Consider the following 576,716-nt stretch of genomic DNA (forward strand, 5'->3'; position numbering starts at 1 on the left):
TTCTGGCTGGGATAGTCCCATGGACAGAGGAGCCTGGTGGGCTACAGTCCATGGGGGTCACAAAGAGTCAGACATAACTGAGCAACTGAGCTTGATATAAAACTAAACATATTTGCACAGCAAGGAAAAGAATCAACAGGGTGAAAAGACATCCTGTGGGTTGAGGGAAAATATTTGCAAACCATATATGATAAAGGGCTAAGATCTAAAAATATATAAGAAACTCATACAATTCAATAGCAAAAAACCTAGAAATCCAATTAGAAAATGGAGGTAGACACTTGAACAGGCATTTCTCCAAAGAAGACATACAAATGGCTAACAGCTATATGACAAAATGCTCAATGTCACTAACTGCTTGAGGGAAATGCAAATAAAAATCTGGATATTTATCCAAAAAGAATTGTAATCAGAATCTTGAAGAGCTAACACTCCCGTGTACATTGCAGTGTAAATTTTTAAGTGCCAAGAGATGGAAACAACTCACATGTCCATTGGCAGGTGAATGGATAAAGAAAATGTGGTATGTATATACAATAGAATACTCTTTAACCTTGAAAAAGGAAACTGTAATCTGTGACAACATGATGAATGGTGAGGACATTCTTCTAAGTGAAACGAGTAGTCACAGAAAAACAAACACTGCCCGAGTCCACTTGTATGAGTACCTAAAACAGACAAATTCATAGAATCAAAGAGTGGAATGGTGGTTGTCAGGGCTAAGAGGAGGAGGAAATGCAGAGTTACTAATCAGCGGGCATAAGGTTTCAGTTAGGTAAGATGGATTAATTCTAGAGATCAGCTGCACAACATTGAACTTGTAGTTAACACACAATGAATTATACGCCTAAAATTTTGTAAAGAGGGTAGGCTTCATGTTAAGTGTTCTTATGGCAATAAAATAAAATTTAAAAAGTAATTTTATTCAGATACTTTTATAGTTTTATTTAAATTATGGATCCATTTAGAACTTATTTAAAGTCTTGAAATGGTGGTTTAACTGTATAACCTTTCCTAAAATTGATAGCTAGTTATCCCAAAGCCATTCATTAAAATTGTTATTCTTTATTAATTTGTATTCCCATCTCTGTTGAATATTTGATGTGTTCCTGGACTTTGTATTGTTTCACATATTTTTCTTTCTACTCTGGTACTATGCTGGTTAATTGCTGCATCTTTGCCATCTGGTAGGGTCAGTCTTCTGGTATTATTTTTCCTTTAAAATTTCTCTTGAATAGTTTTTTAGTTTATTCTTTTATGAGAAGTTCAGAATTATATTGTCAAGTTCCCCCAAATTCTTTTGACTTTGACAGGAATTGGATTAAATCTATAGATTAATTTATTGAAACTTCTTTCTAATACATCTTTTCATTCAAGAATATAGTCTCTCTTAAATACACTATTTTATGTCTGTTGGTTAAATTTTATCATTTTCTTTATACATGCTATATGCTTATCTTTTTTGTCACTGGGAAAGGGATATTTTTCTATATGTTTTATCACTAGATATTGTTGGTATAAATAAGAACCATGGCTTTTTTACATGATTTGGTAATGGCCACCTACCAAACTTGATTGTTGTTTCTTGTATGAGAGCCCATTGCTGGTGTTTTAAAGAGGAAAGCAGGTAGCCTGGGAGCCAGGCAGGGTGGCAGCTAACTGGCTGACCACCTTGGAGGTCTCTTAGGTTGTGAACCTCAGTCTTACAGTTATATATAAACTGGACTTCGTACCCCCACAGATGGATAAACGTCACACTAGCAGCGGCATAATGAATAAAACAGAATGGAAACTTATACTATGAAGCTTCATCCCTTTGTATGAATGGAAATGATCTTATATCTCAATCCAAGAATCCAAGGCCCTCACATTCTTTATTTTGGGGTAGCTGGGAAATAAAAGGAACAATGAAAACTTTTCTGGGGAAGCAGGGTGATCAGTGGTCTTGGAGTTCATTTCAGTTGGGTCATATTGGAATTGAATTTTCTCAATTCCTAAACAGATAGCAAACATTTCTTCAAGGTACAGAATGTTCTGCCTGAGCAGTTTTCTTTTTCCTGGCTAGTATTAAACATAGGCTTCCAGGTTTGCCTTCTGGAATCAGCATTTTTCTGCTCACCACTGACTTCTATTAGTGTCTTCTTTGTTTAGATACATTCTTACTACCAAAACTTTTACTTAACTGTTTTTAGAAGAGCAACTCTCTTTATAGGAATAGATATTTTCTGTCTCCTCCTATTATGTGTTGATTTAACTAGACGAACTTTCAGAAAGTGACCTGAATTTTTTGATTTCCAAGTTTATGGTGTGTGTGGGAAAATTACCTATGAACACATTTACCCATGGTACCCACATCTACAGGGGAAAAAAAAAAAAAAAACAGAATTGGTGGCCATGTTGGTTTCTATATTTCTTTTTCCACAATTTAAGGTTATCAAATACACAAAGGTAAAGTTAAATATTATAATTTCATCTGGTTATCAAAGGGGACATTGCTAAAGTTTGGAAAGGATAGGACAGATAAAGCTTAATTAAATATGCATTCCTGTGACTTTCTTCACTCAGTTTTTTTTGGTGGCCAACACTGGCACCACAGCTGGCACCCAGTGACAGCTAAGGGACGCTCTTGTGAACAAAAGCCCTGATAATTTTGAGAATATTGTTGGATAATGTGCTGAAGATTGTGTTTCTGTCCATGGCTCAGGAGGGTATATTTCTTTTCTCCTGAACCAGAGCAGGAGAATGTAAGTCCTTTAATAAAAAATGAGCAGATAAAACTGCTCACCAACTTAATAAACATCACTTTATTACAGTTTTGTTGTTGTTCAGTTGGTTGGCTGTGTCCTACTCTACAACCCCATGGACTGCCGCATGCCAGGCTTCCCTGTCCTTCACTATCTCCTGGATTATTACAGTTTGGCTTAATATAAAATTGGGAAAGGAGTATGTCAAGGCTGTATATTGTCACCTTGCTTATTTAACTTATATGCAGAGTACATCATGTGAAATGCTGGGCTGGGTGAATCACAAGCTGGAATCAAGATTGCCAGGAGAAGTATCAACAACCTCAGATATGCAGATGATACCACTCTAATAGCAGAAAGTGAAGAGAAACTGAAGAGCCTCTTGATGAGTGTGAAAGAGCAGAGTGAAAAAGATGACTTGAAACTCAACATTCAAAAAACTAAGATCATGGCATTCAGTCCCATCATTTCATGACAAATAGGAGGAGAAAAAGTAGAAACTGACGAATTTTCTTTTCTTGGGCTCCACAATCACTGTGGACAGTGACTGCAGCCATGAAATTAAAAGATGCTTGCTCCTTGGAAGAAAAGCTATGACAAATCTAAACAGAGACATCACTTTGCCAACAAAGATGCTTTGCCAGTCAAAGCTATGGTTTTTCCAGTAGTCATATATGGATGTGAGAGTTAGACTATATAGAAAGCTGAGTGCCGAAGAATTGATGCTTTCTAACTGTGGTGCTGGAAAAGACTCTTGAGAGTTCCTTGGACTGCATGGAGATCACACCAGTCAATCCTAAAGGAAATCAACCCTGACTATTCACTGCAAGGACTGATGCTGAAGCTGAAGCTCCTATACTTTGGCCACCAGATGCAAAGAGCCGACTCATTGGAAAAGGCCCTGATACTGGGAAAGATTGAAGGCAAAAGGAGAAGGGGGAGGCAGAGGGTGAGATGATTAGATAACATCACTGACTCAATGGACATGAATTTGAGCAAACTCCAGGAGATGGTGGAAGACAGAGGAGCCCTGGTGTGCTGCGGTCCATGGGACTGCAAAAAGTCAGACACAACTTAGTGACTGAACAAAAGCAACAATTTGTTGGGGTCAGTCCATTGGGTGTTATCTGAGACATTAGGCAGGAAAACAGATTTAACTAGGCTTTCTTAAGGTGAAAGCAAAGAAAATATCTGACACATTCAACATAAATATAAACTCAGAGAAGAATCAGACAGAAATTTACATTGTACAAGTGATTTTGTCAGTTCAGTTCAGTCGCTCAGTCGTGTCCAACTCTTTGTGACCCCATGAATCGCAGCACGCCAGGCCTCCCTGTCCATCACCAACTCCCGGAATTCACTCAGACTCACGTCCATCAAGTCAGTGATGCCATCCAGCTATCTCATCCTCTGTTGTCCCCTTCTCCTCCTGCCCCCAATCCCTCCCAGCATCGAGTCTTTTCCAATGAGTCAACTCTTCGAATCAGGTGGCCAAAGTACTGGAGTTTCAGCTTTCACATCATTTCTTCCAAAGAAATCCCAGGGCTGATCTCCTTCAGAATGGACTTGTTGGATCTCCTTGCAGTCCAAGGGATTCTCAAGAGTCTTCTCCAACACCACAGTTCAAAAGCATCAATTCTTGGGTGCTCAGCCTTCTTCACAGTCCAACTCTCACATCCATACATGACCACAGGAAAAACCATAGCCTTGACTAGATGGACCTTAGTTGGCAAGGTAAAGTCTCTGCTTTTCAATATGCTATCTAGGTTGGTCATAACTTTCCTTTCAAGGAGTAAGTGTCTTTTAATTTCATGGCTGCACTCACCATCTGCAGTGATTTTGGAGCCCCCCAAAATAAAGTCTGACACTGTTTCCCCTGTTTCCCCATGTATTTCCCATGAAGTAATGGGACCAGATGCCATAATCTTTGTTTTCTGAATGTTGAGCTCTAAGCCAACTTTTTCACTCTCCACTTTCACTTTCATCAAGAGGCTTTTTGGTTCCTCTTCACTTTCTGCCATAACGGTGGTGTCATCTGCATATCTGAGGTTATTGATATTTCTCCCAGCAATCTTGATTCCAGCTTGTGTTTGTTCCAGCCCAGCGTTTCTCATGATATACTCTGCATATAAGTTAAATAAGCAGGGTAACAATATACAGCCTCGACGTACTCCTTTTTCTATTTGGAACCAGTCTGTTGTTCCATGTCCAGTTCTAACTGTTGCTTCCTGACCTGCATACAAATTTCTCAAGAGGCAGGTCAGGTGATCTGGTATTCCCATCTCTTTCAGAATTTTCCACAGTTTATTGTGATCCACACAGTCAAAGGCTTTGGCATAGTCAATAGAGCAGAAATAGATGTTTTTCTGGAACTCTCTTGCTTTTTCCACGATCCAGCGGATGTTGGCAATTTGATCTCTGGTTCCTCTGCCTTTTCTAAAACCAGCTTGAACATCTGGAAGTTCACAGTTCACGTATTGCTGAAGCCTGGCTTGGAGAATTTTGAGTATTACTTTACTAGCATGTGAGATGAGTGCAATTGTGCAGTAGTTTGAGCATTCTTTGTAACAAGGGCTAATTAGTTTGAATAGGTGCATTTTCCTTGGTGCTGGCTGTTTGAACATTTGTTTCTTTTATGTTTTACATATGTGTTATGCACAGGTCATACTCTGGACTTCTCACATGCTGCTGAAGTGGAAGGGCAGTCAGAGGAAGAGGCTCTGCGTGGTTCAGCACAGGCATTTGCAGTTAGCTAGTTCTTGTTCAAATCCACATTCCCTGTTTACTAGTTTTGTGTTTCTGATGAGCTAAACTTTCCAAGACAGTTTTCCTGTTTGTACAGATGAACTAAAAGCAGTACCAACCTCAGAATGAATAAATGTGAAAATGCATATTAATCCTTAGCATAGTACTGGGCCCACAAGAAGCATTCACAAATATTAACTGTTAAAAATAGATAGTAAGTTTTTGGAGGAGGAAATGGTAACCCACTCCAGTATTCTTGCTTGGGAAATCCCATGGACAGAGAAGCCTGGCGGGCTATAGTCTATGGGGTTGCAAAGAGTCAGACATGACTGAGAAACTAAACAACTGAGATTCTTCAGGTTATTTCATTGTTAATAACCCGATATTAGAATGTTTTCCATATTACTCATTTTTTTGTCCCAGGTGAGACAGAATCTCATCAAATCCCAACATCTCTCCTCAGGGGAGAATGTCACAGGCCATGGGGGTGGATAGGACTTGAGGTGAGAGCTGTTGTTAAATGGAACTCTCTTCTGTGTTCATTCTCGTTGTATTGAAGAGGCAAGGTGATTGGCAGCAGGATTCCTTTTCAGGATCATGTTTGCTGCCACATTAGTTAATATTAGAGCACCTTAAGCTGAAGGATGATACTGTAACTTGATTGAACTAATTCGTTTTTAATTATTGAAAGTTGTTTTATTTAATACCCTCCTATAGTATGGGGGACCTCTTTAAATCTCTCAGATGACGTATTTTTGTAGTGCTACATGATTTATTTCAGTTCAGTTCAGTTGCTCAGTCATGTCAGATTCTTTGCGACCCCATGGACTGTAGCACATCAGGCTCTCCTGTCCATCACCAACTCCCAGAGCTTACTCAAACTCATATCCATTGAGTCAGTAATGCCATCCAACCATCTCATCCCTGTCATCCCCTTCTTCTCCCACCTTCAATATTTCCTAGCATCAGGGTCTTTTCCAATGAGTCAGTTTTTTTGCACTCAGTGGCTAAAGTTTTGGAGTTTCAGCTTCAGCATCAGTCCTTCCAATGAATATTCAGGACTGATTTCCTTTAGGATGGACTGGTTGGATCTCCTTGCATCCCTATAAAGAGAACTAGATGTTTGCTTGAATGCTGGAAAAAAATAGTAAATTTAGATATTTTTGAGGAAGAAGGGAAAGGTGATTGAAGAATAGGAAACACTTGAGAATATTTATTTGCCAAATAAAACAGTAACTGAAGATGAAAATATTGGTGCTGGAATAAAGGATGATTAATGGAGATGTTAAAGGAGAGTGAAGACAAAATGACGAAAGGAAAAGGCCCTTGATCAAGTATGCCTTTTCAGGCATGAAAAATCTAGCAACTGCTGCTGCTGCTGCTAAGTCGCTTCAGTCGTGTCCGACTCTGTGCGACCCCACAGACAGCAGCCCACCAGGCTCCCCTGTCCCTGGGATTCTCCAGGCAAGAACACTGGAATGGGTTGCCATTTTCTTCTCCAATGCATGAAGGTGAAAAGTGAAAGTGAAGTCGCTCAGTCATGTCCGACTCTGAGCGACCCCATGGACTGCAGCCTACAGGGCTCCTCCATCCATGGGATTTTCCAGGCAAGAGTACTGGAATGGGGTGCCATCGCCTTCTCCGATCTAGCAACTAGATTACTGTAATCTGCAGAATAAGACTCAGAGGTGAATTCGTCTTCTGAGAGAATGAAATGCTGAGTGTTCAACTGCTTAGTAGAGGAAAATAGACTTGGAACAGTTGCCATGGCACATTCTATGGAAGATGAGCACAAGAAAGATAAATAGCTGAGCCCCACAGACCAGGCTGATGACAGGGTGATTTTATGGTGGACAAGCATCTAAATGGCCAGTTAGGAGACTGTTGGGTTGCACCCCTCAGTCCTGCAAGCCTTGTAGTTGCTCAGTCTGGAGATTGAAAAAAAGAGCCTAGAGACAGTGACAGAGATGTCAGCAGTTTATTGGATGGGTGAATCTTACTCTGAAGGTCCTGGAGTGACACCCCTGTTTATACCTAAGAGGATTGGGTAGTCATGTGAGTGAAGCAGGGGCTGGTCAAGCAGGGGATGAAGAGAGAGCAAGAGGACAGCCATCCTGAAGGGCCTGAACCTGCAGAAAATAACACTGGCAAAGCTCCTGGGCAAAGAGAAGGAACAGAGAGAGAAGGTAGGGGAATTTATCCAGAGTTTGGACTGGCAATAAAATTTGGCAGAGGGTCTAGAGAAGAGGGGTTCTGGAGGGGAAATCAGAGCTCAGTTGATGACTGATACATCAGGTACAGATGCAAAATAAGCCACAGAATGTTAGAAATATACTGATGGCCAAAGAGACTAGGGAATAGAAGGTTAAGTGTAGGTAGAAGTCAGATGGATATTTTACTGCATCTTTCTAGAATGTACATTCATTTGCATGAAACTTGAGAGATAATGGCTTCTTGAACAAAATGAAGATAATTTTTACATTCAAAGAAAACTTGGCAAACCTTCAGAAAAAAAAATAAGCTTTGGGTCTGTCTCCTTTTGATAAAAACTAAAATATGCACAGAGGTCATTCAATTTTCTTGGCCAAAGGCCTTCCTTGAATATGGACTTCAAGGTCAGGAAGCCAGGAAATTAAAGAAAATATTTTTTTCGGTACTATATCTAACCCTCTGGAGACACATGGAAAGGAAATCTACTCTATATATGGAGAATTGAATACACAAAAATGAACTCTGTGCTTTTGACTTTTTGAAAATCTGAACAGTTGAACAGAAGTATTTTTGGTTTACAGAGACTGTTTATGTATAGATAATTTACTTCCCAAAATTATTTTTAAAAATAGTCACTTCTATTAATAAATATTACCATAATTAAAGGAACATTTTTAATCCTCGTAACTCTGATAGAGAGGTATATTATTTCCCCATATCTCCTGTAACAAACACCACACACACATTTGCAGTTTAAAACAACATGGATAGCTTACAGCTTTGGTGGTCAGAAGTCTGAACAGGGTTTCACCAGGCTAAAAACCAAGGCATCGCCAGAGCTTAATTTCTTCTGGACACTCCAGGGCAGAAACCCACTTCCTTGCCTTTTCCTGCTTCCAAAGACTGCCAGCATTCCTTGTCTGGGGGCCTGTCCCTCAAATTTTAAAGCTGGTAGGACAGCAACTTCAAATCTCAGTCTCTCTGACCTATTTCCATTGTCATAATTCTCTGACTCTGACCCTTCTGCCTCTCTCTTTTAAGGAAACTTGTGATTACCCTGGGCCCACCAGGAAAATCTAGGAACATCTTTCCATTTCATAATCCTTTACTTAATTTCATTTGCAAAGTCTCCATTGCATGTACTATAGCATACTCACAGGTTACAGGTTTAAGAAATAGATGTCTTGGGAGCCATTGCTTTGCCTACCACAGTAGGAATTATTACTCTATTTCATAGATGAGGAAACTGAGACTCAGCATTTAAGTGATTTTTCTGAAGTCATGTAGCTAGTGATGAGCGTGAATTAGAGCTCAAGTTGGCCTGAATTCAAAGATCCCACTCTTTCTGTGATCCCATGGCCAATTCTCTAGTCCTAAAATAATTTCTTTGAGTTTTATATTTTTTTATATACCTGATGTGAAGAGCTGACTCATTAGAAAAGACTCTGATGCTGGGAAAGATGGAAGGCAAAAGGAGAGGGGGCAGCAGACGATAAGATGGATAGATAGCATCACCGACTCAATGGACACGAATCTGAGCAAACTCTGGGAGACAGCAGAGGAGAGGGAAGCCTGGTGTGAGGTAGTCCGTGGGGTAATCCATGGGGTTACAAAGAGTCGGACACAGCTTAGCAACTGAAAAATAACAAATACAAGTGCTGTATGAACATGTGCATGCATGTTAGAGTCCTTGGCCGCTATAACGAATCACCAAAAACTTGATGGCTCAAAACAACAAAAATGTATTCCCTCACAATTCTAGAGGCCAGAAGTTCAAAATCAGTATCATTGGAACGAAATCAAAGTGTTGACAGGGTTGTACTCCTCTGGAGACTCAGGGAGAATCTGTTTGTTTTTTTTTTTTTGCCTCTTCTTGTGTCTAGTGGCTGCTGGCAGTTCGTGATTTGTCACGCCACTCTAATCTCTGCTTCTGTCTCACATCAGCCTAACCATGCAGAGACTAACACCAGCAAAGCTCCTGGGCAAAGAGAAGGTACAGAGAGGAAAATTGAGGGAATTTATTCGGTGATGGGACTGGTAAGAGCTCTTCACTATTTCTCAGAGTGTCCCTGTAGGGTAAGATATAAACCATGCACCGAGGTAGCTGGTTTGATAGCATTCTCTTTATTAAGGAGATCTGTTTTCCTTTTCTCACTTCCTCACTCCCCTACTGGTATTTTCTGAACCTCCAAATAAATTGCTGGCTCTTTGTCTCTGAGTCTGCTTCTGGCTGAACCCCAAGGAAGACAAGTATCATGCTCAGGGCAGAGATAGGGTATGAATTCAGTCCTTCAGTTTCCAGAGTCTATGCTCTTACCAATCCCTCTGCTGACACTAGGAGAAAGGCTAGGCAGAGAGCAAGGAAAAAGGCACAGAGGCTTGAGAAAGTTTGGTGGGTTTGAAGAAATAGCTCACTATGGCTAGAACAGGATGGCCTGGGGAGTGGGATGTGGGTAGGAGAAGATGGGGCTGGAAATGCAACCTGGGATGAATTCATGAACCACTTGCAGGTCAAGTTATGGTATTTGACCTTTATCACAAAGGTGGCGGGAAGTCATCACACGGTTGTACTCAGGCTGGGATATAATCAGATACCCACTTGTAAAAGTTCCTTCTGGTGTAAAGAAGGTGAGGTGGGGGCAGTGGAGAGACTGGTGGTAGGAAGACTGATTCTGAGGCTGCAACTACCAGGGGAGTGTCAGTGTGGGCAGAAAAGAAGGGGCTGACCTGACAGATGCTTAGCACGTAGGGTCTGCACAACATGGAAACCGCGTGGTGAGGTCACGTGCCAAAAAGACCAAGGGGTACAGCGTGAATGGCAGGCAGGACTGGGGCACACTGAGCAGGAGTGTTTGCGGGGGTTTAGAAAGAGGGCCATTTCCGCTGGACGTACTGAATTGTAAATGCTTGAAGACTCCCCAGGTGGAGATATCCAGAGCCAAACAAAGACAGAGCTTTGAGACTTTGAGGAAAGAGCCCACAACTAAGTGTGTAAATTTTGAAATATTCATTCACGTTTGAAGATTGTAAAGCCATCGGCATGGATGGAATTCCTTGGGAAAAGGGGGAAAAAGGGCCGTGTCAAGTATATGAAATGTTTTCACACACATTATCTCATTCGATCTTCATAATAACCATCTGAGGTGAAGAGGAAAGGTATTTTTTGTTTCATTAACACCTTTGTGAGGAAGCAAATCAAGACACAGAGAGAGGCTAGGTGGCTTGTCTCTTAGCTGGAAAGGGGAAGAACCAAGGCAAGGAACAGGTCCTTTGGCTCCACGTCCAGCGCTTCTCTTATCACACCACACTGTCCCTCCCAAACGTATCTGTATATCTACATCAAGTGATACAGGACCTCTCCACAAATGGCTTTTTAAAAAGAGGGCATCGTATCTTCTTCCTGTTATGTATATATCTCAGTTACATTGTGGAAATCTGACATATGTCAAATCATGATGTATAATGTTCTTTTCTGTATTTTGTATACTGCTTTACTGATAATTGGACAAATATTTAACACAGTGATTTGGACACAGGCATAGATGACATCAAATCTCATTTGTCAAAGCAGTGCTTGCTTTGCAGGTGAATTCTTAGGCTCGGCTACCGCATGGTCATTTTTCTCGGTCCATTCATTCCTGCGTCACCTGTCATGATGGTTGTCTCCTTTTTCATTAATTTTGACCGTGTGCTAAGCACCCAACCTCTGTAAAATTAAGTTTTAGGCAGTCATAATTCACATTTATTCACTGGACATCTTCAATGCCCACAGCAAATCTTCCTGAGGTTTCTCTTCCTGCTTTTATGCTCTGGGGAGAGTGCTCCCCAGATAGTACTGTAAGTCATGCCAGGAAAGGATCCTGCCACAGAACAGCCTTTGAATACAGAGAGCACAACCATTCCTTTTTTTTTTTTTTGGCCATGCTGCACAGTATGTAGGATCTTAGTTCCCTGACCAGGGATTGAACCCACACTCCCTGCAGTAGAAGCATGGAGTCTTAACCACTGGACAACCAGGAAGTCCCAGAGAACACAACCATCCTTGGCTAGATTTGAAAAAACTACTTCCCTCTCTTATTTGCGAGGGAGATAACACTGACGTTTGGAGATGTTGCAAATGTGACAGATTGTGGCATATTTTATTACATGATTTGTAGTATATTTTACCTATCTGGGGGAAAATCCAGACAATGTGACACACGGATAAATGTGCCAAGCCCTTGTAAAATCCCTGGGGCCGCTGCAGCCAGAACTTAGCTGAACAGACTGAAGGAGCAGCTCATGGAGAGAGAGCATAAGGGGGCTTGTTGTGTTTTGCTGTGGTTGGCAATTTGCTTTCCCAGCTTTTTAAACATATGGTAAGGGATGGGGGGAGAATGATTCCAGACGACGGCAGGGCACCCTCTGTGTTGTGTTTTTTCAGTTTTCTGCTATTTTAACGAATTTTCAGTCAGTTTTGCTGATGTATGAGTATATTAGTGGTTTTATTTTAGGCAGAGAAACCATCACCTTTTCTTTGAATACGAGAGTTTGCTATTCTGGTTTAATTGTTATAGAACCAGATGATGATTTATTTGTGAGAAGAAACAGTTTCTGGAACTTCTGTCCTCTACCTTCTCCTTGATTTTCTCCCTTTAAAATGCCTAGAACAGATAACTTCCCTGGTGGTTCAGTGGTTAAGACTCTACGCTTCCACTGCAGGGGGCATGGGTTTGATCCCTGGGCAGGAACTAAGATCCCACATGCCATGTGGCCAATAAATAAATAAATAAATAGCCTGGAGTAGAGTCACTACATGATAATGACTTATTAGGAAGCAGATGAGCCCTAACTGGTAATACTTGAATAAGCTATTTCTTTCAGAAGGGTGAAATGTGTATCTGTATGCAGACATCTTAAGCACTATGGTTCTTGCCTGCCACACCAGACCTCCTGAATATACAATTTGAAAATAATTTAATTAATTTATTTACTTTTTGGCCCTGATACATGAGGAATCTTAGTTCCTGGACCAGGGATCAAACCCATACCCCCTGCAGTGGAAACATGGAGTTTCAATTGCTGGATCACCAGGGATATCCATAAATTATTTTTTATGAGGGCAGGAAGTATTCTACTTATAAACATCCTTTTTTTTGTAGGGTTGGGGGGAGGGATAAAAATGTTTCCAGTGTGATGCTATTAGCCACATATTATGTCATTTTCTTCTCATTCTTTCCAGTTTGCTGGAAATTGGAGACAGAAAGTAAGGAATAAACAACATTTTCATTTTCTGAGTTGATGTTCCATGTTTTTGTCTTTAGTCTCAAGTTACAGTAAGTGCCTGGTAATCTTTTGTGCAAAAATATCAATATACTTGGATAAGTGTGTGGTTAATTAGAGCCAAGTTTTCCATTCTTTTCTGGGAAGAGACAGGAACTGGGATTCAGCTCCTTGAATATAGTCTTGTTACTAGTGCCTCTGGTTTAAGTGCATACATTCAAAGTCACCGCCTCCTCTGCATCTTGCCTCATTTTCTTTATGGGTAGTTCTCTGGAGCCCTTAAACTCATGCTTGTTTGCTCAGCCACTTATGCCCGTATTTCAAAGAAGTTTTCTGGAATTTCACACACTACCTAGATGAGGTTCAATATGAGGACTGAATTTCTTTTCTTACCACTTAGGGAGAGCGAACAGGAATCTTCTACGGAGATTTATCCTCCAAAGAAGATGAGGAGCATGTGATATAACATCTCAAATCAATCTCTGACTCCCCATCCACATTCCTCTGTTGACAGGAAAGCTTTCAAATCTCCTAGGAACTGACCTTTGTTATGAGGTTTCACTTGGGAGTGGTGAGGAAAAATTGTAGTCCTGGGAGAATTGTAAGAGAGATGAAGCTTGTCTTAATCTTCATTACTTAACTTGCATCCATTTTTTGATCCTTTGCTTCAAAATTTCCAGTGCCCAGTCATAAAAATGATAATAGTCTGTACCTTTTATTAGTAATCATCATAAAACAATTGCTGTCATTTTATGAATGTTTATTATGTGCTAGACATTTTGATAAGCATTTTATATATATCTCATTTAATCTTATGATTTGATTATGCTACTGTCTCATGTTACTATTGCTATTTTCCAGATGAAGAAACTGATGCACAAGTAAGGTAAATACATTTCCCCAAACCTCATAGAACCAGGATTCAAACTCAGGTCTGAATGTTCCCAAAGCCTGAATGCTAATCATTTATTTAGACCTTCCCCCTCTTGGGTGTTATTCCATTCTGTAAATTTAAGACTAATTATCTCTTATCAGAACTTATCTTTTATGTTCTTCCATAGCCCTGCTCTTAGGTTTCTGGGGTGATGGATGATTCTAGGGTACTTTGGTGTGATGAGGAATTTTTGAGAAAGACAATGTTGTTCAGAGCCATCTGCAATTTTATTGCCAGGTCACAAGAATCTGCAGTTAAACATACTGATTTCTAGTAGTGGCTCTTCAGGTTTTTTTTTTTTTTTTTGATGGGAAGATTTTCAAGTCACAATACAGAGAAATCTGCTTAATTTGCCTACTTTTTATTATTCAACAATAATTCAATTAATTGTTTATTCATTTAAGTGACATTTATTGCACCCTCCTATATGCCAGGAATTATATTAGACTAGAGGCTGAGAATATACACTCAAAATGAAGATGAATAAAATAAATCCATGTCTTCAAGAATCTTTTAGAGGTAATAGAAAAATAAACTACAACTATCATGTGGTATGTAATTGTTTTTATAGAGGGGTGCAGTGTGATGTTATTGAAGCATAGACGATAAGCACCTACCTTGGGCTTGAATCACCTGGTACAGACGAAGTTTGAGATAAATCTTGAAGAGTGATTATTAGTTAGCCAGATGGATAGAAAGAAGAGAGATCAGAGAGGGGAGTCTCAGACAGAGGAGACAGTAAATGCAAAAGCCCAGAGGTGTGAAAGAATTTGGAAACTTAGGGATGAACATTGATTAGATGGCTGAAGCATAAGAGGTGTGGGGATGACAATGAGAAACAGACTTAAAGGTCATTTCACTCCATGATCCCAGTCATTTACAGCAGCAAACTTGGCTGTAACATCCCTATGTCTTGGGATGTAAATTTTCCTAAGTAAAGGCAGAACATCACGCTGGTCTATATGCTATTGTTGAATGAGAACCCCTTCCTTTTAGCAGGCCTTGATGCCTGTCAGTGTCAGGGCTGGTCTGGGTTTGATTTCCTACTTTCCACAAAATGGAAATGGAAATGGGAGGAATGCCCATGTGAAGGTAGGTTGTAGTTTGCCCAGTGGCTGCTCTTCAGGGATAACAAGCTACACTGATATCAGAGGTAAAGTAAATTGCTGGCTCTACCTGATCTTTCAAAGGGCCCCTTTGTTCCAATCTCCATGGGTTTTTTTTTTTTTTAATTGAGTTTAGTGGTAAATGCTGGCAGTTTCTGAAGCTATTCAACTATTAAAATACTTCATTCTTAAAAGCGGAGAGAGTTGCTAATTTCCACTGTTGGATGATTTGGACATGGGACTTCTCACAAATACCAAGAAGAATCTTCTAAATAGTTTTGGATGTTTGCCAGGATAACTTGAGGGTTTGTTAGTATTCAAAGTGTTATTTATTCAGTCAGATATCATGACATTTTCAAAGAAATTGAGAATTGGAAGGCTTTTTTATTTTGGTTGGTGTTAACACAAAACCCATGTGGCTTCCCAGATAGAGAACTCCCCTGCCAGTGCAGGAGATGTAGGAGATGTGGTTTTAACCCCTGGATTGGGAAGATTCCTTGGAGAAGGCATGGCAACCCACTCCAGTATTCTTACCTGGGAAATCCCATGGACAAAGGAGCCTGGTGGGCTACAGTCCATAGAGTCGCAAAGAGTCAGACACGACTGAAGTGACTGAGCGTGCACACAACACAAAACTGGTTTGCTCTGAGTGGCCTTGACTGGCTGAGCTGGACCTGGCTCCTGAGATGTCCATCAACAGTTGCCCAAGCTGTATTTAGGGTGCTCTCTTTTTCTAGGAAGTTGAAATTTCCCAGCTGATTATGACTTTCTAGAAATGGACCTAAGTGTAGCAATTGCACCAAATTCTGTGTCTGTCACAATTGTTGGAAAGGAAAGAGTATATTTTACATGTAAGTCTGAGTCCCTAATCTGAACGTGGCTTTCTTCTTAGCATTGTTAAATGTTGGCCACAGCAGCTGAATGCTTTTGGTTGGAAACAGACACTGTTCATTGTTTTGAAATGATGCCTCTGTCATGCTCAAGGATGGCAGCAGGACAGTGTGTTTGTTTGCTCACCATGGGAAGGAGCTAAGTGTCAGGGCTTGCAGCTGCCTCACAAACTGCTGGGTTTTTAGCACAGCAAATAAAACAGCTGAGCTTTGATGACACTCTAATGGAGGAGGTAGATGAATTGGGGCGGACCTAAGCTGAGGGTATTATATGAATGTCTAGATGTTGAATTCACCATAGTATTGCAGATGGTGAGTGAAGCTTCCTGTTGATGTCTCTGTGACCAGCTCTCTCACTGCACGGTCTGAAAAGGAACTGTTAGCTTAAATGTTATGATGTGTGAGAAACCCAAGGGGTAGGGAGAACCTGTCTCTGTGTCTCTTCATATGCTCCTTGAATGAATTTATTCCAAAACAAGGAATAAATGGGGCAACAGAATCTGTGCTAGTCTAAATGGGTATTCATCAGCCCCGAAGCATAAGGCCCTTAAGAAAAACACAGAGACATTCTTTAGTAACTGATGAATAGTGATAGTTGCTTACATTAGCTTTTCTAATTCCAAATATCCTTTCCCCATATCCTTTCTTTTAAACTAGTTTATTTTTCCTGTTAATTCTTTCCTCTTAGGATGATATCAGTTGCCCCTAAGAGAACCTTTCAGATAGAAGCCAAAATATTCCCGTATCTCTCATTGAGTGAAAATTAGGATTAAAAACAATTTATGACATACCTGGAAGATTCATAGAAAAATTGTGAAGTAAAATTTGAGTATGGTTCTCCTTTTTTGATTATAACCACAAGGGATTTTGTGAACATGTAATTGCAGGGGGTCATCTTTGCTGTGTACAGAGATTTAACAAGAGAAGAAATAGAGCTAAGAGAATAGGGGAAGTGGGGAGAGAGAAAGAGAGGGAGCCAAATAGTGAGAGGCAGAGGTAGTGTGAGGGAGAGATTTTTATGAAGAGACATTGTGACTTCTACCTACAAAAATTTCTGGTACTACTAATTGTGCTAATAGCTGGTGGGATTGTGCAGAGGACCTTGAAACTTCCTCTACGGTCAGATCTCATACTATGTTGGAAACATGTCATATTACAACTTGCAAGAGTTTGGGGATTAAATTTGTTTTAGAACTTGGCTAAAGAATAGGTCTGGAAGCCCTAATTAAATGATTGTATTGTTTGAGAGAACAACTTCTTTTCCTACCTAAATGAAACACTTGCTCATAAAGTCATTATCAAAACTGCAGAGATTGACATTTCCTTTCAATTCCTTGGCATTGCACTGGAGAATGACACCCTAGCCAAGATGAACCCATGGTGCAATTGTAGCAACATTTTGTTAGGAAAACATCTATTCTCCTAAGTAATCTGGTTACTTAGATAACTTAGTTTGGTTGTCACACAGTTGAATAAGGACATAATGTAAAATTTCAGATAGTGCTAATTTTCAGAAGGCCTATTCATACGTGAGAGGCATTGTAAGAATAATATTCACATGGACATTAAAGGGTTTGACTAGCTTATCAATTTAAGTCATTTGTGATTGCTTAGGTTCTAATGATTATATTATTAACCTTTTAAAATTGATGTCATTTATGCTACATTTATAAATTTTTATTTATGTCCTAATTCTGGCTGAATTATTTTCCATGATCTTATATTCTAAGCAAATGGAAGTTGCTCTTTCCTACCCTCCCTCCATTTTTAAATAAAAGAATACTAGTAGAATAAGTTAGTTATAGCAGTGTTGATCTGGTTTTGGGTGGATTTAGTGAGTAGATACAGGGAGGCAGATTTCAAAAAGTTATCAGAAGAACATTTAGCATTGTCTTATTACCTGGTAACCTATCTCATTTCTGATAGGATTCAAGTAGTAACTGTCCCTATTGCTAGATGATCCCTGCTAAGGATTAGAATCCCTGCTAAGGATTATGTGTTAGTGTGAGTTTTGGGCATAATGACATTTTAAGCGAGTCTAACGCCAGTCAATCCTAAAGGAAATCAACCCTAAATATTCATTGGAAGGACTGGTGCTGAAGCTGAAGCTCCAATACTTTGGTCATCTGATGCAAAGAGCTGACTCATTGGAAAAGACTCTGATGCTGGGAAAGATTGAGGGCAAGAGGAGAAGGGGACGACAGAGGATGAGATGGTTGAATGGTATCACTGACTCAATGGACATGAGTTTGAGCAAACTCAGGGAGATAGTGAAGGACAGGGAAGCCTGGTGTGCTGCAGTTCATGGGGTTGCAAAGAGATGGATACAACTTAGCGACTGAACAACAACAACAACAACTTCAAGAGACCATATACTACTAAAGGTTATACTGTTAAATGACTTCTTCATTTTACTATTAATAGTAATAATTGCCATTTGGTAGGCTTCTACTATCAGAGAAGGCAATGGCACCCCACTCCAGTACTCTTGCCTGGAAAATCCCACGGACAGAGGAGCCTGGGGGGCTGTAGTCCATGGGGTCGCTGGGAGTCAGACACGACTGAGCGACTTCACTTTCACTTTTCACTTTTATGCACTGGAGAAGGAAATGGCAACCCACTCCAGTGTTCTTGCCTGGAGAATCCCAGGGACGGGGGAGCCTGGTGGGCTGCCGTCTATGGGGTCGCACAGAGTTGGACACGACTGAAGCGACTTAGCAGCAGCAGCAGGCATCTATTATATATTATATACAGTGCTAAGCATTTAATTTATACCTTCCTTGGTTAAGCTTCATACCAACCCTCTGTAGGTATTAATATTATCCACACTGATGTGGATTAAAGACCTGTTTTCTGCTTTTTTTTGGTATCTATTATCTTGACCCTTCCAGTAGATTATAAATTAATTCTTAAGAGAGAAGTCAATGGTATACTTTGTAGTATTCCTTATAGTTGCTGCAAATGTGAAAGGATAGAACAGGTTCAGCTTAAAAATTGTCTGCTCAGTCCTGCTTCCCTTCCAAACTTTGTGAGTGTTATCTGAAAAACTCCAAAGCCACGGGAATGATTGCCACAATTCAAAAGCTACAAGCTAGGTATTTTCTCACTTCTCATCCTAGTATCTGTTGGGGAAGTTACTTAAAATATCTCTGTGCTTCAACATTCTCATCTGTAGGATGGGATAATAATAGTGCTCCCTTAATTGGATTGTTATAAAGATTAAGTTATTTAACACATGCAAAGCATTTAAAACATTATTAGCCTCAGTTCTTTCTCATTTAATAATGAGTATTTAGTTTTGTATATATTTAAGTTACTCCAAGAGGTTGTTTCTTTATTGGGATTCAAGAAGGCACTAGTTAACTTCTTCTGGGTGTCATTATTTTGAGATTTCTACAATCTTATCTGATACATCAGTTGGGAATTTTTAATAAAAATCTCAGAGGGAAAGAAAAATTAACTCACCTAATAATTTTACTTGTATGTGTTTCACTCTTGGATCACTTGAAGGGAGCCCAAGATACATTAAAGGTTACAAATTTTTAGCTCTGTAGTCACAAAGATTTCTCTATTATCGTCAGAATTAAGTTTTTAAGATGAACTCAGAATTGAGTTTTCCATCGTATTTTCCAAGTATTTATAATATCATGTGTATGTGTTTGAGAGTTAAAAAGGGAATGTTCTTTATAATCTCTTTGCTCAATCGCTCAGTCGTGTCTGACTCTTTGTGATCCCATGGGTCACATATAGCCCACTAGGGGCTTCTCTGACCGTGGGATTTCCCAGGCAAGAATACTGGAGTGGGTTGCCATTCCTTCTCCAGGGGATCTTCCGAATCCAGGGTTTGAACCCAGGTCTTCTGCATTGCAGGTAGATTCTTTACTGCTGAGTCATCAGGGAAGCCAAAATAACTTTAAAAATAGTGAATCATAGGTTTTTGGACTACCTTGGGCTTATCAACTTAGAATGCAAGAGGTAGTGAAATCTTTCCAATGTAATGGATTTTTTTAAAAAGTTTTAGTTACACATTTGCAGTCCTGATTATACCCTATGGATTTGTTTTTGAAAATCAAACTAAGAATTACAATATCACAGAATCCTTTCTATTTCATCAGGTTAGTTTCACTATTCATTCCACACATATGATTTGTAAAATTCTGCAATACCTAGAAAACCTTGATTATAAAAGGTACTTATATATAAAAAGGTACTTAAATATAGATGAGAAAGACAGATGTTTGTTCTTCTTCTTCTGATATTGATGTTAAATAAAAGATGGAATGTTTTTGTCTAAAACCAGTTCCTCATTTTCCTTCCCCCTCCCGACTCCAAACACAATGTGAATGGCAGTGTGAACAAAAGCTTCCTTTAAATCTGTTATTCAGTCCAAGTGTGTGTTAGGGAAAAATTGTGTATAAAACCTAACAACAAAAAAAGAGAATTGTAAATAGAAAAGTAAAGCATGTAGATGAGACAAATATTCTCTGCTATAATTTTAAAATCCCAGTGGGGTATACTTGTCAGAAAGAGAGACTACATACTCATTAATTTAAACATGAATTCTCAAAAGCAACATTCTAACATGTTAATTTGCCATGATAGATTTATCCATTGAAACCAGTCCACCAGTCTTGACCAGCAAGTAAGATCTTAATTCTAACAGTTCAATTGAAATGGAATAAAGATTTTCACACAAATATCTTAGTAACATAGACTTTCCTGGATTGTATTCAACATTGTCAGTTCACAGGTAATGAAACTCCTGGTAAATGTTAGCTTCTCACACAGTAGCAGGGTCTTACATGGAAAAGGGCTCTGTTCATTTTCTATTAAATCACAGGAAGAGATTATAGAATTGGTTAATGAAAACAGCTTATTTTTTGGAAATCAGTTAAAAAATCTAAAGTTATGAGTACAAAGTAATAAAAGAAAAAAATAGCTGCTGGGAATCCCCTCTTCTTTACAGTGATATGGTAGAAATACAAAGAAAACGCACAACATCCTTTAGTTAGGAAATCTGGTCCCTTCGCTTGCTACAGGGCTCAGTTTAGAGTAAGGAAAGAAAAAATATTTTTGGCTGCAGCTTTAGTAAACAATGAATGACAAAAAATATTGCAGAAATATCAAGAGATCTGACAACTCTGAGCACAGATCTTGTCCCATTGATATTGCCTATGTTCCTCCATGAAGCTTGGCAAATAAATAACTGAGCCTGATTTTGGCAGAAGGAGAGAAGGAAGTACTAGTTCCAGCATTGAACCAAGATTAAGAAAAAACCCAACCAACAAAAAACAGTTATTTCTTTTCCTGAATAATAAAGACATCATGTTTGCATATAGAACAGCTTTTGCATTATTGCTCTACGTATAAGAATATATTAAAGAACTCATAACAGACTACACATTACAAACTTAAGGTTCTTTGGTGAAGAATGAAAGAAAACAGTATTTGAGCTTTAAAGAAAATGATCTCATCCACTTTGATTTTATCTGTTGATCCGCTGGATCCTTTCACAGAGCAGGGAAAGATACTGTGTGAGTTTCACCATGGCAACAATTGCCACGCCCCCAGCCATCATGCATGTTGGCCAAAAGAGTGAATGGAACAGCACGTTGGAACTGTAGAGTTTGGTTAGGATGACACTCTTCTGGTTTCCTTCCGGGTCAGAGTAGCAGGAGAAGTGTTGGTACTTCCTGAAGTTTTCCATGACAACATTCACCAGGGACATGGATTCTTCAAAATTTTTTCCACACTTAGGTATATAGGAGCACTGTGGAAAATGAGATAAACTGTCACCAGAAAATACTGTGTGTGTGTGTGTGTGTGTGTGTGTGTGTATCTGGTACGAGGAGGGGTGTAGAGGCCAACTTAATGATCTGTGAAATAAGCATGATTTTTAAAAATATATATATATTCAAACTACTGCCTCCAGAAACTCTGAGAACTCACACACTGATTAAAACAATGCTTTAAGGTATTTGACCAAGATGTACTTTGATAGCTCATTCATATAGTTTAAATATTGATTAAAATCAAATACTCAAGTGGATTCATTTTGCCACAGCTAAGCATGGTGTTATTCTCCAATGAATATACTTTTCCACAGAATAGAGTGTCAGCCTTTCATCATATCTGTCCACAACTGTCCATGTAATATCAAAAGCTGCCAGTTCTCTCAGGGAAAGTAGTTTACTCTTGTCTTTTTTGGCTTGGCTTGATTATTTGCAGTCAAATCACCTTGGCCAAGAAGACAACTATACCCCTGATGAGTTGCTAAAAACGAATCTTGGAAAGTGTAGGGATATTGAATAGTTGAAGAGCTGTGATAAATAGTTCATGCCTAGTTAGCACTGACAAAGTAAATTTTTCCATAAAGCACGGACAAATAAAGCAGAATTAATTCAATTTACTCTTAAACTAGCACTCATCTAAGAATTTAAAGTATCTTTTCTTTGATCTTTTCACCTATTATTGTTCTTGCTGTCTCTCTTCTATATGCCTCTCTTTTTTTCCTACGTACCTATATCCTTTGATTTCTTTCTTTGTATCTCTCTTTCCCTTTTCTGCCCTGTCCCCTCCTGATGATATTTTCCCCCTCTTTTCCCTCTTCCTGTTCTTTCTCTTTCTCTCTCTCTCTTTTTCTCTTTCTCCTCTCTCTCCCTCTTCTCTTGGTACAGATGGAATTAAGGAACTTTGTAGTTTTTCTTATTATTTATAGATATGTTTTTGCATATATTTTCCTAAATTAAAAAGCATACTGAGTGAAATAAGTCAGAGAAGGACAAATATTGTATGATATTGCTTATATGTGGAATCTAAAAAATGGTATAAACGAATTGATTTATAAAACAGAAATAAAGTTACAGATGTAGGAAACCATGGGGACTGAAATATATACACTACTATATAGAAAACAGATAACTTATAAGGACCTACTATATAGCACAGGGAACTCTACTCAAGACTCTATAAGGATGTATTAGGAATAGAACCTTAAAAAAGAGTAGATACATGTATAACTCATTCACTTTACCATACAACAGAAAGTAATACAACAGTGTAAATCAACTATACTCCAATTAAAAAAAAAAAAAGCAGTCTTTGAGGAGATGAAATCTCGGTGACCCTCTTCCTTGGTCTGTAAATGAGCAGTGAAAAAACTGATATAATAATGAATCTATTTTTTAAAAAAAGTTAGGAAAAAAGTGATTTAAGTCACTTCTCTGGGACATACGTGGGCCTTAGTTAAGTCTTTACCCTCTTTATGATAAAAAAGGGTTTTTATTGCCTCCCAATAGGAAAAAAATTCCTATTCCTTGTTATACGCATTATCAAATGGTTAATTTAATTGATTTATCTGAATTAAGATGGTTAGTGACAAGATTGCTGATGAACTGGTTATTTTAATGTGAATTAGAAAACTATGCTGCATCATTAAAACACTGTTATTCTCTGTTGAAAATTGTCATACTACACTGAATTCATGAAAAAAAAAAACCCATATATCTTACTGATATTACCAGTTTATAAGATGTGATTTAAATATTGACAACATGACTTTTACAGTCTCATTGGCACTCCTAGGATTGTACAGTACTGTACACAACTCATAGGACTGTAAAAAGAGACACAGATGAGATGAGCTGTTGGTGAACTTCGAGGGACACTGATGGAAGCTTTGGGGCAGGATTCTGGAATTCCAGACACCAATTTAGACTTGTATATTTCACGGAAAGGAAATATAAAAGAAATGGAATGAGTTTTGCTAATGGAGTATGTTTGAATGACTCTTTTCCCCGATTCCCTGGTGGCTCAGAAGTTAAAGCATCTTCCTGGAATGCGGGAGACCTGGGTTCGATCCCTGGGTCGGGATAGATCTCCTGGAGAAGGAAATGGCAACCCACTCCAGTACTCTTACCTGGAGAATCCCATGGAGGGAGGAGCCTGGTGGGCTACAGTCCATGGGGTCACAAAGAGTCGACACGCTCTGAGCAACTTCACTTTCACTTTCACTTTCCCCCCATTTAGTGGGTATTCTGGCACCTCAATTTTTTTACTGTGCAATAATTATTAGATTATTTCTCTATAAACATCAGGAAGATTCTGCAATTAGTTAAGAAAGGAGAATGTGCATACTGATATTCATTGTAAACAAGGCTTAATGTTCTCATACAAGGGCTGGTTGATAATTTCAGATTTAATCAGCAAAGAATAAATGTGAGTACACTCATAAATGTGAGTACTGCAGAGACCTGGTGCTAGCACAACATTAAGGGTCTGAAAGTGTCCCCAAGAAAGCAGAATTTCTCAGCGAGTTATAACTTGGTATAAAAATTGGCCTATGACTGCTGTGAAACAAATTTTCTACCAGTTGGATGCTTTCTGGATCAAAAGGGTTTAAAATAATAAGGGGATACCTTTATATTTTTCCTTCTTTAGAGCTGCCCAGATCATGTCTATAATTTTTTTTAATGCTTTGATTTGGAAACCGTTAAAAAAATTTAAAGACATTTGTGGTTGAATTAAAAATGAGCCACTTTAGAATATAAATGCATCAGGCTTCTTTATATTTTGGCACCAAGAGAGTTTATAGTAGTAGTTTTAGTGGCTAACAGTACTAAGTTATTGAAATGATTTCAATAAAAATGGCATTCCATTAAAAATAGAGTTTTTTTCATTTCTTATGCTCTTGTGAATTGATTTGACTTTAAAATTTATTTGGATAAATGTTTATCAGCCAATGACAATAATTTTGTCACTACATAAGATTCTTCCAGATACAATGAGATATAAATTATTTTTGAGACCATTTAGCAAGGCTGTAATAGAGAAGTTGCTTTATTAAAGTTTGAAGTCATCAAGGTCTCAAATGCATGTGTTTGGACTAGCCAGATGAGGCATGTCCCATATGGTTGGATGTGGGTCCTCATGGCCAGTGGCACTTAGAAATGCAGCTCCACATTATTAGTGGAGAAAAGATTCCTCTGCTCTTGTGCTTTTAGCTTTTTCTAACCATGCCACTCTCCACCTTTCAACACACATAAATTGCCTCACACTAGACTAATATTATCCCTGGAAATTCTACCATATGTCAATAATTCATTTGCTTTTATTATTGGTGAGACATTTTGTGCTTGTGAATGTATGAGGTAGTATAACAAGCCCCTGATATGTCATCAGGAGATCTGGTTACTGTGTTACTGTTTTTCTATAACCAAGTTACTTGGCTTGTTGATTCCTCAGAATCAACTTCTTTATATATATATAATATGGTTATATTATATATATAATATATATATTAAGCTATTAATGTTATATATAATTAATTAATGTTATATATAATTAATAATTGTATATATTGATGCCAGGAGGCTTCCTGGCAGGGGTGTGTGAGGGTTAAATTATGAACATGCATAAAGGCTCAATAAGTTTTTACTAATAAATTTTTTATTGAAATGTCCCATTTGTTTGTATGATCTATAAAGTCTTTAACTACATGCTCCATACTAAAGAACAAAAACTTTAAGGATGGTAAAATGAGTACAGGAACAGACTTGTTTGGTAACTCTTGTCACGTGTTCCTTGTTTTTGTGTCCAAAGAGATCTGATGTTATGCTACACCCTACATTAGGATTCTAGATTTCTGCTTCAAAGTATAGCCATGTGTTTGTTTCTAAGACTGGTATGAATTTGGGGTAAGGATTTAGTGATCTTATGATTTCATCATTTATGTGATTAGTTTGGAGTATGTAGAATGCATTTCAACAAATGAAAATTTGAGTAAGTGATCTACGCTTAGTTGGAAAAATGTAATGTAGATTGAAAAGATAAAAATCCTGGAGTTCTTAAATCATTCTTTTTTGATGGAAAGTGTGGTCTAGGAAAAATTTTATTTTAGAGTGCATGATACATAACATAAAGGAACATAGGAATAATAATTTTATATATAAGACACTTGCAGAATACACAGAAGAACTATACAAAAAAGATCTTCATGACCCAGATAATCATGATGGTGTGATCACTCATCTAGAGCCAGACATCCTAGAATGTAAAGTCAAGTGGGCCTTAGGAAGCATCACTATAAACAAAGCTAGTGGAGGTGATGGAATCCCAGTAGAGCTATTTCAAATCCTGAAAGATGATGCTGTGAAAGTGCTGCACTCAATATGCTAGCAAATTTGGAAAACTCAGCAGTGGCCGCAGGACTGGAAAAAGTCAGTTTTCATTCCATCCCAAAGAAAGGCAATGCCAAAGAATGCTCAAACTACCGCATGAACTCCTTATTGCCAAATTCAGACTTATATTGAAGAAACTAGGGAAAACCACTAGACCATTCAGGTATGACCTAAATCAAATCCCTTATGATTATACAGTGGAAGTGAGAAATAGATTTAAGGGACTAGATCTGATAGAGTGCCTGATGAACTATGGACGGAGGTTCGTGACATTGTACAGGAGACAGGGATCAAGACCATCCCCATGGGAAAGAAATGCAAAAAAGCAAAATGGCTGTCTGGGGAGGCCTTACAAATAGCTGTGAAAGGAAGAGAAGTGAAAAGCAAAGGAGAAAAGGAAAGATATAAGCATCTGAATGCAGAGGTCCCAAGAATAGTAAGAAGAGATAAGAAAGCCTTCCTCAGTGATCAATGCAAAGAAATAGAGGAAAACAACAGAATGGGAAAGACTAGAGATCTCTTCAAGAAAATTAAAGATACCAAGGGAACATTTCATGCAAAGATGGGCTCAATAAAGGACAGAAATGGTAGGGACCTAACAGAAGCAGAAGATATTAAGAAGAGGTGGCAAGAATACACAGAAGAACTGTACAAAATAGATCTTCACGACCCAGATAATCACGATAGTGTGATCACTCACCTAGAGCCAAATATCAAATGTGAAGTCAAGTGGGTCTTAGAAAGCATCACTACAAACAAAGCTAGTGGAGGTGATGGAATTCCAGTTGAGCTGGTGCCATCACTTCATGGGAAATAGATGGGGAAACAGTGGAAGCAGTGTCAGACTTTATTTTTTGGGGCTCCAAAATCACTGCAGATGGTGATTGCAGCCATGAAATTAAAAGACACTTACTCCTTGGAAGGAAAGTTATGACCAACCTAGATAGCATATTCAAAAGCAGAGACATTGCTTTGCCAACAAATGTCCATCTAGTCAAGGCTATGGTTTTTCCAGTAGTCATGTATGGATGTGAGAGTTGGACTGTGAAGAAAGCTGAGCACCGAAGAATTGATGCTTTTGAACTGTGTTGTTGGGGAAGACTCTTGAGAGTCCTTTTGACTGCAAGGAGATCCAACCACTCCATTCTAAAGGAAATAGGTCCTGGGATTTCTTTGGAAGGAATGATGCTAAAGCTGAAGCTCCAGTACTTTGGCTACCTCATGCGAGGAGTTGACTCATTGGAAAGGACTCTGATGCTGGGAGGGATTGGGGGCAGGAGGAGAAGGGGACAACAGAGGATGAGATGGTTGGATGGCATCACCAACTCAATGGGCATGAGTTGAGTAAACTCTGGAGTTGGTGATGGGCAGAGAGGCCTGGCGTGCTGCAGTCCATGGGGCTGCGAAGAGTCAGACATGACTGAGCAACTGAACTGAACTGAAGACACTTGCACACCACTTAAAATTTGTTTATATATATATATTTTCTTTCTTTCTTTCTTTTTCTTTTTTTCCTTTAACATGGCTATAGGCCCTTCTTTTGTGCCTAACATATGACTACAGAGGGGCTTCCCTCATAGCTTACGTGGTGAAGAAGTTTCAAGCAATGCCAAGAGACCTGGGTTTGATCCCTTGGATGGGAAAGTCCCCTGGAGAAGGGAACAGATACGCACTCCAGTATTCTTGCCTAGAGAATTTGATGGAAAGAGGAGCCTGTTGGGCTACAGTCCATGGGATTGCAAAGAGTTGGAAACAACAGAGCAACTAACACTACGACTATAGAAACCTAGCAAAACTCTGAGGCAGCCATTCGGGGAAGATTTAGACTCATATCTTTCTTCTCAATCCTGAATTCTGTTAATAAACTTTTGTACTTTCCCCGATCTCTTAAATTCTCTTTAGTATTGAAAATACAGAGATGGCCCCACAGCATGACCTTTCGTCTTCCAGCTGAGGAAACCTGGGTCCTGTCACCTTCTTCTGACTGTCCTTTCCCTTCCAACAAAGATCCAGCAACTGCATCTCCTCTCCCGTTCTTTGGAAAAGAACTGAAAGTTTTTGTTTCTTAGCCTCCCTTCCAGAATCTTTCACATGGATAGAGTTATTTTTATTCTTGTGATGGACAGAAGTTTTGAGACAGTACCTGTTGGGTGTTTGCTTAGACATGCTTCACTAGGCAAGTGTGAAGCAAAAAGTGACAGGCCTTCAACCCAAAAATAAAAGCCATGGGGATGAGTGTGGGCAGTAAGAGGGGGATGTTTGGCTGGACAACCTCACTGGTCAGCCTCCTTTCCTTTATGACAGTAGGAAGGGAGCTGTCAATTCTCAAGATCACCTAAGGGAAAGAGTTTGTTCTCCATTTGTTCTTTTATTAAAAAGGCAGTGTCTTATTTCAGAGAGGAGTTAAGTTTAATGAAATCTAATGAATACTTTTTGAGTACCTCTAAAGTACCAGGTTGCATGCTGGGCATAGGCATGAAAAACATCAGCAATTTGAAACAGATCATTAGAGAGAAATAGGACAAAGCTGGGAGGAATGAAATGGGACAGCAATGAGGCTGAAAAGGCTCTCAGTAAAAACTCTACACTTTGCAGAAAGGGACGTGAAAGTGAAAGTCATTCAGTCGTCTCTGTCTCTTTTGGATCCCATGGACTGTAGGCCACCAGGCTCCTCCATCCATCAAATTCTCCAGGCAAGAATACTGGAGTGGGTAGACATTGCCTTCTCCAAGGGATCTTCACAGCCCAGGGATTGAACCTGGGTCTCTTGCATTGCAGGCAGACTCTTTACCCTCTGAGCCACTAAGGGAGACTCTACACTTCACTGAGGTGGGCCACAAATTTGCTCTCAGAACTCTGTGGTATCTATGGCATGCTAGTTCACAATGTCTATGAGATATACACAAAAGTATTGCTCGTGTGAAACATAAATATTCTTGGTTCTGATGTCAGATAGGACTTCTTCAGTGTTCTCAAACAATGAGTGCTGTATACATGTTTATTAAGCATACATGGTGTGCCAGGCTTTGTGTTCTGTGCTGGAGAAGGGGACATAATCCCTACGTTAAAAGGATGTAGAGATGCCCAACTGTCTGTCTTGGAGCACTCTAGCCCACAGGGATATTCTGAACTTTTGAGTTCTTTGAACGCTAGTGATGGACAGAGGAGATGAGAGAGTAAACTGGGATGTTATTTTCATTCCCGTTTGAGACTTTTAAAAAAGTGAATCTCACAAAATCTAGTGTAGAGTTTAAGTTTGCATTTGTAGTATCTGCTTGATTTTGGCAAGTGGGACTGTTTGAAATGTTTCACAGAGGAGAGGAAAACAGTATTCACAGTCTGCTATGTGATATGGTTTCCTGCAGCATTGAGACACAGGTCCCTCAAGAGAGGTTTTCCTTTTCTGTGTTTCCCAGGGCTTTCACATTTGTTATGGCATTTCTGCTTGATGTGGAGTAGATGGGAAGCTTAAAAGACCCAGGAAATTCACTAATGAAATAGGAGCCATGTGGAGCCTCAGGATTAGTCAGGAACCACAGTAGATTGAACCGGGGAGCGTTCAGGTCCATGATGTGTCCAATTAGGCCTTGAGAAAGTCAGATATCAAGTCTGACCTTGCCCTTCACCCTGGTCCTGTTTCTCAGCAATGGAAAGAATTAGGTTCATTTTCCAGGTTTTTCTTCTTGATGCTCAGTGCAAGCTGTTTGTGGTAACATTCTTCCCTCCATTTCTGCATAAAGATGCCCTTAGCTGTGCAACAATTCACTTTTGGTGAGTAGTGACTAAATTTGGTCAATCACAGAATCATTTCTGAATCTATGATACACAGGCAGTTTCAGCAAATATCCAATAAATATTCCTAAGTTTAAGGTCCTAATTATGGGGATGTTGTATGTCAAAATTCCAGGTACATTTCCCCCCTCTCTTTGCAGGGTGCACATCTGTCTAATATCCATTCTGTGTAAACTGGTGTTGAATATACAATTTTGTCCCTGTGGAACACAGATAGTTCTATTCCTTGCTCATGGCCTTTTACCTGATCCTAAACACCTCTTGACATATGATGGGATGGCGTGGATTCTCACCTATTCACTAAAATATACCATCAGAAGGGTAAATATTTCATAGAATTTATAATTTTTAAAGCTCTTATCTGTACTCTCTCAAGAGAATGTGCTGTTTTGCTTTTTAAGAGATATCATGTTGAGGTAAAGAGATTTAGTTTTAATTTAGACCTAAGTTGTGAATGTGTGACTTTGCGAAAATTATTTCATTTTCTGAGTTCACCTTCATTTTGTGAAGTGATGATAGTAGTGGTATCTAATATGTGGGATTGCTGCTGCATTTAACAAGTGAGTTCATATAAAATATTTAGCCTTATACAGTGCCTGGCATATTGTAAGCTCTTGATAAAATATGGCTATTATTACTTTAGGAGTAGGGTTTTAGTTAGGATTAAATAAGATGATTTTTGTAAAGTTCTCAGCATAGTGCTGGCACATAGTATATGATAGACACTTAATAAATGTGGGTCCCTCTTTTTCTCTCATTTAGATTCTCAACCTCACTTTATTTTCTTCCCTTTTATCCTTATCCTACTAAATGCTGTGCAGAGGAACTCAGTGCTTACAAGCTTTGATTAAAATTTTAGAATCTCCCAGCATTCAAGATAAAAGCTAAACGAAATTGAAAACAGTGGTTCTGGCACTGTTTGGAGAGTTTTAGTTGTCACACATGGAGGAGGATGATACTAGTCTTCTAGCGGGTAAAAGCCAGGAATGCTGCTAAACGTCCTACAACCTACAAATCAGGTCTCCACCCTTCTCTCAGAGACAGCAAAGTAATATTCCACCCTAGATGTTAGTAGTCCTGAGGTTGAAAAATTCTGGTCCAAATATGTATACTCTCTGCATGTGGGGAAACCAGAAGGCTTCAGAGTGGGTGACAAAATGAGGGGTGATGTTGAGTTTGGAGCTTTAAATAATTGGCTAATTCATAAAGTTATTCTCCACTCAGAATAGCTGTCTTCCTTATTATAATTATATTATATACATATATATATAGATATATGTATAAAATATGGTATTGTGCTTGTGTGTGTGCTAAGCTGCTTCAGTTGTGTCTGACTCTTTGCAACCCTATGGACCCTAAAGTAGCCCTCCAGGCTCCTCTGTCCATGGGATTTCCCAGCAAGAATACTGGAGTGGGTTGCCATTTCCTTCTCCATGGGATCTTCCTGACCCAGGGATAGAATCACCGTCTCTTACGTCTCCTGCATTGGCAGGTGGATTCTTTACCACTAGTGCCACCTGGGAAGCCCATATAGTATTATACTACATGTCAAAAATTGATATATTTTCTGGTTTTGCACAAAAATTCATTTGGAATATTCTCTTAAATCAGATAGGCACTTTGGGGGATCCCTGGTAGGTAAACAAAGTTTTAACCTCTCAAAGGAGATCAGCATTGAGAAGTTTGACAACCACAGTGAATCAATACTCAGCCACTGTTTATGATCCCAGTGGCAGCCTCGTTGCCAGAAGAGGCAGGGGCCCTTGAACCTTCTTGCAGCTCCTAGAGATTGTTAGTCAGTCAGTTGCTCCACCAGAGCATGCCAGCTTATCAGCTTAAGCAGCTTCAGTTGTACTAGTGACAAGAGGTTGGTCACTGGGCTTAAAAGCTAAAGAAAAAGAATATATGAGAGAGTGTGAAAATTTAAAAATAAAATCCTTTTGAATCTCATTCTATAAAGAAGCAGAAAGCTTGACTGATAGCTCTTTGCCTCCTGTTGTCTCAAATCAAACATTTTCAGTAGTGTGCTTTATGTATCAGTAAAACCATGCCCATTCCTTGGTAACTATAGGAAAGGTTACTATTTTTGGTGAGCTTGGGGAATAGTAATAGGCAGGAAAGGTGAAGATGGGGAATATTTTAATTTCCTCCCCAGGAATATTCTTTATGTTTCTCATGCTACCTTAAGATCATGGTTTAGTGACCTTTTGACATGGTAGTAACTGTATTTTCAATGTACGTATTATACTTCTAATTAAAGGCAGAGGACAGCTAACCAGAGAGTGAAGAATCACTGGGCCAAGAAGGTGAGCCTACTGTTTGGTGTTACGTTTCCCCTTGGAGTGTCTGTTGATTCTAAAAGGGACTGAGATCCCAGAGGGCTGGATGGAATTGTTGATAGCCTTGTAGAGCTAGGGGTAGGAATTACCATTACAGCCTATCAAGTGTGGGCCCATATTCACTTGGGTTGGCACAGTTCAAGGCAGCATCCTAGGAGTGATGGTCAGCCTGAAGAAGATAGGTCCTCACAGGGACTTCAGCTCAAACTTGAATATTTCAGTTGTTGTAGTCAGAATGAGGTGATCATGATTTGTAGGTAGGGGCCTTGCAAAAGCAAATGGAAATAAGTTTTGGAAAAGATGAGATCATGACATCAAACTAGGCTTAAAATTGTTTTTATAAATATTTTTTCAGATATGATATCTGACATCTAATAAAAAATAGCCAGACATTACAATGCAGCATGAAAACAATCAAGAAACAAAAAATAGAAGAGGCCCATAGGGTCTTCAGATTTCTTGAAGTTATCAAAATAAACTTTAAAATAACTACAATTTTACTTTTAATATTGAAGAATTTAAAAGACAAAAATTAGAATATTGCAGAAAACTAGAAAGTGTAAAATAAGATTGAAACAGGTATTCTAGAAATGAAAAATACAGTGAGAGAAATTAAGAGCTCAATGGATTATGGGTTTAATGATAGATTTGTCAGAGCTGAGGAAAGAATTGCAAATCAGAAGATAGGTCAATATCTAGAAAGAAGCACAGAGAGACAAAAGGAGGGAAAAACTAAAGAGACAGGAAGTTATACAGGGGATATAATGAGAATGCCTAACATGGTCCATTGGAGTCTAAAAAGGAGAAGCAGGAAAGAATGAGAGCAGAGGAAATATTGATGAGATAATGACTGAAGACCCCCTAAAATTGTCAAAGAACATCAAGGAACAGCAGGAGAGGCCCTTGGAACACTAAGCAGGCAAGATAGAAATAAATGTTCACTTTGGCACATAATAGTAGTTCAACTGTGAAGAATTAGAGAAAATAATCTTTAAACCAGACCAAGATTACCTTCAAAGAAGTAGCAATTAGACTGAGAGCTGATTTCCAAATAGTTATAATTCTTACCAGAAGACAATGGAATGTTTTCAATGTACAGAAACAAAAAAACAGCCAACTTAGAATTATATACTCAATGAATAGAAACTTTGAGAATGAAACAAAAATATTTTCAGACAAATGAATACTTTCAGAGATTTCTTTAGAGAAGATATTGTACTAAATATTAAAGAATGTTCTTCAGGAAGTAGAAAAAAATGATCCAGACAGAAGACCAAAGATAAAAGAAGGAATGAAGAAGACACATCTAAATAGATAACTACGATATGTAAAAGCTGGAGAAGGCAATAGCAACCCCCTCCAGGACTCTTGCCTGGAAAATCCCATGGACGGAGGAGCCTGGTGGGCTGCAGTCCATGGGGTCACAAAGAGTCGGACTTGACTGAGTGACTTCACTTTCACTTTTCACTTTCATGCACTGGAGAAGGAAATGGCAACCCACTCCAGTGTTCTTGCCTGGAGAATCCCAGGCACGGGGGAGCCTGGTGGGCTGCCGTCTATGGGGTCACACAGAGTCGGACACAACTGAAGCGACTTAGCAGCAGCAGCATATACAAAAGCAATATAATATCTACATGGGCTTAAGGTACATATAGAATAAAAATGATTATATGTAACTTGAAAAGAGAATAAATGAAGGTAAAATGTTTTAATAGCCTTGATTAGTCAAGATTTCAAGTTGTAATGACTAAACACTAAAAGAACAGTAATAGAACAGATAACTTCCAAGAAAATCGAGGGGAAAATGGAATCATAAAAATAATCCAGTGAGGAAAGGGTGGTCTTTTCATAAACGGACTTGGGCAAATGATTGTCCATATGAATAAAAAGAAAATCTAGAAACTTGACTCTTGCATGAAAATCAATTCCAGGCAGATTGTACTCAAAATGTGAAAGAAAAAAAAATAACATTTCTAGAAGATAATTTGGGAGAATGGCTTCATGACTTCTGGATAGGTAAAGACTTTTTAAACAGACAGCAGGACAGTCAAACGATTGGAAAAAAAAAAAAAGAAAAGGAAAGAAAGAAAGAGGAAGAGAAAGAGGAAGAGAAAGAAGAAAGAAAGGAAAAAAGAAAAGAAAAATAAATATTGACAAGGACAAGATTTGGTTGCACTAAAATTAGAAATTTCTTTCATTCAAATACATCATTAAGAGAGAGAGTGAAAAGACATTTCATATCCAGAGAAGATATTTGCAACACAACAATCAAGGAAAGTTTGCATCTAGATTTAAATAATTCCTGTAATGAGTACTAAGAAGAAACAATCCAATGGAATCAATTCAATAGAAAACAAGGGACTTGAACAGACATTATACAAAAAAAGATATTCAAAATGCCAATAAATGAATGAGAAGGTGCTTTCTGATGGCGTTAGTCATCAGAACTGTAAGGTTCTGATTTCCTGCAGTGCAGGACATGTTTTATTTCTTTGCTTTCATAGTAATTCCTTAGAGGATCTCTATAGGTGCTTAAGCTGCACTTTGTCATTTCTTGCATGTCTCACAGTTAAAAACAAGGTAAATAAACTAAACGATGACCTAGTATCATGCTGACGGCAGACAAAATACTGGTTCTAAAATTTTAGTGGAGACTTTCTATGGTAGTTTCACTCCCAGTTTATAGCTTACATATTGCATTCACAGGGCTGTACTAATAAAACATCAAGACAAGAAAATGGAAATATGTTTCAGTTTTTCATGTCTATTCAGTTTTGGCCAATTTTCAATTTCTTGGAGATTTGAGAATTTTATAAGTATCCATAATTACAGGTCAGTTTTTATTTAAAAACTTGACTTGAGGGATCTCGAAAAACATATTTTGTGGGAGAACTAGCTATGTATATTTGTAGAATAGGATTAAGACTGGTATTGTTTGTGTTCTTTTCCACAAATGAAATCAGAGCTGACCTTGTGTCTTCAGAGATATTTGCAAGAATTCTTTTAAGTTAATGTAACCAAAAGGCAAGGGTTTCCTTATTTGTGCTAATATATCAGAAAGCAAATCCTATGTTCTAGTACCATGCTCCACAGCTATTGAATTTTTTCAATACATATAATCTGTATCATTTAACTGCTGATAATTGTAGAGTTTTTACAAGAAAGACTAGAGTTGTGAGAGTTGTATCCTGGTGACGAGGGCCAATTGTCCTATTAGAGAATGGCATCAGGTTGTCTTGGCATATGAAAATACTGCTGCCATAAATCGAAAACACAATGTATTTAACTTAAAATTGATAATGGCAGGTTGATTCTGCTGACACTTTACTGGTTATCCCAGACCTTTTAAATGCAAGTTTTATTTGCAGCTTTAATGCAGAGATACTAAACATTTAACAGGTGCATTTGAATATATTAGTGCTGGAAAATTCAGCCTTGATGAACCTAACATATATGAAGAAATAGGCACAGGCACACATACTGTGACCATGGATTGAAGGTCTTGCCTGTGCTTTGCTGGGCACTCTCTGTACTCTCTTCTCATTCTCACAATGACCTTGCAAGATGGTCATTGTTATTACCTTTTTAGAGAAGAAGATACTGGGGCTCAGAGAGGTTAAGTTACATCTCCAAGACCATAGAACTAAGTGACAATGACCTTGGGAAAGCAAAATACAATTTAACTCCATGGTTCCCAGGTATATGACAAATACCTGTTGGGTTTTTGTGGGTTTTTTTGGCTTATATAACTCTGATTAAGCTTCACATTTGCTTTGAAAAATTTAATCTATTTGTGTATCAATAAGGATATGATGTTTACCCTTCTAAATGGATGTAAAGGCTAAACCTTCACTGCTACACAATGGGGACTGGTTTGACCATGACTTGCACAGAAAATAAATGTTTCTCAAGCAAGGGTCAAGTAGTGCAATGAACTCTGTGACTGGATGAGGCAAGGTCGACTTTGTAGTGGCATGTTTGCTTTGAAACGCTGGCACAGAGGAACTACAGAGAGAGATGAACTGGTGTGGAGCTACATGAGGGTGAATGAGATGCAGTGTGTGCCAAGCTCCTACCTTCTGATTGATTTTTATTGTCTCTTCTGTGTGGTAGAGAAGGAGCTTTTCACCGGAAGAAGTCAGGTTAACATACACCTGTAGGCAGGGATACTGAGAGAGTTTCCAGCAGTCCGGACCACAACTGAAGGAGCAGTTAAATGTTTCTGTGATGGATGCATTCAGCAAGGTGCACTGAGCCTCCTCGGTCCATACACTACATAGAGAGGAGAAGAGTAAGCACAGATGCTAAGGGCACAGAAACTGGAAGCAGAGGAGATCACTTGTCAGTTCCTTGACCTGAAGAATCTTCCAAATCTATAATACAACCTACTTGTAACGTGTATGCCTTTGCATAGAGCAGCTTTGTCAAAGTGAAAGTTGCTCAATCATGTCCAACTCTTTGCAACCCGATGGACTATACAGTCCATAGAATTGTCCAGGTCAGAATCTGGAGTGGGTAGCCTTTCCCTTCTCCAGAGGATCTTCCCAACCCAGGGATTGAACCCAGGTCTCCCACATTGCAGGCGGATTCTTTACCAGCTGAGCCACAAGCTAACTACAATATAAACATAGATAAATTTTGCCTGGCATCTGAGAACTTTTCCAATGATTTCTATCAAATATAGTATCATCTTTTCCAATGCTTGATTTAAATTAGATTTTTTTCCTTATAAAATTCACCAGTAAGGGTAAGGCAGCATCTTTTTACATCAGAGCCTGTACCCACCCTGCATTTCTATGTTGTAACCTGCTTCCTGTCATGCCTTGGTCCTCGCCTCACAATGCCTGCCTACTTTGCAGGCAGAGAAGATGTAAGGGAGAAGGGGAGGAGAGATGAAGGAAGGGTGGAGGGGCTTAAGGTCTGGTGCGATAGGTGAAAGGGTAATGATGCATTTCTTTAAGGTCTTCCTAAAAATGGAGAAAAGATAACTTCACCTTTTGATTATACCAAGAGCCATCAGTTATTGTACCCCTTTCATCCTAATTGATGCTTTACATACATTGCCTTTTTTGTCTTATATGTTGGATATGAAATTCTTTTAAAGGAGAGTGAATTGACGGTCAGAGAAGTCAAATGCGTGCAAAGACACATAGCTCCTAGGTGGTGGAAATTGTGACTCCACCCAGTCCTGTATTTCTCTAAAGCCCAGGCCCATTGTGTGGTACTGCACTGCTCCCCCACAGTGGAAAAGAGGCTATTATATGAGCTTAGCGGATTCCTATCCATGTCCTGAGACCTCTCAGTTAGAAAGATTAAACAAACAAACGAAGAAAACCCCTCGAGCTGCCCATTGGTCAGCTTTTCATTCTAAACTATTTATAATTTTGTGATCAAGAGTAATAATTGTGATTAGGAAGTAATGTACCCCGAATCGATGTTTCACTTCTGGATATAAACTGATTACCAGAGTGATTAGAAAATAGCATGTTTCTTTGCAGATTAATAGCTCTTCTTTTTGCTGGACATGTGTTAATAAGGCTCCCTTTTCATGTCCAATTTTGTACAGAGCCAGGATTCAAGCCCTGACCCCCTCTGGTGTGGCAAATTTTCTGGGGACTTGAGTGGTCAGATTTTGCTTATACAAGGAAGAAAAAAAAAGTCTTAGATGGTGCTAAGCATTTGTGAGTATTGGAAAACGGTTTTGGAATCAGTGAACTCTGCGGCCCGAGGCATCCATGCCTTCACTGAGAAGGAGTAGAGCTGAAAGCATCAGAGAAAGAGTAGAGCAGCCATAAATGGGAAAGATGATGCCTTAATTTTAGCAAATTACTGTGTTTCAACTAGATTTGCTTCTAAAATGAAAGTATTAATTTAAGTGGGGAAATGAATGCCACAAGATGGTTTGATTCTCTTTTGGATTGAAACCTCAGTTTTTCATTTGAAAGGGCCTCATTTCTTTAAACTGAAGCGTCATGAGACTTTCTTGATTAGTTAAGCAATGCTGGGCTTTCCCATGCTCAGAGTGTCCAATATGGACAACAGCTAGAAACACTGGGGAGTTTCGTGGCTTACTAAAGGGGAACACACGTGCCAACTCAGTGTTTGTCTCTATCTGTTTGGTAAACCCAGGGGAAATACTTAAATAAGAAAAGTTCAAAATCTGTTATTTTAGAAGAACACCAGATTTGAGCTCCTTGCGATAATGTAGAGGGGTGGGATGAGGTGGGAGGTGGGAGGGAGATTTTAGAGGGAGGGGACGTATGTATACCTATGGCTGATTCATGTTGATATATGGCAGAAATCAACACAATATTGTAAAGCAATTATCCCCCAATAAAACTAGATTATTAATTTTGAAAAAGTGCATAGCAGTGTTTTTCAGCCTGTTAGAATCACCTGGGGAACTTAAAAAGTTACTGGTGACTGGGTCCCACTCCAGACCAATTAAATCTGACATTATGGAATGATGGTGGTGGGGCCTGGGTGTCAATATTTTAAAAAGATTCTCAGGAAGTTGAAATGTGCAGCTGAGAACTGCTAGTGTGTGGGGTGATGGGAGAGAGGGCTGTGGAGGAAAAGGAACGCGGGTGGAGAATGGACAGAGGTGTTAAGAGCCAAGAACAGGGATTCTGAAATTAACAGGATGTAGGTTTGAACCTTGGCTCTTCCTGCCAAATACTAAAGCTGGCTCACTAGTAAAGAATCCGCCTGCTAATGCTAGAGACCTGGGTTTGATCCCTGGGTCAGGAATATCCCCTGGAGAAGGAAATGACCATCCACTTCAGTATTCTAGCCTGAGAAGTCCCATGGACAGAGGAACCTGGCGGGCTCCAGTCCATGGGGTTGTAAGAATTGGACATGACTTAGTGACTGAACAACAATAATGACACTGCATATTAGATCTTTCTTGAACCTCAATTTTGCTAATTTTATGAGTATATATATACTTACCTTATAGAATAGTTGTGAAAATTTAAAAAGTAATGTACGGCAAGTCCCTGGCACATAGTAGGTGGTTTACACATAGAGCTATTTTTATCGTTATTATTAGATAACTTCATTGACAGTAGTATGTGCCAGGCACTGCTCTAAGTGGTTCATAGCAAAGAAGGTAAGAAAGAGGACCTCAGAATTGGTAAGCTGTGTGGGAGGATGGAGAAGGAAGACAAAAGACAGCATCCCAAGCACCCAGGGGTGTTACCTCTGCATGTATGAGCGCAGGAGTGTGATTCCCAGCAGAAAGTACATCATGATGGAGCACACCATCATGGCCAGTCCCAGGAGAATGGCCCGGTCCTCTCCTGCTTTCAGTGCTGTGACAGTTTTCCTTTTGTCCAGGAGGTCGTGGTCCCTGATTTTTTGGTAAATATTTCTGAGGTTGAAAATAATACAGTTTTACATGAAGTTCACAGTTAGTCACTACAGCCCTAAAGAATAAGTCTCTGCACAGGCCTTCCCAAGGCAGAGAGATCGAGAGGGGCCCTCCAAACCTGCCTGAGTGCAGTTGGACCCCAGCACGTGACCACTGCATCCCAACACATACGCACGCCCAACCCTGAGCAGAAACAAGTCTCCCATCTTTACTTGGGGTGTATGTCTAGCTGTCAATACTTTTTCTTTTTTCTAAGTCTGAAGAAAGAAAGCAGTGCCCTCAGTTGTTTAGATAATGCTTTGGGTTTGTTTCCTTTGCCAACCCCCAGCTGATCATCACTGATCTTTCTATAGCCCTAATACCCAATGGAACATTACTTCAAATAAATGGCAACATATATCAGGAAACTATCAAATTAATGTTTTACTTTCCCTCAGTAGTAATAGACAGAATTTAGTCTGGTTAACATTCTTAAGCATAGGGTTGCTTAGAGCTCTGTTGACTTGAGATTTGTTAGAAATGTGGAGACGTCCAGTGGTGACCCAGCCTTCTTTTCTTGTATGGTAAACATTTAAGCAAGTTTACAAAAATGTTAGTCGGATCAAGGCCAGACTCCAAAAGTTTGGATAGTTTTATTACTATCTGTAAAATTTTTCAATGATTAAAAAAACAAAACAGATTGGAGTCACTGTCTCCTAGTTCAAAACCTGATTTCATGGCTTACTAGCTGTGTGAGCTCTACAACTTCCTTATTCTAATTCCTAGTTCCTTGAAAAGTGGATATAATGTGTAACTACACTGTTATGGTTAAATAAGATGACATAAGTAGGTGGAGAATGACTGACTTGAAGTATTTAACAAATGTTCACATATAAAAATGGTGTGGGGAGCTACAGCTTTATGACATGGACATCAGAACATCCAAACTGCTGTCTTCTCCAAAGAATTCCTAAAAGACAGAATGGCAAAGGAGTGAATGAAGTAAAAAGCTTCTTAGTGGAGGGTTGAATTTGAAACTAGGTCTGAAGGAGAAGGCAGAAAAGAAGTGAAAAATTGCTGGAGGTGCTGGCTGGTGGGAGAGAGATGGGAAAAGTATACGCAGGAAGGCAGGGATTCTGGGAAGGCAGGAGAGCAAGGAGCCATGGGGATCGTCTCCGGTTTCTGTTTTGAGAAGGGAGCTTTGGATTTTAGGGTGCAGGACTGAGTTTGGTGGGGGAGTGGCCAGTTTTCAGGGCCCGGGAACAGAGAGGAGGACAGATAGAATGATGAAAATGAAGGAAAAAACTCATGCCATTTTTATTTTAATCCTCAGATGAAAAGTCAACATGCATGAGACAGACTTCAGATTTTCCTTTCAAATTTTCATGACAAGTCACTCTGCTTGCTTGAAAAAGAACTAGAATCCAATGTGGAACTTTGCAGAGGAGGAAAGAGATATCTGTTATTTGTATAATTGTATGTATATTTGGGGCTTCTATTCAGCTTCATGCTCCAGGATGGCCTTACTGGAGTTAACAGCAGGCATACATTCTGGTGGCATGTTCATTCTGGGCTGGTTGTTAAGATATTTTGATTCCCTGCAGAAGGGTGAGAGCACCCACATAGCATGTTTCCAAAAGTGTTTAAGGAAGAGTATATATTAATTTTCTTTGGTGGCTTAGATAGTAAACAATCTGCCTGCAATTCAGGAGACCTGGGTTTGATCTCTGGGTTAGGAAGATCCCCTGGAGAAGGAAATGGCAACCCACCCAAGTAGTCTTGCCTGGAGAATCCCATGGGGTGGCAAAGAGTCAGACACGATTGAGTGACTAACACACACACATATCAATCTGGTTACTGAAGTAAAAAATTAACCAATTAGCTTATTGTCATTATTATTTAAAAGTTTTCTTCATGATATAGTTTATACAAATTTTTTCCTCGAGGAGTGGGTCCTTTGTAGTAGGAGGATCATAGCTGAATAGAGGCCTTTGTTCCTCATCTTTTCATGGCCATGCCTTCCCAGCTCCTCCCTACTCTCAGTCACTCTTGGCCATTCTTTCTCCTCATCGAGTGGATGAGGAAGAAGCTCTGAGAGCCTGTCATTTTCATTACTCTCCAGCTCCCAAGCCCAGTGCTTCTGGACAAGCTGGTTTGCCCTGCCTCTGACTTCCACAGACTGGCCACCACCCATTCCCTAAGTTTCCCCATTCTTTTCTGAGATTTTATTTGGAAAATATAAGATTTATATGAAAGCTCTTAAACTTTATTCTCTATGAACCTGAATAAAAAAAAAATCAGTGCCCATTCATCTAAAGCCAGACTTAGAAACAAGAAAAGGCAGTCTGAATGGCTTCAAAGACCTGCTGTAAAATAATAAACTGATGTTACTTCCCTGTTGTTATTTATCAACATGTATTTAATTCTAATGACTATACTGAGATTTGAATTTCTTGCAGGTGGAAGCCAGAAAGGAGAAGCACAGTCTCAGATACAGAATAATAGGCTGTTCCACTGCATCACTTATGCCAGTCTATACCCATAAAAAGACGCAGAGTAATCAGTCAGTTCTGTCACCAGAACAAGAAGCATATAAAAATGATTCAAATGGGTAATTTAAAAACAAATCACAATTTGGAAATAGTTAACAAATGTTCTTCACATGCTTTGGAATGTGTAGAGAAGAGGGAAAATGATTGGTTTCCACGCAGGCTAAACACATTTGGGAAATCAGGATATTATTCAGCAAAATGAACCTGGGTGAGTGAGATAGGACATACTCATGAAATTCATCAGTAAGTGATAATTGAATTAATGGATAAGTTAAAGGATGAATGAATGATTTGAAGCAATAGAAAATACATAGTCCACAAACTTATTTTGAGTGCTAGTAATCTCTAGTTTCTGGGCATGTGGCCCTTACACAATAGGAAGACCGACATGAAAAAAAAAAAATCAACACAGGGTAGTAAACTCAGCGCCAGAGCCATTCACAGAGTGAGTGTAGAAGAGGAATAATTTTCCCAGCCAGAGGATGAGGACAGGGAGCAAGGATTGAGGTCAGGGAAGCCTTGCTGGAGGAGAAATGCCTTAAACAGAATATTCAAGATTGAATCAGAGTTAACCCAATGAGACATGAAGCCAAGGGCATTTCAGACAGAAGAAGTCACATGAACAAAGGATGGAGATTTACAACTACTTGCTGACCGCAAGAAACCATACCAGTTTTACCATTAGTAGGATGAGTGTGGGACAATGAAAATGGGGCAAGTAATTTTGGAAAGGTAGTAGGTTATGAAGAGCTTTTGTAGCCCATTTAAGGAGCTTGGCTTTTACCCTTTAATTAATGGGAAGCTGGTAGAGGGTGACATGACAGAATTGAGTTTCAGAATGATCACTCTGGCTGAAGAGTGGAGATTAGATTAAAGACAGAACCAGACTTAAATCAGAAAAAAGAATTAGGGCATTGTTACTGCAGTGCTGGCAAAGGTTGATGAGGGCACGATGTAGGAATCAGGTGGGAGAGATGGAGAGAAAAGGATGTATGGAGAAATATCTACGAGACAAAACTTTAGGACTTGGTGACTGATAAAATATAGGGGATGACGAGGAAGTGAAAAAAAGGGTATAGTTTAGATTTATGCTCAAGAACTTGGCTTGAGTGACTGGGGAAATGGTAGAGGGTGTTACAGCAGGGGTCCTTATTTCCCTGTTCTTCAGGATTCCAAAGAGGGGACTTTTGTTGCCTTGGCTAAGAAGGGAGAGGCTGATTGTTCATTTATCGATTTTCTCCCTGACAGACATAGTGTCCTGAGTTCAGGTGAGGAGTGACTGATCTGATTGGTGAGATAGATGAGATCCTGACTGTCAGAGGCCCTGTCTACCTTTTATTGGTTTGAAGATCACTGTTTATTGATCTTGTGGCACAATCCTTTCCCTATCCTCTTGCACTTGCCTTGTTCAGGCCTGGTATAAGCGGCCTTCTATAAGCCCCAGGTTGGGGAGGGAGTGCCCACTGTCTGAGACTAAGTGGGTTAGTGAGGTGCCCCTCCCATGCCGAGTTGTCTTCAGAGCTGGGGGAAGGAACATGATGTTATATTTTGGGTATCAGGCCTAAACATCATGCTTCATACAAGGAAGCCTTGTATACTGGTTGTTACTCTGCCACTATGGGGGCTTCCCAGGAGGCTCAGCAGTAAAGAATCTGCCTGCAATGCAGGAGCTGCAGGAGACATGGGTTTGATCCCTGGGTTGGGAAGATTCCCTGGAGAAGGGAATAGCAACCCGCTCCACTACTCTTGCCTGGAGAATGCCATGGACAGGGGAGCCTGGTGGGCTACAGTCCATAGGGTTGCACAGAGTTGGACACGACTGAAGTGACTTAGCATACACGCACACACTGCCACGAATAACAGAGTGGATGATTCATCTCTCTTTGACCCTTTGTGTCTATTCTCTGTGAATCTACTTACGAGGGGGTTAGGGGAGAAATAAGAGAAGGTTAGTATAGTTCACTGAAGTAGACCTCTAAGGAGGAATGATGAGTATGGGGCACAACTACAAAATCAGTTTCAAATATGAGGGATATGCAACAGCAGGTACAGAGCAGGAATTTGAATTTGTTAGTCTGAAGGAAATCTAGCCTTGATATGTCCTGGAAAAGCAGTATATTTAAGCTCTGTTGGAGCAGTTGTGGCTTCATGGTTCATCCTGAACCATGAATAAATATGGTGAATACAAAGCAACACTTAAACGTGTTTGCAACAATGAATAGCACGTATGTGCAGTCTTTTCTACATATATATGGAGCATCCTGCCCATAATCCTTTGGGAGAATGTGAGTTATTCGTAAAACTACAAGGCCAATTCAAGTATAATAAAATATTTTGCATATAAATTTTGATTGTCCAATAAAGCTATATTTTTACCCCAAGAAATAGTCGACACAATACGATTTTATTTCAAGTTCCATATTTTACTAGAAGCTTAAAGTCTGATATTATTACTATGATTCGTATTATTCCTATGATTCATAAGCAAATTATTTATGAGGCTGTACATTTACAAACTTGGACATAAAATGTGAAATGTGCAAAAATTTTTTTTCTCATTGGGCTTACCCATTTAAATTCAGATTACCTTGGTATTTAGCCTGCAGGAAGAAAACTTCAGGTTAAGGTAGGGTAAAGGTTTGTCAACATTTTAGTCTTCATAAGATGAAACATTTTCTGCCAAGTTCTGGGAATACAAAGTGAATAAGATGTCCTGAGGGAGTTGGGTGAGACCCAATCATCACAATGCATCATAAGGAGACTTATTATAGTGAGTACAGAAGGGAAGCAAGTCAACATGCTAGGGGCCAGTTTGATGAAGTTTCGGTTACTGAATGGCTGATGTACAAGATTAGCCCATTTGCCAGTTTATTGAAGGATTACTTTGCTAAATGAATAATTTGCCCACTTAATCACAGATTTGAAAAAGACTTATTTTAACGAGCATTGTTTTAAGTATAGTAAATTGATATGAATATATTTTCTTATGAATATTTTTAAATGATATTTTAAAAGTACATTCAATTATATTCTTCTTATGAATATGTTCTTTTCAACAGTATTTTAAGATCTGTTTGATTTTTTTTTAAAGCTAAGTAAGTTTCCTAGGGAGGTTTATTCTCTTTATAAACATATTCTTATGAATATATTCATAGATGTATCTTTTGGAATCTGTGTATGAATATATTCTTCTAATATAGCAAAAATGTAGCATTTCACTTGGGAACCTTTCCATGTATAACGATTTTTTTTTTCAAGTCCTTTTTAGAGTCATTTGCTGTTTTGCTAACATTTTAGCATCACTGAAATTCTTGTGGCAAGTTTCACATTGACTACTTTGACAGATTTGGCAACTTCATCAATTAACAAAAATTTGTTTCTTTTAACTATTCATAAGAATACAGTCATTGATTTTGGTGGGAATTTTTAACATCTTTTTGAAGTTTCTATTGTTTTATTTGTACAGTTTTATTTTGTCCTTTGGAAAAGCCCCTGATGCTGGGAAAGATTGAGGGCAAGAGGAGAAGGGGGAGACAGAGGATGAGATGATTGGATGGTATCACTGACTCAATGGACATGAGTTTGAGCAAACTCCAGGAGACAGTGAAGGACTGGGAAGCCTGGTGTGCTGCAGTTCATGGGGTTGCAAAGGGTTGGACATGACGTAGCAACTGAACAACAACAGTTTTGTCCTTATAACAAAATGTTTATCTGTCCCTGCTCTTGTCCTGTTATTGAAACAGGAGGGATCTGGATAAAGCAGGTGGGACCCTCTCCTGGGGGTAAAATGAAGAGCAGAATCAGCGTAATGCAGTCGAACTTGCTGATCCTAGAGAGAGGGAAACCCAGGGGCAGAGAGGAAAGGAAACAAAGAACACAGAGAGCAGTAGGGCATGGCTGGGGGGGGAAAGGGGAGGAAGACCAGAGAACAGGGGAGCCTGGAGGCAGAGGGTGTCTGGAACACAGACAGAAGGGCAGAGAGGCAGAGAGACCGAGGGACAATGATTGCAGAGACTGAGAAACAGAGGGTCTGAAGGCCCCAAATCTGGGTTCCCTGAAGCCTTTTTGGTCCCTGCTAATCCATAGAACTGTGTTTTTGGTGCATAAGTAAACTTGATAAATTCACCAAAAAGGTCAATTTGCAAATGGATTAATATTTGGCAAAATGGCTATCATTGTATTGGGCATTCCTTGAACTGGGCAACTGGTGGATTGGTGATGGATTTATTGACTTAGGACTGTGATTTATGAGCATAAATGTTTTGATTTATGAGCATAAATGATTTTAATTTATGTTTAATAAAACCAATGTGGCCATGACTTGGTTTAAGTGGTGATGGTTAAAGGGTCCAGTAAGAGACTGGATTAAGTCTCCAATGAGCAAACAATTGATAAGGTGAATAGTATCCAGACAGAATGTGAGAGGATAGGGTAGCTGAATGTGGTTGGATTCCAGCATCCAGTGGGTGGAGGATGACAGGTAGTGAACTCATTAGATAAGCAGGGTTCAGAGATAAAGGGTCTTATATGTCTTCTGAAGTTAGAGGAGCCACTAGAAGAATTTAGTAAGAGAGTGATATAATTAGGTTGCACTTTAGAACAAGGGTCCCCAACCTCTAGGCTGCAGACCTGAACCTCCTGTCAGATCAGCAGTGACATTAGATTAGAAATAAAGTGTACAGTAAATATAATGCACTTGAATCATCCCCAAACCATCCCCACCTTCCCAGTCCTTGGGGAAATTGTCTTCCAAGAAACCAGTCCCTGGTGCCAAAGAGGTTGGGATCTGCTTCTTTAGAAAGATGCCTCATGTTAGTGTGGTTGACCGTTTGGGATGGTTTATACCTGGAGGCTAAGAGACTGGTTCCGAAGCTCTCCCAGCATTTCTGATGTTAGATAAACAGGAGTTGAAAAAAAAAGAGGTGGTAGAGGAGACGAAAGTTTAGATCCAGACATCATTTGTATAACCATGAACTGTGGATTTTAATGAGACTCTTTAGGTTGTCAGAGAAACAAAACCTAGCTAGCGTTTTAGAACTAGGAAAGGGCAAGAAGACAGGTCTGCCAAGGGTCACAAAGCAGTCAGAGAGGTGAGGGGCACAGGAAGGTGTAGGAAAGAGAAGGAAGGAAGGTGTGAATAAAGAATTATGTGTATTTGAGGGAGGCCCTTCAGAAACATAACCATAATAACCGTAATACTTAGCACACTATTTATATTTATGCCTCTCTGGCCCAGTGAATATTGAGCTGCTCAGGAGTGAGAGCCAGAATGCATTCACCTTTGTAAGCTCAGTCTCTTGCATTTATTATACTCACAAAGTATTTTCCTTTTATGTGGGCTAGAAATGGCTTCAATATGCTTAGGTTGTGAGGCAGCCAGCACAGGGAGGCTCCATGGCCAAGTGAAACCAAATAAATCAGAGAACCATGGCTAGAAGAGACTCCTGGCTTTTCTCTTCCTATCAGCACCCACTGCATTTTACTGCTAATGTATTTAGTATTCCTTCTAGAAAAATGTCAAACTTCAATGGCACTGAGAGCTTTAGTTTCCAGACTTCAAGGAAAAGTGCCTTCTGTTAGGTACCAGGAAGTGAATCTGTGGGGAAATGGATTGCTGAATGCCAGCTGAGCTGAAAGAGGCAGAGTTGCTATGTATCTCTGCTCCAGGAGCACTCGGTCTGTCATCTCATATGGTCGAGCTGGGAGTGGCAAGGGTTCAAACAGCTATTATTCTGCCTTCTGCCCGCCAAAGTCTTCTGTGTTTTTGAGATGTGTGTATAACCTCATCTTCTACTAGTTCCAGATCGCATGGTTTTTTTTTTTCCTTTGAACTAGTAGGTATATATATATATATGGTACAATTTGATTAATTATTATTCTGTTTTCATTCTTTTAAAGTATATGTTCCTTTGGGAGAAATGTGCTCATGGGAACAAATGACAGTCATGCTTAATAGAGTCATAAAAATTAACATAAGGGGTTTTGTCTATGAACCTAATGTTATTATTGTCTTAATTCACAGGAAATCTTAGTACTTTATGGATAAGAGAATAATGATGAGAGTAAAATTATGGAAACAAAAGTAGAAGTTCTTTGTTTTTACTCCTGCCTTTAAATTACCAGATCAATTTCCCAATGATACTTTAATATCTAATCCTCATTTCTTTTTACCTGATCCATTAACATATTACATTTGATACAATTCTTTAGTGAAAAATATAGAAGGAATAGAAGATTATGTGAATCATTCGCATAAGATAGGATATCCTTGTAACCTAAAGAGCCTTTGAGAAGAGACTTTGTGTTGACCACATTATTTGGCTCTAGTGCAACAGTCGGAGAAGGCAATGGCACCCGACTCTAGCACTCTTGCCTGGAAAATCCCATGGACGGAGGAGCCTGGTGGGCTGCAGTCCATGGGGTCGCTAAAAGTCGGACACGACTGAGTGACTTCACTTTCACTTTTCACTTTCATGCATTGGAGAAGGAAATGGCAACCCACTCCAGTGTTCTTGCCTGGAGAATCCCAGGGGCGGGGGAGCCTGGTGGGCTGCCGTCTCTGGGGTCGCACAGAGTCAAACACGACTGAAGCGACTTAGCAGCAGTAGCAGCAGCAGTGCAACAGTGATAGAAATAATTTTAAAAATAGCTAGAATGACTCTACATATGGAAATAAAAATATTAAAAATTTTTAATATTAAATTTTAAAATTAAAATTAAAAATATTATGAAAATATAGTTCCAAAGAACTTATGGGTCATAGAATGAAACATGATAGAAATTAGGATTCGTTTAGAATTGAATGAGAAGAAAACCTATATAGATCAACTATGTGGGCTACAGCTAAAGCAAAACAGATAGAACTACATAATCTAGAACTACATAGATGTTTATATTAGATAAGAAGAGAGCTTGCAAATTAATGTGCTAGGCATCCAATGTAAGGAGTTATTAAAAGATTAATAGAATATATTAAAAGAAAGTTTAAGGAAGACAATAAACACGAGTAAAAATAAATGGAATAAAAGATGCATTATATTAAAGAATCAATGAAATCAAAGGTTAATTTTTGAAAAGACTAATGAAATGGACAAACCTCTGATGAGAATAAAAAACTAGAAAAGACTCAAATATCAGGCATTTAAAAACCAAAGATATAGATACAGAATGAATTAGAAAGATGATAGAGGATATTAAAGACAACTTTATAGCAGGATATTTTAAAACCTTGATATATAATGTACTCAAATATATAGGAAAATTTTACTCAAATATATAAGGAAATTCCTACAAACTTATGGCTTATTGACACTGCTTTGAAATAACTGGAAAATCTGAATAGTTCTAAATCATTAAAAAATTGAATCAATACAAAATATCCTCAAAACGGAAATACCAGGCTCTGATGATTTATAGGTAAGTTCTACCTATATTATACAAATCGTTTGGAGAATCATATTCAGAGAAAGACTTGGTGACATAAAGACAGAAATTTACCACAAATTAAGTAATAGCTTTCATAAAATTTCAATAAGAAATCATAAGAGTTTTTTGGGAAGTAGGGTAGGAATGATTGGACAAGCTAATTCTAAAAATGTATATGGGAGTGCAAACATCTAAGGGTAGCAAATACAATCCTGATTACAAAAGAACAAGGCGGGTGACTTTTGTTCCAGAAATCAAGATGCATTATCATGCTAAAGTTGGTAAGCTCCGGTGTGGTGTTTGTCTGAGGTAGACAGAACGACTGGAGGGACAGAATAGAGATTCAGGAACATATCCATGCATGTGTGGAAACCTAATACAGGATACATGTGTACTTTTAGATCGTGTGGAAAGGAAAAACTATTCAACGAAAGGTGCTGAGCAATTGGTTTTCCATACAGAAAAAAAGAGGTGCCTAGTTCACACCACAAACAAAAATCAACTTCAGGTGATTAAAGATTTAGTTGTGAGAGGCAAACCTACGGCTGTATGTAAATTACCTGTACCGGAGCCTACCCTTTTGAACTTGGGATAGGAAGGGATTTCAGAATGCTCAGAAAATTGCTGACTGAGATCATACTAAAATTAAGAACTTTTGTCTATGAAAAGATACCATAAAGTGAAAATACAAGTAAACTGGAAGAAGCTATTTGTACACAATAAACAGACAAAATGTTAACAGAGACTTAACAAAAGTTTTTAATAGTTTATGTATGTACATGTGTGCTCAGTCACTTCAGTTGTATCTGACTGTTTGCGAACCTGTGGACTGTAGCCCACCAGGCTCCTCTGTCCATGGGATTTTCTAGGCAAGAACACTGGAATGGGTTGCCAGGCCCTCCTCCAGGGGATCCTCCTGACCCAGGGATCGAACCCGCATTTCCTGTGGCTCCTGCATTGCAGGCAGATTCTTTTACCACTGAGCCAAGGAAGCTCCTTTTTATAATTTATAAGCATTTAAAATTATTGCTGCAGGAGCATTGGTCTCAGTATTTAGTCTACTATACTGTCAGGAAAGGAAGTCTTATTGCTATTTCTCTCCTCCATCTCTTTTGCTTCTCCTGGAACACTTATTATTCACATGTAACTCTGATCCTTTTTTTTATGATTTCCATCTCTTTATACTTTCTCTCTGGATTTTGAGATATTTCTTTCAGTTTATCTTACAGTTCTCTCATTTTGTTTTCAGCCATTCTCTATGGTTATCATTCTATCTTCTATTAAGTTTTTAAATTAAAGAAAATAGAGGCTTTTATAAAGAATTCCTACATCAATAAGAAAAAGACAAAAATTCAGTAGAAAAATGGGCCACGTTATTGAACAGGCATTTCACAGGAAAGAACTAGGGAAGTACACATGGCCTTATTAATCTGAAAAATGAGAATTAAAAGCACAATATCCTCTGGATAAATAAAAATTAAAACCCCCAATAAACTGCAGAAAATTCTTAAAGAGATGGGAATCCCAGACTACCTGACCTGCCTCCTGACAAATCTGTAATGCAGGTCAGGAAACATCAGTTAGAACTGGACGTGGAACAACAGACTGGTTCCAAATCAGGAAAGGAGTATGTTAAGGCTGTATATTGTCACCCTGCTTATTTAACTTATATGCGGAGTACATCATGAGAAATGCTGGGCTGGATGAAGCACAAGCTGGAATCAAGATTGCCAAGAGAAATATCAATAACCTCACATATGCAGACGACACCATGCTTATGGCGGAAAGTGAAGAAGAACTAAAGAGCCTCTTGATGAAAGTGAAAGAAGAGAGTGAAAAAATTGGCTTGAAATTCAACATTCAGAAAACTAAGATCATGGCATCTGGTCCCATCACTTTATCACAAATAGGTGGGGAAACAATGGAAACAGTGACAGACTTTGTTTTTTTGGGGGTGGGGCTCCAAAATCACTGCAGATGTATGAATGACTGCAACCATGAAATTAAAGGGTGCTTGCTCCTTGGAAGAAAAGTTATGACCAACCTAGACAGCATATTAAAAAGCAGAGACATTACTTTGCCAACAGAGGTCTGTCTAGTCAAAGCTATGGTTTTTCCAGTAGTCGTGTATGGATGTGAGAGTTGGACTATAAAGAAAGCTGAGCACTGAAGAATTGATGCTTTTGAACTGTGTTGTTGGAGAAGACTCTTGAGAGTCCCTTGGACTGCAAGGAGATCCAACCAGTCCATCCTAAAGGAAATCAGTCCTGAATATTCACTGGAAGGAGTGATGCTGAAGTTGAAACTCCAATACTTTGGCTATCTGATGTGAAGAACTGACGGATTTGAAAAGACCCTGATGCTGGGAAAGATTGAAGGTGGGAGGAGAAGGTGACAACAGAGGATGAGATGGTTGGATGGCATCATTGATTCAATGGACATGAGTTTGAGTAAACTCCGGGGGTTGGTGATGGACAGGGAAGCCTGGCATGTTGCTGTCCATGGGGTTGCAAAGAGTTGGACATGACTGAGCGAGTGAACTGAACTGAAAACCCCCAAACTCGAGAGCAATGGAATCACATCTACAACTGCTTTGGAAAACGATGGCATTGTGCGGTGAAGTAGAAGCTGTGCATACTTTTGAACCAACTATTTTCGTTAGGTGTACAGCCTAAGAAATATTTGTATATATGTACATAGGCAGATGCACAAAAAGTATTACAGCAGCATTGTCAGTACAAAACTGGAAATAACACTAATATCTACGGGCAGTAGACTGGATGAATAAATGGTGGTATCTTCATATAATGGCATACTACACAGCAGACAGAATGAGCTACAGCTACTCACATCAGCACCAATAACTTGATAAATCATGGATCATGTTTGGTGAAAAAAGCCTGCTGCAGAACAATTCATACGGTATGTTTCCATTTGTATAAAGTCTTCAAACATTCAGAAGTAAACAATGTATTGTTTAAGCATTCAGATGTGATTAACTCATGAAGAAGAGCAAGGGAATGATAAACAGGAGGGTGGTTATCTCTGGGTGGGGGCTGGAGCAGGGAGGGGGACGCAGTTTAGGAAGAATCCTCAGGGGCTTCAAAAATTCCAGTTGTTTTATTTTTTAATCTTAGTGAAGGGTACTCAGATGTTTATTTTGTCATCATTCTCTGTATGTTTTGTGTGTGTGCTAAGTTGGTTTAATTGTGTCTGACTCTTTGCAACTCTATGGATCGTACCCTGCCAGGCTCCTCTGTTCATGGGACTCTCCAGGCAAGAATACTGGAGTGGATTGCCATACCCTCCTCCAGGGGATCTTCAGGGATTGAACCTGAGTCTCTTATGTCTCCTGCATTAGCCGACAGGTTCTTTACCACTAGCGATACCTGGAAAGCTCTCTCTGTATGTTAGCATGTGATAAATGTTACTTTATATTAATTCAACATTTAATAGAAGCAATCCAAAGAATATTTTGGTAATATTGGTGGTATTATCCTTAGTCAATAACCTCTCTCTAATAGTTATTACTGCTGTAACTTTATTTTGCTGTAGCTCTATTTATTTAAAGCAAAACTTTATTTTGCTTCCTGCAATTTAGAGAATAACATTGGCTCACCTAAAAAAGAAATTTGATCAAAGAAGGAAAAGTATTCCTTCACATTGCTGGGCATGTGAAATGGAGCACAAGGATAGAAACCAGTATTTTGCATATAGCAGATGATCACAAAAACAGGACTGGCTTTGAATTAAAATAATTCAAAAAATTTACATTTTTGAAAAACATGTAAAGTTGACTTCAGATTCCTTTGAACCATAAAAATTAGGCTTCAAAATTTTCAGTGGACTTTTCCTTCCACTTAGTTGCTCTGCCTGCCTATAAGTTTGTTTCCTGATGTTCTATTTCTTGAGGAATCCTAGGGAAGCTGATATCCTGACAGGCTTGGCTCTGGTCTCAGAACAGGCAGTGTGGAGTACCTGGGCCCTGGGATTGTCAGGGGGAACATAGCTGGAGAAGCTGGATGTATAGAGGCCAGGTTTGTAGGATAAGAAACTGAGGGTGGAATTATTACAAGCAGTTATGGGCAGTAGTTCCAGATAACCTAGTTAATTTATTTCCAAGTAATTAACTTGAGGACCTTGATTATCTAGATTTATGATCAGCCATCATTGGCTTCCTTATCACCATGACTACTGCCACCAAGATAATTAAGCAGAACAATAGCTGCCATTTAAAGTCATGCTGTTTGAGTCTTGTCCTACAAGAGTCTGTGAATTAGGCAGTGAAGATGGAGATGTGGTCAAGAAAGAGGTATAGACAAATGAACCAACATCAAACTAAGGATACTGGCATAGTACCAGATTCTATTGCTGTATTCTTTGGCTGTTGTTCCATTTGTCTTTGACTCTGTAGGCCAAAGTCATTCAGATTGATTTCATAAACCTTGACATCCTCATCCCATAAATAAAGCTTGCTGAAAATGATTTACTTATAGTCAATATTTTAATTATTTTAAATCCCATGATTATTGAAATCATGCTCTGGAAATAAAACCATGAAAGTAGTGATTTAAGAATTTTATAGAATCTTATTTGTGCAGAATATGAAGCTAATTATTTGCTCCTTTTAATTCCACAAATATAGCCAATATATCATGTTAGTATATTTATTATCTCCTTTGATACACAATTTTCAACTCTATTCTGACAGTGTTTTCCCCTATGGGCTTGGCTGTTCACTGCTGCTCTGGCTGTCTCATGTTTGATAAGGGCCTAGCTACGCCATAGGGTTGGAGAAGGCAATGGCACCCCACTCCAGTACTCTTGCCTGGAAAATCCCATGGATGGAGGAGCCTGGTAGGCTTTAGTCCATGGGGTCGCTAAGAGTCGGACACGACTGAGCGACTTCACTTTCACTTTTCACTTTCATGCATTGGAGAAGGAAATGGCAACCTACTCCAGTGTTCTTGCCTGGAGAATCCCAGGGACGGGGGAGCCTGGTGGGCTGCTGTCTATGGGGTTGCACAGAGTCGGACACGACTGAAGTGACTTAGCAGCAAGCCATAGGGTAAAGGGGACAGAGTGCAACCTTGGGTTTAAATCTTGATTCAATCACTGGCTAGTTGTTGGACTTTTGGAAGTTTACTTAAACTCTCTTATCTTCAGCTTCCTCAATTGTAAAATGGGCATAATAATCTTTATCTTATAAATTAGAAGAGACAGTTTATGAAAACATGTAGTGCAGAGTAATTGCTTCTTAAATATTAATCCTTTTGCTTGTAAAATTTATATAGACAGCAAAATATATTTAATTAAGTTACTCAATGAGAATAAATGAAAGGTGAAACAAATGCACCATGCTTCCACCTGCTCTGATAAAACCTTCAAAATCTGAGGACTGGCTGTGACAGTCACAGCATTCCTATAGGGCACCGAAAACTCTGCCTTCCACACCATCACTGGTAGTGACATTTTTTTTTTTTTTTAAGAAATGAGGAAATTTTATACAAAATATGAAATTTAAAAATAATACATCAAATTTCAGTCTTATTGTAAAAGTCTTGCTGAAAGATGATTCAGCTAAGCTACCTGAAAGCAAATGAAAAATAACTTGATTAAGCATTGAGAAAAAGCATGTGAAAACCTAGTGATGAACAAAGACAGTAAATTTTCAGTTGATCTGCTTCTCTCATGATGAGTACCAAGACTTTGATCAAACACTAGTTGCCTTCTGAGCTGTAATTTTACTTAAACATCATGTCATTATTTTTTCCATAATTAAGATAATATAACATTAAAAAGCATTTGGAAAATGGAGGAGTAGAAAACATACTTTTACTTCCATGCTTTTTCCCATGTATATATTTTTTTGTGGCTGCAATTATAGTTTGTATGCAATTTTCAACTTGAATTGTCAGTTAATATTATGCTTAAACAATTTGAGCTGCTACGTGACATATTACATTCTATGATTTAACAGATTTTCTATTGCGAATATTAAAGTTGCTTCCAAACTTTTGCTATAATACAAAATTATTGTGAGGAGCAATTTTGCTTTTAGAATTTTAAAAGGATTTTATCTGTAGGGAAATATATATTTTTAAAAGGAAAAATAGAAGTACTAGTTATTAGAATTTATACTCAAGTAAACTCCTGCAGGTCCTTTTTCTTGTGCCCAATGCCATTTATCAATTTTTATCAGATTCTGCAGTCAAATGAGTCTTGCTTAAGTTGCAGTATATTCGTATAGTCAATTGTGTTTAAAATTTAGCTTCACTAAACCCAAGAAACAGCACCAGGTCAATAAGAAAAAGACACAGAAGAAAAAAGAGAAATCAAATGTTCAAAATGGCCAGAGAAGTTTGTGAATGCATTTATTTCCAAAGCAGAAGACTGGGTTGGACTGAATAATTGTCATTTTGTCTTTCATTAACACTGCCTTTGCCCTTTAATCTTTTTGCTTACCCCTCCTCCCCATTTCTCCCCAATGCCAGGCTACTTTTCCAAGGAGTTTGAAGGCTCCCTGGATGTATCCATCCTTTTTTCATTCTCTCTTAGTTTTTGCTTTCCTTCCCTGCCATATGTCCAGTGCCTTGAAGAATTTTCATCATTTCAGCTCAATATTTATTGAGCATCTACTATGTGCCAGGTATGACGGTAGGAGGTGAAAATTCAAGGGAGACTAAAACACAGATTTTGTGCTGGTCAAGAGGATATTGGGAGGTTTGACTGAATGGGTATCCAAAGACAGAGATAGAAGTAACCAAGAGACCAGTGTGTGTATAAGTGCAGGGGTAAAGGGCATTTTGGGCTTCCTTCATCTGCCTGCAATGTAGGAAATCCGGGTTCAATTCCTGGGTCAGGAAGATCCCCTGGAGAAGGAAATGGCAGCCCACTCCAGTATTCTTGCCTGGAAAATCTCATGGACAGAGGAGCTTTACGGGCTACAGTCCATGAGGTCGCAAGAGTCAGACATGACTTAGCGACTAAACCACCACAAACCACCACCACCAAAGGGCATTTCTGACAGGCAACAGCTTTTGCAAAGCTATGTAGTAGGAGTGAGCATGGAAAGTACAAGGAGGAGGAGGCCAAAGTGTCTGAAACCTTGTTCCTTCAACCCAGAGCCCATTCTACCTTAACACTCGCAAAATAGAAAGCTCAGTTGCCTAATGCTTTCTCTTTGGTGGGCTTTCTGTGTATTCTAGTTAAATGATTCCAAAAAGCCCCCTGAGTCCCAGTGATTTACCTTTTCTCATCATGTCTGTAAGATGAAGAAGTCCGGCCACTGGTCCATATAAACATCTTAGAGGATGTTGGTCCAGGGGCTTCTTTCCTTATGGTGGAAGTCCTGGAGGAGTGGCGAAAAGACCTAGAAGAGATACACACTGAAGTTAAAGCCATTACTTAAAGTTTGGGGAACTTTGTATCAATGCCTGTTCAGTCATTTCAGTCGTGTCTGACTTTTTGCAACACCCTGGACTGTAGCCTACCAGGTTCCTCTGTCCATGGCATTCTTCAGGCACGAATACTGGAGTGGGTTGCCGTGCCTTCCTCCAAGGGATCTTCCCAACTCAGGGATTGAACCCATGTCTCTTGTGTCTTCTGCATTGACAGGCAGATTCTAGTGTCACCTAGGTAACCCCTCTGTATCAATAGCACCAATAAATCTCGGTGGACTGACCATCTTAATTAAGACCAGGTTTCTCTTGCTGTAGGGCAGCAGTTTTCAACTCTGGCTGCACATTTAAGTCAAATGGGAATCTTAAAAAATACTGAAGGCTGGATCTCTCCCTCAAAAATGTGCATTCAGTTTTTTTTTTTTTTAAACTTCCTAGTTGTTTCTAATGCATTGCTAGGATGAAGAGACACTCCTTTAGGGAAACATGTTTTCCAATTGATGTTATTATCATATTCCCTCCAAGATATCTCCTCCAAAAATATAATTTGGTAGAGTTTTACTTATTTATTAGCCACTCTGTGCAGCATGTGGGATCTTAGTTCCCCAACCAGGGATTGAACCTGTGTCCCCTGCAGTGGAAGTGCCAAGTCCTAACCACTGGACCTGCAGGGAACTCTCTATATTTGGTCCAGTTTAGCATTCTATATTTTTCCAAAGTTTTGGTTCAGGGTTGGTTCTATTCCTCTGTTCCTCTTCAAGCTGTTCTCCTTGATGCTGACAGATGTGACATGTTAGTGATGACAGATCATCTTTTAAATGTGTTCTGCTGTTGCCAAAGCTGAAAGTTCATCCCTTGCAGTTGAGCCTCTGAGAAAATCATGGCATCAGTGGCAGCAGATATTCACTGCTCCTAAGGGCCAGGTTTATAGGATCCGGAGTCAAGATGTTAGAAGACTGTTGTGTTCTTTTGGTTATGACATGGTTTGGGGATTAGTTCTTTCATCTTGAATTTAGAAATATGAAATATCATAACACTCTTAGTCACATATATAAAAGTTAAAATGATATTTAATAAATATAGAAAAGGAGGAAAGGTGATTCCTTCATGAATGCATGGTCAATCATGGATTTCCTTTAGGTTGAGCATAATATTATTGGTAAGCATGAGACTGGAAATGATATTAAGTACTATATACTATATCTGGGCTTCCCCAGTGGCTCAGCGGGTAAAGAACGCATCTGCAATGCAGGAGACACAGGAGGCTTGGGTTCCACCCCTGGGTTGGGAAGATCCCTTGGAGGAGGGCATGGCAATCCATCCAATATTCTTGCCTGGAGGAATCTTATGGATAGAGGAGCCTGGAAGGCTACAGTTCATAGGGTTGCAAAGAGTCAGACATGACTGAAGTGACTGAGCATGCACACGCTATATTAGCTACTACATGCCAGGCAATTTGCATAGATTATCTATGTATGTGTCATGAAATGTGTATACCAATATCTATGTGATGTTTATATTTTGAAAACCATTCAAGGTAGATAATGCTATTATTTCCAGGCTACAAATGATGCTTTTAGGGGACTGAGCTATTTGCTCACATTTAGAAAAGGTGGAGCCATGTCTGCTTGTCTCCAATCCTTGTGCTTTCTGGAGAAAGATATGTTATAGTCTAGCCCAGAGATTCTCAATGTACACAGGATTTATCTGGAGATCTTGTGACCATGCAGATTCTGATTCAAGTGAGTCTAGGGAGGGAGCCCAAGATTTTGCATTTTTAGTAGGCTCTTGATGATGCTGATATTGCTGGAGGAAACACGAAGCACCTAGGACTCAGAGCATATACTCAGAATCAGTGGTTGTTATTGGCCTAGTTTTTTTAAATTTTTATTAATTAGCTGTGTGGCCTTGAGAAAGGCACTTATCTTTGCAGGGGCTTAGTTGTTTTTAATCTGTAACATGAAAAGTTTGAAACTGATAACCTCTGAGATCCTTCTCAGCTTCAAAATTTTGTGACTCAGTACATTGAAGGATGAATTAAAGTGTATTTAAATCATTGTGTACTGACTTCCTGGAAGTAATTCTGGGAATAGATCTCCTTCTGTAACCCTTGGGTCAGCATCAGAGATAGAAGGAACAGAGGCCATGGGAAGTGCTTGGGGTTTGACAAGCAGTATAGATGCAAGATATAATACTTCTACCCTTGGTTTCTCAGGATGAATGATAGGAATGAAAAGATACACCTGAATGGATACCCTGGACAGTTTCAAAAAGATTTAGAAGTTGAATCTGCTTAGCTCTGGGATCTGGGACATTTAAAGTTATTTAAATTTCCTTTTGAACATCTTTAAAACACATAAGGTAGAATAGGAATTAAATTTGTTATTAGAACTAGACAGTCTTTGAAAGTGAAAGTGTTAGTTGCTCTGTCATGTCTGACTCTCTGCCCCATGGACTGTAGCCCATCAGGCTCCTCTGTCCATGGCATTTTCCAGGCAAGAGTACTGGAGTGGGTTGCCATTTCCTTCTCCAGGGGATCTTCCCAACCCAGAGATTGAACCTGGGTCTCCGCATTGCGGGCAGATTTTTTAACCTTTGAGCCATTAGGAAAGCCCAGACAGTCTTTAGGAAATAAGAATGATTTGTGTGTGTGTGTGTGTGTGTGTGTGTATGTGTGTTAGTCGCTCAGTTGCGTCTGACTCTTTGCAACCTCATGGGCTATAGCCTACCAGGTTCCTCTGTCCATAGAGTTCTCCAGGCAAGAATACTGCAATGAGTTGCCATTCGCTTCTCTAGGAGATATTCCTGACCCAGGGATTTAACCCGAGTCTACTTGCATTGCAGGCAGATTCTTATCACCTGAGCCACCGTGTAAGCTAAATGACCTACTTTATAAGAATGAAGATTGGCTTAAACCTTCAGGAAGGTATTTCAACACTGACTCTGGTGGAATCTTCTGATCGTTGTAGTCACTCCTCAAGGGTTGGGTTGAAGCAGGCAAAAAAAGGGGCACACTTTGAATTCAGGTAAAGCGATAAATTGCTGAGCTCCCACCATCCTGTTACTAGTTATAAGCCAGGCTTTAATAGACACACCATCCATATTATAAATGATTTGAAATTATTCCAAGTGAAGGGGCTGTGGTGATTTTAATATACTTAACAATGCTTTTCAGACTATGTGTCATTTCAGCATTGCACCCTTGCACTGCTGTTTGAAGATGATACAGAAGGGAAGAGATGAAAGGTATACTTATTCTAATTAACTGTCTAACGATGGTTGGAAAGGACTTAATGACTCCTCAGCTTATCCTAAGAAGTGGATTTGGAGTTTCTCCACCCCAGTTTTCTTTTACAAACTGTTATTTAAAACCTGCTAAGTTTGTTGTTAATTAAAATTAAATGAGTAGCTTTAAGGACAACAGTATAAAGGTCCTGTGGAGGTTCAAAAAAGTTCCAGGCTTCAAAGAAACACCCAGAATATGTTGACAGGAGTTGGTTTGGTGGGTCCCTCAGCTCAAATGCAGCTCTCCTGAACGTCTCAAGTAATTAACTCTGTTCACTTTATAAGACAAGGAACACCTCATTTGAATTGTGATTAGAAAACTGATATGGAGACGAATAAACCACTTTATAAAATTTTGTAATTTGGAATCTTAGTATGGAAAAGAGGCCTGTAATGGTGGACACTTGGGGCCGAGGGCAGGGGGAGGAAACCTGGAACAAATTCTGTCATCCAAAGACCAGGAACTGGGGTGAACCTGGCTGAGCCTCGACTATATGATTGCGGATGAGTATGGTCTGAAAACCAGATGCCCTAAAAGACATAATTTCAGCTTTGAATGAAAGCAGGAATCAGGGAGAATGTAAGAATTTCTTTGCCTCAGGAATTTATAGATAGCCTCTTTCCGTTTCTCAGGCATACACCTCGGTGGGTTTCTACCTCTCTGACTCAGCTCACATTTCCCCTCTGCCTCCCTTTCCTGCCGGGAGGAAGGAGAGGAAATGAGTTCCTCTGTTTCCAAGGCCATCTCAGGTGTCATCTCTTCTGTGAAGCTTTTTCTCACCCCCACAAACAGCTTCCTCAGCCCGGCTCCCAGTTCTTGGTACCCACCTCTGGTAGAGCAATGCTGTGGGCCTTCCAGGCAGGGCTGTGTCTTATGCCTTCTTTTGGCACAATGCAGGACCCACAGTGATGCACTGGTCATGTTCACTGCCTGCCTTGACATCTAAGTATCTGCTGTTGGAAAGTACGACCAAAACAGCACGTGAAATACTGACCAGCTTAAACTGGTTTTGCTTCCTTAAAGCAGGTTGTTGATTAATCAAACCTGCAGTTATTTTATAGAGTCGGCATTGTTCATGTGCAGGATGGAAACTGGTCTTCAAGATGACCCTGAGCCAAGAATCTTCAGTATCTGGAACTCAAAGAATAAAAATGTTGCCACCAGAGCCCTTTATGAAGCAAGAAGTCCTTCAGTAAGGAAAACTTGGCTTCCAGCAGTACTAAGAGTTTATATAGACTGATTGGAAAATAGTCAATCAGCTTCCAAGTTTGCAATTCTCCTAACCCTTTAAAATCCACCTTGATCCCTGGATCTCGGAGACAGATTGGAGAGGCTTGCCTCCTGTCTTCTTGCTGGTCAACCTCACAACAAAGCACTTTCTTTTCTCAAAAGCTGGTGCCATTGTATGGGCCCTTGCTTGGTAACAAGACCACAGGTTCTGACGTTGGCCTCCTGTGTTGTAGCTCCCTACTGCTGGACGAGCTGCTGCCTCATTCCAGGTCATTTCCTGAGCTCAGGATGGGGTTCCTTTCCCCCATTCCCTACCTCCTCGCTTTCCTTCTCCTGATTGTACCACTCCTTCTGCTTCTCTCTCTCTCATTTTTTAAAAATATATTTATTTTTGGTTTGGCTAGGTCTTCGTTGCTGTGCGTGGGCTTTCTCTGCTTGCAGTGAGCAGGGGCTACACTAGTTGCAGTGCGTGGGCTTTCTCTGCTTGCAGTGAGCAGGGGCTACACTAGTTGCAGTGCGTGGGTTTCTCATGGCGATGGCTTTTTTTTGTTGCAGAGCACAGACTCTGAGTGCTCAGCCGTTAGTAGTTGCAGCTCCTGGGCTCTAGAGCTCAGGCTTAGGTTTGTGGCACACGGGTTTAGTTGTTCTGAGGCATGGGGAATCTTCCTGGACCAGGGATGGAACCCATGTTTTCCGCATTGGCAGGTGGATTCTTTACCATGAGCCACCAGGGAAGCCCCTCCCTCTGTCTCTTTTGTTGACTTGGACAGAATGTTTCTATTACTTGCTGAACTATCACTCAGAAAGGTTTTCTTTAGAAATGGCAGCATATTCTAATGAAAATGTGAGCAGGAGAGTCAGATGTTTGTTTGCCTCTTGGCGTCACCACCCACCGACCATGCGACTTTGAACAAGTCAGTGTAACATTTCTGTGTCTTGGTTTCCCTAGTTGTAAAAATAGGAATGATAATACTTATCTTTCTGGGTTGCTTGGAAGATTAGTAAGTTAACAGATGCAAAAGTACATTGAGTAAATCAAGGCACATGCTAAACATTAGTTTACTTCTTTCCCCCCTTGTTCATGAGTAGTGAATTAGATTTATCTTTTCGTAAAAAAATCTAATTAAGGAGCCTTGTACTTGTACATTGAGACTATTGATTTTCTTTTTCTTACTGGTCAGAGGCAGAGAGAAAACAATTTTCTGAGGTATTGAGATAATGAAATCTGAAGTATTATACTTCCTCATTCACCTTGATACCCATCTTGACCCAGAGGAGCATAAATGCAGTGACTCTGAACACTGCCTGAACAATATAATCATTGGGAAGAATTAAAAAAATCCTGTTGCCTAGATCTCAAACCAGACCAGTGAGAATCTCTAGGGGTGGGTCCCTGGCATCAGAATTTTTTCTTTCTTTTTTTTTTTTAATTTAATTTTATTTTTAAACTTTACAATATTGTATTGGTTTTGCCAAACATCGTAATGAATCCGCCACAGGTATACTTGTGTTCCCCATCCTGAACCCTCCTCCCTCTTCCCTCCCCATACCATCCCTCTGGGTCGTCCCAGTGCACCAGCCCCAAGCATCCAGTATCGTGCATTGAACCTGGACTGGCGACTCGTTCCATATATGATATTATACGTATTTCAATGCCATTCTCCCAAATCATCCCACCCTCTCCCTCTCCCACAGAGTCCAAAAGACTGTTCTATACATCAGTGTCTCTTTTGCTGTCTCGTATACAGGGTTATTGTTACCATCTTTCTAAATTCCATATATATGCGTTAGTATACTGTATTGGTGTTTTTCTTTCTGGCTTACTTCACTCTGTATGATAGGCTCCAGTTTCATCCACCTCATTAGAACTGATAAGCTTTCTGGGTGACTCTGATGTGCAGCCAAGGTGGGAAACTCTGCTAAAAATTCTCAGGTTCTGGTTTCACCTAAGTTCTTTATGGAGACTCCCCTTGCTTCTAGAAGCTTCAGCTGGAGAGTAACAGTTCAATGAGTGATACTGTGCCGTGGCTTCTCATTTCCTGTCAGCACCGAAGCCTCAAGGTGACAGCTGCAAGGACAAGTGGCATGCAAGGCAGGGAAAGAGCCAGGTGGATGCAGTTTTTTAGTGTCAGTGGCCTTGAGCTATGCATATGGGGTGCTCTTGATGCATTCTGCTTTATTAAATAGCAAGCAGGAGCCAGTGGAACTATTTAACACCTAATTACATGTCTAATCTTGTGTAAAATTGTAACACTAATGACATCACAGCAGCAACTTAAAAGGTCACTTGAAGCACAGAAATTTAGGAATGCTTCTAACATGGGACTTTATCTCTTGCAGAAGGCAAATTATATGTTCTCCCCAGGAATTGAGTTGTTTTGGCTCCAGGGCCTTTGGAGGGAGAAGCCAAATGTAGGGTGATAATTTTAGACCTAGTGATTTAATTTAGAAAACATTGATATTTCTTATTAAGAGCAGTTTTAAATATCTTTGGAATGTTTTCTTCAAAAGTGAACAACTATACCTTGTTTTAATTAAGTCATTTGAGTATCTGTTAGACAGCATTTATAAGTGTGTTCCATGTACAGGCACCAAGCCACCCATTTCTGCTTCTAAGGATAGTTCATGGAGGAGTCAGAATAATACATCGACATTTGCACTATACCCAAGATGCTCTTTCTAAGGGTGCTACAACTTCCCAGTGGGTTTGTCCAATAGCTTCTTGTCTTTCCACACCTTAAATAAGGTTGCTGAATTTGTTATTTCTCTGTTTGCCAAATTTGATATTTTTGGTTGTTTCCTTCTAAAAATGTCATAAAAATGTGTTACCACCTTGACTTAAAGAGCAATGCTGTCTTGGTTCTCTTTCTTACTCCCGAGTTGCTTATTCCATTTCTTTGTTGGGTTCCTATTTCTCTGTTCACACCTTAAATGTTACCATCTGAAGGACTAGCAAGTGCTACTGAATAGCATCTTGACAATGTCTCACAACAGGAATCTAAAGACCTTTCTCCCCTATTTGATGCCTGGAGGACTAAGTGAATAGTTCCACTTGCTCTTCATCTGTAGAGGTAAAGAAGTTTATCACTGAACATTGTAGCCTCTTTGAAAAGGATCAGATAGGAATGATTCTCTGAATTGTTAGTGCAGGCTGTTTCTTAATAACTGGGTTGACCACGTGTGGACTCCTCTGCCTGGAGATGGGTGTGGGAGTCACATGACTTTTGTCATGTATGTGGACCAACTTTTGTTCATGTAATTGTGATGTGCTTGATTTCTGTTTCAGGAGGACACAGCTCAAGTTAAATAACTTACCTTTTCTTTAACCTGCTAGTAACTTGGCTCATTGAGCTCAGCCATCTGGAGGCTCTGGGCTTCTACCATTCCATTCTATCACTAATTTCAGACAAAACACTAAGTGCAGACAAAACACTCTGTCCTTGCACTCCCCAGCCTTTAGGGTGCCACCAGTGAAAGGATGACTGTGGAGCTGCACTCTATTCTTTCAGTTAAATCAGCATTCATTTCTTCATTCGACAAATATTTATTGAAGATGTAACCCTGTGGCAGGCACTGAGCCTGGGTGTTGGAGATAGTGATGAGCACAACTGCATGGCCCTTCTCTATGGCGCTTAGGGTGTTTCTAGATGAGGAGACAGACTAGTCAGACAAGTGTGGGTATGGGGTTTAGTATAAGATTGTTGTGCATGTCATGTGATGAAATAAGTTTTGCATCACATTTACAGTCATAACAGCTATCAGAAATGATGATCTCAGAACTTAACTGAAAGAAATTTGAAATTAGTTTCAGGTTGAACTCCCTCCCTAATTACTACAGCTCCACAATGTACTAATTATATAATCTAAATACACTGTTAAACTTCCCTGAGCCTCATTTTTTTTTCTCATCAAGGAAATCGAAGTAGTAACGAATATCATACTATTCATGGGGTTCTCAAGGCAAGAATTCTGAAGTGGTTTGCCATTCCCTTCTCCAGTGGACCATATTCTGTCCCAAAGAAAGGCAATGCCAAAGAATGCTCAAACTACTGCACAATTGCACTCATCTCATATGCTAGTAAAGTAATGCTCAAAATTCTCCAAGCCAGGCTTCAGCAATACATGAACTGTGAAGTTCCAGATGTTCAAGCTGGTTTTAGAAAAGGCAAAGGAATCAGAGATCAAATTGCCAACATCTGCTGGATCATGGAAAAAGGAAGAGAGTTCCAGAAAAACATCTATTTCTGCTTTTTTGACTATGCCAAAGCCTTTGACTGTGTGGATCACAATAAACTGTGGAAAATTCTGAAAGAGATGGGAACACTAGACCACCTGACCTGCCTCTTGAGAAACCTATATGCAGGTCAGGAAGCAACAGTTAGAACTGGACATGGTTCCAAATAGGAAAAGGAGTACGTCAAGGCTGTATATTGTCAACCTGCTTATTTAACTTCTATGCAGAGTACATCATGAGAAATGCTGGGCTGGATGAAGCACAAGCTGGAATCAAGATTGCTGGGAGAAATATCAATAACCTCAGATATGCAGATGACACCACCCTTATGGCAGAAAGTGAAGAGGAACTAAAAAGCCTCTTGATGACAGTGAAAGTGGAGAGTGAAAAAGTTGGCTTAAAGCTCAACGTTCAGAAAACTAAGATCATGGCATCTGGTCCCATCACTTCATGGGAAATAGATGGGGAAACAGTGGAAACAGTGTCAGACTTTATTTTGGGGGGCTCCCAAATCACTGCAGATGGTGACTGCAGCCATGAAATTAAAAAACGCTTAACTCCTCAGAAGGAAATTTATGACCAACCTGCTGCTGCTGCTGCTGCTAAGTCGCTTCAGTCGTGTCTGACTCTGTGCGACCCATAGACGGCAGCCCACCAGGCTTCCCGTCCCTGGGATTCTCCAGGCAAGAACACTGGAGTGGGTTGCCATTTCCTTCTCCAATGCATCAAAGTGAAAAGTGAAAGTGAAGTCGCTCAGTCGTGTCTGACTCTATCGACCCCATGGAGTGCAGCCTACCAGGCTCCTCCATCCATGGGATTTTCTAGGCAAAAGTACTGGAGTGGGGTGCCATTACCTTCTCCGTGTGACCAACCTAGATAGCATATTAAAAAGCAGAGACAGTCCAGGTTCGATGCACGATACTGGATGCTTGGGGCTGGTGCACTGGGACGACCCAGAGGGATGGTATGGGGAGGGAGGAGGGAGGAGGGTTCAGGATGGGGAACACATGTATACCTGTGGCGGATTCATTTTGATATTTGGCAAAACTAATACAATTATGTAAAGTTTAAAAATAAAATAAAATTAAAAAAAAAAATAAAGCAGAGACATTGCTTTGCCAGCAAAGGTCTGTCTAGCCAAGGCTATGGTTTTTCCAGTAGTCATGTATGGATGTGAGAGTTAGACTGTGAAGAAAGCTGAGCACTGAAGAATTGATGCTTTTGAACTGTGGTGTTGGATAAGACTCTTGAGAGTCCCATGGACTGCAAGGAGATCCAACCAGTCCATTCTAAAGGAGATCAGTCCTGGGTGTTCTTTGGAAGGAATGATCCTAAAGCTGAAACTCCAGTTCTTTGGCCACCTCATGCAAAGAGTTGACTCATTTGAAAAGACTCTGACGCTGGGAGGGATTGGGGGCAGGAGGAGAAGGGGATGACAGAGGATGAGATGACTGGATGGCATCACCGACTCGATGGATGTGAGTCTGAGTGAACTCCGGGAGTTGGTGATGGACAGGGAGGCCTGGCGTGCTGCAATTCATGGGGTCGAAAAGAGTCGGACATGACTGAGCAACTGAACTTAACTGAACTGAACGAATATCATAAAGAATTGCCATACAGCTGATTTAAAATACTGAATGGCATTGAGTAGACACTCAGCAAATAGTGTTTTCAATTTGGAGGAAATTGGAGAAAAAAAAAATTTTTTTTTCCAAATTGGCCATACTAATCAATGGTTCTTCTGTTTAATTCATTTTTTGAAAAGTTGTATGCAGAAATGGAAAATACATTTCTCCGTGGTCTTAATTATTCCACTACACAATAATTCATTTCTTAATGAACTTTTCAAGTGGATAACCACATCTGATGTTCAGTTTGATTCTCTTCATGCTACATATTTAAAACCAGTTTTAATTGTTAAATATTCTCTCTATCAGGCATCACACATACACAGTTGGGGTGAGAAAACCTGCTCACAACTCACATGTGTCTGCTAGATTGGTACAAAGGACATATTTATGCTGAAACCATCCATCTCCTCTTGGTGAATGTGGGTCAATTCTTGCTCTGTTTCAGGCAAAAATCAAGGAGGATAAACTATAATAGGAGCTTTTAATAGAGAAAAACTAGAAATGGTAATAATAAACATAAAGGTAAGAAGTATTTCTTTAGATCCATATAAATAATGCATTTATATGCATTGCTTTATTTAATTCTGACAGTAACCCTTATGAGAGCTCTTTCTATTTACCAGGAGAGGAAACTGATATTCAGAAAAGGGAGTAAATTTCTGAGGTCACATAGCTGTTAAGTGGTGCAGGCAGAATTTCAACCCAAGTCTCTCCAACTCCAAAACTCATGCTCTCATCTGAAAACATGGTACAAATGAATCTATTTACAAAATAGAAATAGAGTCACAGATGTAGAATACAAACTATGGTTACCAGGGTGTAAGTGGCGGGAGGGATAAATTGGGAGATTGAGATTGACATATACACGCTACTACATATAAAATAGATAACTAATAAGAACCCACTGTATAGCACAAGGAACTCAACACTCTGTAATGACCTATGTGAGAAAAGAATCTAAGAAAAGACTGAAAGTGAAGTCACTCAGTTGTGTCCGACTCTTTGTGACCCCATGGACTGTAGCCTATCGGGCTCCTCTGTCCATGGGATTTTCCTGGCAAGAATACTGGAGTGGATTGCCATTTCCTTCTCTAGATCTTCCCAACCCAGGGACTGAACCTGGGTCTCCCACATTGTAGGCAGACACTTTACTGTGTGAGCCACCAGGGAAATCTTCCAAATACCATCACTTTGAATGTTAGGGCTTTAACACATAAATGGGGGGACACAAATGTTCGGTCCATAATATTCTAATCCAGCAGCACAGGCTTTTCTTTCCCACTTTTCTCATATCTATGTCTCCTTCTCTCACATGATAACCTATGATTTCCAATTACATTAGTTTGTTTATTTTTCTCTATTCTACAACATACTCAAAATAGTGTTAGGACAACTACCCTGCTCCACTACCAACAAGAAACAAATAAGTAAAATTCAGATTTTTTACAGTTCTTTTTATCCTTAAAACATTTCTCCCTTAAGGGTATAGGGTCAGAATACACTGGGTTCATAAGTTAGTGAAATTCTTTCTTCTTTCTCTGCACTGATATGATAGCAATCTGAGATAGAGTTATTTCATTGCTTTTTAAAAAATGTGTTTCAGATTTGCTTCCAAGCTTTATTTTATGTGCTTAATATTAATAATTTGAATACTAGGTTAATATAATTCTAATACTAGAATACTAATTTTAATTTGAATTAAAAGAAGGAAAATATAAAACATTTGCTTGCATTTGTATAAAAATATGTGTGGAAGAATATACTGGGAATTGATCACTGATTCTGAGGAGAACTGAGTGGCTGGGATGAGAATTGTGGGCTGGGGATACTTCTCATTGTGTACTGTTCTATACTGATACTTTTCAAAATTTTGGGTAATAAGTGTTTATCCATTAAAAATAATAAAAAATTCAGAAGAAAAGAGGGGTGGATATATGTATATGCATAACTGATTCACTTTGCTGTATTCTTGAAAGCAACACAAGATGATAAATCAACTGAAATCCAATAAAAATTAAAAAAATAAAAATGTAAAGCAAACTTAAAGAAATCATTAACTATGGAAGCAGAAGAAACTGAGTTCAAACTCCATTTCTGCTCTTTTCCTATTAATATTAAAGGATGCAAGCTAATTACCTTCTTTGAGTCTCAATCTCCTTATCTATAAAGTGGGAATACTAATGCAACCTTCAAAATTTGTTGTGTGAGGATTAGTTAAAATAAGTAATCTGGCACTATTGGCAGCCATTTGTTTATATGTATATAAATGTTTGTTTACTTAAATATTCTAATATATCTAATATGCCAAATTAAGACCATTATTTTCACTGAAGGGATTTGAGACAAAATCCAGAGAAGTCTGAATACTGGCCTTTTAAAGTTGAAAGAGCTATCAGAGATATTCTAGGCCACATGTCAGTATTGAGACTTGGTTTTTTTAGTTTTCTTGGATAGTTTTTTAAGCTGCAGGTAAAAGGCAAATGGATCTAATTGTAAAAGAAAGTTTTATAATTCAGAAAACACTAAGCAGGCAAAGGAAAATATATTTTAAATTCTAAATCCTTCTTTGACCTAGTGGAAAGGCCTGTATTTAAAGATAAAAGGAAAAAAAAAAAAAACTTTCAGCAATAGGAATAGTGACTCTTTTTTGATGGATACAGGTTGAAGAAAAGCCTATTCTTACTGCTTGGATTCTGTGGCGAAAGACTCTTACAAATATTAAACTAAATATTTAGTCGTCTTTTAAACCTAAGTTTTCACCATTGTGTGGAAAATGCCTGATGTAATGATAATATAGTTACCAAGAAAGCCCCATAAATAATATAAATACCTTGAAGAAATTTGATTAAAGCCTCCCATTGCCTATGTTTTGTAGCATATAAGATCTTGGGTTCTACATTATGCACTAAGAACCTATGGGCCTAAGATAAACCACCTAAGAAAATGAGTGACTGACAGAATTTGGAATCCTGTTTTTTCTTCAACCCACCTGCCTATCCCTAAATTGGAAAGAAGCAGCAAGGAACAGGGAGGCAGATGGAATTGCTTTTACCTCTCATTTTCATTCCTTCCTTCCTTGTTCTGTGACATGGAATGAGTTAATCAACATCTCTGAACCTCAACTTCCCTATCTGCAAAAATGAAGATTGTAATACCTACCTCCAACAATTGGAGGCAGGGGGAGTTGAAAGCCAAAGAAGAGGAAGACTTTCTGAAAAGGGCAATTGAATAGGCTCATTGATGTGAGGATAGTATGTGGTGGCTGGGTGAGAGGTCAGAAGTTCTTGAAGTGGAGAGTCCATGTTATATAACTGTAGTGTGAAGAGCTGTGAAAACCAAGTCTGGGAGGAGTTGATAATTGGTGCACTGGGGTTTATCATTGCCCTTGCCTTTTGCTTCTTAAGTATCAATATAAATGAGCCTTTCTTTTAAAGTAGTGATTCTTGGTCCTACTCCCTTCATGACATTAATTTTCTTGGGCTCCACTGCATGGGCAATACCAAGTTCTGAAGGTCAAGTTGCAGCATAGACTCTCAGTTATGTACTAACTTTGATGCTATGCCATTCACAATCAGTTACAGCACAGTGTGCCTTGTCATGCCGGCTGAAAACTAAGGATTAAATTATAACATCTCTCTTGTGCTGGCATTGGTAAGGAAGAGTCCAGTGTCAGGGACCAGGAGTTTGAGTTTGAGTGCTAGCTTCATGGGGGAGACGTCCTAACTTGCTAGTCCAGACAAATCCAGGTCAAAGAATGAAGTACAAGTACAAACTCTAACATCTAGGTTTATACTCAGATTTAAAGACTGGCCTTGGTGTGTTTCTGAGATTGGGACCATGGAGAACAACAAGCAGGCCTCCCCTACTCTAAACATTTGAGATGATTTGAGGCTTGTTTGGCTTGATGATACAGAGAGAGAGCACGGAACAAGTAAGGAGACGTTTGTGGCACAACTAAGACAGACCAGGAGGCAAGCACATTCCATTTTTATTGGTCACTGTGTGACTCTCTGCCTTCTTCCTTACTGACCATGTGGCTCTGAGTTGGCAATTAAGCATAACTTAGCCTGTTTCTTTATTTTTAAAATGAAATTATTGGGGTTTCTTGGTGGCTCAGATGGTAAAGAGTCTGCCTGCAATACAGAAGACCTGGGTTTGATTTCTGGGTCAGAAAGATCCCCTGGAGAAGGGAAATGGTAACCCAGTCCAGTATTCTTGCCTGGGAAATCCCATGGACAGAGGAGCCTGGGCTAGTCCATGGGGTCGCAGTCAGATATGACTGAAGTGACTGAGCACATGGAAGGAACTCAAATAGCTCTTTTTAATGGACTTATCTCAAAGCTTCAAGTTGTGTCAGAGTCAAGAGAAGACTCACTTCTTTGTTTCTGAAGTTTCTCATTCTATTTAAACTGATATGAAATGTCAAAGTAAAGTTCTTCTCAAACTTACTTTTGCTATATTGCTTTCAGAACATGTCAGTGAATGAAAATAAGCATGGCAAGCCAGTAGTAGCAAAGGAAAATTGTCATTGTTTAAGGAACTTTGTAAGAAATAAAGGGAAATGCAGCTGCGATAGCTGCCACTTGAGGACATCTGGCTAGAATTGCCCGTTATGAATCTTGGGCCAGGGAGGTTGTCTCAGATACTGGGGAATATGCTAGACCTTGAGTTTACACAGCACTGTTTATTGAGGTAACATGCTAACATGCTCAGTCACTCAGTTGTATCCAACTCTTTATGACCCTATGGACTGGCCCTCCAGACTCCTTTGTTAAGGGGTTTTCCCAGCGAGAATGCTGGTGTGGGTTGTTATTTCCTCCTCCAGGGGATCTTCCTGACCCAGGGATGGAACACACACCTCCTGCATTAGCAGGCAGATTCTTTACCACTGAGTCCCCTGGGAAGCCCTTAATGAGGGAAACTGGATGATAAATCAACCTAAGCTGACGGTCAGTTCAGTTGCTCAGTTGTGTCTGACTCTTTTCGACCCCAAAGAGCAATGTTTAAGCTGATGTTAGTGATACTTATGCTTTATACAATTTACCAAAAATAATCAATTTCTAGAAACACCTACTTACTATCAACTGATAGGTTAAGCTCTTGTGATCTGAGACTCATAAGACCTTTAGAAATTATTCTTCTCCCTTCTATCTAGTGCTTCAATCCTATTAGAATATTCTACACAAGGAGTTATCTAATTATTGATTAACCAAAACAATTCTATTGGTGGGGAACCCATTTTCTCTGGATAAAACCCCTCCCATCAATGGACATTTGTATCTAATGGAAAGTGTTTCCAGAATTTGAATTGGAGTCTATTTTTATAGAGTTCCACTATTGTTCCTGAGTCTACACTCTGGATTGTTTTCCAGATGTTTTAGTACAGCTGTAATTATCCTGCCAACACTTCTTCACTATGTACTGCATTTTATTTAACTGTTCTTCACATGACATGACTCAATGTCTTTTTTATTTTAGTCACCTTCCCAGGCTATTCTCCATTAGTTAATGTTTCTCCTAAAGTACCACATACATCAGAATACTAAAATTTATTATTTAATAGCACTCTTCCTAATTTAGTTCCTACAAAATCTCTATAAGACAGATAACCTTATTCCTATCTATTGATGAGGAAACTAAAACATAAGGACATTAAATAACTTGATCAAAGTCACAGAGCTGAAAGTAGAGGAGACAGGACATGAATTCCAGCAGGCTACATTCAGAGGCTTCCCTCTTAAACAATGTAAAATTCTGTTTCTCTGAATATAGTGTCATTTGGTTAGTGTTGAGGATGGCAAACCTATTACCTCCTTCTATTTATATATCCTGAGATCACATTAAATTTTTGGCTGGGATGGTTGTTTCTTGGTTCAGTTCAGTTTAGTTCAGTCACTCAGTCATGTCCGACTCTTTGAGACCCCATGAATTGCAGCACGCCAGGCCTCCCTGTCCATCACCATCTCCCGGAGTTCACTCAAACTCACATCCATCGAGTCGGTGATGCCATCCAGCCATCTCATCCTCTGTCGTCCCCTTCTCCTCCTGCCCCCAATCCCTCCCAGCATCAGAGTCTTTTCCAATGAGTCAACTCTTCGCATGAGGTGGCCAAAGGACTGGAGTTTCAACTTTAGCATCATAATTCCAAAGAACACCCAGGGCTGATCTCCCATATAGGAAATTTGAAGTCAAGAGTCAGATCCTGCTTTGTAAAGGCCATGAAGAGGTCTTAGGCTTCATCTGAGGGAGAGGGTGGGAAGATTTGGGAGAATGGCATTGAAACATGTAAAATATCATGTATGAAATGAGATGCCAGTCCAGGTTCGATGCACGATACTGGATGCTTGGGGCTAGTGCACTGGGACGACCCAGAGGGATGGTATGGGGAGGGAGGAGGGAGGAGGGTTCAGGATGGGGAACACATGTATACCTGTGGCAGATTCATTTTGATATCTGGCAAAACTAATACAATTATGTAAAGTTTAAAAATAAAATAAAATAAAAAAAAAGAATCTGCCTGCAGAAAAAAAAACTTTTTATTTTGAAATTCATGACACATTTTTTAAATGAGAACAAGCAACATGATCATATTTATATACTTGAAATATTACTCTGAAGGTACAGTTCGGTTCAGTTCAGTCAGTCATGTCCAACTCTTTGTGACCCCATGGACTACAGCACCCCAGGCCTCCCTGTCCATCACCAACTCCTGGAGTTTACAAAAACTCATGTCTGTCGAGTCGGTGATGTCATCCAACCATCTCACCCTCTGTCATGCCCTTCTCCTCCTGCCCTCAATCTTTCCCAGCATCAGGGTCTTTTCAAATGAGTCATCCCTTCACATCAGATGGCCAAAGTATTGGAGTTTCAGCTTCAACATCAGTCCTTCAATCAACACTGGGGACTGATCTCCTTTAGGATGGACTGGTTGGATCTCCTTGCAGTCCAAGGGACTCTCAAGAGTCTCCTCCAACACCACAGTTCAAAAGCATCAATTTTTCGGCACTCAGCTTTCTTTATAGTCCAACTCTCACATCCATACACGACTACTGGAAAAACCAGAGCCTTGACTAGATGGACCTTTGTTGGCAAAGTAATGTCTCTGCTTTTTAATATGCTGTCTAGGTTGGTCATAACTTTCCTGCCAAGGAGTAAGCATCTTTTAATTTCATGGCTGCAGTCACCAAAGCAGTGATTTTGGAGCCCCCCCCCCCCCCACCAAAATAAAGTCAGCCTCTATTTCCACTGTTTCACTAGATATTTGCCATGAACTGATGGGAGTGGATGCCATGATCTTCGTTTTCTGAATGTTGAGCTTTAAGCCAACCTTTTCACTCTCCTCTTTCATTTTCATCAAGAGCCTCTTTAGTTCTTCACTTTCTGCCATAAGGGTGGTGTCATCTATAGATCTGAGGTTATTGATATTTCTCCCAGCAATCTTGATTCTAGCTAGTGCTTCATCCAGCCCAGCATTTCTCATGATGTATTCTGCATATACTCTAAGTAAGCAGGGTGACAATATACAGCCTTGACATATCTCTTTTCCCAATTTGGAACCAGTCTGCTGTTTCAAGTCCAGTTCTAACTGTTGCTTCCTGACCTGCACACAGATTTCTTAAGAGGCATGTTACATGGTCTGGTATTCCCATCTCTTTCAGAATTTTCCACAGTTTATTGTGATCCACACAGTCAAAGGCTTTGGCATAGTCAATAGAGCAGAAATAGATGTTTTTCTGGAACTCTCTAGCTTTTTCAGTGATCCAGAAGATGTTGGCAATTTGATCTCTGGTTCCTCTGCCTTTTCTAAACTCAGCTTGAACATCTGGAAGTTCACGGTTCATGTATTGCTGAAGCCTGGCTTGGAGAATTTTGAGCATTAGTTTACTAGCGTGTGAGATGAGTGAATTTGTGCAGTAGTTTGGCATTGCCTTTCTTTGGGATTGGAATGAAAACTGACCTTTCCCAGTCCTGTGGCCACTGCTGAGTTTTCTAAATTTGCTGGCATATTGAAAGCAGAACTTTCACAGAATCATCTTTCAGGATTTGAAATAGCTCAACTGGAATTCCATCACCTCCATTAGCTTTGTTCATAGTTTGCTTCCTAAGGCCCACTTGACTTCATATTCTAGGATGTCTAGCAAACACCCTCTTCCAACAATACAAGAGAGGACTCTACACATGGACATCACCAGATGGCCAACACCAAAATCAGATTGATTATATTCTTTGCAGCCAAAGATGAAGAAACTCTATACAGTCAGCAAAAACAAGACAGGGAGCTGACTGTGGCTCAGATCATTAACTCCTTTTTGCCAAATTCAGACTTAAATTGAAGAAAGTGGGGAAAACCACTAGACCATTTAGGTATGACCTAAATCAAATCCCTTATGATTATACAGTGGAAGTGACAAATAGATTCAAGAGATTAGATCTTATAGACAGAGTGCCTGAAGAGCTATGGACGGAGGTTTGTGACACTATACAGAAGGCAGTGATCAAGACCATCCCCAAGAAAAAAAAATGCAAAAAGGCAAAATGGCTCTCTGAGGAGGCCTTACAAATTGCTGAGAAAAGAAGAGAAGCTGAAGGCAAAGGAGAAAAGGAAAGATATACCCAACTGAATGCAGAATTCCAAAGTATAGCAAGGAGAGATAAGGAAGACTTCCTCAGTGATCAGTGCAAAGAAATAGAGGAAAACAATAGAATGGGAAAGACTAGAGATCTCTGCAAGAAAATTAGAGATACCAAGGGAATATTTCATGCAAAGATGGGCTCAATAAAGGACAGAAATGGTATGGACCTAACAGAAGCAGAAGATATTTAGAAGAGGTGGCAAGAATACATGGAAGAACTGTACAAAAAAGATCTTCAGTTCAGTTCAGTTGCTCAGTCGGGTCTGACTCTTTGCGACCCCATGAACTGCAGCACACCAGGCCTCCCTGTCCATTACCAACTCCCGGAGTCTACCCAAATCCATGTCCATTGAGTCAGTGATGCCATCCAACCATCTCATCCTCTGTCATCCCCCTCTCCTCTTGCCCTCAATCTTTCCCAGCATCACAGTCTTTTCAAATGAGTCAGCTCTTCACATGAGGTGGCCAAAGTATTGGAGTTTCAGCTTCAGCATCACTTCTTCCAATGAACAACCAGGACTGATATCCTTTAGGATGGACTGTTTGGAACTCCTTGCAGAGCAAGGGACTCTCAAGAGTCTTCTCCAACAACACGTTCAAAAGCATCAATTCTTCGGCACTCAGCTTTCTTTATAGTCCAACTCTCACATCCATACATGACCAGTGGAAAAACCATACCCTTGACTAGATGGACCTTTGTTGGCAAAGTAATGTCTCTACTTTTTAATATACTGTCTATGCTGGTCATAACTTTCCTTCTAAGGAGTAAGCGTCTTTTAATTTCATGGCTGCAATCACCATCTGCAGCAATCTTGGAGCCCAGAAAAATAAAGTCAGCCACTGTTTCCACAGTTTCCCCATTTATTTCCCATGAAGTGATGGGACTGGATGCTATGATCTTCGTTTTCTGAATGTTGAGCTTTAAGCCAACTTTTTCACTCTCCTCTTTCACTTTCATCAAGAGGCTCTTTAGTTCTTCTTCACTTTCTGCCATAAGGGTGGTGTCATCTGCAGATCTGAGGTTATTGATATTTCTCCCGGAAATCTTGATTCCAGCTTGTGCTTCTTCCAGCCCAGTGTTTCTCATGATGTACTCTGCATATAAGTTAAATAAGCAGGGTGACAATATACTTGACGTACACCTTTTCCTATTTGGAACCAGTCTGTTGTTCCATGTCCAGTTCTAACTGTTGCTTCCTGACTTGCACACAGGTTTCTCAAGAGGCAGGTCAGGTGGTCTGGTATTCCCATCTCTTGAAGAATTTTCCACAGTTTATTGTGACCCACATAGTCAAAGGCTTTGGCATAGTCAATAAAGCAGAAATAGATGTTTTTCTGGAACTCTCTTGCTTTTTTCAATGATCCAGTGGATGTTGGCAATTTGATCTCTGGTTCCTCTGCCTTTTCTAAACCCAGCTTGAACATGTGGAAGTTCACAGTTCATGTATTGCTGAAGCCTGACTTGGAGAATTTTGAGCATTACTTTTCTAATGTGTGAGATGAGTGCAATTGTGTGGTAGTTTGATCACTCTTTGACATTGCCTTTCTTTGGGACTGGAATGTAAGTGACCTTTCCCAGTCCTGTGGCCACTGCTGAGTTTTCCAATTTTGCTGGCATATTGAGTGCAGCACTTTCACAGCATCATCTTTCAGGATTTGAAATAGGTCAGCTGGAATTCCATCACCTCCACTAGTTTTGTTCATGACCCAGATAATCACGATGGTGTGATCACTCCCCTAGAGCCAGACATCATGGAATATGAAGTCAAGTGGGCCTTAGGAAGCATCATTCTGAAGGTAGTGTTGAGGTTAAATGAAGCAGAATTAAATAATAAGCATGACATTAAATGGTGATGGCAATCAACCAAGCCAGAGCTGAAGGAAGTTGGGACAACAGAGAATTAGGAAATCCAGGCAGTGTTTGGAAGATGTAAGGTCAGGATTTGGTGGCTGATTGGATGAAATGGAGAAAAAATGATGGTAAGAGGTTTAAAAACAATATCGAGGTTTCTCATTGGGGAGTGTGTGGATGGTAGCATCGTTAACTGCAATGGGGAATATAGTGAAAGGAGTGGTGCTCTGGGACAGGGGTGGGTGAATGGATTTGGGGGGAAAGTGAGGAAGGACTGAGAATGGTAAAGAAAACCCCAAGCACAACACCCAGGAGAAAGGGAAGCAGGCGCTGGATATATGCAGAAACTCAGGAGGTGGGGCAGGTGCAGACAAGAGGATAAGTCCCTGAGCTGCCCTGATGTCTGCTTGTGTCAAAACTCAAGCAAAATGATTCTAATTTTCCTCATTGCCTTGTTAGTTGTAAATGAATTTGTATTTACATAAGGAATAACATGTTTGACAAGAGCCTTATTCATTGTTTCAAAATGTTCCCCACATACTCTAGCAGGGTGACCATTTGATATAAATGATATGTCTGATGATGGTAAGTGATTACCTCTCAAGAAAAAGAATGTCTGTTTTAAGAATCCAATATTTTTGGTATGAAATACAGGAAATTTAGGTTTCAGTAAAGTAGGAGTTAAAATTCTATTTTATTTAGTGTGTGATTCTTAGATCATTCTTCTTCAATACCCTTTCTAAAAAACGTATTCTCTTTATCTTTTAAACAGGTTTTGTAGGGTTTTCTTTTATCGAACCCTTCATTTATATAATATTTGTTAGGAACGTACAAGGTATCAGATACTACACTATAGGTGAAGGCTTAATTTCCTGTTTTTGGCCAGTATCAGGAACATAGGAAGTCTTAAAAAAATCAAGTGCATAGGCATAACAATGAACTTGATGAATTGGCAAGAAATAGTAATTGGTGAACTTATGACCATCTTTAATAACCTTCTTGTTCTTGTGTAAATTGAATATTAGTTCTTGCTCCAAAAAGTCAAAGATGCTATGTCTCTGAACTTTGGATGCATTTTTGGAATCAGGCTGCAGGTATTATATGTTAGAGACAAGAGTGAGCCTGGTTCAGAAAGCAGTTCTATTACCTGCATTTGTTTGAGGATGGTTCTGGAAGACTTGTTAGCTCCTGGAAGTTGAAATCTTGCTGCCTTAGTGAAGGGCTTCTAGACAAAATTAAGGCCAAAGAGACAAGGAAAATACTGAGATGGCAGACAGAAGGAATATACTTCTGACCTTTAAAATTGTCCTAAGTTTTAAAATGACAATAAAATGTTTGTATAGTTTTGAGCTATTATCCCTACTTTGTGCTCATTTTGGATATACCCTTAAAGACAATGGGGCTTCCCTGGTGGATCAGATGGTAAAGAATCTGCCTGTGATGCAGGAGACCTGAGTTCGATCCCTGGGTCAGGAAGATCCCCTGGAGAAGGGAATGGCAAACCACTCCAGTATTCTTGCCTGGAAAATTCCATGACAGACCATGAGGTTGCAAAGAGTGGGACGTGACTGCACAAGTAACATTCTAATGACAATGAGGGAGAAAATGATGGTAAAGCTGCTCCAAGTTTGAATGGAGAAAAGGAAGGTCCTGCACTTCTAGAATCAGTTCTTGCCTACACCTCTCCTGGACTACAAATGAGAGCAGAGGGTTTCCACAGTGGATCAGAGCTCCTTTCTGTGTAACTTCTCACAGAGCCGCCATCTTGAATCACCTTATTCCCTGAACCTCAGGTCTTTTCCTCCTCAGACTCTCCAGATCTAACCAATGTCTCAAGATGGAAACAAGGGGATCTAGGAACAAGGACCCAAGACATTTTTGTGGATTGACTGTTTGTGTCCCCCTATAATTTACCTTGAAATCCTAACCCCAAAGGTGATGATATTAGGAGATGGGACCTTTGGGAGATGATGAGGTCATAGGGTGGGAACCTCAGGAATGGGATTAGTGCCCTTGCAAAAGAAACCCTAGAGAACTCCCTCAGCTCTTCTGCCATGGGGGGATACAGTGAGAAGACGGCCCATCCGTGAATCAGGAAGTGATCTTCACAAGACACCCAGTCTGTTGGCACCTTGATATTGGGCTTCCCAGGCTCTATAACTGTGATAAATACATTTCTGCTCTTTATGTATGTGCCACCCAGTCTGTGGTATTCTATTATACCAGCCTGAATGGACTAAGACAGACATAGTAAGAGCTCTGGAGGTCTGTTTCCTATCCTGCTCACCCTTACTTCTTTTACTTTCTCTCTTCCCAAGGCCTAGTGTGAAGAAAGGTGTGGCAGTGAAGGCTTGGACTAACGGAAGCAGAAAATCCTATCCTAAAAAAAAGTTGAGTTAATATTTTTGAATAGAGGCACTCTGAACATTTGCTTTGTAGTGGAAATGAAGATTTAATGACTTTCCCTCTGTAAGTGAAAATGGGGAACTCTTTACCTCATGCAACTCAGCAATTATTTCAGTTAAGGAAAATGAGGTATAATAAACTGCCAGGCGAATGTGCCCAGTGAATATCTAGAGTCCCCAGTGGGGAAATTGATCTGGAGAATGGATTAGTGAGAAGAGTGAGGAGGAAGAGGCAGTGAACATGCATTGTAGTCATTTCCACAACATGTACATTCTCCTCCCTGCATCCAGTAATAATCACATATACTTTTCTGAAGGTAAGAGTGTTCTGTTCTGACAAACAACAACAACAACAACAAAAAAAAACACTTGGCTGAACAAAGGGCTGAAGCCTATTTAATTATTCTGAACTCAAATTCAAAAAGGGGGGAATAGTAGCCTGAGATTATTGAGCTTTTACTACTATATAGATGTGATCACTCATGCAAATATGGAAAGGTCATAGTGATTATAAGAAAGCAAAGAGAGGAGTAAATAGCTAAGAATAAATAAAAGAAAATAAGAAAATAAAATGTGTTTCATAAGTATTAAGACTAGAAACCAGGACTCTCTAAGCCTGAGTGAAGGGAGCAGAAAGGGAAGACCCTAGGCGTTTTCTCTTGCTCCTATGCCTCCCTCAGAAGAGAGGCATGACTGGTGGAGCTGGGAGCCTTCCCGGGGCCTGAAGATGCCCTTGCCGGTGCCGGGTTTCCCTTTTGCATGTATGGAACATGCAAGGAGAACCAGCAGCAAAAAGTAACAGAGTTTCTTTTTCTGAAAATGCCAACAGGACCCAGAGCTTTGAAGTCTTCAAAGTAACAGAGACATATGGTGTGGCTGCCTCTGGCTTTGAGTTCCCAAGAAACCACAAGAGGGTTCAGGGCAGACCGGCACCCTGATTTGGGTGGGCACATGAGAGGGTGACCAAGGACCAAACTGAGCTAAGATGGAAAGTGATTCCTACCAGTTAGATAAGACGCTTGACTACTCCTGTATGCTATAGTTCTTTACAATTTGCCTCAATCACATAATTTTTTGATAAGTATTTTTTGAGCAAATGTTATGTGTATGTAAGACATTATTATCTGTGTAAGGGAATTTAGCAGAGAATAAAACAGACTGGGCTTCCCAGGTGGAGCTAGTGGTAAAGAATCCACCTGCCAATGAAGACAATACAAGAGACATGGGTTTGATCCCTGGGTTGGGAAGATCCCCTAAAGAAGAAAATGGCAACCCACTCTAGTATTCTTGCCTGGAAAATTCTATGGACAGAGGAGCCTAGTGGCCTACAGTCCATGGGGCTGCAAAGAGTTGGATATGACTGAGTGCACGCACACACATACGCACACATACAAAGATATTATTAAACCAAATGAAATTGTATATAGTCATTTTTGACCTTTGCAAATGGTAATTTCATGTGGCTCGACCTAACACATCCAAGTGCAGATAAAGAGGTAAGATAAAGAAGACTGTACATATATTATGTCAGTTGGTGGTAAGTGCCTGGGAGAATGTTCCACAGGGTGAGGCAGATGATGCTATGGGAGGAGGGGGTTGATAACTTATTTACAGCAGTCAGGGAAACCTCGATGATAAGCTGGTGTGCTGGTACAGACTTGAGGTGATACATGATTTAGCCAGTGGTTTAAGAGATAAAGAGAGGCTTCCCAGGTGACACCAGTGGTAAAGAACCCTCCTTCCAATGCAGGAGACATAAGAGATGCGGGTTCGATCCCTGGGTCAGGAAGATCCCCTGGAGGAGGGCATAGCAATCCACTCCAATTCTTGCCTGGAGAATCCCATGGATAAAGGAGTCTGGCGGGCTACAGTCCATAGGATTGCACAGAGTCAGACAGGACTGAAGCGACTTAGCAATGCAAGCATGCAAAAAATAAAGAGATGTCACATGAAGGCAGAAGAATGGCAAGTGTAAACATGCCGAGATGATCATGTACCATTATTTTTGAGGAACAGCAGGGCAGCAAAGTGAGTTTGGAGGACGTGGTTGGAGGTGAGTTAGAATGTTAAGAGGCAACAGATCACTTCGGGGCTAGTGGGCAGTGGTCAGGCCTTGGCTTTCACTCTGAGGGAAATGGGGAGTTGTTACAGCACTTTGAGTGTCGGAGAGACATGGTTCATGTAGATGTTGCTGGAGTCACTCTGCCTGATGTGCTGAGAACAGACTGCGGAGGGCAAGGATTGAAGCAGGGAGTCCTGTATGGATGCTGTAGAAATAGTCAAGACAAGAGATGACAGACTCATGGAGCAGTATTGGTAGTGTGGAGGTGCGGAGAACACTGTGAAGGTAGAGCTGACAGGATTTGCTGAGAGTTGATTATGGAGTGTGTAAAAACAAGAGGAGGCACAGATGAGGCTGATTAATGCAGTTTTGCTAATATCAGGTAAACACATAAATTATCAAGCAAACAGATAATTATAATTTAATGAGTATGTATGCTCTTAAAATCTCTGACTAGATTTTGTGTAATTTGTTTTTCCCAAGTGTGTCTGTTGAACTTACCCTGTTTTTTTATGCATCTCTATTCATCTACACAAAGAGTAACATTGATACCAACAAGACATGAAGGCTAAGAGTCAGACCTCAGTTCTGGCTCTGCCACTGACCAATGGTATAAGGTATCTTTTCTGGAAGCCTTAGCTTACTCTGCTTGATGAAGATAACAAAACTAACCTGGAGTGGTGGTTATGGTTAAATACCATAATGTATGTAGAATTGTCTAGCAATAAACATTGCATGTAGATTTCAGTGATAATAACACATATACGGTCAGTATTGGCAGTCAGCAGTCCTCTGCAACACATTCACATATTTTACCTTATTTTAACCTCTTTCACTTTTATACTGAGAACCATTTTATGGTGGTTTTTAAAAATATTGATGAAAAATAATGGCCAATCTGTCTCAAAAATTTCACTAAAATTTTGTAATACTTCAGTTTGGTTTCAGTTCAGTTGCTTAGTCATGTCCGACTTTTTGCGACCCCATGAATCACAGAACGCCAGGCCTCCCTTTCCATCACCAACTCCTGGAGTTCACTCATACTCACATCCATTGAGTCAGTGATGCCATCCAGCCATCTCATCCTCTGTTGTCCCCTTCTCCTCCTGCCCCCAATCCCTCCTAGCATCAGAGTCTTTTCCAATGAGTCAACTCTTCGCATGAGGTGGCCAAAGTATTGGAGTTTCAGCTTTAGCATCATTCCTTCCAAAGAAATCCCAGGGCTGATCTCCTTCAGAATGGACTGGTTGGATCTTCTTACTGTTGCTTCCTGACCTGCATACAGATTTCTCAAGAGGCAGGTCAGGTGGTCTGGTATTCCCATCTCTTTCAGAATTTTCCACAGTTTATTGTGATCCACACAGTCAAAGGCTTTGGCATAGTCAATAAAGCAGAAATAGATGTTTTTCTGGAACTCTCTTGCTTTTTCAATGATCCAGCGGATGTTGGCAATTTGGTCTCTGGTTCCTCTGCCTTTTCTAAAACCAGCTTGAACATCTGGAACTTCACGGTTCATGTATTGCTGAAGCCTGGCTTGGAGAATTTTGAGCATTACTTTACTAGTGTGTGAGATGGGTGCAATTGTGTGGTAGTTTGAGCATTCTTTGGCATTGCCTTTCTTTGGGATTGGAATGAAAACCAACTTTTTCCATTCCTGTGGCCACTGCTGAGTTTTCCAAATTTGCTGGCATATTGAGTGCAGCACTTTCACAGCATCATCTTTCAGGATTTGAAATAGCTCAACTGGGAGTGGGTTGCGAATCCCTTCTCCTTGTAATACTTATAAGTTAAATAAAAGTAATAAAGTAAAAGCTGTGCTAGGCCCTGTCTGGTTCCTTGCCCCTGCACAGTGCCAATCTTGGTCTTTACCTTCTCATTTCTTCTGACTTGAGGCAGCCTCTCCTAATCAGAACTTTGGTATTCAATATCAAGTATCCTTGATGCTCTGTCTCCTGTATTGCTGAGTCATCAAAACTAGGATTCTGCCTTGATTGCTCTCTCTCAGTTCCCATAGACGTAAACTAAATATTACCATTTGTTCCAGTGTGTGAACTGGGGATTTGCTTTCTTCTTGTCATAGCTTCTTTCAGAGCCTGGAGCTTGGTTCTTGAATAACTGCCTAGTGACCAGGACCCTATTACTAGAGCAACCGTAAGATTTACTGCCCAAATTGGAACACTTTTGAGAATGAATTGTGGAGCTATTAATAATTATGCAGGGACAACCTTATCTTTAACTCCATAACCATGTGTCTGGATTGGCATAGGGCAGTCCAGTCCACGATGGCCTTCCCTTGTGGCTTAGCTGGTAAAGAATCGCCTGTGATGCAGGAGACCTGGGTTCAATCCCTGGGTTGGGAAGATCCCTTGGAGAAGGGAAAGGCTACCCACTCCAGTATTCTGGCCTGGAGAATTCCATGGACAGTCCATGGGGTTGCAAAGAGTCAGACATGACTGAGTGACTTTCACTAGTCCAAAGTTTGGTGGTCATCCCAGCATCTTATTGGTAACTTCCCTTCACTCTCAAATTGTCCTGATTTGGACAATAAATTGTATAACCTACCCGGTGAGTTACAGACAGATGTTTTTCTGTTAAATGCTAATGTACCAGAGACTAATGTTATATAATACATGGATCTGTTTCTAAATCATACACTCGTCCATTTATGTAATTTTCTTATCCTGGCATCGATAAAGTTTTGATAACTACCTTTATGGCATATTTTTATATGTGGGAGAACTAGTGCATCATTTTTTTCCCCACCAAAAATGTCTTGGCTATTTATTCTTTGGTATTTATCTTTCCAGATGAGGCTTAGAAACAGCTTGCTAAATTTATGTTTTAAAAATCAGGGTTTTGATGGCAATTTCTCTGAATTTGGGGATTAATTTGGGGAGAATCACCTTTTTTACCAAATCAAATGTTTCTGTTCTTTGTGCCTTCCTTCCTGGACTTCAAAGTATCATCGCTCACTGTGGATTTGTAATTCACATGCTCTGTTCACCTTTTGGGATAGCCTAGTTGTTGTACTTGTTGCCTCTGCCCATAGTTATTATTTTCACTACATACTGGGTCTCATGCCTTGCATAAACTGCACCATCCTGCAGGCCTTCCGCTGGGTCAGACCCTGTTTCTACTCTCCCCTACCATCACCTGCAGCACGGAGGTCCTGGTCTTTTCCATGTCTCCATGAGCTGATAGAAGAAGCGGATATTCAAGGACAAATTCAAGACGTGATAAAAATATACTTTCATTAAGCCATGCAAGCCTTCTCTACTTGTAGTAAACCTGAAAATGCATTTACATGATATATTCTGTAATGGGAAAATAATGGTCAAAAAATCAAATGATTCCAAGGCATTCAAAATACATTAGAGGCCACACGTGCCAGGGGTGAAAAGCTAAATTGATAAGGTACCAGTTAAGGAAGGTGAATTTGGAAAACCGAAGGAGACTTTGCACTGCAAGTTGCAGGCTACATTTCAACATTTTCCTGCAGGTATGTTCAATGTTCGCAGACCGTGTAAACGTCACCGCTGCTTCCTTAGGGGAGGGATCGGTGGTGTTGCTGGGTTTGTTTCACTTTGAACATTAGAGTCCCTCTGGGAAACTTTGGATACCGCTGTCACCTGGCTGTTCAATGTTAGTACATCATTGGGCGTTCTTCCCTTTCAGGCTTCACTTGTGTGAAAATAAATGTGTGAAAATTAGAAACATTGAATTTGATGAGTCTGGCTTAGCTTTTTATTTGCTCTGTGAACTAGAGATGGGATCCTTTTATTATTCTCCTTGTTTATATGAGGGGGATTCCAGTATTCTTGCCCAAGAATTTCCATGGACAGAGGAGACTGGCAGGCTACAGACCATGGGGTTGCAGAGTTGGACGTGACTTAGCAACTAAACCACCACCAAGATACAGGTCAGTGGGATAAATGAGGAAAAAATGCAGAACTACTGCCTGAGTAGTATTAATACATGCTCATTGTCTCTCCCTAGTAAAGGTAGAGCTCCTTTTAGAGAAGTAAAATGGCAAAGCAGGTATCCTGAGGGTAAAGCTTCTTGACCTTTTAAAATCCATGCCTCCTGCAGTGCTTTTCATTCTGTTTCTGACTAGTCTTGTGTGATATTGTGATTTGTAATATAAAGTAGATATTTGATCTTCTTCCCCACTGGCACTGAACTCCTGAACCCTTGACATTTCCTAAGTGACAGAGTAGTAAAGGTGTTTTTTGTTATGTTAATGAGGTGACTTTTGGCACACACCTAAGCATAGGGTGTGTGCCAAAACTTCCTTGGTGGCTCAGATGGTAAAGCGTCTGCCTACACTGCGGGAGACCTGGGTTCGATTCCTGGGTTGGGAAGATCCCATGGAGAAGGAAATGGCAACCCACTCCAGTACTCTTGCCTGGATAATCCCATTCACAGAGGAGCCTGATAGGCTACAGTCCATGGGGTGGCAAACAGTGAGACACAACTGAGTGACTTCACTTTCACTTAAGGATAGGGACTGGTTGCCAACACTTCCATTAGAGGTTTGGAAATTTCAGACCTACCCCCCGCGCCCTTACCTCCCAGAAGAGGAGATTAAAAGTTGGATCAATTGCCAATGACCAATTGAGATTCAATAGTGGCTCAGATGCTAAAGAATCTGCCTGGGTCGAGAAAATCCTCTGGAAAAGGGAATGGCAATCCACTCCAGTATTCTTGCCTAGAGAATCACATGGTCAGAGGAGCCTAAATTCAGCTCAGTTCAGTTGCTCAGTCATGTCTGACTCTTTGCGACACCATGGACTGCAGCATGCCAGGCTTCCCTGTCCATCACCAACTCCCAGAGCTTACTCAAACTCATGTCCATTGAGTCAGTGATACCATCCAGCCATCTTATCCTCTGTCATCTCCTTCTCCTCTTGCCTTCAATCTTTCCCAGCATCAGGGTCATTTCAAATGAGTTAGTTCTTCCCATTAGGTGGCCAAAATATTGGAGTTTCAGCTTTGGCTTCATTCGTTCTAAAGAATATTCAGGACTGCTTTTCTTTAGGATGGACTGGTTGGATCTCCTTGCAGTCCAAGACACTCTCAAGAATCTTCGACACCTCAGTTCAAAAGCATCAATTCTTCAGTGCTCAGCTTTCTTTATAGTCCACCTCTCACATCCACACATGACTATTGGAAAAACCATAACTTTGACTACATGGACCTTTGTTGGCAAAGTAATGTCTCTGCTTTTTAATATGCTGTCTAGGTTGGTCATAACTTTCCTTCCAAGGCATAAGCGTCTTTTAATTTCATGGCTGCAATCACCATCTGCAGTGATTTTGGAGCCCAAAGAAATAAAGTCTGTCACTGTTTCCATTGTTTCCCCATCTATTTGCCATGAAGTGATGGGACCTGGTGCTATGATCTTAGTTTTATGAATGTTGTTTTAAGCCAACTTTTTCACTCTCATCTTTCACTTTCATCAAGAGGCTCTTTAGTTCTTCTTCGCTTTCTGCCATAAGAGTGGTATCATCTGCATATCTGAGGTTATTGATATTTCTCCTGGCAATATTGATTCCAGCTTGTGCTTTATCCAGCCCAGCATTTCTCATGATGTATTCTGCACAGAAGTTAAATAAACAGGGTGACAATATATAGCCTTGATGTACTCCTTTCCTGATTTGGAACCAGTCTGTTGTTCCATGTCCAGTTCTAACTGTTGCTTCCTGACCTGCATACAGGTTTCTCGAGAGGCAGGTCAGGTGGTCTGGTATTTCCATCTCTTGAAGAATTTTCCACAGTTCGTTGTGATCCACACCGTCAAAGTCTTTGGCATAGTCAATAAAGCAGAAGTAGTTGTTTTTCTGGAATTCTCTTGCTTTTTTGATGATCCAGCAGATGTTGGCAATTTGATCTCTGGTTCCTCTGCCTTTTCTAAATCCAGCTTGAACATCTGGAAGATCATGGTTCACATATTGCTGAAGCCTGGCTTGGAGAATTTTGAGCATTAGTTTACTAGCGTGTGAGATGAGTGCATTTGTGCAGTAGTTTGAGCATTCTTTGGCATGGCCTTTCTTTGGGACTGGAATGAAAACTGACCTTTTCCATTCCTGTGGCCACTGCTGAGTTTTCCAAATTTGCTGGCGTATTGAGTGCAGCTCTCTCACAGCATCATCTTTTAGGATATGAAACAGCTCAACTGGAATTTCTTCACCTCCACTAGCTTTGTTTGTAGTGATGCTTCCTAAGGCCCACTTGACTTTGCATTCCAGGATGTCTGGCTCTAGGTGAGTGATCACACAATAGTGGTTATCTGGGTCATTCAGATCTTTTTGTATAGTTTTTCTGTGTATTCTTGCCACCTCTTCTTAATATCTTCTGCTTCTGTTAGGTCCATACCATTTCTGTCTTTTATTGTGCCCATCTTTGCATGAAATGTTGCCTTGGTATCTCTAATTTTCTTGAAGAGATCTCTAGTCTTTCCCATTCTATTGTTTTCCTCTATTTCTTTGCACTGATCACTGAGGAAGGCTTTCTTTTCTCTCCTTACTATTCTTTGGAACTCTGCATTCAGTTGGGTATATCTTTCCTTTTCTCCTTTGCCTTCAGCTTCTCTTCTTTTCTCAGCAATTTGTAAGGCCTCCTCAGAGAGCTATTTTGCCTTTTTTTTCCTTGGGGATGGTTTTGATCACTGCCCCCTGTATAGTGTCATGAACCTCTGTTCATAGTTCTTTAGGCACTCTGTCTATAAGATCTAATCCCTTGAATCTATTTGTCACTTCCACTGTATAATCATAAGGGATTTGATTTAGGTCATACGTGAATGGTCTAGTGGTTTTCCCCGCTTTCTTCAATTGAAGTCTGAATTTGGCAAAAAGGTTTGATGATCTGAGCCACAGACAGCTCCCAGTCTTGTTTTTGCTGAATATATAGAGCTTCTCCATCTTTGGTGCAAGGAATATAATTAATCTGATTTCAGTATTGACCTTCTTGTGATGTCCATGTGTACAGTCTTCTCTTGTGTTGTTGAAAGAGGTTGCTATGACCAGTGCGTTCTCTCGGGAAAACTGTTAGTCTTTGCCCTGCTTCATTCTGTACTCCAAGGCCAAATTTGCCTGTTACTCCAGGTATTTTGTGACTTCCTACTTTTGCATTCCAGTCCCCTATAATGAAAAGGACATCTTTTTTTTTGGGTGTTAGTTCTAGAAGGTCTTGTAGATCTTCATAGAACCATTCAACTTCAGCTTCTTTAGCATTACTGGTTGGGACATAGACTTGGATTACTGTGATAGTGAATAGTTTGCCTTGGAAATGAACAGAGATCACCCTGTCATTTTTGAGACTGCATTCAAGTACTGGATTTCAGACTCTCTTGTTGACTATGATGGCTACTCCCTTTCTTCTAAGGGATTCTTGCCCACAGTAGTAGATATAATGGTCATCTGAGTTAAATTAACCCATTCCAGTCCATTTTAGTTCAGAGAGGAGCCTGGCAGGCTACATAGTCCATGGGGTGGAAAAAAGTCAGATACAACTGGGTGACTAATACTGCTACTAATGGTTTAATCAATCCTGCTGATGTAATGAAGTTGCCATAAAAAACCCACAAGTATGGGGTTTGGAGAACTTCTGGATTGGTGAACATGGAAACTGGGGACAGTGGTGCCCAGAGAGGCCATAGGAGCTCTGTCCCCTTTCCATATACCTTATCCTATTCATCTCTTCCATCTGGCTGTTCCTGATGTCCTTTTACAATAAACCAGTGATCTAGTAAGCAAAATGTTTCTTGATGAATCCACAGAAGGGATCTTGAGGACCCCTGATTTATAACGAATTGGTCAGAAATACAGGTGACAGCCTGAGTTTGCAACTGGCATCTGTACTGAGTTGCCAAAGAGGAGGTTGCTGGAACCTCCGTTTTGTAGCTGGTCTGTCAGAAGCACAGGCTTCTGAGTGGCATCTGAATGTGTGAGACAGTCTTATAGGACTAACTCTGAACCTGTGGAATCTGATGCAATCTCCAGGTAGATAATGTCATAATTGAGTTGAATTGTAGGACACCTTGCTGATGTCCAAAATTGCTTAGCATTGTGTGGGGACCGCCCCAACACCACCTCTGACCCCGACCATACACACACTCCTTGTTTGGAAATTGAGTCCAGGAACCCAAAACACCTTGTCAACCTAGAAAATTCTGTCAAGGTTTATTTTTGATGATGCATATTACAGAAAACAAAAAAATACTGAATATACCTTTTTTTCCAAACCATTTGTATATTCTTTCTTTGATTGGAGGTCGGTGTTTAGAGTACAGTATGTAGTCTTCCAACTGCTTGGAAGATTTTATGACTTCAAAATTCTTAAGGGTGCTGCAGTTTTCATGATGGAAAACATAGTGGGGAGCAAAACTAGTCTGGGATGTCTGTGATGGTCTCAATCTATGGAGTTGGGGAAGGACAGGAAGTAGGGTCAGGCAGAAACTCATGAACTAAGGCAGCCCAGTTCAGTTCATGTCCGCTCAGTCATGTCCGACTCTTTGCGACCCCATGGGCTGCAGTACACCAGGCCTCCCTGTCCATCACCAATTTCCAGAGTTTACTCAAACTCATGTCCATTGAGTCAGTGATGCCATCCAACCATCTCATCCTCTGTCATCCCCTTCTCCTCCTGCCGTCAATCTTTCCCAGAATCAGGGTCTTCTCCAGTGAGTCAGTTCGTCGCATCAGTTGGCCAAAGTACTGGAGCTTCAGCTTCAACATCAGTCTTTCCAATGAATATTCAGGACTGATTTCCTTTTGATCTCCTCACTGTCCAAGGGACTCTCAACAGGCTTGTCCAATACCACAGTTCAAAGGATCAATTCTTTGGTGTTCAGCTTTCTTTATGGTCCAACTCTCACATACATACATGACTACTGGAAAAACAATAGCTTTGATTAGATGGACTTTTGTTGGCAAAATATTGTCTCTGCTTTTTAATATGCTGTCTAGGTTTGTCACAGCTTTTCTTCCAAGAGGCAAGCATCTTTTAATTTCATGGCTCCAGTAACCATCTGCAGTGATTTTGGAGCCCAAGAAAATAAATTCTGGTTTTAAGCCAACTTTTTCACTCTCCTCTTTCACTTTGATCAAGAGGCTCTTCAGTTCCTCTTTGCTTTCTGCCATAAGGGTGGTATCATTTGTATATCTGAGGTTATTGGTATTTCTCTTGGCAATCCTGATTCCAGCTTGTGCTTCATCCAGCCTGGCATTTCGCATGATGTATTCTGCATATTGGTCAAATAAACAGGGTGACAATATACAGCCTTGATGTACTCCTTCCCCAGTTTGGAACCAGTTTGTTGCTCCATGTCTGATTCTAACTATTGCTACTTGACCTGCATACAGATTTCTCAGGAAGCAGGTAAGGTGATCTGGTATTCCCATCTCTTTAAGAATTTTCCAGTTTGTTGTGATGCACACAAGTTAAAGGCTTTGGCGTAGTTAATAAAACAGAAGTAGATGTTTTTCTGGAACTCTCTTGCTTTTTTGGTGATCCAACAGATGTTGGCAATTTGAACTCTTGTTCCTCTGCCTTTTCTAAATCCATCTTGAACATCTGGAAGTTCTCGGTTCATGTACCGTTGAAGCCTTGCTTGGAGAATTTTGAGCATTACTTTGCTAGAGTGTGGGATGAGTGCAGTTGTGCAGTAGTTTGAACATTCTTTGGCATTGCCTTTCTTTGGGGTTGGAATGAAAACTGACCTTTTCCAGTCCTGTGGCCACAGCTGAGTTTTCCAAATTTGCTGGCATATTGAGTGCAGCACTTTAACAGCGACTGGGACAAACTTACCTTAGGGGAGGGACTACCACTGTTGTGGGGAAGCAGATGACTCAGGCATCAAGGTTGGAGGTCCAGGACAGAGCAGGTGCTTAATAAAGGGTTGCTGAAAAATCTTTGAATAAACTGTTCTAGGTTAATCTGTCTGTACTTAGATTCCTATCTGCGTGCAGTGGATAATGGACGATTATCCTTGGCAGGAGCCAGACTGAGCATCAGCCAAAGTGAACACAGACACTGCAGCCTGAGGTGAAGCAAATGATCAGATCAAAGGAGAAAGTTTCTGGACAAAAAAGTCTTGTCTGATGGATTGGCCCAATGTGGAGTGTGTATGTATGCATCTTCTCAGGGCTAAAGAGACACAGACCTGCATACAACCACAAGCATTGGGTAATAGATATCAGTTTTGTCTTGACTGAGATTTTGTGGGTGAGGAGGAAGAGAAGGTGCATGGGGAACAGTGGTCCTAGCTGTGGCCCCTGATCCTGAATCTAAAAATAAGACCTAATCTCTAGTCCTACGTACAAGGGTTGTAGATAGATGAAGAGGATATTTCAGGCACTGGCTCCTTGTACAGTAAGTTCCTACCTTTGACATTTCTTTGAGTTTTACACAAATAATTACTTTTAAGACTTTGGTGTGTGCTTCTTTTTGCAATATATGGATAGACATGGCAGAAATAAAATAATAAATAACGAAATATAACAATGAAAGATAACAGTGCAATTGTCACAAAGCAGTTAAATTAATTGCCAAATCACTATTATAAAACATACTTTTAATTGGAATCTGGAAGAGGGAGATGTCAGGGAAGGTGAGGGGAGATTTTATACAGGAGGTGGGATTTGAGATGAAACTTTATGTTTCAATAACATTTGGAGAGGAAGAGAGGAGTGAAGATATACTGAGGTAGATGTGGAAAGGAAGAAAAGCCTAGGTGTATTGTAGGGAGGTTGTGTTGGGGAAGGAAGGAGGGAAGAAGGGGACAGAAGAAGGTAAAGAATATTTGGATAGGAAAGATAAGGGTACTTTGTGTCTTAGAACTGCCATCTTCTCAGTAGAAATAGGGGAAAGGGCATTTAGACATGAGAGGAGCAGAGGCAGGATTGAAGGCTTGATGAACAGGGAGAAGGTATAGAATAGGAAGTTTTGAGGGGCTCTCTCTGGGGAATAGGGAACAGATAAGTGATTAATGAAAGCATTTCCTTGTATAAAACCAAAAAGATTACAACTTCAACCTTGTACCACCACATATGTGCACGCACCCACCCAGATTCTAGCAGAGCAGGTCCAGAAGCCTGACTCAGGCTCCTTTTGCTGAAGAGGAAGTGGGTGGAGTTGTGGGTGGAAAATTGGTGACAGGTTGTGTAGGAGGCAAGTTGAATCTTGTTTACTAAAGTGAGCGTCCTTTTCTTATCACCTCTCATGCTCCCTTTAGAAAAATAAAAAAGGTAGAATGTAAAAAGTCAACAAGAAGTGGGAGGCGGGTTTCTTTTATAAAAGAGAAAATGAGCAAGGTTGTGACAAGTCTCCACTCAGCCCATCTCTTAAGGATGTGGCTCCAGTAGTTAGTAGATGTCAGGTCTCTCTTTTCAGTGTATATTTGATAACACTTGAGAGGGTCTTAGTAGCCACAGCAGTGCACTTTAGGAAACAAAGAATGGACTTCAGAGGTAAATCCCTGGTCTCACACTCTGGGATGATTATTTTTCTTTGGTGCTTACTTTATAAGAGGGCACGACCACCATTACCTGATTAGCAAAGGGTTATTTGTAAGTAGTAGAGTACAATTTTAGTCGGATGTACACACACTGTAATTTAGTCAGGATTCCCGTACTACATTATTCATTCCAGATGTGAGAGAACAATAAATACACTCTTTCTTTTTCTTGCTGTTCTAAATTTAGTTTATTGTTCCCATTGATTGATTTTCATGGAGTCACATGGAGTATTATGGTTAACTTAGGGTGGTTCAGTTATCTGAGTTAAATGTCCATTTTATCCTGTGGCTAATACAATGCTCTGGGCCAAGGCGAGATTTTATTCATTGTTTTTTGTTAAAGTTTAGCTTCAATATATGGATGTCATTCTGGGTAATGCAAACCCAGGAAGACTCCCAGCATTGATAATGTGGATTGCTCTTGCATGCACATCAGCCTTATGATGATCTACATTGCACGTTAATGCTCAAGATAGTGCTTTGATCCTCATTCCTTGACCCTAAGAGGTAATATGTTGTGATGGTAGGGTATTAAGGATGTCTATGCTTTGGCTCACAGTTCATGAAAAATCAGTTTGTAATTCAGTGAATTTATTTACACAAAGATTCAAATATACAAAAATCATTTGTTTTTAGCAAATGGGAGTTAGATTTTGAGTTTGATTGGCAAAATGGTTTGATGAAAAGAGCAGTAGACTATGAGTCAAATAGTGGGAATTTAATTCTTCATTTACTGTCTAACCTTGATCATTTAGTTTTCTTGAGGCCTGGTTTCCTTACCTATAAAATAATCCAAATGATGACTTGCATTTTACAGTGATCCCATAGTTTAAAATGAGTTTGATATCTGTTACTCTATTTAAAAGTGACAATAACCTTGTGAATGTCAACTTAGTCATGATTAGTTCCATTTTTCAGATGATAAAACTGAGGCACTAAGGGGATTTCCAAGTCATGCTGCTAGAATACAGAAGTATAACATGATCGCTAGATTCCTACTTCTGAATAGAAGATATTCTCCACCATTCCCCAGTGGGGTTTTTGCTTTGATTCCCTTATAAGAAATTGCTGAGAATCAAAAGGTATAATCTAGTCTTCCTCTCCACCTCAGCCACTGACTCTCATGGTCACACCCTTAAATTTTTATCATCACCAGTAATTGCACCATCTTAGAAATCTTGACTTTGAGAATCCTACTCCCTGGTCAATAAGTACCGTTTTGAAGCTTATTTATTCTAAGAGTCTCTCTGCAATGAATTCTTTTAATCTTATTGAGTCCCTCATCCAGTGACACTACCTTAGTCCATTAGCTGTCAACCTCCATCTCTTCCCTTTACCTCTGTGGTTACCTGAATCGATTTCCTGGTCTTTACTATGTCCTCTCCCCATGCATGCATGCTCAGTCTCCACTCCTGTCTAACTCTTTTTGACCCTATGGACTGTAGCCCGCCAGTCTCCTCTGTCCATGGGGATTCTGTAGGCCAGAATAGTGGAGTGGGTTGCCATTTCCTTCTCCAGGGTGTCTTCTCGACCCGGGGATCGAATCCACGTTTCTTACGTTTCCTGCATTGGCAGGCAGGTTCTTTACCACTAGCGCCACCTAGGAGGCCATACTCGTTCCCCGAAGAACTCCTTAACTACGTTGCCTCACTTTTCCTTCATTGTATTTGTCAGACTAAACTCCAGTGTTAAGTGAAAGCAGCATCCTTTTTTTTTTTTTCCTGTTTCTGTGCAGTGACAGCAAACTTTACTAAAGAAAATCACAAAGGCTGATGTACTGGTTTCACATTAAATAATGACTAAATTTCAAACAGCATCAACCACCACCTACAGTTCCCTAGTGAGTTCAATTTCTCTCTCTCAGAAACAATTCAGATCTTCACCTCTCTTGTCAGACTTCCCAGTTTCTGGTTCCCTAACTGATGATCTTGCCTTTCCCCTCTTATCTACACATCTGCTGGCATCTGTTCTCACCTTTTCTGTGTTTTCTTCATGCAACATTTGCCCTGCTACCATTCAAGATTTTCCCCTTTATTCTCACTCAAGATTCTCTTCTCTATTTTTGACAGAGTTCTCTCCTTAAGTTATTCTCCACCTCCCTTCCTCTTACTTGATCACTCCAATCAGCAGGACTTTGGAATCTTCCATATTAAAAAATTATTTCTTGGTTCTCTAATTCCCATTAATTAACTCCTTATTTCTGTTCATCTTCACAGTAAAACTTTTCAAATGAATTGGGTAGACCTAAGGTTTTCTCTTCTTCATTTCCCATTCAGTCTTCATATACTCCATTTGGATGTAAATTCCCATCTCTCACTGAAACTTGTCAATGTCAATAATGATTTCTAATTATTATTAGAAGTAATAATAAAGAATAATAAATAAATAATAATAATAAGCATGTCAGATCCAGTGTATAGGTTTTATTCTAAAGTCACCTGAGCTCTTAGCAGCACTCAATGCAGTTGAGTACTGTATTTATTTCTGGAGCAATTCTCTTCTTTTGGATCCCATAACACCACACTCTTGGTTTTTCTTCTGTCTGATTGTTTCTTCTCAGTTTTCTTAGGTGGCTCTCCAGTCTCCATTTGTTCTCCAAATGTTGAAATGGCTTCTCAGTCTTTGCTTCCTAGATGACCTTATCCAGTTCTACAGCTTTAATTGCCATCTATAGCTAAGCAACTCCTAAATTTATATCTCTAGATTTATCTCCTGAGCTCCAGACTCCAGTTTCTCAAGTCAAAATTTAAGAATAACATTTGATTCCTTTCTCTACTCTACCATGCTTTCCCATATCCATATAATTTCCACATTCTACTGTTTCTATCATCAGTATCTTTCTAACCAGTTTTCTTCTGTTACTACTACTATAATCATGGTTTAAGCTATCAACATTTATCTCAACTGGACTGCAGTAATAACTTCATTGTTGGTGTCTCTGCTTTCTTGATGTTCCTCTTACCATCTACACCTTACAGCAGTTAGAAAGATATTTTACAAGGGGAAATTAGAATAGGCCTTTTCTTGTTTTAAATCTGCGAATAGTTTTCCATTGGTCTTGAATTTGAACTCTCTATAGGCCCTGTGTGCTCTCTCTACCATTATCATATCCCACTCTTCTCTACCCAGTCTGCTGGACATGCCAAGCCTCCCCAGAGCCTTTGCACATGTTGTCCTCTCTGCCTGGATTGCTCCATCTCTGCCTGGATTGCTCCATCCCTGGCTCTTACTTTGGTTTAATCCTTCTTGTCTTTTTGTATTCAGATCAATATCATGTCCCTGGTGAAGCTTTGAGTCACCACACCTCTAAGAGGCCACTTGCTTTTCCTTTTTTACTCAAATTGCTTTCTACTATTAAATTTTTTTCTTGATCATCCTTCTCAAAACATAAACTGGGCTTCCCTGGTGGCTCTGGTGGTAAAGAATTTACCTGAAATGTGGGAGACCTGGGTCTGATCCCTGAGTCAGGAAAATCCCCTGGAGAAGGGAATGCAACCTATTCCAATATTCTTGCCTGGAAAAATCCATGGACAGGGGAGCCTAGCAGGTTACAGTTCAAGGGGTCACAAAGAGTTGGACATGACTGAGTGACTAAACTTTTTCAACCAGAGAGTCAATGTATTTTTTTACAGCTTTTCTTCAGTGCTTGTTTTTTCCCCACATCTAGTAGGCTCTCAGTAAAAATGCTTGTTGAATGAATGCATAAACATAACGAAGTGAAACTGTCCATTGTGCTGTGCTGGTTAACATATTTTACTCTTCACAGATGAGCAGAATTACTTTAACAGATCAATGACACAAGTGGTGTGTATTGAGTTAAAAAAAAGTTATAATGATAAGCCATATTGACTATATTTGCCCTGCAATGGCTTTCTTGCCCACATGAAGAGCTGTCCTGCTTTGCAGAATCAAAACTAGAACACATGTGATGTGGCTAGACTGTTTGGAAATGTTGACTCAGGTGAATAATACCATTAAGAAAGACTTAGGGGGAAATGGCATTGCATAGGATGGATATACTTTTATTTCTTCTGAGATTTTAAAAACATAATATTGGACTTCTATTATGTATTCTAGATGCTGGCTTGAGCAGCATACACAATAGTGCTCTAGCACTACAGGAAATGACCTTAAAACTCTGATGTCATAGGGGCGAGGAAGGAGAATCAAAGAGCATCACTCGAGAGTCTCACTCACCTTGATTTGGTTCTAGATTCTCTGTCCAAACTTGAAAATTTTCTTTAAAAGTAAGCCAAAGGGCATTCAGACTCAGGGTTAATACAGATCCAGAAAAATGCCTACATCTCAGTTTAATTATCTGAAGGTATACTACCTTGAAAGTGAAAGTGAAGTCAGTCATGTCCGACTCTCTGCGACCCCATGGACTGTAGCCCACCACGCTCCTCTGTCCATGGAATTTTCTAGGCAAGAGTACTGGAGTGGGTTGCTATTTCCTTCTCCAGGGGATCTTCCAGACCCAGGGATCGAGCCTGAGTCTCTTGCATTGTGGGCAGATGTTTTACCGTCTGAGCCACCAGACTTCTCTGGTCGAAGTCCATGGGGTCACAAAGAGTCGGACACGACTGAGCGACTTCACTTCACTTCGTACTACCTTGAAGGTCTCATACCTTCCCTTTTTCATTAAATTCAGAAGATTGAAGAAATCAGCCAATGTCTTAAGGCCAAGGCTCTAAAGCCCAGAATTTCAAATGGTGTACATCCTAATTAGTGGGTCAGGTTATTAGATGATACGTTGATTAGAAAATGGTATGAGCAATAAAAAAGTAAACCCTAAATATCTTTTTTATGAGCATCTTTTTATTTGATGGCCAATATTTGCATATTTTCCCTACTTGTTACGTATCTCTAAGGAAGTGTTTGGATTAAAAATAGTTTTATTTAGAAATTAGATTTGCTATTTAAAGCAGCATAGCACAATAGCCAGTTTCACCCATCCTTGCTTAGTTTCTATACTCTTCCTTCCAGTGTCTTTGTTTTTCTCTTTTCCTTAAATTTATTTTCTTCTTACAGAAGAAACTTTAGCAAATACTGGTATGTACAAAGGAAAATAGAGGAAGAACTGCAGTTAAAATTTTGAAATATGATACTTTAGGCATGAGGCTAATTTTGAGGACTTTCTCTAGTTTTAACAGCAGTGTGGAATGACACTTGGAAGGAGGTTGTGTTGTAGTTGTAAATTAATCAATGTTTGAAGTACTTTGGACAAAACCAAAAATAGCACAGCAACGGCACTGACATTTTGTTGTACTTGCTTGATACATAAAGGTGGTCGTAATCTAACTGAGGGTAAAGATTTTTGATGTTTTATTATTAAAATGGCCACAAACAAAAGACAAAATATTTCTAAGATACTAATATGCATTTTCCAATTCCACATTAAACTCTAAACAAAAATTCAAACATTATGACTTTTAGAGTGTCCAAACCTGAAAAGTGATTGTGCTTCCCAGCCCAGATATGTAATAGAGAAGAAAAATAATGCTAACCTGAAAAACAAGTGTGAAGAAATTCACTATATGGTATTTATCATGACTATTTTGAATCCTTTTCATTTCTAAATGTCAGGCTCTGTCACGGAGCATTTACGGGATGCCCCTGCTTTGCATCGTTCAGGCACATCTCCTGTCGCTGCCTCACTGGTGGAGGAGCTGCTGACATTGCCTCTGAGCGGCAGCAGTGGTGTTCTTTGAGCCACTGGTCATGCTTCCTTTCCTTGCTGTTGGCATTAGCATCTCCGGGATGCAGAGGGAGCCTAATGTGTGCCAGCCAGAATGGAAAAATGGCCCATCTGCTCTGTGCTGGGCTTTAATTTCATCACCAGACATGGCTGCAAAGCAGTTGCTTGAACATAGGGTATGCAATGGCCATCTATGCAGAGGCCATGGGAGAGGAACTTTGGTTAGTCTGATTGTAGCCCATAATGCAGAATGAGGGCCAGACCTGCTCATCAGGCTGCTGCGGCTTTTTAGGCAGGCCTGAATAGATGGAACCAACCAGGTTCCATCTTCGTGGTGGTATGACCTTGGGCCAGTCACTTCACCTTCATGCTTTGTCACAGCAAAATGTCATCTGTCAACTTCAGATTATAGAATGTACTCTGTCTATATCCCCTGACTGTTTTGGGGACATGTGACATAATATCAAATCTCACTCATCAGAGCACAGCACCAATGCAGCCTCCTTTGTGGTCCTCAAAAGAGTAATCATTATTTTTAAATTCTACTGGCATTTTATGAGCATTTCTGTCTTGAACATATAATAAATTCATTAGCGAGTATTTATTAGATGTGTCCATTTTGGTCAAGGTATTTTATTCAACGTCAATATTCTAAGTATTTCAGTGATGGTGAATGCAGAGGTGTATTAGAATCAGATACAAACATAAGTAAGTTCTTGAGGATTTATAGATTCTTCATGATGGAGTCTCTGCCTTGAAAAACTCCTTGGCTATTCAAAGCATTCATCAGCATGCCCTACAGAAAGTGATGACAGTGGACATTTATTAGTGCCACGCGTTCTTCTAAATCTAAATGCTTTATATGAATTAACGCATTCAGTCATCATCACATTACTATCATACACATTTTACAGATGAGAAGAGAGAATGGCACACGGGAGTTACATAACCTGCCTAAGGTCACACAGTGAGTGTGTGGCAGAGCCTGACACAGGCAGCCTGACTCCAGAGCGCACACTTTTAATCCCCGTGGTCACCTCCCATGGTAGACTGTTGAATGAACAAGTGATGAACATTCAAATGTTTTAAATGTGTTAAGTACTTTATAAGTTGAAGTCATTACTGCATTTGCTACAGACATATTACTATAGGGTTACAATGGACACTCTACAGTATATTGGGGGAAAGAAATCTAAAGATTCTACTTTTGATCTTGGAGTTCAATAACAGACAGGGAGCAAGCACCTGACCAGAGTTGATCAGACTTAATATAAAATGTAAGTTCAGCTGTAGGAGAATTAGAACAAAACGTCCCTGATTTCTTGCCCTCATTCATAGGGTCACAGCATTTAGGCCAGTTCTGGATGTCTTCTGACTGCTGGTTCAGCCCATTGTGATCTCTTCCCTAAAAGACTATGTATCTGTTACCTTTTGTGCCCCAAGCTGATTCTTCATGGACTTTATCTTCACTCTCATTAAACTCTATCTAGTACCTAGGCTAAATAGCATAGGCTCATCTTCAGTTTGTCCTTCAATTTGTGGTTAAATCTTGCCCATTAAGTGCTTCTCAATGATATCCTCTCCCTTCTACTCTGACTGTCATTAACTTTAGTAACTCAGATAACATCACTGTAATAGGTTCCTAACTGGCATCCCAGTCTATGACCTGTATTTACCCCAGTCTTTCCTCCAGTTTTCCCTTCTGTAACTTATGTTTATAAAATGCACATCTGATAATATCCCTTCCTGTAAAAAGCCGTTAATGGCACCAGATTGCCTCCAAGATAGACCATAAACTTCTTAGCATGGTGGTTCATGCATTCCACAATAGAGCCCCAACTTGATCTTTGGATTTCATCTCCCATCATACGTCCTTTTTAACCCTGTATGCTGTAGCCACACTAGGCCACTGGTCATTCCTGAAATGGATCATATGCCCCCATGTCCCCAGGACACATACCCTGCCTTCTTGGAAAAAAAATCCTTCCCGTCTCCATCTGTTAAAATACTTAATTTTCTTCAGTTCAGTTCAGTTCAGTTCAGTCACTCAGTCGTGTCCGACTCTCTGTGACCCCATGAATCCCAGCACGCCAGTCCTCCCTGTCCATCACCAACTCCCGGAGTTCACTCAAACTCACATCCATCGAGTCGGTGATGCCATCCAGCCATCTCATCCTCTGTCGTCCCCTTCTCCTCCTGCCCCCAATCCCTCCTAGCATCAGAGTCTTTTCTGATGAGTCAACTCTTCGCATGAGGTGGCCAAAGTATTGGAGTTTCAGCTTTAGCGTCAGTCCTTCCAATGAACACTCAGGACTGATCTCCTTTAGAATGGACTGGTTGGATCTCCTTGCAGTCCAAGGGACTCTCAAGAGTCTTCTCCAACACCACAGTTCAAAGCATCAATTCTTCGGCACTCAGCCTTCTTTACAGTCCAACTCTCACATCCATACATGAACACTGGAAAAACCATAGCCTTGACTAGACGGACCTTTGTTGGCAAACTAATGTCTCTGCTTTTTAATATGCTGTCTAGGTTGGTCACGGAGAAGGCAATGGCACCCTACTCCAGTACTCTTGCCTGGAAAATCCCATGGACGGAGGAGCCTGGTAGGCTGCAGTCCATGGGGTCGCTAGGAGTCAGACACAACTGAGCGACTTCACTTTGACTTTTCACTTTCATGCATTGGGGAAGGAAATGGCAACCCACTCCAGTGTTCTTGCCTGGAGAATCACAGGGATGGGTGGGCTGCCGTCTCTGGGGTTGCACAGAGTCGGACACGACTGAAGCGACTTAGCAGCAGCAGCAGCAGCAGCAGCAGGTTGGTCATAACTTTCCTTCCAAGGAGTAAGTGTCTTTTAATTTCATGGCTGTAACCACCATCTGCAGTGATTTTGGAGCCCCCCAAAATAAACTCTGACACTGTTTCCACTGTTTCCCCATCTATTTCCCAGCCAAATTGAGCTCAAATGTTATTTCCTGGTTACTCCAAACTAGAAATCATTGCTATTTCTAATACTCTGTGTTTATGATTTTCCTCTGTCACTTATTTTATGTTTAAGGGTGGTAAATGCCTTTTCCATAATACATTGGAAGATTCTTAAACTTCAGAAAAAATTCATCTTTGTAGCTACGTACCTTAGCACAGTTGTCCTGTATTTTTTTTTTTTTTTCTGAATGTGTAGGGCTGATTTCCTCATAAAGACGGTAGACTTTTGGTAAGCTTACAATATGAGCTAGCTATGTGTGGAGCTTTAGTTGACTCTAAAGTTGCTTCTAGGGACTTCCCTGGTGGCTCAGATGGTAAAGTGTCTGCCTGCAATGAGGGAGACTTGGGTTCGATCCCTGGGTTGGGAAGATCCCCTGGAGAAGGAAATGGCAACCCACTCCAGTACTCTTGCCTGGAAAATTCCATGGACAGAGGAGACTTGTAGGCTACAGTCCATGGGGTCGCAAAGAATAGGACACGACTGAGCTACTTCACTCAAATTTGCTTCTACCATTTCATATGCTTGTGTAGGGGATCAAAAGAAAGCTATTAACTCTAATTCCTACTTCCAATGATCCCTATGAGGGCTAAGAGAAGGAATATCTGCAAAGCACTGGATGCACAGTTCAGGTTCAATAGAGGTAACAACTGATTGGTTAGCTTTATGCTTGAACTCTTTGGCACATCATTTTACTTGACTGAGACTTGGCCTGAGTCATCCAGTCTCCCACAATAAAACACATGTGCAGTTTAATTCTAGAATACTCCCCAAAAGAACATCCCTCTTCCTCTCTTTCCTGTAATACCTTCAGGTAGCTTCACTATGTTTCCAATTACTCTAGAGCAAATAATCTATTTGATAGTATCTTATAAGTGCTTTTCATTTTGAAGAGATTATTATGATGATGATGTCTTGTGTGTGTGTGTCGGGGGGGGTGGGTACTCGGAAGCTCAGTCATGTCTGACTCTTTGTGGCCCCATGACTGTAGCCCACCAGGTTCCTCTGTCTGTGGGGATTTTCCAGGCAAGAGTACTGGAGTAGGTTGCCATACTCTCCTCCAGGGAATCCCAACCTACAATGGAAACTGTATCTCTTACATCCCTGGCATTTTACCACTAGTGCCACCTGGGAAGCCCTGAAGTATGGTAGAAAATGAACAAATATTTCTTGACACAATGAATGGGGAATAAGTAAATGGCTTCCATGCTCCTAGTAGGCAAAAAAGTACAAACTATTTATTACACAAGTTGTCCAAACCAGTCATGCGCAACTAGACAGGGCTTCTAAGCAGTGTAGGTGGTAATGCTTTTCTGTCCTGGGGCAGATGTGTCTACTCCTCCCTAAAATAACAAATAGATCCATTGAGACAACAGTGCCATGGTGAATGCATCCAGAGTTTAAAAGAACATGAGCATTACATGAGGCAGGAAATTAATTCGTCTGCTGGAGTTGATGAGGAAGTTACACTGGGGAATCACTGACTATTAATCTCTTTAGGACGGCTCCCTCTCTCATTACCTAATGAGGCTCTGTCAAACAGAAAACCCATAAACTCCCACCATCTGAAAAGCAGTGTGAAGTCAGGATTCTTACCAGAAAACAGGACTCTAAGGTCTTTCTGGGTCCTTCTGGGCAGTGCATGTCAAACGACAAGGAGACCCTCCATAGTGACTCCTGAAACCCACACTGAGCCAGTGGGGAGCTAAATTTGTGAGTAAACTCTTTCCTGTACCAGACCCTGAATAAGGTGCTATTGGATTCCCCCTTCAGACTGTAATGGCTAATGGGTCATTCTATTGCCCCCATCAGTGGAAAGTGTTTAGAAGCTGAGTTAACTGAGCAGTGGGTGTTTTGCTGATGGCTGCCGCTATATGCCACATTATGGCTGACATAATGCTTTATGATTATAACAAAATAATAATCTCATAATGCCATGAGGTTATAACGTAATCACTTACTTCATCTTCTTTTTTGGAAAAAATAATACCAAAACTATCTCCTTTTCCTTCCCTTCTTAAGTTCCCTACATTGCCTACATGCCCTGTTTTTCCAAAATTTTTTTGGTCAAGGTTATAGACTAATAGACCATGAGATCTTAATAGCAAAGTGAATAGAGTATTTTAATTCCCATTTGACCTCTTTTCCAGGTGACTTCCTCAGCTGTGAGTAAGTGTACCCACCTCTGGGCTCTAAAAGTATATAATGGATGCATCTCTCAGTACCATTTTAGTACAGATTAAGATGGTTGATAGCATCACTGATTCAATGGACATGAATCTGAGCAAACTCCAGGAGATAGTGGAGGACAGAGGAGCCTAGAGTACTGCAGTCCATGGGGTCACAAAAAGTTAGGGTGGACTTAGCAACTGAACAATAACAACGTCTGCCTACTTATTCTTTCATAAAGATATGTCCAATCTTCTCTTTGTGTCTCTGCCTCCGTGCCCAACAATACTAGTTCTTTGATGCATGTTTGCTGATTGGTTGGCATTTAAAAGTTTAACAGCTAATATTATTTGAATGCTTCTTCAAACACATATCCTGGGGCTAAGAGTCATTGCCTCTTGAAGACATGTGTTGAATTCAGAGGAAGCTCTGCTATAGTCCACTGTGATTTTCACACCTATGCTCATGGGACAAAGCCCCACTCTGCAGGCTTACATAGTCACTCTGGGTGTCATCACCAAATTAAAGGCAGAAGAAAATGCTGAGATGGTAAATTTAATCAGCTTTCCAGAGGTTAGAAATAATTCTCAGACACCTCTGCTCTGACACATCTATATTCCAATCTGTTCAAATTGGCTGTCACAATTTCATCCCAATTTACCCCTCGCAAACACTTGAAATGCTGCTTTTAATTAATTCTCTGCACTCAGAACTTTGAGCAATGCCAAGTTAGTTAATTACCCAAGTTTATGGCTTTAAGCATTTCCTAGATGCAAATTATGAACACTTTTAGTGAGTGCCAGCATCAGATCTTCAAAGACTTCAGTCTCCCCCCTCCACAGGACTGTTCTGAGAATGACCAGATGGTACAGAAAGTATCTAGATGATGTTTTCACTATCAACCAGCAGATAGGTGTTTAGAAACATCCTCACTTACCTTGTTGAAAATATAGAAAGGTTGGAGGGCAAGTTGCAACCAGCTTTTGAGTAAGTTGGATTAGAACTGTCATTGTAGAAATCCTCTTAGGACAAATTTCTTACAGCTCTGTGCTAGGTATTACAAATTGAGATTAGATATAATGATGCTAAATTGCCGTGTCGTAGTGGAAATTTGTTTTATAAGGAGTTTCTCATGAAGGAAGGAAGGAAAGAAATAACCTTTATTTACTTTCTTTTTCTCTCGAGGCATTCTAATATATGTATTTTCCAGGACAAGTGTGATAGGTATTAACATCCTAATTGTTACAGATAAAGAAGCTAAAACTCAGAAAGGAAAACTAAGTCACAGGAAGTACCATGCCAAATGGAGGATTTGAACTCAGGCTTATCAGACTCTGGGGCCTTGCTTTTTTCATTAGACCACACTGCCTCTGTGGTGGGGCTTCCCAGGTGGCTTAGTGGTGAAGAATCCGCCTGCCAAACAGGAGACACAGGTTCGATCCCTAGGTTGGAAAGAGCCCTGAGAGAAGGAAATGGCAAATCACTCTAGTATTCTTCCCTGGAAGTCCCATTGACAGAGGAGCCTGGTGGGCTAGAGTCCATGGGGTGGCAGAGTTGGATGTGACTGAGTGACTGAGCACGCATGCATGTACTCACACCCTGTGGTAATTTGATAAACAGGATTCCACCACTAGGAAAGTCATTAATAAAGTTCTTATTATCCTTGAGGTCACGGGGAACCATCTGTTGGTTAAACTAAGGTCTTCTTGGTTTGTTGCAATCATTATTTCTTGTCAGCAACAATTAGGTTGTTGAGTTTCTTAAAAATACGTACTTGTCTCACCTCTCGCAGCAGAGGACGAGTCTCAGTCAATATTTCAGTATAATAGACATGGTGTCACCAAGACACAAGGCCTCAGGATAGCTAAGGAATAGTTTTGTGTTCCAAGGTAATTTCAAGTTTGATACTTCATTCTCAGTTTTAATAGGTAGCTTCTGTTTGTGAACATTAATCCAAAACTCTTAAAAGCATAAAGGTCAAAACATTTCAGGTCTGGGAGAAAGCGTATGTACACTAAAGTCCAATTTCTTTATGGAGAGTCAGTATAAACAAACTATAAGCAAACTTTCTACTGAGGACTAGGAAAACAGATTGTACTCCACACTGCCCAACTCCCTACTCCCACTCATAAGCCATCATTTTTATTTTCTAAACTTTGAATTTCTGCAAATTATTCTGGGATTCTTAGTATCCCTGTAGCTTCCCTACCCTCCCCAAAATGGCATCTGGCAGTGTTTGAGCTGGCAAGAATTGTGTGTTGATAGAGCTATAAAAAGTTTCTCTCTCCTTAGTACCTAAGCAGGAAATCTTGATATAGGAATCATAAGGGAGAAAGAGCAAATATTTACCAGAGAAAATTTATTGTATTAGGTGAGCAATGTACTTTTACAGTGGATTAAGCTCCAGTGTATGAAAATAACTGAAGTATTTGTTGTTTTTTTCTCTTTGTACTTGCTGTTGTTGAACATCATTTTGGCTGAAGTCACGTTTGAGTAAAATGATAGCTCCTAGCTAGGCAGAATTAGGCCTCCATATACACAGAGAGACATATCCCAGAGGAATTATGGAAGGTTCACTGGTCTTAGAGTCAAGACATACCAGATTGGAGTCCTACTTCAGTGATAATTAACAGACTAATTTGAGTCAGTCTCCAGACTTTTAAAAACCTTTTTTATTGTATCCATAGAATGGGTACTTTAGAAATACCAGTCATACCATGCCCACAACCCCTTCTATCTGGTCCTTTTTGAACCAAGTAACCTCACTGCCTATAGTCAGAGCCAACGGGACCAGAATAGACACTGACAGAAGGTGGTTTAACAAATCTTGAGGGGATTTGTTCAGCTCATGAAAAGATGAGCTGAAATAGGTAACATGGAGTAGAGCCCTTAAATAGAATCAGGGCCAAGAGAAGTCAAGGTGAGTGGAAGTTATGAGCTCCTCAATCAAGGAACATTGAGATGAAGAAAATGTTTTATAGATTCAAGGACAAGACTCTTAGTCTTGCTACTATGTTAGCACAGTCATTAAGACCCCAGGTTTTGGAATGAAATAGATACGGACTCTTTTCAGCTCTAAAGCTCTGGATTCTTGTCAGTAAAATGAAGATAATCGTAGTATTCTCACCATAAGGTTGCTGTGAGGATTACATAAATTAACATATGGAAAATCCTAAAAACAGTGCTTGGCACTTCACTAAATCCTGTGTGCTGTGCTTAATTGCTCAGTCATGTCTGACTAAATCCTAAGTCAGTGTTTATTGCCACAACTTTTATTTAATGAGAAGCACTATACTAAGTGCTTTATGAGATATATGTCAGTGAACAATCAACAACTTTATGTAGGTTCTATCAATATCTCCACTTTACAGATGAGGAAACTAAGGCACAGAGAGGTTAACTGATATCTTCACTGTCACACAGCTAGTAAGTAGCAGAGTTGGCATTGACACCCGGGCTGTTGACTTGTGGATCACTACCTTCTACTGCCTCCCACGATTGATGTGTCCCAACAAAAGGAGAGCACAGCAGAGGAGCAGAGTGGCTGAGCCCTCGAGGTGGCTGACACATGTTACAAAGAAAGAGCAAAATAAGCTCATGGAGATTCATGGTTGCCCTGGGTCCAATTATAGTCCTAGGAAGCCTGACTGTACATGCTCCTGTGTGTGTGTGTGTGTGTGTGTGTGTGAATGTGCATGTGTGGCTTAGTTGTGTCTGACTCTTTGTGATCCCTGTTCTTGGGATCCCACAAAATCCCTGTGTCCTTCCAGGAATCAGTCCCTTTCATAAGAGGACTCCAAGGAGCTTCTCTTCTAAGCACAAGACCAAAAAACAGGAGTCGATGAGACTGAGCCAAGGGGTGTCAACTTTTGTTCTATTTTTTTCCTCTGGGACATGTGAAAGGTTTTTGTTACATGGAAATAAAGATGAGTTTATTTCAATCACCACCACCCATCTAACATTTAGCGTGCTGCTGCTGCTGCTAAGTCGCTTCAGTCGTGTCCGACTCTGTGTGACCCCATAGACGGCAGCCCACTAGGCTCCTCTGTCCCTGGGATTCTCCAGGCAAGAATACTGGAGTGGGTTGCCATTTCCTTCTCCAATGCATGAAAGTGAAAAGTGAAAGTGAAGTCACTCAGTCGTTCCTGACTCTTAGCGACCCCATGGACTGTAGCCTACCAGGCTCCTCCATCCATGGGATTTTCCAAGCAAGAGTACTGGAGTGGGGTGCCATTGCCTTCTCCAAACATTTAGCATACCACATAATAAAGAGTTAAAATACTCAGGGAATGAATGAGTGAAAAACTGTGAAACGTTGGAGAAATATAAAGTATCATTGCTTTCTTCTGATTGATGTAACTATTCTCTTTCTTTCAAAGACTAGTTCTTTGTGTACCAGTCTATACAGTTACAGAAAAGGACCTCCTGCTAGAAAACCAAAAATGTGTATCATAGGCACAAAACTAAGTCATTTAGATTGCTTTCACTTGAAGGACTAAGAGAGCAAAAGACATTTAAGGTTATTATTCTATATTTATCATGTCAACAACTTATCAGGCATAATGCCTAACCATAAAAGGCCCATTATAGCTTCATTTCATGTGAAATACTGTGTTATTAGCTTGCTATATTAAGTGTATTTCATTCTAACCATAGTAATTTCAAAGAAATCATAGTCTCTTTCCATCCCTGCTGGTAGTTAAAATAAGATTTAACTTCTATCACTATAGCAAATCATATTCTGGTGAATATTGACCTTCTCAAGAGTCACATGTCTGTACACTCCAAACTAAAATCAGTTGATACCATTTCACAAATTTCCAGAAATAGATGTTTTGCATTCTGACCAATGTTGCATTCTCTTCAAGCAATGCCCCTCTTTTCCTTGCTGAAAATTCACAGCAAGACCAGCGGTCGATGACTCTGAACAATTCTCTGGCTTTCCCTTGATCCTCAGGCATTAAATGCTTAAAATTTAATGCTGAAGCTTATAGCACCATGAGCTCCAGAGAGAGAGGTAAATGAAAAGCCAGGCTTTCAGGCTGTATTGTTGTGCAGGCTTTTGTGTTTTGTGTTTGTTTCTCCCTCCTCACTCTGGGGGTGACTTAAGCAGTTTGCTGTCAGAATGGTCTCCTGTCAGAGGAATCTGGTGATCTCTGCGATGCTGTGATGGGAAAACGTCACTATTAAAGAATTACAGTAACCAGGGCCGTCTCTGACCAAGTGCATTTGTGCCTGCAGAATTTTGTCAACACAGCAGGAGGCTAGGGATTCCTGTCACTTGTAGTAGCACTTGAGAGTCTATGTTTGTTTTTTCTTGGGGAAATTTCAGAAGATGAGGAGCTCTGCTGCTCTGAGTTTCTGAGCCTCTGTAACCTTGGAGGATGGAGCTATAAAGACGGGATGGGGAGGGAGTGTTGGAGTCGAGGTGTGGGGGTGTGAATATCATCCAATAAGCTGATGTGGCTTTGATAGTTTACTGTTATAATTTTTGTTTGTTTTTATCTTGATAATAACTGTATGCATTTAATGTTTATAATTCTAAAGTTTGTTTATTATGCTAATGTATTTAGACACTTGTAACTCCTTAGTCGGGGCTGGAAATCTGAGGATAGGGCATGTGCTAAGAGGAATAACACTGTGCCTTATATGGCCACAGCCCCCCGGACTGCCTTTCTGCACTCTCTGCTGCACCTCTGTGGAGCGCACAGTAGTCACATCTAAAGTTTTATCTTCCCTTTACTTTCCCTCAAGGAATACCACTCAATCTGCAGACCAGGCTTGGTCCTAGTAGTCCCTTGAAATGCTGTTTCTTGTAAGAACCCCAGGTTCCAAAAATCATGCAGTGTACCCTGCCCTGAATGCCACACAGGTTCAACATGGGTGAGACACAGCTGCACAAGGCCCAGGGCCTTCCTCCCAACTGCCCAGTCCTCTGTGTCAGGTCGGGGTTGGATGCTCCTTGGCCAGCATATCCCAGAGCACAGTGATGGGAGATGGTGCCCCACAGCCATATTAAAAAAAGTATCGCAAGGTGTGTGAGGCCATCAGCTCAAAACCCTTTCAGGGATTCTCTCTTCCCCAGCCATCTGCTGAGTACCTCAGCTATGTTTGTCTTCCTGTATCACTTCAGGGGTATTTTTGGCAGTCTCCATTATACTCCCATTTGCCCCATCGACAGGGGCGTTTCATTGACCGCCTTGTTGCTGTGCAGGGAGGCTCTGAGAATGAGCCTCTGTTATCAACTGGAAGATGTTAATTATGCTGGTGACAGATCTGCCTGAATAGGGCTTTAGTAGCATCCTTGCTCCAATCTCAGAAAATCTAAACAAAGCAGCCATATAAAATTTTGCTTTCATTTTCACCTTGAACAGAAAATGATCATTGTTCCCATGTGTAGGGTAGTGATGTGTCAGGGGCCACATGGCAGTACATTTTGAGGAGCATCCACTGTCATGAGAGTTATTTGCTTTGCCACCATCTTGACTCTACAAGCGTGGAATGAGCATCAGATGAGAGCAGTTCCACTGTGAGACCTGGGTATGCAGGTGCTAAACCATTCTGATAATGACCCCCCCTTGTTGGAAGAATGTGCTCTTCCTTTAGAGGTTTTATGAATGTGAGTAGCATTTGAATCTTCCAAAATTAATGTAACTGATCTCCCTTATCATTCACTGCAGAATAGTTTTAATGGCTATACTCTCTGAAATACGTACTGACAGTGAAATTGCCATTATAAGGTGTTCTATGACTTTCAACGCTATTATTCTTTAGTAAAATGTATTTTTATGATGGATATTAACAGTTGGTTAGGCTCTTTATACCCATCATATCCATAAATCAGTGCATCTACAATAATTAAGAAAGATGAATTTCTTAAAACATACGTTTATTCTTCCACATAATAAGCTTAAGAACTGGACGGTCCTTATTAATTACCCACTAATATTGAACTTCTCTATAATTAACGGACAACTCTAAATCTAGCCTATCCTTGGGATTTATAAGAGAAGGATTTAAATAGTTTGTAAGACAGGTTCAGTCACTCAGCACACATCTACTGATTGTATACTGATGGTGAAACCCTCCCCTGCCCCACCCCAGAGTGGAGTGTTGGGCCATCAGTAGGATACAGTCTAGCTCTTGAAGGGCTTGCAGTCTCATAGATGAATGGAGAGTGTGTACTCTTCACCTGAAATCAGCAATGGGGAGCCTGGAGAATATCAACCTCCTACCCCGTCACTTCCAGCCCAGAGGCAAAAAGCCTTCAAGGAAGAAGGCAGAGAGGGAAGCTCTGTTAGGGGCAAACCAGATTCAGTTAAAGGGAAGAAAGTAAATAAAAAAGATTTGGATAGAGATACGCTTGATGGCCACCTCATGTGAAGAGTTGAAGAGTTGAAGAGTCATTGGAAAAGACTCTGATGCTGGGAAGGATTGGGGGCAGGAGGAGAAGGGGACGACAGAAGATGAGATGGCTGGATGGCATCACTGACTCGATGGACATGAGTTTGAGTGAACTCCGGGAGTTGGTGATGGATAGGGAGGCCTGGCGTTCTGTGATTCATGGGGTCGCAAAGAGTCAGACACGACTGAGTGCCTGACCTGACCTGACACTTGATAGAGACTCACCAGGTGGCACTAGTGGTAAAAGAACCTGCCTGCCAGTGCAGGAGACATGAGACGTAGGTTCGATCCGTGGGTTGGAAGATCCCCTGGAGGAGGGCTTGGCAACCCACTCCAGTATTCTTGCCTGGAAAATTCCCTGGACAGAGGAGCCTGGAGAGAACTGCAGCCCATAGGGTCACAAAGAATTGGACATGACTGAAGTGACTTAGTATGCATGCATGCACACTTGATGGAGGTAAGTGGTGCTTGTACAAAACTAATAAAATCAATAGGAAAAGAAAAACAAGGGATATCTTCTTTCCTCCCAAGAGGACTAGGAGAAAGGAAACATCCATTGACTTTTTTCCTATGTGCCATACACTATGCAAGTCCTTTAATAAATACTGTTTCAATTATGTCTTAAAACAATCCTCTAAGTAGATGCTGTGTCCATTTCATAGGTGAATGATGGAGGTTGGAAATGTTAAATATCTACCAAAATCCACATTCTAGTACACAGTGAAGATGATGTGCAAATATAAGTGATCTAACTTCAAATGTATTTTCTTTCACTTGACAGATGCCAGCACTGAAATTGAAAATTTACAAATATGTTCATTCATTCATTCAGCAAATGCTAAGACCCAGTTATTTGCCTGACAGTTAAGATTACTTCTATCTCACTCCTTTCTTTGTAGTTTTAACACTACTCTTTTTTCTAGCCTTCTGCTTCTTATCCTTTTAAGTTCTTCTAAATTTGTTAGTTGTGAAAAATTGATGACTTTATATCCCAGGTCTGCTCTTTGAGAAATATAAATCATTTTGTTACATCAAGCCTCTGATTTGTCTCCTGTAAAGTGGAGGATATTAAGAATCCCTACCCCACAATATTGGATAGTTTAAAAGAGGTAGTACTTATGAGAGCATCTGTTGGGTGGCTGGGAGGTGCTTTTCAGATTCCTGCTCATTAATGTGTTCACCAAAGATTCTCTCTGCAGCAGAAGGTGATACAGACATGGTTCTCTTTGTAGAACAATAGAGTGGTGATGATGGTGAATAATGATGAAGCAAATACAGACAGAGGTCATCAGCTGGCTGCCTAAATAGATGTTTTGTGTGGTATACTTAGTGTTAAGAAAAAATTGTTATCAATCAACATTTCAAATCAGAAAAATTTACACAAAAATCCAAATTCTAAAAGTTGGACTTCCAAAAGAAAGAAACAGATTCTTTTGAAAAATGGGAACAGTTGTCAATAGTAGTTTGGAGTTTTGATGTTAACTGGAGCCTAGCAGTCCTGTTGCCTAGTCAGAGTGACTGCATGTCCTGGTTTGCCTGGCACAGCCTGGTTGATGCCAATTTTCTTAGCATAATTATGGATAACATCCCTCTTCTCTTTGGTTTGGACAATATTTTATGTAGTCCCCTCTTATCCAGTGTGCTGTGGTGTCTTTAGCCCCTAACCCAGGTTGCCTTTCACCCTATCTGCCTGTCTCTGTAAGCATTTGAATTTGATTTCTTTTTAAGAACATTTCATTCCTCTTGACTTTGTTTCAATAGCACTCTGCTTTCCAAAGGATGCCTGAGTTTGGAGGTCAGAAAGATTTAGCTTCTCCACCTTCAGAAACTGTATTCACCAGTCCCTCTTGAATGCTTGGAAAGGGGAATGTCCTGTGAAGTGGCACCTGCCCTATGGAGAGCTCCCACCAGCCACAGTGATTCACCGGAAAATTTGGTCAGACCTAGACTGTCCAGCAGGACAAGTCATTAGCTCTGCAAGGAAAAAATATCTGGAGTTATCCCCAGAGGCAAATGGTTTGAAATATTCAAAGAGTGAAAATAAGATAATATTTCCATTGCTATATGATAATGGCCTCTTACTTTTGTAGAGATCTTTTACTTTGACATAGAAGCTTCTCCTTCAACATGTCATATAAGGTGGGCAGGGAAGTGTTTTTACTTCTAGTTTTATAGATGAGAAAGCTGATTGAGAGGTTAAGTGATATATCCTGAAGTCACCCAGCTTATAGGCTATAGAAGTAGCTGGCTCTCAGTTCTTTTGTACTCCTCTTCCCCAACATGCATGCATGTATAACTTTTCTCTGTTATCTAAGGACACTTTTCTAATCAAGAGGCCCCTCAAGCACACACCATATACCTTATGACTTTTTACTTACTGCATATCAGTTGATCACTGGAAATTGTGTATGTAATCTTGCCATGAGCTTTCATCACCTTCAATATGTTGAGAGATAGAATGGTTCAGTAAATATTTATTGTAGGCATACCATGGGCTAGATATGGTCCCTGACTTCATGATGCTTACAGTCTGGGGAGGACAGGGGACAGATATTATTCAAATAATCACAAAGTGTAAAATTAGAAGCTGTAATTGATACAGACGTTATATTCCAGTGGAGGGACGCACTGAGAGTTGTGAGAGGGAAAGCGTTAGGGAGTAGGAAGGGCAGCTCTACAAGGAAGAGCCAGAGAAAATTTCCTAGGAAATGAAATGGGACTTGAGGTCTAAAGTAGGGCTGGGTTTAGATAGGAGAAGGAAATGGCAACCCACTCCAGTATTCTTGCCTGGAGAATCCTGTGGACAGAGGAGCCTGGTGGGCTGCTGTCCATAGCATTGCACAGAGTCGGACACGCTGAAGCGACTTAGCATGCATGCATGCATTGGAGAAGGAAATGCCAACCCACTCTGGTATTCTTGCCTGGAGAATCCCAGGGACAGAGGAGCCTGGTGGGCTGCTGTCTATGGGGTCTCATAGAGTCGGACACGACTAAAATGACTTAGCAGCAGCAGTTCTAGACAGAGGAAAGAGGTTGTGAAAAGCCCCTGCGGCAGGGTTAAGTTTGGATTATTGGAGAAGCTGGAGAATACCAGTGGGTTATAATGCAAACAATGAAGAGGTGGTACAACTTGAAGCTGCCAGATCACATAGGACTTTGGGGCTATGTTGAAGGTCTTGGACAGTATTCTGAAAGCAATGGGGAGTTAGTCATAGTTTTAAGCAAGTGAGCAGTTAGATCAGATTTCAATTTTGAAAACATCAGTTTACAGATTTTAAAAAGTAGAAGAGACTGATGGAGGATGACCAATAGTGGATGTAGACAGGTTATAAGGCCAGTGGTCCTGGTGGCTGGGACCAAGAGGTGGGGGTGAAATTGGAGGGCAGACTTGGTGTTGCATTAGAGACAAAGACTGAGGGTGAGACTGTCAGTATTACTCCTAGGTTTTTGTCTTGGGTGGTGGTGGTGTCATTCATCAAGATAAGGAATGATGGAGGGGAGCATTTGTTGGGAAGGACAGATTAAATACTAAGGAATTAATGCCAGTGGTTTGACTTTTACTGATCAATAGAATCACCAGTGTACTCTGATTTCTTGGTGGGAAGATGGTATTGCCAGTTTGTAGCAACTCAATCAGTAAGCATTTACTTGAGTTTTTACTATCAGTTTTATCAGCAAGTGTGGATATTTCATACTATACAGCCCTCCTCAATGTGAACTTCTTGGGTTTCATTGGCAAAAGTCATGGGACTGGAGATGTACCTAGTAGAAGAATTATAATTTAATCCTGAATAATCCTGTCATCTCCAACATCAGCATCACTCTCAACTCACACTTTCTGTGCAGCTCCCTTAAACTACTATACCTAAATCGATTATAGTTCTTTTCATATAAAATTGTAATTTTTTGTTTCCACCACAACTTTGGAAACTTCTTGAGAGCAAGGACCACATCACAGTCGCATTTTTTGTTTAGGTGTCCAGACTATGCCCAGTACATGGGATTTAGGCAGCAAATGATTGTTGAGTGAATGTTTTATGTCACAGACAAGTCTTAAAATTGTCATTCGTTAGTCTTATTTTTGTCCCCCTAACAATGTACTGTAATGACTGTAGAAACATTTCCTAGAAAGTTGTGATAAGGAAGTTTGAGACCTAAATTGAAGTCTTTAGAGAGTAATTCATTACAGTGTAAAGAAAAGCTGTTTTAGTGTCCTGCATTCTGAAATGCAAAATACTTAGAACCATTGGGCACCTGATTTGGGAGCAGAGTTGGAGCTAAATTTTGCCATAATGCTATTACTGTAACAATATTTGGTAACAGATTTGGAGAGGGGAATAAACTGGGGCTGGGTCTTACCTCAGCTCCTACCATCCTTTGGTAATAGCTGACAGCCTTTCTGTCATCATTTTACAAACTTCTTTTATAATTACCTGGTCAGGGACATTCAAGCATCACAGTTTATTGTCTGGTACCAATACATCAATTAATTTAAAATATTACATTTTCTTGGTTAGTTTTTTTTTTTTTTTAATACTTTGTTAATGTTATTCCTTTCCCGGAACTTCCAACTTATTCTTGACAACTGATGTAAGTCCACCAGGCACTTGTCTAGTCTGTGTATCCAAGAGGCTCTGTTCAAAACCCTTTTCCTGAGAGTTGGTGCCCATTCTGAATGTCACACAGAGCCATCCATCAAGCCCTCCCATGGGCAGAGGTGGATGAGCCGCTGGTATTGTATTAGGTGCCTTTGCAGCTCTCTGGGCTTGGTCTTAGACATTTGTCTTTAGCTGCAGAGTGGCAAGATCCAGAAAGGAGAGTACAGGCTGTTCTCTGATGAGAAAGACAAGCAAGCCTGAGTGGGTGTGAGTGTGTGAGTATTAGACTAGCAAAACAAGGGCAGAATTGGAAGCAGGACCTTTTAATGTCCAAAGTCAACATTCAATGTGGCCCTGTGGCATATAAGTGGTTAACTCTTTTAAATAAGCTATCTTTTAAGTAGTACTGAGTCCTCTTATCCGGCGATGGGTATTCCTATTTAATTGTTTTTATTAATTGAAAGTTCTCTTCTTTGCCATACTTAAAATACTAATTTTCATACAAATGAGTTATTCTGGAAAAGGCATTTGCTTGGTGCCCCGAGAAATGTTGGTTTTGCAGCTGAGCTCTGTCCTTGAGTTGCCTTGTATCTCAGGAGAAGCCTTTTGACCCCCTGAGCCTCAGCTATGCTGCGAATATTGAAAGGAATGTGTCACATGTGTCAAATGTGTAGCATACATGGAACAAACAGCAGATTTTATTTGTACTCACGTAAATATTTTACTGGACATAACTAAATCATCTCTAACAGTGGCTACATCTGTATTTTGCAAATATTTTCCTCTCCACATGAGTTTATGAGTGTCACATTTTTGTACTTTTCTTGGGTGATTTTGCTGTTTAAAATGGCCCCCAAGTGTAGGTCCTGAAGTCTAAAACCTTGATCCTTTCTTTTTCTCATCTCCCACACTCAATTGTTTGGTCCTCTTGTTAACTCTACTTTCAAAATATACCTGGAATCAACCACTTATTACTACTTCCACTGCTACCACCCATGGCCCTAGTTACTGTCATTTCTTAACTTAGATTACTGCAATGTTCTGGGTCTCTTTGCTTTTATTTCAGATTCCTCACAGTCTAGAGTTTAGAATGAACGGAGGCCAGATGAGCATAAGATCCTCGAGTGACTGCCCAGCCAATCCAGAATAAAAGTCAAAGCCCTTACAAGGACTGGTTTGACTTCTCATCACCTCTCCAGTGTCATCTCCTTCTGCTCACTCTATTCCACTCACTGGTCATTGGTTTCTTTGCAACGCCTTGAATATATAGGATATGCTTTGCCTCACAGCCTTTGCACTGACTGTTCCTTCTGCTGAAATTGCTTTTGTTCCAACTCTCTATATGGCCAACTTTCTCATTTTTTAAAAACACATCATCTCTTCTACAAGACCTATCCTGACCATCTTAATCAAAATTGTTAACTTCTGATGACTGCTTCCCGAAATCCCTATTTTATTTTTGCTCTATTTTTAATAACTTTTTTATTATGGAAAAATTTTAAACATTTACAGGAGTAGAGTATAATGAAGCTCCATATATCATCACCCAATTTCAATGGTTTTCAACTATAACCAGTCTTGTTTCATCTACCATCATCCACTGCTCAACTCCCCAATTTCAGTGGTTTTCAACTATAACCAGTCTTGTTTCATCTACCCTTATCCACTGCTCAACTCCCCAGATTATTCTGAAGCAAGTCCAGAGTCATATAACTTTGTTATTCAGTAAATTGTTGATTTTTTATGATTTAGAATAACTTGTTTTGTAAGCATTACATATACATTTATAAGTGCTGCTGCTGCTAAGTTGCTTCAGTCGTGTCCGACTCTGTGCGACCCCATAGATGGCAGCCCACCAGGCTCCCCCGTCCCTGGGATTCTCCAGGCAAGAACACTGGAGTGGGTTGCTATTTCCTTCTCCAATGCATGAAAGTGAAAAGTGAAAGTGAAGTCGCTCAGTCGTGTCCGACTCTAGCGACCCCATGGACTTCAGCCTACCATGCTCCTCCATCCATGGAATTTTCTAGGCAAGAGTACTGGAGTGGGGTACCATTGCCTTCTCTGATTTATAAGTGCATGTATGATGTATTTTATATACATGAATTAGATAGCTATTTAAGGACAACATTAAGTGCCGACTGGAAAATTATTTTCTACAAGATCAAAGTGTGGAAATACAAAATCATATAATTACGTTTGTTATACAGTTGGTTCTCATTATTTGGGTAGTTTTGTTCTATAAAGTTGCTGTGAACACTGAATTAATAACCACTGAACCATTGCTCTTCAGGGAAATGCCAGATTGAGTTAGGATTCTGTGAGCCTCCGGTCACAAGATTTTCATCAACTAGTCAATACATAACCTTGTTTATGTGTGTTTCTATTTAAAGGCATCTTATTTAATAAATGTTGTTGATTCATTAGCATTGAGCTCAAGGCCCACAGCTATTAATACTATGTCAGGCCTGAATGAAGCATATCTAACAAATGTATTTTCTCAATAAGTCACATCAGCACTACACTTGTGGGCTGTTTTGAACAGGAAAATCACCCACAAAAAGTATGAAAATGGGACATTAAATTGACCGTGGAAAGGTCTCTTGTTCACAGTCATGAAAACTGAAACAAGAAAGCAGGCCACTGCCTGGTCTAACTACAGCCGGATCTTCTGTGTGAGGGGACTCAAATACTTTGCTACCCTGTGAATGTCCATGAATAACTGCAAAAGCATTAATTTGATTTGGGGTTACAAACACATTTTTGTGAGTAGGAAAAATTATAAACATGGAATCTATAAATAATGAGATTGTGTTTTAGTGTCTAACAACAAAGATTATTTTATAGGTTTTATTTTGTACTTCCATCAGAAAGCATATAATGTCTGTCCGACTCTCATTTTGTCATGTAAACTGCCTCTGATACTCGTTTCCTAGACCAGTGGTTCTCAGGCAGGGTGATTTTTCCTTGCAGGGAACATTTGGCAATGTCTGGAGACAATTATCAGCATCTGGTGAGTAGAGCCAGAAAAGCTGCTAAATATTGCATAAGGCACAAGACGGCTCCCACAACAAAGATTCAGACAGAAATGCTGGAGCAGGGTGACACTCAAATTCTATCATTCCTGCTTTATTGATTAGCTAAAGTGTTTTTATAGGGAGAAACTTCTCGCAGTTTAATTATAAACTTGGATTACCCTGAGGTACAAATCATATTGAAGTGGCAGAATTTAAACACAGCGCTGTTCAATATTTTTCTATCTTTGGCCAGCAGGAGCCTATTCAAGTATGTTCCTTCCTTGTTCTGTTTTCCTTCCTTCCCACCTTTCCTCCTCCTGTCTCTCTCTCCCCTTCTTTCCTCCTTTTTCACCCTTTCTCCGATCTTTTAATAAAATATATGACATACTTATTTAATGTATTTACTATACATTGTATATCAACCTCCACTGGAGAAAGCATGCTTGTTTGTTTTCTCTTCATGAATATATCTAAATATCTAAAATATTATCTAGCACATAGTTGATGCTTAAATATTTATTAACTGAATGAATAATAGTTACTGATTGGAGGGAGTACTATTTTAGATTGTGTGATCAGGGATAGTCTCTGTAGGTGATACACTGATATAAGGCCTGAGTGGCAAGAGGTGTCAGCCACGCGAAGAACTGGGGAGAGAGTATTGTAAACAGAAGGAAGTCTTAATGCCAGCGTTTGGATGCATAAAGTAGTTTGGCTTATTTGAGGATCAAAAAGAAGACTATTGTGGCTGGAGCAGGTTGGCAAGAACAAATGGTGAAATGTGAAGCTGAAGAGGTCGGCAGGGTGGAGCTCTCATAGGCCGTGGTAAAGAGTTTGTATTCCGTTGTTTGATGGGAAGAAATTAGAAGGTCTTAAGTAGAAGGCTTGATCTGATTTATATTGCGAAAAGAAACACTCAAGTGCTATGTGAGGAAGTGGCCTTTGGAGGACAAGGATAAAAACAAGGAGATTTTTAGTTAGGAATCTCTTGCAGTTAGTTGAAAGTTAGATGGGGTGGGGTGTGTGTGTGTTGGGAAAAGTGACAATGGAGAAAGAGAAACAGAAAGAAAAAACAGAAACATATAATATATTCTGACAACATATGCAATTACCTAAGATGTCTCGAAAGTTATTATGATAAGTACTTGTACAATGGGCAAGGTATGCATTTGATAACTTATGGATCAAGGAAGTGGCTACATCAAAGCATAAATTCTTACAGCAGCACATGATTGTCATTATTGTTGTCAAATATTTTCAGTCTCTACCTTACTGGAAAGGGTAGAATGTGCTCCCTCATTTCTTTATGGTTGGTTGAAGCCAGTAAGTTGTGAATGGAAGTGATATGTGTCACACAGGCCTGGAGCATTTGATATGTGTCTGTGGGAAACTCTAAAGGTCTCCTTTCCACTGTAATGATGAGATGGTGGCTACTCTGTCAGCCTGGGTTTCACTCCTGGTGACTACAGTGAGAGCCCTTCACCATCGACCAGCAAAGGGCATGTAGCATGAGTAATAAAACATTCTGATTTTAGGTTTTTAAAAAATTGCAGCATAATCTACTTCATTATGATTGCTACGTGGCACAAAGGGCAAAATCTTTAACCAAGCCATCTTCCAGGAAGTGTCTGGGAATGACCACCATTTAGAGATGGTCTCCACAGCCTTTGAGACAAATACATTAACAAGTTGGGATAAAAAAAAGCATAAAATATGCCTGGACATGAGATTAAAAATGTAATATTCCAAGAGTGGTATTTTTATCAGCCTATTTATTAGGGAAAGGAATTTCTGAAAGAATCTTTGACCTGGCTGAATTCGGTTCAGCACTGGGCTAATTGAAAATCTTACCACGTAAAATATAAGTCAAGACAGCAGGAACCCAGAAAGAGAAAGAGATAAGGGATTTCAAGATCATGGGTGGTGCTGGAGATTAAACAAATAAAAAAAAAAAAAAAAGAAGAAAAAGGTAGAGAATTAATGAAATCCCTGACTGGATTTTGGTCTGCTTGTAGTTGCTAAGACTGAATCTGGAAGATACAATCATTTCAGCCACCTTCCTAATCAATACTGCAAACCAGGACCAAATTGATTTTACAGTACACGAAACACAGTCTGGGAGGAGTTGATGAGACCTAGACACCATGATATATTTGGCCTGACTCACTCACTCCCTTTGTGCCACACTGGGGTCAATTTCAATAAAAATACAGTACCAAGGGATTTTTCCCCCTCCCTCATATCTTAGTGTCCCTTTGGTTAACAAATCTGACCAGAATTTATTTCCTTTTGCAGTGTTTGTGAAAGGTTTTATAACCTAGCACCAAACAGATACCTATGTTTCATTTCTGGAAAATTATGTGATAAGCCAGAGTAACACACAAACCCCTCTTCAAAAGAGTTAACCAGGTTTATATATTTGATTCCTTGATTCTCAGGGCTGAAAATAGGAGATTAGGTAAGCTTGCAGGAGAATGAGATAGGTGCAAATGAAGAAATAGGAATTACATTCCTGGGTAACTTTCCAGGAGTGTTCTCAGTTTAATAAAGGGTGAGATGTCAAGTCTGAAGTGTATACATTATTTTTTAAAGGTAGAGTATATCCCTATAGGACTTCCTTGGTGGCTCAGATGGTAAAGAATCTGCCCACAATGTGAAAGACCTGGGTTTGAGCCCTGGATCAGGAAGATTCCCTGGAGAAGGGCATGGCAATTCTTTTTCTTGGAATTCTTGCCTGGAGAATTCCAGGGACAGAGTAGCCTGGCAGGCTACAGTCCTTGGGGTTGCAAAAAGTTGGATACAACTGAGTGACTAGCACTTTTACATTCATTTTCATATCCCTATTAAAAATGTCACTTCAAGGATTTTAATTGCAACTAGGGGTGGAGGCAGGCATTCTCCTGCTTTAAAAGTATAGCAGGTGAAGAGGGAGAAAGTGGATGAAAGAGAGCTGAGCACTCCTAGACCTGGTGATGACAGAGGCGACTGGTCGGTGCCTCTTGCAAAAAGCCAACAAGCACACAAATTCATTCCAAAGTTGGTCTCATCGCTTCTGCTTCTTGGACGGACAGCACTAACATGATTCATAACTTGGCTTAAAAATAGTCATCTGTCTGATGGTGTCATGGGTAACACTGCTTGATGCCTCCTGCCTGACAATCTTTGTGGGAAAATAAGCAATTGCATTTTCTTTCTTCAGTTTCTCCCCCTTCTCCTTGGACTATCATATTTCCCAAAATAACCTCACTGATTCGCTGGAAATATTTTGTGGATACAAATATGTCTTTAATGTCCTTTGGCTGCTGGATCTAAAGCTATGAATGTCATTCAGGTCCACGTCTGGGTGAAGTCACCCATCTTTATTATGCCTGATTCCTGTTCCATTTCTTTAATGAAAAATCATAGGCAGGAGAAGGATTGGAATGAAAAAATGGTGTTAATATTCATTGTCATTATCAGAGTCTGTCCCAGGTGTGAAGGAATGATTCAGTAGCTGTTTTGTGTGATGAATGAATGAATTCACATTTAACCACATTCCACATAAGACTTGCTTTCAAGGCATTCACAGTCTGTTACAAGAGGACAAGCAAGCAGGTGCTATCAATACTGCATGATAGGTACATGTACATATTATTAGTATGTGTGGAGAGTAAAAAAGGTTATAGAAGGGACATTTAACCCAACCTAGTATCAGATTGGCACCCCACTCCAGTACTCTTGCCTGGAAAGTCCCATGGACGGAGGAGCCTGGTAGGCTGCAGTCCATGGGGTCGCTAGAGTCGGACACGACTGAGCGATTTCACTTTCACTTTTCACTTTCATGCATTGGAGAAGGAAATGGCAACCCACTCCAGTGTTCTTGCCTGGAGAATCCCAGGGACAAGGGAGCCTGGTGGGCTGCCGTCTATGGGGTCGCACAGAGTTGGACACGGCTGAAGCGACTTAGCAGCAGCAGCAGCAGTATCAGATTACTACTGCTGCTATAACAAATTATCACAAACTTAGTGGCATAACACAATGCAAATTTATACAGTATAAACCTTATAGTCTGTAAGTTGGAAGTCTGATACAGATATCATTGAGCCACATTTGAGATGTCAGCGGGACTGCATTCCTTTCTAGAAGAGAACCCTTTCCTTGTCTTTCCCAACTTTTAAAGGTTGCCCAGATGTGTTGGTTCTGGATCCCTTCTTCCATCTTCAAAACTGGCAATGTTGTACCTCTCTGACCCAGGAAGATTTCTCTAATTTTAAAGACTCATGTGGTTAGACTAAGTCCACCTGAATAATTCAGGATAATCTCCCCATCTCAAGGTCATTAACCTAATCACAACTGAGAAGTTCCTTTTGACATGAAGTTCAGTTCAGTTCAGTCGTGTCTGACTCTTTGCAACCCCATGAACTGCAGCACGCCAGGACTCCCTGTCCATCACCAACTCCTGGAGTCTACCCAAACCCATGTCCATTGAGTCAGTGATGCCATCCAACCATCTCATCCTCTGTCATCCCCTTTTCCTCCCACCCTCAATCTTTCCCAGCATCACGGTCTTTTCAAATGAGTCAGCTCTTTGCATCAGGTGGCCAAAGTACTGGAGTTTCAGCTTCAACATCAGTCCTTCCAATGAACACCCAGGACTGATCTCCTTTAGGATGGACTGGTTGGATCTCCTTGCAGTCCAAGGGACTCTCAAGAGTCTTCTCCAACAACACAGTTCAAAAGCATCAATTCTTCAGTGCTCAGCTTTCTTTATAGTCCAACTCTCACATCCATACACGACCACTGGAAAAACCATAGCCTTGACTAGATGGACCTTTGTTGGCAAAGTAATGTCTCTGCTTTTTAATATGCTGTCTACATTGGTCATAACTTTCCTTCCAAGGAGTAAGCGTTTTTTAATTTCATGGCTGCAATCACCATCTGCAGTGATTTTGGAGCCAAGAAAAATAAAGTCAGTTTCCACTGTTTCCACTGTTTCCCCATCTATTTGCCATGAAGTGATGGGACCAAATGCCATGATCTTAGTTTTCTGAATGTTGAGCTTTAAGCCAACTTTTTCACCTTTCTCTTTCACTTTCATCAAGAAGCCCTTTAGTTCTTTTTCACTTTCTGCCATAAGGGTGGTGTCATCTGAAAAGTAACATATTTTCAGGTTCCCAGGATTAGGGCATGGACATCCTTGTGGGAGCTACTGTTCTGTCTTACCACAGTGGGTAAAGAGGAAGTGAAGGAAAGCCTTCTTAAGGAGGTGACATTTTGACTTGAGTCCTAAAGACCAAACTGAAACTCTTGAGGTGAATGGGACAGGAGAGATTTGAGGAAGGTGTTTGAGGCCAGGTAAGAATCTCAACTTACAAGGGAGAAATATATCTTGAGGACAGTATATGGAGTAAAGATATAATGTAAGCTAGAACTGATATTTTCTTGGTCTTTCAAAAAAAGTATATGACTATTTCCTGTTATTTCAATAAATATCTAAATGGTCAAAAGTTTTGCTATGATTAGCTTATGAATTTTTATTTAATTCAAAGCCCAATGTGGGAGGAGATGCTAGATATTATTAACGAAGATTATTTTAACTTGTAAACTAGTGGTCTCTAGCCAGGGTAATGACGACAGTGTGATTGTAACAGGATGGGGAAATCAAGTGAAATGAGAACTGGAACTGTAATAAGAGAGTCAATATGTCTTTTTTTTTTTTCAATATGTCTTTTTAGTTAATTGTGAAAGACCAAATTAATGAAAGCGGTGACAGGTTGTGATTTTGAGCTATGTTGGCTCAACAGCTCACCATAAGTGAACGTTTTATATATGCTATGGCAGCTTTTCTACTCTAAGATCCTGAAGGCAAGTGTAGAAGTACAAAGACATACTATATTTGAATATCTATTCAATATATATCTTCTTTTGATAAGAAGTCAAAATGGAACAGGTTCTGGGTCCCTAAAAGCAATTTCAACATTCTTAAGATTTAGTGTATATTAGAGACTATCTGGGCTTTCCTGGTGGCTCAGTGGTAAAGAATATGCCTGCATGCAGGAGACGCAGGAGACGTGGGTTCTATCCCTGGGTCTGGAAAATCCCCTGGAGGAGGAAATGGCAACCCACTCTAGCATTCTTGCCTGGAGAATGCTATGGACAGAGGAGCTAGTGGGCTACAGTCCATATGGTCGCAAAGAGTCAGACACGACTGAAGTGGCTGGGTATGCACGTGCATGCACACACATCCACAGAGACTATCTGAAGAAATATTGGAGGGAAAAAGCCTGTGAACCTAGAATTCTATAACTACTGAAAATATCCTTCAGGAATGAATCAGGTGAAATAAAAACATTTTCAGGAAAAAGAAAGAACTTATTGGTGGCAGATCTACTCTGAAAGAATGAAAAGAAATTCTATAGATGCAGAAGAGAAATGATACCAGAAGGAAACGTGGAACATAAGGAATGAGGAAAGTGCAACAAAAATAGTAAATATATAAGACTATTCTTCTCTTCCCGAGTTCTTTAAATATGCTTGATGCTTGAAAGTAGAAATTAGAATATCATCATTGAAGTTTTTAGTGAGTGTAGATATAATATATAAAGCAATTAGAAAGGGGAAGGATAAAGAGACTTCTGTGGTAGTAAGATTTTTACATCCCACTTGAAGTAGTAAAGTTGATTCTATATAGACTACAAGAAGTAAGTATTTATAATCCCTAGAATAATGACTAAAATATTATACTGAGATATAAGAAAAACACATTAGATGAATTAAACTCTAGAAATGTTTAAATAACTCAAAAGAAGTCAGGGAGTGGAAAAAAAGAAATGAGTAATAGAGGAAATGAACAAAAAACAAATGATAAAATGGTATCCTTAATTTCACCATGATTATATTAAATGCAAAAGTTGTAAATACACCAACTAAAAGACATAGACTGTCTGGATGGGTTAAAAAATAATGAACAAACTACATGCTGTTTATATGAAACTTACTTTAAACAAAATGATATAGGGAGGTTAAAAATAAAACAGTGGGAAATGATATACTGTTTAAACACTAATAAAAAAATGGGGGTGGCTATTTGAATACCTGACTGTGTAAACCTTTGAGCAGAGTAAATTACCAGGGGTAAAGAGTAATGACATCATGATTAAAGGGCCAGTTTACTAAGAGGAAATAGTGGTTCTAAATGTTATGATGCGCTTATTTAGAAGGTCCAAAACACATGAAACAGAAGTGATATAACTTAAAGGAGAAGCAGACAAATCCACAATTCTTATTTAAGATTTCAGAATTTCTCTCTCAGTAATCCATAGACATAGCAGACAAAAAATCAGCAAGGACATAAAACACCTAAACAGTGTTATCCACCAACTACATTTAATCAACATATATAGCATATTCCAACCTGGTGATTGCATATGAAATATTCTTTCTTAAGTATTCATGGGAAATTCACCAATATAGACCATATTCTTGGTCAAAACAAACCTTAACAAGTTGAAAGGAATTGAAATAATACAAAGTATGTTCTCTGACCAAAACAGAATTAAACTAGAAATCAATACCAGAAAGATACCAGAAAAATCTCCAAGCTCTTGGAAACTAGAAACATTCTTCTAAACAACACATACCTGTTCTGTATGCTGCAAAATACAAAAAAATTGGTGAAAGAAATCAAAGAAGACAAAAATAAATGGAGTGACATATTGTGTTAATGAATACTCAGTATAGTAAAGATGCCAATTATCCCCAAATTGATACATAGTATAATTCCAGTCAAAATCCTAGCAGAATATCTTAACTATATAAACAATCTGATTCTAAATGTTATGTAAATAGGCAAAGGAATTAGAATAGCCAAAACAATTATAAAGGTGAAAAACAAAATTAGAGGACTTTAAGACTTACCATAAAGCTATAGTAATAAGACAGTGTGGTATTAGTGAAAGGATAGACACATAGACATGTGGAACTAACTGAGTAGAGAATTCAGAAATCAATCCACATGGCCAACTGATTTTTTGTTTAACAAAAATGCAAAGACAATTCAATGAAGAAAGGATAGTCTTTTCAACCAATGCATTAAAACAATTAGACATATACATGCAGAAAAAGGAAACTAAATTTAAACCTCATTCCCTCTATACAAAAATTAACTTTAAATGAATGATAAATCTAAACTCATGGCATTAAACTATAAACTTTCAGAAAAAAAAAGAAAAACAGAAGAAAATCTTTTTTTCTTTTTTCAGGGTACTGAATTCTATTTTATTTTATTTTTAAACTTTACATAATTGTATTAGTTTTGCCAAATATCAAAATGAATCCGCCACAGGTATACATGTGTTCCCCATCCTGAACCCTCCTCCCTCCCCATACCATCCCTCTGGGTCGTCCCAGTGCACTAGCCCCAAGCATCCAGTATTGTGCATCAAACCTGGACTGGCAACTCGTTTCTTACATGATATTTTACATGTTTCAATGTCATTCTCCCAAATCTTCCCACCCTCTCCCTCTCCCACAGAGTCCATAAGACTGTTCTATACATCAGTGTTTCTTTTGCTGTCTCGTACACAGGGTTATTGTTACCATTTTTCTAAATTCCAAATATATGCATTAGTATACTGTATTGGTGTTTTTCCTTCTGGCTTACTTCACTCTGTATAATAGGCTCCAGTTTCATCTACCTCATTAGAACTGATTCAAATGTATTCTTTTTAATGGCTGAGTAATACTCCATTGTGTATATGTTTCATCGCAGCACTGTTTATAATAGCCAGGACATGGAAGCAACCTAGATGTCCATCAGCAGATGAATGGATAAGAAAGCTGTGGTACATATACACAAAGAAGAAAATCTTTGTAACCTAGAAGTAAACCAAGAGTTATTAGATGTGACACCAAAATTGATAAGTTGCACTTCATCAAAATTCAGTGTTTTTGCTTTGCAAAGACTCTTTTAAGAGAATGAAAATAAAAGCTATGAACTGTGAGAAAATATTTGCAAATCACATATCTGACAAAGGGCTTGCATTCAGAATTTATGAAGAACTTTCAAAGTTCAACAGTAAGAAAATAAACAACTTAATTTCCTAAAATGGGCAAAAGGCTTTAACAGATATTTGACCAAAGTAGATATAAAGATGGAAAGCTAACACATGAAAAGATATTCAGCATCATTAGCCATTTGGGAAATGTGAATTAAAACCGAGGTGAGAAAGCACTACACATCTATTAAAATGGCTAAAATTGAAACATACTGACAGTAACACTCAATGCTTGAAAGGATGTGGGAAAATTAGAACTCTTGTAAACTGTTAATATGAGTGCTAAATGGTATAGTCACTCTTTTCTTTAGTATGGCAATTCCTTATAAAGTTAAACATACATTTACCATGTGATCTGATTAATTGTGTTCTGAGGCATTTATCCCAGAAAAAATGAACGCACGTTCACACAAAGATCTATACACAAATTAGTATAGCAAATTATTTGTAATTGCCACAAACTGGAAACTACCCAAATATCCTTCAGAAGGTAATGGATAAACATCTATTGTACACTCATACAATGGAATAGTACACAGCTGTAAAAGGGAATAAACTCTTTAAACATACTACAAAGTGAATGGATCTCAAATGCAGTGGGCTAATGGAAATGTCAGACTCAGGAGATTACATGCTCTACGATTCCATTTGCATGTCTTCTGGGAAAGCTGATCCTATATGATGGTGGTTGTCATATAGGAGGTGCGGGAAAGATTTGAGAATAAAAGTGTAACAGGTTAAGGAAACTCTGTCTTGATTATGATGGTGGTGGCATGAATCAATGTGTGTGTGTGCGTGCTTCAGTTATGTCCGACTCTTTGTGACTCTAAGAACTGTAGCCCGCTAGAGGGATTCCTGACCCAGGGATCAAACCTGCATCTCTTATGTCTCCTGCATTGGCAGGTAGGTTCTTTACTAATAGTGCCGCCTGGGAAGCCCACATGAATCAATAGACGTGATAAAATTCATAGAATGAAACACCAAAAAAAAAAAAAAGAGTCGATTTTACTATCTGATGACTTTAAAACATAAGGAAAAAAGAGAAATATTTGGCCATAAAGGCTGTAGAAGCTGATCAATCTGCTTTATGTCTCCAGTTTACAACGGTGTTTTTGATGTTGAACAGAAGAAAACAAAAACTGTGAACTTGTTCTGTTTGAAAATCATACACATTCCCAAGTCACTGGAGGAAAACATGTTTTGGAAGCAAAAAAAAGAGTCAAAAAGAAAAAGAAATCAAATTTGGAGAAAGAACACAGTGAAGACAAATGCCACCGCCTGCCCTTGGAGAGCAGCATTAATCACTTGTGAAGGGGCTCAGAAGCCCAGAGCACCACGTAAGAGTCATAATGACAGGCTCTCCCAACCTGTTCACCGGGGATCAAGGTAAACTGTGGAACTGCCAGAGCCTGAAGAGAAGAATCTTGAAATACATCCACAGAAATGTTCAAAGATCCTGCAACTCCCTTGTGTTAAAAGACATCAGCGAGAGAGAACCCATGACTTTGGCCTGCTTGGAACAACGCCAGCCCTGCCTCATGCAGGATTTGGTATGCTGAAAGAAGAGTGTGTTGACACTCAAGAATTATCACTCACGGGAAAGAATAAAGCGAGCGTTGAACATGTGAGAAACTGGGCTAAGCTGTAACACTCTGTACTCCATAAGCAGCCCTGATCTGGAAAGAACTGGTTAGGCCCAGCCTAGTGCAGTGATGCTTCTGAAACAGTCATGGGCAGGACTGGAAGCTGTGAGAGCCCCTCAGCTCAGGGACCCTCCCCTGACGCTGGAGGTCCCTAGCTCAAGTTGAACTGCCATTTGGAGGCCTGGCTGCCTCTATGAAGGGACAGGTCTCATAACACTCAGGACCCCACATCTGTGTCTATGAGTTTAGCACAAGACAGGAAGAAATTTGTGTCCCTATGATGTCTGTGTGTGCATGTATGCTCCGTCCCTTCTGTCGTATCTACCTAACTCTGTGTGACCCCATTTACTGTAGCCCGCCAGGCTCCTCTGTCCGAGGGATTCTCCAGGCAAGAATACTGGAGTGGGTGGCCATTTCATCCTCCAGGGGATCATCCCGACCCAAGAATTGATCTCACTTCTCCTGCATCTCCCACATTGCAGGTGAATTCTTTTAACCTCTGAGCCACTGGGGAAGCCCATGATGTCTGTAGGACCATTTATTTGGTTAGGTCAGCAAAATGCCCAAGTGATACGGAGAAGCATATCAGACTAAAGTATACTGGCTATTTTCTGGTGAGCTTTCTCTGGTGGTGTGGGGCAGAGGATAAACTCTAGGGCCTTTTCTAAGCCCTGGTGTTGTCCCAACTTGACCTATGGCCTGAAACAATTGTCCACTGCATTCCAATTTAGAACTCACTCAATCCTGTGTCTCAGACCCAGAACTGAGGCCAGAAAAGACTGAATGCGTTGCCTTAGGTAGCACAGTCATTAATGCTCACACTGGCTTTAAAGCTGATATTTTAACTCCAGAGTGAGGCAACAGATTAAAAAAAATGTTCCTAATCTTATAGGCCTATCTAACTTATGAGGGAAAACTTTTCTTTCTCATGGGGGAAAATTAGGTAGGTTAGATAGACAGATAAACAGACAGACAAAATCTCAGGTACTTGGCAAGGCTATTTTTCTTTACCTTAATATAACACAGTGCAATAAAACTACACCTACAAGAGAGGAAGTAATAGGAAAACATCCCTTTCCAGGCACAGCCCAATAAGACACTATTATATCCCAGGTACATGAGTGGTGACTGGCCAGAGGTTGCTCTGATCTAGCACATCCAGAAAAGAGGAGGAGAGTGGCTTTCATAGAGGAGCTCACAATACAGACTGTAGTTAGAAAGGCAGACAATTAAAAACAATAAAGGTAATCCTGAAGGAAAGAGGTATAGGCAAACTTTACTTAAATAAATGGGACATATTCACTTATCGGTGATAAATAAGTGGTGGAAGTGGAACAAGTCACTGGAAGATGGAGGGCTTGGGGAGTAATGCTCTCACCTCTGATCCTCAGGAGTCATTGAAGATCAAGTCCCCTTTTTTGTAACCAAAGATGCCAGAGCCGACAAAACTTCTCACTCTCCTTTCGGTTCCTGGTAAGTTCCCATCACTAACCTCCTTTGTCCCTTGACAAAGGCTTTCTTATTCATCTTTGCACCCCTTAGTGGAGAAGAATGCCTGACATACAGCAGACACTCAATAAATTCTTGCTGAATAAGTTGATAATGCTGTCTTTGTAAGACCTAAAGGGACACATCAGTATGAGGATTTACTGTGTTTGTTGAGAGGTTACCTCCCTGAAGCTGTCTTATCTCCCAAGTATGGAAGCCAGTTATCTTGCCTAATGTGAAGAGAAGGGAATCTTAATCTCAGTTGTCCAATTTTGGCTTGGGGAGTTAGTTGAAGCAAACCCCAGGGAGTGTGAACCCTTATATTAAGAAATATAAGTCCTAATTTTGGTTCTGCCTCTCTCACACACACACACACGTGTGTGTGTGTGTGTGTGTGTGTATTAGGTTAGACATGTTGGAACTTGAATAGCTCATCTTTTTTAAGTTACTGAAATTTGCCCCAAAACACCAACGTGAGTCTGACAAGCTACTCATTTAACTTCCAAAAAAGTAGTGTTTTGTGTTTTTAAAAGCAATGCCTACAGTAAAAGACTGACTCTACTACTATCTGTGAGTATGAGCTCTTCTCTTTCTATGAGCCAGTCCTGAAGGGAGAGGGCATGTGCCTGGGAGCAAACTCTTTAGCCTCTGACTTGGTCAAATGCAACTTGGTCCAGAGAGAGCTGAACTCCCTGTAGTAACTAAAATGCAAGTGTTGGGAAAACCTCTCACCTCTGAGACGATCCCACGTGCTGTGGTATTAAGAAATATAAGTTCTAATTTTGGTTCTGACTTACCTGTTCTGTGACCATCAGTGAATCACTTCTCTAAGTTTTCTCACCAACAAAATGGGGGGGATAAACAGTATTTAGCTTGTAAGTTTGTTGTGAGGGAAATAAATGAGATAGCATGTGAATATTTAGCATGCCCTTTACATGTAATAGTGCTGTTCACCCAGTCATGTCCAACTCTTTGCGACCCCATGGTGTAACCCGCCAGGCTCCTCTGTCCATGGAATTCTCCAGGCAAGAATACTGGAGTGGATAGCCATTCCCTTCTCCAGGGGATCTTCCTGACCAAGGGATAGAACCCAGGTTTCCTGCATGGCAAGCAGATTCTTTACTACCTGAGCCACCAAGGAAGCCCATGTAATAAGTACTCCATAAATATTTGATACTATTGTTATTTTCCTTGTTATCTAAGCATTCAGCAATGCCAGAAATATTAAATGTAGAAGAAATGCAAGATCATTGCCAAAGTATGTGAGTGAAAGCTGAAGAATGATCTGCTCCATCCTTTGGGAATGAGTAGTCCATGGTTAATATGGAAGAACCACTGGGAGCTGGTTGAATTGTAAATTTGGGGAGGAGGGACGTGTGCATTCAGTGGAGAACAACTGGCACTAAGAACAGACACCTAAGCAGGGAGAGGAGGGCTGTAGAGAATGGTTATAAGGCGTGGGAGTGTGTCTGCTAAGTCTCTTCAGTTGTGCCTGGCTCTTTGGGACACTATGGGCTGTAGCCCATCAGTCTCCTCTGTCCATGGGATTCTCCAGACAAGAATACTGGAGGGGGTTGCCATGTCCTCCTCCAGGGGATCTTCCCAACCCAGGGATCAAACCCACATCTCTCATGTCTCCTGCATTGGCAGGTGGGTTCTTTACCACTAGCACCGCCTGGGAAGCCCATAGCATGGGAGAGGGGTAGATAATTCCAACATCCCTTCCAGACCTCAATCAGGGCCATAGGACTGCCTGTCAACCTGTCTTGCTTCCTACAAAATCTTAGCTTCTGTTAATGCAGAGTCCTGGTCAGTCCTGTTTAGTTGTCATCTGACCATGAAAGGGAAGTTTACTAAGTCTATAGCCCTTTATTATATCATGTGATTAAAATTAGAAGTGGGTAGGAAACTAAATTCCATTGATTAAATACACAGAGCATCTAAAGAAAGCCAAGTATGTAGTGTTTAATAATCTCTAAATGAGTGAAAGCTGGTTTCTTGCTGGACGTGGCAATAAATCCAACCACAGGAGCGTGGTGTGGTTTTCCAAATAAACTAGATTTATAGTAGGACTCAGAAAACAGAAAGACAGCTCAGTGATGCAGGCCTTAACTTGTCCTTCCTTGAAATAAATACTGAATCCTCACTGAAAATCAAATTGGTTCAAAGACACTGGTAGACATACATCAAAATATTGAGCAGGTGGACTTCAGAGGAATTGCTCACACAAAACTTTCGTTTGAGTCCATAGAAGGAGCTTTTACTGTTTGCCTCAAAAAACCACCAACTTTCTGAAATGAATAATCACAACTGTACCACTGCTCTTTCATCTCTTTTCTATCCAAATGAACTGAGTATTCAGGAGTTAAATTCTCATCTGTGGCTCTTGCAATCCCCCTAGAATAGAGCTCTAAAAGGAGACAGGCAGCTGTTCCAGAAATGCATGAGGCAATAATCAGCCAACATTGCTTACCAAAGCACAATGCTCTTGGGAACACAAGTCATTATTCAGATCAGCCCCAAACTCTCTCTTTTTTAAATTCTCAAACTGAAAAAATAGGTTGGAACCTTCAAAAATCTCTGTAATTTACGTCCAAAATAAATAAAGTGGTCAAATACTTTTTTATCTTCAGTGTTATAGAAATGCCAGGGCAGACATACAGAATTTCAGAATCAGAGATGAAGAGTTTCAGAAAGCAGCAGTTATTTCTAGACAGAAGACTCTGGTTTGGCTGTGATGTCCATGGCCAATCTCTTCTCAATCTCTCAAAAAGAGAGGTGCCCTGCCTCTAATGCGAAAGCTTTGCCACATGCTGACAGACATTAGATGTTAGTAAAATGGATCTTGTCTGGTCACTGCTGCTGAGAAGCTTCCACTGGAGCGACACTGCCCACCTGCAGGATAACAAGTACAAACTCTTTCGTCTAACCCCAAAGACCCTTCTTAATAGCATTGCAACAACCTACCTTTTCAAATTTGGTTTACTCACTCCTGCTCACTGGTCCTCCTTCATAACCGCATCATGCCTTCTCCCTTGTCTGCATCCTTACACATACTTTTCCTTACGTCCCAAGTGGCCTCCTCTGTCTTCACTTGGCAAATTCCCACTGGTCCTCTAAGACCTAGTTCAAAGTTGCTTCTTCTCTGAAGCCTTCCCCAGTTGTCTTAGAAAGAAATAGCTGCTCTCTCCACTGCCCCGCTACCCTGTGAGCACAAGGGTCGAGTCTAGAGTCTAGAGGAGCACTTATGTATACCTGTTTGAGGGTCTACATCCCTAGTGAACCCCTCCAGGCAAGGACTGTAGCTTATGTCCAGTGTAGACCAAATACTAGAATACTAGCAAGTCTGATGGAGAAGGAAATAGCAACCCACTCCAGTATTCTTGCTTGGAGAATCCCACGGACGGAGGAGCCTGGTGGGCAACAGTCCACGGGGTCGCTAAGAGTTGGACTCGACTGAGCAACTTCACTTTCACTTTTCACTTTCAGGCATTGGAGAGGGAAATGGCAGCCCACTCCAATATTCTTGCCTGGAGAACCCCAGGGACAGGGGAGCCTGGTGGGCTGCCGTCTATGGGATCGCTCAGAGTCGGACACGACTGAAGTGACTTAGCAGCAGCAGCAGCAGGTCTGAAGTAGGGAATCTGTTTTGAGAGGAGAAACAGGGCCAGGCCAAAAGGAAGACTGTCTGGGACTTAGCAAGGGGACATGACATGGCTGTGATATAAGTTTGGGAGAGCTCAGGATTAGTTACATTCTCTCTGTGCAAGAGGAGAGAATAAAAATAACTGCTGCGGACCATATGCCAGGCATGATGTTAAGAGCGTTTCTTTTTTTTTTTTGTACTATGGTTTTTAACTTTCACAATTAAAATATGTACAAATATTTGCCATACACATAGAGGCATAATGGCTTGGTGGTTAAGTGTCTGTGCTCTGAAAGACCTAGGTTTGAATTTTGACTTATTATTGACAAGTGCCATTTCCTCACCTCTCAGAGATTCAGTTTTCTGCTCTGTAAGAAGAGATTAATCATAATATCCACTTCATGTGGTTATTGTGAGGACTGAATGCAATGAAAACTTAATAAGCTAATGAAATAATGCTATTAGCATCATTCTTGGTATTTAGTAAGTGGTGCTCAATTAATGTCCCCTCGATGGCGATCTCTGAGAGGGCAGAACCCAGGTCCATTTAGCTCATCACTGGGCCCCAGCTCCTTGTGCAATGTAAAGAGAGAAGTCACCCAGTCGCGTCCGACTCTTTGGGACCCCATGGACTGTAGCCCACCAGGCTCCTCCATCCATGGGGTTTTCCAGGCAAGAGTACTAGAGTGGGTTGCCATTTACTTCTCCATGTACAATGTAGGTATTCAACAAATATGAAATATGGGTTAAATAAGTGAATGCATAATGGATATAACAGAGGAAGCAGCTGAAGGCCAGGGCCTCAGCAGAGACATAAGAGACTGAATTATAATACCTAAAAGGAGGTCTAAATATTAAAATAAAATAAGCAAGATCTTCAGAAAAGACTGAAAACTTTCAAACTTTACTCCCTACCGCATTTAGTACCAGGAAAAATTTGAATGTTTTGAATAGCTTTCATATGCAAAATGGCTTTTCTTTGTTGCCTTAATCTCACACACACACACACACACACACACACACTTAATTGCATTAGGAACTCCGTGAAAACAATCTGTGTCCTGGTCTTGGGCCCAATTATAACACTTTATATAAACAAGGAAGAAACACAGGGTAGATTTCCTCTTGTTGGCATGCAAATCTAGAATGTAGAGTATTGAGGTTTGCAATGAGGAACCTGAGAATCATGTCCATCCGATAAGGTTCTCCCCTAAGTCCCTGACTAGGCTCTGTCTCCTTCCCCAATCTGGATTTCAGTGGCTAAGGGACTGTGATGGGGAAAGGAAGAAATGAGAAGTTCAGAAGTGATTATAATTTGGAATCCGGGGATCTGTGAAAATCTACCTCTGTGAATGAGGTGGAGCTGGCCCCAACTTTATTCCTATGGCCTGAAGGTGTCATCGAGTTCATATAATTCATGCCAATGGTATTTTTCATCTAACTATATTACTTCAGATCCCTGGGGGCATATACTAGGGCTAGGAAACTGAACAGTCAAAGCATTGACAAGGCCCAGGTGACTGGTTTGGGCTGATTGGGGTCTTGTGGCTCTGGGCAGGCTTCAGGCACCAGAAAAGGTAACTGTGTTTTCAGGGTGTAGGCTGGGATTGAAGCACAGGGCAGAAATTGCTTTTTATTCTCAGCTCCTTTAAAAGTCTTTGGGACCCAACTATGAATTCTGGACAGGGATCTTATCCACATAGTCTTAGCTATCTTATCTGTAAAAATGGTGAAATATTTTCTCCCAGAATTGTAGTGAAGATGGAATAAGATACATGTATTGCTTGAATGAGCAGTACAAATAAAATCCTGAGGCAACTGGTAAACAAGTACTAGAATTGCTTAGACTGGTTGTTAATGTGTTAATTAAAAACAATTCTCAACTCTCACCAAAATTCAATTTTTACTTCACAATTCTGTCATTTCATTTGAAATGACTGAACTTGACCAAATGAACACAGTTCTATTATTTAAAAATATTCCGTAATTTATATTTAAACTACTTCAGAAATGCCCTTCCTGGTATTTCATTGCGTTAAGGAGTTTTACTGTATAAAAAACTGAGTTTCTAAAAAAAAAAAAAAAATACTGTGTTAACCTGTCTTTTGCTATTGATCCAGCACTGACAGTGATGGCTGCTAGCAACAAGTCTCAGAAAAATGGTATAAAATCAAATACCCTCTATTGTGGTTCTGTTTCAATACTTTGTGTATCACAGCCTATGGCTGGAAGTTTAATTCAAGACATCCTCAGAGCTGAAGCCCAGGTGACTTAAGTAAGGTGCCTGGAAAGCAGGAAGTGTGTTGCTTAGCAACTGGAAACATTTGAAAATATCCAGTACATCTTCTGTTTAGTGTTCGCAGCCCTTCTGATTTTCCAACACACATAGCAGATGTTCAGCCTCCTGTTTAAATTTTAAAGGCATGAAACAGAGTAGTGAAAAGCAGAGACGGCATTTTCATTTGCAAACTAACAAATTGGCTTCTGCTCCAAATCTTTGGAAATTTGCAGAGACTCATTTCCTCCGTGTTGATTTCCCTTTCCTCCTCCCTTGGATAGAACTAGTTCACTGCTATTTTTTCCTCCTTTAACCTACAAGAGGTGTTAAGCTTCTCATAAATCAGGCAGGCTTGCTGAGAATGTTGATAAAGAAGGCAAGGATAGAGAGAGTTAAGAAGATCATTCATTCATTCACTTATTCACTTGTCCTTTCATTCATCTGTTGGTGAATTAACAAATAAATGCAGTATTGTTTAGCCATTAAGAGCCAGAAATCAGACACACTTGAGTTCAAATCCCTATCTTATCCTGAATGAACTCATTTGAAATTATTTAACTTCTTACCAAGTTTTCATTTCCTCCTCATAAAAGGGAATAATAGTAGGATCTGTCTTATAGTGTGTCTTTGAGACTTAAATGAAATAAAGTAGTTAAAGGGATCAAAGTAGTTCATGGTACAGAGGGAGCTCTCAATAAGTGTGGGTGATACTGTTACCAATGTTGTTATTTTGTTGGTAAATGCCTACTCTGTGACACTGAGGTTTCTGTAACTTAATGGGAAAGAGCATAGCCTCTGATGTCCGACTACCCATTCAAACAAGTTGCTTAACCCATGAGTGGCTCGAATTTCTTAGGTGTAAACTGAGGCTAACAATAGCATTTTACCCCATAGGTTTTGTGAGAATTAAATGAGAGATGTTTGTGAAGACTATAGCCTAATGTGAGGCGTGTAGGGTTATTTAGTGTGCCACAAAAGCTGAATACCATCATTATTATGATTATGCATCATTGCCTATGGAGTTACAAAGATGAATAAATCATAGTCCCTGGTTTGGAGTAGTCTTGTGGGGGTACAGGTATTCACTGGAGCACCTAAAAGTATTTACCTAGAAGGGGACTAGTATGATAATAGAGTTATAAACACAAGTTTGTAGAAATTCCAATAAGGGTATTACCCTCCTAAGGCAGCCATTAGAACTATGGTTTTCAACTTGGCTACACATTAGAATCACCTTTAAAAGTCATTGATGTCTGGGTTCCCTTTCTAGAGTTTCTGACAATTGGTATGGGGCATATAACCTGGGCACCAAGATTTTCTAAAGCTCTTGGATGATTTTAATATGCAGCTGAGTGTTGATGCTGATCATATTTACTGCAGAATTAACACAAGTGTTTGGGAGGAGCCATGAGGTTCTTATCTTTGCCATCTCTACTTGGCCATGAGCATTCCGGTGTAGTAACTGCAATAGTAGCAATTCCTCTGATTTTTCCAGGTAGTAGTACAGCAGTAATAATTAAGACTGAGAGCAACTGCAGTCGCTTAGTTGGAACTTACAATGTGCCAGGCGCTGTGCCAAGTGCTTCTAATTTATCATCTCAGCAATCCTCAACTCAGCTCTAAGCTATCACTTCATACCAGAGACCCTGAGATTGGTCACTGGAAATCCAGACTACTTGCCAGTAACCTTTTCGCTCAGGTCTTTCTCCTTGTGTCTCCGCTTTCAAATAGAAAAAACTAGGTGTGCTTGCTCTGTAATACTCAATGACTGTGAACAAGGAGGCCTCTTGGGTGGAGAGAAGCCTGGAGTCTCCCTGCGGATACAGCAGCATTTATGTGGACCAAAGTGTGAACATGCAGAGTACTGGGGGGTTGCGAGGTAGGGAAAGCAAGTTAGCCATTAGAGCTGGGTAGGATTTGGGGTTCTTTAGAGATTTGTTCCGAAGAAGGCAATGGCACCCCACTCCAGTACTCTTGCCTGGAAAATCCCATGGGTGAAGGAGCCTGGTAGGCTGCACTCCATGGGGTCGCTAAGAGTCGGACACGACTGAGCGACTTCACTTTCACTTTTCACTTTCATGCATTGGAGAAGGAAATGGCAACCCACTCCAGTGTTCTTGCCTGGAAAATCCCAGGGACGGGGGAGCCTGATGGGCTGCCGTCTATGAGGTCGCACAGAGTCGGACACGACTGAAGCGACTTAGCAGCAGAGATTTGTTCTTGTTCCTTAAGGGAAGAAGTCTGGACCTGGCATAGGGACCACAAGCCAGAAAAGAACAACCTCATCCTTTATGGAAGTTCCCTTGGGCACAGTAGTGCTGTTCTGGGTTGGGAGTAGAAGGCTTGAGGTTAGAAAGACAAGGGAGACAAGGCCAGACCTTGTGTCTAGGCCATTTTCATCTGGACCCATTTGGAAATGGTGTAGACCTTCTAAATATGGTCGTTTCTGAGCACTTAAAAAAACCAGGTCAGCGAGGTTTGCTAATGTCGCCATATAAAGGGCAGCATGGAATCACAAAAGGAACAGCAGCTGTTGTTGTGGAGGCCCCACTGTGTGCCAGGCACTTTGCATATATTATTTCACTTAATTACTAAAAAATCCTATGAGGTTGGAATTATCATGATCTTACTACAAATAAAAGCATTGAATCTCCAGGACTATAAGTATTTTGCTGCAAATCAAGCAGCTGGTGATTTGAGAACTAAGCAAATGCCTCCTGACTGTGGCCGTCAACATCAAAGGCAAGGAGGCTGCTGACTAGTGAGTATCTTGGAGTGGATATTCGTATTCAACCACAGACAACTGATTGAGAGATCTGACGAGTGAGCCAACATTCCCCTCTTCCCTCAAATACTTAAACGTGTCTCCTGTGGCCTGACACGTGGGTGGTGGAGGAAGGGACTTGGTAGAACCAAGGTCAAAGCATGTCTTCCACATTTGTACTTCTGCCCCTCTGTTTCTGTGTTTATGTAAACTCTTTTTGAAAGGAGGGAGGTGGGGTTCTTTTCCTCTTAACATTGCTTCCAAGGTACTTGGCATTCTATTTTCTGGAAGAGGACATGGCTTTGACTCTGATTTTTGTGTTTCTTTTTAGCTATAATATTTTAGGTGTGCTAAATCTAAATAATAATTCAAAGAACATAGGGATGAATAATATGAATTAAAAGGTTTTGTTAGCAAAAAAATTATAGACAATTATGAAAAGCATTCTTTTTTGGTCTTTCCCCCAATATAAATATTGTAACTCTTCTGTAGTATATGTGTATTTTTGCAGGTATGTGCATCTGGGGCTTACTTTCAGACCTTCTTCCTTGTGTGATTAATTTGAACATTTCTGAAGTCATAAATTTCATAAAAATAAAATCCACTGTCTTATTTATATTACTTGAAAGTAGACAATGACATACTATTAAGAGTTCACCATTCTGATATGGACTCTTAGCTAGGCCACTCCTAGCCTATAGGATGGCCTGAAGATGAGTCCAGCTTGATTATTGACAGGTTTCTGCCCACGGCAGGACAATATCTCCCACTCCCAAGAAGCTTCTGCACAGTGACAGCATGGCTGTCATGGGGCTAGGGCTCAGAATTGATCACCTAGGAATATGTCCAAGGAAACTGCTCTATATGGATACTGCTAGGGGAAGGGCCAAGGACTCAGGGCAGGTCTCTGCTTTAGAGTTGGTTGGTACTAGAGGGGCTGTATGGAGAAGGCAATGGCACCCCACTCCAGTACTCTTGCCTGGAAAATCCCATGGACGGCGGAGCCTGGTAGGCTGCAGTCCATGGGGTCGCTAAGAGTAGGACACGACTAAGTGACTTCACTTTCACTTTTCCCTTTCATGCATTGGAGAAGGAAATGGCGGCCCACTCCAGTGTTCTTGCCTAGAGAATCCCAGGGACAGGGGAGCCTGGTGGGCTTCCATTTATGGGGTCGCACAGAGTCGGACACGACTGAGCGACTTAGCAGCAGCAGCAGCAGCAGCAGAGGGGCTGTATAGGCTCTGTGGATGGGTTTCCCAGATAAGATTGGATGAGCACCTCAGCTTGAGGGCTGGGGTTGGAAGTTTGGATCTCTTCTGAGACCTGGGACCATGGATTTATGGAAAAGGGCATAGCTTTTTGACTTAGAGAACACTGGGGCCGTGCTTAGTCATTCAGTCATGTCTGACTTTTTGTGACCCCATAGATTGTAGCCTGCCAGGCTTCTCTGCCCATGGAATTCTCCAGTCAAGAACACTGGAGTGGGTTGCCATGCCCTCCTCCAGGGGATCTTTACAACCCAGGGATCGAACCCAGGTCTCCCACATTGCAGGTGGATTCTTTACTGTCTAAGCCACCGGGGAAGCCTGAGAGGAGATCAAAGGAGACTTTGTGCCAACTTGGATTTGAGTTTGAAGAGGGAGAAGGATGGTGGTGGTAGGTGCCCAGGGAGGTGAGAATAGTAATGAAGGAGGCTGGAGACTTGTGGAAGTTTTGTTTCATAGAAGTCAGGAACTGATGCGGGTTGGAAATTTTTGTAGCCACTCAGAAGAGCCATTTACTCCTAGCCTTAAATGAAAGCCATTTATTCCTAGCCTATGACTTCCCTGGTGGCTCAGACGGTAAAGCATCTGTTTACAGCACCGGAGACCCGGGTTCGATCCCTGGGTTGGGAAGATCCCTTGGAGAAGGAAATGGCAATCCACTCCAGTACTATTGCCTGGAATATCCCATGGACAGAGGATCCTGGTAGGCTACAGTCCATGGGGTCGCAAAGAGTCGGACACGACTGAGCGACTTCACATTCACGTTCACGTTAAATGAAAAAGTCTTGTGAATGGATTGGGACTAAACATGATAAAGAGAGGAGGACTTGAGTCTTGGTTCTCTCATGAACTGGTATTGTGACCTTGAGACAGCCTGTTAAACATTTGAGTCTCACATTCTTAAATTCTTGGAAAGGAGGAAAAGTGATAGATTTTTTTGTTCTCCTTTCTGAAAAGGTACCATTAAAAAAAGTTTTCACCTTTGTGAAGGGAGGATATTTATTTAGAGTGGCACTGTCCAGGATACATTTTCTGCAATGATGAAAGTGTCCTATGACCCTGCACTGACTGATATGGTAGACAGTGGCCACATTTGGCTCTGACTGAGCACTTAAACCATGGCTAATGAGACTAGGCTACAGAATCTTAAGTAAAATAAAATTAATTTAATTACTTCAGCCTTAGGTGGCTAATGACCATCATATTGGACAGTTCTGGCCTAGATATCTTTGGAACAGAGTATGCTTCTCAGTTTGGAATGTTTGCATGGGGTGATGCCCAAAATATTTTATAAATAGCATAAAACAGGAAAGAGACTCTCTCTTATTAGTTGCCTTCTCTCCCTGGGGACTCCCTGTTTTGAACTGTGAGAGAATATTTGCTTGACAGTATAATTTACATAGCAAATTAAGCATAGGGCATGTCACTTTTTATCATGGCACTTGAAACTCAGTTGTTTTCTATGAAAGATGGAGATTTTAAATAAAATTAAATATAAAAGCACTTCATGAGTGACTAAAGAAACATTTTTCAAATTCGAACATTATAAATTAAGAAGACTCTCTTCTTCAGAGCATAATGTCCATAGTCTATAAAGGAAAGCATTTCCTTTATTGCTTAGCAATACACCAGAGACCTACCAAATAATGTTTTTTGGGCTTAAAACTCTGGAAATTTGTGTTAATTTATGTCACATTCAAACCTTTCTATTCTTCACTTTAACATCTTATAATAAAAGCTTGGAATTACTCATAGATTAATTACTTTTGAAGTATTTATTATTTAGAAGGAGCTTGGGTCTGCAGCTAGCAATGGTCTATGTGGAAGAGACAAGATATATACCCTCATGTGAGTAGATATATGTTTTTATGAACAAGACCTATGGAGAATGTTTATGTATTCATGTGACTCACAGCTTTTGTTTATTTTTTTTCCCACAAATTTGGCCCAATGTTAAATTTTGGCCCAATGTTAACTGATTACCATTAGTTAAAAAAAAACAAAAACAGGGTTTCCCTCTGGGATTAAATCCTTGTTTTCTTTGTAAATTTCAACATAAATAATGGGCTTGAACAGCTGTTGTTTTTTTCAGGGCACCTGAGGGGGACTTACTGGGGTCCCTACATAATCATTCAACTGAAATGATCATCTGGAAGCAAAAGGGGCACAAATAGAGAACTAGATATCTTCCTATTCTTCCATTATTTCTTTTCTTCCAACCACTTCTTAGTTTTCCTAAAAGCTTTGGGAATAGTGGAATGGTGGAAAGCACATAGGCAAACCCCAACTCCAAAAACATTAGAGCTCTGTGACCTTGTGCCCAACTCCGCTGTCCTCTTGCACAAAATGAGAAGACAAATATCTGTAGAGGTAAGAACGTAGAGCATTCAGTACCTAGCAAACAAGAATCCTTTAATAAATGGTTATTATTGGCCAGACTTGATTGTCTTTGTCTCTTTTATTTATTTTCTGATCCTCTATCCCTTTTGTTTTCCTCATTTTCCTTCTTCCTTTTCTGTTGAGTCATCCTTTTTCATATTCTTCTTGGCAACCTTAAAACTTTAATGGGATAAGGCTGTATGTATAATTAACTACCTTTGTCTACCTTCTCTTCATTCTTTTTTGTCTACCTTCTTTTCTTTAGTCTACAAATCTTTGGTCATCCCTACCAATCTATATCTATCTATATTTTTAAAATAGATAAAGTTGTAGGGTAAAACTGAAAGCAAGAATAAAAAATGACCAAGCACCCACTTTATATCAGGCACTGGAATTAGATCCATTCAGCAAGGAAGGACTATGTGCTCGGTGAACCCTACATCCAGCTGCTTCTGTGCACAGAGATTGGACAATGATGCACTCTGGCTAGGTTCATAGTCCTTGATTAACACTTATCAGTACTTTTTGGTACTTATTTAGAAATCAATGCTATTAGAATTTAAAAGAAAAATCATCAGACTAAATCTGTTTTTGCTTTGAAAAAATCCACCTAGAATGTAAGCAGTGTTAATTGAGTGAGCTTAGGTTGGCTGTCACAGTAAAACCCTATAGGGAGAATCTTTGGCCCTTATAATACAGCTCAGTGGGACTCAATGTCACACTCAACCAAGCAAACTCTCTACAGCATTAAGACTTTGAGTATTTTTAAAACTTGAACAATTTCCTAGGTTTCTTTTCTTTTCTTTTGAAACTCTACTCATTAAGAGGATGCTGCGGTTGAGAATGAGGTGGAAAAATAAGGGAGCTCTCGTTTCTGTATCGGGAGTGCCATTAGCTGGAGGTATCTATGTCCCTTCCTAAATCTGTCCCATTGGATATGGAAGAATATTGTGAACTCTTAGGTTCTGTGAGGAAACATCATGTGATGACACTGAAAAAAAAGTTCTTCACCTCTCTGAAACCACGTTTCCTTTTTGAGAAAGGAGGGCATTGGGCTAGCACTGCATGGCTATATAACTTTTCTCAGTTAAAGTTTAAATTCCAGGAGTCAGGTGATACAATTAACCACCTGGATTAGAGGCTGATAAACTGGAAGAGAGATTATCCATATACTTAAAAAAAATTGTTTACCAGTTACGGTTGAGGCATAAAATGGAATTTAAAAGAAATTTGATAAATGTTTTCGACAGTGAAGTGGAATTATTTAATTGACAGGAGCTAAGTATTGAATTGGGTGTCAGAAAACCTGGTCTTTTTCTAGCTGATTTTGTATCCACAAGCAACCAATACAAACTCTTTGGGACTTCGAGCGAGTTTTTTTAATTGTAAAATTAATGTAATTATGACTATACAGAATAATTGTGACAATTAAATGAGTTTATGCACATGAAAATACTTTGCAAATTCAAAGGCTTTTAATAGACCCTGTAGATTCTGGATTGTTTTGATCACTTTGGGGGTATGTTTTAGAGGAGATTCCATATACTGCCCAAAATTGGTTGGAGCAGATGACCTTTAAGTTTCGTTCTGTCCTTGAGTCTACCATGTGAGCATTAAATCTTTCTGTGGGTGAACTATCCATAGGGCTGAATATGATAGAATTCTTTTACAAAGGGAAATCATATTTTATGAGTGGCATGTTCTTAAAGACTTTGCATAATACATGCTTTGAATAATACAAGGCTAATTTTCCAAATTATTAAGTGTAAAGAAGGAGAGTGAATTGTCAAAGCACAGAAATCTACAACTGTTATGGCATTTCCTCCCTTACTTCCTCTTTCCCTCCTCCTTCTCCCTTGTTTTCCTCTTCCTGCTTTACTGTTTTTCTTTGTCCTCTGCATTTTCCTCCTCTTCCTCTTCTTTCTCTCCCACTCCTCCCCCTTCAGAATTGCTTTTATATATCTAGATATATAATTATCTATTATTTGATCTCTCTCTCCTAAATCAGCAGCTTATCGTTTGTTGGCTCTTTGCTTGTCCTTCTTTAAAGAGCTTTAGCATACCTGACCTTTCTTTCAAAGTGATTTATTATGTTTTTGTTTTTTCGCACTAACACTGTGATTTGATGAATGATTAGAAACATTGTGATAGTATATAAAAAAGAATCATATAATCATAACAGTGAATGTTAAAATAACAGCCAAATAGTCACCAGAATTATCTAGCTAAGTTTTAATGCATACAGGAACATGGTTCACATGATTCTGGCAAAGAATATCAATTATTAATGCCATTTGGTGACAGCTTAATAAGCCTATAATTCACTTGGCTTGCTAAATTTGAAATTGTGTGGTTCTAGATTTTTTAAAATATAGATTTTCATTATACGCAATTTTGTTAAAATAACAGCCAAATAGTCCCCAGAATTATCTAGCTAAGTTTTAATGCATACAGGAACATGGTTCACATGATTTTGGCAAAGAGTATCAATTATTAATGCCATTTGGTGAAAGCTTAATAAGCCTATAATTCACTTGGCTTGCTAAATTTGAAATTGTGTGGTTCTAGATTTTTAAAAATATAGATTTTCATTATATGCAATTTTGTAAATAAAGTAACCACTAATATTCTCTGTGTCACAGTATTTCAAATTTGTATAATCTAAACATGCACAAAATGCCAATAACACTACATTTTAAGTAGCGTGTGCTTACCACTCTTACAACAGGGGCTTTCTCTAATGTCTATCAAAATTTATTCATGGAAACCTAGGTAGCTAGGCTTAAGACTTTAATAATGACAGTGCAGCAGCCTATAAAAAAGCAATAAAGAATGAAAACACTTGAATAAATACATATTTCAACTTTTTTCAACATATGAGTTTTCTTTATAAGGTCCAGCTACACTTCAGCTAATGGTTCAACCTCTACTGGAGCCCCTAATGCATCTTTTCTTCCTTTGTTTCCATAGTAATATTTCACTGTAGTCTACTGATAGGACCCAGGGCATTTCCCAAGGCATTGGGCGTCAAATATGTTCATTTGGATGACTACATTCTTTAACTTTTAAAGTGGTATGCAATACAGATGCCAATGTGTTGTTACTAGTAAAGCATATCTTCTTTGGATACTACTCAAAGCACAATAAATGAGAAAAAATGATATTTCTTAAAAATCTGTGATTACCAAGATGCTTACCTTTATCAGATCAATCTATATTTTTTACTACCATTTTGGAGGAGAAAATGTCACAAATTCACTATAAGAATATACATGTACACTATGAGTGCATGCTAAGTTGCTTCAGTCGTGTCCAGCTCTTTGCGACCCTATGGACTGTAGCCCACGGGACTCCTCTGTCCATGGGATTCTCCAGGCAAGAATACTGGAGTGGGTTGCCATGCCCTCCTCCAGGGCATCTTTCCTACTCAGGGATCCAGCCTAAGTCTCTTATGTTTCTTGCATTGCCAGGTGGGTTCTTTACCACTAGTGCCACCTGGGAACCCCACATGAACCCTATTGTTGCTGATCAGTTGGTCAGCTGTGTCCAACTCTTTGTGACCCCATGGACTGCAGCATGCCAGGCTTGCCTGTCCCTCACCATCTCTCAGAGCTTGCTCAAATTCAAGTCCATTGAGTCAGTGATGCCATCCAACCATCTCATCCTCTATCATCGCCTTTTCCTCCTGCCTTCAATCTTTCCCAGAATCAGGGTCTTTTCTAGTGAGTCAGCTCTTTGCATCAGATGGCCAAAGTATTGGAGCTTCAGCTTCATCATGAATCCTTCCAATAAATATTCAGGGTTGATTTCCTTTAGGATTAACTGGTTGGATCTCCTTGCAGTTCTAGGGACTCTCCAACAGTCTTCTACAATACCACAGTTCAAAAGCATCAATTTTTGATGCTCAGCCTTCTTTATGGTCCAACTCTTACACGACTATTGGAAAAACCATAGCTTTGACTAGACGGACCTTTGTCGGCAAAGTAATGTCTCTACTTTTTAATATGCTGTCTAGGTTTGTCATAGCTTTTCTACCAAGGAGCAAGTGTCTTTTAATTTCATGGCTGCAGTCACCATCTGCAGTGATTTTGGAGCCCAAGAAAATAAAGTCTGTCACTGTTTCCATTGTTTCCCCATCTATTCACCATGAAGTGATGGGACTGGATGCCATGATCTTCATTTTTGTATGTTGAGTTTTAAGCCAGCTTTTTCACTCTCCTCTTTCACCTTCATCAAGAGACTCTTTAGTTCCTCTTCACTTTCTGCCATAAGGGTGGTGTCTGCATATCTGAGGTTATTGTATTTCTTCTGGTAATCTTGATTCCAGCTTGTGCTTCATCCAGCCCATCCTGTACTCTGTAATATGCTGCAAAGTATTTTCCTTATACTCTTTTATACAGTTTATATTATTTTATATACTCTTTTCTTTACACTCATATATTTTTCTTTATATTCTTAGGATTTTCTGAATGTTACTTCATTTAAAGCCTTGTAATAGACAATAATATAACGTGCTGAATACTTTTGTTTGACTTAAGCCAAAACTGATGATGAGCTAAAGGTTCCTTTTTTCTGTTTCTTATATTTTTAAATCTTACAGAGTATTTTTTTTACATGTGGAAGACTAAAACATTTGCTGTTCAAATAAGGATACACACTGAAAGCAAAGCTAATATACATAATATTCACATTTTTTGGAAAAAAATATGAGGGGAGTTCACCAGATGTACTTGTCTTACTCCATTTTTCTCATATTCAACAATTTTTGTCCCTTCCATAAGAATCAAAGACTATGCAAATATAAATAATTCTTATAAAGGCAAAATTTGAGCTACAAGTTTAATAGTAAAAAACAAAATGAAACATTCCAAATTCCATCTTTAGGTAACTTTTTGGTTTCTTTTCATCGTCCCTGTAATTAGGACAATATAATTACAGATCTCTGAGATATGTACTCTCGAGACATAATAGAACAAGTTATAAATGCAAAAGCATTGTTAGGGAGTTTTAAGCCTCACAGTTAACACATTTACTTGTTTTTATGCTATACAAGTTGTGCAATTTCTATTTCTATGTGTTCTTCCCTCTATAAATCATCATCATCATATTTTTTCATTAAAATAATGTTATTTACTGTGTTCTCACTTAATTTGAAGCCTGAGGTCATATAGATCAATAAGATTTGATGACAAATTCCATAAAGTTGTCAGAAAGATATGATTCTATACTAGAATTTTAAAAATTCAGAGTTTAGCAGCTGCCATAAATTTTATTTATTCTAGAAATGAAGTAGCAAAATTTATGTCATAACTTTAAATCTCAAATTGTTGTCCCATAAAATATCTTTCACCTGAGTACTTAGAATCTCATTAGTTCTTCATCATTCAAAACTGCTAGGCTTTGAGAATTCTTATCTGTAATGTGAAAAGCAAAGGAGAGAGTTGCTGTAACCCACTTAGTTCTTAATTCCCAATCTTTCTCACCCTAAACTTAATCCCTTTCCCTCTTTCATATTTTATTAATAAGTTCAGGAATATCACCCAAACTTTGATTGAGTTACCTTAGCTACTGTGTCAATAGTAGACACAAATGTCTCAGTAAGATTTCATTTGTGTCAGGCAAAGATTTTTTTCCTTCCAATTATATTCATCTGTATCAATAGTTTCCACTTCAGGAAGAAGGTTTATTTAAAAATAAGTAGTTTATAGAAATCTTCTATTTCCAAGTATTTGTGGGGTTTTCCCTTTAAGGGTATTTTCAGATAAGACAAAAGTAATTTAACGAGAATACTAAAAATTCCAAAATCATGTTTTCCTAATATTCTGTGTTGGTTGCTCAGGAATAAAAACAGCAGTCATCAAAGTAAATAATAAATATTGAGGTTCTGCAGTCAAACTTTATTTTACAAACACATGGTTACTTCCATAGCTTTTGAAGCTTCTTCCCTATTATTCAGTGTTATTTGTTCCTCCTCCTCTAATTATTTTATGCTTATGACTTCTAAGCATTATGCTAATTTCCACAAACAGCGGGAGCTTCAGCATGCCACTGGATACTGTCTTACCTTTCATGTTATCTTTGCAAAAGTCTTTCTTTTGTAATAGCTACTTGATTCCCACTGTGCAGCCATGTAGAAATTCCAGACTCACAAACAAACCAAAGCTTATTACAGAAGTATGATGAGAATCAATGAATAAACTTTTGGATAGGAACATTAATCTTCCTTTTATCAGGCCATAAACCAGAAAATCTGATCTGACTTTCCAAATTAGCCATGCAGTTAAATCTCATCATCCAGAGGAAAATCAGGAGTCAACCCTTTTTTAGTGTCACTGCCTTAATTTTGGAAAATGCCACAATTGCAGCCAAAGATGTAAAGGTCTCTTAGTTCCCATTTCTAAGAGCATCCTTGTGCAGATTCCTGGGTGCCAAGTTTTTTGGCATTTGGCATCCTTAGCCACCTCCACTGGGCCACTTTGTCCTTGGATGGTATTTGTTTTCCTAAATCAAACATGCTCAAGAGATATTCCCATGCATCCAAATCTATTCACAGACTCCATATAAGGAGCACTTGCTAATTGCTTCCATGGTTAAAGTGAAGTGAAGTGAAATTGCTCAGTCGTGTCCAACTCTTTGTGAACCTATAGACTGTAGCCTATCAGGCTTCCCCGTCCATGGGATTTTCCAGGTAAGAGTACTGGAGTCGGTTGCCATTTAAATAAAAGTTCTCTGTACTTCTTTCCAGTAGAAATTCATGATCCACAGTTGGTTGGATATACTTGACTCCTCTTTTAAATATAAAGTTTCCTGAACTAAATAGATACAGTATTTCTAGATATCACTCTGATTCATGAGGGAATCTTCCTGGTCCCTAGCTTTATCTCTTTGATAATTTGTGCTTTAAGAAAATTCTTTGATTAAAGATGAACAAATTAAAAGTTGTACACCCTATACAAATATGAAACTGGGACTTACATAAAGAGGTATTACTAAAAAGTGACTGTTTCCTATTTGCAGAAGCATGGGAATATCAAGGTCTCTCTGTCTCTAACATGATTAAATGCTTAGGAATGGATTATGGGAGAACATTAGTTAGGTAGTGTGGTTTTAAAATTATGTTTCTAAATTATATATCATAATAATAAGCTCAAAAGAACATAGAGTCATGATAGTCAGTACTTTTCCAAGAAGCCTAGGGGAGTTTCTGCTTTAACCAGAATTTGCAACTTGGGTGGCACTTATCTCTGATTTAAAAAGGTAAAGAATAAAAAAAAAAAAGGTAAAGAATAGATTATGTGAAAATATTGACTGAGCTATTAAATGCTTAACTAGGTTTTCTTCTTTTGCTTTCTATGTATCATGGCTTATTTCTTCAAACTGATGCTATTTAAAAGTGACAGTATTTGCCAGATTACAGGGACATTATTGATAAACTTCACATTGAGGAAATGAAAGACTATTTAGATTTGGAGTTAATAACTTCGTGTCAGAAATCTTCCCACCTGCATGCCAACAGCCCTGTGAGGCAATGTGATGATGTTTAGCAAAAGCAAGGTGACTGAAGTATTAAATATTAATTTTTTAATTTAAAAAAGGAACCAGTGTTAATGTGACTGGCTGGTTCTGTGAGGATGAGCAATAGCTGCTTTGATCTCCAGGTGCTTTTTCATGGTACTACCACTCAAAAGCTAAGGCAATGGCACCCAACTCCAGTACTCTTGCCTGGAAAATCCCATGGACGGAGGAGCGTGGTAGGCTCCAGTCCATGGGGTCGCTAAGAGTTGGGCGTGACTCAGCGACTTCACTTTCACTTTTCACTTTCATCCATTGGAGAAGGAAATGGCAACCCACTCCAGTGTTCTTGCCTGGAGAATCCTAGGGACAGAGGAACCTAGTGGGCTGCCATCTATGGGGTTGCACAGAGTCGGACACAACTGAAGCGACTTGGCAGCAGCAGCAGCAGCCCTATGCCTCAATGTCACAAGACAATAGTTACTCCATAGAGTTGATGAAAAAAGCATTCTCAAGTGTGAGTTTATTGGGCTAAACTAGAGTATCATTCAAGGTATTGAAAAAGTATAAGTGGAAGGAGAAAGCTCCATCCAGATGGGCGAAGGATTTATATATTTATTTAGGTAGGAAAGGGAGAATGTGTTGTTTAATTTGAAGTATAGATAATCTACAATGTTATGCTCGTATCAAGTGTACAGCAAAGTGATTCAGTTATAAATATATATGTGTACCTATTTTTCAGATCCTTTTCCTTTATAGTTTACTACAAGACATAGAATATAGTTCCCTGTGCTACACAACAGATTCTTGTTGCTTATCTATCCTATTAATTGTTTTTTAGTCACTGAGTTGTGTCTGACTCTTCCCTCCCCTAGACTGTAGCCCACCAGGCTTCTCTGTCCACGGGATTTCCCAGGCAAGAATACTGAAGTAATTTGCCATTTCCTTCTCCAGTGGATCTTCTTGACCCAAGGGTTGAACCCACATCTCCTGTATTGGCAGGCAGATTCTTTACTGCTGAGCCATCAGGGAAGCCCATAGCAGTGTGTACATGTTAATCCAAAACTCCTAATTTGTCCATTTCCTTCACCCCTCCTCCCCCACTGGCAACCACAGCTTTGCTCTCCACATCTATGAGTCTGTCTCTGTTCTGTAAATAAGTTCATCTGTATCACTTTTTAAGATTCCACATGTAAGTGGCATCATACAATGCTTGTCCTTCTCTGTCTGATTTACTTGACTTAATATGATAATCTCTAGGTCCATCCATGTTGCTGCAAATGGCAAAATTTCATTCTTTTTATGGCTGAGCAATAGTCTAGTGTGTGTGTGTATGTGTGTATGTGTGTGTGTATACACACACCACATCTTCTTTATCCATTTGTCTGTTGGTGGACATTTAGGTTGCTTCCATGTCTTGGCTACTATAAATAGTGCTGCTATAAATAGTGGCATGCTTGTGTCTTTTTGTATTAGAATTGTCTCCAGATATATGCTCAGGAATGCAATTGCAAGATCATATGATAGCTCTATTTTTAGTTTTTTAAGAAACCTCCAACTGTTTTCCATCATGACTTCACTAATCCACATTCCCACAAAAAGTGTAAGAGGGTTTACTTGTCTTTACCTCCTGTCCAGCATTTATTATGTATAGATTTTTTAATGATGGTCATGCTGACCAGTGTAAGGTGATACCTCATCATAGTAGTTTTGATTTGCATTTCTCTAATAATTAGTGACATTGAGCATCTTTTCATGTGCCTGCTGGTCATCTATTTATCTTCTTTGGATAAATGTCAGTTTTCATTCCAGTCCCAAAGAAAGGCAATGCCAAAGAAAGTTCAAACTACCACACAATTGCATTCATCTCACACACTAGCAAAGGAATGCTCAAAATTCTCCAAGCCAGGCTTCAACAGTATATGAATCAAGAACTTCCAGATGTTCAAGCTGGATTTAGAAAAGGAAGAGGAACTAGAAATCAAATTGCCAACATCCGCTGGATCATTGAAAAGCAAGAGAGTTCTAGAAAAACATCTACTTCTATTTTACTGACTACGCCAAAGCCTTTGACTGTGTGGATCACAATAAACTGTGGAAAATTCTGAAAGAGATGGGAAAACTAGACCACCTGACCTGCTTCTTGAGAAATCTGTATGCGGTTCAGGAAGCAACAGTTAGAACTGGACGTGGAACAACAGACTGGTTCCAAATAGGAAAAGGGAGTACGTCAAGGCTGTATATTGGCACCATGCTTATTTAACTTTCATGCAGAGTACATCATGAGAAATGCTGGGCTGGATGAAGCACAAGCTGGAATCAAGATTTTCAGGAGAAATATCAATAACCTCATATATGCAGATGACACTACCTTTATGGTAGAAAGTGAAGGAGACTTAAAGAGCCTCTTGATGAAAGTGAAAGAGGAGAGTGAAAAAGTGGGCTTAAAACTCAACATTCATAAAACTAAGATCATGGCATCTGGTCCCATCACTTCATGGGAAATAGATGGGGAAACAGTGAGAAACTTTATTTTCTTGGGCTCCAAAATCACTGCAGATGGTGACTGCAGCCATGAAATTAAAAGACATTTGCTCCTTGGAAGAAAAGTTATGACCAACCTAGACAGCATATTAAAAAGCAGAGATATTACTTTTCCAACAAAGGTCCATCTAGTTAAAGCTATGGTTTTCCCAGTAGTCACATATGGATGTGAAAGTTGGACTATAAAGAAAGCTGAGCACTGAAGAATTGATGCTTTTGAACTGTGGTGTTGGAGAAGACTCTTGAGAGTCCCTTGGATTCCAAGGAGATCTAACCAGTCCATCCTAAAGGAAATCAGTCCTGAGTGCTCATTGGAAGGACTGATGTTGAAGCTGAAACTCTAATACACTGGCCATCTGATGCAAAGAACTGACTCATTTGAAAAGACTCTGATGCTGGGAAAGATTGAAGGCGTGGGGAAAAGGGGATGACAGAGGATGAGATGGTTGGATGGCATCACTGACTGGATGGACATGAGTTTGAGCAAGCTCTGGGAGTTGGTGATGGACAGGGAAGCCTGGTGTGCTGCAGTCCATGGGGTTGCAAAGAGTTGGACACAGTTGGACAGTTCAGTTGAGCAACTGAACTTATCTGAACTGAACTGAATAACTAGTGACATTGAGCATCTTTTCTTGTGCCTGCTGGCCATTTATTTATCTTCTTTGGATAAATGTCTAATTAGGTCTTCTGCCCATTTTTTTATTGGGTTGTTTGTTTTTTTGATATTAAGCTGTACGAGTTATTTATATATTTTGGAAATTAATATCTTGTTAGTCACGTTGCTTCCAAATATTTTCTCCCATCCTGTGGGTTGTCTTTTAATCTTCTTTATGGTTTCCTTTGCTGTGCAAAAGCTTTTAAGTTTAATTAGGTGCCATTTGTTAGTTCTTGTTTTAATTTTCATTACTCTGGGAAGTGGATCCAAAAAGATATTGCTGCAATTTATGCCAAAGAGTGTTCTGCCTATGATTTCCTCTATGAGCTTTATAATATTTGGTCTTCCACTTAGTTCTTTAATCCATTTTGAGTTTTGGTTTTTTTTTTGCACATGGTGTTAGAGAATGTTTTAATTTAATTATTTTACATGTAGCTGTCTGATTTTCCCAGCACCACTTACTGAAGAGACTATCTTTTCTCCATTGTTTATCCTTTTCTCCTTTGTCATGCATTAATTGACCATAAGTGCATGGGCTTATTTCTGGGCTGTTCCATTGATCTATATGTCTGTTTTTGTGCTTGTACCATACTGTTTTGATTACTGTGGCTTTGTAGCATAGTCTGAATTCAGGAAGCATGATTCCTCAAGCTCCATTCTTCTCTCTCAAGATTGCTTTGGCTATTTGTAACTTTTCGTGTTTTCATACAAATTAAAAAAAAGCAACAACATTGTGTTCTAGTTCTGTGAAAAATGCCATTGGTAGTTTAATAGGGATTGCATGGAATTGGTAGGTTTCTTCGGATAGTATGGTCATTTTAACAATACTGATTCTTCTAATTCAAGAACACAATTACCTTTCCATCTATTTATAGTTTAAAAAATTTTTTTCATCAAAAAAAATATCAGAAAGAGAAATTACTGAAACAATTACATTTACCATCACGTCAAAAAGAATAAAATACACAGGAATAAACCTACGGAGTACAGGTCTTTCACCTCCTTTTGTAGGTTTATTCCTGTGTATTTTATTCTTTTTGACGTGATGGTAAATGTAATTGTTTCAGTAATTTCTCTTTCTGATATTTTTGTTAGTGTATAGAAATGCAACAGATTTCTGTGTATTAATTTTGTATCCATCGACTTTACTGAGTCCATTGATGAGCTCTAGTAGTTTTCTGGCAGCATCATTAGGACTTTCTATTTTATACATCATGTCAGGCAGATAAATAAATATCATATCAGGCAGATAAATAAATAAGAGTGTGAAATCAGGGTCATTAGCAAAGACAAAGCAGTTAGTGCACAAAGGTTAAACTGAAGTTTAGGCTGCTCTGTCTGATATGATAGCCAGTAGTCACCTATGGCTATTAATCACTTGAAATGTGGCTAATTTATATGGAGATATTCTGTATGCGTAAAACACATACCTGCATTTGAATACTTAGTATAAAATAATTTAAATTATTTCATTAAGAACTTTATATGATTATAAGTTAAAATGATAATATTTTTGATATATTACATTAAAATAATAAAAATTAGTCACAGCTATTTCTATTTTTCTTTAATGTGGCTATTAGAAAATTTACTTACAAATATTTAAATATAAAATTACATATATATTACACTTATGGCCTGCATTAGTTATACTTCTATTTGACAGTGTTGCTTTAAAGATTGAACTTGAGGGGAATATTATTTAGGAGATGCTGAAAGAAAGCTCTAAATAGGTAAGTGATAAAATGAAAACTGCACTTGAGGATTGTGTTTTTGTGGCTTTCGCAGCCTAGAAAAATTTCCAGGCAGAAACCACCGGAAGAGAGGAAGAGATACTTGATAATCATTATTGTGCCCTGGTTTTTGCCAGGCACACTGGTCCATTATCTTTCTTAATCCTCACAACCACCTTGGTATATAAATATTATTTCACAGATGGCAGAATTGAGGTTTAAAGCTGCTAAGTAATTTACCCCAAATTAACTTAATGAGGGAAGATTAGGAATTCAAACACAGATCTGTTCCCTGTCCTTTTACTTGACCAGAGCAATGGAGAAGAATGGTAGGAGCTTCTAGGGACACGACTCTGGAGATGGGAGACACCGAGCAAGTGCTACAGTGGAAGAATGAGCAGGCCTTGTGATGAGCCCAGTGTAAATGGTTAAGGAAAAAAGAGACTTAAACCAACCTTAGAATCAAAAGCCCTGGAGACATAGAGGGAGGTGAGATAGAGTCTCAAGTCCCACATTGGGGATTATCCCGATGAAAAAGCACTACTCTCTTCAAACCCAATCTGTGAATTAATTCCAATAACATATATTAATTGTGCTTCTGCTGTATGTAAAACAAGCAACATGGGAGGCATAACGAATCATAAAATATAGTTTCTAGTCTCTTGTCTACTTAGGAAGGCAAGAGATAAGCCTCTGAAACCACTGCCTGGCAACAAAGCCCAGGGTAATGGAGACAAAAGCCCCTCTACTCCAGTACTCTTGCCTGGAAAATCCCATGGACAGAGGAGCCTGGTGGGCTGCAGTCCATGGAGTTGCTAAGAGTCGGACACAACTGAGCGACTTACTTTTCACTTTCATACATTGGAGGAGGAAATGGCAACCCACTCCAGTGTTCTTGCCTGGAGAATCCCATGGATGGCGGGGCCTGGTGGGCTGCCGTCTGTGGAGTTGCACAGAGTGGGACACGACTGAAGCGATTTAGCAGCAGTAGCGGCAGCAGACATTGGGTAGTATAAATTCCTTCTCATCCAGGATCTCTGGATGACTAGTGGTGTGGCCTCGTAAAAATTGCTTAGTTCTTCTAATGTTCAGTTTTTTTTATCTGTGTAAAGTTAGCATAACATTATCTTTCCTACCTTTCATGGCTATTGTAAGGACCAAAATAGAAATGAAACCATGTGTGTGCCTTATGAATTGTAAAGTGCTGTACTTGACTTGAAAGTACATTTATCAGCTGTTACTGGGTTAGACAAGTAAAGGACCATTGTTTCTTGGAGACCTTTATTAAATCTACAGACGTGGTCAGGCTTTTGAATCATCCCTCAGTTCAGTTCAGTTCAGTCGCTCAGTTGTGTCCAACTCTCTGCGACCCCATGAATCGCAGCACGCCAGGCCTCCCTGTCCATCACCAACTCCTGGAGTTCACTCAGACTCACGTCCATCAAGTCAGTGATGCCATCAGCCATCTCATCCTCTGTCGTCCCCTTCTCCTCCTGCCCCCAATCCTTCCCAGCGTCAGAATCTTTTCCATAGTAGCATCTATATGTGAATTCCATCAACTGAATTAGCTATTTTTAAAAGTAACATCTATTGAGCCACATATAGCTCATTATTACTTCTTAAAACAACTCTGTAAAGTTGGCATTATTAGTTCCATTTTCCTAATTAAAAAAACCAAAGCTCTGAGTTTTGGTAACTCTTTTAAGTAAGAGGGCCTCTTATTAAGTAACTCTATTAAGTAAGAGGCCTTAAATGTATGTTCTCTCTCATACAAAGTTCTTTGCTCTTGCCTCTAACTCCCAGAATTTTGTCCTGTGTCTGAAGTAGGGTGTCACAGTAGTGTCTATATATTTTTTAAAACTTCCTAGAGATTGCAATAGGGATGAAAGTTCAGGAACCACTGCTCTAGCAAGCTCTTGAACATCTGTGGGACGTGTTGTCTTATGAGGCAACTGGGAGCTCTAACTGTTAGAATAGCCCAAATCTGCTTTGAGGACCTTCTACTGATTTGGCTCAATCCTATCCCCAGGAATACTAGGCAGCCTAAAAATTTTTCAGTGACAGTCATTCAGACTGTTCAAGGGTTCCTAGATCACCTGTAGAAGGCATCTGGGTCCCCTTCCCAAGAGATAGTCTAACAAAGTTTTTAGACTCCCACTCTGTTATTGCTTTCTTCCTTGAATCACTTTTTTTTTTTGCTAAGAGAATGGAAAGGTGAGAATTACAGAATGAATCCCTGATAAAATAGCTAAATGAGGAGTGAGCAAAACTGGGAGAATTTTGGATGCTTAGATTGGATATGTGTAAATGCCAGCACAGAGGGGAGAGGTGTCAGAGAAACAACCTCAGTAGCTTTAGGAGTCAAAAGAAATAAAAAATTACTGGTATTGGAACTGGGTTCTAATATTTCTTTTTTCAGTAAAATGCAAAATATTTTAGTTATTTCTGTTTTCTTGCCTTTTCAACTCCAAAAATCATAAAAAACAAAACTCTTACCAAAAAAAAAAAAAAAAAGATTTGGATAAAGAACAGCCCAAGTGAGTGACAGCCCGCCTCCAGACAGCCCAGCTGGGATGTGGAGAAGCTGTCAACACAGCTGGAAGACATGCGCTGCTCTGGAGTAAATGTGCTTTAGCCAGACAAGCCTTAAAGAGATCTCTGGGGCCTCACTAGACAGTCGCGGGCAAAGTCAGATTAATAAGAAAGGCACAACCCTTCTGTCATCTCTAGGTCCCTCTGACCTTATCTCCCTCCCACAGGCTTTGCCTCAACTTTATTGGGAATGGGGAAGATGCACAGTCTCTCTCCAGAAAGAGAGAGAGTTGGGGGTAGCAACAGTCAGCTGCTAAGTTGTGTGCAGGGCAATGCTTCAGGGCTCCTCGGGGTCTCCTGCAGCCTGGAGTGGGTCCTATCCTTCCTTCCTCACTGATGCATGACCAGGGCAGACTCTATGCTCTCCTCCAGACACCTGGGGAGGCTGTATCTTTAGATGATGTTTCTAAGGGTAGAGCATCTATGAATCGGGGCATTTGAAGCCACCTTGCCTCAATTCCTTGTCAGAAACAAATGAAGGAAATACACACCAAAATAGAACGATGGGAGCCCTGGAATAGTGAGGGCACAGCCCAGGATTTACTGCATCAAGAAGTTCTCAGATCTTAACGTTTTTGTAGGTATTTCTTGGCCCCTTTGTTTTAATTTCTGGCCATTACTGTTTTACCTGTCAACTGCAGAGGTCAAATGGGGCAGAGCAGGTGAGCATGAACTTGGGTATGACTTCCCTCTGTTTCTAGAGATCCTGAAATGTGCCTATTGCCTCTCCTGCCACTCCCTGACCTGGAATATAATCCGCACCACCTGTTCTTTTCTTTTCAGTATCAAAGTGTTTGTGTGTGCTCAGTCATGTCTGATTTTTGCAACTCATGGACTGTATCCCTCCAGGCTACTCTGTCCATGGAAGTTTCCAGGTAAGAATGCTGGAGTGGGTTGCCATTTCCTACCCCAGAGATCTTCCTGACCCAGGCATCTAACCCTCATCTCTTGTGTCTCCTGCAGGTGGATTCTTTACCACTGGGCCACCTAGGTTAGCTCTAAACCAGCATGATATTCAGTCTGTCTTGTGTAGAATTGTATTTCCTTGTGTCCATACACCCAAATAGACTGTAGGCTCTAAGAGGAAAACTTGGGTTTATGGAATATCTAGTGAAAATCAGGCACTGTGCTAGAGATTTTAAAATTCATTCATTCCACTGGTATAAAATGAGCCCTTACTTAATAATACATCACATTAGTAATGAAAGTAGACATGCTAATGTAGCTTACATCTTTTGGGGGAGCAAGCCAACAGACACACTGATACATGAGCAAAACCATTACAGCTTATTGTTAAGTGTTAAGAAAGGTGTAGACATGGTGCTGCGCAGAGAATGATGGAAGGATCTATTTTAGAATGGGGATCAGGAAAGGTCGATAGGTCTTATTTAAATTGAGCCTTGTAAGGTGATGAGAAAGTCACAGCCATGCCAGTGACTGAGGGAAGCCTAGGGTAACAGAATGCTACATGTCCCTACATTATTCTAGGACATGTGGGTCTCCTCTTCCTCCCGCCTCCCCCACTCAAGTGCCTGCACATAAAACACAAAAAATGTTTGCATATATTTCTGCCCTTTGTCTTTCTGATACAGTCAGAAGAATCCCAGTGGGGAAGGTCTTCTGTGTCTTCATGTGCTGGTGACCACGTGTGCTGGACTTACGTCAGGGATGAGATGATCAGCCTGCTCTAAACATTTTCCAAGGCACCCCTATTTTGATCAGCCATTCCTATTCCGTGAAGACAGACAAAAAGAAGCTCTGTTTCGGTTTTTAAAGTTCTTTTAAGAATATACATATTAATCTTTTTTTTTCCCCACCTTCTTCTTCTTTCTATGCCTTTTCTGGCTAATTTCTGATAAACTCTTGTTTTCTCTATGTGGTATATAGACCACAGGCCAGGAGTTTCAGGAGAAGGCTGGGAAATGAAGTTCAGACCTACTGGTTGGAAGACAAAGCACGTGAAGCCAGGGGCGGGGAGGGGGGACTGTGGTGCTTCGTTTGAGCCAACACAGATTGCTTCCCAGGAAGAGAGAGGGCCACGTCCTGCCCCAGCTTCCTGCAGGTCTGGGCTTTCTGCATGTGAGCCCCTTCCTCTGTCTTCTTATGTCTTGTCCTTCTCATTGTCCTCATTCTTGCGATTTCTTTTGTTGTCCAGAGTCTTAAGTTGTCCTTCAAGTAAGTTTTCTTCTTATGGCTCCCAGTGTTTTCACACAACAAAAGCAATATCATTTATAAAACTACTACAAATAAATGGAGGGTAGAGAGAAATCCCTGAGCCACGGATTGTGAATTAATGTCAGCCAAGGAGAGTTTGATTTCCCACTCCAGAGTTCTAGCAACTGTTTTTGTTTAACTTGGTTTTGTTTATACTGATGGGAAAAAAGGTTATGTCATGAGGAAATGGACATTAGACTGAAGAAGCCTTCTCTTCTCTGATGGGTTGAGCCAGTCTCTTGGCTGTGGTGAAGGGGGCAGTTGGCTCTGGGCTCGGTCTGACTGCTGCCTAAGGCTGACCAGGGCAGGCCTCTTGCCCTTTCTGAATCTCCATTTCTTCATCTGACCGGGGGGATAAGGTCTCCAACACTCTTGGAAGGATTCAGTGAGGTGATGCTGCTGAAAGTGTTTTGTAACCTGTAAAATGCTAAACAAATGAGACGTATTACCTATCCCTGGTGTGGAAAGGTGAGGAATAAGTGAGTGCCAGGCAAACCATGAGGAGATTGCTTAAGGTATAAACATATGGACTCTGCTACCTCAGATCTGTGTGCCAGGCCTCAGGGACTGCCTTCAAGACATCTGCTGCGAGGGGTTACTTTTCCCTCAAGTGGGTATGTTCTCTTTGTGGGTTATTGTTATCTGGGCGCCAGTGGAAAATTTGGAGCTTAGGGTAGAATATTTGATGAAGTCAGGGGAGGCCTAGGGGTCTCCTAAGGAGGAGGGAGATGGTACAATCAAACCAAATAGCCCAAGACCCTCTTTTTGCAGAAGCAATGGGGGTGAGCCTGGAGGGAGTGGCTGAAGCTGGAGGAGAAAAATGAATGGTGAGGAGGATGTGAAGACAGAATTTGAAGGTTAAGGAGAGAGGAGAGCAATCCAGGAGCCTTCCTGTTGGTCCCCGCCTACTCTATCCATCTCTGTGTATCTGTGTCTCCATGGCCTGGCCCCCTCTCTGTCTGCCAAAAACTGGCCTGCAGGCTTGGTCATTTGTTCTCACCCAACTAGTTTTGTCACTAGAACCACTAAGTGTGTTCAGGCTCTCAGACCAGATTTGCGCTCTAGGTGGCCTCCTGTTCCTTACTGGGATCGGAGTCCTGTCACAGTGCCAGCCTGCTTCTCTAACCTGCTCCTCTCCATTGGATGGAGTGCTTTCTCAAAACTCCTGTTCCAGCCTAGCGTAGGAGCATTCACATAGACCTGCAGTTGGAGACTTGAGTTTGGATCTTCATCTCTTCTCAGATTAGCTGGGTGAGTTTAGGCTGCTGATTATCTTTTTTGAGCCTCGGTAATGGACCACAGCCTTGTCTAACTCAGTGAAATTAAGCCATGCCGTGTGGGGCCACCCAAGATGGGCAGGTCGTGGTAGAGTGGTCTGACAGAATGTGGTCCACTGGAGAAGGGAATGGCAAACTACTTCAGTATTCTTGCCTTGAGAACCCCATGAACAGTATGAAAAGCCAAAATGATAAGACACTGAAAGAGAAACTCCTCAGGTCAGTAGGTGCCGAATATGCTAGTGGAGATCAATGGAGAAATAACTCCAGAAAGAATGAAGGGATGGAGCCAAAGCAAAAACAATACCCAGCTGTGGATGTGACTGGTGATGGAAGCAAGGTCCGATGCTGTAAACAGCAATACTGCATAGGAACCTGGAATGTCAGGTCCATGAATCAAGGCAAATTGGAAGTGGTCAAACAGGAGATGGCAAGAGTAAATGTAACATTTTAGGAATTAGCAAACTCAAATGGACTGGAATGGGTGAATTTAACTCAGATGACCATTATATCTACTACTACGGGCAGGAATCACTCAGGAGAAATGGAGTAGCCATCATGGTCAACAAAAGAGTCCGAAATGCACTACTTGGATGCAATCTCAAAAACGACAAAATGATCTCTGTTTGTTTCCAAGGCAAACCATTCAATATCACAGTAACCCAAGTCTATGCCCCAACCAGTAATGCCGAAGAAGCTGAAGTTGAATGGTTCTATGAAGACCTACAAGACCTTTTAGAACTAACACCCAAAAAAGATGTCCTTTTCATTATAGGGGACTGGAATGCAAAAGTAGGAAGTCAAGAAACACCTGAAGTAACAGGCAAATTTGGCCTTGGAATACAGAATGAAGCAGGGCAAAGGCTAATAGAGTTTTGCCAAGAGAACTCACTGGTCATAGCAAGCACCCTCTTCCAACAACACAAGAGAACACTCTACACATGGACATCACCAGATGGTCAACACCGAAATCAGATTGATTATATTCTTTGCAGCCAAAGATGGAGAAGCTCTATGCAGTCAGCAAAAACAAGACTGGGAGCTGACTGTGGCTCAGATCATGAACTCCTTATTGCCAAATTCAGACTGAAATTGAAGAAAGTAGGGAAAACCACTAGACCATTCAAGTATGACCTAAATCAAATCCCTTATGATTATACAGTAGAAGTGAGAAATAAATTTAAAGGACTAGATCTGATAGATAGAGTGCCTGATGAACTATGGAATGAGGTTCATGACATTGTACATGAGACAGGGATCAAGACCATCCCCATAGAAAAGAAATGCAAAGAGGCAAAATGGCTGTCTGAGGAGGCCTTACAAATAGCTGTGAAAAGAAGAGAAGCGAAAAGCAAAGGAGAAAAGCAAAGATATAAGCATCTGAATGCAGAGTTCCAAAGAATAGCAAGAAGAGATAAGAAAGCCTTTCTCAGTGATCAATGCAAAGAAATAGAGGAAAACAACAGAATGGGAAGGACTAGAGATCTCTTCAAGAAAATTAGAGATACCAAGGGAACATTTCATGCAAAGATGGGCTCAATAAAGGACAGAAAATGGTATGGACCTAACAGAAGCAGAAGATATTTAAGAAGAGGCAGCAAGAATACACAGAAGAACTGTGCAAAAAATATCTTCACAACCAAGATAATCACAATGGTGTGATCACTGACCTAGAGCCAGATATCCTGGAATGTGAAGTCAAGTGGGCCTTAGAAAGCATCACTACGAACAAAGCTAGTGGAGGTGATGGAATTCCAGTTGACCTCTTTCAAATCCTAAAAGATGATGCTGTGAAAGTGCTGCACTCAATATGCTAGCAAATTTGGAAAACTCAGCAGTTGCCACAGGACTGGAAAACGTCAGTTTTCATTCCAATCCCAAAGAAAGGCAATGCCAAAGAATGCTCAGATTGCACAATTGCACTCATCTCACATGCTAGTAAAGTAATGCTCAAAATTCTCCAAGCCAAGCTTCAGCAATACGTGAACCGTGAACTTCCAGATGTTCAAGCTGGTTTTAGAAAAGGCAGAGGAACCAGAAATCAAATTGCCAACATCTGCTGGATCGTGGAAAAAGCAAGAGAGTTCCAGAAAAACATCTATTTCTGCTTTATTGACTATACCAAAGCCTTTGACTGTGTGGATCACAATAAACTGTGGAAAATTCTGAAAGAGATGGGAATACCAGACCACCTGACCTGCCTCTTGAGAAACCTATATGCAGGTTAGGAAGCAACAGTTAGAACTAGACATGGAACAACAGACTGGTTCCAAATAGGAAAAGGAGTACGTCAAGGCTGTATATTGTCACCCTGCTTATTTAACTTCTATGCAGAATGAAACGCTGGGCTGGAAGAAGCACAAGCTGGAATCAAGATTGCTGGGAGAAATACCAATAACCTCAGATATGCAGATGACACCACCCTTATGGCAGAAAGTGAAGAGGAACTAAAAAGCCTGTTGATGAAAGTGAAAGAGGAGAGTGAAAAAGTTGGCTTAAAGCTCAACATTCAGAAAACGAAGATCATGGCATCCGGTCCCATCACTTCATGGCAAATAGATGGGGAAACAGTGGGAGCAGTGTCAGACTTTATTTTTCTGGGCTCCAAAATCGCTGCAGATGGTGTCTGCAGCCATGAAATTAAAAGACGCTTACTCCTTGGAAGGAAAGTTATGACCAACCTAGATAGCATATTCAAAAGCAGAGACATACTTTGCCAACAAAGGTCCGTCTAGTCAAGGCTATGGTTTTTCCAGTGGTCATGTATGGATGTGAGAGTTGGACTGTGAAGAAAGCTGAGGGCAGAAGAATTGATGCTTTTGAACTGTGGTGTTGGAGAAGACTCTTGAGAGTCCCGTGGACTGCAAGGAGATCTAACCAGTCCATCCTAAAGGAGATCAGTCCTGGGTGTTTTTTGGAAGGACTGATGTTGAAGCTGAAACTGCAGTACTTTGGCCACCTCATGCGAAGAGTTGACTCATTGGAAAAGACTCTGATGCTGGGAGGGATTGGGGACGGCATTGAGGAGGAGAAGGGGATGGCAGAGGATGAGATGGCTGGATGGCATCACTGACTTGATGGACATGAGGTTGAGTGAACTCTGGGAGTTGGTGATGGACCGGGAGGCCTGGCATGCTGCAATTTGTGGGATCGTCAAGAGTCAGACATGACTGAGCGACTGAAATGAACTGAAATTTTGTTATCTTTATAATGGAAATAACATGATTTGAATGTTTATGAGAAAATATAAGTACTTAATGGACCTGACTCATAATGTATAGTTAATAAATGGTTGATATTATGATTATTGTGGTTATTCCACATGAGAGAGTCCTGAAAACCAGCATGCTGCTACCTGCCTGACAGGAGGTCAGAGACTCCTCCAGCCACTTGGTATGAAAGTTTCAGTATCAGTCCTTGTTTCCTAATTATGCTGTGGATGCTCTGATTTATACTCTTGTCTCTGCTATTCATGGGATGCCTAAAACTGAGACTATTCTCTTATCCCCAGAAGTGGTCTGCTGCTACTGCTACTGCTAAGTCGCTTCAGTCGTGTCCGACTCTGTGCGACCCCATAGACGGCAGCCCATCGGGTTCCCCCATCCCTGGGATTCTCCAGGCAAGAACACTAGAGTGGGTTGCCATTTCCTTCTCCAATAATACATATGCTACTTCTACCTATTTCCCTTGTTTTCTACAGAACCGGTCTAATTGTAAACAGTATTATAATTAAGAGACCCTCCAACCGGCCACCATTGGGCATCCTCCAGTGGATACTTTGGCCATGCAGTATCACATAGGAAGATCAGGTAATGGTCTACAGCAGAGTAAACAGTCTTACTTTTAGATACGTTTTTCCAAGAAAACGTGTGAACTCTGATCAAGGCTTTCCTGTATTTATCAAAGCAGACTTTTTTTTTTTAATACCTAAGGAAAAAGTGCTTCAGTGCTAACCTTCAGTCTTAATTTACCGAATTTGCCTTTGCTTGGGTTTTTCCCTGACTCTACTCCAAGGAGGTGTGTCAGAAATCCTGACATCTATAGAAAACCCTGGTGGGAAACTGGCAGTACAGCCTTCTAAACTTGACTTCACCTTGTTCTTCTTAGAGTGCCCTCAGAGACATGGTTGCTGGTAATTAGCTCAATTGAACCTGGAGGAATAACTCTATTATTTTAAATCTCATGAGTTTCTACAAGTTTTAGGTGGTGTTTACTTCTCTGTAATTTAAATTCACTAGACTTTTCACCACTGCTTATTAAAAGGCTCATTAGGCTTTTAAATACCAATGACTTTTATAACAGGACGTGCTGATGAGTGAATTAAAAATTAATCAAAATCTTATTTCAAGTTATATTATCTTTCATTCAACGTATTTAACATATATCTGCTGAATATGTGTGCCAGACCTGTTATGCCAAGGACTCAGAACAATATACATCTCTGCTCTCCTGGAGCCTCCCTCTGTCTTAATGATTATTAAAGGAAATTCGCAAGTTATATGTTAGAGTTGAAGGTAATAAGTGTTCTAAGGAGACATTAGGTAGGAAATGAGGACAGGAAGTGCAGGAGTTGCAAGTATAATTGCAGTGGTCAGAAAGCTTCACTGAGAATATGGGAGTGAGCCATGTGGAATTCTGGGAGAAGAGCTTTCTAGGCAAGGAAAGCAGCAGGCAAAAGAGGCCCCAGGGCAGGAGCATGTCCACCCTGTTCTAGGAACAGCAAGGAGGTCCTAGTGGCTGAACTGGAACGAGCAAGGAGAGAGCAGTAGATGAGGTAAGGTTGTGGTGGCCAGATTGTGAAGGGTCTGGAAGGCCATCATAAAGACTTGGGCTTCTATTTTGGGAGAGGTGCATTTTGAGGAGTAGTGTCATGAGCTGGGGCTTCTCAGGTGGTGCTAGTGGTAAAGAACCCCCCTGCAGGTAAAGAACCTCCAATGCAGGAGATGTAAAAGATAAAGGTTCTATCCCCAAGTCAGGAGGATCTCCTAGAGAAGGGCATGGAAACCCACTCCAGTGTTCTTGCCTGGAGAATCCCATGAACAGTGGAGCCTGCCTTGCCCTTTAGCAGGGTCATTCCGAATGCCCTGTTGGTAAGAGATTATAACGGGAAAAGTTAGAAGCAAAAAGACCTGCAGTAATTGAGATGAGAGATAAGGGCAGCTTGGATTAGTGTGGTGGAAATGGTGGTGTTGGATTCTGGTTCTATTTTGAAGGTAAAGTCAATCAGACTTCATGATGGATTAGGTGAAGGAAATGAGAAAGAGGAAGCAAGGAGCTTTTCTAAACTTTTGACTTAGGCAATTGAGAAGTTACCATTAATTAAGAAGCAATAAGTGTAGGTAAAATAGGTTTGGAGGAAAATCAGGTCTTCAACTCAAAATGTTTAGTTTAATATATACATTAGATACCCAAGTGAAGGTGTCATACAGGATCTATGAGTCTGGAGTCTGGGGTAGAAATATAAGGAGTTGTGAGTATATAAAAGATATTTAAAGCCATGACATAGTGTTAAGACATCCAGGGAGTGAGTGTAGAAAGAGAAAAGAAGAGGTTGGAGAGATGAGGAATAAATAAATGAGACTGAGTGCTTAATGGAGTAAAAAGAAAATCAGAAGAACATGGTGTTCTGAAGCAAGTGAAGAAAAGAGGAGGGAGAGATGAAATCAACTGTGTCACATGCTTCTGAGATGGAAATAAAATGAGGCCTGAGAATGGGTATTTTGATCTAACAAACAGAGGTCTGGGTAAACTTGATGAAAACGGTTGGTGGAGTTAAATGGGCAAAAGTCTCACTGAAGTGAATTTAAGAAAGACAGGAACGAGAAGAATTGGAGAGAATGAACAGACAGACTTTAAAAGAAACTGTATAGTAAAGAAAGACAGAAAAATAAGGCAGTTGCTTTAGGGAGGTGGAATCAGGGAAGAACTCGTGAAGGATTGAAGACGAATAGCTCGCCTTTATGCTGATGGTAAAGGTTCTGTGGAGAAGAAAAACTTACTGATGCAGTGTTGCAGCACTGTCTTGGGTGGGCATGGAATCTAGTGCCCAAGTGAGGGTTTGGCCTCTCTTAGGAGTTCAGACAGTTAATCTATAGTAAGAAGATAGAAAGCTGGACTTAGGACCACAGATGCTAAGTATGAACTTGAAGGAGTTCTCTCATGGTTGGTTCTGTTTTTTTTTTGTTTTTTTTTTTTAAACATTTAATTTATATATTTGGCTATGCTAGGTCTTACTTGTGGCATGAGGGATCTAGTTTCCTGACCAGGGATTAAACCTGGGCCCCCTGCATTGGGACTATGGAGTCTTAGCCATTAGACCACCAGGAAAGTCCCTGGTTGCTTCTGTTTTCTATTGAAATAGGAGTTAAAATCATGAGCTGAGAGTGTAAATGCAAGAGTAGTGGCTGGAGATATGAGAAATTATAAAATATGAAACAAAAGAATATTATACTTGGTAATAGGTTAGGGAAACCAGATATGCTTACCCTTAGACACAGTTGAGGTTCATGGTTGTGAATACAAAGTGAGACTATTTTCCATGGTTGTATGTTTGTATCCAGCTGTTTTCAAGGGCACAGTACAAGTGCAAAATAAGTGGAGAGCTGAATTTAACCAGGGTTGAGGTTTTGCCAAGACTGGTGAAGTATGTGAGGGCAGGGGATTGAGTATGCATGCAAGGGAAGGATGAAAAATAATGTGTTATGGACTTTAAGCTGGCAAGAGAGAAGGTAAAATAAGGACAGGAAGGAGGCAAGAGACAAGGAAAGGACAGTATGAACAATGGACTGTAGATATTGGTACCACCAATGGTTTTTAGCAAAGTGCAAGAGGAAATGAGGTAGAGAGACTGGAGTCGGCGGTCACACAGTCAGATGCTTCAAATTTAGATTATGGGTTTCATTTTTTGCTAAGGATATGACTGGAGGTGTGACCTGGGAGCTAGTGGCTGAGACAGGAAGGTGGACATCATTGGAGGAGAGGAGTTTCAGAAACTGAATATTGCAAGAATTTAAAGAATTCTCCAAACTTAAGTGAAGATATGGAAAACATTAGATTAGAATGCAGTCTCAGCTTCCTCAGCATGCAGAAGGCAAATGTTCACTGTGGTAGGTTACTATGGGTACATGAAATCATGTGACCAATGAGATGGTTGGACGGCATCACTGACTCAATGGACATGGATTTGAGCAAGCTCTGGGAGATAGTGAAGGATAGGGAAGCCTGGTGTGCTGCAGTCCATGGGGCTGCAAAGAGTCAGACACAACCGAGCAACTGAACAACAAGAACGTTAGAACAGACTTTTGTGCGGATCAGGTACCTCTTCTCTATACTTCTGTAAGATCTTCTGTGCTCTATGAAGTTAGCAGTAGATTGCAGTCATTCTTTTACTTATCTGTCTTCCTAACCCAGCTACCTCTTTAAGGACAAAGACATTATCACTACTCACAGTAGTCTCAGAGGGTGGCACCACAGCTATACAGATGCTCAGAACACTGATTCTGAAGTCTGACATACCTGGGTTCTAATCCCAGTTGACTCTTATTAGCCATGCATCCCTGGAAGAGATACTTGAACCCATTTCCTCATCTATGAAATGGGACAGCAGTAATACTTCTTTATGTTGTTAAGTTGCTAAGTCGTGATGGACTCTTTTGTGACCCCGTGGACTGCAGCCCGCCAGGCTCCTCTGTCCATGGGATTTCCCAGGCAAGAATACTGGAGTGGGTTGCCATTTCCTTCTCCAGGGGAACCTCCTCACCCAGGGATTGAACCGGGATATGGTAAGGAGTTAATAAGGTAAAGCTGCACATATAGAGTGGTCAATATAGTCCTGGTGCATGGATAATGCTTAGTAAAATTTAACTACTTGCATGAAAGCAATAAAACTTTATGTTTGACTGGGTTATCTCCTGAGTGACACAATTCTACCTCACCCAGTACTGTGTGACAGTCCTTCAGAGAAAAAGGGTACCAGGAGCAAGCTGATTCTGGTCTCCAATGATGTGGTAACATGCCCAGTGAGAGACGATAAACGAACAATTCTGTTTTTTGTTTGTAGAACAGACTTCTTGAGGTCTCTTGGCCAAAAGTGTTTGCCCCTCTGTACTTGTGGCTCATGAAATGCAATGTCTCTGTCTCCCTAGTTACCCAATGAGCTGAAGTTATGTTGCCAATTCCTGCTGCTGTTGTCAGTGACTACACTATTACATCACACATTGATTAAACCAGAGCACACAGATATGATAAACGCTCATAAGCAAGAAACAACTGTTTTATGAAGGTGCACGTGACTGTTCCAGGGCTCTAGGTTTTTAGGGCAACCAGGATATACACAGAACAGGGGGAGGTGAACTAAAATGTACAGTTCCTCATGCAATGCAGCCCTTTTCTGCTCCTCATTAAGCCCCTATCTTTTGATTGACCAGAAAACTGTGCTGTGGATCATCAATTTCACCTTCTGTCCGTATTCTGTGTTTTCTCCCTACACTCAGAGCTTGCCGCTCTGAGACACTGCGGGCTGAGATAATGAGTCCGGGCTGCTCATCTTCTCTGCCTCGCAGACGGGAGCACCCGTCAGGCACAGGCAGCCTGCCTCTCCAGAGGTTGGGCAGTGGTGGTGTGTTTCGGCCCTCTTTCTCTTTCTAAATGTCACAAGGTTGCACAATTAAGGGAGAGTCAAAACATCTATGTCATCCCTCAAAACAACTGAAAATGCATCTTTTTATATTTTAGATTGGAATTTTAGTGGAATTACCCTGAATTGGAAACTGTAATCATGAAAATGTTTTCTTTCAATGGGTTTAAATGTTTTTGAGAAATAATATGGGCATTTTGACTCTTGCTAGAGCTCTTTAGATTTCTACAAGTTCAAACCAGGATCAACCATGTGCTCTATTTCCTTGTAGCCGGTGTATTTGCATGTGTGTGTGGGTGGGGGGCACTTCTAGGAGTCAATTATTTTAATATGGGTTCAGATTGAACCTGAAACTGCTTTCTGTTCCAGAGGCCATTCCTTTGTTACCTGTTACTGGCCCCATCCTCCCCTACACTCAGGTCTCCCAGGAGGAGGAAGCAATCTCCTGTGAGCACATCCCTGGAGCACTTTTTCAGTAGAAAAACATGGAAGAGTGAGTCAGAAGACCTAGCTTTTAGCCACACAACAGTTATTACCACATGGGTGACTTTGGGCAAACCTCATCACCTCCTCAATCTCAGCTGCTTTACAGTGGAAGCAATACATCAGAAAGATTAAACTTTTTGGCTAGAAATCAGATGATCTGGTTCAAATCTTGGGTTCAGAACTTACAAAGTATATGGCCTTAATTTTATCCCCTGTAAAATGGGGATATTAATTGTATCTACTTTATAACAATTGAGGCCTTCTGTTGTACATCCCTCCCATGAGTTGAACCCTGGGCCACAATCTTAGTAGGTTTATTCAACTAATTTTAAATTCACCTGGGCTTCCCTGGTGGCTCAGGAGGTGAAGAAACTGCCCACAATGTAGAAGACTGAGGTTTGATCCCTGGGTCAGGAAGATCCCCTGGAGAAGGGAATGGCAACCCACTCCAATATTCTTGCCTGTAGAATCCCATGGACAGAGGAGCCTGGTGGGCTACAGTCCATAGGGCTGCAAAGAGTCAGACATGACTGAGCAACTAACACACCGTATTAATATAGAAGACTTTAAAACATTGGCTGCTGCTGCCAAGTCGCTTCAGTCGTGTCCGACTCTGTACGACCCCATAGACGGCAGCCCACCAGATTTCCCCGTCCCTGGGATTCTCCAGGCAAGAACACTGAAGTGGGTTGCCATTTCCTTCTCCTAAAACATTGGCATGTATCACTAAAACTGTTAGTTGTTGTTGTTATCATTATACCTCCAAGGAATCTTTTAGTTTAAGATTTCCCTTTGTTTACTTTATTTATTATCCCTGACTTCTTTAGTCCCCCTCCCTTCTGGAAGTTCTTTGTTGCCCCTGGTTTCAGTGTCCAGTGGGTAGAGCCCAGAGGTGTTGCTACCATCCTACAGGGAACAGGATAGTGCTTCTTTCCACCAATGAAGAATTACTCTGCTTCAAAGGGAGGGAGAAGGATTTTAAACACTGTTTTGAGAATCTGTTGGAGATTTGTTTTCTTTTCCCTTGCCAAATTAGTGTGTACTGGCAGTGGTGTTGCTACTGGCTCAGTGTGTGTGGATGGAGGAGGGTGGTTGCCCATTTTGTACTTAACTTTTCTGTGGGAAAGCTTAACTTCATTCTTCTCTTCCAAAGAAATACTCTTTTTTTTTCTAATCTAAAAAAATCAGCAAGATCTACTCTGGCTGCCTACAAATAAGACTTTCCTTGGCTGTATCTGCTTTGGTTTTCTTATCTCTGGGTTTGCGCCTCTTCGTACTTGCTCCTCTGCCTGGGATGTTGCTTCCCTCTACGGCTCATCCCCTTCAGCTTCTGTATTAAAGTCCTACTCATCCTCTAAGTAGGAAAGGACTCGTGCATGACTCCTTCCCTGATACTTTTCCAAATCATCTGGGTGTTTCCTTTTTACCTCTGACTCCTAGAACCCTATGCTTTTATGTCTTATGATGCATCCCATATCCTGTTGTATTATAGGTGTCAATATTCTTGTATAATCACTTATCGTCAATGATGAGTCCCTGGAAGGCAGGAATTGCCTCTTATTCATATCTGAATCAAGTGTAGAATTTTGCACACAGGGAGGGCTCAATCACATTTGCTGAGTTACAGTGTTGTCCCCATGACTAAACTGTAACCCCGCATGGTCACTGCAGTGGCACTAGGATTGCTGCTTTAATATTCTTAGTTACAACCTTCACAACCTCCACACTCTTCCCCCCCTTTCCCTCCTCTCCTCTCTCTCTCTTTTTTTTTTTTGTTGAAGGTTAATTATTTTCATTGACAAAATCTGCCAGGATACACTTTGCTTGTCTGTTCTCTTCTGTTAGCGACATGCAAGCTATTTTGGGAATGCAACAAAAGGTGACAGCTACTATTTATAATTCTGAATTCCCCTGTGGGTCACGTGCCCATCCATCTTCATTTATGTTTGAAAGAGGTTTTTCCTACAAGAGCCTGTGATTTCCTTCTTTCCTACTGCACCACTCAGCCAATTCACTCTACCAATCATTAAGGATTTTCATTTCACTTTTGCCTTGGCTTTAATTTTCCATTTGATTTCGATTCCTTCCCTATTTCTCCTTTCTTCTCATAAAAAAAACAGAAGAAAGAGAAAAAAGCCTCACTAAACTATGTAAATATCTTTTCATGAATTGCGCCTCTAGAGATGAGAGCTTCATTATGAAGGAAAAATGAACCTTCTGCCCCTGTGATTTGGTAATGGAAATGTGCTGTTTTATAAAGTCTTAAGTATTTTTAAAATCATAGTAATATATAAACCATTTAATGTTATAATCGCTTGCTATTGAAGAACAGCAGACAGGGACAATTGCAGTAAGTTGCTAAAAGCAATAATAGCTTTATTTTTGGTGCTGATGAATTGAATTAAGCTCAGGTCAGCTCATAAATACACAAAATGACCGCACATATATATGTAGAAGTTGCGGTTCAGATGCATACACTGAAGCAATTCTATTAGATCGATGCACAGATTCATAACTTTAGGACCTCGTAGTAATGAGATTCATTATTTCAGTTTCTAAAGAACTTGAGAACTTAGCCCCCTGACACTTCTCTACCTCCATTTCACCTCACTTCTGCTAGGGTTATAATTTTAAAGGTAATCACGTCCTGTGTTCCTTTAAGAATATCTATTGATTCTTCATTATGTATAGAATGGGACCCAAAACCACATAGTGTGGCAGAAAAAGCTCTTGTACACCACACCAATATATCTCCTGGCCTCATGTCCTGCTCCCGTATTCAGTACACATTTTACTCCAGCTTCGGCAAACTTCTTTCTCCTCTTTGAAGATGCTGGGACCCTTCTGTGACTTTGAGCCAGCTTCCTGTTTCTGGAAAGCTCAGCCTGTCCCCATTTCCTCTTGACATGCCCTCACACTTCCTTCTATGATGTGATAAATGTGAAAAGGACTAGCAAATGGCTTGGTGCAGAGTAAGAGCTCCATAAACACATGTTGAAGAAATGAACAGACAACTGAGTTTGCAAATTTTCTAAATGGGTTGTGTTATGTTATGGATGTTTATAAGTTAGTTGACCTCAGCATGACTAATCTGTGTATCGTATTGCTTTTATATGAAAACATATATTCTTTGTTTCCTTAAAAGATACCAGGAGCAAAGGAGGACCTTTCTTCATTGATAATCCTTACAGTAATTATTTCCCAGAAGGCAGCTGCTCTATCTGTCAGGGAAACAGAAACACTGGAGCAGGGAGAGGAATGGAAGTTTGGGCAGGAAAGTCGATATTCAGGAGTGAGGCTCTGGGGGCAGAGGCCTGGGATGGTGGAGGTTCTGATGGAGCTTTGGTATCTAGTTTTCTAGGGTTGGTATAACAACCACAGACGGCTGCTTAAACAATTGTAAGAAATTTACAATTCTGGAAGCTGGGTGTCTGAAATCAAGGTGTTGGCAGGGTATTTTCTTTTGAGGTCTCTCTCCTTGGCTTGTAGACAGTCGTCTTCTAAGTGTCTTCCCATCTTCCCTCTGTGCGTGTCTCTGTCCTAATTTCCTCTTACAAGGATGCCAGTCAGATTGGATTAGGGCCCACCCTAATGACCTCATTTTAATGTAATTATCTCTTTAAAGGTCCTGTTTTCAATACAGTCAGTCCTGCGGTGCTGGGGGTTAGAACTTCAGCATGTGAATTTTGGGGAGGACACAAGCAACCCATGAAGAGTGGTAGTGGGGAAGCAGTGGGACAGCAGAGGCTGCTCACAGGAGCCCCCAGGGGGAGGGGTCATGCCTCGCCTCTGCCATCCTTCACACTAAGTAAGTCCTGGTGGCATTTAAAACATGTTTTGGAATGGAGTGACAATCTCCACTTAGCACTGGAATAAGATTCTGATTATTTCCTTTCAATGTGAACATAAGCTTTCCCTCTCAACCTTTTTACATGTGATTTATGTTGACATTCTCATTTAAATGGTTACTGAAAACACTATGATCAAGGATTGCCACCTTCCCTTGTGCTGCCGCCATGTGAGCTGAGCATTGGACTATGATTTTTAGGTAGGTTTATTTAGCTAATTGTAAACCCACTTAACTTTATTGCCAGGCAAGGCACATTTCTCCACAAAAATGTTTCATTTACACATTTATCTCACCAAGGGCCTTCATGAAATTTTCATTTACATGTTTATTGTCAACCTGATTCCTAAAAAAGGACTTTGGGGTGGGTCTTATAATGTAGACACAGCATGTCTCTAGTTTCATCTTTACTTACTTATTTCAAGACCTTACTGCAAATGCAAGTAGTGTGGCTCTGGCTTGTCTGACGTGTTCTCAGTGAACCATACTGATGCCTCGTAATTGCCATTCTCTAGTGTCCACAAACCACATTTTAAGTAACCTTTCTGGAACACTGACATCAACTTCCCTGGTCTGCAGCTCCCTGATGACACCTAAACATCCACATTGAATAGACAAGTAGGGCTAAAATGTAGAGGGCTACACAGCTGCCCCCTGGGTAGTGGGATTAGCTGGAGTCATACTAGAAATGCTTAATAGTGAATGTTGTACTAGGACAGTCACTGTGTAGTTTTTCTAATGAGAGATGGATGCTGGGCTTCCCAGGTAAAGAATCCTTCTGCCAATGCAGGAGACACAGGAAATATGCATTTGATCCTTGGATTGGAAAGATCCCCTGGGGTAGGAAATAGCAACTTACTCAAGTATTTTTGCTTGGAAAATTCCATGGACAAAGAAGCCAGGTCGCAAAGAGTTGGACACAACTGAGTGACTATGCATGCACACAGAGATGGATGCTAAGAAAAGCTCAGGCCTGAGACAGATGATGTGTGTGGTCGCATTCTTGCCAGTTGTAATTCTCCTGACAGTATATTACATATTTATTTATTCATGTATTTATGTGTACTCTCACTGTAGAAGGCAAACTCCCTGAGGGCAAGAACTTTGCCTGTCTTGTTTGCTGCTCTATTGCTTAACAATCAGATAAGTTCCTGATACTAAGCAAGCCACTTAGATACTTTGAAGCTAAAATTGCTCATATGTCAAATGAAAATACCAATATTTGTTCTTCCTAACCTCAAGGTCATTGAGAACATCTAATGAGACGTAAGCACAATTATAAGTGGTAAAATGGCCTGTGAGAATAAAGTAAGCAACTATAAGATGATGTGGTTTTGACTGACAGGAAAACAAGATAAGGAGACATATATAAAGAAGAGCTTTAATGTCACACAAGGTGTTTGGACTTGGTGAAGTACAAATCAATGCTTCAAAAGAATCAATTCACTTCCTGGGTTGCCAGCTCACAACTCAGCTTCCTTTTTTTTTTTTTAAACAAACAAACAAATGTTGAATTTGATTAGAAAAACCTAAAAGAAGATAGCTATAGCATAAATTGTTGAATTTGTAGGTGGCACATGAACCCATATTTCCTTGTTAATAAACTCTTTCAAAGGTGGGTCTTTCTTCTCAGATGAATTGTTTTGTAAGAAATGCCCTTTGGTGAAACTCGAAAGGTTGCTAAGAATTCCTTGAAGTTCTTTGTTTAAATAATCACATGAAAAGATCGCTCCTAAACTCCCCTGTCAGCAAACAAATGCCACAAAACAGAATGAATTTTACATCTTTTGGAAGTCCGTTAATTTACTTTCTGTAGCATTAAGTAATGAATACCCTTTTAGGCAAGGTCACAGTTCCATTTTATAGCAAACTCTGCCTTCTCATGTATGATACATGAAGCACATTTCTTGCTCAGGGCAAAATGTTTTATTAAAATTATTTCCTTTGTTCTTTTTGTGTAGATTGTCCTCTGTGACAATAAAGATTGTCTGTGTGACATATCTTTTTAGAACAGCCGTTGTATAATTACACTAACAGAGCTTAATCTAATGCTACATTAATTTTCTTCCATTATTTTTCTCCAAGAAGGATGCCACGTTGTTTACATGACAATGCAATTTCTTTTTTTTTTAATTTTAACTGTGGGAGATTTATATTAAGGGCAGTAGAGGACATAAATTTCAGGGTATGGGGAGTCCTTTCTCAATCCTCTGGGTACAAAGGATTCCTAATAGTTATGGAGCAAACAGATCAATCTTTGTATTCTTCCTCTCCACCTCACTACTATGATTCTGTTATCCAGCCATTCCTGATTTAAAAAACCACATCTGCAGCAAACAGGGAGTGAATGGCCAGGTTGTCTGACATCAGAGTCATCCCCTCTGTCACCTGGACTCGAGTTTTTACAGGGGTTCACCCAGATAACTGTAAAACCTCTCAATCGTTCTCCCTGCTTGTCTCTGCTCACTGGAATCCACCTTTCCCTCTGTTGCCTGAGTGATCTTCCTAAAATACCACTTTGATGGTGTCATTCATTCTTTACTCTCATTAAAGTTCCCCAAGTCCTTAGTGTGGCATATCAAGCTCTCTATACCCTGCTTCCAGAGTGACTTTCCAAACTTGACCCTCCTCTCACGTGGCCAGCATTCCAGATGCCCATATGGAAAGCCCCAAAGCACTTTCTCTCTGAAAGTCCTGTGTTGACAGTTAAAGTGTTCCACAAAGTGAGGTAATACTGTTGTCTTTTAATGCACTGATGCCACTTTTGGCATGAGCTAGGTCCCTAGAGAGCAATTATGTTGAATTCACTTTCTAATAATATTAATGACTTAAGGAGTGAAAAATAATCTGTCTTTAATTTGTACTTTGTGAAACTTACAGTGAGATTCATGGAAGCTCTGTCAGAAAGAAATCACTTAGAGGTGAGATCAGCTAGGTTTTCATGTTGCAGGAGGTGGCAGCTTAGGAATTAATAAAGACATTGACATCATCTAGAGAATATGAGGGGGAATTTTCTTGAAGGCAAGCATGGTGGGGTGATTAAGAACAGGGTATGTGAATTTACAGTGTCTCAGGGCCACACACAGAACACTCATTTATTTGCTGCCTAAGGTAGCCTTTTTCATTCTTGAGAGTCCCTTGGACAGCAAGGAGATCAAACCAGTCAATCCTTAGAGAAATCAATGTTGAATATTCATTGGAAGGATTGATGCTGAAGCTAAAGCTCCAGTACTTTGGCCACATGATGCAAACAGCTGACTGACTCATTGGAAAAGACCCTGATCCTGGGAAAGATTGAGGACAGGAGGAGAAGAGGGTGGCAGAGGATGAGATGGCTGGATGGCATCACTGATTCAATTGATGTGAACTTGGGCAAACTCTGGGAGATGGTGAGGGACAGGGAGACCTGGTGTGCTGCAGTCCACGGGGTTGCAGAGTCAGACACAGCTGGGTGACTGAATAACAACAAAGGTAGCCTATTACAGTAATGACTCTCAAGGAATCATGCCTCTTGTGTGCATACCCTTGTGAGTTCTATCCCATATTTACCGTAGGCTTGGGACATCAGTGATATAAACGAGGTTGGAAGACTGCTTAGTCATTGAAACTTTGGGGCTGCTCACTGTGATCCCTTTTTCTGCCAAGTTGGAGACATCTGGACTAGCCTCCTTGAAGATGAGAGACCACATGGACCACCTGGAGAGAGGCTCTGCTGTCCTGCTTCGCCTAGATATATACCAGAGAGCCCAGCCAGATTATAGTCCACGGGGTCGCAAAGAGTCGGACAAGACTGAGCGACTAACACTTTCACTTTTATTTTCAGCCAGACCACATGGGGCAGAGGTGAACCATCCCAGTTGAGCCCAGCCCAAGCCACTGACCCAAAGAACTGGGAACAAATCATTATTGATTTTAACCACTATGTTTTGGGGTGGTGGTATACACAGCAATACCTTCCTGATACACTGGAAGACCAAGTTACTTTTCTTAGGCCCATTTATCATTTTTAAATAAAGCTAATTTTAGAAATTTAGGATTGTTGTGATGATTCAAAGAGATCATTCAGAGATCTTAACACAATAAGTAAATCAATAAATCTTAGTTATTTCGATATTGTATTTTATATCAGTAACTATTATAAGGATTAAAAAGTCACTAAAATTTGGAGTGAAATAATACAATGTTTTTATATTTCTTATTTGATATCTTTTCTCTGAGATATTATTATCTGCTTTTAATATGTGAGCAAATAGAAGTTAAATGATAGCTTGATAGGCTAGTGTTTCCAAGTTTAGCCTCTTTGTATTATGGAACAGATGATAAAGCTTGGCTACTCTTTTCTTTTAGTAAAATACCATGGAAAATATACAGGGCCTTATGGTATGCATTTTGTACACAATCTTCATCCTTGGGCATATCTTACAGCCCTCAATAATCTGCATCATCATTTATTTCATTTTTTATCTTGTATTTTATTTGTGTCTCTAAGTTAGCTCAAATTCTTTATAAAACTTGAGACATTAAAAAAAAGAATCAATATAAAAATACATAAAATACTACCTAAGTAGACATGGCCCTTTGAAGAGTTTAGGGTGTTAGATAAAGTTGAGTAAAGGGCAGTAGGTGAAGGGAACAGTTTGCTAAAGTGTATGCTATTTTAAGAATTATCTATAAGAGTGGAAAGTTTTTTCTGTGAGTATGTGTTATTTTCTATCCCTTAGAATAAATACACCTGTGACCATATTCATGAAAGCAATATTTATTCAAATTCAGAGTTTGTGTTTCTGAAATTTTCTGTGTGACAATTTTTGAGATGACTATAAATAACAAATTAATTTCTAGATAAATCTCAGTGCCATCTGTTGTCTTCTTGATTTATTTAATTTCTCTGAACTTTTGTTTCCTCATCTGTAAAGTGGGACAGTAGCAGCCACCTTGCCATGCTGTGAGCGTTTTAGAGCCAAGTGTGGATTGCAACTGGAACAGTGCTTGGACTGCAGGCGGCAGTCAGTGAGCTGATGACAAATAGAGCAGAACTTCTCAAACTTTAATGTGCACGTGATTCAGCTGGGGATCTTCTGAAAAGTCAGATTCTGACTCCATAGATTTGGGGTGATATCCGAGATTCTGCATTTTCAATAAGCTCCCACTAGATGCTGGTGCTTATGGTCCAGAGACACTAAGCACAGAGAGCAGAGGTCAGTAAATTACAGCCTGCAGGCCAAATCCAGCCAGCTGCCTGTTTCTGTAAGTCAAGTTTTACTGGACGACAGCCATGCTTATCTGTGTATATATCATCTCTGTGGCAGAGTAGAGTGGTTGCAACAGAGCCTGTGTAGCCCACATAGCTTAAAATATTTAATGTCTGGCTCTTTACAGTAAAAGATCACTGACCCCTGATATAGAGCTCTGTAAGTTCATAATACCTTGTGAGGATGATGTAATGCTATTAGAGGATGATGGAATGATCTGTCTGAGGAATCAGGTTACTATGGATCTCATGGGGGCCTCAGTATAGGGAGTGCAAGATGTTGGGAGTGGGTGTGACTTGACCCATGAGTGTTAGGCACTATATATATAGAAGGCAACAGGCCTGATGACAAGTGAGCAGGCATTAGAGCATTGACCCTGCCAGTTACTAGTTACTACTGCTGTGACCTTGAGCTGGTCATTTTAACCTCTCTGAGCCTCAGTTTGCTCGTCAATAAAATGGGATTCATCAAACCAGCTCACAGGTTCCTTTAGAGAATGTGATTATGTAACAAAGATATTTAACACTTAACCTGCTGCAGAGTAGAAAGTAACAGTGGTATGGGGAGGTGTTTAGGTCATGAGGGCTCTATCCTTAAGATTGGGATTAGTGCCCCATAAAAGAGCCTGTGAAGAGTTCTTTAGACTGTTCTGCCATGTGAGGACACAACGAGAAGTGTGTAGCCCAGAAGAGGGCCTTCCAGCCTCTAGAACTGGGGGAAACAACATTTTGTTGTTTATAAGCCACCCAGTCTATGGTATTTTGTTGTAGCAGCATGAATGGGCTAAGAAACTATTACTACTGCGTTGGCCGAGGAGAGAGTTTTGTTAGCTGTGAGAGACATGGCCGCTAGAATTCACAGCTTTTATTATTCTGAGTCATGTGGGTAACTGTTTCCTGGTTCTACATTGTCCTTCTTGAGAAAGAGCCAGCCCCGATGAGAGCTTAGACTTAGCCACGTGGATGAGGCTTCATGTCAGAGCTCCAGTCATGACTGTAAAATTCAGAACCCAAGGCAGAAGTCTTATTACAGTGATAGAAGGTCTATAATAATAAAAATCATGGTGATTTAATTGAGTGCCCACCATTGGAACTATTTTATTAAGCATTTTGCATGCATTATTATTATTTTCTTTTTTTCCCCTCAGTTTTATTGAGAAATAATGAACATACATCACTGTATATGTTTAAACGTGTTGGTTTGATATATATATATCTATATATATAATATAATATATATAGTAGAAGGATGACCATAATATGTTTAGCAAACATCCATCTTCCCATGTTCCCATCTTAGCATGTTGGTTTGACATATATATATATATATAGTCTGATATATATATACATAGAACAACAGACTGGTTGCAAATAGGAAAAGGAGTACATCAAAGCTGTATATTGTCACCATGCTTATTTAACTTATATGCAGAGCACATCATGAGAAATGTTGAGCTGGATGAAGCACAAGCTGGAATCAAGATTGCTGGGAGAAATATCAGTAACCTCAGATATGCAGATGACACCACCCTTATGGCAGAAAGGGAAGAGGAACTAAGGAGCCTCTTGATGAAAGTGAAAGAGGAGAGTCAGAAAGTTGGATTAAAGCTCAACATTCAGAAAACGAAGATCATGGCATCCGGTCCCATCACTTCATGGCAAATAGATGGGGAAACAGTGAAAACAGTGTCAGACTTTATTTTTGGGGGCTCCAAAATCACTGCAGATGGTTCAGCCATGAAATTAAAAGATGCTTGCTCCTTGGAAGAAAAGCTATATTCTCAATCTAGACAGCATATTAAAAAGCAGAGACATTACTTTGCCAACAAAGGTCCATCTAGTCAAAGCTATGGTTTTTTCAGTAGTCTGTATGGATGTGAGAGTTGGACTATAAAGAAAGCTGAGTGCCAAAGAATTGATGCTTTTGAACTGTGGTGTTGGAGAAGACTCTTGAGAGTCCTTTGGACTGCAAGAAGATCCAACCAGTCCATCCTGAAGGAAATCAGTCCTGGATATTCATTGGAAGGACTGATGTTGAAGCTGAAACTCCCAATAGTTTGGCCACCTGATGAGAAGAGCTGACTCACTGGAAAAGACCCTGATGCTGGGAAAGATTGAAGGCAGGAGGAAAAGGGGATGACAGAGGATGAGATGGTTGGATGGCATCACCGACTCAATGGATGTGAGTTTGAGTAAACTCCGGGAGTTGGTGATGGACAGGGAATCCTGGTGTGCTGCAGTCCACGGGGTTGCAAAGAGTTGGACACGACTGAACATTCAGAAAACTAAGATCATGTCATCTGGTCCCATCACTTCATGGGAAATAGATGGGGAAACAGTGGAAACAGTGTCAGACTTTATTTTTGGGGGCTCCAAAATCATTGCAGATGGTGATTGCGGCCGTGAAATTAAAAGATACTTACTCCTTGGAAGGAAAGTTATGACCAACCTAGATAGCATATTGAAAAGCAGAGACATTACTTTGCCAACAAAGGTCCGTCTAGTCAAGGCTATGGTTTTTTCAGTAGTCATGTATGGATGTGAGAGTTGGACTGTGAAGAAAGCTGAGTGCTGAAGAATTGATGCTTTTGAACTGTAGTTCTGGAGAAGACTCTTGAGAGTGCCTTGGACTGCAAGGAGATCCAACCAGTCCATCCTAAAGGAGACCAGTCCTGGGTGTTCTTTGGAAGGACTGATGCTGAGGCTGAAACTCCAATACTTTGGCCACCTCATGTGAAGAGTTGACTCATTGGAAAAGTCTCTGATGCTGGGAGGGATTGGGGGCAGGAGGAGAAGGGGACGACTGAGGATGAGATGGCTGGATGGCATCACCGACTCAATGCACATGAGTTTGGGTGAACTCCGGGAGTTGGTGATGGACAGGGAGGCCTGGCGTGCTGTGATTCATGGGGTTGCAAAGAGTCAGACCCACTGAGCGACTGAACTGAACTGAGCAAATGAACTGAACTGATATATATATAGTAGAATGATAACCACAGTAGGTTTTTAGCAAACATCCATCTTCCCATTTAGATATAATTTTTAAAAAAGAAAAAAGGAAAAAAATTCTCCTTGTGATGAGAACACTTAGAATTTACATGCAACAGCTTTCCTATCTCTTATGCATCAGTGTTAGCTATATTCATCTTGTTGTACATTATATCTCTAGTACTTGTTCATCTTATAACTGGCAGTTCATATCTTTTGACCATCTCCTTCCAGTTCTCCTTCCCTCTACTGTCTGCTGCTGGTAACCACAAGTCTGATCCCTTTCTGTTTGAGTTTGGTTCTTTTTTTCTTTTTGTAAATCTCACACGTAAGTGAGATCTTACAGTATTTGCCTTTCTTAATATAATGGCATCAGGGTCCATTTATGTTGTAAATGATAGTATTTCCTTGTCTTTTATGGCTTAATAATAATCCATTGTATCTAGTTAGAATATTACTAAGCCATGAAAATGAACACATTTGAGTCACTGCTACTGAGGTGGCTGAACCTACAGTGTATTATACAGAGTGAAGTAAGTCAGAAAGAGAAAAACAAATATTGTATACTAATGTGTGTGTGTGTATATATATATATAGGGAATTTAGTAAGATGATACTGATGAACCTATCTGCAGGGCAGCAGTGGAGATGCAGACATAGAGAACCGACTTATGGACCTGGGGTGGGAAGAAGGAGAAGGTGGGATGAATGCGGAGAGTAGCATGGAAACATATACACTACCATATGTAAAATAGATAGCCATTGGGAATTTGCTGTATGATTCAGGGAACTCAAGCCGGGGCTCTGTGACAATCTAGAGGGATAGGATGGGATGGGAAGTGGGAGGGAGGTTTAAGAGGGAGAGGACGTATGTATAACCTATGTCTGATTCATGCTGATGTATGGCAGAAACCACACAATATTATAAAGCAATTATTTTTCAATTAAAAATAAATACATTAAAAATAATTCACTGTGTCTAGATACCACAATTTCAGTGGGTATTTAGGTTTTCCTGTTTTGGCTAGTGTAAATAATGCTGCTATGAACATGGGGGTGCAGATATCTCTTCAAGCTTGTTTTTGTTTCCTTTGGATGTATTCCCAGAAGTGGCATTGCTGAATCATATGGTAGTTATATTTTTAATTTTTTAAGGAGCCTCCAGAATGTATTCCATAGTGGCTATACTAATTTACAACCCTACTAGCAGTGCACAAGCATTCTCTTTCCTCCAGATCCATACCAACATTTGTTAATTCTTATCTTTTTGACAATGGACAGTCTATGAGGTGATATCTCATTGTGGTTTTAATTTGTATTTCCCTAATGGCTATTGATGCTGAGCATCTTTTTTATGTACCTGTTGTTGTATATCTTCTTTGGAGACAAGTCTATTCAGATCCTTTGCCCATTTTTAATTTGGTTATTATTATCATTATTAGCTTTTGAATTGTATGTTTATTATATATTTTGAATATTAACTCCTTATCAGGTATATGGTTTGCAAATATTTTTTCCCATTCTGGAGTTTTTTTCATTTTGTATTTGGTTTCATTTGGGCAGAAGCTTTTTAGTTTGATGTAGTCCCATTTGCTTATTTTTTATTTTGTTGCTTGTGCTTTAGGGTCATATCCAAAAAATCATTACCAAGACTCAAGCCAAGACGCTTTATTCCTATGCTTTCTTCTAGAAGTTTCATGGTTTCAGATATTACATCTAAGTCTTGAATCCACTTTGAATTACTTTTTGTGAGTGATAAGATATAGATACTCTTTTATTCTTTTATATATGAATATCCAATTATTCCAGAATTATTTATTGAACAGACTTTCTTTTCTATTGTTTTTCTACCCTTTGTTTCATTTATTTCTGCTCTAATCATTATTATTTACTTCCTACTGCTAATTTTGGGCTCAATTTTTTCCTATTTTCCTTTCAAAGAACTTCTTTTAACACTCTTTGTAAGGTGGGTGTGGTGATAATGAACTCCCTCAGCTTTTGTTTGTTCAGGAAGATTTTAATTCGTGTTTCTGAAAGATAGATTCGGTGGGTGTGAAATTCTTGGATAACAGTTATTTTCTTTCAATATTTTGATTATACCATTTAATTCTTTACTGAACTGGAAAGTTTCTGTTGAGAACTTTCTGATAATCATATGGGGTTCCCTTTTATATAACTTCTCTCTTTTCTCTGGTTGCTCTTAAAATTCTTTCTTTGTCTTTGACTTTTAACTATTTAGTTATAATCTGTCTCAATGTAGCCTTATTTAGGTGTAGCCTTATTTGGGTTCAGCCTATTTGGGATCTTTTGGGTCTTATGGATCTGGATGTCCATTTCTCTCCCCAGGTTTGGGGAATTTTCACCCATAATTGTTTTAAATATACTTTCTGTTCCATTCTCTTTGTCTTCTCCTTCCAGAATTCACATAATGTAAACATTATTCCCTTTCATTGTGTCCTATAATTCTCATAGACTTTCTTTACTCTTTTTCACTCTTTTTTTCTTTTTGCTCTTCTGCCTGGGCAATTTCTAATTCCTATTCTCCAAATTGCTGATTCCTCCTTTTGCATTATCAAGTCTACTTTTGAAGCCTTCTATTAAATTCTTCTGTTATTATATTTTTCACCTCTAGGATGTCTGGGTTTTTGTTTGTTTGTTTTATTTATTTTTTGATGGCTACTATTTTCTTGTCAAACTTTCATTTTGTTCATGCATTGTTTTCCAAATTTCATTTAATTGTCTGTGTTTTCTTATAGTTTACTAAACTTCCTTAAGAGGATTATTCTAAATTCTTTGTCAAACAGTTCATAGGCCTTCATTTCTTTAGGGGCAGCTGGTGGAGCTTTATTAGTTTCCTTTGGCAGTGTCATATTTACCTAATTTTTTGTGCACATCCTTAATTCCTCATGTTGTTACCTGTACATTTGATATATCAGGCTCCTCTTCCAGACTTGGCACATTTGCTTTGGCAGAGACTGTTCTTTACCAGTCAGTTCAGTTTGCGGTCCTGGGTGTATCTGCTGGTAATAACCTTGGGCAGGTGGGACCTGCTATTACTGTCTGTTTTGAGAATAGGCCACTGTTTGAGCTCTAAGGACAGGTATGGTGGGTGTGCCTCTGGCTAAGAGAAGCTGGACAGAATTGCTGGTTTGTTCCCTACCCAAGTCAGGCTGGACAATGTGCTTTTTAGTAGTCTGGATTCTCTGGTCAGGTGTACTAGATGGTTGGGGCTGGAGTACTACTCTTAGTAGCAGATAGGATGTGAATTAGCTTCCCTTCCTTGTCAGGGCAGCAGGACAGGACCCAGGTCCTGTACAGCTCATTGTTTGGGGAACCAAATTGGACCTGAGTGTGTACTGAATTCCCTAGTCAGGTGAGGCCACTGATTTTGCTCTGCAGGTGAGGGAGGCCACAGACTGTGCTCTCTGTTCAAATACCACTGTATGTAGGGCTGTTGAATATGCTACACAGTTTCCTGTGTGTTCTGGTTAGGTTCTAGGTCAGACAGGCTGAAAGCTGTATTGAGCAACCAGTGGGGCCACAAATTCCCTGCCTGGGCACAGTGAGGGAGGCAGCTCTAAAGCCTGTAAATCTCATTGTTATCTTAACTCAAGCTGACCTACATCTCAGGTTCCCTGGTTGAACAGAGCCACTGGCTTTTCTTTGCAAATTATCAGCTTTCCCGACTTTCTCTAGTCTTGAGAACAACTTGGCTGCACAGCTTCCAGGAGTTGCTGCACTTTTGATCTGATGGGCCCTGAAGACATTCTTCACAGCAGTGGGACTGTATCTCAGCCAGGGCACAAAGGGGAGAGGCTGCTCCAGGTTGCTCTCAATTTCCAATAGGCTCTTTGGTTGGGAAAGCTTCCAGGAGCTACATTCAGCCTTGGCTAGCGTTAGCTATAAATTAGTCCTGTGCATAGCATGTGAACCCTCCACCTCGGTACTGGCTTTGCTTGGGGGGCTATCAGCTCTGCCTGCCCACCTTTGGCTGGAACACCACTGGGCCACATAGCTTCCAGGAGTTGCTACCAGCCCTCTGGTCATAAGGGGCTAGAAAACATTTTCCACAGTGGGTGAGGTTCTGCCTCAGCTTCTTTGTCTGGATGTGGGCAAACCAGGCTCTTGTGTTGTTCAGTCACTAAGTTGTGTCCAACTATTTGTGACTGCATGGACTGCAGCATGCCAGGCTTCCCTGTCTTCCACTGTCTCCTGGAGTTTGCTCAAACTCAAGTCCATTGAGTTGGGGATGCCATCCAACCATCTCATCCTCTGTTAACCCCTTCTCCTCCTGCCCTCAATCTTTCCCAGCATCAGTATCTTTTCCAATGAGTTGTCTCTTGTTTTGAGAACTCCATAACAGTAAGAAAAGGCAAGCCAGGCTCTAGGGCTGGATAAACTTTTTATCCTCAGATTTGAGGATCTGAATAAGGCAGATCGCATCCTGCCAAATTTCCTGGTCAGAGTGTGTCCTTGATTTGGTTCTGCAGATGAGCAAAGTCACTGACTGGGATTACTACTTGTGCATTGCAGGTGTGAACTCAGTCAGCCATGACCCACATGTTGGTTGTTGCAAGCCCCTCTACCCTTCTCACTCACAGTTGGATTCCTGGAGATTGAGCCTGAAGATTCTTTGCAATCCCTGTGATGTGAAATCAGAACAGGGGCTCCCACCAACTGACCCCAAGGATGGTTGTTCCCTCTGAGTTCTCTTTTCCCACTAGAGGAACCAGAGGCTCAGGGGCGATCTCTCCATGGGGTGCTGCAGTGGGCTGGGGGAGGGGCAATCTGGTCTGTGTGGCTGCTTGTCTTACCCTTCTGGTGTAGTCTCTGCTGGTCTCTGTGTGGCCGGGGGTGCTTCCCCCTCCCCGCTGTGTTTAGGATTGTCCTGTACTTGAATAATTGTTAGTTGTTCTTCTTGTGAAGGGGAATAAAGTTAGGAATGATCTACTTTGCCCTATTGGTGATTTCATTATATTACTTTATTTAGTCTTGTTTACACACGCTGTAATGCAAATTTCTTAACTTAAGAAAGGAGAAAACTGAGGCTCATAAAATTAAGTAATTAATCCAAGGTCTACCATGTAATAAGTGACAGAATTGGATTTAAGACTCAGAGCTCTCTGATTCAAGAAAGACCTCATGGTCTTTATTGAGTCCATGAGGCTCTCATGTAGGCTAGGAGGAGGGCTGCAGCTTGGTAAGAGATTAGTGCCACACCTGTTGGAACTCTAGATAATTGTGGGAACATAAATTGCAGGCTCCATTCACTGCTCAAAGGGGGTCTCCTAAAAATACAACCAGGCTTCTCATGACAGGAAATTGTGTGAGACTTAAATTGTAGGTTGGATAATAACTGTAATGATAATGAAGTTAACAATAACTACCATTTATAAAGTACTGTGATGGGCCATGTGCTACTTCCACTGTCTCACTTAATTAACATAATTTCCCTATGAAATAGGAATTACACATTCCCATAGAAGTTGAGTAGCTTGTTCACAAAGCCCATGTGGTTTAAATTATGTGCAGATCTGCTGAGCTATGGAACACAGGGACCGACAAACGTGGAAGCACATCTTCGCTCTGATACTGGCTAACTGGATGAGCTTGGATAAATTATGTTTCTCTAAGCTACCCCACGTCCGAGGTCAGGGGCAGAAGCCGGAAGGACCCCATGCCTGAAGGGCGGCGGCCAAGAGGAGTTACCCCACGTCCGAGGTCAGGGGCAGCGGCCAAAAGTGCCAGGCTGCGACGGCGCAGGACCGGCTGAGAAGAGCTACCCAAGTGCGAGGTCAGGGGCGGCGGCCGAGAGGAGCTACCCCGCGAACGAGGTCAGGGGCGGCGACCAGAAGGAGCTACCCCGCGAACGAGGTCAGGGGCGGCGGCCGAGAGGAGCTACCCCGCGAACGAGGTCAGGGGCGGCGGCCGAGAGGAGCTACCCCGCGAACGAGGTCAGGGGCGGCGACCAGGAGGAGCTACCCCGCGAACGAGGTCAGGGGCGGCGGCCGAGAGGAGATACCCCGCGAACGAGGTCAGGAGCGGCGTCTGAGAGGACATACCCTGTGAAAGAGGTCAGGGGCGCTGACCGGGAAGAGCTACCCCGCGAACGAGGTCAGAGGCTACCCACGCCCCCAGCCTGAGGCCAGGGGCGGCGGCCGGGAGGACCAACCCCAGGTCCAAGGAGCCGGGGCTGCGTGGGCGCAGGAGGGCCTAGAGGAGCTATCCCACGTTGAAGGTCAGGAAGGGCGGCGGTGAGGAGATACCCCTCATCCAAGGTAAGGAGCAGTGGCTGCGCTTTGCTGGAGCAGCAGTGAAGAGATACCCCACGCCCAAGGTAAGAGAAACCCAAGTAAGATGGTAGGTGTTGCAAGAGGGCATCAGAGGGCAGACACACTGAAACCATACTCACAGAAAACTAGTCAATCTAATCACACTAGGACCACAGCCTTGTCTAACTCAATGAAACTAAGCCATGCCCGTGGGGCAACCCAAGACGGGCAGGTCATGGTGGAGAGGTCTGACAGAATGTGGTCCACTGGAGAAGGGAATGGCAAACCACTTCAGTATTCTTGCCTTGAGAACCCCATGAACAGTATGAAAAGCCAAAATGATAGGATACTGAAAGAAGAACTCCCCAGGTCAGTAGGGGCTCAATATGCTACTGGAGATCAGTGGAGAAATAACTCCAGAAAGAATGAAGGGATGGAGCCAAAGCAAAAACAATACCCAGCTGTGGATGTGACTGGTGATAGAAGCAAGGTCCGGTGCTGTAAAGAGCAATATTGCATAGGAACCTGGAATGTCAGGCCCATGAATCAAGGCAAATTGGAAGTGGTCAAACAAGAGATGGCAAGAGTGAATGTCGACATTCTAGGAATCAGCGAACTGAAATGGACTGGAATGGGTGAATTTAACTCAGATGACCATTATATCTACTACTGCGGGCAGGAATCCCTCAGAAGAAATGGAGGAGCCATAATGGTCAACAACGGTCCGAAATGCAGTACTTGGATGCAATCTCAAACACGACAGAATGATCTCTGTTTGTTTCCAAGGCAAACCATTCAGTATCACAGTAATCCAAGTCCATGCCCCAACCAGTAACACTGAAGAAGCTGAACGGTTCTATGAAGACCTCCAAGACCTTTTAGAACTAACACCCAAAAAAGATGTCCTTTTCATTATAGGGGACTGGAATGCAAAAGTAGGAAGTCAAGAAACACCTGGAGTAACAGGCAAATTTGGTCTTGGAATACGGAATGAAGCAGGGCAAAGACTACTAGAGTTTTGCCAAGAGAACTCACTGGTCATAGCAAACATCCTCTTCCAACAACACAAGAGAACACTCTACACATGGACATCACCAGATGGTCAACACAGAAATCAGACTTATTATATTCTTTGCAGCCAAAGATGGAGAAGCTCTATATAGTCAACAAAAACAAGACCAGGAGCTGACTGTGGCTCAGACCATTAACTCCTTATTGCCAAATTCAGACTTAAATTGAGGAAAGTAGGGAAAAACACTAGACCATTCAAGTATGACCTAAATCAAATGCCTTATGATTATACAGTGGAAGTAAGAAATAAAGGGCCTAGATCTGATAGATAGAGTGCCTGATGAACTATGGAATGAGGTTCGTGACATTGTATAGGAGACAGGGATCAAGACTATCCCCATGGAAAAGAAATGCAAAAAAGCAAAACGGCTGTCTGGGGAGGCCTTACAAATAGCTGTGAAAAGAAGAGAACTGAAAAGCAAAGGAGAAAAGGAAAGATATAAGCATCTGAATGCAGAGTTCCAAAGAATAGCAAGAAGAGATAAGAAAGCCTTCCTCAGTGACCAACGCAAAGAAATAGAAAAAAACAACATAATGGGAAAGACTAGAGATCTCTTCAAGAAAATTATAGATACCAAGGGGACATTTCATGCAAAGATGGGCTCAATAAAGGACAGAAATGGTAGGGACCTAACAGAAGCAGAAGATATTAAGAAGAGGTGGCAAGAATACACAGAAGAACTGTACAAAAAAGATCTTCATGACCCAGATAATCACAATGGTGTGATCACTGACCTAGAGCCAGACATCCTGGAATATGAAGTCAAGTGGGCCTTAGAAAGCATCACTACGAACAAAGCTAGTGGAGGTGAAGGAATTCCAGTGGAGCTATTTCAAATCCTGAAAGATGATGCTGTGAAAGTGCTGCACTCAATATGCCCGCAAATCTGGAAAACTCAGCAGTGGCCACAGGAATGGAAAAGGTCAGTTTTCATTCCAATCCCAAAGAAAGGCAATGCCAAAGAATGCTCAGACTCTGCACAATTGCACTCATTTCACATGCTAGTAAAGTAATGCTCAAAATTCTCCAAGCCAGGCTTCAGCAAGACGTGAACCGTGAACTTCCAGGTGTTCAAGCTGGTTTTAGAAAAGGCGGAGGAACCAGAGATCAAATTGCCAACATCCACTGGATCATGGAAAAAGCAAGAGAGTTCCAGAAAAACATCTATTTCTGCTTTATTGACTATGCCAAAGCCTTTGACTGTGTGGATCACAATAAACTGTGGACAATTCTGAAAGGGATGGGAATACCAGACCACCTGACCTGGCTCTTGAGAAATCTGTATGCAGGTCAGGAAGCAACAGTTAGAACTGGACATGGAACAACAGACTGGTTCCAAATAGGAAAAGGAGTACGTCAAGGCTGTATATTATCACCCTGCTTATATAACTTATATGCAGAGTACATCATGAGAAACACTTGACTGGAAGAAGCACAAGCTGGAATCAAGATTGCCGGGAGAAATATCAATAACCTCAGATATGCAGATGACACCACCCTTATGGCAGAAAGTGAAGAGGAACTAAGAAGCCTCTTGATGAAAGTGAAAGAGGAGAGTGAAAAAGTTGGCTTAAAGATCAACATTCAGAAAACAAAGATCATGGCATCCGGTCCCATCACTTCATGGGAAATAGATGGGGAAACAGTGAAAACAGAGTCAGACTTTATTTTTTTGGGCTCCAAAAATCACTGCAGATGGTGACTGTAGCCATGAAATTAAAAGACACTTACTCCTTGGAAGGAAAGTTATGACCAACCTAGATAGCATATTCAAAAGCAGAGACATTATTTTGCCAACGAAGGTCCATCTAGTCAAGGCTATGGTTTTTCCTGTGGTCATGTATGGATGTGAGAGTTGGACTGTGAAGAAAGCTGAGTACCGAAGAATTGATGCTTTTGAACTGTGGTGTTGGAGAAGACTCTTGAGAGTCCCTTGGACTGCAAGGAGATCCAACCAGTCCATTCTGAAGGAGATCAGCCCTGGGATTTCTTTGGAGGGAATGATGCTGAAGCTGAAACTCCAGTACTTTGGCCACCTCATGCGAAGAGTTGACTCATTGGAAAAGACTCTGATGCTGGGAGGGATTGGGGGCAGGAGGAGAAGGGGACGACAGAGGATGAGATGGCTGGATGGCAGCACTTACTCGTTGTACATGAGTCTGAGTGAACTCCAGGAGCTGGTGATAGACAGGGAGGCCTGGCATGCTGCGATTCATGGGGTGGCAAAGAGTTGGACACGACTGAGCGACTGAACTGAACTGAAGTTTTAATATCTTTAATGTAAACAAAGGGAGTTTCATCAAATAATATCTCATGAATATACTATATCTAATTTTGTAAGATTCTATGAAATTTATGTCAAACAAGTAATATTGATATTTGGAGAAATTTAAACTTTAAAGAATGATAGTTTTTAGGAACATGTTGAAAGCTTTAACTTTCAGAGTTCATAACATTCATCCAAATATTTAAAGGTGAGAGACTGCCATGTCTCAGTGTAGGTTTATTCCTCACAGATGTTTTGTCTGGCTGGCAACCTGAGGATTCAGAACATTCTGCCTTGAAGTCAAATTGTATAATATTATGCTTCTGTGATTTTCACCTGGCAGTTGTCACATTGGATCTGGCCTCCATGCTGGAAACATGCACAGAATTCCAAAGTGAGTGCTTCACGGATGAACAGACTTTGCTATTTGAAATGTTGAGGTTTAGCTCACTGCTTTGCAAAGCTCCTTTAGCAGGAATAGGGACTAGAGGGAAATATATGACTTTTGAGGGTCCTTCATTTCACTATTAGATTTCCACTGAGGCCCACACTCATGCATCTGAAGAAGTAACATGGTGTTTGCAATGGTCTGATGGAGTGGGAGCTGTCTGCCAAGCATGATTCCTATTCACTCAGCACTGTGCACACCTGACTTAGTGAGGTTATCCTAATTCAAGAGGATAACCTCTGCGCATATCATAAGCCTTTGGTATAGTTGTCTGAACAGTCCTTTAGGTTTATTATTGTTTTGAGCATCATCAACTGAGTAATATACTATGTTCACGCTATGTACCAGCTATAGGAGGCTTGGGGTGAAGTAATGAAAGCAGAAAGCATGGCCCCCTGGGCTTGCTTTTCATTGGCTGGCATGCATTCCATCTAGATTGGCTTGCAACCAACCATACACCACTTAATCAGTGAAGTAACTCAGCTTTTAAACCATTACTGGAGAATGTGACACAAATGTTCAGGGCAAAGGGAAAACAATAGAAGAAAGGGATCAGCACAAGCCCTAGAAAAGTCCCCTGGAGTAATTGGTAAGGTGGACCTTCCAGTTGGATGCCTGAGAAAAGGAGAGCAGGCTATAAAGAAGGGGTAACTTTATCTTGATTCAATAAGAAAAGTCTACTTATCACTCATGAACAGATGGCTTTGACTAACTTCCTCAGTGATGAAAAGGCTAGCAACTTACTGGTGATATTAGGAGGAAAACCTGTTTCTTAGAGTGTATACTTTGGAAGTTTGAGAAATGGGCCAGAAAAGTGGCATTTGGGGAAAGATCTTAGGTTTTGAAGCCAGTAATGGCTGTTTCTCTTCCCATCCTCTTATTTTTCTTCTCTTGCTTTACTTATTTCTCTTTCCTGGACTTTTAGAACTGGGTTCTAAAAGTACCAGTTCCAAGGTGGAAGTAATGGTGAAATGGGGGCAGGCCAAGGTCAGCAACTTGGGAAGGTATGGAACAAAATGTTAATTATGAGCAAAAGCATAGCTGATGACAGCTACCATCATATTGGCCTCCTTCATGCATTGATGGAAAGCTTGCTGTGTGCTAAGTTACCTCATTTTGAAATGGACTCCTATGAGGCAGGTGTTGCTCTCTCCATTATAAAATGGAGAAAGCTCAAATCTTAGAGAGATGATATAGCTTAAACAACATCACATGGGTGAGAGGTGGGGTTTGTTCCCAGGTCAGTCCACCAAGATAGGTGGGAGAAACATCAACAACTTCAGATATGTGGATGATACCACTATAATGGCAGAAAGCAAAGAGGAACTAAAGAGCCTCTTGATGAGGGTGAAGGAGAAGAGTGAAAGAGCTGGTTTAAGACTAAACATTAAAAAAACTAAGATCATGGCATCCCATTACTGCATAGCAAATAGAAGGGGAAAAGGTGGAAGTAATGACAGATTTCCTCTTCTTGGGCTCCAAAATCACTGTGGATAGTGACCGCAGCCATGAAATCAGAATACGATTGCTTCTTGGCAGGACACCTATGACAAACCGAGACAGTGTGTTGAAAAGCTGAGACATCACTCTACCAACAGAGGCCCAAATAGTCAAGGCTATGGTCTTCCCAGTGGTCATGTACAGTTGTGAGAGCTCAGGAAGGAAGGAAGGCAGAGCACCAAAGAATTGATGGCTTTGAACTATGGTGCTGGAGAAGATTCCTGAAAGTCCCGTGGATAGCAGGAGATCAAACCAGTCAATCTTAAGGGAGATCAACCCTGACTAGTCACTGGAAGGACTGATGCTGAAGCTGAAATTCCAGTATTTTGGTCATCTGATGTGAACAGATGACTCACTGGAAGTCCTTGATGTTGGGAAAGATCGAGGGCAGAAGGAGAAGAAGGCATCAGAGGATGAGATAGCTGGACGGCATCACTGATGCAATGGACATGAACTTGGGCAAACTCCAGGAGATGGTGAGGGACAGGGAGGCCTGGTGTGCTGCAGTTCATGGGATCACAAAGAGACACAACTAGGTGACTGGACAACAAGAACAGTCCAACTCCAAAGGTTAAGCCCTAGGCCGAGAGCAAGAGACCGTGAATCCAAGCTGGAGGGACTGAAGACTAGCATCTAAAACAACTCTTATGTCATCTTACAAAGGAGGCAGAGCACTGAGCTGTGAAGCCTGGGAGTCTGGACAAATGAATTCACAGGCCTGTCAAGTGTGCTGTGGGCCCTTTTGGGGGCAGCATAGCAGAGGGAAGGTAGATAGGCTTTGGAATCAGTAAGTGCCTTGCCACATCCTGGCTGTGTGGCCTTGGGCAAGTTGCTTCCCCACTGGGAGCCTTATTTTTTTGCATTTTGTGGGGTTGAAGTGATGGGTGAGGGACCGAGAGACAGAGAGCATGTGGCAGACAAGCAGAGGGCCAGTGCACAGTAGATGCTCAGCGTAAACTAGATAAAGTCTGCATTTGGGTTTCACTGAGTACTTTTTAATTTTTTCCCAGCTGTGCCTGCTTCTTGTCTCTCTTACTTCAAGGAAGGCATGTTTTAATCATTTTGATATATGCTATTTTAGCTTCACACATGAGACTTAGAATATTGGCTGACTACAGCATTGCTTGAGATAGTTGTGAGAACACCCTGTCACCTTTTCTATTAGACTGATTAACACATTTTTGACATATGCTATTATATAATGCCATTATTCAGATGAATTCTCAGGTAATTTCACTTTGTAGGAATATCATTTTAATTCCGCATTTATTAGCATTAATGCTCATTAACCTACTAAAAAAAAGAACTTGCCTGTTCCTGGAGAACCAGTTCTGAAACTCTTAACTTTCATTCCTGCTGGAGTGTAGTTGTCAGAAATTGAGTTTCATTCACATTTAGTTGACCACGAAGATATCTCAGAAGAAATTATACAGAGATTCCCGTTTATATTAACGTAATATAATAGAGGTCTTAGTTGGCACTTTCTAGGTCATGTTTACATGTAAACCTTTTATCATTTTGTAGTATATTTACATGTCTGGATATGGGATGCTTCTTGCTATGTTCAAAAAGGTAAGAGTATGCCTTTTGCGGGCTCCTTTGTGGAGAATGTGCCAGTCCCACTAGGTTTTGTGACTGTTCCATCTCCTGTTAAAGGGGACTGACAGCTGTTGGGATGCAGACCTTGTTTCCCTGTAAAGAAAGTGAATCTGATGGCAGGTTGTGAAATTCGAGAAGTCTAGGCTCCTCATGCTTTACAGAAATAACTCTCCAGCATGGGGCTCTGCGGGAGAGTCTCAGAGGACTGAAGCATCTGCTTCTAAACATGCTTTTTAGGGCTGAGGATCACCCAGCAGGGCGTTCTTAGCTGGTACTGTCGGGATCCCAGGGACTGAACGTCCCTGCCTCTCTGGAAACCCCGGTCCTTGGACCAGTAAACAACAACACTGTCACCTCTTTTGTGGGGCTGTCTCATTTCCCCATTTCTCTCTTCTTATTCTGTCTTTTCCTGAGAATACTCTAGAAAACACTGCAGAAACTTAAAGGAAAATCAATCAAGGGAAGGTTTCTACTTGCCTTTGTAGGTATGTGGTTCTTTTCCAATTGCTCTAAAAAGCAGTCCCTTTCAATTTCTCAGCACTTCATGTGGACTGAAGCTGGGATGTATAATTTCTCATTCAGCTCTCTACCTGTGGTTTAAACTTAGGCTGCATCAGCTCTTTGTCATTGAATTTCTCACCAATGGTTTGAGGCTGCTTTACACCACTTGAAGACTGGATATGGATATATTCTTATTTACACAGTGTGATCACATTTATGAGAGAATTAAAATTAATACTCAAGTATACATTCTTAGTTTGTCCAAGGTTTTCTTTTTCATGGAAGAGGGTATTTAAATATAATACCGTTTGGTAAGACCCACAGAGAGCTAACATTTATTGAACATTATGCTAAGCACTTTGTATACTACTTTTAAAATTTTATTTAATTCTTATAAGTACTCTCTGAGGTAGAAACCATTATCCTCTTCATGTTGCAAATGGGAAATCTGAGACTTGAAGAGCCTGAAGTCTCTTTAGCGAAGAAGTGACAGAACCAGACAGGACTGAACAGAGAGCCAAGTCTTTTAAATAAGTATTCATCTTCTAGGGGCGTTCCTAGTGGGTCAGACAGTAAAGAATCTGTCTGCAATGCAGGAGACCCAGGTTTGATCCATGGGTTGGGAAGATCCCCTGGAGAAGCGAATGGTGGCCCACTCCAGTATTCTTGCTTGGAGAATTCTATGGACAGAAGAGCCTGGTGGGCTACTGTCCATGGGGTTGCAAAGATTTGGACATGAGTGAATGACTAACACTTTCACTTTCCTACCATCTTTCAATAAGAATAGAAATAAAGCTTTACTTTTTGCTGATTGAAGTATCTTTGCCTCTATGGTTTTCCTCAACTAAATGCTCAATATTTAAAAAAAAAAAAAAAACAGTGAAGGCAAATAACAAAAATCCGAGTTTTTTAAGTCCAGCTGCAGGTCTACAGTTTAAAGTCATGTCTCAAGAAATATCACATATGTAAAAACATTTTAAAAAGAATAAATTATTGATTTTCACTATTTCTTGTTGTCTTTCTGTATCCATTGATTTTTGTTGTTAGTTTTACCGTTTCTTTCCTCCTATTTCTTTGGGTCTTCTATATTATTCCATTGAGTTGAAATGTTCAGTTTAAATTTTCAGTCCTTCTTTTTTATGATAAATATATTAAAAATGATAAAATTTCCTATAAATACTGTTTTAGCTATGTCCTTCATATGTTGACATGAGATACTTTTACTATCCTTCAGTTTAAAGTACTTTATAAGCATGCTTAAAAAAGACCACTGAAAAGCCAAACAAAAGACATCAACCTATGGTAAGACTAATTTTTAAAGAAGATAAAAATACTTGAAGTTCAAAGATCAGGACAAAAGATATATTAAAAATAAATAAAAAGTATATAATGAATCATTGCATGCCAATAAAGTCAAATGAAAGGAAATGGACGCATTTCTGGAAAAGTATGTAATTCTAAAATTGACCTAAGAAAAAAAGAGATTTGTCTGGACCTATAACCTACAGTCTGTAGGTTCAGCTTATTTTACAAATGAGACAAAACTTACAAGAAAGAGGTAGTTTCTAACTTATGGAAATATTTTTAGAAAATAGAATAAAAGGGAAAATATTCCAACTAATCTCATAGATTATCTCAGATTTTATAGCTGATGTTGGGAGAATTAGCTCATTATAATGGAAAAAAAGTTAGGTCCCTACCTACATCATGTGTAAAAACAGCTCTATTTGAAATAAGTTCTGAATGCAAGCAGTAAAAACATAAAAGTATTTTATATGACAATGTTTGAGAATATGAAGTTATTGTCTATTTATTTTTAGGGGGGAAGAATGTCTCAAACGAGACCAGAGCTTAAAACATAAAGAGCAAAGGTGAGAGGTTTACTTATATCATAACATGGATTATTTTTAATGAATATAATCCATAGGCAAAATTATCAGAAGATGACATGCCAAGAGCAGTGTTTTTCAAAGTGTAAAATAGACAAGGAATACTAACATCTAAACCACATAGGCAATTACAGTTTAGTCAGAAATGGCAGGAAATCTCTTAGAAGCATGAGCAATGTTGTTCAGAAGGTGGGATAACTATGTGCCATGAAATGAGGGATATAATTTACCTGATAAGATGTGAGTAATATCACAACTATTTAGAGAAATGCAAATTTAAAAAGCAATGAAATACTACTTTCTATCCATCAGATAACATAAATATTAGCACATCAAATAATGCAATGCTTTGGCAAGGATATGGAGAATTGGAAAATGATACAGCAATCCATCTGTGACACTGAGTGTGCAAAATCTGATGCATGGACATGTGTCTGTACCACGAAGCTCTTTAACAGATTCATAAGGATATATGATGTGATGGTGTTTATTTGTCACATTGCTTATAGCAGCAAGGAGGGAAAGCAACTCAGATGCCCACTGCTAGGGAAACAGATCAATAAAATGTGATCTGTGCATACTATGGAATACTAAGCAGCACTTGGTAGTAAGTTAGGTTAATGTGAAAACAGGAATACTTCTCTCTAGAAGAGTGTTAAGTGAACAAAGAAACAATTTATTTTTTAACAATACTTTTTATGTATATCACATATGAAAAACCCTATGCATTGAGTTGGCCTAAAATTTTGTTCAAGTTTTTCCATAAGATGTTATGGAAACTGTTAATGAACTCTTAGGCCAACCCAATATATTTTAAGAATACATCTATTTCTAATTGAATGTGTAGAAATGGCGTGAATATTAAATAATTTAGAGTGAGTGCCTATGATGAAGAGAGGAATGGGAGTATTGATAGAGGTTAAGTGAAAAAACAGATTCTTGTATGTACTTAGAATGTGTCATGAACTGAGAAATATGATTAATTCAGTTTTGTACATTTGAAGTCAAAAAGGAAAACAAAGACAAGAAAAAATAATGTATACTGTATAAATGGAATGAGTTATTTTAATATTAAATTAAAGCATTACTGATTACTGATACTTCTATGTCTGAAAATAATAATAACAGGTCACTATATCTTTAATCATTCGGCTTAAAACAAGATGCTTTTTCTTCATGAATTGTTAGTAAGTATTTTCTCAATGACCATCTTCTCTACTTTAAGGCAGTCAGGATCATGTGCATACTGTTCAATTCTATATCCCCAGAACCTAAAACTTTACATGCTAGATGTCCAGTAAAGCTTATTTGAATAAATAAACTGACTAGGCCATCCAAAACAACATGAAGTTAAGCCTACTTTACTGTCTTTAAGCACTAAACACATTGTGCTCAGTCATGTCTGACTCTGTGACCCCATGGACTGTAGCCCACCAGGCTCCTCCATCCAAGGAATTTTCCAGGCAAGAATACTGGCATGGGTTGCCATTTCCTACTCATAGGTCAGTTGGTAAATTAACTGCCTGCAATGCAGGAGACCCAGCTCTGATTCCTGGGTCAGCAAGATCCCCTGGAGAAGGAAATGGCAACCCACTCCAGTATTCTTGCCTGGAGAATCCCATGGACAGAGGAGCCTGACAGGGATTGCAAGAGTTGGACACGACTTAGTGACTAAACCACCACCACTCCAGGGGATCTTTCTGACCCAGGGATTGAACCTGCATCTCTTGCATCCCCTGAATTGGTAGGTGGATTCTTTACCACTAGCACCACCTGGAAAGCCCAGTTCAGGTCAGTTGCTCAGTCACGTCTGACTCTTTGCGACCCCATGGACTGCAGCATGCCAGGCTTCCCTGTCCATCACCAACTCCCAAAGCTTATTCAAACTCATGTCCATCGAGTTGGTGATGCCATCCAACCATCTCATCCTCTGTCGTCCCCTTCTCCTCCCACTTTCAATCTTTCCCAGCATCAGGGTCTTTTCCAATGAGTCAGTTCTTTGCATCAGGTGGCCAAAGTATTGGCACTGAACATACTATGCTGTGCTGTGCTTAGTCACTTAGTCGTGTCTGACTCTGCTACTCCATGGATTATAGCCTGCCAGGATCCTCTGTCCATGGAGATTCTTCAGGCAAGAATACTGGAGTGGGTTGCCATGTGCTCCTCCAGGGGATCTTCCCAATCAGGGATCAAACCCAGGTCTCCCACATTGCAGGTGGACTCTTTACCATTTGAGCCACCAGGGAAGCCCCAAACATACTATACGTGAATAATATATATTCTCAATTAATCCTCAAAGCACTCTGATGTGAGCTTTCTCATTTGTGTCTCATAAATGGATTAAACTTGGGTTCAGAGAGTTTAAACGATTTTTCTACACTTTAAAGTGGTAGGACTAAGATTTTAACTCAGATTGTTTGGATTCTACAAGGCATTGCCAGATTCTGATGTACTCTTATTTTCTCATTCATTTTGGTTTCCAAATTTTGCCTTGAGTCTATTTCTAGAATATAAAAAGGGAAAGATAGAAAAAGCATATAAGTTACAAACTTTAGTTGCCTGAGAAGAATATTCTCCTTTTAGTTTATTCTTCCGTGGATATCAGTATACATCCAGTGCAGAACAATTCATCAGAAGACAGGATGGGCCTTGACTTTGATCTGGATAGATTATAAATTGACCCAGAAGAATCGAAATATAAATGTACTTTATAGCTGTATTTTTTATTACTTCTATTTTCAATTACAGTATGGCTGTAGGATCTTATTTGTTTTCCTTAAAACTTACTAGCATTTTCCAACAATAACATAGTGAAGGGAGAGGTGGATCCAGATTACTTATATGACTGTGTAATGAATTTTACTACTGAAAATGCCTTTTTAATAAAGATCATGTATCTGTGGCCCTGGCATAGTTTTTATTGAAGTCATTTTTCTCCTTCTTGAGTGGAGGATAAATGTTCTCTAATGAACTCTTGTCACCATGGCCAGACCAAGTTCATTAACAGCCTGACTCGCGGTTAGCTTGCTATCCAGAGTTGTGGCTTGGAAGATGGATTCCAGAGAGTGCTCCCTCCACCCTCTCTTCTGCAGTCCTATCCGACTAATGCTCCAATCTGCTGGCCTGCAGGAGCTGCTGAAGCACAATAGCAGATCCTGACTTTAAGGCGAATGTTACTATTTCCTTGAACTACACCCCACCATCCCCAAACTACTTCCTTCCCATTCTCCTTTAAGTCAGAAGATCAGATGCCACCTGCCCTCAGAGACTCAGTCTACTCTTCTCTGACCTGTGCAGCTAAATTATGCTACATCTGGGCCAAAATGAAGCCAGGAGTTAAACCAAGCTTTATAATTCGGAGGAAAAAATTAACCTGCGTGATTATTCATTACAACTTGTGTCACATATAGAGAGCTACTGCCAGATCCATTTCTGTTTTCAGATTCTTAATAGAGACTACAGCCTAGCGCAGGTGGTAATGTGCCTTGGGCTCTGCCCTACAGCTGTTTGATTTCCCTGTGATCTTGAAACTGTCTCTCCAGGACTATCATCTAGGCAGGGAGACAGATGCCCTCAGGAAACAAATGTTCCCAGACCCACTTGTCTGGACATTGTCACCTTTTGTGATACAAACCACATTTTCTTGTGCTCCTATCAGAAAGTCTCTTTTGAAAGTGATGATAACTTTGGATGCAGGTTAATGCATGCAGATGGATGCCACAGATGGAGGCCTGCCTTACTTCTACTGGAAAAAATATGTGTCCTCATGATGTGGTTCCAGGAGGACCCCATAAAACACCTGGTGTTCTCCCCACCCCAAATGTTCCAGAAAAGCTGCTCTTAGAGTTGTCAAATATATACTGAGTTTTCTTCTTATGGAAGGTAAACATACACACTAGACTTATTACCATGACACATGTGTGTTTTTCAGACCCTTTCACGCTTAGTGCTTCACCCTTGTCCTCTCTCTCACCATTTCAGGGCACAACTTCCAACTGCTTGCTGTGAGCAACTGTGTGTTCCCTATGGGCTTGCTCAGCAGGACAGACTTTCCATTAAGAAGTGACATTTTACTCTAGTAGGTGCACCCTTAATCAGTGACTGGATAAAAAAATTCCTTCTTTCTCTGAAGTGTCCTTCTTTACTGGCTTCTAGGGTTTTCCTGGTGTGACTCTACACCAGTGATCTAAAGAGGTAGCTAGGCTGATGTTGCCCCTTCATTGGCTGCTCTTCCTTACCAGTCTTAATTAGCGTCCCCCTACCCCGCAGATGTTCTTTTCCCCCCAAAGAGACAACTGGCACTAAAACCATCTTCTCAGAGGTTTGCTTTAGGAGATTTTCGGATATGAACTGTAGTAAGAGAACATGTGAGAATCTCGGATCTTGAGCAAGGGAGTAAAAGTGAAAGTGTTAGTCACTCAGTTGTGTTTGACTTTTTGCGACTCCATGGACTGTAGCCCGCTAGTCTCCTCAGTCTGTAGAATTCTCCAGGCAAGAATACTGAAGTGGGTTGCCATTCCCTTCTCCAGGGGATCTTCCCAACCCAGGAATCAAACCCAGATCTCCTGCATTGCAGGCAAATTCTTTACCATCTGAGCTACTAGGAAAGTCTCAGCACCACCTTCTGAGATCATTGTCATTGTCACCCTCATAGGAGAGGAATGAGAGCTCAGAGGGTACCTCTGAGAGCTTAGCTTGCCTATGGAGGGAGAGGAACTATCATTAGAAAAAGAAAATCAATCTGCCCACAGGGCAAGCTAAGCAATGTCTACAGTATCTCTACGGTCCTCTGAGCTCTCAGTCCTCTCCTGAGAGCGTGACAATGACAGTGATCTCAGAGGGTGGTGCTGGTTGACGAGGCCACATACAGGCACAGAGTAAGTGCTCAGTAAACATTTATTTTAGCCCATCCTTTGCCCTGGAGAAGGAAATGGCAACCCACTCCAGTATTCTTGCCTGGAAAATCCCATGGACGGAGGAGTCTGGTGGGCTACAGACCATGGGGTCACAAAGAGTCGGACACGACTGAGCAACTTCACTTTCACTTTCTTTCACTTTGCTTGTGAACCTAAACATGTACATATTCTGTTTTACATAGAAATTCAAGAGGAATTTCTTTGGACAGTGAGTAAATAATGCTACATTCAAAACAGGAACAAAAAAGAAAAAGAAAAGCCAAATTCTAAAAAAAAGCGAGACCATCTCTCTTAAGGGGCAAAGCCCCATGAAAGGCATTTTCACTTATAGTACCTCATTTAATTTCAGGAGAGTCCTGTGTGGCAGATTCTTATCCCCATCTTACAGATGGGTAAAATAAAGCCCAGTAAAGTGAACTTACTAAATGTACATAGCTTGTTAGGGATGTAGTTCATACTGAGATCATACTCAGTATGGTTCATACTGAGATCCTCTGGTTCCAAGGCCTATATAACACCATGTTTGTCTGATGCTTTGCTTTGAATAGAATGTAGAAAGAAGGGTGGGTCCACAGCGGAAACCAACAAAAAGTCAAGAGGTAAAGCTGGTGATGCACACGTACACGTGCATTTAGTTTAAGGCCAGCTTGTGAGTACACTGCAGTGAAAGCAGTCTCTTCTCAGCCTCAGTACTCTCACCGCTGCTCTCGTGCTGAGGATAGGCTGCCATATTAGGCTGGTTCGAATGGATCTAGGTGGATGTGACATCTCAATTCAGATGTAAGTCCTAGATGTGACAGAGTACAGTGGTACTCGTGTAGTTGTGTCTGAGCATGCTCCTCAGTCACATGGCAACACGGGGGACATGAGCCTTGGAAATCACTAGGGCTTAGTTTTAGTCCTCATCTCTACCTGGGCTCCCCCAGTATCAATACTCCAATGATGCACCATGTCCCTTTCATGGCCACGGTGTGCTTTCTCAGTGTCTTATCACACAGGTTCCCTTTGCCTGAAATTCTCTCTTGCCTCCTTTCTCCCTGAAGAGTTTCTCCCTCTTCTTGGATGGCTTCCCTGATTGGATACTCTAGTTAAGTACTTGTTTTCACTTTGGGTATTATCATTCCTATCAGACCCTAAAGAACTGACAATCAGATGCGGTCAGCGAAGTAGTGGGATTGGTGGACACTGTGGGGTGTATGTTACATGCTGGTGTGGACTGGGGGAAGTGGTCTGTGAGAAGGCTATTGCTTGGATGTGTAGAGGTGCAGGGTGTGAAGACAGTAGCCTGTCCCACTAGTAGGTCCATGGACAAAGTCTGAGCTCTTCAGGGATGATGGCACTTAGATCTGAGAACTAGACAGTGGTGACTCGATAAGCAGTGGAGATTGCTAAGGGAGAAGGGAGCACGTGTGAGGAGTCCCTGAAGGGCTCTCAGAAATAGCATGGTAAGACCCAGAGAGGGTGAGGCTGGAGGGATTGAACATTTGAGCCTTTTCTGTTACTGGAAATTTTTGGTTCCTACAAGCCAAGGAGACTGATAAGAGCTGACTTTTAACTCCTGGAGGGGAGGGACCTTTGTCTCTTTGAATGTGTATTCCAATAAAACTTTATTATGGTTGCTAACATTTAAATTTCCTGTAATTCTCACATCACAAAATTCTATTCTCCTTTTGATGTTTTTAAAAATTGAGCCTTTTTGAGAGTTGACTCATTGGAAATGACCCTGATGCTGGGAAAGAATGAGGGCAGGAGGGGAAGGGGGCTACAGAGGATGAGATGGTTGAATGGCATCATTGACTCAACGGATGTGAGTTTGAGCAAACTCCGAGAGATAGTGAAGGAAGGAAATCCTGGAGCATTGAAGTCCATGGGATCACAGAGCTGGACACGATTGAGCTACTGAACAACAACAGAGAGCAGTTTTAGAGTCACAGTAAAATTGAGAGGAAAGTACCAGAGATTTCCTAACTATCCCCTACCCCTACACATTACACAACCTCCCTCATTATAAACATCACCCACGAAAGTGGTACATTTGTTACAAATGATAAATCTACATAAACACATCATAAATACCCCAATTCCATAGTTTACATTATTGTTCACTCTTGGTATTGTATATTCTAAAGGGATCTTCTCTTTATTGAACTTAATACTTTGAAATGATTATAAATTCACAAAAAATGCAAAGAAAGGTCCAGGAAAGTCCTATGAACCCTTCCCCCAGTCTCCCCTAATGTTAGCATTTTATACATTTTATATATAGTTCAATATAAAAACCAAGAAATTGACATTGGTGCAATCCCTAGAGTTGATTCAGTTTCCATCAGTTATACATGCACTTGTGTATGTATGTACCCATGTATGTGTTTATATAGCCTACATAACTTTATCACACATTTGTGTAACTACCATCCCAATCAAGATACTTAAATGTACCACCATCACAAGACCCTCTCATGTAACCTTTTTATAGTCCATCCCTTCCATTCCCATCCCCATCCCCTAGCAACCACTAATACATTCTCCAACTCTGTAATTACATTTTTTCATGAATGTTATTCCATGAAATCATGTAGTAGATATCCTTTGGAGATTGGCATTTTTTCACTGAGCATGATTTCCTTGAGGTTCATCCAGGTTGTTGCCTGCAGTTGTTTTTACCTTTTTATTGCTGAGTTATATTTCATCGATATATTATGTACAGGGAGACCTTGTCTTTTTAATTCTGTATTTCCTGCATGGTACCTGGCATGTGGTTGGAGCTCAGTGTCAACTATGTGAAGGGATAACTGACTCTGCAAATAACTTGCTGTGTCAAATGCCTTGCATGAGTGGGAAAAGCTAAAGCAGTTTATTTCCACATCGTTTAGCAGAGCCAAATTTCTGATCTTCTGACTTAAACCTACCACTGCGAGTTCTTCTAAATGAACAGTCACCTCATTTGACTGGAGAAAAAGTAGATCAAATAAGACAAACTGACACAAATTGAAATTTGCATGCCAATGTGATCTGCCCAGGCTTATAATTGATAATACATTTGAAAACTTCCCCTGTGGCTCAGCTGGTAAAGAATCTGCCTGCAATGTGGAAGACCTGGGTTTGATCCCCGGGTTGATAAGATCCCCTGGAGAAGGGAAAGGCTACCCATTTCAGTATTTTGGCCTGGAGAGTTCCATGGATTGTGTAGTCCATGGCGTTGCAGAGTCGACGATGCAAGGAAAGTCATCACAAAGAAAGTGAGTGACTTTCACTTTCACTTTGAAAACGTCAACCTTTAGTGTCTTGATCACCCTGAATAATTTTTACCCTAGCAGTGAAGTTCACCTAAAAACTTGAAATCCTAGAAAGTGTAACTGTATTAATGATGGAATTTAAGTGTAAAAATTTGATAAGAGAATGTCAGAACTCCTTCTTCCTAATTTACACTTCTAATAATAATAATGCTTTCCCTTCTGCTGTGCTTGAACATTACAAAGAGGCGGTTTCACAGCCACCATCTCCGTTAGCCCTGAAGTGATGCTATGAGGTGGAAGCACACAGTGGTGGTTGGTGGTATGTGTTATTGTCGTTGCACTTGGCAAATGAGACCACAGAACCCGAGAGATGTCAGATGATTTGTCCAAGCTTTTATAACTGCCTAATGAATGAACCTGGCTAGAACTCTGATTTTACTTTATTTTTTTAGTATATTTTTTTGTGGCCATGTGGCATATGGAACACTAGTTCTCTGACTAGAGATGGAACCCATGCCTTCTTCAGTAGAAGTGCACAGTCTTAACCTTTGGACTGCCAGGAAAGTCCCAACTCTGATTTTAATTCTACGTTCAACCTGTTAGACTGCTATTTTTCATGTGTAAGTAAACTCTTTTTAAAAAGGAGAAATCTCTTCTTTTTTACTTGGAGACTATTTTCATCATTTGACTCTCACAATCTCAATGTCAAAGTTATCCCATGTATGTATTTCTACAGCATTGACTTGCTGAAAATCATGTTTGTAAAAACCGGAAGCTCCATCTTGATTGATTTTCCTCAAACAAATCTTAGAGATGCTTAGAATAAACTACTGTATATTATTATACATGATTTCAGTAATTTATTTTACCTGGGGGCAAAATCCCAGCTATTGAGTTTTATAAAAAAATCTCCAGATGGCTTGATTATACCATTTTAGAAACCAAGTGTATAAAAATAAAAATGGATAAGTAAGCACAATTTGGAAACATACAGAGATGAAAAAATAAGAGTTAAGAGAGAAGTTTGAGTGTTTAAAAATATCTTTTCACTCATGAAAAAAACTTTCAGTAAACTAGGAATAGAGAATTTCCTCAACTTGCTAAGGAATATATACAGAAAATATACAATATCATACTTAATGATGAGAAATCAGTTGCTTTCCCTCTAGGATCAGGAACAAGGGTAGAATTTTCTTTTACCACTCTTATTCAACATTTTACTGAAAAGTCCTAGCTACTGAAATAAGACCTGAAAAAGAATTAAGGGTCTAGAGTTTAGGATGGAAGGGAAAATAGGAAGGTCTAGGAAGGAAAACAGAGAAGGCAATGGTACCCCACTCCAGTACTCTTGCCTGGAAAATCCCATGGATGGAGGAGCCTGGTGGGCTGCAGTCCATGGGGTCGCTAAGAGTCGGACATGACTGAGCAACTTCACTTTCACTTTTCACTTTCATGCATTGGAGAAGGAAATGGCAACCCACTCCAGTGTTCTTGCCTGGAGAATCCCAGGGATGGCGGAGCCTGGTGGGCTGCCATCTGTGGGGTCGCACAGAGTTGGACACGACTGAGGTGACTTAGTAGCAGCAGGAAGGAAAAAATAAAACTTTCTTTGCAGATGATACGATTGTCTATGCAGAACATCCCAAAGAATTGTCCAAAAACCTCCTGAAGCTAATAAGTGATCATAGCCAAGTTGCAGATAGAAGGTTAATGCACAAAAACCAATTATCTCTTATATGCCAGCAATAAACAAATTAATTTAAAAATATAGAAAACTCATACTAGTTAATATACAACCAAAAAAAAAGAAATGCTTAGGTATAACTCTAACAAAATATATGCAGAAACTGTTACGCGGAAAACTACAAAACTCTGATGAATAAAGAAAATCTGAATAAATAGATGTTCCATGTTCAAGGATTAGAAGACTCAGTATTGATATCAGTTCTTCCCAATTTCATCTATAGCTTTAATAAAATACCAGTCAAAATCCCAGCAAGCTATTTTGTAGATATTGACAAACTAACGAGAGTTTATACGAGAAGACAAAAAACCTAGAATCACTAACACAGTACTGAAGAACAGGGCTTTCACTACTTGATTTCAAGACTCACTGTAAAGTTAAAGTAATCAAGACAGTATGATACTGGTGAAATAATAGGTATATCTAGATATCTATAAATACACTGAGAGCCCAAAAATAGACTTAAACAAATATAGTCAACTGATATTTGACAAAAGAGCAAAGACAATTCAGTGGAGAAAAGGTAGTCTTTTCAATAAATATTGCTGGACAAACTGAACATTTACATGCAAAGAAATAAACCCAGACCCAGAATTTATATCTTTCACAAAAATTAACTCAAAGTGAATCATAGATTAAATGTAAAACACAAAGCTAAAAAATTTCCAGAAGAAAACATAGGAGAAAACCTAGGTGACCTTGTATTTAGTGAGAAGTTTTTAGTTACAGCCCCCAAAGAGCCATCCATAAAGGACAAACTGTTATGTTGTATTGTTCTGAAGAATAAGCACTTCGGCTTTGTGAGTTGGGAATTAATTTTTGGTTGTAAGTAATATTAAAACCTTAATCCAAATGAATTTTCAAACATATATTAACAAGGAAAGGAAAAAACTTTCAAGCCATTTGAGGGTTATCAACAACAGTTGCATCTTGTGCCTGTTTCATTGGATTGTAATAAATTGCAATATACAAAGTGAACCAGTATGTGGTGATTCTTTTCCTTTTTAATATTTCAGTATTACATGGTACAGTTTCCTTCTAGGGCAAGGCAAGGCAATTGATATTTATTGAACATCTGTTCTAGGTTGGCATCATACTAGACACTGCAATATAAAATTGCAAGAGGAAATCTTAGCCATGAGGTTAATATATCTTCATACCGTTCACTGATTCCATCCCTCATTTCATACAGAAATAACAGGAGAACATTCTGTAGGATACACAAAGAATTTGACCAGAAAATAGTGAAAAACTTTAGTTTCAAAGGTTCTTCTGATACTTTATAGAACTAAGTGGTAGATATAGCTATGAAGGTGGTATAGTGAGTCCCATTTTTTTTAATGTTCCAGGAGGCCTTAGATGTTAGTGATGACTCACGACAGTGGGAGTTAGGAAGGAACATGCAGCAGGAAAATGGACAATTTAGGATTAGGTTGAGAAGAGGCTCTTTTTCCCAAAGGGCAATGCTACTTCTGAGGGTGAGGAACCTGGAGTTGGGTTACAGAGATGTTTTCTTCTTTATTTCTATTAAGAAGTCTGCCAAGTAGGTGTTATTTCAACCATTTTATAGACAATGAAGTGAGTCTCAGACAGGATAAGTGCTTTTTTTTCAAAATCACAGAACCAGTGGTAACAACAGAATTAAATAGCTGTCTAACTCCAGTATTCTTTCTTCTCTACCAGAGGCAGCGTCGTATAATGATTTAATGGATAGACTCCAGTGTCAAGTTACTTTGGATTACTTTCTGGTATTTCCATTTATTAGCTGTTTCAGTCAGTCAGCCAGTCGTGTCTACACAGTTATGCCTGACTCTTTGAGACCTTTTGGACTGTAGCCTTACAAATTCCTCTGTCCTTGGGGTTTTTCAGGCAAGAAACATTGGAGTGGCTTGCCATTTCCTCTTCCAGGGGATTTTCCTGGCCCAGGAGTTGACCAATGTCTCCTGTTTCCTGCATTGTAGGCAGGTTCTTTACCTGCTGAGCCACTGGGGAAACCCCCATTAGCTATTTAACCCTGTACAATTCATTCACCAAATCTGTTCCTCAAAATGCCCATATGAAAAATAGTGAAAATCATCTGACTCATCAGATTGCTGTGAGAATTAAATAAACATAATAAGACTTTAGTATATTGTATGGTACACAATAAAGGATCAATACACATCAGCCAGAATTATTCTAACATGACCTTGCTTTGTCATAATGAGAAAAGAATATTGTAAGATGCTACTTGGATTCACAGACATTAAAAAAAAAATCTCAACAAGAGCTCCAGTCTTAGAAAGGGCCATAAATAAATGACCAAGCAGTCTCATTTTAGAAGGCTTGTATGGGAGGCATTCTACAATAATTGTTAGTCTATAAGAGAATAGCCCATCTAAACTGTCTAATTCATATGTTCTTTCCAATATACTTCCAAGATGAAATGTAACTTTTTTGGTATCTGTCTCCTCCAATAAAACACTTAACTTAAATCTACATGTGAATTGGGGCCATAACATATATAACCACATATAACTAACTACATTAGTTGCTCAAGGAGTTTACATTCTTCTCAGAAGTTTTTTTTTTTTTTAATATTTTAACATAAAAGTGAGAAGTGCTATAAGACAGGTATAGATTAAACACTGTAGGTGTTTGGAGGTAGAAAAAATTGCTTCCAGCAGGAGGATATGGAAAAGCTTTAGAGGAGAGGTGGCAGTTGATTTGTGCCTTGACCTAAGAGTAGATTTAGGCGTGTAGAGATAATGGTGAAGGCTATCTAGAGGGGAATAAGAACAGGACAAATATAGAGTGACGACAATGAAAAACAAACAAAAAAAGTTTTGTTGAAATCAGTTTGTGGGGATCAAAACCAGTCTAGGGAGTTTGAATTTTATGTAGAGGCTAAGGGGTACAGTTGAGTGTGTTTAAGAATAATAGGCTCTGACCTGCCCTTTGGAAAACAACTCTGGTGGCCATTTACAGACTGGGCTGCAAGAGAAAGGAAAGTGATAAAGAGTTAAGTAAGGTATTGTGGAAATCCACAATGAGGGCTGTAATAAGCTGCTGATGGTGCAAATGGCACCCCTGTAAGGACCTGTGGAGTAAAACCGACAGGATCATGCCATGTTTGGATGAATTTTCAGGGACAAAGAGGAGTCTAATACATTTCAAAGCTGTGTCGCTAAGAGAGTGCTGGGAACCCTCATTAGAAACAGAGACTGTAGAAGGAGCAGAACCAACAGAAATGCTGAAAGCACTGTAGGACATCACAAATTTAAAGTCCATCTTATAGAACCTCCAAGTAGAAGACCCCATAAGATGTTAGAAAGGGGGAATAATGGTTTATCAGAGATGGAAAATAATCACCACCTGCAGGGTTCATATGAGCCTTGGGGTTCTTCTATCATGATTGTGACTGAATAGTGTCCCCAGTTTCCGGCTATGAACTTTTTAATGGTTTCTTTATAAACACTCCCTGTACGATCTTCATTTTATTTATGTTAGATTATTCACATTCACCGGCCCAAAGACTATTAGAATCACATGGTGTGGAAACTAAAGATCTATGTCACTGCTGCTGCTGCTGCTACTGCTAAGTCGCTTCAGTCGTGTCCGACTCTGTGTGACCCCATAGACGGCAGCCCACCAGGCTCCCCTGTCCCTGGGATTCTCCAGGCAAGAACATTGGAGTGGGTTGCCATTTCCTTCTCCAATGCATGAAAGTGAAAAGTGAAAGTGAAGTCGCTAAGTAAGTATCGGACTCTTCGTGACTCCATGGACTGCAGCCTACCAGGCTCCTCTGTCCATGGGATTTTCCAGGCAAGAGTACTGGAGTGGGTTGCTATTGCCTTCTCCGCAATGTCACTGAGTAACCTTTAAATGTTATTAGATATTGATGAAGAACATATTCCCCTGTCCTCTTCCAGTGACAGTTCTGCTGTGTCATGAGATACCTCTCTCCATACCATCCTTGTATCATAATATACTTCTGCTCACCCGTATGAGCAAACTCAGGAGATGGTGAAGGACAGGGAAGGCTGGCATGCTGCAGTCCACGGGGTCACAAAGAATTGGACACGACTTAGTAACTGAACAACAACAACAACTGGCATGTCACAAGAAAATCCTGTCCTGAGGAAAAGAAAAAACAATATTCAGAAGAGACCCTAATGATACAGAAAGATGGTGCTTGGAAAGAGGCCCCAGATGATTTCCTCAGGTGCTTAAAGAGATGGGAATACCAGACCACCTCACCTGCCTCCTGAGAAACCTGTATGCAGGTCAGGAAGCAACAATTAGAACTGGACATGGAACAACAGACTGGTTCCAAATCGGGAAAGGAGTACATCAAGTCTGTTTATTGTCACCATGCTTATTTAATGTATATGCAGAGAACATAATGAGAAACTCTGGGCTGGTTGAAGCACAAGCTGGAATCAAGATTGTGGGGAGAAATATCAATAACCTCAGATATGCAGATGACACCACCCTAATGGCAGAAAGCAAAGAAGAATTAAAGAGCCTCTTGATGAAAGTGAAAGAGGAGAGTGAAAAAGTTGGCTTAAAACTCAATATTCAGAAAACTAAGATCATGGCATCCGGTCCCATCACTTCATGGCAAACAGATAGGGAAACAATGGTAATAGTGACTTTATTTTCTTGGGCTCCAAAATCACTGCTGATGGTGACTCCAGCCATGAAATTAAAAGACGCTTATTCCTTGGAAGAAAAGCTATGACCAACCTAGACAGCATATTCAAAAGCAGAGACATTACTTTGCCAACAAAGTTCTGTCTAATTAAAGCAATGGTTTTTCTAGTAGTCATGTATGGATGTGAGAGTTGGACTATAAAGAAAGCTGAGTGCCGAAGAATTGATGCTTTTGAACTGTGGTGTTGGAGAAGACTCTTGAGAGTCCCTTGGACTGCAAGGAGATCCAACCAGTCCATCCTAAAGGAAATCAATCCTGAATATTTATTGGAAGGACTGATGCTGAAGCTGAAGCTCCATTAGTTTTGCCACCTGATGTGAAGAACTGACTCATTTGAAAAGACCCTGATGCTGGGAAAGATTGAAGGCAGGAGGAGAAGGGAATGACAGAGGATGAGATGGTTGGATGGCATCACCGACTCAATGGACATGAGTTTGAGTAAACTCCAGGAGTTGGTGATGGACAGGGAAGACTGGCGTGCGCAGTCCATGGGGTCACAAAGAGTCAGACATGACTGAGTGACTGAACTGAACTAGGCAAGTTTTGCATAATTGTTCCACCTGAAATTGAATACAACACTGGAAGTGTCAGGTACCAAGAGGCTGAGGGAGTGGAGTTTCTCTTTCTGATCATGTATATTTTTAGGTCCCTGACAGTGATCTCATACAGCAATTAATTAATGGGTCCCTCTATTTGCATTTTAAATGATACCTCTGAAAAACATATTTCATTTAAATTGAAGGAACATATTGTGTGAGAAGTAATTTGCTGTGACTCTAGCTTGGGGTTGGAGAATTGGGAAGAAATGAGACAGATTTATTGTCATATCCGAGTCACAGATTATAAATTACATAAAATACTCAAACAATGAATTATTTATTATATCTAATTTAAGCCTGAAGTCCAATATTACTATAGTTCAGTAAAAATGAACAAACTACATGAGGTGTACAAATGGAATATCCTTTTTGTATCTCAAAAACAGTGATGTCAACTCCCTTATATGAAGAATCTAAAAAGAAACCAAACAAATAAACTTATTTACAAAACAGACTCACAGGCCTTAAAGGAAAAACTTATGGTTGCCAAAGGGGAGGAATGAGGGGGAAGAGATAGGGAGTTCAGGATCCATATGTATACTCTGCAATATTTAAAATGGGTAACTAACAAGGTCCTACTGTAGAGCACAGGGAACTCTGCTCAGTGATAAATAGCAGCCAGGATGGGAGGGGAGTTTGGGGGAAGAATGGATCCATGTATATGTGTGGCCGAGTCTCTTCACTGTTCAGTTGAAATTATCACAACATTGCTAATCAGCTATACTCCAATATAAAAAAAAAACAAAAAAACAATATCAACAAAATTATGAACCCCTAGCAATAATAATTGTTTCTGATACTAATTACTATGAATGAGTAGGTAATGAGCTAAAACCCAAGTATTTTTTTTATAATAGAACATTTACCAAACAGTGATTTTTATAATGATAATGAACTAAAAAATAATTTTACACCAAAATATAAACATTTAATGTGGCCTTATGAACTCAAGGATGAATGATATGTGTGTGAAAGAAGCAGAATGTGTATCTGAATGTAAAATTTACCATCTGTCTGAACTGACCACGTAGCCTGACTGAGAAAGGAATTGTGAAGAAGGAGACCAGGCAGAGCTATATTGTGAGGGATGAGAACCTGGTGTGGAGAGGATTGCAGGATGCCAAACGATATTTCTGTTAATTCATAGAAATCTGTGAAATGGAGTCTCAGAACCGTTTCACTGCTGCTGCATTTAAAGATGTCTTTTACTTCTTTCTTGTGCGAAAACTGAACTCATTGCGGAAGACTTATGTTTTTATATGTGTGTATATGCTTTTATTTATTTGCTTGTGTAAAGGATATCATAACAATTAAAAAGTGGAATCCTCTGTTGGAGACTTGTCTTAGCAACCTGTATGTCCCCAGGCCTCACTAGCCTATTTGTAGGGAGCAGAAAAAAATCAGTGTTTGTTTCCAAATTGTGCTGGTTGTTAGCTCTCCCCAGGCTGAGCACGCTGGTAAAGGATCCTCCCCTGGCAGGCATTTTGGCTGCCTCCCAGACTGTTGAGCATTTGTTCAGAAGCGTCTTTGTCCACGGGCACTGTTGGCCTTCCTCCAGGCTTCCTCCTGAAGAACAGCGCTGCCTTGTCTAAGGTGCTATCTCCAGCTATGTTCCAAAGTTGAAGAATCACACACCAGAACAGAACAATTCCCTTTGATCTCCACAGTCCAGGAGTCTCAGCTGATTCCACATGGGCTTTCCCTCTCCTCTGGGCGTGGACGTGCGCCACTGTGTCCTCCGTTGCCTCCATCTCCTTGTTTCACCCCAGGCCTGGAAAAACCAAGGCCTCCCACCTCAGAGGCCTCTTCATTAGACTTCACTGATTCAAATAAACAGAGGCCAATGGACTCATAGATGCTCTGTGAATTCAGTCTCAGTTATCCCCATCCTGTCATCTTAAACATCTCTCCCTAAGATCCTGTATCAGAAAGATGGCAGCTATGCAATTTGGCCTTTGAGTCTAGCACTAGGCTTTACAACCGTGGACCAAATTCTGGGTCTTAGTTTGATCTGAGGGGTTTAAGAATATACTCTCTGTGCTGCCTTTCTCCCTTGATCTAGGCACTCTGTGCCATAGTGTTGTTGTTTGTTATGGGGATAAAGGCAGAAGGACACACCCACCATCAGACACCTGTGTTTTGAGCCTCTGTTTTGAGATGTGTACATGGCCTGAGGCATCACGCTATTTTGTTTCCAAAGGAAATAAAAACAACAGAATAAATGGTCTCACCTCCCAGATAATACAGAATAATTCATGATTTCAATTAAACTGCTCCCAAACCTGTTGCACTGTCAACCTGTTGCAGTGAATGCCAACTAAGTAGGTCATATTTTTATTTTAAAGGAAAACATCTTCCAGGCAAAGTTGGAAACCATGAGTGACATGAAGCTGTGGCTAGAATCACTATGTTTTCCATAGGAGAATTAACAATTAGATCCAGTAGGCTAGGTACACTTGTATGGATTGAAAATAATATTAAAGTGATTAAGTTTTCAATTCAGTTCAGTTCAGTCGCTCAGTCGTGTCCGATTCTTCGCGACCCCATGAATCGCAGCACGCCAGGCCTCCCTGTCCATCACCAACTCCCGGAGTTCACTCAGACTCACGTCCATTGAGTCAGTGATGCCATCCAGCCATCTCATCCTCTCTCGTCCCCTTCTCCTCCTACCCCCAATCCCTCCCAGCGTCAGAGTCTTATCCAATGAGTCAACTCTTTGCATGAGGTGGCCAAAGTACTGGAGTTTCAGCTTTAACTCAAATTAGCTAAAGGAGTGGCAAGAGAAGCTGAAATCTGTAAGCTGAATTTGAGTAGTTCTAGTCCCACCTTCTATCATAAAACCTTTTAATTTGAATTGCAAGAAACAGAACACATGAATGTGAGTTTCCCTTTCTCGTTCTTTAAATACCCTGGCTGTAGTCAGGAGTCATTATCCATCCATCCATCCATGCATCTTCCACTGATGGTATACTTCAGATCATTTAAAATGGCAGATTCATGTTGATATATGGCAGAAACCAATACAATATTGTAAAGCAATTATCCTCCAATTCAAAATAAATTTAAAAAATAAAAAAATATTCTGCAAACATGAAAAGAAATGGAATAACTATGTTTTATGTGGGGGCTTCCCTGGTGGCTCAGTGGTAAAGAGTCTACCTGCAATGCTGGAGCCACAGGAGATGCAAGTTTGATCCCTGGGTTGGGAAGATCCCTGAGTTGGGAAGATCCCCTGGAGAAGTAAATGACAACCCACTGCAGTGTGGAGAATTCAGTGGACAGAGGAGCCTGGTGGGCTTTAGTCCATGAGGTCTCAACGAGTTGGACACAAATGAGTGACTGAGTACACAAGGTTCAGGCATCCAGTATGGAGCCGGGGGGCCATTGTGGATGAGGTTTCAGACACACTCCCACATCACTGAGAACCTGAATTTTCTGAACTGCATCCAACTCAATGACACCACCAGCTGTTTTCAAAAAGTATCTCCTAGCTGCTGCTGGCTGCAACCTTGTCATTTCAAAGCCCTCACCTCCCAGCTTCACAACTCTGTAAACATTTTGAACCCCAACAAATCTCTGCTTAACAAATACACTTGTTTCTAGTCAGTTCCAATCTTACTTCCTGATAAACAATTAATAATTTATGTAACCTTGTGTTCTTTTGCCTTTATAATCTTGCTGCATTTTGTAGTCCAGCGGAACACAATTCAAGTGCTTCTTGGAACTGTGTTTCCTGTGCTGCAGTCCTAAGAAACCCTAAATAAATGCCCTTTTTTTTTTTCCCCCCGCTGCCTCAACCAGGGGTCTCTGCTCTTGGAATTCTTGGTTAGCAAACTACCATGTGCTGTTTGTGCCTAAACACAGCAGCAAAAGGGGATGCCAACAGGACAGGCAGAAGCTGAGAAGTTTTGTTGGTTTGTTGGGCATTGTAGGGTGAATGGATGTAAGTTCCTCTGGCTAAGAAGCTTGGGTGCCCTGGCCTGTTTCCCCAGTGTAACCATGATTGATGACACTAATAACTTGTCAGCCCCTCTTTGGCCCTTTTTAGGTGGGAAGCACTCCTGTGAATGATGTCTTAACAGCAGTCTCAGAAAGCACTGAGAGGTTTATCAGTCACACAGAGGAACAAAACTCCAGTGGGAAGACAGCCAAGAGGGTTGGGTAGTGAGAAGTAATTTTCTCCTCCACAGACCATGCCAGGAAGAATAGAAGGGGTCTCAGTCTTTCTTGAGGTTCAGTTATCTAGATTCTTTTGAGAGCTAAGTTTCCATTAGGAGACAGTTTCCACTGTCTTAGAGATGTTGTGCAGTTTTGCTATGCAGTTTTACTAAGTGTTTTTGTTTTGTTTGCTTTTTTTTTTCTTTTGGTTTTTTGCTTATAAGTCATGCCTCACATTTTGAGTACTACCAAAGAATAAGGTGTTCCAGGTACTTGTGATTTGTTTCTTAAGATACTAGTCTTTCATGGAAATATCCTTAAAAACTATTCCAGCGTTTTGGCCTTAAGAGCTGAGTTCACTAATGTTAAGGAACGTATTTCTTGGCAGATCTTAAGCTCAGGCCCCTATCTTCCACATTGGTTTGTATCTACTGGTACCTATAATATGTTCTTTGGAGAAGGAAAGATAAGAAAGAGAAGGGAAGGAGAAGGATGGAGGAAGTGGTGTCCTGTCTGTTACCTGTTACTCCCTTGTACTTACTGTGAACTGGCATCGGAAGCCCATAGTATAGCTATAAGGACCAGAGGCCAGCACAACTGTTTTTTGTGATTATTTGTGATATTCCAGACCCAACCTGAGTCTGGTTAGTGTCCAGCTGAAAAAGCATAGCAACGAGTTTGGAAGGTGTCATTTTGTCTGTGAGTGTAATCAAAAGAGCTCAACAGTCCATAATCTTGGCTTTAATGGTGACTTTACAGGGGAGCTGTACAGGGGTGGCAATCTTATCGGAAGGGGGTGCTAAAACACATATTTTGATATTGATTTTGTCTTGAAACACACATTTTAACTTAGATTGTAGATTTAGTTGGCAGCAGATTCTAGGAGAGCACTGATGGAAATTGTCAGGGAAGGAGGGAACAGCAGCCTATTCAGGTTATCCCTTGAGACCAACTTGTTTGCTATGGTTCTCACATGAACAGAAATAGATTAACCGTAGCAGAGGGTATTTTAAAGCAACCTCAGGGAAGTGGACTTCGTGGTCATTCATGTATGGAAGTAAGGTCAGGAGAGAAGCAGTGTGGTGGACACTGGGATAGAGTGAGGTCTTCCCTTAGCATGGAGATTCAGAACTGTATTTGAGTATAACCATAAATGTGAATCTGTTGGTAATGCCTGTTAGCATTGGAAATATATTAAACATTATCTCACTGTTTTAAAATTTTCAGAACCTTTACCTGTCTATCCAGGTTACTGTGTACTGATTTGTAATACAGAACTGCCCTTGAAGGGTACAGAAGTTCAGAACATTTTACTACTCTACATGGGTCCAAACTTCCAGAGGAGGTTCAGTTTGGAACCTCACCACTTCTCTTCCTTAGCCTTTTACTCACTTCTTGAATTATTTGTGTTCTTTGCATATTTCTTTGAGGTTGGATAGTTTCTCTTCCTGATCTTTGTATCGATCAGTGGCTGCAAAGCTTTTATGAAGTAAAAATTCATATTTTATGTCAAAATGAGAAAAATTTAAACATAAAAAATTTCTTCTGCCCTTTGGCCTTCCCCCTCCCCTCACTGTGTATTGTGTATCTGTGTTATGCATCAGCCAAAATGTCCCCATTGGCAGAAATACCTGCTCAACTGTAGAGAGCAATATTTTCCTAGCATCAACAAGACAACTCCTTAAAAGATAACTTTCTTTCTTGATCTTTTAAGGGGGCATAGATATGGGTTATGTAAATTGTCAAATGATATTAATACATCATTTAATGTACAGCCCTCTGTCTCAAAAACCTTATACAACTGTGCCTTGACTTCTCATGGGCAGACCTGTTCTCAGAGCTTTCTGAGATGCTCTTCCTGGGTTATAATCCTCAAATTTGGCTTGAGGATGGAAAATAAACTTTTCCATCTCTTACTTAGCTCAGACTAATTAATTTTTTGTCAACACTTTTCACATAACAGGCACTCAATAAATGTTTCATAATGAAGTACAAAGATGATGATAATCATAGAATATTAGTGCCATATTCCTCAGAGCAGGATCCTGTTTATGTTTTTATGGACGTCTCTGATTCATGGCAGACATTCCTAATGTGATTCCAATGTCTCTTGTCCTCCTCAAATCTCACATCCTCACCCCAACCAAAGCAGACACTACAGATCAGGTCTTGACCTTGAACTTGATCAGCCCCTTGGACTTTTGATAGAGAATTTGCCCTTTACCCTAAGAGAGATTATTTCTTCTACCCTTGTTAATTTTTCCTACAGAATTGCTTTCAGTTCATCCTTGCTTGCTCTATACTGCAGAACCCACTGTTTATGAGAAAGAAACAAATCTAGGGAGAGAAGGTGATGTGAATATATGTACAAATGTAGGAAAATTTAGGACATTCTATAGTGAACAGTGAGTAATTCAATATGGCTAGTGTTGAAAATGCAGGAAGTCAAAGAATTTAAGTTTTTAAAGTTAACTAGGACATGGAAGAAGGAGTTTGGGTTGTGATATAGATAATGAGGCAATTTAAACAATATTAGCAAAAAGAAGTGTTCTGAATAAAAATATTCATTATATACATTAAGCTCAATTAAATTTATGTCAGTTAGACAAGTGAATATTGTATTTCTGAGATCATGTCATTAGAAGATATTTAAGTAGAAGAGATCTTATAGTGAAAGTAGTCCATATTTTTGGGCTATGAGCAATTTGAAACTGAGTATGTTTTCTTAGATATAAATGTAATAGTGAAAAAACACACGCAGTTGGAAATATTTTATTCAGGGCAACCCAACTAGAATTCTATAAAAGACATAGCCATTTGAGCATCTGCCTTTCTCATTTGCTTTTCCCTTTCCCAAATCCCAGGAGACCATACAGTGTTCCTTAATACAAAACTCAGAAAATGGCCTCTTACAGCAGAGTCAATTATATTTGTTCCTTGAGGGTCTTTTTTGCAATTGCATCTCTCAATAATGGTTCTTCAATTCATCTGAATTATAACCTAAGCTGGGCACTTACAAAAACTCATCAATTTTTTCTATAGTTTCAGACTGTAATTCACTGAGTATATTGCTTGGTCACTAATCATCAAACCTCATTCTCTAACCTCAGAAATGATGATTGACACACCCGTATTTGACAACGTTTATTCTTTATGTCCTGTGTTATAGGAAGTTAAATGCAGTTTAATTGGTGGAAACCAGAATCACCATTTTTCCTTTTGCAGGAAACTTGGCAAGAAATATTTACTTATGAGATCAAGTGGGAATAGAGTTTGGTATTCACAGAGGAAAGCCCAATGCTCTTGTGTTTTATCTTCCTTTCAGCATTAAATATTGGTGCAGAATCCAACAAAGGGGTGTTTAAGGAGGAGGGTGTTAGCAAGATGGGGGCAGGGCAAGGTGGGTGGTTGGTGTATGAGTCACATTGAAAGTCATTCACATTGAAAGTATGGGTATGAATGTATTTCAAAAATGTAAAATCATTCACATTGAAAGTATGGGTATGAATGTATTTCAAAAATGTAAAAATATGGATCAAGATGTCATATATAGTTAAATCAGGGCTAAACTGTTTACTTGATTAAAACTAGATTAAAACTTGGTTAAAACAATTAAAATTGTTATTCTGCACTTGTAGACACTGACCAGAAGATTCACACTGGCTGTTTCCACACAATTACAGCTGGCCTCTAGCATTTTCTGGATTTCAAGTTTTGCTTTTGTTCCTCTATCAAAATTTATATTCTTGGCTTTCCTTATGAAAACCGGTGACTGAAATAAAGAGCAGGATATTTGATTGCTTTGGGTACTATCTCTGTAACGTGGTTCTTAGTCTTTGAGAAGCAACAACTTATTCAAATAACAGTGTTATCCGATTAGCGTAATCAGGGTTGAAACGGCTCATAAAATATAGGTGGAAATAGAGCAGCATAATCAGCAGCTGTGGTCTGTTCTTTTCCACCTGTGACTGTAAATCAAATGGTCACCCTGATGAGAGCAAGTTAACAAAAGGTTTTCAGGGACAAAGTTGAGGAGCTATCTCAACATTTTTGGGAAAAATTATTTCCTGGAGAATGTTATTATAAAAGTAAATAAGTCAAAGTGAGATATTTTTCTGATGCACTTAGAACAAATCTGAAAGTTCCTTTAAAAAGACTAGGGGCTTTGGATTTCAACATCAGTTTGAAGATAAAGATCTGGACTGGAACATAAAAATGTCCTCCCGGGACATTCCATTATAATTCCTAGATGATTATTCAAAGTCATGCACTCAGACTTCAAACTAGTTTCAGAGGCAAAGTTAATGAAATGACATGGTATAAATTGATCTTGGTGTTTTCTTCAAAGTTGTACATTTAAGAAAAAGCTTTACCAGATAACAAAACAATTTGGGGCAATAATGAATGAACATAAAGAATTTCAACTTTCCTTTCTAGTCACTTCAGAAGCTCAGGCTTTTAATAAAGAGAGAATAAAATAAATCTCGAAGTTTGTCAGTAATCTAGCTGACTCAAGCCCTTAAACCTCAATGAGGCAATCAACAAGATGGTATTAATAGTACTTTATTATTTTACAAAGGAGACATAAGCATTTATAAATTGCTTTTATAATCTTGGACTGCACCATTAGCTAGTTTGAGATAACATAGTCTTAGTAATAATGATCACTTGTTGAATGCTTACCAGTGACTAGCACTTTGTTTTATTTAATCCTTCCATCTCAGAGTTGTATGGAAGAGTTTATTATAATTTTAACTTTACAGATAAAGAACAAATGCTCAGAAATATTAAATAATTTGCTCAAGTCTGACATTTAATCAGTGGCAGAACTGATGTTCAGATTCAAGTCTCTGATTCCAGGTCCCTTTTGCTTTTTTGCAAAATCTTTTATATTGCCTGAGTGAACACTGCAAGCAATAGAAGTTTACAGAAACATTTCCTACTATTTTCCATTTTCCACTGTGGTATCCTAGGATAAATTCAAGTCTCACTTTGTAGGCTACTCCCTGTCAAGGATTTACCTTTTGCAGCTCATGCACCTGAACAGACATGAACAGATGACCCCTAATTTATCTGAGCAGGGTAGGTAAGTGAACAGAGGTGTGCTGAGCATATTCTATGTGCTAACTATTTCTTTTAATCCATATGATAGTCCATTTTGCAGAGGAGGCAGGATCAAAAAAATTGAGTGACTCGCCCAAGTTTGCATATCAAGTAGGTGATGAGCTGGGATCTGAACCCAAGGGTGTCTGACTCCTGGCCCTACCTCCCTTCCCCTATTTCACACTGTTCTGCTGCTGCTGCTGCTGCTGCTACTGCTAAGTCACTTCAGTCGTGTCTGACTCTATGCGACCCCATAGACCGCAGCCCACCAGGCTCCCCCGTCCCTGGGATTCTCCAGGCAAGAACACTGGAGTGGGTTGCCATTTCCTTCTCCAATGCAGGAAAGTGAAAAGTGAAAGTGAAGTCGCTCAGTCGTGTCCGACTGTAGCGACCCCATGGACTGCAGCCTACCAGGCTCTTCCGTCCATGGGATTTTCCAGGCAAAAGTACTGGAGTGGGGTGCCATTGCCTTCTCTGTCACACTGTTCTAGGCATTGTAATAGAGCACAGCCTTCTTTGTAGCAGCCTGTTCTCTATGTTCTGAAAGAGCTATTGGTACAGGTTAGAAAATGGAAAACTGTTTGACTTCTTTTTTTTTTTTTTTTTCACTGTTTTTATTTTTTATTTATTTTTTAAATTTAAATCTATTTAATTGGAGGCCAATTACTTTACAATATTGTATTGGTTTTGCCATACATCATCATGAATCCGCCACGGGTGTACATGTGTTCCCTATCCTGAACTCCCCTCCCACCTCCCTCCCCATACCATCCCTCTGGGTCATCCCAGTGCACCAGCCCCAAGCATCCTGTATCCTGCATCAAACCTGGACTGGGGATTCGTTTCTTATATGATATTATACATGTTTCAATGCCATTCTCCAAAATCATCCCACCCTCTCCCTCTCCCACAGAGTCCAACAGACTGTTCTATACATCTGTGTCTCTTTTGCTGTCTTGCATACAGGGTTATCGTTACCATTATTTGACTTCTTCTGAGAGACCCTCCCCACTGCCCAGTTTGAGGTATTACAAAAATTAGTAACATAGCGGTAAGATGGATCATACTGAATAAATGATGTATCTTCTCAATGAGTGTGTGTAAAAGGGAGAAATTGACTCTAGGCAACATTATACATTTTCTGCAGTGGAATTAAGCCATTTTCTTTAGTTTCTTTAGTTAGGAGACATTCTGCAGCTGCAAAAATGAATTTGTGTGTTTTCAAAAAGCCAAGGCAATAATGAGAAACATTTTTAAAAAACTGAGCTGTTCATGGGCTGGGTATCAATGAATCAAGGGATAAAAAGATACACTGGAAGCAGGTTTTGGTTTGTTTTTAATTCTCTGAGGCTTGATTAAAGGGAAGTGAGGATCTGCCCTTACTTGAATGCTTGTGGCAGTTTAAATTTTCCCTGGCATGATTCAAGTCTCATATGGATGAGGGGACTTGGGTGAACTAAGAGATCTGGGAATTGGGCCCAGACAGAAATAACAAGTAGGTGCTAATCCACGTGGAACTCAGGGCTCTGAAGTGGGCAGCTGTGTCTGATATAATTTCTTATCCCTGTAGTGCAACTGTCCTTTGGGTATCCTGTGATCTGTGACCTTCTCTCAGGAGAGCTGGGCAGGTGCTTTCCCTATGAAATTAGACCAAAGTCCTGCCCAGAACTCAAGGAAAGGGCTAGTTGGGGTTTACCCATGACATCATGGATGGCTCAAAGATGTCATTTTAAGTCGAGGCCTTGAATACAGTCTACCAGTATTGATTTGTAGATATTTACAGGTCATTTTCCCCCATAGTCAATGCAGAGGCAAACCATGAGGGAAAACTTGGAATGAATTACATAAATTTGCTAAACCTTAAATCACATAAACAGAAAATTGCATTGAAGATTTACTGAGTATGGCCCAGCCCTTCAGAACAAGACCCAGTGTCCCCCTTTAGTCAGTCTCTCCCATCAGGAAGCTTCCATAAGCCTGTTATCCCCCTCCATCAGAGGGCAGACAGACTGAAAACCACAATTACAGAAAACTAACCAATCTGATTAGTTTAACTCAATGAAACTATGAGCCATGCCATGTCAGGCCACCCAAGATGGACGGGTCACAGTGGAGAGTTTTGCCAAAACATGGTCCACTGGAGAAGGGAATGGCATACCACTTCATAATTCTTGCCTTGAGAACCCCATAAACAGTATGAAAAGGCAAAAAGATAGGACACTGAAAGATGAACTCCCCAGGTTGACAGGTGCATAATATGCTACTGGAGATCAGTGGAGAAATAACTCCAGAAGGAATGAGGAGATGAAGCCAAAGCAAAAACAACACCCAGTTGAGGATGTGACTGGTGATGAAAGTAAAGTCTGATGCTGTAAAGAACAATATTGCACAGGAACCTGGAATGTCAGGCCCATGAATCAAGGCAAATTGGAAGTGGTCAAACAGGAGATGGCAAGAGTGAATGTCGTCATTCTAGGAATCAGCGAACTAAAATGGAGTGGAATGGGTGAATTAAACTCAGAGGACCATTATATCTAATACTAAGCAGAAGAAACTCTTAGAAAAAAGGGAGTAGCCATAATAGTCAACAAAAGAGTCCAAATGCAGTACTTGGATGCAATCTCAAAAATGACAGAATGATCTCTGTTTCCAAGGCAAACCATTCAATATCACAGTAATCCAAGTCTATGCCCTGACCAGTAATGCTGAAGAAGCTGAAGTTGAACAGTTCTATGAAGTCCTACAACACCTTCTAGAACTAATACCCAAAAAAAGATATCCTTTTCATTATAGGAGACTGGAATACAAAAGTAGGAAGTCAAGAAATACCTGGAGTAACAGGCAAATTTGGCTTTCATTCTTTGGAGTACAGAATGAAGCAGGGCAAAGGCTAATAGGGTTTTGTCAAGAGAATGCACTGGTCATAGCAAACACCCTTTTCCAGCAACACAAGAGAAGACCCTACACATGGACATCACCAGATGGTCAATACCAAAATCAGATTGATTATATTCTTTGCAGCCAAAGATGGAGAAGCTCTATGCAGTCAGCAAAAATAAGACTGGGAGCTGTCTGTGGCTCAGATCATGAACTCCTTATTGCCAAATTCAGATTAAATTGAAGAAAGTAGGGAAAACCATTCAGGTATGACCATAGACCATTCAGGTATGACCTAAATCAAATCCCTTACCATTATACAGTGGAAGTGGCAAATAGATTCAAGGGATTAGATCTGATAGACAGAGTGCCTGAAGAACTATGGACAGAGGTTTGTGACACTATACAGGAGGCAGTGATTAAGACCATCCCTGAGAAAAAGAAATGCAAAAGGGCAAAATGGCTGTCTCAGGAAGCCTTACAAATAGCTGTGAAAAGAAGAAAAGTGAAAGGCAAAGGAGAAAAGGAAAGGTATACCCATGTGATTGCAGAGTTCCAAAGAATAGCAAGGAGAGATAAGAAAGCTTTCCTCAGTGATGAATGCAAAGAAATAGAGGAAAATAATAGAATGGGAAAGACTAGAGATCTCATCAAGAAAATTAGAGGTATCAAAGGAAATTTTTATGCAAAGATGGGCACAATAAAGGACAGAAGTTATATGGACTTAACTGAAGCAGAAGATATTAAGAAGAGGTGGCAGGAATACACAGAAGAACTGTATAAAAAAGATCTGAATGATGCAGGTAATAATGATAGTGTGATCACTCACCTAGAGCCAGACATCCTGGAATGCAAAGTCAAGTGTGCCTTAGGAAGCATCGCTATGAGCAAAACTAATGGAGGTGGTGGAATTCCAGTTGAGCTATTTCAAATCCTGAAAGATGATGCTGTGAAAGGGCTGTGCTTAATATGCCAGCAAATACAGAAAACTCGGCAGTGGCCACATGACTGGAAACACTCAGTTTTCATTCCAATCCCAAAGAAAGGCAATGCCAAAGAATTTTCAAACTACTGCACAATTGCACTCATCTCACACACTAACAAAGCAATGCTTAAAATTCTCCAAGCCAGGCTTCAACAGTATGTGAACCATGAACTTCCAGATGTTTAAGCTGGATTTAGAAAAGGCAGAGGAACCAGAGATCAAATTGCCAACATCTGTTGGATCATAGAAAAAGCGAGAGAGTTCCAGAAAAATATCTACTTCTGTTTTATTGACTATGCCAAAGCATTTGACTGTGTGGATTAGAACAAACTGTGGAAAATTCTTAAAGAGATGGGAATACAAGACTACCTGACCTGCCTCCTGAGAAATTCGTATGTAGGTCAAGAAGCAACAATTAGAACTGGACATGGAACAACAGATTGGTTCCAAATCGGGAAAGGAGTACATCAAGGCTGTATATTGTCACCCTGCTTATTTAACTTTGATGCAAAGTACATCATGATGGGCTGGATGAAGCACAAGCTGAAATCAAGATTGCTTGGAGAAATATCAATAACCTCAGATATGCAGATGATACCACACTTATGGCAGAAAGCAAAGAAGAACTAAAGAGCCTCTTGATGAAAGTGAAAGAGGAGAGTGAAAAAAGTTGACTTAAGACTCAGCATTCAGAAAACTGAGATCATGGCATCTGGTCTCATCAGTTCATGACAAATAGATGGGAAAACAATGGGAACAGTGTCAGACTTTATTTTTGGGGGCTCCAAAATCACTGCAGATGGTGACTGCAGCCATGAAATTAAAAGACGCTTATTCCTTGAAAGCAAAGTTATGACCAACTTAGATAGCATATTAAAAAGCTGAGACATTACTTTGCCAACAAAGGTCCATATAGTAAAGCTCTGGTTTTTCCAGTAGTCATATATGGATGTGAGAGTTCGACTATAAAAAAGTGAGTGCCGAAGAATTGATGCTTTTGAATTATGGTGCTGGAGAATACTCTTGAGAGTTCCTTGGACTGCAAGGAGATCCAACCAGTCCATCCTGAAGGAAATCAATCCTGAATATTCATTGGAAGGACTGATGCTGTAGCCGAAACTCCAATAGTTTGGCCACCAGATATGAGGAACTGACTCATTTGAAAAGACCCTGATGCTGGGAAAGATTGAAGGCGGGAGGAGAAGGGGACGACAGAGGATGAGATGGTTGGATGGCATCACTGACTCAATGGACGTGAGTTTGAGTAAACTCTGGGAGCTGGTGATGGACAGGGAGGCCTAGTGTGCTGCAGTTCATAGGGTCGCAAAGAGTCGGACTCTACTGATAGACTGAATTGAACTGAAAGCACATAAAAACACTATTGTTTTTACTTTCTACTGAACTGAAAAATTAAATTTTCTTTTACTAAACCCTATTACACTGGTTTGAACCGAGTACATCTGGTGGGCGAGAGCAACCACTGGGATTCCGTATTTAACTACTTCTCTGGAAATAGGTGGAGAAGGCAATGGCACCCCACTCCAGTACTCTTGCCTGGAAAATCACACGGATGGAGGAGCCTGGTGGGCTGCAGTCCATGGGGTCGCTAACAGTCGGACACAACTGAACGACTTCAGTTTCACTTTTCACTTTCATGTATTGGAGAAGGAAATGGCAACCCACTCCAGTGTTCTTGCTTGGAGAATCCCAGGGACCGGGCAGCCTGGTAGGCTGCCTTCTATGGGATCACACAGAGTCGGACACGACTGAAGCAACTTAGCAGCTGGAAATAGGGGATAATATTAATACTTACTTTTAGATAAATACTTATTTCTTTTACAAGATAATACTTGTAAAGGACTTAACACAGTAACTGACATCATAAACCTACAATAAACATTCATTTAAGCTATTGATTATAATAAAAGCAATGGCAAAAAAGTGCAGGTTCCTACCAGGAAGTAAAACAGGAAGACCTAGTCTAGATTGGGTGAAAGGAGCAAGATAATAGTCCTGGAAGAAATATTTAAGCTGAGACCCAAAGGATGAAATAAGAACAAAGGTGTAAGAAGGAGAAAGGCCAAGGAGCTGGGTGTGAGAGTACACTGGACAAGAAAGCCTTTAGCACCTTCTAGGAACAAAGAGGAAGCCAGAGTGGCTGAAATGGATGGAGGAAGGAAGGAAGAAATGGGGAGTTAGGCTGGAGAGGTGAAGAGGGGAACTTCTCCTCCATTAGTTCTTCCCTTGTCATTTCCACTGCCATCATGTGAACTCAAGCCCTATTATCTCAGGTCTAAATTAGTTCTGTTACTTTGCAAGTATTCTTCCTGTCTGTACTCTCTTATATCTTCCACTCATTGTGCATGTACCTGGCAGATGAAGGGTCTAGAGCATTACTTTGATCATGGCACTGCCCTACCAAAGACCTTCAAAAATTTGTTATCGTCTATCAAACTCCAAACTCATTAACCAAACATGCAATGGCATTTTCAAACTGGCTTTTACCTGTTTTGGGTCTTTTCCCCCCACAAGTTGTGCAAAACTTTTATCAATTTTGCTCCACACTTCTCTGCCTGGAATATACCCTTCTTCCCTTTGTTTGGAGTATGGACTCATGTAAGTCCTATTTACCTTTCAATGTCTATCAAATATCATCTCTTCCATGAAAACAACTGAGGTTATGCCAGCCAGAAGTTATATTCTTGTATTTATAATGTTAAATCTTTTTTGTTCTATTTCCTAGGTATAACTTTTTCCTCTAAAAAAATAAAAATTTTTATCTTTCTCTTTCTGACTCACTTCACTCTGTGTAATAGGTTCTAGGTTCATTCACCTCATCAGAACTGACTCATTCCTTTTTATGGCTGAGTAATATTCCATTGGGTATATGTATCACAACTTCTTCATCCATTAATCTGTTGATGGACATCTAGGTTGCTTCCATGTTCTAGCTATTGTAAATAGTGCTGCAATGAACAATAGGTTATATCATATTCTAACGCATATATACAGAATCTAGAAAAATGGTACTGAAGAATTTATATACAGGATAGCAATGGAGAAACAGACATAGAGAATAGACTTATGGACATGAGGAGAGGGGAGAAGAGAGTGAGATGTATGGAAAGAGTAACATGGAAAATTCCATTACCATATGTAAAATAGATAGCTAACAGGAATTTGCTGTATGGCTCAGGAAACTCAAACAGGGGCTCTGTATCAATCCAGAGGGGTGGGATGGGGTGGGAGATGGGAAGGAGATTCAAAAGGGAGGGGATATATGTATACCTATGGCTAATTCATGTTGAGGTTTGACAGGAAACAACAAAATTCTGTAAAGCAATTATCCTTCAATAAAAAATAAAAAATTTTTTTTACTTTTAAAAAACTACATATAGAAAAGTGTGAAAAATCATCCAAAATTTTCTTACCCAATCTAGGTCCAAATTGCTAAACAATAGTTAGCATTTTTAGATTTTTTTTTTCTAGTGGCACATTGGGGAGTATGAACTTAATTCTTAAAAAACTTTCATTATAATCTCATGTCCAGTGGGGTGGTCCCAAGATGGTGGAGGAATAGGATGGGGAGACCACTTTCTCCCCAAAAAATTCATCAAAAGTTTATTTGAATGCTGAGCAACTTCCACAAAACAACTTCTGAAGGCTGGTGGAGGACACCAGGCACCCAGAAAGGCAACCCATTCTCTTTGAAAGGAGGTAGGACAAAATATAAAAGACAAAAAGAGAGACAAAAGAGTTAGGGACAGAGATCCGTCCTGGGGAGGGAATCATGAAGAGGGAGAAGTTTCCAAACAGTAGGGAACCCTCTCACAGGTGGGTCTGTGGGGAGTTTTGGAATTTCAGAGGGCAACATAACTGGGAGGAAAAAAAACACACACACACAGAATACGCACCTAACCGCAAATGCCAGTGGAGAGGTAGCCCAGAGGTTCACTTCTGCCACCAGTGAGCAGGGGATGGGCAGGGAGGTGCAAGCTGCATAATCGGTGCTTAGGATACGGACCAGGCCTGAATGCCCTGAAGACAATCTGAGGGAGCTAACCTGAGATAGCAGCCCAAACTGTGCGATCGCCAGAGAGAGAGAAAAAACGAGAACTTCCCCGCAAAAGGTTCTAACGCGCAGCCTGGCCTGCTCACAGAATAAAGGATTGAGCGAGTACCAAAAGAGAGCTAGGCGGCTGTGTACAGCCCTGCCTCACCCTTCCCCCACCAGGAAGCAGAGAGGCAGGCATGTGACAACCAGAGCCAGAAGGCAAGGGGCTGCTGCAATCTTGGCCTTAGAGACTGGCATCCTCCACCAAACTGTGAGCAGGGTCCCAGTTGCTAACCACATCTTCCTGGGATCCTGGACAGTTGACATCCGCTAGGAGGGTCGCAGCCTGAGTCGGCTCCCCAGAAGAGAAACATGGCACACCCGAGACAGTACTCTTGCAGCGCACCTGGGAAACAGCAGCTGCAACCAGGGAGGTGATTAAGATGCACGGCTCACCTGGGACAGTGCGCTCGCCAGTCACGTGGTCACCCAAGCTGCTTGGACCTGGGAAGGGCACAAAACACATGCCCAACCGAGTCTGTGCCCTTGCAGAGTTCCTGAGAACCTGTGTGGCTTAGACCTGGGAAGTGCAGGAAATGCAGGGCCTGCTTTGGACAGTGACCCTGCAGGGCACCTTGGAGCCTGAGCAGTGTAGACCTGGGAAGTACACACCGCCTTCAGTTGGGGCAAATCAAGTGTGGTCCATACACTGTGAGCACTCCCTACACACGCCAGTGATATATGTTTGCAGTGTCCCTCCCTCCCCAGAACACAAGTGAATAAGTGAGCCTAAATAAGTGACCACCTTTGCCCTCTTCTGTCAGGGCAGAAATTAGATAATGAAGAGACTTGCAAACAGAGGAAGCCAAAATAAATGAGGGAACCGCTCTGGAAGTGACAGGTGCAACAGATTAAAACATTGACTAAGCATTGGAGGGGGCCTATAGACCTCGGAGAAGGCAATGGCACCCCACTCCAGTACTCTTGCCTTGAAAATCCCATGGACAGAGGAGCCTGGTAGGCTGCAGTCCATGGGATCGCTAAGAGTCGGACACGACTGAGTGGCTTCACTTTCACTTTTCACTTTCATGCTTTGGAGAAGGAAATGGCAACCCACTCCAGTGTCCTTGCCTGGAGAATCCCAGGGATGGGGGAGCCTGGTGGGCTGACGTCTATGGGGTCGCACAGAGTCAGACACGACTGAAGCAACTTAGCAGCAGCAGCATAGACCTTGAGAACAAGTACAAGCTGGAACAAGGAACTCTCCGAAATGGAACTGACCCCACACTGCCCACAATAGCTCCAGAGAAATTCCTAGATATATGTTTACTATTATCACTTTTTATTTATTTTTTAGTTTAAGTCCTTTATTACTCCTTTAATTTGCATTTTTATAAACTACTATTACCTTGCAAAAAAAGACCCTATTTTAAAAGCAAATTTCATATATATATATATTTTATAATTGTTGTGATTGATTTTGTTTTTATTTTTAATATTGTCTTTCTGAGAGTCTAACCTCTACTCTAGATTTTTAACTTTGCTTTTTGATATTTGTTATCAATTTTGTACCTTTAAGAATCTAATCTTCTGTATCCATTTTCACTTAGAGGTGTGATTACTGGCTTGATTACTCTCTCCCCTTTTGACTCTCCCTTTTCTTCACCAGGTCACCTCTATCTCCTCCCTCCTGCTTCTCTTCTCTGCTTAACTCTGTGAATCTCTCTGGGTGTTCCAGACTGTGGAGAGCACTTAGGGAATTGATTACTGGCTAGATTGCTCTCTCCTCTTTTGACTCCCCCTCTTCTTTTCCTGGTCACCTCTATATCCCTCCTCTCTCTTCTCTTCTCCATTTAATTCTGTGAACCTCTCTGGGTGTCCCTCGCTGTGGAGAATTGTTTCACCATTAACCTAGATGTTTTACCATCTGTATTGTATGGCTGGAGAAGTCTTGAGACTACTGTAAGAATAAGACTGAAAGCAAGAGGCAGGAAGCTTAACTCCAAAACTTGAGAACATCAGAGAACTCCTGATTCCAGGGAACATTACTAGACAAGAGCTCACTCAAAAGCCTTCATATCTACACTGAAACCAAGCTTCACCCAAGAGCCAACAAGTTCCACAGCAAGACATACCTTGCTAATTCTCCAGAAAAGCAGGAATACAGCTCTGAGCATTAAAAGACAGGCTGCCCAAAGCCATGCCAAACCCATAGATACTAGAAAACTCACTACTGGACACTTGATTGTATTTCACAGAGAAGAGATCCAGCTCCACCCACCAGAACACAGACACAGGCTCCCCTAGCTAGGAAACAGGAAACCTTGACAAGCCACTAGTCCAACTGCACCCACAGTGAGCAGGCTCCACAATAAAGTGGAACCATGAACTTCCAGCCTACAGAAAGGGCACCCCAAACACAGCAATCTAAACAAAATGAAAAGGCAGAGAAATATTCAGCAGGTAAAGGAATATGATAAATGCCCACCAAACCAAACAAAAGAGGAGGGGATAAGGAGTCCACCTGAAAAAGAATTCAGAATAATGATAGTAAAGATGATCCAAAATCTTGAAAACAAAATGGAGCTACAGATAAATAGACTAGAGAGAAGGATTGAGAAGATGCAAGAAATGTTAAACAAGGACCTAGAATAAATACAGAAAAGTCAATCAATAATGAATAATGTAATAACTGAGATCAAAAGCACTCTGGAGGGAACCAACAGTAGAATAAGTGAGGCAGAATATAGGCTAAGTGTGGTGGAAGAAAGAATGGTGGAAATAAATGAAGCAGAGGGGAAAAAAGAAAAAAGAATTAAAAGAAATGAGGACAACCTCAGAGACCTCTGGGACAATGTTAAACACCTCAACATTAGAATCATAGGAGTCCCAGAAGAAGACAAAAAAGAAAGGGCATGAAAAAATACTTGAGGAGATAATAGTTGAAAACTTCCCTAAAATGGGGAAAGAAATTGCCACCAAAGTCCAAGAAACCCAGCGAGTCCCAAACAGAATAAACCCAAGGTGAAACACCACAAGACACATATTAATTAGACTAACAAAGATCAAACACAAAGAGCAAGTATTAAAAGCAGCAAGGGAAAAGCAACAAATAACACACAAGGGGATCCACATAAGGATAACAGCTGATCTTTTAATAGAAACTCTTCAGGCCAGAAGGGAATGGCAGGACATAAAGTGATGAAAGAGAAAAACCTATGACCCAGATTACTATACCCAGCAAGGGTCTCATTCAAATATGAAGGAGAAATCAAAAGCTTTACAGACAAGCAAAGCTGACAGAATTCAGCACCACCAAACCAGCTCTTCAACAAATGCTAAAGGATCTTCTCTAGACAGGAAACACAGAAAAGCTTTATAAACTTGAACCCAAAACAACAAAGTAAGCAGTGATGGGATCATACTTATCAATAATTACCTTACATGTAAATGGGTTGAATGTCCTAACCAAAAGACAAAGACTAGCTGAATGGATAGAAAAACACAACCCCTATATATGCTGTCTACAAGAGATCCACCTCAAACCAAGGGACACATACAGACTGAAAGTGAGGGCTGGAAAAAGATATTTCATGAAAATGGAGACCAAAAGAAAGTAGGAGTAGCAATACTCATATCAGATAAAATAGACTTTGAAATAAAGGCTGTACATAGAGACAAAGAAGGACACTACATAATAATCAAAGGATCAATCCAAGAAGAAGATATAACAATTATATATATATATATATATATATATATATATATATATATATATACACACACACACCCAACATAGGAGAACCTCAACATGTAAGGTAAATGCTAACAAGTATGAAAGGGGAAATTAACAGTAACACAATAATAGTGGGAGACTTTAATACCCCACTCACACCTATGGATAGATCAACTAAACAGAAAATTAACAAGGAAACAAAAACTTTAAATGATACAATAGACCAATTAGATCTAATTGATATCTGTAGGACATTTCAAGCATCTTTTCTGATCACAGTGCAGAAAGATTACATGTCAACTACAGGAAAGAAAAACTACTAAAAATACAAACACATGGAGGCTAAAGAACACGCTTCTAAATAACCAACAAATCACAGAAGATATCAAAAAGGAAGTCAAAATATGCATAGAAACAAATGAAAATGAAAACATGACAACCCCAAACCTTATGGGATTCAGTAAAAGCAATGCTAAGGGGAAGGTTCATAGCAATACAAGCTTACCTCAAGAAACAAATCAAATAAATAACCTAACTTTACACTTAAAGCAACTAGAAAAAAAAGAAATGAAGAATGCCAGGGTTAGTAGAAGGAAAGAAATCATACAATTTAGAGCAGAAATAAGTGAAAAAGAAACAAAGGAGACTGTAGCAAAAATCAACAAAACTAAAAGCTGCTTTTTTGAGAAGATAAATGAACTAGACAAACCATTAGCCAGACTCATCAAGAAAAAAAGCCAGACTACTTCTTCATCTTGATAAGAATCAAACCAACAAAATTAGAAATGAAAATGGAGAAATCACAACAGACAACACAGAAACACAAAGGATCATAAGAGACTACTATCAGCAACTATATGCCAATAAAATGAACAACTTGGAAGAAATGGACGAATTCTTAGAAAAGTATAATCTTCCAAAACTGTAACAGGAAGAAATAGAAAATCTTAACAGGCCCATCAGAAGCATGAAATCAAACCTGTAATCAAAAATCTTCCAACAAAGCAAAGCCCAAGACCAGATGGCTTCACAGGTAAATTCTACCAAAAATTTAGAGAAGAGCTAACACTTATCCTACTCAAACTCTTCCAGAAAGTTGAAGAGGAAAGTAAACTCACAAACTCATTCTATGAGGCCACCATCACCCTAATACCAAAACCAGACAAAGATGCCTCAAAAGAAGAAAACTACAGGCCATTATCACTGATGAACATAAATGCAAAATCCTCAATAAAATTCTAGCAAACAGAATCCAACAACTTATTAAAAAGATCATACATCATGACCAAGTGGGCTTTATCCCAGGGATGCAAGGATTCTTCAATATTTGCAAATCAATCAATGTGATACACCACATTAACAAATTGAAAGATAAAAATTATATGATTATCTCAATAGATGCAGAGAAAGCCTTTGACAAAATTCAATATCCATTTATGATAAAAAACTCTCCAGAAAGCAGGCATAGAAGGAACATACATCAACATAATGAAAGCCATATATGATAAACCCACAAAAAACATTATCCTCAATGGTGAAAAATTGAAAGTATTTCTCCTAAAATAGGAACAAGACAAGGGTGCCCACTCTTACCACTACTATTCAACATAGCTTTGGAAGTTTTAGCCACAGTAATCAGAGAAGAAAAAGAAATAAAAGGAATCCAGATTGAAAAAGAAGATGTAAAACTCTCACTGTTTGCAGATGACATGATCCTCTACATAGGAAACCCTAGAGACACCACCAAAAATTACTAGAGGTAATCAATGAATATAGTAAAGTTGCAAGATATAAAATTAATACACAGAAATCCCTTGCATTTCTATACATTAACAATGAGAAAACAGAAAGAGAAATTAAGGAAACAATCCCATTCACCATTGAGACAAAAAGAATAAGTACTTAGGAATAAATCTATGTAAAGAAACAAAAGACCTATAAATAGAAAACTATAAAACACTGATGAGAGAAATCAAAGATGACACAAATAGATGGAGAAATATACCATGTTCATGGATTGGAAGAATAAATATAGTGAAAATGAGAATACTACCCAAAGCTATCTATAGATTCAGTGCAATCCTTGTCAAGCTACAAACAGTATTTTTTACAGAACTAGAGCAAATAATTTCACAAGTTGTATGGAAATACAAAAAACCTTGAGTAACCCAAGCAATCTTGAGAAGAAGAATGGAACTGGAGGAATCAGCCATCCTGAGTTCAGACTATACTACAAAGCTACAGTCATCAAGACAGTATGGTACTGGCACAAAGACAAAAATACAGATCAACGGAACAACATAGAAAGCCCAGAGATAAATCCACCCACCTATAGACTCCTTATCTTTGACAAAGGAGGCAAAAACATATAATGGAGAAAAGACAATCTCTTTAACAAGTGGTGCTAGGAAAACTGATCAACCACCTGTAAAAGAATGAAACTAGAACATTTTCTTACACCATACACAAAAATAAACTCAAAATGGATTAAAGATCTACATGTAAGCTCAGAAACTATAAAACTGCTAGAGGAAAACATAGGCAAAACACTCTGACATAAATCACAGCAAGATCCTCTATGACCCACCTCCTAGAGTAATGGAAATAAAAGCAAAAATGAACAAATGGGACCTAATTAAATTTAAAAGCTTTTGCACAATGAAGGAAACTATAAGCAAGGTGAAAAGACAGCCTTAAGAATGGGAGAAAATAATAGCAAATGAAGCAACTGACAAAGAATTAATCTCAAAAATATACAAGTAGCTCCTGCAGCTCAATTCCAGAAAAATAAATGACCCAATCAAAAAATGGGCCAAATAACTTAACAGACATTTCTCCTGAGAAGACATATAGATGGCTAACAAACACCTGGAAGGATGCTCAACATCACTCATTACCAGAGAAATGCAAATCAAAACCACAATGAGGTACCATCTAACACTGGTCAGAATGGCTGCTATCAAAAAGTCTACAAACAATAATGCTGGAGAGGGTGTGGAGAAAAGGGCATCCTCTTACACTGTTGGTGGGGATGCAAACTAGTACAGCCACTATGGAGAACAGTGTGGAAATTCCTTAGAAAACTGGAAATAGAACTGTCATACCACCCACCAATTCCACTGCTGGGCATATACACTGAGGAAAGCAGAATTGAAAGAGACATGTGTACTCCAGTGTTTATTGACACACTGTTTACAATAGCTAGGACATGGAAGCAACCTAGATGTCCATCGGCAGATGAATGGATAAGAAAGCTGTGGTACATATACACGATGGAATATTGCTTAGCTATTAAAAAGAATGCCTTTGAATTAGATCTAATGAGGTGGATGAAACTGGAGCCTATTATACAGAGTGAAGTAAGCCAGAAAGAAAAACACCAATACAGTATTTTAATGCATATATATGGAATTTAGAAAGATGGTAATGACGACCTTATATGTGAGACAGCAAAAGAGACATAGATGTAAAGAACAGATTTTTGGACTCTATGGGAGAAGGCGAGGGTGGGATGATTTGAAAGAATAGCATTGAAACATGTATATTACCAAATGTGAAATAGATGACCAGTCCAAGTTTGATGCATGAAACAGGACACTCAAAGCTGGTGTACTGGGACAACCCAGAGGGATGGGATGGGGAGGGAGGTGGGAGGCGGGTTCAGGATGGGGGACACATGTACACTGTGGCTTCATTCATTCATGTATGGCAAATGTATGGCAAAAACCACTGCAATATTGCAAAATAATTAGCCTCCAATTAAAATAAATAAATAATTTTTTAAAGGGAAAAACTTTAAGAAAAATGGGTAGAAAACCTGTGTGCAACAATGAAGACCCAGTGCAGCCATAAGTAAATAAATAAAAATTATATTTAAAAAATCTCATGTCCATAAAATTTTTTAAAATCTCATTTTAAGGGCTGCATAATATTCAAATGTAGGACTATACCATAGCCTATGTAACTATTCCCCTATGAGAGGTTCAGAGTCTTTGTCTACAAAAAGAGTCAATGAGAATACCTTTATCCTAGGGTTACTGTGAAGACTGAATGATACATATATTACAGCCCTTACCATAGTACCTAGAATGTGCTCATACTCAGTGAATGATGACCATAGTTCCTTTTATTTTGTCAGAAAATTTCCCCAGGGTTCATCTGCTCTCAGCTGAGAGACAGAACATGCAGGGGGAGAAAGAGGACTCTCTTATATAAAGGGCTTCCATGTGCCCCTCAAAGAAAAATGGTTCTGCCTATGAAAAACAGAAGCCATCCACTTCTCCCACAAGAAAATGACTCTTGGACTCAGTGAAATTATCCAAGAAATGCAAATTTGTATTCTTAGCAGTTTGTTGGGTCAAGGAAAGAGGTTGGAAGCTCTAGTAAACATGTGGTTTGGACAGAACTGAGAGAGACATGTGTACCCCAATGTTCATCGCAGCATTGTTTACAATAGCCAGGACATGGAAGTAACCTAGATGTCCATCAGCAGACAAATGGATAAGAAAGCTGTGGTAAATATACACAATGGAGTATTACTCAGCCATTAAAAAGAATGCATTTGAATCAGTTCTAATGAGGTGGATGAAACTGCAGCCTATTATACAGAGTGAAGTAAGTCAGAAAGAAAAATACCAATACAGTATACAAATGCATATATGTGGAGTTTAGAAAGATGGTAACAATGACCCTATATGTGAGACATCAAAAGAGACACAGATGTAAAGAACAGTCTTTTGGACTCTGTGGGAGAAGGTGAGGGTGGGATGATTTGAGAGAATAGCACTGAAACATGTATATTATCATATGTGAAATAGATCACCAGCCCAGGTTCAATGCATGAGACAGGGTGCTCAGGGCTGGTGCACTGGGATGACCCTGAGGGATGGGATGGGAAGAAAGGTGGAAGGGGGGTTCAGAATAGGGAACACATGTACACCCATGGCTCATTCATGTGAATGTGTGGCAAAAACCATTACAATATTATAAAGTAATTAGCCTCCAATTAAAATAAATAAATTAATTTAAAAAATAATAAAATGACTCTTGGAACACACACACACACACACACAAAGATGTGGTTTGGAGATGACAGTGATTAAATTAACTTATTTCCATATACAGTTGTGAATTGACTTTAGACTCTTCTTGCTTGATTTTTGCAAGTGGATTTACCTTTGGGCCTATTTTTTTCATACTCTAATAAATCTTCATAATGAAATGTCTTAGAGGTGGTCTTATTTATTGCATTACTCCCAACTTGATTGCAAGTTCAAGTGCTTTTGCATCCCTCTTGGTATTCAGAGCCTATAAATCTTTGATAATTCCACCTGGCAGAGATCTTTAGCCAAGATGACACGTTTAGTCCTTTGGGTGTTTCTTCAGGCTTCTGTCCTCTTGGCCACAAGTGAGGAGGATACTTATGCTCTCTGCATTTTGATATCCATGTGACTTCTGCCTTTATTTCTAAAAGATATGAACGGTTCCATATTTTAAATATATCTGTAATACCTGCAATGGATGGAGGGTAGTATATGAAGCCGTCTAACCTTGGTTCCTTCCTTCACAAGACTTCAAACTCTTTGAAGCTAGAGGCCATGTAATGCTTTACTCTGTATCCTCACACCTAACCTGAGTCTGATACATGGTAACTTTGCAGAAGTATTAGATGACAGAATTAAAGTATTAGATGACAGAATTAATTAACAATGACTATTGCATTCCACCCTATTAGTTATAGAATCTTTTTAGGACATAGGCTTTAGAATCAAACAGAGTTAGGTTTTAATCCCAGTTCAGCTCATCGTTGGCTGTATATTCCTAGACAAATCATTTATCCTTCCTAGCCCCAATTTCTTACCCAAACTCTGGGGAAAATAACTCTTACCTCACCAAAAATCTAAAGGAAATAGTATGTTTGCCACATAGCACACATACAATAAAAAGAGATATCTTTTTTTTTCTTTCTTTTGGAGACTTCTCAATTCAAATTACACTTTTTATTCTCTTTGCCTTTTCTCTGTCTGAAACTAAAAATTCATAAGAGAACAAAAATATGTAAAGGGAAGGCTATAAAACATTAGAAAGACCATTAAGTGTCAGGGGCATCCAAACCTCTTTTTTATTTTCTTTCAGTAACTTTAATTTTACAAAAAGAGGTTTCTGTTTGTCAGTCAGACAGATTACCTTCTCTTAACTTTCCTATTTCTCAGTTGGGAGTTTCAAGTGAGAAAGAGGCATGAAGAGAATGAGGGAAAATGTCAGAACTCTCCATGCTTGTTTTCTGGATGCAAGAATGAGGCTTGCATTGCAAGACGAGTCTTGTTAGCTGTGTTTTTGGTCAGTCTGTCTCTAGAAATAGGGTGAGGTTAGAATAGCACTGGGGCTTCCCAGATGGCACTAGTGGTAAAGAGCCAATTTTCCAGGGCTTCCCTAATAGCTCAGTTGGTAAAGAATCTACCTGCAATGCAGGATATCCAGGTTAGATTCCTGGGTAGGGAAGATCTCCTGGGGAAGGAAATGGCAACCCACTCCAGTTTTCTTGCCTGGAGAATCCTATGGATGGAAGAACCTGGCCGGCTACAGTCCATGGGGTTCCAAGAGTTGGACATGGCTTAGGAACTAAACCACCACCCATTTGCCAATGCAGGAGATGTGAGACATGAGTTCCATCCCTGGTTCAGGAAGATCCCCTGGAGGAGGGCATGGCAACTCACTCCAGTATTATTGCCTAGAGAATCACATGGATGGAGGGGCCTGGGAGGTTAGAGTCCATGGGGTCATAGAGTTGGACACGACTGAAGCGAGTTAGCACACATGCACGAAGAATAGCATTAGGGAATATGGTTCAGCATACATATGTGGTCAGATGGGTTCTGAGGATAGGATTAAATAATGCATATAAAGAAAATCTTAGTGTAGGATCTGAAACACAGTGGGCCCCACATAATAGCAACAGTTATGATAATGACTGGTGATGATGATGATGGTGTGGTGGAGGTGGTTAGATGCAAAAGCCCGCCAAAACAAGTAAAAAAATTGTATTACTTGTGTTGATTTTTTGAAACCATTTTATTGAGATGTGACTGACATACAAAGAGCTATATATATTTAATGTATATAACTCAAGTTTACGGTGACTTTTTAATGTGGAAAAGAATTTAAACTTATAGAAACATAATTTGATATTGATTAAAAATTTTTCCTATGTTTTCTTACTTATTACCTATAGGAAATAAAATGAAATTTATTATTTTTACTTACAAATACTATTTATAAAATGATGGTAATTTTATTAAAATATCTATCTGAATTTTCTACAGGTATATATGCATTTGAAATGTGTCATGAATGATGTTTTCTTAAGGTCAAGGATACTTTCTTCTTGACAATGGATTTCCTTTCAAGTTACTTTAAAACTTTCACTCTTGAATTTTTTAAAACATATAATTAAAAACTGGTAACAACATTTCTTTAGAATAACATGGTGTTTTTTAAAAACAAGCACTATTAGAAGCATCGTAAGAATTTGGATAAATCTTATTTGTTTTTATATTCCTTTTAGGATATAATATCACACTAAGAGTCAAATTAAAGAGTGCTGATATCTAAGCAAACAAACAAAAAAATAAAACATGACCATCAGCCCTGCCCCATTCCACATTTCCCTAGTGGGAGAGATAGATGGCTGTCTAGTTCTAAAATCCCTCTAGGAAAGAAAACAGAATTATTCCTCTGGTTATTCATTCCAGCCTGGTCTAGTGAGAAAGGAATGGATTGAAGGAATGATTATATCAAATTGTTTTCACAAATGATCTGATATAAATCTATAGGCATATCATGAGAGCTTACTCTCTTCTTCCACTTTTCCATCTCTGAAATGGGAATTATGAAACCAACCCTGAATAAAGTTTAGGGTTGTTTTAAAAAAGGAATAAGAAAAATTCGAGCATGTCAATTTTAACACTATGTCTTGAAAGATCAAATGATTTTTTACCAGCCTGTGGGTGAAACTGTAAAATCTTTCTTGGGTTAAAAATCTCTTGGAAGTCCTATTTGTCCCAGAGCATTTATGCTGTTTGTTGTTTTCCTTTAGAAGTTTGAATTTAATTTTCTTATCTTGTCTCTTTCACTTTGACTTCTCTTTGAGCCTCCATATCCTGTGACTATCTATAATTTTATTTCTCCTCAAAATATATTTTCAACACATTTGTTTAGAATTTTTTATAACATGAACCCATATTTTTAAGTTCTCCTACTCCCTTTGTGTTCTCTGAGTCTCCTACCACCTCCACATTTAAATTTCATTTAAAGGCAAACCCGGGAACCGCCACGGAAATGGCATTCCTGCAAGCTGAGTAGCAACAGGAATCCCATGACTGCTGACCCACTCTTTTTATTAAAACTTTAAAAGGAAGTATGGTTTTAAAGGATTGTATTTACAAGATACCAGAGCACAGAAGGAAATCATTCATGTTAGATTTTCCCTGGTTTAACCTCAGCAATTATGAATAGTTTCTTTGTTTTTAGTATTTGTTGATAAGTCAACTTGCAAAGCTGACACATATGAAGATGCACACACATTTTCTGCACAAACTTTGAAGGACTAATGCTAACTGAAGTGACAATGGCGTTTACTTTCATCTCCACCTTGGTGATCCTATATACAAATTCTCAACTAAAATAATATGTTTCCATTGCTGAAAGTGAGAAACAAACAGCACTAATTATAGCCCTGAAACGTGAACCCTTTAAAAACAAGTGAACAAACTGTTGTAACTAGAGGTTTAAAGGAGTTTGAAGGTATTTGAAACACACAAACATTAGTTTTAAGCATGCAGTAATGTATCCCACCCACAATTCTCCTTGTCTTTTGGTTTTCTTGTTGGTGATGGACAGGGAGGCCTGGCGTGCTGTGGTTCATGGGGTCGCAAAGAGTAGGACACGACTGAGCGACTGAACTGAACTGAACTGAACTGAATTTATTATCTATTTCTCCCCAGCTATTCCATATATTTCAAATTATTTAGAATTTAGTCAAAAGGTCTTTCTTCAGGAAAATCCATCCCATTTGTCACCATATACTGCCTTTTCTTACACCTGACTCACCACTGAGTTTTCATGTTAAATCCTTGGTGTCATCTTCACCTCCCTGTAAGAACCATATGCTGTAGCGGAATTAGTACTGGTCCTAAATCTGGTTCTGGATCTTGTCTTAGAAAGCTTCTTGACAGTAGTCAAGGTATTAAATCTTTTAGGCCCACTTTTATTGTTGATCAGTAAAAACAGTGGGTTGAGTCTGATAATGTCTGAGTGTTTGTCAACCTTATAATTCTGCTGGTCATCTATTGTATAAGAGTTATCAGTAATGTGCCATAACTGAGTTCTTAGGCTAGCCAGGACCTTAGAGATCATCTAACCAAACTGAGTAATTTTACTAACTAGGAGACTGATGGATTAATTGCTTAATTGGCATCACATAAGTCATCCAACAACAGGACTGGATTCTGGACTTTCTAATAAGGCAAATAACTTCAAAATGAATATCATCATCAGATGAACGATTTAGTAAGGAGAATGCTAGCAGGTATTAGTTAAAATGAGATTTTCTGGAAAATCAAATATTGTCAGCCCAAACTTGTGAATTTCATTAATCCTTTTAATTCATTTTAAAATATCCATAAAACTTTTAAACTTATACTTGAATTTCTGAACTAAGACCATAGGGTAAACTTAGGTTATGAGGCAAGAGTAATGTAGATTTCAGACATTTCAAAGTGCTGTTGGATATATGCTACAAAATATTCATGGTTCTGTGTTATATATTGTGTTTTTCCCCAGGTTTAATCTCTTCTTTCAGCATGCTTCTGTATTGAATGAGAATTCAGCTAAACTTTGTTTGTGGCATTGTCTTTTGTGTTTTGTAATTAATTTTGTAATTTCTCTGGGTCACGACTGACATAGTCTTGTCTCTTTTCCACACTACTGGCACACTCTGCTCCAGCTTCATGACTCGCCAATGGTCTAGTTCTCTCGCCCCTAGATAGTTATTACACTTAGTAGGGAACAGCACTCCTGTTTGCTTTGCCCCAGAAGGGTGAGACTATTAGGGAGGGGTTGTCAGAGATAAGGGTGTGTTGAAGATGAGAAGGTGAGAGAAAAAGAGCAGAAACAAGATGCTCCTCAGGGAGGAAGGTCATAGCCATCAAGCCAGCCAGCTGAGCTTCTCTAGAAAAAGGCTACTACAGCCGCCTTGAAATGACTCTGGGTCTCCTCCATGCGAGGACTCTTGTTCTGGGGCTCTGAACTATGTAACAGGGACTCGCTTCTTTTCAGACCAATATATGTGGCACATCAGTTTCACTTATCAGCACCTGAATTTACTTTCCCATAGACATGACATTTTCAAATGTCCCTGAACCTAGAACTAAGGTGCTTAAACTAGATAATCAGCAGTAGAATTTCCAATTCACAGCAGAATTTTCACTGCATAGAATATGGTCTCATCAGCCTGGTACTACATCCAGTTACCCCTCTTGTCATGCAACTAAAGCAGAAACTCACATTACTCCCCCATAAACTCACAGCACTTCTTGTTTCTAAGGCTGGTGACTGCTATGCCCCTCTCTTCTCTGTCCTATTTACAGAGGCACTTTCTCCTTCTTTGGGCTTCCCTTGTGGCTCAGCTGGTAAAGAATCCATCTGCAACGCAGGAGACCTGGGTTTGATCCCTGGGTTGGGAAGATCCCCTGGAGAATGGAAGGGCTACCCACTCCAGTATTCTGGCCTGGAGAAATTCATGGACTGTATAGTCCATGGAGTTGTAAAGAGTTGGACATGACTGAATGACTTTCACTTTACTTCCTCCTTCTCTAAACTCTCTCTTCTATTCTGTGCATTTCTTGGGTACTACTTCTCTGACCGTTTTGATCTCCCTTTTTCGCTTTTCTCTTTGCCCGTTCCTCAAATTATCATTTGATTGTTTATTTGCTTTGTTTTATTTTTTTTCCTTTTAGGATTTTGTTCTCAGCTTATTCTTATCTACATGTTCTCTCTGAGCCATTTCTACAGCTTCAATCTCTGTCTCTGATCCTTAGGTTATACCTTCCTGGGACCTTAGCCGGCATCTCCAATCTATTGAACAATTTCCTTTAGCTCCTAAATACAACATACATTTGATATAGATATGTATTTGAAGTAACATCCATTTAATTATTAATTCCTACTTCTGTGACCCATTAACACTATCTGCAAGACACAATGTCATTTTCTGCACCAGTCATTTCCTCTTTTTCCCATCTCAGGGACTAGCACACTTTTCTGACTCCACACTCAGAACACATCATTGCCTTCCATCGCACTGGGTCATTGAGAGTTGTCAGTTCTGCAGTCTCCACACCACTCCTTCACCACTCATATCCCTCTAGTTCAGGCTGCTGACATCTCTTACTATAATGGCCACTTTGGGGGTGTGCTCCAGTCCCCAACTCCACCATGTTACTGGTTGTCAGTAAGTTCCTAGGCCAGCTTCATCAGCATCACATGGGAGCTTGTTTGAAACGCAAATCCTCTAGAGCTTAAACATCATAAACTCTGAGGATGGGCCGAGCTCTCCAAGATTTAATAAGCCCTCCAGGTGGCTTTGGCGCTCACTGGTGTGAGACCCTCCCCAGCTTCATTGTCCACGTCACTTCACGTTCATCCTACTGAACTACTGTCATTTCTCTACAGCCACAGGGCCTTTGTACATGCTACTTCCTCCTCCTCTTCCCCTGGCTGACTCCTCATCCCCCAGGCTCTAGTGAGGTGCTGTGTCCCCTGGAGGGTCTCCCCCAGTACCCACAGCTCAAGTAGGGGCTTGTCCTCAGTGTCCCACAGGGTTCCAACATAGACTTTTTGTTGACCCTGCATTGTCATAATTGCTGGTTACTTTCGTGTCACATCCTCTAGTAACTCCCTAAGGATTTGGATCATGTTTGTTCTATTCACTAAAGCTTTCTCATCAACTAGACCTATTTCAGGCACATAGCAGGTGATCCACACAAAACAAGGTTTGGACAAATGATTCTAGCTTGAAGCATGTTTCATTCTGGCTTCATGTTGCCCTGTGGCTACACACTGAATGTACGCCAGGCCTCTGCTGGGCTTCCATGGTGGTTCAGACAGTAAAGAATCTGCCTTCAATGCAGGAGAACTGGATTTGATCCCTGGGTCAGGAAGATCCCCAGGAGAAGGAAATGGTTACTCACTCCAGTATTCTTGCCTGGAGAATCCCATGGACAGAGGAGCCTGGCAGGCTATAGTCCATTGGGGTCACAAAGAATCAGACACAACGGAATGGCTAACACTTCCACTCCCAGGCCTCTGCCATATCAGCTAATGCATCTAAGCTGGTGACTAGGATATTATCCTTGATCCTTCCTTTTCACACCCTCCTTCTCCAACCAGATCAAGATGCACAATAGGCCTGGTGAGGGAAAGTTATGCAGAAGTCTGTTGTCAATTATACAGAGGCCTAACAATTCAGTCCGGTAGAATTCAAGTAGCTACAAGTCAGTTACTCACCTCTATTCTTTGCCAGGGCTACTCAAGGTGGGAAGGCAATTACTGGCCAGACATTTGCATAATGGCTTCCTTTTGTTGCCTTTGTTCTTTTCTGGTCCCAACTAATTGCTTGCTAGTGACGCTGTCAGTTCTTTCCTTCTGATAGGAACCTTCTCTATTGATATGTAACTTTTAGGCAAAGGCCAAATTTACCGGAGCTGCTGTCCTATGATTCTTCCTCTCCCTCTTGCTCCCTCTCTCTGTCCAAGGCAGCAAGTTATCCCCTCTTCAATTTTCAATAAATTCTTAGGTAGAACTTTATTATAGATAAAGCTGCTTTTTATAAGGATACATTTATTTCCCAATGTGCAGCTTTAACTTATTAAAAGTCAATGTATTCCTCAAAAGAGTGAAAATAGAATTACCATATAATCCTGCAATCCCACTTCAGGATATATATCCCAAAGAACTTAAAGTGGATAGCTTCATGTTCGAAGCAGCGCTGTTTACAATATACAAGAGGTGAAAGCAACCCAGATGCCCATCGACAGACAAATGGATGATGAAATGTTTATGTATGTGGGTATTATTATTCAGCCTTCACAAGAAAGGTAATTCTGACATATGCTGAAACATGAGTAAACCTCAAGGACATTATGTTAAGTGAAATAGTCTAGATGCAAGAAGGTGAATTTTGTATGATACCACTTTAATGAGATATCCAGAGTAGCCAAGCTCATAGAAACAGAAAGCATGGTGATTGCCAGGGGATGGAGTTGTTGTTTAATGGGAATAGAGTGTCAGTTGCAAAATGAAAAAGCTCCAGAGACTGGTTACACAACAATGAGAATATACTAACGTCACCAAATTGTACGGTGAAAAATGGTTAAAATGGTAAATTTTATTTATATGTATTTTGACACAACTTGAAAGTAAGCGTACAAGAAAAAAAGTCAACGTATGATAAAGAGTTTGAGGAACACAAATATTTGAAATTTGGGGGAGTTTCCTGATGGCCTAGTGGTTAGGACTCTGGCTTTCACTGCCATGGCCTAGGTTCAATCCCTGGTTGGAGAACTGAGATCCCACAAGCCACATGACAGCCAAAAAGAAAAAAAAAAGGAAATTTGGGGTCATGGGTGGCCATTCATTTTTAACATTCAATGTGTGTTATGGTTTGGTTGTATAGTATTAAAAAAGTCCTGTAGCCTGATGACGTTTTCCTTCACCCCCTCACCTTTAAAAAAAAAACAAAAAAACAGCTTGCCATATAATCCCAGGCTGTTCACCTATTAAAGATCTCAGAAATTATATAGATTCATAGACTGCCTTGGGTAGGACATTGATCCTTCCAATCCAAGAACATGGCTTATCTTTCCATGTTTGTGTCATCTTTGATTTCTTTCATCTGTGTCTTACAGTTTTTGGAGTACGGGCCTTTTGCCTCCTTTGGTAGTTTTACTCTGAGGTTTTTTATTCTTTTTGACAGTAATTAAATGCTTGTTTAAAAAGTTGAAGCAAGTGTTTTTTACCTCTTGCAGAAACTCTGTAAAATCTTAAAGTCTTGATGAACCATGGTTTGAACACCACTGCTCTAAGAGACAGACTAGCTTCCTGCTTGATTTCTACCTCTCTCCCATCACTTCTCCCCACATCTGCTAGACTCACCTTTCTAAACCATAGAATTGACCTTGACATTTCTCTGCTCAAACATTCTCAGCATAACTTTATCACTGTAGAGTGGTGCTCAGCTCCAGCTACACTTGGTTAGCATTGAAAATGACTTCTTCAAGACCTTCCCCAAATCCAACAATTCAAATCTCTTAGAATGGGATCTGAGTATATTTCAGAAGCTTCTCTAGTGTGAGGTACAGCCAGAATTGAAAAGAACTGACTTAGAGGAAAGTGTACACCCTCCTTAACACACCTCACAAGACCCTCAGGATGGTGTCTTTCCTCAGTGCTCAACTTCAGCATAGCCCTGAATATCTCAGATCAAATGAGATTCCCTGGGCACATGCTCACTCTACCCCATCTCTCTGTTCAGGATGCTCCCTCTGACTCTAGCCTTTTCCATCCTATCCCCTGACAGATTGACAATACGTGTTGAAAACACAGTTCACATATCACCAGTTTCATTTTGGTCCCTTCCTTTACCCCTTCCCCTCTTCTCTCTTCTGATTGATGAACAAACTACTGTAATCATAGCTTTTTCTTTTCATCTCTGCCTCACCAGCTGTTTGGCTTATTATTGATGTGTATCCCCTGGATAAGTTTCCTCACTTGAATGAATGAATGAACAAACAAATGAATGAATAAAGAGAACATCTATCAGATCCCTGAGAAGATTGATCGCTCTACCTCTGTTTAACAATTAATATTCTGTAATGCTTTATGGATGTTAATTATCTATAATTTGCATCTCAGAAAAGTTCCCATAAGTAGTTATCACTTGACTGTACTCTAATGCAGAGTCCTCTATAAATCCCAATCTCAGCTCACCAAACCCTTTTTTACCCAGAACTGTTCTCTTGGTTCAGATGAAGAGAGCGTAGCTAAAAGGTCAGATAATCTGAGCTCATAACTGTGTACTCTGCAGAGATTTTGAGGCTGGTGTCAGACTCTAAATTAGAAACTTGAGGTCTTTATACCTTGCTTTTATATTTCTACAGATTTCTTGTCATCAAACTACCGTCCCTTTAGAATTTAAGCATCTGAGTTTTTGTTAAGGCTTCATCATTTGATTTTCCTGTCATTCCCTTTCCCCCCGGATTTTAAATTTGGAAAATTTCAGAGCCAACACAAAAGAGGGGATTGCAGCCAGGGAGATTATATACAGGGTCAGTTAGTATAGCTCAGGCAGAGAGGGAAAGATGAAAACCAGTGTTGAAATACCTCAGCTATAATCATGTAAAACAGAATCATGGCAGTCCAGAAAATGAATTTATTCAAATAAATTTACATGAAATTCCTGACACGGTAGTATTCCAGCACCTCCAGTATTTCTGCTTCGGAAGTCTTAATGCGATTCATGGTGAATGGTGTGTTTGTTTTATCACTGTGTCGGTAATAGAAATGACAATGTGACTTTGTCCCCACTTTCATGCTTTGCATGTCAATTTTATTTCAGTCAAAACTTTGCCTTTGATTATTCAGTGCGCCTGACTGTGCAAACTCAGTGTCGTGCTCATTTCGTGAGGAATGAAGCTGGGGAGAGGCAAGTGGCTTTCAGATGCCTGCATGCTTTTCCCAGTAATGTGTCCTAAGGGTCATTTTCTCCTTCGTAATGATGATATTGGAAATAAACTTTAAACTAGACGTTAATGGAATGGTTATTGAGCTGCACATTGTGTACCTTTGTATGTATTAACATCACAATCAACAGAACATTCCAGAGTGCCCTGTAATCATAATTGATTCAGCAGGCAATGATTTCCACCTGGCTGAGGAGCTCCTTTATGATGTGATAAAAGTGCATTATGGGCAAAAAGCATGAGAATGTCAGCTAGTGACTTAAACTCCTCCCCATGATGCCCATTTAAGGCAGGTAGCTTGAGACTGTGTGACTAATCCTGTTTCTTTATATGTGCCCCCATGATGTCTGGCGTCTGTGTAGACAGTAACAGCAGGCATACCTGGGAAGACTGAGCCTCAGGATAGAAACCCCACTGACCCTCTTCTCTCCTTTCCAGCCATACGCCACACAGAAACCTTGGTTTAAAGCAAACAATGGGATGGAGGTGTTAACTGAAAAAGCTTATGTTTTAAATCATTTCCTTTGATTTTAGTACAGATTTATGAGAGCTGTTTGAGAAACAGATTGGAGCCTGATACAAAAATTGAATTTTCTGTCTTTTAGACGTATGGAAGTTCCTTTCACTCTGGAAGTTGTAAAGATCCTTGGTTCATTCCTGGACTTCACCAATTCTAACAAAGTTTCAACACCCCCCAAGGTGGTGGTAGTGGGGATGTGGATATAAAGAAGGGAGAAGACCATGGAAAATTTTGTTGGATTGTTTAAGGCAGAATCAAGAAACAATTAACCTCATCCAGAGGGCAAAAATAGATATAATTTAGACTGGGTTGATGTTGTCTTACAGAGAATGAAACAGGGTTCTAATGAGAGGAAGAAGTAGTGCAGAGTTAAGGATTAAGGAAAGAGTTTGGATTTTGGAGTAATGAGGACTTAGACTCACATCTTAATTCTTCTAATTAATAGCAGATATCTGACCGTAGGAGTTTGTTCATGTCATTCTGAGTTTGTTTCTTCATTTGTAAAATAATGTCTTTCTGCTTATGACTGTCATACAGCGTAGATAACATGGGTAAGGGATAAGGGTGTAGCAAGTGTAAAAGCAGTGGTTTATGCTCTTATTCTGCATTGTCATTGAGGAGTTGTTAAAATAGGTCATCTGTATCTGGATGCGGGGGAATGTGTAGGTAGGACTTAGAAACTTAGTTCTTAAAGGGAAAGTGTCCAAGATGGGAGGCTAATGCTGGAAAGACATCAGATCTGAGTGGGGGACAGATGTATGTTTCGGCGTCTGAAGGTTCAAATCTAAGCATGAAGGAGGCAAAAGCTGACGGGAGTGAGGTGGTTAAGTTGTTGGTGAGTCCAGACACGTTTCAGGGTCACTATTCTCCTTCCCAGCACTGTTTTGGAAAGCCTGGGATCCTATGCCTGAGGGTGTTTCAGGTGATTCAACCCAGTTCCACGACATACGCAGAGCAACTGAGCTACTCAATGGTATCCACTGAAGACCAGTTATTTTCTATACTTTCTATGAAATGGAAGTGGGATCATGCCTCTTCCCACTCTGTGAAAGTTTCATTGGGCTGCAGCTAAGGATGGGGCAGACCTTGAGATCCTCATGAAGGTGACATGCAGAAATGGAGTAGGGCACTCATTGGATCACCAGGATTCAAGCCAGGAGGACTCACTCATCTAAGCACACAAATGACTTTGCCTCCTAAGCCTGAGTTTGTTCATATTTAAGTAGGGGACAATATTGCCCATATGCCAAATGTATGGATGTCATAAGACTCAAAGACAGAGGTGATGAAGATAAAGCACATTGTAAACTGGAAACCATCATGTGAGGATGTGAGGAATTTTTAATGTGTTCAAACATCTCTTGTAGCTGTGATGAAAGTGAAGTGAAAGTGATAGTCACTCAGCCGTGTCCTACTCTTTGTGACCCATGGACTGTAACCCTTCAAGCTTCTCTGTCCATGGGATTCTCCAGGCAAGAATACTGGAATAGGTTGCCATTTCCTCCTCCAGGATATCTTCCTGACCCAGGGATTGAACCTGGCTCTCCTGCGTTGCAGGCAGATTCTTTATACCAGGAAGCTGTTATATCCACATGTAAAACTCTACAGCCTCATCATATTGATGTATTGATTTTTTTCTTTTTGCAAATATATGGCCACTACAGAATAAGAAGCCATCGGTAATTTGATATATTAAAAAAGATATTTGTGTTCACTATGTCATATTCATTAGTGATATATTCTAGAAAATGAGAGTTGCCAACAAGTTTTCCATTAGAGAAGAAGGTAATGAATGAAATCCTGTGAATGTTACTGATATGAGACTTTTATACTATTTACTTCTCTCTGCAAGTTGGCATCTCAATCAGTATAAATCATTCATTCACTTAGTCATTCACCTCACTTTTTCAGTGTTTTTATGTGCTGGCATTCCTTTCTTACATCTATAGTCACTAATAAATAATGTATGTTGACAACTTCCAAATTAATTTCTTTAGATACACCACCACCACCACCAGATCAGATCAGATCAGTCGCTCAGTCATGTCCGACTCTTTGCGACCCCATGAATCGCAGCATGCCAGGCCTCCCTTGTCCATCACCAGCTCCCGGAGTTCACTCAGACTCACGTCCATCGAGTCAGTGATACCATCCAGCCATCTCATCCTCTGTCGCCCCTTCTCCTTTTGCCCCCAGTCCCTCCCAGCATCAGAGTCTTTTCCAATGAGTCAACTCTTTGCATAAGGTGGCCAAAGTACTGGAGTTTCAGCTTTAGCATCATTCCTTCCAAAGAAATCCCAGGGCTGATCTCCTTCAGAATGGACTGGTTGGATCTCCTTGCAGTCCAAGGGACTCTCAAGAGTCTTCTCCAACACCACAGTTCAAAAGCATCAATTCTTTGGCGCTCAGCCTTCTTCACAGTCCAACTCTCACATCCATACATGACCACTGGAAAAACCATAGCCTTGACTAGATGGACCCTTGTTGGCAAAGTAATATCTCTGCTTTTGAATATGCTATCTAGGTTGGTCATAACTTTCCTTCCAAGGAGTAAGTGTCTTTTAATTTCATGGCTGCAGTCACCATCTATAGTGATTTTGGAGCCCAGAAAAATAAAGTCTGACACTGTTTCCACTGTTTCCCCATCTATTTCCCATGAAGTGGTGGGACCGGATGCCATGATCTTCGTTACCACCCCCCTTAATTTCCAGACTCGTACATCCAACTGCCTATAGTGCATTCCCACTTGGCTGTCTTATAGCCACCTTAAATTCAACACCCTCAAGACTGAACTTCTAATTTTGCTACCATTCCCTGCAAATATGTTTCACTTGTTGTGTTTCAAAAAAATGAATACTCCATTTTCCAACTGCTCTGACCTGAAATTTGGGGATCATCCTTGATTTCTTCCTTTTGCCACACTCTACATGAATTCATCAGCAAATACTAGGTTCTAGACTCACAATATATCCAATCTGATAACTTTCCACTATCTCCACTGTTTCTACACTAATTTTTTGCTCTAATTAGTGTAATTCTTCCTAAGTGATCTCTCCGCTTCTGCTATTATCTCAATTCCCCACTCCCGCTGACCATTCTCACCACAGCAGCCATCGTGAACTCAGTGTTAAAATACAAAACAGATGATGCTACTTTTTTGCTATAATCCTCCCAATGACATTCCATCTCACTCTGAGTATTAGATGCTATATGATCTTCTTTATTTCCTATCTCCCAACTTATCTCCTAATAGTCTTCCCCTTGCATACTTTGCTCTCACCTCAGTGGTCTTCCTACTATTGATCAAACATACCAGGCATATTGGGTACATAAGGAGGAGAGCATCCCAGAAGAAGGGAACAGCATCTTCAAATTCATAGTTATATAAGAACTTAGCATGACTGGAATTTCATATCTAGGGATAAGCCTGTAACAAAGATATAGGCTTAGCCAGGTAATGAATGGTCCATCGTGTCATGTTCAAGACTTTAAACTTTATTCCAACAGGGCATGAGTAGCCCATAAAGAGTTTTAGGCAGAAGAGTGACAGTCAGGTTTAAATTTAGAGGTTTAGAGAGGAAGATGTATTGAAACTGGGTATCCCCTTGGGAGGACATGGCAATGGCACAGGCATTGGTGCAGCGGGTCTATGGCTGGGACACCGGAAAAAGAAGACGATTAAAAGTATTTCAGGAAGTACAACATGACACACTATAGACATGGAATAACTACTGGTCAAAATCAATAAAAGTTTGTCATCATCTAGTTTTAGAGAAAATATGGGGGGGAGATTCAGATCAGTGACTCAAAAAAACAACAACAACAAAAAAAAAAACCAGAAAAAAAACTACTTAGAAACAAGTTCAGAAACCTTAACTGATCCAATAATAATGCAGACTTATAAAGGACCAAATCATGTCTTTTGATGGGGTATTCTCTGGCTAGACTCCACAGTATCTCTTAAATGTGAATTTCAAGACATCTCATTTGATTGTCTCTCTAGGAGTCGAGTGATATATGAATTCTCATATGAAAGTCATTCAGTTGTGTCCGACTCTTTGCGACCCCATGGACTATACAGTTCATGGAATTCTCTAGGTCAGAATACTGGAGTGGGTAGCCTTGCCCTTCTCCAGGGGATCTTCCCAACCCAGGGATCAAACCCAGGTCTCCTGCACTGCAGGTGGATTCTTTACCAGCTGAGCCACAAGGGAAGCAGTTTCACTTATTTTATTAGATATTTTCTCATTTCTGGAACTTGTTCCCAGATGTATCATTTTCTATTTCACACATCATAAATATGTACATAAATATTTTAAAAGTTTCTGTTTATCCAGGTTGAATATGTGCAATTTAATGGCTATTAGGAAAAGGAAATGGCAACCCATTCCAGTGTTCTTGCCTGGAGAATCCCAAGGACGGAGGAGCCTGGTGGGCTGCCGTCTATGGGGTCGCATAGAGAGGGGGACATGACTGAAGCAACTTAGCAACAGCAACAGCAAAATGGCTATTAGCTCTAACTGAAAACTACCTAAAGTAGTAGGCTGCTCTGGCCTCTAAACCTAAGTTCAGTTCAATCTCTCACTTGTGTGACCCCTTGGACGATAGCACACCAGGCTTCCCTGTCCATCACCAACTCCTGGAGTTTACTCAAACTCATGTCCATTGAGTTGGTGATGCCATCCAACCATCTCATCCTCTGTCGTCCTTATCCCACCTTCAAAAATTCCCAGCATCGGAGTCTTTTTCAATGAGCCAGTTCTTCGCATCAGCTGGCCGAAGTATTGGAGTTTCAGATTCAGCATCAGTCCTTCTAATGAATATTCAGGACTGATTTCCTTTAGGATGGATTGGTTGGATCTCTGTGCTGTCCAAGGGACTCTCAAGAGTCTTTTCCAACACCACAGTTCAAAAGCATCAATCCTTTGGCATTCAGATTTGGCATTTCTTTCCAACTTTCTAACTTTTTTTCTAACTTTCCAACTCTTGCATCCATATATGACTACTGGAAAAACCAGAGCTTTGACTAGATGGACCTTTGTTGGCAAAGTAATGTCTCTGCTTTTTGATATGCTCTCTAGGTTGGTCATAACTTTTCTTCCAAGGAGCAAGTGTCTTTTAATTTCATGGCTGCAGTCACCATCTGCAGTGACTTTGGAGTCCAGAAAAATAAAGTCAGCCACTGCTTCCCCACCTATTTGCCATACAGTGATGGGACCAGATGCCATGATCTTAGTTTTCTGAATGTTGAGTTTTAAGCCAACTTTTTCACTCTCCTCTTTCACTGTCATCAAGAGGCTCTTTAGTTCTTCTTTGCTTTCTGCCATAAGGGTGGTATCATCTGCATATCTGAGGTTATTGATATTTCTCCTTGCAATCTTGATTCCAGCTTGTGCTTCATCCATCCAGCATTTCTCATGATGTACTCTGCATAAAAGTTAAATAAGGAGGGTGACAATATATAGCCTTGATGTACTAGTTGCCCAATTAGGAACCAGTCTGTTCCATGTCCAGTTCTAACTGTTGCTTCCTGACCTGCATACAGATTTCTCAGGAGGCAGGTCAAGTGGTCTGGCATTCCCATTTGTTAAGAATTTCCCACAGTTTGTTGTGATCCACAAAGTCAAAGGCTTTGGCATAGTCAATAAAGTAGAAGAAGATGTTTTTCTGGAACTCTCTCACTATTTTGATGATCCAACAGATGTTGGCAATATGATCTCTGGTTCCTCTGCCTTTTCTATATTGAGCTTGAATATCAAGAAGTTCAAGGTTCACATACTGTTGAAGCCTGGCTTGGAGAATTTTGAGCATTACTTTGCTAGCGTGTGAGATGAGTGTAATTGTGCAGTAGTTTGAGCATTCTTTGGCATTGCCTTTCTTTGGGATTGGAATGAAAACTGACCTTTTCCAGTCCTGTGGCCACTGCTGAGTTTTCCAAATTTGCTGACATATTGAGTGTGGCCCTTTCACAGCATCATCTTTTAGGATTTGAAATAGCTCAACTGGAATTCCATCACCTCCACTAGCTTTGTTGATAGTGATGCTTCCTAAGGCCCACTTGACTTCACATTCCAGGATGTCTGGTTCTAGGTGAGTGATCACACCATCATGATTATCTGCATCATGAAGATCTTTTTTGTATAGTTCTTCAGTGTATTCTTACTACCTCTTTTTATCTTCTGCTTCTGTTAGGTCCATACCATTTCTGTCCTTTATTGTGTCCATCTTTGCATGAAATGTGTCCTTTGGTATCTCTAATTTTATTGAAAAGATCCCAAATATTAACAGCATCAAGAGTAGCATGTTTGAATTGGCAGGGACCTTAGAGATAATCTGCAGCACCTCCACCTCAACCCTACTCCACTGTCCCTAATTCATTAAACAAAATTAAATTAAATTGCCAAGGGACTTGCCAACCTCATACCTTTGGTGGCCAAAACATTTGGAATATACAAATGATATATTCTGAGGCCATATTACAGCAAAAGAATCACACCAAAAGTAAAAGAACTTTACTGTGCTTTAGAAGCCCCAGAAAGCATGCTAACAATACAGTTTCTTCTTGCAGAGGTTCTGATTCACCATAAACTTCCACTTTTATAAAGTACCTCCCCACCATGATACTAATATAGATGGTCTATGTACCACAATTTGGGAGTGACTTAAGTGAAACAAAATATGTAGGCATGAACAATGAATTTACCAAAAAAAAAAAGAAAGAAAAAAAGCATATAGATTACAAATAGACTATACTATTTCCCAGATCTTAGGCTGACAAACATTATACTTTTAAAAAAGTTCTTCCCTACCAAATATCTGTTTTTATGAAAAATACAGACCATCATGGAATATTTCATGGCTGATGCCAGCATAACATGATAATTATAAATCCAACCATCCCTTTCCAGCAATTTGAGTATCAAGTTCTGCTAATTTTGATGCATTTCACATCTGATTCATTTCTTAGGAGAGTCTGAGATAAACATAAACATTAAATGATGTCTGTGTCCTCAGTGAACGTCTGTCTAGGAATCCAGATGTGATCAGTCCTTTGGGGGAGGCAGAGGCTCATCAGTATTACCTTTGTATTCCACTTAGAACTCCTGGTTTTCCAGAGTCTGAAATAATGCTGTCAAACTATGCCTTTGGAAATGCTTTACTTGAGGGCTAGGAGTAAGAGATCACACATTATGTAGCCTGAACCAGATCTAAAGCTGCTGGTATGATTAAGATAATTCAGACCCTTTATAAATATGGCCAATGAAAGCAAAAGGCCAAAAAAATAAAGGCTTCTAGAATACAGTATATGCTACAGATGTGATGGTGACACACTCTCTTGGTCTTGCACAGAAATATACAAACTTCAATTGGGTTATTATTTCAAAAAATCACATAGGGCTGAAACAGACTTTAAGAATAATGTAATCCAGTAATTAAAAAAAAATTTTAGCTGCAGAATCTTTTTTCAAGCAAAGTTTATATAGAATTCCCAAATATAAAAAGATAAAGGCATAATTGCTCTGAATGAAGCTAGGACATTGGGAAAGGCTAGTTCTGATTTTGTCAGCCTGTCGACTGGCACCTGATCCCGTACATCAGAGCCCCAGGTGTCACAGGAAGGCACTGTTTGAGTTCATGCCTTCATTTTTGAGAGTACTGATTATGACCAAAGAAGTTAAAGGGTTTGCCTATAGCAGGAATGGGCGGTGCCTTAAACTCAAACAGAACAGGTACCAGCATTCTCCTCCCGAGGCCAAGCTGCCCTTCAGCCCTTGATACAGACATTGGATTATAGTTGATTGTTGAAAGCAGGGGTTGGAACTGTGGTGGATCCACTTATCTTCGGGTATTTTTCAATAGTAAATATGCTACTATTAATACATGGTCCATGGTTGATTGAACCTGGGAGTGTGGAGCAACCTCAGATAAGGAAGGCTGTCTATAAGTTACATGTGGATCCAAGGATCTACTATATAAATGCATGCTGGGTGACTTCTTTGTACTACTCATGGGAAGCTCTGGCTGAGGGCTGCTTTCTTCATAGTAAGTTTCCATGGGAAAATTGGTCTAAAGCAAGGAGGATAGGGAAGGCTTCCTCCCCCAAGGGGGGTCCAGGGCTGAGCACAGGAAACATTTTTGGAGGAAGCAGAGTCCATAAGCTCCATTTGCATACCTTAGAGCTCCCTGGGTAGAGCTGAAGGTTCTAGAAAAGAATGAGCTCTGAAGAAGGGAAAGCAGTGAAATCCTGGTAATCATGCAATTCAAAGAATAAAATTAAAATTAAAAAGTTCCATCAAAAAGGGATTTATGAGACATCAGCCTCTTCTCCATTCTAGACCATACCACTTTTTAATGTTTCCTAGGCAAAATTTCGAAGTAATTTACTTTCAGTTACTAATCTTATGGTCTTTGTTTTATAGTGACTCATGCAACATCATAGAAATTTGGAAATAAAGTTAATAGATATGCCTTTTCTTTCATTCAAATAGGGTCTAGGAAATCTCTCTTGTTTTGGAGGAAAAAGTGTATGAGTCCTGCTCCAAACTTTTAATTGTAGTATGGGTTTAACTTAATTTTAAAGCATAATTAAAGTATTAGATGAAAGTATGGTGGCTGAGAGTTTGGGCATCAGAATCAGACTTCTGGGCTGGAGTATTGTTTTTACCAATACAAGCTGTGTGACTCTGGGCAAGTTACTCAACTACTCTGTGCCTTAATTTCAACTGTAGATGGGAGATAACAGTGCTTACTTCATGGTGTTGTTGTGAGAAGTAAACAAGTTCTTGCTGAAGTGCCTGGCATGTAGAAAGTTCTCAATAAATGTCAGCTCTTATGTCTAAGTAGTGGGACATTGGGCAGTTCTTTTAATTTTCCAAAACAAATTTTCATATGATTATGTTATCTGTTTTGTTATGACAGAAACTAAAGTTGTAGATATAAAACATAGAAAAGTATCCCTTTTTGAAAATTGAAAATTTGAGAATTCCTCCTTTTCTTAAACCCAATGTCAACCAAATTCATGTTCCACTTGAGTAGTATAATGCGTTTACTACGACGGGGAGAAAAGAGGGGGGGCACAAAAGGACAGAAAAAATTGTCACGTCAACTCTTCTCGAAAAATCCATTCTCCCTTCTTTCCTCCAGTCTGTATTATGACCTAGCACTAAATGAGAGAGAGAGAAGAGGAAGAAAGAAAACAGGTAGATGCAATTTCTCTGTGAAAACTTCCTAAATCTCAATCATTTTAATCTCATGCCAAGCGTTTCCTCTCACTGTCACTCTTTGGGGCCAGTCATTTTTAGTGTGCTGATATGCAAACAAATCTGACTTGATCCCATCTCTTTGTGGCTTTAGCTAAGAAGGTCATTAGAAAGATTCACAGCTCAAAACAAACAATTCAAAGTGTTTCGAATTTCTTTAGGCCTCTTGCTTTAGAGAACGGCAGAATGAAGTTCTGAGCCCAAGCTTTTGCCTTGCCCTGCCATTTCAATCAGTTAAACAGCAAGTGCTTATTGAACGCCTACTAGAATGTTTTGAGATGACCAGCTCAGACCCTTCCAGATGGCTTCACACAGACCCTTTACAGATGCAAATGGGTCCTGGCTGGGTTAGCTGAAAGAGCTGTGTCTGAGCTCTGGAATGTACAGGCCACCTCTGAGCCATCACTATGGTCCATCTGGAAAGAGACGGAGTTGCTCTGTAGGCTGCAGAGACAGTATCTCTTTGGATCAGCATAGCCTTCCGAGTGTGAATGTAGCCTTGGGTGGAACCAAGTGTGTGGGCAAAATTGAGTAATTTTTAGTGCTTCTGTCAGAAATCTGGGGTCTGGAAATCTGCTCACCTGACTGGAGGGCTTGGAAGATGAGAGCTGAGCTGTTGAAATGTTAGAGTTAAAACCTATTACATGTGTTTCATAGTGAGCTTATATTTTAAATAATTTTCTTTTTATGTAAATATTTACCTTTCTTTCTACTAAAGTACCTTTTTATTCTGCAGGAGATGGTTAAAAATCCCAACCTAATAAGTATTTAGTGTTTGATGTGAGCCTAAGAGGGAATCATTTTACTCACATAGACTCTGTGTGGTCATCTAATAGTTGTATGACCTGAACAGATATTAGCTGTTGAGCTCTTTTTTGTGTGTGCCAGGCTCTGTGCCACATGTTTTGTATCCATTATCTCATAAATTACTCATGACAGTGCTTTGCATAGATGCTTGTGTTTTCTCTGTGAGGAGCCTGAGGTTTGGAGGACTGCAATAATGACCTAAGGTCCTCTAAGTAGTGTGATGATGCTGGGTTGCTGAGCCTCAGCATCTTCAATTGTAGCTACTTCCCAGGGTGCTTATCATGAATAAATGAAGGTGTATACACACACACACACACACACACGATATATAGATATGTAAATTAAAATTATAAATTCTAAAATTAAATATTTGTACTCACTTATGTTTGTGTGTTTCTTGTACATAATAAACATGTAATAAATAACATTATTTTTAACAAGGAACCCTTTCTACAAAGACCAAAATTTTACTTCTATAAACTCGTATGTGGTGAGAAGTAAATGAAGAGGCTTCATCTGTGGTTTGTAACATACTCCACTAACAGAGTTCTAGTTACTTTCTGCCATCTCCCTGCTCACAGTTTCCTGAAAATCATTCAGCCCATTAGTTAAATGATTTATTTGTTGATAAAGCTCTTCTGTTTTTATCCTCCGGTGGTAGGGGCTGGGCTTCTAACCTCTCATTCAGCTTCCAGTTGGAATGAGACCCCTTTCTCTCCTGGTGTCTTTCCCTGTCCCGCTGTGCGCCCTTAGAGGCAGGGACTGAATCTGGTCAGGAATACTTTCCTGCCCGAGCAGGTGCTCTGCCACCTGCTATCTCCTAGCGGGTCAGGTAAACTCCCCTGACACCTCCCACAGAAAGATCACTGGCAAATATGGTCAACCCACCAAATTCTGTTTATTAAAGGAGAAAGAGCCTTGGACCCCAGGGCTCCTTTTTCTACCCTCTATTTCCTAACACTTCCCAGGCTTTGGCTCAATCTGGGATAGTTCATCTCTGCTGGAAAATTTACTAGGAGTTATCTGTCAAGAATGGTTAAAAATTTTCCCTAGTAGACAGAAAAACTACTACAATATCCCCAGAAATTAACACCCATACAGGATCAGTAGAAGAAAAGATAAATAGACCAATGGAGCAGAATAGGATACAAATTCTGTATATCCTGTATATACAAATACAAATATCCTTCATCCCAATATTATGTTTATATAATAATCATGGCATTTAAAATCAGTAAGGAAGAAGAGACTATTTTATTATAACCATTTGGAAAAAAAAGAATATTCCTTTTAATTAATTTAAAACAAATTTTAGGTAGATTGAAATTCTAAATCCAAAAAAAATATATTGTCTTAGAAATAGTTTAGGAGAATAATTTTATAATCTTGACATCTAACCCTGAAACCATAAGGAAAATGATAAGGGAAAAGACTGGCATTTTGACTACAAAAATTTAAAACTCTAACACAAAATCTACATACAAACAGAAAATAATATTCAATAACATCTTAGGTAAAGGGCATGCAATCACATATAACTTAGGCTACCAGAAAAACATTGAGAAGAAAAAAGTTTAGAGAAAATATATTTTTATCTACCTACCTGAAAAAAAAAAAAGGATAAGATCTTTAGCCACCTTTAACTTGTATCAATTTTACCTTTTATCAGCCCTCTACTTATTTTATTAGTAGAGATTATTGTTTTCATCTTACATGATTCTAGAAACTTCCTGCCTTCCCCTCTTCTTCTGAGAAAGATCATAACATAAGAGATTGCCTTTAAAAACTGACTGTTAAAGACCCAGGATTTATTTTAAGCTGAAATAAAATGTTGACTAAAATAGTACATCCTTAGCCTTCCTGTTTGACCTATAGCCACAGTTATTATCTTTTTTTCTGGCCAATGACATACCACAAAATTCTGTTTTGATTTGGATCTCTGTACATCTTTGCAGCCAGAAATTATTTACAACTCCTGTTTAGGGCAGGGTAAAGTCAGAATGGGAAGGAAAGTTAGAATTCACCTAGTCAGACACCCATTCCACACTTGAATCCCCCCACAGAATCCCTTCTTGCTCCAGTAATGTGCTCATGCCAGTTAAGCCAGTCTGTGTGAATGAGGCAGAGAGCATGGTGCAGAAACGCAGCAGGACAGGGAGCTGTGGCAGACCTCACCCCTTAAAAACGCACTGCTTTATATGCCACTACCTATATAGAAAACACAAAAGGAAATTAAAGATTGCTTTCTAAAAGGCATTACTTTCTGGATGGGACCTCTGTAAGTAATGAACTTACACACAATGTGGAACATTTATGAGAATGAGTCATTCCTAAATTATCATCTCAAATTATCATATAAATGATCGCTTTTGCTCGCTCTCCCAATAGTGCTATAATCTCTAATAAAGCACTTTACACATGTTTTAAGTGAGACTACAAGAGCCCCAGGAAAGTAACGTTATATTGCTTTAATAATAAAAATGCAAAATTATTCAGGCAACTTTCCTTGGATGTCCAAGTCTCTAGGTCAGGTCCCGTTTAGTCCAGCCTATGTAAGTAAGGAAAACAAGTCAGACTGAACCCTGAATATGGTATTATATGAAGTGTCCCAGGCTTGGTTTAGTAAAAAACCCAGATCAAATTGCTGTTGATGAAATCTGCTCCCAGTCTCTGACTGTCTCCTCTTCCTAATCCTAAAAACCCTTCTTATACGAATTTGGGTCTCTAGAAGAGAAAGTAAGTGGAAAATAATGATCCTACCTTTGATGCATGGTGGCCATGATATGGACAATTAAAAAGAAGTTCTCTAGTCTAGTGAAAAGGATGGCTAATATAATAGTTTGATTTTAAGTGATGCAGATTGGGTCTGTGGAAAAAAAAAAAAAAAGAAATGAGCCTCAGGGGGGAAAACAGACCTTCATAAATTTCATCATGCATCATGTGGGACAAAAGAGCCACTGAAATTAGAGCTTGTACAAGTGTATGATGATGATGATGATGTTGTTTTCATCAAGTTCTGCCAAAGTCTTAAAACCACAAACACTTTTAGAATTGCTAATTGCATGGAGAGGTAATCTGCTTTCTGTTCTAAGTGTGTTTCTGTTCTGAAATCTAAGTGAAGGAAAGAGGATCCTGCCCAGAGAGTTTTCATTTGCCCGTTAGCCTTGATCAGATGATGGATTTCCTCTGTGGACCCTTCTCATAGTCTGTCAAGAAGAGCCTTGCTGCTGAATCTGAAAATGTTGGCAAACACTCCTTGTTAAAGTATGAACAGTGATGGGTGCACACAAATGCAGTATGTAAACAGTGGCTCTGCCTCAGATGGTTTCTGTTTGTTTTTTGAGTCGAATGGAGGAAGATATTTGGAATCTTTTGCCAGTGCAAAACAACAGGTGTAATAATTAGCTTGCCCTTTCATCAAGAGAGTGCATTTGAGTAGGTCCTGCTTACTTGATATTAATATCATAGAAATCTGACTATTCGGTCTCAAATCAAGAAATAGAGATGAGTTTTCAATACAAACTTTGGTTCTTGGAGAAGGAAGTGGGGAGAGAGGACTTCTATGAGGTTGAACAGACTCTTCTGTAACATCAGAACATGTATTGCTTGGGGGCAACATCTCCCACTAAGCCTGACCAATTTATCTTAGCCTGTAAATGTAAGAGTTCTTTACTACTGGAACCTTGGACCAATTTCTCATTCTTGTTCAGGATTTTTATAGTGAACAATGGACTACTCTTGAGCCACTAAACTTGTCTGTTGGCTGGGATGGAAAAACTATGAGCTTACCCCTTTCATCACCTTCTTGAAGCAGAGATGTTAACCCCCTCAGCCAGGAGAACCTCTTTGCTAGCTGCTCTTTTCTTTCTGTATATCTCCTTTGTGAGTTTTCTTGTAGAAGTTGGACAAGACAGAACATCACCAAATAACACTGTTTCTGGTTAAATAATTGATTTCAGCCCAGGTTTTCCTGGCTGCTGAGAGCAGATGGCTTAGTCCAGAGCTGCACAGACTCCGGGTTTCTACTCTCCTCCTGCTATAGTATCCCTTTCAGACTATGAGCACAGGTGATTATAATACTATGGACTGCAGTGAATAGCCTTCCATGGGAGCTCAAATACAGGAGCCACTATCTCTGCCTGTTTCTTCCTTTCTGTTTTAGTGTTTCAGAGTTTTCTGAGTGCTTCTATGTGCATTATCTCATTTGTTCCTCAGAATAGCCCTGTGAAGAGAGTAGGGTAGACATTTTTTATAAATGAGAGTTCTGAAGCTTAGAAAGTTTAAGTAGCTGCCCAGGATTACACAGCTAGTAAATTTTAGATTTGTTGTTAGTCGCTCAGTCATGTCTGACTCTTTGCAACCCCATGGACTATAGTCCGCCAGGCTCTTTGTTCATGGAATTCTTCAGGTTAGAATACTGGAGTGGGTTGCCATTTCCTTCTCCAGGGGATCTTCCCAACCCAGGAATCAAACCCAGGTCTCCCACATTCCAGGCAAATTCTTTACCATCTGAGTCCCAAGGGAAGACCTTAAATTTTAATCTTAGGAAGTAATTTTATCTTCTGCTTCCAAATTTTATCTTCTTGAGGCCATCATGGTGTAAGTTCTAATCAAAGGCAAGTCATTATGGTTCTAACATTTTGTGACTCAGTCATATTTGAAAATAATATCATTCAATTTTTTGAACTGCATCTTCATGGTCACAGAATACCATCTCCAGCTACTGAATTAAATAATATTTATCACAAGTTCTCAGCCAAGAAGAGACTGAAACTTGACATTATTGAGTTTTCTTTTTGTATTTGTATAACTTAATTCTGGTTTAGATGAGAAAATGAGATTTAGCCAATGATTAGAATAGGATTAGCCAATGAATATAACGTAATTGCTTACATTACTTTGTGAAATGCAAATAGCAGATGGATCATATTTTAAACAGTCAATTATCCTGTCAGTATAATAGCAATTTTTATAATATCTTTTTTATTTCTGAAACATGTATTTTAAAATATATTAATAACTCTAAGGCAGCCATTTCATACATCAAGTAAATAATGTGCACTTAGTCTGTTCACTTAAAGTTCTAAACCATAAATTATACTGAACTCAAAGCACATTATTTCTGTTTCTACTATAATCAATTGTACGTATAGAAAATTATTCTATCTTGAAAGAGGACTAAGATCATTGAGTTCTTATTTTGTGCCCCCAATTTTATATACACCATCTCTTTCAATCATAAATTTTACCAATGAAAAAAACTGAGTTTTAGAAAAGTTAAATAACTTACTGATGTGCTGTGCTTAATCACTCAGTCATGTCTGACTCTTTGCAATCCCATGGACTGTAGCCTGCCCCCATCCATGGAATTCTCCAGGCCAGAATACTGGAGTGAGTGGGCAATCTCTTCTCCAGAGGAATCTTCCCAACCCAGGGATTTAACCCAGGTCTCCAACATTGCAGATGGATTCTTTACTGTCTGAGCCACCAGGGAAATATTATAAGCATTTTTAGGTTACTCAGAATTTCTAAAAAATGGAATTGGCGGTATTTACTTGGCTTGGGATTCATTCTACTTCATTCTACTTTATGAATAGTAAAGCTTGTGATCCCCTATATCTAAAATTGCTTTTACATGCTTGATATCATACTGGCTTCTAACCTGTTAACAATCCTGTGGAATAGGAATCTTAGCTGATTGCCATTATTTCTTACTATCACAAGAATATCTGTATTGTATTGGATTTGTGCTTCTACATGTTTGTAAGTTGATTCTTCATTGCTTATAATAACTTGTATGTACATTTTAAGCTTGATATATTCATTTGAATCTTGGTTGGGAGGAGAACTGGTATGATGACTTAGCAGATACATGTTACTGGTGGTTATAAAATAACCCATTACTGAACCACACTACTCATTCTATTCCTTTACTTACTGAATACCATTTCCTTATGTAACCACCCAGCCAAAATTAGCATCTCTTCTTCCCCACTTCCAGTTATTCTTATTTAGTATTATATTATTAGTAGTATTTCTGTAGCATTTATCACCAGCTGAATTTATCTTGCTTGTTTTCTTATTTTTATTATTGTCTCTCCAAATAAGAATGAAAGAGTGATAAAGACAGGGACTTTTTTAACAAGAAGTCTTGTTCACATTGTACCATCTAATACATGAAGCAATAGGTGAAGAATGAATAAATAAACGTGTGAATGGAAAAGAAAGACCAAACAGTCATATTTTGAGCCACTTGACCCTTTCCCTTTGATCAAAGCTGATTAGACAATGGTTGGGCACCCCACTCTAGGGCAGCCCATCCTTAAGCTCCACAGGGATATTTGACATGACCTGGCATGAAAAAGATATATGTAGAGAGGGCAGCCCTAATGTAGAGTCTGAGACCAAGCTGGGTAAGGGCAAGTAGAATATGGAGGAGAAATGCTCACAGAGCAGAGAGAGAAAACATGCTGGGTAAAAAGAAAGCTCATGAGGTTCTGTAGTGAGAGGAAGAGGGGCCCTGTGAAGAGGCAATTAAAGGGGTGGAGACAAAGAGTGAAGAAGTACAAGTCTTGCTGCTTAGGGCCTCAGTGCAACTCGGGTCTCCAAACTACTTTGTGCTCGCAGCTCTTCCACCAGGAGGACCTGCTCCACCTGGCATCTCTTTGTCTGGAGTGTAGTGTATTTTCTTGATTTGTGTGCCCTTAGCAGCAGCAGCCGGAGAAGGCAATGGCACCCCACTCCAGTACTTTTGCCTGGAAAATTCCATGGACGGAGGAGCCTGGTAGGCTGCAGTCCATGGGGTCGCTAGAGTCGGACACGACTGAGCAACTTCACTTTCACTTTTCACTTTCATACATTGGAGAAGGAAATGGCAACCCACTCCAGTGTTCTTGCCTGGAGAATCCCAGGGATGGGGAAGCCTGGTGGGCTGCCGTCTATGGGGTCGCACAGAGTTGTACAACGACTGAAGCGATGCAGCAGCAGCAGCAGTGGACCTACGTTTTTACCTCCAAAAGTGCTTAATCCAGCTATTCTTCTTGATGCGTGCTCTAGAGTGTAACCTGTTCCATTCAGCTCTTGGAAAAAAAAAATCATCTAATATTGGAGCAGGATTTTGTGGTTTCAAAGTGCTTTAATATATATATTATGCTATTTGTTCCTGAAAGTAACTCCTCTCCATAAAATGGTTCTTGATTTCCTCTGAAGTGAAAGTGAAAGTCACTCAGCTGTGTCTGACTCTTTGCGACCCCATGGACTACATAGTCCATGGAATTCTCTAGGCCAGGATACTGGAGTGAGTAGCCTTTCCCTTTTCTAGGGGATCTTCCCAACCCAGGGATGGAACCCTGGTCTCCCACATTGCAGGTGGATTCTTTACCAGCTGAGCCACAAGGGAAGCCCCAGAACAATGGAGTGGGTAGCCTATTCCTTCTCCAGAGGCTCTTCCCGACCCAGGAATTGAACTGGGGTCTCCTGCATTGCAGATGGATTCTTTACCAACTGAGAGATCAGGAAAGCCCTTGATTTCCTCTAGGTGGGGAATTTCTCTATGTACTTTATCATGTTGATCTCTCCTTTAGCATGAATCATAGGCTTTATTTGTTTAAATGTTTTACCGTTGCCATTAGACACTAAGCCTCTAGAAGGCAGAGGCCAAATCGTGTTATTGCATTGCTCACAGTGTTTATGGTCCATCACAACATTGTTACAAAATAAAATCTTTGTTTCAATATTGAACTGATCTTAGGACTGAATGCAAGGCAATTCCATGAACTGTGATTGCACTTATCTATACTAATAATGAGACCTTAAATTATAAACTTGGGAGTTGTTATAAAAATTTCTTTCTTTAAATATATTTGTTTAAAAAATATTTCTATCTGTAGATATATTTGCATTATAACCCACACAATGTCCACAGCAGTTTTTGAAGAACCTCCCATATTGTTGTATGAGTTTGTGAAAAAATGATCAAAAATAACTTAACATAGGCATTCAATTATAAAATTAGTGAACTAGGTGCCAGATCCATTTTTTAGTTCTTTTTTCAAGCCTTTGTTTAGATTTTATTCTTTGAAATCATAACCTTTCATTCCATGTTTCAATGAAGTTCTTTAAATTTGGTGATTGCATTTCTTACTATGTAAGTGGTATTCAGAGGACTGAGTCTGGAGTGAATAAGGTCATTCATTATCCAAAGGATCCATATTTGCCTCAAAAACACTGGAATTTCCATTTGTTTCATCTTGCTATTTTATTTTTAAAGATGCAGGACTGAAGAGGGGGGATGCAAAGTGTACCAACAACTAGAATGTGCGAGATCACAAGTCTTGCTCAGGTGCAGAAGAGATAGCACTAGAATTTTGCTAACATGAATAAATCTCCTTTTTATTCTCATTAGGCATAAGGTCCTAAACAACTATGTTATTAAATATCAAGATCCTATGTTTGAGATCCTTGATAATCTTACATTAACATTAGTTAGAATAGGGTATAAGAAGTACCAGACAAGATAATATTTGATCTTCAGACGGTTGTGACCTTGAGAAAAATCAATGAATTTCTGTTTTATTAGTTGCCCATATGTTTGCTTATATGGAGAAGGAAATGGCAACCCACTCCAGTATTCTTGCCTGGAGAATCCCATGGACAGAGGAGCCTGGCATGCTGCAGTCCATGGGGTCACAAAGAGTTGGACACAACTGAGTGACTAAGAACATGTTTGCTTATAACCCCCATCTGTCAAATGGGTATTCATGCATTCATTAATCATATGGTAAACATTTATGGCATGTGTGCTTAGTCATTCTGTCATGTCTGACTCTTTGTGACCCCATGGACTGTAGCCTGCCAGGCTCCTCTTGTCCATGGGGATTCTCCAGGCAAGAATACTGGAGTGAGTTGCTATGCCCTCCTCTAGGGGATCTTCCCAACCCAGGGATCAAGGCTGGGTCTCCCGCATCGGAGGTGGATTCGTTACTGTCTGAGCCCACAGGGAAGCCCAAACATTTATGGAGCACCTACTATATCTCTGTATATTGTGCCAGGAACAGGGGCAATAAGATTAAACATGGAAGGATACATACAAACAACTGATTACAAAATCCTGTGATAGGTGCCAACATAGAACCTAATAGTTCACTCAAGTCTAGTTATGCACAAAGAAGAGAATCGTCAACCCTGCTTTGTGGAGAAGCAGGAAGATGCTCCAGGAGTTTTACAGGCAGATGCTTGAACTGGCTTTGAAGAAAGAGTAGAGTTTTTGGGTACCCAAAAGGTGTGAAGAGACCTTTCAGAAAGAAGGTTGACTATAGGCAAAGGCATGGTGATATAAAATAACTTGGGCTATTTTGGATAACTGCAAAGTTGTTTGTTCTAGTTGGAAAGAGAAAGGAAAGTGTTGGAGGAGTTTGGAGAGGAAATGATGATTAGTTCGTGGATAGATGGAACATCATCCTAAGGAGTTTATTCCTTATCTTGAGGACAATAGAGAGCCATCGGGAGGTTTTAAAAATGGAAAACAAGGCCAGAGCTTCACAATGTGAAATTTAACTTGTTGGGGGCAAAACTGGGATAGGGAGAGATGATTCCTCAAGTTGATATGTGCTGTCAGAACATTTTAGAGACAAGATTGCAAATAAAGTAGTACTTCACTATAAATTACTATTATTGTTGTTCACATATATAGCAATTTTAAAGTTCAAACATTAAGCATTATTGGCTAAAACCAGTTTGCGCACATGATTAAATACCATTCCAAAAAGCATATTATGTCTACTTGTCCACCTACTTATTATCCTTATTTTCACTTCAGCACTGGAAAATAAAGTGAAGATGCAATGAAGGATATATGAACACATGAAAAGAGAGGCAAGTAGATTATTATCTACCTTGGTGGAGGAGGGGTCCGATATGTATGTCCATAGGTACATGAGAAACAGTGGTGTAGATTAGTGCTTGAATTGGTGGAGCTGGGTTTGAGACCCAGCCCTTGTTCACACTAGTTACGTGACTTACGGAAATTAATTGATTTCTCTGAGTTTCAGTTTCAGTTTGTTCATCCTTAAAATGGGGTAACTAATTCCTGCTTTAACTATTTTAGATGGTCACTGTAATAATCCATGGAAACAATGTCTTCAGTATTAGAAGTGCTTAATTTACACATGCTTTCAAAACAAGGTATTCTCAAGGAATATCAATAGCTAGAGATCATAAATATTACAGGAAAATCTTTGTTCAAAATGCTTTCGTATAAGTATCTGCTCTAGAAACTTAGGTTTACCCCCTCTCTGATCTGTTTTCCCTCTATAAATTGATGTACAAATGTAAGAATTTTTATGAATAGTGGTAAAAATTTTACCATTATGAATGTTATCGTGATTATTTCTTCAAGCAACTGGGACATTTTCTAGGACTAGCTGCATGGAATATAGACTAAGGAAGGGTGGCTGGGTCAAGACACAAAGTTTAATTACTTTTTTAAAAAGTGAAATACTTTTGTGCTGAGGAAAGAGAATTTCGGGTGGAATCATATCTCTTGTTCATTTAACTGGCTTAATTAGGCTATGAAATTATATCCACAGGGAAAATGTAGATTCACGTATCCACACAGTTTACCCCACTTACAAATATTCCTTCAACATTCAGTCACCAAGTAACACATTATCAGAGGTTGCTTGGGAAGATATATTAGCAACATCAGAATTGGAACTTCAAAGCATTTCTGGTAAAACTTCAAAGCATTTGAAAAGCGAGCAAAGTCAAAAGCTTAGCCATTTTTTAATGCTCTTTTTATCTGCAAAGTAATTAGTATGGCAAGATCATACAGAACTCACTAGTTTTGCATGTATTCATGCTCAGTTGTGTCTGACTCTTTGCGACCCCCTGGACCACAGCCTGCTGGGCTCCTCTGTCCATGGGCTCTCCAAGGCAAGAATACTAGAGTAGGTTGCCACTCCCTTCTCCAGGGGATCTTCCCAACCCAGGGATCGAACCCATGTCTCTGGCCTCTCCTGCAATGGCAGGCAGATTCTTTACCTGAGCCATCTGGGAAGCCCTTAGAACTGACTAGAGCCCAGTAGAACTGTTGTGCCTCAGTCAGTTACCTTTGTCCAGGGCTGTATGAACTGGCTTCTCCTGTTTGAGGAATGGAAATGGATATCTGTAGATATTGCTATGATGAAAAACATGTAATGAAAAACATGCGATGAAAAAGGAATTTTATTTTTCTCCTTCGTTTTAGAATCTAAAGATTTTGGGGGGAAAAAAGTGAAAGTTAAAGTTGCTCAGTTGTGTTCAACTCTTTGCAACCCCATGGACTGTGTAGTCCATGGAATTCTCCAGGCCAGAATTCTGGAGTGGGTAGCCTTTCCCTTCCTCGGGGGATCTTCCCAACCCAGGGATCAAACCCAGGTCTCCCACATTGTGGCCAGATTCTTTACCAGCTGAGCTACTTCAGCCAATTCTGTACCAAGACTACTCAGGTTCCTGGCCAGTAGGTGGCTCCCTCTCTTTTTTTTTTTTTTTTTTTAACTCAAGTCAAGATGCTGTCCAATGTACTGAATTGAGAGGTTGAGTAGCCCGTATCGTAAAGAGGATAGAAGTAATGGAACTTGAGTTCTTGAGGCCATTTCCTCCTTAGTTATGTAAACTTGAATGGAGAGACAAATGAATGTTGTAAGTGGATCTTCCTTGTCTTTATAATTAGGATACAACCACGTTGAGGCCTCTTTACATGCCTACACATTTACATAGACTTTTCCTTCTGCCCTTATTTCCTCATCAATGCTGCAAATTGATGATAAAGCCAGTGTTAGATCTAAATTATTTGATTGTAGGCAATGCTGACTTGTTTCACTGCATAACATGCTTTCCAATCCTTCTTATATAATACTATCAAGCATCTACCATAAGAAAAAAGCTGTGGCTATTTTATAACCATAATTTATATCTTATTCCAACACATGATCTAAATTATTAGATGTCATCTACATCTAAGATGATGCTAGTTGAAAGGAGAGCTACAGAAAAAAATACTTGAGGGGTAAAGCCATAGCATACACATATATATGTGGGACAACTAAAAAAAGTAGAAAGAATGAAATTGTAATACATTTGAGATTATATTCAAAAGGCACACAGGGCCTCAGTGTTTTAAATATATGTGGTTAATTTGTGGAGGGCAACAGAAGAGATGTGGTGTTATGGAAACAGCACAAAATGTTTAAATCAGAAGACGGCTAGCTTTCTCTCTTAGAAAAATCACTTTTAGTCTGAATTTCAGTTTCTCAACCTGCAAAGTGATAAAAGTATAATATAATATCTACTTTATAAATATGTTGAACAGTTACACCTTGTCAGATGATACAGGTAAAACTTTTGTGTAACCTGTTATGTAAGATAGCATATCTTTTTGGTCAAAGTCCTTTTTTTCTTGGCAGAGTCCATGGATTCTATTACTGATTTCCTCCTCTTTTGCTAAAGAATAAAACTACCATGTTTCATATTTCTCTTGACAGCATTTCTTTCTGAGGAGGTTTTTACTATAGTAAGTAGTGCTTTCTGCTCTCTTTCCACTTACTTTTCACCTTAGAATCAAGTGTTCAGGCTCTTTCCCTCCACAATGGCTCTTGACAATTAAGTGGACAAGAACTGAGAGATAAAGCCTTTGCTATGCTAAGTTTTGAATAAAGGAAACTTATTTTAGCAAGAGTGAAAGGCATCATTACTATTGATCACTGACCAGAGAGAGCTTGGAAATATTTTAATTACAGTGAGCTACTATTGCTGTAAAGTTCATTTTAATGAGACTTGACTTTATAGTCTTATCTTTACTGAAATATTTTCACATTTTCTCTGCTTACTTTTTCCTTTCTCAGGTTAAATAAAAATTCAGTTTTAGGGCAATTTTGTGTGTGTGTGTGTGTGTGGCAGGGCTTGGTGAATAGTTTCAAAACAATGTGTAAAGCATGGCCCTCCTTTAGAGAGTTACAATTTCTCTCCCCGTTGTTGTTGTTCAGAAAGTAGGGAAAACCACTAGACCATTCAGGTATGACCTAAATCAAATCCCTTATGATTATACAGTGGAAGTGAGAAATAGATTTAAGGGACTAGATCTGATCGATAGAGTGCCTGATGAACTATGGCCTGAGGTTCATGACATTGTACAGGAGACAGGAATCAAGACCATTCCCATGGAAAAGAAATGTAAAAAAGCAAAATGGCTGTCTGGGGAGGCCTTACAAATAGCTGTGAAAAGAAGAAAAGTGAAAGGCAAAGGAGAAAAGGAAAGATATAAGCATCTGAATGTAGAGTTCCAAAGAATAGCAAGAAGAGATAAGAAAGCCTTCCTCAGCAACCAATGCAAAGAAATAGAGGAAAACAACAGAATGGGAAAAGCTAGAGATCTCTTCAAGAAAATTAGAGATACCAAGGGAACATTTCATGCAAAGATGAGCTCGATAAAGGACCGAAATGGTATGGACCTAACAGAAGCAGTAGATATTAAGAAGAGGTGGCAGGAATACACAGAAAAACTGTACAAAAAAGATCTTCATGACCAAGATAATCACAATGGTGTGATTACTCACCTAGAGCCAGACATCCCGGACTGGGAAGTCAAGTGGGCCTTAGAAAGCATCACTATGAACAAAGCTAGTGGAGGTGATGGAATTCCAGTTGAGCTATTTCAAATCTTGAAAGATAATGCTGTGAAAGGGCCATACTCAATATGCCAGCAAATTTGGAAAACTCAGCAGTGGCCACAGGACTGGAAAAGGTCAGTTTTCATTCTAATCCCAAAGAAAGACAATGTCAAAGAATGCTCAAACTACCACACAATTGCACTCATCTCACACGCAGTGGCACCCTACTCCAGTACTCTTGCCTGGAAAATCCCATGGACGGAGGAGCCTGGTAGGCTGCAGTCCATGGGGTCGCTAAGAGTCAGACACGACTGAGCGAGTTCACTTTCACTTTTCACTTTCATGCATTGGAGAGGAAATGGCAACCACTCCAGTGTTCTTGCCTGGAGAATCCCAGGGATGGGGGAGCCTGGTGGGCTGCCGTCTATGGGGTTGCACAGAGTCAGACACGACTGAAGTGACTTAGCAGCAACGTAATTGTAAATGCATGATAATCAGAAAGCCTTAAGAGAGAAGCTTAGAAATAAAATTCTAGGAAAATAGGTGATAGATGAAACTTTCAAGGTGGCAATGACTTATAAGGTACCGAAAATATTTGAGACTATTAGTCACAAACAAATTCATCCTGAGCATTAAGAGAAACATCATCTATAGGAGAAAGAGCCAGTGCAGACCAGATTAGGTGTTATAACTAACAAAAAGGAAAGTAGATGTGGCTGCAGTCCAGGTATTTTGCTCACTGCCAGGAATAGGAACAATATTACAATGGGTGCTCTAAGAGTTATACTTCCAGGTAGTAACATAGTTATTTTATTTTCAGCTCCTTTATGATATAAATCAGGAAAAGGGCAAGCAGTAAAAAGATATGAGTTGAAGGAAGCACAGTTACAAAAGCCATTGGCAGAAACAGTCCTGTTTGATCTGCTGCTGCTGCTGCTGCTAAGTCGCTTCAGTCGTGTCTGACTCTGTGCGACCCCATAGACGGCAGCCTACCAGGCTCCTCCATCCATGGGATTTTCCAGGCAAGGGTACTGGAGTGGGGTGCCACTGCCTTCTCCTACTCCACTTAAAAGCTGTGAAAGAATATTAAACTGATTGAATATCCCCATGATCACAGCACGAATGTCATCAGAAGATTTTGTGTTGTTTCATAAAGGAATTCCTTCTTCTCACATTGGATATACAAAATATCAGTGGCATTTGTATGTGTATATTTGGAGGCATTCACATTTAAATAAATAAATGTGAATAATAATAAATAAATAAATAAATAAAATCACATTCTGTGATTTTAAATGGATGAACAGAGAAGTGTCATGAAAGGAGCAACAGAAAGATACTTCCAAGCAAGTGTAGTTACACTTACGTAAGTGTAGTGAATGTTCTGGTTTCAATAATTCAACAGTCTTTTATGGCTGAGACATTTGTGAACTTGCTTTGACTCAGATAAAGGGGGAGAAAAAGACAGTATTCTTTCTTTTTTGCATTTTGATGATACATTTTTTCATCTACCTGTGTCATTATATATTGTATTATAAACTAAATCTTCATATTCATGGTGGGATCATATGGGAATTAGGCTATCTATATGTTAATTTTCTAGATAACTGAAAATTACTCTGTTAAGTGACAAGTTGCTTTATATCATTAAACTATTTAAAGAGATCTATTATTTTTATTTATTTAAAATTTATTTTTATTGAAGTATAGTTAATTTTCAATGTTGTGTTAGTTTCAAATGTACAGCACTATGATCCAGTTATGTACACACAAATATATATTTTCAGATTCTTTTCCATTGTAGGTTATTATAGGATACTGAGTAGAGTTGTCACTGCCATACAGTAGATCCTTGTTGTTTACCTATTTTATATATGCTGCTGCTAAGTCGGGTCAGTCATGTCTGACTCTGTGTGACCCCATAGACAGCAGCCCACCAGGCTCCCCCGTCCCTGGAATTCTCCAGGCAAGAACACTAAGAGTGGGTTGCCATTTCCTTCTCCAATGCATGAAAGTGAAAAGTGAAAGTGAACTCGCTCAGTCGTGTCTGACTCTTAGCGACCCCATGGACTACAGCCTACCAGGCTCCTTCGTCCATGGAATTTTCCAGGCAAGAGTACTGGAGTGGGTTGCCATTGCCCAAACTCTTAATTGATCTCTCCTTCCCACTCCATCTATCCCCTTTGGTAGCCATAAGTTTGTCTTCTGTCTGTGAGTGTATTTCTGTTCTGTAAACAAGTTCATTTGTATCATTTTTTTTTAAGATTCCACATTTAAGTGATATCATGTGATAATTTGTATTTGTCTGATGTATTTCACTTAACGTGAAAATCTCTAGGTCTATCCATGTTTTTGCAAATGGAATTATTTCATTCCTTTTTATGACTAAGTAATATTCTATTGTATATATATGTCTTGGCTATTGTAAATAGTGCTACTATGAACACTGGGGTCCATGTATCTTTTTGAATTAGAGTTTTATCAGGATATACATCCAGGAGTAGGCATGCAGGATCATTTGGTAGCTCTATTTTTAGTTTTTTTTTTTTAAGGAACCTCCATACTGTTTTCCATAGTAACTGTACCAATTTACATTCCCATCAACAGTGTAGGAAAGTTCCTTTAAAATGCATTATCTGTTTCCGTATTTTCTTAAGCAAAGCATTATTGTAATAATAAAGCTGCTATTTAGCCATTAAGTGGATTCCATGTAGTGGTCTCTGTGTTAGCCATTTATATAAAACCTTTCATTTAGAGCTACTCCTGTGAGGGAAGAGATATACTATGATCCTCATTTAAGAGAGGAGTAAATTGAGGATCAGGATAGTTAAGTAACTTAGCCAAGACTTGGAGGTGGAGCTGGGACTTAAGCTCAGACCTATCTGACTCCATGGCTGCTATTCCATAGTATCATCATTAAGAACACAAAGCATGTGCTTTGCAAAGATCAAATGATGCTCTCCTTGGCTTCAATTACTCCAAAACATTTGTCTTGGTGCAAATGACTTTATATTGCTCTTTCTTTTGAACTATGTCTGCCTTTTATAGTTTCCTCAATATTTTCCCGCTTATTGTCAGAATGTTAACTGTAACTTTGCTGTTGTAAGTAGGCCTAGCTGTAGCAAAATGAATCCTCCATTTCAGTAGATTGCTTTTGCTGCTTTAAATCTAAGTAGGTTTTCTAGGATGTTATTTCAGGTCCTTTTTGAAGCCATGTGGAGGCAATAATGATGACAATAATATAGGGATTATTTATTGAATATCTTCTATAAACCACCAGATGTGTTACACATGTGGTCTACTTAATCCTCATTTTAGACATTTCTGTTGGTTACTCAGGACTTTGGCCCCTTATTTTCTAGATTTCACATAAATTTCAAACAGATGATAAGTGAGGTACTTAGACATATTACATATATATTATATGTATTTATATTCACATATATGGACACTCAGGAACTCTAATTACTCAGACAAGCCTTTTGGCCTTGGATCAAATATTGGAAAGGGTAAATATGGGACTGAGAAAACCCAGAACAAAATGATATGCCAAGGACACCTTCGATAGAGTCACCATGTCCTGCTTGGGAAATGATTTAACTACTTTGTTAACTGCTGAAACACATGAAAGCATCTCATTAATTCATATGATTATACGTTATTATGTATCCTCAGTACCTAGAGCTACAAAAGGTAAAAGTTTATCTTTAATTGAATGCTTCTCAATTATCCTAACACCATGTGTTTTGCTGTAATTGTTCCTTTGGAGCCATTAGGTGGTTAATCTGTAGAATATGAATACACATTTTAAAGCCCAAAGCTGCTTGACAACTTTCTGAAAAGTTTGAATTGTAAATGTATCTTTAGTAAATTATTTTTTGCTGAAATATCTTCACCCACGCAACATGCCAAGACTCAATGTGTTATTATTTGGATGTTTTAGGGGAAATGCACATAAGGGAAGGGAGACCCTTAAAGGGCATCTAGTTGGACAATCTTTTGATGCTTCAATTTAGCATCATGATATTCCCTGCCAGTAAGTGTCCACCCTGCTTTGAAGTGATAATTCATTATTATATTAATCCAGTCACTATTCTTAGAACTTTGGGAATATCTTTTAGCTTCTTATACTCATGTTCTACTCTGTCTGGTTTGCCTTGTTGTAGGGTTCTGTACCTCATTAATGATTATAATCATCAGTGTTGTTAAATATTGTAGTATTTCTAAAAAGCTAACTCTTCAGCCAGTGGATAAACTAAACTGTTGTTGTTTGAATTCTTTTATACTGCTGCTGCTGCTAAGTCGCTTCAGTCGTGTCTGACTCTGTGTGACCCCAGAGATGGCAGCCCACCAGCCTCCCCCATCCTTGGGATTCTCCAAGCAAGAACAATGGAGTGGGTTGCCATTTCCTTCTCCAATGCATGAAAGTGAAAAGTGAAAGTGAAGTCGCTCAGTCGTGTCCGACTCTTCGTGACCCCATGGACTGCAGCCCACCAGGCTCCTCCATCCATGGGATTTTCCAGGCAAGAGTACTGGAGTGGGGTGCCATATACTACCAATGACCAAATGAAGCAGTGTAGTGGGAATAGTTGAATGACTTTTCAGTGGTTAACATGCCCATTTAAAGAGTAATATAGTGATATAGTGAAGTTGCTCAGTCGTGTCTGACTCTTTGTGACCCCATGGACTGTAGCCTACCAGGCTCCTCTGTCCATGGGATTTTCCAGGCAATAGTCCTGGAATGGATTGCCATTTCCTTCTCCACAGGATCTTCCCAACCCAGGGATCAAAGGGTCTCCCGCATTGTAGACAGATGCTTTACCATCTGAGCCACCAGGGAAGTATTAAAGAGTAATACTTACCTTTAGAAGAATGTTGTTGAACTCTTTGCATGTTATTTAGTACGATGCAAAGAAAACTCTTTAAGAAAGTACCCAGTTTTCATGATTCCTATTTGGAACTGGGGAAGAGGTCCTTATGGCTATTAAAGAAGGAGGAGGGGGTTCTTATACACCATTTAATTATGAAGCAAAAGGTTTATTTGCTTAAAATGTCATTTAAAGATACTTAAGAACGTGAAGAGAAAAAAAAAAAAAGAAAGTGAACAGGAACTAAAAAGACTCTTTGTTTTTTTTTTTTTAATTTTATTTTATTTTTAAACTTTACATAATTGTATTAGTTTTGCCATGAAAGTGAAAGAGCAGAGTGAAAAAGTTGGCTTAAAGCTCAACATTCAGAAAACGATGATCATGGCACCTGGTCTCATCACTTCATGGGAAATAGATGGGGAAACAGTGGAAACAGTGTCACACTTTATTTTGGGGGGCTCCAAAATCACCGTAGATGGTGATTTCAGCCATGAAATTAAAAGATGCTTACCCCTTGGAAGGAAAGTTATGACCAACTTAGATAGCATATTCAAAAGCAGAGATATTACTTTGCCAACAAAGGTCTGTCTAGTCAAGGCTATGGTTCTTCCAGTGGTCATGTATGGATGTGAAAGTTGGACTGTGAAGAAAGCTGAGCACCGAAGAATTGATGCTTTTGAACTGTGGTGTTGGAGAAGAGTCTTGAGAGTCCCTTGGACTGCAAGGAGATCCAACCACTCCATTCTAAAGGAGATCAGTCCTGGGTGTTCTTTGGAAGGAATGATGCTAAAGCTGAAACTCCAGTACTTTGGCCACCTCATGAGAAGAGTTGACTCATTGGAAAAGACTCTGATGGTGGGAGGGATTGGGGGCAGGAGGAGAAGGGGATGACAGAGGATGAGATGGCTGGATGGCATCACCAACTCGATACACATGAGTTTGGGTGAACTCCGGGAGCTGGTGATGGACAGGGAGGCCTGGTGTGCTGCAATTCATGGGGTCGAAAAGAGTTGGACAAGACTGAGAGACTGAACTGAAACTGCATGCAAACTTTATTTACTGTACAGAGTTCTGGATGTATTTATCAAATAGAAAAACCACCCTGGACTTGATTGTTCATCTGTTTTATGATTTCCCTTGAAGAGAAAAATATGTTGTCATAGCTCTTGATATTTTACTAAGTAATGTTCTGTTACACTGAAAGGGATGTTTTTAAAATTTTTATTTGGAAACAAGTTTTCAAGTAGAGGGACAGTTGATTACATATTGTCTTGTATACACACATCCTAAAATGTTCCATTTATGAGATGTGTGTATATGGTTCAGCCCTGAGTTTACTGTGCTGATTAACAGGTACATATAAAAATAGCTGAAATAGAAAATTGCTGATCAGTTGTGCTAGAAGAACATGGTAGGAGAGAAAAACCAAACTATTTCTTCTTATTAAAAATGAATATAATATTAACCTTGCAAAAGAGATCAAACCCACATTTTGTAACTTTTTACAAGAGTAAAAATTCACAAACTAGTTTTCAACTTCCTTTAGACTTCAAAATTGTTTGGACAGTCTTGTCTTTAACTTGGACCAATTGTAGATTGTTACAGGCTTCCTGGGTTTTAGCATTCCTATTTTCTCTACCAAAGTTTTTTTTGGAAGCACCTCAACTCTCCTTTGGAGAAGGCAATGGCACCCCACTCCAGTACTCTTGCCTGGAAAATCCCATGGATGGAGGAGCCTGGTAGGCTGCAGTCCATGGGGTTGCTAGGAGTCGGACACGACTGAGCGAGTTCCTTTTCACTTTCATGCATTGGAGAAGGAAGTGGCAACCCACTCCAGTGTTCTTGCCTGGAGAATCCCAGGGATGGCAGAGCCTGGTGGGCTGCTGTCTATGGGGTCACACAGAGTCGTACACGACTGAAATGACTTAGCAGCAGCAGCAGCAGCAACTCTTCTGCCAGCCATGAGATTTACACTGTGACAATGTGATTTATTAGAATCCTGAATTTCAGCACGATACTATCTGAGAAAAGCCAGAGGAGAGGCTAAAGGTTTGAATTTGGAGATATAAAGACTTGATAAATAGAGTACGTGAAAGTGGGGTGACAGTGACAACTGCGTGGACCTGGTCATGCCTGCCAGGATAATTTAACAGTTGGAAATGCTATAAAGAGCTGCATTCTTGGGAAAACGAACTCATGTGACACAGCACTGTTTTGTATAAAGCTTCATGTCTAGAAATGTGTATTCATTTTTTTGGCAGGAAAATGTGTTTATGGTGGCTTCCATGGCCTCTGTCCATGCTTTAATTGATTTTCCTTGGAAAGTTTTTGCCTACTCTCTCAGGTAGTTTTACTTTACACCATTTGCTGTCCTAGATAGCGTATACACAATTCATGAGGGGAGAATTCCCCAACTGTAAACATAGAAGTAGATCCTGGAGGAAGCACTGTGCAGAGTTGTGACTGCTAGTGACTGTGTGATCTTTCGTTCAGTGTGACTTTCCATCTTTTTTTTTTTTTTCAAATGGGACAGCACAGCGCCTGTTTGCTTAACAGTTTATATAATACAGAAGAGTAGAAGGTAGTAAGTGGTCTCTTTCACTCCAGCTTCTCACTTTTATTCTCTAGATATAACTACTATCAATCACTTGGCAGGTTCTATTCCAGGTCTTTTATTATGTACATATAGAAGTATATATACTATCAATAAAAGTTGATTTGCTACATGTAATATTTTTACTTTTGACTTCATCTGTTTCAGTTTTTTTTTATTGGATTCCAAATATGCTGGAATATAGACATATACTGGTTATTTTACTGAAGAACCTTTGGATTGTCTCCAGATTTTCAATATTACAAACAATGCTGCAGTGGAAATAACTGCACATAATACCCTTACACACTTGTGAAAGTCTTTCCAAGGAGTACACAACTACAAATGGAATTGCTGAGGCAATAGTTTTGCTCCTTAAAATTTGTGATAAGTTCTGCTGAATTACTCTCCAAAGAGTTTTTATCGATTCATAACCCATCAGAAGTGTATAAGAGCTGGGCAAGTTTATTAAGTTGAGCTCTAATTTTCTTGTGTATAGCATGGGGCAAATTATCTTTTTCTCAAGGTTAATGTGAAGATTAGATAAAGTAATGCTTGTGAAGCATTCAGCATGGTACCTGATCAAAAGCAGGTACTTGATAAATCCTTATTCCCAGCATTTTACTTCTCCAACGGTTCCACTTTACGCAAAGCAACAATGCAGCAGTTATTATTTGGATCCAGTTCCTGACCCCTCCCCCCAGATTACATACCATGGTCTCAGCAGTTTATTATCTACACCTACATCAGTACTGAGTTTCTTAAGTTAGTTTTGGACACTATTGTCCTTATATTGATCACTATCCTTCTGTGATATATGGTACCCATCATAATCAGAATTTCAATATTTTACAAGTATAGTACTTTGTACACATCTTAGTCTTTTTGTTGTGGCTCTTAGTTTCCATAGTTTTGGAGTTTTGAGACATGGATTTGTATTTTGAATGATCCAATATCAACTTGGTCTGACAAAAAGTTATAAGGGAGGCTCTGAGAGATTTAGAGAAGCTAAATGCTGATATTTTTCATCACTGTGCCTGTACCCGCCAGATCTTAGCTGGAGGACTCTGGGGGCACCTCTGACAGTTCCTTTCCACAGTCCCCACATATCCATTGAGACTACTTTTACTTTCTATGGTTGTATATACCACCCCCATACTTAATTTTTTATGGGGGCTTGATGTACAACTTCAATTGGTTACCATCTAAAAGCTGGGATGAGTCTTACCTGAGAAAGGAAATGTGATGCAAGACCATTCAGTAGGAGGGATGTCTTTCACTTTGTTTACTTATGCCCATTCAATGGACCTCAAATTTACAGGTTACCTTAGAGAACCAGCCAGGTCTGGACACTGTATCCAAGAGTGAGTGGCCTTTCTATTCTTCAGAATATTGAAGAATTCCCAACCATCCCATGAGGTACCCTCCAATCACCCATCAGAGAGCCAATTTAAACCTTGAACAACTCTGACTTCCAAGTGCATTTAGATATCTGTACAGGCCTAACTCTGTGCAGACACTGCTCTGAGTGCTTTACAAATATTAGCTCATTTAATTCTTAAAGGTTGCCCCCTATTTTTTCGGTTCTGCACCTTAAGGGAATATAAAACACTTAAACACTTGCTTTGTGTACAGTCTTTGAATACTCTGAAGACAATCGCTAGGTTCCCCAGGGGCTGCTTGTTTTCAAATTAAAGCATTCCGTTTACTCAGTTGTTTCATATACTGCATGATTGTGTGTTACTTCCTATCCTGACCATTCTCCTCTGAATGTCCTTTGATTTGATAATGACTCTTTCAGAGACTGCAAGCTGTCTGGTTCTGGTCCACAGATGTGTTTTGCTTGGCACAATGTCTTTTTTTATTTGTTTTGTTTTTAAACAAAAAATAAAAAGCAAAAAGAATGTGAATGCCTTTCCACAGGCATGCATCTCTAGCTCCAAGCTCCCATCAGTACCTATTGTCTGAATTCCAGCTTCACTGGACTTGGCCTCTAACGGCCTCTAAAGGGTTGAAAGCTCTGCTGAAATGTCTTATCTAGACCTGAACCTAGACACAGTATGGTTACAGCTCAGTTGAGGAGAACTTTTGTTCTACGTTGCTATCAATATTGCGAATTCATCAATAGATAATGGTACATGTCCTTGGGGTGCTTTTTAAGTCACACATCAGCCATTCCTCCATATAGCCTCTGAAGTTGGACTTAATACTTTTTATTAATAATTTTTACCTTCAGAATAAAGAACTCATTTGCACCAAAGCATTACTGAAGAGTGTACACTTTACTGACATCTTAAAATTAGAGGCAAAAAAGAGAGTTTATAAAGCCTAGCATTTTCCCCCAGGTCTCTTTTCTTAGCCTTTTATTTCTTGGGTTTTTCTATCCCTTTATCCCCTCTTTGGTGCCAACATTTAGCTTTACTGATTCCTTTCCCAGAATCCTCTCTGTGGGGGCTTCTCAGTCTTTTCCCCTAATTATGTAGAGCAGTTAGGCCTGGTCTAGCTATGCTAGTGGTCATAGCTGTCATCTGCTCAGTCAACAGCAGAGCCTCATTTATCAGGAACCACTACACATAGAAGGCAGCAAGTGATCACCAAAATCCAAACATATTTTTTTTCCTAACACAGTAATGCTCCTTGTTCTAGAGCTAGGCAACTTATCCATGCCAGCTCTTTCTTCTTTCTCATGGAGAAACCCAGATTCAGAAAGGTTACATTAGTTACTTAAGATAGTGATCAGAGAGGTAGCCATAGAGGGCATCACTGGTACTTCCCAGGTGTCTCCCTATAAAATTGTGTTATGTATGATGTTACTAGAAACTGTATTTATACTAATTCCAAGTATGCTAAGTCTTAGTGATGTTATTTGAGATTTGACCTTGACTATACCAAAGCAGAGGGCTTTCCAGGTAGCGCTAGTGGTAAAGAATTCGCTTGCCAATACAGGAGACATAATGAGATGCAGATTCGATACCTGGGTTGGAAAGATGCCCTGGGAAAGGGAAAGGCAACCCATTCCAGTATTCTTGCCTGGAGAATTTAGTGCACAGAGGAGCCTGGTGGGCTACAGTCCATGGAGTCACAAAGAGTCAGACATGACTAACTGACTCACACATACACGCACACACATACCAAATCAGACAACTGGATTTCCTGCCCCCTTACCTACACACTATCGCTGCTGCATCACAGCTTTGTGGCTAAAAGGCTGCTGTATTTCTTTTCCTACTGAGTTGTGCCATAAAGTGTCTTTTGGATCTCCTGACACAGAGCCTTTTGCAAAAGGTAAAAAATTACAAAGTGGGCATTTCCAGGTGTGCTAACACTGGAATCTAATGCAGCAATATTACAGAATGATGGCATGTTAGAGTAGGAAGAACTTTATAAATCATCTAGTCTGATCAGCCTCTACTTTTAACCATGAGGAGACTTAGGCTCAAAGGGATCAGTTTTGTGCTTTGTGTCAAACAGCCACTGAGTTTTGGAACTGGACCTGGAAGCTGGCTGTTCCAACTCTAGTGTAGTTGCACACTCCATAGAGCTTTTCTATAAAAACAAATAAACAAGAAAGCCTAGTTCTCAGCATTGCTTTGTGATTATTGATAGCAAAGGAGATCATGTGCCACTTACAGTAATCTCTTAAGATTTTATAATAATCCTTGCATTATCCTATTAAACTGTGGCTGTAGCTCTGTGCTTAATAGATTGAAATCTATTATTCATAATACCATCTTGTTCCTCTTCAAATAACATTATCTTTATGAATAAATTTTATGAATTCATACTGTTTCATAGCATAGTGAGAGGATAACGCATGAGAATAGAGTTTTCATTTGTGAATTCAGTTCAAGAATCATTTTTCAAGTGCCTAAGCTGAGCACCGAAGAATTGATGCTTTTGAACTGTGGTGTTGGAGAAGCCTCTTGAGAGTCCCGTGGACTGCAAGGAGATCCAACCAGTCCATTCTGAAGGAGATCAGCCCTGGGATTTCTTTTGAGGGAATGATGCTAAAGCTGAAACTCCAGTACTTTGGCCACCTCATATGAAGAGTTGACTCATTGGAAAAGACTCTGATGCTGGGAGGGATTGGGAGCAGGAGAAGGGGACAACAGAGGATGAGATGGCTGGATGGCATCACTGACTCGATGGACGTGAGTCTCAGTGAACTCCGGGAGTTGGTGATGGACAGGGAGGCCTGGCGTGCTGTGATTCATGGGGTCGAAAAGAGTCGGACACGACTGAGTGACTGAACTGAACTGAACTGAACTGTGTGCCTAGTATTTATTATCCTTGACATTTTGGGGAATTCAGAGGAAATATGTGGTAGCACTTTTAGCCTCAGAAAATATTCTACTGTGGGCTTCTGTGTGTCCAGGAACATCTGGAAAATAAGGAAGTGTGTCTCTAAGGAGTGAAAAGGTGTAATGGGTGACAGTATGGACTTTGAAGTCAGGCAGTGTTAGGTTTGCACCCTGGTTTCTCTATTTACTAGCTATGGTATCTTGGGCAACTTTGGTCAAGTTGCAGTGTCCTTATCTGAGGATTAAAAAATAGCACTTCATAGAGTAATTTCAAAGATTCTGTTAAAAGACAAGACAGCAATCACTTAGCATACGTCTGACTTGTAGTGCTCAAAAATGTTACCTAATGTTTAAAACCCTTATGATTTTATGTCGGTTAAGTCTAATGTGCTTTGAAGAAGAGAAAAGCCGATTATTTCAGTACATTTAGGGGAAGAAAACTTTGGCTTTGGATCTGAAATATCTACATTTTATTGATTGACTGACCACTTATTGAGTTCTGTTGTAGGGCTCAGAGTAGCTTGTTTGCCCACCACGGTGATCTCAAGCTTCAAAGAAGAATCCTAAGGGTAAATTTGGGATAGCAGTTGCTTTGCTGGGGAGTTATCTTCAGTTTAATTTTGAATTATTTGGTCTTGTGAGAAATGTCCTCCAGATAGAAGTCTCTGTCCCTTTGACTGTCAGCATTGCCTGTTCATCTTGGGTTCTCAGACAAAGGCCTCCTGATGGGTTGTCAGTTACTTGGGTTTCCACCTGCCTTATCGATAGTACTCTCAGTTGTTGCTAATAAATCTGCCCCTCAGAGTGAAGCATTTGAAATAAGCGGTGCACAGGTTTTAGAAAGACCTGAAGTATTCCGTTTGGTGATGTGAAATAATCAAAAGAACTAATTACTTGCCAAATCTTTTTTCCTTTCATTTCTTCCTCCCCCCCTCTTTTCTCCCTTTCCTTCATTCCCCCTTTGTTTCAAGTTTTTTTTTTTTTTTTGCGTGTGTGTGTATGTATACACTTTTTTTTTTTTAAAACAAGGAAAATAAACCGAATACAGGGAATGAAAATGACCTTAACAATGCATCTGTATAATCTAAAAGAAAAAAAAATTATGCCTAATCTGAAATGAAATATATCTTAAGCAACTTTGCAGTCAGGCTATTAATAATCATTTTGCAAAACGGGTGAGATATAGCAGAGCATATTGGAATATTAGGGATCCGTGAATTGCTGTCGGTTTGAATTTGTATATATTAATATTTTCTCATCACTAAAATTACTGTGCTCTAGTTTTCAGAGCAAGAAAGTCCCCTATAAAATAACACTGTTGTTACATATGTTTAAGAAAATTTCTGAGTGTGCAATACCAATTAGAGATCTAAACTCAAAACTGAATAGTTGATATTAGTAAAGATCAAAGACTTGTTGCCTACAACCACCCATTAAAATACTTTTCTAGTCATCTAGATGTTTGTATTCTTTCTCCAAGTCAATTTGCGTGTCTAGACAGATATTCTTTCAAAAATTTGATCAAACAGAAGAAAATTCTGACAGTAAAATAATTGAGAATGTGAAAGACTGAGAGTTTATTACAGTTGAAACCTGCAACTTATGAATTAACATCACTCCATTTTTGAAAATATTTCTCATACATACAAGAATCAAGAAACAACCCTAAATCCAACTGAGAGAAGGCAAATCCCTTCTCTAAGAAAGAGGCATTCCCATGAGTTATCATCTCCCTCAGCTGTAAGTCTGTTGTCACACAGTTAATTCCAGAGGCAGGAATTAAACATGGCATTCTCTAGTTTTCCATCTTCTAGCCATTTTCTGAAACATTGAAACCAGTCCCTTTCTCTTTAATTGTAGCTTCTTTCAGAATAGCAACCACCACTGATTCCTTGCCTAATTCAAGCGGATGAATGTAAAAATAACACAGTTCTCCGGGAGAGTCAGCTTACCTACAGTGCATGGCACCCTGTCATATCACTCTGTGCTTTGCTTCTTTCTCTCAGTTCTTTTCACCGTGCCCACAGGGCTCCTCAGAAGACCCAAGAGTGTGCTAAACACTCAAATAGGATAAGAAAAACAGGAAGGAGCAAGGTGCCCGGGGACCTTTGTACCAAAATACAGTAGTCATTGGTCAGTGCCCTCTGGCTGTGTGGGAGGAGGGAACAGACCATTCAACCATGGAAGGTAAATAGCAACTAACCTTGCGCCTGGTGCAACTAACCGACAGCAGGGAAAAGGCCATGCAAGCACAGAGCTGCGAGGGGAGACTATCGACCCAGGACTCCTTTACTTTACAGATAAGAAACCTGCAGTTGAGACATAAATTTATTTATAATTTAAAAAGAACTGGAAACATGATCCATGAGATAGTCTATGTAGTTTGTTTTAAACTATTTCAGAACACTTTTGTGGAGGATTATGGCAAAAATTAGAATACAGACAGTCAAAAATAGAAAGGATCTGACAGATAGATAGCTCATTCATCTTGCTTTCCAGATAAAACCCAGGCTCAGGGGGTGAAAGCCTCTGTCCATGAACTGCAGCTAGGCAGTTCAGGAGACACACCAATCTTGTCACTACACACTGCTCTTTCTTAATTACCTGGAATGTGTTTATTTTATTTGTTTGCTTTTTATAATTTTCCAGGCTCGGTCTTGCTGCTTCTCTATGCTTGCAAGTTTTCCTCTTTCTCTTTGCCTGTATTTCATATGATGTACCGAATGTGGCAAGTGAATTATTACAGTTATCTGTGTACTTTATAGAGCTTCCCTGGTGACTCAGATGGTAAAGCGTTGGCTTGGGTTAAAATGGGAAACTTCACACTATCGTAAGAAACTCTTAAGAGCGGCAGCAGTTCAATCTGGTTCACATAATAATAGTAATAAAGAAGAAATTGAACATTTTTTTTTCCCTCACAGTGAGCTAAAACCAATTTACAGATTTCTTATTAATCCTCCCTGAGGAGCTACTGCCATTTTGCTTACTGGAACTCAACCACAGAGCTCATGAGGCTGAGTGTGTACAGGAATGGTGTGCACCAGGCTGAGAATCAGAAGATTTTATTTCAAGGGTTTTTTTTTTTTTTTTATTTCAAAGTGATTTCACAGAGATCTGAGTCTGCAACTTACATGTTCTCCCTCTTAATTAATGTTATTGCTTAGTTGCTAAGTTGGGCCCAACACTTTTGTGACCCCATGGACTGTAGGTTTCCAGGCTCCTCTGTCCATGGGGTTTCCCAGGTAAGATTACTGGAGTAGGCTGCCATTTCCTTCTCCAGGGGATCTTCCTGACCCAGGGATGGAACCCAAGTCTCCTGAATTGGCAGTTGGATTCTTCACTGCTGAGCCATCATTCACTGAGGTTCTATAATTTAATTTTTCTAGATCTTTCCTGTTTATAAATTTTCTTTTTCTTCTCTTTTTCTGAAGAGGAACCAGAAAGACAGTAATGCCTTTCTATGATAGGATAGACATGTTTCTATGTTGGTTCACAAATAAGGGTGGAGAGAATGAAGCAGGAAATGGATAATTACTTTATTTATTCCTGGCAGAATCCTGGTAGTTGTTCAGGACATTTTAATTTCTTTTATGACTTAATGTCACTCCTTCCCCCTTATTTGAAGCATCTCACCTCCTTTCTTGGATTGAAGTCATGCATCTTGAGTTCTTTCAGTATTTTTTCTTCTGCTCTTAATTCATCTTTTCTTTATTCCCCATCCCAATATTAGAGGAAGAAGAGTGCCTTTGTCATCCAAAGTGACCCTCTATTGTGGCCTTAATCCAGTGCCCAGTTCTTATAAGTCGATGGTTCCCTCACCTGAAAATATATTAAAATTACCTGGGAGAACTAATTAATAATAGATGAGCCTGTCCTATCCAAAAACAATTTAATCAGAATCTCTGCAGATCAGGACCAGACATTAGCATTATTTTAAGGGTCCTAGGTGAGCCTAGTATTCAGAAAGGGTTGATAATTAAGGCTCTGAGGCCTTGGAATATTAATTAATCTTTGTTTATTCTTCAACTTTAATCCATTTTACTGGCTCCTTCTCATCAATCCACAAATGGGCTCAGCCTTCTGTTATCTTAATACAACACCTTCCCTTGTCCCTCAAGCTTACTATTCCCTGCATTGTCTTCCCTCCTAGTTTTCCCTCTCTACAGTTCCACTCCGGGGCAGCCCTGATGTGACTTTCTCTGGGGTTACCACATGTCTTCATCCTCCCCAGGCTCTCTGCAGGATGACATTCCCCATCATCACAGCCTCTGTGAAATTCTCTCTCCCGTCGGCTTCTGGAAATCCACATACCCTTGGCTTCTTTCCCCAGGCCCCCAAAGATTCCTATTGTTAGGTAGTTAGAATGGGAAAAAGGAGTCCAAAACGGTGGTGGCTAAAAGACAAAGAAGGGGAAAGCCTGAGAAAATAGAACAAAGGAAGGTCCAAGGACTGGAGTAAGCACCTCAGGTAAAACAAGCAGCCCTCCTGGCTAGCCCTATTTACATAGGGCAGACATAGGGGGAGGAGAAAAAACATATAAAAAGAGGAACCAAAATTGAGCCACAGGCTTCTCTTCTCTTCGTGTGTTTTGGGTCAGCCCACCCTCACTCTTCAAGGGTGTATTATCCTTTGTTTTTCCTAATAAAACTGAGCTATAACACTGGTCCGTCTGTCACTTCAAATTTTTGCTGCAGCAAGACAGAACTGAGGAAATTACACACTCCCCCAACATATAGGGTGCTGTGACTCAGATTTAACCTGGTTAAACAACCTCAGCTCAGCCCCTGTGAGGCGAGGCCAAACACAGCAGAAGCCCAACTTGGTGAAAGCTCCCATGGTAGAAGCTGAGTGTGAAGAAAACCCAGCACAGTGGAAGTGACAAGAAGCCCAGTGTGCTGGAAACCAGGACATCAAAAACAAACTTGAGAGAAAGCTCACGTGACTCATTCTCAGATTCCAGAAGACCTCTAGTTGGGGTAGGAAGTCCTCGCCCCTATGACTGAAAGGACATATGGCTAACAAAATCTTAATTCCTTTACAGTCCCTCATTTCTTGTTTCTTCTAACCCCCCATGAACAGGCGAGTGGCAGTGGGTGCAATTGAGGGACTTTGGCAGGAGCTACTTAGTAGCTGTTGCCCAAGCAGGGGGTTCTTCTGACCTCAGTCTTCTTTGTGCCAAGGATCAGGCCAAGGAAAACTGTGAGCACAGGTCAGGTATTTAGCAGGTTTTCTGGCAGGTTATAATGGGGATTCCTTGGCTTGTTTTTCTTACTGCTTTCTCCTTCTGTCCTTCAGCTCCTCTCTCCCGAGGCTTGAGCCCAGCCAAAACCCGTGATGCCTGGTTTCAGGACGTAATGGAGCTCAGGTTCTTGATGTCTCATTGAAAAAAATTCAGTGAGAGACACAGCGATAGGTAAGAGGTGGATTTGTTCGGATTCAGAGAGAAGCACACTCCAAGAGTGTGGGCCATCACAGAGGGGAGTGGCCATGGAATGTGATGTGATTATTTAGGGGCTGGGTGATTTCATATGCTAATGAGCTGGAGGATCATTCCAACAACTGGGGGACCACCCACTCTTCAGTCTTTGGACAGTGACTTGGAACTGTTCTGGTGCCTCTGGGTGTGTCGTTTATCTTGCAGATTGAGGAACAAGGTTTAGTTGAATTTGACTTGTCATCTTGGACCCCACTTGATATTAATAGGTTTATGTTATGCCCTTGTGCTATGTCATTCTTTCAAAAGTTGTGCCCTGCCCCCTTCCTTCCTGTTTTATGCTCTTCTCCTGAGCCCTGTCCAGGCCCACAGTGTTGCCTCTATAATGTTCTGGAGGGACAACCAGAAAATAGCTGGCCCTTGGGAGAGAAATACTATATAATATCCAATCCTTCTCAATATTTAGGCCTCATCTTCCATGTTTCCTACAACCAGTGCCACAACAGCATTTCTCAGTGAACCCGCTAGGGCAGGTGACAGGCACACAACGCCTGCTAGAAGTCCATTTGTGGGTGGCATCCCTTCAAGGGCAATTGGGCTTCCAGGGATAATGTTTACCACTTTGGGAGTTAGCCCTGCAGGCCATTTGGGCCCAAACTGTTACCACCCTCCTCCTAAAGTTACAAACATACCCCCAGATCAAATCTCCACTCTGCTTTTATGGAACATCTGGTCTGTTGCCTTGTCTTTAAGCTACTTACTAACTCTTACAACCAGGACCCTGCCCCTTGTAGGCAATATTGCTCCACCCCACTTATTAAAATACTGTTAATGTCCCTAACAGGACCAGATAACCCACTCCTTTGTCATTACTTCTGTTATTACCTAAAGTGGGTCTATGACAATGAAACGTTTACCATTGGAAACACCCTAAACTGCTCTTATGGAAGACTAGGGGAGGAAATCAGTGACTTATATTCCCTCAGAGCAACAAGAGGATAAGGCTTATGGCTGTTTCACCAGGTTCCTAGTCTCAGGGCACAGGCTTGGATTGCTTTGAAAGTGAAAGAAAGTGAAGTCGCTCAGTTGTGTCAGACTCTTTGTAACCCCATGGACTGTAGCCTACCAGGTTCCACTGTCCATGGGATTTTCCAGGCAAAGTTACAGGAGTGGGTTGCCATTTCCTTCTCCAGGAGATCTTCCCAGCCCAGGGATTGAACCCAGGTATTCCGCATTGAAGGTAGACGCTTTACCGTCTGAGCTACCAGAGAAGTCTGGATTGCTTTACATCATGATATCTATTCCCATCCTGGTGGACAAACCAGCAATTAGTTAAAATTATAACCCCTTAATCCCACCAAGCATTGGTCACACTGGAGACCTTGGGCACTCCCAACTTCAGTCTAGGGGTCCCTGGAGGTCAACCTGCCTCGACATGCCTAAGGATATGGCCCTCAAAAGGTTGTAACACCTCAACCTGCTTGGGGATTTGCCAGTCCAAGGGTCCTAGGAGGTCGACATGCCTCGACGTGCTGAAGGACCCAATTCTCAGGAGGCCGACATGCCTCGACCTGCCTAGGGATTCCATATCCAGGAGGTTGTCATGACTCAATATGCCTGGGGATCTGCACACTGAACTGAGGACGCCTGGTTCTCAGGTTTCAACAGTACTGGGTAGGATAAGCTTCAGAAAGACTCACCCCTAATGAAGTCCACCCATAAAAATAAAAGGAAGCCTATTAGTTGTGGGACTGTGCCTGGTCTCAGCAATAACTCAGTAGCCCAGTGAGAACCCCATTGCCTTTCTGGAAAGGCTAAAAGAGGCCCTCCAAAAGTTTACCAATCTGGACTTAGACTCCTATGAGGGACAGGTGATTTTAAAGAACAAATTCCTGTCCTACTGTGCATCAGACATCAGGATAAAGTTACAACAGGTCCAGCAGCAAGACGCTGTGCCTCTTTAGATGAGATGGTCCAGACAGCCACCAATATCTTTTATAACAGAGAACAGGAGAGGAAGGCCAAGACCCAGGAAAGGGAGAAAAGGAAAGAGACAAGCCATGCCCAGATGCTGGCCGCCATCCAAGGAAGTCCTATGGTAAACCCCGAGTCTTTAAAGGACAATGCCGGAGGCAAATGCCTAATCTGTAGATAGGTGGGACATTGGGCCAAAGAGTGTTCAAACAGTGACAAGTCTATAAATAATCATCAATTGGAACATTGGGTGGCACTCTCCCTGGGGACCCAAGAGCCTCAAGGTCAAGCACCAAGCCTTCCCTCACTATGGTTCAATAGGACTGACTGAAGTCACCCGCTCCAGTCAGCCCACCTGTCACAGATAACCATCATGGGCCTGGAGCCAAGGTGCAACTAAGTGTGGCAGGTAGGTCTGAGAATTTCTTGGTTGACACAGGGGCTTCTTACTCTGTCCTGATCTCCTACTCCCAAATTTGTACCATTTTGGGTGCTACAGGAAAAATAATTAGAAAAGATTCACCCAAGCACTTCTTCATTTCTAGGATGGACAAATGCTTTCCCATCAGTTTTTGGTGGTCCCATAGTATCCAACTCCCATATTGGGATGAGATCTTTCCCTGCCTTTGCAATCTTGCAGCTATTGCAGACATGATAGAAGATGCTTTAAAACTCTCTCTTGGGGGCAAACTATTTTTATCAGCCACCAAGTGAAACAACTCCTGAATCAGAGAGGCCATTTATGGACGTCTGATCAAAGGATCCTCAGATATCAAGTAGTGCTGATGGATAATCCAGGCCTGACTACATCTCCTTGTGAGGTTCTTAACCCAGCTACCCACTTGCCTACACCTGAGGGCTCTCTCCCCTTTCACTCTTGGCTAGAAACTTTGGACCATTGGACAAAACCTGAGAAGGATTATCAGAAGATCTTTTGACCAGTCCTGAAGCAATCTGGTACACTGATGGAAGCAGCTTTGTCTTGGATGGAAAAAGAAGACCTGGATACGCAGTAGTCTCCATTTCTGAGACCATACAGGCTAAACCTTTGCCACCAGGTACTTCAGCCCAATTGGCTGAAATTGGCTGAACTCATAGTCCTGACTCAAGCTCTAGACCTGGGAAAAGGAAAAAGAGTAGCCATTTACACAGACTCCAAGTATGCCTTTCTGGTGCTACATGCACATGCTGCTATTTAGAAAGAAAGAGGCCACTGACCACCCAAGGGCCCCCAATCAAATATGGTGATCAAATCCTTAGGCTCTTGGAGGCAATTCATCTGCTACTGAGGTTTCAATCTCCCATTGTAAAGAACACCAAAAAGGGAACATGGAAATGGCATGAGGGAACCAAGCAGTAGCAGCTAAGAGAGCAGCATTACAGAATAATCACCTAATAGGGGTTGCCACCTTAGTTCCACAGACTAATTTGCCAGAAACTCCTTCATTTACAGAAGGTGAGACTCTTAAAGCTAAGAGTGAGGGCTTTCAAGAAGATAATAAGGGATGGTTCCAAAAGGAGGAACTCCTTTCTCTGCCTGGGAATCTCCAATGGAAGTTGGCTAACTCCTTACATGCCACCACTCATTTAGGGGAGAAGGCCCTCATAGTCCTCAAGAAAAGCACTCAGATCCTACTGGATCTCAAAGAATGAGCTGGAGAGTTCTCAGGGTAGCTATAGTCTGTCTTTGGGGGATCCTTCTCCTGGCTATGGGCAATTTGGAGTTGGCTAATGCCCCTACTAATCCCTGTTACCACCATACTGATGCTGCTTATGATTGCTCCAGGTATTATTAATTGTCTAACCTATTTTGTCTCTGCCCAGGTCAACAAGCTACAACATGCAGTGCCAGTTCAACAAGGATATATAAAGCTACAGCTGACCACAGAAAATATCACTCACCCTTAGATGGACACCACTATAAGGACACCACTATAAGGACTCATTGAGACTAGCAATGCCCCTTGCTGTCCCAGTTCAGCAGGAAGTAGCCAATTCGGTTGGGCCTCCCATCCCTTGAGTGGGGAATGTTAGGTAGGTAGAATAGGAAAAAGAAGTCGAAACTGGCGGTGGCTAAAAGACAAAGAAAGGAAAAGTCACAAAAATAGAACAAAGGAAGGTCCAAGGACTGGAGTGAGGACCTCAGGTAAAACAAGCAGCCCTCCCGGCTAGCCCAATTTACATAGGGCAGGCATAGGGGGAGGAGAAAAAACATATAAAAAGAGGAGCCAAAATTGAACCGCGGGATTCTCTTCTCTTCTCATGTTTTGGGTTGGTCTTCGCTCACTCCTCGAGGGTGTACTATCCTTTGTTTTTCCTAATAAAACTGAGCTATAACACTGGTCTGTCCATCACTTCAAATTTTTGCTGCGACGAGACAGAACCAAGGAAATTACACATTCCCCCCAACACTTTAATACTGGATCTCTGTGAGTCCCAAAGGGGTAGCCACTTCTCACAGATTTATTCTAATTGTTCTTAAATTCTTGATTTTTTTTCTCTCTAGCAAAGTGATTGCTTAAGTTTAAGTGATTGCATCCATGAAAAATGGCCCTGAAATCTACACCCGACTCCTGAGGAGCAAGTTGCCCTCACAGGGAGACAGTCTCATCTGGACATCCTTTCTCTGTCTCAACGCAAAATGTTCCAAAGCAGGTCCATCTTCTACCAGTTCCACTCCTTCTCTGATCCCCCAAGGAACTCTGCCCAGCACTGTTTCCCCCATTTCCTGGGCTTTAAAATTCTGCTCATCTGTCAGTTTTTTTCTATTTATTCCCTACATCCCTTGAACCTCCCAGTTGTATCTATTTTCAACTTTTTAATTTTTAGGACATCTATTTTTTACTTTTCACTGCTAATTTTTATTCAAACCCTTATTTTAGGCCGAAAATAAAATATTCAACCTTCTATGGTATAGCATATCATAGTCATTCCAAACAGTCAGAATTCGCATTCTCCTTCTTAGTGGTCCCAAAGCCACGGGTCTTGTACGAGATTTGGCAATTCTATTTTTCAATGTATTACCACTTGCACACTTTTCGTACACTTTCATTTCTTAATTGCAAACCCCTTGATCTCAGAGACCATATTCTTTTTTTTTTTTCTTGGATAGAGTTAGTATTAAGAATAAGAGAAAATGTGTCTGAGTAAACAAAAATACACACACATAAAGCTGGCACAGCCACCGTAGAAAACAGTATGGAGGTTCCTCAAAAAACTAAAACTAGAATTACCATAGAATTCAGAAGCTCCACTCCTAGGCATATATCCAGACAAAACTATAATTCAAAAAACTACTGCTGCTGCTGCTGCTAAGTTGCTTCAGTCATGTCCGACTCTGTGCGACCCCAGAGACGGCAACCCACCAGGCTCCCCCGTCCCTGGGATTCTCCAGGCAAGAACACTGGAGTGGGTTGCCAGTTCCTTCTCCAATGCATGAAAGTGAGAAGTGAAAGTGAAGTCGCTCAGTCACGTCTGACTCTTAGCGACCCCATGGACTGCAGCCCACCAGGCTCCTTCACCCATGGGATTTTCCAGGCAAGAGTACTGGAGTGGGGTGCCATTGCCTTCTCCAAAAATGTGGCTACTCAGCTATAAAAAAGAATGAAATAATGTCATTTGCAGTAACATGGATGGTACTAGAGGTTATCACACTAAGTGAAGTAAGTCAGAAAGAGAAAAATATCATATGATATTACTTATATATGGAATCTAAAATATGACACCAATGAAAGCATATAAGAAACAGAAGCAGACTCACAGATATAGAGAGCAGACTTCTGATTGACAAGGGGGAGAGAGGTTGGGAGAGGGATTGAGTAGGAGTTGGGGATTAGCAGATGCAAACTATTAAATGTAGAATGGGTAAACAGCAAGGTCCTGCTGTATAGTACAGGGAATGATATTCAATATCCTGTGATAAACCATAATGGAAAAGAATATTAAAAAGAATGGAAATATATATATCCACCTGCAATGCAGGGGACCCCTGTTCGATTCCTGGATCAGAAAGATCCCCTGGAGAAAGGATATAGGCTACCCACTCCAGTATTCTTGGGCTTCCCTGGTGACTCAGATGGTAAAGAATCTGCCTGCAATGCAGGAGAACTGGGTCTGATCCCTGGGTTGAGAAGATCCCCTGGAGGAGGACATGGCAACCCACTCCAGTATTCTTGCCTGGAGAATCCATATATATATATATATATATATATATATATATATATACACACACACACACAACTGAATCACTTTGCTGTACAGCAGATATTAACACAACATTGTAAGTTAACTATACTTCATAACACATACACATGCACACCCCACAATTACAATACATTGGAGATGGTTATGCCCAGTAAGTGTAAAGGTGAAACAGGTCTTCATGAAAATAAGTGATACATTTATAATCCTGACAAGTTTGGATTGATCACCCATCATACCAGCACATATTTTATATGTGTTATTTTGTGCAAACTTCCCCAGACCCTCCAAGGTCAGTATTATCTGAGAATCCACAGATTCAGAAACTGGTAGTGAAAACATGAAGTGACTTCCCCAAGGTGACACAGCTAGTAATGGAAGAGCAGAGATCAAATTCAGATGAAAAAGCTCATGCTCGTGGGACTCTGCTGGTGGTCCATTGGCCAAGATTCTGAACTGCAAATGCAGGGGCCACAGGTTGATGTCAGCGGGGAACTAAAATCCCACATGCCATACAGTGTGGCCAAGAGATTTAAAAAAAGATAAAAAAATCTTATGTTCATAACCTTGTTTGATTCCATTAGATTAAATCATATCATTTGCTGTTGTGCACAGGGAGTTGATAGACAGGGAAGCAGACCCTTTGGTAGGGAAAGTTTTGTGGATGGTGAAGAGATGTTTTATTGCTGAAAAACAGTAAAAATATTTTGTGCATTCTTCCTCTGGACTCTCATTGTTCTTGCAGCTTTCCAATTGACTCCAAAGAGTCAACCTGAGCAGGAGGTAGCGTGGGGGCTTTCAGTTGCAGCGAGTGAGGACGCTCTAATATGCCAGCTCCTATAGTCTGTAGGTCCACCCTTTATATCATCTCTCTTTTCATCCTAAAGCATTGTCTTTGAGAAATCCAGGTTAAAGTAACATGGACTTTGGGCTTGGTCATGTATTCTTATCAGCTAACAATTGAGGAAGAGTTTGTTTGACAACCTTGTGAAGTCCTCCCTTGACCTTCCCACCCATGATAAAGTCATGTGCAGGGACCTATGTCCTTACGTAACACCCATATGCTTTTGATAACACAGATAGTACTTTTTCTGAGTAGTAATCAATACTATTTGCTTACAACTTGCGGCCAGAGAGGCACATTCTAATCTTTTTACCCATTTTAAGTATCTTACTAGGCTATTGATTCTGAATTTAAATTATACTAATTCAATAGAAGTAGTGTTACTTTTTTTTAAAAAAGAAGCAAAAGCATAAGTGCTTTGTCTTGAAAGCGGTCCAATAATTGTGAATAGGGTGCAATTAAATTGATTTACCATTGGGTGACTTTTTCTATATCAGAGAAAAAGGAGGTAATTGTCTTTTTTTTATATATATATATCTTTTCTAATATGGTTTTAGGTGATTCTGAGAGAACAAACATTTTTTCTTTAAATATAAATTGTTATGTACTCTCTAAATCTCACTGTGATTTTAAGTTACTTTCTCTAATGACATATGAGGAATAGGCATAGTTTCAAGTTTTAAGATTTAAATCTAATAAGTATTTGTTTTGAATCTTTATTAGAAATTCATTCAAATTTACTTATAACCATATCATCTTAAAGTTATTATTAAATACAGTTTTTTGGAATTTCTTCAAAATATTGATTAAGAGTATTTTTCTATTTCTCTATTTTTCAGATAAATGGAGATACAGAAAAATCCAGCAACTCACACAAAGATACAGAGTTAATGTGAATCAAGACTTTGATTCAATTTTTGAGATTGGAGTGAAAACTGACCTTTTCCAGTCCTGTGGCCACTATTGTGTTTTCTATACTTGCTGGCATATTGAGTGCAGCACTTTCACAGCATCATCTTTTAGGATTTGAAATAGCTCAACTGAAATTCCATCACCTCCACTAGCTTTGTTCGTAGTGATGCTTCCTAAGGCCCACTTGACTTCGCATTCCAGGATGTCTGGCTCTAGGTGAGTGATCTTGTTTTGCTGACTGCATAGACCTTCTCCATATTTGGCTGCAAAGAATATAATCAATCTGATTTTGGTATTGACCATCTGGTGATGTTCATGTGTGGTCTTCTCTTGTATTGTTAGAAGAAGGTGTTTGGTATAACCAGTGCGTTCTCTTGGCAAAACTCTACTAGCCTTTGCCCTGCTTCATTCTGTACTCCAGGGCCAAATTTGCCTGTTAATCCAGGTATTTCTTGACTTCCTACTTTTGTATTACAGTCCCCTATAAAAAAAGGACATCTTTTTGGGGTATTAGTTCTAGAAGGTCTTGTAGGTCTTCATAGAACCATTCAACTTCATCTTCTTCAGCATTATTTGTTGGGGCATAGACTTGGATTACTGTGTAATTGAATGGTTTGCCTTGGAAACTAACAGAGATCATTCCGTCATTTTTGAGATTGCATCCAAGTACTGCGTTTTGGACTCTTTTGTTTACTATGATGGCTACTCCCTTTCTTCTAAGGGATTCTTGCCCACAGTAGTAGATGTAATGGTCATCTGGGTTAAATTCACCCATTCTAGTCCATTTGAGTTTGTTGATTTCTAAAATGTCAATGTTCACTCTTGCCATCTCCTGTTTGATCACTTCCAATTTGCCTTGATTCATGGACCTAACATTCCAGGTTCCTATGCAATATTGCCTTTACAGCATTGGACTTTACTTCCATCACAAGTCACATCCACATCTGGGTGTTGTTTTTGCTTTGGGTTTGTCTCTTCATTCTTTCTGGAGTTATTTCTCCACTGATCTCCAGTAGCATATTGGGCACCTACTGACCTGGGGAGTTTCTCTTTCAGTATCCTATCATTTTGCCTTTTCGTACTGTTCATGGGGTTTTCAAGGCAAGAATACTGAAGTGGTTTGCCATTCCCTTCTCCAGTGGACCACATTTTGTCAGAACTCTCCACTATGACCCATCCATCCTGGGTGGCCTTACATGGCATGGCTTCTAGTTTCATTGAGTTAGACAAGTTTCATTGAGTTAAACTTATCAGATTGGTTAGTTTTCTGTGATTGCGGTTTACATTCTGTCTGGTCAATAAATGTTAGCTATTAATTTTAATATTTTTTGCTAAAATAGTTTGGTCCTGGGATATTCTTTTGCAATGCGTTCTTTCAGTTATCTACTCTCTCTTTTCTGCCTACCATCACCTCTCTTGAGTTTATTTTCAGGAAAGCCAATATGAACAATCCCTGGTGTAAGAATCTCTGAAGTTAACCAGCCAACAAATGCCCAGTGCTAGGTGACCTTCCTGTCCTCAGCCCCATACTCTGTCCCTTTCTGTCTCTGGGGCACACTCCCCCTCATTTCTTGCACTCAAGTGGCTTGCCCATGTATCTGCTTTTTAATTTTGTTCTCAACAGGCATCCTTAAAAATTTATGTTGGCCAATATCTAGTACATCTTTCAAAAATTTTTCATCTGATCTTGTAAACACATCCAGACCAAGGCTAGCCCCAAATCAAATTCTTTGGTTTTTATTTTTTTTAGCATGATGCCAAATGGTACTTAGGTAGGATAATAAAGAAAATCTGTTTTCTTCCTCACATTTCATATATCTGTCATAAATCATAAGTGACTTTTGTTGAACAACAATTTAGAAATTCATGTTTCAGGTGAAGGTTCAGTTTGAATTTCATTTTAATGTTTTATTAAAATTGATTTGCTTTGGTGAATATGAATTAATATGATATCATTTTAGAGAAAATTTGTTGACAAGCAGTGATAAAAATTCAGCTAAGATAACACTTTGGCATAAGATGTTTTTTTTTCTCTTGTTAATCTTTATTGAGGAGATACCAGTAAGAAATCCTTAGCTCTTAACATGCCTTTGAAATACAGATAACATCAAACTATACTACGTAGGTAAGAAGGAAGAAATCTAAACACTATTAAGGGTGCCGTTAGAATTGACTGTGGCATTTATTCACAAATCCAGCAGACCACTGAGGCTTAAAATGTACAGCTTATTAGGTCATTACTTTTGAATACAAATTATAATAATTTCAGGGTAATAGAGTGTTTAAATTTCTATAATTTAAGGAAAAGGAGGGATAATTATTATATTTGCTTAAGTAAAACAGTTACAAAAACAATAATAGAAGTGGAAGGACCTGTGATCCAAATTCTACTTAGACTGAGGAAAGGTAATTTTACAGGGAAGCAGCTCATGCACTACACTGATAAGGTCAAGGTCAATTTTGGGAAAATGGGATGGGAAGGAAATAAAGCTTATGATGCCACTGATACATATTAGGTTATGGAAAGTATTAGGTAAAGAGAATTAGGACATAATTTATATTTTATCTGAAATGGGTTGTCAACCTGAATTAGCTTAGAGGTTGGTTGGCAGAAGAATAGAATTATTTTTTTTGTTTTGTTTTGTTATTCAAAAGATAAGATTAAGGAAAAAATAGAAAAATCGTGTGATGATATGTTAAGAAAATGTAAAATCTGTTATGAATCATTTTGCTCCTTTGCTTAACTTTCCTTTGTCTTTTACTGCTTCTCAGTGTAGAAGCTGGTGGTGCAAGTGCTGTTAAATCATTCCTCGACAGTTATCATTTAGAGTCATATCTGTAAACCTTGGTCAGCATCTGGCTGAGGGCCAGCACCATGCATTAGGGGTTTACTCAGTGGGTAAGGAGAGAGCAGAGATAGATGTTAATCCACAGGAAAGCAGATTGCCTGGGTCAGCTGCTAGCAAGACCTTTGTGCACGAGTCCTCTGCTTCCCTCTGTTTTTTCTTGAACCCTGGGCATGGTCTTCTTGGGACCTCACTGTCCATCCTGCACAGGGGAGCTTGTGCACGTTGGCACCAGGGTAGCAAATGTGTCAAATGGCCAGTGGATGTTAAATAAAATGCCTGAAAATTTGGGAAACAGCCTGATTTGTCTTGAACCTCAGCTTCACTACTTTTAAGTTGTATTGCCTTGGGCAAGCCCACCCCTCTCTGAGCCTCAGTTTTCTCAAGCATAAAATGGAATACTATGAGCACTCATTTCCTGGAGCTGTTCTGATGTACGCAGGAGAGAATGTGTGTCAAATGCTTAGCACAATGCCTTGAACTTACTATGGGCTCACAAGCTACAGTCGATATTGTATAAAGGGCCTGCCATCTACAAAGTGCTCGATAAATGGTGTGTATCATTGTGGACATTTTTAAGGTCTTGTTAGCAGTGACCATATCAAAAACGAGGTAATATTTCTCCATGGTTAATGTCTCCAAATCTTCTCTGGAAATGTCTGTGATTGGTGAAACAGGCTCCACAGGCAGAGGTGATGGGTCCATATTTAGGCAGGCAATGTGGCCCAGGGGTTAGAGTCAGAGGAACTGGCTGGAATGATGATTCTGCAATTATTTGCTCTGGGACTTGGGGCAGGACTTTCAATGTCTTTGGACTTCAGTTTCTCTGTCTTAAAACGAGAGTGATAATGCCCACTGCCCAGAGTTATAGGACTTCTAGGAGATGAATTCAGTGTGAATTCAACATGTTACCTGAAAATTAAGATGCTTGTTCATCAACTACCAAGAGGCCCTCGTGGCCAGCCTATCAAAAGAAAGAACCTATGTCCCTATTGGCTCTTTGTCAGCTGCTCTCAGTCTTGCTTTCCTTTGGGGGAAAATTTCCTTTAAAGAATGGTCTGCTTCCTCACCATCTGCTGAGTCTTTTTTATGCCATTGAAACTGATTTTAATGCTCTACCTCTGTTTTGGAAAATGATCTCCTACTTCACAATCCCAAATCACAGAATCCAAAGCCCTTCTACCTCTTTGAACTCTGTAATATTTGACACGATGACTTACTCCCACATTAATGAAAGCAAGAGGGGCCGTTTTTTGAGGGGCCACTGAGTGCGGTACTGTGCTAGCTCCCTTGCATTGTGATGCTGTGTGACTTACACAAATTCTCTAGGTGTATTATGGCCCTGTTTTACGGAAGAGGAAACTGAGGCACATAGATGTGAACTAACTTGCTTAGTGTAACTTAACTGTCACATAATTGCTGTAGAGAGATTGAAACCCTGTTAACCCTGCAGTTTCTTCTTGGGGTTTTGTCCTCTTCCTAGCTTCTATTTGGGGCTTCCCTCATAACTCAGTTGATACAGAATCCCCATGCAATGCAGGACCCTGGTTCAATTCCTGGGTTGGGAAGATCCCCTGGAGAAGGGAAAGGCTGCCCACTCCAGTATTCTGGCCTGGAGAATTCCATGCACTATAGTCCATGGGGTCACAGAGTCAGACACGACTGAGCGACTTTCATTTTCTTTCACTTACACTAGCTTCTATTTGTAGTATTTCTCTATTAAAATACTCAAAGTACTCTGTACATTTCTTAAGGCATTTGTCTCATTCTTAACTCCTGCAACTTGAAATAATTTCTGATAAATTTGTAATCTCCTGGAGGACCTCCTTTAGCATAATGCCTTGCTGAAACAAATTATTTTTCTATGAAGGGAACATTAGACAGAAAATTCTCTTTGGGCTGCTAAGTCTAAAGAGTCACCATTAAGTAAGAACATACAAACAACATAAACTCCTTCCTTCCTTGTTCATTTACCTTTATAACAACATAACCATGATTTTCTCAAACTAAGAGTTTCCTTTGGGTTAACTGGTCCAGAGACTTTTTCATAGTATTGCAGGGGTAGAGAAAGACAGCTTAAGAGATAAAATGTGCATATTTTCCTTAGAGGTTGCATCTGAAAACATCATTGCGGTTCTGATTAGTGGATTAATGGTAAAGAATCCCAGCCAGGGTGGAGTGTAATTTGATGTAGATAAACTCTAGGTTAGGTAATGCTCAGGAGAGAAATTTGAGCAAGTTTGTGTGATGCGCAGGTGGACCATAAACAAGAGACAGTGAGTGTTATTACTTTTCCTGCTGACCTTTATTTAACAGAATTCTCTCATTAGAAAAGAGCTTGCTTTAGCTTATTGTTAACATTGCTATTTGTTCACCTGCTTTGAAAAAGGAACAGGCAAGGGCAACCACTGAGGGAGATTAATAGTTTGCCTGCTTCATGTTGTGCAATGTTCTTTTCTCTCTATCTCTTCAGGCCAATAACAAAGATATACAGATAGATAGGGCTTCCCTGATGGCTCAGGGGTAAAGAATCTGCCTGCCAAGCAGGAGATGCAGGTTTGATCCCTGGGTCTGTAAGATCCCCTGGAGAAGGAAATGGCAACCCACTCCAATATTCTTGCCTGGGGAAATCCCATGGTCAGAGAAGCCTGGCAGGCTACAGTCCATAGGGTCTCAAAAGAGTCAGACATGACTGAGCAACTAAACAACAATAGTTTGATACTTTCAGTGGGCAAGGGGTTATATACACATATTCAGTGGGCAAGGGGTTATATACACATATTCAGTGGGCAAGGGGATGGGGTATGAAGTGAATGCAAAGCATAATATGGGACACAAGAATATTTTAAAGAAAAGTATACTAAAATATAGGCTTCCCTGGAACCTCAGCTGGTAAAGAATCCAGTTGCAACACAGGAGACCCTGGTTTGATTCCTGGGTCGGGAAGATCCCCTGGAGAAGGGATATAGGCTACCCACTTCAATATTCTTGGGCTTCCCTGGTGACTCAGATGGTAAAGAATCCACCTGCAATGTGGGAGACCTGGGTTCAATCCCTAGGTTAGGAAGATCCCTTGGAGGAGGGCATGGCAACCCATTCCAGTATTCTTACCTGGAGAATCCCCATGAACAGAGAAGCCTGGCAGGCTACAGTCCATGGGGTCACAAAGAGGCAGACACAACTGAGTGACTAAACACAGCACAGCACATTCTAAAATATAGATGACTACTACTAATAAAATGACCATTTTTCTGTAGGTGGAAATAACTGAATATAGGAAATTTCACATGGCTCAATGTTTTAAAGACACCTTGTTATATTGAACAAAATCTTGTAATGTATGTGATACTATCCCATATAACTAATAGAGACAAAGTTCAGAGAAGTTAAATGATTTGCCAAAGGACACATACTAGATGATATTCAAACTCAAGTCACCTTTTTATTCCTTAAGTCTGTCTTTTTATAAAATACAGTTCCCCTCTTTATAAAATTTATAAATTGAATAATATAAACAATAAAAATGTTTTAATGTGTGATAGGAACTAGCCAAAGGTAAAATCTGCTGAAAGAGTTCAAAGTCTGGAGAGAAGTCCCTTCTAGATTGGAGGGCAAGGAATGCAAAGGGTAAAGGAGATGGAAAAGGGATGGAAGAAGTTTATATCCAGAAGGGGCCATTGGAGAGCTGGTAGGAGTTTGACAGATGACAGTGAAGTGGGTGAGAGACCGTCTTTGGATGTCAGAAATGCATGAGGCCAAGGAGCAAACTTGTAACACAGAGTGAGAGGAGAAAGGTAAAGATTAGGCTGGAAACTTATCAGGATACCAGAAATTGGAGAATCTTGATTTCCAATCCTGGGAGAAGACTTTATTTGCTTGATTAAACAAGAGTCGTGGAAGGGCTGTGATTAGGGGAGCTCCAAGGTCATTCTCGGTAATGTAGAGAATGTAGAAGAAATAGGCTGGGCAAGGGTTGAGCAGTTTTTCTCAAAATTTATGTGTAATAGATCTACTTTGGGTGTTCGATAAACTTTCTGGTCTCACCCCAAAAAATTCTGATTAAACGTAAGCCACATAAACTGATATTTTTTAAAAACTTCCCTGGTCATTCTTGTGTAGGTGATTTAAGGACAGCATTTTGAAAAATCAGACCAGGAGCAAGGAGGTTGGCTAGCAAACTATCCTCATAACCAAGGTGTGAGAATGAAGGTTCTCATTTGCATAGGGAGGCATAAAAGGCACAGATGTAAAAAATATTTTGTAGGAAGAATCAATAGGACTCAGGTTGGTTAGGTCTACAGTTAGAAAAGGATTCAAAGACCATGGTTGGTGTCAAAACCTGGGTAACAAGTGGCCCAATGAATAGAAACATGAAACAGAGTGGGTTTATTAGGTCTTAACATGAATTTAGTTTTGCCAAATGAATTTCACAGTGTAAAATGGCAGCCACAGGGAAATGTCTACCAGGTAGCAGGCAGCACAGGACTTGACTTAGGGGCCAGGTCACACTTAGAGAGACAGTTTAAGCTATAGGTGTAGACAGGTAATACTTTCAATTACTGAAAGAATGTAAAAAGATAGAAAAGGAAAAAGAAGACCCAGTAAAGAGGAAAGATAGGAAAAAATCCTAAGGCAGTAGGGGACCTGGGAAGTTAAACATGATTAAAGTCAAGGGAAGAAAGGATTTCAAGGGAGAAAAAAAAATTAGAGAGAGAGCCAGAGAGAGAGAAAGAGAGACAGAGAAAGAGAGACAGGGAAAGAGAGAGGATAGTCCACAGTTTTGAATGCTGTGATCAAGAATCCTGGGGGTTGTGAAAAGGTCAACAAATTGGATGATAAAGGATTCTTAGAAAGGGTGAAGAGGGCAGTCACAGGAATGCAGTGTGGTCAGAAATGATGCACCGGTGCCTTAAAAATAAATGAGGAGCCATAAAGCGGAGACAGTAAGTGCAAACCACAATTTCAAAATGTTGTTTGATGAAAGCAAACTCCAGTCACTTTCCAGTGTTCCGTAACCTCACCATCTATCAGTTATTCAAGCCAGAAATCTAACGTTATCCTTGACACCTCCTTCTTCACCCATCTACTCTCAAAATAAGCCCCTCACCAACTCTCTGATGTGACTGCCTACACACGTCCCCTTCTGTCCACTTTTCTACCATCATTCTGCCTCCTGGTCCAGGCTACCATCATATGGATTACACTATAGCCTTTCAACTGGCTTCTCTGTGTCCACTCCTGATCTTCTCCCTTTTGATCATCACATTGCAGCAGAGATACCTTTGCAAAGCACAAGTATCTAGTCAGCCCCCTGTTTAACATCGTGAATACTTTTCCACTGCTCTTAGAATAAAGAGCAGCAAACACTTAACATGGCCAGCAAGGTCCTAACTAGCCAAGCTCTTCCTGCCTTTCCAGCCTTATCTTTAACTACATGTTGCTTGATTCCTGCCCTCCAGCCATACCGGCCATCTATTAGAGGCACAGTCCTCATCTACTCTCTCTAACAGGCTTCCTTTTTATCTATTTACTAATTTTTTAATTTACTAATTTTCATTAGAATGTAACTACCTGATGTGAAGAGCCGACTCATTGGAAAAGACTCTGATGCTGGGAAAGATTGAGGGCAGGAGGAGAAGTGGGCAACAGAGGATGAGGTGGTTGGATGGCATCACCAATTCAATGGACATGAGTTTGAGCAAACTCTGGTAGAGAGTGAAGGACAGGGAAGCCTGGCATGCTGCAGTTGATGGAGTTGCAAAGAGTCAGACATGACGTAGCAACTGAACAACAACAAGCTCCATGAGGGCCAGAAATTCCCCCTCTCCCTGCCCCCCACCCTCACACACACACACACACACACACACACACACTTGGCACTTGGTCGATGTTGAATAAGTGAACAGCCATTGGTTAGCCTTTGCTCATGCTTTCTCTCTGCCTAGAAAGCTTCTCTTCTCATCTCTGCTGCTTTTACACTTGCTCTTTTGCTTTCACTTTTATGCTTCTTCATTAAACAACTCAGTCATCACCTTTTCAGAGCTTTCCCTGACATCCTTGACTACCCTACCCTAATGTCTCCAATTAAATAATCTTAGTGTTTATTACCTTTGAGATTGTATATTTATTTGTGGGACCATCTGAATACTATCTTTCTCATTCAGGACTGTCACCTCCATGGTTGAGGGGGAGGGCTTCGTTTTGATTTGGCTCAACATTGTAACCCCCAAACCCATCACAGTGTTTAGTCCACAGTGAAAGTTCAACTCAGTTTTGTTAAATAAATGAATGAATACTTGAAGGAATGCAGATATAAAATGAGGACTTATAAAGAGTGGGAAGATGGAGAATAGAATTTTTTTTTTTTAAAGCACGGACATGGACACCTGAACACATTCATAGGCCAATGGGAAGAATCTTCTACTAAACTATCTGAAATCAAAATTGCACACAGGCAACTTTTCATATAGACATGAATCATCTTCTGTTTTCTTTGTACCAAGTTTTTTTCTTTTTTCAGTTTCAGTTTAGCAATAATAAATCCACTTGTCAATGAGGAAATAGGCCTGGAAGATTGAGAAGCAGGTCGTAATAGATATTCTCTAGCCACTTTTCTCCACATCAGGGCTATTGTTGTCTTTTATACACCTGGAAAGATTTTCTCAAATTTGGTAACATATTATCTAGGCCTTCCTTTTCCTTTTGATATGAACTTTATTTCCCTCTCTCTTTTCTTTTGATTCATTCCAGCAGAGAATTGAGTCCTGTGCTGTTCTATTTTTATGTTTTTAAAGCAAATAGTTACCTTGAGTTGTCTACACAGAGAGCTCCACATGGCTGTTCCCAAGCACCACACAGGATCAAAAAAAACCACTAGGAAGTGAAGTTAAACCAGTCATTGATCATCCTCACAGAGAGGAAGAAACTGGACCAGTCCTGTTGCAATTTTGTCTAAAGTTAGGTATTATTTTCTTCTGGATTTCAGCTTGTTGTCCCCTCCCCATCCTGCCTCCAGTTTCTTCATTTGGAATAAATGGAAAATTAAAAAATATCCAAAGAAAATCAGTGGTCCCAGATTTACTCAGAAATATAATCCCTTTGAGAAAATTATAGTTCAGCTTCATAGAGCTACAAATTCTTCCTATGGTCAGACATTTTTGGGTGCTCATACACAACCAAACTCAAAAATTATGTCATGGGAAAGATTTACCAAGGGTTTCTCTCTCCTTCTCATAAAGTGCTTTATGTAGCATGGCCACACTGATCCTCTGCATCTGATGCAGAGCAAGAAAAGTTCTAGATTTGCATTTGAATTGCTGCCTATTTTTCAACTTTCTGAGTTTCACTTTGAAAGATACTTTACTTTTGTAGATAAGAATTATGGAGTCAGGCACATGACTTTTACCAGCTTCCCAGTTAAAAAAATTAAACAATAATAATAATAAAAAAATTAGTCTGACAAAACCAAACTAATTATTTTTAAAGTCCTGAACTATGTCACAAAATACAGTGGAATCCCCCAGACCTGCATAGGGTTGTAAAGGCTTTGTTTTGACCAAGTTCCAAATTGAATCCTCCTTCAGAAGAAGCCTACATGGGTTGGTTTTGAAAATCATTTCCAATTGCAAATGCCTGTGAGTTAATACAATTCTATGAATAACAGGCAACCTCACGATTCACAAGCCCTTCTTTCCTTCCTCTTCCATAACAGCCTTGTCTACACCATCGCGCACGAAGAGGGTCCAGTGGAATTAAGACTAGTGTAGTTTCTAGAGCCCTAAATGTCCAGTCCAGCAGCCTGGTAAATAATGATAAGATGTTAAATTCTTACCATGGTAATATAACTTCTGTAATGTGGCTTTACCTCGGGGAATAGGGAAGCCTAGCATGCTGCAGTCCATGGGGTCACAAAGAGTCAAATATGACTGAGCAACTGAACAACAGCATAGCGTTAAGAGGGGAGTGTGTATCAGTCAAAAAGTTACTTTAAAAGCATGATATATATTTAATACAGTTCTATTCATCTGAGAATTGTAAAAAACATAGTGCCTGTTCTCAAAGAGTTTGCAACCTAATTATCTAGTCTAAAATTATACTTTAAAATGTAGTTATATATTTTACTACTTGCCTAACTATTCTTTTTTACTCATTAAGTGGAATTATTGAACGCTGAAAATGAGCTTTTATGTCCAGAGTGTTCTGGAGTTTTAATTTCACACAGGAAAACACCAAGATGACAAGGAACCTGCATGTGGGATTCATCTGACATTTTCCTCATTTAGTACAAATGCTGGCAAATGCAAACCAAAGCCTTCCCATCTAGTAATATAAGCATCTTCTCTTTCTTTCCTAAGAAGTCGACAGGCTTGGTATTTTGACAAGTGATTTATTCCCTCCCCTCCCAGCGAGCTGAAATCCTCACCCAGGCTCGTCTGTCACCCTGGCTTTGATGAGGAGGAGTTTAGGAATTTGCTGTCTGAGGCTGTCAGACTCCAAGTTGGCTTTGAATGGAACGTCCCATCATACTCTTCACAAGATAGGGTAGTGACAGGATAGACAGTAGCAAGGAAAGGACGGAGGAACAGCCACTAACGCACCGGAAAGGACCTAAGTGTAAAAAGAGGTGGGACAACAGGTGAACAAGAAGCGAGTAAGCCCATGGAAGGGCCAGGCTTCACTATTAAAACACAGTTCCTTCCATGCGGCACTCTGTTTCTGAGGTGCATGACTGAGTTGTCCACTTGGTCATTTACCCTCCTTGGGTCAAAGTGGATACTAAGAAACCTAGTGTAGACATCAGTTCAGTTTAGTTCAGTTCAGTCGCTCAGTTGTGTTCGACTCTTTGTGACCCCATGGACTACAGCACGCCAGGCCTCCCTGTTCATCACCAACTCCTGGAGTTTACTCAGACTCATGTCCATTGAGTCAGTGCTGCCATCCAGCCATCTCATCCTCTGTTGCCACTTCTCCACCCACTTTCAATCTTTCCCAGCACAGGGTCTTTTCAAATGAGTCAGTTCTTCACATCAGGGGGCCAAAGTATCAGAGTTTCAGCTTCAGCATCAGTCCTTCCAATGAGTATCTAGGACTGATTTCCTTTAGGATGGACTCGTTGGATCTCCATGCAGTCCAAAGGACTCTCACGAGACTTCTCCAACACCACAGTTAAAAGCATCAATTCTTTGGTGTTCAGCTTTCTTTATAGTCCAACTTTCACATCCATACATGACTACTGGAAAAACTGTAGTCTAGCTGTGACTAGATGGACCTTTGTTGGCAAAGTAATGTCTCTGCTTTTTAGTATGCTGTCTAGGTTGGTCATAACTTTTCTTCCAAGGAACAAGTGTCTTTTCATTTCATGGCTGCAGTCACCATCTGCAGTGACTTTGGAGCCCCCCAAAATAAAGTCTGTCACTGTTCCCATTGTTTCCCATCTATTTGCCATAAAGTGATGGGACCAGATGCCATGACCTTAGTATTCTGAATGCTGAGTTTTAAGCCAACTTTTTCACTCTCCTCTTTCACTTTCATCAAGAGGCTCTTTAGCTCTTCTTCACTTTCTGCTGTATGTATAGACATTACTGACTCGTTTATTCAAGAAAGAAATCTAATACAGACACAATTGATTCATTTATTCAAGAAATACTTATTGAGCATTAGCCACTGCCAGGAGCTCTACTAGGCACTGGAAATATTGTCATGACTATGACCCAGTCCTTAACCTCTAGGGACTTAGAATTTCACTGGGGAGGAGGCAAGCAGATAAGTGAACCAAAGATTATAGCACAGTATGCTAAGGGCCATGGTAGAAATATGTAGAGTATTTTAGAGCAAAAAGGAGCAATTTCTTGTGAAGATTTTTTTAAAAATCAAACCTTGAAAATCTGTGACATTTTTATGACAATGTCACGTCTCCATTTTTGGAGAGATCTATCACTGTTGGGACCAGTTGCACTTAAGCATGTGGATTTGAGAAATGACAAAATATTAAAGGAAACATCCATACAATACAATAGTTACTGGCCCAAACCAACCTTCAAGAAGATGAAATCTGAGAAGTTGTTTGGTGCAGGATGAAGTTCAGAACTGATTCAAGTTTAGCCTATGTAGTAGATTAGTATTTGAGTTTCCCAATAGTTTAATTGGTGGTGCTCATTTCTATTGAGCAATTAAATGAAGTTAAATTGCTATGCATTAAGAATTTAGTAATATAAATCTAGAATAATTGATAATGCTAATTGCCAATTTCATGCACGCCCTGCACAAAAGTCATGTTGGGTGATGATGCATTCAGTTTACCAGTAATTCAGCCCATACAGCCTTAAGCAGAGTGAAGACAGGAAATGTTGAAACTGGAGCTCAACAAGGCTGAAGAAAGACACTTGGTTAAAGTCCTTTAAAAACAAATCTTTAAAATTTGGTTTCATAGCTCAAAAAGCAGATATTTTCTTGATTTTTCCAAATTTGCATATCTCATTTTATTTCTAATAAGAAATGAGCAAATGTCATACATTTCAGGAAATTCTTTTTCTAGTGCTGACCAGATGCTCAAACACCTTGAATTCTTATATGATGTCTAAATGCTTAAATGACTCTTAAATGATATCTACTGAATGAGCTTAGAGGCATGTAGAAGCAAGAGGTAAGAACTAAAGAGATACTTGAAATCAAAACTCTCAGTGTCATAATATGTGCATGCTCAGACTCTCAGTTGTGTCCGACTCTTTGTGACCCCATGGACTGTAGGCCACCAGGCTCCTCTGCCCATGGAATTTTTCAGGCAAGAATATAGGAGTGGGTTGCCATTTCCTCCTCTAGGAGATCTTCCTGATCCATGGATTGAACCAGAGTCTCCCGTATCGCCTACATTGGCAGGCAGATTCTTTACCACCGCACCACCTGGAAAGGCCATGTCATAATACATATAATGTTTAAAGTTCATTTTAGGTAATGATAGTTAAAGTGGTGATAGGTAATATGTGTTATGTACTTGATTTGTGCCAAGCACAGGGCTAACAGCTATGCATAGATTATCTCACTCAATCCTCATGACCCCAGTGTGTTCTATGACTATCTGCATTCTGCTGAGGAAAAGGAGACTGAAACCAAGTTTAAACAACAGGAATGAGCAGATCTGGGATCCAAACTAGGGTCTTCACGGTGGTGAAACTGATGTTTCCATGCTGCATTATACTGCATTCTAGAGACTGAGGTTTTTCTTAAGAAGCAAGTTAGCGTTCATTTAAGTAGTTTCATTGCAGTTTGAGTCTACTTTTTGTTTAAGGAAAGAATCCATGAGGCATACACATGGTCATAGAGGAGAGAAAAATCTTTTCTTCAGGTTCTCCCTCTAAAAAAAATTTCCCTAATCACTGGCAGCCTTTACTCACTAAATATATTAAAGATAGTTAATCTGACATCCTATGTATTAGGAGTCTCTATGGCTGAAGGGAGAGTAAATTTCAATAGCTTACTAGTTTTTTGACCTTGAGCAGTTTTAATGATTAAATTCTCTACACCTTGGTTTTCTTACCTGTTCAATGAAAAGTATATTTACTACTCTGAAACACTGTAAAGATTAAATGACAATGAGAACTCTATTACTTTTTAAGCATCTCCTCTGTGCCCAGTACTCTAATGGGGGCACTGGCATACTTTATCACATTTAATCTTTAACCCAAAGAAGTAGGTATTATTATCACCATTTACCAGTGAGGAAACTGAGACTTGTTAAGATTAAAATCTGGTCACACAGCTATGAAGTGAAAAAGGTAAGTTTCAGACCAAACCTGTCTATTCCTAAAGCCTATGTTTGTCTCAGATTTTATATCCTTTTCAGATTACACTTCTCTTCACTATAGAGCATTCAAGAAATACTGGGAATTATTATTTGTACTCAATTGGGAAAATAAGATTCTTTTGTTACAGCTTATTTGAAAATGTGTACTTTATGAGTGGTAAAGAGATCACTGTTAACCAGACCAGGAGACTGATCATGCTGATTTTGAGAGAAAGAAATGCATGTAAGCGAATAGTACAGTTGTTGATTGTTATTGATTGATTCCTAGTGCCACACAGGACACCGGGCCTTGTAGGCTCAGGGAGGCATACTGACTCCACTTGTACCTTTCAACCTAGCTTTGCCACCCCTTCCCCATCACCAGAAGAGCACAGGAAACGGAGGATGCGTCTGTGTCCTCAGTCATTTATAGAGATCTGTGAAGATGCCTTTTTGAAATAGAAGTCAACTTTTGGATAAGATCAAATTGAGGCAAATTGAATTTTTATTTGCTTTGACATAGATTGGGATCAGTGATGTGATTATTTTCCTTCCTATGTAGAGAGGAAAAAGAAAATCATCTTGATAAATCTCCTTGACTTTCTTCAAGGTGTTCAGTATCTTTTTTTGAAAAAAAGAAAAGATATTATGACATAAAGATTAGACCCTGAGGTTGAAAAACTTCTGCGTGGAGCCTAACACAATGGATTTTGATGGGGGAAAACGTTCAGTTCCTACATTCAACAGTTTATTCATTCACTTGACTATTGGTGCTATAGGATACATCAGGGAACAAAACAAAGTCCTTACTCTCATAGCATTTACATTCTAATAGGAGAGAGACAGGCAATAAAAACTCAACATACAATATGTGGAGGAATTCTTTGGTATACTATAGAGAAAAATCAGGGGACTAGGAATCAGAACTGTGCAAGGGGTGTGATTTGAAACAAGGTTTTCAGGGAAGTCTTCTCTGACAAAGTGGCATTTGGCTGAGACCAGAAGAAAGTGAGAAACTTAATCAATAGCTATGGAGGGAAGAATTTTGCAAGCACAGAAACGTTAAAGGCTCTGGGGTTTGAGTGTGTGGCATGTTTGAGGAATAGCCGGGAGGTCAGTATGGCTGAAATGAAGTACAGTCATAGCAGAAGGGGCCAGAGAGGAACCCAGCTGCTGATCATGCATGGCCTGTATGCCATTGGAAGGATTTGGGTTTTATCTGTAAAATAAGATGGGAAGATATTGGAGACTTCTGAGCAAAAGATATTATGATATAACCAATTTTAAAATGTCCACTGATGTTGGGTACAGAATAGAATAGGTACATGGGAGCACAGGGAGGACGAAGCAAAACATCAGTGGTGAAAACATTGTAGTAAACTAAGAGTTGGTGATAACTTGCCCAGAGTGGTTATAGTGGGAATATTGAAGTAGTTGAATTCTAGGTACAGTTTAAAGGTGGAGGCAATGGGATTATTTGTGGTGTGTCAAGGGAAGAGAAGATTCAAATAGGACTCAAGTAAGTAGAAGAATAGAGTTTCTACTTACATACATGGGGGAAATATGGGAGGAAACATTCAGAAATTTGACTTTCAGCATGTTAAGTATAAGGTGCTTATAAGGCATTTAAGTTTTGTAAGAAATTGAATATGTAAGTTTGGAAGTTAGGGGAAAAGTCTAGGTTAGGAATTAGAATTTGTGAGATGTTTATAGTTTCTAAGGACCTGAGACTCATTTAGGAGTAAGTATATAGACAAGAGACAGGGAAGCCTGGCGCACTGCAGTCTGTGGCACTGCACGGTGTCGGACACAACTTAGCAACTGAACAACAGTAGAGATAAAAAAGGGATTTATAACTGAGTCACGAATCAGTCCAACATTTCAACATTTAGGAGATAATGAGGAACCAGTAAATGATGGATATTAAAAAAATTACTCTGTCTATAGAATTAAACACACACACACACACATTCTCCTTTTCTAAGAAATCTAAGTTGAGGTAGGAATCAGTCTCTGAGAAAAGGTGATGCTGAATTTTTCATGATGTTACAAGAAACCCAAGGAGGAAGGTGTCTAATAGGAAATAGAATTTCTCCTCAGTCTTGCTTGGATCAAAAAATTACTTTGGAATTTAGGGGGAAGACATAGTGTGTGATATAATGTATGATAATGAGAAAAGATGTCAGTATGGTTGGGAAAAAAACATGGATAAATTTTGATGGTAATCTTTGACAATTAATATAATATTTTCTTTTTGAAAAAATATTAAGAACTCTAAAAATCTTCACAACAAATAAATAAAAAGAATAAAATACATCAATAATACCACACTGAGATAACTACTGCCAACATTTTGGTGCAGCTTTTTTCTAGTTTTTTATCACACACACATATATATCAAAATCAGGATTATATGTACATTATTGTGGTCTTCTGTTTAATTTTATATAATAGCAGGAATATTTTTAGATTTAATTTTCATATTTTGGTACAAGGAGAGAGATGATCAAAGAGAAGATTGTGCTAGTTTGAGAAACGTCTGGTCTGATATCTACTGATAAAGTAGAATGATGACTGGGTGTGTATATGAGAGGAACAGAGAAGAAAGATGATGAGACTGGCCTTAGTAACTTGTGTCTTGGTGACTGATACAAGGGCTGGGTTACCCGTGGGGACTGAGAAAAAAAAGTCTGACCAAAGCTTTGCTTATTTTTTCATGTCAGGGTAGATTTCACACTTGCTTTCTGTGTAACTGGAGCATTGTTGCTTTTTCATTACTAGATGTAGCAGAAACTAAAAGGAAAGGATATTTGGAAATGTTTTGGTTGATATCTATTTATATAAACAGGTAATGAAATTAACTTGTGACACAAAATAGGTTATTTTGACTAAATTACTTGGTTTGGCTTTCCCTACCAGAGAAAGAAAAAAAATCATCATATTTCCCCTGTAATTTTCATGGTGTAGGGATTTCAGTATAAACAAATACACCACCAAAATATTATATAGAGCCTTTCCCCACAAATCTGTAAAAATTATGAAAAGTGATTTTAGTTGATCAGTAAAATGTTATGGGTATGACCACTGCAAAATAATTTCTTCTGTTAACAACTTTGATGTCTTAGATTGCCTCTAAAATAACTGCCTAATTAGATTAGATTCAGAAGATATTGGTAAAACCAGAACTAATGAAAACAATAGAAACAATATTCAGTTGTAATCTGACAGTAGTGACTAAATGTGTGTGTTTCTGTCTATGTATTATGAGCTCTCTTTTTCTGTATATGAGCTCTTGATTGGTGAACACAATTGGCTAGAGAATGAGACTTTACAAGGTCAAGGTCACACATTCCACTAGCCCCAGAGAAGCAGAAAACAATGTCATACCCCTCAATTGCACTAGATATTCTGACGATTGTTTTTTGGACATGTGCTCTTGGTCACATAAAGACTAGCCAAGGGAGTTTGGTTCAGTAACAATCATCACACTATTAGGATAAAGGAACACACAACTTTAAGCATAGATGCCACACACTACAGGGCAATGATTTCAACTTTGTGTTTGTGAATACACAGAAGTCACAAATTTGCAAACTCAACTGCATCATAGAAGAGAAAAAGCCCCACTTAGCCTTGATTCTAGTATTTAGCTGAAAACATAATTGTCTGTCACTTTTATTTCTACTTAATACTACATTACTATAGAAGTTTGAGATATACTGAAAAATAGTACATTCTTTTATGAATATACAATTATTCTATGTATCTTCACCATTCATTATAACCAAAACAATGCATCAGAATATAGTTTTTCAAAACCTAAAGTAACATCTTTACATCTTGGAGTTTGTGAAGTCTAATAGAGAAATAACACAATAGCACGGAGCAATTCAGTCACTACGTTTCTGCCACTTCACATTGAGGGTCACATGCAATGACAAATACTGAAACTTGCACCATACATCAACTTGGAGAAACACTGGCTTTTGATCATTGCATTTTTTGCTTAAAAAAAAAAAAAGCTTATGATTTCCTGACATTTCCTTTGCTGATTGAGCTATACTGATCCCATAATAAAGTACAAAGCAGTGTAAGTTCCCCCTGCAAATCCACTCATTATCCACTGGACTTTGGAACCCAACTGCCCCTCTCATCTCACAAGGAGGACTGTGCTTTTATGCTGTTCTTTAAAAAAAAAAAAGGAAAAAAAAAACTGAACCAAGTCCATAACCTCTAACAAATCACCATTTCCATCTGCAGCCCTGGCAGTTGTTTAAAAGCAAGAGCAGGAACAGAGAGAAAGCCCCTTCTTTAGTGCAAAACTCTTGATCTGCTTTAACCAAACCATTTGTACAGTGTGGATCAGCCTTTCAATATGCAAAATGGATGAAGGTACCCAATTTTCTTTTATAATAGATAAAATTCAAAGTAATTTTATCAGGGAAATCCACCGTAATCTTCTAATTTCCCTTTAAAAAAATTAGTCTCTGGCTATCAAAACACACTGATCATAGGAATAAAATATTTATCTAACAGGTTTCAAGTCTTAAGGACAGCTTCCTCTTTTTTTTTCTCGGACCTTTATGCCTCCCACCCACCAAAGTCCTCGCTCAACCCTACCAACAGCCCAGCTGGCACCACAGATAAGAAGCAAACTGTTTTCTCCGTGACCTCTAAGCATTCTACTCCATGGGAAAAGCAACGTGGAATGCACACTCAGCAGGCTAAGAGTCTGGAGCCAGTTTGTCCTCGAGGCATTGCTGCCATAAAACATAATAGTATCCACTGTGTTTTGCTTTAAGCAGATCGGTCTCCCACTCCCTCTCTCCCCTTCCTGCTTCTCACTCTGCACCTGCCTGCAATTCACGACCCACACAGCACAGAGCAAACAAAAAAGCACGAAACAGCAACAGATTCCTTTGTTTTACAAGCAAATCCTACCTCCGGTAGTTGTCACATCTTCCTCAAAAGCCACGCTTAATTTTTAATGACAGCGATCCAGTGCAGTCCTCCAAATAGCCACCGGTAATCATCATTACCTCTTGTGCCTAAAGCCTTCCTGGACCATTAATGTCACAACCCTTGCTAACTCATAGCTTTAATACTCCCTGCTCAAAATGTCTGAAAGAGTTTGGAAGGACAATAGGAGTGACAGGCACGCTAGACAGCCATGCTTGAAATTAGTTATCTGAAGCTCCGTTAAAGCTGCTTCTTACTGTTTTTAAAGCGTGCAGGAGGTAGGATTTATTAGCCTATGATGGGCACGCTGTTTCTGTTTTTATTAAATACTGTAATAGGCTGTCTGTTAGCAATGCTGTGATAGGTCCAACATCAGTTCCCCACTGCTTTCAAATTCTCATATTAAAAAGAGAGAGAGAGGGCTCAGACTTCCTTACCGAGACTGAGATCGACACCACCCTGCCTACTGGATCACATTGCCAAATTCTTTTTAACTACAGGAGAGAGAATTCCTTTTGCAAATTGGTGTTTTTACATGGCAAGTGAAGTTGAGAATAAGCATTCTAGGATTCCCCAAACAATTCTCACTCCCAGCAAGGGAATCCTTCCCTTCTCAGTTACAAAAATAAGAATTCTCTGGAGTTAGGTAAAAGAATCAGTCCCCATAGGAAACGTTCTCCTCATTACCGAGGAGGTAGGATTCAGGGCATACATTTACATAAAATTTCAAATTAGTTATCAAAGGGATTGAAAGTATCGATGAGCACATTATTTCATACTAATTTACAAAGCTCTAAGTCCCAGTTTGAAGCAGTCATGTGCCCGGCTCTACTGTCCAAATGGAAAGAATGAATGATGGGTGCAAGGGATGGGGAAGTGTACACTACCTTGATCCACTTTGGACCGTTGTAATCATGGAAGGTGGAAGAGGGATTTCTTACCATTGGTCAGAGAAGACGGTAATTACTTGCTAGAAGTGCTACTCTGAAAAGTTCTGGGTACTTCTCCAAGTAGGGAGGCAGAAGAAAGTTCTTGGTGGCTCACAGTATCGCAGAGGATGTGATCTACTTCCACTACTCAGGCTTAGTCTTTTCCTTCTGCTCTTTCTCCCTTCCTGCTACCCCAGGAGCAGTAAGTTTTATACTGGTTACTATGGAAACCAAGTGGTCTGCTCCAGGGGAGGGGCTTAGAGAAAGCGGCAGATGGAATAAGAAGGGAACTCTACTATACTGGCCTATAGAAGTGAAAATGAGGTGGGATTAACAAACAAAAACTACTCCAAAACAAAATCTCAAAGGAGATGATTGCAGATCAACACTATTTAATTACTGGTATTTTTGTTATCTGGAAATATTGTTATGATTATAGCATCCATTATTTATTATATGCAAGAACTGAATATCTGAATTGCTCAGATATCTGATTTTTTTTTAAGACGTATTTTTCCCTTTCTCTCTGTTTTTTCCTTTCCTAAACTTCTGGTTGTTGGTTTTATTCTGCCCTAATTGTATGTGAATTTTAGCTGCTATTTGACTGGTTACAATTTCTTTTCAAGAATAAAGTGTGACTTAGTGAGAAAATCTCCTTGTATCACAAAATGTAAACACATTTCATTCTGATTAAGTATTCTTACAGTGATTTCCCCGGGGCAAAATCAGAAAATATTACAATTTAAAGTTCAAAAAATAATTCTGCTCCCATTATGTTGGTAGGACAAAAAGGCTTTTTCAAATTTTCAGTTCTTAAAGTAGAAAAAAAGTAATTTTTTTGTATTTTGTCCAAAACCTTTCACTAGCCTCATGATCATGCAAGAGAAACTGTTTCTTAGCCAAGTAATTAAATTTCACAGTTTTAAGGAGTCTGGGGAATACAGAATTATTGTCTTTAGTACCTCATTTTCAGTTTGTAATTGGAGTAACTCACACCACTGAAGGAAGAGCCTGAAAATTCCAAAATGAAATTGTTGGGAGATTATTTTTCAGCATTTAATAAAAATTCAGTGGATTTATTTTTAAATAGTCAAGCATATCATTTAGAAGTTTTGTAATGGAAGAAGTATTATTTCATGGAAAATGAATTTATGATATTCTCTTTAAAAAAATGACAAGAGTAATATTATAAATTGCATATCTCAAATAATTTTTTTAATGTAAGGAAGTATTTAAATGACAATTTAAAAACGTTTAACAGCACCATATCTGATTTGTGGGGAGAGAGAGAAAGAGAAACTCCCTTCCTCAGTTGGATACTTCCCTCCAGTCTTACGTGTGATCATTTTAGGAAATAGCTGTTTATAATGTAAGAGATATAGATAGGACATTGATGAAGAAGATGGGACTGGGGCAGAGATAGTTAGTGATGCTTTAGAGAGGCTTTGTCTCTGGAGGAGCAAAAATCACTTGACCTCTCTGAGGATGAAGCAGGTTTCCAGAAGACGCAGTTCAGATGGGAGTGGGATGGGGTGAAAGATGGCTTGTTGAGGTAATGGAGAAAGAGCAGGAAATGAGGAAGGGAAGCTAAAGGGAGGGAAAGAAGAGAGAAGGAGATCTTTAAGAAGGAAGGAAAGAATTTCTGGAGGTAGCGTGGTATTGGAAGAGGATATAGGCTATGAAATAGGATGCCTGGTTTTGAAACTTGGCTCTGTTAGCATCCCCTGTAAAATGGGGTGATCAAGAATGACTATTGTAAGACTCAGCAATAATGAGACCGGGTACACAGAAAGGGAAGAGTAGTTCTTGTGAACAGAAATAATAAAATAAGTGCTGGTTTTTATTGATGAAGATAAATGATTAGAGAGGAGGTCATCATTGTTCAGTTGCTCAGTCGTGTCTAACTCTTTGCGACCCCATGGACTGCAGCACGCCAGGCTTTCCTGTCCATCACCATCTCCTGGAGCTTGCTTAAACTCATGTCCATCAAGTCGGTGATGCCATCCAACCATCTTATGCTCTGTCGTCCCCTTCTTCTCCTGTCTTCAATCTTTCCCAGCATCAGGGTCTTTTCCAATGAGTCAATTCTTCGCATCAGGTGGTCAAAGTATTGGAGCTTCAGCTTCAGCATCAGTCTTTCCAACTAATACTCAGGGCTGACTTCCAGCCTTTTTTTATTGTACAGCTCTTACATCTGTACATGACTACTGGAAAAACCATAGCTTTGACTAGACGGACCTTTGTAGGCAAAGTAATGTCTCTGCTTTTTAATACTCTGTCTAGGTTGGTCATAGCTTTTCTTCCAAGGAGCAAGCGTCTTTTAATTTCATGGCTGCAGTCACCATATTCAGTGATTTTTGGAGCCCAAGAAAATAAAGTCTGTCCCTGTTCCCACTGTTTCCCCATCTATTTGCCATGAAGGGATGGGACTGGTTGTCACGATCTGGTCCTATCACTGAAGGAGGTAGGAGGTATGATAGGAAAGAGGAGAAAAGAAAGTGGGCAGAAAAGGTGGCCTGGCTAGAGAAAAGAGAGGGAGTGTGGAACGAGAAGAATCTCTCTTGTTGGGTCAAAAAAGATAGAATTTATTGTTTTTATTTTGCTTTCTGAATCACATTCCAATAACTGTCCCCTTAGTTCCTCCCTATAATGAAGTTTCAGATAATAAAGTATCTTTGGTGCTTACACCTCCTTCAACAAGAGAGAACCTATGCTGGATTTGTTAAAAGCATGTTCTACCATTTCACAAACAGCTGATCTGAGGACTGAATTTGGTTATTCGTAGCATTGCTTTTTTGGATGGTTTCCTGGAGAATGAAGTTTGGGGCAGCAGAAGGCAGGAACTAAAGTGATATTTCAGAACTACATTACCAAAACATTCAGCGGGAATCCGTGACTTGATAACAGTTCTGCATCCGTGACTTGATAACAGTTCTGACGGCATCTGCTCTCTGAATGCACATTAAAAAAAAAACTTGTTCTGGAAAGCATGTGTGTATGTTAACAAATACTAGGTTGAGAACTGGAGCCTGGGTGAGAGTGATGCCATCACACCCGCAGAGAATTTGCAGTTTACACGCACAGTCTTCAAGTTAAATGATTTAATGAATGGAATGATGAATGCATAATTTTATTATGAGTCATCACTATTAAGATGAAAATTTGATAGATACATACCAGAAAGTGTAGTTATATGTTAGAGATACAAGTGCTAATTATATTTTGGAGTATATAATTTATGCTCTGAATAATACAGAGAGTAACTACTTTTGCCCTGTTGTGACTATTTTTCTAGTAACAATAGGAAAGTTAGCTTAGAAACTGCTTCCTTCCTGTTATATTCCTGTGAAAAATGACTCACTCTGAAGTCCCAGTTTAGATCCACAAGAGAGGCATTCTCTAGTATAAATGTGAAGTTTTAGGCCTAGAAAGTAGTTAAAAGAAAACAATTGATGAAAATCTAATATTTAAAATAGTGTCTGATTTCCAAGACAGAATGAAGTGCCTTTCATTTGTCTATCACACTTTTCATAAAGATTTTCCTTCTCATTGGACAGTTTTAAAAGTATACTAATGGAATGAGAATTTCTAAAACTTTATATTTATAGAATATATTCACACACATCATATTTGAGTCTCAGAACAAAGTGACTGAGAGGCAGGGCAAGTATTAGTAGTTCCATTCCATCTGGAAAAATTGAGGATGAGAGAAGTTAGAGGATTTCCCCAAGATCACATAGCCTATGTTTTCTAACTCATAATTCAGCATTATATTTGTTTCGTGAAACTTTGAGATTGACTCCTAATATTCCTCCTAGAAATATCTAGAAATTTGAACACCAGGTGAATTTTTTTAAAAAACTGTATGGAGCTTACCAGCATTTTTTTTTTTTTTTCCTCTTCCTATCTGTCAAATATTCATGCCTATTCTTTTGTTGTTGTTGTTGTTAAATCTTTGGTTTTGCAGCTCTTCATGTTTTTAAGGTAGAATTGGTAAACCTTTTTAAAAGATAAACTATAGGTTTTCAGAATTCTTCTGATTACAGAGTCAACACAATGTAATTCTATACTAATTATGGCAGCTGCATGGGGCTCTCCAATCTATAGGCTCCAAGCAGAAACCTATCTAGTGAGGTCATGACTTGGATCACTTTCTTGGATTCTTTGATTGTATTTCTGTCTGTCTTCATAAAAATTAGGAGAGAAATTCTGCAGGGAACCACCCCTTTTGTCAGTAGTTAGCCCTATCAGCAGGTTTCAGAGAGTTATCATTCTGTATGCACGTGGTTGAAATGAGAATAGGAGGTAGATAATAATATACTATTCACGTTAATTGACTTAGGTGAATTTTTGGAAGAGGAGAAACATCCTCTTCAACATCCCCACTCCCAACACCAAGCACAGAGAAAGATGCCTGAGCCCTTGCCTGGCTGACCATGAGAGAGGACTGGCACAGATAGTTTAACCAACTTTCCAAAGCCATCATTCTTTGGCTGAGCCACTGTCTTCGGCAGACAGCTTATTGGGACTGCATTTCCATCCTTCTGAAGCCTGTCAGGGGACTGGACATAAATCAGCTTTAAAATAAAACTTAAAATAGAGCCATGACAGTTGTTGGAGTTTTATTTCATTTGGTTTCTCTTACTTCCTGGGGCCTAAGTGCAATCTTTCTGCTTCCTGGAAACATGCACTCACTATACCAATGTGACACTCCAGGCTCGGGGTATCTACGAGCAATCAAGGAGAAGGTGATTTCTGGTTGCTATTATTACTGTTATGACTTACGGTGCTGCAGTAATACGTACTTGCTGCACACTATAGCGTTAGGTATGATATCTGTGCTTTCAATATCAGTTAATTAAAAGACTTCTGTCTTCAAAACAAAAATCCCTGGTATGCAGAAGTCTCGAAGGTTGGGTAAGAGGATAAGGACTTATTTGTTGTCGTTTATGTTCATGTGTATATTTTAATAACTCACTAACCGTTGCTAGATTCTTAGGGTGGAAGAAGAATCATTTAACAAACAAAATGCTTTGTAGCAAGTGTATGAATATTCACGGTAAAAGGTCCTGTTTTGTAAACGGCAGCAAAATCTCTTACTTCTTTGTTAGTTGGAGAATTTCTAAGTGTTTACAGAATGCTAGACATCTAGGAACATGTTAATAAATATTTCTACATTTCATAATTTACTTAGGGACAGAATCAGCAAAATGGATATAAACAAATATGTTTTGTATACTGAAAAGTATCTGTAAAGTTACTTTTGTCAAGGGTATAGGTTAGACATGGTGGTACATGCCTTGTTTAACCCCCCAAAACAAAACACTATTTAATTCTGATTATAAAAGTGACACTTGCTCATGATTAAAAAATTAGAGTATGTAGAAAATATAAACAAAAGTCTCCTGAGATGCTACAGTCCACAGGTAACTTATATTAATATGTATTATCAAAATTTAAAAAACTGGAATTATATTGCATATGTGGTTTTGTATGTTAATTTTATCCTTAATGTTATAATATGTTTTTCATGTTATTTTATTTTTAAAAATCTTCAAAATTTTTAATGGTTGCATAATATTTTATCATATGAACCTTCCCAAAATTATTCAAGAAATCCATTGTTGAACACCCAGGTGATTTTTATTTTCCATTAGCACAGTGCTCTGGTGAAGGTCTTTTTACATAAATCTTTGTCTACATCTCTGATTATATTTATTTAAGGTAGAGTTTCATATCTGGATCACTGGCCTGAAATGTGTGACTATTCCAAAGGCTCTTGGTATGTATTTCGAAGCTTCTCTCTTGAAGGGCTGTACCATTTCCAAATTCTGCCAGTGTGGTCTGACCTGCCCAGGGCAGGGTATTCATTGTGGTGGGAAAAGAATGCCTTGTTCCTCTCTTTCACACATGGAGGTTATTTCACTTTCTTTTTGCTTTGGGGACTGAAGGGAAGTCAAGAGTCATAGAACAAGAGGGGAGAGAAAGGCAAACAAAGATGGTTACTAATGTTGGAATTTTTGTTTTGATTTCTTGAAGTGGAACTGTCTTTATTTCCAGTTCCACTTGTGGAAGGAGGGAAGTAAAGACTGGCTACAGAGCCTGGGGCTTGCATTCACCATTCACAGTGTTCCTATGGCTCAGAGCAGTCTCTCTCCCCAACCATGTCCTTTGAAACCTGGGATATGCCTTCTCTCGGAGGATTCTGTTGTATGCCAAGGACTCATAAATCCACAAGTTAAATATGGTGTGTCTTTCTGGAAAACCAATTTACTTAATGATTTTGGGAGCAGGAGTTTTGCATTTTTGTGTTTTGCAATGTTTTTATCGCATACATAAACCACTAGAATTGCTTTCCTAACATCATTAAACCTGAGACTTGTCCAGATAAGCTCAACAAACAGAACATTTTTATGAACTGGAAATCATGGGAAGTTTGGAACATTTTTTCTCTTCAAGGAATTCTTACAGCTTTCATCAAAATGAATAACATGTCTTCAGTGAGACCTAGTGATGCTAATACGAAGGGTGGGAAAATTTTCCTGACAAGTTAGAAGAGACCTGTGTCACTTGTTTTATAAAGAAGTTTGTAATCTTTCTAAGATTTGGTGATTTTTTTATGTCACACACTCAGAAATCGCGCACACACAAGTCAGATCAACATCCTGTCAGAATTGTACTCAAATGTTAATTTGCACAGGAGTCCATGTTTTGTTTTAATTCCTGCTAGTGAAGTAACTCCAGTTGTGTGTATGTGTGAGAGAGAGAGAGGGAGACAGAGAGAGAGAGAGAGAGAGAGAGAGAGAGACTTCAGTTGCATTTTTAGTTTGTCTTTTAAAACTATCCTAATTCTAAAATTATGTTTTCAACTGGGATCACTGACTGGTAGTTAAAACAATATCCTCTTTTGAAGTGAGCTTGAAATATCAGAAAATGTGCAAGGAAGGAAGGAAATGCAGAATAACCTGAAATCATCAGGACGTGCCAGAACTGACATTCCCAAAACTTGCCACAAAGCACTTGGTAGCAACAAAGTAATGAGAAGCAGTCAATCAAAAACCTGTTAAATGTCCCCCAATGTTTTTTAAATTATGGGTTTGTTATTATGGAGATGAAAAATTAACATTATAAAATGGAAAATACTGGATAAGGATTCCACAAAGCCATCATTTCTGCAGGGAAATTTGAAAACTAATCATACAGGTTTTGAAGAAAAAAGTCCCCAGAATTTTATCAACCAAAAAGAAAAAGTCTTAGGTAGATTTACAATAATGCATTGCATTATAAAAGTCAAGCAAGTCAGTCAAAACAGCTTGACATTATCTTTAAGTTCAAAATATTATCTTTTCCATTTCTTGCTTCCCTGGTGGCTCAGAGGGTAAAGCGTCTGCCTGCAATGCAGGAGACCTGGGTTTGATCCCTGGGTCAGGAAAATCCCCTGGAGAAGGAAATGGCAACCCACTCCAGTACTCTTGCCTGGAAAATCCCATGGACAGAGAAGCCTGGTAGACTATAGTCCATGGGATTGCAAAGAGTCGGATACGACTGAGTGACTTCACTTTCACTTGGAAGACAAAGCTCATGGAATAGAAGATAATTTGGTGAAATCTTAACTATGAACATGGTCAGATGGTGACTTTGTGAAAATTAGAAAAAAACTACCTCTTCATCAGAACATTTATGAACCACCTCCTAAGAAATTGTCCCAATAGGTAGGAAAAAATTCTGATATCTAAGAAATAAATTATGGCTCCAGAATTACAGAGTAGAAGATCTGCATGACTATACACAGTGGTTTTGCATGTTTTAACCAAGAAGGGGTAGCATAGGCAAAAATCATGCTGCCGAATTTAAGAAGGCTGAAATTAACCCTACTCTTTTCTTCATATTTTCATGATAGCTTAGATGTTAATAATTTTGACACATTTGATAATTCATGATTATATAGTCACATTATATACATACATACCTATACATACATACATACATACATACATACATATATATATATATATAGAGAGAGAGAGAGAGAGAGAGAGAGAGAGAGAGAAAGCCCACTAAACACATGATATTTCAACTAAACTATTTTATTGGGTATTGAAGTGTCTGGGCTGGTCACCGTTAACATGGAAAGTGAAGTACAAGATATATTTCAAGGTACAGGATGAAAATATATTAATAAAGAGGCTGAAAACATAAGAGACATGGGGATTTAATGCAGAAAATCAAACAGGTAAAAACAGGTGTTACAGAGGCAGAAGAAGGAAAATTTGATAAAGAGGCAATACGTTTTAAAAGATACCAAGAAATTGCTTTTTGTGATCAGAAGGAAGATCTGAAATCCGCTGGTTTCAGGGAGAACTCACATTATTTTCTCATCATTGTCTTAAAATAGCAGTACCCAAAAGAGCTTTGTTTGCTGTGTGAATATTTACTGAATGAAACAAACAAGCAATGCAGGCAGAAGAAGAGAAGACTTCGGAAGCCGTGACACTTCACCCACATTCCCCTCGCACAGTCACACACACACTGGATAGGGACAGGCTGACTGGCGCCAGGCTGTGAAAGTGCCCTGTGAGGTCACCAGAAGCAGAATGGTCACGCTGACAGAGGGATGCTGATAAAAGCCTGAGACAGAGGGGGACAGAACGAGTACAAGCATTCCAGAGGACCCCTTCTCAGGGAAAAGAAGAGAAGAACAAGTATTTTAAATCTCTTATTATAGAGGACAAGGAAGGGGATAAGTGAATGAGAAATATAGCGTCTTGGTTGTGGGAACAGTGTTCCAGTGGGAGAACAGTGTTTAAGAGTAGTGGGTATGGGGAAAGGAAACATATTCTGATGTAATGAAATAGTGCAGAGAATTCCAAGCTAACAAACAAACAAACAAAAACCCCACCACACTGCACACCATGATTAAACTATCAAAACTAGAAAAAAGAAAAAAGAAGAAAAAATATTATAAAATAAATACGATAAAGTGGAAAGGAAGACATAAATTACAAACACTTTTATTTTATAATTTGCAAATATAAGTTTCCCTTTAAAAGACTGAGACTATCAAATTGGGCTAAGAACAAATTTCACTCTTGTATATATTATACGATTGATAGAAAAATAAAGTCAAAGTGATAAAGATTGAAAATGAAGAAGTAGAAAAAAAGATACCTAGAAAATACAGGATAAAGAAAAGCAAAGGTTGCAATATTAATGAAAGTCAATATATTTAAACTTAAAAGTACCATAGAGGATAAAAATAAGCATTATGTAATGGTAAAACTGATAATTTCTGAAATAGCTACAATAGTCATAAGCCTATATTCACTCTCCCATCAATTAAAAAATAAATCAGTAAATACATAAAGCAAAAACTACTAGAAATCAGAAAAGAACTTTTAAATATTATAAGAAGTGACATTATTTTAAGCCCGTGATATTGCTAAGAATTTGACAGAATAAACATACAAAAAAATAAGCAAAATCATAGATGAGCAGCATCACACATCAGTAAGTATTTTTAAAAGGCTTCCATCTTTGAAAGAGAGGATTAAAATTTAAAATAATAACAGTAAAATAATAACAACAGTGATAGCAATAATAAGGTACTTAGCTACACAGAAAATCTTATACATGTTTAAAAATTAGATTTTTTATGAGCCACATTTTTGTTTCACTTACAAATGAAATTAGAAATAAATAATACACTGATGATAAAATGAAAAAACAAACAAACCGACCAACAGCAGTCTTGAATTATCACTGGATCAAGGGAGAGTGAAATGGAAATAGTTACTATGTAGAGAATACCAAGGACTCTAGATGCCATACCCTGCTACTCTAAAGATGCACAGCTTTAAACGTCTTTACCATTAAAGAAGAACGATGAAACAGTAAAGCAAATTGTATGCATCTGAAGAGACTAGAAAGGCAATTTTAAAAAGCAAGAAGCAGAAATTAAAGATAAAAGCGGAAATTACTAAGATGGAAAATAAGAAATGGAGGAAGGCTAAATTCAAAACCTTAAATATCTAATGGGATAGATTTTCCTGTTATGAGATGATTAAGGAGAACAAAGTAAATGAATATGTGTAAGATATAAGTGAGGAGAAAGATATAACTATAAATATATAAGATTAAAATAATTAAAGGAAATAAAACATTTGAAAACGAAATGGATGTGGTGATGGTGGCTTCATCATTAAGTTGTGTCCACCTCTTGCGATCCTGTGGACTGTAGCCTGTCAGGCTCCTCTGTCCATGGAATTCTCCAGGCAAGAATATTGGAGTGGGTTGCCATTTCCTTCTCCAGGGGATCTTCCCGACCCAGGGATCAAACCCAGGTCTCCTGCATTGCAGGCAGATGATTTACCAACTGAGTTATGAGGGAAGCCCAATGAAATGGATGATTTGCTATCAAATATAAGTTGGCTCAAATACAAGCTAACTCAAAAATAAAACAAAAAATTTGATAAAGCAATCATCATAGAAAGAATCAGACCAGAGATTAGATATCTAGGTATGTAGAAAGCCCAGAAACACATTTTCATTGCTGAAATTTTATCTCAACCTTAAAGAACAGGTCATTATAAAGCTGTTTCTAATCCAGATCATAGGAGAATGAGTATATCATTTGATTTGATTTTATAAGGTTAATATAATTTAATACCAAACCAGAATAAAGCTATTTCTGGAAAAAAAAAGGAAACAAAAACTATGCAGAGGGAGTGAATGATCAGGGATCATTAATGAACATGATTCAAGATTCTAAATAAAATATTAGAAAATAAAATACAGCAAGGTATCAAAATATATCGTGACAAAGTCGGCTTTATTCAAGAAATGCAACATACCATCAATCTATTAACACAAGCCTAAGACAAATTCAAGGAAAACAAGCCATATGATCTTATTGAACGATGTTGAAAGACATTTGATAAAAGTAATCAGCCAGTCAGTAAAATTCTAAGTAAAATGGGAAAAGAAGAAAACTCAGTTCAGTTCAGTCGCTCAGTTGTGCCCGACTGTTTGCGACCCCATGAATCTCAGCATGCCAGGCCTCCCTGTCCATCACCAACTCCCAGAGTTCACTCAGACTCACGTCCATCGAGTCAGTGATGCCATTCAGCCATCTCATCCTCTGTCGTCCCCTTCTCCTCCTGCCCCCAATCCCTCCCAGCATCAGAGTCTTTTCCAATGAGTCAACTCTTCGCATGAGTAACTCGCCAAAGTACTGGAGTTTCAGCTTTAGCATCATTCCTTCCAAAGAAATCCCAGGGCTGATCTCCATCTCCAATGGACTAGTTGGATCTCCTTGCAGTCCAAGGGACTCTCAAGAGTCTTCTCCAACACCACAATTCAAAAGCATCAATTCTTCAGTGCTCAGCTTTCTTCACAGTCCAACTCTAACATCCATACATAACTACTGGAAAAACCATAGCCTTGACTAGACAGACCTTTGTTGGCAAAGTAATGTCTCTGCTTTTGAATATGCTATCTAGGTTGGTCATAACTTTCCTTCCAAGGAGTAAGCGTCTTTTAATTTCATGGCTGCAGTCACCATCTGCAGTGATTTTGGAGCCCAGAAAAATAAAGTCTGACACTGTTTCCACTGTTTCCCCATCTATTTCCCATGAAGTGATGGGACCAGATGCCATGATCTTCGATTTCTGAATGTTGAGCTTTAAGCTAACTTTTTTGCTCTCCTCTTTCACTTTCATCAAGAGGTTTTTTAATTCCTCTTCACTTTCTGCCATAAGAGTGGTGTTATCTGCATATCTGTAGTCATAGAAAACTACTTAAATATAAAAAGACTATTTATCAAAATCTAACAGTAGATATCCTAAATGTGAAACTCAAGTCATTTCAAATAAAATAAGGAATTAGGGATTCTCAATTTAAAATTCTTGATATATGAAGTCGTTCCTGTGTGACATCTGCCTACCTCTTTTAGTTTCATTTCCTATCCTTAATTTACAGATAGGTCGTCACCATCCACATCTGCATCTAGCCCCTCCCGAAGGATGTTGTTTCATACTTCTTTGCTTTTTCTCAGACTGCCTTCTTTTTGCCTTGGTGCCTGCTTATCCCTATCCTCTCATCTTCATCTGAGCAAGTCCTCATCGTTAGACTCAGCTCCCACCCTCCCACATATGCCCTTGTATTTCTCCAGTGTTGCTCTGGAGAAATGCTGCTTGAGCACAAAAACGGGGTCCTGTTTTCTTCTGTTCGGCCATTGTCTACCACTGTGCCTGACACATAGAATTCGTGTAATAAATGTTAACTGAATTACTGTATGAAGAGATGAACAAATCCATGAATACTATGACTGCTGCTGCCTTGCTTCCTTTGGTTTCATTCTTCCTAGTAACAGTGATGCTGTGACTTCCTGCTGAGAGGCTCGCTCAGGTTGATGACTAAACTTATCTCTTTGTGTATAGATGAATTCTCTTTTGTTTTATGACCCATATGCATACTTGGCAAATGATGCTGTTAATGCATTTTACTTGCCTTCTGCTTCATGAAGTGCCAATCGTGTCCATATCTGTTAAGTTTTTTTGCCTGCTTCTTTATTTCACCACTGTGTGCTGACAGTTTGAGGGGGTGAGGGTTAGGGCAGAGGAGATGTTCCAGAAGCTCTGCTAAGTGACCCAGAATAACTCTTTACCTTGCAGATGGTGCTTCATGTAAATTCTCTAGTGTCCTGCTGGGGTGCTTTTCTTGGCTAACAACTCATTGGACATTTTGACAACCGTTGCTTGTAGAGTAGACACCTTAGTGCTTTAACTACATCCCTAAGGCTGTGTAGGGGGAAATTGACCCTGAATGGATTCAGAAGAGTTCAGTCGGTGAGCCTGATTTTTCAGCTGCTTGAATTTGCCACTTCTTATAATTTCTTTGGTCTCCCATTCTAGCTTCTGCCATCTGCCATTGTAACGTAGCACAGGTGCGCAAGATTTTCTTGTTCTCCTGTAAACATGGCTTTGCCATCCCCTTTATTTATCTGGTCATTAGTTATCGAATTGTTGATGGTTTGACCATTCCTCAAAACATCTGCTCCAGATGCTACTTCTCCAAGGGGAATGAGAAATAGCTAATGTGCTTTGTAGTCATTAACTTGGGTTTAATTGCTTTCTCCTAATTCAACGTGCACAAATTTTAATAATTTATTTAATTTACTCAATTGTCCAGTTTATTTGGGTGTGTAAAATGTACCATATGGAAATCTACATCATACTCCTCTAACTATAAAACTCATTTCAAGTATCATGTTTTCTGGGAAGTCTTGCCTGACTCCATCTAGCATAAGTCAGAATTTCCTCTTCTACTTATGCCAGTATTTTAAATGTGACATATTTTATTATAGTTATTTGTATCTCATTTACTGAGTGGTGAAGCTGGGTTGGGTATGTCTTTTTACTTTTTAACCTCATTTATCAGTACAATTAGCAAGAGCTTAGAAATTAGCACATATTAAGTAAAGGCATGTAGCCTGACCAACCAGCTACAATAGTTGAACTCTTCATAACTATCCTTGTGTGTCCTTAAAAAATACAGAAAACCAGTGGGAGGGAATATCCTGATAAGAAACTTCCAGTAATCCTTTAGAAGCTTGGTTTAGAGGCAAAGACACTGGATTAGTAGTTGGAAAATCTGGGTTTCATGGCTACCATCTTTGACCTATGTCTCCTTTGGGAAAGTCAGGTACATTCAACTTTCCCATCCATAACATGGAAATACTAATATGTCATGGCCACCTCATACAGGTTTTGTGAGAACCGAGTGAAAGGACATTTGATAAAACTTCAAGCAATATGCAGAAGAAAGCTGTTGAAAGTGCTTCTGCTCATTTTGACATATTCAATGCACTTACATAGGTCATATGATATTTTAATTTTTTACACTTAAATACTATTTTAAAAAATGATGTATCACACAAGGAGTATTCAGACTTCAAAGGAGATGATGAGAGTGATTTTGCCTTTTGGGCCTAACCAAGGCCTTAGAAATGCCCAAAGACCAAAATATGGCAGGCTATAAAAAGTGAAACACAAATAAACAGTTGCAGCATCCTTCTGCAAAACTTGTTGCTGACTCTTTATCTTTTATCTGAGACTAAACGAAATTCCTTATATTCACATACACAGGAGGCATCTGACCAAATCAGGCTACCTGTATAAGACATTTATTGAGTATTCCAGGGGAATTTCACACTCTTGCCCTTCTTGATATGAGGTCACAAAATTCACCTGGCTTCAATTGAAACAGACCCATGCGGCTACTGGGAGATTGCTTCAGTGTCTCCTCCATCTGTATATTCTGCCCAGTTTGATGGACACCTGCTGGCCTTTCATTTGTTAAGTGATGGCTTACTAATCAAGCCCTGTTTCTCTGAGAGGGCCTAGAATGACTTAGAAAACTTCAAATTTTACTTTCATTTGGAAGTCTCACAGTCACTACCCTCTCTTTGCTAATTCTTTCAAAACCATACAATTGCTATTACCACTGTTCTTTTGTGGTGGTAATCAAAAACTACTTAGAGACTGTACCTATCTCTACTCTGGAAAATAGGTACACAGGGTCTGTATCTGGTCTCTGAACTTCTTTCTTCATCACGTAGAACAGACATTTTTGTCTATGACCTTAAATTAGTTTTATGCCAACTGGTGGGATTCCCAGGCGGTAAAGAACCCACCTGCCAATGTAGGAGCCTTAAGAGATGTAGGTTCGATCGCTAAGTTATGAAGATCCCCATGGAGATGTGCATGGCAATCCGTTCCAGTATTCTTGCCTGGAGAATCGCACGGACAGAGGAGCCTGGCAGGCTGCAGTCCATAGGGTCACACAGAGTCGGACATGACTGAAGTGACTTAGCAGGCACATGCATGCCAACTAGCCGTACTTATCAAAGTATGAGGGACTAATTTATTTCTTTTATCTTAAAAAAAAAAGATTCAAGATCTATTTCACTTCCTTTGATCTCATCTCCTTATTGCCATTTTAAAATCATTGTTACTTGGTGTTTTAAAACCAACATACTAAAAACTGAATATAATAAAACAGCACAGACCAGTTCTTTGAAAATGGGCAGACAGAAGAGACTGGAGGGCAGAAACAAAAATTCAGTAAAGATGAGTTCAAAGAAAGATTTGTAAAAACGTTGCAGATTTCTTCACTAAATTCTTTGAGATGTCATTGATTCAAACATTACTTACCTAGGTCACAAGAATTCATTCTACTGAACATCACTTGCTATGAACTTAGGCTAGCATTTATTTTTAAGGATCACTTTCTGGTCTTGTTTCTTGCCTGAAAAGCTGTGCTGGCTTACATTCCAGGACAATAAAATAGTTGCCTGCTGCAGTTGATGGGATATTAGCTCAATTAACAAAACTAATAGAAGTCTGGAAACATGCTTCAGATTAAATGGTAAATTATAGGCCTGTGATCCTCATGTTTGATGGAGAAAACCATCATACAATTTACATTTCCAGATCCCTAGAGTTGATATAGAATTTGGTCTAAGAATACTTGCCTTTGAATCTGAGTTTTGCCATTTGCTCTTATGTAAATCAGGGAAAACTCTTTAATTTCCACATATTTCAGTTTTCTCATCAATTGTTGCTATTCAGTCATAAAGTTGTGTCTGACTCTTTGTGACCCCATGTACTGTAGCTTGCCAGGCTCCTCAGTCCTCCACTATCTCCTGGAGTTTGCTCAAATTCATACCCATTGAGTCAGTGATGCTATCTAACCACTTCATTGTCTGCTGCCCTCTTCTCCTTTTACCTTCAGTCTTTCCCAGCATCAGGGTCTTCTCCAATGAGTCAGCTGTTCGCATCATATAACCAAAATATTGGAACTTCAGCTTCATCAATTAAATGGGACTTATAACACAGGGATGTCATTAGGTTAAGTTATTTGAAAGTTTTATTTTTTAACACTCTAAAGCATCATACAAATGCTAGTTAGTTAGCATTATGGTTATTGATTATCAAGAGCAAATCCTGTCAAAAAAATCTAATCTCATTTAGAGCAGAAGGACAATTTTGCTTCCTGTAGATGTCATTTCCCTTGATCTTGGCAATGTTTCTAAATGGAGCTTTGTTGCACAATATCAACCCTTATGGGAATATGACTGAGAGCACATACAGTTCCTTAGTATGTTTCTAACACCTGGTTGGAAACATAATCTGACATGGTCCTTAAAAATAAATGGTGGTCCAGGGAGGTAAGTAAGTGATGTTCAATGGGAAGAAGTCTTAGAACCAGGGTAACTCACCAAGGTAAGTTTCAATCAATGACACACAAACAGTTCAGTGAGACTAAGTTATTTAAGTATTCCAGTGACAAGATTGTATGAACTGGGTTCTGCTACTTTGATAAAAGATAAATTCAGAATTCAGAGTGACCTTGGTGGTTTAGAAAAGAGATCAGAAAAAGACTCAATGAGTTTTGTCCAACTAGGAGCAGAGGTAGACACAGGATGGGAACAAGGCCCAGATGTGCCCATATTTATGGGGAAAAGACCAGGCTATGTGTGAGGAAGCAGAAAGAGAGAGTGAGGTTCTGGGTTGTTACAGATTGCTGTGAGTCAGCAATGCGGCACTGCAGTGAGAAAGAGAGCTGAGTGCTGCAGGGCAAGGCAGGAAGGTGGCATGGAGCAAAAGCCGAGGGTGCAGCTCTTCTTAGAGGGAGAACTGGGCAGGCCACACTGGGTGGTTCATTTGGGGAGCCTTTTGGTCTTCTCAACTCAGAATTCTGCCTCTGATTAAATACCTGAAAATACTTGTTTAGGATACCTCCCCTGATTACTTCTGCAGAGGGTTAAGATGGGTGCTAGAGGGATGAATTACACATGGGAGAGTGCAGTTATCTGAAAGGTGAATGCTATACCACCACTCCTCCCAACTGTCTTACCCTTTTATTAAAAAATGATTTGTGATTTATTTAGAAATTCGCCAAGTATTTTAGGGTACCCTAATTTTCAGCCCCTATCATCTCTTGTATAAGGAATTCCCTAAGTTTACATTCATTAGGGTACTGTGCATAAGAGACCGGCTGTTTTGTCTAAACTCACTTCCTTCTCAGACAGGCCCACTGCCTTTTGTCTTCCTGCCGAGCTGCTCCTCATGCTTCAGGTCTCAGCTCAAGCCCTGCTTCTGGGTGAAGCCCTTTTTGACCTTCCTGGGAAGAGTTACATCCTTTGTGCTTGCCTCTGCCGCATCTTGTACGTTCCTTTGTTAGAGGTTCATTAATCACAGTGGATAGACTTAGAATGTGAGCTTCCTGAAGGTATGGATAAAATCTTATTTATCTTTGTATTGTAATCACCCAGAAAGGTACCTGGCACATGGTGTGTGCTCAGTAAATACTTATTAAATGATTAAATGAAGGAGTGAATGAAGGTAAGTATATAAGGACAAGATTTATTGTGGATAGATTTAAAAAAAAAAGCCTGGCATTTAACTCAAAAATGAACCTCCAAATGTGTGCATTCCCTGGTGTGTACCACACAGGTACACAGGGTATTATATTTTCAGCTGAATTTTAAGAGTTTCCAGTCTTTGCTAGTAACAATTAGGCATATCCTTTCCTCCCTTCACCTACAGGGGAGGAGCTAGACAGTCCCTCTCAACCTTAAGATCCTTTGTTATCTCACGCTAAACCCCAGCACTTACTTTTCTTTTGCTTGGATCAGTGTGCTGAGGGTGCATGATGGAGACAGAATCAGCCTGAAGGGCACAATTTCACCCTGAGCAACCTGCAAGAGGCCTCCTCTGTTGAAATGGTCCAAAAGGTGAACAAGTGATGAAATTTTCGTATTGTCACGTATTTACAATGGAGATGATTGGGAAGCCAGCACTTGTCTTTTTGAAGGCTACAATGCACAAATGTGTCCTTTCTATTCTGTAAGTCTCTTTCCTCAAGGCAAATTTGACCAGAGGGAAACAGAAAAAATCTTTACCATATCATTGTCTCCCCATGTTCTGTTTCTGTCCTTTGAATGAAGCCTGTGATGCCTGTTGAGGATTTTAATGATCTGTTCCCAACACTGAAGCTGCTGATCTCTGGGACGTGACTCCCTCCATCCACCACCATTTTTGTTTCAGAAGCAAATAGAGCAACAGAAAACTGCATCGTTTGCCTAATGGCTTGTGTTAAAAACAACAGCAGAAAGTCTCCCTCTTTCCCTCCAGCTTGTTTTTAATATTAATCTTTCCATGAGTACATTCAGCTGTCTTTAATGTTGTCAACATGTTCCTAACAGGCTGACTGGGGTGTTAGCAAACATCAGCAGCAGGAAATCTCTAGTCCCTGACAGTTAAAGAAGACTCCCTTCCAAGCAGTGAGTTTAAAAAGCACATATTAGTTAATTTTTTTAAAAAGCCTTAGACTCTCAACAAGTTTATTAGTGTTATGATTTAATTGTGTATCTAAAAATGTCATGATTTTTACAGTGCCTCATCATTTTATTAGTCCTTTGGTTAACAAATAAATTATGGATATTTCAATTTATAGCTGAATTCTTAACAGTCTAGAAGATATCAGTCACAGATATCAAGCTCCCAGTGAGGGATCTGGTAGTGGTGAGACCGTGAGCTTGGGAGCCAGACTTAACTATATTTGAATTGGGTTCTCCCATGTTCACTTTGCTGATAAAGGTCCGTATAGTCAGAGCTATGATTTTTTCAGTAGTCATGCATGGAAGTGAGAGCTGAGCCATAAAGAAGGCTGAGCACCAAAGAATTGATGCTTTTTCCCCTCCATTTTAATTAATTAATTTATTTTAATTGGAGGCTTATTACTTTACAGTATTATAGTGGGTTTTGCCATACATTGACATGAATCGTAGTGCTGAAGAAGATAGGCTCTTGCGAGTCCCTTGGATTGCAAGGAGATCAAACTAGTCAAACCTGGAAATTCCCTGGAAATTCAGGAAATCAACCCTGAATATTCTTTGGAAGTATTAATGCTGAAGTTCCAGCACTTTGGCCACCTGATGTGAAGAGCCAACTCATTGGAAAAGACCCTGATTCTGGGAAAGATTGAGGGCAAGAGGAGAAGGGGGTGACAGAGGATGAGATGGTTGGATGGCATCACTGACTCGATGGACATGAGTTTGAGCAAACTTCAGGAGACAGTGAAGGACAGGGAAGCTGGGCGTGCTGCAGGCCATGGGGTTGCAAAGAGCTGGACACGACTTAAGCACTGAACAGCAATAACTGCAGTGTTCTAGCTTCATGAGTGGGGAAGAAACTGCTCTGTGCCTCAGCTTGCCCATTTATGAAATAAGGTTGACGTTATCTCCTTTGTACAGTTATTGTCAAAATTAAATGTCACTGCAAGTAAGACTCAGTACAATTTTAGAATCATGGTAAATTCTTGGTAAATGATGATGAGGAGGAATTGAGAATAAAATTTTTTAACTGGTAGGTTGATCCTGACAGGCACATTCCTTGATTGGAGAACTCAAATCCTTATTCATAAAAACAAATTCCACCTCTTAGGATGGGAACAATTGCAGTCTTTCACAGTGTTAATTTTCAAATTTCTCAAAAAGCAAAAAACAGCTGAAAGCTTCACTGTTTAGGCTTTCTAGTAACAGCATTGAGGATAGAAAGCCCATTCTATGTAAATCTAGACAGTGTATTTATCATTTATTTTCTGAATGTCTAAATATGTGTCTTGGGCCTTTATCTTATGTAAACACTTGGGTGATAATTAAATTGCAGGAATATCCACAGCCTTTTGTGTTTGGGTGACCTTCTCTTAGTCTTGAATACCATGCCAACACATTTTCTGACAAATAATTATATTTGAGAGAAATTTACAAAAAAGGATAAAGAGGATCAGTAAAAATTTAAAAAAAGGTGTTGCTATTTTAAGGTAATTAATATTTTAGGTTCCTTGGCAGTAAAAATAGGACTTCACCAGATGGCAGATGTGTTTTTGGTTACTAATGTCATGCTATATTTTGAATGAAGAGATGTCAGGGGGAGGAGTTGTTGAGAGCAGCTTTTGCAAATCAAACCAAGGCATGCAATATGGGGCTCGGAAATGGAGGAGGAAATGAGTAAACAAGGAAGTTATTTTTAATTGCATAAGCACATGAACTTGATTTTCTTGAGAAAAACCTGACTTTTTCACATGAAATTGGACACATGAGTGTGGTGGGATTCTGTGTCAGGTGTATGAGTTTGAAATGGAGCAAAGCAAGGACAGTAACATTCCTGATATCTCAGAGTAGAGGTCTTCAAGGTGCTTATGAGAATGCCTCCTTGAGGAGCCTTCCAGGGACAGGAGGGAGACACGGGACAGCAGTTCTCCTCTGCCCTGGGCTCCACTGTGTTTTTCTTGTATTACTCAGAAAAGGCAGTAGGGAAACAATAGCATCTCCCAGATAGCTTAAAACCTGTTGAAGATGGTGGAATTTAGCTCCCATTGACAGATAGGAGTCAAGACTAGAGCAAGGCCACCATCTCTTAACTGTGACAGCTGGTGGAAGTTAGACCTGAGCCTGAGGTTTTTCTCAATTTGATATTCTTAATCCTTTCCACATTGCCTTGTGGGTGCACTGGGGAACCAAATGGCTGAACCATGAAAAGGCCTCAGAGATAACAATAGCTGATATTTATTGAATGCTTACTACATGTCATAATCCTTACATGTGCAATCTCTGCTCTCTTGTAAAGCCCTCAAGATAGATATTGTCTCCATTCCATTGGAACCACAGGGAACTGAGGATCATAGTGGTTGAGTAACTAGCTCGGAGTTGCACTGAGCTATCATTTAAACTCAATTCTTTCTGGAGCCAAAGCCCAGGCTCTTCCCATGATATGGCATAGTTCTTTAGGGCATGCCTATATCTTCTGGCTTGTTTTCATTTTTTTAACATCAAAGTGAAGATGAGAGGAAATATACATAGTTACGTGATAAGGTTATGCGCTTCCCTGGTGGCTCAGTGGTAAAGAATCTGCTTGCTAATGCAGGAGATGTAGGTTTGATCCCTGGTCTGGGAAGATACTCTGGAGAAGGAAATGGTAACCCACTCCAGTATTCTTGTCTGGAGAACCCTATGGGCAGAGGAGCTTGGCAGGCTACAGTCTCAAAGAATCGGACATGACTTAGTGACTGAACAACAACAACAATAAGATTATACTTCCAGGTGTTAATGTGGCCCTAAAACATGAAGAGTGTGTTATTTTTTTTCTCTTATTTTGTCATGGTGAAGCCGGGTAGTATGTGGAAAGGAGACTAATTGGGAAGTTAGGCCATGAAGATTTTAGTCCAGGTTGCACCACCACAAAGATGTGGCCTTGGATAAATCATTTAACCCTCCATCCCCACCCCATGTGCCCCAGTGACTTCAAATAAAAATCAGTCAACAAAATTACTATATGTCTATATTTTCTCCCAGGTCTAATACTCAATGGTTTTAAAAAGACCTCAAAACCCTTCACTAACATAAACCTGTACCCTCTACCAATCACCCTATTTTCATGTGAAATTAGAGTGCATATAGAGCAGACACTTATTTCAGATCCATTTTGAGTACAAATAGACTGTTGCCCTCCTAATTGAGTCCTCAACGTTGCTACAAGTAGATTCAGGATCACACTTTCCAAATAATTACCAAAATTCATGAACATAATTAACTTAGGCATTTGGAGGCATAATACAATGCTTGGAAATATCATCTGATGCCAGAAATATTTACTGAAGATTTATTTATTTCCCCAATCAGCTGAGGCATGAGAGAGAAAGAGAAGCTACTTTCCTGATTTTATGTGCTCTGTGGGTATATTTTTGGAATTCTCCCTAGTTTTATTATTTGCTTTCTAGACTGATTAATTCTGTTGAGAAAATTAAGTAAGCAAATGCTAGTGAAAGAATTAAAAACTCTAAAATGCCAGTGTTAACATGTGTTATCATGAGGAGACTCTTGGTAGCTGCTGATTTGTTGACTACCTTCTAGGTTCAGATTCTCTATACATATCATGATCCCTCTTCACAGTGACCTTTTAAGGTAGGCATTGCCATCTTTTTAAAAAGAAAATTAGCTTTATTGAGATATTATTCACACTGTCATCTTCTTTTTAGCAACAAGGATTAAAACTCTTACACAATTTATGTCATATGCTCAAAGGAACCTCTTGTTTATGGTAAAAGCACTACACAAGCCCAGATCTATTTACCTAAAGGATTGTGTGTTGTCCATTAGGTTCCCTTTGAGGGAGATAACTTGACCACTGGAGGATGAGAAGGAATGTGAGATCAGTGATCTAGTTTACTCTGAGCATGCAGAGGGGGGGTTTTTTCCTGCTGGAGCATGAGAATTTGTGATGGGCTGTGGAGGGACATGGCTTCCAGCTGTACATTGGTGCTCTGCAAGCATTTCCCTTAAATTCTGTATGTGTATTTTCTATTTTCTTTTGCTCATTGTCCACTGTTACTAAATCGTACAACCACCACCATTTAGAGGTTATCTGGTTCAATCCTCAAGTTTACAAATGAGACGATGAACACTCAAGGAGAAGTAACTTACTTAAGGTCACATGTTCATCTGAGGTTTACTTGAGATAGAATCCAGACTGCTGCTGCTGCTAAGTCGCTTCAGTCATGTCTGACTCTGTGCGACCCCATCGATGGCAGCCCCCATCCCTGGGATTCTCCAGGCAAGAACACTGGAGTGGGTTGCCATTTCCTTTTCCAATGCATGAAAGTGAAAAGTGAAAGTCAAGTCTTTCATTCATGTCCGACTCTGTGCAACCCCATAGACAGCAGCTCACCAGGCTCCTCTGTCCATGGGATTTTCCAGGCAAGAGTACTGGAGTGGGGTGCCCTTGCCTTCTCTGAGAATCCAGACAGTCATATTTAAATGCCATATTCTCTTTCTTACTTCTTTCATCCACTTTAACCTTTGATCTGCTTGGGTGACAGTAAGGTAGACTCAGACCTTTGAAGCAGTTTGGTAACACCTAATTTTATCACCACCAGGTAACAGAACCACAAGTGTGTATCACAAATACAACTTTTGAAGAAATTATCTATATATGTATGGAAAAATCAGTTGCATTATGTTTTGTCTAAGCATTTTAAAACAAAGAAAGCATCTTCACTACTGCCTCTAGCAGAAAAAGCTTAGTAGGAAGTTCATAATGTGAATATATTAAATAATTTGGAACTCAGTGGTTTCTATATAAAGATAGACCAAAGCATAATTTCTTACCCATATTTTCTCTCTACATTATGAATACTCAGCACAATCAGCAATTGCATGTTACCTAATTAACCCATACTTCTGATATTTTAGGAAAATATTGTTATTATGCTTTTGATTATCTTCCCACATTCTTGCCTCTGCTCCTCTACTTTTGTTTTGGCCTCTGTTTATGTTTTACTTGCTTTCTTTTAAAAAACATACCTACCAATATCTTTCATTATGTAAACTAAAAATAATCTGAAGGTGTTTTCAGTTCAGTTCAGTCGCTCAGTTGTGTCCGACTCTTTGCGACCCCATGAATCGCAGCACACCAGGCCTCCCTGTCCATCACCAACTCCCGGAGTTTACTCACACTCATGTCCATTGAGTCGGTGATGCCATCCAACCATCTTATCCTCTGTTGTCCCCTTCTCCTTCCACCTTCAATCGTTCCCAGCATCAGGGTCTTTTCAAATTAGTCAGTTCTTTACATAAGGTGGCCCAAGTATTAGAGTTTCAGCTTCAACATCAGTCCTTCCGATGAATATCCGGGACTGATCTCCTTTAGGATTGACTGGTTGGATTTCCTTGCAGTCCAAGGGACTCTCAAAAGACTTCTCCAACTCATAAGCATCAGTTCTTCAGCACTCAGCTTTCTTCACAGTCCAACTCTCACATCCATACATGACTACTGGAAAACCATAGCCTTGACTAGATGGACTCTTGTTGGCAAAGTAATGTCTCTGCTTTTTAGTATGCTGTCTAGGTTGGTCATAACTTTCCTTCCAAGGATTTCATGCCTGCAATCCCATCTGCAATGATTTTGGAGCCCAGAAAAATGAAGTCTGACACTGTTTCCACAGTTTCCACATCTATTTGCCATGAAGTAATGGGACCAGATGCCATGATCTTAGTTTCCTGAATGTTGAGCTTTAGGCCAACTTTTTCACTCTCCTCTTTCACTTTCATCAAGAGGCTCTTTAGTTCCTCTTCACTTTCTGCCTTAAGGGTGGTGTCATCTGCATATCTCAGGTTATTGATATTTCTCCCAGCAATCTTATGTATTAATGTAAAAGTCCACATTAAACCTTGTTTAGGATTGTGTTTTACTCTTTAGGGGATGCCACGTTATTGTTTAACATTTTCAGTTTAATTTTTTATTAAAATAATATTGTCACAGATTTTGTTTCTTTGGCAGTAAACACTGAGATGAAGTTTGGGGTATGTATCAGTTTCCTAGCATGGACCTAGCAAAGTGCCACAGACTGGATGGCTTAAAGGACAGAAACGTATTGCCTTCTGGAGATGGGAAGTCCAAGATCAAGGTGAGGCAGGGTTGTTTCCTTCTCAAGGCTGAAGGGGAAGATCTGTTCTAGGACTCTCCCCTAGCTCTGTTCATTTACGGGTAATCTTTGGCCTTTCCTTGGCTTGTGACAGTATCACCCCAATTTCTGCCTTCATCTTTGTAGAGCTTGCTCCCTGTGTGTATGTCTGTGCCCAAGTTTCCCCTTTTATAAGTCCACCAGTCATGTTGACTTAAAGCCTGCCCTACTTCAGGGTGACCCCGTATTAACTAGTTATATCTGCAATGATTCTATTTCCAAATAAGGTCACATTCTTAAGTAGTAGTGGTAAGGGTGTCAATATGTAAATTTGGGATTCAGAATGCTTCCTGTTTGCAGAGCACGTGGAGATGTGGGGAATGTTGAGCCCAGAGAACATGGAAACTTTCTCTCCTTTCCACATACCTAGCATTTGGCTATTCTGAAGTTATATACATTTATAATAAACCATTAAGTTAGTAAGTAAAATGTTTCTCTGAGTTCTGTGAACTGCTCAAGTGCAGAGAGGAGGACAAGGGAGGGTCTTGTTCCCTTCCCAGGGGAGGCTATAAAACCTCCAGCCTAATGCCAATGGTCCAGAAGCATAGGCGACAAGTGCTCATTGTGCATTGCTAGGCAATGCTGTCTCTGGCTAGATATCGTCAGAAGAGAGTTGAATTATAGGACACTCAGCTGGTTCCAAGGATCACTTAGTGTGGGGGAAAAAAAACGCACATTGGAACTTGTGTCAGATTTGTAGTCTCGTAGGCCCAAGCAGAATGTAAGCTTCCTATGAGCAGAGACTGTGCTTTCATTTTATTTTGAATTTTCCATAGTGCTTAGAATGGAGCATCTGTTGTTACATGGAGATTAATATCATTTGCTTGACAGGCAGTTTGTTGGAGAGTAGAAAAATGGTCTTTGGAGTCCAGTAGATCTAGGTCCTCCATCTTATGTGTGTCACCTTGGGAAAAAGCTAAATCATTTCTCCCAGACTTCTGCTTGGCTCTGCTTTGCTATCACAATTTTGAGACTACAAGACCTTATAGGTAGGTGGTACTTGCCCTAGAGGACAGTCTTTTGTTCCAGGTTAAAGCCAAGGGAATACACAGCAGCCCTCATCCTAAAGCAGAGCTGAGTAGAGGGCACCATGTGGAAAGTGTTGCAAGAATGATTCATCTACTTTGTGGGGTTCTGGCAAGAATGAGAAGAATGGCAAGTGTGAGGAGCTCTCTCAGTGCGGGTATTAATGGCAGATGGGAATTGATAGTCCCCTGTGGTGAGGGAACAGCCCTCACTTTCCAAGATGTTTGCCTTCCTCATTCCCTGCCCGGCTGACAATACTGTCCCCGCCCACCACTGTTTCAGCCATCAGGGCCTGTGTACATTTCCAAATGGCTCTGCGGGTCACTACCTCCTTTGCTGAAAACCACTGGACATAATTCAAAAAGTACTGGGGGTTCTGCCTTTGTCTTAGAGAACACTGAATAGAGCAAGATAGGGTGGAGGAGACTTCCTGCACAACAACAGCACTACTTTGTTTTATATTACTGTGGGTTTTTTTTTTTTTTTGAAAATAGAAATGCAGTTGTACAGTTGAAATCAAACATTGCTTAACTGCAAAGACTGAATTCCAAACTATGTCAGATCAAGGCTGAGAAAAGGGTCCATTCAAGAAAAGAATGAAAGGGTGCTACTCTTTCAAAACGAATGCAGACCCTCCTCCATTCTCTAGAAATGGATATTAGCACTGGCATCCCACTGCAATAATCAGTCAGCTCAGTTCAGTCACTCAGTCGTGTCCAACTCTTTGTAATCCCATGGACTGTAGCCTGCCAGGCCTCCCTGTCCATCACCAACTCCCGGATCTTGCTCAAACTCATGTTCATAGAATTGGTGATGCCATCCAACCATCTCATCCTCTATTGTTCCCTTCTCCTCCCGCCTTTGATCTTTCCCAGCATCAGGGTCTTTTCAAATGAGTCAGTTTTTCGCATCAGGTGGCCAACGTATTGGAGTTTCAGCTTCAGCATCAGTCCTTCAAATGAATGTTCGGGACTGATTTCCTTTAGAATGGACTGGTTGGATCTCCTTGCTGTTCAAGGGACTCTCAAGAGTTTTCTCCAACACCACAGTTGAAAAGCATCAGTTCTTTGGCGATCAGCTTTCTTTATAGTCCAACTCTTACATCCATACATGACTACTGGAAAGACTATAGCTTTGACTAGATGAACCCTTGTCGGTAAAGTAATGTCTCTGTTTTTTAATATGTTGTCTAGATTGGTCATAGCTTTTCTTCCAAGGAGCAAGTGTCTTTTAATTCATGGCTGCAGTCACCATCTGCAGTGATTTTGGAGCCCGCCCAAAGTCTTTCACTGATTCCATTGTTTCCCCATCTATTTGCCATGAAATGATGGGACCAGAAGCCATGATCTTAGTTTTTTGAATGTTAAGTTTTAAGCCAGCTTTTTCACTCTCCTCTTCTACTTTCATCAAGAGGCTCTTTAGTTCCTCTTTGCTTTCTACTATAAAGGTGGTGTCATCTGCACATCTGAGGTTATTGATATTTCTCCCTGCAGTCTTGATTCCAGCTTGTGCTTTATCCAGTTCAGCATTTCACATGATGTACTCTGCATATGTTCCAGAAAAACATCTATTTCTGCTTTATTGACTATGCCAGAGCCTTTGATTGTGTGGATCACAATAAACTGTGGAAAATCCTGAAAGAGATGGGAATACCAGACCACCTGACCTGCCTTTTGAGAAATCTGTATGCAGGTCAGGAAGCAACAGTTAGAACTGGACATGGAACAACAGACTGGCTCCAAATAGGAAAAGGAGTACATCAAGGCTGTATATTGTCACTCTGCTTATTTAACTTATATGCAGAGTACATCATGAGAAATGCTGGGCTAGATAAAGCACAAGCTGGAATCAAGATTGCCAGGAGAAATGTCAATAACCTCAGATATGCAGATGACATCACCCTTATGGCAGAAAGTGAAGAAGAACTAAAGAGCCTCTTGATGAAAGTGAAAGAGGAGAGTGAAAAAGTTGACTTAGAGCTCAACATTCAAAAACTAAGGTGATGGCATCTGGTCCCATCACTTCATGGCAAATAGATGGGGAAACAGTGGCAACAGTGGCTGACGTTGTTTTTCTGGGCTCCAACATCACTGTAGATGGTGATTGTAGCCATGAAATTAAAAGACACTTACTCCTTGGAAGGAAAGTTATAACCAACCTAGACAGCATATTAAAAAGCAGAGACGTTATTTTACCAAAAAAGGTCTGTCTAGTCAAGGCTATTGGAGAAGGCAATGGCAACCCACTCCAGTACTCTGGCCTGGAAAATCCCGTGAATGGAGGAGCCTGGTAGGCTGCCGTCCATGGGGTCACTAGGAGTCAGACACGACTGAGCGACTTCACTTTCACTTTTCACTTTCATGCATTGGAGAAGGAAATGGCAACCCACTCCAGAGTTCTTGCCTGGAGAAACCCAGGGATGGGGGAGCCTGGTGGGCTGCCATCTCTGGGGTCGCACAGAGTCAGACACGACTGAAGCTACTTAGCAACAGCAGCAGCAGTCAAGGCTATGGTTTTTCCAGTGGTCATGTATGGATGTGAGAGTTGGACTATAAAGAAAGCTGAGTGCAGAAGAATTGATGCTTTTGAACTGTGGTGTTGGAGGACTCGTGAGAGTCCCTTGGACTACAAGGAGATCCAACCAGTCAATCCTAAAGGAGATCAGTCCCGGACATTCATTGGAAGGACTGATGTTGAAACTGAAACTCCAATATTTTGGCCACCTGATGCAAAGAACTGACTCATTTGTAAAGACCCTGATGCTGGGAACGATTGGAAGGTGGGAGGAGAAGGGGACAACAGAGGATAAGATGGTTGGATGACATCACTGATTCAATGTACATGAGTTTGAGTAAACTCCAGGAGTTGGTGATGGACAGGGAGGCCTGGCGTGCTGCAGTCCATGGGATCGCAAAGAGTCAGACATGACTGAGTGACTGAATTGAATTAGACTGAACTCTGCATATAAGTTAAATAATAGGGTGACAATATACAGGCTTGATGTACTCCTTTCCCAGTTTGGAACCAGTCTGTTGTTCCATGTCTGGTTCTAACTGTTGCTTCTTGACATGCATACAGATTTCTCAGGAGGCAAGTAAGGTGGTCTAGTTTCCTATCTCTTGAAGAATTTTCCCATCTCTTAAAGAAGTTTTTTGTGATCCACACAGTCAAAGGCTTTAGCATAGTCTCTGCAATCATAATGAAAATAATACTGTCCATTCATTTAGCATTGAGCGTGATCCATGTATAGAGGCGAAATAGTCTTTGGAATTTGAGCAATAAACCTGCATTCACATAGCGAGTAACTGAATCTGGATTTAAATCCATTAGTTCAGTTCAGTTCAGTTGCTCAGTCATGTCCAACTCTTTGCAACCCCATGGACTGCAGCATGCCAGGCCTCCCTGTCCATCACCAACTCCCGGAGTTTACTCAAACTCATGTCCACTGAGTCAGTGATACCGTCCAACCATCTCATCCTCTGTCGTCCCCTTCTCCTCCTGCCCCCAATCCCTCCCAGCATCAGAATCTTTTCCAATGAGTCAACTCTTCGCATGAGGTGGCCAAAGTACTGGAGTTTCAGCTTTAGCATCAGTCCTTCCAATGAACACCCAGGACTGATCTACTTTAGAATGGACTGGTTGGATCTCCTTGCTGTCCAAGGGACTCTCAAGAGTCTTCTCCAACACCACAGTTCAAAAGCATCAATTCTACGGCGCTCAGCTTTCTTCATAGTCCAACTCTCACATCCATACATGACCACTGGAAAAACCATAGCCTTGACTAGACGAATCTTTGTTGGCAAAGTAATGTCTCTGCTTTTGAATATGCTATTTAGGTTGGTCATAACTTTCCTTCCAAGGAGTAACTGTCTTTTAATTTCATGGCTGCAGTCACCACCTGCAGTGGTTTTGGAGTCCAAAAAATAAAGTCTGACACTGTTTCCACTGTTTACCCATCTATTTCCCATGAAGTGATGGGACCAGATGCCATGATCTTCGTTTTCTGAATGTTGAGCTTTAAGCCAACTTTTTCACTCTCCTCTTTCACTTTCATCAACAGGCTTTTTAGTTCCTCTTCACTGTCTGCCATAAGGGTGATGTCATCTGCATATCTGAGGTTTTTGGTATTTCTCCTGGCAATCTTGATTCCAGCTTGTGCTTCTTCCAGTCCAGCGTTTCTCATGATGCACTCTGCATAGAAGTTAAATAAGCAGGGTGACAATATACAGCCTTGACGTACTCCTTTTCCTATTTGGAACCAGTCTGTTGTTCCATGTCCAGTTCTAACTGTTGCTTCCTGACCTGCATACAGATTTCTCAAGAGCCAGGTCAGGTGGTCTGGTATTCCCATCCCTTTCAGAATTGTCCACAGTTTATTGTGATCCACACAGTCAAAGGCTTTGGCATAGTCAATAAAGCAGAAATAGATGTTTTTCTGGAACTCTATTGCTTTTTCCATGATCCAGCAGATGTTGGCAATTGGATCTCTGGTTCCTCTGCCTTTTCTAAAACCAGCTTGAACATCTGGAATTTCATGGTTCACGTATTGCTGAAGCCTGGCTTGGAGAATTTTGAGCATTACTTTACTAGCGTGTGAGATGAGTGCAATTGTGCTGTGGTTTGAGCATTCTTTGGCATTGCCTTTCTTTGGGATTGGAATGAAAATTGACCTTTTCCAGTCCTGTGGCCACTGCTGAGTTTTCCAAATTTGCTGGCATATTGAATGCAGCACTTTCACAGCATCATCTTTCAGGATTTGAAACAGGTGAACTGGAATTCTGTCACCTCCACTAGCTTTGTTCGTAGTGATGCTTCCTAAGGCCCACTTGACTTCACATTCCAGGATGTCTGGCTCTAGGTGAGTGATCACACCATCATGATTATCTGGGTCGTGAAGATCAATTTACTATAAAAGCCATGTACTTTCTCTATCAAGCTATGATATGATTGTAATTTGTTCTTCACTGAATACTTCAAATTAAATACTTGTATTAGGCATGTTGCTATGTTTGCAATGCTTATACTTACATCATAAAAGACAGTGGGCAGATATTACATATGAGAATTTAGAGTTTTTTTCCTTCTTGTCAATACAGTCTTTGTTCTTCTAAAGGCTCCCCTCTGGAAGGTGAACAAAGCACTGGCCCTGGGGTATCCCATCAGCATTTGTCCTCTCCAGGTGACCAGTTTGAACATGCCAAGCCTGGGGCATGTCCTGTAGAAGGGCGTTTGAAGAGCCCCTCTTTCTGTGTCACTTACTACTCAGGATTGGTGCATGGATGTATGAATCAAACATCCTCACGGGGTACAGCTTTTATTTTTAGATAGTCTTAGGAATAGTTTTGGGAGGCAAACAAAGCACTATTTGAAAATTGAGGACTTGTGATTTTCTAAGTCAGGATAAATGTGTGCCTCTTAGAAAAGCTCTGAGTCAGTCCTGTAGATGATTAAGTGTATTGCTATTGTTAAATAAATTAGACGAGTCAATTGATTCTCATCAGTGGGATATGGGAGTCTATCTTGCAAAATCAGCTAATGTACCTAATCATGTACAGAAGTTGGATATGAGACCTTTATGTGTACATCAATAATAAGCTATTTTTATGAAACTCAGAGATAGGTTCCCCCCTCTTTTCCCCTCTCTTTTTCCTCGTAACACTTTCCTCTCATATGTTTCATCTTTGACAACACCGCAGAGGCATGCAATATTTCCCACTTCTTTTCTGCTTATCCCATAGGTCAGTTGTCTGGGAAATGCCATAAGAATGTTTTTTTATATTTACTTAGATTGCTTGTACAAACTGCCCCATCATTTCAGAATATGATGTTCCATGGGCACCTATAGTTTATATGTTTGTCTTAGGGTTCACAGTGTTTTGGGATCTCATTGTCTTCTTTTTGAAATAAAGTCTGTTATACTGAGTTTGGACCAACCAACTCTAGACAGAACTATTTGCCCAAAACTTCAGAGGTTTTACAATTTTCCCCTCACTTCTTTCCACTACATAGTGTCTCTGTTCATATGGTCAAAATAAAAAGTGGTATAACAAGATGAAATAAAATATATTAGAGGTAAAAGAACATTGTGCTTGCCACTTAAAAAGCTCCATGTTTTTTTGCTTTTAATGTCCTTGTCGAGTCTCCAGGTTGGCTGAGGGGCATGAAGCAAACCATTGTTAGTCTGGGCTGAGGTGTTCTCACCTGAGTGTATTGGAATGGGGAGAGCGACTCTTGACAAGTGCACCCTTCTCTTTTGTCCTACATCCTTGATGGATGGTATGGATCAGGCATGGATCTAGGGCCCACAGAACAGTGTCTGGCTTTATTGTCGTTTTCAATCCAAAGAGTATTTCCAAATGATCAATTAAGTGCTAGTTACAAACAAGTTGTCACCTCTTGTCAATTGGCTGGTTGTCTCTTTCCAGCTTGTTTTCATAAGTTGTAATGTGAGTTCCCCAGTAATTTTTACAAATGCAAGAAAAGTATGGTGGAGAACAATATTTAATGAAAAACAAGAACTTGTTGACAGCAAAAAGTTATCAGAGTAGGAGAGAAAATTTGTTCGGTCATTAAGTCATGTCTGACTCTTTGTGAACCCATGGACTACAGCATGTTAGGCTTCCCTGTCCTTCACTATCTCTCTGAGTTTGCTCAGACTCATGTCCATTGAGTCAGTGATGCCATTGGGTGAGGACAAATGGATGGGTTGAGGCTTCTTTGATATCCTTTAAATCATATGTTTTAAATATCATCCTGTACTATCTCCCTTTCAAATTTCATTTTATTAAGACAGTTAAAAACTGAAGAAGTTGAGTTTTTAGCTTACAGTTAAATGTTTTCCTTTTACTTTAAAGACAATGAATCTAATTTCTGATCACTGTTTGATAAATTTCTTGAGAGTCTCATTAAAAATAATTATATCTAGTGGATAGTAGAAGAATTTGGTGCATGCACCAAAAGTAGACATGCTTTTATATTTTAATTTTGACTTTCAGATAATGTTTTGATGATATTGGAATCCTCATGAATGATTTATAGTGTCACTTAAATCATTTTATTGAATGAGAGACAGATATTTCTAAGCTGGGCATGATTAATCTCTCCCATGCTGCTGCTGCTGCTAAGTCGCTTCAACCGAGTCTGACTCTGTGAGACCCCATAGATGGCGGCCCACCAGGCTCCCCCATCCCTGGAATTCTCCAGGCAAGAACACTGGAGTGGGTTGCCATTTCCTTCTCCAATGCATGAAAGTGAAAAGTGAAAGTGAAGTCGCTCAGTCGTGTCCGACTCTCAGCAACACCATGGACTGCAGCCCACCAGGCTCCTCCATCCTTGGGATTTTCCAGGCACGAGTACTGGAGTGGCATGTCATTGCCTTCTCTTAATCTCTCCCATAGTAAACAATAAATAACAAAATAGTCCCTTATGTTGTATATTACTTTATGATAGACAAATGCTGTCTAATGTTTGTTTTGTTTCATTGCCTTTTCATTTATTTAATCAGTCAGGAGCCTATCACACTTTATAATAACTGCATTTTGGAATGGAGGAAAATTATGAGTGGAGTGGCTAAACTAACTGCCCAAGGTCACATATGTCTCTAGAATGTCCTGGAGCAAGAACTTGAATCTAAGTTCTCTGTTTGAGAACTTTTGCCTACATTCTGCTTCTTTCTAAAAAAAAATATATATATATATATATTTTAAGTTAAATTACTCAGAACATATTTAAGTATGAATAAGAAGCAATGGGTTCTAATATAGAAAAAATTGAATAAATATTTTTTTAAATGCAAATTTTTGGACATATATAAGAAATGTTTATTAATGTGGTTGGGTTTCTTAGTTTAAGAAGAGCTGATACTGGTCTCAATGGACTTCCCAGGAGATGCAGTGGTAAAGAATCTGATTGCCCATGCAGGAGATGCAAGAGATGTGGGTTCTCAAGGCATGGTTTGATCCCTGGGTTGGGAAGACCCCTTGGAGTAGGAAATGACAACCCACTCCATTATTCTTTCCTGGAACATTCCATGGAGAGAGGAGTCCATGTGGTCGTGAAGAGTCGGACACGACTGAGCCTCAAACCCTCAGCTGATGTGACTTGATATAAAGAGATGACATGCTCTTTGTATTTACTGTTAAGCATGTAAACATGCTGGAGACACACAAACAAAAGCCCACCTGCTCCCCATTCTCACACACACACACACACACACACTCTGTCACACATACTCACACACTTCTCTGTTTCCCCCCAGTTCCAATCCCTATTCTCCATATGTTGGGGCAAGTATATTAGAGCTTCTCATAGGATGTACATATTCTCAGGTTGCCATTTATCTTGTATGTATTGGTAGTTTTATTTTTCCTTTTGATGGTATTGTGGTCTTTGAAATTACAGGCAAGGCCAAAGAAATCACCTGTGCTTTCCCCCTGTGCTGCTTTGTTTCTCTTGAACTCCTGCTCCCCTCAGTTCAGTTCAGTTCAGTTCAGTCGCTCAGTCATGTCTGACTCTTTGCGACCCTATAAATTCAATAAAGCCAAATGACTCAACTAAGATTATCATAATATCACCCCAAACATGCTCACTCCTCATACCAAGATCCTTGCTGCCAGTGGCTTGTGAATTTTCCTGTATCCTCATTGGGATTGGACCCATATTAAATACTGGCCATATCTGTTGACTTGAATAGAACCCTTTGTTAGAAAGGACATGAAAGGGTGCAACAATGGAAGTGCCATAATAGAAAGAGTTCAAGCTTAGAACTAGACTGACCAAGGGATTTACTCCTGGTACTGTCATTTACTAGCTGATCTTATGCAAATACTTTTAACTTGTTTTGAGACTCATTTTCCCTATCTGGAAAACAGGAATAATATTCTTATTGAGTAGCACCTAGCAAAGTTCCTGATGCATAACAGGTGCTCAAAAGTGGTTGTGATTGTGACTAAACTGGCTTAAAATTCAATATTAAAAAAGCCAAGATCATGGCATCAGTCCTATAACTTCATGGCAAATAGAAGGGGGGAAAATGGAAACAATGACAGATTTTATTTTCTTGGGCTCCAAAATCACTTTGAATTGTGACTGCAGCCATGAAAGTAAAAGATGCTTGCTCTTTGGAAGGAAAGCTATGACAAACCTAGGCTGTATTAACTTTACCAACAAAGGTCCATATAGTCGACACTATGGTTTTTCCAGTAGTCACGTATGGATGTGAGAGTTGGACCATTAAAGAATCCTGAGTTCTGAAGAACTGAAGCTTTCAAATTGTGGTGCTGGGGAAGACTCTTGAGAGTCCCTTGGACTGCAAGGAGATTAAACAGATCAATCCTAAAGGAAATCAGTCCTGAATATTCATTGGAAGGATTGATGCTGCTGCTGAAGCTCCAGTATTTTGGCCACCTGCTTCAAAAAGCTGACTCATTGGAAAAGGCCCTGATGCTGGGAAAGATTGAAGGCAGGAGGAGAGGGGGTGGTGGAGGATGAAATGATTAGATAGCATCATCAAATTCAGTGGACTTGAATTTGAGCAAGCTCCAGGAGATAGTGAAGGATGAGGAACCTGATATACCACAGTGCATGGAGTTGCAAAGAGTCAGACACGACTTAGCAACCAAACAAAAACATCATCATTGTTGTTTTTGTTATTTTATTATTATTTGTTTGTTGTTAGCAAAGATCCCAAATATGAAAAAGTCAAAGAACTTAGCTCTTTCTGTTTTGGCTGAGTTAAGAATGAAACATTTCCTGTAAGGGAGAGAGTCTATAAGTTCTGCTTTTACTTCATGAGGTTGAGGAGAATCTCGTACCAGTATATAGAGTAAAATTCAGTTTAGAATGTCAGATGGAATACTGACCCATAGGATTAATCTGCCTAAATGACACTCTTCAGGAGCTGGTTAGTACAAGCAGCACAGCAGAATCCATTAACTCCCCTTTTCATCTACTTTTAATGTAAAAGTCAATGAGCAAAGAGCTTTTACTGCATGGAATTTTGCTGTACATCCCACACGACTGAAGTGAACTACTTCAGTTCAGGTGACCAAGGTAGCCTGAGTTCAGTGAAAGTTTCCTTTCTGATCCACTTTTTTTTTTTCTATTTTTTTAAAATTTTATTTTATTTTTAAACTTTACATAATTGTATTAGTTTTGCCAAATATCAAAATGAATCCATCACAGGTATACATGTGCTCCCATCCTGAACCCTCCTCCCTCCTCCCTCCCCATACCATTCCTCTGGGTCGATCCACTTTTGTAGAGCAATGTATACTGCTGTGCTGTTGTGAGAAACGCTTAAACTTGTCCCACCCCGTCAGATATTTGCTCCGCCCCGCCCACACACAGCAGATACTCAGACTCTGCATTCACTCTCTCCCTCTCATTTTTTGCTTATTAACTTAAATTTTATTCATATTTCCAACACAAGAGCACTGGAATAATACCTCCACCCTCTCAAAGTTTCCCTATTTAAGTTCTTTTAAAATTTCTTGTAGGCAACTTTTTACTTTTGAAAATTAAATCTTTGATTTTGGGGAAGTAATAGTTCAAAACTTAAAAAACTTTTGGATACATTATTAACTACATCTCCAGTTCAAAATGGATATATCTGGGGTTTTTTCCCCCCAGTTTTTTCTCTCCCCATGCATCTATTTGCATTCATTTTTAATGATAAAGCATACCTTAATTTATCTAATAAATATGTTCTTAAAACAACCTTACTTTGCATCTTTATAATAGAAATATTGATACTAGGTAATGTTTATGGATGGTTACCTTGATCACTTTGCTAGCACTGGAGGAAAAAAAGACAACTTGGATACAGGCTCTGTCTTCATGTTGCTTACTGTCTAGCAGGAAAATACAAACATAAATAAATGAGAGCAATAAAGTCTCCAAATACACTGATAACACTGACTACAGCACAGGCTGAGTTTGAGGGCAGGAGTAGTTGATCCCAGATTCTTTATGGGTTTCAAGCCCTTTGTGCTCTTGTCCGTCTGATGCTTCAGTAGTATCATTCACCATCTTTCCAACCCCACCCATACTCCCTACAAGTACCCATAAAAGTACTCCTTAATATGTGGAACTGTATTCATTGCTATCCTATGTTAAATTGTATCTTTCTGTGTCAACATGCACAATTATATTATTTTAATTTTAGAATGACCTAAGAGTGTCTCTACCTTGGTAGGAAGCCTGGATCTTAGATGAGATTTAGATCCAGGTATCAGTGGAAAAAATTAACATCTCCTATTGAGTTTGAGTGAACTCTGGGAGTTGGTGATGGACAGAGAGGTCTGGCATGCTGCAATGCATGGGGTCGCAAAGAGTTGGACATGACTGAGCAACTGAACTGAACTGAACCGAGGCAAGATATTACTTCCCTATTGAGAATTTTGGAAATCACATTTCTAAAATAATCGTCAAATCAGTACCTGGTTTCTTGAACACAGTGCCCAAGGGAAAATCCTAAAGAACTCCATTTTATTAACCAATCCAAGGAGCTGGCAAATGCTTTCCCTGGAGAATTTTCTAAAAGCAGGGATCCAAGTCTCAGTGGTAAAGAGCATGAGCGCACACACTCTCAGCATAACATTTTCTCTTATGGGACATTGTGGGCAACAGGCCTAAAAACATCTATGTAGTTCCCACCACAAATGTTTGACTCTTGAATCTGAAGTTCATGATGAGAAGTTCATGGCAACAATTTTACTCCCAGATCTCAAGAGACATGTTTTACATAAATATATTCTCCAAGGGACACATTTGTAATGCTAGGCTTATTAGTATACCTCCGTGTCAGGATGATTCAAGCCTGGCGAGTTTCCTTCTTATTCTTCATTTCCTTTATTTTACAGTCTTACTATGTATTAGATAACCTTTGAAGAAATAACTGAACTTGCTATATAAGCATAGATAACTATTTCACTTTCTTCAGCCTTCACTAGCTGGGATGAAGTGGGGCAGGCTATAGTCTGATTTTGATGGTCAACTTCACAGCTGCCATCTTAAAAGTGATGCATATACCAGAGTTCTGGCCATTTATCTTGAAAGAAACAAGGACACTTCCACATCATTCCAGGAGGGTTTCTTTTAGATTTTATTCTTGAACACTGTTCTGATATGAGATTTGTCAAAGGAAGCCAACCTAGCTGAAATTTTCCATTATCTGAATCACTTCCTTAAAATATAGCTTGCCATGCTCAGTAGCTCAGTCATGTCTGACTCTTTGTGACCCCATGGACTGTAGCCTGCCAGGCTCCTCTGTCCATGGGATTTATTAGGCAAGAATATTGGAGTAGGTTGCCATGCCCTCCTCTAGGGCATCTTCCTGACCCAGGGATCAAACCCACATCTCCTGCATGTCCTGCATTGGCAGGCAGATTCTTTACCACTGCTCCACCTAGCTTACAATTTAAAAAAAAAAAAAAGTATTTTGACTCACTTTTAATGATAAGCATGGTAGAGAACCAAACTTTACAAAGACTATAAGAATGTCCTCAAAGTTGTGAAATGAAGAAACTAGATCAAGAAATATTTACATTTTACTAGATTGAACCCTTTGTTTGGAAGACATGAGGGCCAAAGAAAAGGATAAGATCCCTGAGTGGTGCTGGAAAGAGTTCAAAGATCTGGGTCTGGGAGTCTCCTATTTCCAGAGAATGTTTAAATCAGAGACGATTACTTACATTTTATTAAAAAACCCAGCCAAATGACTTAATGAGGGCTGAAGCACATATAGCCATATCACCCCCACATCTTGGCAACCTGCCTCTTTGAGCCATGCCTAGTGGATAAGGATTTATTTCTGTGCTTTTTGTATGCCAAGTGGATCTGACAGAGTGGGGGCAGGAAGGAGATGTTTCATAACCTACTAAAGGAACATGGAGTATGGAATATGGAGAAGCATGTAGGTCAAAGGCAGCACCTGAAGTGAAAGCTGATAAATGGAGAGTTAACAGAAGAGGCTAACTTCTTGAGAAATGAGGCTCACTCCAAGAATCAGGCTGGTTTCTAAATTTTTCTCATAGACTCAAAGGATTTGGGATGAAAGAGAAATGGATTCTATTGCTATCATTATTTATATGACCTTGAGTGAGTCTTTTGACCTTTGTAGAGGTCAGTTTCCTCATCTGTAAAATAAGGAGAAAGACTGAATTAAACAATCTTTAAGGTCCCTTGCGGTTCTGATACCCATGAGATGAGAAGCACTGATACCAGAGGGGATTATAAATAGTATCTATCCATTTTCCTTCTCCCCAACAAAAACAAAGCAAGCAAGGAAAAATAGACTACATCCCAGATACAAATTCCACATTCAGACTGATAATGGATTGTTAATATCTACTTCAAATACTACCTTTGTCTTTAGGTTAAAATAAACCCTCAGCTGGGCAGAATCTCTTCAGATTTTCTGGGGGTTGAATTATGGAGCCACCTTATCCTTGCTTCTCTCCTGCCCATGCCTTTTTTCTTCCCCTATCCTATCTGAAGAGCTATGGTTTGCCTGTAGCCTGACTCTCTCTCACCTTCACACCTTGGTGTACCAACCTTCCTTTGCCTGTCTAATTCTTGCATATACTTCAGGATTTACCATAATAACAGATTCCACAAGAAAACCATACACCTTATCCACCCCTCTGGACACTTCTCCTCTACATTCCCTGCTAAAAGCAAAGTCTGATTTAGCTGGTCTTGTCTTTTTTGCTTTCTAGCATCTGAGCATGCCTCCATTACTGTAATTTTTTATTGCTTATTTATTCTTATTTCCCACTAGTCTATAAACTCCTTGAGGGTAAGTATCTTATTTATTTTTGAGTTACAGGTTAAAGCACTTTGCTTGACACTGGGGGATGGTCAGTTAATGTTGCTGAATAAATGATGAAACAATAATCTAACACTATCCAGGAAAAGATGCAGAGAAAAAGTGACATCTTTAAAAGAAAGCCCAGACACATGTCTGCTTTTTCTAATAGTCTATTGCAAACGAATGCTCTGTCACCTTCCCATTGGGAAGAGTCTAACAGCGGAGGTAATACTAATCACTTCACATTTGCATGCAATTGCCAATCTTCCTAAACCGTGTTTGGCTGGTAGCAATGGAGTCTAATCTGGTCCCATCCATTGGAGAGCATTTCATTCTAATAGCTGCCTTGCCATAAGTTGGAAATGCGTCACACACAAGCTACTTATTTCTGCATCATAAACTTCTAAAGTTTCTTTAGGCTGATGGGTTTTGTGTTTTTTTGAAGTTGGGAGATGAGCCGAATATTCTTTCCTTTTTAGGTGATGTCTTAATTGTCCCACCCCTTGTGTTGCCCTCCTGTCCCAGTAGAAACCTGAGATTTCTGGGGGTGGCAGGTCTCTTTTCCAAGATGCAGTGCCCTCCTTAAAATCAAAGGTACATTTCCAGATGCTGACTAGAGATAAAAGGTCAGCTATTCTTGGAGTTTAAGTCTCAGGGGGTGCACAGGGCCCACTTTGGGGCACACTTCAGTCTTCCCCAAAGCCCCCTGATACATCTCCCTCTAATTCCTTGGGGGAGGTGGGGTAACTGCAGCATGGTGACAGAAAGTGGAGAGTGGCCCTTAGCTGGAGCCATCAATGGCTCAGGACTCATTCTAAGGCTAGATGTTGAGATGGATCGGGGAACACAAAACAAAATAGCAAACAGTCCTAAACCCCATAAAGACTATGATTTAATAAAGAGATAATTAAATTACAAAACAGCACAATAACTGTTAACATAGGAGCAAGTAGATACTCTCTCATGCAATTTCTTGCCTCCTCGATGCCTGGTGGAGTAGAGTGCAATGTGTAAAATGTGATCCTCTGCTGCCCTGGATATCTATTTTCCTTTGTTCCTTCACAAGTTCCCTCCAAGCTGTTCTATCGTCTGACCAGTTCCAGTTATCAACCCAGAGCAGGTGGACAGGAGGAAACAGGTATGGCCTGACTCTAGACCTACCCACTAAGACAAGAGATGTTTACCTCTATGAAGTGCCGAGATCATAGGGAAGAAACTCCTGTGTCTATGACCTCAAAGGCTCACAGTCTGGTGTGTGTGTGTAAGAGGGGATAGACATATAAGATGTTTGCAATCCAATCTTTCTTGACCTTGTGGAAGTACTTATGGAGTGTAGGGACGGTAAGAAGACTACACTGGAGGGCATGTGAGTGTGTGTGAGAGAGACACGGAGAGGACTTTTTTGAGCTGAGATTTGGGAGATGAACAGCAATTTACCACGCTAACAGTAGAAAAAGCAACACAATGGCATTCCAGGCTGGATGCATGTGGTGCCAGGGAAACAAAGGTACACACTGCTCTTACAGAGTTGGGAAAGAGAGGGTATAGCAGTGATGAGTTGATAAAACTTAACAAGTGGTTAGCCTCTTCCTCTCCCCCAAGAAAGGCTTAGTCTGTAGCGTTGGTTGATTCTCATGGTATAAATTCTCCCACTCTGACCACTCAGTCTACCAATCTGACATCAGTGAACACAGAGCTGAAGAGATACTAACAAGTGACTGTTGCAGTTGATAGGAGCCACCTTCAGCACACCTTGATTTCTTCTCTTCCTGAACCCAAATAACACACAAGAGCTGTACAATCTCATCTTCTGGTTGCTCCCTGTAATAATACTGATAATGTACCTTGAAGTCTATGGCAGATTCTGACTGTCCTTGTGTGTTCGTGGGACTGGAAATCAGGTGATTCCAGTTGTGGTTCTGATTCTCCAAGAACCCTGTGACTTTGGAAAAGTCACTTAGCCCCTTAGAGATACAACTAAGTCTGAGCCCTTGGGTTTCCCAAGACTCTTTCAGAAACTCTAGAAGTCATTATTCAGTTATGCCAAAGATGTACCTTTTCCACTGATTTTTTTCTGGGTCACATGTCTTTTTATCTTGGGACAGAATGGAGAGATCTTGGATTTTAAGACACTCTAGAAAAATTTTTCTTTATCTTTACTTGTTCTGATGAATATTTCTTCTCTGTGAAATGGATTTTATCATTATAAGACTACATTCTGAAAGGATCCTTGTCAGTGATTAGGTATTTGAATAAAGTGGGTTTTAATTTCCTTTCAAGATTATTAAGTGATTTAATGGGATAAATTAGCACAGGAATATAGTTGAAGGGTATAAAGTATTGCACACTCATAAGGTATTGTTTTAAAAAGGTTTTTCTACATTGCAAAAATATAGATATGCTAAAATAAAAATAAAAGTTTATTTATTTTTTAAAATATCCACTATAAGCTGCAATATATGCTATTTATAATATCTGCCTACAAAATAAATGATGATTTCATGCAAAATGATGCTATATTTTAAATTCTTAATGACATGTACTTTACTACTGGAATATATAAATCTGGTGCTCTGTAAGAAATGTTCATAAACATGTGGAATTAAAACAATATGAGTCAATTTTATTTTGTTTTGTATAAGAATAATGTCATCAGACGTTTCAGGATTCTTGGCACTAAAGTGTTTAGAATATACTGAAACAGTAATGAAAACATACAAAAAATTCTCTTTGATTAAGAGTGAAAAGTGTCTAGATGAAAATTTAAAAGGATGTAAAAATTATCAATAAGTAATTTATCTGACTTAGAGATTTATACCAAGGATCCACCAATTATTTTCATTTCCTTTTTGCATCAGTTCAGTTCAGTTTAGTTGCTCAGTTGTGTCTGACTCTTTGTGACCCTATGGGCCGGCATGCCAGGCTTCCCTGTACATCACCAACTCCCAGAGCTTACTCAAACTCGTGTCCATCGACTCAGTGATGCCATCCAACCTTCTCATCCTCTGTCATCCACTTCTCTTCCTGCCTTCAATATTTCCCATTTTCAGGGTCTTTTTCTTTTTTTTTTTTCACAATGGAAAACATTTTATTTAAATAAAATGAGGATAATATTTTACTGGGGAATACATCCAGCAATTCATTTTCTCTCCATATCTACATCCAACAGTAGTGTTTTATATTCAAATTTTAAACAAACACAAATTCTTAAAAAATAATGAAAGCCATGTTTTGCTCAGGGATACTATTATCCATATACCATACAGGTTATTTTATAGCAGATACTAGTCTGCTAAATTTCAGATGGCAAAATGCTAAGCAGTGAGTTGGGTATTGTCCAGCTAGTTGTTTCTTGTCATCCTGGAGAATCTGTCAATGTGTAATGATGAGACCATCTTGTCACCACCACTTCTCTTCTCAGAGGTGACTTCACTGTGATAGAACATATTCTTAAGATGCAAGGCCTAGCAAAAAGCCTCCCACAAATCCATTGGATATCACAATGTTCTGTTGACAAATTCTGTTGCTTCTTCTATTATGTTATTGATTTCAGGTGCTGCCTTATTTGCTCATTTCTTAATCTGTCTTTTTGCTTTGTTTACATCTTTTTCCACTCTCTTCCAGTCGATCTGCACATAGCCACTGTGACTGGCAATCTGAAGGAGAAGAAAGCCACCACCTACTGCAGTTGCTGCAAGTTTTCCAACTTTCTGGAACAAAAATCCCGCACACCAGCCACTCACCCCACCCATTACAATCTGGGTGGCTACCGAGTATTTTTCTACCATAGGTCCGGAACTGTGGCCAAACACTCGATTCCACCAGTGATGTCTTCTGGCATACTCAGTTAAATCCAACACTTCGTAAGAATCATCATCACTTTCATATTCTTGGGGAGGGGGGTTCCGGGTCGCCATGATACCACCGGCAGCCTATACTGAGGCGGTCCCAACCCACCCGCCTCTCGCCCCTACTATTTTTCAGGGTCTTTTCAGTGAGTCAGTTCTTTGTATCAGGTGGCCAAAGTATTGGAGTTTCAGCTTCAGCATCAGTCCTTCCAATGAATATTCAGGACTGATTTCCTTTAGGATTGACTGGTTAGATCTCCTTGTAGTCCAAGGGACTCTCAAGAGTCTTCTCCAACACCATGGTTCAAAAGCATGAATTCTTCAGTGCTGCATTGAGGGATGCTTAAAAGCTTTATCTTGGCAACACTAATCAATCCACTGATTGTGTTATTTCAGACTAACGGTTTGTTCATTCAATGAACAATTTGTCGATGGTTAGGATTGAACTAACAGGTTACTTTACTGGTTATTCATCCACACCATAAGTATTTGTTGCACCCCTGTTATATAAGACACTGTTAAATACAGTTTAGATATAGATATGGGATCAGATTTGAGAATTCTATAGTAGTTTGAATGATGATCCCCCAAAAGAAATGTCCATATCCTAACTCCCCAAATCTATGACATTATTTTTGCAGATACAGTTAAGAATTCTGTAAAGAGGAGAGAATCCTGGGTTATTTATGTGGGTGGGCCCTAAACCCACTAAAGTGTCTTTACGAGAGAAAGTCAGAGGGAGATTTGACAGACAGAGGGAGACAGCAGAGGAGGCTGGGATTGGAATGATGTGGACATAGGTCGGGACATGCTAACAGCCCCAGATGTTGGAAAAGGAAGGAAACTAATTCTACCTAATTTCTCAAGAGAGAGCACTGCCCTGCCATTACTTTTGTTTCAAAATTCTTGCCTCCAGAACAGCATAAATTTATGTTGTTTACACTATCAAATTTGTAGTAATTTGTTATAGAAGCCTCAGGAAATTAATACAGATCCTGTCTTCAAGGAAGAGAACATATTTTTTTTTTCTATATTTTATTGTTGCCTTAATTTGATTAGAATAGGAGTTTGGAAGGAGACATTGCTTCTATTGCTTTCTATTGGAGGTATCAAAATATACAATATTTACCTGAAGAAGGTATTTGAGAATACCTTCAGAAAGAAGAATTTGAGAATTCTTCAAAAAACGAATTGAACTTGGACTTAGAAAGATGGCATGGATGATAGTGATGCTGGAGGGTGGTGGTAGTGGAGGATGTTTGGGGTAGATGTGTCTGGGATGGAGGTGAAGGAGGGCAGGGTATTACAGAAAGAAGTCTGGATCAAAGGACCTGCCCACAAGCTGTAAAGTGAGAGACCTGTACAGAGAAGGCGGGGTTTTCAGTTAGTTGGGGAACGGAAGAGACACACATGAGGCTGGAACCTGAAGCAACACTGTGTAGTTAGCTAGAGGGTGGACTTCATTCCATTGTCTTCAGGCAATTTGTTTTTAATTTCTTTTCAAGCAGGGGCATGAGGAGGTCAGAACTGTGTTTAAGAAGGATTTCTGACCACAGTATGATTTTGATGGGGAAGGGATTGAAGGTGTGGAGAGACTGGTTAGGAGAAGATAATTCGAGTCCAAGGAGGAAGGGTGTTATGGGCTGAACTATGTCTCTCCCAAATTCATGTGTTGAATTTCTAGCCTCAATGCCTCAGAATGTATTTCAAGGCAGGGCTTTTAAAGATGTAATTAAGGTAAAAGGAGGTCTTATGGGTGGGGCCTAATCCAACATGACTGATGTCCTTATAAGAAGAAGAGATTAGGACACAGACAGCACATAGACCAAGGGGAGACCGTGTGAGAATGCAGTGAGATGGTGGCCATCCGCAACCCAAGGAGAGGGGCCTCAGAAGCCAACTTGTTGACACCTTGATCTTGAACTCATAGTTCAAGTCATAGTTTTTCTAGACTTGTGAGAAAATTGATTTCTGTTGTTCAAGTCTTCTCATCTGTGGCATCTTGTTCTGGCAGCGCAAGCAAATTAATACATGGGGTTTATACTAGGGCAATTTTGTGACAAAACATAGTACGCTACCTGCAGAATTTTTATGTTTGATGTTCTACCTGGAAATTGGTGCTGTTATGTGCTCTCCTAGATAGAAATGTGGCCAACCTTAATAAAAAGACACACAATTTAATATCATGACCTCCCAAAGGAGGTGTACCATTGCCTGTTCTAGTTCTGAGTGCATGGTACATCCCAAGGCGCAAGAACAATACCGACTTTATAGTTGCTATAATATCTTAATATCTTTTCAGGGTATTAAACAGGATCTCTTCTGGTTCACAAACTCTGTGCATTTTGCCCCTGCTTTGTTGATCATAAATAATGATACAGGACAAATGCTGCCTTCAGGTCCTTGTTGATTGAGTTATGAAATATGCCCATTGCCTGAGTTTCTGGGCATCCAGGCACAGTAATCCATTTTGATCCTTCTCTTCCTAGCCTGTCCAGAATTTACCCATCAGTCAGTCTACTGCCAGATTAAGTATATAGGTTTGTCTTGAACATGAACAGAAGCTGGGAAGTAAGTGAGAAAGATACGGACTATTCCTGTAGTTCATATCGCAGGCTTCTAAGTGAGAAGAACACATTGTTGGAGCATGAGAACTGAGTGATACAAATTAACTGAGTCAAATACAGCTGTAAGACGCGGGGCCAGGCGCCCCAAAGGATGCCCAGTCAGGTGCCCCAGTGGGGGATATTGTGATGTTCTTCAGTCTTCTGAGTGGGAAAGTTTGTTTTTCAGCCGCTAAGTTACACCCAACTCTTTTGCAACCCCGTAGACTGTAGCCCGCCAGGCTCCTCTCTCCATGGGATTTTCCAGGCAAGAGAACTGGAGTGCCATTTCCTTCTCCAGGAGATCTTCCTAACCCAGGGATCAAACCTGGGTTTCCTGCACTGCAGGCAGATTCTTTACCACTGAGCCACCAGGGAAGTCAAGTGGCGAAGTTGCAACTCAGGAAAAGCAAAGGAGGTAAGAAAACTCAGACTGGTCTTAATATTTTTCCCATTTAAACCTTTTTTAAGGTCTCTGGAAAATATGTCTACTGACTGCTTAGTCCTGTGCTACACGTTACGGCCTCTGTAGAGCTGGCTGAATGTGCTGAGGATCATGTACCACCCTATATGTTCTAGGGGAGAAGGAAAAGCCAGGCTTTCAGGAAGCTGATGATCATTGAGGAGGCAAGTCTTATGTTTTCTTTATCATTACTGTAAATTAGTGTGGAACAGACTGAGCTATAGTTGGCTGACTTACTTTGGGGTATCAGACAGCATCTGATTATTTGCTAGTATGTTCGCAACAATGAGCCAAGTGAGATGGGAGCTATGAAAGGAGAGTAAGGCCCATCTCCATCCCAAAGAACTCTTAGGTCAGCTGAGTACACTTACTTAGATGAAATAGCAGGTGATAAGAAACAGTGTTCAAATAAATGGTGTCACTCTCTATGTGCTTGAGAACTTAGAATTTCATAAAATTAAGAAGATTGCATAAGTCAGTTTAGATATAGGAGGCTTTGTGAAAAGTAGGGCTTGGGATACTCATTAATTCATTTATTATTCATGCATTTTCCATCTACACAGAAAACATGAGTTGTATATAATGTTCTAAGTTCTGATAAAATGTTGAAGGAGACAGGCATGATTCCTATCCTTATGGAGCTTACAGTCTAATGTGAGACAAAATGGTAGCCATATAATTACACAGATATTAAGTTATAGACTGTGATAAGTGTCTTGAAAGATAAGAGGGGGAGTAATGAGGAGGAGGAGGCAGTGAGACTGATAGTTACGCAAATACCCAAAGGATGAGTAAGAGAATTAGACTGCGGATGTAGAGAATATTCTACTTCCCTGGTGGCTCAAATGGTAAAGTGTCTGCCTACAACATGGGAGACCTGGGTTCAATCCCTGGGTTGGGAAGATCTCCTGGAGAAGGAAATGGCAACCCACTCCAGTATTCTTGCCTGGAAAATCCCGTGGACGGAGGAGCCTGTTAGGCTACAGTCCGTGGGGTCGCAAAGAGTTGGACACAACTGAGCGACTTCACTTTCACTTTTCGTGGAGAATATTCTGGGTGTAGGACACACCACTTCATGGGAAATAGATAGGAAAACAGTGGAAACAGTGTCAGACTTTATTTTTTGGGGCTCCCAAATCACTGCAGATTTTGGAGTGCATGACTGCAGCCATGAAATTAAAAGACGCTTACTCCTTGGAAGAAAAGTTATGACCAACCTAGATAGCATATTCAAAAGCAGAGACATTACTTTGCCAACAAAGGTTCGTCTAGTCAAGGCTATGGTTTTTCCTGAGGTCATGTATGGATGTGAGAGTTGGACTGTGAAGAAAGCTGAGCGCCGAAGAATTGATGCTTTTGAACTGTGGTGTTGGAGAAGACTCTTGAGAGTCCCTTGGACTGCAAGGAGATCCAACCACTCCATTCTGAAGGAGATCAGCCCTGGGATTTCTTTGGAAGGAATGATGCTAAAGCTGAAACTCCAGTACTTTGGCCACCTCATGCGAAGAGTTGACTCATTGGAAAAGACTCTGATGCTGGGAGGGATTGGAGGCAGGAGGAGAAGGGGACAACAGAGGATGAGATGGCTGGATGGCATCACTGACTCGATGGATGTGAGTTTGGGTGAACTCCAGGAGTTGGTGATGGACAGGGAGGCCTAGTGTGCTGCAATTCATGGGGTTGCAAAGAGTCGGACATGACTGAGCGACTAAACTGAACTGAACACACAAGTGCAGAGACTTGATGGGGAGAAGGCACTGCCTACCTTGTCTGTGAAAGGCAATAAGCCAGTTTAACTGGAGTGTAGTAAGGGAGAAAAGAGCATCCTGTGGGGTGAAGAGATTTTTCTTATTTCTGATGTTTCTAAGGTCATAGATATCTTTAAAGGTCTGTTGAGAGTTATGCATCCTCTTTCCAGAAATATGTTCATACATTCCCAGTTTTGGAAGTTCATAGATTTGCACAAGCCTGCCCATGAACTTCAGAGTAAGAACTTCTGCCTTAGGGACAGATGAATTGGAACTGTTTCTCTGGCAGAAAAAAAAGTTTTGGCACAGAGAGAGGTCAGGGAGGAACAGTGTAGGAAGGGGGAGGCAGGGGGTTCCTACTAGGCAGGGTTTTTATCAGTCTTGCTCCAGTTCCACTGAAAGCTCTCAATTTGTGGAAGTCAAGGTGAATTCTAGGGGAAGGGATATTTTTATGCTTGTATGCATCTTGAATTTGCTTGTAATGCTTCCAGTGGCATTTGGCCTTTAGATAATGACTTCTCTCCTCCTCCTGGTTCGGCTCTCGTCTCCCAGTGCAGTTCCCATCAACACCATTGAGTTTGTACAGTGTACGAGGGAGGCTGCGGCAGAGAAATAGACTCCATGGTGTTGATTTTCTGACTCAATGGGTTTTGAAAACATTAACAAGAATATTAGCAAAGCTGTTGAATACAAACCATTTCCTAATGCATTTTTAATTAGTATTTGGCCAGTTAAATTAATCAATTTGTAAAGTACGTGGAAAGAAAGGTTTATTAAAATAGAATTCATGTTGGTGAGACAAACCTTTCAACTTAAAACTACAACTGGATACTTCCTCCAAATGCAAAGTGTGGGCGGGTAGGTATGCAGATCCCCTGTGGAGACTATTTTCAATATTAATTATCTTGCTGTGTCTTAAATGGTTTTTGTTTGAGTGTTAAAAGGTTTGTGAAGATTAGATTATTTAAATGGCAAAAATAAATTTTCCTGAACTTGGACAGTCTTTCACAGTCAACTGTAAAAAGCTAAAAGGGGTGAAGAGAGAGGGTTTTTATACATCTTGTTTCTTCTTTTTCAAATGAGACAACCTGAAATAGTACAAAGGAAAGCAAGGTGTGCCTGAGAGGAAAAGTAGTGGACATAAAACACTGTTGACTTTCTTAGGCTGACAGTCACCTGGGTGGAAGGCAAAGCTAGTAACTGTGGCCATGGCCAAAAACCTCATCATGAACTGTACTCCCTGAGCTCAGAAACTTCTTAGTTCAGGTGTCAGGAGGGCTCAGGCAGAAAATGTCAGATAGAAGTGTGCGGTGTGACTGCTCAGAGAAGGGGCTGAGACACGCCGCAAGGAAAGGGAATGTCGTCTGTCAAACTGAACGCCTGGCTCTTCCCCAGAGCCGATGTGTATCATGAGCCAGGTTTCATCTGAGTTCAGCAGATGAGTAAGGGTCTAGTCTACCACAGGGCTGTGCTCAGCTCTGAGTCAGACCTGTCCACAAAGAACTTGCTTTGGGGCAGGGGAGAGAAGTCTCACGAATCAGTGTAACTTCTGCAGATCAGGCTGTGTCCTACAGGGGCCATGATGAAGAGGCCTCAGGTACAGTAAGCTCACAGTGAACGCTGGATAATCCTATTAGTTTCCTAGGTTTGCCATAACAAAACACCACATCCTGGGTGGCTAAAACAACAGAAATTTATTTTCTCACAGTCTGGAGGCTGGAAGTTCAAGATCAGGGTGTTGGTAGATTTGGTTTCTCCTGAGGCTTCGCTCCTAGGCTAGCAGATGACCACATTCTCTGTGTGCATGCCCCGCCCACCACAGGTTTCTTCGTCTTCTTACGAGGACACCGTCCTATAGAATTAGAGCCCTGCCCTTATGACCTAATTTCACCTTTATTACCTCCTTTAAAGGTTCTGTCTTCAAATGTAGTCACAATGGGAGCTTCAGTGTATGAATTTGAAGGAGACATGATTCAGTTCATAACAGTGAGTGAATGCATGACTGGATGGAAGGGGGAGTAAAAAATATAAGTCCATAGTGCTATAAAAATAAATGGAAAGAAAAGATTAATTTTGACTCAAAGATTTAGGGACATTTCTTAGAGAATGTGTGATTTGAGCTAGGTCTTGAATAATGGCAAGGATGTTGACAGGACAGAATGAGGGAGGGAAGGGAAGCTATATCTTGCAGAGGACAGAGAAGAATTTTATAAGAGTCTAAACTTGTAAAAAATTATGTCCTGTAACTCAGTATGATGATCTCCACACAGGAGAAAGATGGTGAATTAAACAGTAAAATGTTATCATATGTCAAAATTGCTGAAATACATATGATGGTAAATTGAAAGGGGAATGGGAAATAAGAATTTTTTAAATACGGTGAACTATACACAGAGGCACACAGAGAAGAGAGAAGAGCATGTATTTAGGAAGTGAAAAGAGACAGATCCTTCTGTCTCCTGGATTCTGCCATTTGTGCAATCATACTGGGAATGGGCAGTATGCTCATTTCTTACTCAGTCATCTGTTCTTTGTGATGTGAAAATAAAATACAAATGAACTAGGTATTGCTAAGACAGCTCTCTAAAATGGAGCCAGGAGGCCCTTGAGAAAGTGTGATTTCTGCAGTCTCAGCCTGGATGGAATCTGTCCTTTTGACCTCGTATTTTCCTAAGAAAGGCATCTAAGACATCTGCCAGGAACTCAAGATGCCTATCGGAACTTACCCTAAAAAAATCTCCTGACAGCCATCCCTTAAGGACTAATATTTTCTTTCCTGTGTCAGAGCACAACTTCTGGCTTTTGCCTTTATAAACCCCTGACCCTGTCTCTTCCCTGGGACACTCTTTTTGGTTTTACCCAAATCTGTGTATCTTGGATTGCAATTCTTTTTTGTTTAAGTCTTTATTGAATTTGTTGCAATATTGCTTCCGTGGTTTTTGTTTTTTTGGCCAAGAGCATATGGGGTCTTCGCTCCCCAACCAGGGATCAAACCTACATCGTTTGGAAGGTGAAGTCTTAACCACTGGGAATCCCTGAACTGCAGTTCTTAGGACCCCGGATAAAGTCTTCTCTTTCTTTTTTATTTTCTTTTGGTTGACAGTGAGAATTTGTACATATGCAGTTCATCTCCATATCGGCAGATAGAATGCTCTGGAGTCTAAATTTGAATATTTTCACCTGATAATTTCATATAAAGACAAATTTTAGTTATTGTTTTACTATTCAAATGGTTATTAGTTGGATGAAGAGGCAAGTCATTGTGAAGAATAGGTAGAGATGAAGAGAAGAAATAGGGGATGAGGGAGAAGACACAGAAATAGGAGTCAGATGGGTTTACAGACAGAGTGTTAGTCAAAGCAGCAAATTAGTTTTGTGAATTACTTTCATAGCTCCCCTGTTGTTTTCACAAGCTATTGAAAGGCAACACAATCAGGATTCAATACCTCTCTTAATAGAATTCACTGTTAACCAGTGATAACCATCCTTTGACTCCTCTTCCTCAAATCCTAAAATGCTCTGTTTAGAATGGGGGAAAGACAATAGCCCACATGGAATAAGTTATTCTCTGGGCTTCAAAACAGGGAGCAGAGCGACACCACCCCACATTCAGCTGATTTTCAGTCTTCTCCTGCCTCCAGTCACACCTGAGCAAATGACACTCCCATCATCCTCACAGCTGGTCATGGCTTGAATCCTCCTTGTGAGGGTGGCGAAGAAGATACAGGCTTCTCCAAGAGGAGGTTTCAGAATTCCAGGTGTGTGTAGGGGATGTGCAGAGGAGGTGGGGGGTCCAATCAGTTGCTGATGTAATTTGAAATCTCCTTGCTAAGAAATTCCTGTGCTCCCTTGCAGACATAACCCCCATGCCTGATCACACTTGGTTTCAAATCACTGTTGTAGAATTCTAATTTATGATCCCCAGTTCTGAACCAAAGCCTGACGCTTAGTTCAGAGGAGGCAGAGGACCACGGAACTGGGTCTGAGTAGCCAGAGGGCAACAGGAGGGTTTTGTTGTCTGGGAGCAGGGACACATACACTAACTACCTGAGCTGTCTGTCTTTTCTTTTCCTATTGCAAACCATCCAACCCACCTGAGTGATCTTCCCAAGTCTGCATGGAGTCATGGCGTCTCCTACTTAAACCCAGTTCCCCTCAGGGTCCTCAGAATAATAAGTTGTCTTCATGAAAAGTCCCTCTTAAATCTTTTTTAGCCTCACCCTGAGTATATGCAGGCTATTGGGGGAGGACCAGGGGTCCTTAGGTAATATTGAATATTTTTAAAGCCTTAGGTGATTGTTGGCCCTAACGAGCCATCTTTTCTTCCTCGGCAGGCTTCCTGCACACTACTTAACCACAGCCTCTCATCTCGTGGCCATGCTGATCACATTTGCCATACCCAAGAATGTTCCCAAGAATGGCACAGACACAGCTGGCTGATTCACTCAACGGAAAGTCAGAAGATTAGAGTCTATGTAGAAGGAGATTTAGACACAAGTTCTCGTAGCAGAAATTTCCCTACTGATTTAGAAGGGCATTCTTTGTTGAAACAATAGATTTCTGAGAAGATTTCTCTATTTCTCTCCATTTTCCTGTAATACAGATGCCAGCCTTTTCCAGATGGGACTGTTTCCACTCGATTTTCAGTGGTCCGATTTTTAGCTGTCATGACCCAGACTGTTTTGCCTCATGATCCCATAAAGCACACAATAATAGAACCACTGGCATTTTAGATTCTACTGCAATTCATATTGTGTTTAGCACTTTCTTCCCCTGTACACTTTAATTTCTGTGCATGGCTGAACCACCTCATTTCCACGGAAATGAAGTTAGTGGCTGCAGGTGCTTCGGTTCTAGAGGTGGTGATTCATTTCTGAGCTCTGGTGTCCTTTCACCCCTAGTGGGACAAGTGCACACACACGTATGCACACATAGAGCTTCATCTTTTCCAGACTGTGTTATTTTCATTATTTTTCCTAAGAGTGGATTTAGAAACAAATCTTTGTTCTGGTCCCTTGTTTTTAAGACCAAAGGCCCTTAGAAGTCATAGATCAAGAGCATCTAAGTGCATTCTGGCTGGCCATGATAGCCAAAGGCTTGTTATTTTATTGACATTTCCTAGTTTTGATTGAATACATAGACAAACATACAGTGAGACATACACAATGTCAACCATTTTTTATGGAACTGTTTCTTAATGCATCACTTAATTGATCAGTGCATGCTTGTTGAATGAAGTAACCATTTTTCCTCCCTGGAGTTCAACTGATTATCAATAAAAGTCATCACATTGGTTTGGGTATACAGACAAGGCTTTAGCTGCATGTTAATATCTTTGCCTTTCTCATTATTTTCGTGGTTGTATAAGGAGTCTAATAACATCTGAACGCAATCTTTCTGAATGAAGTAAGTTAATGACATCTTATGCTGCCTCTATGGGAAATATTTTTTTTCACTTAAGTAGTGTAAGAATTATAGAACTTCCTGCTGCTACCACACTTGGTGTTACACCAGGTTAAGTCCTTGCCATTCCTTTTAACATCTGTTGGTAAGAACTGCTCATTCCCAGAAGAACCACGGAAAAGACTGAGACTGGGCTGCCCCCATTTTAGCATCAGGTCAGATATTCGTCTTTCCTGTCTCATGCTACTGTCTTGGCTTCCAGAATACCTAGGGTTTTTGCTTGCTTTGTCTTCAATTTTGTCCAACACAGGTTTGATTCATTTCCTTTTGGCTCTTCATTTAGTTTCCTACTCGGTCCTTTTTATCTGTTGAATTTCCTTAACTCTTGACCAGTTTGCACCTCAGATATCTTCCCTAATTCAACTTGATACTTTGAGTCTTTGAAATTATTCCATCAAAAACATGAATTCAACCAAGTGTGAAGGTTTCTAGTTCAAAACACTGAGACGGAGGGTTCTGGGTGAATTTATGGAAGATAGGTGGGAAAGATGGCTGGATAAATGGGTAGGGGGGCATAGCCGAGAGCACATACAGGGAGGGAAAGTTTATAATAAGGGTAAGAATCTCTTTTCAAAGGATGTTCCCCCAAAAGGGTGATGGGTATGAGGAGTTAAAGTAGAGTCATGGATAGAAACTAAGGTGATTGGCTGGAAATGGCCACATGAGTGAGCCTTCTGACCACAGAGTTTGCCTCTCTGTTGATAACATAAGAATTTCATTTGAAAGAAGTGGAGAGGCAGAGTGCTTCAAAGAGGTTTTCCCTTTTTTGTCTTTTTGGGGGGATTCTCCAGCTTGCCTGCCTGTGATCCCTGTGTGCACCATAATAGAAACCTGCCAACATACAGAGCTTTTCTGCAGCCTCTCCCTTCAGGGCTCCAGAGTTGAAACCGAAAGGGCCTCTCTGGCATTAGTGATGGAAGACAGGCATTTAAGATGGGGTTAGAAGAGATGCTGATGTGGACATATGGAGCAGAGTGGGGAGAATGAAGGGCAATTCAGGCAGTTCTGGAGAGTACAGTGGTGAAAGATGGTTACCTGGGGTCAGATGTTCAGAGCTCTCTCTGAAGTTTGCAGTTATAGGAGAGTGGTGGTTTACAACTCATTACTATTTTCTTAAAACAGTGGAACTTTTGTATGTAAGAGTTAAGTATAATAGTTGTATGCAGTAAGTATAATATAAATATTAAATTTAATAAATATAATAAAATTAGAGACAGAAGTTTAGCTGTTCAGCATCTCCTTTCCCACTGTTAGTTCCTGACATGGATTCTATAGCATTTCCATAAACACTAGGGTTCCAAAAATATATATAATTTGAAGTCTATTGGACTAGACTCTAAAGTACATATGAGGAGAAGTGGAAAATGTTGGAAGGGTGAGTTAGAGCATTTACTCAGAAGGCTTTGAAGGTAATGTAACAGAGTTTGCATTTTATTCTGGAAGCACTGGAGAACCTTTGACATTTATAAATATAAGAATTTGAAAATAAATTATGCATGTATATGGAAGGTTGAACTTTCAGTGAGACGATCAGAATGGTGACATTGGAAGTGAGCACTCCAGCCTGGGGACTAGCAAGGTTCCCAGGCAGGAGGACCTGAGCCAGAAGGGTAGAAGCAGGAAGGTGAGATGTGATGTGAGAGGACTTGGATGGAGCATGTGGGCAGGGTTGGAGGTAGAAGCAGGGATTAAAGATGCCCCAAGGCTCTGAGTCAGTGACTGGTGGCAAAAATGATGCTATCAGTAGAAATAGGAAATGAAACCCAGAAGGAAAAGCAGCAGATTTGAGAAAGGAGATGATTTGCTGAGAGAATATAAGGTACAGGCTTGAAAGTTCAAATTACTTAGGGATCACAAGGAAAGCTAAAAACACATCGATGGACTGAGAGATACATTTTGAAAGAAGTTAACAAAAAAAAAAGAAAGAGAGAAGAAGCTTACTTTTACATGCATCTAAAAAAGAATACCCTCCAGTTCTGTAAGATGGTCCAGTAGGAAAGACGTTTATGAACTTCCTTCACTATTCCAATTCCAAGTAGTGGAATTGTTATTTTATTTATTTTATAACATAAATATAAAGGCAAGCCTTGCCTCCTGGCCCTGACCAGGCTGGTGGGAAAAGCACTCCTGGGCCTTTTGTTTTCTCTCTTCTGCTGACTGACGTGGACTGGGCTGCCTTTGAGACCTTCCCAAGGAGACCCCCTGCAGGACACCAAGTGTCAGGGCTCAGCTCGGGAAATGCCCCTCTGTGAGGGTGGTAAAGAGCTGTGCCCCAGCAGAACTGGTTTCTGAAGCTGATGGTAGGGAAATTATTGAACAGTGAACCGACTGGAGGGGCTGCTGCCTCCGTCTGGCCCAGGAGCCCAGGGTGTGGTCCAAGAGCAGACTGCCTCTCTGACACCTCTCAGACCCTGGCCTCTGAAGTGGTTTCCTAAATTCTATGGCCTGCCAACTTCCTGAAAACTGTCTTAAAGCACCTAAAATTCACAAACAAAACCCTTTCTGGTGCCATAGCGAGTGATCATCACTAGTCAAGCTACTCAGAAGACAGTGACATCTCTCAAGTCAGGTGCCTGGACTGAACTCACCTAGTCCTCACCCAGTCGCCCTGGTGAAGGGGCTTAGCTGGGTGCAGTTTCTCTCCTAGGTCTCCCCACAAGCTCCTTGTCACCCTCCTGGATGTCTGATGAAGAGCTGGCACTTGGGCACAAGCCTGCCTGGGGTGCAGGCAGGCGCTCCCCAACCTGGCAAGCCTTGCCTCCTGGCCCTGACCAGGCTGGTGGGAAAAGCACCCCTGGGCCTTTGTTTTCTCTCTTCTGCTGACTGACATGGACTGGGCTGCATTTCTTTTACTTCATTTGAAAGGGCTTTGGGATTAAGGATTTCATATAAACGGAAATTATCTTATTGAAGGTAGAAAGTGCAGGTATGCATGAGACGGTGAGAAGCATTTCACACAGAATTGTGGAGTTCCTGCACGTACTCTTTCATCTGGGTGTGCATGACAGGTGACAAAAGGGGATGTGACTTTCTTACTGGCACTGTCCTGGATCCATGCTTGCAATGCTTCATTCCTGATTTTCTTCCACAGTTCTCTAACTGGTCACCTCTAGTCTCTCTCCACTACCACACTGTTCAAAATACACTGCAGGATACTACCATACACATGGATGAAAGCTGAAATGAAAAAGACAACACCAAGATCGGTGAGGTGGTGGAGCAACTGGGCATTCACATAGACTGCTGGGGGCAGTGTGAATTGGAGCAGGTCTTGGGCAAATGTTCAGCAGTATCTACTAGAGCTGATTAATGGCATACCATTTGACCCAGTAAATGCACTCCTTCTGTACTCAACAGAAATGAAAGCATATACCAAAAGATTTGTGAGATGCTCGTAACAGCCTTGTTAATAGTTTCAATTTGGAAATAGCCCAAATGGTTCTCTCAATATTACAAGTGTTAATTTGTGGCATATTAGTACCATGAGATACAATACAACGATGTAAATGAATAAACTTCAATTCTGCCACAACATGTATAAATCTTACAAATAGTGAGGAAAAGGAATCGAACACATGTACCATGGTGTTCCACTGATATGGAGTTCAAAAACCAACAAAATTAATCAATAGTATTAGAAGTTAGGAGAATGGTGGTGACCTTTGGAGGGGGAGGGGCTATCAATGATAGGAAGAGAATGTGGGGAGTCTTCTGTGGAGCTGACAGTATTCTGTGTCTTGACTGGATTACTGGTTACTTGGTTACTGGTTAGATAGTTCCTGGTTACTTGTACTGTGTCGCATGGCTGCATTCACTTTGTGCAATTCTACAAGTGTACACTTATTCTATAACCTATAGTTTATATATATTGTACTTCAACAAAATTGATAAAATAAACAAAACTCTCACTGTTTTGATCATGTCACCCTCATGTATAGAAACCTCCAATGGTTCTGCACAGCTTTCAAGTTAAAGCTTAAATTCCTTAGCTTCCAATATGAACTTTTCCATCCCCATGTATTTCTCCAGCACCATCTTCTACCCTTCCCTGCTAGGTATCTTATGCTCTAGCTACACTGGAGTTTTTTCACCCATTACTTTAGTCTCCCATGCACTTGTATATCTTTAAGACTTTACTCATGTTGGGACTTCCCTGGTGGTCCAGTGGCTGAGACTCCACATTCTCAATGCAGGGGGCCCCGAGTTCGATCCCTGGTCAGGGAACTAGATCCCACATGCCACAACTAAAGATCCTGTGTGCTGGAACAAAGACCCAGCACAGCCAAATAAATAAATAAATATTTTTGAAAAAGACTTGACTCATGTTGCCCCCTCTCCTTGGAACATGTGCCACATTTGTTTACTTGATCATCAGGCTCACATAAAACATCACTTCCTTTAAGAACCCCCTGACTTACCTGGATAGACGAATTTGGTTCCCCTGTGCTCATACTGCTATTAAAAGCCACCTGCCTAGTTCAGGGTAAAACCCCATTTGTATTTGCTAAATTAATGATTTATGGTGAGCAGAGCAACTAAAATAATGGGACTCATATTTCTAAGAACGTCGTGTTGTGGATAGATGCATAGACCGTCACTAGAGATGATGGGCTTTGCTGTTTCTCATTCTGTTCACTTAATGCTGCTGCCCCACCTCTTGCAAAGGAAGAACATCTTTTGTGGACTTCAAAGCTTTTTATGGGCTGCATTATTTACCGGTGCTATCTTTTGATGGTTCCGGGAGCAGCTGCAGACTAAAGATAACTTTATTTTGCTCTTATCTTTTGGGGGGTAGGGAGAAATAAACAAGATACATGTATTTGTTTATTTCAAGTTAAAATACTATTTTAATCTACAAAGTACGAGTAAGAATAAAATAGGGTCAAATTCTGCCATATACTTAGGACTCTATGCTTCTTGGGCCGTGATTCATTCTTTAAGCCACATCTTGAGGGAAGTTTCTAGACGTCAAGATTTCATTTCTGCAATTTAGGTCCCTGCATATTTATTTGATCATATTGTATGGCTCAAATAATCTTCCAATGTTCTAGCCAGTTATTGCATTAGGAATAAATACATATTAGGAGATTAATTTTGGTTTGTGAAATTTCATCCTTATAACAATTTCATCCTTATGCACATGTGGAGAGAAAGAGAAAAAGTAGATTACATGAAAATTTGTTTATGAGTCTCCAAGGCTATAATAGAGAATCACAAACAAGTGAATAAAAACTCACACTAATTTAACTGGACAACTTTTTTTTTTTTTTTTTCATTTTATATACACCAATTCAAAGCCTCACACTTTCTCTAGCCTCTGCAATTATAGTTGCCTCAGTCTCTGTCTACCCTGGAGATATGAATGAACTAAAAAGAGACTTTCTAATCAATTCTTGTAATTATGCAGTCAGATGGAAAATACTGATAACTAAGTCTTATTCTTAGTTATGAGCTTTGCATATATGGAGGTAGATGGGCTTCCCAAGTGGTGCTAGTGGTAAAGAAACTGCCTGCTAATACAGGAGACATAAGAGATGAGGGTTCGATTTCTGTTGGGAAGATCCCATGGAGGAGGGCATGGCAACCCACTCCAGTATTCTTGCCTGGAGAATCCCATGGACAGAGGAGCCTGGCAGGCTACAGTCCATGGGGTCACAAAGAGTCAGGCACGACTGAAGCAACTTAGCATGCCTGCACAGGTGGGCTGCAGTACAGACTACAGCATGAGCTTGGATCTGGGATGGATAATAGACCCTCCTGAGCTGCTATCTGACAAGCCTATCTGACAGACAATCTTAAAATATTAAAGGAAAAATAATGCTCCAGGGTTTGTGTAGTGCTTTTGCATTTTTGCATTTATTTCAAGGTGCCATCAGATCATTCCCATGCATTTAAGTCTATTGTGTAACCTGAAGCCTAATGCAGTCGAGTGGCTTCCCTGAGCAGCAGCACAGGATAGATAAAGAACCAGCCTATAGCTGGCTGGCATCCCAGCAGAGCTTGACTTAAACCCAGGTCATCAACTGCTGGCTTAGCCTGCTCCCCTGGACCCACTCTCACCCTTTCCACAGGGTCAAGCTGTCTTACAAAACTCAAAGGTATTAATTAGATCACATCCCCTTCAAACATGTCCCCTTTGAATGTAGATTACTGTAAAGGTGTTGGATGCCTCTGTCTCCTATGTACCAATACAAAGCAAACAACTTCCTAGTCTCCTTCTCCTCCAGCCGTTAGTAGAACCTGGCTGCTTGATGACAGCACACAGATCCACTCCCCTGGAGTGGCCCCAAAGCGCTGAGCACACTCCCAGTGGGCCTCCAGAGTTAACCACATTAACCACTACAGTCAGACAGCATTAAACCCACGTACTTCAGGAGACGCACTTTCCCCACTTCAGTTGTAGTTAACCTGCTATAAGGGGAATAGCTGGGAGGAGTGAAGAAACCATGGATTTTGAAACCCAAGAGCTCTGGGTTCCATCCTACCTCTGTCAGTTTGTTCCTGCCTTTTGGAGTCTGAGAGATTCTTGACTGTACGTATATTCCTTGTGGGTTATTTGGGGATATAATGCAAATTTTCCTGTCATATGATAAAAACTCAAAAGTAGTTTGAACTGAAAAGTTGTGCCATGGGGCTGCCCTGGTGGCTCAGAGGTAAAGAATTCCCCTGCCAATGCAGGGCATGTGAGTTCAGTCCTTGGTCTGGGAAGATCCCACATGCTGAGGAGCAACTAAGCCCATGCCCCACAGCTACTGAGTCTGTGCTCCAGAGCCTGGGAGCTGCAACTACTGAGCCCATGTCACACAACTATTGAAGCCCAAGAGCCTGGAGCCCGTGCTCCACAACAAAAGAAGCCACTGCAATGAGAAGGCCACACAGTACAACAAAGAGCAGAGAACTACTTGCTACCTCTTGCCACAACTAGAGAAAAAGCTGGCATAGCAATGAAGACCCAGCACAGCCAAAAATAAATAAATACATAATTTTTTTAAAAAGTTGTGTCATGAAGGCTTAAGAATTTGAGCTCCCATGCAGTTTAAAGGCCTTTAAATTTTTAGTGATTCAGAATGTGCTGGGGCAATTCTTCAACCTGAGCTCCATTTATTTTTTTATTTTTTGTTATTTTTTTTAAATTTTATTTTATTTTTAAACTTTACATAATTGTATTAGTTTTGCCACACATCAAAATGAATCCGCCACAGGCACACACGTGTTCCCCATCCTGAACCCTCCTCCCTCCTCCCTCCCCATACCATCCCCCCGGGCCGTCCCAGTGCACCAGCCCCAAGCATCCAGCATTGTGCATCGAAGCTGGACTGGCAACTCTTCTCACACATGATATTCTAGCATCATCACAATGCCTTGGCTGAGTGCTAAAGAATGGATGCTTTCAAACTATGGTTCTAGAGAAGGCTCTTGAGAGTCCCTTGCACAGTAAGAAGATCAAACCAGTCAGTCCTAAAGGAAATCAACCGTGAATACTCATTGCGAGGACTGATGCCAAAGCTGAAGCTCCAATACTTTGCCCACCTGTTTTGAAGAACCAACTCATTGGTAAAGATCCTGATGCTGGGAAATACTGAGGGCAGGAGGAGAGATGGTCAACAGAAGATGAAATGGTTGGATGACATCACCAACTCAGTGGACATGAGTTTAAGCAAACTCAGGGAAATGTTGAAGGAGAGGGAAGCCTGATGAGCTGCAGTCCATGGGGTCACAAACAGTTGTGTCTTATTATAAGGGACTGAGCAATAACATAAATGCCTTGCCACAAAAGCTAGACATTTTGTCAAATGTGTCTAGTTATGTGCTAAATCTTCCCCCACCTAGAAAATTATTTCTACTCATGTTTCAGCTTATGATCTTGGACATCTTTTCTAAATTTTGGGAAACGTTTTTGGGCTCAGGGAAAGTAGGGGCTAAGACTGTCTGAGGAGGCCTTACAAATAGCTATGAAAAGAAGAGAAGCAAAAAGCAAAGGAGAAAAGGAAAGACATACCCATTTGAATGCAGAGTTCCAAAGAATAGCAAGGAGAGATAAGAAAGCCTTCCTTAGTGATCAGTGCAAAGAAAGAGGAAAACAATACAATGGGAAAGACTAGAGATCTCTTCAAGAAAATTAGAGATAGTAAGGGAATATTTCATGTAAAGATGGGCTCAATAAAGGACAGAAATGGTATGGACCTAACAGAAGCAGAAGATATTAAGAAGAGGTGGCAAGAATACACAGAAGAACTGTACAAAAAAGATCATCATAACCCAGATAACCATGATGGTGTTATTATTCACCTAGAGCCAGACATCTTGGAATGTGAAGTCAAGTGGGCCTTAGGAAGCATCACTACAAACAAAGCTAGTGGAAGTGATAGAATTCCAATTAAGCTATTTCAAATCCTAAAAAATGATGTTGTGAAAGTGTTGCAGTCAATATGCCAGAAAATTTGGAAAACTCAGCAGTGGCCACAGGAATGAAAAAGGTCAGTTTTAATTCCAATCCTAAAGAAAGGCAATGCCAAAGAATGCTCAAACTACCACACAATTGCACTCATCTCACATGCTAGTAAAGTAATGCTCAAAATTCTCCAAGCCAGGCTTCAGGAATACATGAACCGTGAACTTCCAGATGTTCAAGCTGGATATAGAAAAGGCAGAGGAACCAGAGATCCAATTGCCAACATCCACTGGATCATGGAAAAAGCAAGAGAGTTCCAGAAAAACATCTATTTCTACTTTATTGACTATGCCAAAGCCTTTGACTGTGTGGATCACAATCAACTGTGGAAAATTCTGAAAGAGATGGGAATACCAGACCACCTGACCTGCCTCTTGAGAAATTTGTATGCAGGTCAGGAAGCAACAGTTAGAACTGGACATGGAACAACAGACTGGTTCCAAATAGGAAAAGGAGTACGTCAAGGCTGTATATTGTCACCCTGCTTCTTTAACTTCTATGCAGAGTACATCATGAGAAATGCTGGGCTGGATGAAGCACAAGCTGGAATCAATATCAATAACCTCAGATATGCAGATGACACCACCCTTATGGCAGAAAGTGAAGAAGAACTAAAGAGCCTCTTGATGAAAGTGAAAGAGGAGAGTGAAAAAGTTGGCCTAAAGCTCAACATTCAGAAAACTAAGATCATGGCATCTGGTCTCATCACTTCATGGCAAATAGATTGGGAAACAGTGGAAACAGTGGCTGACTTTATTTTGAGGGGTTCCAAAATCACTGCAGATGTTGACTGCAGCCATGAAATTAAAAGACACTTACTCCTTGGAAGAAAAGTTATGACCAACCTAGACAGCATATTAAAAAGCATTACTTTGTCAACAAAGGTCCATCTAGTCAAGGCTGTGGTTTTTCCAGTAGTCATGTATGGATGTGAGAGTTGGACTGTGAAGAAAGCTGAGCGCTCAAGAATTGATGCTTTTGAACTGTGGTGTTGCAGAAGACTCTTGAGAGTCCCTTGGACTGCAAGGAGATCCAACCAGTCCATCCTAAAGGAGATCAGCCCTGGGTGTTCATTAGAAGGACTGATGGTGAAGCTGAAACTCTAATACTTTGGCCATCTGATGCAAAGAACTGACTCATTTGAAAAGACCCTGAGCTGGGAAAGATTGAAGGCAGGAGGAGAAGGTGACAACAGAGGATGAGTCCATTGGATGGCATCACCAACTCAGTGGACACGAGTTTGAGTAAACTCCGAGAGCTGGTGATGGACAGGGATGCCTGGTGTGCTGTGGTCCATGGGTTTGTGAAGAGTTGGATGTGACTGAGAGACTGAACTGAACTGAATAGTGTTTTCCTCTTGTACTTGCCGAGCATAGTGCATAAATGAATGAATGAATGATTGGGTCATAGAGTGCTGGTGATTATATACAGCTTCATCATCTAAAGAAAACAAAAGTCACCAAGTCACACCCTGCTGTCAGCAGACCTTGGCATCATCCTTACACTTAAAGGGCAGGGCACCCATTTTGGATGTCAGAGTTCCAAGTTCACGTACTGGGTCTGCCACTGACTCAGTGTGACTCTGGACAATTAAAATTAGCTTTGAGATTGAGAGGGAGGGATGATATTTGTCATGGGGGCATCAGCTAATTAGTTTGTATGACATACTATTTCATAGATATACGGGGGTAATGAGTAGGATCATTAAAGCAAATTAGTATTTCAAAAGCGAAAGTATGACTACTACATGGATGGATGAAATTTGAGATTCAGAATTTTTTAGAGTTAAAGAGCAACATAAGGGACATGTTACTTCAGTGAAGTGGCACAAAGCTCTGGAAAGCTTACATTGTTTAGAATGAGAGCCTTATTAATATTCATTGAATCCAGATTAAAAACTGCAGAAAGACACTCCAGCTCTGGGTGCCATATACTTCTCTCTCTTTTTCTTGTCTCTCTTTGCCTCCCACTCTCCCTCTCTCTCTCTCTCCAGTTGTTCTGAAACATGATTTTTGTCTTTCTGGGATTTTGATGAGTGTCCTCAAAACATGAGAAATCAGAGGTACAGAACCCTGGATAAGAAAAAACCTCAGAGACCATGTGGTTCCACATGTCAGTGTCACCAATTCTTGTCCATTTAGGAATGACACCTGTAATTTCCCTGCTATGGGCTTATGCATGCTAATAGCAAGTGAAGTCAACCTGTTTGTTCTCCACTTACTGGTCTCAGGTATGCCCTGGAATATTAGGCAGAAAAGAATCTTCTTGAAGTGAGCTATACCATCTCCACAAATTATTCTATCTTCTAGATATATGGCCCTAGCTTTTTCATTATCCTACTCCCAGTATGGGTTCCTATGCCCGCACCACTGTGCCTCACTTCTTTGAACTTGCTGCAGTTTATTTTGTTAATCTACAGTTAAGCAATGACTGTAACTGGCAACATTCCTCAGGTTGATTCCCCACCTCCAGGGCCCTCGTATCCTACTATTGTGGCCCACTAGCCCCACTTGCCCCACTTGAGGACCCAGCCCTGCAAGGCCATTGCAACAGCTCTGACCCTAGTCAACAGACCCGTAGGAGGTCTGGTTTGGTAGCTCTTATGATTCAGCAACGAGCCAGCCTGACTGCTAAGACTATTCTGGATTCTGTGACTCAATCATAGTAAATGGTTTTCCATCAAATTCATTTAATTAATTCTTTTCATTCATTTCCCCATTCTCCATAAAATATTTATATTAAATCTACAGTGTCCGGGTCTGGGTACTTAAAGATGGATAAATCATGCTGCTGCTGCTGCTAAGTCACTTCAGTCGTGTCCGACTCTGTGTGACCCCATAGACGGCAGCCCACCGGGCTCTGCCATCCCTGGGATTCTCCAGGCAAGAACCCTGGAGTGGGTTGCCATTGCCTTCTCCATTGTGTGAAAGTGAAAGTGAAGTCGCTCAGTCCCGTCCGACTTGTAGCGACCCCATGGACTGCAGCCTACCAGGCTCCTCCATCCATGGGATTTTCTAGGCAAGAGTACTGGAGTGGCTTGCCATTGCCTTCTCTGGGATAAATCATAGCATCTGCTTTCTAAGAGTTCCTAGTCTAGTGGGAGAGATATGTCCAGACACGTCATTGTATATGGACAGAGCTTATTAAAATGTCTTAAGAGAGCTGTAACAATCAACCTGCAATTTCATTTACCTCTTATTGTTGTTCAATCACTAAGCTGTGTCTGACTCTTTGAGACCCCATGGACTACAGCACACCAGGCTTCCCCGTCCTTCACCATCTCCCAGAGCTTGCTCAAACTCATATCCATTGAGTCAGTGATGCCATCCAACTATCTCATCCTCTGTTGCCCCCTTCTCCTTCTGCCTTCAATCTTTCTCAGCATCAAATTCTTTTTCAATGAGTTGGTTCTTCTTGTTCTATTGTCTGTACCCAAATTCTTGCCATCATGGGATCCTGGCCACTCATGGCAGGTTCTCTGGCACTGATTGCTGGTTGGGCCTGCCTCCCAGTTGTGCTGACTAGGCAGGATTCCCACCATTAGCCTGACTTACTAATGAGCCATCTCTGACCACATGCTGGAGTCTTACCCCCTCTTGAAAATCTGCATCCTCCTCCTATTTATGGCTCTGTCTAGTGGCTGGGTGTTTATTTCCATTCTCTTTGTATATTTTCATCAGGTTTTAGCTATAGAGTGGTTCAAATGACAGGAATCATTCTATGCTGCTTCCCAGCATATTAATGACACATTTTAGGCAATGTTTCTTATCTTCAACATTTTGATCTTCTCTGTTCACATGTCATGCTAAAGGAACATGTAAAACCAACTGTGAGCTCTATTTCCTGACCCCAGTTTTTATCCAGGCTCTCGTCTCCCTTTTCTGTTCCAATGCTCTTTCCAGCTCTTGCATTTGTTCCTCCTTTCACACTCTCCTGGTTTTATACCCTAGCTCCCAACAACACACATCAGAATTCCACTTCCTCATGGTATAGAGATTAAAGTGAGATAATAATCATTAGAGAGCAGGCAATGCTGTGTCCAGAAAGAATAGAGATCTTGGGTTCAGATAAACCAGGTTATGACATTTTCTAGCTGTGTGAGCTTGCTGCTACTGCTAAGTCGCTTCAGTCGTGTCCGACTCTGTGCGACCCCACAGACGGCAGCCCACCAGGCTCCCCCTTCCCTGGGGTTCTCCAGACAAGAACACTGGAGCGGGTTCCCATTTCCTTCTCCAATGCATGAAAGTGAAAAGTGACAACACTCAGTCGTGTCCGACTCTGTGTGACCCCATGGAGTGCAGCCCACTAGGCTTCTCCGCCCATGGGATTTTCCAGGCAAGAGGACTGGAGTGGGGTGCCACTTAGTTAAGTTTAAATAACTCAGCTAATCTGAGCTGTCTCTTTTTAAGTGGAGTTAATAACTCAACTCATGGAGTTATGAGGTTACCATAAGTCCACACACATTAAACTCTCAGAACTTGGCAAATCCTCCAAAAATATTTGTCCCTCCAATCTTTTGCATATCAACACACAAAAAACTCTTTTGTAACTTTAATTCATGATTGCTCTTCTGACCCTAAACCTGAGCATATTTGTGTAGCACGTCTGACTTGACAGAAACTACTACTATATGTGTGGCAAGACTTTTGCTATATTGTCTTAAAAATATCATTTAAAACATATTTACCATTGACCCAGGACAAACTGTAAATTAAGAGCACATATTCTCTTAGAAGGGGTTAAGTTGAAGAGGAAATCAATGGAGACCATCTTTTCCCCTCTTTACCTGTCCTTAACTCACAATGTATATATTTTTTCCTCTGAAAAAGTATGAGTGTATCCATATCATTTTACCAATAGCATAGTGGTTTGAAGCAACAACTGTGGAGCCAGACAGCTTGGGCTCAAATGCCAGCTCTGTCTCCAACTAGATATATGATTTGGGGCCCTCATTTCTATTTTAGTAAATTAGTGTTAGAATATCTTTAATAATAATACAGAATTTAGGTGGTTGTTCTGAGGTTGACTTGAGTTGATATGTATAAAACATATAGAAGACAATACGGTCTCCAGGAAACATTGCATCAATCTTTTGTGTAATTATTGTACCCAGCACTAACATCACTTAGAAAAGATATTTTCCAGTCCATAAGCAAATATCTCTTATGTTAATCAGAATTAATTTAATCATGAAAACAGTGATTTTTCATTTATTTACCACTTATGTTCTTTATTGATTTACCATTTGAATTCTTTCTTCACATTTGTATTCATATTCTCTTTCCAGTTTTAACTTTCCATTCATTAATAATTTCAAAGGACTTATTTGTGTGGACCATTATATTCTATCATCACCTTTACTTTGCTATTTTCTCTTAAACATGTATATTTTCAACCTATATTAAATTTGCTTCAAGATAGAAGAATAGACAGTGTTTGTTTAAAGCCCTCTAGTACAAAATTTTGAAATTAAAATATATTTAGTTTTCAAGGCACTTGTTCTGTATTTTATAATACTTAAGGTAACAGTGAGTGGATACAATTGATCATAACTGTTTAAATTGCAGCTAGTGTTTTAGCCAAGTAATCAATACCTAATTATGTACTTTATTTGGGAAATAATTCCAAGAGCCTTAATCCTATCTCTAAGGAATATAGCCAATGCTCAAATGCAACTGTTTTTGCCTAACTATATTTTCAGTCTTGATCAATGGTCTTCAAAATTATACTAGGACTTTTGGCTAAGAACATTTCTGAGTGATGGCATGAATAATAAACACACATATACTATTTTTTCTTATGCATTGTTATTTGTGGAACTTATGTAAAACAGTATGTTTATAATCAATTTTGCATTTTCAGTTATTTTCTCACTTAATAAAGACTCTCCTAACAATTTCCAGACCTGCATAAATTGTAATCATTGAACTTTGTAGAAGACAAAATGTAATAGCAATGACAAATAATGATTATAGAATTCTTACTATGTTAAGCACATTTTACACATTTGAATTACTTAGTTCTCACAAATAACTTATGCAGCATTAATGTAATTCTCATTTTACAGATGAGGAAGTTAAGGAACAGGAAGTCTAACTTGCTCAAGAATACCCACCCAATCAGTGGAGAGCAGGATTTGAATCTCAGCAGGATGGTTTTAGGGCTTCCCAGGTGGCACAGTGGTAAAGAATCCATGGCAATCCACGCCAGTATTCTTGCCTGGAGGAATCCCATGGACAGAGAAGCCTGGTGGACTACAGTCCATGGCGTCGCAAAGAGTCAGATATGACTGAGAACGCACGCCAATATGCAGGATGGTTTTAGGACATTGGTTTAGCAACCATCCTCTACAAATCTTCAGATGGTAAATATTTTAGGCTTTGCCGGCCGTGTGGTCTCTGTTGCAGCTACTCAACTCAACGGCTGTAGTGCCAAAGCAGCCCCAGACAGTAAGGGCATAAATGACTGGCTGTGGCTGTTTTACAATAAACTGTTATTTACAGACACAAATTTGATTTTTATGTAATTTTTACCTGTCATAAGATATTATTTTCTTTTGATTTTTAAAAACCATTTAAAAATGTAGTGATTATTTAAACATATGGACCATATAAAAACAATCAGCAGGCCACACTTGGCCCTCAGGACACACACAGATTGTGGACTCCTGTTCTATAGGGAAAGATCCTAGCCTCTGTGCTCCTACTCACTTGCACAGACTGAAAAGTGAAAAATCAGTTAGTCTTATACTAACGGTGTTACCTAATAAAGATAACTAATTTTTATTCTACTTTCTTGTTGTTTAGTCACTAAGCTGTGTCTGGCTCTTTTGCGGACCCATGGACTGTAGCCTGCCAGGCTCCTCTGTCCATGGGATTTTTCAGGTAAGACTACTGGAGTGTGTTGCCATTTCCTTGTCCAAGGATCTTCCTGACCCATGGATTGAACCAGCATCTCCCACATTGCAGGTGAGTTCTTTACCACTGAGCCAGCTGGGAAACCCGTATTCCACTTAGGACCATGCTAATTACTATGATCAGAAGTTACTGCTTATTAGGACTATTTTCTTTTGTTTCGAAGTTAAAAGTTGATCAGTTGGTTTCTTAGAGTTCTCCCATGTGTTTGTATCTCTTTCACCCTTGTATAATCCTCTTTAGGCTGAGTCTGTAAGTAAAAGTGAAGACATTTCGTAATTACTGGGTTGGCTTCGCTAAAGTACAAACTTAAATCAGAGTGAGAAAACCCAACCTTGGGTTCTGAATTATGCTGCTTTACTGTCTACATTTATGAATCAATGTGATTCATCACCAAAACAACATTTTGCTTTGTGTCATGTGGATAGACACTCATTCACAGCACTGGCATCTGGCTTGGTTTCTTTATTATGGAAAAGAAATTCCCATTAAGCCACCCTACAGCATGATTAAATTTTAAAATAACATTGGCATTGCAGCAAGATCATTTTAATTGTTCTCCCTGCCAGCCTAGTTTATCTGCATGGCAACCATCTCATTCATTAACACCTACCACCTGTCCGGAAGGCGCTCAATGCCCCATCTCCACGGCAGATCCAAACAATAAAGCCAGTTATGTCTAGACATGTCACATGGACACATAAAGTGACTGTGACTCCTGAGCTATTGCAAAGCACTGACAGCTTTCCCTCTCTGAGAACTGTGAGGTTCTATTGATATTTGAGAGGAAGGAGGGCCAGGGCCTGGAGGAGCAAGATGCAAAGAAGTCAATGTTGTTTGGGAGATAACCTCATAAAACTTGACACACTGTTGTGTACCAGGACACCAGGAAATGTCATAATTCCATTGGTTAGCCATACCAAGAAGACTGGAGAGATTATCTCTTGAGAAAATGAAAAACGATAAGAGATTTTCAAACCAAAAGGCTTTACACTCACTATTGGATGGTAATAGGGTAGCCAGACAATTTAGAGAGATTTGCAACAGCTAGGAACTGTGGTTGCAAATGTGTAATAGATTCATTTGTTTTACCGTCTGTAATCACTGTCAGGTGCTTTTCCATCTATGATCACTTTTGGCTCTTACACCATAAATCGGTTTAGCAGAGGAGGTACTATTATCTCCCTTCAGAGCTGAAGGAAGCAGGGCCTAGATGAGGAGTATTAATTTATCCAAAGTGACTGGGAGTGGAAGCCAGAGCTATGACTGAGTGAGGCTCAAACTTCTGATCAAATACTCTTTCTGAAATGAGGCAGGGTTGATGCAGTTGCAGAGTATATCATGTGAGGTTATCTTTCTGGTGCCAAAATATTAGGACAAAAGGTGACATTTTCAGTAGTCCAGATACTTTTTTGATAAACCCCTGTTTGGAAGCAATAGGGCTTCCAGAACATATGGCTATGTCTTTCATTTTTAAGCAGGAGGATTAATGATAGTGATTAATAAGCAGTGTCTTTAGTATTTCTAGAGTTTAATATTTGTTTCTCTGTCGACTAGATTGCCTTCATGATGTCTAATTAATTATTAAAGTCAGTCTTCTGAAAGATTTCAGGTAGACTATACAAATTTGGGAAAAACCCAATTTTCTTGTTGGTAATGGAATTGATCCTCATTTAGAGATTTTGTTTAGATATAACAGTTGCCAAGTTTTGATATCTATAATCCAGTTATAAGATGCAGCCTATGAAACAGGTTACCAAAAGTGTTCAAATAGCAATGTTATTATGAATTAAGCTGCACATTAAATCCTGGACATTTAAGGAATTTAGGTCTAAAAACTGCCTTGTATTTAGGGTTCTCTTGATTATGTAAACATATTGTTTAAATAAATTTATGCATAGTCAGTTAGATACATATAACTATAGTTTCAGATTCAACTTTTCTGTAGTATGTAAAACAAATTGAGGGTATCAGCCTCATGTGTCGCATAGATGGCCCATCTATCAAATATTTCCCTTTCTGGCATCTCAAGAACAGAAAATTCAGTGGGGATCAATTGTAAGTCTGCATGCTTTGTGTCTGCTATATATTATTTGCTCCTATATATTCATTTAATTAAAATTTCATAAAGCCTAAGATTGTACTCTCTCCCTAGGCTATGAAAAACATGCTGTCTCCTGAATTCAGTCACTATAATTGTATCTCTCCTCTGCCAGTAACAGTGCTTTATATTCTTTGGGTTTCAGACAAGCTATAATATGAACTTTCTCCCCAGATATTTTACAGCACCATATAACACAATTAATGAGCTAAATTTTATAATCAGTCATAGAGAAAGAGAAGGTAAGAACTGTTAGTCACAAGGGAAAGATGTTTCTGGATAAGATCAGAAGGAAGACCAGCAGTCATTTCAATGCCTGTCACTCTGATATCTACAGATGTCAGCACCAGCTCCAATTAATATTGACCTAGTAGAAAAACAACCTCCTAAAAGCTTAAATGGCCTTTGGAGAAGAGAAAGTTGTTAGCAGTTCTCCAATCAGCAGAGAGAGAATTTTAACAGCCTGAAGCTAATTGGGGCTGAGGAACCAAGTGTTTCTCCAGAGTTTTTAGGCTGAAACTGGGCAGCAAGGAAGCTCCATATGTCTTGGTCCTCTAAGTCTGGTGCCTTCAAAGACAATTGCTCATTAAAAATTCCTGACCATAGGATGCTAGACTCTAAAGGATTGTGGGTGAGGGGCGTTCTTGAGTAGGTTTATTTTCCCCCTTGGCTTCTAAGAATCTGCAGACTCTCAAAAAGCTTCATCATGCATGTCACTCCTGATCTCATCCACTTTTCTTCTCCTCTACTCCTTCCCCTCTTCCCACTTCAGTCAAATGTTTATTCCACATTTTTACGCTATATGGTGCCCTGAAGTCCAGAGTGAAGACAGACAGGAGGGAAGTGTATATAGCATGGCGATGGTCAGGTTTTCTGTAGAGGGGGCAAAATGAACAATTTTGTTGCTTTTATATTCCAAACCTAACTATGCAGATGTCTAACAGTGTCTCCTGCGTACAGCTTCTCTTATGCAGAAAAACTTCCATGCTAGGAGAGATGGAGTAAGAACATAAAAACATCAGAAAGGAATAAGCTGCAGGGAAATAAAGTTCACTTGACAATCTGGGGACTGTATCAAGGAGGATAGCACACATGACTGCTTACTAAGTATCGGGTGTTACAGTGTGCACCATGCTGGCATTATCTCATGTATTCCTCACACGTCCTCTATAAAAGTAGGTATTGTTATCTCCTTCATTTGGAGTTTGTGACTTGACTCTCATCCTCAGCTTCTCTTATCACTTAGTACTTTTAATAATGGCTTCACTGGCTTCACGTGGGACAAAACTACTGGGATTCTAGCGCATTTTGTTTACCAGATCTGGCTTCATGGGAATCAGCTCCTTTGGGGCTGCAGTGAATATCTGGAAGTTTGCAGATCAAGCATCTTGTCTCAACCACTTCGGGAGCCACCTGTCCTCCAATGAGTACAGACTTGGTAGGATGATGAATCAAGCTTTTTTCACCCTTAGCCAAATGATGGGAAAAGACTCATTAGGACCATCAGACCTCCCTTGGAATTGATACATAGAGCAGGAAACACAACGCCTGAAAATGCTGGAGTTCTTATGAGAGTCATATCCCCACAATGGGAGTCAATCTCCCCACAAGAGGTCTTTGGTTCTTTTTGAAGACTGATTTTTTAGTTGTCCTTTCTATGCTGTGAATTAGCCCATATTATATCATTAGGTTTTTCTTTAAAAGAGATGCCAGAATAGGTTTTTGTTGTTTAAAGGGAAATAACCTGAACTGAAGTTGATTAGCAGTAGAAATTCTGGAATCTCCAATCATGCTATTTAAGTTTTGACAAGGTAAATCAAGCCACACATGTATGCCCTCTTCTCCTGCAGTGTTCACATGGAGCCTGAGCAAGGTAAGCTAAGAAAAGAAGCTTTTTCCCTAATCAGTTCTCTCTGCAGGGTGGACAAACTAGAGGAAGCCAAGTCTGCAGGAAAATGCTCCCAAGAAACTAAGAGAAATATGAGAAAAAGCAAACCTCAGAGAAAATGAAGTTTGAGAAAAGCAATCAGAGATGAGAAATAGATATCTAGATGCATAAGTCTTCCAGAAAAACAGCAATTCTGGTATACTCATCACCGATATGTATGTCCTGTTCAATTATATGACTAATGCTGTGCTGAGCCACACTCAAAATCTAACGCAATTTGACTGACCTAATCCATCAGAAACGACACGTCAAAAATGGGCCTGTCAGCTTGAGTAATTGAAAAAGAAGCAGCTCTTTGAAATTTCATTGTTAAATGAACTTTGAGAATGTTAATAAACTTGATTACCAACATTAAAAGAAACTTTCTTTTTTTTAAAAAAAAGGTGCCCTTTTCTGTTTCCACTGAAAGCTTGATGTCCACAAAACTACACGTTGGGAGCCTGTGATATGGTCCCAGACAGACAGGCTGCTTCTGAGCTTAGACTCAGTGAACTCAAAAAGCCAGGGATCACGCCTTCCAAGAAATTCTCCTAATTTCAAATTCTGAGATTTTCTTATGCAGTACACCAAGCTAGCTATTTTCTTCATTTAGCTACTTCTGTTTCCGGGAAGAGAATTACTAGGCAAGAGATAAGCATGAAGAAGTCTCCTGTAACAATTTTCTTTCAAGTATGTTGTGCAATACCTGAAAGAGTCACAGTCCTTTCTCTGGATCCTCCCTTGGTTTCTGGTAAAATACAATCACCTATTGCTGGGCTCTCTTTGGGTCTTCCCTGGTAGCTCAGCAGGTAAAGAATCCACCTGCAATTAGGAGACCCCAGTTTGATTCCTGGATCAGGAAGATCCCCTGGAGCAGGGAGAGGCTATCCACTCCAGTATCCTTGGGCTTCTCTGGTGACTCAGTTGGTAAAGAATCCACCTGCAATGCGGGAGACCTGGGTTCCACCCCTCGGTTGGGAAGATCCCCTGGAGGAAGGCATGGTAACCCACTCCATTATTCTTGCCTGGAGAATCCCCATGGACAGAAGAGCCTGGCGGGCTGTGGTCCATAGGGTCACAAAGAGTCGGACACAACTAAGTGACTAAGCACAGCACAGAGCTTTCTTTGAGCAGGAACATCAATACAGGTGTAATGGTTCTGCCTGTCCTTTGCCTGACACATCCGAGCCCAGCCGTCCAGGTGATAGATATAGCCCTGCACTGCGAATGAAACACCCAGGGCCAGGCAGGCGGTGCACTGAACCCAGAGGAAGTGCATTTAATCCTGGCTGCGTGTTCCCTATGAAATGGATCTGCTGGGTGCCCTGGACACATGGAAGCATAATGTGCCATCATCGTCTTTTAACCCAGTCTTGTATGCCCACCCTGATTGGCTGGCTTTCTGCCTCAGTTTATTTTATTGAACTTCTAAGTTCCTGTCACAACCACAACCCTGTCCTCATAGCCTCAGCATACTTGGCTGGGACCTGGTCTTCTGCCTTCTTCTTGCTTGCTCTCTCTTCAGGCATTGATTTTTTAATCCCTAGTCACCTCATTAGGAGAAAGACTGATACTGCTCCAAATAGTCTTGCCTACTCCAAGTCTCTGCACCCTTGATTCCATGGCTCATGCATCATCTGTACCTCTGCAGCTGTGCCTCACCTAGTGAACTGGACCTTTCAATGCTGACAGAAGAACAATCAGATTGGTCAAGGCCTTTGGATGCTGACCTCCAGTGGGCAGCCCTATCACCAGATCCATTTCTTTACCTCCAGGCCAACAGACTTGCTGTTTCCCAGCCCCCTACTCCATGTTATCTAGTAGCACAAATATTTTAGTGATTCCAGCATACCTTGTAACCAAGCTCCCAACTTGAGTTAGGTTGGATTCCTGTGCATCAGGCCACAGAGAGAGAATCTCAGGCTTCAGAAAGCAGAGGTGTATCAGAAAAGTTGTTCAGAAGTAGCTACAGGGAGAATTCCAAGCGGCAATCAGCAAGGATACATTAAACATAAACAAACACTGTTACCAATTATATACTATGTGTCAGATATTTTGATCCTCACTCTACTTAACATTTCTGTAAAATATTATAATTATATTTTAAGGTGAGGAAAATGAAATTGTCAGGAGTTGCATAACTACTGCATAGCTGTGTTTTATGAATCAAGGACTTGAATACAGGGCTCGGTGATTCCAAATTCCCAAATTCTACTGCATCGTTTTGCCTCCGTATGAAACAGCGTCTTAAACGGCAGGGCCCTGTGAGTTCCTTCCTTCTTTGGAAACTGCCCTGTGTTCCAGAAACATCCTGCAGCCAGTCTCAACATCTTTTATTCAAATATCCATCACAGAAGTGCTTGTGGAGTTAAACTCCATTTTTGCTGAAGCAGAAGCACCTTAAGAGTATCTTTAAAAATACAGGCTAATAATTGGCAGAATCAAAACCAAAGCCTGTATATTGAATCCAGTTTAGAGTTTTTTCTGTTGGTCCCAATGTTTCTGTTCACTTATTAAATATTCCTTAAGAAAAGTTGTCACTCAACATGGGTGGACTTGGGTATTAGGCTGAGTGAAATGTCAGATGAAGACAGAAACCATTTCACTCATATGTTGAATCTAGAAAGTAAAAAAGAATGAAAAAACATAAAGAAACTGAAACAGAGCCATAGAACAAACTAGTGGTTGACAGAGAAAGGGAATGAGTGTAATAGGTGAGGGAGATTAAGGGGTACAAACGTCCCAGTTATAAAATAAATAAGTCATGGAAATATAACATAGAGCATAGGGAATATAGTCAATGATATTCTAATAACTCTGTACAGTAAAAGATGGTAGCAAGACTTATCATGGTGAATATTTTGTAATGTCTGAAAATATAAAATTGTTATGTTATATGCCCCAAACTAATATAATATTGAAGTCAGTTATACTTCAATAAAAAGCAAAGAGAAAAATCATCACATTAATTAATGAGTTAAATGAACTAAAGAGAATTGTTTTTGACTTCTGTTGAGTAAAGACTCTCAGGAACTTCTGCTTTTAAGACAAGTCATTCTGGAAAAATTCCGGTTGACAGGTAAGGTTGGACACAGAGCTGTAACATTTTTTTCCTGCCTCATTTTACTAAGACAACAGTAGAGGATTTTAAAAGGCATAAACTCATGAAAACAAAAAGAATCATAAGAGGAAACAACTGTGGACATGACATTTTAGTAAGTATTTAGAAGATGGAAAGACAGCTGGGAGAGGGGTAAAAATGGAGGTGTTTTCAGAATAGGTTGCAACAACACCCACGGGAATTCATCTTGAAAAATGTTATAGCCATTCTGGAATAAGGCATCAGGGACCATATTGATTAGAGAAAGTGTGGGCTGAATCCTAGAGATTTCACTGAAGGGTCCCAATAGGATAGTCAGACCCCCAGCTTCCCACCCCTCATTGTTGAAGTCAGATGAATACACCTCCCCAGTTCAGTAGGAGATGGTGGCCTTATATTCTGGAGGAACAGACCAGAGAGCCCCTTGATTTAGGGAGATCAGTAAGTGGTGAGATCCCAGGCTGAAAACAGGGGAATTGGATGAAAATCTGAATACTGAAAAGTAAAATCTCAAGCCTACTTCTCTGGATGGGCTTCCAGGACCCTTGTGAAAGTCTTTGACCTCACCAATTCTTTCAGGCAGAGACAGACTGTTTTCTGGAAAAACTGGGCAGCTTCAGAGAAAAGGTCTGAAGGCACTGACAGTTGGGATTCTCCGAAGCAGCTTTCCTTAGGATCTCTCAGTGAACTCCACTCCTCTGTATCCGCTGACTCTGTGTGACCCCATGGAATAGTCCATTGAATTCTCCAAGCCAGAATACTGGAGTGGGTACTCAATTCCTTCTCCAGGGGATCTTCCCCACACAGGGATCAAACCCAGGTCTCTCGCATTACAGGCTGATTCTTTACCAACTGAGCCACCAGGGAAGCCACCGGAGCTTCTAGTTGCTTTTAAATGACTTGTTTTGAAATAAGAACAGTTAATGGTGAGCAAACATTATTGAAAGTACACAACATGGAAGAGAGAATAAGAAGAAAATGAATTAATAGGGGAAAAAAGAAAAACTAACTTGTGAAAGATGTTTGGAAGACTAAGGGTAAATATTTCTACAAAGAGCTCCTGCAAATCAATGTGAAAAGATAAAGTTTTGTTCTTTGGAGCTGGGCCCAATGGAAGAGCTAAGTAAATCATATGGATTGACAATTTATAGAACAAACATAACAATGGCCTACAAAATGCAAGAATGATCAGCTTCCAATAGTGATTAGGAAATATTATTTTAGGACAACAAAAATGCTTATTAAGTCGTGTATTTTAAAATAATTTTTGACTGACAAAAATTTCACAAAATGAATAATGTCCAATGTTAAAATGGGTGGGAGGAATTGAACTGTTCCATATAATATTAGTCAGAGTATAAATTAGTATGGTATTTGGCGGGACAATTTAGAACTCTTTGTATAACCTTTCAAAATAATTTTAAATTATGTATACTCATGGTATCAACAACTTCACTTCTAGAAACCATCAAGCCGAGATAGTCGCACAAGTGCACAAGTTATAAATGCAAGGTGCTCATGGATGACTTATTTGTAATAGGGAAAAGTTGGAAGCAGCTAAAACTTGCATTGATAGAGGAAACTGAAATTGAATATGCTAAATTAATTTACTGTGACATCGTATAGCTATAAAAGAATCAAAAAGATATATATGATTTATGGACAAATGTCCACAATATAGTATCAAATGAAAAACTTAAGTAAATGTGTAACAACATTTTGTCAAAAGAAAAAAATATCATTTAGTTTATATTTAAACACACATTTCACACACAGAGAAAATTTACTGGGGAATTAATAGATTACTAATGGTGGGATGAGCATGATGGTCATGGGGAAGACATACTTTTCATTTTCTCAAGTATTTTGTACCTATTCTTTACGTGCATGTACAAATTGCTTACTTATAAAACTATTATTCTTTCAGGTTCAGTCCCCACACACAATCTTCAAAGAGTGTTGGGGTGTAGGTTAGAAACATGCCTGACTCAAGTGAAAGTGAAAGTGTTCGTCGCTCAGTCATGTACCACTCTTTGCCACCCCATGGACAGCAGCCCGCCAGGCTCCTCTGTCCGTGGGATTCCCCAGGCAAGAGTACTGGAGTGGGTAGCCATTTCCTTCTCCAGGGGATCTTCCCCACCCAGGGATCAAACCCCAGTCTCGTGTGTTCAGAGTCTTTGCCGTCAGAGCCACCAGGGAAGCCAGGAAGCCTGACTTAAAGTAGTAATACCAATACTTATTGTCTGAATAAATGATTTCTAATAGTTACTAACAACTATTTGTAAACAATTCAAACCTCTACTTACAAAACTATATCTTTTTAATCTTTCATTGCATAATTATCTTCTAGAAATTTCTAGCTTAATCTGGGTCCTTTGGGGCTTGTAGGAGCCCATATACTCTGAGTTTGGTCATTATACCTACCTGTGTTTGTAGTATCATTAAAACCAAGAGACTAATGGGGGAAGTAGTGAATGAAGCTTTAATTATTGCAAAACCAGCAGGAGGTCAAGGGAATCCTGCTTCTTCACCTCCATGAAGGCTTTGTAGAGGTCTTCCGGGTCCAGACACCTGCAGCCGAGTGATGAATAGCAGGCCCTGGTAAGCGCTCGGTTGGGGTCCCAGCTCAGGATGGGGCAGGGATTAAACAGTGCCTTCAGCAGTTGTCTGACACCATCACTGGCAGCAAACAATTCCAAAAGGAGCCATGCACAGTCACTGATTTTCCTTTTCAACCCTGTCTGTCCTACAGCAGCTGGAGCAGCTGCACTAGGAGGTGGTAATTGATGGCTTTGATTTACCGAAGAAGAATAATGTGGACAGTTATCTAGTTCAGGGACAAGCCCTTGTGAATATGAAACTAAGCCCTCTCAGTAACAAGGGGCTGTTGTAGATCTTAAAACTGTCATTTCTGCACCAAGTATGGGCTTCTCTGTGTGAATTCTGTCCCCACTGCAGTCCAAAAGCAGCTGCAAAGCTCACCACACCTCTCTTTCAGTTGGTCCCGGCGCCACGGCACCCACTCACCTCTGTGGCTCTCTGATGGCCTGTCATTCCATTCATGCTGTCATTTTGAAATTTTGATTAGTTGTATAATTTCCAAGCAGTGTCAAATTCATGCATGACATCTGGTCCCCCACATTAGAACAACTTGCAAGAGGATGTAAAGAAACCATATGGATGCCACACACTAAGCAGAGTGTTTCCCTTCCCCAAACCTCTCCCTAAACGGCCACCAGCACTCCACTGGAGTGTGATTTCTTTTTCGCTATTGTTGGAGAGGGAATACGTCTGAGGGCACGTCCAAGTGACTTGCTGTGACCTCCAAATTTTTGAAAATCCTATAATTTATAAAATTCTTCTGAATTTTGCATTTTTATCCATTATCTGTGTATTTATTTTGATATATCATAATAATTAAAGTTACTTAATATAGAATAAAACAGATGCTCTAAGTAGAGGGGACTTTCTCTCTTGCAGGTGCTTCTGATTCTATGCTCAGATGGTATGGGCCTCTGAATCCTAGAGATTCAGAGAAGCCATCAAACAGCCCTAACGTGTGTACGTGTGCTTTGTCACTCAGTCGTGTCTGACTCTTTGTGATCCTTTGCACTGTAGCCTGCCAGGCTCTCTGTCCTTGAGATTCTACAGGCAAGAATACTGGAGTGGGTTGCCATTTCCTACTCTAGGGGATCTTCCTGACTCAGGGATCAAACCCGCATCTCTTGCATTGGCAGGTGGATTCTTTACTACTGAGCCACCTGGGAAGCCCACTATTACATCAATTTTAGAAGCAGACCAGTTGAACCTCAGGAAGAGTAAATAATTTTCCAAAGTTCATGAGCTGACATGTGGCAAATCTAGGACACAAGCAGTCATCTGTGCTACAGTGCACAGAGATTCTGTACTTTGTAGTGTACAGTGTAGCACCTGACAGAGCTACAGAGACTCTTTTCCATTAATTTTGTTTCTTCTCTTTCTTTTCTCTTCCCTTAGTACTAAATATTGATAGGACTTTCATCATACTAAGTAGAAAATGCATTTTATACCTATGGCTGATTCATGTTGAGGCTTGACAGAAAACAACAAAATTCTATAAAGCAATTATCCTTCAATTAAATAAATAAAATTTAAAAAATTATTAAATAACTTCTTTGATAACATTTATTTTTTGGTAGCAGAGATGAAGTGGGAGTAACGCAAAAGCTTCATCAAAAGCCCTGAACAAAATTTTGGGAAGTGCCAGATATGGAATCTCTGCTCAGGCTTCATTCTTCCCAGCTGACATTGCTGACAGAGTGGCTGAGTAGAATCACCAGATCTAAGTTCTAATTCCGGTGATGCCACTAAGCAACTTCCCATGTATCGGGGAGTCATAAATCCTGTCTGTGACCTGTCATTTGTATTTTTGAAGGGGTGGAGTGGAATCACTGAGGTCCTCTCCGTATTGTTTCCCCCAGTGGAAGAATCACTTGAGATTGGAGAGAATCTATAGCCACCAGTTTTCAGAGTATTTCTTGGGCTTATTCAAGGCACAGTGTATTTCTTTCAGCCAATGTTTTTCTCTAAAGTAATGTTCTGTTGCTTATTCAATAACTTGTTTTCTTCTCTTGGTTTGCCCTGGTGTCTAAAGTTCTATCAGAACCATGTGAACTGGAGACCACGGTTAGTTGATCCTTGAGGAAGTCCCTCAGTCCTGGCAGATCTATGTGCACCCTATGGCTCCAGCTTCCCTCGATGGTCACGTGCTTCTGGCCATTGGGTGAGCTTCACCCCTTCAGCAGCAGTTGACCCCATGGAGTGTTGACTTGTCTTGGCTCAGATGCAACTCACAGTTTTAGTTTCACAATCTGGCAGTTCCATGGAAAGAAAGGAACTCTTCCTCTATCAGCTACCAGCTACCCCCTACTGTCTAAGAGCCTTTGGTCCTTCTGTGATTCAGGAGGCAAAATAGTACCATCTCCCAACCTTGCTTTTCAGCATTCTTCACTGTAGAGAAGGTGATTACAAAGGATCAGCCATTTAATTAACTTCCAGGGCCCACAGCTTTCTGTTTCACATTCCTCTTTCTCCTGGTTTGGTATTAAGTTAGAACTCTTTCAGAGGGGGGAAATAATGAGCCACTTCCAGGATTTCCTGGGGGATGATATGGGATTGGGTTTTGAGATTTATTTATTTCTCTTACAAGCAAAAGATAAAAAACAATTGAGGTTTACTTGTTTTTGCAGATGCCCCAAACTTAAGAACATTATTCTGTGTATTTTAGATTTGACTGCAAATTATTGAAAGACAAAAATTAATTGAAGAAATTGAAAGTCGCTCAGTCATGCCCAACTCTTTGGGACCCCATGGACTATACAGTCCATAGAGTTCTCCAGGCTAGGACACTGAAGTGGGTAGCCGTTTCCTTCTCCAGGGGATCTTACCCACCCAGGAATCAAACCAGGGTCTCCTACATTGTAGGCAGATTCTTTACCAGCTGAGCTACCAGGGAAGCCTATAAAGTGTTAGTCGCTAAGTTGTCTGACTCTCCGCGACCCCATGGACTATAGCCCACCAGGCTCCTCTGTCTGTGGGATTTTCCAGGCAAGAATACTGGAGTGGGTTGCCATTTCCTTCTCCAGGGGATCTTCCGGACCCAGGGATCAAACCCAAGTCTCCTGTATTGCGGGCAGATTCTTTACTGTCTGAGCCTCCATCTGCAGGCAGATTCTTTACTGCCCCAAATTGGAGGGCATTGAAATAGCCACCTTTGGTTATGCTTGCTAAGTCAGTCAGTTAAACTTTCTTAACCAATATTCACCTTAAAAGTTTGGAATCATCCTCAATGCCTCCTTTCTGTCTCACTGTGTGCTGTCATTTCAGTTGTGTCTGCTTCTTTGAGACTATATGGATTGTAGCCTGCCAGGCTCTTCTGTCCATGGGATTCTCCAGGCAAGAATACTGGAGTGGGTTGCCATGCCCTCCTCCAGGGGATCTTCTTGGCCCAGGGATTGAGCCCCCATCTCTTAAGTCACCTGCATTGGCAGGTGGTTTCATTAACCTCAGTGACACCTGAGAAGTCTTTCTATCTTATTAGCAATGTCATGTTATACCAGGTGGAGGTTATTTTATTTTTCTGTGCTTAATCATTTCAGTCGTGTCCAACTCTTCGCAACCCGATGGACTCTTTGCAAATCTATGGACTGTAGCCTGACAGACTCCTCTGTCCATGGGATTCTTCAGGCAAGCATACTGGAGTGGGTTGCCATGCCCTCCTCCAGGGCATTTTCCCCACCCACGGATTGAATCCGCATCTCCAGCACCTCCTGCATTGCAGGTGGATTCTTTACCACTGAGCCACTGGGGAAGCTCTTTATATATTTATTTTTCTAAATATCTCTAAATCAGTTTATTTATAAATTAATTAAATATTTATTGAAAAATAATAGGCAAGATATTTGAACATTTTAACAAAAAAGGTATCTTAGCGGCAAATAAGAATATGAAAAGAGGGTGCACTTTCAAGAAAGAACAGAGAAGGGATGCAGAGCTGCTGCTGACTCTCCACTTTGCTTTTTTTGTCCTACATTGGAGGTGAATGTCCTTTACTAGGAAACTGGTGTGTTCAAACTTTGGTCTACTGGAATCAGTTTGTAAGTGGCATGAAGTCATGGACCATGTCTGATATTACACATCACTGCATCCTTCCAGGAGCTCAGTGCCTGACCTATAGTATGAGTTCATCTGAAGGGAAATGCTTCACTGAATGGTTATAACTCAACTCCAAACCTCACTGCTATTCCCACAGTGACTCATCGAGAGCAGGAGGATGGTGGGAAAATCTTTTAGGCCATTTGGAGGAGTGCTTGAATAAGTGGTTTAACACCTGTTCACAGACTATTCACCACCCTCTGACCCTCATCCACCAAGCCCTTTGGTATTTCATGGAGGACTTTATTGGAGCTGGCCAGTGTTGGGTGCCTTGCGAATTCTATGCATAATTTAGCAAATTTACCAATGTTTGCCACCATGTGTTCTAGCCCTGACTCTGGGACTTCAAGACTCCAGCCATATTTTAGAGCCTTTGACTTTCATTTGTCCATCCAGTTCTGTAAATATTGACAAAATGAAGCTCTTAAATACAGTAAAATGTGCTCAGATGAATAACAAATCTATAGTGAAGATGCCTAAGTCTCTCAGTAAACCTCAAACAAATCCTGGGAAAGTTTCCTAAAGTAGTTTCTTTGTGTCCCTTTCCCACCTCCTAGGGCAGGGCAGAGAACCTGGATGAGAGACATGGATAAAGGGATATTTTATGAAATCTTTTAGACACTGGCATTTCATGAATTTCTTCTTTTGAGTGAGGAATGGAGCAAGGTTTTGCACTTGCCTTATTGTTATTAATCCCAAAGATAGGCCTACAAGCAGTGTCCTTGGGGACACAGTTTCCCTGGGCTTGGGGTGTCAAGTCAGCACAGAGGTGACAAAATTAACTTTGAAAGTCCCTTAATGCACCCATACAGGACAGTGTTACTAGTTTTTGTGCCTAAAATCCTGCAAGTAATTTTTGTGTACCTTCAAGTATGAGAACCACTGTGAGGAGGAACAGAGTAGGTGTGCAGCTCTGAGGAATTCAAACCAACCTGTCTTTAAAATCACCATCAAAACCTTAGTATGACTCGGGGATGAGCTGGCATTCCCAAAATGACCCTGACAGCCTACAGGCTTTAGTCAACCCTGTTTTTATATTGAGCCTTTCTAACCTTAATGCAGTGTTACAGATTGATTATGATTGCTAAGCTTAAACTAGGAAGCGGAGTCACATCTCGGAGGGCGGGGGCAGGGGAGAGTGGGTGGGTTTAGTCTCCCAAACTTGCAAGCCTGCGCTAAATTAGACCTTGATGCAGCTTCACTGTACTCAAGAAAGCAATGGAATTCTTGGGCAAACCAGGGCAGTTTGTGGATATAAAATGACTTTAAAAATTAAATGCTGTAGTGAATTCAAATGTTCAAACTCAGAGTTCCTCAGAGTGGAGGAGAAATCCCTATAATAGAGGCCTTTCTCTCTCCTTTCACTTCTCCCCCTCCATCTTATTGTATCTTCAAAAAAAAAAAAAAAAGAATATGAAAAGATGTTCTATGTCACTAATATTTAGGAAAATTAAATGAAAACCACAATAAGGTACTATTAATAGTAGACACCTATTAGAATGGCTTTAAAAATGACAATGCTAAGGGCTTATGAGGGTGTGGAGCACCTGCAACTCTCATACATTGCTGATGGGAACATAGAATGTAGATGTAAAACTAGGAAAAGAGTTTTTCAATTTTTTATTGTTTAACATGTACTTATCATGTGACTCAGCACTCCCACTCCTAGGTATTCACCCAAACGAATTGAAAAATTATCTTCATGGAAAAAGCGTGAATGATTTGTAATCCCTCAAACTGGAAACAATTCTAATATTTTTTTTTTACCTGGGGCATCGATAAACTTTAGTACACCCATACCATGGAATACCACTCAGCAATAAAAAGGACTACTGATATACACAACATGGATGAATCGCAAGTGTATTACACTAAGAGAAAGAAGCTGGACACAGAAGGCTACATACTGCATGTATATGGTTGCCAGGAGTTGGGGTGGAGAGACGGACTATAGAGGAGCAGCATGAGAAAATTTTGGGAGTGATGGAACCAGTCTACATCTTGATTGTGGTAGTGGTTATACTATAGGATGTACTTGTCAAAATTTGCAAACAAGGTGAAATTTACTGTATGTAAATTTTTCTTAATTTTACAAAGAGAAAAATAATTTGTTTTGTACCTTCTATGTGGAAGGAATCATTATTATTTCTGCAATTAAGAAGGCAGACCAAATCCTTGCTCTGTAGAATATTGTATTCTGTTTACTCTGTTCTGTCCACTGCCAACACTGAAAAATTTTTTTATGATGTAAGTCTAATTATGCTCTTCCCTATGGTAGGGACAGTTTCATGATTTGTGGTCTCTAAATAGATGGGGAAATAGTGGAAACAGTGGCAGACTTTATTTTTTTGGGCTCCAAAATCACTGCAGATGGTGACTGTAGGCATGAAATTAAAAGACGCTTGCGCCTTGGAAGGAAAGTTATGACCAACCTAGATAGCATATTCAAAAGCAGAGACATTACTTTGCCAACAAAGGTCCGTCTAGTCAAGGCTATGGTTTTTCATGTGGTCATGTATGGATGTGAGAGCTGGACTGTGAAGAAGGCTGAGCGCCAAAGAATTGATGCTTTTGAACTGTGGTGTTGGAGAAGAGTCTTGAGAGTCCCTTGGACTGCAAGGAGATCCAACTAGTCCATTCTGAAGGAGATCAGCCTGGGATTTCTTTGGAAGGAATGATGCTAAAGCTGAAACTCCAGTACTTTGGCTACCTCATGCAAAGAGTTGACTCATTGGAAAAGACTCTGATGCTGGGAGGGATTGGGGGCAAGAGGAGAAGGGGACGACAGAGGATGAGATGGCTGGATGGCATCACTGACTCAATGGATGTGAGTCTGAATGAACTCCAGGAGTTGGTGATGGACAGGGAGGCCTGGCGTGCTGCGGTTCATGGGGTCGCAAAGAGTCGGACACGACTGAGCGACTGGACTGAACTGAACTGATTGTTTTAGAAAACTCAGCAGTGGCCATAGGACTGGAAAAGGTCAGTTTTCATCCCAATCCAAAAGAAAAGCAATGCCAAAGAATGCTCAAACTACTGCACAATTGCACTCATCTCATATGCTAGTAAAGTAATGTTCAAAATTCTCCATGCCAGGCTTTAGCAATACGTGAACTGTGAACTTCCAGATGTTAAAGCTGGTTTTAGAAAAGGCAGAGGAACCAGAGATCAAATTGCCAACATTCGCTGGATCATCAAAAAAGTAAGAGTTCCAGAAAAACATCTATTTCTGCTTTGTTGACTATGCCAAAACCTTTGACTCTGTGGATCACAATAAACTGTGGAAATTCTTCAAGAGATGGGAATACCAGACCACCTGACCTGCCTCTTGAGAAATTTGTATGCAGTTCAGGAAGCAACAGTTAGAACTGGACATGGAACAACAGACTGGTTCCAAATAGGAAAAGGAGTACATCAAGGCTGTATATTGTCACCCTGCTTATTTAACTTCTATGCAGAGTACATCATGAGAAACATTTGACTGGAAGAAGCACAAGCTGGAATCAAGATTGCCAGGAGAAATATCAATAACCTCAGATATGCAGATGACACCACCCTTATGGCAGAAAGTGAAGACGAATTAAAGAGCCTCTTGATGAAAGTGAAAGAGGAGAGAGAAACAATTGGCTTAAAGCTCAACATTCAGAAAATGAAGATCATGGCATCCGGTCCCATCATTTCATGGCAAACAGATGGGGAAACAGTGTCAGACTTTTTTTTCTGGGCTCCAAAATCACTGCAGATGGTGACTGCAGCCATGTAATTAAAGGACACTTACTCCTTGGAAGGAAAGTTATGACCAACCTAGATAGCATATTCAAAAGCAGAGACATTACTTTGCCAACAAAGTTCTACCTAGTCAAGGCTATGGTTTTTCCAGTGGTCATGTATGGATCTGAGAGTTGGACTGTGAAGAAAACTGAGAGCTGAAGAATTGATGCTTTTGAAGTGTGGTGTTGGAGAAGACTCTTGAGAGTCCCTTGGACTGCAAGGAGATCCAGCTAGTCCATCCTAAAGGAGATCAGTCCTGGGTGTTCTTTGGAAGGAATGATGCTGAGGCTGAAACTCCAATACTTTGGCTACCTCATGCAAAGAGTTGACTCATTGGAAAAAACCCTGATACTGGGAGGGATTGGGGGCAGGAGGAGAAGGGGACGACAGAAGATGAGATGGCTGGATGGCATCACTGACTCGATGGACGTGAGTCTGAGTAAACTCCGGGAGTTGGTGATGGACAGGGAGGCCTGGCGTGCTGCGATTCATGGGGTTGCAAAGAGTCGGATATGACTGAGTGACTGAACTGAACTGAACTAAAGCTGTTTTAGAACATCTGTTGTAGGTTTGGGCATTTCTGACATTACGGGTCCTTCCCGCCTAAATGGAAGCTAGAGATTCATTTTTCCAGTCTCCCTTGCAGATATGGTGCTGGCATGTGACTTGGGCTCCATCATTCAGAAGAATATGTGTGAGACTTTGGTTTGAAAGACAATAATGTGAGAAGGGAAGTGTTGTGTGGAATTCAGTTCTGTCCAAGGTCATAGGCTTTCTTGAAAGGATTGGTGGAGGTTTGGTCAACTACTGCCCAGGTTCATTGGTGTGGCTGCTGGAGTATGTACTCAGTAGAGGTGAGCAATCTTGGGCAAAGCCTGCAAGTCTGGACTCTCTGTGCTTTCCAGAATGTCTCTGCCCTACTCAACATTGAATAATAAATTATTTTTTTATCACCTTAAGCTAGAGTGTTTACTATTTCTGTGTGTGTTTATCTTGCCTCTAAATCTCATTTGACACACCTGCCAATAAACCTTCAGTGACTGCTTATCACCTTAGGAAAAAAAATCTGTACTTCTAAACATGACATGTAAGGTCTTTGACATGAAGCTCAAGTGTACCTTCCATTCTGTACTGTACTCAATGTTATCTATGTTGAGTTTGCAAACTGCAAACATTGCATCCTCATTAGTATCTTTATGCATGTACAGATGATGTTCCCTTTGTCTGGTTCGATTTTCCTTAATGCTGATTTACCACTCTACAGTTCTTTTCTCATGTTGTCCCTATTCACCGTTAACCTGTACTCATGCTGTACTCATGAGATGAGTCCATCTCAAATATCACCAACCCAAAAGCCTTCTGTGAAGCATTCCTTGGTACCCTTACCATGGTCTCTGTGCCCCAAAGATGTTTTGCTTCCTTCTCTATTTAAGAATTTCTCATATTGTATGATAATGAATTCAGTAATCCTTACTGAGCAAATGCCATGTGCCAGACATAAGGCTAAAATGATGAATAGAAGTGACTTAGGTAAAGAATGAAATAGAGTGGGTCTGCCAGAGAGACCAGTACAGAAAGCTGGTAGACAGGCATATGGAGAGTGAGTGTCCAAGTGAGGGCACAGGCATTTAGGGCATTGAGAGCAGGTAAATCCACTTCACTCCTCTGTAAATCCTTTGAGGCAGGAACCAAGTCTTACTCATCTTTGTTCCTCTAGTGCAACTGAGCCAGACAGAGTAAACATCCAGTGGAGATTTGCTACATTAGTAAATGAATGAGCAGATCATGCTTCTCCCCAGGACTTTCGTCTGCTGCTTGAACTGGAGCAGATAATTTAGGCTTAACATTCTGTTCATCAATCCAGGGCCAGGATATAGGAAAGGTCTTTAATTATCAAGCAAAATTTCCCATATCCTCACACTAATGACCTGGTATTGCATTGATATAATAGTGGTAGATGAACTTCAAAAGAGTTGACTTGGATAATTAATTATTCAAGAGTTGTTCAGTTTTCTCATCTTTAAAAGCATATTAATGGCAAATATCCCAGATCTGCTTTTTAAAATCTGATTCTATCAGCATAACAACCTTACAAATCAGCTCTCTGATGTGTTCTAACATTATGGCTTGGGCAAAAAGAAGGAAAATGATTTTCTGATCATGACATAGGAAATCAATGGCATAGTCAGGAGTATTTTTTTTTTTTCAAACCTCTCATTCATAGTCATGGGTCATCTTTTGATAACAGAAGTATCAAATAAACCAATGGTTGTCTGTTTAAATACACCCATATGTGGTAGTGTGAATACGTCAAGTAGTCCTAATACCCTCAGGGTACAGAATAAAGGTTTCCTAGTGAGGGCATAACTGGAGGCACAAAGCTTCAATATTGTCCTCATAATTAAAATGCAGGCCACTGCTGTTTCAGACTATTCTGAAAACCTGCTCCTACCATCAGATAGCAATGCCTTTCCTTTGATTTGCTACCAAAGTTAAACTGAATTTTAATCACCTCCTTAATGCTTAACTTCACAGAGAACCAAACTGAGAACTGGGGATATCTTTCTGATGTTTTCAATGAACCAGAGGCACAGACTTTGCTGTCATCTTCATCCAAGGACAAATCGTAATTGGCTAGACTAGCAAATTGCTTTTTCTCATTGGAAACTGCCATTGGCACATTAGATTGAAAATAAAATCCTTACTATATGGATGTGATGTGGCACTTCACCATGCAGCTGTAAGAGAAAAGTTGGTTTTTTAAACTAAGGTTTATAGGGGTAATTCAGTTTGTGATACTGAGGGATATAAATTTGGGAGATTACTGAGAATGATTCAGCTTTCATTTTTTTCTTGAACTCCTGCGATTGCCTTTTTTTCTCCCTCCTTAAACATATGATGGTACATCCATCTTGTTAGGAGCATCCTCAGAAGATATAAATGAGCAGTCTTCCTTAAGAGGAAAGTGAGAATTGAAAGGAGGAATGTGCCATCATCACAAACATTTCCCCCAAATGACAGACATAAGATTTCATATTGGTGTCATTAATCATAGTGGGGCCCCATGTCTGTCTGACACACAGCTTTCAACTAGACACAGTTCTATGTGTCTCTGAGGCTCATTTCTGGATATTAAAGATGGTGAGCTTTGGCTTCACTTTAGTGGAAATTCAGGGTAATAAATGGGGGTCTGTACCAGCCTGAACATGAGGCACTCAGAATGATATCCTCATTAATAGACAAGGTATTACAAGATTCAGAAGTTGAATAAAAATGTTCTTCCAATGCAATCAGACAGATATTCTACATTTAGTTGAAAGCAATTGGTTAACTTTAATAAGCCAGTGATGATGAAACTTGAACATCTATTTTTTTTATAGTTCATTTTCATAGTCCAATCTTTCATAACTCTTTACTTTCTTCTATACCTGTGATGCAGATACATTTTATAAACAGACATCATGGTACAGCAGAAAGAGCAGAATTTGGAAGCAGACTGTCTGTGCACATCAGGCTCTACTAAGGCAAAGACAAAAGAGTGTGGCTAATGGATATTTCCCATAATACTTGGCTTTCACCACAGTCTATGGACAATCTTATCCTCAAAGGAAATGTATTAAGTTCAGTATTCAGGTATCTTAAGTCAATGACATCCTAAGATCTTGGATGGCAGTTTCTCTCTCCTCTTACAGAGTGGCTTTGAAGTCAGCTTGTTAGAATTTTGGTCAAGGCCTCACCACTTGCTACTGTGTAGCCTTGGGCAGGAGAAGGAAATAGCAACCCACTCTAGTATTCTTGCCTAGAGAATCCCATGGACAGAGGAGCCTGGTGGACTGCTGTCCACAGGGTCACACAGAGTCGGACATGACTGAAGCAACTTAACATGCACTGGAGAAGGAAATGGCAACGCACTCCAGTATTCTTGCTTGGATAATCCCAGGGACAGGGGAGCCTGGTGGGCAGCTGTCTATGGGATCACACAGAGTCGGACATGACTGAAGCGACTTAGAAGCAGCAGCAGCAGCAGTAGCCTTGGGCAAGTCACTTGGGCTCAGTTCTCTAAAATGGGGACAGTAGCATTTTTGTGAGGTTTAAATAATGCCTACTAAATACTCAGCACACAGTGTGTGACACATAATAAGATCTCAATAACTATTTTCTAGATCTTATAATGTCTTTACAAGTAAAAGATTCGTGCCTCTAAACCCCAGTCCTATGGCTGGGGTTTGGTTTAACTATTATCAGTTTTCCTGAGGTCATCAGGCTTAGCTGACATTTCTAAAGTATACTCGGGGTGTAGAGTGACAAGTGAACTCATTGCCTGTTACTCTTGTTAGTGTGGTTACTGAAGACTGGAGGAATCTGAGCACTCAAGAGAGTCACTCACTAGACAGGCTATGAGACAAAGGCTGTGTGTGTGTATAGATGTATGTGTGTTTAGGGAGGTGGGTTATAAATTCCTGTAAGCTGTGAAGTTGGATAATCAATAACTTGGGGCACCTTTGTGGTAAGGGGGTGATTATTTTAATAAAAGGCTAGATGCTATTGAGTCATCTAAAGTGTGAAGTTGTTAGACTTTGAGAAGATATGCAAAGATTAGAATACCAACTCACTTATTACTGAAAAGGGTTGAAGGTTGATCTAGGTTGAAGTCATCAGTGCATTTACTGTAGCTTATGGCAGAAAGTGAAGAGGAACTAAAAAGCCTCTTGAGGAAAGTCAAAGAGGAGAGTGAAAAAGCTGGCTTAAAGCTCAACATTCAGAAAACTAAGATCATGGCATCTGGTCTCATCACTTCATGGGAAATAGATGGGGAAACAGTGGAAACAGTGTCAGACTTTATTTTTTTAGGCTCCAAAATCACTGTAGATGCTGATTGCAGCCATGAAATTAAAAGACACTCCTTGGAAGGAAAGTTATGACCAACCAGATAGCATATTGAAAAGCAGAGACGTTATTTTGCCAAGAAAGGTCCGTCTAGTCAAGGCTATGGTTTTTCCAGTGGTCATGTATGGATGTGAGAGTTGGACTGTGAAGAAAGCTGAGTACCGAAGAATTGATGCTTTTGAACTGTGGTGTTGGAGAAAACTCTTGAGAGTCCCTTGGACTGCAAGGAGATCCAACCAGTCCATTCTGAAGGACATCAGCCCTGGGATTTCTTTGGAAGGACTGATGCTAAAGCTGAAACTCCAATACTTTGGCCACCTCATGCGAAGAGTTGACTCATTGGAAAAGACTCTGATGCTGGGAGGGATTGGGGGGCAGGAGGAGAAGGGGACAACAGAGGATGAGATGGCTGGATGGCATCACTGACTCGATGGATGTGAGTTTGGGTGAACTCCGGGAGCTGGTGATGGACAGGGAGGCCTGGCGTGCTGCGATTCATGGGGTCACAAAGAGTCGGACACGACTGAGTGACTGAACTGAACTGAACTGATAGATGTGAGTAAAGCAATGTGATTATTTGCTAACCTGTTTGATGATGAACTTCTTGAGAGAAGGAATGTACCTCATTTGTCTTTGAATTCCCAATATTGACCCAGTGTCTGGAATAGAGTAGATGATCACTAAAAGTTTGTTAAATGAATTAAACAATGAATAAATGGGTGCCTGGAAGGAAAAATTTCTTCTAAGTCAGATAGGGGTAAGTTTTTTTTTTTTTTGCTCTATGCTTGTGTTCAGTTACTCAGTCATGTCTGACTCTATGCTACCCTTTGGACTGTAGCCTGCTAGACTCCCCTGTCCATGGGATTTTTCAGGCAAGAATACTGGAGAGGGTTGCCGTTTTCTCCTCTAGAGGCTCTTCCTGACCCAAGGATCGAAACTGCATCTCCTGTGCCTCCTGCATCGCAGGTAGATTCTTTACCACTGAGGCATCAGGGAGTTCTACTGAGCATGAACTTATTTCATAACTACCCTTGAAGGATCCAAGGCTTTTTTGATGTTCTTATTTTGGAGGGCAAGCTATCAACTTTGATTTTGTGGGCAGAGGTTTGACAATAAGTCATATAACAAATCTGAAAATGAAATAAGGTTATACAAAGATCTACACCAGGATTATATCATTGTTAGTTACATGTTATTCAGTGTGGGATAGTGTTTCTTTCTGATAGTGATCAATCCATAGAGTTAGAGTTTGGGATATTGGTTACAACTGGTGTTGCCAGACTCTTAAGCTATTCTTTAGAGTCATCAATTCATTTCTTATTAAATAATTATTCCCAGCAGAGGTGAGTTTAAGATTGAGTATATGAAAGTGTTAGAATTTCTGAATAAATGGAATGGAATTTTTTCAGGAAAGAAACTATAGGCAGGATAACAACACTTGTGAGCAATAGTTTAAAGAAGTTGAAACTCCTCTGAGTATTGATAAGATGATTGATAAGATGATTGATAAGGGCTTCCCAAGTGACACTAGTAGTAAAGAACCCCTCTGTCAATGTAAGAGACATAAGAGATGTGGGTTCGATCCCTGGGTTGGGAAGGTCCCTTGGAGGAGAGCATGGCAACCCAATCCAGTATTCTTGCCTGGAGAATCCCATGGAGAGAGGAACTTGGCAGGCTATGATCCATAGAGTCCTGAAGAGTTGGACTCGACTAAAGTGACTTAGCAGACACACATGCAAGATGGTGCTAGGCAATAAATCAGTGTTTTGTTTTTTTCATGCTATCTGGTCAAAGAGACTATTAGGGAGCTATTTGTACATATAAACATCTTAAATTTCCTGAATCTGGCTCCCTGATACTGAAACAATGATGTTAATGGACAAATGTGAGATTGCACAAAACTTTCTGCCATTCAGAAAGTTTCCATGTCCTCTAGAAATAGAGGTGTGTTAGGAACTCTCTGCTGGATCAAAGCTAGTAAAGAGAGTCACTTCAAATGGAGTGTGCTGATACAGGTCACAGGAGTGAAATTAGGATTTATGAACGTGTAATGGCACAAAAAGTCATGCAGGATGAGCTAGAAAATTTTCATGTATTTCTCTTTAGAGATCATGTAGCTTTCTTGGTCCCTTTTGGGTTTAAGTTCAAACTCAGTGATGACCTCAGTTAATTGGAACTTGTCCAATAATTCAGAGATCAAGAGCAATGGATATTTATTTTTTTCCATGCCTATCACATTTAAAGCCTTTGAAGTCCTTCCTCTCTTCTTTCTAATAATGAAGACTTCTATTTCTGAAACCTGCTGGAGAGGTTAAGGCCTATCTGGTAAACCTGCATTTCACAATTTTTACTGTTTTCTCATCTTTAAAATGAGAGGGCTGCACAAGTGATTTACCTGATGTCCTTAGCTCTGATATTCTAAAGGTCTAGAATTCTGTATCCTAGGAAGCTTCATTTCCATAGATATCTAAAGAATATACGTTCACAACAAGGAAAATATACCTTGGTGTGATGTTGATAAATCACTTTTACAGGATTCTTTAATTAATGGATTGACTGATTGGCTGATTTAGAAGTAGACTATAAGCCTGTATTCCACTGGGTGGGTACTTTCTGTTGCCTCTGGTGTTCCTGACAGTGTATTGGTGATCTTAACTGCTGATTGAAACTGAGAGAGTCAGCTTGGAACATGTCAAAGGGAAGTACCTGGAAGTCCTCTTCTCTCACCTTACCTTCAAGCTCATGTCATCATTATCTTTGCTATGTAATTTCCTGATTGACTCTTCCAAAAACCAGAGCCTAATTGTAAAATAATTGCAGTGTTACAAACCTATTCTTCACCATGCCTACTGTTATTTACCCAGTTTGGTCCACTCTATTTAAACTACTGTGTCATAAAAGCTGAAGGCTGGAAGTTAATAGGGAGATATATTGCAATATCTTAATTTTCTAAGAGTTTCTGTTAAAGTGTGTGACATGTAGACTGGAAATCCAGATTCAGATGCTTCACCAGAGGCACACACCTCAGTTGAAGCCTCAACAACTGAACTAATTAATACCCCACCCTCCAGGTGCTCCTTCCAACTGGGTCTACACAGCTAGCTGGGAGAACAGGCCTAGTTGCTGTGTAGATAGGGGATGTCCCTCCCCCAAAGTCATTGGGGACTGCAGCTCTCAAAGGTGCTATTTTGTATTCCTCTTCCAGAGAGGGATTAGAGATTGGGCTGGAGTGGGAGAGTGAAGTCTACTGTGTAGTCTTGTGAGAACACCAGTCAAGTCCTGTGAAGAGGGTATACTTGAGTTCCACAGAAATCCGCATTGAAAATCATCCAGACTAGCTCTCCTGTGAAAATCAGGCATTCAGCTGATGACTAAGACATTTTGGATGAGGAGAAAAAGGACAAATACAGATATTATTTTCTCAAGGTATTGATTTTACTTAAAATGGCAAAGTCTAAAAATTTAGAAGATGGTATCCTATGAAAATGATATATAACCTCTTAGTATCTCTTTAGAAGATAGAAATGAAGCATATCATTTTCAGTTGTAGATTCTTGGTTATGATTTCACGAGTGGTAGGTAACATGGCCAGAATGTCTTGGCAGGCTATCCTAAAGTGAGGCAATAGGTACATGTTTTTTAATGGGTTTGAACATAAACATGAATGTACACAAGATGGAAAAAGAAAATATAGCAGGCAACACATTTAATCATATTTTCTTTTATCTTGTTGCAAAGAAAAATGTATTTTATAATGTGAAACAGAATCTAATTATGCACAGTGCTTCTATAAAGTAGTGAAAAGCAATCTTTGCAAGGATGATGAAGATATATGTGTCAAAGTGTAGTCAAACATGACAGCCATTAAATGCTTGGTTGGAGAAAGATCTTTAATTACACAGGACATTAGATACAGTTGGATTGCAAAGAATTATTGGCCAAATCAACAAAAATTATTCTCAAGGATAGATCCATGTTATACGAGTGAATGGAAGCAAGGGTGTGCTTTCAGTACACCCTTTCAAAGTTTAGGCACCAGCAGGGGTCTACCCTTCCTTACTGTCCCCTTGATCACTGGCTGTACCTCCTTGAGAGGGACATTCTCATGGTCACTGAGACTTTGGAAGTGTGAGCTGTCAGAGTGGTTACTGATGCTTAAAAACTAGAAGATCCCAGAGGCTTTTTAAGTAGGATGGCTGATGGGGCAGTGACAAGCAATATGGAAAAAGCAAGAGATGGTGAGATCTGGAAGGGCCCCAGGTCTCAGGCTCTGGAGCAGGAATTCTCTCTTTGGGAGGAGATTTGTAAGATCAGAGCAGCCTTCCAGTCTTGGATACTCGAGAAGAATTATGGGCTGAGTAGGTCAAGAGTAATAATATCAGCTAAGGTATCTTACATGCTTATTTTGTGCTAAGTACTGCACACACACCTCATTTGATTTTCACAATGACCTGATGGGGTTAAGTGTTAGTAATTTGCCCATTCTCCTTGTCCGGTGTGAGGTTAGGTAACCTGTTCAAGGTGGCTAAGTTAGGAAGGGATTTAAGGTGGCTAGCCATGTGAGTTCACCCTTGATTGATGATTTCCTGAGACACTGGATTTTTGATGCTAAAACCAGGACAGTTACAAGTGGAACAGGATAGTTGGTCACCGTAAAAGTGATGGTACTGCTACTGCTGCTGCTAAGTCGCTTCAGTCGTGTCCGACTCTGTGCGACCCCACAGACGGCAGCCCACCAGGCTTCCCCGTCCCTGGGATTCTCCAGGCAAGAACACTGGAGTGGGTTGCCATTTCCTTCCTCCAATGCATGAAAGTGAAAAGTGAAGGTGAAGTCGCTCAGTTGTGTCCGACTCTTAGCGACCCCATGGACTGCAGCCTAGCAGGCTCCTCGGTCCATGGGATTTTCCAGGCAAGAGTACTGGAGTGGGGTGCCATTGCCTTCTCCAAAAGTGATGGTACAAGGATGCAAACTCAGAGCCTGAGATATTTTTTCCTGTGGTTTTTACTGCCTTCCTAAGGAAAGAGGTTCAGGTTCAGCACGACAAGGCACTGGATCTAAATGACAAGAACCTGATACAAAGAGGGGTTTTTGTCTTGGGGATAAGGCTCAGCTACAGTGCTGACCAGAATAGCCATTAGAGTGAACTGAATGCCACATTACCTTGTTAGTAATGGAAAATGGCCCCAGAGCTTTGAGGGTGGGGGGAGTTTGTACATGTAGAGAGGCTCCTGACAGTAGGAAGCCGTGCCGATGATTTTCCACTTAGGAACATCTGGAGGCGATAGTAGTTTTCATGTCCATAGCTTATTCTGAACATCACCTCTGACATTAAGTAACAATAATAGATGATGGTCAAAACAGGTGGGGTGTACTGGAACACCCATTTTCAGGGCTTTATATCCCTGGGTTCGGTCCTGGTGAGGGCTCCTGTTATGCCCACAAATTCAGGAGAGGGCAGCTGCTCGGTCAATGCCCATGCAGCACTCCGGCTGCCACTGAGCTGGTGTAGAACAGAGAGCCTGGACAGGAGGGAGATCCCTGAATTTGTTTGTTCATTCTTTGAACTCCTTTGCCTATTTTCTTTGTTTGATACTTTGAGACTGTATAGTTAAGCAGAAATTGCACAGAATTTGGGCTCAGCTAATTCTGTCTTTGAATATTGACTCTGGCACTTATTAGATGTGTGCCTTGGGAAACTAACTTAACGTCTATGAATCTTGGCTTTTTCCATTGTAAAATGCCAGCTTAGATCAATACAAGGTTATTTAAAAGATTAGAAATAATGTATGTTAAGAGCCTACCTCATACTAAGTACTCAATAAGGGGGACTTGCTGTATGACTGTAGAGCCAAACCCACAGAGTTCAAAATGGAGGCTTGGAATCTTCAATTTTCAAATGAAAACTCTTCCAGTATTGGATTTATCATTTTAGCTCAAGGATGACACCTTGTGGAATTCTCAGACAACTAGGCACTTATTTCTTGGTTTCTCTATGGTACTAAATCTTTCTAGAGGCTGAACCAGTGACACAGATTGAGGGTAATTTACCAGCTACTTAAGTCAAAGAAGAACGGGCAGGGCAAAAGCAGGTTAATTTAATTTTTGGAACCATCTTGGGAGATTATTTCAGAATTTAATTTTAATTTATCTGTACTATTTATTTATTTAGTGTTTTCCCAGAAAGCATATTATCTGAATTATTTGAATCCTAAATATTACTCTAACCCTGGTATAAGTCTTATTCCATTTGCTTTCCCTGATCAGTTGTACACTCAGTGACCACTTCTCTAAGGATTGCTATGGCACATATAGTCAAGAGCAGCTACATAATTCATGGAGCACAGTTGAAGAGGAATTGAACCCTTTGTTCAAAAATCACTAACTGTTTCAAAATGGTGAGAGTAGTGCCTTAAACCAAACGTGGCCCTTCTATGGGCCCTGTAAGACTGTCTCTTATTAAGTACTGTTAAAAATAAAGTATCTAGTTGCAATACAAATTCTTGGCTAGCAGACACATCTTTTTTTTTTCTTTCTTTCTTACCTTTATTCCAATTTCTGAGACCATTTCCCCATCCTCAAAGCTTCCACATTAGAAATAAAACAACATTTTAGGCAGAAATTATACTTAGGTAACATTTCCATGTAGATGAAGCTTAGAGAAGACAGTCTGACTGTGTTAAGTGATAGGTGATGGTCTTGAAATTGTGATAGCATAAAAAGCATTCTGTTTCTACTTACATGTGTGGTTGGTTATTTGGAGGAGAGGTGGGGGCAGACTCTGATGTAGGTCAGTTCAGTTCGGTTGCTCAGTCGTGTCCAACTCTTTGCGACCCTATGGGCTGCAGCATGTCAGGCTTCCCTGTCCAGCACTAACTCCTGGAGCTTGCTCAAACTCATGTACATAGAATTGGTGATGCCATCCAACCGTCTCATCCTCTGTCTTCCTCTTTTCCTCCTGCCTTCAATCTTTCCAAGCATCAGGGTCTTTTCCAATGAGTCACTTCTTCACATCAGGCAGCCAAAGTATTGGAGCTTAAGCTTCATCACCAGTCCTTCCAGTGAATATTCAGGACTGATTTTCTTTAGGATTGACTGGTTGGATGTCCTTGCTGTCCAAGGGACTCTCAAAAGTCTTATCCAACACCAAAGTTCAAAAGGATCAATTCTTCGGTGCTCAGCTTTCTTTATAGTTCAACTCTCACATCCATACATGACTACTAGAAAAACCATAGCTTTGACTAGATGGACCTTCATTGGCAAAGTAATGTCTCTGATTTTTAATATGCTCTGTAGATTGGTAAAGCTTTTCTTCCAAGGAGCAAGTGTCTTTTAATTTCATGGCTGCAGTCACCATGTGCAGTGATTTTGGAGCCCAAGTAAATAAAGTCTGTCACTGTTTCCACCGTTTGCCTATCTATTTGCCATGAAGTGATGGGACTGGATGTAGATAATGGAGGGGCTAAATTGTCTGCCAGTTATCCCTTGTTTAGATTCACATTCATCAATGTGGACCCAGTTTTACCTTGAACTGTATTGCTCTAGATGCTTTGTGGATTTAGACTTCCTGGAAGAGAATCAAAAACCGGTTCTTGGAAGGGACAGCAGTGGTGGAGATGGTTCAATAGATGCATTGACCTTGGTTCATAATGACCATTTAATTAGACTTAAAATTACTTAGGATTTTGATAGGATCACTTATCATTGTGCTTAGTGTATAACAGATGCTAAATTACTCTTGACTCAATGGAGACAAGGATTCCCAAATGGTTGATCATGATTGTTTGGTCAATCGGAACCTAAATTTCATTGATTATGGCTGTTCTCCAGCCCTGAGCTGGTTGACATTTATAGAGAGAAGAGCCGAGGAGTACAGCTAGAAGCAGATAATTTCATTCTTTCCTCTGTTGTTCCTCATTCTAGCTTACCCTTTATGCTTCTTTAACTCTGAACTGCCAGGATACAGCTCCCAGGAGCTACATTAACTTCTCTCTCAGCTCCAGGCCTTGGCCTGGGTTGTCTCCTCTGCTTGAGTTGTCCTTGCACAGCCCATCCTCCAGCCTAATACCTGCCCATACTTGAAGACAAAGAGCAAATATAGCTTCCCAGTTCAGTCAAGGTCCTCATTATTATTACCGGAAGGAAACAGTTTATTTACTAAGTTTCTCTTTATATGTGGTACTGGGATAATATGCTCTTCCACTGCTTTGGAATTTTAGAACTGTTCTTGTAGCTCCCCCCGCCCCGCCCCCCGCCGCCCCTCGATGAGTTGTAGAAATAATACTTAAAAAGAAAAAGTGAATTTTGAAAGAAATTAAAATGAATTTAAACAAAATTTTTTCCAGAATTAAATGGACTATCAAATGAAGGAATTTTGTTAAAATCTTTAACAATCTCTTCCAACTAGAAACTGTGATCCTAAGTTCCCCAAGTGATCTGGTTTAATGCTGTGGTTTTATTTAACTAAACCAAAGCTTAGAGTATATTAAATACACACTGGGAATGAAAACTATTGCCAGAAGATGGGCAGTGGCAAAGAGAACATACTGGTAAAGAGAACTCTCTATTGTGTCTACCAATATGCCCATCCACAGCACTTCTATGTCAAAAATAGCTAGGAATAGGAAAAAATGCATTTGTAACACCATTCAGTTGGAACCATTCTTAGAATGCTAGAAATCAAGGCAAATATTTTTGCCTTTGTAGAGGTCTCTGGCTGCTCTAAGTTCAAAGTGGCTCAATGACTTGGTAAGATGAGGAAGAAGAGGTAAGTTCAGGTTAAAATGTAGTCTTGTGTGTAAATATATATAACCTGTGTTCCATGCACATTGTAAAAAAACTGCCCTCAATTACTTTTGAAAGCAAAATGGCACATTCAAAAGAGTTTAAATGCAGATAACTTTCCTGAAGTCTGTTTACAGAGACTTGGGCAGGCTCTGTGTGTGTGTGTGTGTGTGTGTGTGTGAAAGTTGCTCAGTCATGTCCGACTCTTTGTGACCCCATGGACTGTAGCCCTCCAGGCTCCTCTGTTCATGGAATTCTCCAGGCAAGAATACTGGAGTAGGCAGCTAGGGATCTTCTCAACCAAGGGATCGATCCCAGGTCTCCCCCACTGTAGGCAGATTCTTTACCGTCTGAGCCACAGGTTTAGGGTCTAAGGATCCAATTAGGGATGGTGACACGCTCAAGGTCTAGCAAGAGTGGCACACTCTTTACCTCCCTCGGTCTGAGGGTGAAGGGAGAGCCCTGTGTGGCTATGATAGAGAGACTGCCAACAGAAGCCATAGCCAGAGCGGCAGCGAAGGAGCAAGGAAATTAATACTCTGACCTGTATCGATCCTCCCCTGGCACCTCCCATTGGCCAATCCTCACCAGGAAGCCAGAGGCCTGGGAGGTGGGGTTGGGGATACAGTTACTAGTCCAGGACAGAGGAGTGTGGAGAATGGACGGGGTGCAGGAGCAGATGGTGAGAGCAGCAGCAGTGGGTAGCACAGTTGTGCGGATTTGCTTGGTAAGGAAGCAAGAAGTGCAGATGGACAGTTGATTACTCAGAGCATTACAGACAGTATGAGCTTTGTCTGCCCAGTCCCCTTGTCCCAAGTTCCATGAGGGCCATGTGGGAGCAGGTCCTGGTGGATAACGGAGCTATGCCACTCCTGAGGAACAACAAGCTCAGGAAACCCCTCGGAGGATGCCAACAGCATGCTCAAGGAAGACATGATTGACATTGTCCTGGTCAGAAAACAAGCCTTCTCTCTGCCCTGGAGGGGGACACTGTTTCTGCCTTCCAAGACTATTTGCTGTGCACACGTCCTTGAGAAGATCACCCTGTACAAAAGCTGTCACAGGACTGGTAGAGAGTGGCCCTGCCTCCCACCCAGTGCAAATGGAGACTAACCTGCACAGGTGGGAATACATTTTTCATTTATGTAACCTGCCGGTGGGCCTGACTTTACTCTGAGCTCCACCCTGCTCCACACTCAGGCCCAAAGTTGTCCACACACTAGAGTCCTCTTGTCTTCCTTCCACATGTACTTTTGCTATTGATTAAAATACACACACACAAACACACACACACATATTTTTACATGGAGTAGGGAAGTAGTGCATCTTGGTGAACACAGAACTGACTTCAGCTTAGACATATCTGGCTTACATACCCCTTACCATCCACTGACCTTGGGTTTTATTTTCCTCTGTCAAGTGGAGATTATCACACATATTTTTAGGTAGATTTGTAAGGGGAAAAAATGACAAAATATTAAGTATCTAGTCCAGGTCTTAGCCCAGAGTGGGGACTATTATGGTTAATAACCTGGGAGAGGAGTGAGTCGAATGGCATAGTTTGTCCCTAGCTCCCTTACCCACCATGTCTCTTAAAATAGTCTTGAACTCCTCCAGAGAGTTGCTAAGACATCGAAGACTCCACTGGTGTTGTAGAGTCCTGGGAGCATAGCACAAAATGACTGAAAATCCCCCAAGACTTAGCATAAGCGGCAGTCTATTTCTTCCAGATAAGCACTCATGCTGACTCACCCCCGCTGTAGGTGCTTCCCACTGCACAAAGGAGAGAGAGGTCCCCGAGGGATGCTTATTCAAGTACTTGAGCCTGGATTATTGTTTGGGGAATAAATATGCATTTTAATAACCTTGTAGACTCAGTGAAATAGTGCAACATACATTTATTCAGTATTTCATTTGTAGAGTGCTTGTAAGAATTTATGAAAAACAGCACCTGGGGATCTGAGAATAAAGAAATCACTAAACTCTTTTCATAATGGGAACCTCTGTGAGCCAAATACAAAGTGCTGTGTACTCAGCTGCTTCAGTGGTGTCTGACTGTTTACAACCGCATAGACTGTAGCCCGCCAGGCTCCTCAGTCCATGGGATCTCCAGGCAAGAATACTGGAGTGGGTTCCCCTGCCCTCCTCCAGGGGATCTTCCAAACCCAGGGGTTGAATTGGCATCTCTTGGGTTTCCTGCACTGTCAGGCAGCTTCTTTACCACTGATCCACCAGGGAAGCCCCCTGAATATGAAGCCATGGTGGTATACATTTGTTTGATAGTACTAGTAATTTGGAAATCCCAATTTCTTAAGAGTCACAGTTAATATTTAATGAAGTACTTCTTTCTAAAGCGAAAAGTGAAAGTGTTAGTCACTCAGTAGTGTCTGACTCTTCACGACTCCATACTCTGTAGCCTGCCAGGCTCCTCTGTCCATGGAATTCTCCAAGCAAGAATAATCAAGTGAGTAGCCATTTCCTTCTCCAGGAAGTCTTCCTGACCTAGGGATTGAACCCAGGTCTCCTGCATTGCAGGCAGATTCTTTGCCATCCTAGCCACCGGTGAAGCTAAGCCAAGTGTAAATTAATGTCAAAGAGCAAAACAATACAGCAGATAAATATTTATTAAAGCAGAAAAAGTTTGTTACTTAAAACCAAACAGGTGAAAATATATTACTTTTGCTTAAACTGAGGATAGATAGGGCTTCCCAGGTGGCGCTAGTGGTAAAGAATCCACCTTCCAAGACAGGAGATGTAAGAAATGCAGGTTTGATCCCTCGGTCGGGAAGATCCCCTGGAGGTGGGAATGCAACCCACTATAGTATTCTTGCTTGGGAAATTCCATGCACAGAGAGAGGAGCCTGACGGGCCACAGTTAATGTGGTCACAGAGAGTCAGATATCACTGAGTGACTAACACTTTCACTTTTCTTTTCACTCACGATGTAGTATCAACAGAATCAGTGGATGGCTGGTTAAAAACACAGATTTCCAGGCCCCACCCCTAGAGATTATATAATTCAATTGGGTGGGAACAGGACTCTGCATTTCTGTCAAGTTCCCTGGCAATGTTGATGCTGCAGGTCTAGAGACCAAGATTTGAGAATCACTGATCACAAGCACTCTGGCTTTTTCAAAGCTCTCATTTTGTGTGGTTAAAGTGGTGCCACCTACTGGACAAAATAGAAAAAACTCACAATAGAAGATTTAAGTATTTTTAAAGACGATCCTGAGGATTCTGCAAAGATCTTACAAACCCTTGTGCTTCTTTGTGAATTGGAGGGTAATGGGCCAATAGTTTTTATTATAACACAAGAATAGCATTTTTATTTTAACGTTTATTTTTTTCAGTATAGAAAACAATAAGACCATTCTGTTCACTGCTAGTATGTAAGGGTTGTACTACAACTAATTAGCTAATTAGCTATATAGCTGCCAATACTTGCTGATTTATAGCCCCTTCAATTGCATTGCAGGAAGGAATAAATCCTGGTACAACAGACACAAAAATATCTCCTTAGGCTTTTATTTATTCATCTATAAAATGAGAGGATAATCTCAAGCAGCATTCTCTAATATTCTGTGATTCTGCTTTAAAGATATTTTGCTTAGCATAGCCTCAGAGAGAAGAAAGAATTGAATTTAGAATGAAGGTTTGTTCTCTGACATCATGCAATCCTCTTGTTTTATAAAAATAACTTAAATGTTTTTGGGACTCCCAAGTGCCTCCGTTTTTTCTTTTCAGGCCATGTTTTGTATATCATTAAAAATAACAATAATATCAATTTTCCTTATCGAATTATTTTAAGGGCATAAGAAAAGTAGAAATAGTTGCACTGGCTTGCTAAGGCTTCTGTAACAACATACCACATATTGGGTGGTTTAAACAACAGAAATGTGTTTCCTCACAGTTCTGGAGGCTAGGAGTCTGAGATCAACCTGTTGGCAGGTTGATTTCTCTGTAGCCTCTTTCCTTGACTTTAAGGTGGCTGCTTCCCTCTGTGTCTTCATGTGACTGTCCTTCTATCTTTGTGTCCAAAGTTCCCCTTTTTAAAAGGACATCAGTCATATTGGATTAGGAGCCACCCTAATAACCTCATTTTAACAGAATTAATCTTTTTAAAGGGAGAAGGAAATGGCAACCTACTCCAGTATTCTTGCCTGGAAACTTCTATGGACAAAGGAGCCTGGCGGGCCACAGTCCACGGGGTTGCAAAAGAGTCAGATGTGACTTAGCAACTAAAAACAAGATAAGAAACCTGATGGCTTCATAGAGACAATGTCACGTCTTTCCTAAAGGGGATTGCTGCAGCAGATTCTCTCTTGAGTCACTCTGCAGCCCAGCCATGGAGAGCAAAGCACCCATCTCTCTTCCTACTGCAGAGCCACAACTCCCTCTGCAGGGACCAGGGAGAAAAAGACTATTCCAACAGCCAGCCATCATTACAACCTCCTGTGCTCTTGGTACAAGTCTGCAATTCCAACACCAGCGTCTCATTTCAGAGCGGCTAGTCCTTGTGGCTCAGCCAGTAAAGAATCTGCCTGCAATGTGGGAGATCTGGGTTCAATCCCTGGGTTGGGAAGATGCCCTGGAGAAGGGAAAGGCTACCTACTCCCATATTCTGGCCTGGAAAATTCCATGGACTGTATAGTCCATGGAGTTGCAAAGAGTCAGACAAGACTGAGCGACTTTCACATTTAGGAAGGTAAGGAATGCTGTGTCAGAGAAAAAGTTTAGGAAAATAAAAACAGGCTCTAAAGAATACAATAGGTAAAAGTTCCCAATGCCAGACCACCAGGCAGAGCTTTGGGGAGTCTTCAGCTACCTCAACTCTCTTTCCTTATTTCAAAATTAGCCAAAGCACAGGCTACCCAGGAGCTTTCTGGGTAAGGCTCTCTTAGGAGGGGAAACTGTCATATCTTACTTAGACAATTATGCTGTCTACATGCGTGCGTCCAAATCTTTGCAAACCCGTGGACTGTAGCCAACCAGACTCCTCTGTGCACAGAATTTTCCAGGCAAGATTACTGGAGTGGTTTGCCATTTCCTTCTCCAGGGAATCTTCCCAACCCAGGGATCGAACCCTTTTCTCCTGTGTCTACTGCTTTGGCAGGCAGATTCTTTACCACTGTGCCACCTGCGAATCCCTAGACAATGATAGTTTACTTAAAATGTGAAAAACAGGCATAGGCATTATTAATCCTAGCACCCTAAAGCAACATTCTTTTTGGTACAGAATTTCCAGTCTACATATATATTTATATGTATTTTACAGAGCAAAGATTGTATTATGGACATACTGTCCATGATGATCTCTGGTGGCCTCAGCCTGAAGCAGGGCTTGGGTTTCCCAGGCAGAGACTGGGGCCAGGTCATGGGAGCGAAAGCACAAGGTCTTAGCCCCAGACCAGTGGTCAGTGACAAGGGCCTTGACCCTTCAGCTTTGCAGAAAAGAATTTTCATGAAGATGGAAAGTAGTGAAGCAAGTATTTATTGGGAGGGAAAAAAGTACTGTACACATGGATAGACACATGGGTGGACTCAGAGACAGAGTCACTGAGTCGCACTGTTGTGGGAATTTGAATTCCTTTTATGGGATTCCTTTGGCCAATCATTTTGATTTTCCTGGTTCACAGTTCATATTTGGTATATCTCAGGGTCCTCCCGTGTGTGCTCATGTATCTCTTAGCCAAGATAGGTCCTATTGCAAAGACCTGTGGGTAGACAAGTATCATTTGCCATCACTCCCCTTTGACGTCCAAGGAGTCTTTTTGTGCATGTGTGGTCATGGAGGTCTCTTGACTTTGAGAATGAGTAATATGCGGTTAGGGCAGGGTCCAGCCTCCTCCTTTAATTGTTTGGTATTCTTGTCTTGTAGCTTCAGTCTTCACAGAGTAAATCCCTATCACTTTACCTGTGGGGGGAGGGAGGGGGCTCTACCTCCTGCCTAAATTACAGTATTTCCACTGAATCTTAAGTAAGAAGCATTTTCCATATCTATCATTTTGATCATTGAATGATATTCTATAGATTGGATAGACAAAATTCTCCCCATTAACTTCTGAACATTTAGATTGCTTTTAATTTTATAAATGATGTTGCAATGTGCATCTCAGCCCATAAATTTCCTACTTCCTCGTTCTCTATTATCTATCCTATTTCCTTTGTAAATTTTCTAGAATTGGGTATGATCATTTCTAGACTTTAGAATTAAGTACCCCTAACTTTCATGCAAAAGGATGTAGTCCTTAAATCTTTGGTGAGGTGAAGTCAAGTCGCTCAGTCGTGTCAGACTCTTTGGGACCCCATGGACTGTAGCCTACCAGGCTCCTCCCTCCATGGGACTCTCTAGGCATGAGGACTAGAGAAGGTGGCCACTTCCTTCTCCAGGGTATCGTTCCTGACCGAAGGATCGAACCGGGGTCTCCTGCATTGCAGGCAGACGCTTTTACCTCTGAGCCACCAGGGAAGCCCACAACTCCATGTTGGCAGAAGTGGGATAGGAACCCAAGCCTCCAGGGGAGACTGCGACCTGAACGCAGCGCCTTAGACCGCTCGGCCATCCTAAATCTTTAAGTCTCTGTAAAAGACAGATTCTCTTCTTCATTAAAACTTTCATTACTGAGGCGTAGGAGAGTGCCATCTGCTGCCTTGAGTACATTACTTCCTGAAATTTGCCGCTTATTCCCAGAGAGGAGGATCAGATACCGGCCAAGGTCGGATCTGCTGCAGGTTGGGTGTTAAATGACAGGAAGAGTGCTCCTTAGTGAGGTCGCATTGCCAAGTCCCCGCGTCCAGGGCAGCCTGTATTTTCAATGTAGGAGGCAGCCAGACACTGTTTCCTGCCTCCTTCGGAAACCAGTCTGTTGTTGGGACCTTGTGATGCAAGCCACTGAAAAACAATGTATGCTGTGCTCTGGGCTGTTGGTTGTTCTGTCGAACCCATCTTCCTCTTCTCACCAGGGTAGATCCAACCTCATACATCATTATATTTCTCTTTGGTCCAGCTCTATGCTTTGCCACAGTGACTTTGGATTCTGGTTAGCTTTGGAGTCTCACTTCAGTGGAGGTGGTTAGCAATGGAGTCTCACCTTTCTCCTCCCCAAGAGAGTTCTCACTTTTTCCTGGGCCTGCAGTGTTCCCTATAGTTGCTGCCACATCACCTCCAAAGATTGCTCTTGATTATTATATGAGTTTTTTCTTCTTTTTTCTATTTTCTTTTTTAAAAAATTGGAGTATAATTGCTTTACATGTTGTGTTAGTTTACGCTGTACAACAACATGCGGTCAGCTAGATATATACATTTATGCCCTTCTTCGTGAGCCTCCTTCCCACCCTCTAGGTCATGACAGAGCACTGAGCTATTAACGTATCTATATGGAATCTAGAAAAATGATACTGAAGAGCCTATTTGCAGAGCAAGAATAAGAGCCACAGACGTAGAGAATGGACTTGTGGATACAGGGCTGGGAAGGAGAGGGTAGGATAAATTGAGAGAGTAGGTGACATATATACGCTGTTGCTGTTTTTGTTGTTTAGTTGCTAGGTCATGTCCAACTCTTTTGCCACCCCATGCACTGTAGCCTGCCAGGCTCCTCTGTCCATGGGATTTCCTGGGCAGGAATATTGGAGTGGGTTGGCCTTTCCTTCTGCAGAAGATCTTCCTGACCCAGGGATCAGACCTGTGTCTCTTGTATTAGTGGGTGGATTCTTTATCACCGAGCCACCTGGGAGCCTCACGTATACACTACCATGTATAAAACAGATAGCTAGCGGGAAGCTGCTGTATATGGATGGGGTTTTTCTAAAGGGCATGTCAAGACTGCTTTCTGTGTCACAAAATATTCTTTATGACCTTAGGCCCTGAAGATTTATCCAGCCTTATCTCTTATAGTTAATTCTTTGTTTTCAACAGAGTAAGCAACATTGTCCAATAGAAATATATAATTTTAAGCTTTCTAGTAGCCACATTAAAATAGGAAAAACAAATAAACCAAGCAAATGAACAAATAAAAACAACAGGTAACCCAGAATATTATCATTTTAACATTTGACACTACACGTATTTCAAGTGCTCAATAGACACATGTATTCCCAGCTCCAGGAGTCTCAGGCTCCACATAAGTTCCCCAATATAAGACTTCTGTTTTGATTCCCATGCCTTTACACACGCTCTTCTTTATTTCTACCTGGAATGAACTTTCTCCAATCTGGCAAACTCTTACTCATCTGTAAAAACCCAGCGCAAATATCCCCTTTCCAGCAATTCTCTTAACTCTCTACAAATGTTACTAGTCTCTTCCTTCTCTGGTCTGCCACTCTGCTTTGTACATACTTCTACTTTATATTTATCCCTCTTCCCTGTAGGATATTTAGGCCTTTTCAAATGTCCACAAACATTTGGACATTTCAAAATGTCCATAAAGCATTTGATTCATGTCTAAAGGTTCTTGAAATTTGGTCCTATCAAAAACATCCATGAGCATATTTGGTCCATGCTTAATGGTTTGATCAAAATCAAATATCAAGGACCTTTTGGTATATACCAAATATTTGTGAGTCATCATTCTTTATTGTAATATATTGATATACATTTTATAAAAAATTATTCATAGCTTTTTACTTGATTTTGAGCTTCTTTAGAGCAAAGATGTTCCCTTTTAATCTCTGTATCCTTAGAGTCAAGAATGGAGCACATTCTTACCATCAATGTGCAATAAATAGACAAATAGATGAATATTTACTAATCAAGCCGTTATCACCTACGTTGAATTCTTATTCCTTACCCCCATATCACCTTACAGGGCTCCAACACAAGCCTGATGCAAAGATTTACCCAGACAAGCCATTTTTTTGTTGCTTCATTTTTGATCAGATAAAGTTAGAAGGAAAATAAAATAACTAGGTTGATGCCTGTCTACACAGTGATTTCCTGGGTGTTTTATAAGAATTGGACTTTTAGGTTAAACTGAGAACACTAAAGTATTCAAACTTGAACATCCTCATTCTTTGAATAAGGTATTTCTTTGAGAAAAGCTCCTCCTCCTTCACAAAATATGCTCAGGTGTGTTATGAGGTATGAGACTTAGTTTCATTTACAGTTAGATTAAATTACCTTCTTATGGTAAAGTCGCCTACCTTGTGTTCTGGAAGAAAGCTATTGGGGAAGGCTGGAGGAAGTTACTGACAGACTATTTTTTGGAAAATATAAAATGGTTGCCTTTCTTATTTCACTTTACTCTACTTTGTTTCATCTTATATATTTTTTTAATGCACTTTAAAGCTGTTTAAATTCCCAACAGTTTGTGCTAGGAAGCATCAATAAGACAGGTCTTATTGTATGTATCATATTATCCCTATGTACAGTTATGTAAATAACAAAAGATCAAGTCTAGGTTTGAAAATGTTACATACCATAGGAAAAGAAGCTGCAGTAACATGCCTGGTTGCTGGTTTTTTTTGATTAGAAACTTGTTACTGAGACCAGGCAGAATATAAAAATTAAATATAATAAATATAAATGAAGTATAATAACATAGAAAGATATATTTGCACTAGTGCCTATAACTTAGCCTTCTTACTTTAAATCTATACACTATATATACATATACATATATCCTTTAAGTAGGTTCATTTTATTCTCTGAGCAGTATGGATATATAGATAAAATGCCAGGGACGAGATGGCTGGATGGCATCACTGACTCGATGGACATGAGTCTGAGTGAACTCCGGGAGTTGGTGAAGGACAGGGAGGCCTGGCGTGCTGTGATTCATGGGGTCGCAAAGAGTCGGACACGACTGAGCGACTGAACTGAACTGATGGCTTTTTAGGGTCTACAAAATGTTTAGGAATTGAAAGATAAAATTTATTGGCCCTCAAATATGAAAATTCTTGGTAAATTAAACTTAAAATATTTAGTTGTCCCAAATATAACATTATATAAACAGGACTCATAGTTAATTAATATTCATAAATATTTATTCTATTTGAACAATTAGTGGGTTAAATTTCTTCACAAGAAACTTGAGTATGTGTCATGATTGCTAGATTATTGAGGATCATAAATTAAATGAGTTAGTCATGCTCAAATAATTTAATAAAAATACTATAAAAATTATGTTTTCTGAAAATATTTCATAGCAAAAATAATATTTACTGTAGGGTGTGGGGACATTTTAATAAATTTGACATAATGTGAGATATAGCCTTAGGGCCCACAACAATCTTAAATTGGCCCTAATTTTTAAAATCAATTGGTTTTATTTCTTAGAGCAGTTTTAGGAGAATTTTTTAAATGGAGAATTTCTCCATTATTCATGGAGAAATGGGCAGCAGCTGTAGAATTTTTGTACCCCTCCCTGTAACTGTTTCCCCACTTATTAACATCTTGCATTAATGTGCTACATTTGTTACAATTGATGTGCCAATTTTTACATTATTATTCAGATCAAATCAGATCAGATGAGTCGCTCAGTCGTGTCCGACTCTTTGCGACCCCATGAATCGCAGCACGCCAGGCCTCCCTGACCATCACCAACTCCCGGAGTTCACTCAGACTCACGTCCATCAAGTCAGTGATGCCATCCAGCCATCTCATCCTCTGTCGTCCCCTTCTCCTCCTGCCCCCAATCCCTCCCAGCATCAGAGTCTTTTCCAATGAGTCAACTCTTCGCATGAGGTGGCCAAAGGACTGGAGTTTCAGCTTTAGCATCATTCCTACCAAAGAAATCCCAGGGCTGATCTCCTTCAGAATGGGCTGGTTGGATCTCCTTGCAGTCCAAGGGACTCTCAAGAGTTTTCTCCAACACCACAGTTCAAAAGCATCAGTTCTTCGGCGCTCAGCCTTCTTCACAGTCCAACTCTCACATCCATACATGACCACAGGAAAAACCATAGATTAGCTAAAGCCTATCCTTTCCATTAAGGTTCACTCGGCGTTGTACATGGTACGGATTTTGACATATGCATATAATGACATGTATCCATCATTACAATATCATACAGAATATTGTCATTGCCAAATGGCTCTAAAGTTTAGACCTGGGCCTTTATAACACAGGTTTTCACTGCAACTTGCACATATGAGTTTCACTTATCACGGCCAAGTAGGGCTGTTCCACTTACCGGTGGTCTCTACACAGCTATAGTCAACAACTAGTATGAGCCTGTCTGAAATTGTTTCTTATCATTTTGGAAGAGAGTATTCTGAGGTACTAATTTCCTCTTTAGTCTTATGCAGCCTCCTCTTTTTATTTTACTCTTTAAATAGTTATTTATCTGGCTTGCTTTGTTTTCTTTTTGTTTCCTTTTAGTGGCATCAGAAACGGTCTGTTTTCATGGTGACTAATTTAATCTTCTGGGATGTGTTCCAATGTGGGAGATAAAGTGCTTTTATTATTGTCAGGATCATTACTGTTCCCATGTTTACCCAGGGCATCTATCGGGTGTTGGGTTTCCTTTCTTTTTCAGTTGGTTGCCTCAGATGCTGGGTCCTTATTTCCTGTTGTGTTCCCGATTCGTTTTCACTTATCTTTGGATTTCCAGCTTTTAAAGATATTACTCTTAAAACCCAGGGAGTTATTTCTTAGGAAATTTGTAGCTGTTTTACAGTTTCTATTTTTTAGGATATTCTGACTGATTGTTTAGCCCCCTGTTAGCCAGGGAAATAGTAGGCAGTAGTGGAAATAACACAGAACTTAAAAATCAGAAGTAGTTTCAAGCTCTATCATGCACTGACTAGGCATCAAGCTCTTAGTAAATGGGGATAATGATGCCTGACTTGAACAGGCTAGTTTTATCCTCCTCAGTCCTACCTGAAAAGTCCTTAGTGTACTAAGCACACACACACATGCACTGCCCCAGAGCTGATCCAGGTGTGACACGGGTGAATTAACTTGGGTAGATATCTAATACACTATGGAGAAACACTCATTTGTCTTTTTTTTTTTCCATTTGTTCATTCATCCATTCAACATTTATTGTGTCAGCTCCAAAGTTAAGCTCTGGGAATACAAAGATGAGTGAGTTTCAGCACTGCCCTCATGGGTTCACTGTCTCAGATAACCACTAGAGAAAACTCTATCTGAAAATTTTAAACTCAGTGCGAAAAACTGTAATGAGTGTGTTGCCCTTCCCTTTGCCTTTGGTTGCTGGTTTGTCGCATAGCCTTTTGGGGTTCACATCCAAAGGACTGAAAGTGGATTGGGCTTAATGGTGGCTTCTTAGGTGACACTTGCCTCTGCTAATTGTATGAATGCTGATATACAGCCTTAGCGGAGAAGGCAATGGCACCCCACTCCAGTACTCTTGCCTGGAAAATCCCATGGACGGAGGAGCCTGGTAGGCTGCAGTCCATGGGGTCGCTAAGAGTCGGGCACGACTGAGCAACTTCACTTTCACTTTTCACTTTTCACTTTTCATGCATTGGAGAATTAAATGGCAACCCACTCCAGTGTTCTTGCCTGGAGAATCCCAGGGACAGAGGAGCCTAGTGGGCTGCTGTCTATGGGGTCGCACAGAGTCGGACATGACTGAAACGACTTAGCAGCAGCAGCAGCAGCATATGGCCTTAGAGAGAGCTTTAGTACTGGAGGTTGGGAATGGCATTAGAATACAGAAGATAATTAAGGCATTTAAAAGAGTGTTTTGTTAGCTACGTATACTGCAATTTCTGGTTTGAAAAACATGGTTCATAAGTGGTTCCAGTATTATATTTATTAATTAATTTGAGGAATAACATTGAATTAAAGAGATACATATGGGTGAAACAACAGAAATAATTTTGAGTACACATTGTGGAAAAAAATACAATATGTCTTGTAGTGTTTAGGTACTTACTCTATTTGAGGGGATGTTGGTAGAGTAAAACTTATTTTAGCAAGGCAATAAAATGCATCTTGAATTCTCATTGATCATAAGACTTTCAACGAGGCCCACTAGACAGTCTGTTTTACAACTGATTTGGATTTTATAGTCTCTCTTCCATGTGAAGAAGAATTTCCAGTCTCTTGAAAATCTCCAGAGCACTTAATCATTTCTTGTCACAGTAGCCTGCCCAGGCAATAGTGCCGAAGACTGAGTGGTGTCAGCAGTGGTCCTATCTTTAGGGTAGCTTGAAGGTCCTCAGATCCTGCCATGATTCTTCTTAATGGGAAAGACCATGGAAAGGAGCAGGGAATAGCTGGGGAGCAGTATTTCTTTCCTTTCTTGTTTGCCTTTAAACTTATAGGCCCATACTCCAAACCTAACTGAGTGTGCTACTGCACGAAAGAGAAATGGTGATGCCCCTGCAACAGGGATTTATAAATAACCTTTCCTATGGGTGGTGGTATTGCACACTGGTTAGGGGGAAAAAAAGCATTTAGTATCTATCACTTTCAGTATTTCATCATTTACAAGCTGTACTCTTTCCTCTAGCTTTAACATCTGTGAAATTGGAGCCCAAATTGGAATTGATGAAATACTGTAGTTTAATTGGCTGCATTTTTGTCCTCTATGAGTGGGACATAAAACAATAATGGTACTGTCATCTCACATTAGATGATGTGGTGCTAGCTACGCGAACCACAGAACAGTTCCTTAAATGCTCTGTGTCGTATATCCCACATTGATTCTCAGTGCACAACACTGGCACAGAATAAACTACAGAAATAAAATTATATGCTTTTTATTACATTGCTTCATATTTCTTCTTACACTGTCTCTGTGATACAGGGTAGAACATAAATTAGAATAATTCTTCACATCAGTAACGTACATGAGTTTTCTTGTGTGATTATTTAGTTGTTAAAATTACTACTGTATCATATGTTGATTTATTTTTATTATGAAAAATGATTATGGGACAGGGAATAAAATGTGGAGATAAATAACAATATATGTTTGCATAATGCCTTATGTCTTCAAAACCACTTAGCAGTCTTATCCTCCTTTACTTCCCCATGCAGTAAAGAGCAAGGTATTATCCTCCTCTGTAGAAGGGAAAGGATTGAGTGACTTACTCTAAGACACCCAGATATCTTCCAAGTCCTTGTCCAGAGCTTTCTTCTGCCTTTGAAATCTTTTCCACACTCACAGCATCAACTATCCCTGCTTTTAGATTGCCATTTAATTTCCAGAGGTCCTCTCTTATATTTCTGAGATTGTCTCACCATGTATCTCACCGTCACCCTCAACATGTCTTACATAAACTGTCTTTTCCCTGTAGCAAACCCATTATAGGTTATTCGATATTTACTTCTTTCAACAGTGCAGTTACCTTCAGAAATGTGGAGTCATACTTAATCCCTCCCCTTTCCTCAACATCTTCCCGCACAGTATATCAATACCAATTTTTTCCCATCATTCTTCTCCAGCGTATTTTCCTTTAAACCTCCTCTGGTATTTTTTTCTAGTCAGGAATTTTTCAAGAGTCTCTTAGTCTTCTAATTCATCTTGTACTCAGCTGGCTTAATGCTTATAACATTAATTTTTGTATATATCACAGGCTCAATATTGGGAAGAATGAACCCTAAGGACCAGAAGGATCTCAAGTCTGGTTAATGCTCTCTTTTAATCACAGAGGGCTGGGCAATGATAAGCCTAGTTCACTAAGAGAAACTAGGATCGTGAGACCAGCCAAGAGAAGACAATGCCAGGGCTTCCCATATGGTGCTAGTGGTAAAGAACTTGCCTGCCAATGCAGGAGATGTAAGAGACATGGGTTCGATTCCTGGATTGGGAAGATCCTCTGGAGGAGGGCATGACAACCCATTCCAGTATTCTTGCCTGGAGAATTCCATGGACAGAGGAGCCTGGAGGGCTACAGTCCATGGGTCACAGAGAGTTGGACATGGCTGAAGTGATTCAGCATGCACGCACGCAGACCAAGGAAGTCCCTCCTAGGTCTTCTCTCTAATTATTTAGACTGATCTTTTATTCAACATATGACAAAACAAACAACAACAAAAAATCCTTCCTCTATCAGCCAGTTTTCTCAATAAAACCTGGACATGCTGTGCTTATTTCTGCCCTCCACTTTTGCTCATATGGCACCCCAGTCATGCAAAAAATGCATTCAGTGAACACTTACTAGGCACTTACAAGGAAAGAGAATATAAAAATGAGGAAGATCCTGCTTTAGTCTTATTAGCTCAAAGGCAGTTAAGGAGGGGAAACAAATAAGTAATTAATTATGATACAGTGCAATAAGTGTCACTGCTTACAAAGTGTTTATTGGGAACATAAAGAAGCTATGTCCAAGAAGCTATGTAAAGAAGCTGTGTCCAAGGCAGTCAGGAAAGACTAGAAAGTGGAGGTGACATTTGAACAGATCCTCTTCTCCTCAGTCTTTCCAGATTCTGTTCAGGCATTTATCCAATGGTGCAATGTGTCTAAAATGCCTAAGGTGTCAGCACTTTATAAAACTCCTTTGAAACTTTTGACAGTATCATAACCTGTTATTCACTGTTTTGTATATATTTTCCTCGGTTCCTCAAGCTAGATCACAAACTCCTAAACAGTGGGGATCATGCTCTACATTTAGATACATTTTAGTATCCATCTCCAGACACAGAAACTAAATCCATGTTTACTAGAAGATTTCTTTTGATCCTTCATATACATGCTAATTTTCATAATTAAAAGTCATATATGTGCTGTCACACATTAGTGACTACAAGTTCTGACGTTAAAAATGAATTTTTTGGAGAGAAGCATGCTCTCTACTAAAGTACAGTTATTGGGGGATGTGCTACTAAATAATTCAGGTTACATGCAGCAAATTCTAACCTGATTATTATGATGGTAATGATTCTGTTATTTAGTGCTCAGAGAGAAATGTGCACATATTTGAAACAAGCACTGCAGGCAAGAAGAAATGATGGTGCATGATCCACAATATATGCAGTGTTTTACAGCAAACATGCTGGGTGGAATGTATATTGATTTTTTTAATCTGTAAGTGGGACTTCAGGTCTATAAAATATTGCTTACTGGGATCAGGTTTCCTTGAACAAATACAGATGACCGCTGTTTCCTGATTTTTTTTTCATCATTTATTACTAGACTGGCTCCATAATGTACCTCCTTCTTCTTCTGAAGGTACACAAAGGAAGCTTGAGCTATGATTATGTTTATTTCACTTATTTAAAACAAACAAAATATACAGATGAACGAAACTAGGGGACTTTATAACAGAAGAAGTGGGCATGCTTAAGAATAAATTAACTATTCAAAGCTGACTCGATTTGCAATTTAGGGAAATTCAATCCAGCAAAAGCTCAATTAGTCTAGATTTGGCTTTTTTTTTTTTTAATTAAAAGCCCAGTTTAATAACCCAGACTATCATTTTAAAAAATGCGTGTCTAGTTATATTTTGAAGTGTTAGCACTGGGCATTTCTTTTGCTTTTTCAGGAAAGAATTCATAAGTAAAACTGAAGTAGAATACCATGTTATGCTTTACAAAATACTTTGAAGGCACTTGAGAATGTATGAATTTTATCTCTATAAACAGTTATATCAAAATTCATTGTGGATTATCACTAGCAAAAATTTAGTAGGATGGATTTATACTCTATGGGTTGCCAATTTGGGGATATACATTTATAAATGATTTCTTTAGTAGGCTTCTTATTAGAGTTAAGAAATAAATTTAAAAAGCTCATTTAGCACTTTTAAACTATTACAGAAAATAACATCATGTTCTATGCAAAACACCTTTAAGTTATAAAGAAACAATATCTAGCTTCAAAAAAGAGAAAATATTTATTAAAATTCAGTAGATAATTTCTTAGTTTCACTGTGTATCATATTATTTTAAGAGTGCCCAAAGAATCCATATGTCAGGAAACTGCTTTGAATATGGGTTTATAAAGGATAAGTGGCCTCTAACATTGTATAAAGGAGGGGATCCAAATTATAATATTATGGATACTGAAGTCTAGTATTATGACCCACTGGCATGAAATAATTTCATAAGTAAACTCATCTGAATATTATCAGCAGTTTATTAGATATGAATTATTAGGAGATTGGAGACAATGCTAAATACACATTTTCAATATGCATATGCATTTCAAAAATATACATTTTTATCTATCATTTGCTCTTCCACAATGACCATTCTTATTTATTCATCTGCTGGCTTTTATGGTGAAGGAGGTTAATAATGGGGCGATCTTCCCTGTTGCCCTGGACGAACTGAAAAAAAGCCTTTTCATTTGTTTAGGTGTGAGGCCTTCATTTACATTTATGCAGTCTTGAGACTTGGTTTGGGCTTATTTACGTGAATTTTCATGGTGAATTCTAACTGAATACATTTATTTCCCTAACTTCTCAACAGTGTTTCAAATGCTATTCAAGATAAATCATAGGACAATGATTTTAAAGAAAGTTTGATCAAGTAAATCTATTCTGAATTTATTTGCCATGGATGGCCATCACTAGAATAGGCAGCCACTTCCTTAATAATGTGGGTCATTTTTGATTCTAGTACCTGATTATTGCCAATATTAAATGATGGGATACAAAAAGCAAGACCTCAGAATAAAAATTCAACTTTTCTTATCAAATAGCAATTTTACCTAATGTAACAGTAAGTAAAATGTTAAAAGTCTAACTTGTAAGTTTGAGGCTTAAATAATTAACACATTGATTGCCTTTAAGTTTTCTTATCATTTTTACTTTTGTTACATAAATAAAGGAGAAAAAGCACTTTTGTGAACTTTACCAAATGCTCACACACCGTTTTTTGTTTTCATCCTATAGTTAAGTCATATTTCCCTGTTGGGAAATGGGAAAAGTTAGCCAATATCTCAATAGAAATATCTTATAATACAGTAACATTACTCCTTTTAAAAATCATTCTGCTGATCATTTTTTAAAAATGACTTACCTTACTGTATCTGTGTGATGTTCAAAATTAAAGCCCATTTTTCAGGTGGTAGGGAGACTTCTGTGCTGAGCATTTTCTGGCTTATTCATAAAATTGGCTTAAGCAGAGGAACAGGAGAGCAGGGAGTAAAACAAACATAGAAACCCAGGAGAGAAGATGTGCCCTGAAGACCAGTGCTAACGGCAACAGAGAGAGTGGAGGCAGGCCTCCTCCTGTGTAGTTTCACCTGATTTCCAATCTGTGTTAGCACAGAGAGCTCACAGACAGACATGCTTTTTAGATGTTGAAATGCTTACTTAAGCCCAGAGATATACTGAAACCAGTTTTGTTTTTGTTTTTTGGGTTTTTTTTTTTTGCCTGCATAAATAATGCATATAATATACTTATACCCCAACACAGCATACACTGTGCATAGAAAATAGCTGTTGACATCTCTGAATTATATAGTGTAATATAAGGGGCATAAAAATGTAACCTGCTATTTGTTTTAGTGACTGTTGGAAATGATTTAGTTTGGTTTTCAGCTCAAGTTATAAAACAGACTTGCTGTTTTAAAAGCCTACTTTTATAACAATTTCGGGCTGAAAGGCCTCGAAAAAGATCATATAGGCAAGGTAGTTGGTTCTGAGAAGACCTTCCACAGTCAGAAAAACTTGAACCAGTTTCATTGCTTTGAAATGATTGGCATCTTTAATGTCTACATCCATGTACAATAAGATGAAAAAGCAATGTTTTAACTTTTAAAAAGGAAATGGTATTTTGCTATTTTGGATTTATTTCTGTTCATGTTATTTTAAACAGAAAGACTCTCAAAATTGTTTTGTTAATGTAACATAATATGCCTGGAAATAAATGAAAAAAATCCATCAAATACTACATTCATTTAATTTTTTTTCTGGATTTTAAATTGCATTCTGTCTTCCTCCTCCCTCAAAGACCAATAAGTGATATATGTTATCAGCAAAGATATTGGCCCATTTGCATTCTTTGATGTGCACAGGAGTCCTTGGTTTTCTTGTTAGTGAAAGTTTGGTTGTAGGAGTGCATAAGTTAACCAGGTTAGTGGAGGCCACTCTGTGCTTCAGTTCCAAAAAGGGGAACTTCCAGAGACTTAAGAGCTAAAAAGTGGGTGTATGCACACGAGGTGAAAGCCATCCCCCATCCCCCCGCAAGTCATGAGGGCCCTTGGTCTTCTGCAAGTTTGGGGATCTCACTTCTAGACTATCATTCTACTGCTTGCTAGTTTTTGGAAATTGAGCAGAATACTTCCTTCAACCCTGGCATAAAACAAGAATGTAGCTCCTAGATGATGAATTCATAAGGCCAAAGGCAAGTGCTTTGACATGTAGCCTCACTTTTAGGTTATGCCTCCATTTCCCAGGACCCGTAAGTACCTTTCTAAACGTCTCCAGGTTTGCTTCCAGGACTCCTGTGGGTCTTTTCTCAGGACCACTAAGTGGGCTTGAAAAGGTGCCCAGGAGTGGCTGTTTGTAAAAGTCACAGAGACAAGGACTGGTCTGGAATGTTAGTGCGTATTCCTGGGAGGTTCCTTCCCATGGCAATCTTGAGAAGAGAAGGCAGGTGAGACAGGAAACTAGAGGTCAAGGTAGAAAGCTACTTCTAACTACAACTTACAAGTGCACAACTCCAAGGAGTCAGAGAATTTTAAATACAAATCTGGCCTTGAAAATATATAAAGAACCACTTGTTAAAGTAGGATGATAGGGTATATTTTGCCCTACATTTTGCTAGCATGATTTATAACTTAAAAAATTGGGAATATATGATTTCAACCCTTCATTTTTGTTCTTTCCCAGTCTCAGGTTTATTTTGAGAATTTCCAAATATACAGAGAAGTTGAGAGAAAAATAGTACAAAAATATCCAAATATCTAGACCTGGAGCCCCTGGTGGCTCAGATGGTAAAGCATCTGCCTGCAGTGCAGGAGACCGGGTTTCAGTTCCTGGGTCAGGAAGATCCCCTGGAGAAGGAATGGCAAGCCACTTCAGTATTCTTGTCTGGGAAATCCCATGGGCAGAGGAGCCTGGCGGGCTATAGTCCATGGGGTCACAAGAGTCAGACATGACTGAGCGACTAACACTTTCATTTTCATCCAAATATCCAGACCTGGATTATAGTAGTTAACATTTAGCCAATTTTTGTATTATTTCTTTCTCTTTCTCTCTCTCTTTTTCTGTGGCTTAACCATTTTATATTAAGTTGCAAGCATCAATAGATTTTACCCCTAAATATTTCAGCATGAATCTCCCCCAAGCAATTACAGTCTCCTCAACTGTAACACCATTATCTAATCTCAGAAAAATAACACTAACATGGTAGTATTTAATGCTTAGTCTCTATACACATTTACCCAAATTGTATTATACCAAAAATGTCTTTTTAAGTTATTTTTTTCAAACTAGGATTCAAATAAAATTTGCATTGTATTTATTTGATCTCTTTAGAATCTTTTAAACTAAAAGAGTCCCCTCACTTCCTCCCCCACTCCCCCCACCCCCCATTACGTAGAGTTTTTGAGTCCTAGCAATTGTTTCTTAGAATGCCGTCAATTCTGGATTTGTCTGGTTGTTTTCTTCTTTGGGTCATTAACTAGTTTCCCTTTTTCCTTTATCTTTAATAAACTGAAAGTTAAAGTCTTGATTAAATTCAGATTAAACACTGGCAAAATATTTTATAGCTATGGTGTTCTTCATTTGCATTACACGAGGAGGCATATAAGGTAAAAATTTCCATTATTAAGGATGCTAAATTTTATCATTTATGTGACTTTCCATAGATAAGCTACAGTTGACCACCAGTGTCCGTGGGGATGTTGGTTCTAAGACCAACTGCAGATATCAGAATCCACGGTTGTCTAGTCAACACACTGTGTTGGCACTTCTGCATCTACAGATTTAACCAAACAAATACAGATTGTGCATTGCTGTATATATTTGTTGAAGAAAATCTGCATATAAATGGACCCATCCAGTTCAACCCCTGTTGTTCAAAGGTCAACTGTAATGATATCTCAGGGTAATTTTAATTTGATTTCCTCTTATTATAAGTGGTGTTAATCTGTTTTGTTACTGGAAAATTTACCTTTCTTTTTATATTCTATGAAATTTTATTAATGTCTTTTGACTGGGGATACTTAAAATTATTTTATAATTTTGAAAAAGAAATGGATATTAACAGAAGTATGTTCAAACTACCGCACAACTACACTCATCTCACATGTTAGTAAAGCAATGTTCTAAATTCTCTAAGCCAGGTTTCAACAGTACGTGAACCATGAACTTCCAGATGTTCAAGCTGGTTTTAGAAAAGGCAGAGGAACAAGAAATCAAATTGCCAACATCTACTGAATCATTGAAAAAGCAAGAGAATTCCAGAAAAACATCTATTTCTGCTTTATTGACTATGACAAAGCCTTTGACTGTGTGGATCACAATAAACTGTGGAAAATTCTGGAAGAGATGGGAATACCAGACCACCTGACCTGCCTCTTGAGAAACCTGTATGTAGGTCAGGAAGCAACGGTTAGAACTGGACATGGAAAAACAGACTGGTTCTATATCGGGAAAGGAGAACGTCAAGGCTGTATATTGTCACCCTGCTTATTTAACTTCTATGCAGAGTACATCATGAGAAACACTGGGCTAGATGAAGCACAAGCTGGAATCAAGATTGCTGGGAGAAATATCAATAACCTCAGATATGCAGATGACACCACCCTTATGGCAGAAAGTGAAGAGAAACTAAAAAGCCTCTTGATGAAAGTAAAAGAGCAGAGTGAAAAAGTTGGCTTAAAGTTCAACATTCAGAAAACAAAGATCATGGCATCTGGTCCCATCACTTCATGGCAAATAGATGGGGAAACAGTGGAAACAGTGGCAGACTTAATTTTTCTGGGCTCCAAAATCACTGCAGATGGTGATTGCAGCCATGAAATTAAAAGAAGCTTACTCCTTGAAAGGAAAGTTATGACCAACCTAGACAGCATATTCAAAAGCACAGACATTACTTTGCCAACAAAGGTCAAGGCTATGGTTTCTCCAGTGGTCATGTATGGATGAGAGTTGGACTCTAAAGAAAGATGAGTGCTGAAGAATTGATGCTTTTGAACTGTGGTGTTGGAGAAGACTCTTGAGAGTCCCTTGGACTGCAAGGAGATCCATCTAGTCCATCCTAAAGGAAATCAGTCCCGAATATTCATTGGAAGGATTGACGTTAAAGCTGAAACTCTAATACTTGGGCTACCTGATGCAAAGAGCTGAGTCATTTGAAACGACCCTGATCCTGGGAAAGATTGAAGGCGGGAGGAGAAGGGGATGACAGAGGATGAGATGGTTGGATGGCATCACAGACTCAATGGACATAAGTTTGAATAGACTCCCGGAGTTGGTGATGGATTGGGAGGCCTGGCTTTCTGCTGTCCATGGGGTCACAAAGAGTCGGACACGACTGAGCAACTGAACTGAACAGGCTGAACTGAAGACAGTAGAAGGTTCCCATCTACTTTTCACTCAACTTCTCGCATGTTAGCATTTCACATTATGATGGTACATTCACTGAAAGTAGGAACTTAAAATTGGTATAATGTTTTTCACTGAACTATAGACTTTATTCATTTTTCCAGTTTTTCTACTAATATTACTTTTCCAGGTGCAACCTCCAATCCAGAACCTGTCTCCTTAATCTCTTCCAATCAAATGTGTTAGCTGTTTGTCAAATCTTTTTTTTTTTTCCCATGACCCTGAAACTTTAGAAGAATTTGTAGAGTGTCTCTTGTTTTTGGTTTTTCTGATGCTTTTTCATGATTGGACTGAGTTATTGATTTTTAGAAAAAATATCGCAGACCTGAAGTGCTTTCTCATTGTGTCAGATTGGTGGTATATGATATCAACATGACATAACCGATGTTATAAACTTGATCACTTGGCTAAGATAGTATCTTCCAGGTTTCTCCACTATGAAGTTACTTCCCTCTCCTCCTCCATATACTATATGTTAAAAGTAAATAAATTCTATCCACACTCAAAGGAAGGAGAATCATATTCCAGCCTCAGAGGGAAAGTACAATTGGTGGATATATGTTAAAACCATAATAGTAATTTAAAAATATTTTTGTGGATCTACTTTGCAGGTATGAAGATATCTTGTTTCTCCTTGGAGTTGTAAACACTAATTTAAACATTTGTCAGTGAATATTGTCTGCAGCAATTATCATATGGTTCTCTAGTGGTTTTCCATTTTCCCAGTTTTCATATTTATTGTTTGGAATTCTTCTATAAATCCCATTTAGTTATCAATCCAGTTATTTCTTTATATTAGTATTGGCACATAGACATTTATTTTATTCATTGGCTTGTAATTCAACTTTTTGTTATTCATCATGTTCAAATTGTGGCTGTTGAAAGTTCTTTCAGACTGGGTCCTATATCGTTTTTTTTTTTAAGCTACCTTTCTAGCACCACAGAATACTTCAGGCTTATCTTAACATTTTGCCTGACATATTCTATAGACACATAGACGTTAAAAAATTTTTTTACTTTGAAATATTTTTATGCATATAAAAGATTTGCAAAGATAGTAGAGAGTTCCCATATAAATGTCACCCAGTTTTCCTAATGTTGACATCTTGTACAACCATCATACAGTGCCCACTATGTTGGCTGTGTGGTCAGGGCTGACTACTGTGGAAGCAGTGATAGGCAAGACTGGTCTCTGACCCAGCTGGCTGCCCAGCTCTTTCTTGTGTGGAGGCTGCTGGCCCATTAGTGAACAGGTCCTAGAGAGGCTGGCAGTGGTGCCTGATTTTCAAGGGTTGCTGCTGGCTTAATGGTGGTCCCACTGGTGGTCCTGGAACAGCTGACTTTGGAACCTAGGGGTCCCAGGACTGGTGCTGGCTCACTGATGAATGCATAGGCCCTTGGCACTAATAGGCTAGGAAAGTGAAAGTGAAACTCTTATTCACTGAGTTGCGTCCAACTCTTTGTGACCCTGTGGACTGTAGGCTCCAGGCTCCTCTGTCCATGGGATTTTCCAGGCAAGAAAACTGGAATGGGTTGCCATTCCCCTCCCCAGGGAATCTTTTAGCAGGGATTAATTCTGGGTCTCCTGCATTGCAAGAAGATTCTTTACCATCTGAGCCACTAGAGAAACACAATTAAGCCAGAAGGAGGACTCCAAAATGGTGATTGCCAGCACCAATGTCCCCGTCATAGAAAAGGTCCCCTAAATGCCTGCACTAGTATGTATGTCCCCAAAGCGGAGCCTCAGTCGCCTCCTGCCTCTCCAGGAGCCTCTCCAAATTAACAAGTGGGTCCAATCTAGGCGCCTTTCAAATTACTGCCTATTTTCTGGGTTTTGGAGTGTGTGTGGTTTCGTGGGCACCCTTTCAGGGTCTCTGTTCCTACGGTCCTCTGACTCTCTCATATGCAAGCCCTGCTGGCCTTAAGCCAGATATTCTTTGAGGTCATCTTCCCCACGCAGGCCCCCCAGGCTGGAGAACCCTTTATGGGGCTGTCCCCTCTCTCTGCTTGGAAAGAATCTTTGCAATAGTGATTATCTTTCTGTGGGTGTGGGTCACTTACTCAGGGGTATGGATCTATCTCTCTTCTCCTCCTACCTGTCTTCTTGTGGTTCTTTTTTACCTGTAGTTGTGGAAAATCTTTTCTGCTAGTCTTCAAGCTGTATTTAGAAAAGGCAGAGACACCAGAGGTCAATTTCCTTGCTAAGAAATGAAAGACTGTGCCTATGTGGAAATCTCATCATTTCTTGAAAAGCCCATTGGATCTTGATATAATCCTGATTAGGAAAATCAAGTAAAGAAGTTTCTTCATTTTGAGATAGAATCTACCTTCACTTGTTTTTATCCATTGTTCTCTGTTCAACTCCTGAAGACCCTGTGAACCAGATTATTTCCCTTTGCCATATTTTGACATTCAGAGATCTGGTGATTACTAAAATATCTATCTTCTCTAGACTAATCATATCTATTCTTTTTCTTGTTCTTCATGCAGCATGACTTTAAGTCACTTTAGCATCCAGGATGTGCTGTCTTAAGACAATTTTAGTTTCTTTATATTCCCACATTTTGAAAATCAACAATGTTTACTAGATACTTCTTATCGAATAGTGTCAAAGTAATCGATTATAATGTAGAACGTTTCCTTAGTAGTCCAGATAGGATAATTTTAAATTATTTGTCCTTTAATGTCTGTCTTCCCTATTTGACTGTTAGCTCTTTGCTAACAGTAAGGGAATAGGTTTATCTTGGTCCATCACCTTGGTTTCCATGCCTAGCCTACTGCCTTTCTGATGCAGAGTGTTCTTAATTATCCAATGACTGAACAGATGGATGGGTGAAAATTAAGGTCTGTGGCATCATTTTTACTTTAATTCAATAACAAATTACTTACCTATAGTTTCAGTAGGGTTCTGATATAAACTGTCTCATGATAGTAAATCTCATAACTGTTTCCTCTAAGAGCTATAAAATCTTTCTAGCATGACTTTTTATAAAGGAGAAACATCACACATCAAGAGGATATATCACAGAGGATAAAATGATTCTGTGATTCTGGCCTGTGGAGTGTCCAAGTTATTAATGCCTATTTTTTCTTACGAATTCTTTTATTGACCTCTCACTTTGGAAAGAGGTAAAGTGTTAGGTGATTACTTAATTGATCTGAAATAGATTTGATACCATGCTCTCAACATCTTAATCAATACATATATGGGTACACCCCCTCCTCAGGACTCTTACTCCTTAGATTTGGAATGAGGAGAGGATATACATTTTGTTTTTAGGTTTTACAGATGGTTCAAATGCAAACTATTGATTGAGAGTCATCAAGTAGCTTAGAGAATGAAGTTAAGTGGGATGTAATAATTGCATACAAATGAAAAATGACAAAATATCTACTCTCTGAGTCCTCTGGAAAACTAATTAATTCCCAACTGGGGTCTTTTGCAATTTCGAAAACTAATAGCTAACCAGCTGTGGGTGAGGGAAATGTCTTTTGGTAACAATATCAGCAGAGAGGCCTAGAATCATTGTAATTCTCTTCCTCTATATTCTATAACCAGAAACTGAGAATGGACTTTATTATCTCCTTTTCATTCCCTCTTTCAACACCCACTTTGTACCAGGGAGCCCAGACTGGGACTTGAATAGGACTAGATCTTAGATTGTAAATCATTCACCATTTAGAAAAGTTATCAAATTTAGTGACTCTCTGTTGAACCCTTTATTCAGTAACTTTTCCTTCCCCCCATCTCTTTCTCTCTCTTCCTCTCGCACACACACACACATACACACACTCTTTTCTTCTTCATCTTCTCCTCTCCTCTCTCTAATTATTGCCTCAGCATTAGTTTGCAAACAGGTTTTTTACTCATTCAGAAGTTAATACTCTTCTGTCCCAGTCTTGCCATTGTGTTTGAATGTAAGATAATTAGCTACTTTGAAAAGTTTGCCAGACTTATATTTATTGCAAATTAAGTGACGGTAGTCATCCATGTTCATAGCTTTATCACTTTTCTCTTCCTGTTCACTATACTTTACTCTCTGGATTTGGTAGATCATGGCCAAATGGGAGGTTTTTCTAGTTGTGTTTGTGATACCTGACCTTGAAAATGAGGAACAGTAAAGCAATATTCTCCAAGTATCAAGAATTTCTTCCTAAAGAGTCTTAAATTCTTCTCCCTTTGGAAGAAGTAAGATAAGTTTACATAAATTTTTGTTTAAGACCTAAGTATGTTTTGGCTTAAAACATATTATAGTCCAAACATAATTTTACCTTAGTATCTGAGACCAGGCTAGAAAAGTTTTGTTTGCTTGAAGGTTGCCAAGGGCTGTCTTCCTAAGTTAGCTAGTCAGTTGAGCTCATAGCGATGTAACACCAAGGAAGAAAGGGACCACTAGGATCAGGTTTGCTTCTCACACTGAGGAACAGTCCTTGAGTAGGATGGATGTGTCACATTTTGTGTCTTTGGAGAAGGCTCTGTGGTTTCATTTCCTCTAAAAGAATAAGACACACGTGAAAGTAAATGTTTCAGTTCAGTTCAGTTCAGTTGCTCAGTCATGTCTGAATTTTTGTGACCCCATGAACAGCATGCCAGGCGTCCCTGTCCATCACCAACTTCTGGAGTATACTCAAACTCATGTCCATTGAGGCAGTGATGCCATCCAACCATCTCATCCCCTGTCATCCCCTTCTCCTCCTGCCCTCAATCTTTCCCAGCATCAGGGTCTTTTCAACTGATTCAGCTCTTTGCATCAGTTCAGTTCAGTCACTCAGTCATGTCCGACTCTTTGCGATCCCATGAATCGCAGCACGCCAGGCCTCCCCGTTGTGTCCATCACCAACTCCCAGAGTTCACACAAACTCATGTCCATTGAGTCAGTGATGCCATCCAGCCATCTCATTCTCTGTTGTCCCCTTCTCCTCCTGCCCCCAATCCCTCTCAGCCTCAGAGTCTTTTCTAATAAGTCAACTCTTTGCATGAGGTGGCCAAAGTATTGGAGTTTCAGCTTTACCATCAGTCCTTCCAAAGAACACCCAGCGCTGATCTCCTTTAGAATGGACTGGTTTCGATGTCCTTGCAGTCCAAGGGACTCTCAAGACTCTTCTCCAACACCACAGTTCAAAAGCATCAATTCTTCGGTGCTCAGCTTTCTTCACAGTCCAACTCTCACATCCATACATGACCACTGGAAAAACCATAGCCGTGACTAGACGGACATTTGTCAGCAAAGTAATGTCTCTGCTTTTGAATATGCTATCTAAGTTGGTCATAACTTTCCTTCCAAGGAGTAAGCGTCTTTTAATTTCATGGCTGCAGTCACCATCTGCAGTGATTTTGGAGCCCCTCAAAATAAAGTCTGCCACTGTTTCTACTGTTTCCCCATCTATTTCCCATGAAGTGATGGGACCAGATGCCATGATCTTAGTTTCTGAATGTTGAGCTCAGGTGGCCAAAATATTGGAGTTTCAGCTTCAAAATCAGTCATAGCAATGAACACCCAGGACTGATCTCCTTTAGGATGGACTAGTTGTATCTCCTTGCAATCCAAGGGACTCTCAAGAGTCTTCTCCAACACCACAGTTCAAAAGTATCAATTCTTAGGCACTCAGCTTTCTTTATAGTCCAACTCTCCCATCCATACATGACTACTGGAAAAACCATAGCCTTGACTAGGTGGACCTTTGTTGGCAAAGTAATAGTTCTGCTTTTTAATATGCTAAGTATCTTTTAATTTCATGGCTGCCGTCACCACCTGCAGTGATTTTGGAGCCCTCCAAAATAAAGTCAGCCTCTATTTCCACTGTTTCCCCATCTATTTGCCATGGAGTGATGGGACCGGATGCCATGATCTTAGTTTTCTGAATGTTGAACTTTAAGCCAACTGTTTCACTCTCCTCTTTCACTTTCATCAAGAGGCTCTTTAGTTCTTCGCTTTCTGCCATAAGGGTGGTGTCATCTGCTTATTTGAGGTTATTGATATTTCTCCTGGCAATCTTGATTCCAGCTTGTGCTTCATCCACCCCAGTGTTTCTCAAGATGTACTCTGAATATAAGTTAAATAAGCAGGGTGACATTATACAGCCTTGACGTACTCCTTTTCCTATTTGGAACCAGTCTATTATTCCATGTCCAGTTCTAACCATTGCTTCCTGACCTGCATACAGGTTTCTCAAGAGGCAGATCAGGTGGTCTGGTATTCCCATCTCTTTCAGAATGTTCCACAGTTTCTTGTGATCCACACATCAAGGTTTTGGCATAGTCAATAAAGCAGAAATAGATGTTTTTCTGGAACTCTCTTGCTTTTTTGATGATTAGGCAGATGTTGGCAATTTGATCTCTGGTTCCTTTGCCTTTTCTAAAACCAGCTTGAACATCTGGAAGTTCACAGTTCCCATATTGCTGAAACCTGGCTTAGAGAATTTTGAGCATTAATTTACTAGTGTGTGAGATGAGTGCAATTGTGTGGTAGTTTGAGCATTCTTTGGCATTGCCTTTCTTAGGGATTGGAATGAAAACTGACCTTTTCCAGTCCTGTGGCCACTGCTGAGTTTTCCAAATTTGCTGGCATATTGAGTGCAGCACTTTCACAGTATCATCTTTTAGGATTTGAAATAGCTCAACTGGAATTCCATCACCTCCACTAGCTTTGTTTGTAGTGATGCTTCTAAAACTAACACCCAAAAAAGATGTCTTTTTCATTATAGGGGACTGGAATGCAAAAGTAGGAAGTCAAGAAACATCTAGAGTAACAGGCAAATTTGGCCTTGGAGTACAGAATGAAGCAGACAAAGGCTAATAGAGTTCTGCCAAGAGAATGCATTGGTCATAGCAAATACCCTCTTCCAACAACACAAGAGAAGACTCTACACATGGACATCACCAGATGGTCAACACCAAAATCAGATTGATTATGTTCTTTGCAGCCAAAGATGGAGAAGCTCTATACAGTCAGCAAAAACAAGACCGGGAGCTGACTGTGGCTCAGATCATGAACTCCTTATTGCCAAATTCAGACTGAAATTGATGAAATTGGAGAAAACCACTAGACCTTTCAGGTATGACCTAAATCAAATCCCTTATGACTATACAGTGGAAATGAGAAATAGATTTAAGGGACTAAATCTGACAGACAGAGTGCCTGATGAACTATGGATGAAGATTTGTGACATTGTACAGGAGACAAGAATCAAGACCATCCCCAAGAAAAAGAAATGCAAAAAAAGCAAAATGGCTGTCTGAGGAGGCCTTACAAATAGCTGTGAAGAGAAGAGAAGTGAAAAGCAAAGGAGAAATGGAAAGATATATCCATTTGAATGCAGAGTTCCAAAGAATAACAAGGAGAGGCAAGAAAGCCTTCCTCAGTGATCAACGCAAAGAAATAGAGGAAAACAATAGAATGGGAAAGACCAGAGATCTCTTCAAGAAAATTAGAGATACCAAGGGAACATTTCATGCAAAGATGGGCTCGATAAAGGACAGAAATGGTATCGACCTAACAGAAGCAGAAGATATTAAGAAGAGGTGGCAAGAATACACAGAAGAACTGTACAAAAAAGATCTTCATGACCCAGATAATCACGATGGTGTGATCACTCACCTAGACCCAGAGCCAGACATGCTAGAATGTGAGGTCAAGTGGGCCTTAGGAAAGTAAAGGTTTGGTGCAGTCAACTAGTTGTCCAAAACATCTTTCATGTTTTCTCTGTCATCAGACCCACCCATTCTAAGGAAAAGAAACAGCTGGATATCCAGTTTGGGACCAGGAAGTGAGAATAGGGACATAGGCATCTGGTTACTTTATCTTTTCCATGTTCATCTGTAGCAGACAAATAAATATGCCCTTTCCCACCACTCCTCTCCCTTATTTTAGTATTGGTATAAAGGATTTTTTATGATATAGTACTTAATTCCTTAAGCTGTAAGATTAGCTTCCTGTTCTTACCTTTAAGAAAACTACCAATAGCAGTTTTCTCCATCTTGGAATAAAATCAAGTCACAATGGGTAACTCTCTCAGGCATATTTACATACTAAGTCTCTCATTAAAAAAACAACAACAAAACTTTAGTCTTCTACTGAAGAAATTTCAGACATGTGGACTGGTGTGTGCTAGTGTGGTTATAGGGTATTTTGGGGAACCTATGATCACAATGAGGCTCCTACATTCATATCAAGACCTGGAAGCACTAACAAGCCCTGAGGATGGCAGAAAGAGCAGACTCCAGCATTAAAATGCCTATCGCTCTTGAGCTTTTCCCAACTAAGATATCTATACACATAAAAGGGCCTTTTGTTGTTGTTGTTTAGTTGCTAAGTCATGTCTAACTCTTTTGTGATCCCATGGGCTGTAGCCTGCCAGGCTCCTCTGTCCATGGGATTTCCCAGGCAAGAATACTGGAATGAGTTGCCATTTTCTTCTCCAAGGGATCTTCCTGACCCAGGGATCAAACCCTCATCTCCTGCTTGGCAAGCAGATTCTTTACCTTCTGAGCCACCAGGGAGGCTCAAAAGGGCCTTTCAGAAGCTTGTTAATAACTTTGATCTTCCAGCACAGTTCAATTTTCCCACTAACATTCTTATCTTGATAAACCTATTCTAAATGATTGACAGAGAATTTTCAGATCAGCAAGCTCATAGCACACAGTCATTTCAGGTTCCAGTCTTGCAGTCAGAGAAAACTAGGCTTGAATCCTAACCACTACACTGATTACAATGACCTAGGACAAGCCACTTAACCTCACTGATTCTCAGATTCATTATCTATGAAAAGGAGGTAATGATGTTCTACCTCTAAGGGAAGAGAGAGAAAGCCATTAAGAGCCTGCCATAGAGTAAGCAGCAAGTACAACATGGCTGATATTTTGATAGTCACCTACTAACCTCATAGTCTGCTTGTTCCTTCTCTTCCCACCAGTTAAGCCCAGACATAAAAAGCCATACTAATGATGACTACAATAGTTATTGATATTAATCATTATTTCACTTCACATTTACTAAAGCGGTAAATTCATGGACATCATCTGGCATATAATTAATATTATTATCCTTATGATTCAGAATTAAGCTGAAAATTAATGCTGAATATACTAAATATTGTGGTCGCAAAGAGTGGGACATGACTTAGCGACTGAACAACAAATACTAAATATAGTTCACACTCACCTCCATCTCCCTACTCCAAAGAAATCCCCTACTGTTTTTGTTTTGTTTTTTTTAATTTAATTTAATTTTTTAAATTTTATTTTATTTTTAAACTTTACATAATTGTATTAGTTTGAATTCCAAACTCTTCTTTCTCTTTTCTTGATTAAATTTGGCCTTTTTTCAAAATGAATGTCATAAGAAAAATCCAACTCTCATGACATAATCATGGGAAAGGTAACTTTGGGGAAAGATTTAGGCTGGAAACAGTTTTGTTTCCAGTCCTCGTGCTTATTTTATCCCAGTGCATTCTGGATGGAATGAGGGCTGCCTCAGGCCACTGGCTTCTCAGGTATTCATTAATCCTGAAGAAAGCATTAGGTTGAGGTCATTACTGCTTAATTACAGTCTGTGATTACTGGCAGTTTCTTTAGTGACCTTATTTTGTACGCTGGCCTATTTGTTCACCAGAGAATCCATGCAGCTGGAAATGTTGGCTGACTAGAAAGTATAAATAGAGGGTTTTTTTGGGTGGGGGGGGGAGCAGATGGGGGGAGCTTGATTTGAAGACTGTTCTTGCTGAAATGTCAACACATTTTTCTCCCATCTGGATATGGTTAATCACGGTGCTTGCTTTTATATACTTTTGCCATATAAGCTGTGCTTTTGAGGTGTGCCTGAACTTATCAAAATGCTGCTTTAAATAAGTGGAGCTTGGAGCAGAAGTGTTCTTCTATCATTATTTACTCTTTGTGGGCATAACAGGGGAGGTTTTCTTAGGAACACTTCAGCATATTAGAACCTGTAGTTCTAGGGACAATCCAAGACAATGTGGAAATTGGAAGGAATTTTAATTCTATGATCATTCTAAGAATAATATTGCTCTAAAAATCATAGGGAAAGAAGGTGGACCTAGTAGAAGAGAATATTTGTCTGGGAACTGAAAACTCTGGCTGGATTCTACACCTAATTGCAGCTGATTCCCAGGCAAAATAGTTTTATTATTCACACAGTATTAAAGCCATAAATAATTATTAAATGCTTTCTGTGGGCCACACACTGGGAAAGGTATTGTGGCTGCTGAAGGCTGGGAGGCCTGAGATAGTATTTTCTCTTTCATCCTTATGCCTGTAACACCTTCCCCAGTGAACGGCACTGTGTAAATAAATGGGTATAGCTGAGTTCCAACAAGATTGTGTGTATGGACAATGAAAGTTTAACTTCATACAACTTTTTGGCATGTTATGAACTATCACTCTTGAGTTTTTAAAAACAATTTTAAAAAGTGAAAACTATTCTTAGCTCATGGACAGTACAAGAAGACAGCAGTCTGGATTCAGCTTATGGGCTGTGGTTTTACAAACCCCTGATATATAATATACCACAAACAAAACAGTCAACAACATGATCTCTTTTGATAGCAGATTTTCTGGGTTCTATGGAAACAAATGGAACTTCGGGGTGTCTGAGTCTTTCACCAGGAAATGATGATGTCTATGATGGGACCAGAAGAATGACACGGGATGAGTCAATTGAGGCCAAAGATAAATATGTGCAGAGCCCCAGAAGCAAGAGAGTAAATACAGTAAATGCACAATTGAAGAATATGAAATGGGAAAGAGTGATAAACGTGGAGTCTGTTTAGGTAAGCAGGGGTCATATTAGGAATAGATTTATATGCTATATAGAGGATTTTTAGAGCAACAGGAAGCCTTTATAAGGTTTTTAGTAAGAAGTATAAGATTAAATTTGTGGCTTAAAATATCTCTATGGAAGCATGAGAAGGATGAAGTAGAAATGACTGTGTGACAATATGACTTTATTTATGAAAACAAGTGGAAGGTCAAATTTAGTCTGTGGGTCTTACTTTGCTGAACCCTTCTATAGACACGGTTAGACAACCCAATTGAAATCTTGTTCTGTAGCTAACTATTTTTTAAGAAATTACTAAAATTATTTACTATCAAGTTCTGTTTAACTCTTCTCCATCAAGAAGTCCATCAGAAGTCTATAAAATATAAATGAAGAGTAGAAAGAAAGCAGTTAAGTCTGGGGAAAACTTCAGACAACACCTGTTTTATTTTATTGTGTTCTCTGCTGCGACCACTACCCCCCCAGGACTTTGTCCTTCTGTGGGGTAATTTGCCCCATCACTAGTTCTCCTGTCCCCATTTCCTCCTATCTGGATCCTGATTCCATGACAATGGCCATGTTTATTTGCCCTATAAGATGACTAGCTAACTAACTTAAAACCCAGCTTTAGTCTTCTATTTTCTGAACTTCAAATTCAAGTAGAGAATAGCAAGACCTATTGCCCAGGTTATTCAATTATAAAAGTTTTGCTTTCCTCTGATTTTGATAAAAGAATGAATCTCAAATGATGAAATCCTGAAGTCTGCCTAGAATAGAAACGTGTGCAAGAAGTAAAGTGACAAAAATGATAGGCCTGGATAAAAGCACTAATAAAGATGAATATGAAGCATCTCTGTAGAAGTAAAGACTTCCTTTTCATCGAAAGATTCAGCACAAATATTCAAAATTGAAAGTTTTGACTATAGGGACAGAAATTATAAATATGAAAAGTGTGTGGTAGAAAAACCCATGGAATGAGATCAATAAGATCAGGGTTGTAATCTTATATCAACGCCTCTAGGGTAAAAGTGACTGCAGAAGTCCATTTCTCTCTCTGGTATATGGCTCTTCCAGTTCTCTTCTCTGTTGCTACAGTCTGCTGACTTCAAACAGATAATTGCTATCTTTTGGTTTTTCTTCTTGTTCTCAGTGGCAGGATTAGTGTGCCAAAACCCATTTATTCCCATTTTTAAGTAGAAATCTGCTGCTCCTGTTAAGTTGCTTCAGTCGTGTCCAGCTCTTTGTGACCCTATGGACCATCGTCTGCCAGGCTTCTAAGTTCATGAGATTTTTCCAGGCAAGAATACTGGAGTGGATTGCCATGCCTTCCTCCAGGGAATCTTCCTGACCCAGGGATCTCTTGTGTTGGCAGGCAGGTTCTTTACCACTAGCACCACCTGGGAAGTAAAACTCTGCCGTAGTCAATTTTGGATTGATAGATATTGGCATGTATCAGCTATTATCAGTCAAGAAATGCCAGATAAGAAATGCTTAATGTAAAGTGGACTTGCAAGTATTTCTGCCTTTGGTACTGACTTAGTTTAGGGTAACTGAGCATCAGCAGATTTGGAAAGGAAGACCTTTATGTAATTAAAGGAGGCCTCAGTTTCATGTGATTTGGGGAAATGAACCCTGGCTAGAAGTACTAGAACAGCAGAGTGGAGCTGATTGTCCTAACGACATGGGAAAAGTGAAACAGAAATAAGTTGAAGAGTGCTAAACCACATTAGTAATGATTGTCTCGTGCATGACTAGCTTTGTTGCCAATTCAAATAATGTAGCTAAATCATGGCTTTGGACTTTCTCAGAAAACCATGAAAGAAACTGAAAAATTGTTGGCAAATCATGCACAATCAATTGTGATTCGTTCAGAAATGAATTTTTGGCCTAGATTACCAGCCTCATCCTTGTTTTATGTGCCAATATTGGAACTTGAACATATGATGTCATAGATTTTGCTGGCTAGGGGAGACTTATCTTTGCAAATTCCATGGCTAATGCCTACAGATAACAACAGGAACCATCCTAGTCCTTCTACCTACATTGTCACACTTACTGGAATTTTAGTTTCTTAATTAGGTTTGAACAGTGTTTGTGTACATGAGTACTTTTATCTAAATAATGGCCTCAACACAAAGCAGAAACATAAAAGATAAACAATATATTAATAGTATTTACAGCTTCCCAGGGGATGCTTTGGACTTTAATCTTAGAGCTGAGAGACTTCCTGAAGATGATCTGAAATAACATTTATTTGTTTGCATGTTTTTATTTTTTAAAGAAAATGCATATTCAAGAAACACCCAGAAAGGTCTGATACAAATATTGTGACACAATAATAGTTAGATCTAAGTCAAAGATGTTTGCTCTGATTCTGATTTCAAAAATAACATTGTTTTACTTTTTCTGACTGTAAAGATAATACTTTTTGTACAAAATTTTAAAAATTATTCTTTACATGTTCATTTAGAGAAGTAGCAGTTCATATAAAACTTTATCTTTATATAGAACATATATACATGTGTGTATATGTTTATGTACACATGTTTTAAATGGACTGGATACAAACTTTTATAATCTTTTTTTCATTTAACTCTATTTATTGAGAACTTTTTTCTCATTACATTTTCTATAAAATGTAAATTTAATATTTACCCAGTATAGCAAAATATGTATATATAACACATCACTGATAGCCATATAATTTGTTTGAAACTTTTCACCATGTTCTATGGACATTCTAAAACATAAATCTTTTTGTACACATCTGATCATTTTATCAGAATAACTTAAGAAATACAAGACAAAATATTCACAACTTTAAGGCTTTTGAATAACATACCGATTTACCCTTCAATATGATAGCATCAACTTCACTGAGCATTTGCTAGTACTGAGAATTGTGCATTTATCTTTCTCAGCTTCACAGATGGCAAAAAAAAGCACTTCATTGTTCATGTAGCATTACTTCATTTTGTATTACTGGTAAGTAATATATAGGTTAAAAATGTTTATTGGCCGTTTGTCTAATATGAGCTTTTCTTTAGTGGATTGCCACCTTATGTACTTTGCTTACAGTTATATCAGGTGGTTTTTATTTTTCTTACTATTGGATAGACCTCTTTCAATATAAAGATTGTTAGCCATTTGTCTGTCATACATGTTCCAAAATATTTCTGTTTGTAATTTTCTTTTTAATTTTTTTCATGTAATGAAATTTTTACTATATATATAAACTTATAGAAATAGAAATAATAGAAATATATCTTTTTTCTTTATAGTTTCTTCTTTTGATTCTCCTGTAGTTTCTTTGGTACAGTTGATTTTGCTATAGTTTGATCTTTGCTATAGTTTGATCTGATTTTTGATCAAAATTAAATAGATGTTTACCTACATGTTCTTTTACTTCTTTTATGGTTTCATTTTTTCTTTTATATTTAACTCTTCAATCCATTTGGATATATATGGGACATGATAATTATATAACTTAACTTTTTCCAAATGTCCAGTTTATTACATAGCTTTTTCATATACCAATTTTTTAATATATGCTCAACTAGTTCAGTTCAGTTGCTCAGTCATGTCCGACTCTTTGTAACCCCATGAATCGCAGCACGCCAGGCCTCCCTGTCCATCACCAACTCCCGGAGTTCACTCAGACTCACGTCCATTGAGTCGGTGATGCCATCCAGCCATCTCATCCTCTGTTGTCCCCTTCTCCTCCTGCCCCCAATCCCTCCCAGCATCAGAGTCTTTTCCAATGAGTCAACTCTTTGCATGCAGTGGCCAAAGCACTGGAGTTTCAGCTTTAGCATCATTCCTTCCAAAGAAATCCCAGGGCTGATCTCCTTCAGAATGGACTGGTTGGATCTCCTTGCAGTCCAAGGGACTCTCAAGAGTCTTCTCCAACACCACAGTTCAAAAGCATCAATTCTTCGGTGCTCAGCCTTCTTCAAAGGTCTTTTTAATAGTCTTTGTGTTTGTGGTCTGTTTTGCTTGAATATTGCACTGCATTACTTATTATTTCAGAATTTATTTCAACATTTAGATATGGGTATGCTAATTCTCTCCTTACTATTACTCTCTTTTCAAAATGTCTTGAATGTTTTTACCTGTTTGTTCTTCCATATCATTTGAAAGATTTTTTTTTTAAGGTACTGAAATAATTCCACACAGCTTTTCAAAACTATGAGTAAGCTTTTGGTGAACTCTCCTGTTTGGAAAGGACTTAAATAAATATTGGTAGGTTTAAATAAAAAAGACAAAACACCAAGTACACTGTTTAAAAAATAATAAAATTAAATTTGTTTGAATATGCAAAGGATTTCTCCTGTAGGACTCATAAGACATAGTTCTTAGTTTCAGAGTTGAAAGACAAAGGTGGGTAGAGCATTTATTTTTTACCAAATATTTGTTTGTATTCTTGAATTTTGTAACATGTGCTTATACTATTACCTGCAGAGTAAAACAACAAATTAAAATTTTTCAGTGATCAAACAACAGCCTTTAAGTTAGGTTTTAACTTATCCTGAGATTTAGACATTAGGGAAATTAAAGCTTTGAAGATAAAACACCTGCCCCAACTCCTTCAACCAGAGTGTTCCTCCTCAAGGAATGAATGGGGTACAAAGGACCCACAAACAAACAGTCCAGGAAGCATTTTTTTTAACACTAATTTTATATATTTGTTTTATTTTTTATTGAGGTAACTCATTTGTAACATTATAAACGTTTCATGCTTACATTATGTCCCTACTTCCGTATTTACTGCAGCACAGGGTGTTCAGGGTGTCAATTGCTGTCGTGTCCAACTCTTTCAACTCCATGGACTGTTGCCCACCAGCCTCCTCTGTTCATGGGATTCTCTGTGGCAAGAATACTGGAGAGGGTTGCCATGCCCCTCTCCAGGGGATCCTCCTGACCCAGCAATTGAACCCACGTCTCTTATGTCCCCTGCGTTGGCCCGTGGATTCTTTATCATTAGCGCCACCTGGAAAGGCCATGCTCACCAGCAAAAATTGTTTCCTTCACTTCCCTTGTGGCTCTGGTGGCTCCTGCTTGCAATGTGGGAGACCTGGGTTCGATCCCTCGGCTGGGAAGATCCCCTGAAGAAGGGAAAGGCTGCCCACGCCAGTATTCTGGCTGGGAGAATTCTATGGACTCTAGAATAGGGGTTGCAAAGAGTCAGGCATGACTAAATGACTTTCTCTTCACTCCAGTTACCACACGGTTGACTTCTTTCATCTATTTCATCCTCCTCCCTACCCCTTCCCCTCTGGTAACCACCACTATGTTCTTTGTATCTATGAGTTTGTTTTTGTTTGGTTTGTTCATTATTTTGTGTTTTATTTTGTTTGTGTTATATATTTGTATATGAGTGAAATCATAACGGCATTTGTCTTCCTGCATCTGACTTATTTTGCTCAGCATAATACCTCATGGTCCATCCATGTCCTACTGTTTCCTGGGTTTTGCTCAATCTTGAACATAAGATTTTAATCTGAATATCATTCAGTTTCTGAGTGCAGCCTGTATCTTTAAAAATTGAGGATAGGAAGCTAGCTTTTTCTTTGGGAAAAGAGCAGGAAAACTGTAAAGATCCAGTGTGAAAGCTATGGTACATACACACAATGGAGTATTACTCAGCTATTAAAAAGAACACATTTGAGTCTGTTCTAATGAGGTGGATGAAACTGGAGCCTATTATACAAAGTGAAGTAAGTCAGAAATAAAAACACCAATACAGTATATTAACACGTATATATGGAATTTATACAGATGGTAACAATGACCCTATATGTGAGACACCAAAAGAGACGCAGATATAAAGAACAGACTTTTGGACTCTGTGGGAGAAGGCGAGGGTGGGATGGTTTGAGAGAATAGCACTGAAACATGTATATTACCATATGTGAAACAGATCGCCAGTCCAAGTTCAATGCATGAAACAGGGCACTCAAAGCCAGTGCACTGGGACAACCCAGAGGGATGGGATGGGGAGGGAGGCAGGAGGGGGGTTCAGAATGGGGAACATATGTACACCCATGGCTGATTCATGTCAATGTATGGCAAAACCCACCACAATCTTGTAAAGTAATTAGCCTCCAACTGCTGCTGCTACTGCTGCTAAGTCACTTCAGTCGTGTCCGACTCTGTGCGACCCCATAGATGGCAGCCTACCAGGCTTCCCCGTCCCTGGGATTCTCCAGGCAAGAACACTGGAGTGGGTTGCCCTTTCCTTCTCCAATGTATGAAAGTGAAAAGTGAAAGTGAAGTTGCTCAGTCGTGTCTGACTCTTAGCGACCCCATGGACTGCAGCCTTCCAGGCTCCTCCATCCATGGGATTTTCCAGGCAAGAGTACTGGAGTGGGGTGCCATTGCCTTCTCCGAGCTTCCAATTAAGATTAATTAATTAATTTAAAAAATTCAGTGTGAAGCAGAAAGTGGCCAAGGGAATGGGGAGGGACCCAATACAATCTACATGGTATTTGGCATTAAAAATTGTATACTGTCTTGAGCTCTTGCTGTGAGGTGGTGTATAATGGTGGTATGTGGGAAGTTTCATATTCCTGCACATGTGGGAGAACACTTTTCAGCTGGGCATCGAGAAGGAATAGTATTCTGACAAAGAGCTTTAATGCTTCCTATCCTAATCTCGGAGGAGAGAATGGAGCCCCTATAAAATATACCAAGAAACCAAGTGTCCCACTCAGGTTAGTGGGACAAGGCTAACAATTCTCATCATGTGGAGAAAAGCAATTCTTTTTATAACAGTAGACTTAATACTCTGAATATATCTTTTGGCTTTTGAAGTCAGATAAAACTGTGTTTGTTATACTTCAGTCTCAAAAATTTGACCTTGGATACGAGACTTGTTCTTTGATAGCTTTGTGGCAAGGTAACATTGCTGAGCTTTAAGTCCTTTCACAAGTAAAGGAGCTTCATATTTACCATAATATTTTCAACATTCATACATTCATTTGACAAATTACATGCTGCAGCAGGAATTATTTCAGGCATTATTTCACCGGTGATACAATGGTGAATAGGAAAAAAATGTCCTTGCCTTTATGGAGTTTATGTTTTACTAAAGGAGAACTAAATGAAATAAAAATGCAGTGTTTTCTAGAACACTTAGAAGAGTAAAACCTGAATGGATGATATTACATATATATTACATTTATTATAAAATCATATATATATATATAAAACATATATATGTATATACTCTATAACATTGTAGATTGTTTTTATTAGTTTAGCAAGTACATAAGCAAAGTTCAAACTGAGTTTTAAAGATTTTAACAAAAGCCCTAGTGGAACAATAGCCCTATAGCACCCAGGGAGTTGGAATGAGACCCCAGGAGAGCTCAGTCCCTTAATCTCCATGGTAAAGGAGCTTCACTGGTCTTTAATAAAGAGGGATTCAGTCTCAGAACTAACCTAATGTTCTTTATAAGTCATGTCCTATGTGCCTGATCATATTTCAAATTTCAGTTCTTTGCAATGAATTATTCTTTTTTTTTTTTACACAATTACTTTCTAAGAGGAACATTTTAAGTCCATCAAACTGGAATTTTCTAACTTTAGGGGAAATAAGTAGCCTCATTAAGAGAGAATTCTGGGCTGGGCAAATGAAAGCAGAATTCTCTCTTAATGAGGCTACTTATTTCCCCTATAGTTAGAAAATTCCACTTTGATGGACTTAAGAAAATGTTCCTTTTAGAAAGTAATTGTGAACTTTCTCTGACCTTTATTATTATTATTTTTTTAATATTTATTGAGCAAGTCTTTAAAAGTCTTTGAAAGAAATTTATTGAGCAAATTTCTCAGAAAAGATTAAGGAAAAGGTGAGTTAGTAGATGGAATTTATTCTGATTTTTCAAAAGCTTTTTGATTTGATCCCTTAGGAATTTGTGAGGAAAAATAGATAGTCCAGTGGACCTTTATCACCGGATATTAAAAACTACTTAAAACTATACAGGAAATCCACTAAGTTCTCCTTAAATGAGAAAATGGTGTTTTTAAAGACAAGTAGATAAGGGTAAATATTCCTAGATTAATTAATTGTAGAATTAGACAACATCATCAAATAGTCTAAGCACACTTAAGATAATAGTGGAGATGACCGAAATGCAAGGATGATATTTTGGAAGTTCAGAATACCAGGCCACAATCACAAAGAATTCTTTTTTTTTAATCAAAAAGCTTTTGGCCATTCATTTTCATTTAAGAGGCTTCGGCATATGGCATTACCCATTGCTGGGCAGGCATTTTCTTAATTGGAAAACATGTGTGCCTTTCTTTTACCTTCATCAGAATACTCTGGATAAAACATTCTACCATCCAAGGACATTCACATCTGCTCCTCTTTACCGGCATTAGAAGTTCTGTGTTAACAAACTCAGTTGCATTTGTGTGTTGCTTAGTTGCTAAGTTGTGTTGGACTTTTTGTAACCCCCTGGACTGTAGCCCATCAGGCTCCTCTGTCCATGGGATTTCCCAGGCAAGAATACTGGAGTGGGTTGTGATTTCCCCCTCCAGGTGATTTTCCCGACCCAGGGATCAAACCCGTGTCTCCTGCTTAGTGAATTCTTTACCACTGAGCCACCAGGGAAGACCCTGCATTTGTGTGATGCAGTCCCTTTTTCTAGCTTGGTTGTGTTCGGACCAAAGGTGGAAAAGGGAAAACTCTAGAAGAGGAGACAATGTTTTTAAAGTCTTCACTGTTTCCATTTCAAAGGAAAGATGCATGATGAGGTCAAAAAACTAGGGAGTTTATTTGTAAAGGATGCATTGGAAACAGGAAGATTTTTTCGAGGACCTCCCTCTCTTACCACCTGAAAATGAATTCCAAATGACTAACTGAATGCTCTGAGGTGTGAATGAGGGCTCTACTGAAGCAGGTTTGCTGTCCTCCACCAGCATCTTCCCCTCATCTCCTAGCAAGCTCTGGGAAAGGATGCAGGCAGTGTTGACGCAAGTTCTGTGCCCAATGCAGAGTGAGGCCAAGCAAGCTGAACCCTGAGAGTCTGGAGCAGAGAAAGGTTTACTGGAAGGTCATGCAAGGAGACACAGGAGATGTGGGTTCAACTCCTGGTTTGGGAAGATTCCTAGAGGAGAAAATGGCAACCCACTCCAGTATTCTTGCCTGGACAATCCCATGGACAAAGCAGCCTTGGACAGAACAGGCTACAGTCCATGGGGTTGCAAAGAGTGGGGCACAACTGAGCGACTAAGTGCACACGCAAGGAAACAAGAAGGCTCAAGTCCTGGAAAGCCTCAAGCTCCTCGAAGGGTTTCAACAAAACTTTTTTTTTTTTAAGATTTTTTGATGTGGACTATGTTGAAAGTCTCTCTTGAATTTGTAACAATATTGCCAATATTGTTTTTTATGTTTTGGTTTTTTGGCCACAGGATACATGGGATCTTAGCTCCCTGACTGGGCATCGAACCCACACCTCCAGCATTGAAAGGATAAATCTAAACCACTGAACCACCAAGGAAGTCCCTCAGCAAATCATTTTTTAAAAGCCAGGTGAGAGAGGTGGGGGTTGCAGTGTATGTGATCAGATCACGCACAGATCTCTGATTGGCTGATGATGAGGTTACAGAGTGGGGTCACAGGGGTTAACATTATCAATCCTCAGGCTCCAGGAAGCTGCGTGCTCTGTGCTTACAGTCATCAAGTAGTTAACATCTTCCTTTTGGTGGGGTTTTTCACATCTGCAAAGCAACTCAGGAAATTGTATCAAATACTATTATCTGGGTACTTCAGAGAGGAGCTAAAGCAGAGGATATGGGAGAAGGGTCCTGGCTGGTTACAGTAGGATGGTCCAGGGCTGGATTAAGGGACATTTTGGAGGATGGGGATCCAGCACATACACCCTGATTCATAAACTCATTGCTTTACAGCAGAATTGCATACCAGGGAGCAGATGTTGAAGACCTTCTCTCTTCATTTGAACACAGGAGTGTTAATCCAGATAGTTTGTTTTGAAGGAGCTTTATGGAGTACAAAGGTTAAAGATCATATAGGACAAAGAGGATCTGTCAGCTCTCTAGCTCCCAGAACTGACAGTATTATATACAATCATATACAGGTCCAATGGCTGCCAGCCCAGCACTCTAAGACCTGAAGGTCTTAGTAACTGACACTTGTAGCACATCACCTTTTTAAAGGCTCCAAGGCATATTATCTTATTTCTCCGCCTGCCTCCTTCTCCCGCACTTAGTACATATTTATCCATTGTGATGCAACTCTGAGCAACTGAGGAGCGTAAAATAAGTAGTCTGGAGAGACAGCTTAAAGAGATTGGCCATGCTGAGAGCATCATGTAAGGTTTCTGTCTGTCCAGCTAGCCATCTCTGCAGTGCCCTTTCTGTGAGAGGCCCCACTCAGAGGAACAGAGCTTGGTCTCTGAGATCAGCTTCCCTGGGTCTGAATCTTAACTATACCTACTAGTGCCTAAATAGCATTGGACAAATATTTGTATCTCTCTGTGTTTCCCTTTCCTTGAGAAAAGGAAAGATTAATAATAATATCTACTCAGGAAAGCTGTGTGTGACAATTAGATGAGTTAATATATTAACAGAACTTGAAACAGTGTCTGGTACATCAATCAGTTCAGTCGCTCAGTCGTGTCCAACTCTGAGACCCCATGAACCGCAGCACCCCAGGCCTCCCTGTCCATCACCAACTTCTGGAGTTCACCCAAACTCATGTCCATTGAGTCAGTGATGCCATCCAACCATCTCATCCTCTGTCGTCCCCTTCTCCTCCTGCCTTCAATCTTTCCCAGCATCAGGGTATTTTCAGATGAGTCAGCTCTTCACATCAGGTGGCCAAAGTACTGGAGTTTCAGCTTCAACATCAGCCCTTCCAATGTACACCCAGGACTGATCTCCTTTAGGATGGACTGGTTGGATCTCCTTGCTGTCCAAGGGACTCTCAAGAGTCTTCTCCAACACCATAGTTCAAAAGCATCAAGTCTTCGGCACTCAGCTTTCTTTAGAGTCCAACTCTCACATCCATACATGACTACTGGCAAAACCATAGCCTTGACTAGACTTTGTTGACAAAGTAATGTCTCTGCTTTTTAATATACTGTCCAGATTGGTCATAACTTTCCTTCCAAGGAGTAAGCATCTTTTAATTTCATGGCTGCAGTCACCATCTGCAGTGATGTTGGAGCCCAAAAAGATAAAGTCAGCCACTGTTTCCACATCTATTTGCCATGAAGTGATGGGACCAGATGCCATGATCTTAGTTTTCTGAATGTTGAGCTTTAAGCCAATTGTTTCACTCTCCTCTTTCACTTTCATCAAGGGGCTCTTTAGTTCTTCTTCACTTTCTGCCATAAGGGTGGTTTCATCTGCATACTGAGGTTATTGATATTTCTTTTCTCCCAGCCATCTTGATTCCAGCTTGTGCTTCTTCCAGCCCAGCATTTCTCATGATGTACTTTGCATATAAGTTAAATAAGCAGGGTGACAATATACAGCCTTGATGTACTCCTTTTCCTATTTGGAACCAGTCTGTTGTTCCATGTCCAGCTCTAACCGTTGCTTCCTGACCTGCGTACAGTTTTCTCAAGAGGCAGGTCAGGTGGTCTGGTATTCCCATCTCTTTTGGAATTTACCACAGTTTATTGTGATCCACACAGTCAAAGGCTTTGGCATAGTCAATAAAGCAGAAATAGATGTTTTTTCTGGAACTCTCTTGCTTTTTCGATGATCCAGTGGATGTTATCAATTTGATCTCTGGTTCCTCTGCCTTTTCTAAAACCAGTTTGAATATCTGGGAGTTCACAGTTCACATATTGCTGAAGCCTGGCTTGGAGAATTTTAAGCGTTACTTTACTAGTGTGTGAGATGAGTGCAATTGTGCGGTGGTTTGAGCATTCTGCAGCATTGCCTTTCTTAATGACTGGAATGAAAACTGACCTTTTCCAGTCCTGTGGCCACTGCTGAGTTTTCCAAATTTGCTGGCATACTGAGTGCAGCACTTTAACAGCATCATCTTTTAGGACTTGAAATAGCTCAACTGGAATTCCATCACCTCCACTAGATTTGCTCGTAGTGATGCTTCCTAAGGCTCAGTTGACTTTGCATTCCAGGATGTCTGGCTCTAGGTGGGTAATCACACCATCATGCTTATCTGGGTTGTGAAGATCTTTTTTGTACAGTTCTTCTGTGTACTCTTGCCACCTTTTCTTAATATCTTCTGATTCTTTTAGGTCCATACCATTTCTGTCCTTTATTAAGTCCATCTTTGCATGAAATGTTCCCTTGGTATCTCTAATTTTCTTGAAGAGATCTCTAGTCTTTCCCATTCTATTGTTTTCCTCTATTTCTTTGCATTGATCGCTGAAGAAGGCTTTCTTATCTCTCCTTGCTATTCTTTGGAACTCTGCATTCAAATGGGTATATCTTTCCTTTTCTCCTTTGCTTTTTGCTTCTCTTCTTAGTAGAAGCTATATCAAAGTTTTCAACCTTTATTAGTAGTTTAGGAGTTCACTGGTTTTATTAACTCCTTAAAATTGTATACAGAACTTAGTGTGGCTACTTACACAGAATTGATTTTGGGGGGGGGGGGTCAGAGTGCTAAAATCATCTTTGAAATAAAAAATCAAAATTATGTCCAAAATAAAAAGCTTCCTTTTTATTTCTGAAAAAGCAGTTCTTTTTATATCTCTGGAAAAAAAAAGTTTAGGAGCTACTGTGACAGACTAAATAGGTCTCTAAATACTAAGTGTTAGTTTCTCTCATTACTAAAGCTTAGTGAACCATGGCTAATTTTCGCTCATATGAATAATAATTAAAACTTCAACTAAAATAATCCTTAAGAATGTATTTACAGGGTGTCTGAAAGCACTTGGTTAGATGTGTTGTTTGTTTTCTATAACTCTCTTTGAATTATTATTTTTTTTATCCACAATTATAAGCAGAGTCTAGCTAGAGAGGTTAGTGGGCCAAATAAGTCAATCAAAGAGAGCATAAAGCATTGAATATCCCAAAACTATTTTCTTAATGGACCTAACTTTCCAGATTCCTTTGCAATATTGTTCTTTACAGCATTGGACTTTACTTTCGCCACCAGACACATCCATCACTGAGCATTGTTTCCGCTTTGGCCCAGATGCTTCATTCTTTCTGGAGCTATTAGTTATTGCTCTTTGCTTTTCCACAGTAGCATATTGGACACTTTCTGACCTGAGGGGCTCATTTTCTGGTATCATATCTTTTTGCTTTTTCATACTGTTCATGGGGTTCTTGATGCAATACTGGAGAGGGTTGCCTTTTCCTCCCTCAGTGGACCACGTTTTGTCAGAACTCTTCTCTATGACCCGTCCGTCTTGGGGGCCCTACACAGCCTGACTCAGAGCTTCATTGAGTTACTCAAGCCCTTTCACCTCAAGTTTGTGATCCATGAAAGGAACACAGTTACAATCCCAACACGGAGTATTTTCCCATGTTTGAGCTGCCCTGCATTAATGATATGATCCACTAGATGTCACTGTTTCCGTGAGAATGAATAAAGGCATTCTGTTGTCATCCTTGAAGCAAAGGATTAATTGATTGCTATAAAAAGTTAGATGAAATAAAATGTTCTCCTTGCTCTTCAAACAAAGATAAGCTAATAACTTTGGACACAATTTCACTCCTCTGCATTCAACAAATGTCCAATTACATATCCTCTCTGCCTGGACCTTCAAAACAATCTAAAATTGAATGAAGGCAATGAAAGAAGTCACAGGCGGATTTCTGCAGAGCTCCATTGCATTCAGAAACAAAGCAATTTAATACATGTCTCCAAGATTATTAAATGCAATGGCTTTAGTAAGTAATGTTCCCTCTGCATCTCCCCCTATGTTCTTTTTCTTTTTGCTTTATTTGCGACATTAAAAAAAAAATCTGTTATAAAAAACAATGCTTCAGCCATCTTCAAGTAGTCTTGCCTATGTGAATCATAAATCTGCATGAAATAGTCCTGCATTTTCAGATGTTCTGTTTCCACCATTGGAGCACACATTTTAGATGGTGTGCCTCTATCATCAGACACAGGTAGGAGAACCATCTAGAGAGCTCTCCAGAGAGGCAAGAAATCATAATAGATATTGGAAAATCATGTAACTGGAAACATCTAAATGAGTAAGGAGCATGGTTAAAGTGTTAAGGAAAATACCAAAACATGGGCTTCCTAATATCCCTGCTCTCATGGTTTTATTTAGCACAGGTTCTTCCTCCCGTGAACAGAGAGCAGAGCAAATGTGACTAGCATTCTGTTGCATGTGCACCGAAACTTCCCCAAAGTCACATGCCATCTGGGAGTTTAAGGGCCACCATATATACTAAAGAATCAAACCTAGTAAGTTTGTCAAATACGTGCTTGAGTTAAAACAGAGAGACTGATGAGGGTGGAAGTGCTTTTCTAATCAAAACAGTAGGAAAAATGTTTCAGGGATTCAGCCATCTGATGTTATTTTCAGAGCTGACAACTGTAGAAAGCAGATGGCCTCAGAGGCTGTGCTGGACACTCGTTCAGAAATATAAGGTTAACAGTGACATATGCTGTCATCCGTGAGGTACCAGAGTTCCAAAAAAACATGGCAATTTCAGAACCTTCTCTAAAATAGTATTTCCTCTGAGCATTTTTTTTAAGGTTAATGTAATCAGGCTTAAAATGGCTCAGAGAAAAGAGGGCATTTTATTTACCTTGGAAGATCCACTGGGGGATTTCCACAGAATTCAATCCTTTTATTCTTTCACAGTTTTCTCTTACAACATGTTGAAAGTGAAAGCATGTATTTGTGAATGACAGTTCATTATTTTTATTGAGACAGTATTTCAGTGTGATGGTTTAAACACTTAAAAATGTAGTTATTTCCTTTAAAAGCAATATGGATAAGTTATTTATATAAAACTAGGATTGTAGACTTGAGAATACCAGATTTATAGTTATGGTGAGGCTTAAAGCTAGAACTGCTAGTAAGACTGTTTCCATATATTTCCTCCTTTTCCTCTTGTGGCTGGTCACTGATGTCTGATGTGAGTTTATTCAGTTCAGTTCAGTCACTCCGTAGTGTCCAACTCTTTGTGACCCCATGAATTGCAGCACGCCAGGCCTCCCTGTCCATCATCAACTCCCGGAGTTCACTCAGACTCACGTCCATCAAGTCAGTGATGCCATCCAGTCATCTCATCCTCTGTTGTCCCCTTCTCCTCCTGCCCCCAATCCCTCCCAGCATCAGAGTCTTTTCCAATGAGTCAACTCTTCACATGAGGTGGCCAAAGTACTGGAGTTTCAGCTTTAGCATCATTCCTTCCAAAGAACACCCAGGACTGATCTCCTTTAAAATGAACTGGTTGGATCTCCTTGCAGTCCAAGGGACTCTCAAGAGTCTTCTCCAACACCACAGTTCAAAAGCATCAATTCTTTGGGGCTCAGCTTTCTTCACATTCCAACTCTCACATCCATACATGAATACTGGAAAAACTATAGCTTTGACTAGACGAACCTTTGTTGGCAAAGTAATGTCTCTGCTTTTGAATGTGCTATCTACATTGGTCATAACTTTCCTTCCAAGGAGTAAGCATCTTTTAATTTTATTAAAAGTTTTAAAAGTGAGTTTCTTAGGGATTCACAAAAGAAATACTTTTGCCATCAGAAGAGAAATCCGTTTATCATATAACTACCATTAATGTCTTATTGTGAGTCATTTATTTGCCTTCTTTTAGTGTCATGGGAAAGATGGCAGAAAAGTGTGTAGGGTTCTTCCTGGAGAAGGTGGATCTGATGGGTTGTTCTGGATGGTGAGCACCCGAGGTAACAGTGGAAGTCTGGATGTATAAGGTGAACATAAATATCCCTAAATTAAGAAGGATACATTGTGTTAATAATAAAATCTCAGAAAAACATTTTCCAATCATTTTCAGTTTTGCATTGAGAAGACCTTAGGAACAGGGCATTTGTCCCCAAAATTATGTAGTTGGTCTTATCTGAGACATGCCATTCCTGGTGGGAAAGGTAGAATAACAAGGAAAAGATGATTAATGGAGTTCTTGTTGTGACAGTATGCTGAGTTTAGTGAATCTTTGACCTCTGGACCTGCAAGTTAGGGGTGCTGGAAAGTTTCCACTACTGTGTCCCTCTTTCCCGGTGAGCATCCTATATACAGATACAGGTGATCATAATTTTGGAGGCAGACACTCTATTTTCAAGAATCACTTTATCATTTATGCCATGTTAACCTTGAGAATTTGCCTTAACCTCTCTAAACTGCAATTTTTTTTCCTCCTTACTATGGAAAAAAAAAAATCCCATAATTTGCCCATACAAGTCATGGGGTGGTTTTAAGTTTAAAGCCATAACAACTAAGTTCAAATGGGTTTTGTGAACTGTGAGGTGCTTGACACAATCTCTGGAGTGTAATTTTTAATATAAATGTTGTAGTTATGTCTTTTTAAAGTCCTTTGGGTCATGAAAACTGAAGTAATTGAAGGTAAAATATTTCCAGTATGAACTAGGTTAGAAAGCCTGACAATGTGTGGAACAGTATTAGAGAAAATGTATTCTTCTGAGAAAGGAAAAAAGAAATGCTGTGGGATTTTATCAACCCCCTGGCAATGGCACAAGTTTCACAATGTGCTATTAATAGATTTGGGGGTTGGGGATAGAATAAGAGTACCAAGATTCTAACAGTATCCCTGTAACGTTTTCCTTGGAGATGAAGGGGATAAGACTTTTTTTTCCCAAAAGTGTATCCTAAATGCTGACTTAGCTTGTGACCCTTTCAAAACATTTGTGATCACTCATTTTGATGACCTTCCTGATATGACTAAATTTTATGAGTTATTTTTATTAAGATTTTGCAAGGTTGCCAGATAACTAATTGTGGTGGAACATAGCCAAGGAGCAGGGCCTGGAGAGGTACAAAGTGTGAACTCGCTCCAGCCTACCACCTATCAGCTTTCCTGATCTTTCCAGCAACCTCCTTTGAAATTTGAATGTGCACATTTCTCTATATTCTTTATTTAGTTTATGTCAGTGTCATGTCTTTAAAGTTCACTTGTCTCTTAGTAGATTATCATCTTTTCCTGGACATAGTCTATTATCTTTGAAACTCCCTATGGGTTCTCATGGGGCTTCCTCAGTGGCTCAGAATTGAGTGGTAAAGAATTAACCTCCAATGTGGGAGACCCAAGTTGGATCCCTGGGTTGGGAAAATTCCCCTGGAGAAGAAAATGACAACCCACTCCAGTATTCTTGCCTGGGAAATCCTACAGACAGAGGATCCTGGCAGGCCGAAGTCCATGGGATCTCAAAGAGTTGGACACAACTGCAATTGTGTGTTAGTTTGAACATTCTTTGGCATTGCCTTTTTGGGATTGGAATAAAAACTGACCTTTTCCAGTCCTGTGACCACTGCTGAGTTTTCCAAATTTGCTGGCATACTGAGTGCAGCACTTTAACAGCCTCATCTTTTAGGACTTGAAATAGCTCAACTGGAATTCCATCACCTCCACTAGATTTGCTCATAGTGATGCTTCCTAAGGCCCACTTGACTTTGCATTCCAGGATGTCTGGCTCTAGGTGAGTGATCACACCATCATGGTTATCTGGGTCATTAAAGTCTTTTTTGGATAGTTCTTCTGTGTATTATTGCCATCTCTTCTTAATATCTTCTGCTTCTTTTAGGTCCATACCATTTCTGTCCATTATTGTTCCCAACATTGCATGAAATGTTCCCTTGGTATCTCTAATTTTCTTGAAGAGATCTCTAGTCTTTCCTATTCTATTGTTTTCCTCTATTTCTTTGCATTGATCACTGAGGAACACTTTCTTTCTCTCCTTGCTATTCTTTGGAACTCTGCATTCAAATGGGTATATCTTTCCTTTTCTCCTTTGCTTTAGCTTCTCTTTTCTCAGTTCAGTTCAGTTCAGTCGCTCAGTCGTGTCCGACTCTTTGCGATCCCATGAATCGCAGCATGCCAGGCCTCCCCGTTGTGTCCATCACCAACCCCCGGAGTTCACCCAGACTCACATCCATCGAGTCAGTGATGCCATCCAGCCATCTCATCCTCTGGCGTCCCCTTCTCCTCCTGCCCCCAATCCCTCCCAGCATCAGAGTCTTTTCCAATGAGTCAACTCTTCGCATGAGGTGGCCAAAGTACTGGAGTTTCAGCTGTAGCATCATTCCTTCCAAAGAAATCCCAAGGCTGATCTCCTTCAGAATGGACTGGTTGGATCTCCTTGCAGTCCAAGGGACTCTCGAGTCTTCTCCAACACCACAGTTCAAAAGCATCAATTCTTCGGCGCTCAGCCTTCTTCACAGTCCAACTCTCACATCCACACATGACCACTGGAAAAACCATAGCCTTGACTAGACGGACCTTTGTTGGCAAAGTAATGTCTCTGCTTTTGAATATGCTATCTAGGTTGGTCATAACTTTCCTTCCAAGGAGTAAGCGTCTTTTAATTTCATGGGTGCAGTCACCATCTGCAGTGATTTTGGAGCCCCCAAAAATAAAGTCTGCCACTGTTTCCACTGTTTCCCCATCTATTTCCCATGAAGTGATAGGACCAGATGCCATGATCTTCATTTTCTGAATGTTAAGCTTTAAGCCAACTTTGTCACTCTCCACTTTCAACTTTCATCAAGAGGCTTTTTAATTCCTCTTCACTTTCTGCCATAAGGGTGGTGTCATCTGCATATCTGAGGTTATTGATATTTCTCCCGGCAATCTTGATTCCAACTTGTGTTTCTTCCAGTCCAGCGTTTCTCATGATGTACTCTGCATATAAGTTAAACAAACAGGGTGACAATATACAGCCTTGACGTACTCCTTTTCCTATTTGGAACCAGTCTGTTGTTCCATGTCCAGTTCTAACTGTTGCTTCCTGACCTGCATACAAATTTCTCAAGAGGCACCTCCTCAGACAACCATTTTGCCTTTTTGCATTTCTTTTTCTTGGGGCTGGTCTTGATCACTGCTTCCTGTACAATGTCATGGACCTCCGTCCGTAGTTCATCAGGCACTCTGTCTATCAGATCTCATCCCTTGAATCTATTCGTCACTTCCACTGTATAATTGTAAGGGATTTGATTTAGGTTGTACCTGAATTGTCTAGTGGTTTTCTCTACTTTCTTCAATTTATGTCTGAATTTGGCTATAAGGAGTTTATGATCTGAGCCACAGTCAGCTTCCAGTCTTGTTTTTGCTGACTGTATAGAGCTTCTCCATCTTTGGCGGCAAAGAATATAATCAGTCTGATTTCAGTGTTGACCATCTGGCAATGTCCACGTGTAGAGTCTTCTCTTGTGTTGTTGCAAGAGGGTGTTTGCTATGACCAGTGCATTCTCTCTTTGCCCTGCTTAATTTTGTACTTCAAGGCCAAACTTGCCTGTTACTCCAGTTATCTCTTGACTTCCTACTTTTGCATTCCAGTCCCCTATGATGAAAAGGACATCTTTCTTTGGTGTTAGTTCTAGAAGTTCTTGTAGGTCATCATAGAACTGTTCAACTTCAGTTTCTTCCGCGTTAATGGTTGGGGCAAGACTTGGATTACTGTGATATTGAATGGTTTGCCTTGGAAATGAACAGAGACCATTCTGTCATTTTTTATATTGCACCCAAGAACTGCATTTTGGACTCTTTTGTTAACTATGAAGGCTACTCCACTTTTTCTAAGGGGTTCTTGCCCACAGTAGTAGATATAAGAGTTATCTGAATTAAACTTGCCCATTTCAGTCCATTTTAGTTCACTAGTTCCTAAAATGATGAGATGATTGGATGGCATCACTGACTCAATGGACATGAGTTTGAGCAAGCTCCGGGAGTTGGTGATGGACAGGGAGGCCTGGAGTGCTGCAGTCCACACTGACTCAATGGACATGAGTTTGAGCAAGCTCCGGGAGTTGGTGATGGACAGGGAGGCCTGGAGTGCTGCAGTCCATGGGGTCACAAAGAGTCAGACACGACTGAGCAACTGAACTGAATTGAAGTGACTGAGCACCCACACGTAGGATCGAATTAAATTTAGGCACCTGGGTCTTGAACTGAAGACTTTCATCTTTAGGGAAAGGAAGCGATTCTAGATACAACTGAACTTTTTTACCAGATATACAAATTTTATATTTACATATACAAAATTTGATGCATTTCCTCTCATGAAGACCCAAAAGAAGAGAGACAGCTTAGCTTATTACTTTGTATTAATTAATTCATTAAACCCTATGAAGTGCTTATTGCATGTCAGGGTCTGTGTAGGGTCTGGACTTAAAAAGTGTGACAAGAATTCTGTCTATTATAGATGAACAGTAGAGTGAGGATTTCAGAGAAAGAGAATTTTACCTGATAAGTTTGTGGGAATGGGGACCCCAGCTGCTGAGCTTTAAGATTCATATGCATTTGTGCCTGTTTGGTTTATCCTAAGCTTCTTGGCTCACATGGTAAACAATCTGCCTGCAACCCAGGTTTGATCCCTGGGTCGGAAAGATCCCCAGAGAAGGGAATGGCTACCCACTCCAGTGTTCTTCCCTGGAGAATTCAGTGGACGGAGGAGCCTGGTGGGCTACAGTCCATAGTGTTGCAAAGAGTTGGGCACAACTGAGTGGCTAACATTGTATTATAGAAAAGACACCCCAGAAAAGCTCCATTTTGTCCTCATACTTGTTTTTTCCCTTGGCAAAACTCATTATTAATAGGAGGACATGAGATTATGATATATCTTATATGTCTCCTTACTCTTTAATGTGACTTTTCCAAATTCTTCAAAGTGGTAGGATATAGAAGGAGCATTCTTTAACCAGCAAGTAAGGCAACACTAGGAGACAGGACTTTGTCCTCAAAGAATACACGAGGTGGTTAAGGTATTTGGCAAAGATAATAAAGAGAAGATGAATTGAGAATAGGGGAAGGCACTGCAGGTATAAAAGTTCTCACTACTGGGGCACAGGAAGACACAGGTGGGCAAGGCAGAGGTTAGAGGTGAAGGAAGAGTGGCAGTAGTTGACTTAAATCTTGGGCACTGAGATCTTTTATGGATAGTGTGGAAACGTGAGTAGCTTTTCGTCATCTTTTCCCACTTTTTAAAAAATAATTTTGTTTATTTATTTTTGGCTGTGCTGGGTCTTTATTGCTGTGCAGGCTTTTCTCTTGTTGCGGAAAGCAGGGGCTGCTCTTGAGTTGTAGTGCCTGGGCTTCTCATTTAGCGGCGTCTCTGGTTGTGCAGCATGGGCTCTAGGGTGCCCAGGCTTCATTAGCTGCGGCCCGTGTACTCAGTAGTCGCAGCCCCCGAACTCTATGCACAGGCTCAGTAGTTGTGGTTCACGGTCTCAGTTGCCCTGCCACATGTGAGATCTTCCTGGGCCAGGGAATCAAACCAGTGTCTCCTGCATTGGCAGGTGGATACTTTACCATCAAGCCACCAGGGAACATCTTCTTTCACTTTTTAAACTTTCCTCAAGTCCTCCAAGTCCCTCTACCAATGACAGATGAAATTACATCTGAAGGTAAAGAAATAAGGGGCTGATTCTTACACATGAAAATCTTAAGGGATGATGTCTCAATATGTATGTTCAGTCAATGAGTCATGTCCAACTCTTTGCGACCCCGTGGACTGTAGCCCGCCAGGCTCCTCTGTCTATGGGATTCTCCAGGCAAGAATACTGGAGTGGGTTGCCATTTTCTCCTCCAGGGGATTGTCTTGACCCAGGGATTGAACTCACATCTTCTGTGTCTCCTGCATTGGCAGGAGGGTTCTTTATCATTGAGCTACCTCCAGGAACTGAAACAACTCATCTGGAAGGCTCTGATGATTGGTTATTTAGTTAGGGGATTGGAGTTACGTTCCCAGCTTGCCTCTTACATGATCCAAAGTGAAGGTAGACGTAATGGTAGAAGTGTTTCTCCTGTATTTACACATGTGGTTTAACGGATTTGTTGATCCAAAAGCTAATACTATTTTTATCTGATGGCTATGGCTCAGGATGAGCAATAACACACTGATCATACCTTTAATTCCAGATTTTAGATGAAAGAAAGAGAGAGAGAGAATCCTAAATGGCAGATTCAAAGGGAGAAGACCTGGAATTTGTGTGAGACGAATGAGACAGCTATGCATAGAGAAGGTAAGGGTGTGGGATGACTAATCGTACCTGAGCAAGAAACTCTCTTATTGTGAATAAATGTATCAATATATACAGAAGGAAATTTATGGCAGTATCTTTTAAAACAGAAAATTATTGGAAATCACATAAATACCTCTCCATGAAAATAGTGTAAGCTTACATTGTAATTCTTAATGGATGCTATTTCATTTTATGCTTTTACATACATCTAATTTTTTTTCCCCTTAGGATAAGTTCCTAGAAAGAGAATTTCTGTGTCAAGGATATATTAATTGATTCAATATACTCTGCAATCTGCATGCAAGAAAGGTTTTAAAACATTTAAATTAATTGTTTGAGTGATTAATGTTTTAAAAATTATACTCCCACCAGCAGAGTATGAAAGATCCTATTTCTTTACCTCTTGGATATTATCCTTTTATCCTCCACTCTAATAGATAAATATTACATTGTATTGTCTTTATAATTTTTATTTATTTGATTTTTAATGAGTCAGCTTTTAAAACATGAGTCATTTTTATTTCTTCTTTACTGGCTGCTTCTTCATGTCCTAAGGCAATTTGGGGGGTTACTTTTTTCTCTTTTTCATATTCATTTTAAGAACTATTTATGTATTCACCTCAAATATGTTGCAAATAGTTTTCCCAGTTTATGTTTGTATTTAATTATTATCTTTGTTGTTATATGGGATAATTTTACTTAATTTTTAGGTAATTGCATTTATCAGTCTTTTACTTTTGGCTTCTGCTTTTGATGTCATGCCCAGAAAGACTTTCTCCACCATGATGTCATTCAAAAGAAAAATTTATATTCTCCTACTGTCAGTATGGCTTACTCTATTTATATATAATTTTAAAAATCTTGATTAAAAATTATAATGCCAAAAAGTAGAAATCTAGGTTTCTCCCAAGAAACCAATACCATTAATTGGGGCACCTTTTGATTATATTATAAACTTTTCCATATACTTTTGTTTCAGACTAGTCTGTTCTTATGATTGGCATCACCCTTACAAATATTGGATTTCCCTGGTGGCTCAGCCGGTAAAGCATCTACCTGCAATGTGGGAGGCCCAGGTTTGATCCCTAGGTTGGGAAGATCCCCTAGAGAATGAAATAGCAACCCACTCCAGTACTCTTGCCTGGAAAATCCCATGGACAGAGGAGCCTGGTAGGCTGCAGTCCATGGGGGTCACAAAGAGTCGAACATGACTGAGCGACTTCACTTTCACTTTCCAAATATTATAGTTCTAAATTACATTAATATTTGACACCTACTCTGTCACTCCATTACCCATTTTTATATGTTTCTACTGTACTTTTTGGGCTTCTCAAATAGCTCAGTGGTGAAGAATTGACTTGCCAACGTAGGAGAGGAGGGTTTGATCCTTGGGTCGGGAAGATCGCCTGGAGGAGAAAAATGGCTACCCGCTCCAGTATTCTTGCCTGGAGAATCCCATGAACAAAGGAGCCTGGTGGGCTGCATACCAGGGGGTATCAAAGAGTCACACATGACTGAGCACACAGACCCACACACTGTATTTTTTATTTATCCAATTATAGAAGGAGACTAAAGTGCTCAGAAAAGCTCCAACAAAACAGTAAAAATTTCTTAGTGTTAAAGAATTGACTTTTATAAGGAGAAACAGGAGTATTAAAGATTTTTTGGATGATTGCAAAGAGGATAAAGATTATCTAGTAGAGGAATCCAATTCTGATTCAACTTCAGATTCTCTAGACTCTGTTGATCCAGTTAATCCTATAACAACTGCCAGTTCAACAGATTTGGAAAGCAATTTGATAGCCTCCATCAAGATGGCTTGTAATACCCAGGACCAAAATAACAACTGGCTGGCCAGACATTCAATTAAATAAGGTAACATTCATACAAATGATGCATACTTGGCCATAAAGTGCTTAAAATGTGTATTTCATGACCAACGAGTGATAATGAGCTATTTCCATCTAAAAAGCAGTAACCAAGTGGTCCCTAACTGTAAGAATGCTTAGGCTTGCACTTTGAGGAAGTACCATTGATACCCTTACTATTTTTTCAGTGTGAAACTTAGGTGAAAATAGGAGAAATGGACTTTTAAATAAATTTCTGAGACCTGGGCTTCACCAGGAGCCTAGAGAACTAAAGACACCTATTCCATCCTGATCCACAAAGTTGAGTGTATTTATTGCTTCCTGAGTCCACATTTTTATAATCCTATCAGTAAAAAATTCATATAGATAATATAGACAATATAGATAATATATAGATAATATAGATAACATATAGATAATAAAGCATAATTTTAAAGTTATGAAATGCTAATCTTATGACAGTCAATATAAAAAGAATCAATAAGATAGATTCTTCCAAAATCTAACAGAGATTAACAGATTTAATTTAGACAAGAGCTGGAAGCCTCCTTACGATAGTTCTAATTAGATGATTATTCAGCTTCTATTTGAGTATTTTCAGTTAGTACATTCACACTTTTCTAAGGCAGCTCATTCTGCTCCTTATTTATTATTATTATTGTCTTAGATTGTTTAGCTGTGTTGTTGTTTTTGTTGCTGTTGTTGTCTGCTCTGTGAGCTCGCAAGATCTTAGTTGCTCCTCACCCAGGGATTGAATTTGGACCTCTAGGGAATTCTTGTCGGCTCCTTGTTTTTATTAAGTCAAAATATCTCTATGACTTCTGTGGTTCTGTCCTCTGGACCTGACAGGACACACCTACCCTCTATGTGACAATTAGCTCTTTAAATGTTTGAAGAGATCAAGTGCCTACAGGATCCCCAAGCTGCCCATTCCTATTCCTGCAACTGGTTCTCCCAAGATGCTATTCTCAAAACTTTCTTGGTTCCCTCTCTGGTCTATCAGAACCTGGGGCTCCGAATCAAAAGCAGATTCTGAGTCAGATTCAATCAGTATAGAGTCTACTGAGAGGAATCATTTGAAAAATCAGATATATTTGTTTTTGTATTTCCAGTGTCTAGCACAGAGCCCAACTGGTACAAGGTAGGTGTTTATTGAATATTTGAAGACACAAATAAATGAATGAGACACTTGATCCTTTTTATGACCATTGTAACAATTTTACTGAATAGGTTGTGTTTTCTTTGTTCAGTTGCCAAGTCATGTCAGATTCTTTGCGACCCCATGGACTGCAGCACGCCAGGCCTCCCTGTCCCTCACCATCTCCTGGAGTTTGCCCAAGTTCATGTCTGTTGCATCAGTGATACCGTCCAACCATCTCATCATCTGTCATCCCCTTTTCCTCCTACCCTCAATCTTTCCCAGCATCTGGGTCTTTTTTAATGAGTTAGCTCTTCATATCAGGTGGCCAAAGTATTGGAGCTTCATCTTCAGTATCAGTCCTTCCAATGAGTATTCAGGGTTGATTTCCTTTAAGATTGACTCATTCTGTTGTTCTTGAGGTTGTGTTTTCTTACCAGTACAAAATTCTTGGGCGCATATTCCCCTGTTCCTTGAAGTGTGTGGGAAAAATCATCCTAGGGCAGGTTTAATAAATTTTAAGCTTAAATTTTGCTTAGGTACTTTGAGTGCTATATACATTTTATTTTATTGTATTTAATAGCTCTAGGATGTAGAACAGAGGTTTGGTTTGTGGCAGCTCTCTGGATCTCATGAAGGCACATTACGTGTGGAAAGTTCCTGTGATGTCCCAGGGCACAGACATCAGTCTTTTTGAAGGAGCTGGTGTGTGAGGACCGGCCTCTCTGTTTAGTGCCCAGCCATTTGTTCCTCAGCTGCAGGTTGCTTTGTTAGTGTTTCTGCATTTGCCAGAGGCATTTTGGTTGAACCTGGCATCTGGTAGTGTACTTTCTCCCAAACTGAAAGCTAATTTAGGCTTTGTAGCGTATGAAGTCCTGATAGCTCTCTTCCTCTTCTGATTTTATTTTTGCCCCAAATTGTCGCTGTAATGAAGACATTTTTAAACTTTCCCCCCCTCAAATTATTTACTTTTCCTTAGTGATTCCTCCCCCCCACACCGAAATCTGACCTTGTACATCTGTGCTTGAGTTTTATTAGGAATATTTCTATTAATATTCCGTAACTCCTCTAAGTCTCCTCTACTCTCCTCCCCACTTCTTACTTCAACTTCTTGGTCTAATTTTTGTATAAACTTTCCTTTGTCCATAACTGAGAATTGAATCTCTGTCTTGCACTCTCTCATAGCTACCCACATAGCATACTATGGGTTATACCAGGGTGGGGTGGATCACTTCCCTAGGAAATAAAGAAGCATTAGCTGTAATATAAAGGAACAAGTGATGGCCTCACATTTCTATAGCGAGAAGTTTAGGGGTAATAATCTGGTTGAAAGCACTGGAGGAAGGGTGTGGCTAGAAGATTGTGTTGAAACTGTGTTTGAATATAAACCACATTTTCTACAATAAATATTATATCTTTGTTGAGGGGAAGAGGTGATAAAGACTGTGGCAACTAAAGCAACTTTAGCTAATCCACCACTCTGTGTCTTCGTTCCAGATGGTAAATGATCTACGAGAGCACCCTCTTGAGTACTTGGTGTCTCCCTTCATTTTCTTCCTTCTCCAGGATCTGCTTCCCCTTGTTTTGTGACAAGGTTAGGGTGGGCAAAGACAACCCAACAGTAGAAGTGAGAACTCAGGAATCTAGCTTTTGCCTTGGCTCTGGATTTGCACAAGTCAAGCCTGTCTTCCCCGATTCCCTCAGTTTAGCTTCCCGCCCTCTCGCTCCTTCTGGAGTATTCCTGGCATGTGGGGTGGTGAGAGGAAAGACACATTAGCTCAAGAGTCGATCCCTGTGTTGGAATTCAGACTGTGGCACCTATCAGTATGAGGACATGGGCCATTTATTTAGGGTCTCTGGGCCTCATCTGGGAAATGGGATTAAAAAAAAAACCACAGCTACTTTTTAATTTTATTGGTGAACGGGAAGATTGAACCAGATATTCTGTGCTAAAGTTCTCTTCGTATTAGAACATGTTAAACAAGTACTATTCTTTCTCTTCCTACAAGGAAACAATGAAAATGACATAATGATCTTATATAAAAAGCTTTCACTTTTTGAAAGTGAAAGAAATGCTCCACTTTCTGACTCTATGATTCAGTTCCATTCAATACATTCTTTAATTGGATCAGTGCAGTTAATCGAAGGGTAGTTGGTATATGGAGGGGGGATCTAGATTTACTGATGGTGGTTCCTTAGCACAAACTTAGCATAAAGATTGTTTGACCACTCATACTGTGGTCACTATTCAATAAAAAAAAAATCTCATGATAATACAAATAACAATCTGTAAGAACACTGCTTCTTAGAAAGTGAATCTTGGGATAGAATTTTGTGTGGTATGTATATGTGTATGCATTATACACATTCAGGGGACATACCCAAATGTGTGTGTGTGTATGCTTGCATGTATGTTTCTCTACACAGAAGATCTGATGATCTACTACTTCACAGGCATGCAGGTACATAATGATATAATATAGCAGTACACAGAGTGATACAATAGGTTATATTCAGGCATGTTACTACTCTAAAAGAGGGGGTGGGGCAGGGCCATAGCAAGATGGCCTTTCCTTTAGTCTAATGTCTGGCTTTGAATCCTATCTCCACCACTAATGTGCTGTCTGACTTGATAAGTCACCCTCATGATTTACTTTATTGGACATATAGTAAGAGACTTTTAATCTTTAAAATATCCACTTCATTTGGTTTGGGGACAGATTTCACATAATATATGTGAAAGGTATTTGTGTGAAAGTGCTATACATGTGCCGGTTTTATTAGTTAAGGTGGGGTGAGTGGATTCCTTGAGTTTTGAACCAGCATTGCTTTCCTAAAGGCAGAGGCTGTGGTGTCACTATCAGGGAATCAGAATTTGATGCCCTGGGGGTACTTGGTCCGGAAATTAGAATGAGAACAGCTTCTCTCTATTAAGGATCCCCCTTCCATTTACTTCCAGACACATAGTGAGAGCAATAGTGATGACAGGAGGACAACCAGAAATGGAACTTCCTTCCAAAGCCCACAGGGTTACTCTTGAGTATATTTCACAGTGAGATAAGAAAAAAGTGTGCTAATTTGAACACATCTTAATTGAACCCAATGACACTTTTTTTTTTCTGAGTCAGCTGAAATCTTTTAGAATTGCACTGACCCCTAAAAGGAGACAGTCACAAACAGTTATATGAAAACTGAGTCTTCAAAGTAGAGGGGAAAATGTCATGCTAATATTGTTTTCTTTTTCTTTATGTAAATATAATTAATCTCTTCTACAAAAGAAGCACGTCCAACCTTGTCAGAATGGGACTTTGAGTTTTTGTGCAAGAGTAAAGAGCATATTAGTAAACTTGAATTTCAAATGATGTTGATAGTATTAATCATAGAATTTTCTAGTGTGTGGGAAAATGGTGGTTTTTACATATGCATTCAGCGATTTGAAGATAAACATCCATTTGGATGAACTTACTTGTTGTCTCAAATATAGGTTTACTAGATTGAGAAAGATTTGCATTTATTAGATTTGGGGAAGATTTGCATTATTTTTGCTATGTACAAAGTTGAGGGTTTTATTTTTGCTCAAAATATGTGAAAGAACACTGAGTTCTCATCCTGATTTTGTGTGGGTGCATGGAACTTAGAGGCACTGAGGGATGCAAGATTGGTTCACTGATCTGTGACCCAGATCAAGGTCAGAGATGCACTGAGGGAACAGCTGGTTGTGAGGTGCTTCCTCCCCAAAGGAGATGCACAAAGCTGTAGCTGCATTGAGAGAGGATGTCACAGGCCAGAGAGACCTATTTGGGGGCTCCCGGGACGAGATATCAAACACGTTGCCAAGAGCATCTTGAACAATCCTGCCAAGTGGTCCCTAGTCAGCTGTTTCTACAGAACTGCATGGAATCAGTGATGTGTCCTCTGTACTTAGGGGCATCTTAAATTTCAGCTAAAGGAGGGTCAGGTCTAGGAGAGTGGCTAGAATGCTGGCAGCTTGAGTAAAACCACAGGTAATCATTAGTCAAACCCATTTCACCTTTAACCTGCCTTCACTCATCAAGGAGGTTTTAATTGTTGCTACAAAAGACAAGGATGTCCTTCAAGCAGCACACAGCCTAAACAGGACGCTGGCCTGAGCTGTTTTCCTGGGAACTTGGAGTTAGTCAGCTGTGTCTTGTTTGAGCTGAGCTGGTTAATACTGGATGGCACCACTGACCCTTCCACAGGGCATATGTGTGTGCACGGTAATCTTTTGAATGTGCAGGGCCTGTCCCTAGGTATGCCTGTGTAGAACCAAGAGTCTGCACCTTTTCTGATCACTTTTTCCCATGCTCGCCACATCTCAGACACCCTGTTTCTTTATTCTCCATCTCACAAATACCCCAAGTCTCTGATGTGTACTGCTATCTCCTCACTTAGCTGCCTTGTGAATAAACCCTCTTGTGCTACAAACTCGGCATCTTAGCATTTTGGCTTCTTGCTGTGTGTTGGTCAAAAGGAACCTGATTTGGAAATGTGAGGGCCTCTGTAGGGAAAATGGAAAGAATGGTGCCACAGGAGAAAGGGAAGTTAGGCAATTTTTCCCTGAGCCATCAGTTTCCTCTTTCCTCCTTCTGTGTCTTCCTTTAACGTTTTGCAAGCACTTCCTGAGAGATCATGTTTTAATAGTGAAGCTCATGACTAAAAGTGTTTTGGGGCTAGAGAACCTAGACAGAATGGGAAAATACATGCTAACTCAGTAATACGAAGCTCTTGGATTTGCACAACCTAATGTTGTCATTGTTATTATACAGTAAATGGATAAATCCATTAATTAGGACTTTATTACAGCATAAAAGTATCCTAGGAGAAAGTCATAGTCTCTTAAATGAGGAAACTTTGGAGCGAATGCTCTTTGTGGCACACTAACCATGAAATCAGAAAATTTATACCAAACTTCCAAGAATGAAAATATTTAGAACATATAAATTGGTGATAGGTAAATGGTAGTTTCCTTAGCCTACCGTATTTTTATAAGGATCAAATTAACTAGTATGTACAGAAAAAGTACCATACACAGTAAATACAGATGTGAAATATAATTATTGTAGATAAATTTGGATGACTATTTTTACCATGCAAGTGTGTGTGCTAAATTGCTTCAGTTGTATCTGACTCTGTGCAACCCTATGCGCTGTAGCCCCCTAGGCTTCTCTGTCCATGGGGATTCTCCAAGCAAGAATACTGGAGTGGGCTGCCACACCCTCCTCTGGGGGGTCTTCTGGAACCGGAGTCTCTTTTGTCTCCTTCATTGGCAGGCGGATTCTTTACCTCTAGCGCCACTTGGGAAGCCCATGAAACAGTCTATGTAAAAATACAAAATATTTCTCTGGATTTCCCTGGGCTTGCTTTTCAATCTTCATGCTGTTTATATATTCAGACAGTTTGATTAAGTCAGGTATGAGACTGAAACAAGATAGAGTTAAGTCTAATTTTTCTCTATTCTACACAAACTGTTAATGTTGCCACACCTTGCTAAGTGTGTAGGGATTCCAGGTGGTTTTCCTGTCATTAAGCAGTCATGGCTCACTAGCATGCTTCCTCTTCTAAGGTGGAATTAGAAACATATACTAATATCTTTATCTAAACCAGATGGCATGTCTGATAGAATACACTGCAATGCTACGGACAGCAGCCATGACTGCCTGGCATGTGGTCTCATGGTAGAGCATTCAGAGTAGGTGGATGTTAAGAATGCATAGGTAATAATAACCCAGCCAACTTTGGTTGAATATTTACTGTGTGTAAGGCTTTCTTGGTGGCTCAGATGGTAAAGAAATCTGCCTGCAATGAGGGAAACCTGGGTTCCATCCCTGGGTTGGGAAGATCCCCTGGAGAAGGGATTCTTCTCCTGTATTCTTGCCTGGAGAATTCCATGGACAGAGGAGCCTGGCAGGTTACTGTTCGTGGGGTCACAAAGAGTCGACATGACTGAGTGACTAACACTCTCACTTTTCAAGGCACTATCTTACCCACAGCAGATCTTATTACCACTTACAAGAATCTTAAGAAGTAGCTATTACTATCATTATACATGAGGAATATGACACATGCAAATATGGAGCAACCTTGTGTAAATGATTTCCCATGGTCAAATTTCAAGGTGGCTGCGGAACTCATATCTAATTGCAGCCCCATGCCCTTACCCGCTCTCTGTTTCAGCATTTTGCTTTGCCTTTATACACTTGAATGTTTGATCCATTTGTCTAATAACCTGGTTAAGCATCTCTTCTCCATATGTCTGTCTCATCTACTTCCTTAGAGAAAAGAAATTCATTCATTAATAGACTGATTATCCACCATTTCCTGGTGTAAAGAGCCCACTAGAGCATTAACCAAGAGCAAAGTAAAACAAAACCAAACAAAACAAAAATCCAGGCTGGAAATTTTATCCTGAACCATTGATCAAAGCAGATACATTCTGTGCTTTAATAGGTTTTGTTTTACCCTGAAGGTTCTTCTTCCAAGAAAAGCTTTGTGAAGAAATGCACAGATAAGCAATTTTAAACAAATAGAACAGTAAAACATAAGGTTTCCTTAGGCAGAAGCATATTTTTAGGAAAATCTTTTCTGAATACATGATATTCAGTTTGGATCCTTATGAATTATATTCAACACAATTTGCAATTAAGATGCATGAAAGAATTTAACTTAAATAACCCTTGAATATAAAGCAACATAATATAGTGCTTAAAACCATGGACTCCAAAGTCAGGCAACTTATATTCAAAGACCAGATTTGTCACTATTTGTGACAAATTTGTGGGCAAACTATTTGTGGGCAAAACGATTAACCTGTCAAAGCCCTTGTTTCCTCCTGTGTAAAATGAAAATAATTATTCCTCTACTTCAGAAGTTTGGAGAAATAAAAAGCATTTGTAAAGTTTTAAGCTCAGTTCCTATATTGTGATAAGCGATCAGTAAATAATGACCATTATTATACAGGTCTGTGACATACAGGCAATATCTAGGGTAACAGTAAGATATGAGTATTATAGTTATATAGGCATTAGGTGTTGCTATGAGTTTGGGTTTATTTCTTCAGGTATTATGCATAAATCAAAAAGAACAAAGAGATGAGCATAAATTACTTACGGCAGGAAAGTGAGGAGTGAACAACTTATGAGGAAGATTAATGGGTAACTGGAGAAATAAAAGGAAAACCAAAAGTTTAGGAAAGAGGGAATATGTTAGGATTTTCCAGAGAAATAGAATAAATGTGTCAGTTGCTCAGTCGTGTCCAACTCTTTGCAACCCCATGGACTGTAGTCTTTGTCATGGAGTTCTCCAGGCAAGAATACTAGGGTGGGTTGCCATTCCCTTCCAGGGGATCTTTCCGACCCAAGGATCAAACTTGGTTCTTACACATTGCAGGCAGATTCTTCACTGTCTGAGTCACCAGGAAAGCCATATACATACAGTCATCAGGAAAGGCATATAATATACATATATACATATACATACATATATACACACACACAAGCATATGCATAGGAAAATAAGGAGGAAATACTCATGACAGTTATAGTTCTCATTTCCATAAGCGGTCACGTAGTCTAGCTGGTGTTTATAACTTCTACTACCCATTCTATATTTCCTTTGCCTTCAGCAAACACTTCAACTAACATGCTTCTTCACCTGATAGGGTGATTCTAATCTTCAATCCTGAAAGGTCTGCGCCATTTGCAGTCCTGCCTGGGTTGGGTTGCTGTAGTTTCCCTTCACCTTAATTACGGGGTATGTTAATACTAGGAGATGTCCTAAGAGATCTTTTGTATTGATTCCACGTGCACTCTTCCCTATCTCCATGATGGAGTACAGTAATTTCTTTGTAATATTCAGGAATAATCATACCAGCCAACACCATGACTCTTATTTGCCTGTTGGTTTATAAGCATAGGGAATTCAAAATGACCAGTTCAGTTGAGTTCAGTTGCTCACCTGTGTCCGACTCTTTGCGACTTCATGGACTGCAGCACGCCAGGCTTCCCTGTCCATCACCAACTCCCGGAGTTTATTCAAACTCATGTCCATTGAGTCGATGATGCCATCCAACCATCTCATCCTCTGTTGTCCCCTTCTCCTTGTGCCTTCAATCTTTCCCAGGATCAGGGTCTTTTCAAATGAGTCAGTTCTTTGCAACAGGTGGCCAAAATATTAGAGTTTCACCTTCAGCATCTGTCCTTCCAATGAATATTCAGGATTGATTTCCTTTAGGATGGACTGGTTCGATTTCCTTGCTGTCCAAGGGACTCTCAAGAGTCTTCTCCAACACCATGGTTCAAAAGCATCAATTCTTTGGCACTCAGCTTTCTTTATAGTCCAACTCTCACATACATACATGACTACTGGAAAAACCATAGCTTTGACTAGATGGACCTTTGTTGGCAAAGTAATGTCTTTGCTTTTTAATATGCTGTCTAGGTTGGTCATAGCTTTTCTTCCAAGGAGCAAGCGTCTTTTAATTTCATGGCTGCAGTCACCATCTGCAGTGATTTTGGAGCTCCCCCCCCCCCCACCCCTCACCCAAATAATCAGTTTTCATTCCAGTCAAGAAAGGCAATACCAAAGAATGCTCAAACTACTGCACAATTGCACTCATCTCACACACTAGCAAAGTAATTCTCAAAATTCTCCAAGCCAGGCTTCAACCATACGTGAACTGTGAACTTCCACATGTTCAAGCTGGATTTAGAAAAGGCAGAGGAACCAGAGATCAAATTGCCAGCATCGATTGGATCATTGAAAAAGCAAGAGAGTTCCAGAAAAACATCCACTTCTGCTTTATTAACTATGCCAAAGCCTTTGCCTGTGTGGAACACAACAAACTGTGGAAAATTCTGAAAGAGATGGGAATACCAGACCACCTTACCTGCCTCCTGAAAAATCTGTATGCAGGTCAAGAAGTAACAGAACTGGATATTGAACAACAGACTGGTTCCAAATCGGGAAAGGAGAACGTCAAGGCTGTATATTGTCACCCTGCTTATTTAACTTATATGCAGAGTGCATCATGAGAAATGCTGGACTGGATGAAGCACAAGCTGGAATCAAGATTGCCAGGAGAAATATCAATAACCTTAGATATGCAGATGACACCACCCTTATGAAAGAAAGCAAAGAAGAACTAAAGAGCCTCTTGATGAAAGTGAAAGAGGAGAGTGAAAAAGTTGGCTTAAAATTCAACATTCAGAATACTAAAGACCATGGCATCTGCCCCATCAGTTCATGGCAAATAGATGGGGAAACAATGGAGACAGTGAGAGACGTTATTTGGGGGGTGCTCCAAAATGGCCAGGGAGCAGTCTTAACTTCCAGTTCAATGGATCATTGTTGTGTCTCCTGGTGGAAGCATTCCTCTCTCTGGATCTAAACTCTCTAGGCCAGCAGAGGATAAAGTCACAGGAACAGGAAGCAAAAATGTTGCTGGTGGGTCACGAGGGGTATTACTGAATGGTCCTTTCCCATTTCTATTCTTTGATTTCTGGACCCCTGCATCCTGGCTTTTGGAGGTGTAATATCATATACTGGATGCTGATTCAAAGCATATACAGCCTTCTAGAGAACTTTGCCCCAGGCTTGCAAAGAATTGCCACTTAACTGGCACTGTAATAAGTCCATTTCACCATTCTCTTAAACCAGCTGCTTCAGGGAGGTGAAGATCATAGTAAGATATAATGGTGAACTCCATGACCATAGGCCCATTGCACACTTCTTTTGCTGTGAAGTGAGTTTCTTGATCAGAAGCAATGCTCTGTGAAATACAGGAACATGAGATTGGCAGCATCAGAGGAAGTCTAGTAGTCTAGTAAGGTGAGAAGAAAAATACGCTCATTGATTAGGTGGTTATGTACATTAGATGTGCCTGCTCAGTTGCTCAGTCATGTCTGACTCTTTGCAACTTCATGGACTGCAGCCCACCAGGCTCCTCTCTCCATGGAATTTTCCAGGCAAGAAGAATAGAGTGGGTTGCCATTTCCTCTTCCTGACCCAGGGATTGAACTCATGTCTCCTGCATTGAAGGCAGATTCTTTACCAGTTCGCCACCTGGTATGTTAGGACAACTTACAAATGTGGATAGAAACAACATTCCAAGTGTGAATGACAAGTGAATCTGTGTCACTTAGGAAGGAAGAATGTGCCAGCTAATGGAAATATTTTTTTGTTGTTACTGTCAGTTGGTTTTGTTTTTCAGGTAGAAAAAAAATGCATATGCTGAATGGCAAAGGGCCAGCACTGGTAAGGGAGTGGTTTAAAATATAAACAGGAAAGTGAGTTGTAATCCCTTGAGGGGAACTGAAGGACTGGGAGACAGTGCTCAGGTTCTTTTGCATGTTTGTTTATTGTTGTTCTATGAGTACAGCATTTACTTCATGCCAGGGCTTGGAGATAGGGCAAACCAGACATGTGTGATTCTTATTTTCTTAAAGCTTTCACATTACAGTTTTGGACTTTATTCTGCATCCAATAAGAAGTCGCTGAAAGATTTTAAGCAGAGAAATTATATGATTTATTGCACACATTATTTCAGCAGCGGTTCATTAATAAAGAATAGAGTAGCATGCTAAAATACACCATAGGGAAGCAATCAGAAATGCATAAAAGTGGTTCTGGGTGGAGCTCATGGTCCAGTAGGGCAAGAACCTGGGTTCTTTCTACTGGCTCTTTCCTCTACTTGAGACTTCCTCTCACCCAATATTTGCAAGGCTAAAATCCTTCTTGTGATTCATTTAGTAGCTTAAATTTCACTCTCTCAGAGATGTCTTTCCTTATTCCTCAGTCTAAAATAGCTAGCAAATTGCTCTCTATCACCCAAATTTTAGCTCTTTATATAGAATTTATCTAGCTTTATATTTTTATAAAGGTATTTTAAAAAATCTGTTCTTATTTAACTATCTCTCTCACTGTCTGTTGGAATCTAAGTTCTATGAGAGCAGGGCTATTGTGTGAATTTCACCATTGTGTTCGTGTATCTGGCATTGTGCACACATGCATGCTTAGTCGTGTCTGACTCTTTGTGACCCCATGAACTTGAGCCTGTCAGGCTCCTCTGTCCATATAATTTTCTAGGCAAGAATACTGGAATGGGTTGCCATTTCTTTCTCCAGGAGATCTTCTTGACCCAGGGGTTGAAGCTGCACCTGCTGTGTCTCCTTCATTGGCAGGCAGATTCTTTTTTTATGTATTTATTTTTAATTGAAGGATGAGTGCCTTATAATATTGGTTTGACTTCTGCCATACATCAGCATGAATTAGCCATGGGTGTACACATGTCCCCTCCCTCTCTAATCTCCCTCTTACCTCCCACTCTTACCCACCCCTCTAGGTTGTTACAGAGCCCTAGTTTGAATTCCCTGAGTCATACAGCAAATTTCCACTGGTTATCTATTTTACACATGGTAATGTATATGCTTCCATAATACTTTCTCCATTCAGCTCACCCTCTCCTTCCTCCCTCCCACCTTTGTCCACAAGTCTGTTGTCTATGTGTGCATCTTCATTGCTGCTCTACAAGTAGGCTCATCAGTATCATCTTTCTAGATTCACACATTAATATATGATATTTGTTTTTCTTTTTCTGACTTATCTAACTCTGTATAATAGGCTCTAGATTCATCCACCTCATTAGAACTGATTCAAATGCCTTCCTTTTTAAGGCTGGGTAGTATTCCATTGTGTATCTGTACCACAGTTTCTTTATCCATTCATCTGCTGATGGACACCTAGGTTGCTTCCATGTCTTAGCTATTGTAAATAGTACTGCAATGAACATTGGAGTACATGTGTCTTTTGCAGTTCTGGTTTCCTCAGGGTATTTGCCTAAACGTGGCATTGTTGGGTCATATGGTGGTTTTATTCTTAGGTAGGCAGATTCTTTTACCACTGTGCCACCTGGGAAGCCCCCAACATATCAAGTAGGTAAAAAATGAATATAATGAAAAAATATACAGAAGAATGATATGATATAGCTACTGAAACAGAGAAATGCAACAAATGCTATGACAACACAGAATAAGAAAATCTACAAAGACTGCATATTATTTGTGTATCAACAGACAAGGATCTTGGGGGACATTCTATCTTAAAGAAACTAGGACTGTAAGAATAACTCTGCATGCTGCTAGTAAATAATAGAGGTAGAATTTGAACTCAAGGTGAAGTGGATCCAGATTCAACACTCTCGTTACTCCTCCCTGCTGCTTTTCCTTCCTTGGATATTGTACTTTTAAATAGCTTTCTATAGAGAAAGGGAACATATTTCTTTAATTATTAACAGGGAAGGCAATGTAAAGTGATCAGGCTGCGAAATGAGACAGACTTGTGTTTGAAGCCTGACTCAACTGCCTACCAGCTGTGTGACCTAAAGCAACTTATTTAATCTCTCTGCGCCTTCATTTCTTCAGAGCCATTTAAGAATTGATGAAATAGTACATATCGAATATTTAGCACAGACCTGGAGCCATAGGAAACTATTCACAAATGCTGGTTATGTTTATTATAATACAGTAGTCTCATTAACATGGGTACCATTGTTATGACTCACAAAACCTTGAAAGAAAAGTTCTGCCTCTGAGGAAAAAGACTAGGATAAATGTATCATTGTTATACAACCCTTTAACTTGAAGGCAGCAGAATCTGAAAACTGCTTGGCTGAGATCTTGAAGACCTGATTTGCATTATGTCAAAACATATGTCACTTGCAACAAAGATGCCAGTGATTAAGTATGAGTGAGATGCTCAGACTAAGATTACAGGAATGGAAAGGAGAGAAAAACCGCCATGAACTGGGGCAGGGGCTCTCCAGGCTGGGCATACCAGGAGCAAAGGCATGGAAGAGGTGAAATATCAATAGAAGTTTTGCTTAGAGTGTGGTAAGTGGGGCGGTTTGGCTAGAGTGGAGGGACTACGCTGGAGAGGTGATGCTGAAAATTCAGAACTCAGGCCAGATCCAGAAGGGAGGATGCAGGAGTGAGAACACGCTCTTGTCGGAAACTGAATATGTCTGTAATCACTTTACCTGCTTTGAATGGTTTTCTCTTACAGAAAGGAGTGATATTCTGTAATCAAAAATTAAATGTATTTTTCCTTAGTTCTATTTAATGTATTTTGTAAAGACACCATTTAAAACATATTAACCTCCTCATCAAGACTGTTCTGTTACCAAAAGAGATAATGTTGTTTCTCTCCCATGCTTGCTTTAATGAGCTCTTTTTATCATCTAAACCCTGTGGATTTTTATCCTAGAACCATTGGAAGGCTTTGAATTTGTTGTATTTTTACCTAAGCATCTTGCCTCCTAGACATGTGTGTCAGGAGACACACATAACTATTTTTAGTGCAGTATTGTTTGTAGCCCCAAAAATTAGGAAATAACCTGAATGTCCATTAGTAAGAACATTAAGATAAATTGTGGTATAATTACTATTCAATAATAAAATAAAACTAAACCTAAGTGATTTAAAACACAATGTTGAGTTTAATAAAAGCAAAGTGCCAAGTAATATCTAAAGTATGATAGCATTTGGGTAAAATTTAAAATTCACATAAAGCAATAATATATACTATTTAGGGACACACGAATATATTCAACAAAAGCTTCAAAACATTGTTGTGTTTAGCTGCTAAGTCGTGTCTGACTCTTCGTGACTTCATTAGGAAGATATAAATTCATGGCAATGGTTGAGTTTGGGGAAGAAATGTGGGAACTGGGATTGCATGAGAGATCAAAAAGGGTTTTAATATTAACTTAAAAAGCTTTGTTATTTTATAAAATAAATTAAGCAAAAAATGACAGAATATAAACTTCCATTAATTCGGTGAGGGTTTAAATATAGGCTGTTATATTCTTCTCTGTAGTTTTCTGCATTTTCTCCACCTTATCAAGAACAAAAGTTAGAGATAAAAATGATCATTAACCACCTTCACTCATTCCATGGTTGTCAAAAAGGTACAAACTTCCAGTTATAAGTAAGTATAACTTACTTATGTAATGTATGTAATATACAACAATGACAGTAGTTAATGATACTGTATTGTATATTTGTAAGTTATTAAGAAAATAGAACTTAAATGTTTTCATCATAAGAAAAATAATTGTAACTATTACAACTGATAAATGAATGTTAACTATTGTGGTAATGCATAACCACAATATTTAAGATTTATTATGCACCTGCAAGCAAGTTTTGCTAGCTAAAGTAGTCTGGTTTAAAAAATATGCACATTGTGATAATCATTTTGTAATATACACATATATGAAATCACCATGTTGTACACACAAAACTAATACAATGTTATTTGCCAATTATATCTCAATAAAAAATAAAAATGATCATGAGTAAATAGATTAGAATGCTGAATCTCACACTTTCTACCTTCCAAGACCCCTTTTGTTATTCTTAATCCCTCATCAGTGGAGTTTATACTCTGAAAGATTTTGTTCAACAAGTTACATTTATTTAATATAATTCATTTCCTCACTTTTCTTTTAAAAAGTGTGAATGCCAGTAAGAGCTTATCACCAGCCTGAGATAAATGTTCATAGAGATACCTGACATAGTGACTGTCACTTTACCCAGATTTATATTTGCACTGAATATTGTGAAGTTGATAAATATTGAGAAATTGATGAAGGGGCTGGTAGGGGAGCCTGGGTGACAGCCCAGCTCCTCATCTCCAGACAGCACTGCTGCTCTCTGCTCTTCACTAACTAGCTGATGACTCTTGTAAAGGGATTGCAAACTTTGTTTTTTCACAAATTCCTCTATATTCAAGTTTAATATTCTTATCCTGACTATGCTATGTAATGAAGTTATTAGGTATTATGTGAAAATTAATGCACATAGCTATAATCAAGGATTCATTTAGTTATGATATAGAGCATATCAGTGGGCTTCCCAGGCAGCTCCAGTGGGAAAGAATCCACCAGCCAAGCAGGAGACGCAGGTTTGATCCCTGGGTCAGGAAGATTCCCTGGCGAAGGAAATGGCTCACACTCCAATATTCTTGCCTGGGAAATCTTATGGACAGAGGAGCTTGGCAGGCTATGGTCCATGGGGTCACAAAAGAATTGGACACGGCTTAGCGACTAAATGACAACAACAACAGTAGCATATCAGTAGATATTATGTCGATGGATGTGAGTCTGAGTGAACTCCGGGAGTTGGTGATGGACAGGGAGGCCTGGCATGCTGTGATTCATGGGGTCACAAAGAGTTGGACGCGACTGAGCGACTGAACTGAACTGAACTGAACTGCGATATTATGTACAATAATATATCCATGGGAGGAATGGTAAAATTGCTGAGATCACCTTGAGAATTTTGAAGGAATGATATAACTCCAGCCAAAAGAAAGAAACTTGACATTTTAGTTAGTCCATTATAGGCAGTCTTGTTTTGGGCAAGTACATAAATACTAACTTTTGAAATATTTAAAGTACCTTGAAGATTTCCATTAATATTTTTGTAAGCCTCTAAGTAGTGAGAGACTTCATCTGGGGAACAACTGTTCTCAGAGGGATCTATTAATAATTAATGCTTTTTTGAATCAATGTGTGATAACCTTTTCATCTTTAGAAAAGTTCTTACGTCACAAATATGATTATTTTTTAATTTTGTCCAAATTTAGGAGTTCAATAGAAAAGCAATAAACCACAAAATACACATTTTGGCATGAGAAAATGAAATATGGGCATATGAAAATGTACCATTTATATGAAAGAAAGAGAGACAGGTGTGGGGATTGAATATTCATTAGTATGATAAAGTCTGAATTGGGGGTTAATATTGAAATTACCATAATAAAACTATAAAAGAAGACCAAGGAAGCTGAGGCCATAATTTCCCACAGAAATTCTAAAGTGAATTAAGGATACCATTACTAATTTATATTTGCAAGTCATCCTAACTTAATCATCATTCCCAACTCTGGTACATGCTTGGCAGTGTATGAGGTGCCTGCCAGTAATGCTGGCTGAGAAGAGGGAATATTCATGCTAGAGGTGAAGTACTGTGCCACATTTCAGAGGTAATTTGAGGTCACCAGTCCCAGGACACACATCCCCACTCTAGAAAGACTGCTTAAGGTACTGGGAAGTGGGGGAAGGGGACCCCTAGCCTCTAAACTCTATCAGGGCCCCTGCAACAGTCATTACTTCAGTTAGATTTCTTTCTGTGTGGCTCCAGACAGCTCTGCCTGCTAATGACAACTCATTTAGCAGAATGACAGTTGTTTGATGCTCACAGGGAATGAAACAGGCATTGCCTGATGTGCACCACTCCTTCTAACAGCCTTGATGCAAGAGAAGCTTTACCAAAAGGAGCATGAGAATTGAATGTGAGCTATTAATGAGGGAAAAACTCTCCCTATCAATAATAGTGGAAAAAAGTGAGGGAGAAGAAAACTCTGAGAACTGATAGAATGCTTTACAGGGGTCTTCTTGGCGAGTTGATTGCTACAAATCCATGGGGTGCTCACACAGTAGAGGTTTGGGCCACAGGGACAGCAACATAAATTCTTTGTGATCATTCAAGAATTCACCGAACCAGTTGTCAGAGGGAATATGCCTCTTTTGGACTTTCCATCTGTGTGCAAGCACACTCTTAGCACACAACAGCATTTGGATGATTTAAAATTTTAGATAGCAGTAAGTCTGGATTCTGAATAGCTTTATGTAAACTTTAATCAAAAATGAAAACAGATTCTGTAATACCATTTTGGCTATCACATTTGATTGATTTTCTTTGATGAGATTTTGAAGACTAGTTTGATTTTTTTTTTTTTAACTCATAAAGACAGGACTTCAGATAAAAGGATAGCAATAACTGACATTTCTGTTGCCCTGTTTGGCTCATTGAAGTGATTTGATCTGTAGAGAGAACCTCGTTTGAGTTTAGCTGCTTGAGAGATAACCATTACAAGGCTTTTACAAAATGTTAAAAGAAAAATTGTTATTCACATTTTATATTTCAGTGAAGAGCGATCTGTTCAGGAATTTACATTTTGGTGAAAAATGTTGCTTCTTTTTCAAAGCTCGGATCTCTTTCTGTAAAAATGCACAGTTGGCTACATGAGCATAAACAAATGTGAAATCATGTACTGAGAGATGCTACATTAAGAAAATGAAATAAATTCAATAGGCAGTCAAAAAATATCATTCTCTGTCACTCTCTGAAGGAAAGGATAATATGTTTCCTTGTGCTTGAGTTCTCCTGGCACAAAAAGGCCTAGACGACATCTTTGTGGCTGTTCATTGCTTCTTTAGCTCTGAATCTTCATTCATAAACCTGAGAAAGTTAAGTACTTTTACTGTCTTATTCTGCCTCATTTTTATTTAGTCTAGGACAAGGTATTTTTTTTTTAGATGTTTAAAACCAATCACTTGATGTGGTCTCATACTAACATCTTCCTTTTTGGAAACTGCCAAAGAAATCTTCCTGCTTTCTGTGTCCTGGTGGGAGACTTTTGCTAGATCCATTTCTTTTCTGAGAATGAAGACTTAAAGGAAACAGAATTGGTAGAGGGCCCCTTATAGAATTCCTTAAAGAAAGAGCTCTCCCTTGATGTACTGGCAGGAAGTAATCTGACTCCTTTCTCAAGGTGAAGCCTATTTATCCTATGATCTCTGATTTATATCATTCTTAGAAGACCACAGGGAGCTCCACCACATCATTCTGCACTCCAATTACAAAGGCATATGATGAGGATAAGTACGTAAAGATAACATTGCCAGTTTCCTGTAGCCACAGCATCTCCCCACTTAATCTTTTTAAAATGAAAACTGTATACACATAAGGTGTACATCGTGATGGTTTGATTTACATTTACATAATGAAATGATTGGGCTCCCCTGGTGGTTCACCACTAATAATCTGCCTGCAATACAGGAGACATGGGTTTGATCCCTGGGTTGAGAAGATTCCCTGGAGGAGGGCATGGCAACCCACTCCGGTATTCTTGCCTGGAGAATCCCACGCACAGAGGAGCCTAGTGGACTGCAGTCCCTAGGATTGCAAAGAGTCAGTGCTGAAGCACCTGAGCACCCAGTGAAATGATTGCTAATTAATATCTCGTTCCTCACATAGTTATCTGTTTTTGTGTGTGGTGAGAGCACCTGGAATCTGTCTTAGCAAATTCCCAGTAGACTTGGTCTGGAAGAGTCTTATTTCTCCTTCAAGTTAACGCTTACTCGATGTTTAGATTATAACTTAAATATAATTTTTAAGGAAAGCTCTCACCAATCTCCAAATCAGGCTAATTTTTAAAATATATGTGTTATGCTCTCAAAAATTCACATTTTCCTTTTCTTCAAAAAACTTCAGTGTTTATGTATTTATTTGTGTTATTTAACTTTGAGCTAAACATGATTAGGGACTGTTTCTGTTTTCACTGCCTATTATGTCAGATACATTGCATGGTTCTTGGTACTTAAGTGGTATAATATATAGTAAAATGTTGTTGAATGAATATATATATGAATTGGCAAGAGACCTGGTAAACAAATATTTCCAGCAAGTATCAGTACTTTCAAATTTATTCACAGAAAATAAAATAACTTTACCTTTCATGTCTTATAGCTAGGAGCATTGATTTTGTCTGCAAAAGAAGACTCTTTGGCACTTTATTATATATTTAAAAGGAAGGTGTAAGCTGGAGAACATTTCTCCAAACAATTATAATAAGGCTATCCTTTAGTTTAAAAAATATTTTAAAAAAGAGATTCAGAATTGCATTGGTTGACTCCTCCTGTTTGTTACATAAGTGCTTAACTAGCTCTTCAATTTATGTTTGGTGGGTAAACACTGGCAGGGAGAAGTTTGCATAATAAAAAGCACTTTATACCCAGCCAGCTGTAACAAGATTCAGTTCTACTTAGTTTTTGTCAATACACATCAAGCATGTGCAGTGGAGGGGGAGGGGTGCCTGCAGAGGAATACAGGACCATGTCTTGAAGCATATAAAGTGATGTAGCTCTCACAGAAGCTATTACTAGGGTGAATAACAAAAGTTAGTCCTGCCATTAACCTAGAATCCTTTTTAAGGAAGGTGGCATTTGCTTTCTTTGCTGAATACATTTTCTGACACATACTTTATGCTGCAGCCATAGTGAATTCCTTATGTGCATGCGTGCTAAGTCACTTCAGCCAAGTCTGACTCTTTGTGACCCTATGGACTGTAGCCCATCAGGCTCCTCTGTCCATTGGATTCTCTAGGCAAAAATGCTGGAGTGGGTCACCATGCGCTCCTCCAGGGGATCTTCTGCACCCTGGATCGAATCTATGTTTCCTGTGTCTCCTGCATTGCAGGCAGATTCTCTACCCTCTGAGTCATTGGGGAAGCCCCTTATTCCTTGATGTTGTTTTTATTGTTTTAGTGGCTAAGTCGTGTCCAACTCTTTGCGACCCCATGGACTGTAGCCTGCCAGCCTCCTCTGTCCATGGGATTTCCCAGGCAAGAATACTGGAGTGGGTTGCCATTTCCTTTTCCAGGGGATCTTCCCAACCCAGGGATCAAACCCACGTCTCTTGCATTGACAGGTTGGTTCTTTACCACTGGGCCACCAGGGAAGCCCACTTGTTTGTTTATTCTATCCCTAAACCAAGGTTTATTGTAGACTTACAGAAGTCAAGACCTAAAGTTCTCGTCAACATATAACAACAACATACCAAGAAGATCCTGAACATCTGAGGTGAGGCACTAAGTCACCCATCTGCACCAGCAGAAAAGATCAGTGCCTGGAGTCTTTTCTCTTTTGCCTCTTTATTGAGAATCCTGAGAAAGTTAATAAGGAAAAATATGAGGCAGGCAAGATACTACTACAAGTAAAAAGAATTTCTAGACTCACTAAATTGTTTTAAATGGGCTTTAACCACAAGAGAAAAACTAGAAGTCAACAGCCCCAATTTTTTTTTAAGGGCAAAGAGTTAGTACCTTAAAATTTGAGCTTAGGAATAGAACTGCAACAAATATCTGGGGGTCTAGTCATAAGAAAACACTTCATGCTTAAGTATTTCAAATCGTGATGGTATTGAGTGAAACTGTGTCTGATTTGTTTATATGTAATTTTATTGGACGTTGCAAAACTGTCCAGAATGTTTAATATTCTTAACTTTAAAAGGACAAAAATATCTGTGCTTATTTGTTTATGTATCTGAAATCACCCTAGTGGCTCAGATGGTAAAGAATCTGCCTGCAATGCAGGAGACCTAGGTTCGATCCCTGGGTTGGGAAGATCCCCTGCAGGAGGGCATGGCAACCCACTCCAGTATGCTTGCCTGGAGGATCCCCATCGACAGAGGAGCCTGATGAGCTACAGTCCATGGGGTCGCGAAGAGTCAGACATGACTGAGAACTAAGCACAGCACAGCACAATCATACACAAGCTTATTTACTGGAGGATCTACAAGGTTATGCTTTGTACCACAAGATCTGTTCCTATTTAACGTAGACTTAAAATCTCATACTGCCTTAATGCAGTCCTGCATAGACCAGCTGTGTGTGTGACAGCCACTGTAGGTACCCAGCGTCATCAATCATTCCTGTAATCACTGTAACCATGGTAGGTAGCCACTGTTCCTTTTCTTGTAGATACTGGACATCTTTTTCCATGTCGAGTCCTGATGGAAACTAGCACTGAAAGACTGGCCCAGGCGCCTGTGCTGCTTCTTGGAGATGTTGTCTTCAGTCTCAGATTTGGCAATTCCCTGGGCATGTGTTAGAGGCTGTGATTCCTGTCTAATGGTTCCAAATGGAAAGTTCCAAAGGCCAAATCTTTGCCAGCCAAGTCTCTGGAATGCTAAGATGCAGTGCAAATTTCCTCCAACCTTCTTTGTCTTTTGATACTGCAGCCCCCTCTCTAGGGGCCAGATATATAAACATTCTGGATTTTGAGTGTTTAGATCAGTAATAATATCTGCCCATTTTGTACAGTGAATAGCAGAATTTTTCTGCTTGATTCTCCAATTAAGATACAATATTCTGCTTCCTGTGGTATGAGGGGACCCCTGCTAAATGCTTTATTCACCTTAACAGGGGTTGTTTCAAAGCCAATTGGACAAAAATAATGATTTTGGCAATGATAGATATAAACTAATGATTCATCTTTCAATCCATGAGTTAACTTCGACAAGGCCCCGGAAGCAGTTTCTCCAGCTGTTTTATTCTTCCCATGAGGCTTATATAGAACCATGTGGAAGTGGTCATTAATTTGTCTAAACCACCTCATAAGCATCGAATATCCAGTGAAGGGGCCAAACCTAATATCCTCAAATGGAGGTTGAAAGCCCAAAATATGTGAAGCTTATTCTTGTGTGATGGCTGGAAGGTTTCCAGCTCCCATTGTGCTGTGTAATTCTTGTGCTGTATACTCCTTGATAGCTCAGTGCTATTGTTCTGTTGACAGATTCAGTCCTTCCCAAACTCCCTTTTACCCTACTCCTCCCTTTTTCTTTTACTCCTTTCCACTATCTCTAGCTCCTCATTCTCCTCCAGTCTGTCAACAATCAGAAGATTCCAATTTTATCCCTTGACCTTCTGTTCTAAAACTTCACTTTGTAGAAGCTGCTGTCCTTTATTTTTGTTTTAAATCTTCATCTATAATCAGTTGCTCTTAAATCCTGATCTTTTGCCAAATCTCTCCATCAAGCTCCAGCCCTTTAGTTCAAACGTCCTACAAGAAAGCGTCTCTGGAAATTTCTTCAAAACTGAAAAATTCAGTGTGACTTTAAACAAACTTCTGTTTGTCCTTAAAAATGCTCCATTTCTCCATATCACCAGTCCTCCTATAAATATGATGCTTGGAGTTAATGACAAAGCTCGATGCACTTTCAGATAGGTCTCCCCCTGATTTTACTGTTCCTCTGTCATTATCCTACATGTGTGAGTTTAACTCCCCCAGCTTATTTTCTGTCTCTCATATCTCCTGTTTTTCCCAGGCCATAGCTTACTTTTCTCTAACTCCTTTTTTCATTGAGTAACTATACTATCTAATTGGGTCTTTCTATTATTAATAGATGGTTATCTGAAAGGCTATTCACAAATCCATTTACTAAAGCGTAACAACACCATCAGTACCACCTCCTACAACTTACAGTATTTTTACCACCTTTTAAAAACTGATGTATAGTCGATTTACAATATTATGCTAATTTCAAGTGTTCATCATAGTGATTCAAAACTTTATAGGCTCCCTTCATAGTTATAAAATACTGGCTATATTTCTTGTGCTGCACAATGTGTCTTGGTAGCTTATTTATTTTATGAACGGTATGGTAGTTAGTGTACCTTATAAGAAAGCTAATGATGTTTGTAACACACCACCCAAAATAAACACAAACACAGCAAGTATACAGGCCATTAGATAAATACACAGATGAAAATGATTAGGCACAACTTCATAGGCATCTGTTGGTGATGGACATAGTTGCCCTGGTTCTCAGATCTATGGGAATTTATAGATAAAGAGTCTGTGAAAGAAACTTTTTGTATTGTTGTTGTTTAGTCACTAAGTCATGTCTGACTCTTTGCCCCATGGACTGTAACCCTCCAGGCTTCTCTGTCCATGGAATTTTCCAAGCAAGAATACTGGAGTAGGTTGCCATTTCCTTGCCCAGGGTATGTTCCAGACCTGGGGATCAAACTCACATCTCAGCATTGGCAGGCAGATTGTTTACTGCTGAGCCACCTGGGGAGCCCAAAAGAAGCTTTGCTACTGTGTTATTCTCTAGTGGTACTGCAAGGCTTAGCAATTTGCTTGCTATTATTTTATGACTTTTAATACCTCTATATGGGTAAGAAATTATTATGTCTACCAGTTTGTCTAGCATCTCTAGCTTTGCAGTAAGACAAAATAAAAAACTGAAACAAAATAACTATAACTCTGACTAATTTTTATTTTAAACAATGTGAATAATATTATAGATAGCAAGTCAAGGTCCTGTCATTTGTGATTGGAAACATGTACTTGTTAGTTTTGTCCATCCGTTTTAAAATGTAAACCCTTTGGGGAGAATTCAAGTTGCACACTGGTATTTTTTTAATGAACAATAGTCTCCTTCAATCTAAATAATCTTAAAATGATTTTTTTCATTAAATTTAAAGACTTTAATAATGACATTACATCATCAAAAAAGTTGCGTAAGTACTGCAAAGGAAAAAAGTTGCATAATCCCACTAACCCAGTCCATTTGTTAAAAAGTTTTCTGTAATTCCTTCTAGTCTTTTTTTTTTTCACACTTATGATGTCCTTGAATGCTTGTCATCATAGTGTATATACTAGTTTTGAAATTTTACTTTATCATAAATATTTCCTTTGGCTATACTACATAATTTCCACGCTTCTCTGATTTTTTTTAAACAGGATCTAACAAGTGAGTTGGATAAAATTTGACTCAGGCCAAAGGCTTTCCTCCTTCACTGGCAATAGGCCAGCTGCCCATCAACTCTTCCCAGTGTCTTGTGACTGTGGCCCACTCTAGTGCCTGCTATTTTTTCTCAAATAATTAATTTACAGGGAATAATTAAGACTCATTGCCTTGAGATTAAAAAGTTAGAATTGGCTCTATATAAGAGACTCTCCCTTGCTTAATGCCAACTGAAAAAAAAGGATTATGTTTCTATCTGTGTAATAAATTCTCAGACATCTAAACATCTCATGCTGAGAAAGAAACAGTCAGCCATTTCAGTGTTTAGAGATGCAAGAAATTTGAGCTTTTTCTTTTGGCATTTTTGTCATATTCAGCTGTCATTTTGGGCTCTCAGAACTGTCCCTTTACTTATAACTCCTTTTGATCTGTGTTCATCAATTATTGCATCAGAAGTCCTAACTCTCAATTAGTTTGGAATTTAAATAGAAGAAAATAGATTTGGGTTGATTACAAACTCGAGGTCCTTTATTTTGTGTAATGGCCAGTTAATCTATCCTTATATTTAAATCGGTTCTTTTCTTTGCTCTATTTATTTGTATACTTCATTAATACCCTGTACCATCTGTGTATTCCCAACTATGTTTTGGTTCTTATTTAGGGACTTTTATCAGAGAAACAGGTTTTTTTTATTATTATTTCTCTTTCTAATTTCAAAAAAATTCATTATTTTTAATGACTACTATATTTAATATCTAATAGAACTTGAAAATATATTCATCTTCATGCATTCATCCATTCTTATTTTTTCCATTTGTTTACTTATTCATTTATAAAGAGTCCTCCTTTCTGGCAGGCAAACAGTTGGTTTTCTTTTTCAAAGAAAGGGCCAATTTAGTCAAATAACAGCTTGTGACCTATTGATTTTTCCAAAACATCTGTGCATGAAATTAGAATCTGTTTCCTTGAAATGAAGTACTAATGTATCATCTCCTGTTGATAATATAAAATAAAATTTTCCCAATTATCATTTAGATTTTCTTTTCCATATCTTTATTTTTAAAAGCTCACAGGTTTTGTTTCTTAAATATTGGGATATATTGGGATTAAACTGACATTATATATGGAAAATAAGGTGTTCTTTTCTTTCACTTGCTAGTTGTCATTACATTTCATTATTTTTCCTAAAGCTGATATTTGGTCTGTGAATGTTCTTTGAAATTTCGGCTTGTTTGAAAGACTTTGGCTTATGTGGATGTACTGGAACTTATTTTCTTTCCTTTTTTCTGGATTTATGTTCATTAATTTTTTTTCTGCTCTGTTTATAGAGGCAAATAATTATTTTATCACACTTTTTAATCCTTTTCTCAAAATATCTTTGATGTTTTCTTTAAGATTATCCTCTAACAGTCCTCAAATACAGATTCAAACATTTGTAAACAGTTATTTTAGTGTAATATTGACCGATTAATAACTAGCTCTTTGCTGCCGGTTTATCACATTTTAAATGAAATAATACTGAATTGAAGCCAGGTTAATGTTAGTGACATTACAATTTCTTTTTCTCTGGATCACTGTTTGTCATAACTCTCCTAAAGATCTTTTCATGTATTTTAAGGTTGATTTCCTTTAGGACCGACTGGTTTGATCTCCTTGCAGTCCAAAGTACTCTCAAGAGTCTTCTCCAACAGCATAGTTCAAAAGCATCAGTTCTTCAGTGGTCAGTTTTCTTTATGGTCCAAATCTCACATCCATACATGATTACCGGAAAAACCATGGTTTTTGGACTTGGACTACATAGACCTTTGTGGGAAAAGTGACGTCTCTGCTTTTTAATATGCCATCTAGGTTGTCATAGCTTTTCTTCCAAAGAACAAGCATCTTTTAATTTCATGGCTGCAGTCACCATCCACAGTGATTTTGGAGCCCAGGAAAGTAATGATTTTGGAACAATGAATACTTTCTGCTAAAAGAGTATTTACAGAAAAAATAAAGCATAATCATTCCATATTTCATCAGATTTGTATAGCATGATGTCAGAGGTATTCCTTTTCTCAGGAGAACCATTCCCTACCCTGCCCCTTCAAAATACATTTATGATAGAACTTAAATGTATTTACTAATTGTACAAACCCTCTGTCTTTTACTGATATCAATTGTAACCTTTTATAAATTGATTTTTACTTCTGTGACTATTAGGAATGAGTTTGATTTAATACAAATCAATATACAACTGTTAACCAGAAAACATTTAGATGATGTCAATGATCATTGGTACTAACAAATTTCCTTCTCTTATATTAGTTTACACTTTCACATTATAAGACCACCTCTTTCTCCACAGTCTTGCCAATACAGAGCTTGCTTTCTGCTGCAGCATCCTACCATTACCCAAGGATAGGGAAAGCCACACTTTCTTCTTCTCTGTCTCTATTATACCTATTATATTTACATACTTCCTTGTCATAAAAATTTCAAACAATGCAAGTGATTAAAATGTAAGTCTTTTTCTTTGTCCTTTCTCAAGAGTAATTATTATCAATAGTTGAATTAGCACCTGTCATAAAGTTATTTTCAAACATATTTTGTTGGTATGTGTGATTTATTTTTTACATGCACATGTTAAACTATGGGCTTCCCAGGTGGCACTAGTGGTAAAGAACCCACCTGTCAATGCAGGAGACATAAGAGATGTGGGTTTGATCCCTGGGTTGGGAAGATCCCCTGGAGGAGGCCATGGCAACCCACTCCAGTATTCTTGCCTGGAGAATCCCATGGACAGAGGAGCCTAGTGGGTTACAGTCCATAGGGTTGCAAAGAGTCAGACATGACTGAAGCAACTTAGCACACACTCACACACGCACAAGCATGTTAAACTATATGCAGTGTCCCGTCTTCATTTTTTCTTCGCTTAAAAATATTGAAACAATATAAATGGTTGAACATATTAATGGTTGAATGTATTTTTTTCATCTTGTTTCTTTTTAGTGAACATTTAGATTGTTCTAAATTTTTTTGTTGTAATAGTTAAATGAATACCCATTTCCTAGTGCTGGGTAGGAAACTGAATACACTTGACCCTTGAACAACATGGGTTTGAACTGTGTGGGCTCACTTTTAAGCAGATTTTTTTCAGTTGTAAATACTACAGTCCTACATGGTGTGTAGGTATTGGATCCAGTGGGTTAGAAGAACCACAGGTGCAGAGGGCTGACTATAACATAGGTGTATTTTCAACTGCTCACAGGATCAGCACCCCTAACCCCACATTGTTCAAGGGTCAACTGTATGTCAAATTTTATTAGATTATTAACACTTGCTTATTACCAGTGTTGGTCATTTTCCCAATGTTCTTGATTATTTTTAATTTGTTTTATCTATCAATTTCAGAAAGAGAGATAAAAAAATTTTCCCATTTTGTAGATTTGTCAATTTCTCCATCATGTTGATTTTGCTTCATATATTTCAAGATTATAGTTTTAGTGATACACATTCATGATTATTGTATTTTCTTTATGAGTTGTTCTTTTATCAGGATTTTATGTTCTTCTATTAACAATTTTTCTTAAATTCTATTTTGTCTAATATTGGTATTATTATACTAGGTTTTTTTTTAATTATTTGCTTGGAGTACTCTTGTTTCTTCTCTATGAACTTCATGTGTGTAGAACTGATTCAATAATAATCCTTAGATCCTAATGCACTACATCATTGATAATCTTTTTACTTGCATTTACATAATTTTATTTAATTTATCTAATTTTTATAAGTGAAAATACTCATGGTTTTACTATAGACAGGGGTTATATGTATACATATATCTTTAAAGTTTCAAATAGAGTATATACTTTTTAGGGTTATTCATCATCCTTCACTATCAAGTAGTTTTTTTGATACTTTGGAACAATTTGACTGACTTCTGATCATATCTGATTAGTTCATTATGGATTTTAACCTCATATCATGACAAAAGACAAGCTCACTTAAGGAGTGGAAGTGCCAGCTCTATCGTTTCCGTTTGATTTGGTTTCTTGATTCTTGATTTCTTTATTAGTTTTAGCTTCTTATTTCTTGGCAGAAATATTTCAAGGTCTCTGACCATTTTTTTTGGGGATTAGCCAGCTCAAAAGCATAAGAGAATAGACAAACACTATTGACATCATAAGTGAAAATATGAAGAGTAAAAGAACAAAAGCGTAAGGTTATCAAAAGAACAAAAGAGTAAGGTTATCACTGTCAAGCTCTTTGGACTGAGGAAATCTCATTCTTCCCTTAGTATATTTTACCTTTTTATGTGGGATAGATATTCATTTGACATGCAAAAATGAGGGTTCTGGTGTCCATTTGCAGATTAAAGATTTAGTGAAGCTTAATTTCTTATTTAAGTACAAAATACATTTCAAATAACATATGATATTTTCCCCTTTACAATAAATCAACTAGCAGAGTTATTCTTGGTGTGGTTTGTAAACCTCTGAAGGCCCCAGAGACCCTCTTTCCAGAGGTCGTGTTATCAAAATTGTCATAATAATACTAAAAAATCATGTAGTTTAAAAAAAAATGTGTTGACATTTACACAGATGATGCAAATACCATGGGAGGATACACTGCTTACCTGGAATCAAAGTAGAAGTCCTACCTGGAATCAAAGTAGTAGCAATAAACAATACTGGTAGAGATTTCTTCATTGTCATACGTATACAGGAAAGGGGGAAAAAGGCCTTGGATAGAGCAGTATAAATTATTAATTTTATTCAACCTCAATTTTTGAGTACAAGTCTTTTTAATATTGTTGTGAAAAAATATGCATAAAGCAGCTCTGCTGTATACCAAAGATGATGGCTATTTCATTGTGCAATTGTTGAGAGCTGAACTCTCCCCCTCATTTCAAAATGAAATACTGTTCTTGCTTGAAAGAAGCTATGGTTATTCAGACTTGAGTATTTGGCAGACATTTTCTCAAGAAAAAATGAAGTGAGCCTGTCACTTCAAGGCAAGCAACTGACAGTATTTGTGGCCAATGATAAAAACTGAGCTTTCAAGTTAAAATCAGAATTTTGAAAACATGTATCCGCTACCATAAACTTGACAGCTTCTCAATACTTAAAGACAGGACTGGCTACATAATTTGCAGGCCTCAGTGCAAAGGGAAAATATAGGGCTCCTGGTTCAAAAAGCAGGAAAAAAGTGACATTAAGTGTATTAAAATAGAAAGCATTCTCTTTCTTTTTTTATTTGCTACATAATGCTGTTCTAAGTACGGAAAATTAAAAATTTTAAGTTAGCATGAATTTCACTGTTTATATATAAATATAAGAACATTTGATTTATACACAGCTCACTAAAACTGCACAATTTGTATTTCCATAGTTCATACCTGCATTTTTTAATCGTTTTTACCAAGAGGATGAATATGATGCACAACCCTAAGCAACTGTTTTTTTTTTTTTTTTTAATTTCTTGACATTTGCACATTCCATCAACACCATCTTCAGCTTATTTACATGTAAGGAAAGACTGAAAAAAAAAGAACTATGGGTTGACGTATCTTTCATTTTCTTACCATCATCATTTCCAGTGCAAATGGTTGGCTATTACAGGAATGGAACACGGATAAGAAATGATATGATAGAGTTCCTAGGTGGCTCATCTTTCTTAGAGTGTACTGCCTTCTTCTGCATTTGAAGCAAATTCTGATTTGATTGAAAAGATGTGATTTCTCAGGGTTGTTAGCAACCCCGCTCAGGCATAAGCTTAGTGGGCTTACCTTTATTTGAATTTCACATAGCTCCCACGCATTGTAGGTGCATCAGAACTTTGTGATCATAAGACATGGGGAATGCTATATGCTGCTATGTGCAAATGAGGGGCCAAGGAACTGCAGACATGCTATCATCTTTTGATCCTGTTTCTTTTGCTTTATTGTCTCATTGGGCTTCACTTACAAATCACAAGGTCAAAAATGAAATTATTAAAATTTTGAAGATGGTAACAACAGAGTATTAAACCAAGCACCAGAACCTTCTGGGTATGTGGTCCTCTATGTGTCAACTGCCACAAATGAGTGGACATTTTCATTCTATTTTTGGTTATTTTTTATTCTTCCAACATTGTAGATATTGGAGCAAGATTGGTCAATAATAAAGTATAAATTTATATAATTTTTTTTTTTTAAATAGCAGAGACATCACCTTGCTGACAAGGGTCCTTATAGTCAAAGCTATGGCTTTTCCAGTAGTCATGTATGGATGTGAGAGTTGAATCATAAAGAAGCTGTGGTGCTGGAGAAGACTCTGGAGAATCCCTTGAACTGCAAGGAGATTGAACCAGTCAATCCTAAAGGAAATCAGCCCTGAATATTCATTGGAAGAACTGATGCTGAAGCTGAAGCTCCAATGCTTTGGCCACCTGATGTGAAGAGTTGTCTCATTGGAAAAAGATTCTGATGCTGGGAAAGGTTGAAGGCAAAAGGAGAAGGGGGTAGCAGAGCATGAGATGGTCAGATAGCATCACTGACTCAATGGACATGAGTCTGAGTAAACTCTGGGAGATAGTGGAGGACAGAGAAGCCTGGCATGTTGCAGTCCGTGGGGTCACAAAGAGTCAGACACAACTTAAGAGACTGAACAGCACAACAAAAATATGTCAGTAAATATAAAGAGAAAAAAAGCCATATTCTTGAACTCAGGATTCTAATTAGTGGAAATTTATCATAAAAATTATTCAAACGAAAGGAAAAAACTATATTCACGAATTGTTCATTAATCTATTAAATATTCAGTGTTAATGGAATATAGAATAAATCATTGTCCAACAAAGGACAATTATTATTTTTATTTACACGCATAAAAATAGTAAAAAAACACTTGCAAAAACATGGTGACATACTCAAAAGTCAGAATGATAATAAAAGTGAGCAGACATTGGGATTAGACCTGTGTAAAATTATGAATGCCTTTGGATAAATATCACTTGGAAATACACTCAGAAACACAAAGCTATACCAGAGTAATAGGATTATATTTGATTTGTTTTTATTTTGCTGAACATTTTTTAATATTGTTTTTTCTTGGTAAAAAAAAAAACACAAAAACCCAAGAGGTTTTCTGAGGCAATTATAGTATAATACATCACACTTGAAATTGAAATTTAGGTTGCAAACCTAACTCACTCACTTGAATATCTGTAATTCTAGATAAATAATTTGATTTTGTGAACACCAGTTTTATCAACAGTTACATATAAATTCCACTGGCTCCATACAGTTATAAAATTAATTAAAATTATGTGTAAAAAGTGTTCCTTAAAGTCCCTGAAACATAGTTGATATTCAGTACATTCTAGTTGAATCTGAAATCAGGGAGACTTCTTTTTTCATTCTAGTGTTTTTAAAATGCTAATAAACTTTGCCAAAAGGCTTAGCATACTGGCCTAGAGAAGGTTATACACTTTGGGAATTTTACTTGATAAGTGAACTTATTACTTTCAACACATTTTGATTGTGTGTGGTTGAATGCTTCAAATCCATTTTTATCTCCAAAGGCCATTTATTGTCCTACCCACAATGATCAAAAGGAGTCAAATGAGGAGTGTATATAGTTCAGGCAAAATCCTTTGCTGTATCAAAAAAGCAGCTAATCTGTAATGATCTCCTGTAAGTAGACTTACAAATTCAAATTCTTTAAATGCTTTTTTGTTGTACAAATAGTTGCAAAGGATTATAAATTCTTTGGTGTTATTTGATTGCAGGATTCTATGGAAACATCTACAGACCACCTACTGGCACAGTGGAAATAGTGCAGGAATGGAATTTGGGAGAACTGTGTTTTTATAAACTCAGCCTCATCCCTCCCCTCTCCATCTGTAACTTTAGGGGTTGCATTACTAATTTTTTCAGATCTTTTTAATTTTTCAAATTCTGTGATCTCATGATTTTATCTAGCTATCTAGCTATCATCTAACTATCTACCTATCAGACATTATGCATTTCTTGATAATAGAGCACCCATTTAACAACAGGTGGTTATACATTATTCATCAGCCAACTGTGTGTCCACAAATACCTGAAGTAAATCCTATAAAATGAGCTTCATAATTTCCTAAATATGTTTGTCTTACAAGCTAAATTCCATCCTTGTATATTTAATGACAGAGAAAATATCTATCTCATTACAGAAAAGCCTATAATACAACAGCATACTTGGCAAACCAACTTGTTTGGGGGGAGGCAAGACTGATACTTATTGAGCATTTATTATATTCCAGACTCTTTTAAAAGCACTTAAGAAGAGATGGCAAGAATACACAGAACTGTACAAAAAAGATCTTCATGACCCAGATAATCACGATGGTGTGATCACTGACCTAGAGCCAGACATCCTGGAATGTGAAGTCAAGTGGGCCTTAGAAAGCATCACTACGAACAAAGCTAGTGGAGGTGATAGAATTCCAGTTGAGCTATTCGAAATCCTGAAAGATGATGCTGTGAAAGTGCTGCACTCAATATGCCAGCAAATTTGGAAAACTCAGCAGTGGCCACAGGACTGGAAAAGGTCAGTTTTCATCCAATCACAAAGAAAGGTAATGCCAAAGAATGCTCAAACTACCACACAATTGCACTCATCACACACGCTAGTGAAGTAATGCTCAAAATTCTCGAAGCCAGGCTTCAGCAATTTATGAACCGTGAACTTCCTGATGTTCAAGCTGGTTTTAGAAAAGGCAGAGGAACCAGAGATTAAATTGCCAACATCCGCTGGATCATGGAAAAAGCAAGAGAGTTCCAGAAAAACATCTATTTCTGCTTCATTGACTATGCCAAAGCCTTTGACTGTGTGGATCACAATCAACTGTGGAAAATTCTGAAAGAGATGGGAATACCAGACCACCTGATCTGCCTCTTGAGAAATTTGTATGCAGGTCAGGAAACAACAGTTAGAACTGGACATGGAACAACAGACTGGTTCCAAATAGGAAAAGGAGTACGTCAAGGCTGTATATTGTCACCCTGCTTATTTAACTTATATGCAGAGTACATCATGAGAAACGCTGGACTGGAAGAAACGCTGGACTGGAAGAAACACAAGCTGGAATCAAGATTGCCGGGAGAAATATCAATAACCTGAGATATGCAGATGACACCACGCTTATGGCAGAAAGTGAAGAGGAACTAAAAAGCCTCTTGATGAAAGTGAAAGAGGAGAGTGACAAAGTTGGCTTAAAGCTCAACATTCAGAAAATGAAGATCATGGCATCCGGTCCCATCACTTCATGGGAAATAGATGGGGAAACTGGAAACAGTGGCAGACTTTATTTTTTTGGGCTCCCAAATCACTGCAGATGGTGACTGCAGCCATGAAATTAAAAGACGCTTACTCCTTGGAAGGAAAGTTATGACCAACCTAGACAGCATATTCAAAAGCAGAGATATTACTTTGCCAACAAAGGTTCGTCTAGTCAAGGCTATGGTTTTTCCTGTGCTCTGGATGTGAGAGTTGGACTGTGAAGAAGGCTGAGCACTGAAGAATTGATGCTTTTGAACTGTGGTGTTGGAGAAGACTCTTGAGAGTCCCTTGGACTGCAAGGAGATCCAACCAGTCCATTCTGAAGGACATCAGCCCTGGGATTTCTTTGGAAGGAATGATGCTACAGCTGAAACTCCAGTACTTTGGCCACCTCATACGAAGAGTTGACTCATTGGAAAAGACTCTGATGATGGGAGGGATTGGGGGCAGGAGGAGAAGGGGATGCCAGAGGATGAGATGACTGGATGGCATCACTGACTCGATGGACGTGAGTCTGAGTGAACTCCGGGAGTTGGTGATGGACAGGGAGGCCTGGCGTGCTGCAATTCATGGGGTCGCAAAGAGTCGGACACAACTGAGTGACTGATCTGATCTGATCTGAACATACATTATGGCATGTAAAACTCAAAGCAATATCTAGGTAAATACTGTTTAATATGTAAGGAATCTCATACCCAGAAAGCATTTAAAATTTTCCCTAAGGCCACACTATTAAATAGCAAAATTACAGTGAAAACCCAGGTCCACTCATGGTGAAGCCTGAGCTCTTATATAATAGCCTGCCCAACTGCCTTTTGAGAGCAACCGGCTGATGAACATTTCCCCAAGTACCTCTCTTATTTATAATCATACATCTCTAGATATTCATAGGTGGTCTTTTACAAATGGAAATAAAGGTATCTATTCTGGGCTCCAGGATCCCTGACTTGGCAAGTGGAGAGAATGAAAGCAGAGAGGGAAGGGAGCTTTATGTCAATTTTTCAAAAGGCACTAGCATTGGGAGCAACTACACTAAGATGAAAAATTGGAGCAAAGCAGAATAAGCCAAGAAAAGACAACAAAGACATGATTGAGAAAGTATGCTTATTGAATTATTAGACAGGATGAAGCAGGAAGCAAAAAAAAGATGTTTCCACTAATGATGACTGATAGTTGGCAAAGATATTTTTGAAACAAGATAACCTATTCTCCACAAGTCAAGTGACAGGACCAAATCCACATTTTAACAGGAAAAATGTGGTTATGATAGAGTGCACTAGAATGAACATCACAGGCATAGCTCCATCAATTGATGTTTCCCACGACTAAAGCAAGATATTACTGAAGTTGCACGTTCATCACTTTTAAACTAGATGTCAGAGATCTTAAAACACTCCAGAAGGAAAAAAAAAATCTCATCTTTTATATTGTGAAAGAGATAAAGCACATGACAGGAAATGTAACTCTCCTGAGAATTATTCCCAAAGGATTTGATAGCATTTCTTTTGTGGTTTTAAATAAATATCCTTCTCAGGAATTTCAGCTTTTGGATCCAATTAAAACTATAATTCCTTGTGCCAAATACATGTAAGGACAGAACTGATTGGAACACAGAGCGTTACCATGAACCTGAAGCTCAACTGAGAGCAGATGTCAACCAGCAGTCTGTAAATAAGCAAGAGACAATTCCATGAGACAGCTCATGGACATGCAGGATTGCGAAGGAGAGGCCATGGCCGTAGATTTGGTTCATGAGTAGAGCAGCGTTTTGGGGCCGTAGACTATACACTTAACTCTATTCATCTCTTCTAGTTCCCAGCACTGGATCGTCTCTTCCTAATCAGGACTGGTAGCCAGGGTTCTTAATCACCTTCTCTTCGGAGACTAGCATCTCTGATTTCTCTACTTAAAGACAGTTGAGAGTTGACCACAATTTTGCTTTAACTTTTACTTGGTTTAGTCTTATTCTCTTTCCCCCATACATTGCTGTCTCACTTGGGATTTTTTTTTAATTTGATATTGGTTAAAAAGAAATGGAAGATGTACTAGTTATCTATTTCTATGTAACAAATTGCTCTAAAAATGAAGTGGCTTGAAGAAGCAAACGTTTTTTTTATCTCATAGATTGTGTGGGTCAGTAATCCTCAATGGTTTAGCTGAGTTGTCTCAGTTCACGGTTTCAAACAAGGTAGTTATTTAGGTGTTGGTCAGGTCTGCAGTCATCTCAAGGTTCAAATGAAAGGGGATCCATTTTCAAGCTCACTTTCTTGTCTATTGGAAGGTCTCAGATCCACTTCTAAGCTCACTTACAACATAGCAGCTCATTTCCCCAAGAGCAAGCAATAGAGAAGAGCAAAATAAAAATAGCCATTGAGGGTGAAAGATTGAACTAAACATTTTACCCTCTAAACAAAATGATGCATCTATTTCCAGATGATAATTCTAAATCTCATTTAGTCATGGGTTAGGAGTGTCAGAATGTAAAGAATATTGTTTTTAATAGCTCATCAGAAAGTAACTTGTATATTTCAGTTGAGCCTGAAAAATGGGGAAAAATATTCACTCTAAATTTAACCTAACCACATATTAAAAAGTAAACCAAACACAATTATCACTGTAGAATATTTAGAAAAGAACATATAAAAGTAAGATATAACATACAATATGACAAATTATTTTAGGAATTAACAATATGGACATGATGTGATCATGACTAGTTTGTGGCATTACAATTTTTATATAAATTTAAGAAGTAAATATATATGAATCAAACAGTTAAGAATCAAAATTAGAAATAATTCAAACATATGGGAAAAAAAAGATCATAATAATAATGATAAAAGTATAAACTAACAAGAAAGAACAGAGCAATAGAAATATGCTGACTTTGTCATTACAAGAGCCATTTTTCTACAAGACAGAAAAAAAAATCTATACAACAAGCTTTTAGCAAATCTAATAACAATTCATGTATGAGAGTACATACATAACATATGTAGGTTGGATACTAGGGGTAGGTTGTGATACATCTACATCAAAAATTTCTCTCTAGTATTTATATATAATGCTTTGGAAAATATCTTTTCTTATGAGAATAATAATTAGTACATATTTCAAAATAATAAAAGCTGTACTGAGGTGTATGGTATAATTAATTTGATTAGAATAGGTAATATTTTATTTGATTATCTCTCTGACTTTCTGGAATTAACCATTGAATGGTAATACTATAGTTAAATATTATATTGTGCTCATAAACTTATGGCTTCTCTGGTGGCTCAGTTGGTAAACAATCCACCTGCAATACAGGAGACCCAGTGGGGTCGATCCTGAGTGGGGAAGATCCCCTGGAGAAGGGAATGGCAACCCACTCCAGTATTCTTGTCTGGGAAATCCTATGGACAGAGGAGCCTGGCAGGCTACAGTCCATGGGGTTGCAGTATAAGCTTAACAAATCATGCAACTTTTGATGTTTTCCAGTATGGCAGACTGTGGAGGTCTTTCTAAGCCACTTATTGAAACTAAACAAAAAACTGGGCAAAATATAAAATATTTGTTTGAGAACACCGTAGAGACACATGTATGTGGGGGGTGGATGGGGAGAATGTGTGTACACTTTTCATAAATGGGTTCTGGGTTTCTTCCAGCCTCCTGTAAATCTCACTGGTTTTCATACCAGCTAGTGGGACCCACCATCCTGGTGTTGGATCACTGGGATGGGATCCCAACATCTGAGGTAAACCCCTCACTCCCCAGGGAGGATCTCGGAATCTTTGTAATCCCTCTACCCTTGTGAGTCCCCTCCTGGGGGCCTGGGGGATGTGTAAGTCCTGACCTGATATTTCTCTTCCCTTCTAACCTGACTCTGTGATCTTTCCTCATAGCCTTTGTTGTAGAAGAGATTTTCTGCCAGTTTTCAGTTTGTTTTCCATAAGTTTCTCCTATGTATCAACTGATGGATTTTTGATGTGTCTTGGGGGAAACTGAGCTCTCTCTGCCATCTTGATCTTCAAAGCCCAGTGATGGTCTTAAGGCTCAGCCCACATTCCCAGTGGGGGGCTTTGGTCCTGGGTTCTGGAAGGAGCAGACCAGGTCCTATTTTCTGATTAATGTGAAATTTTAATTAGGGATATACATTTTATTGACTTGAAATTCTTTTAACTTGAAAGTAAGATCCAGGGCACACAGAAATAAGACTTTTTGAATTTGCTTACAGTAAATACTTATACATCAAAAGCACTTTCTTTGGCTTTTGACCATGTAAAGGTCACTGTGAATGTGTACTTATACACTGTGATAATTAAAAGGAAGAGAATTAACTCATCCTTCTTTATTTTAGAAGCCCTAAACACCCAAAGAAAATGTCTTTAACCTTTGACCAAAGAGGAATTGAGTTAAAATGAGGGAAAAAAAAGGATATAATGGGCATTGCTCTCTCTTTCCTTCTCTACTGGGTTTGAAGCTCTTTCTCTGTATTTTTCTCTTCCCTTTCAGAGATTTATACTCTTTAATTGCCAGGGGCTTTTGTCAGAAATTAGATGGCTTGTTTGAAGTTTAATAAGAATCTATTAACACCAAAACAATCACTCTGCAAATTGACAAAATCTACATTTTTATTTTGAAATGTTTTCTAATATTTGAAGCTTTATTTGTAGGGGATAAGGTAGTCAGAAACAGCAATGTTTATACGTAAGAACTAAATAATGTATAAATAAAAAGTAAAAGAAATCTTTATGCATTAATTCTAGCTATGAACTGACCTCTAATATTTCTAAACAAACAGAAAATGCTCTACTATGGAATCTATGTAGGATCCTTTTACTTTGAGCTGAGGAATTTGCTATGTTGGAAAGTGAGTTAAATATGCATAATATGTCTCAGCAAGCCCCACAATCATACCTGTTATGTGTCTTCACATACATTTTCATTTTTTAATTAGCAAAAATATAAAATTTTGAAGCTTGGAAATAAATTGTATGGAATCCATTTTGAAATTATACCCTCTATGTAATCAGATGCATACAACTCATGTATCTTAATAACTAAGAAACATAGGATAATATTTTAAAATTTCCTTTATTCTCAGCATGTCTATCCTTTAATGCTGTGCTCTTGGCACAAATATTTTATTTTGTGATCACAAACTCATTGCTTTAACCTCATGCTTTCAAAGTAATGCTTTCTGGGAAAAATCCTCATTCACAAGAGTATCCCTCTTTCCATAGTCACTGTGCCATACTCACTTTGACATTTCCTAAAGGTCATTGTTCAGGTTTCAAGATCATGTTACTGATTTTTCTGCTTTTTTGCACTATCAGGAAAAGAGAATATTCTGTAAAGGTTTGCTGGGCCCTTCTGTTCCCACTGGAGACTAAACAGCAGAAAACTGATTCCTTCTGCTTCAGATTCTCCAGGCTAGCTTCAGATTCTTATTTAGATATAAACACTCATGGCTTTCAAAGATCCAAAGAACCTTAGACACAAAGAAATAACAGATCATAAAATCGTTGTGGATGCCACAGTCTCTCTTCCAAAATCAGAATGAAAAAGTATCATCACAAACAATGTAAACTCCCACTTCATCTCCCTACTCCCCACCTCCACCCCCAGCGTGCAGTGTTTTAGAGCATTCAGTTTCTCTTGGAGGCAAAACTCATCATCATATCAAGGCATTTGCCTGAAATTCAATGACAATATCCTCAAATGATGAGCCCATGTATCAGGAAAAATAAAGCAAAGAGAGTCCTGGACATTTACTGGGTACTACATATGCTTTCACCTAACCTTTGCTACTCCACAAGGTAAATCAACATCAGGAACCGTGTTTTAAAGAGGGGAAACTGGATTCAGAGATGAGAAACAGTTTGCTAAAATACTTGCAACAGTCATTCTGATTGGTTTTTGTTGCACACCTGTTCTTCAATTACAGAATCCTCAAATGTTTCTGGACTAATTCTGTTTGGGTTTTATTTTCCTAAAAGCCTTCACCTTGTTGCCCATTTTAAAAAGATTACAGTTTTTCTTATTTAAAGTCATTTGACACTCAACCTAGTGATCTCTGTCTCCTCCTGGAGAACTTTGACAACAGAAGCAGGATCTAACTCCAAGTAATTTAAGCAGGTCAGAGCTACATGCATTCAGTTGGTGAATGTTGCCAATAATATCAGCATGGGTGACCAGTTTGTCCACTGCTTGTTTCAGCCTTTCAGGGGCATTCAGTTTAATCCATAAACAGTGGACAAAAGGATCATTCAGTTTAACTGGATCTGTAGACTGTACTTTCTTGAAGGAACAGTAAATATTGTTTGGAGTCTAATGTGAAGGGAAACAGAAGAAAGACTGCGGCAAAATGAAAAATGCGATCATTTGTCTTCCTTCTGAAATATTGAGAGAGTGATGAGACTGTGCACGTAACATAGTTATACTCTTTAGGAGAAAGCTGCTATATATTCCCAAAGCCTTCTTTTCCTGCTTAGTCACTGCTGTCATTGCTGGAAATAGCACAGGATTTAATCCTAAAGGTCTAGCCCTGAGTCTTGGTTCTGTGTATGATTACTTTGCCCAAAAGATTTTGGGCAAATTGTTTAATCTTTCTTAGATTTTGTTTCTGTATCTTTGAAATTAATATTTTAATACTGAACTAATAGTGTAATTTTGAAAATTAAATGAGCGAAATTACTTGAAAATGAATGATAAGCCCTACAAGTATATAAATAATAATTTTATTCTCACATATCAATATAAATTTAGTATCATATTCATATAGCAATATATCAGTGGTTCCCAAAGTGTGCTCTACAGAAAACTAATGTCGCAGAAATTCTCTGAAAGGTGGGCTTTAGGTCTTTGGGGGAACATTTATTTATTCAAGTAGACTCACTGAGCCTTGCCAGATGCTCTTCTTGGTCAATAATGAGATATGGCTCATAATTTTCTGTTTTGTGATGCTCACAATTCTGCAACATATAGTTCTGAAACTATATCTCCATTGCTGTTCAGTCACTCAGTCATTTCCGATTCTTTGTGACCCCATGGACTGCAGCACACCAGGCCTCCCTGTCCCTCACCATTTCCCGGTGTTTGCCCAAGTTCCTGTTCATTGCATTGGTGATGCCATCCTCTGATGCTCTCTTCTTCTGCCCTCAATCTTTCCCAGGATCAGGGACTTTCCCAATGAGTCGTCTGTTCTCATCAGATGACCAAAATACTGGAGCTTCAGCTTCAGTTATTCCAGTGAATACTCAGGGTTGACCTCCCTTAAGATTGACTGGTTTGATCTCCTTGCTGTCCAAGGGACTCTCAGGAGTCTTCTTCTGCACCACAGTTCAAAGGCGTCGATTCTTTGGTGTTCTGCCTTCTTTGTGGCCCAGCTCTCACAACTTGTACATGACCACTGGGAAGACCATAGCCTTGACTATATGGACCTTTGTAGGCAGAGTAATATCTGTTTGTAACCAACTCCAATTACAAAAGTATATATGTTGCCTTTCCTGAATGTTTCCTGGATTAACTTCCATCTGATTTACTCTTTACCTTCTTCTCTCTTGAACTTCAGCATATACCATGGCACCTCTAGGTGTATACATGAAATATAAGGAATAATAATGAATATAAAAGAATTCCAGAAAACAGTTTCAGAAAAACATTTACTTCTACTTCATTGACTACACAAAAGTATTTGACTGTGTGGATCACAACAAACCGTGGAAAATTCTTAAAGAGATGGTAGTACCAAACTACCTTACCTGTCTCCTGAAAAGCCTGTGTGCAGGTCAAGAAGCAACAGTTAGAAAAAAATGGAAAAACTGACTGGTTCAAAATTCGGAAAGGAGTATGATAAGGCTGTATATTGTCACCCTGTTTATTTAACTTAAATGTAGAGTACATGTGTGCTAAGTCACTTCAGTCACGTCCTACTGTTTGCAAAACTATAGACAGTAGCCCACCAGACTCCTCTGTCCATGGGATTCTCCAGGCAAGAATACTGGAGTAGATTGCTATGCCCTCTTCCAGGGGATCTTCCCAATTCAGGGATTGAACCCACATCTCTTACGTCTCCTCCATTGTCAGGCAGGTTCTTTATCACTAGCACCACATGGGGAAGCCCTATATGCAGAGTACACCATGTGAAATGCCAGGCTGAATGAATCACAAGCTGGAATCAAGATTGCTAGGAGAAATATCAACCTCAGATATGCAGATGATATCACTCTAAAGGCATAAAGTGAAGAGGAACTAAAAAGCCTCTTGATGAGGGTCAAAGAGGAGAGTGAAAAAGCTGGCTTAAAACTCAACATTCAAAAAACTAAGGTCATGGTATCCAGTCCCATCACTTCATGGCAAGTTGAAGGGGAAAAAGTGGGAAAAAAATAACAGATTTTACTTTCTTGGGCTCCAAAATCACTGTGGACAGTGACTGCAGCCATGAAATTAAAAGACTTTTGCTCTTTGGGAGGAAAGCTATGACAAACACAGACAGTGCACTCAAAAGCAGAGATGTCACTTTGCTGACAAAGGTTCATCTAGTCAAAGCTATGGTTTTTCCAGTAGTTATGTATGGATGTAAGAGTTGGACAATAAAGAAGACTGAGCACCAAAGAATTGATATTTTTGAATTGTAGGGTTGGAGAATACTCTTTAAGAGTCCCTTGGACTGCAAGGGGATCAAACCAGTCAATCTGAAAGGAAATCAACCCTGAATATTCATTGGAAGGACTGATGCTGAAGCTGAAGCTCCAATACTTTGGCCACCAATGTGAAGAGCCAACTCATTGAAAAAGATCCTGATGCTGGGAAAGATTGAAGGCAAAAGGAGAAGAGGGCGGCAGAGGGTGAGATAGTTAGATAGCATCCTCTACTCAATGGACGTGAATTTAAGCAAACTCTAGGAGATAGTGGATGACAGAGGAGCCTGGCATGTTGCAGTCCATGTGGTCTCAGAGTCAGACATGGTTAGTGACTGAACAGCAACGACAATATGAAACAATTTGGCTTTTCCTAGTCTTGGAAAAGGAAGTAAAAAGAGCAACTAAAGCTCCAGTCTATTGATTCGCTTCTTATCTAAACAGCTGTTTATTGCTGGATTTTGTTTTTTATAGCATTGTCAATAATTGTCTCTAATGTTGCTCAGAAGAGACTTTTCTAACTTTTTGACTTTCCCAAGTCCCTTCAATCGAAGGTCTTCAATCGAAGGTCTGTAAATATATCTTATATATATCTTATATATATATCTTCTGAGTAAAGATCTTTTTTCTCTTTTAAAAATATATGCCTGCTTCTTAAACTAACTTGTATGGGGAGGGAGGAGGGAGGAGGGTTCAGGATGGGGAACACATGTATACCTGTGGCGGATTCATTTTGATATTTGGCAAAAACTAATACAATTATGTAAAGTTTAAAAATAAAATAAAATTAAAAAAATATATATGCCTGCTTCTTAAACTAACTTGGCAGCCTTTCAAAGGTGGAAGACAAAGCTCAAAGACTAGAAAAGATGATTTTTATATTGAAAATTTAATACTCTGGCTTGAACTTACTGTGGACAAGCCACATATTTGATGTTCTCAGTCAGTCAGTCAGTCAGTCAATTCAGTCGCTCAGTCATGTCTGACTCTTTGCGACCCCATGAATCGCAGCACACCAGGCCTTCCTGTCCATCACCAACTCCCAGAGTTCACTCAAACTCACGTCCATTGAGTCGGTGATGCCATCCAGCCATCTCATCCTCTGGTGTCCCCTTCTCCTCCTGCCCTCAATCCCTCCCACCATCAGAGTCTTTGCCAATGAGTCAACTCTTCGCATGAGGTGGCCAAAAGACTGGAGTGTCAGCTTTAGCATCATTCCTTCCAAAGAACACCCAGAGCTGATCTTCAGAATGGACTGGTTGGATCTCCTTGCAGTCCAAGGGACTCTCAAGAGTCTTCTCCAACACCACAGTTCAAAAGCATCAATTCTTTGGTGCTCAGCTTTCTTCACAGTCCAACTCTCACATCCATACATGACCACTGGAAAAACCATAGCCTTGACTAGCCGGACTTTTGTTGGCAAAGTAATGTCTCTGCTTTTGAATATGCTATCTAGGTTGGTCATAACTTTCCTTCCAAGGAGTAAGCATCTTTTAATTGTCTTTTGATGTTTTAAAAGTGAATTAGATGGCTCTGCTGCTATGTACAATGCCATGTCCAACATCCTACAAATATGTTCCATTTGGAGTGACTGAAGCAGAACATGTTCCAACCTTAGAGTCATGGGATTTTAGGGCTGTCCAAAAGTCCACTTGGCCTATCACACTGTACACTAAGAAAGGCATTGCATTTTAAAGATGCCTTTCCCTTGAGATCTACTGAAATTTTAGAGAAAGGGTTTGTTGTGAGCTCTTATTAGAAAGCTGAGAAAGAGGAATCAGGAAATTTGAAACTAAGTTTAGCTAATATAGAGCTTCCCTGATGGCTCAGCCAGTAAAGAATTTGGATGCCAATTCAGGAGACCTGGGTTCAATCCGTGAGTCAGGAAGATTCCCTGGAGAAGGAAATAGCTAACCACTTCAGTGTTCTTGCCTGGAGAATTCCATGGACAGAGGAGCCTGGCAGGCTGTTTGTCATAGGGTCACAGAGATTTGGACATGACTGAGTGACTAACACTTTCAGCTAATATAGGATCCGTATTAGGAGGTCTTCTAGTGATTCTCTAATTTATTCATTTATTTGATTGAGTCATTTTTATGGCACCATTCTGTGCAAAACACTAGGGGAGATATTTATCACCCATGTCCTGGACAGCCTCTTTGTTGAATACTTGGTGTCTTCAATCCCATTCCTGCTCCAAGAGCAGAATCAGGCACAGCTCTTTTTTTCCTGAGGCTTCCTGTGAATTCTTATCACAACGTTTCTGCAGCCTCTCCACTCAGTAAGACTAAGCATGTGAAAAAGCCTACAGATCATCCAACCTGGGGGTAATGGTCACAATAGCTAAGTTATTGAGCTGCCACGCTAATCATTTCATGTGATTTATTGCAGTTAATCCTCACTACAATCCTGTAAGTAGGTACAGTTATCACTCTTTTGCTTAAAAAAAAAAATGATATCTAAGGCTCAAAGAGGTTAAGTATCTCTCCCAGAGTCATACCAGTTTAGCTGGGGTTGGACCCAAGCAGCTTGAGTCTAGAACAAATACTCCGGAAGATAGTGCTGAGACTTCTCAGATGCAAGGCTATCAACAGAGAAACCCACTAGCTCCCTCATGTGCTGTGGGCTCAGCTGTGTCTGACTCTGCCACTAGTTCACTTATAGGTGGCATTAGTGAAAAGAGAGTTGACAACCAATTTGAATTCCATTTTCAATTCTGATATTCAAAACCTGCGTGGTTCTGAAAAATTACAATGGGAGAAATTACCTCTATTATAGAATTTGAACGAAAAGTAAAATCAGATTAAATCAGATAGCACATATGGGAGCATTATTAGAGTGAGTGACTTATTATGGGTACCCAATAAATACTGAGTTGCTCTTTTCCCCCCTGAAGTATATAGTGCAAATGTGAGGGATTCTTGTCTTTCCTCTGTTTTCTCTCTAAGTTTAAAAAATAAGATCTTTTTTTCCTTTTGTACACTTTTTTGAGAATAGGCCTCTTGTGACCCACTGGAATCACTGAGATCATTGTACAGAGGCTCTCCTGTAGAAGATGACATCAAAGCTTGTCATCTCTATAAAAAAGCCACAATCACCATGATGGATTTTTTTCCCTTTTGCCTAAAATTATTTGAACCTGTAATATATAGATTTTGGGTTGATAATAGATGATGATTTTGTCTGCCATTTACATTTTGACATAATTTTAAACTTTGGTAAGATGGATTTATAGGGATCAGAATAAGAATGCATTGGTTTACGAGACTTTGAGTGGTATGATATGGAAGAAAAATAGAGAAAATGTAGGTTATAGAGGGTGAAGACAAACCTGTCTCCCAGCTCAGGTCACACCCAGGGTTGACCCTGTGTCCATGGTTTCCCAGTCTGAGGATGTAGTGAGTGATTTCAAGGTACATATGTTGGGGGAGGGGAGTCTGGGTGCTGGGATGTGAACTGTGTGGTATTTGATGGTTGAAGTGAAAGAAAGAGGATCAGTCTATGGTTTTACTGAAATCAGATATACTTTAAAGTGATGTCTCACTTTGAGACTGACAGCATTTTGAGAAACAGGCTTCCTACTGCCAAGCTCCTAGAACAGCCTTGGGGTATACTCATGGGAAATTGCTTCATGCTAATAGTCATCCCTATATCCCATCAAGGCCAATAAACCCAGTGGTTTAAGAGTTCTTCTAGTGGCTGATTTCAAACCTAGTAAATATGAAAGATTGTTCAGAAAAGCAACAGAGCTTACCACTAAACAGGTCATCATTAGTCATGTCTTGCCTGAGTGCTGAAATACTCACGATGAGATATTCCCTGCCAAAGAAAGAGTGGGTAGATGAAACTTAAAAATGAGATAGCCAGGCTTCAAATGTCAGTTTAACCATTTCAAACCAGTGTGAAACCTACATTATTTAACTCCTTGAAACTTTCATTTGTAAAACAGGACTATCACTGTTTAGCTTTTTGATTGTTGAGAAGGCTAAATTAAACAAGTATGTGCTTGTATACCAAGACATTATATTTTCACTTTTTTTGTTTTTTGCTAAATGGCACCTGAAATTTTCTGGTTTGTTTCAGAAGTATATACATTTTCTGGTTTGTTTCAGAAGTATATCTGGTGTTGATCTCTTCATGGCCTTGGGGCTCCCTGGGCAAAAGGGCTTTGTCGGGCAGCAGAGTTCAGAAAGCATACGGTTCTCCCTAGTTTTACCTTTAGTGGTATTTTCCCAGAGCACCATGAAGCTTAAGCTGAGTGTATATACCCCTTCTCATTATCACTGGGACTACCTTTTGTTGTCAATGGGAATCGTGGTGGTTCTCCTCCCAAGTCTCCTTCTAGTAGGAGAGATTGTATTACATAAGGGAAATATTGAAAGAGAAGCCAGGAGATCTTATTTGGTAAATCACAAATTTCCTATTTGGGCCTCTAAATTTTTATTTACAACATGAGGGATGGACAAAAATGGTAACAGAGAATGTTCTCCAATTTAATTTATACTCTTTTTCTTTTATTCAATCTTGATTTTGTGACAGTCCTAACTCCTCTACCATTCTTCGTATCTCTATAAAATTAGGTAATTTTCTTCCTTTCTTGTTTTGCTTTTTAAGATCTTGACTTCCTTTATTTATTTATTTTTAAAAGTCTTATTGAATTTTTTTACAATTTTTTACAATATAGCTTCTGTTTTATGTTTTGTTGTGGAAAGGTATGTGGGGTCTTAGCTCCCCAATTCAGTTCAGTTCAGTCACTCATGTCTGACTCTTTGCAACCCCATGGACTACAGTATGCTAGGCTTCGCTGTCCACCACCAACTCCTGGAGCACACTTAAACTCATGTCCATTGCATCGGTGATGCCATCACACCATCTCAACCTCTGTAGTCCCCTTTTCCACCCACCTTCAATCCTTCCCAACATCAGGGTCTTTTTAAATGAGTCAGTTCTTTGCATCAGGTGGCCGAAGTATTGGAGTTTCAGCTTCAATATCAGTCCTTCAAATGAACATTCAGGACTGATCTGCTTTAGGATTGACTGGTTGGATCTTCTTTCAGTCCAAGGGACTCTCAAGAGTCTTCTCCAACAAAATAGTTCAAAAGCATCAATTCTTTGGCAGTTAGCTTTCTTTATAGTCCAACTCTCACATCCATACATGACTACTGGAAAAACCATAACCTTAACTCTATGGACCTTTGTTGGCAAAGTAATGTTTCTGCTTTTGAATACTCTGTCTAGGTTGGTCATAACTTTCCTTCCAAGGAGTAAGCGTCTTTTAATTTCATGGCTGCAATCACCATCTGCAGTGATTTTGGAACCCCAAAAAATAAAGTCAGCCACTGTTTCCAGTGTTTCCCCATTTATTTGCCATGAAGTGATGGGACCAGATGCCATGATCTTAGTTTCCTGAATGTGAAGTTTTAAGCCAACTTTTTCACTTTCTTCTTTCACTTTCATCAAGAGGCTCTTTAGTGCTTCTTTGCTTGCTGCCATAAGGGTGTCATCTGCATATCTGAGGTTATTGATATTTCTCCTGGAAATCTTGATTCCAGCTTCTGCTTCATCCAGCCCAGTGTTTCTCATGATGTACTCTGCATATAAGTTAAATAAGCAGGGTGACAATATACAGCCTTGACGTACTCCTTTTCCTATTTGGAACCAGTCTGTTGTTCCATGTCCAGTTCTAACTGTTGCTTTCTGACCTGCATACAGATTTTCAGAAGCAGGTCAGCTGGTCTGGTAGTCCTGTCTCTTGAACAATTTTCCACAGTTTGTTGTGATCCACGCAGTCAAAGGCTTTGGCGTAGTCAATAAAGCAAAAGTAAATGTTTTTCTGGAACTGTCTTGCTTTTTCGATGATCCAACAGATGTTGGCAATTTGATCTCTGGTTCCTCTGCCTTTTCTAAATCTAGTTAAACATCTGGAAATTCATAGTTCATGTACTGTTGAAGCCTGGCTTGGAGAATTTTGAGAATTACTTTGCTAGCATGTGAGACTTCACTTTCACTTTTCACTTTCATGCATTGGAGAAGGAAATGGCAACCCACTCCAATGTTCTTGCCTGGAGAATCCCAGGGACGGGGGAGCCTGGAGGGCTGCTGTCTATGGGGTCGCACAGAGTCGGACACGACTGAAGTGACTTAGCAGCAGCAGCGTGTGAGATGAATGTAACTGTGCGGTAGTTTGAACATTCTTTGGCATTGCCTTGTTTGGTATTGCAATGAAAACTGACCTTTTCCAGTCCTGTGGCCACTGCTGAGTTTTCCAAATTTGCTGGCATATCAAGTGCAACACTTTCACAGCATCATCTTTTAGAATTTGAAATAGCTCAACTGGAAATCCATCATCTCCACTAGCTTTATTTGTAGTGATGCTTCCTAAGGCCCACTTGACTTTGCATTCCAGGATGTCTGGCTATAGGTTAGTGATCAAATCATCGTAGTTATCTGGGTCATGAAAATCTGTATAGTTCTTCTGTGTATTCTTGCCACCTCTTCTTAATATCTTCTGCTTCGGTTAGGTCCATACCATTCCTGTCCTTTATTGTATTCATCTTTGCATGAAATGTTCCCTTGGTATCTCTAGTTTTCTTGAAGAGATCTCTAGTCTTTTTTTCCCAGTGGATGTGACAGGTGAAGGATGTAAAATCCTATGCTTAAAGAGCAATATTACATAGGAACCCTGAATGTTAGGCCCATGAATCAAGGCAAATTGGAAGTGGTCATACAGGAGATGGCAAGAGTGATTATGTACATTTTAGGAATCAGTGAACTAAAACAGACTGGAATGGGTGAATTTAACTCAGATGACCCTTATATCTACTACTGTGGGTAAGAATCCCTTAGAAGAAATGGAGTAGCCACATAGTCAATGAAAGAGTCCTAATGCAGTACTTGGATGCAATCTCAAACACGACAGAATGATCTCTGTTTGTTTTCAAGGCAAACCATTCAATAACAGTAATCCAGGTTTAGCTCCCCAACCAGGGATTAAACCCATACCTTCTGCACTGGAAGGTGAAGTCTTAACCACTAGACCACCAGAGAAATCCCTTGACTTCTTTAGAGAAGAGACAGTGTATAAATGTGAAGTAGAATTCTACGGTATTTATTTCTAAGTAAATCCTGTTCCAAAATATTACGTTATGGCTAAGTCTGTGTAGAGATTTTCTTGGTATGTTTCCTATGAGACCATGTATGAAAATTCAATTATTTCAGTTATGTATTTAAGTAAAAAAAGTTTTCTTCTGAATGCATACTCCCCTAAGAAGGATTACCGTGCATGTGTTATGTGCTTAGTTGAGTCCAACTCTTCATGACTTTATGGAGTGCAGCCCGCCAGGTACCTCTGTCCATGGGATTCTTCAGGCAAGAATACTGGAGTGGGTCACCATGTTCTCCTCTGGGGCATCTTCCTGACCCACAGTCCTGACCCACTCAGGATTGAACCCACGTCTCCTGAGTTTCCTACATCGGCAAGCAGATTCTTTACCACTGAGCCACCTGGGAAACTTCTAATAAGGTTTACTAGAGTTTTAAAAATAAGGGTTTCCATGTCAATTATCTTGCTATTTTTTTTCTGTTACTGATATTCAAGCTTTTGTACTCTAGAGGTCAGTATAATGTTAAAAATGGGAGCCCTTTTTTTCATGGTAAGATCTTAAAAACAAGGCGTTTAAATTTAAATCTTGCATAAAGCTGGAAAAAGGAACTCTCTAACCACAAAAAGACACTTGTAAAATGAAGATAATCCAAAACAGAATGTCCAGGGAGAATTAAGCAGTGATTGAAATTGGTAACAGAATTACATGAACAAAATAATTCCCTAAAGTTATATAATCTTGGGAACAAAAATATATGATAAGCAGAAGGTGGAAAGTAATGTACAAAAGGACAGAACAAAAGAAAGTCATGAAGAAACATCAGATAAAATAGGGACGAATATTTAAGGTCACTGAGAGAAAGTCCCTTTTGAAATTCTTCGATGCTGACATAGTGTTCAAATGATAGTGACAGGAAACTAAAGGAAGGAAATATTTGCCTTTATATTGGCAGCATCTACTCTTTACAGGAATCACCAGTTTTCTCAAACCCATTCAACTCCCATGTCTTATTTTCCATCAGTGAACCTGCCTCCTTCATCTAGAAAACCAAGGCCATAACTCTGAGTCCTTCTCACATAAAGCCTTACAGGCTAATGTACATCTGCCATCAAAATCACTTCCTCACTCTAGTATCAGAAGAAAGGATACCCTACTTTTTGTTCAGATCTAAATTCTGGCAGTGTTATGGCCCCACCTTCACCCACTTCAGTACAACATGCTCCATTAGATATTCAGCCTCTTCAACTGATATTTTTAATCTTCTGTTTTCTTTTTTCTTTTTTTTGGGGGGCTTATCCTCCTCAGCCTATAAACATGAGCATTTCTTATAAGAAAGGAAAAAGAAAAGAAAAAGAAACAAGAAAAATCTTTGTCTTTGCATCTTCTTTAAGGAAGTGTCAGATCTCTCTTCTATGGTCCTCCAAAGCTCTGGTAAAAATAATCTGTAATATCCTCTAAGTCACCGTTTCATCTTTTGCAGTCTAAAGCTTGGCCTCACCATTCCTCTGGAACTAGCCTTCGCAAGTCACCAATGCCCTTCTCAGTGACCGATCCAATGATATTTTTCAGTTCTTGCCTTACAGATTTTTCTGCTACATTTGATACTACATATTATTATTCTGCCTCTTGAATTTTCTAATCTGTTTTCTCTGATGGCATTTGATTTACCTCTTCTACCTGTATACTTAGAGCCTTTGTGGACTGGTCTTCATCTGCTGACCACTTTCCTACTAGAATCCCCAAGTCACTCCCATATTTGAAAGTCTTCAATCATTCTCCATCACTGTCAGAAAAAATCAGGCCCCCTAGCATGGCCTGAAACAGTAACGTGCATAAAATAATGTTTATAAAATGAAAATATATAACAACAAACAAATATAGTTATTACAGTTCTAGTGTTTATACTAATCTACCTTAGTGCTGGGGCTTCCCTGGTGGCTCTGAGGTAAAGAATCTGCCTGCAGTGTAGGAGAAACAGGAAACATGGGTTAGATCCCTGGGTCAGGACGATCCTCTGGAGGAGGGCATGGTAACCCACTCCAGTATTCTTGACTGGAGACTCCCATGGACAGAGGAGCCTGGCGGGCTACAGTCCATGGGGTCGCAAAGAGTCGGACATGACTGAAGCAACTGAGCAAGCACAAAACTGTGTTTATGTGTGTTTACTCAAACTTGGACAAGGCATCACAATTTTTGCTTGCACAAATTAAATCTTTAAATATTTGGGTGAGATAAGGTAGTAAGATATAGTGAATCATGCCAATCTATCCAATTTAGTGCAGGAAATCTTTTATTTAAGCATTGGGCATTCTTTGGGGAACTTTCCTCCTATAATAACATATGGCTATGGCTTGAGTATAGAATCCATCTTTGTCATTACTGTTATGATGTTCTAAGTATTCTAGATCTCATCTACGCTTCCTTTATTAAAAATAAAGAACTAATTATGTTGCATTTATTGAGTCCATATTTGATTGAGCCAAGAAGTGCTTCTTTTCTTTGTTTCTTTCATGTATTGTTCAGTATCTATCATAACTACTTAGTTCTGCCCTTATGCAAAAGCAGTCACTGAAGATATGTAAAAAAAATTACAATGGCTCTGTTCCAGTAAAATTTGATTTATAAATACTAAAATTTGAGTTTCATATAATTTTTTTGTCACAAAATATTATTTCTCTCATGATTCTTTCAACTATATAAAAAGGTTAAAAAAAATGCCTAACCTATTCACCTGTACAAAAATAGACAGTGGGCAGGTGGATATTGGAATCAAGTGGTCTGGAATTAAACCTAGACTCTGCAATAAATGCCAGGACTTTGAATAAGCCATTTAACCTTTCCGAGTTTTCCCTGACTTAAGTGGAGCTGATAATATCTATCCTTCAGTGTGTTGGTGAGAATTGAAAGTTAATATGTGAGGATATGTGGACACAAAATATGTTCCTAATAACTGAAAATCCACCTCTCAGTTATTTTTGTCTTACCTCAAATGGTAGTCTGTGATGGAAAGAATAAATGTCCACCCTCCTGTAGTGTCAATAACAAGGTCTTTTAAGTATAATAAACCCCATTATGTTTTTCTTAAGCAACGGTAGGTTTTGCTCTTTTTAGTGTGCCTCAGCATTCACATACAGATGATACTCAGCTTTGTTCATGTGCTTCATCTTGTAGTGTTCTCTTGTTTCTTTGGAAAATACTTAATGATTTATGGATGTGAAAAAAAAAAGAAAAGTTCCTGTGAAACTTTACAGCTTCATTTTTGGCTTAAGATGTTGAAATGGTCAACAGTAAATTTTTGCCTAGTTTGAAGGATTTTGTTTCACCTTTTAAAAAGTAATTTCAATCTTTATCACTTTTTGACATGTTTTCTGGTATTGTTAAGCTTTAAAAATAAGTTTGTATTTTGAACAACTAATTCATTTAGAAACAGTGGGATGGCAACACCTGATCGAACAATATTCACCAATTAACTTCCAGGGCTAGAAATCTATGAACTGGAAGTGGGGGGCGGGGCACAGTCTTGTGGAGGAAATCTTGAAACTGGGCACCTTTCTGACATGTGGGCACTACCACCATTCAGATTGTTTTCACAGAGGGTAGGCTATGTTTGGTCTGCCATGGAGAGGGGAGGAAACTGCAAAGTGCCAATTTCTCCCAACCCCTGTTATTCTTTGTGTCGTGTTTACAGCAGAAGGGGTGGGTGGGACACGGCAGCATCTCTCTTGATGGAGCATCTCTCTTGATCTCCCTCCCCATCAGGATGTACTGGCAGCTCTGTGAGAGGAAGATTTTATCCTAGTGTCCTGGCCAGCTTCCATCTGGCTAAAGGCATTTTATCTAAATATTTCCAAGGCGCCTATCTCTGCAGTATTGAAGTGCTCAATTAGATATGGCCCAAGTCTTTGTAGCATATCAGTGTGCACTGCTGAACAGCTGCTGAGTTCCAACAGAGGGTGAAGTCATCTCTATATATAGAGCATGGCAAGCTGTTTGGAACAGTGGCAGATTTAAGCAGGCAAATGCACACCTGAGCTGTAAGTCAGTCACCTGTCCAGAGTGACAGAAGAGTCTGGAGAAACCTTTAATCGCTTAGGGGCAAATGGCATGGAGCCCACAGGGTCATTTTTAAGATTTTGAAAATAGCTTGTAGCCTAAGTATTTTTTTTTTTCTGTCAACTCCACAAATAGTGGAAATCATTATCCACAAAAGGGACTTTTTCTTCTATGATTTCCTCCTACAACTTGGAGTTTGTTTATTGATAAGAAGTTCATCCCATATTGGCCAGTATCCACGGCATTGTTATTTATTAAATATCATTGTTTGAAGTTAAGTCATTGTGCATTTATTCATTTAGTGCTTGTCTTCCCTGTTAGACTGTGAGCTCCTCACTCCTGGCACATACTATTCATACTTGAATAAATACATAAATATTGAGTGTTATGTTGCTGCTGCTAAGTCGCTTCAGTCGTGTTATGACAATTCATAATTATGCATGGAATATGATGTCTTGTTGTTGTTGTTGTTTTAGTCATTAAGCTGTGTCCGACTCTTTTGAGACCCCAGGGACTCTACACTGCCAGGCTCCTCTGTCCATGGGATTTCCCAGACAAAATATTGGAGTGGGTTACCATTTCCTTCTGCACGGGATCTTCCTGACTCTGGGGTTGAACCTGTGTCTCCTGCATTGCAGTAGATTCTTTACCAATGAACCAACTGGCAAACCTGTATGATGTCTTGGTCTCCACTAAAAGGCTGTAATTGTTGCTCCTATAAAAGTAATATGGAAGGGATGTGAAAATACATTTCCTAAATTCTTGGGTTGGTTCTCAGAGGGCTATAGCACCCATGTGGTGATGGATATCTGGCACTGGAAGGATCCCAAGAGATCATGTAGATCTCTCTGTCTCTTATTTGACTGAGCATAGGCTGCTGTGATTTGAAGACAAGAACAAGATGAATAGCTAATTGCACAAACATGCCTGCACACAGAAAAAAGATGGAGCCATTGGAACTTCTGAAGTTCCATCCTCCTGTTCCATCCATCCATTAACCACTAAGTACCTGTACAACTCTGAGAAAGTCACAGAATGCTAATAAACCTTAGTTTCTTCATCTGACAAATGGAGATAATAACCCATGCCCTGCTCCTCTCATGGGGTCTTAAGGAAGATCTGAAAATGCTATGCAAACTATGCCACTCTTAGGCAGGGAGGTATACTCTTATTTTTGTGATCCTTATCTTGAGAAATCTGTATGCAGGTCAGGAAGCAACAGTTAGAACTGGACATGGAACAACAGACTGGTACCAAATCAGGAAAGTAATATGTCAAGGCTGTATATTTAACTTATATGCTTATTTAACTCTGCTTATTTAACTTATATGCAGAGTACATCATGAGAAATGCTGGGCTAGATAAAGCACATGCTGGAATCAAGATTTCCAGGAGAAATATTAATAACCTTAGATATGCAGATGACACCACCCTTATGGCAGAAAGTGAAGAAGAACTAAAGAGCCTCTTGATGAAAGTGGAAGAGGAGAGTGAAAAAGTTGGCTTAAAACTCAACATTCAGAAAATTAAGATCATGGCATCTGGTCCCATCACTTGATGGCAAATAGATGGGCTAACAATGGGAACAGTGAAAGACTTTATTTTTGGGGGCTCCAAAATCACTGCAGATGGTGATTGCAGCCATGAAATTAAAAGACACTTGCTTCTTGGAAGAAAAGTTATGGCCAACGTAGACAGCATATTAAAAAGCAGAGACATTACTTTGCCAATAAAAGTCCATCTACTCAAGGCTATGATTTTTCCAGTGGTCATGTATGGATGTGAGAGTTGGACTATAAAGAAAGCTGAGCATTGAAGAATTGATGCTTTTGAACTGTTTTGTTGGAGAAGACTCTTGAGAGTCCCTTGGACTGCAAGGTGATCCAACCAATTCATCCTAAAGGAAATCAGTCCTGAATATTCATTGGTAGAACTGATGTTGAAGCTGAAACTCCAATACTTTGGCCACCTGATGCGAAGAACTGATTCATTAGAAAAGTCCCTGATGATGGGAAAGATTAAAGGTTGGACGAGAAGGGGATGACAGAGGATGAGATGGTTGGATGGCATCACCAACTCAAAGGACGTGAGTCTGAGTAAACTCCAGGAGTTGGTGATGGACAGGGGGCCCTGGCGTGCTGCAGTCCAAGAAGTCGAAAAGAGTCGGACACGACTGAGTGACTGAACTGAACTGAACTATCTTATCTGTCAGCAAGGGTCAGATAGCTGTGAGCATCCCATCTCTGCCCAGCTGGAGGCCACAGCTCCATCTTATCCATTTCTCCCTTTACTGATTGTAAAGGTGTGTCAAGTGGACAAGCAGGTGAGAGATACTCCAGGGACAGTTGCTGCTGCTGCTGCTGTAACTCACTTCAGTCGTGCTCAGTCTGTGTGACCCCATAGACGGCAGCCCACCAGATACCCCCATCCCTGGGATTCTCCAGGCAAGAACACTGGAGTGAGGTGCCATTGCCTTCTCTGCCGAGGACAGTTAGCATCCTGGATTCTTGATATTCCAAATCATCTGAACAGAGAGCCACCGTAACTTCCTCTCAGGGTCCTTCATTGTGCCTCTCCAGTAATTCCACCTCATGTCACAGAATCAGACGCCACCGAAGGTCAGATAGTGCCCGAATGAGGAACACCAGAAGAGAGCATTTCATTTATGGCCAATGCTCACTTTATCCCACAACTCTCTTATCAGCTATTAAAGCCTGAGCACGTATGTGGGAAGATAGATTACTTCCTGGGGATATAGACTGTCCTTGCTATGAATTTGTAAAATAAACTTTGGACTTATGTGAGGCAAGGAAGATCCAAACTCTTGTCCAGTGCTGATTTGTGGGACACACCTAGTTTGTCATTTGTTAGTCATTAAACTGAGCCAGAGTGATATAAGCACTTGCTACCAGGAGTGTGAATCCAGGAGCCTGGAGCAAAGAAGACCTGCCTGGATGAACAACGTCCTTAAATTGGTTCTAAAATTCTGCCATGGGTCATAAAACTATTCTCAGTGTAGAGAATAGCCCAAAGTGGGTAAATGCTTTGCTAGCACTAATACTTTTTGTTAACTCCCCAAAGGCACAGATAAGAGCATATAGACCTCCCTGTACCTTAATTTTTCTCTTGCCCTTTCTATCAGTATTCAGCCTGCATTGGTCCTTCAAGTCACCTATTTTGCTGGTCTGACAGCTAGGTACTCATGGGCAGGAGGGGGAGGAATTGAGCTGATTACCTGTTAACTTCAGTCTAAATGAAATAGATTTCCATATGCTTTAAAATTCATAGTTCTCTCTTCTGCATCCTCCTCCCGGGTTTCCAAGCTTTCTCTATAAAAAGGCAATGTGACAAATTCCTTTGCCAAGGCTTGGATGTTGGGAACTCAGAGTTTTTATTTAATCACGGTGCTGAGTTCCTGTCTGGCCTTGAATATGCTATTTTACATTTCAAATATTCCATCTGTAAAGGCAGAATGATAATTCTTCCCCATCTTGCAGGGAGTTGGGAGATGATTGATTATTTAGTGTTTTAAAGAACTTTAGAGACACCAAGTGCTAAATGACTAGTGTTATTAAACACTCTCTAAACAGGTTAAAGATACTGGGAAAAGTTTGAAGCTGAAATATTGGTCAGCTGACCTGCTTTGGCATGAAATCTCCTCAGATTTCTCTTCCTATAGCACTCACTGAGTGATGAAGCTCTGTGTGTCTAACAATAAAGGAATCTGGGTCATTAACTCGGATTGTCAAAACCACGCAGTTCTTTATTCCTTGTCCTGTTTTATTTTATGAGGACACAATTCTAAACCTTCATATCAGTAGAGATCACAATTATATAATAAACATGCCTCAAAATAAGCTATTTTATCATGAAATGGGCTATGTTTTATTTTAAGATGATAGCTGGTGATTGAAGTAAGAGAATCCTTGTCAAGTGCAACCTTTTGAAAGCAAAGTGTAGTTATCCTTGAGATTTACAACTTCTGTGATGCTAACTGAATCTCTAAGATTTGGGGAAATTCCCTCTCAATTTTGGTCCCTCCCTACATTTTATGCAGATTATTTCCTTTGTCAACTAAATATACATTGCATTTCTATAATGAGTCAGCTAAGACACAAATATAAATATTACACATGTTGTCTTGATCACAGAGAGCTTTATAATGTTTATAACGTTGGGAAAACATGAATGTTTAATGATAACTAAAATACAAATTAAGGGGCTTCCCCGGCTGTCCAGTGGTTAGGACTCTGTGCTCCCACTGCATGGAATACAGATTTGATTCCTGGTTGGACAACTAAGATCCCACCTGCCCTGCAGTATGACCAAAAAAAATTAAGATAAAAAGATTAAAAAAATAATAAATAAAATGCAAAGTGATATATAAATTAGTGTATGAATACAGATGAGGGTAACTACTGCCTTAGAGAGTCAGAAGAGTTCTCAGACATTGGGGACATTTAAATTGATAAATTTAACCTGATAAATAAAAAAGGGATAAGAGATGGAAGAGTATTCTTTGCAGAGGATGTAGTAAGTGTCCTGAATATTTTAGGTTTACCATTTGTGACAGAATATGAAAGAGTGGTGTGTATATTTACCTATTGAATTCCACTTAAACACTCTGAAAGAGGCCCTTTTACCTTTATTGATCACAAATTAACATCTCTTCCAAGGAAGAGCTCCTCTTTTACAAATTCCCCTAACACACAGTTTACTTGGCTTCTCATACAGTTTGGGGTAGGGGATAAAAGTCTGTTGAGGGTCACGTTCTGTCCCTCACAATGATCCAGAATTGCTCCCCCTCTCACCTTGTGCCTCCCAGGGATGACTAGAATCATAAGAAGTGCCCTTGACTGTGAGTGGCTGCTCTTCAGCAAGCCCCTACACTTCTAGTTTAAAGACCATGTATTAACGCAGGTTGCAGGGAGCCATGAAAGGCTTGGGGAATACCTGAACTCAGCCCTCTGGAGTGGAGCTACCAAGGTACCGTGACACTATGTGATTCTCTCCAGACTTCATTAGTCTCCAAGGGTCATATATTACAGAAATTGTTTGAGCAGACTTCTGCTACTTAGAGAGGGCTATAACATTGTAAATATTATCAATGATCAAAAGGTATTAATAATAAGTGTTGTCCGGAATGTGGAGAAACTGAAACCCTTGTACACTGTGGGTGGGAACATAATATGGGGCAACTGCTATGCAAAACAGTTGAAGTTTCCTCAAAAAAATAAAATAAAAAAAGAGTACAAATATGATCTAGCAATCCTCCTTCTGGATATATATCCAAAACAACTGAAATCAGGATCTGTAAGAGATAAAGACCTTTTTAGACAGAAGTACATTGTGGCTGCTGCTCTCTAGGTTCTTTCAATATTTGTATTTGTAATTCTTAGCGCATGTGTGCTAAGTCACTTCAGTCTTGTTCAACTCTGTGTGACCCTGTGGACTGCAGATTGCCAGGCTCCTCTGTCCATGGGATTCTCCAGGCAAGATTATTGGTGTCGGTTGCCCTGCCTTCCTCCAGGGGATCTTCCTGACGCAGGGATTGAACCTTTGTCTCTTAGACCTAACCTGCATTGGCAGGCGGATTCTTTACCACTAGTGCCACCCAGGAAGACCTATAATCCTTAGACAACTAAGCAAAACTTTTTCTACTCTCTGTATAGAACTTATTGGCACTAATTTGAATAGCAGAGCTGGGGTGACTCTGAGTTATAGAAAGAACTATTTTCTTTATTCTTCTTCTTTTGCACTCCAACAAAGAAGGAGTGAATGCAGAAAACTTCCAACCTCTTCACCACTACCTCGCTGACATTTGGAACTCTGAAGTTCTTTTCATCCTAATGATAAGTTTTGATTTCTGAGCACTTATATGCTGGCCCCTAACTAATTATCTGTAATTAGTTCTCATTCGGTAAGGTGGATTCTGTTATTTGAGTCTCATTTAGGATGTTGCTGCTGCTGCTGCTGCTGCTAAGTCGCTTCAGTCGTGTCCGACTCTGTGTGACCCCAGAGACGGCAGCCCACCAGGCTCCCCCGTCCCTGGGATTCTCCAGGCAAGAACACTGGAGTGGGTTGCCATTTCCTTCTCCAATGCATGAAAGTGAGAAGTGAAAGTGAAGTCACTCAGTCGTGTCCGACTCTTCGCAACCCCCTGGACCTCATGGACTGCAGTCCACCAGGCTCCTCCGTCCATGGGATTTTCCAGGCAAGAGTACTGGAGTGGGGTGCCATTGCCTTCTCTGATTTAGGATGCATTTCCTAACATTTAGGATGTTAGAAAATGCTAAATCCAGAGAAGACAAGATAAATTCAAGAGTCAAGGACCAAAAGTGAAACGTAGGAGACCAAGGTTGACTGAATCAAAGGAGCTTTAGATATGGGAAGAAAGGTTTTAGGATTCAGGACCTGAGAAAAGAGGCAAGCTCCAGACTCCAGCAGAGAGCAGACAAAAGGGGCTCTGAGTGATTGTCTGGGATATTCACAGTTGTATGTGACTCGTTTTGCTTTTGCATCCCAACTGGGGAGTAGTACAGTGGAAGAGTGAGGTGTGGGCAGGTTTAATCTTTTTAAACGGTAATGGGTATATTTAAATCACAAGTGATGGTAGGGGTTTTAAATTTTTTACTGATACACAGTCTTCATGTTAGGAAGGGGAATTGAAGCCAGAAGTATGAGGCTCTAATTATTAAAATATATGTATATGTGAGCAGAAGTTTGAGGAAGCTTAAGGAGGTTGGAGAGAGATATAGTGTATTTTGGGAGTCACTAAATCACATCTTACATGAACAAATGTCTTTGTCTATCACAGCAGTCTACAGACTAGGTGGCAGGCCAAATTCTACCCTTAAAGACAGTTTCAGACCTATGACCTGGTTCTGTTCTTCAGGTTATCTAAGTAGCTTCCAGACAGCTACTATATTACATGGTATTTGTTGGGCTCATCTAGTGTGTTATTAGAAAAAGTATAGAAGATATTCCTACTTGTCCCTCTATTTGGTTGTTCATATTGGTTTGTCCTGGTTGGTACTGTAGTGGATTTACATGTGGAGTTAACTCTCATGACCTGTTTCTGTAGGACTTCTGGTCTAAAATGGTTCTTATATTTTGAAAGGGTTGTAAAAAAAACACACGCATACACAGTGGGGGTCAAGGATGAAGAGAGAGAGAGAATGATTAGGGGACAGAGGTTGTGTGTAGCGTATAAAGCCTAAACTAGTTACCATCTGGCCCTTCATAGAAAAAGCTGCTACCCACTGGTTGGTAAGACAGGCCCCTCTAGAGATGACCTGATTTATCCACCAGCCTCAGGCAGCCTGACTTGGCAGAAGTCTTTCCATTCCAGGGCTTGCTGTGTCTCACTGTTGCTATCCAGCATTGTCCCGCAGCCTATAAAGCACATTGGCAGACTCCATTTCAACTCTTAATGGGTTGTGACGTGAAAACCGCTAGTGCAAATGAGGCCCTTTCTAGACGTCCCTGCAGAATTAAACAGCCCGTGGAGACCAGACCACAGTCTTTCTGTTGTGAGGCAGTGCTTCCCCAAGGCCTTTAGAAGTTTTAATTGCTGATGCCTTTTCCTGAAGATAAATAGTTACTGGTACTGTCAGTCTCTCTCCTTTCACAAGCACTACAATCATAAAGAATTTATAGGAAGCTGCCCAAAATGTCATAGATTTTTGAAAGAAAGCTTTTTAATCAATTAAAAATGTATATGAATCAAAACTCATAATATTTACAAAATATCTTCCCTCATTGATATCAAGAACACTATTAGTGATGCTCAATCACTTCATTTTTAAAGTACTAGAGTCTACAATGATAAATATCTGTAGTTAAGAAACCAAAGATAATTTGGAAGCGAAGTTTCTCATTTTATGCTTAATAATAATGATAATGACAGTAACAGTAGTATCACCTTACCTGTCTATTAAAATTTACAGCTTTTCCTGCATTTTCATATTTGTGTGTGTTCAGTTGCTTAGTTATGTCCTACTTTTTGAGACACCCTGGATTGTGGCTCTCCAGGCTCCTCTGTCCATGGAATTTTCCAGGGGAGAATACCTGTGGGGTTGCCATTTCCTCATCCAGGGGATCTTCTTGACCTGGGGATCAAACCCAAGTCTTCTGCATCTCCTGCGTTAGCAGATGGAATCTTTACCACTGAGACACCTGGAAGGCCTATTTTCATATTTACATTTCATCTAATTCACATAATTACCATATGAGTTGTGAATGGCACAGTCAGTATTTTATATACTTGTGTGTGTGTGTGTGTGTGTGTGTGTGTATATGTGTGTGTATATATATATTTACTAAAGGAAACAGCAAGATAAAGAATCCAAGTGATCAAGCCAGAAAATGGCAGAATAATAAGATTATTTGGGCTTCTAGCCTGTGATGCTTCTACCATACCAGCATAACACTTGGTTAATACCATGAAGAATTTTAATGTTTAAAAATTATAATTATAGAATTATCATTCTAAGATTAAAGATAAAAAATGATTAAACATACCTAATGGGTAAAAAATATCTTAACTGATAGCTGTATCTACTGTTAATATTCCTGTTCCTAATTTTGAGCAGGTTCTATATATCTAAAAGATTAAAAAGAGTAGATTTTAAAAATGTTCCATGTAAATCAATTCCAATTATTCACCCCTGGTAAATATTATTTTCTCTTTCCATTCCAGTCCTTCAAAAGATGGAAAAACAGCCTTTTTATTACTTCCCTGGCTAGTTTCTTCATGGTCTAGTCATCTTTCTTACAATCACCTAAGGCAGTGATCCTGGATTAAGAGATTTCTTTCCAATAAACTTCAAAAACAGTTTTCAAACCCTGTCAAATTCCTTTGGAATTTGTTTTTGAGTTGACTGCTCTGTTCCATGTTTAATGAAAAAAGCAAATGTATCATGATCAAAATGTATCAAAATCAGCCCTAAATCTAAACCTGAAAAAAAGTATTATTATTTGAAAAATGGCCCACAGTTAATTAAAAAGACAGTTATTTTCTATGAAATATTCTGGTAATCAATTGGTATTAACAAAAGATACATTTTAAAGGTGGAAAAAAAGCTATACTTTGTTGTATCTTAACTTAGCAGTGAAACTTTTAGATAGAAGGTTGATATGCTGGTTCCAAAATAAGATATCACATTTCAATTGTACATTAAAAACAAAAGAAAAAAGAGCAGCCTGGGAACATATAAGAGAAAGGGCAAAGCAATTACTAGTGAGACATTTTATGTAAATAGTACCGTTTTAAACAAAAGAATAAACTCCGTATTTAAAAGAATATAATAAATACTGATTTCCACATTCAGGAATAGGCTCAGTTAGTTATAAGTAAAGACAGGAATAAACACAATTCCTATCTAAGCCAGCCTTGCTCTGTTCTGTGAACCATTCTTTTCAAATAAATTAATGTTACTTTTCTGAAAACAGATAATATTCAATGTATGAAACTTGGAAACCAAAAAAATAAGGAAAGAACAAGTATTATCACATTACTTCCTTTACTGGGGGCGGATGTTCCAGTTATTTCACAAAAAAAACCCAAAACTTTATTTGCAATACACAGGATTGGTAGAATTACAGTGAAGTTGCTCTAGCTAAATGGTATATGCTTGACTCAAACTACACCATTCTCTTTCTTGACACTTTGAATACAGTGATTCAAAGACAGAAAAAAAAAAAAAAAACCAACTATTTGAGCCACGTAGTGGTAAACAGATGCAGCTGAAAATTAGCTTTCCCTCCCTGGTTTCCCAAACTGCTTCTACTGAGTCTGATTCTTCAGCTCCCCTTTGCCTAGACCTTCTCCTCTTCCTCTTCCACCCCTTCCTCCATCCTCCCCTCCTTCTGCATCATAATCTTTGGCTTAAATTAGATAACATTTGTTTCTGTTGCTTGCAACCAAAGAAACATTAAGTCACGCATATGCTATTTTGTATCTTGTTTTTGTTACTATTATATCATTTTATGATATAGTATGGGTTTCCCTGGTGGCTCAGATGGTAAAGAATCCACCGGTAATTCAGGAGACCTGGGTTCCATCCCTGGGTTGGGAAGATCCCCTGGAGGAGGGCATGGCAAGCCACTCCGGTATTCTTGCCTGGAGAATCCCCATGGACAGAGGAGCCAGGTGGGCTACAGTCCATGGGCTCACAAAGAGTAGAACATGACTGAGCAACTAAGCCCCCATTACATAGGACACAACTGAGCGACTAAGCACACATTACATAGACTACAAATGTTTAATACTTTAATAGTATCCCATTACATGGATGTATCAGAATGTTTAAAAAACAAAGTATTAGATATTGAATAACACATCAGTGAATATATTTTTATATATACCCATGTCCACATATCTAATTAGTTTCTAAGGTTATATCCTGAGTTAAAATAACTGGATTGAATATTATAGACTTAAGAATCTTGCTCTTCCAAAAAATGTTAATTACACCTTAATCAGGATTGTATTTGTATATATTTCTCATGTTCTTACATTATTATGATTTAAGATATTTTGCTACTTCAATAGGAAAAATTGCATCCTTGTGTTTGAATTTATATATTTCTCTTACTCCAAATAGATACTGCCTTTTTATCCTTTAAATTGAGTCTGAGCTACAGCAGGAAAAGACATGAAATATTTTGTCTCCAACTGGCAATATGATCCATTGGTTTATAAATCAATTAGGTTATAAAAAGTTAAAAATGCAGTTGAGTGTTACATTTTGAATTGGTTTAGCTTTGTGCATTTATATAGATTTGGAATTCTTTCCATATAAATAATTTCATCTTTTTATTCATGTAGTGGGAATCCTTATATTCTTTTCCTATCTCTCTTACAAAAGGCTTAGTTAAGTTCAGTGAAAAAATTGCCTTGATTTCTTTGGAGAAATATCTTAATATTACTTTGTGTGACCAGCTTGCTCTAGGAATGACTTTTACAAGTTAGTACCTTTGACCTAGTATACATATTTGAAAATATAGTGTAGTCATATTAAAATATAACTCAGAAACTCAAAGACATGTTTTTCTATTTACTTATGTTTTTAGTTCATTTATTTCTGGCTATCATGTTGAGAAAAAGATACTACAATTAAGCCATCTACTTAAAGGCATGCATCATTGAGGTATTTATTACAACGTGGTCAGTAATCATTATGCAGTAGTCGTCCTGAATTCAGTCTCTTTTTTTTTTATATCAACACAGTTACCAAATTTTAATTTGTCAGATAACTACTGGGGATAAAGAAAACTCCATTCACAAAATTAATTACACGATGGCTTTAGAACTGATTTTCTTATTGGTATTTATAAACAGTGGTGATGGTCAGATATAAGACAGAAAGGGGAACCTATAAAACTCTAAAGAAAAATATGAAGAAATTGAGATTAGGTGAAAGGTAATCCTAGGTGCAAATGTGTGTGTGTGCTGTGTATTGAGTCGTGTCTGACACTTTGTGACCCATGGACTGTAGCCCTCCAGGTTCCTCTGTCAATGGGATTCTCCAGGCAAGAGTATAGGGTGGGTTGCCATGCCATCCTCCAGGGGATTTTCCAAGTCAGGGATGGAATCCACATCTCCTGTGTTTCCTGCATTGGCAGGAGAACTCTTTACCACTGTGCCACCTGTGAAGTCCAGGTGCAAATGCATACACAGGTGCATATCCACATGACTTACTTGTATATAAGATGGGAACAGATTTTTGAATGGGTGCCATTCTTTGGCACTATGATTTAGACACAAAGCTGTGAGGATAGAACAAGTTAAATCCCACCTATCTGAGCATATGCTTGTATACTCAGGCACTGCTATTGCCAGGAGCCCTCCTCTTTTCTTAAACCTAGGCTCACCTCCCTCTTTAGTCTTATTGTTGTACTTCGGTTCTAGTAATTGGTCTTCTGCCTGTGACTCCTCAGGTAAGACTGTGTCCTATACCTTCCTGATTCCCAGTTCCTGCTAGATTTGCAGTAAAAGCCTCTGTCCCAGACCTGCATTCGGTCCTCCGTCAGCCCCATGACTGACCTACAGTTGCACACTCGTCACTGTTGCCATGCTCTGCCCTCCTAGATGAAAGGTCTTTCAAGAAAGTATTGCCAGCAAAAGCCTCCATCAATACTTCCCATCCACATGCAAGGCATTCTGCTACATTATCTTGAGTGTTTCTTTTGTTGTTGTTGATTTTGCATGTTAACTTTCAGGATTATTTTGTTTACATGCCAATACTTTGGACAGATTCAGTGTCTTCCTTGTCTTGCATTGAAGGGGTTTTAGAGCTACTTCCACTTATTCCATGTAACAATAAAATGGGCAACATAATCAGCTGAAATGGGTATGACCAAGAGCAACAACAACAAAAATCTTATGATCCTCTGACTTTCATGACAGCCATCAAAAAATGATTTAACTACTCAGTTTAGAAGATTATAATAATTATTTTTCTACACATGGCAATACAATAATTTTCAATTTCCTTGCAAACTGTTCATTACAGCATGGAGGCAGACAGATAGATGGACAGATAGGTATAGAGTAGTCAAGAACATTGATATCTCTGACTTTTCATCAGCTTTGTCCATTTTTATTCTTCAATAAAGGGACATAAGACACCTTTACAATGACTCTCAAATATTTTTGTAACCATCCTGGTATCAACAAAGGTCAAAAACAATAATCAACATGCTTTGAGTTTTCCTTTGTTGTGAGTTATCTTTTCCACTGTTATACATGAACTATGCAAACACTACTGTGGTTATTGTTGTTTAGTTGCTAAGTCATGTTCAACTCTTTTGTGACCCCATAGACTGTAGCCCACCAGACTGCTAAGTGCTGCTGAGTCACTTCAGTCATGTCCGACTCTGTGCGACCCCATAGACGGCAACTTACCAGGCTCCCCCGTCCCTGGGGTTCTCCAGGCAAGAACACTGGAGTGGGTTGCCATTTCCTTCTCCAGGCTACAGACATGCATTCAAAATGGTGGAAGAATCATCTTAGAGTCTGCTTGGAAATATTTTTATCTTTGTGTGAAATATAAAGCTGGTAGCCTGGTAACCCCCAATGACTCGACACTGAATCAAAATATGTGAGTCCTCTCGACATTAATGCTAATCAGTCCTGTGAACTTAGTTACATCACTCACTTTTGAATCTCTGTTTTCTCATTTATGAAATGAGGGAGTTGAGTATAAAATGTTGCATCCAATTTCGACGTTCTGTTACAAACTTGGTAACATTCTAAAGAGTTACTCTTGGATTTTAAAGTCAAATATTTTGAACAATAATAATAATTTGAGGTATATGTTAAAAATATAATGTCTTTTGTACATATCATTTTGTGATTTGTGTTAACTATACTCCCTTTCCCTGACTGTAATCCTTGGTTTTGAGCTGGTATTGTCCATTATTCAGAAAAGAAATTTTAAATTTAGATTTGACTTTTTAAAATATGTTATCAATTAGAATTTCACTATGCTACATAATGATATTTTCAACAGATGTTATGTAAAATATAGTACTATAACTACTGAATATTCAGACACATATAGTGAAAACTTGCAAAAATGCTTAGTGACACTTTGAAAAAATTAGAATGTTTATAAGAAGCAGTACACATTAACATGAATTCTTTGTTCCAAACACTACCAAAAGACATACAAGACTCTTTCTGTGTTTTATGGTGTGTATATAAACTGTATAATAAGCTGATGTTTTTAAGGTAAACAGAAGAGTATATGATGTCACTAGCATCTGTACTTCAAATTTTCTGTACTTTCAAATTTGGAAAATGTACTACATTTTCTCCCCAGCATTGGCAATGGAAATTTTCCCTTCCATCCACATTTTCTTAGCAGTCTTTCTTATGACAGAGTTATGATCACAGATTGTATAACAAGAAAACATCATCATTTAAAAATGCAATTTCTGATTTTGTAAGTGCACCGTGTTCTAACCAATTTAGTTAAGTATTAATAGGTAGAAGGAATCTCAGGCTAGAATCTAGACATTCATTCACCATGGTACATCTTACTGCTGCTATTTAGTTGCTAAGTCATGTTCTATTCTTTTGTGACCCCATTTAGCCCGCTAGGCTCCTCTGTCCATGGGATTTACCAGGCAAGGATACTGGAGTGGGTTGCCATTTCCTTGTCTAGTAGATCTTCCCAATCCAGGTGTAGAACTTGCTTTGCAGCTACTGCATTAGCAGGCAGATTCTTTACCACTGGTCCGCCAGGGAAGCCCAATACATCCCGAGACCATCACATATTCCTAAATTTATAAACACTATTATTATACTATGTTTTCCTACCAATAAACAGTAAAACCAAAATTAAAGAGATATTATTCTGCCCTCCTCTCTTTAAACTGCCCAACTTCTGTTTAATCTTCATGTCTCAGTTTTCACAGGGAGAAATATCCTGGTCAGTACCTAGGTTAGATCTTGCTGCTCCCTGAAAATCATCTCTTATAATTCTCATTATGCTTTGTCACTAATTTATTACCTAATGGCTGGTCCTGAGCTGCAAGCTTCTTCAATCCAGGGACTGAGTCAGCATTGCTCACCACTGCATCTCCCACATCTCATAGAGCCTTGGCACAGAGTCACATAGTAGCTCTATTTTTGGAGAATGAATAAGCTAGAGTATGTGTTTGATTTATTCAGATCCTTGTGATATCAGCGGACTTCCCTGGTGGTTTAGCTGGTAAAGAATCTACTTGCAGTGCAGGAGACCTGGGTTCAATCCTTGGGTTGGGAAGATGCCCTGGAGAAGGGAATGGCAAGCCACTCCAGTATTCTTGCCTGGAGAATCCCCATGGACAGATGAACCTGTCAGGCTACAGTCCATGGGGTCACAAAGAGTCGGACACATCTGAATGACTAACACTTTTACTTTTCATGAGATAAGCAGTAAATAACAAAAAGTGAAATACTAAGATTAGATGCAGCTTCTGGGAAGTAACTATGTCTACTCACTGGTAACCAATTTACACCTGAGTATGTCTTAAATATCCAAAGTGTTTTCAAGGTTTTAACCAAAAAATTTATGAATTTGTACAAATTGTGCCTTTTCTTGAGGACCTGTGCATAGTTAAAACTGTGATTATTATACACCAGTGTCCACAACCTATTATACAAAACATAGATTCATTTCCCTTACTAGTTTTATGGTCAGGAACAAGTTGTTAGCATTTACAAAGCTCAGTTTCTTCATCTGCAAAATGGATATTACAATGCCTTTCATATTTTAGTAATATGTGTTGTTCTTGAGAGTTGAGTCGGGTGAATTAATTTGTATGCAGGTTTCTTCTGGAGCACTCTATGACTGCACTGGGTTTGCACTATGATTAGAGCATGCTGCTGTAGTTATTTCAAAGAGAGTATAAGCTACAGTGGTGTCTGCTTGAAGAAAGATAAAACAAACATCTGTTATTTTATAGCTATTTCATTCCTGTTTTTAGCAAACTCTTGATGGTTGCAATCAATGGATCTACAGAGACATTTGCCTCAGAACATATGATGAAGATTTACCTGGCTAAGAGCCACCATTGCAGAATTTGTCACATGCTTGTATATCCAAAGGTTTTGAAGGGAGGAAAATCTCTTTAGAAATACAATAATACTGTTCATATTATGAACTGCGATGTCTCCCCTGGCATCAATTTTAACTGAGCACAATTCTTTTAAAACTTCTTTGAACATTTATGCAATTAATTCAAATGCAAAAATCAATTAACTGTGTATCCCATAATCAAATCAGTTTCAAACCAGTGCCCCAAATTTCAAGAGGACTTTGAAAGCACAACCAAAGTAAAATGGAACAAAATGAAATATTTAGCGCCAGCGAAGAAAATGTTTCATTATTTTTTTCAAGCTTAACTACAGCTTCATAATGTTATGTAACTGACTAAATATGTCAGGGATGCACTAATTATGATATTTTAACACACCAGGGAGATTGTATCTTGATATGTATCAAAGGTAGGGGACTTTGTTTGGAGAAAGACATCAAGAAGCCTTGGTTCCCACAGGGTATTAAAGCCAGATAGACTTAATGTTCAAATGTCTCTTAAAATTAGGTGTGGATTCTTAGGTAAATTAATTAAACCTATTGGGTTTAAGGTTGTTTTGAGGAAAATGCCAGGTGTGGGGTCTGCACTGAGTGACCACACCAGTGGGGTCTCTTAATTTTAAGTGTGTATTGTGGGACAGGAGTCATCTTGGCTTGTGTTTCTGTGCTGTGTGGGTTGGACAGAGGCAATGCCCCTGTCAGAGGCTAAAACTTGGGCAATGCAACTGCTCATTGCCATAATGATCTTTTAATAAAAGACATTGTCTTTAATTACAATATCATTTCCCTTTTGTGAAGTGTGACACAGTGATGACTGAGTCAACTGAATCCCTAGGTCAAGGATTGTAAGTTGTACAAGTGATTTCAGAAGCCCTGGAAATGTCCCTGTCCCATGGATAACAATGAATGTTATTCCTTACTTCATCTGTTCGTATTAAAACTAAACTGATTGTATTCAAGAACTTTTTCTTTTTCTTGGTATTGCAAATATCCTGAGAGGGGTCCCTGTGGAAATTTATTAGTAAACATAGAGAATCTCTGAGGAGGTTTTGGAAGGAGTATTGAGATATAAAGCTGAGGGTTATAGGCCTATGGGCAGGAAGAAAATCTTACTTAAGAGACTAGTAGTACAACACAGGAGGCTAGACTAGCAATGAAAATGTATTTCTTTTTAAAAATGGATATCAGTTAATGTCTATTATTAATAGCTCCACAATTTAGGAAATGATCCTCTATGTGCTGTGCTAAGTTGCTTCAGTCGTGTTCGACGCTTTGTGACTCTATAGACTATAGCCCGCCAGACTCCTCTGTCCATGGGATCCTCCAGGCAAGAATACTGGAGTAAGTTGCCATGCCCTTCTCCAGAGGATCTTCCCAACCCAGGAATCAAAACTACATCTTCTGCAGCTCCTGCATATCGGGCGGATTCTTTACTGCTGAGCCACTGGGGAAGCCTCTTTATTTGTCAATTTCCAAATCTTAAAGTGGGAATAATAATACTCATATTTCATAGGTGGTTGTAAGCATTAAATGCATTACTAGGTGTAAGATGGTTAGAATACTGCCTGGTGCATACTAAGCATGGGAACAGTAACACATTTTTAAACTGACAACAACCAAATTTTTTTTAAAAGGTTAATTTTAACAATTGTTAAGTACTCAAAGTACCCTCATTAAGAACTATTTTCACATCCATATTGTTGGGTAAACAGGTAAAATTTTGCTTATATTTAACCTTTGCTCCCCAAGGATCATTACTTTGTTGCTACATTTAACACGGTAGTTGATAATAGTCCTCATAAGTTCATTAAAATGAATGACATCTTGGAGATAAAATTTTTAACAGATACCATCTACTAATTTTTTGATCTTTGTCAGGTACCATCTAGTTATCAGAACTTAGCTATTTGGTTTGTTATTTTTAAAAGTGAATTTGTTTTGGTATTTGATATTGAGTCACCTACAGTTAGGCACTTGTCACCTTCCTAAGTATATTGAAACAATTCCTTCTGTTGTTGTTGGGAAATATTTTGTAATTTATACCAATGAGAAGTCATTAACAAGGCTTTTTAAGTTGTGTGATATGCAAAACACTCTCTTATAGAGAAAGATCAATGTTCATTATTGCAAAAATCTAAAAATTAAGTTATCTGAAAGAAAGATAGCAAAATTAGTCTGTAGTTACTTAACACTCAGAAAGAGCACGTGGATAATGCAGTAGAATGCTTTTTTCCTTTATTCTCTCACAGCTGCTAAATAATGAAAAGGGAAAATCACAACCAAACTAGTTTGAATGATAATTTCCACCATTCAAAGAGAGCAAAAGATACACACTGGGGAATGAGACAAGGTAAATATTGTTGGAGTATAAATTTTGTTTTCTTTTGGCTCTAACAATTTTTTTGGTATTTATACACCAATTTTTATTCATCAACTTGTTCATTCATTCATTTATTAACTCATTCATTCATCAGTAATGAAACATTTATTGAACCAGGAGCCCTATATGGTAATGAAAGTAGCAATACCCCTTTACATCAAGATCAGTCACACAGTTCCTGCTCTGGAAGAGTAGTTTAGTAGAAAACCACAATTTAGTAGACAAACACATAAATAAATAAAATAACACAAGGAAAAGAGATATAATCTCTAATCATAATCCATCAAATGAAAGAGATACAGGGTTTCTATAGAAGTTCAGAGAAGGGATGTGAATTTAAGATGGACTCTTGGGAAAGGTGGTATTTCTACTGGTATTGTGAAGTGAAGTGAAGTCGCTCAGTCGTGTCCGACTCTTTGCGACCTCATGGACTGTAGCCTGCCAGACTCCTTCGTCCATGGGATTTTCCAGGCAAGAATACTGGAGTGGGTTGCCATTTCCTTCTCCAGGGGAACTTCCCAACCCCAGGGATCGAACCCAGGTCTCCTGCATTGTAGGCAGATGCTTTACCGTCTGAGCCTTATTGTAGAAAAGTATATGGTTTAAACATGTGGACATGACATGATAATGGGAAAGGTGATTCTGGAAAAAATTAAACATAATTATCACATCCACAGAGATCTTAAATTAAGATGTGGGTAAAATAAGAAGCTCATTTCTAGTGACATTGCTTTATATGAAAGATGTGTGGCGAATAGAGGCAGGAAACCCAATGAGACAGAGCTACAGGCAGACTTGAAGGTCCAGATAAGAATTTGAATAAATTTTTCCATATGTAATGGACAGCCCTATAGCCATTTAAACCATAGGAGTGAAGTGATTCAAATTGAGCTTTTTTGCTTCCAAAATTAAACCATTCACCTAAAATATTAGTTTCTTTGAAGGCTATTTCCTTGACTCTGTTTTTTTTAAAGGTCTTTTGATTCATTCAATCAATATTCATTTAATCATGGGTGAAATACCTTACCTAATTTTGAATTTAGGTTTCAAGCTGTTTGTCTCAGAAGAATTCAGTTTGTATGTGTGTGTGTTTTACTTTCATAATTTTATTTTTACATTTATATTACTGAGCCATCTGGAATTTATTTTTTATTTTTTAAATTAATTTATTTATTTTAACTGGAGGCTAATTACTCTATAATATTGTAGTGGTTTTTGCCATACATTGACATGAATCAGCCATGGGTGTACATGTATTCCCCATTCTGAACCCTCCTCCCACCTCCCTCCCCATCCCATCCCTGAGGGTCATCCCAGTGCATGGGCCCTGAGCACCCTGTCTCATGCATCGAACCTGGACTGGTGATCTGTTTCACATATGGTAATATACATGTTTCAATGCTATTCTTTCAAATCATCCCACACTCACCTTCTCTCACAGAATCCAAAAGTCTGTTCTTTGCATCTGTATCTCTTTTGCTGTCTCACATATAGGGTCATTGTTACCATCTGCTCATGGACTATAGCCCACCAGGATCCTCCGTCCATGGGATTCTCCAGGCAAGAACACTAGCGTGGGTTGCCATTTCCTTCTCCAGGGGATCTTCCCGACCCAGGGATCAAACCCAAGTCTCCTGCATTGCAGGCAGATGCTTTAACCTCTGAGCCACCAGGGAAGCCCCTAAATTCCATATATATGTGTTAATATACTGTATTGGTTTCTTTCTGACTTACTTCACTCTGTATAATAGGCTCCAGTTTCATCCACCTCATTAGAACTGATTCAAATGCATTCTTTTTAATAGCTGAGTAATATTCCATTGTGTATATGTACCACTGTTTTAGTATCCATTCGTCTGCCGATGGACATCTAGGTTGCTTCCATGTCCTGGCTATTGTAAACAGTGCTGCATTGAACAATGGGGTACACATGTCTCTTTCAATTCTGGTTTCCTTGGTGTGTATGCCAGGCAGTGGGATTTCTGGGTCACATGGCAGTTCTATTTCCCATTTTTTAAGGAATCTCCACACTGTTCTCCATAGTGGCTGTACTAGTTTGCATTCCCACTAACAGTGTAAGAGGGTTCCCTTTTCTCTGCACCTTCTCCAGCATTTATTGTTTGTAGACTTTTTGATAGCAGCCATTCTGACTGGCGTGAGATTGTACCTCACTGTGGTTTTGATTTGTATTTCTCTGATAATGAGTGATGTTGAGCATATTTTCATTTGTTAGCCATCTGTATGTCTTCTTTGGAGAAATATCTGTTTAGTTCTTTGGCCCATTTTTTGATTGCGTTGTTTATTTTTCTGGAATTGAGCTGCAGGAGCTGCTTGTATATTTTTGAGATTAATTTTTTGTCATTTGCTTCGTTTGCTATTATTTTCTCCCATTCTGAAGGCTATCTTTTCACCTTGCTTATAGTTTCCTTCATTGTGCAAAAGCTTTTAAGTTTAATTAGGTCCCATTTATTTTTGCTTTTATTTCCATTACTCTGGGAGGTGGGTCATAGAGGATCCTCCTGTGATTTATGTCAGAGAGTGTTTTGCCTATTATTTCCTCCATGAGTTTTATAGTATCTGGTCTTACATTTAGGTCTTTAATCCATTTTGAGTTTATTTTTGTGTATGGTGTTAGAAAGTGTTCTAGTTTCATTCTTTTACAAGTGGCTGACCAGTTTTCCCAGCACCACTTGTAAAAGAGATTGTCTTTTCTCCATTGCAAGTCTCTTCAGTGTCTAATTTCTGCCCTGACACAAGGTGGTCACTTATTTAGGTTCGCTTGTTCAGTTGTGCTGTGGGGGTTGGGGGTGGTGAACACTGCAAACAAATATCACTGGCGTGTGTGGGGAGTGCTCGCAGTGTCTGGGCCACACTGGGTTTGCCCCCGCTCACGGCGTGTGTGCTTTCCCAGTCTACACTGCTCAGGCTCCAGGTTGCTCTTCAGGGGAACTGTCTAAAGCAGGCCCTGGGTTGCATGCACTTCCCAGGTCTAAGATGCTCAGGTTCAGGTTCTCGGGTACTCCACAAAGGCACAGACTCAGATGGGTCTGCGTTTTGTGCCCTTCCCAGGTCCGAGCAGCTCAGGTGACCAGGTGCTTGGAGAGAGCGCTCTCCCAGGTGTGCGGTGTGTCTTATCACCTCCATGATCCCGGCCACTTGGTTTCCTGGGTGCGCAGCGAGAATGCTGTCTCAGGTGTGCTGTGTGTCTCCTCTGGGGAGCTGATCTATGACTGTGCTCCTGTCAACCATCCAGGATCCCAGGAAGACTTGGTTAGCAACTGGGAGCCTGCTTGGTGGCAGGTGGCATCCTGGTGGAGTATGCCATCACTGGGGCCAAGATTGCCCCTCACCTTCCAGCTCTGGCTGCCGCCCACCTGCCTCTCTGCCTCCAGCAGGGGGAGAGGCCGGTCTGCAGCTGGCTAGCTCTCCTCTGGTATTTGCTTAGTCCTTTGTTTTGTGAGCAAGACTGGCAGTGCCTTAGGTTAGAGCTTTTCGCGGGAAAGTCTTCTCTCTCTTTTTCCTTCTCTCTGGCTATCCCACATTTTGGGTTGCTATCTCATGTTAGGTCCTCAGGGCATTCAGGCCCAGTCCTTACCCTAAGCATGCAGCCCACACCTCCCTGTTCAGCTCCCACTCTCTGGTGGCAGACTCCCAACTCCGCTGGGAGTTGCAGTTAGGTGCATAATCTTTGGGGTTTTTTTTTTTCCTCCCCATCACTGACTTGATGGACCTGAGTCTGAGTGAACTCTGGGAGTTGGTGATGGACAGGGAGGCCTGGCGTGCTGAGATTCATGGGGTTGCAAAGAGTCAGACACGACTGAGTGCCTGAACTGAACTGAACTGAACTGAAGGTTGCCCTCTGAGATTCTAAAACTCCCCACAGACCTGCTGTTAAGAGGATTTCCTCCTGTTTGGAAACTTCTCCTCCTTCACGACTCCCTCCCCTGGATGGGTCTCCATCCCTAACTCTTTTGTCCCTCTTTTAATCTTTTATGTTTTGTCCTACCTCCTTTTGAAGAGAATGGGCTGCCTTTTCTGGATGCCTGGTATCCTCTGCCAGCTTTCAGAGGTTGTTTTGTGGAATTTGCTCAGTGTTCAATTGATCTTTTGATGAATTTGTGGGGGAGAAAGTGATCTCCCCGTCCTAGTCCTCTGCCATCTTAGGACTGCCCCCTCAATTTGTGTTTCTAACACATGAACTAGTGAGTCAGCAAATATGTTATATTATCAAGTTAGAAGTGAAAGTGTTAGTCGATCAGTTGTGCCTGACTCTTTGAAACCCCATGGACTTTTGTCTGCCAGAGTCCTTTGTCCATGGAATTCTCCAGGCAAAAATACTGGAGTGTATAGTCATTCCCTTTTCCAGAGAGTCTTCCCAACCCAGGGATCAAACCTGGGTCTACCTGCATTTCAGGCAGATTCTTTACCATCTGAGCCACCAGGGGAGCCCATTGTCAAGCTAAAAATTATAATTTAGTTTACCTTGTTTCACCTAAAGTTGACAATTTTTTTAATGATAGAAAAAGTAGAAGTCACAAACTGATTCACTTAAATTGTAATGTAGTTTTCAAGCTGTACAAGGTAGGCAGAGGGTTCCTTGGTAGCTCAGCTGGCAAACAATCCACCTGCAATGCAGGAGACCTTGGTTTGATTCCTGGGTCGGGAAGATTCCCTGGTGAAGAGATAGGCTACCCACTCCAGTATGCTTGAGCTTTCCTAGTGGCTTAGATGGTAAAAAAATCCGCTTGCAATGTAGAAGACCTGAGTTCAATCCCTGGGTTGGGAAGATCCCCTGGAGGAGGGCATAGCAACCCACTCCAGAAGTCTTGCCTGGAGAATCCCCATGGACAAAGAAGACTGGCAGGCTACAGTCCATGGGGTCACAAAGAGTCAGACATGATTGAGTGACTAAGCACAGCACAACAAGGTAGGCAGAATGAAAAAGTATATGATTCTTTAGAGGTGATAATACACAATAAACATTATCAAGTGCATTCAATAATCTAGTCTTATGAATAAAATTTCACTTATGTTGACACTGAGTTTCATGGTGATCTTGTAAGGTAGTATCATTACTGCTATTTCGGAGAAGGCAATGGCACCCCACTCCAGTACTCTTGCCTGGAAAATCCCACAGACGGAGGAGCCTGGTAAGCTGCAGTCCATGGGGTCGCAAAGAGTCAGACATGACTGAGCAACTTCACTTTCACTTTTCACTTTCATGCATTGGAGAAGGAAATGGCAAACCACTCCAGTGTTCTTCCCTGGAGAATCCCAGGGATGGGGGAGCCTGGTGGGCTGCTGTCTATGGTGTTGCACAGAGTCAGACACGACTGAAGCGACTTAGCAGCAGCAGCAGTATTACCGCTATTTACCCTCCTGGAATGCCAGGATTCACCCAATTCTCATTACTGATGACTAGCAGAACTGGGATAAATATCTCTGTGCATCTGATTTCAAAGACAGTGCTCTAGTCACTTTTTCACCCAGCTTCATGGTTAATATTTTAAATATTTTTTGCCTTTATATTTTCTGTGTAACACATATAGTCATATTGATAGACACAGACTATCTCATAAAGGCTAAATTCTGTCTAACAACCAAATTCTTACCATTTAAAAAATGTGTGAATTCCATGTTTCAGTGTAAAAAAAATCATCTTAATGTATAGCCATATTTAGATTTTATTTTTACTATTGTCATCTTGAATTTCTAATAAAATAGAAGGCAGAAGTAACTGCAAGTGTATAATCTTTGAGAGCTGTCAGTACATATTTTAAAGCCACCTTACTTGATGTTTTAAGGAATTTCAGATTAGGTATGAAAAATATATATTGTTATGCCCTGTGGCATTTTCTGACCTGTCATGATGCCACTCAGCTTAGGAATAGCTATCCATAGATGTTGACAATATATTTGAGAATAAAGAGGCCATTTTGGAAATGCGTGGAGGTTAATTTTATGCACACGAAACTGTGTGCTTTCAGCTCTCTCACACCCTGTCAAATCTGAGCAATTATTCTACCAACTTGCTGCCTGGTCCCCGCCCCCACATCATTTCCTTAAATTGCTATGGAAATTAAATCGTGAGAGACACTCTTCTTGCAAAGATGCCTCCTTCAGAATCCTCCCTGCTTTACTCTAGCCAATTTGGAATGAAAAATCAGCCCACATTTCCATGGAACTTAGAAAGGCCTGGGCCAGAGCTAAAAGGCATAATTTGTCTGACATCTGTGTTCCAGCATCATATTGCATCAAAACAATCCGTGATGCTCAGATGAAAGTAAGCATCCTGTTGTATTAACTGAAGCAGTTAACAAGATAATGACAGCCACTTTCTATTCTCGCATTCATAGAATCACATCCCATAAGGACAATTATACTTGTAAAGTATCCAACTCCCATTACATTATTTCACGACCACATTGATATGTTGGATATATTTTTCTATTATTTTGTCTTCTTTTTTTTTTCCCAATGAGTGTTGTGTGTAGCACTGCTGTGGAGGCCAGAGTTTTTCTCGTGATTTTTGTCGTTGTTTTTAGTCTTTATTAAAAGAGACTAGATGTCTGATTACTGGAGGCAAGAGCTTACTGATAACTTGCAGGTGCTTTCCTTTGCCATTCCTACTCACTGTCATAGTCAGGTGACTGGCCAGCCCTGCTCTGTGGCTATGTTGTTAGCCAACAATGACTTAACACAAAGTGTTGAAATGGCCACTGGGAGCCAAACATCTGGGTAGGCCACTTTCTGTTGCTGAGTTTATAGGCAAGACATCGTTTCTAAAGGTTTGGAAACCCTTGCATCTGCTCCTTTTATAGTCACTGGCAGTGTACTCAAATTGCTAAATGCCCTAATAGTCTCAAAGCTCAGATCCTGCATACAACTTCAAATCTCCTCCCTTTCTTAAAAATAAACAAACAAAAAACAGCGTCTATATGTAAATTGGTCTTCTCAGGTGGCGCTAGTGGTAAAGAACCAGTTTGTCTATAAAGGAGCCATAGGAGACCCTGTTCAATTCCTGGGTTGGGAAGATCTTCTGGAGAAGGAAATGGCAACCCACTCCAGTATTCTTGCCTGGAGAATCCCATGACAGAGGAGCCTGGCAAGCTACAGTCCACAGGGTTGCAAAGAGTCAGACGTGACTGAAGCAACATAGCACACACTATATGTTAGTTAGACAGAAATAATTTATAACTTGAATATTAGGGGAGGATGTCTGTTAAAGTAGAGATTGGGACCCTCAGACTCTATAACTCCTTAAGATAAATAGCTGTGTCAAGGAGACATTAAGAGTGTTGCAGGGTAGAGATATAGAGTAGTAGAAGCGCTTAACTTCTACTGAAGGTACCTGAATCCAGGTAACTAAAAAATGAGAGGATATGATAAGACAAGCTTTCCTGATTGACTCTTCCAAATCAATAACTTAACATTCTGTAAATGTCCTGTTTCTACTCCAGATTTTTGTCCTTTAGGGAAGAGGGGGAAGTAAGTGGTCTCTGAGGTACAAGTTGGAGTTTTCCAGCTTTGGATATGACTGAAAAATAGCTTCATAAATACAGAATTAAGAGAAGTAAAATTAGATAATAGATTCTCACCTTTTCCAGCATATATCACAAACAAATTTGACTCTGGTATTTTGGATATGTTGTCCCCCACTAAATTATCAGATTATGGCTTTATAAAGTTAGAGCTCAGTTTTCTCCTTCCCAGTTTAACTGGACTCTTTATGTACATGTGCTGTGTGCTCAGTTGTGTCCAACTCTTCACAACACTATGAACTGTAGCTCGTCAGACTCTTGTGTCCATGTCTCCAGGCAAGAATGATGGAGTGGGTTACCATTTCCTCCTCCACGGGATCTTCCTGACCCAGGGATTGATTGAAGCCTTGTCTCTTGTGTCTCCAGCATTGGCAGGAGAACTCGTTACCACTGTGCCACCTGGGAAGCTCAGTCTTAATTATATCTGCTATTATGCCTTTTTGTACTTAGTTTCTCTGTTTTATCAAACAAAACACACCCCAAACAGTGCCTTTCAACATGCGACCTTAGATCCACCACACACAGTGAGCTGAAAAGAAAGATATGCCTAATTGTGATAGTCAATTTTATAGCTCACTCCTCTTTTTGTCTTGAAGTCTTTCACAGCTCTTCTATCCCAGTTTTCCATGCCCAGTCATAGAACTCTTACAGCTCTCTGTTTCTTTGCATTTGTCAGACTTTGAATGCTGCTGCTGCTAAGTCGATTCAGTTGTGTCTGACTCTGTGCGACCCCATAGACGGCAGCCCACCAGGCTCCGCAGTCCCTGGGATTCTCCAGGCAAGAGTACTGTAGTGGGTTGCCATTGCCTTCTTGGAATAGTAGGGTGAAATAACTGCTCATTTTCAGTCTGGAAGACCAATACATGCTTTAATTATATCTTTGGTAGGTTAGCAATGGCATTTTCAGAAGCCTCTGGAAAGACTTTTCCATCAAACACCCACTGTTGGGGGACTGATGTGAATCCCACCAGCAGAAGCTTTGGGCTAATTGAGCACTCCAGGATTCCTCCTGCTGGATGGCTGTGGAGACTCATGATTTATGACTTCACATCCTGGTTCCTTAAAGTGAAATTGGAAACAAATGTTGCACATAGATTCTACCACTTTTCTGGTAAATGCACAATGAGCAAGAGTCTTGTGGGAGGTTTTGTTCTTTCCACAACAGTGTGATGATACTTTATGGGAATTGTGTGAGGAAAAGGAAAAAATAATGCAGCTTATACTTGGTAGCTAGAACAAAACCTTCTTTTAGTAGTTGTGGAAATACTTAAAGCACAACAGAATCATGAATGTAATAGAGATAATTGTTATTTGAAATGTTAGTAATGGAACTATTTTTATTCCAAACATTTATTAGTGAATATTAATGCCAATTTTACATAACTTTTTCTCACACTTTCTTTGATAACCATGGCTTCTTCTCCTTATCATGAAGAATATCTAAATTGACAAGGACTGCTTTAGTATTTCTCTTAAATTTCGAGTTTCTTGATTTTGACTTTAGTGTATTTATGTTAGTTCTAAAATTAGTATTTTATTTTTCACTTGAGAATGTAAAGTGGAAAAAAGGGCAGATTATTCATAATATAGTTACTTCAGCCTTGTTAATAATTAGTTTTATACATTTGGAAAAATTATTTCAAATTCCTAAGCTTCAGTTTTCTTATCTTTAAAATAAGTTTATAAGAACTATAAACTTGTTCCTAGTGCCTACAATTTATGATTCTATGTTGAAGAGCTTTGTTTTTACTCTACCATATTTTATGCATGACATTATGAAAACATAACGGCAAAAAGTGACTGATTCAAACGAGTAGAAGATATCCAAATACAGAAAGCAGAAGACACACAAGATAAACAAGCAGAGAAAGTATATATACACAACTCCTCCTGTCCTAGATAAGTAAACAGTGGCGAAATGTTTGTAATGAAGTAAGGGATACATTCTAAATAGAAAGAGGATCGGCTCCCTGCATCAAGTGACCTATGTGTTGAATATTCTTTCAGTAAATATTGCTCACGTCTATATTATGGAATAACAAAAAGAATATTGGATCCACTTTCCCAAATGTGTTGCTTAAAGACCTCTGTGACCCTAGTTGAATCACTTACTGCAGGTTTTCTTTTATAAAATTAACAAGTTTGAACTTATTTATTTCTGAAGAGCATTACACTTGGGAAAATTTTATATTACAACTTATAGGGATATATGGGGTGCATTGGTAGTGTTTAGATTTTGGAACCAGCGAATCTGGCTCAGAATCTTAGTCTTCCCCTTTTCTTTTCCTACCTGTGTGCACTTGGTCAAATCGTTCGTGTCACTGAGGTAACTGGTTTTGTAATTGGTAAAACTTTGGGAGCTTACTAAATTAAAGTCCTCACTCATGTTATAGTCCAAGACAAGTGTTGCTATTAAAGAGGCTGCTTTCCACTCCATGTGGTTTGGGAACTTTGTTTGGTTCTTCCAAATTTGTGTCTGTACCTTGGAATCCTCTTCTAGGGTCTAGGGAAAAGAAGACAATGGAGAAGCCTCATCTTCCTTTTAAAAGTCTTGGCATGGAGGTAAGCACAACACTTTTGTTCACAGGCCTCTGCTGTGAATCAATATCTGGCTACTCTTGGATGCTAGGAAGGCTACCAAACACAGCCCCTTTCTCATCAAAAGTCTCTAGAGAGAATACCTTTTTATGGACTAACAACAGACCCTGGCACAGTGGGCATTCAACATTTTTTTCATTACCACTTCCCCTATTTCCTGATTAGAGCTCCATCTTATACATCTAATAGAGGAATGGAGAAGAAGCATCAAAAACACTCTGCTAGGCAAAGTTGCTTCTTTCTTAGACATTGTATTCTGAAGGGCATGTGTAAGGTATTGATGCTCTGTGCTAAGTTGCTTCAGTCGTGTCTGATTCTTTTCAACCTCATGGACTATAGCCCACCAGGCTCCTATGTCCGTGGGATTCTCCAGGCAGGAATACTGGAGTGGGTTGCCATGCTCTTCTCCAGGGCATTTTCCCAATCCAGGGATCGAACCTGCATCTCTTACATCTCCTTCATTGGCAGGCAGGTTTGTTGTCTTTTTTAAACCACTAAAGCCACCTGCATACATGCTATATATTAATATCCAGGAAGTGCTTAAAAAATACTGCTCTAGCATAAAATAGACTACAAGTGTTTAGGTTATGATGCCAATAATAATATTTTCCCTTGAAAATGCTTCTGACATACCACACATTTTATTATTAGAGCAAAATAATTTCTTGGTTTATATAAAACCACAAATCACTCTGTATTTATCATCTTTATACCTTTTTAGGAAGTTTGCTATTCATCCAAGTGCTCTTGGAAGTGAATTGACAAAAAAAAATATACTTCAGTCCTGTATGAATGAATTCAGAAGTAGTACATGACTATTTTAGGATGCTTCTGAGTCAAAGCTATGTCGTTGTTGTGTTGTGTGTGTGTTCAATATGTTACTGGAGCAATAATTTGCTTCAAGAATTTCACTGTGTTTCTTATGAATTACTGTATTCAAATAAAACAGCCTTTAGCATACAGCTTCATGCTATTTTTAAGGAAATAAAATACCCTTTGTTATTCCCTGGAAGTTGTGTTTTACTTTCTGATTATTGTCCACATTATAGTTGTCTCCAGTATCTATTAGCAAAAGTCCAGATGGCTGAAATAAAATTGATAAAAACAACTTGAAACTTCCATCTCTAGGCAAGTTTCTGCTCTGCAATGTATGTCTAAATATTAGGCAGAGTAGACTGACAGCCCATATCTGTCTTCTGTGGGAACATGCCATGCTGTTTTTCCCCACTGTGACTGTCATCCTTCTTTTACTCACACTGCCAATGGCCAACTGATCCTCTAAAAAATGAAGAGAAGGGGAGAGAGAAGCTTCCATGCTGGCTTCTCCACTGATAAAATTGCCAGCAGGAACACGTTTGATTCAATTAAATTAAACCACATCTACTGAACACAGTCGCTGGGCTGAATGCTATGCAAAAATAGACCCTAATGCAACATGGCCCCTGTCTGTGAGTTTATGCTAGGTGAGGTGACAAATTTACAGAGTAACAATTGCAATCTTCTGTTAAAAGTGCTATAATATTGTTGTATGAGTGTTATGAGGGGTTACCTTCCGATAGCAAAAAATAAACACCCATGCCCCACATTGTCAGCACAATGGGATACCACCGTACACTCAGCGAAAAAGCAAGACTAAAAACGTCAGATAAGGAGAGAATTTGGAGAAGGTGGAGCTCATATACATTATTGTGGAGACTGTAAAATGGTATTAATACAGCTAGTTTGGGAAAAAGTATGCCAGTTTCTTTGAAGCTACAACCACCCTAAACCCAGCAGTCCTGCTCGTAAATGTTTATCTGAGATACATGAAAATATAGGTTTCCAAAAAAACTTTTACAAAAATGTTGATAGCAGTTTTAGTTGTACTAGTGTCTATCACTGGGAGGATGGCTCAACAATGGAATACTACTCAACAGTGAAGAGGAATATACTACTGATCCATTCAGCAATACAAATGACCCTCAAAAGAATTAGTCAAAAAGGCCTGTAAAAATCGATCAATACTGTGCTATCTAATTTATGTGAAGTTCTAGAAAAAGCCAATGTAATCTATTTGGAAAAACATCAGAAGATCACAATAGTGGTTGACTCTGAGTGGTGGGGGAGGGGAGGTAGATGAGAATTGACTGGGAATAGACATGAAGAAGGGCTTTCCAGGTGGCACTAGAGGTAAAGAATTTGTCTGCCAATGCAGGAGATGCAAGAGACGCAGGTTTGATCTCTGGGTCAGGAAGATCCCCTGGAGGAGGGCATGGCAACCCACTCTAGTATTCTTGCCTGGAGAATTTCATGGACAGAGGAGCCTGGCGGGATACAATCCATGGGGTCACACAGAGTTGGACATGACTGAAGCAACTTAGCATGCATGTAAGACATGAAGAAACGTCCTGGAGGAATGGGAAAGGTTTTTTATCTTGACAAGGGTTTGGGTTATATAGACATGTGCATTTATCAAAACGTAGTAAATGTACACAGGAGGTTTTATTTCACTGCATATAAATTTTACTCAAAGAGCATTATAAACAAATATTAAACTCTAATCAATAGAAACCAACACAATATTGTAAAGCAATTATTCTCCAACTGAAAATCAACTCTAAAATAAAGAAAGAAATAAATGGCAGAATTGAAGTGTAGAAAGATGGATATACATGTAAACAACAGGCTAAAACTTTAATGGTAGAAAGAGCTGTGAGTATACAGATATTCACTGAAAAAATTCAATTTTACCACATGTTAAAATTAATAATAAAATAGTTGGCGTCCATTGAAAAGAACAGAAATGATCCCATTCTTTCCACTCATGTCACTGAAGCTACTATTAGAAATAGTTCCATCATCAGCTCCCTTATTTTTTCACCCTTTTGTATTGTTTGTGTTTTCCTCAATTAAAATTTTTGCTTAGGTTTTCACCACCTTAAAAAAAAAAATTCATCCCTAAGTCTGGTATCTCTTCAAATTGCTCTTCCCACCAACCCCCTCCCCCCCTTTCTTAGAAAACTTTTCTTTAGAGTGAAAGAGTATCTAAATTTTCCATCCTGCTATCTTCTCTTTCTAAGCCTGTAGCAGTTTGGTGTTCATCCTTATTGCTCAACTAGAACTGCTCTCTCCACAGTCACCAATAACTGCATAATTGCCAAATCTAATGTTCCTTTTTCAGTCCTCATCTGTTGCATTTGAGGTCACAGCAACAGTCCGAGGCAGCTGGTTTGGCTCAGAATGTTATTATGGCTATAAAATGACATAACCCACCAAACTACTTCCTGGGACAGACAAATAAACCCAGAGCAAAAGAAGTGCCTGAAAGTCACATTGCAACATCTCCTAGAACACATTTTTTCTTGCTTCTCCTCTCTGAATATTTACTGCCGATGACTCTCTGTAAGTGGAAAACTTTTCTTATTCCAGCTTCTATGATTTAGATTTGAGTTAGTATTCTTCCTTCTCTGTTCCTCCATTTGCTGATCATCACCAAGCTGGTATTAGCTCCCTTTTTCTTCATTTTTTAATTTCTACTTGTAAATGAATCTGCTTCATTCATTTTAATGGCATCTATATGTATTTTATGGGGCTTCCCTGGTGGCTCAGACGGTAAAGCATCTGTCTGCAATGCAGGAGACCCGGGTTTGATCCCTGGGTTGGGAAGATCCCCTGGAGAAGGAAATGGCAGCCCACTCCAGTATTCTAGCCTGGAAAATCCCATGGACGGCGGAGCCTGGTAGGGTACTGTCCATGGGGTTGCAAAGAGTCGGACATGACTGAGTGAAGGGAAGGAAGATATGTATTTTAAAGTTAGTATAAGGTATTAAGAATTAAGACTCCAGACAAAACAAGTGTAAATATATTGGGATGGCCAAAATGTTCGTTCGGATTTTCCCATAGGATCTTGGGGAAAAATTTGAATGAACTTTTGGGCTATCCCAATATATATGGATCTCTCCACCAGGAGACCCAGGCTGCAGTTTCAGAAGCACTCCAGGGTGCTTTTAGACTCATCATGGTTCTGATTGCCACATTGAGTGGTAGTTTTCAAATATTATCCAAGTGAGAGATTACATTTTTAAAGTTTAAAATGGAACATCCACACTTAAAAAATCAGACCAAAGCTACCCTGTTCTGGTGTTGGGGAGGTGGGAGAGGGTTAGATGGTCTACCCCTGCCTAGGGTCTTCCACGGGCCTTCACTGTCTCTGAGGCGGACTCTGAGGCTGCTCTTTAGTACTCTAACTGAATAATGCTTCTTAAAAATGTATGTGCATACTCAGTATCTGGGAATTTTATAAAGATGAAAATCCTGATTCAGTAGGTCTGAAATGGGATCTGGGGGTCAGTAGTCCTAATGAGGCAATATCAGGGCTGCTGGCCCACAGATCACACTTAGGGAGCAAGACAGGAGTTTTCCTCTGTGCCAAGTCTGAATGCAAGGTTTAAGCTGATTATATTCTAGAGAACATTCTGATTGTTTTGTCTCTCAGGAAACGAATATTTGTTTCTTCGGAGATCAAGACAGCAGATATTTTATTCTCTGTAATATATAATTACTCCTCTAATGCATCTTCAATTTTGAATATTCCATTTGGAATTGGACACTGGCCAGCTAGGATGATCAGGGAGATTTTGTCATAAATCCTCTTTCAGGAATCATAGTGAACAGTGGACCTAGAGACAATGAGATTTAAGAACAGAAACAAAATGAAACTCTTCAAGGAAACGCAGACCCAATCTGGGACTGGTAACCTGCAAGTTCAGGTTTCCCCAGTAGCTCAGCAGTAAAGAATCCGCCTGCCATGCAGGAGACGTGGTTTCAATCCCTGGGTGGGGAAGATCCCTGGCAGAGAGCATGGCAACTCACTCCAGTATTCTTGCCTGGAGAATCCCATGGACATGGCAGCCAAAATATCTGTTCAGTGAAAAATGATTTAATGCAAATAGTTTCCATGAGTCGGAGGTTAGAGCAAGGATCAGCCTGATGATCAATTCAGCAGGACTGGTGGATACTGTGTGGGGGCTGCAGAATACAGACTCTCACTTCCTACATAATACATTTATTCCCAAAGGGCTCCTTTCTCCTTTCTGTATGGCCTTTTCTCTTTTATCTGCAACTCATTGTAAATTCTAGGTAGATGACCTCTAAATCTGTATCAGCTTTGATCTTTCTTGAATCTTTGCTTCTGTTCCAGAGGTTATTTATTCCTCTCATCCATTCATTCATTTACTCATGATATATCAACACAGATACATAAGGAGAGAGCAAGCATAAACCAGTCCTTAGAGTTCCAGTGGGGAAGACAGAAAATCCAGTATTTTCATTTCACTGTGTAACTGTCAGTCTGTAATTCCCCTAGCATTTTGGAGTCTAATTCACACATTTCTTCAATCTCCAGACAATATGGATTTGGCCCTCATCTTACATACTGCGGGATGTTTAGTAACCCCCCGTACTCCCCAGTTTTGAGCAGTCCCAGGCCTCTTTCATATGCCTGGTGAGCACCTGCTCCAAATTCCCACCCAGTGTTAGTGGCCTCACGTTCCCTCCAGAAGCTCCTGTCTTGTCCCCACACAACCCTGCCCTAGCGATCATGACTGCCTTTTCTTTCCTCTTTCATTTGCAAGGCCTACAAACACAGGTTCTTGCTAGTAACAGACATAAATATTAGGTATAAATGGAGGGGAAACTGAAGAAAGCCAGAAGGGGAAACAGTGAGCTATGGTGTTTCACAGGCATTTTCTCTTTGATATCTTTCTCCACAGAATCTCAGCCTGCAGATTGGTGCTGGGAACCTCCTCTCTCCCAAGGTGTTATCCCTCTCCAGTCTTAACCCACAGCCCTGACCACACACACCCCACCCTCACTGCCCCTGCATAAGCAAGGCAATATAGCTCCTTTGTCTCAGGCCCCCCGCCACCCCTGCTTAAGCAAGGCAATGTAGCTCCTTTGTCTCAGGCTCCCCTTTTTTTATCTTAATACAGAGGCCTCTCCTTTCACAATCAACTAAGGTCAATAATCAGAGTGTCATCCTAAAGAAAAGTAATTTTTTTTTCCTTTTTTTCTCCCTAAGAAGAATTTCTATCTTTCTAAGGTAATCATCTCAAACATGGCTGTAATGTGTTTCTCCTCTGTCATGTGTGAAAAATGCTATGGAAACAACGGTAAAAATGAAAGCACTATAGCTATCTATCAATACAACTCAGGTAAATCTTGGCAACATCACATTCAGTGTTAAAGGGAGGAAAAACATGCAATTCCATTTTCTATAGGCTGAAATGAATTTAAAAGCATGTTAGAGCCAGACATAAGCATATGATAAAGTTATTCTGAGTTTTATTTAAAAAAGCAGCTCTTAATGACAAAACAGGACAGTGTTATGATCACTAGGGGCTGGGAGAAGCAGAAGGGGGAGATGGGATGGGAGTCTGCTCAGGTGCACTCAGTGATAATGGTGATGTTCCGTCTTGTGTAGGAGTAATAAAGTTCTATTTTATTCTTACGCCTCATCAATGCTGCCAAGCCACATAGATTCTTTGTAAGATGATATGATGAGGTATGCACAGAGTTCTCTGTTTCCACAGATATTAAACTCAGATTTGGATTCAGGGTTTAGAGGAAACACCATCATTTCTGAGATAATTTTGCAAGGCAAAGAACTGTTTCTATCTGTAACTTCCACATGGAACTCAGATTCAGTATTTCTGAAGTAAACTCATGTTTTCTTCTAGGTTAGCCTAAGTCAACTTCCCTGTCTGTCAAAATCAAGCTCCCCAAAATATCACCAAAATAATTTGTTAATAAGACAGAGTGTTTATTGTTTACCATGGTAAGGGACAATACCTTCTCAATAATTTTAGTAGCATTTCAGAGGGGAGAAAAACAATATTGGGGTATTTATTGAGATTTTGAGGTCTGGTGCATTATTCTGAAATCATATTGAAAAACTTGTCTTTCAATGTGGAAAAGAGGTGTGGGGGAGGCATCTTTTGTTGGGTGTGGGTTAAGATCATGATTAATAGCTTAGAATTCATAGACACAGGAAGAGGAGGATTTTGAGGCAAGGGTGTGGTGACTCAGAGATTTGGAGTACAAATTATTGTTTGATGCTTTCTATTGAAAATTTGAAGTTCTTGGAATGAGGAATAAAGGGGTTAACAACTTTTATCTTCCTGAATTGCAGTTTGCTAGCATACTGAAGTTTCCATGATGAGGACAATAAAATAGTAAAGTCATGCTTAATGTAGACAGTAGGCTATATTGATGGTTTTTATCTCCATTATCCTTTCTCTTATTCAAAACCAGGATTAGTTATCCAGTGTTGTTTAGTCACTCGGTCATGTCAGAATCTTTGTGACCCCATGGATTGCAGCACTCCAGGCTTCTCTGTCCTTTACCATCTCCTGGAGCTTGCTCAGACTCATGTCCATTGAGTCAGTAATGCCATCCAATCATCTCATCCTCTGTCATCCCCTTCTCTTTCTGCCTTCAATCTTTCCCAGCATCAGGGTCTTTTCTAATGAGTCAACTCTTAACATAAGATGGCCAAAGTATTGGAGCTTCAGTTTCAGCATTGGTCCTTCCAATGAACATTCAGGATGAGTTTCCTTTAGGATTGACTGGTTTGAAATCCTTGCAGTTCAAGGGACTCTCAAGAGTCTTCTCCTACACCACAGTTCAAGAGCATTGGTGCTTCGGCACTCAGCCTTCTTTATGGTCCAGCTCTCACATCCATACATGACCACTGGAAAAAACCATAGGTTTGACTAGATGCACCTTTGTTGGCAAAGTAATGTCTCTGCTTTTTAATACACTGTCTAGGTTTGTCATACATTGTCTAGCTTTTATTCCAAGGAGCAAGCATCTTTTAATTTCATGGCTACAGTCACCATCTGCAGTGATTTTGGAGCTCAAGAAAATAAAGTCTCTCACTGTTGCCATTGTTTCCCCATCTATTTGCCATGATGTGATGGAACTGGATGCTGTGATCTTAGTATTTTGGATGTTGAGTTTTAAGCCAGCTTTTTCACTCTCTACTTCCACCTTCCACCTAAAGAGTCAAGAGACTCTTTAGCTCCTCTTTGCTTTCTACCATAAGATTGGTTTCATTTGCATATCTGAGGTTATTAATATTTCTCCTGGCAATCTTGATTTCAGCTTGTGCTTCACCCAGCCTGGCATTTCTTATGATGTACTCTGCATATAAGTTAAATAATCAAGGTGACAATATACAGACCTGATGTACTCCATGATTCAGTGGACGTTGGCAAGTTGATCTCTGGTTCCTCTGCCTTTTGTAAATCCAGCTTGAACATCCGGAAGTTCTCAGTTCATAGACTATTGAAGCCTAGCTTTGAGAATTTTGAGCATTAATTTGTTAGCATATGAAATGAGTACAATTGTGCAGTAGTTTGAGTATTCTATGGCACTGCCCTTCTTTGGGATTAGAATGAAAACTGACATTTTTCAGTCCTGTGGCCACTGCTGAGTTCTCCAAATTTGCTGGCATATTGAGTATAGCCCTTTAATAGCATCATCTTTTAGGATTTGAAATAGCTAAGCTGGAATTTCATCACTTCCACTAGCTTTGTTTGTAGGGATGCTTCTTAGGGGCCACTTGACTTTGCACTCCAAGATGTCTGGCTCTAGCTGAATGATCACACCATCGTGGTTACTGGATCATTAAGATCTTGTTTGCATATCTCTTCTGTGTATTCTTGCCACCTCTTCTTAATATCTTCTGTTTCTGTTAGGACCATACCATTTCTGTCCTTTATTGTGCCTATCTTTGCATGAAATGTTCCCTTGTTATCTCTAACTTTATTGAAGTGTTCTCTAGTCTTTCCCATTCTATTGTTTTCCTCTATTTCTTTGCATTGATCACTGAGGAAGGCTTTCTTATGTCCCCTTGCTATTCTTTGGAACTCTGCATTCAGATGGGTATATCTTTCCTTTTCTCCTTTGCCTTTTGCTTCTCTTCTTAGCTATTTGTAAGGCCTCCTCAGATAACCATTTCGTGTTTCTTTTTCTTGGGAATGGTTTTGATCACCGTCTCTATCCAGAGTTCTTCAGGCATTCTGTCTATCAGATCTAATCCCTTGAATCTATTTCTCACTTCCACTGTATAATCATAAGGGATTTGATTTAGGTCATACCTGGATGGCCTAGTGGTTTTCCCTACTTTCTTCAATTTAAGTCTGAATTTTGCAATAAGGAATTTGTTTCCAGTGGGGACAGGGTAATTACATTTAGAACAAGAACTATTGCATCTACTTCTTCTTCTCCTTTGGCAACTTGGATGAGTCACTGTAACCCTTTAAATCTCACTTCTGATGCCTCTGGAGAGGAGACCCCTTTAAGAATTGGCACTGGAATTAAATAAGATGGGTATTAGCATTACCATATTAGTTTATCCTAGATCCTATAGGGGACAAAACTATATTTTTCTTCTGCTTTTCTACTTTCTAAGCTTAGAAAGGGGCCCCGTAACAAGACAAATTAATAAGAGAAAAGTATACACACTTATTTAATAAAAATTTGATGTGACATAGGAGTCTTCATAAAGAAATGAAGAGCCAAAGAATTGGTTAAGCCTGAGTGTTTTTATGCCAGATTTAATGAAGAGTGAACATTTGTAGGAAAATGTTATAGGACAAAAAGAGTATAAGTTAGTGCAGTAAACTAGGGGAAACGGCAAGGCTTGTTTGTTCAGATTCTTCTTGGCGTCTTGGAGATGAGACTGCTCCCTTCCTCCAGGTATAAGAAGGAGGCCACTTACATGAGGATATTATGATCTGTTTTAGGGCAAGATCAGAAAGTCCCTTCTGTACACACCATTTCTCAAATTCCCTCAGCTTAAAATATTAATCAGTATGCCAAGTTGCCATATTTGGGGGTGGTGTATACTGAGCCACATCAGGCCCATTCACCTACCACCCTTAAGGCGGTCAGAAATTCGACCTTTAATGTAGACCCCTTTCCCAGCATGGGGATATAAGCAAGTTTCATGCTGCAATGTCTAAAACTTTTTACATAATGATGAAAATTATGTGGAAAAACATTAGTTTATTTAGAATTAAAAGCAAATGATATTGATTTTAGATTTAATTCTACCTGGAATTTGGCATTTCTGCCAATGCACTCAGCTACTTCAATGTTATAATTGACTGAAATTTTCTGTGTATTGCTCTTCTTGCTTGTGTGTGTGTGTGTGTGTGTGTGCGGTTTTAGCATTCAGAATGAGGTAATTCTGCCTCAGTCACGCTTGATGGGAACTGGTGATTCAACTGTTGCAAAACTTTGAAAGTATTCATTAATTCAAGCTTAATTAATGCAGAATGACAATTAAACTTTTATAGAGTATATGTCATCGACATGAATACCATGCATTAATTAAAGTCCTGAATATTTAGATGAATACAAATGAATTCCAATGACCAAAAAGCTTTAAAAGTTACCCCAGCTGGAGACCTGTGGATAATATATGCAATGTACCTCATTTTACTGAAAATGATTTGAAACTACATTTTATATTCTATGATGTAAAGGCAGAGAAAACATTATATTCTTATTAATGAGATGACAGCTTTGCTTATAAAATCAGCTTTTGGAAAAGAGGCATAAATAATGTCCTTAAATTCTTGCTCAATAATTTATATGCCCTACACTATTAGATTCATGATATTAAAATTTAAGTCTGTGATTTCAAGAATATTTAGTGTTTCTTCAACTCAAATGTCTATTCTTTTGTGTGAAAGGGAACAGCTGTATATTTCAGACTCTAAACCAGCATAAGGTGAATGACTGTGTAAAATATGCTTGTTTGCTTCAAATTGCATAGTTTCATCAAATTCTAGGCTTATACACCAGTTTCCAGATTCAACAGAGCCAGAATTTTGCCATGGCAACTGCTGTATCCTTCTTATATATATATATAAAGCTACAGACTGACAGGAAAGAACCATCATGTCAACTCTTTCAATTCATATACAGCTAGATTTTCTTTTTATCAATGTTCATTTCTTAAAGACAATTTGTTTTGAATCTCCAAAGTCTTTCTTTTTGATTAGAGTTTATAATCCTATACTGATACTAACTTACATTAGGAATGTAGTACATGACTCTTTAAATAATTATGGAATATTGTCTTCTGTATGACTTAATATTCCATCTAACTGGTGGCCAATACATTTTTTAATAGGAAAACAAAGAGCCTGGAATCTCTACCTTAAGTCCGCCTAAAACATTCAAGTGGCTAAAATACCTTGATCTCTTTATTATATTTTGTGCCAATACCAGTCACATACATATCATTTAGTAACAGGATCATAAATCATTTTATCAACAGACTTTTTAAAGAGACTTTGGCAAAATTAATAGTCACCATAGAAATATTCATGACAGTAGAATAGACTGGAAAAGGAATTAAGCATTTTCCTGAAAATTCACACAGGTAGAAAACCATTTTATCTGAAATGATAAATTATTTAAGAAGTACATTTTTATTAGAAATATAAGAAATAAGATATGTTGAGTGATTTATAAGAGTAATGCATTTATTAAAATGGTTGTTTAAAATCACAGCTTTCAAAATCCAAATCTGAATATGATTCTGGATCTCCAGTTATGGATAATAAAAATAACTATTTTGAGTCCCCTCACAATATTCCTATCCAACATCACACTATAAGGTCTAGTTAGCACAACTGACAAAAATAGAAAATTAAAGGTGTATAGATTAGAAAGAAATCACATTGTCTTTGTTCACAGATGACAAATTGTCTATCCAGAAAATCTGAAAGAGTGACAAAAAACTCCTTCAACTAAGTGGTTATAGCAAGTTTGTAGGATATAAGTTTAATGTACAAAAGTTGGGCTTCCCTGGTAGCTCAGATGGTAAAGAATCTGCCTACTATGTGGGAAACCCAAGTTCAAACCCTGGGTCAAGAAAATGCTCTGAAGAAGAGAATGGCTACCCCCTCCAATATTCTTGCCTGGAGAATTCCATGGACAGAGAAGCCTGGTGGGCTACAGACCATGGTGTCATTGTTTTTCTATGTATCAGAAATGAACAACTGGAATTTGAAATAAAAAATGTATTGTGATTTACAGTAACATCAAAAAATAAATAACTCAGGTATATGTCTAATAAATTATGTACAGAATCTTTATGTTAAAAAATAAAACTCTGATGAAAGAAACCAAAGTTCTGAATAAATAGAGAACTTTTCTGTGTTCATGATTGGGAAGATACAATATTTTAAAGATGTATTCTTTTTCCAATTTGATAGATTGATTCAATGCAATTGCAATCAAAATTCCAGAAAGTTAGTTGGTGGATATTTGACAAACCTATCCTAAAGTTTATAGGGAAAGACAAAAGATCTAGAATAGACAGTATGATACTAAAGAAGAACGAAGTTGGAGGGCAGATACTATTTGACTTCAAGACTTATTATAAAGCAGCAGTGATTAAGACAGCGTACTGTTGGCAAAAGAGTTAGATAAATAGATTAATAAAAGAAAATAGAAAGTCCAAAAATATACTCACACAAATACGTTCAAACAATCTTTGATAAAGGATCAGAGGCAATCAATGGAGAAAGAAAATAAATGATGCTGGACTGCCCAGACAGTAATTTCTCAACTGCTATTTAATGGACCTTTCAAAGTCTACCAGGCTGTAAGCAGTAGAAAGCACCAGGAGTAGGCACCAGAGTGGCTAGAATCTGATCATTTGCACATATTTTCTGAGTAGATTAGACAGCTCTAAGATACTTTATCTCCAATATCCCCATTTGTGTGTGCCTTCCTCATGTCTTAGATTTGTGGAGGAGAGCAAGTACATTGCAGCACTGTTCATGCAGGATATTCTAACTTACAACTGGACAGGGTCTCAGAGCTCATCTGCTTTATTTCCAACATATTCCAAATGTGGAAACTGAGACTCAGACATTTTAAGTGACTTGCCCAAAATTCATAGCAATGCCAGGAAAGTATCGCACTGGTTTCAATTTAACAGTACACTGTGTTCCATATTGATAGGTTTCTTAGCTTGCTTGTTTGACTTTATTTACTGGGGTCCCTGGTGGCTCAGATGGTAAAGAATCTGCCTGTCATGTGTAAGACCTGGGTTCGATCCCCAGGTTGGGAAGATCCCCTGGAGAAGAGGATGGCAACCCACTCCAGTATTCTTGCCTGGAGAATTCCATGGGCAGAGGAGCCTGGAGAGTTACAGTCCATGGGGTGGCAAAGAGTCAGACATGACAGAGTGGCTAACACTTAGACTTTTCAATGACCATTTACCATTTGCAAGAAAATGTGCAGGGAATTGTATGGCTGCCTGTCCTCAAGAAGCCTGCAGTCCAGAGATTCTATGCATAACCTCTCCCTAGGTTCAAATTTTGATTTTTGAGACTCTACAAGATTGTTGGTTTTAGAGTTTTAGTTAACTGATTTAATTCATACATCTTGGGGAATGTGCATCAGATCGCTAATATGTTTCAAAGGTTAGAAGGTAGTTACTTTACTTATGTATTGATTATGGACCTTCTATTTTCTTATTACCCCACCCCTACTTAGACTAATGATTTGAAAGTTTGCATTCCAATTCAGATTTCCCTTCTGATCTCCAAACTTATATATCCAACTGTTGCTTAGCTTGCCACTTAGATTTCTTAAGAGCATCTCACATTTAACTTATCTCAAACTAAAATTGTACTTTCAACCCCTTGCTGCTAAGTCACTTCAGTCATGTCCGACTCTATGTGACCCCATAGACGTCAGTCCACCAGGCTCTCCTGCCTCTGCGATTCTCCAGGCAAGAACACTGGAGTGGGTTGCCATTTCCTTCTCCAATGCATGAAAGTGAAAAAGAAAGTGAAATCGTTCAGTTGTGTCCGACACTTAGCGACCCCATGGACTGCAGCCCACCAGGCTCCTCCATCCATGGGATTTTCCAGGCAAGAGTACTGGAGTGGGGTGCCATTGCCTTCTCCCTACTTCCAATGCTCTCCAGAAACCCAGGACTCCTCAACTATTATGTTTCCCTTACCACCCACATTCAATCACAAGAGCTATTGAGCATACTCCAAAACACGTTTTTAGTTCATATAGATCTCTCCATCTCTCCATCAAGATCCAAATCCAGAGTGAAGTTGTTCAGTCTTGTCCGACTTTTTGCGATCCCATGGACTGTAGCCTACCAGGCTCCTCTGTCCATGGAATTTTCCAGGCAAAAGTACTGGAGTGAGTTGCCATTTCCTTCTCCAGGGGATCTTCCCGACTCAGGGATCTAACCCAGGTGTCCTGCATTACAGGCAGGCGCTTTACCCTCTGAGCCACCAGGGAAGCCCTACGCCATGATTAATATTGCCTAGGATACTGCGTAGCTTCTTAACTGTTCTTCCCAATCCATTATTCTTTTCCTTCAAAATATTCTCTCGCTAGTGGCCATTAAACCGTTTAATGTTAGCTATACAATATTACTTTCCAGCTTTAAAAAACCTTCAGTAGTGTCTGTTAAGTTAGAAAAAAAAACCCTTAAACTCCTTCTCATGTTGATATTGAAACATTTGTAGGTGCTATTCCCCTACCTGCCTCTTCAGCATCACCTCTGGCCATTCTTCTTACCTGCTGTACTTTAGGTATCATGCCTTCTTATGTGTGCACAAAGGCCCCACAACTTCTCCCAACTCAGCACCTGCAAAAATGCCATTCCTTTTGCCTGAAAAACTATTTCCTAGACTATTCATCATGGAGAAGGCAATGGCAACCCACTCCAGTAATCTTGCCTGGAAAATCCCATGGACAGAGGAGCCTGGTAGGCTGCAGTCCATGGGGTTGCTAAGAGTCAGGCATGACTGAGCGATTTCACTTTCACTTTTAACTTTCATGCATTGGAGAAGAAAATGGCTACGCACTCCAGTATTCTTGGCCTGGAGAATCCCAGGGACGGGGAGCCTGATGGGCTGCTGTCTATGGGGTCTCACAGAGTCGGACGCAACTGAAGCAACTTAGCAGCAGCAGCAGCAGACTATTCATCAAGATAATTCCCGTTTATATTTTAGATCTCATTTTAAATGTCATTTTTTTCAATGAGACTTTTTCTGATTCTCTCAATCTAAATTAGATCTTCTTGTTATATACTGTCTATATGTTCTTCCCTTTAATTATAAATTTGTTTTATAATATTTTGTGTGTTACCCGTGTCCCATTCCTGACACTATATTCCATGTAGAAACTCCTCTTCTTTCTCAATATTTCTTTCTCCCCTTCCCTCCCTCTCTTTCTCTGGTGCTTAATCTTCAGTGTCTAGCACAGGACTCTTCCAGCATACGTACTCTGAAAAAGATTGTTTAGTTAATATATATGCTTATAGATCTATTATTTTTATTTACATATACACCTGGTAAAGTGCATAATGTGTATATATCTAAACCAATAGTATATACATATATCTGTGTAACCACTACCAAGATAAAGATATAAAACATTATAAATTTTTATTATAATATCCATTCCTTAACTTACATTTTAGCTAAGAATCCCACTTGTATAAGATAGTGGTTTAGAACAGTGTTTCTCTAATTTTAGTGAGTGAGTAAAATCACATGGGGATCTTGTTAAGCTATAGATTCCATTTCATTACATTTGAAGTTGGGCTTAAGACACAGAATCTCTAAAAAGCTTCCTGGTGTTGCCAGTCCATGAACCACATCATGAAGAGCACCCCATTGAGAGAAGGAATATATGAATCAGAGAAAGATTGGGCTCAATTCTTGGCTCTGCTGATAGCTCTGTGAACCTGGATCAATTTCTTAAATTCTCCATATCTCACTTATTTGTAAAAGAGGAGCAATAATCTCTACCTTGCCAGGTTTGTTACAGGGTAAATGAGCTGATGTAGTGCATAGTGTTTGGTGTACAGTGTGATAAACATCACTGCTGTTGTATCTGGCCATGGAACATAGATAAGTACTCAACACCATTGGATGAAATTTCTCATCTGCCAAGTTAGATGGTCCTTCAATCACTGTCTCTAATTCTCTTCTAGAGTCCATCCTCCTCTTCTTTTATTTCATTTACATTTTTTACATAAAAAGAAATTGTGGAGAAAATCAAGAACACAGCTGAGTAGAGGGAAGTATGGCTAGAGATGATGAATAATCTTAAAACAATAGAGAAAGAAGTAGAGCACCCACTCAATAGGTGTTTAATGAATGTCTTCTCTGAGTCAGGCCTAGGCCCAGTTTTGAAAGAGCTCACAGCCTAATGGGGAGATAAATGATAAGTATTTTAGCTAGTAATAGTTTGCTGAGGGAAGTCAAAACTTCAGGAAATCATTCCTGTTCACTTTGATTTGAAAATCTTTTTGTAACATAGACTCAGCAGAACCAATAATATCCAGAGACCTATGTAGAGCCAATTGGCTTTTGGCTTTTTGCCCATTTCTGTCAATTAAAC

At 39.7% G+C, this 576,716-nt stretch overlaps 1 protein-coding gene and 2 pseudogenes across 6 annotated transcripts; all 3 read right to left on the reverse strand.

Annotated features, from left to right (window-relative positions):
• Window positions 1-20,296: 20,296 nt before the first annotated feature.
• On the reverse strand, window positions 20,297-321,365 carry KCNMB2 (potassium calcium-activated channel subfamily M regulatory beta subunit 2). 6 transcript variants are annotated; one of them, XM_027540539.1, is made up of 6 exons: window positions 321,210-321,365; window positions 264,673-264,778; window positions 56,779-56,901; window positions 39,403-39,573; window positions 36,278-36,473; window positions 20,297-21,662 (listed from the first exon to the last, which is right to left on the reverse strand). In XM_027540539.1, the coding sequence occupies exons 2-6, from the start codon at window positions 264,690-264,692 to the stop codon at window positions 21,378-21,380; spliced, it is 795 nt and encodes a 264-aa protein (XP_027396340.1). In that variant the 5' UTR covers window positions 264,693-264,778; window positions 321,210-321,365; the 3' UTR covers window positions 20,297-21,377. The 6 variants fall into 6 exon arrangements, with proteins under 6 accessions (XP_027396340.1, XP_027396349.1, XP_027396334.1 ...); XM_027540548.1 differs by lacking the exon at window positions 321,210-321,365 and adding an exon at window positions 320,251-320,657; XM_027540533.1 differs by lacking the exon at window positions 321,210-321,365 and adding an exon at window positions 289,273-289,404.
• Window positions 321,366-363,775: 42,410 nt separating this feature from the next.
• Window positions 363,776-364,562, reverse strand: LOC113899028 (annotated as a pseudogene).
• A 135,699-nt stretch (window positions 364,563-500,261) lies between these two features.
• Window positions 500,262-501,077, reverse strand: LOC113899034 (annotated as a pseudogene).
• Between the last annotated feature and the right edge of the window lie 75,639 nt (window positions 501,078-576,716).

The sequence above is a fragment of the Bos indicus x Bos taurus genome, chromosome 1 (assembly GCF_003369695.1).
Source record: "Bos indicus x Bos taurus breed Angus x Brahman F1 hybrid chromosome 1, Bos_hybrid_MaternalHap_v2.0, whole genome shotgun sequence".
Taxonomy (NCBI): Eukaryota; Metazoa; Chordata; class Mammalia; order Artiodactyla; family Bovidae; genus Bos; species Bos indicus x Bos taurus.

Excerpts from the sequence above, each read along its gene's own strand:
- KCNMB2 (XM_027540539.1), bottom strand. The coding sequence starts at position 264,692 with ATGGCCACCATGCATCAAAG. Across the intron at positions 39,574-56,778 it reads TACAGACATGATGAGAAAAG|AAATATTTACCAAAAAATCA; the intron begins GTAAATCACTGG and ends TTTCAACCTCAG. Across the intron at positions 36,474-39,402 it reads CTGCGCTCATACATGCAGAG|TGTATGGACCGAGGAGGCTC; the intron begins GTAACACCCCTG and ends CTCTCTATGTAG.